At 37.2% G+C, this 576,716-nt stretch overlaps 1 protein-coding gene, 1 non-coding gene and 1 pseudogene across 12 annotated transcripts; 1 reads left to right on the top strand and 2 right to left on the bottom strand.

The window, feature by feature from the left end:
* The first annotated feature begins 93,234 nt into the window (after positions 1–93,234).
* TRPS1 (transcriptional repressor GATA binding 1) lies at positions 93,235–365,785 on the top strand. Of its 11 annotated transcripts, none has more exons than XM_065902726.1 (7): positions 93,235–93,261; positions 143,952–144,110; positions 147,428–148,356; positions 161,817–162,943; positions 180,183–180,786; positions 354,940–355,062; positions 359,244–365,785. In XM_065902726.1, the coding sequence occupies exons 2-7, from the start codon at positions 144,074–144,076 to the stop codon at positions 360,303–360,305; spliced, it is 3,882 nt and encodes a 1,293-aa protein (XP_065758798.1). In that variant the 5' UTR covers positions 93,235–93,261; positions 143,952–144,073; the 3' UTR covers positions 360,306–365,785. The 11 variants fall into 11 exon arrangements, with proteins under 11 accessions (XP_065758798.1, XP_065758799.1, XP_065758793.1 ...); XM_065902727.1 differs by lacking the exon at positions 93,235–93,261 and adding an exon at positions 93,760–94,184 and having other exon boundaries at positions 143,952–144,096; XM_065902721.1 differs by lacking the exon at positions 93,235–93,261 and adding an exon at positions 93,760–94,184.
* A 153,004-nt stretch (positions 365,786–518,789) lies between these two features.
* Positions 518,790–519,567, bottom strand: LOC136145233 (thioredoxin-dependent peroxide reductase, mitochondrial pseudogene; annotated as a pseudogene).
* A 37,699-nt stretch (positions 519,568–557,266) lies between these two features.
* LOC136145334 (U6 spliceosomal RNA) lies at positions 557,267–557,373 on the bottom strand. Its single transcript, XR_010658771.1, has one exon. It is a non-coding gene; the product is annotated as a U6 spliceosomal RNA (small nuclear RNA).
* Positions 557,374–576,716: the final 19,343 nt, after the last annotated feature.

The following is a 576,716-nucleotide window of genomic DNA, read 5'->3' as shown; positions in this document are numbered from 1 at the left end:
CCGCCACCCTCTTCTCCTCCTTCCCTCAATCTGTCCCAGCATCAGCGTTTTTTCCAGTGAGTCAGCTCTTCGCATCAGGTGGCTAATACACTGGAGCTTCAGCTGCAGCATCAATCCTTCCAATGAATATTCAGGGTTGATTTTCTGTTGGATTGACTGGTTTGATGTCCTCGCTGTCCAAGGGACTCTCAGGAGTCTTCTCCAGCACCACAGGTATATAAATTTTCTTAAATCATGACATTTACTCTGTCCCTTATCTGCTCAGAAATTTTCATTGAGTCCTCATTGCCTACATGTTAAAATCTAGGTACTTTCACAGTCTTTGTGACTTTACCTTTTCCACTTCGTTCCCCATTATTTCTATCCTTCACTAATCAATGCCCTGGACCTTGTTTATCTACAACTCCAACTCCACACCTTTGCTCCTGCGGGATCACCACCCAGAATACTGTTTTCATCTTTGCATGTCCAAACGTAACTCTCCTGCATGGCTCAGGTGAAATGCCATCACCACCTTCTGGAAAATTTCTTGATCAACTAGTGAAAAGTTAATTTCTCATCTCTCAACATTTATAGCTTCTGCATCTCCTCTAAACTCTGATAGCATGTAGATTTCTGGCTTATTGGGTTTCCCAGGTGGTGTTAATGGTAAAGAATCTGCCTGCCAATGCAGGAGACTTATGAGATGCGGGTTTGATCGTGGATTAGGAAGATCCCCTTGAGGAGGAAATGGCATCCCACTCCAGTATCCTTGCCAGAAAAATCCCATGGACAGAGGAGTCCATGGGGTCACGAAGAATTGGACACAACTGAGTACTCCACTCCTCTTCCTCCTTCTAGCTTGTTGATCTTATTGAACCACTATTTATTGAATATCCACAATAACCAAGCACAAAGTGTCAAGGGCATACTTGTCTCATCGACTCACTCAGGGTTCTCTTTGGGAAAGAAACAAAATATTGGATCAATTTACTCTAAATGCTCAGTTGCTCAGGGTGTCCAATTCTCTGCAACCCTATGGACTATAGTCATCCAGCTTCTTCTGTCCATGGGACTTTTCAGACAAGAATACTGGAATGGGTTGCCATTTCTCTAAAAAGGATGTTTTTATTCATAGGTTAATGTGATCAAAACAAAACTGAAAAGAAAGTAAACCACATAACAAAAGTATGTGCAAGGTTACTATCAACCCAATTTACACATAATGTATGATTTTCATTTACTATCTATTAGCTACTATATCTGTAAGTATATAAAAATGTTTAGTTAATTATGAATAGTATGCAGACTCCGTGTGATTATAATTTAAGTTAGATAGTGGTGAAGTCTTTAGCCAGAAGTTTCTGGGCTTGACTTATCTCTTCACTTCATCCATCACCCTGATTTTATTTTTTTTTTATTGCCCACCTCAGATATGTACTTGTATACCTTGAAGGGAATCTGTGTTCTCCCAGACATTTCTTTATTTCAGTGACAATATTAGAATTTCCAAAACAGCCACTCTCATATTCTTCATCTTTCTAAGTTTTTAAACTTGGAGGGTTTCCATTGTGCTAACTACTCACAATTTTCCTAAGCAGTTGCTATAGGAGTAAGAATTGGGGAACCAGTATGTGTTCCATCTGAATCTCTCTACATTTTGGTCTCTCTGACACTCCCAGTCCTGGTCTTAGTAACTGTCCCCATCCTAGCCTAATCTGTTGAAATAACCCAGCTCCTAGGCACTCAGGTTCCTGCTGTTGGCATGGCCCTTTCTTTAAGAAGAGTAAAATGCATCATCTATCTAAGGAGTATACACAGCTCACCTCTAATTCAGGACTCTTGTGTCCATGTGACGAATGCCCTTGAAAACTGCACTGTTTCTTAGCCCAGGTTCAGAGCATAGCAAGTGTTGGCAGGGAAGGGACAGCAGTTTGCAATGACTGTAGACAAACCTCACTAGGGAAAGCATGAGATAACCACTCTTAAGGACCTCCGTGTGGAGCAGGTGGAGCTGTTAATTCCAGTCTTGATTTCTATGCCAGAGGAGAGCAAAGCTGCCCAAGAATAACTAGAGAGTAGAAACAATCAACTTTTGGTTGTTTTTAAAATGACTGAACTGAGGGAAGGCAGGAAAGGATGTGACATAAAAACATATCTACTACAGTACCTTCTCTACATATGAACAGGTTCCAATCTGTTCATAAGGCCAACAAAGTCAGCCTAGATACCCAACTAACACAATCACCTTTATATTAATAGCACAGTACTGTAATAGGTTTATGGGCTTCCCAGGTGGCCCTACTGGTAAAGAACCCACCCGCCAATACAGGAAATGTAAGAGATGTGAGTTTGATCCCTGAATCCAGAAGATGCCCTGGAGGAGGACGTGGCAACCAATGCAATGTTCTTACCTGGAGAATCCCATGGGCAGAGGAGCCTGGCGGGCTACAGTCCACAGGGTCATAAGAGTTAGACACAGCTTGACAACTAAACCACCACCAAACCTTTAGTCCCCCAAACACAGGAAGCTTTTTCACCCCTTTAGACTAATGAGGTGAACTTTGGTGAACAGTGTTAGTCTGGTTTCCAAAAGCAAAATTGGTACTCAATAAACACAACACAAATTGTTTCCTCCTCCTTATGTCTTTGTTATGCCTACTCAAGATGACATTTAATGTTACCCTTGTCTGGTTTTCTCAATTCTGGCAGGACCACTTTTCATTGACATTGTCTATACCTTTCCATACAACAGTGACTGTAGTTCAGGATCTGTAATAAGATGTGAGTCCCCCGTCTGACCCCTCGGAAGATGCATACACACCCACACATACATACGCAGACACACACAATATTGGATTTCTTTCTGTGACAGTTGGAAGGCAGCTGTTGTGCCTCCAATGGGATTCAAAGGGTAAAGTAATATATTCCTGGCAAAAAGCTACCAAAAATCTTTTTCATCCATGTATTATGTCTCCCACTACCTGAGTCCCCAAGCATACCCTAGTCCTGTGCTCAGTGTAGTGAGCATTTTAACTGTTGTATATTAACTAGTCTCACATCAAGGATGACTTTGTACATTATTCATTCAACTGTATTGCAAGAAACCTGAAGCCTGGTTCTGCCGTCTTCATGTCCCACCATCACTCATCCTATACAATGTAAGAACTAAATGAACTGTCTTAGTTACATTTATAGCCATGGTCTAATTCCTTAAAATTCTTCTTATTCAAGAGTTTCTTATACTGAATTGCTTCATTTTGAGCTGTTGCATGTGCTCTTGTGTGCCAGCAGTGCAAAAGATCCCAGACTGACAGACTGTTTTTTAAACAGATCTTTCATCCACCCCTTTCGTGGTCACCTCATGGCAACTCATCATATTGAATGGTTATTTACAAATCTCGAGTCTTCTTTCAACTCGGTCCAATCAGTAGAACTGTGTTAACATGAAACTTGTTTGTGTGCTGGTGGTATAACCATACTGCATGCCAGTATAGACCATATTCTAATTAGTGATCTTTTATCAGTTATGTCTTGGAGGTGTCTTGATAGGAAGGAAGGAAGGGAAAAAGAGAGGTTGGGAGGAAGGAAGGGGGGAGGATAAAAGAGAAAAAAGAAAGTGAGAAGAGGGAGTAAAACAGGAGAAAATGGGAGAAAGGAAAGAAAGAGTGAGGGGGAAACACTTTGTGATCTAATAGTTCCATTATGTTTTATAACTAAATCTTGTTATATACAGAAACGTATACCTGAAGGAATGAAGAGAAACTAAAAGATCCTCAAAACTTGGTCAATTAGTTCTGCAGACTGTTTAACTAATTTTACCTCAAAGATGTTTACATGTTAGAGTAAGCAATTTTGTCATTGGTATTCAATCTACTGGGGCATGACCAGATCATTGCAAAAGCTTTCTCTAAATTTTGGTGTTGGTGTCAACTTGGAAATTAATAGTTAATGAGATTATGCTGCTATTGATTTGAATTAACATGTATCTTTAGGACCTGAATAAGGCCCATCTTTGGAAGGAAGCAGTCACTTTCATCCTTGAGTATTTATAACCATTTTTAGTATTGGATGCATGCATGGCATCATCAACTCAATTCATATGAATTTGAACAAACTCCAGGAGATGGTGAAAGACAGGGAATCCTGGCCTGCTGCAGTCCATGGGGTTGCAAAGAGACGGACAAAACTTTACAACCAAACAACAAAATATTGGATATTGAAAGGGCTGGTCTTTCACAGATGTACAGAACAGAATTTTGGGCTCTGTGGGAGAAGGCGAGGGTGGGATGTTTTGAGAGAACAGCATCAAAACATGTATATTATCTAGGGTGAAACAGATCACCAGCCCAGGCTGGATGCATGAGACAAGTGCTCGGGCCTGGTGCACTGGGAAGACCCAGAGGGATCGGGTAGAGAGGGAGATGGGAGGGGGGATCGGGATGGGGAATACATGTAAATCCATGGTTGATTCATGTCAATGTATGACAAAAACCACTACAATATTATAAAGTAATTAGCCTCCAACTAATAAAAATAAATGAAAAAAAAAAGTCACAGCTGAAAGGGCTGTCTTTGGTATCCCCCAGGACTTCTCAGGGTAGCAACTCTACCAACTATTTTCATGTACAACATGGATTGTAAAGAATGCTTGTAGGTCCCATCTCTCTGTTGTAGTCTCACAGTCTAAATAACAAGTACATGTAAGTTTCCCTAATCAGTTTCTAAGAACTTCATTTCCCCTCTTTCTTAAGATTATTGACTTTGTATTCAACTTTTGCTATATCAGTGAAAAGACACTTACCATAGTTTTCAGACTGGTTAGGGATGAAAGTTAAACATTCCTGTCTGTTAATGTTTCAGCAAACATGAAAGGGTCAGGAATTGAGTTAGTCATCGAGTATTTATCAGCCATCCACCATGTTAATAGCTCTTAGCACATGATTTAAAAGATTTCTAAATTCTTCTCTTCACTTAAGGCTCAGGTCAAGAGCTACCTCTTCCAGGAAGCCTTCCTGACTTATTGGCTGCTTTCCATGTTCTTTTTCACCATCATGAAATCCATAGCACTTTTTGTTTCTGCCATATTTGTTGGTCCTTGACTTTCATCTGTCCTATGTTGTTCCCTGATTCCTATTTTTTCCCTGATTCCTATTTTTTAATGTCTAAGGTTTCCTCTGCTGTGAGAGTATAAAGTCCCTGAGGGATGCATATAGGTAATATTTGACTATAAAACTATTGAAATGACTTGTCTCATAAAGAAATCTGAACTTAGTCATCCAACTGAGAGCTCTCACCTTCCAGGCAGCCACTGTGCTATGGTATTTTCATATTGCAAGGAAATTGCCACCACTCAAAAATGTCTGGGAACCTGCCCTAAGAATCTACGACCAAACAGATTGTTTGGAATATTCCCTCAGATGACAAATCTTTGACTTTTGAAAGTGGATTTGGGTTTTGGAAACAGCCAGGAGTCATTTGGAGTTTGGAATTATGAATCGTCCAGTGATTAAGAAGGCGTCACAGTTTCTAGTGAGAAATAAAGTAAGACTCTAAAACACGGGCGCTGATTTTTTGTGTGTTTTACTTATAAACCAGCTGTGATGGCAATGCCAGGGGTGTAGTGACACATGTTTTAAAGAATGACACTTCATTATTTTAAGTGTGTTTCTTCCAAAGGTGACTCATTTGAAGGAGATGGTTCTAACTTTCAACCAAATTTCTGGTCATTTGGTTAAAAAAAAAAAAAAAAAAAAAAAACTAGTCTTATTGGTCTTCATACGTGCATCCTAGTTCTTCTGTGTATGTTTCTAGCCCAGTGCTAAGTAGTAGATTGTAAATAGAAACTACTAAAAACTTTGGAACCAAATTGCCTGAGCTTTAGGTATGCCTTTGCTGCTTCCCAACTGAGTGATCTTGGACAGGCAGCCTAACCTCTGTGTGTCTCAGTTTCTTCGCCTCCGAAATGGCATGGCTCAGTTGTTCCTTTATTTAGATTTCACATATAAGCTATATCATATATTTGTCTTTCTCTGACTGACTTACTTCATTAGTATGACAATCTCAGGTCCACTCATGTCACTGCAAATGGCACTGTCTCATTCTTTTTTGTGGCTGAGTAATATTCCATTGTAAGGCTTCCCAGATGGGTCAGTGGTAAAGAATCCACCTGCCAAGCAAGAGATGTGGGCTTCCATATGTGGTTCAGGAAGATTCCCTGGAGAAGGAAATGGCAACCCACTCCAGTATTCTTGCCTGGGAAATCCCACGGACAGAAGAATCTGGAGGACTATAGTCCACAGCATTGCAGAAGTGTCAGATATGACTTATGGACTAAACAACAGCAACAACAATATTCCATTGTATGTGTAACCACACTTTTATCCATTCCTCTGCTGATGGTCATTTAGTTTGCTTCCATGTCCTGGCTATTGTTAATAGTGCTGCAATTAATAGGAAACTGCTTTATAGCACAGGAACTCTACTCCATACTCTGTAATGACCTTTTTGGCAGTAGAATCTAAAAAAGAATGGATATATGTGTATGTATAACAGATTCACTTTGCTGTGGGGCAGGAACTAATATAACATCATAAATCAACTATGCTCCAATAAAAATTAAAAAATAAAATAAAATCATATGGGATTCTGTGAAAATTAAGTGAGTTAGTGAAGTGCTTAGAAGTGAGCCTGGAACACTGTATTCACTATTAAAGATATTAGTTATTCAATTATGAACAGAATTTACTAATTAGGATTAACTAGTACTATTTTACTGTTCTTTTGAAATTATAGTCATCATCACTTTAACTGAAAATGGAAATCACATTTTTAAAAGTCACTTTTCTGCAAATGTGATCTTTTTCAACTTAAATACTGGAGGACATTCAAATAGTACTCTCTCCATGGGATCATTACTTACTACCTGTGCTTCTGGGTGTGCCCTAACATTCTAAAGCATGGGGACTGGCAGCCTGATGATACCATGAGTCAGAAGATGTTCACTTCGCACTGGGTGATACCTGATCTCAGCATAAAGCAGCACACTGTACAAAGTAGGAGGTAGAAGGGAATTTGGCAAGAGGCAAGAGAAAATATCTGGGTACTTCCCTGGGGCTCAGTGGTAAAGAATCCGCCGGGCAACGCAGGGGACATGGGTTCAATCCCTGGTCCGGGAGGATTCCACATGCCATGGAATTGCTAAGCCCCTGCACCCCAGCAACTGAACCTGCACTCTAGAGCCTGCAAGGCACAGCTACTGAAGCCTGAGCCTGTGCTCCATCACAAGAGAGGCTCCCACAAGGAGAAACCCATGCACCGTGAGGAAGAATAGCCATGGCTCACCACAACTAGAGAAAAGCCTGGGCAAAGCAAGGAAGGCCCACCGCCGCCAAAATAATGAAAGATTCTGAGTTCTGGACCAAGGCACCGTACATATCAAATGGCTTTGAAATATCCGGCGGGCTCCTTAATGTTCCTTCCAACATTGGACCCTTTAAGACCACAGCTCCTAGTTACTCCGCTAAGTAGAAGTGCAAGACATTTACCCATCTGTTCTCTTGGCTTACCCAAGAATCACAAATGAATCAGAGGCCATAGAGCTCAGATCTCCAGTGCAGGGGTAAATGTCCCTTTCCTCATGGATCATGAAACACCAAGGACAAGCAGGTCTTCTGTCTCTTTTTCATGGCCTCGGATATCTGACCATGTGAGCAGGAAGACCCTCTGACTCTCCAGAGATGGGGCAGCTGCCCTCACTTCCCGCCATCTGGAAGTGGGTGGTCTGAAGCTGACGACCTATTAGTGTTGCAAACATGTATTGTGTTGAGTCCATCATCCTGTTTAACTTGGCATCACCTACAACCACTCCAACATTTTGTGAATGAGATGACTGCCAAAGCGGTATGTTTCGGATTCAGTTACACTTAACCCATTATCTCTAAGTGCTTTCATGGTGCTTGTCCTGATGATGAACCCTGCCATCAACCTTTTTTTTTTAAATAAAACTGTCTAAGTTTTCTCTTTCTGTCGAGGAGATTGAAAGCCATGAGACTCTTTCCAAAAACTTTTCAGGATCTGCAGTGGCATTTCAGTGGGAAATTGGCAAGGGTTTATGTGTGAATGAAGACAAAGAAAGCCAGTGAGCAGTCAAAGCTCTGCAGTTGAGCGTCTGCTTGTCCACATGTCAGAGAAGAAATGTGCAAATCTTCCTTCAACTCCTAACAGAGTATGTCTGCCTGAAACTCCTGAGGTCTGATGCATTTTAGGAATTTAAACAGAGGAACAGAGGAGGGAGACCAAAAAAAAAAAAAAAAAAAAAAAAAATAACCCACCTAAAGCATTAATGTAAGCTTGCCTGGAAATATCATTCCTTTAACAACTGTGTGTAGTCACACCCTTCCTCTACTGCCTCCAACAGAAAATGGAAGATATGACATAGGTTATGTCTACACTGTGCCAAGCATCTGGGTTAAATTCAGTCTTGGTGTTTTGATCTCATACGGATATTGGGTTATTTTTTTTAACACCATCTGCAAGGCTGACATAATCTATGTCAGCTAGGATAGTACAATCGCCAGCCTGTGGAGACTTTTACCAGATCATAAAATTTTCACCAGCCTTTCTCTCAGTGACTACTGTTGTATCATTTTAAAAATAAAATTCAATTAATCACTTCCTTGTATGGGAAGCTGCCAATGGTTCTTTCTTGTTGAGATGGCCATTTTAGAAGCGAGATCATCTTGACCAGAAGTATCACTTTTGGACAATGTTTGAATGGCCAAACAGTAGTCTCTGGAATGATTAGCCACATTTTCAGTTACCGGCTCTGCTCTGGAGTTCTTGACAAGTTCCCCCTCCACCCCGCCCCAAATACTAAGACATTAAAATAGATAGTAATATAAAATAGAAAGAATATAGACTGTACATTTAAAATGGATAAACGACAAGATCATAAAGATATAGCACAGGGAACTATCTTCATTATCCTGTGATAAACCATAATGGAAAAGAATATAAAAAAGAATATATATGTATGTATAACTGAATCACTTTGTTGTATAGCAGAGATTGGCACAACATTGTAAATCAGCTACCTCAATTTAAGAAGTAGAAAGAATATGGATTTAGATTAAGATAAACTGATATATGAATGTTGTCTCTGCCCTGTGACATCCTGAAAAGTTATTTAATCCTCTGAGCCATAGTTTCTCATCTACAAAGTGGTTATCATAATACTACATAACAAGTTAGTCATTGCATGACTATCAAATTAAATGGCAGGTGCTCAAAAACATAGTAGCCATTACTCTTTTATTCTTATTCTTACTAAAAATGACAATATTAAAAGCAAGAAGAAAAATGTAACTCTTCTTAAAATCCTTATTTGTTATAAGAGGTGGGCTTAAAAGATGTGAATGAGATTTGGAAGAAAGAACACTAGACTGGTGTGAATTTTCAGTCCATTGATCTTCTAGAACTTGGGTTGGTGACCTTGGACAAGTCAGTTTCTTTGTTTGAGCTTCATATTGTATGCTCAGTCACTTACTCGTGTCCGACTCTTTACAACCCCAAGGATTGCAGCCCAGCGAGCTCCTCTATGTATGGGATTTTCCAGGCAAGAATACTGGGGTGGGTTGCCATTTTCTTCTCCATGCCATCTTCCCAATGCAGGGATCAAACCCATGTCTCCTGTGTCTCCTGCATTGCAGGCAGATTCTTTACCACTGAGCCACTCGGGAAGCCCCTATTGTTATTATATTGGGGAGCTTCATATTATTTGTCCTCAGTCATGAACAGGTTAGATCTGCTGTCTAATATCTTCTTAAACTCTATTACCTAAGCTTCAAAGGTTTCCGTACAGCTAGAGTTAAAATGTACATGTGAATAGAGTTCTTCCTGTATCCTATTTTTGGATTTGATTGTGCTTAATCAGTATTAGTTACTGAAACGGGTAGAATTAAAGGGCCATCATGTTGAAATTTTGATATTAGTCACTGTTACTACTATATTAGGTATTGTTGGGATACTTTCATTTGGATTAGTGGCTTTATTTTTAAATTCTTCTGTGTGACTTCCTGACTTCACACTGGTTTTTACGATCTGATTTTAATTCCCTAGCTTCACTAGATATCCTGTGCTGGAAAAGTCAACACTTCCACTCTTCTCTACAGCTTACTTGGCCCCTTGAAAAGACTGGGGCATGAGGTAGCAATTTCTAAAGTTTATGCACATGTTTGAGAGTTTCATGGAGTTTCATTCTTTTTCCCCACTTATGTGTGTTTTTCTAATGTTTTGTCTCGTGTATGTTCACAGAGGGCAGAAATGATTAGCTTTCATCATTTTTTCAACAAGGGAGGAGACACCCAGTGGGAATCTGTTCTGTTATTGAAGGCAGAAGATTTACTCCATCTGAATGGCAGAACTGTGTGTCGATTGTGTATATTTCCTATCAACTGCTTCCATGACTTCAGTCACCAAGTACTTGATTTTCATGTTTTGGTACCTGCATCACTACGCTGGGATTTCTCCTCCCCCCTGTGAATTAGGGGTGTTTTTAATGCTATGTTTGGAAATGTCCAAACATGTTTTCTCTGACTGATATTACAATAATTCCCAGAAGAAAGGCAACATTTGGCTTTTTGTTTTAACACTTAAATGGTTTTGATCCATCATGAAGAAATTATATTTCTTCCTTACCTTCATCAGCTTTTAAACACATTGAAGACACCATAGTTAAACAATATGAAGTATGCCATAGAAATCTGACTAATTTTAGAGTGATTATTTTCTTAAGCATAGGTCTTATGTTTATAAGTTATTCATATGTATTAAGTAGAGAACTCATGTTTGTAAAACCAAAGAATAAGTAATATTAAAATATAAATACATGTAAAATTAAATATAAAGGTGAGAGGACTATCTCCAAGATTATAAAAAATGATTCTTAAATATCCATATGTTAAGAATACCAGTCTACAATATCAAGTCCTAAATAAGGCATTGTAAAAAGTAACTATTGACAAATTAAAGGAATGTAAAAGCCACCCACAGAATTTAGAAAAATTCCCTACAAGAAGGCAGTCTCTTACTCTAGACGGAGGAAATAATGCAAAGAAGTGTCCTTCTCAATAGACTGGAATTGAAGACATTTGGCTCATTGAAGACTAACAAATTTCTAGAGTCAGCAAAATGTGTTTGTCCTGCGTTTCACTTCCAAAATATTACTATCACATTTTTTGCAATCATCGAAAGTTTCCAAGATATTAGTGTAACCATTTAGCTAATGTCTACATTAATCAGAGGAGGAGATCTAGCATATGTGCTATCATTGCTCTGTACTTTTTAAGAATTATTTATTTATTATTTATTTTTGCCTGTGCTGGGTCTCTGTTGCTGCCCACGAGCTTTTTCTCATTTCAGCAGGCGGCGGCTACTCTTCCTTAGGCTGCACAGGCTTCTCCTCGCGGTGGCTTCTCGTATTGCAGAGCGCGGTAACTCTAGGGCACCTGGGCTCAATAGTTGTGGCCCCCAGGCTCTAGAGCAAGGGCTCAGTAGTTGTGCCTCATGGGCTTCATTGCTCCCAGGTACGAGCAATCCCTTTTCCAGGGCATCGTCCCATTGGGATGACCTTAACCGTATGGCTACATCTGAATTCAAAGAAGGCTGCGGAATATGGTCCGGCTCTGTGCCCAGGAAGAAGGATAAGATTTATTTTCAGTCTGTACCTACTAGCATTTACCTACCATGTCCTTCTCCCCTCATACCTCTCTTTCATGGCACAGGTAGTTATTTCTCTCCATCTTTCATCACTTTTGCATGTTTTTTCCTAGCTCAGATCTAATTTAATTTGGAGGACAGAAACTGAGAAGAAATTCAACCCAGAAAATACTAAAAAGTCAATCTTGAGGTGGTTGCCTGGCTGAAATGAATTTTTTTTTTTTTTGCCATCAATAAATGAGATTAAAATAACAAACATCTGAATCAAACTGTAGCGTTTGTATCCACAAAACTGATGAGAGAAGAAGTTTATATAATTCTAATAATAATAAATACTAAATCTTAATCATTGATGATTGATCACTCAGTAAAGGTAACAAGTAGATCTATTGAAAAAGCTCCTATCTATCTATATCCTAGAGAAATCTAGGAATGATCCAATGTTCTTTTATGTTCTATTTTTAAGTCTTTAAATACATTCAAATTCAGTGCTACAAGGACATAATATTTTTTATATTTGATATATTTGTTAAGGGATTATCACCACCTCTCATGCTACTTAAGGACCTGGGTGCATGTGTGTGTGTGCTAAGTCACTTCAGTCATGTTCAGCTCTGTGTGACCCAATGAACCGTAACCCACCACGCTCCCCTGTTCATGAGACTCTCCAGGCAAGAATACTGGAGTTGATTGTCATTTCCTCCTTCAAGAGATCTTCCCAACCCATGGATCAAACCTGTGTCTCTTACATCTCCACCATAGGCAGACAGATTCTTTACCATTGGTGACACCTGGGAAGCCCAAGGACCTTGGTGATGACATATCAAAAATGAGGTCCAGAGAAAATCATGTAGAAAGAAGCTGCACAGTTCAGTTCAGTTCAGTCACTCAGTCATGTCTGACTCTTTGCAACCCCATGGACTATATAGCATGCCAGGCTTTTCTGTCCATTACTAACTCCTGGAGCTTGCTCAAACTCATGTTCATTGAGTCGGTGATGCCACCCAACCGTCCCATCCTGTCATCCCCTTCTCCTCCTGCCTTCAATCTTTCCCAGCATCAGGGTCTTTTCCAGTGAGTCAGTTGTTCGAATCAGGTGGCCAAAGAATTGGGAATTTCAGCTTCAGCATCAGTCCTTCCAATGAACATTCAGGACTGATTTCCTTTAGGAGTGACTGTTTTGATCTTCTTACAGTCCAAGAGACTCTAAAAAGTCTTCTCCAACACCACAGTTCAAAAGCATCAATTCTTTGGCCCTCAGCCTTCTTTATGGTCCAACTCTCACATCCATACATGACTACTGAAGCTACACAGTATGTACTAAATGCTCAATAAACCTTGGCTATTATTATTATTTTCTAATCAGGCAATTTTTTCTATCCTTTTACTTTCCTTCTTTATAAATGTGTGCCAAATATAGTTGAAATTAATAGAGCAGGAGGGAAGCAGGCTTTAAACCAAGAAGTAAGAACTTGTTTCACTCTTGAAATGGAAGAGAACACCTCATCCCTGTGTCTGGCAGGGATCCTTTGAAATCAAATCAGATTTTGCTTCGAAAAAAATGCTGAAAACCCAAACTTGGTGACTCTTTGACTTTTATAAATTAAGTACAACTAAACCCAGAGGTTTAGTTAAACTCTTCATCTTAAACCTTAAGATGAATATGTTTCTAATTTTGTTTAAATGCAAATTTGAATTCATGTTTCTTAAGTAAAAAGGATTCTATTTTAAAAACCGTTTTTAAGTACTGCCAGGATAGTGTACCCAAATTACATATCTAGTAGGTATTTTTGAAGATAAGATGTAATGAGACTGAGGAAGGTGGGAGAGAGGGGCTAACCCAGTGTGTCCCTCTTGCATTTCAAATGCAATCACAGATATGAACATTCTTGCATAAGATTGATGCAGAGAAACTCCCAAGGTAACTGAAATCCTGTGGTCCACAGTAAGTGCTGTCCTCTGTGGTTAGAGAATTGGGAAGGCGCAGTGCAGGCATGAAGCAGTCAGTCAGAAAGGCTGAAAGAAAGGGGAAGAAGCCCCGGCCAAGGCATCTGTTGGCTTATTGGTCATCTTTCAGAAACACTCACACAAACCCTGAAGGCCTCATAGGTCATTACTTATTGCCAACTGTTCTAGGATGAATTATAAGCGATAGAGGTATCTATGGAGTTAAGGGCTTGCCCCTCTGAAGAAATTGGTTACGAATGTAAAGGGCTGTAAGCGCATCCTGAAGCTTTAAATGAACCCATACTTCCTGTATTTATAGCAAACTTTAAAATAGTGGGGAATAAGAAGCCGTTGAAAAACAAATCTTCTTGTCTTTTATCACAGGTTAATTGATTTGGAGAAATATTTTCCTCTTACATTCTAGCAGCTGCTTCTTTCTTTTTTTTTTTTTAATGTTTTATTTTAATATTTATTTATTTGGCTGCAAACCAGGTCTTAGTTGTACCACACAGGATCTTTGGTTGCAGTATGTGGGACCCCCTTGCCCTGGGAGCATGGAGTCTTGCCTTTCTTTCTTTAACTACTTCACTTCCTATCACAGAGCATTGCCTATTGAGCTACTCCTTAGCTCTACAGCTGGAATGATATTTGGCTTCTTAAAATGGTGAGGTTGGAAATGTGCAGGTGAAACTGTAGAGACACTGAGGCTGATTTGACATTGCACAATTCACTCTTTATTAGTAGATTATTACAATCAGAGCTGGTCTACTCAGTGGAGAGGAACTCTGTTATTTCAACGTCTACCATACACATGCTGGAGAGAATGCAATACCTGGTAAGTTAATTAAAATTGTATTAAATAAACTGATGGTTCTATTTTACAATTCTATTTCTTAGACCCCTGGCACAATAGTTGGCACAATAATCAGGTTTATGTCAATGGCAATTTTTCATGAAAACCTAGATTTCCAGTAAATCTATATAAATTTATGATGTGACTGTAGTACTTTTCCTCGGGCATTAATAAATGACCTTATTTTCATAGAGTCTACTTTGTGTCAAATGATGCACTTCCCTTAGGAGGATTTCAGGGTTACAAAAATCTAGGTCCCCATTTCTGCTCTTACACTGTTGGTGGGAATGCAAACTAGTACAGCCACTATGGAAAACAGTGTGGAGATTTCTTAAAAAACTGGAAATAGAACTGCCATATGACCCAGCAATACCACTTCTAGGCATACACACTGAGGAATCCAGATCTGAAAGAGACACGTGCACCCCAATGTTCATCGCAGCACTGTTTATAATAGCCAGGACATGGAAGCAACCCAGATGCCCATCAACAGATGAATGGATAAGGAAGCTGTGGTACATATACACCATGGAATATTACTCAGCCGTTAAAAAGAATTCATTTGAATCAGTTCTAATGAGATGGATGAAACTGGAGCCCATTATACAGAGTGAAGTAAGCCAGAAAGATAAAGAACATTACAGTATGCTAACACATATATACGGAATTTAGATAGATGGTGGCGATAACCCTATATGCAAAACAGAAAAAGAGACACAGAAGTACAGAACAGACTTTTGAACTCTGGGGAAGAACGTGAGGGTGGGATGTTTTGAAAGAACAGCATGTATACTATCTATGGTGAAACGGACTACCAGCCCAGGTGGGATACATGAGTCAGGTGCTCGGGCCTGGTGCACTGGGAGGACCCTGAGGAGTCGGGTGGGGAGGGAGGTGGGAGGGGGGATCGGGATGGGGAATACGTGTAACTATATGGCTGATTCATGCCAATGTATGACAAAACCCACTGAAATGTTGTAAAGTGATTGGCCTCCAACTAATAAAATAATATTTAAAAAAAAAAATAAAATAAAAAAAAATAAAAATAAAAAAAAAAAAAAAAAAAAGAAAATGACTTGCTTATAACCAGTGGACCCAAAGTCAAAATAGAAAGTACATGACTTCTTGCTAATAAGATGGTCTCATTGCCTTGTTGAAATAGCCATGATGTTAAGGTTATGGCTCAGCTGTGAAAGGAGCTCATGAATGTGAAAAGAGACAGTAAGAATGGAAATGGCTTGAAAGATCATACCAAGGTCAGAAAGAGAAATGAATTGGGAGTGAAAGGAAGTTTGCAAGGGCTTATGTCCATCTAAATGTCCGCTAAAGATGGTTTCTTCCAATTCATTGAGACTTTTGAGAAAATCATGATGTCCTATGACATAGCCTTACCTCTTCCTGTTGCTCATACTCAGCTCCTTGCATTCAACCTAAACCAGTTTTTGCGTGGTCATCTTGTAGTTACTCCAGTACACTAGGCTGGTGTGCCTTTGACCCTGACATTCCCTTTACTGAAAATCCTGTCCTTGCTGCTCACTCCATACAGATCTCTATTCTAATGATTCACCTTGAAAGTTCCTGCTTCTCCTCTCTGACCAAAATAACTGCTTCCCCCTCCCTACCACTCTCCTCTTCTTTATTTTCTTCTTTTTTAAGTTGGAAGATAATTGTGTTACAATGATGTATTGGTTTCTGCCATACAACAATGTGAATCAGCCATTTTATATCTATGTAAATATATATAGAGATTATATATAGATATTTATCCCCTCCTTTTTGAGCCTTCTTCCCACCACCCCCCTTTATTCTTCTTGAAGCTATTTCTCTTTACTTGACCAAAATTAATTTTTATTGGCTTATTATTTTGAGGTTCATCTTCTCCACTAGAATCTGAACTCCACGGAGAGAGAGTTTTTCATATTTCCTATGATTCAGCAAATTTCCTAGTATAGAAGAGATGTTCAGTAAGTAGGTGTTGAGTGAATGAATAAATCGATGAGTGAATGCCATTTTGGAGCCATGAAGTTAAAATCCTAGATTGCCTGAAATCTGTTGTTGTTTCCTGGTCCTTAAAGTGGTGGCAAGGGGTTTTTCTGCTTCCAAAATGCTATGAGAAGCAAGTAGAATTATGTACCTAGAAGGACTTATAAACCATAGAGCACTACATAAAAGTTAGTGAATGTCAGTGCTCAGGCACTATAGTATGATGCAAAATTAGCTGACCTTGAGTTCAAGGTCAGCCTGCTAATGGGGGCTTTGCCATTTAGCATGGCATGTACCTTTGAACAAGCATCTATTCTCTGCACCTCATTTTCCTTCTCTGCTGTGTGAGAGTAAAGTGAGATAATGTATATGCATGCCCTTGATGATCTGTAAAGTGATACAGGAATATATCACACATCACTTGTCTGTACAGAGTAGAACCACTCCCTGCACTGCCTTTATCCCTGGTCTCCCGTGTTCATAAATATCCATGAAAAAGGTATACAGATGAATGGGAAAGGTAAGCAACTTATTCTGTTGCTAGGCTGATGCTTTCCCAGAAGTGGAAAGAGGATTTGCTAGATGGATGAAGGTATAATTTTTAAATAAATCAGTCAAGTTGTCAGATAAATTTATATGCTATTGATGTCACCACAATGCCAAAGTTTAATTATTTCTTGATGATGTTTCGTCTCTAAATTTGTTTTAGGTTAAATTTTAAGGTTAACCAATTCCCTAGAATTCTTCAGCTGCAAGGAGCCTGTGAAGATCCTTGACCACTTTGGTTCAAGTTAAGCCATGCATGAATGGAACCTTCTTCAGATTATTTGCTCGTGCTCAAAGCACTGCATTAATCAGAGAAGGAGGCTTCAGTCTTGGGCTTGTTCTCAGCCGCTCTGCCTCATTGTGTTGCCTTTGATGAAAAGCTTAAAAGGCAGAGAACAGGAAATCCACTCTGATTTCATTGTTTGCTTTGAACAGTTCTTTCTTCTTAGGAACAATGCCAGTTTGCCTAAAATGGCTAATAATCACTACTACTTATTGAACATTAATTCTGTGCCAGGCACTGCATAAAGTAGTTTCTATACATCTTTACATTTCATTCTCACACCAGTGCTCTGAAGAAGATTTATTATCCCCATTCTACAGCAAAGGAAACTGAGGCTGAGAGATACAGAGAAGTAAATAAAGTTCTTCTATGGTCACCTAGTGAGAGAAGCAAAGCTGGGGGAAACTGCATCCATCTGGCTCCCAGGTTTATACTCCTAATCACTGGAAGGGGTGTGGGAAATAATAAGGAAATCATTTCACATTTCCTAGAACAATCTTTGAGAACTTTCAAATTATAGACTACCAACTCCATCCATCGACATTGAGAAACCAACACTTCCATTTCTCATTTGATGTCTTTGGGCATCATTACTTATTTTGTTCCCTGAAATTTGATTACTTGATTTTGTACAATGAAAATCTGTCACTTTAGAATAACTGATTTCAGAGAGATCATTTTGAAGTATGGAAACAGCGTCTCACATCGGCAGGATTTCAAGCAATGTATGCCACGGCCAGTTAACTTGAATTATGTGTATTTGACTTTAGCACTGTGGTTCCAAGTTGGGCTTTGGAATCAAGCTTAACCAGCCCTCAAGCCCCTGCGATCTATGATTTTGTACAGTTGCAGAACCTTTTTGCTGCATAGTGTTTTAACCATTTAAATAAGGGTGATGATAACTCCTATCTCACTGGCTTATTTTGAGAGTTAAGCAAGATAGTGCATCTTAGATGTAAAGATGAATTGAAATCAAGCATATAAAACATATAATACAGAGCCCAGGAAATAGCACTCTTTTGATAAATGTCAATATCAATTTTTTATAAAAACAGAAATTTTTTGAAGATAAATTTTCATGTATAGTATAAATAAGTATATACAAGTTTTTTATAACCTACATATTTCCAAAAAGGATTTGAGATTTGCATCCATATTTTCCCAGTGTCTGGCCTCTAAGCAGGTCACTGCCTTGGAATATTGGGGAAGACAAATTAATCTCTCTAGGCTGAACTCAACCTACAAGTCCTTCCAGCATTCTTTCATTACTGTCTAAACCAAAAACCAAAATCATGCTCCAGATTAATTGATCACCCTCAGTCTCTCAAATACATTGGCATTTTTCAGCATTGCTTTCCTGTTCAAATACTCAGCCTTCACCTATTTATTCTTCAAATTAAGTAGCCACACCAAAATTTCCTCCCTTCTCTCTTCCTCTGGACTCAACCAATACTAATGAACTATCTGCTCAATTGGAACTTATCATTATTCACCTGATTTTATTGATTGGATTACCATGTACTTTAAAGTGTCTTCCCTGGCTAGCTAGACAGTAAGAAAAGGGTCCTACAACAGTACCATTTTCATTCTAGAATATTAGTTTTATAAATATTTATTCATTATTAAATCTTCATATGAAATAGTCAACAAGTAGTAGATAAGGAATGGATTCTCCTTTTCATGGTAGATTGTGCCAAAATCCAGATATTTGGATCACATTTGTAGCCCAGCATCCCGAACTTTCCAAAGGTCAAATTTTACTCAGCTAGATTTCTCGTCCAACAGTGCTATATAAATAAATTTATCTTTATTTGTTTAGTTAGTTAACTATTCATTTTTGAGTATCTGCAATTGACTTGATTGGCAAATCGGTCAATTCTTTCAGCTATTACATAGAATACTAACAAGATCAAATGCCAATGTGCCCCCATTTAGTTGATATTTATGTAATCTCAGTTTACAAGAAAATATAAACAAGCTGTTAATAGACAATAATTTGGTAGCCAAAGCAAAAATGGATGCTTGCTCTGTTCAACTAGCATATCACTTTGTCCCAGACAATGCTTTTGACAAAGAAATAAAACAAGTTTTAGAATCTTGATAAACCTGTTTTTACACACCCACAGCTGATTCATGAAAATCCTTAAACCAATAGCCATTTAATCAAGCTCTGAGTATCTAAGAATTATTTCAATTATGTTGAGATTTTCAAAAGTGATTGTTCAATTTTAATATTCTTTGTTGATTTGATAGATTTTGGTCATGATGTTTTCAGATAACTTCATAGGATAATTCAAAAATAGATTCCATGTATGCACATAAATCTGCCCTTATTCTCATCTCTAAAAAGAGGAGTGTGGTATTTAGGAACTAAAGATTAAATATTTTGATGTGTTCCAGTCAAGCACTTCAATGGCATGAGATGATTGACGAGTTCTCAGTCAATTAAAAATGGTTGAGTCTAGACAAAACTTAAGGAAACTGTGGGGGAGCCAGCACATTTTGGTCATTATAAGAATTGTTTACATAGCTCCAACCTTCTACAAAGACACAAGAACTTTTACAAGAACTCCTTATGCAAACCACTACTACCTGGATACAAAGCTTTGAACAGTCACTCATGGAAACAAAGAAGTTTAGGAAACCAAGGTGTGTATTCCTGATACATTCCCACACTGGAAAGTCCTCTTCAATAGCATTCTTTGCATTTGTGATATTACTTATTAGATTATCAGTTATTTATTCCAGGCTGCAAGCCCTATGAAAAAATAGTTGTGTTTATTTTGCTGTCTATTTTACCTGTTGCATGTCCAAGGTAGTTGGCACGTGATATGTCCTATGTAAATATTTTGTGGAAGAAAAGACGCAAACAGGGTGAGAAGGGAAAATCGTGATGTATAGGGTTGGCAGAGCCTGTTTTCAGCAAAGGCTGTGAAGTTTGGTTCCAAGGTCAGCCTCTACTGTCCCTATGTTTGTTTCATTTCAGATACCTTTTTCCGACCTCTCAACCCTGCCCTCAAATCCCCCTTGGCACTGCAACGAATGGGTCTTGCTGTGTCTCACGAAGTAGGTAACTTTATTGACTAAGGCTACACAGTATTATACCATTCCTGCAGCCTTTATTCTTAATCCTTAACCCCAAAGTGTCAATCATTAACAATGGTGGAGAGCAGAGGAGGGAAGAGTGGAAGTTTCCCAGCACCAGATAAATCAGCTCTTCTTACTGTAAGGTCAAACCTCTACATTCATCCATTCAATCCATGAATCATTCATTTAACCAATGTTTATTTTGTTGTGTTGCTATTCAGTCGCTAAGTAGTGTCCAACTCTTTGCGACTCCATGGACTATAGCACACTAGGCTCCTCTGTCCTTGACTATCTCCCAGAGTTTAGTCAAATTCATGTCCATTGAGTCGGTGATGCTATCTAACCATCTCATCCTCAGCCTCCCCCTTCTCCATTTGCCTTCAAATTTTCCCAGCATCAGGGTCTTTCCAGTGAGTCAGCTCTTCACATCAGGTGGCCAAAGTTATTTACTGAGCGTGTGCTGTAGGCTAAGTATTAGTGCTGGTCCAGGACATCATAATCCGCAAAGCAAATAGCAAACTTACAAGAACATGACCAAATTTCTCTCTGGGGTCCTCCTTTGTCATCTTGAACCAGCTTTCAAGAGGTGAGAATGTAAGAGAGATCAATATTTATCCAGTCACTGAAAAGGTGCAAGTAAATCCTAGGCTGCTTTCCATCTTCAAGGAAATAAGCATCACTTCAGTAAAGAGAGCCAGTTTTCCAGGCAACTTTTGGGAATCTGACGCTGCTTCAGCGAGTCACCCAAGAAATTCCTGCACTGAGCCTGGTCTGTGGGGCGCCCACTGTTCTCGGCCCCAGGACATGCAGATGAAAGAGAGTTCCCTCCCTGAAGAAGGTCACAGTCTAGCGACAGACAAGAACAGACAAATTAACACTTATAATAAATACAGTGAGATAAGTACAGGGTACACGTCAGCAGAGGGTACTATGGCAACCCGAAGGAGGGGCCCACGACCACGCCTGCGCAGTGGGTAAGCTTCCCCGGGGAGGATGACACCAGGAGGGGAGGAGCAAGCCAGGTGAGAGGGTGCGGAAGGGAAGGGCTTTTTCAACAAAGAAAGCAGCAAATGCAAAGGCTCAGAGGTGAGAGAGAGCGAAACACTGGTGGGAATCTACACCTCATTCACTGAAGTGGGGACTTCCGCTGGGGAGAAGGAAAACAGCCCAAATAAGGCAGCCTAACAGGGATGGATTATGGAGGCCCTATCTGGGGGGTCAGGCAAGGTATTAGAAAGCTTATGATGTGATGGAGGTAGCCTTTTAGAAAGTTGTTTCTGACAAGGTGAATTAGAGGGAAACGGGAGAGGAGTGTATAAAGAAGTATTTTTATATGTATGCTTTTATGTTTTACACTCAGTAGTACTCTTAAAAAAGATTTTAGACTCTTAAGCAGATATTCAGCACTGTGACATAAATTATCACATGGTGTTAGAAGCAAGGCAGAGGGGAGCTTCCCTGGTGGTCCAGTGGTTAAGACTTGGCCTTGCAATGCAGGGGTTGTGGGTTTGATCCCTGGTCAGGCAGCTAAGACCCCACATACCTCTTGGCCAACCCCCTCCAAAAAAACAAAACCCTAAAACAGGAGCAATATTATGGCAAATTCAATAAAGTCTTCAAAAAGAGAAATAAGGCAAAGTGAAAATCAAGGCAGGGACATGAGATGAGATAGAATAAAAAAAAAACTATACCGTGCACTTATAATCAACAATTAAGGCCAGCAAATTTGGCTCTCAGTTTCCTATTTGTTATCTCCTTAAGATAAACATGTTGATCAGGATTGTCCTGCTGCTATGATTTGAATAAATATCTACTAAAGAGTCATATACAGGAAGTAAGGAACACTCTTATCCTTTGTTAAAATTTAACGTCCATGCGTATAGGGATTTATTTTTCATTGTTCTATCTTCAATGACTTGAAGAGTGATATGAATCGAGGGAGAGATCAATAAATATTTCCTGAATATGTGGATGAATGAATGAATGAGATTAAATAAGCAATTGCTAATTAGAGTATTCCTTCTCCAAAAGTGAGATTAAAAAAAAACTAGGTGAAAGTAGAGCAGCACGGAATAGATCTATGGATCCATCAACCATTGAATCTACCAGAGAGATTAACGTTTCAACCACAACCATTCCCTGAAAAGAGGATAGTAAAACCAAGCTTTCTGAGTATTCTGAAACCTGTCAAACTTTGCCACCTTGAGAAGGAAAGGAAGGAATTTAGACAATTTTCGGTCTGTCTTAATGAGTGGCATTTTCATGAGGATTCTTAGAGTGAACTAAACAAGCATTTTTTACAGTGTTTCAAATGATGCTCTAAATTTAGGATGAAAGTAGTATACCAAAAAGCAACTTGATACAAATGAATTATGGGTTATCTACTCAGTTCTCTAATAGTTTGGCATAAGCTAAGAAGAGCTTTTAGAAGCACTTCATGAATTTCTTCTAAAAAACTTCATGAAATTCTTCTAGAAATATTGTTTCCTCTTGCCAAGCCACGGCAAGCATGGAGCAGTAGTGAATTTAGAATTAGATTTTCTGACAAGTATCTACTAGGCAGCCATTGGTTTGTCTGATTCAGATTAAAGCCCTTACCCAAACTGTGAATCAAGCTGTTAACATTTGAGACTATTATGAAGCTTAACTAGGATGGTTGTTGGATATAAGGAAACTCCTTTTCTATCCAGAAATTAGTAAAGAAAATAGCATCAGGTAAAACTAATACAGGCTTCCCTGGTGGCTCAGATGGTAAAGAATCTGCCTGCAATGCAGGAGACCCGGGTTCAATCCCTGGGTCAGAAAGATCCCTTGGAGAAAGGAAGGGCCACCCACTTTAGTGCTCTTGCCTGGAGACTTCCACAAACAGAGGAACCTGGCAGGCTACAGTCCACGGGGTCATAAGAGTTGGACACAAATGGGCAATTAACACACACATACACACACACAGAACAAATACAGTCCCCTCCCCCAAACACTTACATATGTATTCTAATACAAAATCCTATATCGTATGACATGGCCAGAGCTGTAGTCTGAAAAATGTAAAAGGTGGTCCCACTGGTCTCCTAGTCTCTTAAAATCCATTAGTAAGATACCCAGAGGACACCTAGATTTGAATAGTGTAACTTTCATGTATACCCTTGATAGCGAGGTTACTATATGGATTGACTTACAATCAATGAATGTATTGGTAACCAAAAAAGTGAGAATTGTAAAATATTGAGTAAAATGATGGCTTATATTTTAAAGAAGTGACCTCTGGCCTCTCTTTGGGCCAAATGTTATCCAGCAGGGCCAGTTGTCTGTTAAGGCCAACCTAGGTCATGGTAATAAAACTGCATCATATGCTTAAAAGAGGATATTCACCTTTTATTGATATAAAAAAATGGATGTGCTTCCTGTTGATGAAAATAATACAAAACCACAAGATTAGAACTTTAAAAGGAAGTCATGTAAATATGAGATCAAGATGTTTAGATTTCATAGTTTTGTGGGAAATTTACTTCTCTTGGAGGTTCTATTCATTAAGACTGAGAATATAGAATGAGATTTTTCAGGGTCAGTGAGCAAAATAAATTTTAAATATGTCAAGTTCTGGTGAGTCATCAAAATGAAAATATCCAGTAACTAATTGAATATATAAATCTTGCCTTTGAAAGAGAAGTCTGAGTTGGAAATAGATAATTTAGGAGTGATCATTTAGATTTAAATCTATGGCATTGACTTAGAGAGAAATCTGAAGCTAACTATTAAACACCGAAGATAATTTTGGTCTCTGTGACAGAGTCACTGGTCTTCTTTTCATCAGCTTAGCTCTAAAGAGAGACCACAAACATTAGTAATTTATTAAGAGCAGTTTGAAGATCATTGTGTAAGTAATCTCAATTCCTGATACCATGTCAGGTAAAATTGGAGGTGACATTCCCAAACTCTGGTTTCATCATCTGTAGTCACAAAGTGGAAAAAAATCAAAGGAGAGAAAAGCATTTCTGAGAATGAGTAATTGAAGCAATAAAATTTACAGGTTAAAGGAAGGCTCAGTTCCGTGAAAACTGAGTTAACAACAAGTTTAAACAATGGAATGATGTATCATGGCCTATTTCTTGTAGTCTGCATGTTTTGGAAAGTGTGATAAACCTCCTCAGAAGAACTTAATTTGGGAATTTTGAGAGAGTGAGGGAGGACAAAACTATGGAGTTAGCAGAATGTGGTTTTTAGACCCAGCTTCCACCAGACCTTGCAGGTTCCTCTTTCAGCATCTCCCTCTCCTGAAACTCGGGGGTCTCATTGCTGGCCTAGGTGCCTTTGGTTTCCAAACAAAATGATCTGATAGCCTTATTCATTTCATTGGATTCATTCATGCATATATTTATTGTTGTTGTTGTTTAGTCTGTAATTTGTGTCCGACTCTTTGCAACACCATGGACTGCAACATGCCAGGTTTCCCTTCCTCCACTAGTTTGCTCAAACTCATGTTCATGCTATTCAGCCATCTCGTCCTAGATTTGAATAGTGTAACTTTCATGTATACCCTTGATAGCGAGGTTACTATATGGATTGACTTACAATCAATGTAAGCTATTCAGCCATCTCGTCTTCAGCCATCTCGTCCTCTGTCCCTGCCTTCTCCTCCTGCCCTCAATCTTCAACAGATATTTATTGAGTATGTATATAATCTAACTCTATACTAGACATTGTCCCCTGTCTTAGAATATGCTGGCCAGATAGATGAATATATAAGTAGGTATAGATACATTGATTGATGATGAGAGAGAGAGAAGAAAGGGAGGGAGGGAAGAAGGATGTGAAGGAAGGAAGGAGGGTAGATGCGGGGGAAGAAGGAAGGAGGAGAGGAAGGAAAAAAGAAGCAGAATATCAGGCAGGATATGGGATATATTTAGTTGGCCAAAACATCCATTTGGGTTTTTCTGTAAGATGTTTCCAAATTTTTGGCCAACTCAATATTAGGTAAGGATTTTTAAAAATCTGAGAAGGATACTATTTTAAATACAATTTTCATGGGTGAAAATATCTGTACCTATAAAACAACTGGAATGGCCTGATGAAGCCAATACTACAAAGAAGAAAAGAGGAAAACTTATATAGACAAAGTGAATAGCAGGTGCGTGGCAGACTGTATTCTCCCAAGATAGCCAAGATAATATGTCCTGTCCAATATCTTTACTTACAATGTGCCATTGACACTTCTCCCTTGAACTTGAGCAAAATCTAGTGATCAACTTCAGCAGTGGAATCTGGTGGAAGGGAGACTATGTATTTTTGAGACTAGCTGATAAAATTGCTATGCAATTTTCTCCCATTCTCTTGGGATGCTTGCTTTTATTACTCAGTTGCCATGCTGTGAGGAAGTCCAGGCCATATAGAGGGGAAAGGTAGGGGTTCTAACCAAGAGATGCAAGTGAGTCCCCAGCTAATAGCCACCATCAATCACCAGACATGTGCATAGCGACACTTTCAGGTGATAGCAGAGTCACCCCCAGCCTTTCTGTCTTTCCAGCTGAAGATTAGATGTCATGGAGCCTAAACTGTCCCTGTAGTGTCCTGTACAAATCTGTGATCTGCAGAGCCCGTGAGCAGAATAAAATAGTTGTTTTATGGACCACCAACTTTGAAGGTGGTTGTAATGCAGCAATAGGTAACTGGAGTTAAGTGCTAAAGCCCATAGGTGGGGATGAGCATTGGATATTCAATAAACACACCAGGGTACCATGGCTAAGCTGACGAGCTTTGGACTGGATATAGTGATGAGAACAGAGAGCCTAGGAGAACAGAGCACCTAAGATCTTTCAAGTTATAGGAAGGAGTTTAAATCTTTTTTCTAAGTGTGATGGGGCTGCATAATCCTATCCCTATTAATCTTTTGAACTCTTAATTTTCACTAGCAAACAAGGAATGAAAATGGCACTTAGTGCTTGGCAGAGTTGTTGTTAAGACTCAAATGATCTAGGGTGTGTGAAATCACTCAGGAAAGCAGAAAGCATTCCAGGCTTTAAAAAGTTTGAAATAATATGATATGCAAAATTAGCTAAAATTTTAGGCTGAGATATTTAAATGTATCAAATTTTCTATTCTAATAGCTTGCCATTAATCAATTATATCATGCCTGCTTATATAGGAGTATTAACCAACTTGAAATATATACAAACCATTCCTGATTTCAAGCTAATGGTCAAATAAATGTGGCAATATATCTGGTAGATAAATGGAAGATAACACTTGCAAATCTTGCTAAGAAAGGGTAGATAATATTTATGTATAGAGAGAGGGAAGATAAGAAGTCATAAGCATTTCAAACGCCTTTCTTTGAAAGCTACCATACCTCTCAGAAACCCAAGGAGTATGGAGCCAGTGAAATCTTCATTACTAGCTGCTCTTTTTTTAAAAAAATACTTCCTGTTTTGTATTGGTGTGTAGCTGATTAACAAACAATGTTGGACATTTCATTTGGACAGCAAAGGGGCTCAGTCATAGAGATACATGTATCCATTCTCCCTCAAACTGCGCTCCCATCCAGGCTGCCACATTAACATTGAGCAGAGTTCATGTGCTATCCAGTAGGTCCTTGTTGATGATGCATCTTAAATATAGCTGTGTGTACATGTCCATCCCAAACTCCCTAACTATACTTTTGCTCCATCCGTTCCCCCAGCCACCATAGCTCTTGAAGTCTGCGAGTATCTTTCTGTTTTATAAGTTCATTTGTATCATTTCTAGACACAAGGGATATCATACAATATTTCTCCTCCTGTATCTGACATACTTCACTTAGTATGACACTCCCTAGGTCCATCCATGTTGCTACAAATGGCAATCATTATCTCATTCTTTTTTGTGGCTGAATAATATTGCACTGTATATATGTATCACAACTTTGCTCTGTCGATGGACGTTTATTGCCCCAAAACCCCAGGTAGAAGTTCAATAATCTAGGTTGAATTATCAGAATTCCTTTTTATTTTTACTAGATCGGCCAATGCAGATGAGGACCAGAGCCAACTAAATAGGATTCTTTCCCCAAATCCAACACCCTGGAAAAAAATTGATAGCAGTGATGAGAAAGAGCTGCACCTGTAGTCGGATAACTCCTACAGAGAGAGAGAGGAGAGAGATGGAGAACCCTGGGCCTAAACCAGTTTACCAGCTTCAGAAAAACACAATCAGAGAGAAAGAGCAATGGCTGAAGATTATCTCATTGGTGAGTGGCTTAGAATCCCTCATGACTTTCCCTAGGTTAAGAAATAGCAAAGTTGTTATCAATCATAATAATTGTGGTAATAGTAACATTTATTTAATGCCTCCTCCCTTATATACAACACACAATATTCACAACAATTTACAATTTCCAAGTATTCACTGATAATACTATTATCACCATTTTACAGAAAAGGAAAAATGAGGCTTTATGTGGCTAAGTATTATCCAAGTCAATTCAGCTAGTACCTTTTGGAGCTGAGAGTTGAAGTCCCATTTATTCTGATGTGGATGCCCATGGTTTTAACATCTAAGATGTATTTTGTTCCTAATTTCCAAAGAGAAGCCATACTCAGTACACTCCAACTTTAGTTACTGTGAAAGTCCTTCCCCTTTGTCATTGTGATCAAACTGATCAACATGAAACTACTCCAGTTGCAATATCATTGGTATAGTTGATATGTTCTTTGAAATTTTGTAAGATAATCTACTTTTGAGAAAAATAAGTTTATATATATATAAACTTATACACTCTACATTTAAGCCACAAACAGTACAGGCAGTTGTTTATGTGAGATGATTTTATACTTTTACTTTAAGATATTCCCCCTTCCTTGGCCCCTAGTGCCTGAAATCCTATCATTAGATGCTCATTCCTTGGGAAGCATTGTCAGACACTCAGATGATGGAAATTTTTATTTTTCTTCTGGAAGCCTGACTTTGAAGACACAGGCTTCATGAGTCATCTAATTCATTATTTGTGATAATAATGGACATTCTCACTAGTGCATGTTCCAACACAGAACTGGGTGCAGAGATCAGATAAAAGGCAGGCAGACAGATCGTCACAAAAGAGCTTTCAAAACCCATTTAATGATCAGTTTCTAAATATTTTACAGCTTCAGGTACCGCCAAATTGGGCAAAAAAGAAGACAGTTGGGAGACATTGTAGTGGAGATCTCCGTCCTTTTTGCTGTGCATGTTCCCATGAGTGAGTTCTTTTTGGCTTCAAATCATATCAGTGGATTATATTTTACATAAGTGTTAATCATCTTTTCTTTCTCCCTTCCTTTTTCTTCTTTCTTTGTACTGTTGAGCAATTCCTTTCTGAAGCACTCTCTTCTCTTAGCATTTGTGACATGATTCCCTGCTGATGTTCTTTACTTCTCTGGTCACTCTTCTCACTTTCCTTGTCAATTCCTTCTTCTCTATCTGGTGTTCAATAGGCCCCAACTTTCAGTCCTCTTTATCCTCCCTCTCCATGGACATCCTAAGTCCTTTCATCTACTCTCATGTCTTTGAATGCATCTTTAAAAGAGCAACCCCCACATTTGTATTTCCAGCCTGCATTTCTCTTTGTAACTTCAGATGGGTATAAATGACAGCCTACTTGAAGTATCAACTTGAATATTTCAAATGTAACATGTTTAAAAACCCACTCTTTGATCTTCAACATTCCTTTCCCCCAAAGGCTCTTCCTCTAATGTTAACCTTCTCCGTAAGTGACACCTCCATTCCCCAAGATACTCATGCCAGAGCTCTGCCCTGAAGCTTCCCTCTCCTACACCCCTATAGACAATCACCAATTCCTTTTGTTTCTACACACAAAATATACTTACAATTCATCTGCTTAAATCCATCTCCACTCCCCTGTCTTCTAGTCCCAACACATCATCTCTTGCTAGATTACAGATTCATATTACATTTAGGAATTAGTGCATGACAGGCTTCCTATGGCCAATTCTCTAATAGAGCCCCCCTTCCACTGGATTTAGAGTGATATCAAAGGTGTGTAGAAAGAGATGAAAAGTCTATAAGGACCACACTGTCTGCCAGTGATCTTCTCAGTGGAGTTTCTTTTTTTTTACTCCTATGAATGAGACAAAGGGAAGCAATAGTTTTTTTCATTCCTTTGGGCATTGTAAGTCTGGATGTGACACATGGGCCTGTGGGTAGCCATCGAGCAAATGTGAAGGACGCAAACTTAAAAGCAAAGTGGAAACACTGAATCTGGCAGAATCAAGAGATGGGAAGAACGTGGATCCGCAAAAATAACGTTGAGCCACAATGAAGTTTATACCCTAATACTCTGGTGAAGCTGATCCTGCCTCTAAAATTGTTTATGTGAGATGATAAATGTACTTATTATTTAAGCCAGTTTGAGTGAAAGGTTTTGCTACCATAGCTGAAAGCATCTTAACTGATAGAAGATAAACCGAGAAATCAGTTTAAACATATTGTCATTATTATCTAAATGAGAGGCCACAGAAGACAGAAAAGATGGATTATATGTTTAAGAGATTATATGAGTAAGACTGAGATAGAAAGAAAGAACTAATAGGGGGGGGTGTGGAGCATGAACACAAATAATGTAAGAGGGAAGATAAACACAACACAAGGGCAAACAAAAGACTATGGGAACTCAAAGGAGAGAGTTTGTTTCTCCGAAGTAGGAATTAGGAAATGCTTTATAAAATAAAGATATATGAGATAGAACTTAACAAAAAATAGAATTTTGCCAGGCACCAGAGTGAAGAGATAGCTGCAAGCATTAAAAAAAACAAAAGTTATAAAGGGAACATTCCAGGTAGAAAGATTAAAGAAGAAATGTAATATATTTATAGGAAAAAAAAAAAAAAGATTGAAAAGGACCCTGAAGTTTGAATTTAGAATTTCAGTGCAGTGCTCATTGTGTGACAGAATCCCAAAGTTTGAGTTTAACATGGTGAATGATTATATCTACTGAAGGTACATTATATTTGATGCTAAAAAATTGTTTCTGATACCTTTCCAAGAAAAATTCTCTTATAAAGGTGCTACTTCTGGGTTGTATTCTGAATTGGATGGTCTGCTAAAGTGAAAGTCGCTCAGTCATGTCTGATCCTTTGCAACCCTGTGGACTTATAGCCCATAGAATTCTCCAGGCCAGAATACTGGAGTGGGTAGCCTTTCTCTTCTCTTCTCCAGGGGATCTTCCCAACCCAGGGAGAGAACCCAGGTCTCTTGCATTGTAGGCAGATTCTTTACCAGCTGAGCCAAGGGAAGCCCGATGGTCTGCTAAAGCAGAATAAATTAAGAATAAACTAGTTTATTGTAAGTAAGTTTTATTAGATGCTCATTAATTCCTTGATAGATGAAATACTTACTTAATAACTTTAATGGTTTCCAAGATTAAGATGACAATAAATGCTATTAATTTTCCATTACGACTGATGTTAGGGGCTTCCCAGTTAGCACCGATGATAAAAAACCCACCTGCCAATGCAGGAGGTGTATGAGACGCAGGTTCAGTCCCTGGGTCGGGAAGATCCTCTGGAGGAGGAATTGGCAACCCACTCCAGTATTCCTGCCTGGAGAATTCAACGGACAGAGGAACCTGGTGGGCTACAGTCCACAGGGTTGCAAAGAGTCGGACACGACTGAGCAACTTAGCACGTGGTGTTAATTTTGTGGAAATTTGTGGTGCAGGAAGTTTAGATCTTATTTTTTGATGGAATTGATCATGAAAAGATATGTGATGTCTTTTTGAATCTTTAATTAAAATTAAATAATCAAGGTAGCATATGAAAGAGATCATTGAATTGTACTTACTAGGTTAAAAGCAATGAATTTGAAGCACATTGAACTATATGAGATTATCAGTACTTGGTCATTTGACCTACAAATGGTATGTTTCAAACAGTTTAACCTGATATCCTGTTGATGAGTTCTTCTTAAAAAACATATTATAGTTTTAAAATACATTGGTAAATTTATTTTAATTTATAGTAAATAATTTTCATTTTAACAGACTTATAAATGCTATTGATTAAGGACATAAACTTTGAAATTAGAGTATGGGTTAAACTCTGGCTTCAGCCCCCACATATGGTAGCTTTGAACAAGTTACTTTTCTGTTTTAGTTGCCTATTCTTTAAATTTGTATGAAACAGTACTTACTTCATAGAAATTTTTATAAGGAATAATAATTATACCGAGAGTATACAGAATAATGCTGGGCATATGGTAAAGCCTCAACAATTACTATATCGTAGAGTGATAGTAGCTGTAGTAGCATTGTTGTTGTTTAGTTGCTACAGCATGTCCAGCTCTTTGCGACTCCATGGACTGTAGCCTGCCAGGCTCCTCTGTCCATGGGATTATCCCAGCAAAATACTGCAGTGGGTTGCCATTTCCTTCTCCAGGGAATCTTCCAGACTCAGAGATCAAACCCAAATCTCTTGCACTGGCAGATGAATTCTTTACCACTTAGCCAACTGGGAAGCCCAGTAGTAGTATTACTCCTTTTTTAATACTCAAAACTTTAAGTTTAAAGAATCAGGGTTATTGGTTCCTATCAACTGAGCCTTCAGTATTCTTCTTAAGATAATAGGATAAAAACAACATCAGTCATTTTCATTTACTCTATTACATATTACTAAATTGGAAATTTCCCATCTCTTTCCTCAAAGGAGAGCTGTAAGTAGCTTCATTCCACCCATGGGTGATGGAATGACAAAGCTCTTACAGTCTGTCCTTCTTAAGCAGCTTCAGTTTTCATCCTTTTTCAATACTAGACAATGCTTACATATCAGGTTAACTTCATTTTATCTTCATTTGTTTCTCCCTATGATACATCATAAAAGAAAATTATATTTCCCTTTTGCTTTCTGGACTCCTTTCTATTTCAGTTCACATTTTCAAAGCTGACTTTTTCTGATGAGCATTACCAAGCATTCACTTGCAACTCACATATGAAGGTGGATGCAGAATTCCAGTGTGTTCCTTGATAATGAAAAATATGAAGCCGAGATAAATGAGTGAGTCCACAGGTACTCACTGAAAGCTGCCATGTTCTTGATAGCACGTGGATGCTGAGGAATCAGATGACAGTCAAGGATCAGAAGGCTGTGGAATAAACAGTTATATGAACTTAAAAAACTCCTCTCAGTTCATCCATACTGCTACAAATGGCATTATTTTGTTCTTTTTTATGGCTGACAGTGGTATATATGTACCACCTCTTCTTTATCCATTTCTCTGTAGATAGACATTTAGTTGCTTTCAAGTCCTGGCTATTGTAAATAGTGCTGCAATAAACACTGGGGCGCATGTGTCCTTTTGAACTATGCTTTTCTCCAGATATATGCCCAGGAATCGGTGAATCATACGGTAGCTCTATTTTTAGTTTTTTAAAGGAACCTCCATACTGTTCTCCATAGCGGCTGTACTGGGTAAAGTAAAACAGACAAAGACAAATATTATATGATATCACCTAGATGTGGAATCTTAAAAAAAAAAAAAAAAGGTACAAATTAACTTATCTACAAAACAGAGAGTTACAGATGTAGAAAATAAACGTCTACCAGGGTTATGGGGGGTAGGGTAAACTGGGAGACTGATATTGACATATGCATACCACACTGTATAAAACAGGTAACTAATAAGAAGTGCTGTATAGCACAGGGAAATCCGCTCAACATTCTGCAATGGCCTCCATGCAAAAAGAATCTTAAAAAGAGTGGATAAATGTGTATGTATAACTGGTTCACTTTGCTGTATACCTGAAATGAACCCAGTATAGTAAATCAACTATGCCCCAATAAAAAAAATTTTTTTTAATTCCTTTTAGCTAAAGGAGTTTAAGTTTTCTCATCTGAAGCTATGGGGTTAGCCTTGGTGAGGAAATGCTAATCCTGAAGTCCCCGTAGCCAAGAAAATTTTCTTTTCTGACAGCACCTAGCAGGTGCTTCTTGCTCTTGCTGATCACTATGTCTATCCCTTAATCTATTCCTAATCTATCCCCTAATCTATAATCAAAATATTGATTATATTTTTCCTTATTACACCAAAAGTGTGCCCTCCCTCTGTGGGATTACTTCGTACTCACCCTGACGATCCCTGGGTTGGGAGGAGCACCAGGAGAAGAGAATGGCAACCCACTCTGGTATTCTTGCCTGGAGAACCCCATGGACAGAGGAAGCATTGGACAGTCCATAGCGCTGCAGAGTCGGACATGACTGAAGTTATTTAGCATGCATGCACACACCCTGAAAGAAGCTTTAAATGCCTCTTACCTCTTTACACCCTAAGAGACCCCCATTTGGTTTACTTTGGTTTGCTTCTACTGAACACAGTCACAGTCATACTTGCATTTGCTGTTGTTCAGTCGACAAGTTGCGTCTGACTCTTTGCAACCCCATAGACTGCAGCATGCCAGACTGCCCTGTCCCTCACCATCTCCTGGAGTTTGCCCGAATTCACATCCATTGAATTGGTGATGCCATCCAACCACCACATCCTCTAGTTTAGTTCAAAAGACAAACATTTTAAAATTCTTACAATATGAGGAGAGGGAATAGTTCTCATATTTTATATTTAACATTCATTTCTTTTCTCTATCATTTAGATTCTGGTTTTTTTTTTTAATGTATTTGTCTTTTTTTCTCCATTAGACAAAGGGCTTTCTGGAGGCAAGAGCTTTGCCTGTTTTACTCCACATTAAATTCATGTAGACCTACTTATGCCTGCCTTTTAGTATTAGTGCTCAATGACTATTGCATGAAAGAAATATGCGTATATGTGTGTAAACACTCACACATACCTACATACATACGCATACATAAAGCATTCTGAAGAGATTTTAACATTTCTTTTATGGCAAAGGAGTCTCACATTGTGGCTCAGCTGGCAAAGCATCCACCTGTGATGTGGGAGACCTGGGTTCGATCCCTGGATTGGGAAGATGCCCTTGAGAAGGGAACGGCTACCCACTCCAGTATCCTGGCCTGGAGAATTCCATGGACTGTATGTATACATCCATGGGGTCGCAGAGTCAGACGCGACAGAGCAGCTTTCACTTTCATTTTCTCACATCACCCTCAAATAAAGTAAGATGCCGAAAAATAATAATATGTTTGGCTGTTGTTTCTGCTTAGTAGGAGGAAAGGACGCCTGATGGAGGTTTTTAGAGTTAATAGGATGGGTGAGGCATGCTGTACTGACTTCGGGGTTTGAATTCATAGCAATGGAGTTATTTTGAAAGCTAGGTTAAGTCAAGGAAGTAAACAAGGTCTTAGTATTTCTCTCTAGTACCCACCAGGCATACATCTTTTCTTTTTCTTTTTTTACTTTTCTAAATAAAGTAAACTTTAGAAATATGTGTTTTATTTAACCAAGTGACACAAATAGCTTGAATGTTTTCCTTGTTAGCAGTTTCTCAAGTATAATCACTATTATACTTGAATTGTTATGATACGTTCAGTTACCATGATAAACAAGTACGATAAATGATACATTTTAAATCATAGCATAAATCTGTAGAAGTGAAGTAAAAACCTCTCATAATTTCTTCACTCCCTTTTCAAAAGTCAAACAATTTTCCGCCCAAAAGATAGAGCATGTGGTGCCAGCTGAGATCTTACGTCACCTTATGTATCCTCTTGTGCCTTGGGGGGCTCATCTATAAAATAACGATCAGGTTATTTACTGAACAAGGTTGTCATGCCTCACACATAGAAAGTGATTAATAAGTCCTAATTTTTGCTCTCTGTTGGCAGTTACCTTTTTTGAAAGAAATACCCTTTTTTAATGTACCATAAAGAAAAGAAAAAAAAAGAAGTGGTTACCACTTAAATTGTGAGAAAGAGCTGTCCTATTATGTAGTTCAGACTGGAAAGTGACAGTGAGAATGTTAGTTTCTCAGTCCTCTCCAACTCTTTGCGATCCCATGGACTGTAGTCCACCAAGCTCTTCTGTTCACAGGGTTTTCCAGGCAAGACTACTGGAGCTGATTGCCATTTCCTTCTCCAGGGGATCTTCTTTGATCCAGAGATCAAACTTATGCCTCCTGCATTGCAGGCAAATTCTTTATTGCCTGAGCCACCAAGACATACCGTAATTCTGAACATTAAAATAAGAAAATACCATGTTTCATAATAAAAGATAAACATATATGTTTTATATATATATATATATATATAATTTTGTTTAGAAAGGAGTCATTCACACATTCATTCAGAAGACATTTCCTTGGCACTAATTGCAAAAGGTCAAAATAAAAGTTAGGTTTAGTTTCTTTTAGGTTACACAGTTATTTACAGCACTTTAACAAAAGATGGAAATAAGAGCTAGCATTTTAATATGGTACAGAATTAATCATTTCTTTAAGAATAGACTTGTTTTCCATTTCTTAGAAAAGATATCTGAGCCAAGCTTCAGCATAGATATGTAGACAGAAAGATGATAAGGAATTGAACCCTGTGCTGAAGGTATTCATGGTCCAGACAGAAGACAGACAAGAAAATAAGTAATTATATCACAGTGGAATCAAACCACTGTCAGTAGAACACAGGGAAGGGAGTAAATACTGTGCCTGTCTCAATATACAGTGACCAAAAAGTAAGGTGATTTCCTCCATCTTCACAATAAAAGCGAAAAAAGAGAAGGAAAATAACTAAACAATGTTTTGGACCAACTTGAATTAATATTTTAGGATGATGATGAATTAGTTAAGCACAATTTCTACTATTTAGTTTGTTGACTAGTGTATAACATCTACTTAAGTTAGCAGTTCTGTTTTTACACACCATTCGCATATTCAATGAAGCAATTTTTTTTCAAATTCTTCCTAACACTTTAACATCAATGTTTTTATCATCACTAGAGCTGCTCCTGACCCATCAAACAGTTTTTCTGGAGCTTGTTATCTTCATTTTGCCTAAATTGTTACAGGTATAGCATTTGTTTAATCTTGGTATCATCATTGAAAATTTTGTCTGAAGTCTCAAGTGCCTATGTAAATAAACATTGGAATCACTTAAAATATTTATCCTTTACAAATACTTTTATGATCTCCACATTATAACTACTTCCTATATTACATTTTTTAAGTGGCTGTTACAAGACTTATTTTCAATAATATAATTTTTCAGGTGTGATATCCCATGGGAAAAATAATTTTTAAATATGTGTAAATATATTTGGCAACATTTATTACCCAGTTTCATCAGGGACATCTTTAAGAACCAAAAGACATTATTTCTGCATAATTTGACTTCCCCCAAATAAATTGTTATTCAAAATAGAAATGCAAAGAATTCTCCAGAATAGAAAATACTTTTAAAAAAATTAAGGTGCTCCTCCTGTTTTTTGAAAGATAATGTTGAGGCGGAAACTCACTTTACATTCAGGCATGTATAATATTCCTGAGACCATCAAGGGAAAGTTTTATCTTTGGAGAATATGTGATCAAGTCAGGACCTGAAGGGTTGGTTGGATGTTGTTAAGAACAAAATGAGTGAAAGAGGGGGAGGAATAAGTGCATTCCATGCAGAAAGAGAATGCAGACTCAAATATAGTATCTCAGGAAAAAAGTAATGTATTCAGCTTGAGCTCAAAGTACAATGTAGACGAGAAACTGGACATAAAAGAAGAGAAGTGTATTGGGGTTAGATCATATAGAGCTAATGGATTTCACTTTTTTTTTTTTTTTCAGTGCGTTTTGTCTTACATTGATAAGAATCAGCCATAGAGTTACATGTATTCCCCATCCCAATAACCCCTCCCACTTCCCTCTCCACCCGATTCCTCTTGGTCTTCCCAGCCCACCAGGCCCGAGCACTTGACTCATGCATCCCACCTAGGCTGGTGATCTGTTTCACCATAGATAATATACATGCTGTTCTTTCGAAACATCCCATCCTCACATTCTCCCACAGAGTTCAAAAGTCTGTTCTGTACTTCTGTGTCTCTTTTTCTGTTTTGCATATAGGGCCATCGTTACCATCTTTCTAAATTCCATATATATGTGTAAGTATGCTGTAATGTTCTTTATCTTTCTGGCTTACTTCACTCTGTATAATGGGCTCCAGTTTCATCCATCTCATTAGAACTGATTCAAATGAATTCTTTTTAACGGCTGAGTAATATTCCATGGTGTATATGTACCACAGCTTCCTTATCCATTCATCTGCTGATGGACATCTAGGTTGCTTCCATGTCCTGGCTATTATAAACAGTGCTGTGATGAACATTGGGGTGCATGTGTCTCTTTCAAATCTGGATTCCTCGGTGTGTAGCCCAGAAGTGGTATTGCTGGGTCATATGGCAGTTCTATTTCCAGTTTTTTAAGAAATCTCCACACTGTTTTCCATAGTGGCTGTACTAGTTTGCATTCCCACCAACAGTGTAAGAGGGTTCACTTTTCTCCACACCCTCTCCAGCATTTATTGCTTGTAGACTTTTGGATAGCAGCCATCCTGACTGGCATGTAATGGTACCTCATTGTGGTTTTGATTTGCATTTCTCTGATAATGAGTGATGTTGAGCATCTTTTCATGTGTTTGTTAACCATCTGTATGTCTTCTTTGGAGAAATGTCTGTTTAGTTCTTTGGCCCATTTTTTGATTGGGTCATTTATTTTTCTGGAATTGAGCTTCAGGAGTTGCTTGTATATTTTTGAGATTAATCCTTTGTCTGTTTCCTCATTTGCTATTATTTTCTCCCAATCTGAGGGCTGTCTTTTCACCGTACTTATAGTTTCCTTTGTTGTGCAAAAGTTTTTAATTTTCATTAGGTCCCATTTGTTTATTTTTGCTTTTATTTCCAATATTCTGGGAGGTGGGTCATAGAAGATATTGCTGTGATTTATGTCAGAGAGTGTTTTGCCTATGTTCTCCTCTAGGAGTTTTATAGTTTCTGGTCTTACATTTAGATCTTTAATCCATTTTGAGTTTATTTTTGTGTATGGTGTTAGAAAAGTGTTCTAGTTTCATTCTTTTACAAGTGGTTGACCAGTTTTCCCAGCACCACTTGTTAAAGAGATTGTCTTTTTTCCATTGTATATCCTTGCCTCCTTTGTCAAAGATAAGGTGTCCATAGGTTCATGGATTTATCTCTGGGCTTTCTATTCTGTTCCATTGATCTATATTTCTGTCTTTGTGCCAGTACCATACTGTCTTGATGACTGTGACTTTGTAATAGAGTCTGAAGTCAGGCAGGTTGATTCCTCTAGTTCCATTCTTCTTTCTCAAGATTACTTTGGCTATTCGAGGTTTTTTGTATTTCCATACAAATTGTGAAATTATTTGTCCTAGTTCTGTGAAAAATACCGTTGGTAGCTTGATAGGGATTGCATTGAATCTATAGATTGCTTTGGGTAGAATAGCCATTTTGACAATATTGATTCTTCCATGGATTTCACTTTTTATCTTAGAGCAATAGGAACTTGTTTAAAAACCTTGTTTTTAAATGACTATAGAAAATATTAGATTCTTTCTAGGTACATACAATAGCTAAATGCCAGTGACCTTACATGAAAAGAAATATAATGAGATAGGTATAATGAAAGCCAGTTTATGCAAAATGAATTTACTATCACACTGATCATTTTTGTTTCTGTACCCATTTCCCCCTCTATAGTAAACTCATTTCTTTTCGTGCTACTTACTTTTAAATCCTTACCTTAAATCCCTTAAATCCTCCTTTAAATATCCCCATGTGCTCTGCTTCTTCCTCCTCTTTCAAAAACTTCTCTTGGAGAAAGATAGGAAACCTGTCATGGACATCTCATTTAACTGAACAGCCATCATGAATAAGCTATATTATCACTATTTTAGCTTATCACTATTTTACAGACATCAAAACTGTGCCTTACAAAGTTTAGGTAAGATTTAGAGCTACAATTTCAGAAACAGGTCTATAGGAACACACATCTTTGCTCTTAATATGCCAGTTTAAAACTGTGCTGAGTTTAATGTGCAATATTGAGGAATTCACAATCCAACAGGGGAGGAAAAAACTAACAGTTGGGAGAACAAAGAGGGAAGACGTCAAGGGTGTGTGTAATTTAGTAGTACATCCAATTAGAGAGCTAAAGAGATCTTTGGGAGACTGAAGAGTCATGAAAAAAGGACCTTGAACATAGAACTTAGATAGCCAATAATGAGCAGGGATGATGGTGAATTTGAAGTGGGAAGTGCAAGAACAGACACACGTGTATAGAATGTTCAGGATCATAAAGAGTGACTGAAATAGGGAGAGGTTCCAGTTATAGGAAATGAGGCTGGATATGGGTAAAGTGTTTATGGGCTTCCCAGGTGGCTCAATGGTAAAGAATCTGCCTGCCAATGCAGGAGACGCGGGTTTGTTCTCTGGGTCAGGAAGATCCCCTGGAGGAGGAAATGGTCACCCACTGCAATATTCTTGCCTAGGACATATCATGGTCAGAAGAGCCTGGGGGGCTACAGTCCACACGGTGACAAAGATTTGGAGATGACTAAGCAACTGAGCCCAAACACACAAGGTTTATATGTAAAAGACTCTGATGTCATAAAGAGCTCACACCAGATGTGCTAGTCCTTGTAAGTGATGATATGCTGTAGGTTTTGATATGATGAAAAAGGTAAATATCCAAAGACTCATCTGGCAGCCATATACAGGATGGATTAAATTTGGGAAGGGACAGAAGAGAAGCAATAACAGGCGGTTACAGTAATCCAGGTGTGGAATGATGACTGCCTTGACTTTTTTTATCCATTATGTAAAACTCATGGCAACAGTCATGTCTCTGAAACTTTTCAGAAAATAATACAAAAACATGGCCTTGCCAGCTTGGAGATTACCAGTTTCACTGGACAGAGGCCATAGACCAGTGAGTCACTGGAGACATTTTAAACAATGCATTCAGACAGTCTCACTTTGTATTCAGCTGCTATATACCTGGAAGGTAGGGTAAGGTTATCATCAGAAACTGTGCTGAATAATTCTGTGATGCATAGACCAGCCATTCAACTTATAAAACTACAGCCCATGACCCAACCGGCAAATGGAATTATATGTTGAGAAAAATGTCATCTACTGTTCTATATTCACATCAATAGGTCCCACTAATTGAAAAAAGGTTGAGTTTATCAAGATTTAGAGAAAACAACAGTTTCTGTGGTCACTCTCAAATTATAGGGAAAATCCCTCAATTTGCTGTCATAAACAATGTCTTTAATTTAGGAAAATGGATGAAAAAATGTTGATGTTGTTAAGCACTTCAAATGTTTTGGATTCACATTCATTTTCTATTTGCTTTTTCAGAACGTTTCTGGCTGTGTGCTCTGTTTACTAATGTGGGCAGTGTAATAAAGGCTTCCAGGATAGAAGTACCGCTTCCCATTGGTATTCTACAGGGTAGACAGAATCTACTTTAGGAGCCTAGGATAAGCACCTGAATTTATTTAGATGCTCCTGGCATTTCAGAGAACTTGATGCTTCTCTCTGCTTTACCCCTTTAGATCTTATAGGCGAGGCAGAATCTACACGTGCCTAAAATAATTCACTGAGGCGCAGGAATAGAACTAGGAGTGACACCCATGATTTAGTGACTAATGCCTCTCGAACCATTGTCTCACCAGATATGGAATGTGCACTCTGCTCTTAGGCTGCGGTCATTCTGGGAGAAAGGAGAGGAAGCCATGCAACCTCTGAGGATAGCAATAGGGGGAACTAGGAGAGAAAGCGGGGAAGCGGAGTAGTCCGGCCACAGTATTGGTTCAATACAGACCAGCGCTGTCCAACAGAAACGTCATCAGAGCCAAGATGTGAGCTGCATATGTAATTTAAAATTTTCTTGTACCCACATTAAAAAAGTAAAAATAAACAGGCAAAATTTGTTTTAATAATATATTTCATTTACTCTAATATATTCAAACTATCAACATTTCAACAAGCAATCAATAGAGACATTATTTCTACAAATCTTGTGTTCTATTTTGTAAGAAATCCGGTATCTATTTTACATCTTCAGCACATCTCAATTTGAACTAGCCACATTTGAATTGTGTAATAACTACATGTGGTTAGTGGCTACCCTGATGGACTCTAACCTTTTGCAAAACTGCTTAAACCAAGAAAGGTGTTCTCATTCAAAAATAAGCATGGGATATCACTGAGATAAGCTAATCAGAATTAAAGAAGAAAAAAGGGGAAGAAGATGAGGGGAAAAAAGAACACCTCAATTTTACAATTGTGCTAACCCAGTGTTGAAGTTTATTCTCACAAGGGAATTCTCTCCTTGTATGAAATGCAGACAGAGTGCTTGCAAATGAGGACAGGATAGTAAAGGTTAAAACTGACTGATGGTGAAAGGTTGCTGGCCTACAACAAAATGAGCAAGACAAAGACAATATACTGAGATTTCCATAAAGTCAAATGCATTTAAGTTAAAATGCTCCCTTTTATTGTGATTCTTTTTCCTCTTTTGTGTGTCAAAAAGCAATCTCTTCTATTAAACTTTAGTAATATTAGTGGTGGGTGTATTTTTAATGTCTCTTCTGGCAAAATAAATCTTGGCAAATATATATTGATTCTGAACTTTAAAAATGTCTCTTTGAGATATGACAATTAGGAAAATAAGTGTAGAGACAACCGTTAAAGGTGATAGAGACCTATTTTGGGAATCAGAAGTTCAAGTCCTGTTCTACTAATAAACACCTTCAATGAGTCTATTCCAGTTTCATTATTTTGTTTTAACTGTCCATTTGTCTTACTTTTTTATGTTTATTTATATATTTGGCTGCAGTGGGTAATAGCTGTGGCATTTGAACTCTTAGCTGAGGCATGTGGGATCTAGTTCCCCTACCAGGGATTGAACCTGGGCCCTCTGCATTGAGAGCATGGAGTCTTAGCCACTGAACCACCAGGGAAGTCCCTGTCTTATGTTATAAATTCCACATATACTGAAAAGATACTGTATTTGTCTTCTTCTCTCTGACTTATTTCCCTAACTATAATACCCTCCAGGTCCACCTATGTTGTTCCAAATCATAGACTTACAGATACAGAGGACAAATTAGTGGTTCGGTGGAGAGAGAGGCGGGTCGAGGGGCGAGGTAGGGAAAGTGGATTAGGAAGTACAAACAACTCTGTATAAAATAAATAAGATACAAGAATGAAATGTACAGCATAGCAAATATACCCAATATTCAATAATAACTTTGGAGTACAGTCTATAACAATATTGAATCACTATGTCATGTACCTGAAACTACTATTAATATAATATTGTAAGTCAACTATATTCAACAAATCAATCAATCAATCAATCACTTAATTAAAGCAAAAACAAAATACATTCAATGGCCTGAATCCACTCACTGAGATTCTCCAGTTCTCACATATTAATCTACAAAATGAGAGATTTGGATCAGGTTACACTAGAGTAGATTACCCCTATGAAAGTTTTTGCTTTTATAACTCAGCTAAGATCTGTTACTAGGGTAGTGGCAAGGTACTGAAGGCAGACTGTAGTGGCTCCTGACACAGAACTGGTGCGTTTTTCCACCAAAGGCATGTTATGTGATCCCTTTTTGAGAAACTCCTCCTTGAATGCCTATGAAAGAAAATGTGCTACGTAAATAAATGATCATCAAAGGAAAGATTTGCTTCTAAAATACAACCTGTATGTACATGGGGGTGCAGACTTGTCATGCCTTCTGAGTCATGTCCACAGAGCTGCTCCATCTCCTGACATGACTAACACACCTTCCCCAGTCCTTATGAGAAGCTGCATTATGGTTTTGGCAGTTAAACTGATTGATATTTGGCTTTATCACTGTAATACTTCTATAAAATACCTGTTTAACCTGTTATAATCTGTTGGTAAGTAGGAGTTGAAATAGTTTCCAATAAGTAACCTGAAATGCTTCTCTTGATTTATTACCTGGAGTTAGAAGGAAAAAGAATTGAGTTCAGTATATAATAGTATTTGAATACATCATATAAAACTGAAAATTATTCACTGTACAATAGTATTGATATTTCACTCAAGTTAATGATGTGATATATTAAGTCCCTGTAGAAATTTGCATAGCTTTAAGTTTGAATTCTGCTACCTCGCACTTACTGGCCTTTGGTAGTACTAGCAAGGATCAGTCTTCTGTGCCAAAGCTTTCAAACTGATCTTTTGGTTTAATTGTCTTGAAAATGTGCTGGTGTTCAACTTTCAATAGCACAATTAGCTTTGTAATGTGTGTGGGGGTAAACTTACTTTTTGTTGCTTAAAGTTTATGTGTGGATATTATCAATGACTCCGGTTCCTTTCTGTGTGTTTTCTGCTCCTCATGACAGCAAACAATGAATGAATGAAGAAATAAATAAAAGTAAAGTTTAAAAAAGTTTGTCCCTAATCAAAAGTCATGCCTCCAAACAAGTTCCAAGTGCTTCAAACTTCTGTAAAAATATATATATACATGGAAAATATAAAAATTAAAAGAGAGGGAGGGTTTTTGCAATATGACTCTCTAAATTCTAACCTTTCTAGTCTGATGTTTACTTATTATAGAGGACACTTCCCAATATAGACCTTTAGCTACCAAAGAGTAAATTTAGCTTGATTTCTATTTACCATATATATATATATATATATATATATATATACATATATATATAGAGAGAGAGACCTTAAATGAGTCAGGTTCAACAATTTCTAAACAAAAAGTTTCCATGATTTCAGAAAGTGAGAAAGTTCCAGATCAGAGTGTCATGTAGTAATAGGCTGATCACATTATCTTTTTCCTCTTCACGCTGGAGAAATAAATAAGCTAATTTGGACTTCCTTCTGAGTAAGAATTCCATTATTCAGGAATTGTATGTATGTTTATTTTCTGAGAAAAATAGCTATATTCTAATTTTAAATAAAGATGAAAATACATAGAAAAGGCAGTTCACATAATTTTTCTCTGTCACAATAAATTTTTGATTGATAAATATAATAGATTATATATATGCACATAAATACTGTAGAAAACATATTATTTTCTGAAAACTTAATAGCTAATGTTTTAGCAAAAACAAGGAAGTAAACCAGATTTTTTTTCCAGAATTACTTAAAGCAATTTCTCTTAGTATATTTAGAATAGAACTAAATGTATGTTTCTAATGTGCCTTTTTAAATCTGAACAGATGATTTCTTTCATCTGAACAGTTGAAGATAATGAAGTCATTTTTGCAATAATAAATCTCTTCTTTGCAAGTATTTGTCCACCAGTAATGAGCAAGTTAGGCTATCTTAGCATTTGTTGAAAAATTCCACTCTCTCTTAAGCATATGAATTATGTTATTGAATCTGGAATTAATATTACTGAAGTAGTCACATTCAATCCTTTGTGGAAACAAGAATAAAATATAACTGATCATTTCCTTGTTTCTGCACTTAAAACTGAGTTGTCTAATAGTATGGGACACAGAACTGTTTATCCAATAAACTTTTCTGGAGGCGCCATTGTTCATACATTTGTCCCTCTGTCCTGCAAGTATTTTTTGAATCCCTACCATGTATCAGTCATTGTGTTGGACACACAGGACACATCAGTGAAGAAGACCTTGGCTAACTACCATCTCCATGGAGCCTACAGTCAAACATGGAGTGAGCCACACCAAATCAGTGTGCGCATGTGATGAATGTTGTAAAAGATAAGAGAGCCCAAAGCAGATTATAAAAGACAAAGGACAAATGAAGTGGGAGTTTTTAATAGTTCTTTCTGCTTTGAGAGCAAAGGGGAAAGATGATCATGAGGGAGTGACATGTAAACTAAAAAGTGGAGAATGAGTAAGAGTTAATGTTAGGCTGCAAGAAAGAAAAAGAGGGAAAGGACAGAGCATTTTAGACAATAAACCAATAATGGGTTGAAGGTCGTCAATCCTGAGAGATGTTGGACATTTGAAGCATAGGAGAAAAAGATGGAAGAATGCTACAAGATGAGGTCTCCAAGAGCTAGTCAGGAGAGAGAATCTTAGGGGCTGTGATATATGGGCTTTGTATTTTACCCCAGGTGCAATGGGAAGCCAGAGAAAGGTGCTAAACAGGAAAAGCCAATCTCAGGATGGAGCGTGGAGAACAATTTGATGAAACGTGAGAAAAAAGCAGAGAGACTATTCTGAGGTTATTGTAATTGTCTAAGCAGTAATGCAATCTAGAGGCAAGGCTGTGAAGATTGAGAGATGAGAGTAGAATTTAGATAATTAGAATATCAACTCAGTAGGACCTGGCTATTAGTTTAACTATGTAGACAGTGATAGACTCCTAGATTTCTGGTTGGGCAACTGGAAAGATGGTGGATTTTTTGAGGAAATTGGACCAAGAAGACCAATTCTGGGGAAGTCAGATGGACTCACTTTGAGCATGCTGCATTTAAGGTGCCTGTGAGACACTCAATTGTCGATGACAAGTAAGCATTTGAAAACATGATCTGAGGCTCAGAAAAGAGGTCTGAGCTGGAGATATAAATTTCAGATTTGCTTTTATGGATGGTAATTGAAACCATGTGAGTATATGAGATTGCCTAAAGAGATTGTGTATAGAATGAGCAAGAAAGAAGTTACAGGACAGAGTTCTGAGAAACCTCACTACCTAAAGTTAAGAGAAAGAGGAGTGAGAAGGAGAAATTGGGAAGCAGTAGTCTGAGTCATAGAAAGAAAAGTAACAGAGCAACCCACAGGAAAGAGTGTTTGGAAGAGAAAATTGATCACAGTGTTGAATTCTGCAAAGGTCAATTCAGGTATGTGTTGTGTGGAAGAAGTTATGCTGAAGGCTTTAGGAAATGCGTAGATGACAAGACATGGAACTCATCCTCAAAGAGCTAACTAACCAGTAGGGGAAATGGACATCTAATTAACTTCTGACTAAGTAGAATACTTTGTGCTTGCTAGATTATGTGCAGACCCAAGGAGAATAAGGAAAAATGAATATTATTGTGGAAATGATTTTGAAAAATTTGTTTGAAGAATTGTAGACAAAATTTATACTTGAATGCATTTTCAAGGTATTCACTTTAAACACTGTTCTGCTTAATGTATGTGTTGTTTGGCTGGTATAAAGCAACCACGTATGGCAAAGGAGAAAGAAACACTTTCATGTTCAGGAATCTGAGAGTTTTTGACATTGGCTTAATAATTCAGCTATGTTTTAGCTTGTTCAAGGAAGTTTGGGGTCTGTTTTTGTTGGTTTTGCCCCCATCCTGGCCACTTCATAGAGATCCAGGAATTCGGCCTTAAAGAAGACTAGACCTTAAGGAAAAGGAAGATATTGTTCTTTCCTCTTCAGGGTGACAAAATGGCCCATCTGTTAAAATGATCAGCAGTAGTTAGGACAAATGTCATAGGCACTTAGTAATTCAAAATTGGAGATAATGTGAGCACATCACAATTCAATTATTACTTCAACTTTCATTAATTCTTTAAAAGTTGATCACAAATACTTGCACAATTTGCATGTATATTTCTCACTTAACCTTACAGTTCAAAATTTAAACTTTCAAGAGAAACATATTCAAAACTTCAAAAAGAACTTTACTAAAAAAGTAAATTTTTGTATTACCAATTTCCTTTAAAAAGTGATCTCGCCCATGAATTTAACTTTTGTTTTCATTCATTTTTCACTTTTGTTTTACCAGAATTTGTTTACCAAAATTGCTTTTATTGTTGTTTTAGGAATACTTTTGTTGTGTGAATGAGACATTGTTGTAATATTCTTATTAATACTTTTTAATATCATAGTAGAAACTGCCTTATGCTTAAAAACACTGATATTTCATTTAAATGATTTAATTTAGAATATTCATTCATCAGCTGGAATTTCTATTTATATTAATGATAAGTTGATGAAACTTTACAGACTGTAATTAAAATTATCAACTTAATTTAAATACCTTGAGAGACTTTGTCTTGGACATTGATTTTATCTTACCATAGAGTGTAGTAGGCAAAAAGTGGTTATCTTTCAATAACCCTGCTGGTATTAAGATGCTCTTCATGTCCAGAGCCTCCCTGTTTGCCTTCTTAAGTAAGTCACTAAAGTGTTGTTATTATAATCTTAAAATACTTAAAGTTTTGAAAGGAACAAAATAAAATGCTGCTTGTCTTGTGGCATAGTGAATTCTTCATATAAACTAATAATTTCAAATAAATTGGACAAGCCTTTATAGATGTACCTATTGAATTCTGTATATTTTGGTGAGTGGTTACATCTTAGGTGACATTTAAGGCTTTTTTGACAGGAACAAGCCAGGAATTAAAATTTATTTTTTTTCCTAATATATTCTAAAAGAGTATCATTTTGTTTCTCTGGGAAATTTTTTATTGACATTTCAGAGTATCTGTCATGAGAGTTTATATTTATCAGCTTGCTTAGTGCTTTTAAATTTAATCCCCAGCAATTTTGTCATCAGAAAATAGCCATATTCGTAACAACCCACTTTGGGTTTAATTCACGTGTCAGACACTCAACACATGTGGTTTCCTTTGGGCTCTACTGATTTGGACTCAATATATAAAGAGCTGAAGGAATGCAGGTGCCAGACGTTAGGCTGTATTCACCAAAGGATGCTGAAGGGAGCCGGGGGAGGGGGAGGGAGCATGAAACAGCTTGGATGGGTGATCCAATTTTTGTTTAAAAAAAGAGAGAGTTAAAGGGGTATGTTTAAACACATATGTGAAGAGGGCAGTGAGATGATTTTTTTTAAACCTTCGTTATATTTTCTATTGTGTTTGAATTGTTTTTACTAAAATTTAGTCAATAAAAATATCTATCTTGCTTTCATTTCAGAGGGAAATGATAAAGACTGTTATTGAGAGGACACATGTTCCAAACTTGAATATTTAATTATTAAGCACAATTTTGAACAAGAAGTAATATTTTGTTCTTATGTTTTAATATTTAAAAATGGCCAATGTAAACCTGAGTTCCATTACAATTCTGAGTCTTTAAATAAGATACTAAACAGATTCTGCACATTGATTTTACAGACACTGGTTTCCAGATTTCAGATTTGAGGATGCACACCTTCCTCCACAAATTTGTTTAAAATTTCTACAGTGTTCACTGGTGTCCACAGAACATCATTTCAAAACTCAACTCTCCCTTCCACACAGAGACATCTTAGAATATTCTTACTCCCAAATTAACCTAATCAACCCCCATCACTCCGTAATACTCCTCCTGCCATTTTTCCCATTCCTTTTCACCTTTCTCTTCTCACTGTTGCTCTCAAGCATTCCTAGGAAAACACTTTGATAGACGAGAAAGAAATTCAAGTTGGACTACTTGGACTTGAATCACATCTCAGTCACTTACCAGAGAATGACCTGGAGTATCAATTAACCTTTCATATAATTGTCTCAACTTCCTCATCTCAGCAAAGCAGAGATAATTATACCTGCCCTAAGTGCCCCACTGTGTGATTAAGTGCCCCACTGTGTGATTGTAGGGATCATATTATAGGATATACATACACTTTAAAGTAGTATACAAGTATACTACTTTATACTACAAGTATATAGTATACAATCACATATAATGTGATTATCAACATTTTCAGTAGTTTCAGGAAAGCTAACAAAGACCATCTGTTGCCCTTTGGTTGTCTTTATTTCAGACTACAAAAGATAAAGCATTGAGAATTTTGAAAATTAAAGTCTTACGAGCATTGATAGAAGGCCACAATTGTCTGGACAGTAAGGTAACAGGAAGGCAGGAGAGAAATATGAAATATGTAAATATGAATGCATGTTCGTTGGTAAGAGAAAATTGAGCCTCATTCTTACTGGATCCATGTATACTTCCCAACAGATGTAGAAGTAGCAAAGATAAACTTTCTTTAGTTTATCTCAAAAATCCTGTGTTATATAATTTATTTCTTTCTCTGTCTTAATTTGTAAAATGAATTTGCTGCTGCTGCTGCTACATCACTTCAGTTGTATCTGACTCCGTGCCACCCCATAGACAGCAGCCCAACAGGCTCCTCTGTTCCTGGGATTCTCCAGGCAAGAACACTGGAGTGGGTTGCCATTTCCTTTTCCAATGCATGAAAGTGAAAAGTGAAAGTGAAGTCGCTCAGTCGTGTCCAACTCTTGGGGACCCCATGGACTGCAGCCCACCAGACTCCTCCATCCATGGGATTCTCCAGGCAAGAGTACTGGAGTGGGTTGCCATTGCCTTTTCCAAAAATGAACTTAATAACATCTAATAAAGGATTTTATGTACTGTTTTGTGGTATGATAGAAAGATTTAATCTCATGACAATTTCAATAGATTCAATCCAATAAATATCAACTAATTAGTGACTATGGGCAAGATAGTATACTTGGAAGGTAGAGAAACCACTAAAACACAGGATGTAACCCTTAACAAAACATCTGTCCTGAAAAGTAGGTAATATGTGCAAATAAATATGATATAAATAAAAAAGGCAAGTGCATAATGGGAATAAAAGCAAATTGCCACAGAATTTCAAGGAGGAAAGAAGCAATTTGGTTGCTTTAAAATCCAGAAGCTTTCCAAGAAGCCAGAGGGAGTGTGAGATTTGATGTGAGTAGTTTGATTTGGCTGCCAGATGGGTTTGTCGTAGTGAAATCTGACAAAGACCTCAAAGGATTGTGATAAGGAGGAAGAAAGGAAGAATTCATTCACTCATGTCTTTGAAATTCATCGTGAGAGCATTGTTGGCATGCATTGTGCAAGGGCCTGAGATTAGGCTGGTGAAGCAATCACTCATGGGCTGTCATTAGGGAGTAAGACCAGAGGAGGTGAACGTGAGGCAGCCCATTCAGTTTGGTGGGAGCTGCAAGGGGAGATGGTCATAGAATGTGTCCTGAAAATAAGGACATGATGAAGAGGACACAGAAGGGTCGGTTGAAGATGAAAAGGCATTTATGAACCTAGAGTTGAAATATTCAGGAATAGGTTTTGAAAGTTTAAACTGACAGCCAAGTTCAGAATGAAATGACGTGATCTTAAATGACCAGGTACATCCTGAGAACTTTACGTGAATATAAAAGATTTTAAGTATATTCTTTCCTTTAATCCTCACACTGGTTCTTGGAGGGAAGTGTCATGATTCCAATTTTAAAGATGAGGAAAGTAAGGTTCAGAAAAGGAAAATGGGGCTTCCCTGGTGGCTCAGTGGTAAAGAGTCCGACTGCCAATACAGGAGACGTGGGTTCGATCTCTGGTCCAGGAAGATCCCACATGCCAAGAAGCAGCTAAGGCTGTGTGTCACAACTATTGAGCCTGTGCTCTAGAATACCTGTGCTCTGCAACAAGAGAAGCCACTGCAATGAGAAGCCCATGCCCCACAGCTAGAGAGTAGCCGCTGCCTGCCACAGCTAGAGAAAAGCCCTCACATCAATGAAGACCCAGCACAGTGAAAAACAAGTAAATAAAATTATTTAAAAACAGAAAAGGAAGATGACTTCTTCAAAGCTATAACATCAATAAATGGCAGTACTAGGATTTCAACTCTGATGTTGACTTCAAAGTCTGTGATCTTGAACCCTACCCTACACTGAATTCCAGAGAGAAAGAAGTGAGCAGATAGAACCAAGTCATCAACTTCAACCTTCAGCACTGACCTTGTGGAGTTATTCTGTCCTCTTGACTCATCTTCATAACAAGGAGTTGATAAACAAAGCAAGACTTTCACATGTTATTCATTTATTCACTCCAGCAAAATCTTTATTATGCCCAAGTGGGGTGCCAGGTGTTTAGATATGAAATGAATACGAATTTTTGCCTTCAAAGAGCTTAAAATCTAAAAAGGGGGAGACTTGGGTCGACAGGATAATTTGAGGCATTGAGGTAAATGGTATGGTAGGAGTCAAGGAGAGGATCTATAGGAACAAATAAAAGAGGCCCCTAATTCAATGTGGGGAGGGTCAGAGAAGAAAGCTGGAGGAGCAGCTTCCAACATGAAATGAGAAAGATAAGGGGTGCTGGCCTTATCAGTGAAAGCCAAGGAGACAGACATGGAGGCCAAGAACAAGTGGAATCTTGGTGGGCCTGTGGGTAGTTCCAAACAGCCGCCTAGCCTAGAAGCTTTATCCTAGTGGTGATATAAGACGGGAGTTCTAAAGAGAGAATCAAGATTTTTCTGGGGCTGGATTGTGAAGAGTTGCTCAGTCCTTTGGAAAAATGACATCTATACATTACTTTCTTGTTGCTAAGTCGAGTCCGACTCTTGTGATTCCATGGACTGAAGCATAGCAGGCTCCCCTGTCCTTCACCATCTCTCAGAGTTTGCTCAAACTCAGGTCCTTTTGGGAGTGCAAATGTATCTTTAAACAACATATTACAAATGCTCTAGATTTGTCATATTCTTTGATTTCATTCCTATGACACTTATAGGAAATTCCATTAAAGGAAATAATTTGACAGTGGACACAGACGTCTGCACAGTTATTCACTGAAGTTTTATTGATAATACAAAATTTTATAAAAACCTAAATGCTTAACAACAAAAGGACAATTCAGGCAGTGATACTGCTTCAGTATGAATGTGAGATATGGTATCACTATATTATAGAGAGTTGAGCCTCATTATTTTGGATTTCATATTTTTAAATTGGCCAACTCACTAAAAGTTATTTGTGTCCCTTCAAATCAATATTCATGCACTTTATAGTCATACGCAGACATGCAGAAAACAGCACAAAAGTTGAATCACCAGAGACATACCTTCCCAAATGAGGTTACCAAGGTAACACTCTGTCTTCTCCTTTCAACCCTCATACAGTAAACTTGGGTTCTTTTTTTTTTTTTTAATCAACTAATTTATTTTAATTGGAAGCTAATTACTTTACAATATTGTGGTGGTTTTTCCCATCATTGACATGAATCAGCCATGGGTGTACATATGTCCCCCATGCCGAATTCTGCTCCTACCTCCCTCCCCATCCCATCCCTCTGGGTTGTCCCAGCATACCAGCTTTGAGTGCCCTGTTTCACTCATCGAACTTGGTGAACTTGGACTGGCGATCTATTTCACATATGGTAATATACATGTTTCAATGCTATTCTCTCAAATGATCCCACCCTTGCCTTCTCCCAGAGTCCAAAAGTCTGTTTTTTATATCTGTGTCTCTTTAGCTGTCTTGCGTATAGCATTATTACCATATATCTAAATTCCATACGTGTCTAAATTGCATTCCACCAATACAGTATATTGGTCTTTTCTTTCTGACTTACTTCACTCTGTATAATAGGTTCCAGTTTCATCTACCTCATTAGAACCGATTCAAATGCATTCCTTTCAATAGCTGAGTAATATTCCATTGTGTATATGTACCACAACTTTTTTATCCATTCGTCTGCTGATGGACACCTAGATTGTTTCCATGTCCTGGCTATTGTAAACACTGCTATGATGAACACTGGGGTACTTGTGTCTCTTTCAGATCTGGTTTCCTTGGTGTGTATGCCCAGCAGTGGGATCGCTGGGTCATATGGCAGTTCTATTTCCAGTTTTTTAAGGAATCTCCATACTGTTCTCCATCGTGACTGTACTAATTTGCATCCCCACCAACAGTGTAAGTGGATTCCCTTTTCTCCACACCCTCTCCAGTATTTATTGTTTGTAGACTTTTGGATAGCAGCCATCCTGACCAGTGTGCAATGGTACCTCATTGTGGTTTTGATTTGCATTTCTCTGATGATGAGTGATGTTGAGCATCTTTTCAGGTAAACATGGGTTCTTCACACAGTACACTTAATTCTACCTTTTGTACACTTTTTGTGGGTTTTTTTTTCCTCTTGGTGATTTTGCTATTTAAAATGGTCCCCAAGAATAGGGCCGAGGGCTGAGATGTGGTCTAGAGATTCTATTTTTGAGGGGTGGGAGGCATGCCACACAGGGCTTGCAGGATCTTACTTCCTCGACCAGGGACTGAACTCGTGGCCTCTGCAGTGGAAACACCAAGTCTTAACCACTGAAACACCGGGAAATTCTATTTATCCTTAGCACAAGAAGGCTATGGTGTGACTTACAGAGAAAATTCACATTAGATAAGACTTGTTCAGGTGTGAGTTACAGTGCTGTTGGCTGCAAGTTCAATGTCAGTGACTCAACAACATATATTCAATAGGGTGTCTTTAAATAGAAACACAGAATGAAAGGTACACATTGATTGACTGATCAAGATGTGACTAGAGCTTCTCAGGAACTTAACCTCATATTTCCCCTGGGAACGATGGCTCAGGATTTGCTAATTCAGTATTAACAGCAACTCTAGGAACATAACTAGCTCAAATAGCAATTATATATATACACATACATACATATATATGTGTGTAGATACCTATATTTATACACAGATGCACATAGACATCTGTGTATTTATACACAGACACACATTACCCAAATATTAACAAATTCCATATCTTTTTGCATTATAGAAGAGTGACTTTCTAATAATTTGTTGTAATATTCTATATGCCCTATACCCCTAATTCAGAACAAAACAATACTGGAAATACTTAACTAAGAGGATTAGCTTTGATTTAGGGGCTATTAATTCATAGTGATAGAATAATGCCACTTAATAGCAGCAAACTTAGATATTTAATTCTGTTTGAGTTGCATGGCGTGGGTATGGCTACAAGGCTTGTTTGATATTGTGCTTGGAGGAAATCGAGGGCTGGAGTTAATATTCTCTTAACCTCCCCCTGTGAAGAAGGCTGAGACACCGTCACATCATAAGCTCATTCTCCTTAATCCTGTCTCCTCTATAAATTACCTCAGCCTTTGCTGATGTCATGAAACTCAGTTGATGCATATCTCAACTACAAAGCTGTTTATATCTCTTGGACAAAGTCCATGTGGGAAGGGTGATTTGCTGCAAGGATAACTTGGAATATTTTAAAGATAACTGAGGGAAAATTCATTGGCTCAAAAATAAAATCAGCTGACTGGGATCAAGACAAGAAAACACACATACACAAAGTTTATGACGGCTGCAAGAGAAATACAAGGGATGCCCTATGGTAGCAGGATTAATCGAAGGATTCCTTCAAGGTCCCACCACGTGGGCACAGGCAACAGAAGGAGATTTAGTGAGTTCTTCTGTTTCTTTAGGATTCTTCTTTCTTGTTTAAGCAAAAATGCCATGATGGCGGTTGTATGGTTAAGACCAGGATGACCAGATTTGGACTGACCAAAATTTGGAGAATTTTGACAAGGAAACCACAGAGTTTAAAAGGAGCCTTTCAGTGGGTCTGTGCACAATACAACTCAAAGGAATCAAAGAAATTGACTTCCTTTCCCCACCCCCCCCCACCCCCTTTTGTGGGAATGCACCAGTTTGGAGGTCGAATTGAGGAAGCCTGTTTCTGGGAGCAGATATCTGAGAGGGGATTCCCTCTGTCATTTCTATTCAAAGTATTAGCATAATTCCTCAAGCACAGACTCTCTAAGATACCTTGAGTTATTTATTAATATTTAAAGAGGTTATTTGGCATGAAGCATGGAGTATAATTCTTAAAAGGAGCTGACAGCAGAATACATTTGTTAACTAGAAAGACGTGTCTAAACTTTGCCAAAAGAAATATTGTGCATATCAAGAAGTCCTGGTGGGGAGGGTTGTTTTTCCTGTGGACGTGTTTGTGTATGTGTGTCTGTGATTTTGTTGTTTCTCCTCAATTTCCACTGAGACACCCTGCCCCTGTGTCTTGGACCATTTTTTAACAAAATGATAATGACAATGAAAAGACAGACTTGCAGAGGCTGTGAAGACCCCCCCACACACACCCCCCGCCACATCTGCTCCCGGGGCAATCTCTTCTTCTGGTTTAGGATTTAATAGTAGACCACCCTTACTGTCCTCCCATCTAACTTGTTTATATTTTGTTCATTTTCTTCATTTTAATGAGGTGATGAATAAATGTGCTTTACAAGGAAAAAGCGACTGTCAGGGCTGGAGACTGGAGCGCTCTGTTCATTCATACAGTAGGTGAGGTACAAACAGGCAAAATGCAACTCTGTCTGTCAGTAATCACACATTTGGCCTGGGGGGAGAACTCAGTTAAGTCAAGGTAGTTAATTTTTCCTCCTGGCTGCTTCATTCCTGGGCCTCTTCAGAGGGGAGTTAGAGTTCTGGTTACTGATTTCTTTCTTTCCCCAGACCACTGACTAACACACTTTGTTTCTCCTGCAAGCTTCATCATACCAAGATTTTCAGCATGTGGTATAAACGTTGAAGTGTGCAGACGGCAAGTAAAGACAAATCAATATTGTATATACTTGTTTGAAAATGCTCTGAGAGTGATCGGAACTATCAAAACTAAATACAAAGTATATAATGTCTAGGGGGTCAAGCTTGGGTGCCAAAGCCATGGAAATAAAAGCAATGACAATATTACTAGAAACATCAGGATGGTGGTTACCTTTGAAGGGAGGCAAGAGCTACAGTTAGGATGAAGTATGTGGAAGGGCTTTGGGGTAGCTGACACAGTGCAGATTTTCTAACTTTGTTGTAATTTGTGTCCGCCTCTTTGCGACCCCATCGACTGCAGCATGCCAGGCTTCCGTGCCTGGATGGTGGGTATTAAGAAAGTGGTGACTTTATAATTGTTCACTAACCTCTCTAAAAAGGTAAGTAAAGCTTTAGGATAGTGGGTGCCATTGGTAGAGAGAAGGGACCAGCCTGAGAGGTACTCACCCCTGGGATGCTGGCATTCACCGTTTGTCGGCCCAGAGTAATGGAGATATGAGTTTGTCCAGTTTGTGAAACTTCTTCCAGCAGGCTATTTAGCTACAGTAGTTTATACGGAAACTATGTTTCAATCAAAGTGTAAAAATTCCAAACTAGACTTCTCAAAAGACATTAAAAACAGTTAAGATTTCACCCCAACTCTCTTTCTACCTCCAATAAATAAATAAATCTCATAGCGATTTAACAAAAATTCTTTCAATTTTCCTGAACTTTTCAGTGGAAAAGTCTAACCAGCTACCAGAAATACAAACTGTGCTCACGTAGGGGTGCGTAGGAGTGGACGGAGGAATTTAGAAAGTGGATTTAGAGAAAAACAATTTATCTAGGGAATGCCATGAGACTTCCCGAGGCTATGACTTTCTATAAATACAAAACAACATCGAACAACTCAAGGCAGCAGGTCAAAATAAATATATAGTAGCTCCTCAAACTTTGACCTTGTATGTGTTAGGATAACCAAACAGCACTCAATAAGAGTGCTTTGATTTGTTTTTCAGTTTGCTGATAGAATTTTTCTTTCTCCTGGGCTGTAAGGTCCTATTAGGACTGAAGCCAACAGAGATATTTTGGTAGCTGAATTAACTTTTTTTTTTTTTTTCATCTATTGAGAATGCTCCTCATTGAAAGTCAAGTCAGAGTCCATTTGGGATGTAATCTAATCTTTTTAATAGCTGATAAACGGAAATGAATCGCTTCTTGGATGCAACAGAGGTGGAGCAGGTTTGAACAGCTGGTATTCTCCTTTTTTTTAACATGTCCATGCAAAGATAAACAGCTCTTCTAAAATATGGTATGGCTAGAGAATCAAGGAAGAAGATTAGTAACCATGTTCTAATTTCTTCCCCCAGCTTTTTACACGATGCTTTTTCAAAATAGGTTTGTGAAAACGTAGGAACAGTTTTGAAAATCCTAATTTAAAAAAAACAAAAACAAAAAAGACTGCATTTTTAGAGTGCTCTGCTGCAGCTGGAGTTCGCGGATGCAAAGACTGTCGGAATGATAACAATAAAGGGTGTGGGAAGACTTTCCCTGGCGTCATGAAAATTAACGTGGGCAGATTGCCTTTAATCATCACCTAAACTGACAAAAAGAAAGGGCAAGGATTTCTGAGTGACAAGAGGAAGGTGCTCTTTTTCTAAACTAGGATTACCATATAGTTCCCCAAGAAAAGCCCGGGTGAAGGTAAAGGAAATACAGTTTAGTGTAACATCCCTTAATTATTTACAGATGTTTATGAAAGTCCTAGTTGTCTCATCTGTTCAGCAAGGGGGAAAAACATAAATGGAAAAACAGGGATCGTATCCCTCTGTCTGCTATCAATTAAATCATCAAAACAAAATTATCATTCAAATTACAATGTATCATTTCACTTTTAGAATGTATGGGGGAAAACCATCTTATGGAACAGAAATCTGTAAGCCATCAAAGCAACAAAGCGACATTAAAGTTCAATAAGCAGTTTGTTCATGCATGTTTTAATCTAGTTAAAAAATGGAAACCATGTTCACGTGGTCAAAATAACACTTGCGTCAAAGGAGTCTTTGAGGTTCAATCCAGTGAGACAGGCAAATGATTTCTGTGAAACCCCAAAATATTTTCAAGAGGAGACAGGATTCCCCAGAGATCTGAATACGGTGGCATTAGTGGAATTTTAATGTGGGAAAGTATCTAGCAATAAGACAAGCTTGTTAGAGGGAGAAAATATCAAATGTTTGACTTCTAAACGTGCTCTCTTCCATGATTATGTAATTGAGAACAGTTTTTTATTTTCTATTAATACTTACATTCTATTGTTTCCTATCATGCATATGCTAAGCTTGCTTTGTATTAAGTCCTGTGTTATTGTGTCTTGCCATGTTAAAGTAATTATCTGTCTCTACAAAAGAGATTTATTACCTTCATGAAGCTGACCATACACACATCTTAAATAAATTAATGGACTGACAAACAAAGGGTGCCCCTTCATTCTAAGTAGCTGACAACTTTTAAAAGGCAGTCACGTTGCAGTGACAGAAGTTTTAAAGAGATGGGCACTTTTGGAGGTGGAATGGAAATTGTTGATATTTTCTGAATATCCAAATATCCTAACTGGATCTAAACTTAATCAAAAATCAATTCTATGACTCCTTTTTTTTCGAGAAAATGGTTCTGTTAGAGATCATTGAGTTATTTTTTACCAGGAGACCATGTCACCCTGCTGTTTCTCAAGAAGCCTTTCTCTGGATTGGCTTAGTAACTTTATCCAAAACATACTGACCAGTATGATTTAGTAATTTGAGACCAGGTATGTGGAATTTATTAAAGATGAAAAAAGATTATTTATTTATGGGCATGTGTAAAGAATTGGCAGAGAAAACAAACACTAGATATGTTTAAGTAAAAATAGTTTTCTCCAATAAAAACTTTTTTAAAAAGATTGTATTTCTTTAAAAAAGACTGCATTGGCATATTTTTAATCTGACATTTAAATGTTGACTATTCCTTAGGTCTCCCAAATTATCTCTCATTCTCCAAAAGAATAAAAAATAATGGTCCATTTCTCCTTGTTCATCCAGGTTGTTCTTTTGAATTTTTAAAATTAATTGCAAGAGGAAGATAAAACTGAAAATTCTTGACTGAAGAATTATCTTGACCCGATTTTACCATAATTAAAATATAGGAGAGAGACTCAGAATTTTCTCTCAGCTCGATGTCTGCTGGGCTACTTTTCTTTCACATAGCTAGCAGAGTATTATTTTCTTATTAAATTTTAAATCGATAAAATGAACACCACAAACATTTGACACATCACAGAATCTGAGATGCCTCATTTCGCATTTAAGAATCAGCACAGGAAGCTAGGACAGTGTTTACTTCTGAGCTTCATGGATCACGAGTTTTAAAAAATTATTGAGACAACTGGTCTCTGCTAGGAGCACGAGTAAGTAATTCCCAAACATTATTTTTAGAGTTTGACAATTATTTTTTTCCTCATGAGCAAGGCTCCTAGGAAGATTTGGAAACTTGATTCCAAGAGAACTTCTAAGGAAAATGTCATGAGAAACAGTAATTCCTCCAGCACACAAATGTCTTCACTGTTGTGATTTCTTGAGGATTCTAGACGTGTTTTTTAACCTGCCAGGTTATATGTAAGGATTATAAAAAGTATTTTGCAGAACTAGTTAATATATCAGACCCACATTTCAGAAACTAGCTTTTCCAGTAAACAAAAGCCTCATATCCCCCTAGTCAAGTATAATCCTACATTTCTCTAAGTTGCTTGATGCAATTTTAAAATTTTTATTCCAACAGATTATCACTTTTGATTTACTATTAGTGGATTGATGTTGGTTTTCTTTCCTTAAAATTCAAAACTAAATGCTTAACCTGAAAATTTAGTGAAAACTAAATTTCTGTAAATTTAAGGTGTAATTTTTATAAAGATATAAAAAATATCCATTACTAATATAGATCTATTACATCTTTTTGTAAACCCAGAACACTAGATCTTAAAGTTAAATTTTTAAAATTTTCTGTGCATTACAATATATATAAGTAACTATGCCTTGCAACTGGGCTTCACTATAGTAGTTACCACTTGCTCGATGTGTGGTTGTATTGTACCATCATCATCATCATCATATCATAACAAAAATTTTCCAAGCACTTGTGTGCGATGTCTTGTGCTAAGTGCATCATTTCATTTCTTTATTTAGCTCTCACTTCCAGGAAAATCTCATAAAGTCAGTCAGTGATGTTTAATGTGAAGGTGGTTCCTGATAGGAAGATTTCACCTAACAATATCAGTCAACATATTTAATGTCCCTATTTGAAGTAATGGAAAAAAAAAAAACTCCTAACAAATTTGTACACTTGTTTTTTTCCCAGTGCACAGCAGAAAAGGAGATATTGGTGAGGGAGGGGTTGAGAAGAAGGAGGATAAAGATAATTGCATTGGGAGAAATAGGCAAGTAGTCTCTATTTAGATTGGAGGGAATGGAATTATTCTCAAATAAGACACTTATTTTCATTATAATTTTCCCATTACATGTAGAGGAATGCAATTTATTGTAGATGCTATTTTCAATGAGCATTCAACAATTGTACTACTCTGATAATTCAAGTACACACAAAACTGAGTACTCTGAGGCCTGTGTTGGAACTGCCATATATTTCCTGCCCAATGAAAAGTTATTTCTTTAGAAAGGAAATACTTCAAGGTTAGCAATATTTTCTTGAAGCTGTGCATTTAAATTTTGATTCTGTTGGATAACTTTAAGAGAAAGACAACATCTGAAAAACATGCAAACTTCATTTTATCTTTCATGTCATTTGATACCATTCCACACTTCCAGGAATTAATTTATGTTTTTATATTCTTTCACAAATGAAATAATTTTGAGTTGAACTTAATTTTAACCCTGCTGCCAAAAAATAGAGCCTTTTAATCCCCCAAACTCAACATTTTAAAAACATTGATTTCATATTTCTTAGGTAATTAAGAAATGGTAATTTACAGATAACATTTTATTACCTAGGTTAGTTTTTTGGTTACTAAAGTTTCCTGATGTTAATCTCAGTACAAATAATTTTCTAAGAATCCTTTCTTTTTCTTCTTCCCTGTTTCATTTTTATCGACTATTTTGTCTCATAATAATACTCCATAAATATTCTTGGATAAATAGTGCCTTGTAAATGCAAATATGATTTAATGACATTCTACCAAATGAGGTGAGTGAACGCTCATTATTTTCCATGTCCTGGAAGAAGATCATTTCCAGAAGTAAGTTGTACATGGTATGAGTTCATGCACTCTGTCCCCTCATGCATTCCCCACTTCAGCTCTCCACCAGGAACGTTTTCTGAGAAGTCGAACTTTGCTAGGCCCTTTCAATATATTCCCTGGTTGCTCAGATGATAAAGAATCTGCCTGCAATGCAGGAGACTCAGGTTTGATCCCTGGGTCAGGAAGATTCCCTGGAGAAGAGAATGGCTACCCACTCCAGTGTTCTTGCCTAGAGAATCCCAAGGACAGAGGAGTCTGGCAGGCTACAGTCTATGGGGTCGCAAAAAGTCAGACACGACTGAACAGCTAACAGTTTCACTTTTTCAATATATAACTTGATTTTCAAGTCTTTTGGCTAGAAAACAGTCTTGTTTTCAACTTTCAAAGAGTTCAGAGTAAATATAAAGTTGTATGCTTCTAAAGCAGAATATCCTGTCCTGTATGAGAATCTAATCTTTACCTGGTCATGAGGAAGGGGTTTTTCCTTTGTAAAAGTTTCAAATGGGCCAGTCACATTTATGTAAATTATGCAATGCAATAAGAGTTTTTTTTTTTTTTTTTTTTTTTATGCCACTTATAGAGGAAAAGGAAGGAGAAAAGCTGTTCCTTTAAGATAGAGATCTTTTGGGGCAGTCCTCACCCATTCAAAAGAATGTAGGTGTGGAGAATTAAAGACTGTTTCACCTGGAAAATTAGAGGAACTAAATCCTTAAATTGTAGGAGCAAATTATATAAGGTATTTCTCAATCACAAAAAAATAAGCAAGTCAGAAAGTAATGTAAACTATTCAGTAGAAACTGGTTTATGTTTGTAATGTGTGTATTAGTTCTCCTAAGAGTATCACCTATTTGTTAAATCAATTGAACTAGTCCCGAGATGCATTAACTTAAAGGGAACACTTCACATCACAATAATTTTAAAAGGTTCATTTTTCCATAAACTAAAGTTATTTAACTTTATGATTTCTCATAGAGAGAAACTTTTAAAATCAGCTGAATTTGCCTACATGCAAACAGTTTTGAGGATAAAGATGGTTATTTAAAAACAAGGGAAATTTGGTCTGCTTGCAGAGAAGCAAGTGTAGCATATTTTTTTCCTTCTTCTAATCTTTCCACAGGTCATCAATCATGAATTTTCCCTGGTATGTTGCCAAAGCAGGGAGTGAAATGTGCAGCTGTGGGTCTACCAATAGGAGAGGTTTCCCGTACCTGCACATTTTAATAAGTCATCTAAACACAGCCAGAAGGAAACCCAAACTTTGTTTTTTTACCTCATCTGTGATTGTAGCTGACATCAGAGTGTTTTGATTGAATGTATTATTCACTTCAAATAAGACTCCTGCATGTTAAAAATGAGAAGACATAGTTTAAAATTAATAATGTTAATAAGTTTATAAATTAACAAAATCAATTATATATTCTGGACATTGCTGTAAGTTTCATTTCTCATCCTTCTTTTAAAAAACATCTCAGTCCCATTAACTTAATGGCTTTACCAAGTACTTTTTCTGTGTTTCGATGTTTTTCTTCTTCATATCTGGCATTTATAATTACAAATTAGTTCATCAAAGCAATATGACTGGCAGGTAAAGTGATATACGTTTCCATATTTCCAGATAATAAAAAATTAGGATATTTATCTAAGGGTCATGAACAAAATGTGCTACAAAGAAAGACAAGACTTAGAAGCAATGAGTTTCTAATTAATTTGTTGAATCATTCTCCACTACTGTTTCTGAAAAGGGTCCAAGGTTTCAGAGCTTATGCTACAGTTTTCCACTGAAAATGTGATGGCATATTCATATTTTGCCTTCAAGAGGCTGACGCACTTTCAAAAGGGGAACGTGGAAAATTTAAGTATGTTTGGTTTAACTCAGAAAAATTACTGAACATCTATAATATGATAGTGTTATCTTAGGCACATGGATCACAAAGGTGATCAAGACATGGTCCTGCACCTTAAGGAGCTATAACAGGAAATAAACACCTGGAAAGAAGCATCCAGGAGCATATGGGAAATATCATAATGAAAAGGGAAGATGCTGCAAATCCGAGAAGACTTCCTGAAGGAAAGAACACTTGAGATGAGTTCAATATTATTGGTTTATTGAAATCTGTGAGATGTGGTGGGGTGGTCTTGAGAGGTTGACAGGTGGGAGCTAGGTCTTGAGAGGAAGAAGCATGGGTTTTCTCTCATGCCTGAGAAGGGCTTTAAGCAGCAGACATAGATTGTTTTCCAATTCATTCTAGAGTCAGTGTAAAGGAAGGCTGAGGTAAGAGGACAATTATGGAAGCAATGTACACACTACTGTATATAAAATAGATAACCAACAAGGACCTACTGTATAGCACAAGGACTGCTGCTTGACACTCTGTAATAGCCTAAATGGGAAAGGATTTGAAAAAGAATAGAAACATGTAAATGTACAACTGAATCACGGTGCTATAAACCTAAATTAACACAACATTGTAAATCAGCTATGCTCTCACATGAAGTAAAAATTTTAAAAAGTTGAGTGAGGAGATGATTCTAAAGTGCGATCTGCAGACAGCAATGTGGGTATAACCTGGGAGCAAAATCTCCTCTGGTTCCACCCAGACCGCAGTGAATCATAATCTGTTTGGTCTGGATCCCCTGGTTATTCACGTGCTCCTTGAAGTTTAAGAAGCCCTGATCCACACTGGATGGGATGAGGTGCTGGCTCTGAGAGCTATTGAGAAGAAGGAGCCTAAAGCTGAAGAAGTGAGAGGCACTGCAGGGATCTTGCACACCTTCCGCTAGAGGCTAACACATTCATGAACCATAAACATGAAAGTCCATCACCCGACTCTGTTTAAGGGCTGGAGAAAGTAACACACATCACAAAGCAAATGCAGAGTAAAGAACAGGTGACAAAGAAGATATGGGAGAAGATATTTTTAAATTTTAGCAAAGTAAAATCTTCCCTAATGGCTCAGCAAGTAAAGAATCTGCTGCAATGCAGAGGATGCAGGAGATGTGAGTTTAATCCCTGGATTGGTAAGATCCCCTAGAGGAGGAAATGGCAACCCACTCCAGGATTCTTGCCTGAAAAATTCCCTGGACAGTGGAGCCTGGCGGGCTACAGTCCAAAGGGTCTCAAAGGATGAGGCAAGACTGAGCTCTATATCTCCATTAAGGTTATTGTTTCTTTCTGATGAATCGACTATTTCATCACTGTGCAATGTCCATCTTTGTCCAAAGAAGATGTGAGCTAACTGGGAAATTCAAAGGGAAATGTCCATTAGGAGTTTTGATTTACATATCTGTAGATCCGAGGAAAGATCAGGGTAGAACTAAAGATGTGGGAGTCATCAGTCTATTTCTGGTTGTTAAAATCACGATAGCGGGATGTGATCACAGCGGGGGTGGGGTGGGGACTACATTGACTTAGAAGAGCATTGGGATGCAGAATTCCTGAGTACAACCCTGATTGAAAGAAACTCAGAAAGAGAAGTCAAAGATGCCTGAGAACATCCAGGAGCCCAGGGAAAGAAGCATTTCAAGAGACTGTGTTCAACAAATTCCACTGCAGCAGGGTTCCAAGAAGATTTATGTCTCTGGGATTTGGCAATCGTTTTAGTTCGAAAGCTGGAATATTAATTTCTTAAGGAGACTCACATTCACAGTCTTCTGCTAGCTAGCTCATATTACTTTTATAAGTGAAATAGAAATCATTACTGAGTCAGAGTCAAAAATGCAGACTATGTTGGTGGTTTTATGCAGTATTTAATTTTCCTTTTGACATTGAAAATATATCAGGTTTCAGTGGGACTCCCTAAGATGACACCTGAAGATCCAGGTGCAATGGAGCACCAGTAGCCCTAAAATCCCTTGGGGAGTGAGTCACACTCTGAAGGTTAATTTCCTGGCAGATTAGCTTGGCAGCACAGGATTACTTGTAGGTAGTGTGATCCCGAGTGTGTGATTTGAAGCCGGGCATCTCTATGGTCAAAACCCATTTATGACAGTTACTAGTATATTTGTTTTCCTGGTGTCATTTTGCTCATCTAGAAAATGGGATGAATAATGCCTATGAAATCATTGAATTATGTAAGGGAGAGAGAGAGAACTCTTGCAGTTTGGCAGCCTCGATCATTCCCTCCTTCCCACCCCTATAGAATCACATTTATTTTGTGACTATTACCAAAAGGTAGGTATAATTAAAAAGTTACTTATCTCACCTTGAAGTTATTTAGAAAATTATAATTTGGATGATTAACAGGGTCAGTATAGTATCTGTAATTGGAGTATTTGTAATATCAGAAAAATTACAAATATTAAAGATTTCGAGAACTGCATGGAAATTTCAGGTCCCTAACTAACTGGGTGAACAAGTCATGTTTCTAACATATATGTAGCATACTCATTGTAGCTCATTTCTTTGGTAGGGAAAACAAAATGTTAATTCCATGATGGAAAGTAAATTCCATGTTACTATTTATTTGGTTGTTTTAATTCGTTGCTATAACTTAGGATATAGTAAGAACACTCAAATATCTGCATTTACCTAGGTATATAAATGTTTTAGATTTTTGTTGTACATCCAAATTATTGTAGACCTCAATTTTATTGTATATAAAGTGGTATCTAGGGTGTTTTTCTGCTCTAAGACTTTCTGCTCTAAACTTTAAGTTTACAGTTATGGATAGAATACAAGAGATAGACAACTGTATATATAAATCAGAACATGAGCAATTAAATCATCCACACAGTTCATATAATTTTTTATTAAGTTTTGGGACTGGGCTGCCATAAATAGTCCATGTGGAGAATATTCAGCATATATTTTTGTGTACCTAGTGTGTGCTAAGTGCTGAGAATTGGTAAACAGAGTTGATGCAGGCTTTGCCCTCACAAGACCAGAGCTCACCTTCTCTTCTATTTCCTTGCACCCAATGGCATTAACTGTGACATGGCTGGCCAGGAGTTCACCTGTAGTTTATATTAATAGCCATGGTATAGAATGAATTAAACTGATCTGTAGTAGAGTCAGTTCCGTTCCACTAAATGTTACCAAAAGACCGTGGTTTGCAAAAGATGAATCGATACTGGAATAATTTCTTCCTAACCACTACAGTTGTTTGAGATAAACAAAACAGATTATAGTCTACCATTGTAGCAATCAGCAACCTGACCAAGTAGGGAGAAAGTATGCAGGCAAGCAGAGTAGGAAAAAGAGGAATAAATAAAACCACACAGAGGTAGAATCACAAGGGCGGTAAAAGAACAAGGGTGACATAAGTCACGCTGACAGCCTACTTGGACTGGGCCTGATGCAGAAGAATGTCTCTGCAAGCCATGGGTTTAAATCCCATGGGCTGTTGCTGAATGTTTAGTTGTATTTCCTGGTGTCTGGTGATAACCCCTTCCATACATCCCAGGAAGATATTCATCACCATGTATATAAGCCTTTCCATAACTTATCTGCCCCCCTTTATTATGTAGACAGTTTTATTTCACATATGTTTAGAAATACCATCTAGCTATTCCTACTGGTTGTGCTACTATTTATTTAATTTTGTTACACAGTGATGAATTTTAAAGTGTTTTTTAGAACTTTTGCTTAATTTTGCAAAGCAATTCCATTTTTTAATTTCTGTATGTTTTCCATTTTTATAGTAATAATGGTTATCATTTAATTTGTCTTGATTTTCACCTAAAAATGCTATCAGTAATTCTTTAACCTGAGAAATTAAGATTAATATTACTCCTGTTTTTGATATACTAGCATGTTGTGTGCATTTGTAATTTATCTTTAATAAGTTGAAGTTTTTCAACTTTTTTGCCTGAAAATACACTGTTTTGGCAGATGTTTATATACAAAAATAAAGTCACATTTCTCTGAAGCATTAGCACTTTTTGAGCAAAACTCAAAATGTTTTTATATGTATGGTTTAAAAAGTGATGTAGTGAAGGTGCCTATTTGTATGCATAGCTGCTAATTAATGTTTCCTTAGACTGAGAGTAATACATAAATGTGTACATATTGACATGTATTTCGTATAGGCAAACCTGTGTAAATAAATCTATTTAGCCATATGTTAAACAGTTAATACATATCATCTCCTAAATACTAAATACTAAAAAGGGAAACCCAAAATGCCTTGTAACCTGTTTACAAAGTATTCAAAAGACCTCAAATCATTGGTTCTTCCAGGATCCTTAAACCTGAGTGTCAGATGGATTCCCAATCTTTTACAGGACCTTGTATCCATGTTGTCTTCACAGAACTTCTACTAACCGTTGTAAAATCTGCAAGGTTTAGAAAAACAAATTTTCCTGTCTTGCAGAATCTTTTAAAAAGGAAACTTTTAAACATACAAAGTAAAAATCACAAAGATGAGCATATTTGCTAATAAAAATTCAAAAACTTGATTTTGAATCAAGTTTTATTATTTGATTTGAAAACAAACCTTTCTCCTGATTTTACAACAACTTATTTAACTTAAAAAATAAGATAAAAGGAGACTGTTTTTAATGATCCTCTCATCACTTAGAAAAAGTATTGTGGAATTCAGATTTCATCTTGGATCAATCCCATACTATTTCTGTATGAGGGAGGTCTCCATTGCCGTGACTTGAGAAAGTCTCTGTACACTGATTAATATTAATACTTTTAATTACTAGTGATCAGAATGCTGAAAATAAAAATAGATTTTTGTTGTTCTTGTTAATGCAACCGTTTTATTTCCGAATACAAACAAGGAAGGGTTATCCACATTGCTTAAGAAAGATGTTGTAATGTTAATAAGCAACAACAACAAAAAATAAGCAGAACTACACAAATTATTTTTTTCCCAACTTTTCTATCAAGGAGCATGATCTTGAAAACTGGAAAAGTTAGAACAAACATCGTTAAGAGGGAATTGAACTCCAGGATAGATGAGGAGATAGTAGAAAGTATTTAACCCTTCAAATGAGTTCCAGTCTCCTTGTGAATAACCTCCCGTGGTGCTGAAAGAACTTGCAGATGTGATGATGAAACCAGTGTCAGTAATATTTAAGAAATCATGGACAACAAAAGATGTGCCAAAAGACTGTAGACATGAAAATATTCCAGTGCTCTAATAGGGGCAAAAGCAAATTGCATCAACACCATGTTGGCAAACTTGTCAGCTTCTAGTCAAATTTAAGATCAGGTTATCAAATAGATGGCTTATAAGTAAGTAAGAAAAAATGCAGTAATTACTAGAAGTCTTCATGGGTAACCTAAAAATAAAACATTGCCCAACACCTCATTTCTGAATTTCATCACAAATCACTAAAATGGTTATCAAAAACCATAATTTAAACCAAAGCAGTATAGTGTTTTAGTTGATAAAATTATTTACTATTTCAGGAGAGATAACAATGTATATATCAAGAGCTGTCTGAAAAGTACTTGTGGTTTTTAATTGCCAACATACTGTGTTAGGCCACTGGGTGACAGACGACAATGCTAAAATGGTGACAACGTGTCAGAGTCTATTAATGTTAGTTGAAGGAAAACAGTATTACCTTTGCATCTACAGCTAGTCAGAAATCATCGTGACACTTTTGTTTCTGGTTTTGGTGGCACCAACATTTGGATGATATTGCCAAAATTAAGCCGGTCCAAATGAGAGTGAAAAGGTAGATGAAAGGCACCCCCATCCTAATGGCAAACCACTGAGGGACTTAAAAAGATTGAGGGACTTAAAAAGAGTCCTTTTCAAAGATGCAAGTAGAAGGACACAGTCGTGAATGGATTGTTTTGAGCAGATCCAGCGTCCGTAGGCAGGAACAATTGGTGGATGTTGCAGGAAACCAGGGAAGAGGTTTCTTTCAATTAGAAATACCAAAAACTGAATCCGCCTATCTTATGAGGCAATCATTTTCCTGTCTCTCTTTGGGAGTGTTTAGGGAGAGACTGAATAGAACAAAGAGATTTCTACATTGCTTGGGCAATTGGTCAAGTTTTTAGATTCCTTTCAATTCTGTGATTATTTGATTCTAAGTATTTCTAACTCCCACTTAGTATTCTCTGGGTACAAGAAAAAAAAATAGTAAAAGAAAGAGACAGAGATAAAACATGGTGTGTGTGCATGTGTTCAGTCGTGTCTGACTCTTTGCGACTCCATGGACTGTAGCCCATCAGGCAGCTCTGTCCATGGGATTTCCAGGAAGAATATTGAGTGGGTTGCCGTTTCCTACTCCAAGGGATCTTCTCAATCCAGGGATTGAACCTATGTCTCTTGCATCTTCTATATTGGCAGCCGGATTCTTTACCACCATGCCTCCCGGGAAGCTCACAAAATACCTTAAACTCTCTAAATATTTAGAAAAAGTTGAGTGAATATAGTAGTGTTTTATTACCATGAAGAAATGCACTCAGATGTCATCATACAAGATATCCCAGAAAAAGCTTTATTTTATCTTTCTTCTTTGGTATAGGCACAACATTTATATCATCTTAACAATGAATATATATTTTGCTATTTTATCTGACTGGTTGTTATAAAAGAAACATGTTTAAGTTGTATACTTATACAGACTCAACATCATCTTCTCTTTACTGATTTAATTAAATGTAGATTTAATGCAAAACTCTGAAATGAGCAATTGGTTGATGATTCTCAGAACTTTTTGTGCTAAAAATTTACGACTGAGAAAGTAAAGACTTCCAACCTGAGAAGACCAGTTGTAGCCACAACCCACGACAGGTTGGAAATAATTTGCTAATGTGAAAAATACTATCATGTCTACTCTGTTTCCATGAGCTACTAAAATTCAACCTACATAGTAAGATATGTCTTCACAAGTGGCATACCTATAAAATTTTTGGATTCCTAACTCAGGAAATTTGCATGTGGGTTAAAGATAAAATCTTTGAAATATATATTCAAATCAATGAACCATATGCAAAAAAAGAAACAGTCTCTAAATTGGAACACTTTTTTGAAAAATGCTAGTACCTTAGCACACATTTCAGAGAGAATGGGAAGTTTTAAGATATAGAGAAAAGTTGATTTAACAGTTAGAAATATATGAAGGGTCTCCTTCAAAATCAGAGAAAGCAGTTTTATTGTCTTAGAGATCTTGCTCACTGCGTCATAAATATTTCATAGACTTAACTCTGGACTGATAGCATCAAGGAATATTTTTGAACATATGCAAAACATAAGCAATTTAGCTAACATGACTTTACATATTCATTATATAAATTTCAATGCTTGCTCAAGTTGAAGAGAAGTAATTTAATCATCGTAACGAGTGCTTATAGAAGAATTACACTATTGGCAAAAGTTACAATATGGAGTTGGATTTTAAAAATAATGTTATACAGTAAATCTCATATATAATATATCGCATTGTAACAAGGACTCACATATGCCAAAAGGCAAACTAACCCATGCATTCACTCATTCCAATCCCCAAGCCTATAAGAACTATGTACAAAAAAGAAAAAAAGAAGAATCTTGATGTATCTCTTTAGCCTTTGTTTTAGATATGACTCCTAAATGCTATATCCAAACATTGTAAATGATTTCATGGTATTTCAAAAATGAGAAGAGCTACTGTATTTTATAATTAAAGTAAACAGATAGAACAGAAAACAAAAATCTTAAGGTATAGAACCTTAGAAAAAGAGAATAAAAATATAAGAACAAATTAGTTTTAGGAAAAACATAGCATTTCTCAGAAGAATGTGAAATGAGATGAAATATTTATATTTCAAAAAAGCATTAATTTTCCTTCCTAAATAACACTCACTGAATTAATTAAGCATCAAGAAAAAAATATATGAAAGAAAAAGACCGAAAATACAAAGAAAAAAAAAAGCTGCTCAGAGTATATTATGTTACATAAAGGTAGTTAGAGGAGATTACACATATATTTTCCTTTAACTTCTTAAAGACAAGAAGGGCAGCTATATTAATGGAGTTTGCAGTTGAATGCCAACATTATATTAAATTGTCAACACTAAGAAATATGTTAAAAGATGAGTGCTCCTAAAGAACTGAAGATGGTTACAGAAATAATGATATAAATTAAGCAAATATAAAGCAAAATATCTGTGGAAAATCACTGAAAATGTACTATTCTGTGGTGAACCTGAAAGATACTTAAGAATTGTCATAGATCATTGGTTCCCTTCCTTGGGTCGTGACCCAGATTAACGTTGCTGAGGGTCTACAGAAGGGTCAGGAAGGATCCTCAGGGGGAAAATATGTTCCCTGACCTCCTGGATAAACACAGAACGACACAGGGGCAGGAGGTGTAGTTTGGTTTTCTCTCTGCCCCTTCCCCGCTCTTCCCTCCACCCAAGGAAAAAGGAAATAGCAACGAGGAAAAATAAGGTGCTGAGAAGTCCCTCTGTGGGCCACAGCATCGGAGCCGGCAACCAGTATTTACAGACCAACATCACACAAATACCTTCCTCTCTCCACTGTCATCCACAACCCTCACTGCCTACCTGGGATTCAGGGAAGCCAATAACCCCCATGTTTTATTGCAATGATCCTTTTTATATATTAATTTCAAAAAAGCAAATAGGTGGAATTCTTTTAGTAACTTTTTTAGTCTGGCCAATGAAACCATTAGGATGACTCATTTATGGCTTCCTTAAGAGAAAATTGAGAAGCAAGGTAATAGGTGATAGAAACTGAGCAGAAAGAGTTTGTTCACAAAGAAATATATTGAGGTCCAAAAAGGAAGCAACGTGTTTTGTGGTTTTTTTTTTTTTTTCTTTCTTTCTGGGATTCAAATAAGGAAATTTGGAGCAATTTTGATTTTTCTGAATGAGAGCCAAAAACAGCTAAAGTAGTGAAGACACTCCAAGGATATGTTGGAGGAGCAAAAGAACGTGTCAGTTAAGCTGCAGAAAGAGGAGCCCACACAAAAAAATGAGTGTGGCAAGCAGTTCAGGTGACTGGTAAGAATGACCTTGTAACTAACACTTAAAATTTAGCTTGACTATATGGAGAACTTCTCCCAAAAGATGAGCATTTAAACATCTAAGCTTGGATATACGCTTTTAAAATGATAGATGGTATATTCATTTCTTCGTAAGATGAAGCTTAGTACTACACTTTCCGAAGTCAAGTGCATAATCAGTTGCTATTCCTCTAGTAGCTAAGACTTCTGTTCCATTGACATTAAAGGCAGAGATCATTTCAACCTGGTCATTTTCAGTTCTGAAGCTTCATTTTGGGTGCACACTCCAACCTGTATACCATCTCAGGGACTTGCACACTGTCATCAGGGTTGTGCTGTTCACCATCCTTTTCCTAGAACAATAAAGTCCTCCATACCTTTTCAACTTGTCACGTTTTCACTGCATTATAGAATTTAAGCAAGCTTTGAAGATGAAAAAGATTGTACACAATGCTTAAGTGTTACTATTATTATGATGATGATGATACAGTCTACAAGATGCACAAGGGCATTTTGGAATGAATGTATTATGAGTCACAAAGTTGCAACTGAAGACAGCTGTTTGATTGCTACTTGAGAGAGTGGAGTTGAACAAGCCTGAATATGGATGATCTCATTTGGCTTTATAAAACTAAACAGAGCACAGGCAGTTAGTTGGATAATATATCTCCAAGGGAAAGAAGAGTTAGTGTAATTCATCTCTCTGCTGCAGTATATATCATGCTCTTGCTTATAAATGCCAGATAGGATTTCTGTTTCCAAAAGGTCAGATTATCTTTAGCATGGTGACCTCACTCTTCGGTCGCAACACATAAGCTTGTATTTTATTATTATTTTTTAACTTTGGTTATATTTTTAATTTTCTTGTTTTCATTTATTTCTTTCCACTCTTTTATCATCCTTGTATTATTGATTTTTAAAATCATTTTTCCTCCCATGAGAATGAAAAAAATTACTTAGAATATTGGCTAGTATTTATGAGCTCCCTTGCTACTGTAGAGTATGGAAGAAAATATGAATCAGAAATATACAACCCACTTAATGATTCAAGACACAAAGAAATGAAGACTCAAATAGTTATATATAATTACATAACAAGTAATGTCAAGGCTATCATATGGTCAATTACCAAATGAATCATATAGACCCAAAGGACTAGAGATTTATGCACAGAATTTATCACAATATATTAACTGGAACTAGTAAAGGTTGTAGCAAAGAAATCAGTAGCATTAGGAAGACAGGAGCAAGAATGTCATTTTACGCTAGAGGAATGCTGTGAGACAACTCATAGATGTGGAAAAGACAAGGTGGTTTTCATGAAATGGTGTGGTTGGAATAAAGAGCCAATGGAGAGTTTCTGGGAAAAAAAATGAGAAGATAGTTGGAGACAGACAGATGTTGATTCTAGAGTGAGATAAATTTCATTCTGAAAGCCTACGGTGTCATATGGTGTAAATATCATGGTGTCACATCTGATTTATTCATTGATCTATAGAAAAGACTGATTTGTAGAGGATGATCTGAAATTTGTGTTAACAAAGATTATGAACTGGCTCTAGGAAGGATATTCAAGATTCAGTTGGAGAGAGAGTTATGAAGGAGGACTTAAATGAAATGGCCATACGGATGTAGCATGTACACTAGGGTTAACCCATCTGTAGGTTAAGTAATATCGGAGTCACTGAAGATTTTAATAAGAAGAATAACTGGACTAAAGGGCTTAAATTAAATATGTAAATATAGATTAGAGAAAGAGGACAATGGAGAAAACTGATGAAGCATGAGATAGAGGTCTTAATAAGGAAAAATGGCTGTAATGAAGGAAAAAACAATAGAAATAAATTACATGATAAAGGAAAAAATCAATACGATTTGATTACTGATTGTTCATACGGGGTATGGTTGAGAATGAATCAAAAATTAATACATAGTTTTGAATTTGAGTGACTGAGAGGTTTTGTCTCATAACTTAAAAATGTACTTGTTCTTTACATGTGCCTATCTACCTTGTGAAACCTGGATCTGTGGAATCTGGGTCACTGAGCAAACAGATTGTCTATTCTGAGTGAATAATACTCCAAAATGGAGTGGAAGGAACATGAGGAATGTTTGGTTGAAGAAAAGAAAAACATATCTAAGATAGAGGTAATTCATTGTCATTGTTGATAATACTTGAATGGCAATGAAAAAAAGAATATGTGATTTTTAGTGGCCTATATTGCATAAGTGAAGTGAGAATGTATTATACTTTCTTGACCAAAATGTATTAAAAGGGCTGAATGTGTCAGTTCCTAAAAGGCTGAGACCATATACTTTTGATAACATATTGCTTTTGATAACAATATAGAAGTGGAAGCTCTTTGGAGATCTCCAAATTAATGTTTTCACTGAAAAGGAAAATATTCAATAATTTTTTTCCAGAAATGGTTCAATGGACTATGTGAAAATAACATCTTTCTTCCTCAGACCACCAGCTCCTAAAAATATAGCCTTATAAAACAGAAAATTTTCTTACTAGGGTGTGACACTTTGGGTAGTATATAAGCTAAGTTGGGCACCAAAATATAGTATTTGGGAAGACTGTAAATGAGAAATTGGTTTAAAAACACTCACCATAAAGAGCAGTGAAACTAATCCTTCTTTTTTAAAATTTATTATGAGGCACTATGGCAAGTGAGAACATCCAAGATAAAAAAGGTCAAAATTACTAGTCATATACTATTGTTTTGCTATAGAAATATTCATCAAAGACTTAGTCACACATTCCCATAGTATGCTTAAATGTGTTTTATTCATAAGAATTTATTTTAGGAGGAGTTGTGGGAAAAGCTATTTGTGTCAATTCCTGTTTTGGTTTTAATTTGCTGACTTTTGAGAGATGTCTTTCAAATCATGAATATAGAGCCATGCCACACGACATAGAGCTTAAAGTCAAATCCCCTGAAAGAGATCACCTACTTCTCCAAATGCTTGACATAGCTAAGAATGGCTTGAACTCATATGACATAATATAACCTAGAAATGGATGGAGGAAAATATCATAGGTTAGGAACTAAATTTGGTTCTGTTATTTATTTATTTATTTTTTAACTAACTGACTATGTGAATATAAGTCACTAAATTTCTCTGGATTTTCACGTCCTTAGCTGTAAAGGGGAACCTTACCTGGTGGCTCAGTAGTAAAGAATCCACTTGCCAATACAGAAGACTTGGGTTCCATCCTTGGGGTTGAGGCGATCACCTGGAGGAGGAAATGGCAATCTGCTCCAGTATTCTCGCTTGGAGAAACCCATGGACAGAGAAGCCTGGTGGGCTAGAGTCCATGGGGTTGCAAGAGAGTCAGATACAACTTAGTGACTAAACAACAACAATCAGAAGCTGTGAAGGGAAGAGATTAGACTAGATGCTCTCATGGAACTACATTTTATGAGGTTTTATCACGTGGAATCTGTGTAGGTGAACAAGTAGACTAAACAGAAACCCATGAATTTTGATTTTGAATCTTGTCAACACAAAGTTTGGCGCTACTGGCTGACTGCTTTTTTTATGTTACTACATTCCTTCACTGATTCACAGAAGGAAAAAAATATGAGAGGAATAGTAAATATCAACTTGATTATAGAGCTCCAGCAACTCTGGAAGATCAAGGTTAGCTGCTTCAGAAGGTATGAAATTATACAGCCCTGCCCAGTTCCTCCACGTGTCTTCAAAATAGTCTTGGTTCCCATGGGCACTTTCAAGCCATTCTGTTAAAGTTATAATCAGTGACTTATTTCTGGACACGATTTGGACAGGAGGTACCAGGAGGTAAAATGTGCACACCCTGTCTCCCAGCAATCCCTCTTCTAAGAATTTCGCCTAAGAAGATAACCATACATGTGTGGAAAATTCTGTTCTGAAGAATGTTCATGACAGTGTGGTTTATAATGTGAAAAATTGGGGACATCTAAAATTTAAGAGGTGAATACTCTAAACAGCCATTAAAGATATGATGTAAGTAGAATGGGAAAATGTGAATATTTTACCAGGCTTAAAGAGGAAATTAAAGACCTACATGTCTAATATACCATTTATGAAAAATTTTGTATATATACACATGTATACACACACACACACACACACACACACACACACGTATTTGTTGTTGCTGTTTATTCACTAAGTCGTGTCGACTCTTTGTGACCCCATGGATTTCAGAGCGCCACACTTCCCCGTTCTTCATCATCCCCCTGAGTTTGCTCAAACTCATGTCCACTGAGTTGGTGATGCTATCTTCTGTCATCCTCATCCCCTTCTCCTCCTACCCTCAATCTCTGCTAGCATCAGGGTCTTTTCCAATAAGTCAGCTCTTTGCATCAGGTGGGCAAAGTATTGGCGCTTTTCAGCATCAGTCCTTCCAATGACTATTAAGGGTTGATTTCCTTTAGGATTGACTGGTTTGATCTCCTTGCAGTTCAAGGGACTCTCAAGAGTCTTCTCCAGCACCACAGTTCAAAAGCATCAATTCTTTGGTGCTCAGCCTTCTTTATGGACCAACCCTCACATCCGTACATAACTACTGGAAAAACCATAGCTTTAACTATACAGAACTTTGTTGGCAAAGTAATGCTTCCACTTTTTAATATACTGTTTAGATTTGTTATAGCTTTCCTTCCAAGGAGCAAGAGTCTTAATATATATATAAATGAATTGGTAGGATTTCAGAATTTTTAAATTCTTTTTTGGAACTTTCCTACAATTTCTTAGAATCAGTATGTATCAATATTTCAAAAATAGTAAAAGGAATAAAGAATAATGTTGGCTTCTAATGAGCTGAAAAGGAATACAGAACATCAGAGTAACAGCTATGCCAGTGGTGAAAAAAATTTTTTTGGATCATAGTTAAGTTGTGAAATATTAAAACTGGGAATACCTTTTTTGCTTTTAGAAAAGTCTTCAGTATCAGGGATTACAATGTCTGCAACTGTGCTTAAGTATGTATTACATTATTATAACTAAAAGATTTCCCTTTTTTTCTAGCTTAAAATCTCTGATGTTACATACCTTTGTGTATTTTGTTGTGATTTTTTTGTTAGTATGTTTTGTCTTTCCTTGGTAATACTTGTGGCATACTTCTTTCTCCTGTCCAACATTTGAACTCACTCTTTACCATGTGAATCTCTGTAAGGAATAAAGAAAAACCTATCCTTATAGAAGCTAATCATGTGACATACTTGCTTTTATCGTATTCTCAGAGAGAAGGCACATCCTTCCCCATCAGGCACTCCTGCATCAGACTTTAACTAAGGGGCTACAAGAAGAGGAAGTGAGAAAGGATACTCTTTCCTTCCTGGTGGCAGGAACAGTGGTGATGGCTGCATGGGCAAGATTCTGGGGGCAAAAGTGCTAGCTGTGCAAATGTCACATTTTGGGACCAGTCATGGCAGCAGATATTTCTTTATCAGTCTAGTTTTGATAGTTTCACATGTTACTTCTGGAAGCTAAGCTCTGGATTGGTTTTCAAGCTCTCCCAGGAACCCTGGGAGCTTTGAGCTACCCTTTGAGCTACCAGGAACCTGGCTTAATACACTCCCACTTCTTTGCATCCCATCATCAAATGTACACACACGGTTGCTGTTGTTCAGTCGCTAAGTCATGTCTGACTCTTTGCAACCCCATGGGCCACAGCAAGCCAGACAGTCCCTCACCGTCTCTTGGAGTTTGCCCAAGTTTGTGCCTGTTGAATCGGTTTTGCAATCCAACCATCTCATCCTCTGCCTCCTTCTTCTCCTTTTGCCTTCAGTCTTCAATCAATGTGTGTCTTTATCTTCCCTCTGTTATCAGGAAGCATGTGTGCCTTCCCCTATTCAAGGAAGAGGGTATGCTGCAGATGCCATCTGTCACCATCTTAAGGACTTGGTTTCTCACTTCATGCCCTTTTTTATCTGCTTTATCAGTTTCTCCCTTTTTACAGAATCTTTCCCTGTGAACATGTGGACATGTTGATGGATCTGCCCTCTTGAAAAAAATATGTCTTGCCTTCACCCATACTTTGAGATAACCTAGCCTCTGACTCCTTAACTGCCAAGCATCGTAAAAGGGTTATCTATTCACATTGCTTCCAGTTCTTCACCTCTGACCCATTCTCCAACTCTCTCCATTATGGTTTCAGTTCTCATTATTCCAAGGCAAAAGATTGTGACAAGGTCTCCAACACCCGAATGCCATATAATCTGACTTATGTAACTCAACCTCTTACCCTTCACTTTCTTGCAATATTTTCTTTCCTCTGGACTACTTTGCACTCGCCCAGAGGATAGTTTTTTATCTTTCACATTGTTTATCTTTTACATGGATTTTCTCACCAATCTCCTTTACTGCTTGAGAAGAAATGTTTGTCCCTAGCTGATCTCTATAGTCTCAGTAATAAATGCTCACTTTTTCCTAAAATTATTCTAGAAATAATGTGATATATTTCAATGGCTTCAAATGTCACTTGTATACTGATGATGATGATGAGATATATGTCTATATCTACCTATCTAGATTTAAATCTAAACATATACATATTCTTTCCTTCCGGATCTCTTTATTATGAATTCTAGATGTCACATCTCCACTTGAAAGTTGCACTTGCCCCTCTAAAACCTATTTCTTCCCTAGCCTTCTCCACCCTCGTAAATGGCACCACATTGCCCTATTTCTTCAGGTAGATACACTGAAGACCATACTTTTATCCTCCTTTTCTCTTATTTCTCATACTCAATACATTGGAAACACCTTATGATTCTACATGTGAGTTAACTCAAGTCTGCTAGCTTCTCTGCCTCCTTGGACACTACCTTCATCTAAGTACTAAGTACCCTGATAGCCCTATAACCACTCTTGCATCAACCCTTGGCTTTAGTGGCTTTTCCCTTTAAGATCATCAGCCTTATGACAGAAGAATTCTTGTTTGTCTGGAATTTCTTGCTCTTAGCCCAGTGTCTTATACATAGTAGGTGTTTGGTAAATATTTCTTTAATCAAAAAAAAAAAAAAAATCAATTCATCAACCAATCGATTAGTTCAGTTGGCAGCAAGTTGAGCATTAACTTGATCTAGAGAACTGAGAAAAAGCAGATGGTGATATGAATTGAATTCGAATGTTTTATGAATATAATTAAAATCCCCATTATCACAGCTGACAACTAAAGAACCTGAAGGATAAAAAAGGACTATTCAAAGTAGGGGGACTGAGAGGTATATTCTTGTTAATGATGTTGCAGTTTATCTAATTTGCAATGGAAATTGCTGTTAAAATAATATAATACATTCAAATACCATTAATTGATTAATTTGACAAATAATTACTGAGCACCTACTATATGACAGTTACTGTTACCAAGTTGGAATTCAGCAGCAAACCAAACAGACAAAATCCCAGCACCTACAGAGCTTACGGTTTAGTTAGGGAAGGGGCTTCCCAGGGGGCACTAGTGGTAAGGAAACCACCTGCCAATGCAGGAGACAGGTTTGATCCCTAGGCTGGGAAGATCTCCTGGAGAAGAGAATGACAACTCACCCCAGTTAGGGAGACAGACAAATCTCAGAGAGGTAAATAAGTAAACTTCACATGTTCATGCTGAGTTGCTTCAGTTGTGTTCTGTCTGATTCTTTGTGACCCCGTGGACAGTAACCCACCAGGCTCCTCTGTCCATGGGATTTTTCCAAGCAAGAATACCCAAGTGGGTTGCCATGCCCTTCTCCAGGGGATCTTCCTAACCCAGGGATTGAACCTGCGTCTCTTACATCTCCTGCACTGGCAGGCAGGTTCTTTACCACTGAGGTTCCCTTGTGGCTCCGCTGGTAAAGAATACACCTGCAATGCGGGAGACCTGGGTTTGATCTCTGGGCTGGGAATATATCCTGGAGAAGGGAAAGGCTACCCACTCCAGTGTTCTGGCCTGGAGAATTCCATGGACTGTATAGTCTATGGGGTAGCAGAGGGTTGGACATGACTGAGCGACTTTTACTTCACCACTAGCACCACCTGGGAAGCTCTAAAATTTCATAGTGTATCTTATGCTGATAAACATGGAGGATAAAGAATAAAGCAAGAAAGAGGGCATAACATGTGAAGAGGGTTTCAACATTTTGAGTGCCCAAGGAAGACCTTGCTGAAGACATGATTTTTAAGTAAATGCTTAGATGAAGTGAGGGAGAGAGCCATGGAGATATTCATGGGGAAAGCATTCCAAGCAGAGGGAACAGCAGGTGCAAAGGCCCTGAGGAAGTAATGCATTTTCATATAAAATGGTATCAAAGAGGCCAGTGCTGGAGTGGAGGGAATGAAGGAGAGGGTAATAGGAAATTGAGAGGTAAAGTGGGGAGTGGTGGTGGGATTCTTTCACAGGTACAGTGAAGGCTTTGTATTTAACACAGAATGATGTGAAAGCTATTAGGACACTTTGAATCAAGATGTGGTATATGATCTGGCTTAAGTATCTCACTCTGATTAGCCTACAAGATTAGCTGAGTGATGCCAACAAAAACCAGGTTCAAATTTATCTTAATTACAGAACTTGTTTCTGTTCAGTCACTCAGTTGTGTCTGAGTCTTTGCAACCCCATGGACTGCTGCACACTAAGCTTCCCCGTCCTTCACCACCTCCCGGAGTTTGCTCAGACTCATGTCCATTGAGTCAGTGATGCCGTCCAATCATCGCATCCTCTGTCATCCCCTTCTCCTCCTGCCTTCAATCTTTCCCAGCATCAGGGTGTTTTCCAATGAGTCGGCTCTTTACATCAGGTGGCCAAAGTATTGGAGCTTCAGATTCAGCATCAGTCCTTCCAATGAACGTTCACAATGTACAATGTTCATTATAGTTACATACTTCAGAGTATGTTAGTTATATGACTTTCTGATACTTTGCTCTAAGCAAAAAAAAAAGAAAGAAAGAAAGAAAGAAAAACCTGTTAAGAAAAATAAAATAACATTTAAGAGCACTTACAGTACTTATAATTCCTTATTTTAGAAAAATTAATTAAAAGCAAAAGTCGCTTGATAAACACAGCACTTATATAACTGACTAATTTTTAGTGAAAGAAAAGATTATTTTTAGCCTAGTAATAACTAATATATATCATCACTAACTATAAAATATAATATAAAATATCTTAATTACTTTTTGGGGGAACTTCTTAGGCCAGACTGCTTACACTTAAATCCTAACCCTGTCCCCCACCAGCCATGTAATCTTGGGCAAGTAATTTCTCTCTATGCCTCAATTTCCTTACCACTAAAATGTGAATAATAATCATAACTCCTGCAAAGAGTTGTTTGAAGAGTAAAGGATGTGACCCTATGCTTGACATGGAGTAAATGTTCTATATTAATAATTATTATCATTATTGTGATTATTATCATTTCTTATCTTAAAGTTGTTGCATTTAAGATGGAACAATAGACAAATGAATCTTTAAAGAATCTTTCAGGTCTAACTTTTATGATTGTATGTGGACTAGAGTAAGATTATGTTACATCTTGCCTCGCACCACGGTTTTATTTTTATAAACAATATTTCATGAATAAATTGGAAAATATATATTTGAAGGTCAGAATAATTCAAATGTTTTACTTATTTAACAGATTTTTTAGATTTGGCATAACATCCGAGGCCTAAGCACATCTAGGTCTCTTGTGCTTTTAGTGTCTCACACATTGTCACAGCATAACCTTGTTTTAATAAGTGCTGTGTTTATACATAAATAGAAAATAGACACCATTAGAGCCATATTTCATAGGTTCAGTAACTAGTAATGAAATGCAACACAAGAGGTTAGTATTTAATCCCTATTAAAAATGATAACAGGGCTTCCCTGGTGGCTCAGCAGTAAAGAATCCATCTGCAATGCAGGAGACGAGGGTTCTATCCCCGGGTCGGGAAGATCTCCTGGAGGAGAGCGTGGCAAGCCATTTTAGTCTTCTTTCTTGGAGAATCCCATGGACAGGGGACCCTGGCAGGTTAGAGTCCATTGGGTCGCAAATGAGTTGCACGTGACTTACCGACTAAGCAACAAACAACAACAAAAAATGATGACAGAAAGATCGTTTGAGTCTACCCCTAGATATGTTTAGGACAATAATTTTTTAGGGCTGACAGCTCATAGATGTGATGTATATAATCATTCAAACACTCAGGCTAATACCAAAGGTAAACTTTGTGCACCAAATTTTCTTTTTTCTTTTCCACTATAGTTTATTAAAAGACATTGAGTATAACTCCCTGTGCTTTATAGTAGGACCTTGCTTATTTATTTTCTATACAGCAGTTTGTATCTGCTAACCTCAAACTCCTAATTTATCCCTTCCCCTGCCCTTTCCCCTTTGGTAACTATAATTTTGTTCCCTATGTACCGAATAGATTTTAATTTTGTCCCTCATCTTTCTTTGACCACCAAGGACCTCTATGAAATCTCTATTCTCACATGTGATTTGAATTCCTTGGTCATCTTCTTATGGAGACTTTCAAATACCAAAGGATTATCAATGTGTTAGGATGGACATTTTGCCTAGTTAGTCTTTTATTTCCTTCAGCATATTTTCAAGAGTATTGTACAAACAAACAAACAAACAAAAAAATGTCTTCTACTGACTCAAGAATAGTAATTTATGAAGTCAAGGACACATGTAATTTAAAATTGTTAAATACAACTGATGATTTACACAAATATCCCAGAGCTAGAGAGAGTACAGGGGATTTCCTGGAGACTCAGACGGTAAAGAAACTGCCTGCAATGCAAGATACCCTGGTTCGATCCCTGGGTCAAAAAGATCCTCTGGAGAAGGAAATGGCTACCCACTTTAGTATTTTTGCCTGGAGAATTCCATGGACAGAGAAGCCTGGGATCACAGTCCATGGGGTCACAAAGAGTCAGACACCACTGCGCAACTAACACTTTCACTTTTAAGAGAGAGTACAGGATATCTCAAATATTCTGCTATTGTTCACAGCAGTTATTGGAATTTGTTTTTGGATATGTCTATTACATTTATAAAACATTTCTAATATCTTCATGTCTTTGCTATTGGAGGGTGAGAGTGGATTTGATGTTGGATACTGTCAAAAATTACACAGAGCCAAGTCTGGCAAGAAAAACAGCTCATCAATCTGTGCAATACCATTTTGGGTAAAATATGAAAATTTATTTGTTTGACTATCTTATAATTGGATAGAGATGCAATTATAATTTTTAAGTTCTATAATAGTATAATTCTGTGATGCGTACATATTATGCATACTAAGTCACTTCAGTTGTGTCTGATTCTTTTGCAGCCCTATGGACTGTAGCTCACCAGGCTTCTCTGTCAACAGGATTCTCCAGGTAATAATACTGAAGTGGGTTGCCATGCCCTCCTCCAGGGAATCCTCCTAACCCAGGGATCAAACCCGCATCTCTTATGTCTCCTGCATTGGCAGGAGGGTTCTTTACCTCTAGCACCACCTGGGAAGTCAATTCACATTGGTTTAAGAAAACTGGAGAACTGACTAAGGAGCAGTGTAATTCAAGGGTCTCAGCAATGTTGCAGAACCCAAATCTGTCTCTCCATGTCTAACGTCTGTTTTCTCTGTATTTACTCAAAGCTTCTGTGGTGGCAAGACAGCTGCAAGAGCTCCATCCTCACATCTTTGCAGGACCAAGTGTGATGGATAGATCAACATTTCCTCTCCAATTGTTCTCTGAGGATTCCATGACCCTCACTCTGTCAGGTTCCTGAATGTGAAGCCCTGATAAGCAAGGCTAGAGTTTGGTACTTGCTTTCTTGCAATGAACCACCTTTATGGATTAGAAATGGAGGCTTCTCTTCCTTCAGAGAGAAAGGTTGTTGGTAGCTGAAAACTAGCAGATGACTTACCATAAGTAGGAACACACACACACACACACTGTGTGTGTGTACACAATACACACTTTGTATTTGCAAGGTCAAGTATCAAGTCAAAGTCATAGGCTTTCATTTGAGTTACAATTCTGCCACCAGAATGAAAACATAGTGTAGTGAGGCATTAAGTCCCTGATCCATCTAATTCTACACCTGACTACATGTGACTCTGGCTGTGTCATTGCATATTTCTTAGTTTCCTTACCTATAAAATGGGAATAATGGGAAAACATTCTACGTCTTAGAATATTTATTTAGATTAAATGAATTAATAGATGTGAAAGGGACTTCTCTAGTGGTCCAGTGGTTAAGACTCTGTGCTTCCAATGCAGGGGGCATGAGTTTGATTCCTGGTCAGGGATTCCACGCATCACATGGTGTGGCCGAAAAGTGAAAAAACAAACAAAAAACAATAGATGTGTGATATTAAAGCCTGGCACATCACAAACCCTGCATGAGTGTTAGCCATTATTATCACTTGTGTGTCCTTGAGCACACAAGGACAGTGAATGCCTACATTGCAGGCCTAGGCCTCTGCTTTCTTATTGGTAAAATTAGAGGGAAGATCTGCATTAAATGGAAAGTCAGTGCTCCCTAAATCTGTGCTTTCAGAAGCATACCCTCTAATAGGGTATTATAGTAGTCCTTCCCAAGAAAGAGGAGGCCTAACGTCCAGCACTAAGTGGCTAAATTTTGCCATGACTTCAGCAGAAATTGGGGCTTCCCTGGTGGCTCAGGGGTAAGGACTCTGCCTGGAATGGAGACCCGGGTTCGATCCCTGAGTCAGGGTGATCCTGTGGAGGAAGGCATGGCAACCCACTCTAGTATTCTTGCCTGGAGAATTCCATGGACAGAGGAGCTTGGCAGGCTACAGTCCATAGTGTCGCATAGAGTTGGACATGACTGATGTTACACATGACAAACAGCAAGATTTTAAGTGTTGACTGATGATGTGAGAAGTCACAGTATGGTGTCCTTCTGAGCAGTGCAGACAGCGTAGTTGCCCAAAGCATAAGTTAACATTAGCCAATACTTCAACCATCGTTAGAACATATTCCATATATTAATCTAGACAAATTGTTCAGATGTGCCTCACAGAATGGGTTGTTTCTGGATTGTTACTTTATGTTCATTTTTAATATTGTGGTCTAAACATAGACTTGCCTTTACTCATCTAATATGAGATCGAGATATGAAGTTACATGTCTCTTCAAATAATAAAAAATTTGGCACCTCACATCTGTGCTGGACTCCTGACTTATACAGCAGTTAGAAACTCTAAGCATAATTGAAGGAGTAGTTGCATTCTTCATATATCTTTATATTTGAAAAAGAGTAGGTGATATGCTTTGATTATGTTTCCTTTTTTAAAAACTTCATTATACATGTGAATATATGTATATATATCGCACCATGATATTTTGCATTATATCATAGTTAACAATTGGATATGAATAGTTCAAGGATTTTGCCCAGGACTACTTTGAAAAAACAGAAGTTAAAGAATATTGAAAACATATTAGGTAGTACTGTCTCAAAACTTGGTTTAAGAATAATAGGAATAAAATGATAATTCATATTATCATTTAATAAAAAGCTACTCATAATGATCATGATAGTGTCATCTGTAGTCACTGGCCTGTCCCTTCCCTGGTGGCTCAGATGGTAAAGAATCTGCCTGCATTGCAGGAGACCCAAGACTCAGGGGTCAAGAAGATCCCATGGAGAAGGGAATGACAACCCCCTCCAGTATTCTTGCCTGGGAAACCCCATGGACGGTGGGACCTGGAGGACGACAGTCCTTGGTATTGCAGAGTCAGACACGACTGAGCAAGGAATGCTTTTCTCACTGATCCAAAGACCTCGGATATTTTGGGGAGAGGTGAATAATATAGTTAGAAGTTTCAAGTATTACCAGTGTTCTCAATTTCTAAGTTGTGGATTTCTTGGGGCTCAAGAAATTCTCCTTATTCCCAGGAGTCTTACCTTGTTTATCTTACTGACTTAATTAGCTTTGAACTATGAGTGTCCATGCTTCTCTTTCCAGACAGAGCTATCTCCAGAGTCTAGACTAGAGCAAATTGGAACAATTGCCCAGGGCTCTGCTCTGCTGGGGAAACCCAGCAGCAGCTGGGGCTGCTGCAGCGGATTTGTGGTTGCTGGCTAGGGAGGAAAAGGAGAGGGTGGGAGTTACTATGATAGAACACAATGATCAAAGACAATTATCACAGCTTTGTATAGAGTATTATCTATCCCCAACTTTTGACCACCCCATGAAGATGCAATAACCCCCAACTTTTGACCACCCCCAAAAGACGCAGGTAACCCCCAACTTTTGACCACCCCATGAAGACACAGTAACCTCAGGGTCTAAGCTCTGCAAATAAATGACCTTGCCCACCATATATGAACAACCTTATTCCCCAAATTAGTTCAATCTTTATCAAGGTCTATCTTCACAGTTGTAGTGAACTATTTAATATATGTCATAGTCAAAAGATCACTCTCTCATTCTATAGTGAAGACAAGAATTGCATGGTGTCCTTATTTGAATTGCATTTTCAGGCCCCACCTCCATTCAATCGGTGAGGCCCACTGGGTTTTCTAGGTGGCTCAGTGATAAACAATCTGCCTGCCAATGCAGGAGATGTGGGTTCGACCTCTGGGTCAGGAAGATCCCTTGGAGAAAGAAATGGCAATCGAATTCAGTATTCTTGCTTGGGAAATCTCATAGACAGAGGAGTCTGGCAGGCTACAGTCTGTGGAGTTGAAAACATAATTTAGTGACTAAACAACAACAACATCAAGATACATTTGTACTCTTAAAAAAGCACCCAAGCTAATTTAGTAAGTACTTAATTAGACCATAAAATCCACAAGGTGGGTGAGCGTATGTCAGCTCATTTCCGCCTGGGACACTCACACCTAACACGGTGTCTGGCATATCACAGTTACTTGACATACATTTGTTTAACTTTTTGAACTATAATTTACTGAGTTAAAGGACTCTGCTAGACCTTCAGTTACAAAGAAGATTTTTATCAATCAGAATCCAGGAAGATAACACGAGGGAAACTCAAAGAAAAATTTGAAAAGTATTTCATGAGCGATCATTTAAAAGTCATGGGCAGAGTTTAAGGACCTAAAAAGAGATGATGCAATATCCAGGGCCTAAAACCCACCAGAAGCAGTAACCCCTGGGCCTAAAACCACAAGCAGTCAGAGTGGGAGGGCTTTTTACCGGAAGCCTACGGGACTGTATTCACGGTACAGGGGCTGCCAGGCAGGAGAGAGTCGAAAGAATAAGGACTCTGATTGTCTCTGCTCTCATTTCTTTGAGTTGATGATGTCATTGGTCAAATCCCTCCAGCATCCAGATGGCAAGGAAGCCCAGGGGGATGGAGTGGTCTGCTTCTCATGGTATAGAGCACAGAAAAAGTGAAGGGTTGCTGCTTTCCAGAAGTGGATCATCTTCTGTCTTCCGAGCAGCATACACGTTCTGATGAACCAAGTTTGGAGTCGAAATGATACTTCTCACTGAATCATTTGGCCATGTCTCCATGGGTGTCTATAGACCAAGCCCTTCCAATTGTCTAGATACACTAAGGATGAATCAAGTGTGTGAACACCAAGATGGAATGTTAACTACATGGAAGTTTTCATTTACCATATGGGGGCTTCCTTGGTGGTTTAGCTGGTAAAGAATCTGCCTGCAATGCGGGAGACTTGGGTTCAATCCCAGGGTTGGGAAGATCCTCTGGAGAAGAGAAAGGCTACCCACTCTAATATTTTGGCCTGGAGAATTTCATGGACTGTATAGTCCATGGGGTCACAAAGAGTCAGACACAACTGAGCGACTTTCATTCACTTTCACACACTCATAGACACATGCACATGTACACACACATGCACACATGCTCACACATGCTTCCACGGGATTCACGTAACCTTGTGAAACATGATCTCTGTGAGAACCTGGATGTTTGGATCTTTTACCCCAATTAAGTATCACATAAGTGTTTGATGATTTAATATCTGCAAAATTAATAGTTATTGGTAGATTTGATGTATATTAAAATGATCCAATATTTTTATGTTATATAATAAAGGGAAAAAATACTGTTAATGCTTAAAGAGTTTATCTCTACCTCATTTTTATAGTTTTCCTAATGTATGCTTATAATTTCTAAAACTACAAATAATCTCTTCCCATCTAAAGAATTCTCAGCTTTCAACTTCATTTTCTATACCCCCACATTTTAATGCCTAGGATTTAGTTAAAGACAATTTAATTCACTATTTTTAGAGCAACATAGAATTATGAATCCAAAGTTAACGATAATGAGGACAATATTTCAGAAGAGGACAAACGTCTTCTCTGATATAGTGCCAAAAATATGCTGCTGAGATGAAGACCACCCTGAAGCTTCAGTTGGCACATAATACATCAGACCATATGTATTAAGGGGAAAAAGAACAGAAAGAAAGGAAGAGAAGGCCACATGGAGCATTTAAAACTTGCACTCCATAGTGTGTTTCTAAGTAAAATGTAAAGAGCCTGTTCCAACCTCCAAATTCAATTTAACAGATGTTACTGAATACCTACGATCTGATGGTCTTCTGCCCTCAAGAATCTTACAGTTTAGGGGGTGGTTAGGTCAAGAAACAACATCACACGAGTCACCGTGATGAATTACTACCTAGAGAGAGGAAGCAAGTCCCATGGAAGCCTACTTCCTGCATTGCTACTTGTCATTTGGGAAGGCTTCAAGCAAAAGGTAGGATCTGAGTTTGATTTTGGCAGAAGAGAAGGTGTCCAACATGGAGAGCTAGCAGGAAAGGGTCCCTCAAAATCCCTTCTACTCCCTTCGGGGTAGAAGGTGGCAGTAAGGATAAAACAAGCATTTGAAATGTCAGATGAATCTGGGGAAGGGCTTGATCAGTGGGTCAGGAGAGAATGGGAGAACGGAGTGAAGAATGAGGCCAGAAAGGTGTTCAGGACTGGATTAGGAGGACGTGAATGCCCTCAGGCCCCTGGTGTTATTCCTTTGGCAGTTGGGAGTCCTGGGATTTTTGTCATGGGGAATAAAAAATGCTGAAGGGAGGTGATCTGACCGGTTAGCTCTGTATAATAATGAATAGAGGTTGAGAGAGAAGGAAGAAGAGCTCCAAGGGATGTCTTGGGAGAGATAATGATGTTTTAATTAGGGAAGAGTCCATGTGGATGGAAATAAAGGCAGTAAGAGGTACAAAAGCCTTTAGAAAGGGAACAGGGGGAAGACTGGGTAACTGATTGGATGTGGGGCCTGTGGGGTGGGTATTGCCAAAGATGTCAAATGTCTGAGGTTTCTGGTCAGGATGACTCATGCCTTTAACAGAGATAGGGTTTGTCTATTTCCTTCCTCCTTCCATATTGTCTGTTGTGCATAGCCTCCTCTTCCTAATTTGTGATATTTGACATGTATCCTACCATTCAGATTCACAAGTCTGAATGTCCAGTGGAATACTACCATCTGATATTTAGGCAAAATTTTGTGTTGGGCTTGTGTATATACAACTTAGAATATTAATTGCACAAAACTGGATGAGTGAATGAGATGAAGAAGTGTTACAGCACTTTTTCTGAGAGCAGAAGTTAGAAATACAGAGAAAATTGGAAAACACCTAGTTTTCAGGGTCAGATAGTGAATCTGGGTTCATTCAGATGTAAACTTCTCTCTGATGTGAGAGAAGGGAAGTGAGTCCAGCTGTTTCCCGCACGGGTGGATTTGGATAGACAGTGCTGAGCTAGCCTATATGATTCTGCTTTCAATCCAATGGATAGTAATACAGTTGGACATTCATAAAAACTAATGAAAAAGGAAGAAATGTTATTATTATTCTCAGGCACCCAGGCAGGGATTGTGTGTGTGTCTATGTGTGTGTGTGTGTGTGTTCATGTGCGTGTATGCATGCTGTGTATGTGTGTGTGTGTCCACACCTCAGAAATTTGTTTCCTCTTTTAATTAAATAAAGCCCATGTTTGTTGGCTTTTAGGGTGGGCTGCAAGGCCCATCTGTTTAACTAGGCAGTTGCCTGATATTGCAGGGGGAGGATTGGCAAGTCTAAGTGTGAATTTGAAAACCAGATACAGGCTATTTAAAGCTGAATTTATCTTTAATAAATTCACCCAGAGGTGTTCAGAAATAGGTAGTTTGGAAAATGATCATAATTTGCACAGAAGAGGGTTTTTTTTTTTTTAAAGGTTGAGTGGTGTGTGATTGCAAGAAGAAAGGGAAGTTCACCTTTGATACACACATTGTTGTTTCAGGTCTCAGTCTGAAGGAGGGCCGCCTGTTTCCATAATTGCTTTTGATATGCTGGGAGGCAAAATGGACTTCCATTTCCTATGATATAGTACGGACTTGAGAGCAAATAATACATAAATATTTTCTTGATAGTATGTGGTAAAGCAGTTGGCATTTAGGACCAAGGGTTGTCAATCTTTGAGGTTTCTGAAAGGAATTGCAATTTATGACGTGTTAGAGTAAACAGTTGGATTACATTTCTGAAATACGTGTTCCATCAGGTAAAATCATTGTGATTACAGGCACGGGGACTGTAAGTAAGTTATGTGCTAAAAGGTTGAAAATGTAAGACAAGTATGCTTGTGCGTAACTACTAATCCCTTCTTGCATCTCTGATGAATAAACTACAAGAAAAGGTGGGAAAGAAATGCTTAAAATAAAAAAGTGTATTATGTGATTTTTATAAATAAATAAGCATTAATACAGCTCAAGGAATTGTTTCATCAGTGGTCCAGCCTTGAGAGAAAACTCCAGAATTCAAAGAATTAAGGAAGATCATAAAGAAGTTATTTTAGTTGGAAGTTATTCCTTTTGTTTGCTTTTTAAAATTTCTCTTAATTTCTTCTTTATTTTCTGATGCACCCTTCAAAAAGGAAGGTTGTCATTTTAATATCCAGGCTCCATTGTTCAGAAATGCATTGCATATAAAAGCAAAAGAGAAGAATGGTTTTAAGAGCTTTGCATATGTTTGACAGCAGAAGATAATAAATGTAAATAAATCTTTAATATTTCCCCTAATTCAGTTTGTGCCATGCAAATGTCAGGACTATAAAAACAAATCAACAAACATTTGAAGGAAAACAATATACATAACTTATTTTATATATTAAAAACAACTGTCAAACAATTATGACCTCATGTATTAGCTGGTTGTTTTGAAATATTCCTACTAGAATTAAAAAATGCTAATGCTTCGAGGGCCTTTGAGCTTAAACATATTGTGTCAATCAAGAGCATATGTAATATATCTAAACCATGAGGTAAAAATTTTCTTCATAAATTATTTCATAAATAAATAAGTAATTTGCTTGAAAAGTTTACAAAAAATATTTGTGCTTTTATTAAGTTCTCTACAGATCTTTTGTGGTTAATATAAATGGATTGATACAGACAGCATTTTGATCTGCTATATATTCCAACTTGAAATACTAAAAAGAACATGGAGAGATTCTTCATTTCTCAGGCAAACTTCAACAAAATTGAGTCCGTGAAACTTCATTCATTACATTTTTAAGTGACCATGAATTTGTTGGCTTAGTACCTGAAGTGTAACTTTATCCTTTCAATTAAAGGACATAATTCACCCTCAGACCTTCGGCTTTAACTTTTTATATAATATATAATTTGGGGTACACTTAATGGTCAAATATTTTATTATTACAGGTGGAAAAACACCAGCCATCTCAAGGGTTTTGTGCTTGCAAAAGCGTGTAATTTTATTTTTTTTTAACCAATTTAATCAATGATTGTTTCATGTGAGTAAATTTACACTCTTGACGATTGCCTTAGATTTGAGGGTGACAGAGAGTAAGATCACGTCCCCTTTTAAAATACCATTTAAATCTTGGAGAGCAGAAGGAGATTAGGGACTATTACTTGTGGTAGATTGTACTATTTAACTTTGTTGGTAGGATGCTATAGCCTCAGTTTTTATCAGTTCCAAACCAGCCTCAGCAGTTTTAGGCGGTATTAACCCTTCAAATACAAATGGTTTTACTACTTAGATACGTATTTCAAAATTTACTCGATATATTTTTAGTTAGTCATGGCTAAAGAATGTTTCACTCAGATCCTTTTTTTTCCCCTGAATAAAAATGCTTCTCACTGTGCCAGTGCATATTTCCATAAAAGTTGGTAAGCTAATTTATGGCTTAAAAAAGAAAATAAAATTCTATATTTAATATATGAATACTTTTTACAGTGGAAATTGGTGGTGGACAGTATTAAATGACTCTAGTGTGGAAATATGCAGGTGGTCATTAGTAGGTGACTGAGATTTACTGAAGAGTTTGATATGAATTTTCCCTGAAAGCAAGACCATATATAAATCTCTTTTTCCAAATCCGTTTAAATTGATGATAACATATGAATAACTCCATGCATATGAGATTCATTGTCTTCTCACTGTTCTAGGGATATACTGTTTACTTCACTGTGTTTCGACTCTTTTACCTGACTAGTTTCTACTGCAAAAGTGCTGTTGTTTATCTGCTCATAAAGAGTGTATGGGACACAATTGTGGAACAGAAGTGTTACAAAATGGATTCATGTTATCTGTCTGACTAGTTGTATTAAGCAGAAATGAAGACCTTACAGAAAAAGAAGTTCTTAAGAGCACGTAATTTTTTAAAATGATTGGTTTTTTCACTTCTGATAATAATATGTTTCGAAAATATGCTCATCTTTTCTCTGAGAAGATGGGAGAATCATTTAGTGAAAAATATTTTGGAGGAAATTACTTCATCTTCAACTCACAGATTCATGAGCCGTACCTCTCTAAAACTCTAATTTTAATCATTTTGTAGTTTGGAGAAGGAAGGATGTTTTTTCTTGTAGCACAAAATTAGCTTAAACTGACTTTCACTAGAGGAAAAACACGCCAAAGTCACCCCACTGAAGAAAATGAAGTCCAAACGGCTAAGAAATGTTTATTTAGTTTTTAGCACCTACTATACTTCAAATCCTGTCTTGGTCTTCTTTTATGCATTGTTGATCTTTAGAAGTTCAAGGAAAGAAAAAAAAGAAGAAAAAAAAAACCCTCTCTCGATTCAGTAACTTCATGTTGAGAGAATTTTATTTAACAATGAAAGTATCTGAAGATGTGAATTGGTAAAAAGAATGTCATGCTTAATTCGGAATCCCTTATCTGCTACTAAAACCCCAAAGAGCAGCAGGTATTAATCTTGCTGCATTTGAATAATGTCCCCATTTTATCTATTTTGTCGTACCCCCTTTAAGCACCCATTGAGCTTGCTAGCTTCTCTCCGGCTCAGAAAACCATAGCAACCTCAGTCCGCGCTTCTCCAACTCAGGATAGAGTTCAAGTTGCTCCCCTCCAAGCCCTCTGGCCATCATATGCCAGGGAAACCCTGAGCACCGGCTAGGTGTCCTAAGACTGGCACGTCCTGGGGAAGGGCGGGGGAGGGGCCACACACACGCGCGATCCTCCGCTGTTTAACTGGGAGCCAGAAGGGAAAGTAGCAACCGACAAGGTAAACACTTGGAGAGTTCTTTTGATTGTTCAGGAGAGCATCTTCGAGTGTTTGGGGACCATCGGTTGGGCTGCCCTGCACCGGCCCCCACCTGCCCCCCACCCCCGCCGCTCCCCAAGGTAGGTCCTTGTCTTTATCACATTATCCCCAAAGCTTGCGGATTTTTCCTCCTTTCCCAGCCCGCACGTTCCCACACGGGGGGTGGGGGCGGAGGAGGGGGGAGAGGCGGGGCGGGAAGGTAGCCGGGTCCCTGCACCGCGCAGCTCTCATTCGCCGCGCTCCGACTCGGCCGAAGTTCTCGCGCAGCCGGCTGGTCGCGGCCGGGGCCGGTCCGGGCGGGCGGGCGGCGGCGGCGGGTGCTCGGAGCCGGGCGGGGCGGCGGCGGCGGCGGCGGCGGCGGCGCGGGGACGCGCGCTGTCTCTTTAAGGGAGCTTGGTCTGGGGTGGCGCTTTCCTCCGCGAAGGCTCCTTTGATATTAATAGTGTTGGTGTCTTGAAACTGACGTAATGCGCGGAGACTGAGGTCCTGACAAGCGATAACATTTCTGATAAAGACCCGATCTCACTGCAATCTCAAGCGTCCTCTTTTTTGGTGCTGCTCCTGTCTCCAGACCTCGCGTCCTCTCCATCGCTCTCTCGCCTATTTTTTTTTTTTTTTAAACAAAAAACAACACCCCCCCCCCCTCCCACCCGGCACCGGGCACATCCTTGCTCTATTTCCTTTCTCTTTCTCTCTCTCTCTCTTTTTTTTATAAGGGGGGGGGGAGGGAAGGGAAAGGGGGGGAGGCAGGAAAGACCTTTTCTTCCCCCCCCCCTCCAATAATCCAAGATCAACTCTGCAAACAACGAAGACGGTTCATGGCTCTGGCCGCCGCGCCACCATCTTTCGGGCTGCCGAGGGTGTTCTTGACGATTAATCAACAGGTAAGGAGGGGAGGCCCGGGCGGGCCGCGGGGCCGGGGGCCGCGGGGGGCTCGGGGGGGCGCTGGAGCCCCTCTGCCGGGCCCGCGGAGCCGCGACGCGAGTGCTGCGCCCGCGCGTGTGTGCGCAAAATGTGGGCGATCGCGAGCGGGGAGCCCTGGGAATTAAAAGTGACTTTCTTTGAAAAAAAAAAAAAAGAGCAGAAGGAGAGTGTGCAGAAAGCCAAGAGCAGGCTTCTCGGGTTTCACATGCATTTTCTTTCTTCCTTTTTTGCGCGTGTGATTTCTTTCTTTCTTTCTTTCTTTCTTCCCTTCTGCTCTCCACCCCCCCCCCCCTCCCTTTTGGTGGGTCTGAGGCATCTGAGTCTTAGAAACGACAGACTTCAAACTGCAGTAGCTCTTGGAGTCAGGAGGGTCAAGTTCAGCCGCCGGGGAGGAGGAAAAACAAATCCCCATTTGCCAAAAAAAGAAGTTTCAGGCCGGTGCCCCCTCCCCCTCGCAGCCCCACTCCCCCCTCGCTGTCTCTGGCTGATTTTAATTCTCTCCTACCGGGCGCAGCGGAGGAGCTGGGGGTGGCTGGACCCGAGGGGCCGCCGCCACCGCAAGTTTTCTGGGGCTCCTGACAAGCGGGGAGCAGGTTAGGCACCGGCATGCAGAGTAGTAAGTTGGGAGAACTCGGGAGGGCCGGGAGGGTCTCGGAGAGGGGCCTTCGTGTGGTCCCCCGAAGTGGGAAAACAGCCCAGGACTGGCGCTGGCTTTGAAGAGTTTGCAAAGCCAGGCTTCAAACTTTTTTTTCCCTTAAAGGCCCAGCTGGGCTGGAGGTGGAGGGTGTCGCATCCCTCGGCGCCCCCGCCCCTGCGCGGCTCAGGGCCGCCGGGCCGAGGGGTCTGTGCCCCGTTCGGGCCATGTGGCAGGCCTCGCCGCCGGGCGCTTCCGTAGGGGCCGAGGAAGGGGCAGACTTCCTCTGCGGTGCGGATGATGCGCCCTGGGTCGCGGGTCAGCGGACACTGGCCGGTGATGAAATGCCTGACAGCGGTGGGACATCCAGGCAGCCGGGCGCTTCGCCTTCTGCTCAGTTCCTGTTTGGGTTCTAGAGAGACGCATCTTTGAAAGGCCAAGGCAAACACCGCTGTCCCTTCAAATAACTCCAGGATTATGGGACCCCATGAATAATTTGAGGGTGAGGCGGCGGTGGGAGCCGTTTGAAGTGCAAAGCTGTTTTTGTGGCTGGGAAAGCTTTTTTTTTTTTTTTTTGTTAGTACCTGTGTGAGCTGGTGGTGTTTCCCCCTTTTCCCCAGGGAAGTCAGTGACTGTTTTATGGCCCTAAGACTCTAAAGCAATTTAAGTTAGAGGGCTAGAGGGACTGGTGGGTTTCAGAGGGAAATCCTGGACGTAATATTAGATGTTAGGTCTCGCTTTACTTCCTCATATCTTTTTAGGCCTCAGAATTGAGACTTTGAAAGTTTTTTGAGTGAGAGCGATGGAACTTAATGATATATCAAAATTATAGGAGCGTATTCATCCTTATCCTATTTTGGAAAATCACGGCTAGAGTTTTAAGTGAGGTAAGTGCAGTGAGATGCTTAGCGGAGACGTTCAAATCGCAGACCAGTTAGGCCGATTCATTGAACTTTTGGAGATTCATTGAACTTTTCGTAAACGCACCAGGTGAACGGGAAAGGGGCTGAGAGCGACAAAGTACAAAAGGAAAATACAGATAGGGCCCGAGACAGAATTACCCCAAAATGCTTACTCTAGGCCTGGTCGTTGGCTGAAAATGTGATTGTCCAAAGGAAAAATAAACTAGGAAGCTTCCAACCACTTTTTCGAGTTTTCCAGCTCTTAGGTTAAAACCTATGGATCTTGGCTGGCATCATGTTACTTTTCCTGCTGGTTTTAGGAAAAGTTGATCATTTAGAAAAGCCTGCCAGAGTTAAAAATGCAAGGGGCAGCGAAGAAAAAGTCATGCGGGCGGCCAGTTCTTGACGTGGACAAAATGAGAATGAAAGTTCCTGAGCTCACTGTTGTCAGGTTTCTGACATGCTCCTCATTTGCTTAGACCGCTTTCTCAGATATTCCACCGGTTAATGTAGAAAAGCTAACTAGCTCTAAAACGGTGTGGACTTTTTTTCTTTCCCTTAGTATGCCAGGGTTGTGAATAAATACAGGGTTTGTATGGGAAGATGAAGCGTTTCCTGTAAGTTGTGATGCTGACAGGACAGTCTGGAAATGATACCAACATTTGGAGGATTTTTTTTTTTTACCTTTAAGTGAAAGTTTATTAATGACGTGCTTAATCTTAACAAGTCAAACTTATGGGCCTTAGAGCTTCTCTGTCCTTAGATTTCATAACTTCCTTTTAAAGCTATACCCTTGAATGGAAACATCTCTAGATCCAGTTGTATACCGGGCCACCAGCGTGCTCAAGTTTGATGACGATTTCTGGATATTAGTAATGTGAAAATAAAACTCCTGAAGGGGAAAGAGGGTTTTAGTGCCAACGCTCAGACTTGAGTTCTCTAAACGTGAGGCATTCCTGGTCTTTATTAATACTCTTGGCAAAGTATTACTTACCATCGGCAAGCTGATGTTTATGGCTTCCTGATCTATCTGTTATGTTAGGATATGTGTGTGCAGAATGCTTTTCCACACGTAGTAACGAAGTCGGACACTCTCCCAATAAACGGTGAAACATAGCAAGTTCCTCACAAAAAAGTTAGTTACTCTTTTGAATTTTAGACGCTGCGAGGGTCTTTGCTGCTTTTTAGATTTGGTCCTTTGTCTCTTAAAGGTAACATTAAAAGAAGAAGAGTGTCATCGTGGCTGGGAAGTCTGGCTTGATTTTAGAGCTCAGTGTTTTGAAGAGCAAGATTTTAAAGGGTTTTATAACATCTTCTTCATACTTGCTTAAAAATAGGTTAGAATCCATATGAGAGTGCTAGTCATAAGTGAGTTACACATGGCCCTACCGTATTTTCAGTATTATTTTTACTTTCCTTTTAAGTCACGTACCACTCCTGAGTTTACTCTCATTTCCACAGGGTAGGTCTCGCTACACACAAGGAAATCTTCATTCATAAGGAAAACCTTCAAAGCAGGGAAGTGAATGCATCTGTGGAAAAGCTGCTTTTTAAGATTCTAGTATTTCAGTGATGTTTCTATTATTGTTATTATTATTTTTGGTGTGTGTATGTGTGTGTGTGTGTGTATCTTGTGGAGAGAGTGAGCCAGGGAGAAGAAATGCAGAAGAAATACAATTTGCAATTTATGATCTGTACATTTGTGTTAAATACCACAGGGTGGTAAGTTTTAATAAACTCTTGTCTTACCTTCTTTTTTGAAGTAAAGAAACATTACTGAAAGTTTTCAGAGGGCTTGCAGCAGATTGTTTTTGAGCTGAAACTTTATTTTGAATTTGAAATTAACACAGATATAGATAACCACCCTTTAAATGTTTCTTATAATACATATGTGTAAGACTTTTTCCTCTTCAGTATCCCTTTGATAACAATAATATAACATTACTATGCTATTGTGTGCACCAGACTTTAAGAAAGTTAGGGGCAGGTGTTTATAATTGATTTAAAGGGAAAATGATTATTTTTGTAATAAGTGATGCACTGAAAATGACTGGCGCACATTAAAACATATTCTCATTAAGATAGTCTCCGTGTGTAAAATGCAGCTATTCATTCAACAGGCTGACAACTTTCCACTTGGTATTTGCCTTTGCTTAATTTAGTTTCCTCAGGACAGTCAGTGTGGTAGTTTGCATCTGTTTTTGGCAGGCACAGAAAACTATAAACTCAGACAGTCCTGTCCCAAATATTGCAGCTCACAACTTACAATCAATTTGATAAAAACAGGCAAGTTTTATGGACTTGCTTTTCTGTTGTTCATCCTTGGTCAAGCTTCCAGGTAACAGAGGTTTCTTTCTCTTCCCCTCTTTTGCTGGTTTTCAGTACTAACAACCTTGATAACTAATTCTGAGTCTTGTTTACTCATTTAGCTTCCTTATTTATTGCTGATTGAAATTTGGGGAAATTAATGACGGCATGTCTAGACTTGGTTTTACTTTATCTACATGATAACTGTTCATCTTTTGATCCCACTATAGACAAAGAAGTGAATTCTTTGTTACTAGTCTAGTTATGATTTATGCAACTGGAAGGTCCCCCTTAGATAAAATATGAAGAAACTCTTACAACCTTTATCAAGTAGAAATTTAGTCTGATTCTCTCATCACAGATAGAGAATACTAATGCACTTTGCAATTTTTACGTTGAAAAAATCGAGGAACTTTTTTTATATTTATTAAAATTATTTATCTCCTAAAAACTTTAACCAATAGGTTAAAGGAAATATTTTAAAATACCAAGTGGTGTTTTATACACCGTACAGTAGCAAAGAGTTTTGCAGAGGGAATAGCCCTTTTAAAAATGTATCCTCGGGTGTTAGTAGGTTTTAGGCCGTCTATTTGTATAGGATATTCTATCACTTACATATGACCTTTATAAATAATGCCTTTAATATTGCTATTATGGTCACCTTTAGAGTTGTCCCATCACTCAGTGGTTCTTAGGTCCCTGAAAACCGAATTCGTTGGCCTTTGATTTGGTTCTCTGATGGGTATAATAATGTAGAACTTGGTTCAGGTTAGAAAGAGAGCATCGGGTTTAAGGAAACCCCTTTGCTGAATTTGCAAAAGGATCTGTGGATGAAAATGATTTGAACTGTTAAGAGTTAGTTAGATGAATAAGCCTAGATGGTCACTGCAGCTGCAGTAGCTGCTATAGGAGCAATGTCTACTTTTTATCGTTAAACTTTTTTTTTCTTTTCCCTAAGAGCACAAATCCAGGTAGCAAAAATGAAGATAAAATTATCTATGTCCTTCACATTTGAAGCATCAGTGGAAATCATTTTCTGACTCAAAGCTATGATTGAAATGCAAGTAGCATCGAAATACCCCAAAGAAAGACATGAAAGATAACGCTTTCCGTTGCTAAGTACATTTCATTAAAAATGAGAAAGAAAAACTTTTAATTTTTAAAATGTTTCTAGCTCTTTAAAAACCTGCAGTAAATACTTTACAAGTGGCTAGACACCTTCCCTGGTGGTTTAGTTTATACAAGCAGGAAACTTTCTCTCTTACTCTTTCTCTCTCTCTTTCTTGTTTTCTTTAAACCAACTGACGTAATGCCAAACTTTGCTTTAAAAGAACAGACAGAAGTAATTGGTAGCTTTTAACTTTTAATAATGTTCTGGATTGGTTTTAGTGGCCAAAATGCCATTTAAAAAAAAAAAAAAAAAGTTCAAGTAAGAACGGGCTTGTGGCCTGAGGAAGAAAGGCTCTGTTGATGCAGTTATTTTTATTCTGTTTTTCAATCTGTTATTAAAAATCTTTCCTGCTGAGCCCTGTTGGATTTCTCCAATTGCTCTCTGTGATGGATGGTGCATTTCAGGTTACCATAACTTAAACAGTTTTTGGGTTTGGGGGAGAGTGGGTATTTGTATTGCGTTATTTCTTATGGGGGGGGGGAGTAAAACATTTGTTTTTGTTTCATTTGCGATGAATTAATTAAGATTATCAATAGCGACAGGTCAATGAATATGTTTATGTAAAGAATGCTACACCTGTTAGCAAGAGTTTGAAATGTGGAAGTTTCATTCTGACATTAATCATTTTTATGTGCAGTGGAAGGAAAATAGATGAAATTTTACAAAAATATATTTTTAGATTGAAAGCGTTAATTTTAAGGGTCAGTTTGTGTGGGCGGCTCTTTTTTTTTCTCTCACAATTTTAGGGGATAATTTTTAACCCTGTTATCACACAGTGTTTTTAGTTTCTTTTCTTTTTTTTTTCCTTATAAAATAGTCGTTTTCTCTCTTCTTGGTTTGTACAGGCAAATAGAACTTTCTCCAGTTTAGAGATATATTGGTGATGTTGGTTGACATCAGGGCAACTTCAGAAGCTAGCAAATAGGAGAATCTTTTCAGAGGGCAAAAAGATTTGTACCAGTTTTTCCTTCCTTGGAGAGACACTGCACCCAGAAATGAGGCCCTCTGCCCTATTTGGGGGGCCAGAAGTATCAAAATTTCTGATAGGGATTGTTTGTAAGGTTCAAATCGTAATCGTTATTTGTCTTGGTTTAAATCTTATAGTTACTTGTCTTTGATTTTGCTTTTAACCCTAAATTTGTGCTGAGGTTCTATTTTACCCCTTTTACACAGAGTGTGTTTCAGAAATAATGCATACTGAAAATTAGCTATCTCGCAGATACCTTAAAATGTCTTTTAAGGCATTTGTAATTACCATTAAAAGCATCCCATATATTTAGGGAAGTTAAAAGAGTTCCCTGCATGAAAATTTGACGGTTTTGATTTACCTTAATGTTTTTCTCAGTTTTTCTTATAACTATAGACTTCAGTTCAGATCAGAAACATTCTTTCTCTGCTAACCACTCCTTGCCATAAGGATGTGTCAGGAAAAACCGTAGGAACTTACACTATAACTTGTTCACATCAGCAGAGCAGAAGTATCTTAACATGAATCTTGATTTGTTTTATTTTTTACAAAGTTTTCAAATGTATCTCTGTCATTACGGTTTTGTTGATTGAATGTTGGTTTATTACTGCAAAACTGAGGTAACAGTAATAAAGTTTTGCAAGAAGGGAAAAAAAGGCAAAGGGAGGTATTTAGTGCTGCAGTCCTTTAATATCAGTAGTTTTGTTTACTGTTGAGTGGTGGGGAGGGGTTGGAGAGGCTTTGTGGAAGATGATACCAAAAAAAAAAAAAAAAAAATTACATCAATTGCGCATATGATCCCCTCCCCTTAAGCTTTACTTAAACAATATGTTTCGGTTTTGCCTCAAACCATTCCACACCACTTCTCCAAGAATCCACCACTATCTTCGTTCCTGAGCGATTAAGGATGACACTTTCTGTTGTATAATGAGCTGCGGTATTGTTTGAACAAAGGTAACATATTTTAATTTGTGTAATACTTTGGTTATTAGCAGTAGTATGTCTGTAATGTGAGAGGAAATCTAGCACTATGAATACTTGAAAATGCTTGAAGTGTCAGGGTAAGTTTCAATTACTGCTGATACGTGCGGATGCTCTTGCAGGTATGTTTTGTGTATGTAGTATATGTGCATGGGTAATACTAAGATACACCTTGATGGTGGAATCCACTTTGCTAAACAATTAACTCTACACTTTAAACCATGAATCTTTTAAGGCATGACCTACTTTATATAGTCTCGAAGTTTGAAATGAGTGGAGTTTAAACATAATAAAGCCATCATGATCACAGTACTTATACCTACACTGAATTTACTAAGGAATTTAAGAAATGACAAAAAAAAAACCCTTATACAAAAATGCCATCTTTCGGTGTATTTTAAGAAATAGTTCTGCAGATAATTTTTTTTTTAAGTCCCAAATTTCTGTTGAGAGGAGCAGTTAAGTGACTAGTGCTGTTCCTGAATATATCTTTTTATGGAATAGCACTTTATAGTTTACAATTCTGTCATCTTAAAACGTTATGTAGAAATAATATGGAACATGTAAAGACTTCGTACTATGATCCAATGCGTTTTTCCCTAGGGTGATGGATTCCGTGCGTCACCCAAATGTGATGCTATTTGCCAGGCTTGTAATACTGGTTTTGAGGGTTGCTGTATGTCCTATTTCATCAAGCAACACAATACAACAACTTCGGTATCTAGGTAATGGACACAGTCAAAATAAGTTCTGTAAAATGTTCTAAATACTTTTAAGTAAGTCAGAAGTTGACTTATATATTCACTTTATTTAATGCAAATAAACAAATGACTCAGACCATCAGCTATTTAAGGCTTCTGTAATAGTATTAGAGGGAAATACACAAGGGTCCATACTTTATTTTCTGATTTTTTTCCCCCTTTATTTGATAGAAGCATGATTCTCTTATTTGCATTTATAATTGCTTTATCTTTTAATTATTTGTTTTCATGATAGTGAGTAGTGTAGAATTATAAAGAATAATAAACATCTGTATTACATGTTTGTGTCCTGAGCTTTAAAAAAAGCATTAATATTTTATTATTAAATTGAGTATTATCAGTATAGGATGATAGATACACCACAAATGCTATTTAGACATTGAGTATATTTTTGTTGTAGAAAAAAAGAAATGAAAAAAGATTTTTATTTCAGAGTTTTTTTCACTTGAATTTGCACAGAATTTATGAAAATTACAAATCAGCAAACACTTTTACTATAATGTGTGTTTCTTGAGTAGATTCTATAGTATGGCTTTCAGTCAATCTTGTGAATCACTAGTTCTGTTTCTCTGTATAGAAGCGTGTATTATATCTGAGATCAGATACATCTATAAATAGTGTAAATATAGAAGGCAGAAGTTAGTTTGTGGAATCTAATTTCTCTATTACATGATACACTTCATGTGCAAAGGGACCAAGCATTACTAATCTACTTCGGCTTTTTTTGCTGTAAGCTGTGCCACAAGTGCAGGGTGTGATTTTGTGACTTCACATTCACTTCGCGCGAGCATACACGCACACGCACATGCACATAGCTATATTCTCACTCGTATAGAATGTTTTTGCATTACAGGCACCGAATGGAATTTTAACATATTACATATTTTTTGAAATGACTTTAGTCTTTGTAATATCCACTTTAATTACCTAATGCATCCCAACACCTATTTGAGGGTTTATTTAATTAAAATTTTGGTTTTGAACTGGGGGTAAGATTGGCAAGACAAATTAAAACGAACTTCTACATGTGACTTCTTTGTCATGTCAGTATTCACATATCCTTAGCTATGAAAGATGTAGAAATAAACATGTCAGCCTGTTTTATCTCTCAATGTTATAATACTAAGAATTTCCGAACATACAAACGTTCCTAAAAGAGATTTTGGCATTTGTTTCTGCTTTACTTTGACACCATGAAATATTTTTGAGAAGAGAATCTAGGTTGTTTTAATTTTTTAAAATACCATTCAACTGATGGAAATTAAGACTGGTGATATTTATATACACACACACATATATATAACTTCTAATCAGGGCTCATGTTATTAAATATTCTCTATACATTTAAGTCTGATTATTGAATGATTAATAGTTCTTTACCAGTTGTTTATAGATATACCCTTGAGACTGTTTAAAATTGTGTATTTTTATATATTTAGCTGCTACATTTTATGTTAATTAAATTATAAATTGAAAAACACAAATGATGTCTCATACTGTTTTTAACTTACTATTGGAAGTACAGTGTATTTTTTAAAAAAGATTATTGCAAATTTGACTCCTCAGTTTTGCAAACTTAGGTACGTTTTAGAAGCTAACTTTAGGTATAAGTGGCCAGTGTAAGCAGTTACACATTTAAGTAATTATGGGTTAATATGAAACCTCATTTTCTGTAATTTATAAGCAGATAGTAAGGAGATGTTTCTCTTTTGCGTTTAGAACGAATTTGCTTTACATTCATTGGATGCAAGATGTAGTAAATTAAGAAACTTGATGTCATCTAAACCTCAATTACAATAAACTGTTTATTTTACTCTCTGTCCCATCAGTGTTTATTCTACTTTGAAATGTCCCGTTCTTAAAGACAATTTATGTTGTTGAAAGAGTGCCCTCATTATTTACATTTTACTTTTTCTTTGTACTTTGATAAGCTTTAAGTAAGAAAGCTGTCACTCAAGATTTCAAGTCAGTAGTAAAAATCATAAAGTACACATTTTATGTGTAAATGTTTGTGCATGACCTTGCATGTTCACTTTGTCAGGCATTTAACTCTTTACCGTTCCACATATTTGTGTACACCCCGACACACTTGTCCTGTACTTGTTACTCCTAGCATAGTTCACTATATCATTATGAACGTTTACTTAGGTGGATACATGCTCGTCTCACTCCCTGAATAATTCCACTGGCAGTGATAAAAATTAAGAAGTGAGACCAACGATGATTAGAAATGGAAAGCAGAGTGGTAGATACTGGTGGAAGCAGATGTCCCTTCTTTTTGTTTTTCCCATTTTCGGTTCCTATTTAGAACGATTTGTAAGTATGTATATCTGAACAGAAGGGGGACTTGGATACTGCACAAGACCATTATAACATAAGGAACTGTTGCTGTGTATGGCTTTACTTATTTATATGTTTTTGACATGGAAAACTCTGACCTCGTTGCCTGTGGTACTTGGGAAAGTTAGATCAAGCCCACTGGGGTCCCACTCATCAGTTCCGGCTTTCCTGACATAAAGCATCCTCTAGCTTCTGCTGTGCTACTGTGCTGCTTCCCTTCAGGAGTGGAGGCCCAGTAAGTTAATTTGGCATTTGAAAGCAGAACTAGAAATTTTTCCTTTTTGAAAATCCTCTGGATGGTTTTCAGAGGAGTAAGCAGAGATCACGGGCAGCGTGATGTTGTTCATCTCAGGTTGCTAAAGAAAATTATGCTGAGAGCAAGCATGCTTCCTCTGAATTTTTCTGCTATGGTGTATTACCATTTTTTTGTTGTTGTTGTTTGTTTTTTTCCTCTTTGGGATCGAATATTTCAGGTTTTGGAGGAATAAAGATTTCTCCTTTCAGTGAAAAAATGAGCCAATTCTAGGGTTTTTGTTTTCATTCTTTATAATATTTATATTTTGGGGAGGGAGCTGCATAAAAAAGAGAAGCTTATATACTGTAAACTAATAATTTGATTTTCTTGTTTGCTCTTGAGCAGGCCTTTGCCATTCCATTTCTATGAGGAAATACATCCAATGAAATTAAATAAAGTTTTGGTGTAATTTTTCAACAATTGTAAGCACCAGCTGTGACATATTTCTGGCAAAAAAAATAAGGCAATTTTAGTTACTCAGTGCTTCCACCCAACTCTGTATTCCAAGTTTATAAATATGAATTTGATCGTCTGATCATGGATGATGCTTGAAATGAATGTATCTTGATTCAGGGAAGAGAGTTCTTAAATTATGCTCACCATCAATATGCTTTAGATTTGCAAGAAATAGAATGCCAAGCATCATGCTTTCAGCCCTTTGAGATCTTTAGTAAAGAGTTTTACTTGTTTATGGTAGCTTATATTCAATAACATCATGCATAGACTGTTTAACATATTTGTGCCTTGAGCTGTAGTGAAGTTCAATAAATGACTGTATTTCCATCAGGGTTTGGGGAGTAATGAAGTGTTAGTAGCCATCTACTAAAAATGGTTCTGAGATTTGGAATTTGTAACTGATCTTTAGGAACCATGGCATAAATATAATAATAGGTAGAAATATTCAGTGATCACCTTTTACAAAGTTAGTTCTGTCTTTCATGTCTAGGAAAATAGAGCAGTGAATATTTGCTTTCTGTATGTTTTGTCTCCAAGCAGAGGAAACTGACAGTTTTATGTTTTAAGTGCTGAAAGTTGTTCTTGGCTATGCAGCCCCTGAGTTAATCACTGAGATGTTAACTTGATTTTTTTTGTCTTCAAAAAGTTTTCAAATTTTAAAACGAAATATGCTTCCATTATTTTCAAATTGACATCCTGCATTCTGGATTGGTTTTTAGAGAAATATTTTCCAAATTCTCTTGGATTGCTTGTAAGTTTGAAATATTGAGTTTTGTTTTTTTAACCAGAAAGGAGAGGAAATACTTTATCTTTTAGAGTTTTCTACTTATAGAACCCTTTTTATCTCCCATAAAGTGCAAATTAAATTTGCATTCATTTTTTATTCTTGTATGTGTGTGTTATCTTTTCAGAAACTTATTTTGAGGGCATCAGAAATAGAGCGTCCCTGCCACACCTTCCGGTGATAAGATATTTTGGTCATTTCTAAGGAGTCGCTATGCAGAAATCCTTTCTTATGTCATTTGCACGCATATATTTTTACTTCAAACAGGAGTGGTATCCGAAAATCATATATTTATTCTTTGAGGTTAGTTGCCAAAATTCTGAACCGTGTAAAATAACGTGATATTTAGTTGTTTCTCAGATGTATCTTTAGGCAATTTGTATCAAAAATTTTGGTTGAAGGAGAAAGAAAAAAAAAATTTAAACAACTTTGAAATAGCGTTAAGGTAGTCCTACAGAATTTCCCAAAATTCGTAAGAAAATGTGAAATATTTTCAAATGCACAGATTTAAAATTCAACTGTGTATACAGTGAAGACTTTAACCTGATGTATTTTACTGTAAAAATGTTTTAGTATAAAGAGAAATGTCTCTGGTGTTGCCTGTATTTTGTTTATTTATTTATTTTTGCAGACTGCTTTGCTTAAAATGATTGGCATCCTTAAATTATAGTTTTGTGTAAACCAAATAAGGCTGCTACCCTAAAGAAGCAGCGGCTTTGCACATTCATCTTAAAGACTATTTTGAAATACTTTCATTTGGAGCAAGTGCATCAAGCCCTAAGAAATAGACACGAAATTGCAAACTAGTAACCAGAACACATCACCGGACTATTCCCTGAATGTGGAATTGACTCTCAGAAAGTAACATTATTTCCATTCCGGTCCCCTGTGTTAACAGTATTTTGGTGTCTCCACTGGTAGAAATGTGGACGTTTCAACTAACTACCTTCTTGTTTTGGTTCCCGTGATGTCAGGCGAACGTTTTTCCAAAACTTTTGGTCTGGTGTAATCAAAACCTGTTGTGAAATTAGGCTAAAATGATGATTTCAGATCATGTTTAATGTGTTATTTTCAAAAAGATACTTAAAAAAAATTACCTATTTGGAGTATGGTGAAAGATCCTGGACAGTGTTTTTAGATTTAATTCAAAGCCTTGAGCTATAGATCAAGGACAAAATTCCACAATACTTCTTCTTTTCCTAATGTAGGAGAAAATGGGGCTTTTTTTTTTTTTTTTGCATAAACACTTTTATAGAAATAGCTGGTCAACTTTATTTGGACAAAAGATGATTGTATAAAATTGGAGCAAACTTTGTGAGCCCGACAGTATGTGTGCATTTTTGTTTATTATGTTCCATCGATAAAACCATGTACACAAGGAAACTAAGAGGAGAATAAATTTCATCTCCTATCTGAGGTTAGATGTAGAGTGAAGTGCTTAGTCAGAGAATTTTCTTAGGTCGGTGCCCCTGTCTCCTTGACTGGTGGATACATTTCATCATGTGCACGAGTGTATGATGTTGCATACATGTGCACTGGTGGATCTACTCTTGAGAATCTTTTAAAATTTTTGGTTGAGGAAGAGTGGACCCTGGCCAATGAAACATTTCTTTCTTTAATGGCTGGATTTTCCTTGAATGGTCTGTCTTATATCTAATGCTCAAGTTTAAATTTTGTTTCTTTGTTTTTCTTTAATTCAGGTATTGGTCAGAGTGACCATTTGGTCCTGTTTTGAGTGATAGATGGGACATGGGATTTATCCATTCTAACATACTCATTTTACAATTGAGAAAACTGACAATCAAGTGGATTTTCCATGGTTACATGGCTAGTTAAATAAAAGACGAAACTAGAATTGGCATCTGATTACCATCCTCATTTATACCTAGCACACTAGACAATTTTGATATTTGTCGAGGAAACCTGCCTAATATTTGCTACGCATTCATCTTTATTTTTCCTTTTGTGATGGGTGGGAGAATAGAATATCACATTAATGTGCATCGGGAAATTGATGATCATATAATAAATCAGTATATTCCATATTGACGCTTCCTTAGTGGCTCAGTGGTTAAGAATCCACCTTCTGGTGCAGGAGACACGGATGCGATCCCTGGGTCTGGAAGATCCCCTGGAGAAGGAAGTGGTAACCCCCTTTAGTATTCTTGCCTGGGATATTCCATGGATAGAGGAACCTGGTGGGCTGTAGACCATGGGAGTTGCAAAAGAGTCTGACATGACAGCGAGTGAATGACAGCAACATATTCTATATTATTTCTCTATTAATATCTATGAAGATATGAGAATTAAATATTTAGTCTAGAAGTTACTGTGAAAGGTTAAAATGTTACAGCAGAAAATCTAGGCTTAATGTTTCTTTCAAACTCCTGACAAGAGATGTTTCTTTGTGTTCATGTATAAAAAACCCAGTTGGTACTGAAGGATTGGTTATGAATTGATCATTAACAAGAACATACTTTGTATTATTATTCTCCCCTTAACTTAAAATACCTCCAACATTTATCTGTTTTGAGACCATTTTTTAAAAAAGCAACCAATTGGAATTAAGTATTTTTTTTTATCTTCTAAGAAACTGGGAGACTGGACATTTCTTTATTTGTAACACCCACAAACCCCTTGGCTGGTTGAAAACTACAGAAACATCTGTGAGATTAGACCTGAAATGTGCAATTAGTTATTAAAATGTGGTTGAGAAACAATTTGTGGCATTTTACATAAACTTCTCAGCATTTATGAAAACAAATTAACAAAAGAATAATGAAGGAATCCCATTTATTTTAAATGCTTTTCTTATTAATCCTGTCTTTTGAATGATAAATTCCAGCCTACATGTAGGGAAAGTGAAATATTTTAAAATATAAATTTAATTTATATTTTTAGGCATTTTTTAAAATTCCATTTTAATCTATGACCCCACTCAATATGGATGCAGTTAACATTTGTTTACTGATTATAGTTAAACTAATTTTAATCATTTAATCTGCATTGGAAAAAACAGGAAAAGAACAACTGTCTTTTTTAGACATCTGAAGTATTTTATGTAATTCCTTGTTTCTTTTTATCTTTCAATCCTAATAGTTATATTTATAATTTAAAGTGTTAATGCAACTCCCTCATGAGTGAAATTTGTGATTTATACCTCCCTCCATGCCATCATTTCCAGTTCTGTTTTAAAGAATTGTGGTGAATGCCTTGCAGACAAGTATTGGACCCAACACATTCCCAGACTCTTTCAGAGTGGCTTCAGAAGGCAGAAGGAGGTGTGTCTGCTCCTGGAAATGGGCTGGTTTGGTCCAAGTCTGTATTTGTACCTGAGTGTTGAGCTGCAATGTGAAGATACCTGTTGGTCTGGCTTTTGTTTGTCTGGATTTTCCTCCATTTGTTTCTTAGCCAGAGGGCAGATTTTTATTTTTTATTTTTTTTCCCCCTTAAAATATGGTTGTTTTGTTTCTTGAATGTTTCTTTCAGGTGAAAATCCTATATAAGTGGCTGTGCACAGTTATTCCTTTAAAAGGGTATAGTTTGCTTATGGAAAATTATATCAATCAGTTAGAAATAATTAAGTCAAAGAGTAATGGAATGATCTTTTAACATTAAAAAGCAATTCTTCTAAAATGGATTAAGGAGCCATTTAAACTATTACACTGATCATCCTACATGAAATCTCTTCCTTGGTATAGTGAGCATACAATACAGAGAAAGGCTGAAAACTTCCATTATTATTACATAAATATCTAGGATTTTTCTCCTTCTCTTCCTCTGACTCTTAGCTCTTTATATAATTTCTTTTTTTTTTTTTTTTGGCCTGACTGTTAAACATCTAGTGTATACTTAATCAAGCCATAGGAAACGCTATCAGTACCTATCTTGCCCTAGCCTTTCTTAATGATTTTCTTGATGTTATTTTTGGAATTTATTTTTCTACTTGATTCTCTCCCTATATTCCAAGTATCTATTTTTCTCCTTTGACTTTAGGAGATTGGAACTTTATCCCTGTGCTCTTGGCATTGCTGATCAAAATAAATTTAAAGTGGCTCTTACTCTGAGCTTTGTTTATCAGAAAGTACTTTTTTGTTGGCTTTTAAAACATATCAAATCCAGATAAGATTTAAATGAGATGAGTTTTTTAATTTCATTCTTTTCTTTCCACTTATTAAGGGATTTGCTTTCCTGATAAAACAGTATACAATTAATTTTATTTGATTCTCCTTGAATCAAAATTATTCTCCCTGAATATATTCAGCTTCCTTTTGGTAAATGCCTTCTCAAATAATGTTAAAACACTTTTATGCTTGTTCTCATAGGACATATTGTGAACAAAAAGTATCCTGGATGTTTCATAGAAGGTTGTTACATGGCATTTATTTTGTGCTCATTTGGATTATAATCCAACTGCAGTTGTTTAGAGTGTTCTTAAAATCTCAGAAAAGGTCATTTGCAATTGTGTAGCTAATATATGGTTACTGAAGCTGAGAGATAGGTTATGGTTTAAGCAGTGGATTGATTTTAGGGAAAAGTTGGCAAATAGTATAATTCTCTTGATAGTTTTGGAAAAAAACAAGGTAAAATGAAACAAAAGGCTACTTTTCATTTATTTCCAGATGGATTTCATCTTGTACTTGGCATGGCAGAAAGTCAAAATGTTGCTCTTTGAGATTTATTAATTAGAATGTTTCTAAGCCAGATATGGAATCCAGTCTCCCTTTTTCAGATAAAAGGTAAACCTACTCAGATGTAAAAATAACTTTCGAGTGGGGAAAATATCGAAAGCCTAAGTCTGAGGCTTTTTTCATGTACATCTCCATTTCTTAACTCAGTGAGCTCTGCCAAGATGCCGCCGTTTGTGGACACCGCTGTCCTGAGGACACCAGTGGCCTTGTGGCAGCCAGGCCCAATGGTCCTTCCATCTGACTGCACCTCTTAAATGAATCGGATGCTGCCAGCCGTTCTCTTGAGCATCTCTCTTGGCTGGGCTTGCGGTGCACTGCATCCCTGTCGCGCTTGTTCTAGTCTGTCCTTGACTTTCCTCATAAGTGCTGCAATTTTCCTTGAGGATTGTATGCTTGCACCTTTCGATCTGAATGAAATCACTCCAGGGTTTCATCTCTGGAACTGAGCTGGTTTCTGATTACAGAATTACTGTTGTTGTTCAGTCGCTCAGTCGCTTCTGACTCTTTGTGACCCCACGGACTGCAGCCCGCCAGGCTACTCTGTCCGTGAAATTTCCCAGGCAAGGACACCGGACCGTGTTGCCATTTCCTTATGGGGGGTCTTCCCGACCAGGGATTGAAGCTGTGTCTCCTGCACTGGCAGACGGATTCCTTCCCTGAGCCACACTGCTGGCCTTCAGGTGCGTAGGTCCTTGCTTATGAATCTGTTTGTCATCCTTAGCTTGGTATGCGCGACCCTACACTCTGCTCCCAGCTCACCAGTTCTATCTTTACAGTGCCATGGGTTCTATCCTTAAAGTAGTATTGAGTTCCAGAACTTTCTCCAACCTACCTTCCGTCATGTTCTCCCCTCTCTGAAATGCCTTCGTTTCATCCAGTCTTACTTGTAGGAATTCTACTTCTTCTTCAGATGATGACGTCTGTATTTCTGTTTCCTGAAGCCTTTCCATTTCTCCTCCTGAGATTTAAACACCCTGGCCCTGTGCTTTCACTTATTTGTGGCTTTAGTAGAGCCCATAGCAGAATCCACTTGGCCATTGCAAGTGTGAGGAGAGTAAAAGCACACCCAGCTCATTTCTGTTCTTTATCCAGTGTCTTGGATACAGTGGTTTCTCAAAAGTGTTGCATTAAATTGGCACTTGGGAGGAGAATACTTTGGCCAGAAGAGCATAAGACTTTTAGATGTTGAAAAAATTGTGAAATGGGGTTGTCAGGTTTCAGAGAGAAGGATTATCTGATGTTGCATAAGTAATAAACATTTTTTGAAATCTGCCCTAATGTATTGTTCTTTTTCTTTTGTATTGTTCTTAAAATGTCATACGACTGGTTACAACTTATGTTGTATCTTGCAATGTGCTTTCAAGTTCTGCCTTTCGCTGATTAATGTCCTTGAGCCAAGTGTGATGGCGTCAGTGAAGCTGAGATGAAGGGAGGCCCATGTGCATTTTGCGAACTATAGAAAAATGAAAACCCAGAGCACCTTCGTGTGCTTTATTGACATTGCAGTTGAAGTGCTATAAAGTAGTCAGAGATGCAAGGTGATAAATGATGTGCCCGTAATGCATATATGTTTTAACTAGAAAAATGATACAGATAACCTTATTTGCAAAGCAGAAATAGAGACACAGAGAACAAATGTATGGATGCCAAGGGGGAAAGGGTTGCCCTGGGAGGACTTGGGAGATTGGGATTGATACATATACACTGTTGATACTATGTATAAAGTAGATAATTGAACGGAACTGGGAGCTCCCCTTAGTGCTCTGGGGTGTCCTAAATGGAGGGAAATCCAAAAGGGAGGACATACATTTTATGGATGGCTGATTCACTTTGCTGTGCAGTAGAAGCTAACACAACATTGTAGAGCAACTATACTCCAAAACACTTAATTAAAAACTGATGAAAGAAGAAATGAAAAATATATCTAAGGGGGAAAAAACCCAATGTTCTCATTAGGCTCCAAGGTCGTTAGTCAGAAATATATTGTTTTAACTTCTATATGTTGAATATTTGTCTGCCCAAATGTTGTGTTCTGATGTTTGTGGTTTATGTACTGGCTTCATGGTGAAAGTTACCTGTAAGTGGTTGATGTTTGGATGTTAAGGGAGCAAGAATGATTTAAACCTTAGGAAGGTCTAATAAGGATATTGATGAATAGGGTTTGTCAGGAGCTGAGCAGAACCATAAGTAATGCTGCCTGGGGCAGCTCAGGTTTATGGCAATGAGAGGATATTAGACCCTTCTTTGCTCTTTTTCATATCCATGCCTCCTTGAGAGATGGCCAATAAAGTGGTAACTGAATAATAGCTGCTGAGATGTTTCTTGTGTTGAAACAAGAATGTCTGAGACTTCTTTGAATACTTCATTTTTACTAATCACTTTAACTTCATCTTAAAAGCCAAGGAACAATTTTTGAAGCTTTTTTTTTTTTTTTAAGATCATATCCTTGGCCTTCTCTCTGTAGTTTTTTTTTTTTTAACTAAAAATCTTTCTTTTATCTGAGAATTGGGAAGTCCCTTTGATTTCATATGTGAATCTGTTAAGCACTTAAATATTATTTTAAACAACTCTGGGAAATTATTAAGGCTTGCTATTATTGTGTATTCCCAAATCTGTATGGACCCAGAACCATGAAGGAGAAATCAAGGAGAGGATCTATGTAATGAATTTCTTTACTTCTAGGACAGCTTATTACTTGTAGGACTGATATGTCTATTTCTTCCTTCATAACAAAACATGCCGAAACTCCCTAGAGACTTAGCTAATTGCATCTTTCAAACATAGTTTTCTGATGTCACCTTGTGTCTATCAGCAACTTTTAAAATCTTTTGAAGGAGATAGTTGGAGTTTATCTGTCTGAAATTTACAAGTAGTTAAGTGACAGGAGAGAGCATTTCCTAACTAGAAAGAGTACATTCTAGTTAATGAGTAGGGACTTTTAAATCTTCTGTACTTTTCCACAACTGAAGGGGTGCATATTTTTGGTTGGAAGTGAGTAGGCGAAATTTAGTCCTGCTGTTCTGGTAGTCTTGATGGCTTAGAAATCTCTTTATTGTAGTTTCATAATCCCTGACATGACTGTCCAGCTCTCGTGTCTGCTAAATACAGAAATAGAGGAAGGAAATGTATGTTTTGGCTCCATTAAAATGGAGCTTATCAGACTCTATGTAGGAGGAGTAGACTTTGTTGAAGATGCATCTATTTGCCAGCTGGATAGCATGTGCATGGGGCGAGTTTCCTGTCTGCTAAAACTGTGTCTGCCCTTCAGTGATGGGAAGGAGCACATTATTAAATGGGTCGTAGTGTTTTCACTTGTGAAAATCAGGGTGCAGAGGGCATGCAAACTTTGCCCAGAGGCTGGCCACAGTTTGCATAGAAATAAGCGACCTGGAGCCACAACTGATTTGGTGGATGCCTGGTGAGCACTGATCACTAAAAAAATAAATGAGAGGCACTCCCGGCCAGAGGTGAGCTAACTTTTGCCTGGGAAAGGCTGCATCCTAAGAGGTTAGTGTTCCATGAGGGGCCACCTGCAAATGATGATAATGGTTCACAGTTGTGGAGCACTCGGCTGGAGTGGCTTGTCTCCACTTGAGACAGGAACTGCTGTCATCCCCGTTTCCCAGGGAAATTTAATCAGTTGCTTAACCCACAAACAAGGAGCAGTCGAGTATCAGGATTTGAACCCAGGCAGTCTGGCTGAAGCACTCAGGCTTGGTCAGTTCTACTTTATTTCTCATCCAGGGGGAGAAGGGATTTGAGAAACCCTGGGTGACTGTCGTCTTAAAACTGTTCCATTCGGCTTTCTTCTTAAGCTCTAATCTACCTTTATTCATTGTTGGAGAGAGAAAACCATCGCCTGTATATATAAGACATTTTAAGTCTAGCTTTCGTCATAATTCATGTTCAGTTTGTATTTTTTCTATAGCGGGACTGTAATCTCCTGTTAAAAAAAGTCTATATTAGTCTAAGTGACTGCCTCTTCTTGGCTCCATTACATTAAAAAGCTGTGATCAGCAAACTCTGGTAAGGGGAAGTTGTTGAATGACATGGGGCTGCAGTGCTGTTCTCGTAATCCTCTGGGCTTTGTGTTTCTTAAATTATTTGCACTCCTGGGTAACTGCCCCAGCTCCAAATGGGGTCTTGACAGCCTGGCTTTCTGACTCGGCTTCTGTTTGTTACAAACAACAGAAAAATCAAAGGTTGGATTGGGTGAGACATACAGATAAACAAACAAAACCTTTTGTCATCTAAATATTAGCTGATTTGTCTCTGCTGGATTAATTAAAAAAAAAAAAAGGAATTTCTATTTTATGAATGAACTTTAAAGCCCCAGTGTGTTTTGGTGGTTAGTTAACGGTCCCGGAACTAAAAGCCAAGAGTAAAACTGCTTTTTCATTTCGAAGGAGAACTAAAAAATCCGAACAGCAGGTCCGTCACAGGACCAGGATTCCATTTTCTTGTTGAGGGCTTCTCAGAGAGCGCCGGCCGGAGTTCTTGGCTGTCTGGGAAGGAGGCGGCTTGCTCTCGGGGCCCTGCCTTTGAAGCTGCAGCGACCGAGCCGAGCTCTGCGTGTGCCTGGGTGGCCTGGCTCTCGCCCGCGCCCCGGGGCCGCGGCAGCCACGCGTGCTCCGCACCGGGCTGGGGGCGTGCTGGCGCGGGCAGTCCTGCGGAAGCGGCCGCGCTCGCCCCGGGCTTCCTCGGGCCGCCGCCGGGCGCGCCGCGCTCCCCGCCGGGCACCCGCGTCCCGCCCGCCGGCCCGGCCTCCCGTCCCTCCGCCCGTCTGCGTCGCCCGCCTCTCTGCCCTTCTCCCCACTCCCCAACTCGGTCTCCTCTCTCCACTCACTCTCTTTCTCCCGTCTTGGCTTCTCCCCTGCTTCCTCGTCGGCGTGCCCTTCTTGGATCTGACGCTCACATTTCATTTCCTCCTGCCTGCCCGGTTCCAGGATGGATTTTCAAACCCCCACTCCCGGTTAAATCTTCTGATTCACCTGTGATCCGGGTGCCAGCGCAATTAACGCGGAGAGAGTCGCCAGGGATGAGAACTGAAGTTCTCGTTTTTTCATGAATTAAAAAAAAAAAGTTCTATGAGTCTTTCAATGCTACACACTTTCTCATGCTGAGTTTTCAGGGATCTGCTTAAGCCTCTGTTTCTGATATTTTGAAGTATGTGTACTTAAACACAAAACCTTCTTCAATAGACAGAGGAGTAGGATCTCCTGTAGTCTCAGTCAAAAAGCTGTGAGTAGAATAGGAAGGAAATGGCAACCCACTCCAGCCTTCTTGCCTGGAAAAGTCCATGGACAGGAGCCTGGCGGGCTGCAGCCCATGGGGTTACAGGACTGAGCACGCGTGTAGGAGGGTGGAGGGAGATGGGTTGGTAACAATAAACTGGTAGAATTGGGGGGAAAAAATGCTGAAAAATAAAAATAAGAAAGAAATAAACACAAGAAAGTCATATGCACCAGATCACAATTTCGATCATAATATAGTAGTCTTCATAAGCACGTGAAGCCTTCTGGAGTGCCTGAGGCTTCTAATTTTGTTTCTGGAGTTCTGGGAATTGAGACCTTCATTTTTTTCTTAAATTACAAATTTGGAGACAGTTGCTGAACATGGATCCCTATCAAGTTTTATCCCTCTCTACATTATCAAGTTTATTTTTAAATTAATTCTTTTTAGGGTCATGCTTTTTATATCCTCTCAGTTAACTTCCTTTTCTGGAAGCCCATGTTATTAAGGCCATATCATGAAACATCAGTACTTTTAGTAGACCTGCTTGTAGTAGACCTTAAATTCCCTCCTACTACAAGAGATATTTAGTAAAGATTGAACTTTATTGATTCTTATAATTTATATCCATTTGCTTCCTTTTTGCCTTGATGACTCCAGTATGCCTGATGTAAAGAAAATAGTTGATATGTGACTGAATCTGAGGGGGACATTTTAACTTCTAGATGATAGGATTTATATATTGAAGCCTTGGTTGATTTTAAAATTTGAAAAAAAAAAGAAGCTTAGATCCTCCTTTTTAACTTGTAACAGATTAATTTCTAGTATTGAGTTCCATTTCCCTGGTGGCTCAGTGATAAAGTCTCCTTTGCAGGAGACTCAAGAGACACGGGTTCAGTCCCTGAGTCAGGAAGACCCCCTGGAAGAGGAAATGGCAACCCACTCCAGTCTTCTTGCCTGGGAAATCCCATGGACAGAGGAGCCCGGCAGGCTACAGTCCAGCGGGTTACAAAGAGTTGGACACGACTGAGCACAGAGTAAGGCTGACACTGAGTTCCATAGGGAGAGTATATAAATTGATATCGTAAGTTGATTTCACAAGACAGTATGGAACTCAAGAGGATTGGTTGACAAAAGCTGACCCATTAAGTATGTGAAGTGGTTTAATATAGCACATCTTTTAAAAATAAAATGTTGCAAAAAAAAAAAAATGATAAATGTCAACACATACTAAACCAGTTATTAGTAGGTGCTGTTCTGTCCTCAACATTCTAAACTAAATAATTACCCTGTGAAAACAAGGTACTGAAGTTTCAGCACCAGGAGCACTGGTTCTCATATACAGATAATACTGAGTCTGCTTAGTTGCCTCGGACTCTTTGCAACCAGATGGGCTGTGGCCTGCCAGGCTACTTTGTCCATGGTGGGACTTTCCAGGCAAGAATACTGGAGTGGGTTGCCATGCCCTCCCCCAGGGTATCTTTCCCATCCAGGGATCGAACACAGTTCTCTTGCAGATTCTTTACCACTGAGCCGCCAGGGAAGGCCTGAGTCCACCATGCATTTTACTTATTGTTGGAACCCCCACTCCTGGAGTTTAGGAAACATTTATTATTTCAGTGGTCATAAATGTGCATCGCAATTTTTTTTTAAAGCCTTTTTGGTTCTTTTTTTTTTTTTTTTTTTTCAATTATCTGAAGACTTTGGCCTCTTTTCAAGCTTATTTGTTCACCAGCTAGGTAGAACACAAATTAAAATGAAGAGGTTTCAGCCATCTCAGGGACATGCGATCGTCTAGATTAGGTTTATGTCCAGCTGTGTTTAGAAGGTCCATCCTATTCATGGAGTAGCTTTGATGGAATAAAATCAGATTAGAGTCTCTAAGATCTCTAGTTTACAGCCCCCCCATCTATAGGCTGTGAGTTATATTACTTGGGCTCAGGTTGTAGGGCAAGGGAAAGAGTGAACTTAAATAATATATGTAGAACAGTTTAGGTGAATGCCAAAAGCCTGTGTGACTCTCTATTATTATAATAGTAAGTATAATCATTGTTCTGTTTCTAATCCTTATAATTTTCATATATCATTAACTATGGGAGTACTCCCTAAACTCTTCGAAAATGGTATTCCTAAGGCCTTGTTTTAACTTTTAACTTAAAGAATTATATTTAGGATATATATAGACTGGAATTCTAGCTGTCAGGTATTATAGGGAAGAAGGGAATCAGTTTATTCCAAAAGACTAGCCGGCGTTGTTCCCTTGGAAAAATATAGGCCTTAATTCATCAGTTCTTATGTTTGAATTTTCTGTTGTATAAATTTTCGTATTTGAGGTCACTCGGAGTTGTAAAAGTTGTTGTAAAGAAATGTTTTGGGGTTATTTTTTCACATTGTCCCATCTGTGCTTTATTCTTTGGGTCATTCATGACCTATGCCCTCATTTTTATTTTAAATTGCACTTGTACTGGTACTTAGATTTCATACAGGACTTTTCTTTTTCTAATACATGACTTTTTTGAACGCCAGAGATTTCCTCTCATGGCTTACTTTTCATATCAATTTTATGACATTTCTTCCTCTTCTCCAAAATGAGTTCACAGAATTCCCCTTCAGAATTAATCACTGTCTTACTTGTCAGTAGGTTGTGGTGACTTGGTTAGAATGATCAGACCCTTTCCTGAGGAGTAGTTTCTCACAGATAATATTTTGTGATTCTCTCTGGACATTTCAGAATTTACCTTTTTTATTTTTCCATATATGGGATAAGTGCTACGTGATCAATGTACACTTTGTGAATAAAAATGATTTGTTGCTACTGAGGTCACCCCAGTTTTTCCACAGGAGAATAATAGATAGTCATATGATTTCATAGCTGCTGTAGGTTATATTCTATGGTATAGTGGTTCTGAGGCATCATTTACAACCACGTGTCCTGTTTTCAAGCTAAGTGTGTGTGTGTGTGTTCTCTTTTATTTTCTCAAGAAGTAAGCCTGATTTTAACATCAGAGATAAAGACCTTACTTATTTATAAAATGTCTTTTAAAAATAACAAAATGATTAAACTAATAAAGCTTTTTTTTTTTTTTTTTTTTTTTTAAGGTTAGAAGCCCAAAGAATTGTCTTAATAGTAATACATAAGATGCCACTTAGAGTTTCTAGCGGAAATTACAGTGAACCATTGGAACTGTTTTTTATTTGATAGAAAAGAGAGCCCTACTGAGAGCACTAATTCTAAATTTTCGTTGGCAAGTGCCGCTGTTAAATTAAATTTGGAGTAAAAAATTCACAAGTTCTGACTAGGAACTTGCAGATTGTATTGATGAGATGACTCGGATTTCTCTTTTTGCCATGCAAGTTTTCAGATAATGGAGGAAGTTTTAGAAATCGTTCAAGAATTTCCCAAATGAGACTTTCTGAGGGTCTGAATGATACTGAGTCTCTGCAAACTTCTTTATCATTTTGATACAGTTCCCTATTTATTTTGGGTTCTGCAATACAAGACTCAGTAGGTTCATGTCTATATTTGCGCTTTGTATTGTGTTTATGGTTATTATGTGTGTATATATGTATATATATAGTCTTTGTTAATAACTATGTACCTATTGAAAAATATTGTCCCTTAGATTTTGGAAATGAAGGAAACTGAAAGTGGGCTTTTTCCTCTCCACATCTGTTTTTTTTCCTATACTGTACAGATCTTTAGTAACTGGAAGCCGTTTCTCTATTTCAGTAATTTGATAACCCATTTTGAAATGCTCTTGTTAAGCTCGTTGTAATTCCGTGTGATTCTGATGAAAGGCACGCTGAAGTATAGACTGAAAAAATGAACCATAGCTGGTCCCTGGAGAGACCCTGCTGCCGCGTTTGGACCATCTTTAACCTGGCACCCAGTAGTGTTTTTGCTTAAACGGAGTTTTCAAAATTTAAATGATGTCACATTGGAAAGCGATGCCAAGAAACAATGTGGCAGTTTCTAAATTTTGTGAAGCTAAAATCCCTGGTTACAAGAAAGAGTACATGTCACAGATGAGTAGTTAGTAATGACTTCAGTTTAACAGGAAAAGAGCAATTCCCATATGCTAATTCTAGTCTCCAACAAAGAATGTTATAGAAAGATTGCACCGTATTTAACAAGCTGTGAGTTAATGTGACAGTGTCAGTGGATCTAGTTCCAGAAGGATAATCACTTTACCATATTTCTTCAGAAATATTTAAGTTCTACAGAAAACTTGCTACAAATGAATCCAGACTGTTCCCCACCACAACCCACCCCCAGTTTAGGCAGTAACATTGAGTTTAGTTAAGCTAATTGCTCAGGACTGCTTGATCTTAAGTACCTGGATACATAAGTAAGTTTCATTGTCGGACTCTGATCCTGAGAGGCATGCCTGCAGTGTAATGGAGACTGGATATAAATGAGAGCCTTACTTCCTGAACCTTGAGTGTCTAAGAGTTGGTTTTCAGAACATCAGTTTATCTCTTCCTGAGAGCTTTGCCCCATTTGAACATAGACTATCTCCTTCCACATTGATAAACACCTTAGAAATGGAGACAATGAAGTGAAATTGTATTGCTTTCAACCCTTTGGAATATATTCTGTGGGCAGTCTTTGATTTGATCAATTTGTTATCAACAGTTCATTTGCAAGGTCTTTCCCAGAGACTTGGTCTCGTATGTATTTTCATATTGCACTATGATTTCTTTGCTGTGAGCTCTAACAAATGGGTGGGTTTAATTTTGAATTGTATGCTTGACTGTGTCCCTTCTAGAGCTTAGAACTCATCCATCATTTTGCGGTTGCAAAGATTCTTAAAGGTAGGGAAGTGGGGAGAGGGTCTGATTTCTTTCAGTGATTTAGAAAAAAGTGCACTCTCCATCATGGAAAAAGTACCTTTTTCAAAAGAGAGCATTGTTTTATCACCTCAGTAATGAGCCTGTTTCTTTTTCCAATTAGCATATATTGTTGGATGTTAGGAGAGGGAACTGTGTAAAATTAACAATCTTATCATGAAGAATTTTTACAAAATGCCTTTTATAAAGGATTTCATTTCTTTGAAAGCAATTATAAACTTGATAATTAAATGAAATGCAAATACAATTATATTTAAATAATATTTTCCAATCTTCCTATTGCTTAAGACCTTCCCTGGTGATAGACTGTGGAATTAAGGCATTCTTACACTATAAACATAGTCTACTACTGCTGGATATTAACTTCTTTAAGATATTAAGGGCTCCTAGTTTGTTAAAGGAGACAAAGTTTTTAATTTGCAGTGGTTACCTCATGAAGTGACTGACAAAGGCAACAGACATTCTGCTACCCCCTGTGCTTCTAGTATACAAACTGTTTAAGAGAGATGCTGACTTAAAGGTGAAAAATGCAGTGACACTTGAAAAAAGTGAAAACAAGTGAAATATAGAAAAATTTGCTCTTTTTCTACCCCAAAATATTCGGCTGCCTCCTTTTTAAAAAATCACATAATAACTGAATTCTTGCCTCTCATTCAGTTCAGTTCAGTCGCTCAGTCGTGTCCAACTCTTTGCCGCCCCATGGACTGCAGCACGCCAGGCCTCCCTGTCCATCACCAACTCCCGGAGTTTACTCAGACTCATGTCCATCGAGTTGGTGATGCCATCCAGTCATCTCATCCTCTGCTGTCCCCTTCTCTTCTTGCCTTCAATCTTTTCCAGCATCAGGGTCTTTCAGAGTCAGTTCTTCGAATCAGGTAGCCAAAGTACTGGAGTTTCAGCTTCAGCATCAGTCCTTCCAATGAACACCCAGGACCGATCTCCTTTAGGATGGACTGGATGGATCTCCTTGCAGTCCAAGGGACTCTCAAGAGTCTTGTCCAGTATCACAGTTCAAAAGCATCAATTCTTTGGTGCTCAGCTTTCTTTATAGTCCAGCTGTCACATCCATACATGACTACTGGAAAAACCATAGCTTTGACTATAAGGACCTTTGTTGTCAAAGTAATGTCTCTGCTTTTTAATATGCTAGACAGCATAAGTTGGTCATAACTTTTCTTTCAGGGAGCAAGCGTCTTTTAATGTCATGGCTGCAGTCACCATCTGCAGTGATTTTGGACCCCCCTAAAAATAGTCTGCCACTGTTTCCACTGTTTCCCCATCTATTTGCTGTGAAGTGATGGGACCAGATGCTATGATCTTAGTTTAATGAATGTTGAGTTTCAAGCCAATTCTTTCACTCTCCTCTTTCACTTTCATCAAAAGGCTCTTTAGTTCTTCACTTTCTGCCATTATGGTGGTGTCATCTGCATATCTGAGGTTATTGATATTTCTCCCGGCAATCTTGATTCCAGCTTGTGCTTCTTCCAGCCCAGCATTTCTCATGATGTACTCTGCATATAAGTTAAATAAGCAGAGTGACAATATGCAGCCTTGATGTACTCCTTTCCCAATTTGGAACCAGTCTGTTGTTCCATGTCCAGTTCTAACTATTGCTTCTTAACCTGCATACGGATTTCTCAGGAGGCCGGTCAGGTGATTTGGTATTCCCAATCTCTTTAAGAATTTTCCACAGTTTGTTATGATCCACACAGTTGAAGGCTTTGGCACAGTCAATAAAGCAGAAGTAGATGTTTTTCTGGAACTCTCTTGCTTTTTGGATGATCCAACAGATATTGGCAATTTGATCTCTGGTTCCTCTGCCTTTTCTAAATCCAGCTTGAACATCTGGAAGTTCATGGTTCATGTACAATTGAAACCTGGCTTGGAGAATTTTGAGCATCACTTTGCTAGTGTGTGAGATGAGTGCAATTGTGCAGTAGTTTGAACATTCTCTGGCATTGCCTTTCTTTGGGATTGGAATGAAAACTGACCTTTTCCAGTCCTGTGACTACTGCTTAGTTTTCAAATTTGCTGGCATATTGAGTGCAGCTCAGAAACTGGCATTTAAAAAATAAATTTTATTGACTATAGTTGCTTTACAATGTTATGTTAGTTTCTGCTGTACAGTTGATTAGCTATATGTATATATATGTGCTTAGTCACTCAGTCATGTTTGACTCTTTGTGACCCTGTAGACTGTAGCCCGACATGCTCCTCTGTCCATGGGGATTCCCTAGGGAAGAACACCGAAGTGGGTTGCCATGCCCTTCTCCAGGGAATCTTCCTAACTCAGGGATTGAACCTAGGTCTCCTACACTGCAGGCAGATTCTTTCCTGTCTGAGCCACCAGGTAAGTCCAAGCATACTGCGGTGGGTAGCCTATCCCTTCTCCAGTGGGTCTTCCCAACCTAGGAATTGAATCAGGGTCTCTTGCATTGCAGGTGGATTCTTTACCAACTGAACTACCTGCGAAGTCCACGTATGTGTATGTATGTGTAGATATATATAAACGCACACACACATATATATATGTATATATATCCGCCCTCTCAGGCTTCCTCCCACCCCCATCCCAGCCCTCTAGGTCACCACAGAGCACTGGGCTAGTTCCCTGCACTATATAGCCGCTTCACACTAGCTAGTTTACACATGATCGTGTATAAACATATGTCAGTGCTACTCTCCCAATTTATCCCACCCTCTTCTTCCCCCCGCCCCATGTCCAATGGTCATTCTCTCCATCTGTGGCTCTGTTCCTGTCCTGCAAGTAAGTTCATCTGTACCGTATTTCTAGATTTCACATATATATGTTAAATTTACTCAGCCATGAAAAGGAACGAAATGGGGTCATTTGTAGAGACAAGAATGGACTCAAGACTGTCATGCAGAGTGAGTCAAGATGAAAGTCGCTCAACTGTGTCTGACTCTTCGGACTCCATGGACTATACAGTCCATGGAATTCTCTAGGCCAGGATAATGGAATGGGTTGTATTCCCTTCTCCAGGGCATCTTCCCAACCCAGGGATCAAGCCAGGTCTCCCGCATTGCAGATGGATTCTTCCCCAGCTGAGCCACCAGGGAAGCCCATACAGAATGAAGTCAGAAGGATAAGGGTACCTTGATGTCAGTGTGTGCTGTCCACCAGGGGCCTGTAGCCTCGCAGGGGAGAGTGGGATGTAGACCAACAATTACACTGCCTTGCCCTTTACAGTCTCTTGTTTTATGCATTTAATTTGTATCCACTTCTCTTTTTATTCCCTTTAAAAAATAACTGTAAGATAGACATGTTATACATGTTTTATAGGAATAAAGACAATACAGGTAAACTCAAAGAGGATAAAAAGCCTGGCTAGAACCATTCTTGTTTATGGTTTATATGCTTCTGTAATCCTTTACGTGTGCGTGTAACTGTGTGTGTTTACATATGTACGTTACTCTCTTAATCCTATTGAGTATCAGAAGAACGAGGTGGTATACCAGGGGTTGTTTTTGGAAGTACAAGGAGGTCTCTGCCTACAACATTTTGCAAGGCCTATTACTTCAAATCTGAGAACAGTGTGAAATTTTCTGGCTAAAAATGCAGTGTGGTGTGCCTAAGGGCACCTTCCTGGCCTTAACACAGATTCTCCGGTAACCTTGGGTCACTCTCTTCGTTCACTCTTCAGGTTTACTGCTCTGGTCTTGGAGGAATTATTCTGAATCGGCACAAAGAAGGCTGTTCTCTGTCTAAATGTAACCTGATTTTGGAGTGTTCCTACTTTAAAAACAAATTCCATCTGGATGTAGAACAGCTGGGACACTTGAGTGGTAACCAGGAAGTAGTGTTGTAAAACGAAAATTTAGATGGATCTTTGTACTTAAATCTGAGGTCCGTTGAGTCTTCTCGCTATATTGATCTGACTTGAAATCTTTATTTCAAGATGTGTTGTGTATAATGGCATTTTTCAATAATTGCGTCTTCTTGGCCATTATTTTAACTACTGAATTCTGTGGGTCAGAATATACTAGTTAGATCGTTATGGAGTTTCTGACCGGGTTCTGAGTGAGTTCCCAGTGGAACTATGAAGATCTGGGATAATTTTGGAAGGCTTGCTTTTAAGTTACTTTGGAAAACTTTTTAAAAGGCTACAGGTCCCAGAACTTAAGAGTTAGAATGGATTCAGGAGAAACAAGGCTAAACTAAAATACTGAGTATGGGCCTGCAGTTCAGAAACAAATAGGTTCAAGTAGCTAGGTTAGCGAGCTGATTGATATTTGTACTATTTCAATAAGCTGCAGAAGCGTATTCACTAAATTAAATAACATCAATAAGTCCACTCCACAAATATTTACTAAGTAGTGCCTACTCGTTTATGGCTCATACAGTTGATCACTAGACTATCAATACGAATGACCAAAGGGAAACACTGTCTAGGCAGGAATTTAAATTTTGGAGCAGATACATAAAATATTGTATTGATAGTAATAACTCTCAATTTGAGCTGTAGAAATAGAGTAACACAGAAACGCCTAGGTAATCCAGTATCACTAATGTTTCACAAATGTTTGTCAATAACCTCACCCTTTTTTCTGTCCTGATAAGATATTTCTGAGTTTTTTAAAAAAAATTCTTTCAGGATCAGAGTTGAAATACATTTGACTTTCTTTCACATACGTGAGAGTCTTCATTTTTCACTTTTCTTCAATGGACACTTTATACAATGTCTGGTTTGGTTTTCTTAATCTCTTCTATTTGGAAACTTCAAGTGGGTTCCTGTTTTCTACAAGTGCTCGAGTCTCATCAACTGGGATGAGAGATTCTATCTTACTAACCTTTGTAACCACATGTTTTAGTGATGCAGACTCTTCCCTTGACGTGTTTGTATCAGAGAGTAACCCTTTGTTTTTCTTACGTCCTATTTGCTGCAGTGCTGTTTTCTCTTCCCTAGAATTGTGCATTTCTTATTTCTTCCAAGGGATCATCTTCACTCTCACCTACCTTAAATGTTTCTACTGCTCTTGACCACATTGCATTCTTTTATTATGAGTGAAATTAATAGTGGAGATAATAATAACATTCATAAAAATATTAGTGGACATTTAGGAATTAACTATTTGTCTCCAAAGGAATTTATTGTTTGCTCTGCTGATTTTGGTGCATAATCCTATGTCATCCTGTATTGTTATTGAGATGCTTACTGTGAACTTTCTTTGATACAGGAAGCTTGTTTCTTAGAAAGCAGTCATTTTCTCTTAAAGTGCCTTTCCCTTTTGGTCATTAGCAGCATTGTTTCAAATATACTATGTGCTCAATAAATTTAGACGATATGAGTGAATTAACTGACTAGAAATTTTAGTATGAAATGTCCTTGTCCATAAGCAGAATGTATCCATGATATTCAGCGCTTGTTGTGGTACTTTATGCTCCAATCTGATGAACCAGAATGGTTTTTTAAACCATTATTATTCTGCATTCATGGCAGAGTAAACAGGAACTTTATTGAGAATTAAATGTGTCAACTTTGGCTTCATAGCCAGAATATCAAGCTTTTGGGAAGAGATCAGTTTTCAATAAATTATATGCACTTAACCATTAATAGATTAATATATTAATGAGCATAAATTAATTCAGAACATAATGACCCTATTTCCAGGGTTGTACCTAATTGCTTATGATAAGAAACTTTAGGATGGTTGGCACTATCTTATCAGTTGGTAAAAAATTGCACCGAAATCAGAGACAGTATTTTTGATATTAAGCTATTTTTATCACAGTAATGCTTTTTCCATAACATATAGAAGTTTTATCCATGTTCCAATAATAAACACTTTGGATGGAAGAGCTTATCTAAAGTTTTGTGAACATGGATGATAAATGAGCTGTGTACTCCTTCCAGAAAAATAGAAATTTCCCACAGCATTTATGCATTATCCTTTATTTTACAGAATTGGAAATTTTAACCAAAACACCACTGAAATGACTAACACCTCAAAGCCTCCTTCAGTTCCATTAAGAAGTCACATTCTCTCTTAAGACAGGATGGCTTTTCCACTTGTTCTTTCTCCTGCCTGACTCCCTTCACCCACTGCTTGTGCCTGAACAGCTTCTACTTTTTTAGTTTGCACACAGTTTTACCCCTAGAACTCTTTCTTTTATACCAGTTCTGGATCAGGCACCTCCGTTTCCTGGATTTCTTTTCTGTGGCTAGACTGGGAGCTCTCTGAGGACGGGCTTCCTGTCTGCCTCCATCCCAGTTAATTATCTGCTCCTAACTCAACGCCCACAAAAATACATGTTCAGTGAATATATGTGATGTTAATTTATTCTTGAGTATAAGCATCAGCCATCATAGCGTATGGTCATTTTTGTCTTGGTTGCACAAAAAATAAGGTTCAGTGCTAGATGGACATTGATGCCTGCTTTTATACTTGACCAAGGATGCTGGGAAAAACATTCAGGTGATAGCTTGTTTGGGTAAACATTTGGAGTTTTCTCTTGAGAGTTAAGGATGCACAAGGGGATAAGTTATAGGACATTTTGACAAGACTAACTTTATTCAAAGTTACTGAATCAGACTAAAATGGTTCTCTTTCAAGCAATATTCCTGGTCATCAATAAGTATTCTTGAGTAATGGTATCTTTTAACTTGTTAGTATTATCAGAGTATTTCATATATTTTTTTCAGCATTCCCACTGTGGACTACTGGCCTTACATTCTATAGTTCACCTACTCTTTTAGCTTATTTGGACCATATTGATGATACTTTGTGAAGGAGAATTCCATTTTTATTTTCATAAACCAGAGCAGGATATTTGGGAACCTACAACCTGTTTTGTTTTGTGTTTTTCCCTCCAGAATATGGCAGCCCACTTAGTGGGCTACAATTGTCTTAGAGAATTCTATCATGACTCACTTTTAATGTAATTTGTTCTATTTCAACCTTAAAACAGGGCATTCTTAATATTTTAACAAGATTAATAGGACTGGGTGTCACATGATATATGAACTTTTTCCTGAAGTCATTTTGGTAATAGCGTTTTATTTTCTGAATCAAACCTGATTTGTCACCTAAATAACCAAGTCGTCATTTGCAGGTGTGAAGATAATCTTACTAGATCCCAGTACTGTTTGTTTAGGTGAACTCTATCGTCATCTGATTTTGAAATAATTGGGTAAAACTGTCACTGTGAAGTGTCATGTCACCACAAGTTCAAAAGAAATGTGTGCTGTCTGCTCAGTTGCTGAGTTGTGTCTGACTCTGCAACCTGGTGGACTGTGGACTGCTAGGCTCCTCTGTCCATGGACTTTCCCAGGCAAGAATACTACAGCAAGTTGCCATTTCCTGCTCCAGGGGATCTTCCTGACCCAGGGATCATCTCCTGTGTCTTCTGCGTTACAGGCAGATTCTTAACCCTGAGCCATCTGGGCAGCCTTGAAAGAATCATGGAAGCAGTTAATTTTAAATAGAACAACACAGGCCTGCTGTTCTCTAGGCATTGTGCTGCTCCTTTCATGGTCTGTCCCGTATATGCCTCTAGTTGTTTCCTGGAGTCAGCAGGTAAATGTCTAGAACATTCGTGCTTTTGTGTCCAGGAAGCGTAAGAAGAGGGACCAGGCACCTAGTTCTTATTCTGCTTAAGCTCAAGGTTCTTAAGCTCATTTAGGTGACTATAATCTTGGACTTCGTGGTTCTCTTGGGGAAATAGAGGTAAATTATCATGTCACACAAACCTGGAGTGATTTCCATCAGATAAAATGTGACTGTGTCTCCTTGTACCTTAAAAACAAATAGTAAATGTCCCATGAAATACATTAACACACACTACTTTTGAGTTTTTCTGTTAACATTTGTGGGCTGCTTGTTCATTTTTTTTTAGAAGCCACGTGATAATAGAAGCCAAAGTCTTAAGAAAATATTAACCATGTGGAAAGTTTAAAACTGATAGAATTTTACCTATTAACTTATCTTTTTGGTGCAAGATGAGAAACACCTATCATTCTTCAATGTGTGAGATGGAATACCTTATTACATATTAAGGAGAGCAATTACCTTAGGTCAGGGTAGACTCTGCCACTCTTCATTTCAACAGGGCATTGTTCTGCCTGATAAAAATACTCAATTTCGATGTGTGGATTCTCTGAAAAAGCCACAGTATTGTTTGAGTGACTGTTTCTCATCTCTTCCATCCAGTCTTCGCAGGTAAGCGGGTTCCTTTAACCCCCTTTCAATTCCAGTTTTCCTATTTGTTAATATAGGGTGAATAGATTCCTCACAGTTTCAGTGAGGGCTAAATGAGAAAATTGTGTGAGCCAAGAAACGGACGGCTGGTCCATAAGATACTCGGCGAGTATCCGTGCTCTTCCTCCTTCACTCAGCCTGCCTCTGTGGTCTCAGCATCTGCCACGTCCTAGTGATACGCTTAGTAACTGCAGACGTGTCTTTGTTTTGCCCCTTTTTGACCCCACCTCCCCGCACCAGAGTCCAAAACGGAGATTGCTGTCCTGTTTCCTGGTATGTTACATTCTGCTGTCTTTGGGCCTCTGTTGCTTTTTGCTTCTGTTTTTGTCTCTGACCTCTATTTAATCCTTTTGCCCTTTCAAATCTCTTTTGTCCAGAACTCTTATTTTCTTCTCCCTTCATTTCTCTTTTCTTCTTTCTTCTATTAATACCATCTTGCTACCAACTTGGCACATCCCGGCTCGGCCAGAGTGGCCAACGACAACATTCTACTCCGCTGGATGGCTTGGTTTGCCCTCAGAGAATAGCATCTGAAAGGATTCCTCTCACTACATTAAGTGTCCTGTGGTCCTGGCAGAGCAACTTCTGAGTCTCTGAAAAATCACACACACACACACACACACACACACACATACACAATAACTTTTTATCTGGAAAATGCATTAATCACAAGTCTGTACTTCAGTGAGCTATTGCAAAATAAAATATATATTTATATATAATATATGTAATATATTATAATAATATAATAAATATATATACAATATATATAAGTATATATTATATTTATACACCTGTATAATGGTCTCTCATGTCAACAAAGAGACACTGCTGATGCTCTCCAGGCCCCCTCCTGTTCTGTTCTTGTCCCTTTCCCAGAAGTTCATCACTCTCCTGACTGCTCACACTTTAGATTGATTTTGCATGTTTTGAGACGTTGCATGCCTTAACGCCCAGCATTCATAATGCATTAAAAGTATGCATTCTTTTATGTCTGACTTCTTATGCTCAACATTCCCTTTAGTGAAATTCATCCATGTTGTTGTATGTAGTTTAGTTATTTTTATAGTGGTATAATATCCAATTGTGTGACCATACATTCCACTGTATGTTGGAATTTTTGAACCCGTTCTGTTGATGTACACCTGAGCTGGTTCCAGTGTTGACAATTCAGATAATGATGTGAGTATTCCTGTGAATGTGTGTGTGTGCACACATGTGTGCATCCCCACATTTTAAAATTGAACTTCTGACTTTATGTCATTCCAGATGCTTTAAGTTGCTAGGAGTCTGATCCAGATGTTTGAGACTTTACTGTATTCTTTTATGTTCCAGCTTATTCCTTTAAAAGACAAACATTTATCTATTTTTATACACTATGCTATTAATAGAGACTATTTAGATTTTGGAATATTAGAGGATACGTGGTAAAATATTGTGAATAAAATATACATGTATAAATGCATGTAGTTGTGGTAAATATTAGTATATTGATATATCATAAATACATTAAGTACCATATGATATTCACATATAGGAGAAATAATCATGCAGATATATGAACTTGTAAAATTCATTTTATTGATTATAAGCATTATTGCAAAATTATTACTATATAGAATGTACTTAGTTTTTAATGACCCTTCCTCTAATTAAGTGATTCAGTTCACAAATATTTTCAGTATGTAAATTTATATAGACATATATATATAGAACTCAAGTCAACCCAGCATAGTTGCATGATTCACAGTTTCAAAAACTAAATAGTTCTTGCTTCTTAATACTTGTGCGTTTATTGCTCTGTGACCATAGATTGAGAACTATGATATCTGATTCTTTGTTAAGGCTTAAATGTCAAAATTAGTACTTTGAGTCCCTCTGTGTCTTGATTTTGTTTGTTACTAGTTGAAAGCAATTCCACCCCACTCCAGTACTCTTGCCTGGAAAATCCCATGGACGGAGGAGCCTGGTGGGCTGCAGTTCATGAGGTCGCACAGAGTTGGACACGACTTCACTTTTACTTGCACTTTTCACTTTAATGCATTGGAGAAGGAAATGGCAACCCACTCCAGTGTTCTCGCCTGGAGAATCCCAGGGACGGGGGAGCCAGGTGGGCTGCGGTCTATGGGGTCGCTCAGAGTCGGACACGACTGAAGTGACTTAGCAGTAGAAGTGTTAATGATGGGGCATCCCAGGTGGGCTCAATGGTAAGGAATCCGCCTGCCAATACAGGAAACATGGGTTTAATGCCTGGATTGGGAAGATCTCTTGGAGAAGGGAAAGGCAACCCACAGCAGTATTCTTGTCTGGGAAATTCCATGGACAGAGGAGCCTGGCAGGCTACAGTCCATGAGGTCTCAAAGAGTCCAACATCACTTAGTGACTAAATAGCAACAATGCGTTAATAAGACCACTATAACATTATCCTGATGCTGGGAGGGATTGGAGGCAGGAGGAGAAGGGGACGACAGAGGATGAGATGGCTGGATGGCATCACTGACTCGATGGACATGAGTTTGAGTAAACTCCGGGAGTTGGTGATGGACAGGGAGGCCTGGCGTGCTGTGATTCATGGGGTCACAAAGAGTCAGACACGACTGAGCGACTGAACTGAACTGATAACATTATCCTAGCTTTTATTCTTGTGAGACTAATGTCCAGAGATTCAGGCCTTCCTCAAAGAGATAAACGCTAGGTAGAACTTTCTAAGTGTGCTAATTCCCATCTATCCAATAAGAACGTCTGTGAGTGTCTGTGGGGTCGCACAGAGTCGGACACGACTGAAGTGACTTAGCAGCAGCATTCTGGTTGGTAGGCTAGTCTCAGTGGGGAGGGCTATGTTAGTATCACTGAACTTGTAAAAAACTTGTATGTCCCTTGACCAAATGTGCTACGCTATTTCCCTCTAACAGTCATTACCAGAGTGTGCTGATACAATAATAATTTCATTGTTCATAATGAGAGTGTTCATAGCCTCTGCCAATCATTGATAATGTATAATACTTAAATATATGAATTAATTTTTTTCAATTTTTATTAGCATAGTCACTGACTTGAAGGACATGAGTTTGAGCAAACTCTGGGAGGTAGTGAAGGACAAGGAAGCCTGGTGTTTATGGGGTCTCAAAGGGTCAGGCACGACTTAGCAACTGAACAACAAAAATACATGAATGGGTCTATTAATACTTTAATTGACATGAATAATTTTAATAATGGTATTTTCTGATCTGGGGGACTTCATAGCCTCGTGAGGTGTATGTGTGCTTAGTCGCTCAGTCGTGTCCAACTCTTTGTGACCCCAAGAACTGTAGCCCACCAGGCTCCTCTGTCCATGGGATTCTCCAGGCAAGAATACTGGAGTGGGTAGCCATGCCCTCCTCCAGGGGATCTTCCCAACCCAGAGATAAAATCCAGGTCTTCCGCATTGCAGGCAGATTCTTCACCATCTGAGCCACCAGGGAAGCCCTTACTGAGGTAGCCTAAACCATAAACAAATAATTACATTGTGTTGTGGCAAGTACTTTAAATGGAGACATGCATACATTGCCACAGATGATAGTGGAAAAGACTCAACTTTTGCCTGAGAAAATTGTGAAGACTTTGTAGAAGTGAATCCAGTTAGAGACTTGAATAATTTGGTAACTTTAGTAATGTGCTAGGTATTAGGAGGACAATTCAAAAGTTAGGATAACACTGTAGTCCATGAGAATATTGAGAAAGTTGTATGTTTGCTTGCCACGAGGATAGAACCGATCAAGTACGTTAAATGCATTTGGTGGTCATCTTTGTAAAATGCCATCAGGTAGTTTCTATCAGTTTTATATCTATGAATTCCTTGCTTAATTATGGTCCTTAAAAATGTTAGGGGGTTTGTGAGAAATGCAATGGTACCCCAATTTTGGTTTTAGACTCCTTCAGACTTAACGCTTCTATGTCCTAAGCCTCTGACCTCACAAGTTGATTTAACTTTTCTAAATCTTAGTTACTTTGGCTGTAAAATGTGAACAATAATAGTATCTTACTTGAAGAATTGTTGAAAATGAAAATCAAAGGAGATAATACATTTTTGGCATAGTGCCCAGCTCATGGTAACACCATAGGAAATTTTTTGTATTAGCTAAAAATTTAGGTTATGATATACATTAACATTCACAATTGTGAGCCTAAAAAAGTGTAGTTCTGAATTTTGTTTTCTTAAAAAATTTGATTAGATTTCGAAGGAATTATTTGTAAAACACCTGCATCTGGAATTATATAAATATATATATATTTCCTTTACTCTTGTTGTGACAGGTGTCCACAACAAGATTGACAGAGAAAAGAAATTACTAATTGGGGTGCAGGTGGTGAAAATCTTTTCCAAAGATGTATGCGTATGTCTGTCTGTGTGTGTTTAGATAGATTCTTAAGTTTATATTGAACTTGAATGTGAATATTGAATAGATTAGCTGTATAAAGTATTTAATGAGTGAGCCTGTTTCTGCTCTTGTTAATTCTGCAGCCCCACTCATATGCATCACATCACCATTCTTTCTCGATTGGTGAATGGTGAAGGAGGCACTCTGGGGTCCAAGAGTAACCTGAATACATGCTGCTCCTCTCACATTTGGCCCTCACTGTGACCTCACTCTTACGCTGGCTTTGAGTTTAAAATTAACTTCAAATTAATTCCCTGTTTCACATTTACTTTGGCATCTACCCAGCTATTTCTATTTTTAAATTTATTTTTAATCTTTTGTTTTCATCTTTGGGGGTAAGGGGGAAGCAGTAACAATAGAGTAACAATCCAAGAGCCCAAGAAGCTAGAGCCTTTGGTTTGCAAGGGTGATGTAGGGAGTCTACCCTCCATATAGATCGTTTCTCTTCTATATCACCCAGAAACACAAACCAGATTCTATTAAGCTTTATAGGAAAGGATGCAGTCACATACTCAGTCCTAAGACACATGTTTCCTGACAACGGTCCAGGCATTAGTTCTATCTTTTATGACGGGCAGAGATGAATCTGGAAGCAGAGACTGGGCTGGGAATGCGATTTGCATGTGGGTTAGATCTATTCTGTCCAGTATTTTCAAGCAATTGAGAACCACTGATGCTACTGTAGAGTTCCTCAGTACAATTTGGGGTCATTCTCTAGCCTTTATCCACACACTGTAGCTCCCTAAACTCTTTGCCATATTTCTGTTCCTAATTTTAATCAGATAAATTTTAAGGTATTATAAAAGAATGAGACAGATTTAGTATCCAAGGTGATAGTGCCTTAAATTGATGAACTGTGGTGGACAACCTTTGAAAGAATCACTGAAAAAAAAATCCCATTAAAAAAAATTCTTTATGCAGTTATATCTGTGTAAACTGTTAAGCTCAGAGACGACACTGGGCTTTTAGCCATGCGTGCTTATGCATATATGATCTGGACATCAGAGACTATAATGTGCATTGATGTTTATCTCCTGCATTTTCTTCCCTTGGTGTTCCAGTATGACTGTGATCTCTACCATTACACATTCCGTTAAAATACTGAATCTAAATCTTTCATGATAATAGATCCTGATCTTCTTTTAATGTTTATAACCAGGCTGGAAAAAAATACAAAACCCTTCAAAATGGTCTACTTTATATCAAAACATCTCAGTTTTTGTGCCGATTAATGAAGGGATACTTATTTTGTTTTAAAACATCACATGTTATTTTATGTAATATTTTAGAAGTTTTACATACGTGTAAGACAGGAAGACAATTACTGTACAGAGCAGCACCCGGCACTCTGCTCAGCAGAACGTGAGTGTTGTTGGGGAATGGCAGTAGGTGACTGAAAGCCAAATGCGATTGGGAAATTCCAATCCAGATAGAACAGACGCCCCCGCTGTATTAACTCCCAGGACTTTTCAGAGCTCTAGTAGCTAATGTACACTGCGCATCTGTGCAGAGGCAGGTATAAAGTATACACTTTCCATTAAACTTACTTTGGACAAAGAACTTCCTTACATTTCTTTTTAAAATACTAGTATCATTGAAAGAACATAGAGAAAATTTTTGAATTTCTTCATGTCAGCTGTGCTTAAGAAGTTATCAGTAAAATTCCAGGTAGAGCCTAGCTAAATTTGGGGTGAGCATGGGAAGACTGTCCTGAAATAATGGTTTATTCAAAAAAAGGTCTTACAAATGATGAAGGAATTCTGTGTGTACTTTTCTTTCCCTTCATACATAGAGCTTTTGTCATCCTAGGAGTCAGAAAAAAGTGATTTAACCTATTTTACTATAATAAGTTGCTTACCAGTTTTAAAATGCTTTTTGTTTAAAACAGGACCAGTTTTCTTTGGAAAATTTCAATGTACTTAAAAAGAAGAATGATTCCATCCTGTGTCTATAAAGATTTTTTCTTTTCATCAGAAGAAAATAATGCTAAGTTGCATACATTAAGCATTTAGCAATAACTAGGGTATAATGGGCTTCCCCAGTAGTACTCAGTTGGTAAAGAATCTGCCTTCAATCCTGGAGATCCTGGTTCAATTCCTGGTTCAGGAAGAGGACAGGCTGGGAAGAGATACCATGGAGAAGGAATACGTTACCCACTCCAGTATTCTTGGGCTTCCCTGGTGGCTCAGACGGTAAAGAATCTGCCTACAGTGTGGGAGACCTGGGTTCAATACCTGGGTTGGGAAGATCCCCTGCAGGAGGGCATGGCAACCCACTCCAGCATTTTTGCCTGGAGAATTCCCCACGGACAGAGGAGCCTGGCAGGGTACAGCCTATGGGGTGGCAAAAGGTTGGACATGACTGATTAAGCACAGTGCACAGGGTGGTCTGTAAACCAGATATCACATCATTAGTGTGTTCTTTGGGCTTTTCTGGTGGTTCAGATTCACCCTTATGGCAGAAGGTGAAGAGGAACTAAAAAGCCTCTTGATGAAAGTGAAAGAGGAGAGTGAAAAACTTGGCTTAAACCTCAACATTCAGAAAACTAAGATCATGGCATCTGGTCCCATCACTTCATGGGAAACAGATGGGGAAACAGTGGAAACAGTGTCAGACTTTATTTTGGGGGGCTCCAAAATCACTGCAGATGGTGACTGCAGCCATGAAATTAAAAGACACTTACTCCTTGGAAGGAAAGTTATGACCAACCTAGATAGCATATTAAAAAGCAGAGACATTACTTTGCCAACAAAGGTCCATCTGGTCAAGGCTATGGTTTTTCCAGTGGTCATGTATGGATGTGAGAGTTGGACTGTGAGGAAAGCTGAGCGCCGAAAAATTGATGCTTTTGAACTAAGGTGTTGGAGAGGACTCTTGAGAGTCCCTTGGGCTGCAAGGAGATCCAACCAGTTCATCCTAAAGGAGATCAGTCCTGAATATTCATTGGAAGGGCTGATGCTGAAGCTGAAACTCCAATACTTTGGCCACCTCATGCGAAGAGTTGACTCACTGGAAAAGACCCTGATGCTGGGAGGGATTGGGGGCAGGAGGAGGAGGGGACGACTGGAGGATGAGATGACTGGATGGCATCACCGACTCGATGGGCATGAGTTTGAGTAAACTCTGGGAGTTGGTGATGGACAGGGAGGCCTGGCGTGCTGTGATTCATGGGGTCACAAAGAGTCGGACACGACTGAGCGACTGAACTGAACTGAACTGAGACTGTAAAGAATCTGCCTGTAATGCAGGTGACCATGTTCAATCCCTGGATGAGGAAGATCCGCTTGGAGACTGGAATGGCTACTGACTCCAATATTCTTGTCTATAGAATTCCATGGACAGAGGGGCCTCAGTCCATGGAGTTGCAAAGTGTCAGACATGACTGAGTAACTAACACACACTGTTCTTCATTACACAGTGTGAAAGATATCCATCAGTACTGTTTATTAACTTAAATGAGCTTTTAAAAATACATACTAAACAAAGGTCCCTGGCCTCTTGCAACTTACAGAGCAGCAGACACTCTGAACTTACTTTTAATCCTCTTTTATTGCCTGTATGCATTTGCTGATACCTCATGATATTTGTGCCTTACCTGGAAGATTATTTATTGAACTGTTAGTATCTAATGGGTGAGAATTGTTAAGCTTCTTCCTTTGGTGCCTTAGGGATGAGCAAGTAGGGGTTTGTGAGCTACTTACCAGTAACTTGCTGTTGCTGTGTTAATAATAATGTTGTAAGCATGAATTGTTGAATATGATGGCATAAATGTATGTTCCCCATTACTGGCTATTTTATAGATATATATATATATATACACACACACATTGTATATATGCACACACATTTATATATATATACACACACATTGTTATGAGTTATATATGACATTTGTTAGATTTAATGTTATGAAAAATATTACATTTAACACAGAAAGTGAAGGTTAACACAGAACTACATATAATATAAATTAATATTTTAAAATATGTGTATATGTGTGTGCATATATGTATGTGTGTGTGTGTATGTGTGCTCAGTTGCTCAGTCATGTTTGACTTTTTGTGACCCCATGGACTGTAGCCCACCAGGCAAGAATGCTGGAGTGGGTTGCCATTTCTTCTCCAGGGATCTCTTACCCAGGGATTGAACCCATTTCTCTTGCCTTGGCGAATTCTTTACCACTGAGCCACCTGGGAAGCCTCTGTGTGTGTGTGTGTGTGTGTGTGTGTGTGTGTGTGTGTGTGTGTGTGTGTACAAGGACTTCCCTTGTGGCTCATCTGGTAAAGAATCCACCTGCAAATGTGTGTGTGTGTGTGTGTGTGTACAAGGACTTCCCTTGTGGCTCATCTGGTAAAGAATCCACCTGCAATGCGGGTGACCTGGGTTTGATCCCTGGGTTGGGAAGATCCCCTGGAGAAGGGCAAGGCTACCTACTCCAGTATTCTGGCCTGGAGAATTCCATGAACTGTATAGTCCTTGGGGTCACAAAGAGTCAGACAGCACTGAGCGACTTTTGTTTCATATATATAAAACCAACATTAGCTCTCAATATCCTTCATGGCAATTATTTTAATCTTGTGTCTAGTTTTGTACTCTTAAAAACATGAAGAAAATCACAATGAAGAGCAGCCCTGACTCTCCTCAACTAAAGAAAACCCCATGCATAGCAATGAAGACCCAGCATAGCCAAAAACAAATGAATTTTAAAAAATGAGCCAAAACTTTGCCTAATACACTTGGTTAAGCAGTTATGTGAAGATGGTGAGCATTTTTATTGAATTGTCATGGCTTGCAGCCGTTAGACTCACCGTATTTTACACGTGTGTTAATTTACCAAATGGATTTGCAGTGACTGACACAGATTTCTTACGGGAGGACGAGACAGCTGTTCACCAGTTACAGAGCTGGATTGAGGTAATTGAGACTTTCTTTTCAATTGAATAACAGATTGGAAAACAGACAAAACAACATTGATACGTTAAAAGTAAACTACCTTTAATATACAAAGATGTATTTTGGCAAATGCTAGGAAGGAAGTCAAAGACATTCCTACAGAGCAGAGCACTCATTATTTTTGTTACCAGTAGAAATCCAATTTACATACAAATGAAATGTCAATTTTTCTCATAACCATCTAGATAAAGAGATGCATGCATACTTTTCCAAGAACTGTTCTTTTTGAACTGAAGTGCTATGTTTGGGTCTTTGCCCTTGGACCAGTTGGAACAGTCTCAGTTTAACAAAGAAGAAAGGATAAAGTTGAGCCTGGCTCAGGCAAACATGCAAAGTCAGATTGGCCTGTTTGAATCAACAGTTGTCATTGTAGATTTTTTTTAATTGTTTTTTTTTTTTTTCTTGGAGAGGAAAACAAAAGGAAGAATGACATATGTATGGGCAATGAATAGTAATGTTTCTTAATTTGCTTAGTGAAATTGTGATCTTATTCAAATCAGAGTTTTTAATACATTTGCCTCTCACCTGTTATGAAGGGGAAAATAATGATCCTTTCTCTTTGATTTTCCTTAGTGTACACTTACTCTGTTTCAGTTTTCCCATTAATGAAGTAGGCGCATGCTTCATTTTTTTCAGGTATATCCTACAGTTTCATTTAGACTTTTAAATGTCTAAAAGTCTCTAAAGTCAAACTCCACCACCCCCCAATTTTTTTTTTTTGGTAATTGTTTAATAGGAGTAAGTACTTACTGAAATTCTTTCTCTAAGATGTATATGGATACATGGATACTCATTTTGGCAAATATGACATTATTACTTATTTAGTTGACTATCTCCTTTTACCTAGACTAGTACATTTGAAATGAGATATTTAAAATATAGAGCGCATAGCATGATGAAATAAAACCCCAATAAAATGTATTTGGGCCAGCATCAGAACTCTTTGAAATAGGATATCTAAATAGTGTGCATTTTATCTCACTAAGGCTCCGGTTAGTTCTAGTGTCCAGATGACTATTAATGGGCTTTGTGCTCTGAAGCATATGTTAATAGAAGCGATCATTATGGATTAATTTGATGTGAATTAATAAGAGATTTATTTGATGGGAGTTGTTTGAAGGTGATGACATTTAAATCTCAACAGGATTTAAGATGTCCAAAAATACCTTTAAAGATTCAGGAATAATCAATTCAGAGAGAGCAAATTAAATAGACATGGATAGCAAAGAACAGGATTTGACATTGGGTTTATGAAGTTTGAAGCAGTTTACAAAAAAAGTGACCTACCATTGAAGTAGAAACAGAAAACATTTAAACTCGAGCAATTCTTGGGTTTGCAATTGGATAAACAATGTCCTCTTGCGTTTTATAGTTCACTTAAGCGATCTGATTTTGATCTGTATATACGGAGGAGACAGGATTCAAGTTTTTTTCCTCTAAACCAATGAGCAAACACATATGTTCTTTAAAAACTGAACTTTATATGTTGTTCATATGGAAGCTATCTAGTTTGCCATGAGCCCAAGATTCGACCTTCCTTTTATTTTGCTATCATTTGCTTAATTCTTTAAATTCTTTGTGGGGGACTTTTGATCAAAAGAAACAGCGTGTTTTTCTTTTTTTTTTTTTCCTTTTAATTTTTTTCTTTAATGAAAGCTACAAGAAATGTGTAGTTAATAACTCAATACTCTTGGGCTGTTGATACAAACAAGCCTGGAAGAAATATATATTAAGGAGAAGACTATCATATCTTTTCTTTTTGTGTTAAGCTTTGATTTTAAATCCTTGAGAGTTTTATGATCTGGAAAAACAAGAAGATGTCATCTGGTATTATATATTATGATGATAAGAACTGCTACTTATAATGCAAATCATACTCAGCAGGATTAGGGATTGAGGTGAGATTACATCATCTTCTTTAATTTTCAGTTTTGTTCAGATTTTTTATATATTATACACATATATATACATATATATGTAAACCAAATTTCATATCATTAGTGTGTGTTCATTATATAGTGTGAAGTATATTCATCAACACTATTTTTTAACTTAAATGAACTTTTAAAAATACATACTTGGAACTTGATGCATGAAGCAGGGCACTCAAAATTGATGCTCTGGGACAACCCAGAGAGATGGGATGGGGAGGGAGGTGGGAGTGGAGTTCAGGATGGGGGACACATGTGCACCCATTACTGATTCATGTTGACGTATGGCAAAAATCACCACAATAATTGTAATAAAAGTATTTTAAAAATTTAAAAAATACACACTTGGAACTTGGAGAGTGACACTCTGAAGTTACTTTTAATTCCCTTTGATTGCCTGTATGCATTTGCTGATTTCTCATAATATTTGTGCCTTACTTGGGAGGTAGGTACTCATTTTAGGTTTTGTTTTGAGCAAGAGAAGTTCCATATAATTTTTTCTTTACTTTTTGAAGAACATCCTTCCTCTCTTAAATTGAAGACAAATATTCAAAGTGAAGTCCTCTTGCTTTGTGTGTTCAGCACATAGGTGATGCCGGATGGACAGTTGCTGAATGAATGAATGAGAGTGGAGGAAATGGAGAGCAGTGAGTGGTGGGTGTCAGCCTTTATGCCACCCTTCGTTGTTGATGGCTTAATGTTTTGTAGTCTTTCAAGGAAATTGAGTAAAGGGAAAACTAAAGTGCTTAAGCCATTAGCCAGCATCATCATAGAGTCTCAGAGGCAGAGAGCAGGTTAGAAATAATTTATTATAATTCCCTCATTATACACATAAGTAGAGAGGTTCTGCAGAGAAGGCAATGGCACCCCACTCCAGTACTCTTGCCTGGAAAATCCCATGGACGGAGGAGCCTGGTAGGCTGCAGTCCATGGGGTCGCTAAGAGTCAGACATGACTGAGTGACTTCACTTTTCACTTTCATGCACTGGAGAAGGAAATGGCAACCCACTGCAGTATTCTTGCCTGGAGAATCCCAGGGACGGTGGAGCCTGGTGGGCTGCTGTCTGTGGGGTGGCACAGAGTCGGACACGACTGAAGTGACTTAGCAGCAGCAGCAGAGAGGTTCTGAGAAAGAAAGGGGCTTGTCCTTAATTACATCAGCAGGTGATTTGAGTCAGGTTCAGAAACTGGCTGTGTGATCTCTGTACCCTTCCACCTTCTTAAAGAGGTTTTGATTCTTTACTGTGTTTAGGATCAAGTTGCCACAAAGAGCATAGAGGAGTTATTTTTTTACCTTCAAGGAGTTTCTTTTCTAATGGAAATAAAACTTCACCCTCATCTGCATTGGATGGTTGTGTGATCTCAGCTCTCTTTTTAAATTACTGTGATAGTTTATTCCTGTGATAGAATAATTATTTTGATTATCTATGACAGGGTTATTTTGAGTAAGTGTATTCCGTAAATATGTGTGTATATGGGCTTTCCTACTGGCTCAGTGTTAAAGAACCTGCCTGCCAATGCAGGAGACATAAGAGACATGGGTTCAATTCCTGGGTCAGGAAGATCCCCTGGGGGGCATGGCAACCTACTCCAGTATTCTTGCCTGGAGAATCCCATGGACAGAGGACCCTGGTGGACTACAGTCCATAGGGTCCAAAGAGTTGGACATGACTGAAGTGACTTAGCATGCACGCATGTATGCATGCATGTGTGTATATGTTTAGATATTCATATAGATGGAATAAAACTAAATAATGGGCAGTTCAGAACATCTGGGTAATAATTGAAAACATATTCCTTTGGTTCTAAAGGTGCCATTTTGAGAACATAAGTCACAGTCGTTTATAGAAAAATATTTTTTTCCTTTTATATTTAAGCATTTTAATCAGTGAGATAAAGTAGTTACCAGAATTCTATTTTAAGCTCTAATGCTGATTATTTCCACTGCATAAACCTGTCCAAGTAATACTGCAACACAGAAATAGTGTGGTACCCTATTACTTTTTTATAGTGAACTCTTTCACTAAAAATGCAAAGAAAACTTTTAGATTTAAGTTTTAAGGTAGGAGGAAATAATAGAAATTGAGATTTTTTGCAAATGGAATGTCATATCTCAGTAATAAAAGTTAATACAGAGAGAGCATTTTTAGGGAGCTAAGTTTATTTTGAACCTGCTTAACTGGACTGCAAGAAGATCTATCCAGTCCATCCTAAAGGAGATCAGTCCTGGATGTTCATTGGAAGGACTGATGCTGAAGCTGAAACTCCTGTACTTTGGCCACCTCATGCGAAGAGTTGACTCATTGGAAAAGACCCTAATGCTGGGAAGGACTGGGGGCAGGAGGAGAAGGGGGAGACAGAGGATGAGATGGCTGGATGGCATCACCGACTCAGTGGACATGGGTTTGGGTAGATTCTGGGAATTGGTGATGGACAGGGAGGCCTGGCGTGCTGCAATTCATGGGGTCGCAAAGAGTCGGACACGACTGAGCGACTGACCTGAACTGAATTGAACCGTCGTGGCACATACTAGTATTCATGTGTTAGTATAGGTGGAAAATGATGTAAATGTGGGAATGCTCACTGTCACCCTCCACACTCCTAGCCAGTTCACCGGTCAGTTTTTATCTCATAATTAAATAGAGGACTGAAGTTGTCACTTTTGAGCTTTGTAGTGCTCATTCAGATTCTTCAGCTTCTTTGTCCATTCACTTTTTATTCATATATTGCCCTGTTGTCTAAATGACTGTCTATAGTGGACCTACTTTGATTGTCATTTTGAAATTTTGTGGGAGTCAGTGTGAGGAATATTGCTGTATAATAGAATGAAAAAGTTTAAGAGTTGCCCAAACTGATGACTAAGGTACACTGATGTGATTATACATATATATATATGGCTTCCTAGGTGGCACCAGTGGTAAAGAATCCACTTGCCAGTGCAGAAGACTCAGGAGGCACAGAGTCGATTCTAAGGTCGGGAAGGTCCCCTGGAGGAGGGCATGGCAACCCACCCCAGTATTCTTACCTAGCGAATTCCATGGACGGAGGAGCCTGTTGGGCTCTAATCCATAGGGTTGCAAAGACTCTAATACAGACTAAAGTGACTTAGCATTCACACACACACACAATACATCTGTTTAATTATGTTATGACCCTACCTCAATACTTTCATTCAGATAATAAAAATGATGATATAAGGATGGTTAAATGCTAGTTGAGTCATAGCTTTACAACCTTATTTATCAAAATGAAAATATAACACTTACAAAATAGATAAAAAGGTAACACATAACATGTAGTGTTTCTGTAACTCTTGGTAAATCTGATACAGAATTCCTTATGACATTGAAATAGTTCTCTTCTCAGCCTCATGGCATATGTGCACTGGTACTGTCAATCTGTAGGAAACTGGTCATGGGTACCACTCCCTGTCTTAGGCTGTGGCTGTGCAGCACTGGCAGGTGGACTGTGTATCTTTTGCAGAAGCAGATCCCCTCTATAATTATTAATTAAGATGTTTTATCCCCCTCCAGTATAGGTAAGTATTGTGGTTCTTAGGTTTCAGGGGGAGTTCGAGCTTAACTAATTTTGCCAACATCACAGTCAGCTGTGAGAATGACTTCCGTAATCTTTTGTATCGTGTTCCTCCTTCTCCTGCTGCTTTGTTAAAACCCAGGGGAGGGAGAAAATCTTGCCCAAGCTTTGCTCCTGCTTTTATCAGGTATCTTTCAAGCAGCCTGCGGTGCTGGCATATTAATGTATTTTAGCTGTGATCCGTTCAAATATGTTTACATCATTTAGGAAGGAAAATATTTTTTTCTTTTGTTTTGCAGATGTACAGATCAGCTCTCAAAATGTCTTCTGTGTCTTCTGAGCATCTTCTAAGACAATTGCATTAGCCCTCCTGCTAGTTGACTAATAGAATTAATAATTGTAAAAAGCACTCTAAAGCCACATGCCTTATGAAGTCAATGCTGGGTATGATTTTACAAGTATGTGATCTATTTTTTCAAGTGAAAATGTTAACTGGAAAAATTCTTGGCACACAGTACAACGTCATGCAATCTGTTATTTGTCTTAGAGATAATAACTTGAGGGTGGGTCTAGTCTTACGGTATCTAACTTATGAGTTGCTAGGGGAGTTTCTTCCACTTAAAAGTATTGCAAATGTGCTTATATTTACATAATATGTCATTCTGAAAAATTATGGCGATATCATTCCAGTAAAAAATTATTTTTTCTCTAACTACTTCAAAGTGTAGTCAAGTAAATTAACCACGATTTTTTTAAAAGCATAAAAAGAACATGCCTCTTCCCTCCACAGCAAAAAAGAAAAAAAAAAGCTAAGTGACCTTTCTGATGCTTCTTTGAAGTTTTAGCAGTTTAACATTCTTTGCAATGTATATTATTAAGGGCCTTATTCAGTGACTCATACGAGTTGTAAAGCTCTGTTTTTGGGTGGAAGAAGGCACTGAAATTTGGAAGGATGATAATTTAAGCAAATCAGATTTTCTCTCAATCAAGATAAATGCTTGTTGAATAGTTTTTCAACTATAACCAATTACTTTTCTTCATGATGATAATAAATCAGCAAGATCCATGTATTTTTTTCAGAAAATATATTAATTTTTTCAATTATTAACACATTACTACCTGTTCATCTCTAATAAATGTTTTATATTAGTTCCATTGCTATGTAAGACCTCGCTGTTTTTCTCATCTCCTTGACCTCGATATGTGGGCATAAACCATTTTGGGACTTCCTTGGTGGCTCAGTGGTAAAGTATCTGCCTGCAATGTAGGAACCATGGGTTCGATCCTTGGGTCTGGAAGATCCTCTGGAGGAAATGGCAAGCCACTCCAGCGTTCTTGCCTGGGAAATCCCTTGGCCAGAGGAGCCTGGTGAACCACAGTCCATGGGGTTGCAAAAGAGTTGGACATGATTTAGTGATTAAACAACAGCAACAAAATAAACCATTTTCTTTTCATTTTAATAGAAGGATAATCTTAATGAGTTGGATTATTTCATCCTCTTTTCTTCATGAATCCTGACTTTCATATAGATTTTTATCTTTTCTATGTAGCAGTATTTATGTCATTTTGGTGCATCACGGTTGGATTTTATTTATCTGATGGAAGCAATGTTAAATCCAATGGAAAAACAAACAGAAAATTCTGGAGGGAAAGGCGTACGCAATCATCACACTTTTGTATGTAGGAATGGCTGATACTCTGTAAATTAGGATTTCCTTTTCTGTAGGTCAAGTTAAAACAGTATATTTTTTACTCAAACTCTTATGTTTTAGGCCATAGCTTATTTCTCAAGCTTCCCTTTTATTCTCTTTTTGTCTTTCCTTCTTAGCTTTCCCTTTGTTGACTACCAGTGAAACTGCCTTCCAGTCTTCCATTCATTGGTACAAGTTCCCAAGTGCTGTCTCTTCTGACAGAAAAATAGAAGTCTCCTAAAATGTCAACATCAACAAATGAGACATTAAAATGCAAATGTTATAAATTATTTAACCAGTGTTTCATTTTTTTTAAACAATGATTACATGGCTTAGTTAACTTTAGGAGCTAATGGTAGTGACACCAAGGTAAAGACCACACTCCATCCCCTATCCCCTTGCCAGACTGGCTTACATGGTTCATGGCTATCACCTTCCCTTGAAACTGCAGCCTTTCATCCTACAAGTAGTTGGTTTTTTTTTTTTGGTTTATTGTTCTAAGTGAGAGAGTCTATGAATATTAGATGACTGATGTTTCTGGCATAAAAGAAGAGCAGTGTATTCTCTTAAGTACTGTTATACTATTTGTGACATTATTCAAGAAAGTGAATTGTTACCTTCTAACCAATTCCTTATTCTATCTAGTGCCTTATCTTGGTTCAGTGATTCATTTTATAAAAATTTTGCATAAGCAGCTTTTCACAAGCAAAGATTTACCCACATATCCAAAGCCAGTGTGGTTCCTCAGCACTTGTGAGAAATTATACATGAGAACAACTGAAATGTGCTGTTGATGTGGATTCTCCAGTAGAGGACATTTTGGATAATCATGTAACTCTGTCTCTTAAATCTGCCCTTGTGGTAATGTCAGCTAGTAAAGAAGGCTTGGTTTATTGGTCAGTCCACAGGTGGATTTTTCTGAGGGACAGTTGGGGTAATGGCATACAGAATTCTTTCAGTTGTTTGGTTGGAGAATTAAGGAACACAGGCCATGAACATCAGTTCTCCACAAGCCGTTGTTACTGCATTGTTTTATTGACAGGATGCAATTTATTTCTTATCTCCTTAGAGATGACTCCCTTAGATTTCTGATTCACTGGACTCCCCACAGTTTTCTTCTGTGGACCCTAAAGGCACAGTTGAGCTAGCATGTGAAGGTGTACCATAGGCAACTGCTAACAGTTTGCCAGAATGACAGTGTTACATGGTTCAACTGAATATTTCCTTAGTCAATTTCCATTGTGTTCCTAATGGTGGGATTGGTATTGTTTCCACTACACTGTGCCTGAAAACCTAGGCTTAAGTGGGTTTCCATCATGCAGGGTGGAGTACTCGCAAAGCCCAGCCTGGTCACTTTGATGTGTACCAGGTTCCCCTTCTTTCAGGCAAGCCCCCTCAAAAGGGGGCTTAACATAATTTATCGGTAGGGTAGAGATGAAACGTTTGTTATCCTCCATTCCTAAAAGTAAAGAGGCATTTTTCACTTTGTTTATAACATGCTCTTTCTGTCTTTTGACTCTGACGATATTTTGGTTAAAACTATATTTATATCTTGGTTGCGCAGTGTGTAACAGTATTGAGTTTCACTTTATAGTTGTTTATATACACATATACATATCATATAAATAAACACAAAACATATATTCTGTAAACATAAATAACTATATATACTCTATAAACATAACATGTGTACATATTACACATAGTATATAACATGGATAAATATAGACACATTTATCTGTCAACTCTAACTGAAGAAAGAAACTGAGCAGAGTGTAATTGGCAGGCAAGATTAACATAGGAAGGATAGAGCTAGTAATAATAGTTAATACCTTGATACTCATGAAACCATTTTAAAGTAATAAATGAGCCACCCTTTGTGACAAAAATAATTCTAAATGTAAATTGTTGGCTTCAGTTTCATTTTTTCGCTATTTTTAAAACTGATTTTTTTTTCCTAGAGACAATTTTTTGTTCTGTGCCTTAAAAAGCCTTGAATAGAGTAAGGAAATTGTTCTCGATTAGATTACATGCCTGCAAATTTCAAATAACCCTGTGTCTTCCTTTCTCTTGTGTTTTTACAGATATGGTCCGGAAAAAGAACCCCCCTCTGAGAAACATTGCTAGTGAAGGCGAGGGTCAGACCCTGGAGCCTATTGGTACAGAAAGCAAGGGACCTGGAAAGAACAAAGAATTTTCTGCAGATCAGATGTCAGAAAATACGGATCAGAGTGATGCTGCAGAAGTCAATAATAAGGAGGAACACAGCTCGCATGTCCAGGATCCATCTTCTAGCAGCAAGAAGGACTTGAAAAGCTCAGTCCTGAGTGAGAAGGCTGGCTTTAATTATGAAAGCCCCAGTAAGGGAGGAAACCTTCCCTCCTATTCACATGATGAGGTGACAGAGAGAAATATGTTGGCTTTCTCATCTCCAGCTGCTGGGGGAGTCTGTGAGCCCTTGAAGTCTCCTCAAAGAGCAGAGGCAGATGACCCTCAAGATATGGCCTGCGCCCCGTCAGGGGACTCACTGGAGATGAAGGAAGACCAGAAGATGTCACCGAAGGCTACAGAGGAAACAGGGCCAGCGCAGAGTGGTCAAGCCAATTGCCAAGGCTCAAGCCCAGTTTCAGCAGCCTCAAAAAACCCACAAGTGCCTTCAGATGGGGGTGTCAGACTGAATAAATCGAAAACCGATGTACTGGTTAATGACAACCCAGACCCGGCACCTCTGTCTCCAGAGCTTCAGGACTTTAAATGCAATATCTGTGGATACGGTTACTATGGCAACGACCCCACAGATCTGATTAAGCACTTCCGAAAGTATCACTTAGGACTGCATAACCGCACCAGGCAGGATGCTGAGCTGGACAGCAAAATCTTGGCCCTTCATAACATGGTGCAGTTCAGCCATTCCAAAGACTTCCAGAAAGTCAACCGATCTGTGCTTTCTGGTGTGTTGCAGGATATCAGTTCCTCAAGGCCTGTTTTACTAAACGGGACCTATGATGTACAGGTTTGTGCTTTGTATTGTGATTTCTTTGTACAGGAAAAGTTGTCAGTAATGAAATGTGAAATCCTACATGGGTGTTAAACTCAAGCTCCCAATACCAAAGGGGTAGCCTGCTTGATGAAGCAGAAGAGACAGACACATTTGTTTGATCCAAATGTGTATTCAAGAGTTATCTTTAGCCTCTCATCATGGAAACTAATCCCAACATTTCTATTAGGCTGGGAAAAGTCTTTTCATGGAATTAGCTAGGCTTCATATTTCTGGACATATTTCATGGTAATTTGATGTTTTCAGAATCTTCCAAAAATGGCACTAATCTTTATGGTTCGACATGATAGTAATTCATGCTTTGTTCTAGTTTTAGATTATAAAAATTGGCTATAGTCTTTCCTTCAGGAAGAGTCTTTCCTTCTGGGAGACTTTTTCCTGTGTCTTGGATGAGGATTTGATATTACACTGAACTGGACCAGAATTGGGTCACACTGTTGGGTGCAGAGATGTACTACTGAAAAGCAACATAATTGCAAATGAAACTTTGGAAATAAAAGTTTACATTGATTCAGAAAGAAGTCAATGTGATTGTAACTACTAGGGACACCAGAATGACCTTGGTGTGGACCAGTAAAGCATTCCTTCTTGTATTTAAAGAAAATGGGAATTTATGAAAGCATTTAGTAGTAATTTAGATTTCTACTTTTATTAAAAATGGCATACCTTTTTGTTCTGCCCTCTGTATTAGTTTATGGCATATGTGAGATGAAAAAAAAAATCTACCATTTGAAATAGAATGAAATGCAGAATGGACTCTTAAGTAATGTATTCATTTCATTTTAGCAATTTTAGTATAATTGACACTGACAATCAGCCTGAGAAAGTGTATTAGTTTCTGTTACAGTCTGTAGATTTTTATTGTATTATTAGGCCAGGGATTTCAAAACATATTAGGTTTAATATTAACCTTCTTCAGGAATGATTAGAAGTACTGGAGAACTAATGAAATCGCATCACACTTTATTTGACCTCCTCAATCCCTGAAAATATCAGTTATTTTTATCAACTCAGTAGTTAAAACACATTTGTTCTAGACCTGTCTTTTGACCTAGTGCCAATTAAGAAAGGCAGGCAAAGGGGTTATATAACAGGTAGTGAACATATTTTGCAATTCTCGTAAGAGGGATCAGAAGAGAAATTTCCACGTCCTTTAAAAATGTCAGAATGGCAGTCTTATCACTTTAAGGGAGATATAAAGAATATATAAAAAAATCCAGTTTCATCTTTGAAAAGCTCTCTTAAAAATTCCACCTTACTTTGTGAATTTCCACAAATAGAATGATTTCTGTGGCGCAGCAAATTAAGCCAACATAGTTATTATGCATGAAAGCTACATGCTTTGAACTGCTGTCTTATTAAAGATCATTTCACTGTCTTATGTCAGATACACTCTGCTGTCAAACTGTGATTGGAAAGCAAATACGTGTCTTAGATAAAAGGGTTAGAAGTGAATAATGTTAGTATGTGAAATGGTGTTTTACAATTAGCGAGGAATATGATGTTAATACCTGGATTTCCGGTCAGAGTTTCAGTTTGTTCACTCTGGGGACAACTTCTAAGGAAAGCTGATCCTGGCTGTCAGGAAGGCTCTGAAACCAAGATTACTAAGGGCCTATAGTTTGGAAGAATTCAGATTTTTAAACACACTTCCATTTCCCCCAAACAGTTATTTGTTAGGTTCCTAGTTATTTATAGTAAAGTTTATGTTTGGGTAGAATGAGCTGGACACTTTTCCTGGGCAGTGATTTTAGAAATAAAACAGATGTGGGAGCTATCTGAGTCTGAACTAATAGAACTAGAAATAAAACAGCTGATCCTAGACTCTGCTGTCTCCTAAATCCTTGCAGCAGCGCCCAGTAAAGAAGACAGAAATGGTAGGAGATCACATGCAAGGAGATAATCTTGTTAAAATCATTTTTTTTTCCTCCCAAAGAGAAAAAATATGGTTAAAAATAGGAAACAGCGATCTATGGAAAAAGTGGATGATCCTTTGAAAGAAATGGTTGGAGAGAGAAACCAGCCTAAAGAGGGTTAACTTTCTTCAGTTTGGGAAAAGGCCACTGAATGTACTTCAGGCCAAATGCTAATCTTGAATACTTCATACACACACCAGATGTTGATGCAGAACATGTCTGAAGATAAATAACTTATTAATATTTTTATGCTGAATAAATATCAGATAGCCTCCCTATATGCACAAATTTAATAAAAGCACATCTGAAAACCGCCCTCCCCCCCCTTTTCATCCACATATGTTTGTGTCACTGAAATGCCATTTGAGAGGTTCTTTCCTTGACACGTGAACTATGTGGAGACTAAAAGCTGTAGGAAGTAAAATGCTGACTGTAGAATTTCTTTAATGCAGTTTTGTCAGAAATTGATAGCAAATTAATGGCTTGTGTGTATTCTGATAGAAAGATGTTGGTAAATACAAGGATTACAGACAAATAGTCATTTCATTCCAGGAATTATTAATGTCAATCTGTAATTTAAGCCAGTTGAAGTAATAGATGTGCGATTCATTCATCTTTTTCAATTAACTTTTTCTTTTTTTTTTAACATTCAGGACAGTTGGTGGTTAATGAGAGATTTATGACATTTTAGGCCAAGAAAAAAGGAACAGAAGCCAGAAATAGAGGACTTAAGAACTCTGTGGCTTTGATCTATATTTTGGTTTGACATGGATGGTTTTAAATAATTTGAACTGACCTGAGTGCAAGCATGATATATAGGGTTGGGGGAAAAAGATATAATTGAAACAAATTTGAAGATTTTAGTTTCAAATTCAGATTATTTGACATTTATTTGGCTTTAATAATTGAAATTTGGACTTGTTTGTAACTGACCGTATCCACTTCTGTATAAATTTTATTATACATCATGAAGTCAAAGAATTACAGATTTGTAAAAAAAAAAAAAAATAATGTCAAATAACAATGTCTTTTTCTCCTTCATAATCGAATAATCTCCAGCCAGATAATGGAGTTTCAAAGGTTCATCATAAAATCAGGTCAGGCATTTTTGAGCCTGTTGAATTCAGATCCCTCCTGACCCCCGCCCCTCCCACACCATGAGGTAGCATACCCAGCCCTGAAATCAGAAGAAAAATATTGATCTTTTCCAAGAAGAAACAAGGAAAGATATAATGGCTAGGTTAAGACTCATGGACTTGACCAGGATGTTATTTTCTCAATTTTTAAATTTCCCCTGCATGTTATATCAATTATTATGCTTAAGTTTTTTACAAATAATGGATGCAGCATGGTGGGTAAACCCTTCATGTAATTTTTGCTACCTGTGTTCAGCCTTTGAGGCTCACCAATAATAGGAGAAGAGATTGAGTTCTTCTAAAAGTAATTACAGCCTCTTTCTTTTTAATCTTCTTTATTATGCTTATATTTAGACCATTGCTGAGTGTAGGCCTGCGTTGTTAAACACGGACGTTGCTGTTTCATTGGGGATTAATGTGCGGTGCATTAGGGTGTTTGCGTCATCTTTATGGGGGAGCTCTTAGCCCTCAGATCAGGTTATAAAAGTCGGAGTCTTGTCAAGTTGAGCTTCCCACGGGAAAGTGTTTAAGCTAGCTCAAGTTTATAAATGCTCATGATGTGTATGTTGCCTTTGCATATTAGGAAACCTTCCCTGTTATTCTGCATTATTCAGGCCTCTAAGAAGGGAGCTTCAGGATGCGCAGCTATTAAATTCATTTTAGCCCTGAATGAAATTTTTAAGGTTAGCAGGAGTATCTCAGTGACTGTCTTGTGTTTGAGCTGGGAGCACTACGTTTCTGTTTTACAAATACATATTTAGCAGAGTTGCACAATATGCCATGTTAGAAGCAAGAAGAACAGATTTTCAAGCGAGGAAGTCATCTTTTGTATTTGTATTTTCAACATATTTAACTCTGTGAGCTTTATAGATTCTTAACATGTTCCCATACTCTCCTTTGAACAGGGGATTACAGTTTGGTCTGGGAAAAAAGAGAAAAATCCAGAGAACATTCATCTCATTTTGGTCGATTTTGGCTTTTCTCTAATTTTAACCTCCAAATATTTATTTATTTGCCTTCTGTTTCCTTTGATTTGGAGCAAGAGGGAAGTTGTGGTGCTTAGGAGGTTCTCTTGCTTTGTTTTTCTGAGTTGAGGACAATTGCATTTTAAAAAAACTGGCGAATGGGACTTGAGTCACTTCAGACTTTCTCTACAGTACAGAGTGTTTGGTCTGTGAAGCCATACTTACTTTTCAGGACTGTGTCTCTTTAACAAGTAATAAAGTGTGCAAAATAAAACATATGCTCAGCCTAAGGCTGTAAAAGGAAAGCAGAGTTCTGGCATTTACCAGGTTATTTTCATCATGAAGATAACTGAGCTGGATAATGTAGCCACTGGGTGGAATAGAATAGTTTGACCATTTTCACTAATCTTTTTACCTGCATGATGGTTAAATCTCATTGGGCTTTGTTACAGGAGGGTCAGCCTGATAAATGTCAGTCCTTCTTGGATTTTCAGTTTATCTGCTATCGTTTGGAGAACATGTATCACTTTCTTGAATATCTGTATTTCTCTCTAGGCAGAATGTTTAGAAGAAGGAGTCATGGCTATCTGTGAGTTCAATCAAATTTAGCATTATTCAACTCTTAATAAAAATTTTATCCCCAAATGGCATGTTCTGCTAGCCATATCAAGTCAGCAGATTATTCAATGTTTTTGTTTCTTGGGTCATTGTAATTACAGCATACACACAGCTGTTGGAGACACAGATACATATGGAGTGTACTAACCCCAGGAAAGTTGGGAGAAGGAGAGGGATTCTCTTTCATTTTCTGATTTCCTTTATGGAGTCTGTTTCTGAGAACCATTAGCCCGTAGACCTCTTGAATTCTTCATGATGGGATTCTAAAGCTTAAAGTCAGTGTTAAGCATGTTCAGAATATCAAAGAAGACCTTGTTTAATTTTAATTGAAAATCAAATGTAAAATTTTTCAGTATTACTTTAAATTTGACCAATCCTTCTTTTATTTTTTTAGCTTATATAATCAAAATTACGTGTATGTCCTGGTTTTTACCCCAATTTTGGATTCAGTCCTAATAGTAGCTAGCATTTATTAAGGGTTTCTCATATGTGCATATAGACCTAAGTTCTGTACATGTATTAATTAACTCATCTTCATAAAATCCCTTGAAGTTGGCACTACCATTATATCCATTTTAGAAAAGGAGGGAGTAAGCATAGAGGAAAGTAACCCGCCCAAGTTCACAGAGTTGTGGAAGTGGGTCAGTGGGATGTAAACCAGGGTAAATAAGCTACAGAAAACTGTCTTCACAACCACTATGATATAAGGCCTTCTCAACTGTAAGACTGAGTTTACTCCAACTAGAAAAGCAAATAGGCCAAGGGAGGAGATATAAGATGGTACACCAGGTCTGTTTGATGCATATTCTCTGAGTCACATTGAGTTTGGGGACTTCAGCGAATTTGCGGGACTTTGAATTTGGGGACTTTGTGAAGGTCTCTTATCCAGTCTCTGTAGTGTGATGCTGCTTTATTTGAACCTACTAGCTTATAGTTGAAATCATTGAAAAGATAGTGAGTTTTGCGAATATGTCTTTTTTCAGTTACGGTGATTCATTTTCACTGGTACTTTGGCTACAGAAGATACTTCTGATAGAGTGCGTAAGGGCCAAATTTTGATTTCATCAATTAAGGATGCAGTCTTTTATCCCTATATTTAGGGACACTTTGTCCATGCATTTGATTTACTTCATATTCCCCTTGTTTGAAGGATTTATTTTTAGGAATTTATGAGTTAATAGATGATCTCAGAGTTGTGTTCCCCTCTTCTGGTTATGAGGCACAATTTAGGTTGGTTTTTCTATGAAGATTCAGTGTTAAGCAGATGCACCTAGTTTCCATATGTTTTTAAAGTTGTGTAATTAGGTTTTATCCTTTGCCTACAAGTAAGTATAGGAATGGGTGTGGAGGCAGAGACGCTCAGAATGCCCTTAGCATGTCTAATTTGTGTCATTCCCCATCACGTGCTCAGAGCTGTGTGAAGTGTCTGGATCCCAAAAGCAAAGTAAGTTGGGGCTACCATGAGGAACTTAGGAATTCTACTTGTCCAGCATTGCTCCTTTAATAGTTAGATGACCTGTTGATATCAAAGAGCACATGCATTCTTTCATGGGTCCAGTAACATATTGGGAATCTTACAATAAACAGTAGCTTATTCTAAGACCTGTTTTTCCAGCCGATGGGCAGGTAGCTCCACCTCAATATTCCATCTGGCATCTCAAAGTCAACACATGTAGAAGTCAAGTTGTTAGCTCCTTCCCTGAAACAACTTTGTGTTCCTCTTTTTTTCTAGGTTCTTATTTTCAAGTCAGTCAGGCTGGAAATGTCAGTTGCCTTGGATGTCTTCCTGATTTGTATCTCTCCAAACAGTGGAACGATTTGTCCTGTCTTTCTTCTTTATTCCTTCCCCGGCTCCACCCTTAATCTTTTCTTAGCATATTCTTAATGATTTCTTTGCTTATTTTCTTTCTCATTCTGTTTCCTTCTGTTCTTTTCCCTTCTCAACTCCTACCTCCTTCTCTCCTCTCCTTTCCCTGTTTCTTTCTGTTCTTTTTCCTCTTTTCCTTCCTCTTTCTCTATCCTTCCTTTCCTCCATCTCGTCTCATACCCTTCCTTCCCCCCTCCCTCCCTTCCTTCCTTTCTTTAATCTTTAAAAATTCCACTTATTAGTCTTCCTGTGTTTTGTAGAGTCTAAAAACCTAGATTATTTAAATTATACTTGCGTAATTAAATTTTCTATAAATTTTTATTAAACATTATTTTAAGTATACTCGTATAATTCAATGTAAACTCTCCATCAAGACATCACTTTTCCAAATTCTCTCACCCCCCAAATTCCTCCATGTTTCCTGAGAGCAGCCTGCACTGTATCAACCTCGTTTATGTTTTACTTATTTTGTTTCCTGCATCTGAAAAGCCTTTCTGAGATCACCACCTTTGAGTCTCACCCCAAATGCCAACTCATCTGTCCACAGCTCAGTTGTCACCTCCTTTCAGAAACCTTTGCAGACCAGTCAGGGTAAGTTAGGTGCTTTTCCTCTGTGTGATCATGGAACTTGGTACATCTCTGAGCAGAAAGTATATATTCCACTGTTGTCATTTATTTAGCTGGGAACTTTCTGCACTGAAATGCAGACATGTTGGGGGTTTGGGATTTTGTCATTTCTTTGAGTCTTTTCAGCACTTGGCATGTAGTAGGCGTGCCACGAATCACCATTCCCTGAAGGAAGGATGTTCCACAGTGATTCAGCTCTCATTTCCCATTAAGACCCTCTTTAGAACAAACACACAATTAATATTTATCTCCATTCTGAGCCAGCCGTGATGGCAAATCAGATGCAGGAGAGGAGTATTATGGATAATGGACTCAGCCTTATCATCTACTTACACTGCATTTTCAGTTTTCTTTTGCATATTTTCTCCCAAGAGATTATCTTCTAAATTAGTGAGACTGACTTTAAGGTTTACTGGTTTTCTCTCTCTCCAAATACCAAATAACCATAGAAAATTAGATTGATATTATGCTGAGTAAAATGAGAAAACCAGTTTAAGATAGATTGTTTATTACTCTAATCCAAAAAGTTTGTTATAAAAATGTAGATAATTAAAAATGGGCAGTATTTTACCCTTATAATTGCCCCTGCTACCAATGTAAGTTACAGATCCACTCCCTCCCTTCCCCCCGCCCCGCCCAAATAGTTGGCTTTTGTAAATCCAAATGACAAGGTTGTTTATAAGATTTATTCTGGCTGTATATATATATATATATATATATATATATATGATATATATGATATATGATATATATGTGATATATGATAACATGAGACTGAGCTGATTGCCATTTAATTAGGTTTGTTATTGAAATTTTAAATATTTAATTTCCATCAAAGATACATCACTGAAGCACACTCTGTATTCTGCAGTGTTTTTTTGAAGCACTGTACAACGCAGAAACAGCCCCAATATAGATTAGCACTTTGATCCTGAATTTAGTTATTTTCAGCCATGATGGGCCCTGATAGATTTCTTCACATTGTGAGTTTAGTATCTGAACAGTGATTTTTAACAACTTAACTTTTTATTGTCAAGAATTTACTTTTTTGATGATCAACCAGTAACCTCAAGTCCTTTTAAATTAGTACCCTCCTAATTGTTTCTGTTGCTATCAATTACAGTACTTGAAAATGAACCACATCTGAGGAAGAGTTTGTATTTAGTTCAAACAACTCTTTTTGTTCCATTGAAAATAAGTACATTTACTAAAGTGTCATTTTAAGAGTTCTGAGGCTTTAAAAGATCCTTCCCTTTGACATATTCTTTTAGATATGATTCTTACTAGTTTTTGTTCCATATTATTAGAAGGAAAGAGCTAAATTGAGGTTTAAGACCTTGAAAAAAGCCAACCTTTTATATTTTTAACTTCTGTAGTGAAACATTTTTGTGAAAAACCATATGTAGATAAATTATAAATGAAAGATGTGGAACAAACTACATGGAAGGAAGAGTTTTTAGAACTGAGGTTAAAATAGAATAAAAAGACGTCATAGTCCTCCATCAGTGAAAAACAACTTATAATAAAATCTGTCCTTTTTCATGCTTTATCACATCTTGGGTGTTTCTGTATAACTCTGATTCACAAGTGAATGACTCCATAATCCGTTTGTTTTGGGGTGAAAGATGCAATTTGTCTCATTGTTTGAAGAAGCCCTTTTGTCACGTTGAGTTAATCACAATAAGGCTGTGAATTAACTATAGCCCCCATATCCCAAGTAGGTGGGAGATTTCATATCTCCAGTAACTAGTTCATTCATTCAACCAAAGCGTATGGTGCTCCTGCTTACTTCCAAAGATGAATGAGATACCACTCATTCGGTCCAGTCCAAAAAGAAATGTAAATGAAAGCATTAGGACAGTAACAACAGAATTGAGCTTTTCCGTTTACAGTTAAGAATACTAGCAGTGACAAGTATTTGAGTTTGACTTTACCACTTCCCCTTCTGTTTAGTCTCTTCAAGTGTTCGGAGAAATTCATGAGATAGTTCATTTTATTAAATAATAGTTTCATTCATGTGAATAGTACTGTAGAGTGTGCTGTATGACATGGTATTCGCCAACTACATGTGGCTATTTAAATTTCAGTTAATTAAATTTATGAAAAAGTCATTAAAACAACATAAATTTAAAAAAATCAGTTCTTCATTTGCACTAGCTCTGTTTCAAGTGTTAAATAACCACATGTGGCTAGTGCCTGCCATGTTCAACAGGATAGACAACTACAGAACATTCCCATCAGCTCAAGGAATTCTAGACTGATCTAGACTTTGCAAATAACTTTCAAGTGCATTCTATCACTTGATCCTCATAATAATTCTAAAAAGTGGCAAGGCGTACAGTAATCTTTATATCCATAAAGATGAGGAAACTGAGATTCCAGAGGGTTAAATAATGTGTCTTTTCACAGAATTTGATTTGAGACTTCCCTTGAGAGCGAACAAATGCAAGTAAAGATAAACACAAATGAATAAAATATTTTCCCTTCAAATTTTTATTATAAAATAGAAGTATTTTTTTAAAAGAGCTTTTAAAAAATTAATTAGTTTTGGCTACGCTGGCCCTTTGTTTCTGCACTGGCTTTTCTCTAGTTGCAGTGAGCAGGGGTCCTCTCTAGCTGTGCTGCTCATGCTTCTCATGGCAGTGACATGGCTTGTTTCTGAGCGGGGTCTCTAGGGCATGCAGGCTTCAGTAGTGGTGCCAGGCTTGGTTGTGCCAAGGTATGTGGGAGCTTCGCAGTTCAGGGATCACACCTGTGTCTCCTGCGTTAGCCAGCAGATTCTTTTCCACTGTGCCTCCAGGGAAGCCCCCAATATAGGTAATTTAAAAACCGAAGTGTGGTCTAGTTTGTTTACTTCTGTAACCTGATCTCTATTACAGAGATTAGGTGTCACTTTTGGCCCAAACAGAATTTGCAGTTTAAAAGGAATTTTAAAATGTGGATATCTGTATCTAAGGCATTGCTGGATTAATGGATTTTTAGTAGAGCTCTAGTTAGCAAAAGAAGAAGCATTGAAGTTTATACTCTTTATTCTGCTGTGATCTCTTTTTAGTATAGTCATAGCTAGGGAATAAGTTTTTTTCTATCCCAATGGCTGGATTCAACCGCTTGGAAAGTTGGAAATAATTCTCTAAGCGTGTAGGTGCTGTTTCCTGGCAATAAGATTAAATAAACTTTTGCTGCAAAACATTGATTTTGCATTAACTGTTCTTGCTGTGTATTTGGGTTTAATCTAGAAAAGAATTGTTTTAGGTCAACATTTGTGAGTCATGAAATTAAATGGACATGGTCAATAGTCTTATGTATGGTGTCCTAAAATAAATTGTATTTTATTTCCGAATGACAGTTAAATGATATACACCAATCATATTTTGCCACATCTCTTATAATGTATAAAAATGGCCACAGATGTAGCCTTAAAACCTTCTTTTTGAAAGAGAAAGGAAATAGAACACTGAGTAATTATGTTTACTAAAGTTGACTTTTATAATGTATAGGATATGTAATTCCAATAGTGTATTAACTTTTAATACTATGTCATACTAATGTGATTAACTGCTTTTTACCAGGAAGGCAAATAGATAATCTATATATGTCAGTATTGTTCTTTTCATTAAATGAGATCCTTGTGTTATTGGTTGTTTGAAGGACAGTGAATAATATGAAGGCAGTTTTTAGCATAAAATATATAACCATTAAAAGCATCCTAAATAATGGAGTTCGCTCAGTAGCTCAGTGCATATAGAATCCCCCTGCCATGCAGGGGACGCAGGTTTGATCCCTGGATTGGGATGATCCCCTGGAGTAGGGCATGGCAACCCATTCCAGTATTCTTGCCTGGAGAATCCCATGGACAGAGGAGCCTGGCGGGCTATAGTCCATAGGGTTGCAAAGAGTCTGACCCGACTGGAGCAACTGTGCTGTTTAGACACATGGACACTACCAACTCAAAAAATTTAATACAGTTTTCACAGTAGTTTAATTAATTCCAGACCAAAAAGTTTAACTGGCAGTTTTTGGTATGAAATGTCCCGTTCCCTGGATAGTAGTTTTTCATAGCATGGATTTTCTGACTCTTAAAGTTGATGTCAAATACTGAAAGAGATATTGTGATGCTTCATAGTCATTTTAATTCATTTCAAAATCTTAAGTTTAGGGCTTTCTTAACACTGGATGAGCTCTTTGCTCAGCCCTTGCAGTGTGGACTTGACACATGAGGCTTGAAAATTGCAAAATCAAACAAATAGTGATGATGTGTCGTGGTTTCTCAGGAATCCTTGTTCTACAAGCAATAGTTCAAAACATTTTCTCTTAGGGAAACTCGACAACTCTGAAGAAACCTGGTAGCCCAGAGAAGCATATTTCCATCTTTAGAGCTTGTACACTGGCTTTCTTTGCCTACATTAGAGAAGATGGGAATAATTATGAATTTGTGCCTTTCGATTCAAGTTGAAGTTCCTGAACCAAGTACCTGAGTAGGTGCCATGCCATTGAAAGCTTTCATTTTGATTTTGAAAGCAAGGTTCTTCTCATTTCTAGGGAATTAGAAAATGGAGGAATTTTACAGTGTTATACATTACATTTCACTGCAAGTTTTATTTGCTTTGATTTCTAAAATGCTAGGTTCGAGTGGTGATTAGACTTATCTTGTGTGGTCTGGCCTTGACATCTTTTACACCAGTGATTAATTGTCAGGTTGCTGCCTGGGAGGGTGCCCCCAGTCTTGCCCTTCTGATTAGATGATGCTCTGCTGTCAACAGACTGCGATCTGGGGGTTTGCCATGGTAAATTTAGACATTGTCTAAAGTGAAACATTGTCATCTTCGATTAAGGACTGTGGGAGTCCTTTGTAATTTATTATCTTAATGTACAGTAAATGTTGAGCCATTGGTGGGTTCATGCACATTTTCTCAAACTGTGATATTGGAAGTAAGTTTAAAGGTTGCCCCCAGGGAGGAAGCAGTTGCCAGAGGGGTTAAGTCATTCTGTCCAGGTCACACCCCTCTAACTGGCAGATGGACTTCTGTCTTGGCCCGGTACAGTAGTGTACAGCCATGTCTCTCAGTGCGCTGAAGGAATATTATTTGCATGTTAAGTAGAATCTTTTAAATGATTTTGAGATGCTTGAGACTTTTTTTCATGGAGTGAATTGGATATGAGCAGTGATCACACATGTCATTTTTGAGCAGCTGTGAAAGAAGGAAGAACACAATTATGCCACGTGCTTAATCTGTTACATCTGGTTGCTGGAAAATTTTTAAAAATTCCCCTGATTGTTAAAAAAGGAAATTTCTCCCCCTTTGGACCAGTTCTGTCAAAACTCTTTCAAACCATGAATTTTGACTGCTGGGTGCTTGCACTCAGTTGAGCCACCTGGTGTGGTGGACCCAGAGAAGAGTTTTATATAAAATGCCCTTTGAAGGCTGTGGTTGCCCTAGCACTATATACGATTTTTAAAATTTTGGATAGGAGACCAAGCTGTTGTGATTTTTACGGTGGAATTATTTTATTTTAGCCCTTGACTATCCCCATGACCAGCTCATCAGAGCAGCTGAGTCTTTGCTATGAGACAGAGCCTTCATCAAATAAGGCTCATGAAGCTTTTCTTCATTTTATTTGTTCTAGATTGGGAAACATTTTATTAAATTCCTTACCTTAGTCCTCCTTCACCAAGATTTCAAGCCCAGAGATTTCATTTTACTTTCAGTCTAACTGCGTACTTGGGCTTTAACCATGAACCATTTTGTGTGGTCATTTAGCACTTTTATTTTACCCGGAAGATAGACTTCATCTTTGCAGCCTCATTGCCGTAGGAACTGAACAGAGGATTTCCTTGGAGGGCGCCTGCATTGAGTAATCTCTGAGCAATTGCCTCTGGTTTTGACAGCACCCCTTAGCTTTGTGACATGAAATCCCCAGTGATTTGGATGCTTCTGCGGGATTTGAAGGAGGCAGTCGTAAAACCTCTAATTGAAAGTCATCTTCTTAGTCTTTTGTTTAAAAGTATATATTATTAAATCCTTTGAATTTGTTATAGTACTTTTATTACTTACCTTCATCTGCTACTTTGGCCAAAAATGTTTAGCATAATGAGCCTCTCAGAGAGTGGCTATTGAGTAATGAAGAGTGAATTTCTTTGGCTCTAATTATTCAAGTGATTTCATAATAAGCAGAAAGACTATTGTAGTTTTTGATGTAGAATACCCGACAGTGTCGCCTCCACCCGCCTACAGAGAACACTGAATTAATGATACCTGTAAAGTAACATCCATGTCTTCTCTGCCAGGTCACTTCAGGTGGAACCTTCATTGGCATTGGCCGGAAGACGCCAGATTGCCAAGGGAACACCAAGTATTTCCGCTGTAAATTCTGCAATTTCACTTACATGGGCAACTCCTCAACAGAACTAGAACAACATTTTCTTCAGACTCACCCGAACAAAATAAAAGCTTCTCTCCCCTCCTCTGAGGGTGCAAAACCTTCAGAGAAAAACTCTAACAAGTGCATCCCAGCCGTCCGGTCTGGTGATGCTGGAGACCTGGGCAAATGGCAGGACAAGATCACAGTCAAGGCGGGAGATGACACACCCGTTGGTTACTCAGTGCCCATCAAGCCCCTTGACTCGAGACAAAATGGTACAGAGGCCACCAGTTACTACTGGTGTAAGTTTTGTAGCTTCAGCTGTGAGTCCTCGAGCGCGCTGAAACTGCTGGAACATTACGGCAAGCAGCATGGCGGAGCGCAGTCAGGCGGCCTCAATCCAGAGTTGAATGATAAGCTCTCCCGGGGCTCTGTCATTAATCAGAACGATCTGCCCAAAAGTGCAGACGGGGAGCCAATGACCAAGGCAGACAAGGGCTCTAGCGGGGTGAAGAAGAAGGACTTCTCCAGCAAGGGGGCAGAGGATAACATGGTCACCAGCTACAACTGTCAGTTCTGTGACTTTCGGTACTCCAAGAGCCATGGCCCCGACGTCATTGTGGTGGGGCCGCTTCTTCGTCATTATCAGCAGCTCCATAACATTCACAAGTGTACCATTAAACACTGTCCCTTCTGCCCCAGAGGCCTTTGCAGCCCAGAAAAGCACCTTGGAGAAATTACTTATCCATTCGCTTGTAGGAAAAGTAATTGTTCCCACTGTGCGCTCCTGCTCTTGCACCTGTCTCCTGGGGCGGCCGGAGGCTCCAGGGTCAAACACCAGTGCCACCAGTGCGCGTTCGCCACCCCGGACGTGGATGTGCTCCTCTTTCATTATGAGAGCGCGCACGAGCCCCAGGCCTCGGATGTCAAACAAGAAGGCAATCACCTGCAAGGGCCAGACGGGCAGCCGGCTGTCAAGGAAAGCAGAGAACACTCATGTACCAAATGTGATTTCATTACCCAGGTGGAAGAAGAGATTTCCCGACACTACAGGTAAGCCATGGGTGGGGGGGACGACATAGGAGAAAGTGATGGAAGTTATCCAGAGAGCTGACTCAAGATTTGTAGCGAGTGATTGTGGTGACCTGGGGAAGTTATGGAACAAGATTATGTTCTGTAAGATCATAGAACTGCAGATTTCATATTGCTAGACGTGATAACCCTAGATTTTAATTGAGTCACTTATTTCAGACTGTTTAGATTGATGTTTCATACCTGTTTTATACCAGCTACTGAGTATATTTTAAAATTCACAATGATGCTGATAATGCTGATGGGTTTACCACAATTCGTTTATTTGCCCTTGCTGAGTGTGACCCCATATCCCATGATTTTTCGTGGAGCAGCTTCCAAATGAAAGATGCCACCATAATAGGTTCTATTCTCTATTCCAGCTGGGAAACAATTCACTTGAGAACATATTGCTTGTTTTGCTTTTCAAATGAAATCAGACATTCTTCTAGCTTAAAAAAAAAACTAAGCAACATCCTTGTTTTGCATACAGACGGTAGTCTGAAGGTGAGAATTGGCTTTCTCTACATTCTGAATGAGTAAAGCTGCTTAAGTGTTTTGGATTCTTAAATAGATGTAGGGTGTGTTAATGTTTCCCTTCTCCTTTCATCCTGTTGTCATTGTAGACATTAACTTTTCCAATTAATCTTTCATACTTTTTAGAGATGATTTAGAATTCATGTCTTTATTTATGTATCTATTCCTTAACTAGCTTACTCCAAAAATATACATTTTGCCAAGGCATTGATTATAAAAGGGAAAAGAAGATAAACATAGATGGTGCCCTTATGGAACTTATGGTTTAGTAGGGACGATCTTAGCAGCTCATTGTAAGAGTGAAGAGTTTCAGAAAAGATGAAGTGGAGACCACTGCATTTGGATATAGTGACAATATAGCCCAGTATGATAAAGGAGGAAATGTCTCCTCCAGGAAGGGGCATTTAAACTGAGACTGGATTATAAATAGGAATTAGTTCCACAAAATCTTTGTAGTATAGTGCATCCAGATATTACTTCCCGAGTATTGGGTATTTTCTTGTTGTTGTGCTTCTAAGCATCAAAGTAAAGAGCTTTATTTACTATTTGCAAGAGCTTTTCCATATGCAGATTCAATATCCTAGTTAAAAAATTGTTATTTAAATGTTCACATCCCGAGATTTTGAATAGCTCCTCCCATTCTTTTATAAGTTGTGTATTCGTACTGGTGTGTATATGTTTTCTCAGTCACCAGTAATGAGCAGTTTATGTCCAACAATAGACTAATAATGTTAGATGTTAATTTGAAGGGCATCCTAATGTTCACAGTGAATCTAAATGTTCAGAAAACACTTCCTTGAGATTTACACTGTTTAATTTATAAGGTCAGCCCTGGGAAAGACACAGTCCTGCAATCAAATATGTGTTCACACTTGCAGTGAGTGTTTTTGGCTCTTTTGATGTTAGCTGCATGCTAATTTATTTCTGGGGCAGGCAAACGTTAGCTTTCTTCCCAGTTGTTAATATACATACTGTGCATATACATTTCTTAAGTGATACAAAAATTAGATAACTCATTCTTTTTTTTTTTTTTTTTGAAGGAGGAGGCTTTTTTAAATCATGAAGATATTAGCTAATATACACACAAACACACACACAGATATATGTAGATACCTGATCCCTTGAATGAGGGACCTTTTTTGAGGAAGGTGAGGCCACTGCTTGAAAACTTGGCTGGAAAAATAGTGATTCCATGTTTTGGTTAAATAGACAAAAATCTCCTAAGAACTAAAATATGAATAAAAATATTATTGAATAATCTGAGTTTAGTTAATATTCAGTAATGAAAGTGAGCTCCAGAGACATGTCTCTGTTTTGTTCACTGTTGTCTCTGCACGATTTATCGTAGTGCCTGGAGGAGTGATAGGTACTCACTGAATATTAAATAGATGAAATCCCAGTGAGATTTTGCCTTCACAGTAGTTATGAATGAGTCAAAAGCTCCATAGTGAGTTTTAGTTTAACCTTTGATTATTGAATGGTCTGGGAACCCTTCTGAGGACTCACAAAATGATACTCTATTTTGAATGTAAATCAACCTCTCAGCATTTTATTAGATTAAAACAAAATTAGCACCCCTTGTCTCTAAAACTTTACAATACTCATGCACTTATTTTTAAAACCTAGTGTAGTTTGTGTGGTCCTAGGTCCTTTAGGGTGCTGAGTAGTTTATTTCTAATCAGAGTTCTTCCAGAAATATTCTAAACGTGGAGACTTACAGTTTCAGGAGTCATGGCTCAGTAAGAAGTATAAACAGAGAAAAAACAAACGAACAAAAAGAAATATAAAGAAACTCTACTGAAAGTTGCACATTGGAGGTTCCAGGGATATAAAAGGAAGTAGTCACATGAATGTTGAAAACGTTATCTGCTATCAAAGCACTTTCCCAAAATGCCAATTTTGAAGATACTATAAGAGGAGACAAATTTACCACATTACAACAGTTTCTAGTTAAATTTATATTTATTCATATTATTCATGTTGGGAAACTTTTACCATAATTCTATTATTACTGTGGAATATTCTAGACTTTTGAGTACTTTATATACAAGACTTACAATGTAGTAAAAAGATAGTATAAATGGAAAGCTATACAATGTGTGAAATGATGTAGCTATGAAATAACTATAGCTGAGAAGCAAGAGAGTTGTTATAAAGCTATCAGAGAAACACCTCAGTGAGAATTTCATCCCACGGGCCTTTTCCCAAAGAACCAGGTTTAACCCGAGTTGAACTGCCAACATTATCCAGTTAGTAAGTGAAATTTGACCAATTCTCCTTTCTTTATGTTTTATATTTACTTATGATCTCCCATACTTCACATCATGACAAAATTGTTATGTTCCCCTCTTTGAATTTGTTTCTCATACTCTATTTCTTTTATTATGTATTATTTCATTTACCAGCCTGCCCATTCTCTAATTGACTTATTTTCTTCTTCTGAATTTTCAGTGTTACAATTTAATGCTTCTGGTGTTATAGGAGGAATATATCCTTACAAAGCAACTACACCAGATAAAACATACTTCTTAGTGACATGTTAGACTTCCATGAATTAGGAGAAGTTTCTGAAATTTTTCTTTTCTCTCCTTCACCAAAAGGGAGCTAAACCCAGTCTGGGGAGAGCAAACCGGCAATGCAGGTTTGTACAGAGAGCAAATACTGACATTGACGTTGCAGTCATATTGAGACTGAGCCTGTGATCACTGGCAGAGCGAGGGTGTTGAATTCAAGGGTTTCACTATAAGCTGGCATCATAAAGGTGACTAACGTGATTCTATATTACTACCTTCTTCTTGAGTCCTGTCGGAGGTAAACACAAATTTGTCTCTAGCAAGATACTCCAGTTTTCACCTCCATGTTTTGGATGGCCTAAGATAAACCTCATATGAGCGCTCCATTATAACCGTTCACTATACAGGCAAGGCTTTAAATTGCTACATGTGAAATCTGTAGAAAGTGCAAATAATAGATTTAGATACCCAGAAACTTCTGATCAACACTTTTCATTGAGAAAATAATTAATGAATGTTTAAATAAATGAAAATTACACTTATAAATTGGTCAAGCTACATGAAACTATAAATAGCCAGGGATATTAAAAAAAGAAACAAAAGCATTTTTGAGTGAACAATATAATTACTGAAGTTTAAATCATATGGATAGGAGAAGTAACAGATCGGCAAATGAATGAGAGCAAATGAGTTAATCAAAAGTTAAATCTGGAGGTATTAACTAGAATACTTTAAGGGAGGGGAAAGGGATGGAAAATATCAATGGTGGTTATTAAGATATGAAAATACAAGATGTTCTAACATGAATCTAATTAGAGTCCCAGAGAAAAATAATATCGAATGGAAGACAGGCAATCAATATTTGTGGAGATAATGGCAGAAGAGTTTTTAACACTGATGAAAAGCATAAATACAGATACAAAGTAGGATGCCATATACTAAGTAGATACTTAGATTTGGCTTTTGATGGGTTTTGTTGTTGTCCAGTCACTAAATTGTGTCTGACACTTTGCAACCCCATGGACTCTAGCCCACCAGGCTCCTGTGGGCATGGGATTTCCCATGAAAGAATACTGGAGTGGGTTGCCATTTCCTTCTCCTGGGGATCTTCCAAACCCAGGGTTTGAACCTGTTTTTCCTACATTGGCAGGTGGATTCTTTACTACTGAACCACCTGGGAAGCCCAGTATAAAGCCTGTTTTGTAATGAAATGATGAATATTTTATGTAATTCATTGACTATTGTATTGAAAGTGAAAAACAGAATGGTTGGGTACAGAATGGGTGTAACTTCATTGGTTGTTTCTTCTCATGGTCACATGGATGACTGGAAGCTGGGGCACCCGGCTGAGCCCAGCACCATTGTATCACATATCCTGTGTATCATCACCCCAGGAAAAGATCCAAATTAAAAATGCAAAGTACAGTTTGTACTGAATGCTTATGGCTTTTGCACCATCCTAAAAGGTTGAAAGATTGTAAGTCAAGTCATTGTAAGTGGAGGACAATCTGTATGCAAATAAATTCAGTCATAGACTGTTGTAGTAAAAATTATAATGCCAAGGCAGAGAGATTCCTTAGAGCAGTTAAAGAGAAACAACAGCTCAACTATTCAGGAAACAGTTTTTGGTTAATAGCAGATTTTTATCAGCAATACTGGAAACCAGAAGAGAGAAGAGTACTGTTCACAGTTTTGAAGGAGGAAAAAAAAAGTCTACCTAGTGTTGTCTACTTGTCAAAACTATCTTCCAAAACTAAGAGAAACGACATTTTCACATAAAGACCAGGAAAGTGTGAATAATTATATTTAACAACCATCGCATGCCTAATTTATGCAGTTATAAAGGGATGGACTAAGATATTGGGCAACACTATTATGTTAATTTGCAGGGAGACTGATCAGAAGTAGGGTGTTTGAAGGTGCTTGAATTGTCTGGAGTAGTCAGAATTTCGTTATGCACACTTTAATAGTTTTAGGGATAACTAAGGAAAGAGTGGGCTTTCCTGGTGGCTCAGAGGTAAAGAATCTGCCTCCCAATGCAGGCTATGTGGGTTTGATCCTTGGGTAGGGAAGATCCTTTGGAGAAGGAAATGGCAGCCTGCTCTAGTATTCTTGCCTGGAGAATTCCATGGACAGAGGAGGCTGGTGGGCTACAGTTCCTGGGGTCATAAAATAGTTGTCAGGACTTAACTAAATAACAGCAACAAAGGAAAGAGTAGGAGATGAGTACATGACTTCCAAAGCTCTACAGGGGGAAAACGGACAACAAAATAGAGAACACCCATCAAATTCAATCTTTTTTTAATGGCAGAAGAGGATACATGGGGAAAAGTGGACAAATAGAATTTTTTTAAAAAGATGGTAAAAAAAAAAGTCCATATATCAAAAATCTTGAACCTGTGGGATTGAACTTTCCACTTAAAAATATTATCAGGCATATTAAAAAAGAATATTTAACTAAAGCTCTGTATAGGTTACACACTTAAAGCATAAGGCTGAGAGTTTGAAAGAACAAAATATACTAAGTTATAGGAGCAAATACAAACCAAATAAGACTTGAGGTAGCTTTATTAGTCTCATACAGTTTAGACTCTTAAAAAGTGTATGTGGGACAAGTCATTATCAATGAGAAGAGGTTCAGTTCATCAGCAAGATATATTAATTACTGATCTATAAAACATGAATATAAAATATATATGTAAATCAAAAATTAATCAAGAGCTACAGAGAAAATATGACAAACCACAATCATAGTAGCACATTTTAGGAAACCTCCCTTATTAAAGGCGGACAGAAAAAAATTTTTCAAAATGTAAAATATTTGAGCAACAAATTAAGAAACTTTATTTGTGTATTTATTTATTTTGATCACACTCTGAGGCTTCTGGGATCTCAGTTCCCTGACCAGGGTTGAACGTGGGCCATGGTAGTGAAAGCCCAGAATCCTAACCACTAGGCTACCAGGGAACTCCCTATTTTTTATTTTTTAAACTTGATTTACTTAAAATATGTAATTTCTACACCCAGCAATTAGAGAATGCCTGTATTTTTCAAGAAGATATAAAATGCTAATAAAACATGTCATATACTAAGCCAAAAATAAATCAGAATTCAAAGAAATAATGTATAGAACATACCCTTCTATTCAGTGTAATTAAATTAGACCTTCATAGCAGGAAGATAAGGATAGATGACATCACACAAGGTAGGTATTAACCAAAGTAAAAAAATGAGGTCATTTTATTTATTCCAGAAAACATAGATATTAAGACAAAAAATATGTAACAGGTAAAAAAATGGATAAAGTGGATAAAATTTGCCAGTACTTAAGCACAGGCTGGAATCAAGATTGCTGGGAGAAATATCAATAACCTCAGATATGCAGAGGACACCACCCTTATGACAGAAAGCGAAGAGGAACTGAAGAGCCTCTTGATGAAAGTGAAAGAGGAGAGTGAAAAAGCTGACTTGAAACTCAGCATTCATAAAACCAAAATCATGGCATCTGGTCCCATCACTTCATGGCAATGAAGTGGAGAAACAATTGGGGAAGATGGGGAAGAATAAAAATGGAGAAACAATGGAAACAGTGAGAGACTTAATTTTCTTAGGCTCAAAATCACTGTGGATGGTGACTGTAGCCATGAAAATAAAAGATGCTTGCTCCTTGGAAGAAAAGCTATGACTAACCTAGAGCATATTAAAAAGCAGAGACATTACTTTGCCAACAAAGGTCTGTCTAGTCAAAGTTATGATTTTTCCAGTAGTCATGTATGGATGTGAGAGTTAGACCATAAAGAAAGCTGAGTGCTGAAGAATTGATGCTTTTGAACTGCAAGGAGATCCAACCAGTCGATCCTAAAGGAAATCAGTCCTGAATAATCATTGGAAGCACTGGTGCTGAAGCTGAAGCTCCAATACTTTGGCCACCTGATGCAAAGAACTGACTCATTGGAAAAGACCCTAATGCTGAGAAAGATTGAAGGAGGAGAAGGGGACAATAGAAAGATGAGGTGATTGGATGGCATCACTGACTCAATGGACATGAGTTTGAGCAAAGCTCTGAGAATCGATGATGGATAGGGAAGCCTGGCATGCTGCAGTCTATGGGGTCACAACGAGTCAGATACATCTGAGCGACTGAACTGAACCGATGACTTTATAAAGTGAATTTATCAAATTCTGGCAGTATCAGATGCTCATATTCCCAAAGATCACATCATTTCAACCCTCAGAAGGAAACTTCTTGTTTGGGACCACTAGTAAACAAGTGAAAAAAAAGTTCAAAGTAGTATTTTTTTAAAGAGCAGAACAACCAAAACAAAAATAAAAAACCAAAACAAACAAGAAAAGACCTTATAATTTGTAAGAGATTAGTTACATGACTTGCAGATTTTTCATACATGGAATATTATGCAACAGTGAATTTGCATAAATGACAACTGAATACAACGTGGATGTCTTTATAATTTTGACTGAATAAAAACAAACCAAAGGTAACTATTTGTAGCTTCACACCATTACAAAGTTCAAAAAACATCAAAATAAAACCATATACATATATATATATTGAATATATCCAATAATTTATTGAAATATATATTTATTGAATATATATACATATATTTACATATATTTACTTATATTTACACTGTATTGTTCATTACATTTATATATATACATTGAACTGCACCACAAATATTATTTTTCCTCCATAAATATTATTTTTCTTCTTTTTGTATATATATGTGTACATAGACTCTGTGTCACTCTGAATCTCTCTATATGTGAAGAATATATATATATAAAAATCGTATTTTATGATTCTATGATTATGTTCCAGTTTTCACTTTCTGCCAAATCTCTTTATAAATGTGTATACAATGTGTATGTACACATGTGTGACTAACATTATACAGTAACATTTTAAAATAAAAATGAGGCATCAATTCTCATCATACACATATACAACAAACAATTGAGTAAATATTTAACTTCCCTTATCATTAAGGAACTACTTGAAAGTAAATTATATTGTCATTATCTATCTACTTAACTAGAACGTGGAAGAATGTACATATTTTTTGGTAGTGTATGTGATGACAAGCATCTATCTGTTAAGAGTCAAAGTTTTTTAAACAGTGAATATTTTACACATATATATCTCAGGCTGAAGGAAGTAGCATTAGATGCAGTAACTGATTAAATTAATGTAGCTACTGTACAGTTTCTATCTTAAAAGAGCTCTGAGAAGGAGCATGAACTGTGTGCCCTGCTAGTTCTGAAGAATAGATTTTATGATAAGCACATAATTATCAACATATCTGAAAAAGCTAAGTACAAAGTGCATTAGTACAGTTTCCAAAAGGGTAAGTACCATAATAGTAACATCTACATTTGTGTCTTTTATGTGTCATGTTCTTTTGAACAGTATGTAATAAATCAGTTGCCTGTAAAACTTTGAAATATAATTCAAGTTGAAAATTCCCATTGTGGCACAAAAAGCTACCCATAGTTCATTAAGAAAATAACCCACAATTGTATTACCTTTATTTGGACACATAATTTATTAGAAATTTCAAATTTGATAGTCCTGAGGACTTTATACAAGAACAATTATTGAGTTTTGGATAAGATGAATGTTAATCATGATTTCCATTTCATATTGTGTTGTTATATATATTATATAACTTATTTCTCACATCTTGTTTAATGTCTATTTCATGGAAAGATTTATCTTTCTATTTCGAACATTTAATAGGGACATCTTAGTTTTGAAAGTGAATCATAAATTGAGATTTTTTTTTTCAAATATGACATTAGTTGTGTTTTCTCCTACCATGTGAAGGTGAAATCACCCCACACTCTTCTAAAAAAAGGTCCAATTACTCCAAATGAGCAAATACTCATCAGATCATTTCAATTAAAAAATACAGGATGAGCAGGTTGAATGGAATCTTCCTCATTCAGAATTTCAGTTTTCAATAGATTACATATTGTGTATTGCCCTTTACACTTGACTAAGGCTGAATATTCAATTTTCAACATTTAAAAGTTGATTGAACTGGTTATCCACCTACACATCTGTAATTCCTTTTCTTTTTGTCCCTCAAATATTCTCTTCACATGCTTTTCATTCCAACGTTCAGCAGTGCTGGTTACCTCAAGTGCCACACCTGTAGACTTATGACACAAAATATACTAATTTTATTAGTTGTCACATCTACTGAACTAATTTAAATTAAATTACTTCATTTACTCTGCTTTTGTGACAACTTATTTGTTGGTATTTGTTTACCTAATTACCAAAAAATATCTTGAAGTCTTAATGGATTAGTATTTATACTTTGTTCATTTACTTTGATGTTCACTTAGTCATTGAGGCAGAAAAACTGTGCTTAAAACTACTGAAAGTGAAATATAGGTTACTGGGTAAAGGAGAACTTTTTAAGTGATGGCAAAAATAAAGGAGAAAGGAGAAAAACAAAGTGCTGCTTAGAGCTGACTCCACAAATACTGTGAGCTGTTCATTATGAAAATTGAAATATACAGATATTATCAGAGTAGAGCAAAAGAGAAGCCTCTTAGCTGATTTTTCTAGAATTTAGAAAACCTCAGTTCTTTATGAATTATGAAAATAATTTTTAATCTCTACTAATGAATGAAACGCTTCTACTAGAATAAAAGGCATTGAAATATGAATGGATCTGAAATAAATGCTTTTTATAACACATGAAAACTCTGTCAAGTAGGATAAGGAAAAGTCATTTTTTTCTCAAAGAAATTTAAGTCACTTGAATCAAGTACGATTTGATTTTTTTTGCAGCTTGATCCAGTTTTCTCTGGAGGCAAAAGATGATTATCTCTTTTATCAAAGTTGATTGTCTCATTGTCTTTGCATTGGACAAATTGAGATTTTATGAAAGTATATGGGAAACATTGCATGAGACGTTCTTACACTAAAATATTTGCTTATTTTCTGAAATTCACATTTAACTGGGCATCCTGTGTTTTATCTGACAGCCATGGCAGGGCGATCTACAGAATGACATCTTTTTTCTTCAGGTAGCATGAAGAGAATGTTTGCTATCCAGATGGCAGCAGAGTATAGAATTTAAATGAATGCAAATATATTTGCAGTGTCTTTTAAATTAGTTTTGCTTAATGTAGCTATTGATAGAAGTTCTAGAAGTTTTAAAATAATTAAGACTTTATATTCAGTGGGCCACTCAAAATATGCCATCTGCAAAATGTCTATGTACTTCTCTGCTGTGTTATGACTCTGTGTATTAAGTCTAGTGTCCCCTGGGCTGTGGTTGTTCATTCCTTTGGTTATTAAATAAGATATTTATTGACTCTCTGGATGTTCTGGGTGGGGTGGAAGGATGTGTGGGCTTTGATCTTGATTTTCAGGCAATTACAATATAACTGTAAAGTAAGACCCACATGGTTATTTTTTAAATGGGAGCTTTTTAAGTGATGAAATAAATCTTTTTATGCCATCACTTAAATCAAAGGCCATTTTAATAAAAAGCAATGTGAAAAAAATCTTCAGAGGAAGACAAAGTTTCATTGTAGCTCAGAAGATGTTAGGTTTACTCCTGGGTTGAGTCATTTGGGAAGTTTTTATGGATGAGAAGGTAGTTAAGGTGGATCTTGAGAATTGAAGGGAAAACTCTCTGAACCCTTTAGAGGTTTTTATATTAACGCTGATAAAATGAAGTGCATGTAGGAGGTTAGAGTGGAGTCCAAACTAATGTAGTTTGTCAATGACTAAACTTTTACTCTTCAGTAATGTTTTTTATACTAGGGATTAAAAAAAAGCTTTTTATTTTGGGGGGGGACACAGCAGTATGTTGAAAGTCTTTTCAGTTATTGTTGAGAGACTGACACAAGTCAGAGAATATGCCCAGATCTTTCAGGAATTAGTTCCTGAATAAGCTAGTAACATTGCCTCTACCGTCTACCACGTACATACGAGAGTAACTGTGGACATAAGCTAAAACGCTGTATCATGCCCTCCATATTCTTTTATGAATTGGCTTGTCTGTACTTCACATTCTTATTTTATGAAGTAGGGATGGAAATAGATAGTTCGTGTGATTATTGTCGGATAATATATATAAATGGCCTAGTACTAAAGAAAACTGAAAGATGATCCCCAAACAGTGAAATAAAGAAGAAAAATTACTCTTTGGGGATTATGCTTGACAATGTCATGTTTATAGTTTGAGCTTATAAAGCTGTTAGGGTTGACTCTCAGAGGTGGGAGTATGTGCTTTAAGAGGGAAAATGATGTTGCTCATCATAAAGAATTCGTTTGGGAATGTTCTTCTATCAAATACTGAGTATGTATACTGCGAGTATACTCAAATACTGAGTATGTATACATTCTAGTCTAACTAAGACTCATCTTGACTTATTTCTGACCATGGTTTCATGACTCCTACTATGTAAGGTGTGGTCTGGGAACCAAACACGTCAGCATCATATGGGATTTTGTAAGAAACAGAGACTATTGGGTTCCATCCCAGGCTCCCGAAATCAAAACCTGAATTATAATGAGATTCCCAGGTGATTTTTCAGAATGTTTAAGCACTAAAGAATACTGGGCTTAAGAATAACTGCTCAGATGTTAACATAGGTGATTGAAAAGTTCATGTAGCTACTTTTGAAAATAATGTTTTTTTCACTATATTTCCTATCATTTGTTTGATGAATATTATACAGAGAAAGAAGTTCTTCAGTTCTCTAGAGTATTGTGCAGCAAATGCCTTTTCTGCTTCACCTAGTGGTGTTCAATGGCCTGAAAGATGAAGTGCTTTAGCAGTTACTGATTAATTGTCAAGCTTTGCTCTCTTTTCATTAATGGTAGTCCACACTCAGAATCTTACGATTCTAAATAACATAGAGAGTAAAGGCATTACCTTTGCTTTATTAGAGTCAGAGGATGGCTTGAGTCTGTTCATTCAGTTGTTTAGAACCAGGATATATCTACTAATGTAGTTTGTGACTAGCTCTGTATGGGTGTCCCCTGAAGACTGCTAAAAATTCAGATTCTCAGGTTATGCCCAGAGATCTTCAGTTAGGCATCTGTGAGATGCTGAAGACATGGATTCAGCCCCTGGGTGGGTATGATCCCCTGGAGGAGGAAAGGGCAACCCACTCTAGCATTCTTGCCTGGAAACTGCCATGGACAGAGGAGCCTGGTGGGCTGTAGTCAGTGGGGTTGCAGAGAGTCAGATATGCCTGAGCATAGAGCACAGAGGCTCTGGAATCTGTATAGCTAAGAAACTTCTTCAGTTGCAGCACTGCATGCATCCCATTTTGCAAAACATTGCTATAGTTGGTCTCACTTCTGTCCATTAGAAGAACTTTCCCTTCCCCTCATATTTTCATTTTTTATCCCCCATGTTTTCATTGTCAATATTGCCAGTGATTTCATTAATTTTTATATAAAGTTAAAAATTTAGGCAACTGAGCAGAGAAAAATAGAACATGTGTCTGGAAGGTGGCAGTGAAGTCGCTCAGTCGTGTCCAACTCTTTGCTACCCCATGAACTGTAGCCTACCAGGCTCCTCCATGTATGGGATTTTCCAGGCAAGAGTACTGGAAGGTAGTCACCCTGTATTCTTGAGTTGATGTAGACGAAATGGACAAGACACTATTTCTCCATTTTACTTATCTGTAAAATAGGCTGTATACATCAGTGGAACGTGAGATCACATATGGGTGAGTGCTTTGAAGTCTTCAAAAGAAAGGTGTGTGCGTTAAGCTTGTTATTGCCACCTTGCTTTAATATCCTTCCTGTTAATATGTGTTTTTCTTTTCAACGTAAAACCCGGTTCTCACTGAGCACTTATCTCTGCAGTTTCTGTCTTCTTCCTGCTTTATTAAACAGTTGCATTCGGACAGTCCTCCAGTCCCTGTCTTGGTTTTACCTTGATCATTCAGAATAGGATCTCCTCTGTGGGCATATCAGAACAGCTCTTGCTGAGACCTGTAAGAAGGCAGAGAGCTGTCTGTTGGGGCAGGAACTTGGAACTAGAAAACCTAGAAGTCCCAGACATCTTGTTTCAGTTGATACTTTGTGATGAATTCATTGCCTAGGCGAGACACACCCAGAACTCCTTGTATACTTAGGAGGACATGTCAGTCAAATACTGGATAAAGGTTAGGTGTATTCATCTTTATTTGGTGAAGGAATAGGTTGGTTCAAAGACATTTCTAGATTGCAGTGTAAAGTAGATATTGATGGCACATAGTTACTGAGATATATTACTAGATATAGTATGGTTTTAAACCACCTTACTGAATACACTCAAAATGCATCCCCACCTCTGAAGATTGTTAATAAAACACAGGTAATGCCCTTTCTATCTTTGTTATTCAGAATTTTAAGATTATGGATAATAGTACTCATACTATTATTGAAAAAAGAGTAAGACAATTAAGTAAACTGCTAAACTGCCTCATCTTTGAGGCATTGAATTGAAGCTGAAGGCTTTGAAGCTGAAGGCTTTGAAAAGGCATTGAAGCTGAAAAGGCATAAAATTCATTCTACCTGGTAATGTCTTAAAACAAAGAATCTTCTAGGAAATAAACATAGTTTTAAGAGTGATGTCTATCATGGTTAAGGTACATAGGAGAATAGAAAAGAATGATACCAAATTACCATTTGGTACAATAACCAAACCAAAGTTTCAGCTCCTTTGAACGGAGTGTGGAATGCAAATTCACATATAAGCTGCCCTTTATTTAATTTTAGGATTTATATTGATTAACTCATTCCAGAGGCATTATTATTTTCATTTTGCAGGTGAGGAAATTGAGGCTGGTTCAGTAAATATCCAAAGTTGCATATAGAGTAAAATACAGATCCAAGACCGAAATTTAGGCATTCTGGTTCTAGCATCTCTTAAGTGGACTAAATTGCTCCTCTAGTAAGAACTGTGAGTCTGCTGTTTTAAAATAATTTTGTCATGTCCTACTCGAGAATCTTTTATTTCCTCTCCTGTTTGTTGAATCTTTCTCCTTGTTGCCCTAAAATGAATTGTCCTTATTTCTTGAAATAACATCACTGTAATTCTTGAGAACATTTGTCCTTTGGAATTTTTTGTTCCTTTGGTAGAGGTAGCAGTGGCCATTTATAGTCTTAATTTATAGGCACGGATTTCATCACAGATTTTAAGCAGAGACTCCACCATGTCAGGGAAACCATCAGCATACTTGCCAGAGTAGGTAGTGAGCTCATTAAAACTGTCTGGGGATGTAGGTCAGTCAGAGCTTGTGAATGTGCTTCCTGATGGTGGGTTTTGTTTATGTTTAATTTTCCGAATTGACTAGATAATGTGGTATATCTTCAGTAGAGTATTTCCTGGGTATATTTAGACCTTTGACCATTCTGATAATTCATTTTTATCTTGTCTGATCAAGCTTTGTAAAGCTAAGCTAACAATTTGGGGATACAGTTTGAGTTTAGGAGTTTATATTCCATTGGATGATAATCAGATATAGTTAGAGGTAGGAAGGTTCTCTGAATGAGGTTCCCAGATGTTCTAAGTCCTAGATTTTGAGTCTTGCCTATTGTCCTTTGTGATCTTAATTCTGTTTCAAGTTTTCTGGCTTTGATTTTGGTGGCAAGATTCATCTGTATATTTTCTCCTTAAGAGCTGGCTTTTTTCACTTGAGAATAATTTATCTTACTATTATATTTTTATGGTCAATTCATGATCAAGTTATTTATCATTTATTGTATATCTTCTTGTTTTACTTTTGCTACTTAATGAAGAAAAATAAGAGAAAAAAGATTGAAAACAGCCTCCTTAAAAAACAAAACTTTATCCTTATTTATTCAACCAAATGTAAGCTCTTAATGATAAGAAGATAATCATGTACTGAGTTAATTGCTCTCAACAAATATTGGCTGAGATTTTGTTACATGTCTTAATACCTTTGAGTTTTGCTTCCTTAAAATGAGAATGTTGTTTTGGATTCTCAGCCATCAAACAGGTCTCAGAATGAAGTCATTCAATACGGAAACCATTAAAGTCCCAAAGCTATTAGAGCACACATTTAACTAAGCTCAGTTCAGTTCGGTTCAGTCGTTCAGTCGTGTCCGACTCTTTGCGACCCCGTGAATCACAGCACACCAGGCCTGCCTGTCCATCACCAACTCCCAGAGTCTACTCAAACTCATGTCCATCGAGTCGGTGATGCCATCCAGCCATCTCATCCTCTGTCGTCCCCTTCTCCTCGTCCTCAATCCCTCCCAGCATCAGGGCCTTTTCCAATGAGTCAGCTCTTCGCATGAGGTGGCCAAAGTACTGGAGTTTCAGCTTCAGCATCAGTCCTTCCAGTGAATACCCAGGACTGACTGAGCTACCCCTCTGCTTATAGCCTTACATTTGCTTCCTTTTCTCTCTGAGGCGACCTACCTCCTTGCCATGGTCCCCAAAACTCTAGGTGATCCCCAAGCCTGTGGATTATTAGCTTTCTCTTCCTTACTCCTCTCAAGCGTCAGTGGCCTCTTCTAGTGTCTCAGACTTGCTGGAATGTACTGCCCTTCCCCCTCCCTCCTTCTCCTCCAAGGATAGCTCTTTCCTATCATTTCTTTGATATGCCTCCTTCAGAAAGGCTTTCCTGGCATCCTTGAGGAGCCCTTCCACCGCACTATCACCCCATCCATTTCATTCTTAGCGTTTATCACTCTTTGTCCTCACATATTTATTTATAGTCTAATGTGAGGCTTGTCATTCCTGAGTAGACTCTAAACACCAGGTGGACAAAGACTGCGTGCCTTGTATCCCCAGCGTGTACCAGTGCCTGGCAGAGTAATACTGTGATGGTTAGCTACAGACTACATAGAGGAGTACCTGTATTGCCTTAGCATTGAGCAATAGCTCTCAAAACTTATTTTGTTACTTTATTTCAAGTTGTAACTCCTAACATGTTATATCAGTGGAGTAGCAAGTGTTTCACATGGTTGTTTAATTAGAGAGCCATACAGGGTTTTTACAATTAAAGAATGTATGCTTCATTCTATTCTGAGTTGTTTGTGCACCTTTCCAGTATGCTTTAAAAGGATACATTGCCTCTGTTCTTTATTAAACAAAGGTTTGTCTTCAGTTAACAGTTGCTGTTCTGTCTAGTAGCAGGAGATGCTACAGAAGCCAACAATAAGGTCTCCTTGTTTTATGCCTTTTAAAAAGAACCCACGTTCACACACCCTCCTTAAATGAATATATCTGCACAGCACCTATCATGCTGCTTGGCACTCAAGAGATACTCACTTGGTCAAATGTTCATAAGTCCTTACAGTTAAAAAAACTTGTTCTTAAAATTTTTTTGAGCTTCTGGTGTATCTTACTTACTACATTTTATAAGGTGCATGCTCAGTTGCTCAGTTGTGTCTGACTTTTTGTATCCTGGACAGTAGCGCACCAGGCTCCTCTGTCCATGGGATTTTTCCAGGCAAGAATACTGGAGTGGGTTGCCATTTTCTCCTCCAGAGGATCTTCCTGACCTAGAGATCAAACCTGCATCTCCTGCATTGGCAGTTGGATTCTTTACCACTGAGCCTCCTTGGAAGCTCTAGGGTAGTCAACTTCATTTGGTTGACTCAGTGGATTTGAATTTATGATAGAAAAGAACATTTTAATCAGTTTGGTATAATTTATTTTAATTTATATAAAGGCTATATTGAATACTTCAGCACTAGAAATGTATGTATATTTAGAGTGAAAAATATCTCAGTGTAGTTTAAATAAGCAGAAACAGAAAAGTTCATTGATGAAATCAGGTGTAAAAATGTATGAATTTCTTTTAAGTAATATAGAACTGATGATTATGCAGTCACGGGAAAATGAACAGAGCAGGTCCTTCAATAATAAAGCACATCAACCAGCTTTAACTGTGGCTTGGCTGGTGTGTGTACACAGAAGTGTGTCTGTGTGTTCATAGCCCTGCTATTGCTAATATAACAAGCGGGAACATTGCATGCCTCACCGTGAACTAAGAGGCCAGTTTAGCGTATGCCGGTTTCTGGGTGTTGCGATGACTGTGTTTCGTCCTGCCTGTTACATCGCAGGGGATCAAATCCAGGTGCTTGCAGGCGGTTTTTTAAGCCGTGTGTGCGCTAGCTCGGGAGTGACGGTTTTCTTCTCCTGCAGGAGAGCACACAGCTGCTACAAATGCCGTCAGTGCAGTTTCACGGCTGCCGAGACTCAGTCACTACTGGAGCACTTCAACACTGTTCACTGCCAGGAGCACGACAGCACTACAGCCAACGGCGAGGACGACGGCCATGCCGCCTCCGCCGTCAAGGAGGAGCCCAAGGTGGACCTCAAGGTCTACAGTCTGCTCAGCCCGGACTCCAAAGTGGGAGAGCCCGCTGCTGAGAGCGTGGTGAAGAGGGAGAAGCTCGAAGACAAGGAGGGGCTGAAAGAAAAGGCTTGGGCCGAGAGCTCAAGCGACGAGCTGCGCGGCGTGACTTGGAGAGGGGCGGACATCCTGCGGGGCAGTCCGTCTTACAGCCAAGCCGGCCTGGGGCTGCTGACCCCCGCGGCCGGCCCGCAGGAGCAGGCGAAGGCCCTGAGGGACAGCCCCAGCGTCGAGGCGGCGCACCTGGCGCGCCCCATCTACGGCCTGGCTGTGGACACCAAGGGCTTCCTGCAGGGGGCGCCCGCGGGCGGAGAGAAGCCCGGCGCCCTCCCGCAGCAGTACCCCGCGTCCGGAGAGAGCAAGGCCAAGGATGAATCCCAGTCCCTGTTACGGGTAGGAAGGTTTCATTTTTTTACATAATCCTTTCTATCTTAAAGGGGAAGCTGGGAGCCGGGGGAGCCCACGTTCTCCAGAGTTAGTATCCTGCCTTTCACCAAGTGCAGCTAAGTGATGCGTGTCAGTCTGGGGTTTATAGGTAACCCGGCCGAAGCGGGAGGAAGCAGCTGCCGGGCGTGTGTGTCCACGCGACACACACTTGTTCGTGTGGGGGTGGAAGTCCTTGTTTGTCACTGCGTTCAGCTCTGATTGAATGTTTGTTAATCATCACCGGTCGTTCTGCAACGCGCAGAGGGTGCTTTTGGGAAAGAGAGGCTCGGAATCCCAGCAAGATACACATCGGTTACCTTAAAATGGCAAAACGGCTTTGAGGTTTCGAAGTGGTGTGACACAGTTGATGGTTAATGAGGAATGTAGCAGAGATGTAAATCACTAAGAATGCAAAGCCCTTGGTGAGATATGAATACAGAAATGTGGTATTTTTAAAACTCACAGCATAGTTAGATGCACATGCTAGTTATGTTATTGCCAAAAGGAGGGGAAAAAGTGAGATAGACCTAAGTGTGAATGCTGTGAAAAGTACTCAAAGAGAACCATGAATTAAATATTATTGGGCTCTTGTAGGGAGAAAGACATAGTCCCACCTGGAAAAAAAAAAAAAAGCTCTCTAAGATCCTTGAGCACTCTCTTCATGCTGTGTAGACTGTGACTTATCAAGGAATATTTTAGATTTTGAAAATTCATGAGCTCCCACTTGAGTGATGCTTGCTTTTTGCCTAAGCCCACCACTTCAGCATCTCACCTTGACCCTGAGGAAGTTTTGAGCTTTCAGGCTGACTTCAAAGCTTTGTTCCTACGTGGAAGGTAGGATCAGAAACCAGATAAGCTTTACAGAAGAGCTGGTGAGGAAATACAGTTCAGCCAGCCCAGTGCTTTGACCTGGAAGTTAGAGACCCCTGGGTTCTCTTTGGATGTATTCTGGGGAGAAAAATTACTCTTTCCATGATGGCTTGGCTACTCTGCCCTCATTTCCTATAGAGTCTCTAAAGCCTGTCTGTGCTTCTCTGAGTTTTTCTAGTAGCACTGAGAAATGCCCCTTAGAGGAGCACAGTTAATTGTAAAAGCTGTTACCTTTCCTGTTTGCAGTCATGCCCTGAAGCTAAGGAAGGGCTTGAATGCAGAAGAGGAGATGCTGAGAGACCAAGAATCCTTCCTGCCTACTGGGAAGGAGCAAGCTGATCCTAAGTAGCTGGAAAGAAGAGAAATAGTTCCTGTGCTTTTGAAGTGGGTACTCGATTTAGGGAGCTTCTTTCTTATAATATGCATTTTATCATAGTACATGCTCATGATTTTCTTAGGGAGTCAGGACTCTTCTGATCTCAAGGCGCTATAACGTAGGAAGGACACGCCCTAGGATTTTTAAATTTTAGGTTGCATCTTGACAGTATGGTGGAATTGATGGCCTTACGTATGTATCACTAGAGCACCCATGCTTCCCACCCCCCCCCCAACTTAACAGTGTTTTTTCATCCATGACATCTTCATTTGGTATCAAATTATGTGACTCTTTTAGACTGTTTCTGGAATGTTACCTTTTCTGCCTCTTTTTATATACACTTAAGAATTTGGAGTGAGCAGTAATTTATGAAGTGGTACAGCCTAAAATCTGAGCAGGATAGTTCTATTCTTTAAGCAGCCTGAGGGTGATAATACTTTTCTGAAAACAAAAATGTTTTTCTCAATTCCTCTACTTCCTTAATTCCCTGATTTCAACTTTCTGTTGCATCATTTCAACTGTCTTTTCAGTTCCTCTGCATTAGTTGCTGAAGTAGAAAATCTTCAGCGAGAGGTTATCTATGTTTTATAATGATTAACAGATTCCTCACTGTAGGGTTTGTGATACTTAAAGGCCATCATCTACTAAATTTTGAGAGCTGACCCCCAGAAATATATATACACGCATATATACATATATATATACACACACATATTATATATATATATATTTTTTTTTAAGTGTCTTGGATCATTCTTCTGTAATTTCAGTAAAATTTGAATCTTTAAAATTTATTTTTTCTTTGGACTTGACTCGTGGTTTTGAAAGTCATCCGTTTTATTGGACGTTTGGGACAGGAAGTGTTAGCTGATTTGATTTATTGTGAAATATTTAGTGTATTAACTAAATTTAAAAGTTTTAATGTGCACATAAATTGATGATTAACCTTTTAAGATACTTGTGAAAATTAAGAAGCATAGCCCATTCTGATTGTGAATTTGACTAGAATTTTACTTTGGTGGTAAAAATTAGTGTCACTAAGTTACTATGGCAAATACATACTTCTCAGTTCTTTTTCTGCCATTAGTCAGAGGAAATCCAAAAGAATATCGCCATCATATTTACGAAGGCCAAAACAAAATTCTTTAATTGTGTAATTTTAGAGGTCCATAAAAATTTATAAATACACAATTGAAATATGCAAGCACAATTTAAATGTTTTAAATGAAAATACAGTGGTCTTTGTAAATATATATCTACAGAATATTATTCATACTTGAAATTAAATAGTAGAATGGAACTTGAAATTAACTTGCTGTTTGGCATGTTTCAAAATAGTAGAGATTTAAGAAATCGAAAATAGCTTTTAAAGTGATTTATTAAATTAAGTAGTACATCTGATATATCATTAATAGAACAAGTATATTTATAAATACATTTATTCATGTAGTTTCTAATACTAAAATAAAAACTTGACCATCATCTTTGACTATTGTGCAGAGTGGTATCGAGAATTAAATGTGGAAAATATTAATTTAAAATAGTTTAACACTGTGCTGGTAAATAATGGAAACATTTTTTAACACGTTATTAACTGGGGGATTTTTGCAGAAACTAACGCCTGTGGCATTAATGTGTCTCCCGTCAATAATGTGTTAAGAGTAGGCTGACTGGAGATAGGCTTAGGTCACAAAGCATGTAATTATAATGTTGCTTGCAGAGTACTGGTTTTTCTGATACTTGTTTTTAACTGGTTGTAGTTATGAAATTTTGCTGTACTCCAAGTGAGGAAGGAAATAAAAGAATCACAGAGAAGAGCTCAAATTTCAAAATATTCATTAGTTTTCTTCACTTCTTTTTTCTCTTTCCTTTTTCATAGATGAGTGTTTGACTTTTAATTTTATACTCAGTGGCAGCTCATATATGTATATTTTCATTTGGTGTATGTCTTTGGATTTCCCTTATTACTAGCATGAAATTCATCTTGTTATAAAAATGTCTAAATGGTGTACGTGACCTGTGTTTGTCACTGTGCTTTGAATATGTCAGGGGACACATTAACATAAGCTTCATCTTGTAAATTGTTTTATGAAAATAGGGTTTTTCTGTGGATTAACAGTATTTCTATAAATCATTTTTTCTTTAAGAGTAGAAATACTAAACCCTGTAGATGCTTTGCTAGAAATAGTCCAAAGTTTACAGGTAAACTTTAACTGTTCCTCTTTTAAAACTTCTAGCTCTTATAAAACATGAATAAGCTCCTGAAAATGTTTTGAATATGCAACATTGAAGTTTAGCTCCGTGAAGAGGTTAACATATTTATTACTGCCTTGCTGAAAGCAAGATTAATTGGTTTTGTATTCAAATAGAGGTTCCCTTCTCATTTTAAACTAAACAACTTAGTATAGTCATAACTCAGTGTAGTCTGGTGCTCTTTTCTGATCAGCATCTTGTAGAAATTTTATTTTCACAAGAGTGCTATTTATTTGGTAGCTTTCTTATGCAGATGTAACTGAATGCATTTTATTATTTCCTGGTTGAGAAATTCTAGGTTTCATTCTTGTAATTAACATTTTAGATTGGACTGCATAACACAGAAAGCTTTATCTTTTAGCTGATAACCACATTAAAAGGAACCAAACACCTGTCATTAAATTTCACAAAGATTTTGCCAAAGTCAAATACATTAAAAATTTTTTTGTTGTTGTTATAAAATGCAGGCATATAAACATTTGGTTGGCAGATCTTTACTTTCTGTCGTAAACTTCTCCATGTCATGTCAGAACAGAATGTCCCAGTCAGATAACTGATAGTCTCTAATTCTTCCATCAGTGCAATGCCCTAGTTATCAGTCCACTTTGCTCTTGCACCGAGGCGAAAAATAAATCTCTTTGTGATTGATTTTGGTTTGCAGTGTGCATTTATTTAGGGAAGTTTGTCCATTTTAGCATGTACATTTTGCACTGCTTGATTTTGACAGAAATGTCTGGCCAGGGCTGTGGAGTTGAGTTTCAAGTTCTGGGTGTTGAGATCCAAGCTGAAGCATTGGCTCAAAGAAAGGGCCTCCCAGGATCCCGTTCATCTGTCTCCCAGAGAGGAGCACGATGCCAGCCATCCTCCCAGGAGTACTGCGCAACTTACTTAATTAATGTTTGTCAGGCCATTTGAGATTGTCAGATGCTGGGTTCTAGATAAGTGCAAAGGAGCATGATGATTTGTTCATTTTGTAAATGTGATACCAAGACAGTACAAAGCAGGTGTTATTTCCCCCTTTCTTCAGCGGCGTTAAATTTATAGTTTAAAGATTGTTGATACCGGACAGTCCATTGAGATGCAAAAATGTTCTTTTGGGGACAGTCCATTGGCAGCCAAACAGACGTTTAAACAAGCGACATTGTTGAATGCCTCTACAACCATTGACAGAAGATCGCAGGAACTTCTTTTAAACTAAGGATGATCTTTAGGGAGAAGTCTGATATTTATTGTTTTGCTTCATGTTTAATGAAAATAGAAGCAGCTATCATTTAAATACTGTTGTCTTAACATAGTGTTTAGTTACGTAAATATTTTCCTGACTTCATTTGAGTTTTGTACTTGCATATGTCAAATACCATAGAGAAGGTCTAAACCAGGACAAATGGGGAGTATGTACTTCCCTGATCATTACCTAGGAAATAGTAGTTTATAAGCCATGTTGGTAAAGTTTCTTTTGAGGCAACTGTTGATTTTGTTTTGACTAAGAAGAAAATGTTAAAAACCATTGACTCTACCCAGAGATGAACAGTCCTTGTACATTGTTAGATTATGATTTAAAACAGTATGATTTAAATTCAAGAATATAATATTTTATTTTAAAAATAGCAATCATTCATCCACTTAGTTTTTGTTTAATAGTGAACATAGTCACTTTGTTTTTATAAGAAAATCTAAGTAGCTTTTTTTTCCTTTATTGGCTATTTATGTTTTGCATTTAATATATCATATTTGACAATAGATCATTACTAAAATCAACTTGATATGTATATATTTGACCAATGGGATTTTCTGTTATTCTACTTTCTTTCTTTTAAGTTGGCTCCCCTGGCTCAAGTATTTTTTAAAAGTGCATTTTTTTTCTCTTTTTTGTAACCTAGGCTTTTTGTGAAGTCTGGCATAGTTCTATTGGCCCAGGTTTCTAAGGCAGGGGAAGCAGATGTATCTTTTAGTGAATTGGGCTGTAAGTTTGTAGTCGCTGTGAAATGGTATCCTTCAGCACAGTTATCTGTTAATTATTTCCTGTATAACTATCTTTTGCTTGGCTTCCTTTTTTTTTTTTCACAGACGGCATGAGTCAGAAGATAACAGGGCCCAAAAAGGACCCTATTGTTGAATGTTCTTAGATGTTGGAAGTGAACAGTATTCAGAAAGTGGCCCAAGTTTCAAGAGCACAGATGCAGAATGATTCAAAAGTGTGTCAGCCATGAGCTACACACAGCCTTGGAGTGAATCTTAATGTTGTTCTGGCAAAGTCCAGTCTGATGGATGGATGGATTTCATAGAAGTGTTGATTACCTAAAATCCAGGAAAATTTTCTACTTTGTATTTCTGTGTGTTTTCTTATTTGCTTCCACCAAAAAAAGAAAATATTGTTTCCATTGTTATATTCTTTTACTCTCCTTTTCCTTTGATTCTGTTAGTGAACTTTCATTAAGTGTTTGTAGACAAGCATGTTGATTACTCGGATGGTCTACGAATAAACTCAAGGAAACTTGGCAAACAGGACCTGGTGTGGTTGTGTTACTAGTTCAAGGAGATTCAGATAGTTTCAGTGAACTTCCAGAAACCTGCTTCCTTTATTTTGGTGAAGCAACATTTACATTTATGTTGTGTTGTGTTAGCCCTTCAGTGGTGTCCGACTCTTTGTGATTCCATGGACTATAGCCTGCCAGGCTCTCATTCATAGATGTTTATGAAAGTGAAAGTGAAAGTAGCTCAGTTGTGTCCGACTCTTTGCAACCCCATGGACTGTAGAGTCCACGGAATTCTCCAGGCCAGAATACTGGAGTGGGTTGCCATTTCCTTCTCCAGGGGACCTTCCCAACCCAGGAATCAAACCCAGGTCTCCTGCATTGCAGGCGGATTCTTTACCAGCTGAGCTACAAGGGAAGCCCTTATAGTTGTTTATGTTTAGCTATAATTTACAAGTAGAATAGAATCTGGATGGTGACCTTATTTGGAAAAAATCCATAATATTCATCTTGTGGTATATTTTTATTCTGCTATCAGTGATTAGAAATAAGGCAAGGGAATCTTAACTTTTGTCTTATTTTTGTAAGGACAGGACATTTGCTATTTGTAAGTTGGGATCTATCATCTCCCATGTTAGGATGATCAGATAGCTCTCACACGTAATTTTACATGTTAACCTGCCTTTTAAAAATGTTTCTCACTTTCCAAGATTTAATTTGGGCATATTAATTATGAAAAGGATGAGTTGTTTCATACCTGGAAATTTACCTGTCTGTAGGATCACAATTAACCAGCAAAACTAAGGATATGCACCTATACTTCTAAAAGGCAAAATACAGTTTATAATGTTTAAATAAGAAAATACATGACTGATAGCAAGTGTTGTCCCATGTTCAAGTTAACTGTCATCTAAACAGGTCATTGTTAAGAGACACAACAAATAAATATGGAAAATAATGTCCTAGAAATATCTAATTAAAAATTAACTGTTAAACTAAATTAACTGATGATGAATGCAGATAATTAAGGAAACAGCAAGTGATACTCATTAATAGCTATTTCTTATGTGTATGAAAAATGACAAATATCCAATAGCCAGACAATGATATGATATGCTTCTCTTATATTACATGTGCAGTACAGTTTATTTTTTAGAGAATTTATTTCTAAGTACTATTTATGTTCTTAAGCAGAGTTGAGTCATGCGTCTTAGTGAAAGCAGTTAACTCAGATAGACTTACCTTTTGTAGGGGAAAAATCTCTTTATTTTGCTTGTTTTCATTTTGCGTCCATGGATGATGTTTTCACTACCTTTTACAGTTTCTCGACCTAGTTTTTATGTTCCTGGAGGTGTGTTGGATGTGGTGAATAATAGTGTAGGCTTTGAGGGAATATAAGAGAGAATAACTTAATTCTTCCTCTTTAAAATATGAAATTTAATGATCTTTATTCTTATTTGTTGCTGAAATATTTACATTGATTCCATTAGAAAGTATTTTTCTTTTGTAGGATTTTCAGAATGTCAGATAGAATAGTCTTTCTTTACTACTTCTTAATCAAGTATTAAAATGACAAGGGAAAAAAAAACCCACTGTCTTGATTAACATTGAGTGTGGTTGTTATAGCCTAAAAATACAGAAGCTCAGGCCTTTCTTAACCAATTAATGACGTTTATGAAGAGATGTCTGTTGTCATTGACAAACAGGAGTTAAGTCAGACTTATATATGGAAATCTGAAAATTTACAAGTGAAACATTTGAGAGAACTATTCCCCCTACTTGAAAATAATCATTTGCTTTAAAAATAAAACCTCAGTATAGGACTTTCAATATTTCTTCCCTGAAACCTTAAAAAATGAAAATGTTATTTACTTACAACTTTTTAGAAGTCTTATCTGTTTTGCAAAACATGCTACAATTGAAGCAATGTTGACCATTTTTAGGAGATACACATTTGGTTAATTTAATTCCTCTTAAAAAGTCAGGAATTTACAACCTAAAATTTTTTTGATAATTCAAGAAAATATATCTACTTTGCCTGAATCATATAACTGATTCAAGGAAAGTTAGAGGTATATAAAATGTGACTTGTCCAGATGGGCAGTCTGTAGTCTATAAATTAAATATCCAGTTACTATGCCTCTCAAAACTATGCTATAGTAATGTATCTCACACAGAATTTTTTAAAAAATGAAAATCTAGAGCTTACCTAAATTCACAAACAGTTTAAATATTTTTAAGACTCTAAAATATATCCAGATTATTCTTTAGTAATGTCCCTAGCCCGCTCAAGTTACAGTTGAGTTTGGAAGTGGGTGTGTTCCACCTTTAATGGAGTGTCTCTGGTTGTGATTCAGGCTTGAAAGGATTTTATTTTCCAGTAAAATTATACTTTATATTTTCTTTTTTACTCTTCCCTTGTGATGTAGTGGAAAGAGTACTGGATTGGAGGAAAAAGAGGCTTTGTGTTCTAGCCTCACTTTGTGACTAACTAACTGTGTGACCCTGGCTGAGTCACTCAATCTTAATGCCCTGTTTCCTTCTTTGGAAAATTATAGAGTTAGAAGCATACAATTGCTCACATCTCTTTAAGATTGCAAACTCTGGGACCAAGCAAATTTTCTATAAAACCTTAAACATTTGGATCTGTGATACCTGAGTCAACTTTAAGACAAATATCTTAGTGATTCTGGTGTCCAAAGAGACACCATGTATTTGATATACAAGTTTCTAAGTCTAATTCCCCTCTAATGGCTGACAACCCATAAGTTATAAACAACACATTCTAAAATCTTCAACAGTTGTATTATGGGGGCTTATCTCATACAAGAAAGCTCATTCTTTGACAATAACTTTTATTCAAAGAATCATGTTATTAAGGGGCCACTTATGAATGCCAATAAAGAGAAGTCTGCACAATGAGAAATAAAATAATTCTGGTGAGAATATGACATGTTTAAAGTCTATTTCCTCAGTTTCTTGGCATTGAGTGATGATGCCTGTTTTGTTCACAGTCAGATGTTCAAATCAGAATTTTGGATGCAGAAACTAATTTTAGTAGGTGGGGTGCAAATTTCTTATGAGTCCATGAATAGACTCTAATCCCAGCTGTTTCATTACAATTATAAAAATAAAATTGGCTGTGAATCATTCAAACTCTATTTAATGGATGTGAATAATTCCGTTTTGTCTCACTGAAATCTTTAAACTGTAAACCTATCTCAGATTCTTTATGCTCCTTCAGAGTTAATATCTCCAGCATTCTTACCTGGAGAATCCCGGACAGAGGAGCAACGTCCATGGGGTTGCAAAAGTTGGACACGACCTAGCAACTCAACCACCATCACATTCATGTATGAATTGTTTGCAGTATTAGTGGTCACAAGGAAAAAGACCATATTTATACTCAGTCCCTGTGGGTTTCAGGAGAGGAGGTGGCCTCTAGGGTGGGGCTGATGGTGAAAATGACAAAGAAATTGGGAAAGGTCTATGAAAGAGAAAAGGATATCAAATTAGTGTTTTGGCATTTTCTTTCCCATTAAAATATATATGTTCGTTAGACATTTTGGAAAATATAAATAAGCAAAAGGAAGAAAATGACTACTCAACACTTTAATGTATCCCACACACACAAAAACATATACATACAAACATAGATTTGTATGTTTATTTTTAAGTAGCCTTCAATTTCACTTTATAATAAATTATCAACATTTTCTCATATTAGTGTATATTCTGCTACATCAGATTTACTGACTTCATAGCACTTCATTATGTACTGTACTGGTTGTACCAGAAAAGATGATTATTGATCCCTTGTTGCCAGGCTTTTAAGTTACTTCCAATTTTTGCCATGGTAGATAGTACTGCGTTGAATACATTGTGACTACATGATTGTATCTTGCTTACAGTTTTAAATTGTTCAAACTAGCTTCCTTAAAATCAGCTTCCTCTATGGGGTGACATAGTAGTGGGGTTAATGGTGAGTATAGGTTACTTTACCAGCCCTGTGTGTACATATACTCTTCGGAAATGGGAAAAGGCTTTACTGGTGAGAACTGCCTCAAAGTGGTAAGTAGGAAATAACAAACCCCAACATTTCCTGTAAACATTATTATGGGGGAAAAGTTAATATGAGAGTTTGAATAAGGTACATTTCTGAAGCACCAACAAAGATTTAGTGAGCTATTTCACTTTTACAATTGAAAGATTCCTTAGTCATCTTGACAGTCAAAGAATACTTAAATAGAGTAATGTACTGTAATGAGTCTTACAAGGTAAATATATATATAGTATACATACATTATATTATATATATACATATATTTAAAATATACATGTATATATTTAACATTTAAAGGGATTTTACTGTCTCCAAAAAGATTCTTGAAGTTAATTTGTTTTGATGATCACATAGAGTTGATGCCAGCAACTACTCAGTAAGGTACTTGGCACACATGCAGACTCTATTTTAAACTATTTGAATTTATTTTATTTTTCTCAGAGTTATTTACATAGTTTAAGGTAAGGTAAGAATGAAACTCTGGTGTTAAAAGGAAGTGTAGAAAATCACTTTATTCTAAATCCCATTTTCATTTTCTTTTTCAATCATCTCACTGCAAAGTTCTTTCAAAGACTAGACTATTTGTATTTATAGTTCATGAAATTTTAACAATATACTCTTTTGTTTGGGGTTTTTGAATGCATAACTGGTTGTATGTGAATTTAAATACGTTAATACTCATTTAAGTTAAGGATATATTTTCAAGGAACCAACATGTTTTGGGATTCTCAAGTGGCACAGTGGTAAAGGATCTGCCTGCCAATGCATATGTAAGAGATGTGGGTTCAATCCCTGGGTCAGGAAGATCCCCTGCGGAAGGAAATGACAACCTGCTCCAGGATTCTTGCCTGGAAAATTCCATGGACAGAGGAACCTGGTAGGCTACAGTCCATAGGTTGCAAAGAGTCAGACACAACTGAGCGACTGAGCATAAGCAACATGTGTTAAACCAAACTAACCTCAGACTTGAAAGAACTAGAAATCCAAAGTAAATGATAACTTTATAGAATAATTCCCTGATATACTGGTTTTTAACTTTGCTTGTCCCATAAATAATGATTTAGCACCTACGTTGTTTCAGGAACAATGAAAGATCCTGAGTAAATCAGGGTTCTTACCTTCAGGGAATACACAATTACGTGTACATGATAAACTCTGAAGTTTTTATTTTAGAAGGAAATCAGGAATCATTATAGGATTTAGATCAAATATATTTAGACAGACCTTTAACGTGATTAACATCTATCACATTTTATATAGAATGGCTGGGAATGGGGTGGATAGGTGGGCAGAACTGTAGACTGATTAGAGTCTGCTCTTCTAGACGCTAGTAGATCCTAGTCTGCTTTAGGGTAGTGAAAATTCGGTTAGTTTTGTAGATATGCTAGATGTAGAATATTCAAGAGTTGGCAAAGTCGACACATATGGGTGACCAAGAGCAGGAAAGTTGTGATGAATGAGGCTTAGAGTTTGGATGATTGGAAGAGGGAACTAATAATAGTTAACATTTGATAATCACCAACTATGGGCCAGATTCTCCCTTCTGTTTGTAGTATCTCATTTAATCTTCATAGTAATCCATGACATAGAAGATATCTTCAACTCCATTTTATAGAGGGCATAGGGCCTCAGAGATTTTAAGTCACTTGCCTCCTGAAGTCACCCAGCTAGTAAGTGACTGAGTCATGCTAGCCCATGTTCATATAGGCTTGGCTTCAAAGTCCATATTGTTTACTAAAGTGCTTTTCAATGAATGGTAGTGCTGTTAGCAGAACTCTAGTGTGAGCTATTTTGTGAGTGTTAAATAATGAAGATAGTCTTACACCTGCAACGTTTGTAAGGCGTTCAGATGAAAATATCTAATGGCTAGCAAGAAATGCCTTCTCTCATGGGGAACGGAGGAGATGGAATGACTTCTAAATTGACCAACATTTCTTTAATAGTTGAATTTTCATGTTGAAAGCCTAGTTTGTGCAAAATATTCTAGGAGTGATATCATCATGGACAAGCTATGGATACTGATTCTTTGAATCATTTGTAAGCCAGTTTGGGCTATAATGTTCAGAAATATGATTAGGGTTTAAGGAAAGGCTTCCCTGGTGGCTCAATGATAAAGGATCTGCCTGCCAATGCAGGAGACCTGGGTTAGTGACTAAACAACAACAACAAAAGGAAAGGAGTGCCAAGTGCCATGGAGTGGAGCAAATTGTAGTATTTACTTTAATTTTTAGCATTTTTTATTGAAGTATAGTTGATATACAATGGTGTGTTAGTTTTAGGTGTATAGTCCATTCAGTTCAGTCCCTCAGTCATATCTGACTCTTTGTGACCCCATGGACAGCAGGATGCCAGGCTTCCTGTCCATCACCAACTCCTGGAGCTTACTCAAACTCATGTCCATTGAGTCAGTAATGCCATCCAACTGTCTCATCCTCTGTTGTCCCCTTCTCCTCCCGCCTTCAATCTTTCACAGCTTCAGGGTCTTTTCTACTGAGTCAGCTCTTCACATCAGGTAACCAAAGTATTGGAGCTTCAGCCTCAGCTTCAGTCCTTCCAATGAATATTTAGGACTGATTTCCTTTAGGATAGACAGGTTGAATCTCCTTGCAGTCCAAGGGACTCTCAAGAGTCTTCTGCAACACCACAATTCAAAAGCATCAATTCTTCTGTGCTCAGTTTTCTCTGTAGGCCAACTCTCACATCCGTACATGACTGCTGGAAGAACCATAGCCTTGACCAGACAGACTTTTGTTAGCAAAGTATTGTCTCTGCTTTTTAATATGCTGTCTAGGTTGATCATCAGAGAAGGCAATGGCACCCCACTCCAGTACTCTTGCCTGGAAAATCCCATGGATGGAGGAGCCTGGTAGGCTGCAGTCCATAGGGTCGCTAAGATTTGGACACGACTGAGCGACTTCACTTTCACTTTTTACTTTCATGCATTGGAGAAGGAAATGACAACCCACTCCAGTGTTGTTGCCTGGAGAATCCCAGGGGACAGCAGAGCCTGGTGGGCTGCCATCTATGGGGTCGCACAGAGTCGGACACGACTGAAGCGACTTAGCAGTAGCAGTAGGTTGATCATAGCTTTCCTTCCAAGGAGCAAGCGTCTTTTAATTCATGGCTGCAATCATCATCTGCAGTGATTTTGGAGCCCCCTTCCCCCAAAAAGTCTTAAAACTCAATATTCAGAAAACTAAGATCTTGGCATCCAGTCCAGTCATTTCATGGCAGATGGATGGGGAAACAATGGAAACAGTGAGGTGTATAGTGATTTGCCTAAAACATGATTCATGTGTAAAGTGATTCATATGTATATATATAAAACTGAATATATATAGATACACAGCCTTTTTCAGATTCTTTTCCCTTATAGTTTATTACTAAGTATTGAATATAGGTGTAGTATAGTGTTATACAGTAGGTCCTTATTGATTATCTATTTTATCTATATAGTATATATGGGGCTTCCCTGGTGACTCAGATAGTAAAGAATCTGCCTGCATTGAGGGAGACTTGGGTTTGATCCCTGGCTTGGGAAGATCCCCTGGAGGAGGGCATGGCAGCCCACTCCAGTGTTCTTTCCTGGAGAATCCCATGGACAGAGGGGCCTGGAGGGCTGCGGTCCATGGGGTCACAGAGTCAGACACGACCGAGTGACTAAGCAAAGCACATAGTGTACACACACACACTCACATATGTGTATATATAGTGGTATGCATATGTTAATCCCAAATTTAATTTTTTTTGGAGAAGAAAATTCTCTTTTATTAATTGAGGCAGCAAGAAAAGTCTGGAAGAGGTTTCTTATTGGTTGGTTCAAGAATGGTTGGGGTTTCAATAGATGGGCAAGGGATTACTGGGGTGCAAGTATGCAATAAACCAACAAACAAGTGCTTTGGTGTTTGGAGAACTTGAGGAGCAATCGAAGTGCAAAAGTTAAAACAACTCAAAGGTGAGCTTTATAACTCTGGCTTAAAATATAGCATAGTAGGTGAACTCAGCTCTAGAGTGACAGTTACTCTTTTGACATTTATGAGATTAAACTTTAAGATCCTCTGTATGGCCAAATTTTTTGTTAATTGATAGGATTCAGAAATTTGCAGAAACATTCATACCTCAGTGATCTTATTATTTGCACAGTAAACTCAAAGGAATGAATAAATTTTAGGGCAGAGTTGGGTTATTTAAATCAGTCTGAAGTAAGAATTTAATAAATTCTTTAATTAGTGTAAATAAGCAGCAGAAGCATCATTATACTTTATATATGTATAGTGCATATAGCATATATGTAAATTACTTTTATTCAAGTATAAATTAAAAATAATTCTTCATAGGGCCATACCCTCCACCTATTCAAAAGAAATATAAATGAAAAAAAAAAAATCTTGAAAACCTGTTTAAAGCATATGCCATGCACACTGTACTAGTTTGGTTGATTCATTATATATAAGAACTATTGTATTTTAGTTTTATTTTTTGGTGTTCTGATTAATTCACTAATCATTTCTCTTAGTTTTAATCCCTTGGCTCATTTTCATGTCCTATTTAATGTATTTAGTCATTGAGAAAGAAGAAATTCTTGTCTGTGATATGTCACCTGTTGTTTAATGGCTCAAACTGTTACATATCTTAATACTGTATTACATTAAGTCATTTTAAAAGCATTGCTTTTCCTTTTGTTTAAACTTCTTACAGTTCCCGGGATATTGGTAGGGGGTTAATGGAAGTCTTGATTCAAATCTCCCAAGCTTCAAGGCTTTCAGTTTTTGTAAACAATTTGGATCTGAGAGATAGGTTTATGTCTTTTTACTCATCTATTTACTGATTTAATGGTAATAAAAATCATAAGTTTTAAAATTTTTGTTGTGATAAGTATAAATTAAAATGCATTTTAAATCAACCACCATCCATTGTGTGATGATCACAGAATTTATGGCAGTTTTAAAAAAAATTCTCTGTAGCTAGATCATCATCTTTTAAAAGTAAACAAATTGTCTTCAATGTACAGATATTCCTTTATTAAAGATAAGCCTTTTAAGTTTTATATCTAGACTGTTTCTAAGAGATTCTTTCTATACTCACAGGACTGTGAACTCTGCTTATGACTTAATCAGTCTCACTTGGTTCATAATTGCTAACCCCAAACCATAGGTGGGTAAAAGCTCTGAAATAGGTAAAGTCATAGGGAGTTCTACACTTGGACCCACGAGCTTAGATTCATAAGTTATTCATCTTTGTGACCAGACAAAACTAGTTCTCCCATTTTGTAACTAGACCCTGACTGCGATATTCAGGTTCAGTCAGATGTCTTAACTGTTCTGTATTTAATGAATCAGATGAGTTTGAAACATGCCTTTGAGTTGGGATTCATGTGCAATTGAGTTTGCATCTCTGTAGTTTCCAGTCCTTATGATTTTAATGTATAAATTTCATTGCAGTGTTGAGATTTTTGTGATATTCTCTGGACGTGAAATTGAGATCCACTGAAGTACTTGTGTGTGTGTGTGTTTCTGAGGTTTTTCCTCTGAAAGCCAAGGGGTATTTGGATAAGTTTGGAACACAATAGAGCAGTGATATGACAGAAACAGCAAATACCAGATCTTATAATTTATCCCTTTGTGAATTTTTCTCACTTAACAGGTTGTGGGCTCCTGAGAGAGAAGGGCTATGCCATTTTTATATTTCTGTTTCTCATCAGCCCTGACATATTGCTCATCTCATAGAAGGTCTAGAATCAATACATATTTAATTGAGTAGAATTCTATGAGGATATATGTACTTTTTTAAAATTTGAAAAAAGAAAGTGAAAGTGAAGTCGCTCAGTCGTGTCTGATTCTTTGCGACCACATGGACTGTAGCCTACCAGGCGCCTCCATCCATGGGATTTTCCAGGCAAGAACACTTAACCACCTTTTTAATTTCTGTGTGAGACTGCAATTCTGCTTGTATAATTTCCTACCATTAAGTTTATAATTACAGGCATTAATATTTAAGTATCCTTTTTAGGACTAAAGGATTAGTTATTACTTATATATATTTTTCACAATAGCCTTTAAGTATTTGGTGAGTTGTTTACTCTGAGTCAAAGAAATCATAAAAATATACCAGTTTGGAGTTTACATTAAAAATTGAGCTTTCTTGGACCATTTAAAATATGAACAGTTTTCTGATTTATCTGGTGAAATAGAGATTTCTCAGGGTTGACAGACTTTTTTGATATAGGAATCTACAGAAGCAATCTGCCAATGTGTTTCTAGGCTTAAGAGTTCCAGTAAAACCTGTTTATCTTTATTTTTAATTCACTTATCCAAAATGTATTTATTTTGTATAAATTCTTTTTTTAAATAATAACCCTAAATTCCATTTTGTTTGAAATCATCAATCTTGTGCACAGCTAATGGTTTTATGGAGCATGAGGCTGAACACTGAAGAAAGTTTCACTGTTCTCTACTGTCCCCTGTAAAGAAGGGAAACATTGCATACTGGGTTCAAAATAAGAGGGGATGGGCAATGGGACCCTTTATTTCAGTAATTTTATGATCAAGTCAGGGGATCAGAGGTTTATAAGACTAGAGAATGTGATGTGAAGAAGAGAAGGATATTCATAGATGTAATTCCTTGAACATGCAGCACCCCATTTGCTAGAGAAAAAACCCGGAAAGGAGCATTTAAAAGCTTTTGTGAACTCAGGAATACATGTGTAGTTTGTACTACAAACTTAATCTCATCATCTCAATTTCCTTGCTTAGAAGAAATGAATAAAAGTATGAGTTGTGTCTGTGTTGAAATCTATAAAGTCAGACAGCTTTGTTCTTCAAATGGAGTTCTTGTTTATTTTCTTGACCCTTCCAATCTAGGGAGAAGAGTGAGGAGGGGTATAACTGTAATGCAAGAGAAAGCTGGTGATTTACTCTGTTCTTAGCCTTGATGGTGTTGAATTTTGCCTAACTATAGTATTCCTCTGGTACCAGATTCATTGCCTTCCAGGGTTGGCATCCTGCAAATAGGAAGGATTCATGAAGAAGTAGTCAAAATCAAGAAACACTTTTGCTGCAGTCTTGCTCTGTACAGTCAGTTATTTTTGCCTGGGTGGTTTACGGAGATATAACTCCTTCAATCATCTAAATGTGATGTAGTAAAAGTCATTTGCAGGAAGTGAAACTGTACTTGGTTACTTTTTTTCACTCAAAGGCTAATGTGATTAGCTCTAAAACATTTGTTCATCTTTTTATTCAGTATCTGAACTATGCCTATGGAAGACATATGGATTTAAATAGTACTTGGCTTACCATCTGCTGATAAGGGAAAGTGAGATGCTAAATCAGAGTGGCAGGAAAGTCTATTTCAGTAGAAGCTATTTCGATCTGAAATACTGTAGGCAATCTTACAGAGTATTTTAATTGGGATTATATTGATGTGTGTTAGTAAAAAGAGTATATTTGCTGGTATGGCCCAACTTAGATAATCATTAAATTTATTTAGAGATGTAGGGCAGTGCAAAATTTTGATCCCATTAATTGTAGCCATTTCCCCCCTAAAACAGTCATTTGTGGGAAAACCTTTCTGATTTATTCTTTTGAGAGCAATGGTGCATTGTATATGTCATACCAGAAATCAGAACTTAAAACATCAGCTTTTCAGATAAATTAATTATATATTAAACAACAATTTGTTCTTTTAATACATGCTTATTTGTTGAATATTTTATTGCAAACTGCATTTTTATAAACCCAGTTTAACCTCGGGGATATTAGAAGAAGAGGAAAACAGAATATCTGTTTTACGATAAAATGCTGATATATAATGCTGAGAAATCTGTAATTATGCCAAATGTATAAGAGATGCAGGTTTGATCCCTTGGTCAGAAAGATCCCCAGAAGGAGGGCATGGCAACCCACTCCACTATTTTTGCCTGGAGAAGAGGAGCCTGGTGGGCTCCACAGACATACAGAGGAGGCTGGTCCATAGGGTTGCGAAGAGTCAGACATGACCAAAGCGACTTAGCATGCACTCACATGCACGCATGTATGTTTCAGGGTAAATTTTTGAGAATGTGAAGTCATCTAGGCATTAAGAATTCTATGAAATACATTATAGTTTGAATCATGTAGAAGTATGTGCATAAACGTATATGTGTGTTTATCTATTACATATGTTTATAATCTTGATTAACTCTTACACCATATTCATTTTTGTTTCTCAAGTTAATCTGTTATTCTTTTATGAAACATGTGTTTGGAAAATCACTTTTGGTTGAGTTGGTACATGGTTTCTGCCTCCTGAGAGGAAGTACTTCACTATGTCCAGGAATTATGCCAAGCGCCTTCATAGGCATCATCTCAGTTAATTCTCTGAACAACACTGTAACGCCAGACAGCTGCAACTCCATTTACAAGAAGGTGCAAAGGTATAGAGAAGTTGAGTAAGTTGTCCCAAAATAACACAGCTAGTTAAGTTTGGAAGTTTTGTCCTTTGTGCTTTGGACTCAGTGCTCAGGACAAGATGAATAAAAGTCCTTGACCTTGAACAAAGTCTGTGAGATGACGGAAGCATAATGGGATGATGTTATTTCTTCTGGCTGCATCATGCAGAATTTTAGTTCCCTGACCAGGGATCAAACCTGTGCCACCTGCATTGTTTGGGAATATAGAGTCTTAACCACTAGACTGCCAGGGAAGTTCCAAAATGGGATGATTTTTAATGCACAGGAAAAAGTGTAGCCACAGAGAAGGTGGTACTGTGTGCAGGCAGTTATTTTGGTCTGAGACAAGACAAAGACACACTGGAGATGATGCCTGGACTGAATTTTGGTTTGATGAATAAGATGGAACAAGAGGCCAGGGAATAACAGCAGGAGCCTGGTGTGGGAGTCCTGAACTTCCGTCTGAGTGATTTATCTAAAGCGGCACTGTACAGTCTAGTAGCAACTTGCCACACATTTTATGGAGCACCTGAAGTGCCACTTATTTGAAATGAAATATGCACACCAGATTCCTAAGACTGGATGTGAAAAAGATCAATATTAAAATTATCATATTATACAATTTTATATTAATTACACTTTGAAATATCAGTATTTAAAATATATTTACTCCAATAGATATGCTTAATAATTTTGCTTTGATTCATTTAATTTGACTTACAGATTTAACAAAAAAGAGATGGCTAAGTGGCTTGGAAACTTTAGCATTTTTGTAAAGTGTTACTTCTGTTGATACTGTTTTGTTGGTATGTTTGAGTTATTAAATTGACAGATTTTGGGTACACTGGTCTTTTTAAAGAAAGTTTTGGGCACCTCACCAATTTATCTCCACAGGAAAATATGAGTTAGGTCCTGAAATCTTATATATAATGCATCATTTCTTAGAACTGTTTTTTTTTTTTAAATTTAGAAACTTCGCAGCCAGTTTCTTGCAGGTAGGTTTATGGTTTTTAAGATATTTAAGACTATTTTCTACTCTGAAATAATTGCTCTTTTGAACTTAAATATTTTCTAAACTGTTTTCTTTTTTTTTTGCAAAAGTATATATTTTTCAAGATGTGGAAACTCAGAAATTTCTGTTTTACTTTGTTTGGTACCAACTGCCACCCCTGCCCCTGCCTGGCACCCACCGGCAGCTCAGATGGTAAAAAATCTGCCTGCAGTGCAGCAGACCAGGATTTGATCCCTGGATCAGGAAGATCCCCTGGAGAAGGGAATGGCAACCTACTCCAGTATTCTTGCTTGGAGAATTCCATGGACAGAGGAGACTGGCAGGTTGCAGTCTATGAGGTTGCGAAGAGTCAGACATGACTGAGTGACTAACACACACAAAAGAAATCTATTACATGGAAATTTAGTACATTCATTTTCTTTACTAAGGACACATAAGGATCTAATTGAGGAATCTCAAACAGTCAGTAAAACCCCGATCTTACGGGGGTTGGAAAAATATAGGTCAGCACTGCAGATTCTACCAAGAAGCTTTCCTTCCTTAAATTACAGGATGCAGCTTCGTACTGAATGAACCCCATTCAATTGACTTTGTGAAGTTCCACAGCCAGGTTTGGGCCTCAGACACAGAAAGTGTTTCTCAAAAGCAGTTGTTATATTTATTTTTGTAACTGTTCACTCTTAGAAAGACCACAGTTAGGGTTAGCAGCACAATAGTGTCATTGATTTATTACAGACTAACCCAGAATTACTGATGAGTTAATGTCTTTTTTATGTATCAGAGAAAAGTATTCTCCTATCTTTTTAAGTGATAAAAAACCAAATTGCCATGTCAGTATTTGAATGTTGATGATAGCAGATGGTCCACGCTCGGTAAACGCTTTTCCCATTTTCCCCCTCTTTCTTTCCCATCCCTATCCTTCCTTTCATTCTCTTCTTTTAGCTTTTATCTTGAGTATAATTCTATAACTACCCAGAAACTCTCTTTGCAAAGGAATGATTTGAAATCCGGCATCAGAGAGGAAATAAAGCCTAGCCTCTTACAACTAGGAGATCATTGATCCCAGTCTTCTCATCTCTACCGCATCACGGACGCTTGGAAGAGGAGTTATTTCACTCTGCTCTCCAGTCATCCTGAGAGAGTTGCAGGAAGTACAGGGAATCATATCCACTTTGTGGATTCTCCAGTGGAAACAGAGATGGAGCCAGTTCACATGAGAAGTTCACCTTGGTAGTGAGAGGTATCTGGCACACAATCTCCTCTTCTGCCCATATTATGTAGGTGTGACCTGGTGGGTGGTACCTTTCTTAGCCAGGCTACTTGTCTTAGGGATTTGGAAGAGATGTTATCAAGGCAGTTAGAACTCTACGTCACTGTACCAGTGTTCCAAACTCTCTTTCTTGTATTTGCCTTGACTACATTTCTGAATATATAAGAAGACTTTGTCTTGGGGGTGTGTGTGTGTGTGTGCACACTCAGTTGTGTCTGACTCTTTGTGACCCCCTGGATTATAGCCCACCAGGCGCCTCTGTCCATGGGATTTCCCAGGCAAGAATACCGGAGCATGTTGCCATTCCCTTCTCCAGGGTACCTTCCCGACCCAGAGATCAAACTCCTGTCTCTTGTGTCTCCTGTATTGGCAGTCAGATTCTTCACCACCGGTGCCACCTGGGAAGCCCTTGTCTTGGATAGAGAATTTTAATTTTTTTTTTTAACTGAGCAACTCCCATCACTGTTACAGAGAGTATTCTCAAAGGTACCTTGTTTAGAGATTCTTCCAGGCTCCATCCCTGGAAGTGTAATTTCTGTGTCAGAGGATATGCACATGAACACGTGGGCAGGTAATGCTGGATTAGTTTCTTGTTTCTGATATTAGCAGATGGTTGTGTCTGTTCAGAATTTTGCTAGATCAGAATGGCACTGAAGATAGGAATGAAGAATCAATGGGTGGAAAAAATGTGTGCAAGTAAGAATTCTTGTACTCACTTTTTCAGTTGTGCTGATGTTTTAGTCCCTTGATGCCATTTATCGGAGCCACTTATTTTCATCATGTGGTGAATCATTTTATCCCTTGATCTCTCTGTCTTTAGAACAAGTATATTTTGGGTTTGACTGATAGCATATGACTTGAAAGTATCAACCAGCCTTTTCTTTCAAAGGTGCAAACTGCTACAGTTGTTAAGAATATTTAAGAACAAAAAATGTAAATTTTTTCAGATGAGTAAGATGTGCAGAGTGATTTAAGGTAAAAAGTGGAAATGTAAATGCTGCAAATACACGTAAGTCATGGAAAGATTATCACAGTTATCAGATGTCAAAGTGATGGCATTGTCTTAGTTTCTCAATTTTTCCTTCTGTTTTTCATCGTATTTCTTTTCTTTCATAGAACAGTGTGATGGATTTAGAGGTACTAGCCATTTTTAGCTACTTATCTTTTGGAAAAGTTTTGATTTTTAACTGAACCTGGGTACATTGAAAATGTATAACTAGCCTCGATTTTATTATCACTACCGTAGCTGTCTTACATTTTTACAGATAGTCAGAGGACCACATTGTGGTGACTTGGTGAAGACTCATCATCCCTATTTGGAAGAATGAGTGGCGAAAGTGATGACATTCTGTTTCTTCTCACTGTTTTCTGATTTCTGGAGCACTGCCATTCTCCACATTTCCTCTGGCCCTAAGAATGCCAGCTGGCTATTTGCAAAAAGAAGAGGAAAGAAAGAAATGCAAAAACAACAACAAGAGCCCAGAAACCATGGCTTAGGGAACCTGGATGCAGCCCTGCCTGAGTGCCCAGCAGCCTGGAGCTCGTTAGCCAAGCTGTTTCTGCTGTTTTGATACTCTGCACACCTGGCCCTGGCCATTTTCTATTCTGCCAGCTGGCCTTGGGCGATAGATCAACTGTTCTCCTCTTTACTCCAGGCTTGGAGAAGCAGAAGTGTAGCTTCTCTCCATACTTCTAACCTCCCTGCTTTGGAGAAGTCTTGTTGTAGCCTTTATTTAATGAAGCCAGCCTGTCTAGATTGCTTCCATGTAGCTTTTCTGGTCATCTCCTAAGACCTCAAACGAAGGGGCTGCATGACACATAAACAGATAGACACATACACACATAAATATGCACACACAAGCTTGTGTAAATGATTGTATGGTTAGATATGAATGGGCATAATGCAGTGTGTCCATTTGGCTTTAGGATAGCGTTTGACTATGCACTTGTCTACCTGTGTGTTATTGTGGAGGTATACCTCAAGGGAAAATAAAATTGTGAGGTAGATAGTGTTACTCATACATGAACTTAGAAATTCCTTCCCTTTGAAGTTTCAAGTTAATTTTTTTCATTTCTTTTAATTTGGTGTGATAAAAAATTGTTGCCCTTTGGTGAAATCGAAATTATGGAGCATATGATGCTTTTCATTTTTTGGAGCTTTTTTTTTTTTTTTTTACTGTACTGCATATGTGTATCAAATGGTACTGTGAATTACCTCAATAGCTTTTGCTCATAGGATCATTTTCTCAGCCAGCTCACCTTGGAAAGACACCTTCTGCAATTTCCACCGAATTACAGAAGCCGAGACAATTGGGTGGAATTTTTTCTTTTTGTTTTGATTTACTCTGTGCTACTTTGCTTTGTCGTACTTTGGCGAGCTCACTGACATATGTATGAAAGCACAGGCTCATGAAATGGAAAATAAAATCAAAACAGGAAACTCTAGTATGTTTTGTAATAAAGAAAACAAGAAAAAAAATGCATTATCATTTTTTCCAATGCAGTTAAATCAAAAGAGGCCGCTGATATTAACATTTATCTAATTAGTGTCTCTGCGGCGTAAACCACCCTTCATCTTCATCCACTTCTATTGACAGGTGTGTATGCTGTCAGAGTTGACCAGCAGAATACACAGTTGGGATTTTGAAAATAGACTTTGCCTCTTGTTGTAGGCCAGCTTGCTAAAAGATGGTGTTGGAAGAACCGCTTGTGAGCGCCTTCTGAACTTGAAAAGGAAAACACCTGTGCTGTCAGCGGCACTGCTTCCAATCCAACCAACAGTTCACATTGTTAGGTGTCATTTAACTGCTCGCTCTCTGTCAGCGGGAGTCTTTGTTTCACACCTGAGGGTTGTCAGGTCAGAAGTCAGAATAAATCCCCAAAGTCTCTAACTTGAATTTCAACAGTGAATGAAGATGAGGATTTTTTTTTTTTTTGCCAAGCCAATTTTGTGGTTCTGTGTATACCCAGGAGTCTCATATACCCATGTGGCAATACCGTGTTAAACATTATCTTTTCATAAGAATCTTCCTGTCACTCAGCCATATTCTAGAAACCTGGACGTTTATTAAAAATCTCTATGTATTATAGAGTGCGTAGAAACGTTTGACTGTCTTTGGTATGACCCTCTTGTTAACATTCAAGGGCATGTGCCATTATTTAGAAATCTGTAAAAGCTACATCCATTGGGGTTAATGTTCAAAACCTACGATGGATGTAGACAGTGGTCAGAGAAATATCCTTCTTAAAAAAGACATACCTATCTCATCAGTTCGTGTATGTGACCTCCTGCTGAAGCAAATCATGATCCTCTTATCCAAGGCTGCTGCAGGAATGGACAGAAATCTTGGGGTCCCAACATTGTGAGGGAGTTGGTTGAATTCAGCATTTTGGCACCCAAAACTGGAAAGAGATAATTGATGGCCCATACGGTATGTGTGTAATGGGTATTATCAGCTGTTTAAACATACACCAGTTATTTTCAAGCTTTCCAAACCCATCTGTTACCATATTGTCCAGTCACATGAAATAAATTGTCATTTCTCTCTGTATAAACTGATATGGTCCTAATTGATTTCTGCTTCAAACTTTTGTGTAAATAGACTTTCCATCATCAGGGTCTATTGTTTATTTGTTTCTGCTGTTGTTTCCCCTAGCAGTCATTTATTACACAATTTTTGCATGTTTGAAAAAGGAGAAAAAAAAAGCAGGTGTAGCTAGATGGCCACACCATTAAAAAGAAAGTGTTAAAGACATAGATGTGGGATTAAAAAACACCTTGTAAAAATGACAGTATAGTTTCTTTTCTCAAGTGTATAGTTAAGAAAAGCATAGTACATTTTCATTGTAAATCCAAATAAGTGTCTCATAGGGTCTACCTTAATCAGTGATATTTTCGTGTTTTCTTCTTCACAATGTTAGGTGTGATTTGGCATAAGTTCCTGGGCCTTTTAGCAATGTTGGCAGGCTTCATTCGTAACTGGGGAAGATAGGAGAGAGCTATGAGCCCTTCTCTCTGCGAGAATGTGTAGGATGCTTCTGGTTCTCTAGAGAATTCTGTGGGGGCATTAGGGAATGTGTAACCGAAGAGGAAAGTGCACTTATTTTTTTTTTTCCAGTGGTGGTAAAAGCAGATTTCTTGGTAACCGATTGATTCTCTGGTTCCTGAGTATGTTTTACCTCTGGCAATGTTAAATAGACCCAAGATTGCATTGGTTCCCCTAGGAGAGATATACTCCAGAAATACCCATTATCATTGCACGAGTTATCATAACACCTAATACCGCAGCTGGAGTTTAAGCGTTATGGCAGTTAGGGGACTCCAGTAAGTACAGTAAAGACTTGGGAGGGCCTGTGAACACAAGTTTAAAAATCACATGGTTGGCTCCCATAGAAGATTTAAATTGCTACAGCAAACGCCTATGGTCACTTGGAAGTCTTAGATTTTCCAAGGAAATTAATGAACAAAGAGTATATCATTCTCCTTCAGTTTCTCTGAGTTTTCTTCTCTCTCTTTTGCATTTGCATAAGAGGAAATGAAACAGTACAGAGTTTTAATTCTGCCCACCCCCCTTCAGCTAAACCACCGGTTTAGTGATTATCAGAGGAGACTTTTATATTATGCTTTGAGCTCAGTTCTCTGGCTGCAATTCACTCAACCTTGACGTAAATTGAAATAAGTACTTTGTAAGGGGTTAGCCGTTTGTGCTGGGTGTGTGAGAAATCCTGCCGGACCAGGTCGGTTACAGAGAGCAGTGTCAAGTTGCCTTTCCTGAGGGGTGACTAAGAAGCAACAGGAAAGTGGGGGGGGAAATCTGCCAAAGCACACCCTTACCGTCCACTTCCAAAAGGTTCATTGTCCACCTTTGGAGGACTCCTAGTCCAGTTTCATGATAAGTATGTGTTGGGTGGTTACTTTTTCTTTTTCTTTTTCAAAAATGATCCAGTCATTGCTAGTGGGTACAGTGTCAGTGCAGCAGACACGAGTTTCATTCACAGTGCCCACGTTTTTGTGCGGTGCTTGTTGAGGCTGGTTGCTTTCCTTTAATCCATTTGATCGTGCTATTTGCCTTAGGTGATCAGCAACCTTTAATGTAAATCCTAGCCAATCTAATAAAACTAATGCAAAGAGGGAAAAAAATGCATAAGCACACACAGGAACCGTGGGCATGCCTTCATTGTTTATGTCTGTGTTGTCCTAGAGCATAGATAAATTATATATCTCCTCCCCACCTTTGAAACAGCTGCTCTTCTCTTTTAATTTTTGTTAAAGGAAGTACATTCTGTTTTCTAGGAAGAGAAGTATATTTTCTTATCAGTGCGCTGCCTTGTACTTAGAAACTTTTAAAAACATTCAAAATTTTGTTTAGTCCTGAATAGGGTCAATTTCCAGTTAGCCTGAAAGTTGTTTTAAATAAATCATGTTCCTAAAATCCAACCGAAAAATACTTTTCCCCTTCTATAAACTGCAGTACGGCTTTGGTGAAGCATTTTTTTTGGCAATCATACGGACCGACCGATTTGAGTCTCAGCTCTTTTTGGAGAAAGAGAAGAGAGAATAATGCTTTGCTAAGTCCAATTACAGATTTCTATTAAGCACCAACACTAAAAAAAATGATTTTTTAGTCTAAGAAACTTAAAAAATATATATAAAAAAATATCCCACCAAAGAACTATGACAAGAGTATTGATAAATAGCCATGTTCTTTCTCCATCAGAACAGTCAAAGGGATATTGAGAGCTCGAAGATATAGGGAATGATCTCTTTGTTTCACATAAATACTTTACAAACATCCTGCTGAGTTAGGATTTTCATTTTTAATATCATTGAGTTACTTAAAAAATCACAATGTTTGTTAGGAGCATGAATTTTACCTGTCTGCAAAAAAAAGTACCTCTCATAATTACCTTCTTTGATCCCTTTATTCTATCAGCTGTTTTTTTACCCTTTTGGTAGAGTCTTGATGTATTGTCGTAGCTTGTTACTCAGGGAACACTTACACAAATACTAAAAGCATTTAAATCCTTTTTGGTCATTACGTTTTGAAAAATATTTTAGGATTTGTTGTTCAAGATCTGCAGGTGGTTAAGGCATTTGGCTTCCTTTTCTTCAGCAAGTTTGGTTGAGGTTGATAACCACCAGCTATTTTTTTTTTTTTTTTGCTAGCAATTGGAGACCTTTTTAGATGGTATATATACTTTCAGTACTTCAGAATGTGCCTGGGAGTATTGTTTAGGGTGATCAGAACAGGTTACGTACTTTTCCTTGTATTTCTTGCTTTCTTCCTTCAGTAGCTGTGCGTGATTTGAGCCAGTAACTTAGAGATGTATATTGGGTGTGGTTGAATCTCGAGACATTATTCATGTTATCCTTGTCACCTGTAGGAAGTTTCATTTAATCCATTTTACTTACATGGTCACCAAGGATAAAATTTTATTTTCATTACTTACTTTTGTTTTTTATATGCCTTCAGAATTGTGCCCCATTTTGCTACTGGGGTTCTGCAGTAATTGAGGAAAAAATAAAAACAACATGAAGTTGAGAACAAAATATCACCTTTCTTCCGATACAGCTGATATAGAAGAATGTGGCTTGTCCTGTATTATTATTCAGACAGGCTTCCTAAAGTTGAACCATATGGCTTTGTACAAGTAACAAGTGCTGTGTGTGTGTGTGTGTGTGTGCACGCGTGAATGTGCCAGGCAGCACAGGCTTTATATACAGATAGCCAAGATAAGCCCCTGCCTTCATGGTTTTAGTCTGATAGGGAAGATTAGCCATCATGCAAATGACTGGAATACAGGTTAATATTTAGTAAGTGTCAAAAGTGAATAATAAGCATTTCAAAAATAAATCTAACATTCACACTTATCTCACTTTATACAATTTGGAGTTCTGTTTATAAAATGTTTTGAAACATTCAGATAGGAAAAAGTTGTGTTACTACAAAGTAATCATAGCATTGATTAATGTTAATGTTACTTTCGTCTTTATGAAAATAAAACGGTGCCTTTTGTACCCTGAGTTTTAGTAGATGTGTTAGTGGTGATGACGAAAGGGAATATCAATGTCAAAATGGTAAGGAAGTTTAGATTCTGTCTTTTTAAAAAAAATTTTATTGGAGTGTCATTGACTTACAATGTAGTTCATTTCAGGTGTCCAGCAAAGTGAAATCAGTTATATCCTTCTTCTTTACCTCCTAAAGCAAGCTTTCTGCATTTGGGCTGAGGCTTTTTTTTTTTTTTTTTTTTTTTTTTCCGGTGTTACCAACTCAGCAGGGACTTTTCTGTCTGCTAGCTGATGTTCTTAATATTTCTCCAGTCAAAAGGGGAGGGAAAATAATTACTTGTTTCCTCACCAAGCTGTCTGCCAGGTAGCATTGTGAAAACACAAATATGCATATCACTTTGGGACATTTGTCCAGTCTAGTTTCTAAAAGACCCCTAAGTTCTGCCCAAGCTGATAAAAGTAAAGTTTATAACTTAACAGGCAGTTTGCACCAGTTTACAAATTATTTTACCCACTCACAGTTGTCAGCGTTTCTTTTAACTTTTCTCACAGTGCATGTAATTTTGCATTTGGGACTTCCCTAAAATGGATTCAGCAGCAATTCCCTGGAATGTTCAAAATAGTTCAAGGCACAGAGTAACCTAGATATTTAAATGGCCTCTTTACACCTTAGCAACGTGGTTGTTATGATTTTATGAAAACAGTCTTTGTTTCTTTTCTCTGCTAACTCCTGGCTTTAGTCAGCAACGATTCCTCTGCCTCATTAATGTTGTAAGGACTCTAAATAAAATTTTTCTCCCTGGACTGCTTTTGGGACAGACCAGATATTGATCACTGATTTTAGTGCTCATAGTTTTCTGACCTGTTTTATAGTTGTGGGAAGTAGCCTTGGTAGATTTTGAATGCCCACAGTAATCCTTTTTCTATCTTTGGGAAATGATTTGTATATATATAAGCTATTACTTAAAGAATCATATAAAGAGACTTAAAAGGCTGTTTATCCATCATGGGCTGTTAATATAAAAACAACAGTTTGATGATTCAGTTTTATATTAAGGATATACATGGTGGGGGGGTGGACATTGCACTTAAAACACAGCTGTAAGGAATTTGAACTTTACAAGAATTTGAAATTTTTTGAGTGTTTGGAAATTGATGCCAAATTTCATTTATAAATATGGCATTACCCTAAAAATGATGTCCTCCTATGGCTCAAATAGGTTGATGCTGCATTTTTGCACACATTCAGTAAACACATCAGTACTTACTAAGAGCAAGACTTTAGGCTGGGTACTGGCTAGTTGGGAGTAGACCAGGTAGAAATAGCCCTGCTCTTTAGGTAGTTACTTTGTTTTTGTATATATGAACATTTAAGGCTAATAAACATAAAATATTTGTGGTGCGTGAGGCTTAGTAATAAGTCAGAATAAGCTCACACCTACTTAAGTCTTATTATTGCCCTAAAATTGACACTGTATGAATTGAGTGTTATCCAAAGAATCATTCAATATGAAGATGAATGTTGAGATTTAAAATGCTAAAGCTTGGTTTTAGAAGACCAGGGAATAACATCCTCTCACTTGTATATCAGTACTCTGAGTGTTACTGGATAACATATTGATATGCAGAAACCAAGCAAGGATGATAATAAATATGGTATTTTTATTCATATTAATAAACTTGTGTAAAATAAATGGCTCAAACATCTTCACAGGATTTCAAAATGAATTTTGTCATTCATAAATATTAATACATTTTGCAGTGCTGAAGCATTAACATGAAGGAGTAAAAGCAAGCTTTATCTTGAGATTTTTATGATGTTTAGTATATTTTAAGACATGAGTATAATTCAAATAAAGCTCAAGCTCCTGTAAGGGCAACTAAAGACCACAGGTATTCTAGCAGGAATGTTACCCTTTAAAATTAAATCTTTAGGTAGAGTGTCTGTAAAAAAAATAGTTGTTTTTAAAATCTCACCTCCCTGTCTTTTTTCTTAAAAAGAAAAAAAAATTAGCATTCCAAAGATTCTTGATCTTTTCTAGTACCAGCATTTGTTTTTACATTAGCAAGGTGCTTTCATGTATCTGGCAGGTTTGATTCTAGAAAATTGGATAACCCTAAAAGCACATGCAATCCATCATAAAAATAAAATGTTACAGAAATTTATTTTTTTTACAGATTTGCACAGAACCCCACTGACTAGATAGTAAGAAAAATAAACACATAAAAACAACAATGACTAAGTATAGGCCAGTAATGGAGGAGTTGAAATCCATGGAGTGAATCTTATGCTGTCACCAGTATTTTCTCATACTTAATTGCTAAAATGTTTTGCAGCAGTGAGAAATAGTGAGGAACAAGGCTCTCTATGCCAGACTTTAACTTTGGATTCCACGTAAGTCTGGTGCTGGGGTACCTAAGTGGATCTGGTCCCTGCTCTAGGGTCTGGTTTTCTGTATGTGTGTGTGTGTGTGTGTGTGTTAGTTACTCAGTTATGTCTGACTCTTTGCAATCCCATGGACTGCAGCCCACCAGGTTCCTCTGTCCATGGGATTCTCCAGGCAAGAATACTGGAGTGGGTTGCCAGTTCCTTCTCCAGGGGAATCTTCCTGACCCAGGGTTTGAACCCAGATCTCCCCCAGTTTGCAGGCAGATTCTTTACAGTCTGAGCCACCAGGGAAGAGCTGGAATAGCTGGATTTTAACATTGAGCTGCCATTGTTTCCTCTCCTTGTTTTTGGTTCATTTCAGTTGCTCAGTTGTGTCCAACTTTTCGAGACACCATGGACTGCAGCACACCAGGCTTGCGGCTTCCCTGTCCATCACCAGCTCCTAGAGCTTACTCAAACTCATGTCCACTGAGTCGGTGATGCCATCTAACCATCTCATCCTTTGTCATCCCCTTCTCCTCCCGCCTTCAATCATTCCCAGTATCAGGGTCTTTTCAAATGAGTCAGTTCTTTGTATCAGTTGGCCAAAGTTTTGGAGTTTCAGCTTTAGCATCAGCCCCTCCAGTGAATATTCAGGATTGATTTCCTTTAGGATTGACTGGTTTGGTCTCCTTGTTTACTGATTTCCATTTATAATAATCTAAAAATTCAAGAGCTTTCATGAGAAGCCAATAGTAGATTTTATTTTATCAGCCTTTCTCAATGTTAACAATGAATGATTGCTGTCTTTATCAATACTGTAAGTTAATTTACTCAAATATTGTTTACCATCATGTGCCCATTTATCCCTGGTCATAGGCCATAGTTTATAGACTGTCCCAGAGATTTTAAGTGTACAATGCTTAATCTTTCATTTGTGTCAATAAGAAGGGCAATCCTAAACTGAATTCACAAAACAGATTCAGTTTAGGATTGCCCTTGTGGTTAGGAATCTGGTTCCTTGAGTCCCAGTGTTAGATTTTCTTGGTCAACACAACTTATGTCTATCATAGTTACTAATGTTACATTAAGATTTAGAAGTAGTACTTTTGTATGTCAGTGTCACTGACATGTGGGGCTTCCCGATGGTTCAGTGGGTAAAGAATTGGCCTGCAAAGCAGGAGACACGGGTTCGCTCCCTGGGTCAGGAACATCTCCTAGAGGAAGAAATGGCAACCTGCTCCAGTATTCTTGCTTGGAAAACTCCATGGACAGAGGAGCCTGGTGGGCTACAGTCCAAGGGGTCACAAAGAGTCGGACATGACTTAGCATGCACAAACACAGAGTGTCACTGACAAGCACACGTTTCTTAGAAATAGTCTTCCCAACTCTTGAGATGAAAGACAGAGAATAGTTAAGATGATTGTAGCGTGCTGTGATGTTAGGAGTGGGCATAGTCATAGCATTTTCAGTTTAAGGGTCATGTTTGCTCATCTTCATGGGTCTAGTGTAGGCTTTTTACATTTGGTGGGGAAGAGGAGAAAGTTTCAATGTGGTTTCATTCATCCTCCTGTGAATTTGGAAATGGTGAGAATGGGAAATAGTGTCTTAAGTAAACAGTAAATGTCAGCACTGAACCTATCCTTTGCATGGGTTGACATATTAATTACTGGGGTCAGAGTTGCCAAGGCTATGATTGTAAGCATCTTGAAAATATGGCATGTCGGTGTACTTAGCATCATAAAATTTTGAAAATGCCACTAGACATGGTTGAGATCCTAGGTAGATGATTTCCCAAATTAATCAGGTCACCAGATTTACCAAACGGATGTTTGTGTGTGAAGGAGCAAGAAGTATCAGGAATATATAATAATAGGATATGCTTCTTGGCTTAAGAAGTATGCAGTCTGTTTTGGAAGGAAGAACGTAGGCCTGTGGATTGGCATAGGAATGACAGTGGCCCTCCCTTTTAACAGATATGGTATCAGTGTGCTGGATTAACGTGGAAAGGACAGAGAATAAAGAACATTGATTTTCAAGAGCTGTACAATAAATGCTGGGATTGGAGCCAGAGTCAGTGCTACTAACTAGGTACGGAGGCTTTGCAGAAGTAGTGAAGTGTTAGTTGCCAAATCATGTCCAACTCTTTGCGACCTCATGGACTGTAACCCACCAGGCTCATCTGTCCATGGAATTCTCCAGGCCAGAATACTGAAGTGGGTTACCTTTGCCTTCTCCAGGGGATCTTCCTGACCCAGGGATCAAACTCGGGTCTCTTGCATTGCAGGCAGATTCTTTACCATCTGAGCCACCAGAAAAGCTCCAGGATTAGTAGTAGCCAGTATAAGTAGGTTACTTTTGTGTCAGTAAAGAAAAAGAAGTTGGGGATTTAGAATATCAAGATTTTTCAAAGTAACCATTCAAAAAAATGTATACTCTGCGATCAGGTTCTTCATTATAGTTCTTAAAAAGACTTCATTTTTCCAAAGACAAATTCAAAACTTTTGGGGGAAGCCATAGTAGCCAACGTGAACCTTGATATCTTCAGGTTGCCAGTACACTAGGTTAATCTTTTTTTTCCCCTGATGTTGTAAACATTGGTTTTAAAAATACTGAGTGGTTAATCTTTTACTGTCTCTATTTGAGATCAGCACACAGAGTTGTTGGAATATACTGAAATCACACTTACCCTTTAAAGTTCTGTAAGGGGTATAAGCCTCGTCTTAGCAGAAGATGTTGTGTGCTGGCTGCTGGCTTGCATATTGGAAATTGACTGGTATAAGGTCCGCCCACCTGCCCATATGCTGATGTTATGTGTCAGTATCCTGGCCCCTCAGCCTTCTGCTTTACATGGTGTTGTCTGAAGAGGATGGATTCACTGGGATGGGGCGTAGATAATTACTTGCCAAAGGAACCTGATTTTTAAAAATTCATGGAAAAGGTCACAAGTGCTTGATAACACATCGGAAACGTTATGAATGACTGTGAATTTTCCTTTCTCATTTTTAATCATTACAAAAGAACCCTCGGTGTCGAAGTGAGAGACACAGATGTCGAAATAGTCTGTTTTCTTTACCCTGGATGCTCCTACGTTTGGAACGTGTGACCTGGTAACAAAAACTCTTAATTGAAATTCTACTTGGTATTTTCCTGAAAGTTATAACAGCAAGGTTAACAGAGAGGGGAGGGGGAACAAAAACTCATTTTCACTGTTAATAAATCGTTAGTTTGGAATCATCCGCTCGGAAGAGCTTGACCTGTGAAAGCTCAGCGCCTGTTGTGCTGTGTTTGCCGTTGGCAGTTAATAGCGTCTAGGGTTCGGGTGTTTAGGGAATGTGATTCCTGAAGATATTTGGGGAAGCGATAAGGAGGTGTCTGTAACCACCAAGTGGAAAAATGGCCCAGTGTTTGAGGTGGAACTGTTTATGTTCACCTCTTGGCCTTGCTTCATTCATGCTCATTATCCAGCTGGTCTCCGTCTCCCTGGTCCTTCTTTGTCCCTCTTCTCACCTACCCCAGGCCTCCTGCCTCCCAGGCTACATCATCATACCTCTCAGAGGGCCTTCTCTGGACCTGTGCCGCCTGGAGCGCCCGCCCCTTTATCTCTCAGCTCCATTGACTGGCCTCTTTCTCTCATCTCTTTGGAAGACTTATCTCTTGGTTTGGCCTCCACTCTGTTCATTTATTTCTGTTTCTATTATTACATTGATAACTCACACCTTTAACCAGACACTGAGGGGTGTGCTATTGAACTGAGGTGAATCTTTAATTCAAGATAGTGTTACTTACCACCCTCATTTGCTGGGATGTGTGGCTGTTTTTGCACATAATGATTGCATGGGTATCTCAGTTTAAGATTTTAAAATGAAGTACAGTTCAGCTTTGTCAACTTAGATCAATTATTTTATGTAGCATGGTGTTTTATCATGTTTTGGGGTAAGATTGGTTCCGAGAAAGGCGTGGTCATTGAATTCAAGGCCATAGAAATGCCCTTCTGTGGTTGCCTTGGGTTTGGAGTAGGGCTCTGGGTGGGGCTGGGAGTCTGACTGTCCCGTCATTTTAAAAGGTTTCCTTTTAAGACAGGTGGGCAGGTGGGGCATCACCCTTAAGTCTACTCTGAGGGCTTGAGAGGAAGAAGAAGCCTCTCCTTTTATTCATTAATGCCTAGGAATGTTGAGCCAGTTTTACAGATTTTCCTTTGTTTGTTTATTTTGCATTAAACGTAAGAATGCTTTTGAGGCACTAGTTTGGTGAATGCGAAATAATATATTAATACTCACATGGAAATCTGTGTTAGTATTCCATACTGTTGAATGTTCCACAATATTAGCGTTATTTCTGTAAAGTTAAAAATGTTTTCCTAAAAGCAGTAGACAAAGAAATGTGGAGGATTTTAGGAAAAAATAATAAATTCTTAGTTGTCTATACATTTAGAAATTGAGTTTAGCAAATATTTAATTATCAGAGTCTGATAATACATTTATTAGAGGAATAATTGTACAAGGAAGATCATGAGCTTCAAATATTCCCTGTTTATAATCAGATCAGAAATTTAGATATTTTCTTCCAAAGGCCAGCTCTTATTTGTTAAAGGATTCAATAATTCTTATATTAATTTACTTACTTCTCTGCTGCTGTGAAAAAGAGGAGAAACATTCAAAGTTTCTGAATATCAGTAATGCCTGTCATCATTGTATTTTAACCTAGAAAAATAAATGGATTGAAAATTAATCCCCTTAATATATGTCATGATGTTTACACTTTCCTAGTTTGTCTATTTACTTGTTTTTTTATTGCTATTTACTTATAAAAGTAAATAAAGGAGGAAAGTAGAATATTGCAAAATAACATTTATTATCACAAACAACAATAATGCTTTTCTATTCCAGAAAGTATTAGTATGTTATGTATTTGTATGCTAAGAAAGGAAGAAATATGAACTGCTTTTTGAAAAATTGACATACATCTGTCTTTCGAGTGAGTTAAACATTAGGAATATAGCAAGGCTTTATTCACTCATTCCTTTTTTATTTTAATAAATAGGTTTTAGAGCATTTACTCTAAATGAGCCAGACACTGATCTGGGCATTACAATTACAAATTGATATATACAAATATACAAAGACCCTGACCCTTATAAAGGTCACATCACAATAATCTTTGTAAAAGGCATTATTTTTTGAAAGAGTGTTAGTTATAATAATGTAATAGAAAATATACAATTTTGATATATTTGAAAAGTAATTTTATGTAAAAATTAATTAAAAATTAATTTAAAATTTTTTAAAAATAATTTTTATGTAAAGTTACAACTGTCCCATTATCATTAGGATACATGCTTTGAGTTCCTATTGCCGTTGCAACACATTTGTAAAGATGCTTCTCTTCTCTTGTTGTCGTTTAGTTGCTAAGTCCTATCTGACTCTTTTTTGATCCAAAGGACTGTAGCCCTCCAGGCTCCTCTATCAGTGGGATTTTCCAGGCAAGAATACTGGAGTGAGTTGCCATTTCCTTCTCCAGGGGATTTTCCCGAATCTGCGTCTCCTGCATTGGCAGGGGAATTCTTTACTACTGAACCACTCTAGAACACCTCGTTTCCCTGTTAGATAGTGATGCCTTTTTACACTTCAGCATTCTGAAACCAGTGTGGAGGGGGTGTAGCCTGTGACCATTGTACTAGGTCAAATTTGATTAGTCATTTCTTGGATGGACCTTCTCTACTGGATTTGGCCAGGATTACAGTTTGAAGGTGAGAGTGCTTTGAAGAAAAAAGTAAGTGCTGACAGATAGTGTGTCTTCAATCACTTGTGTAAAAGGGAGATTGTAAGCTTTACAAGAATTAAATTGCAACACTTTCTATAACAACGAAATTTTTACAGAAATTAAAAGAAGTGTTAATGGTATAGCTCAATGACAGTGCAGTTTTGAGTTATTTTTAGTTAACTGGCTGAAAGTTACTGTGCTGTAGTTTTGAATTTAAAATGCTAATTTATTTCTGTACCCTAAGAAAGGGATGTATTACTGTAAACCACTGTCACTCATTGTGTAATATGCTTAGAAATTTCTGTTGAAAAATTATCCTTAAAATTCTTAGTTTAATATGCATTTATTTTATACTCAATGATAACTGAGCAGAATTGCTATTTTCTTCTGATATGGACCAATAAAAGGAGAGTAGCAGAACACCAGATCAGAGTATATCCTATGTGTCTCTTTTTTAAAAGAGAAATGAAGTAACTCTCCCAAGAAATTCCAGCATTTTCAGATTATAAAGCACATTATGTAACTTCATACACTAGTGTGGATGTCAGGACATTCTTTAATTTTTTTGGAAAGGCCTTGTAGCACACTTAATCTGCCAATCCTTTCCGGGGGGAGGAAGGGTAGAAACATATCCTGTTAGATTTGGTGACATAAAGGTCAAAAGATAAACTGTAAGTGATACCTATGTTTATTTTTTTGACAGTGTTAAATTAGCAACCCCTCAGACCTCTCCCGGAGAAGTACAACCTGAGTAATTGAACATGTCACTAGGGAGTATGCTTGGTTAAGCTGATTCCTATTATGTTGACTTGTCAGGGGCCAATAATTAAAGCTGAAGAGCGATGCTCATTAGTGTCTGCAAGATGATTCAAACAGTAAGAGGGAGAAGTCCTTGAGGCACACCTGCAAAAGGCAGGCGTTGCATGGAGGTGAGCGCAGACAAACTGGCTTGCTTTTCTGCTGTGTTAGCGACCCAGCTCTAAAAGGGAGGCACTAAATTAAGTGTTGCAAATGTATTCTCCTCAACTTCGATTTTAGAATGCATTTACTTCTGCCTTTGAACATAATTTTGTTCCTTGTAATCACATTCTGCTCAATTATGTTTTTAATGCTATATATGATATTTTAGAAAATAGATACAACTCTATTCAAAAGCACTTTGAAAAAATTTTATGTGAGTAATCATTTCATTCATTTTACTGGAAGCATCATAATAATCAAAATCTGCTTTGCTTCTTTGAACTCTCAATACCCTGCATATAAAGCATGTGAGTTATCCAGCTTTGACGATAAAGGCTTTAGCAGCATACATTTGTCACATTTACTTTGCAGAAATGAACATATTTAATGTATATTTAATGTGAACCAAAGCACATGTACGTGAGCTTTGGCTCCAGAGAAGCCTAGAAGAAAAGACAATAAATATAGTAGGTGTAGATTTTAAACTTAATCACAACTTGAGTGAAGTTATATGTTTTTCTGGAACAACCCATATTTTCCAGCACTGGAATTGTATGGGAACTTGAATTGTGAAGCCATGAAAAGTTTTTGTTCCTCTTCTTTTGAAACTTGCCTTAGATAAGCTCAGTTTTTGCAACCCCATCATGGAATCATGGAATTCTTGCATATTTTGGAAAATTAGGACAGATAATTTGTTGACCATTTTTTTTTCCTTCTGTAATTGGGTTTTGAAAACAAAAATGTCTTAGATTGGTGAACTAGCCTTTTTGTTTCCAATGTTGTGTTTATGAAATCTATCCTTCATACTTCAGCTGGAGGGATGTACCTGTCTTTTTACAAGTCTTCAGAATTAAGGCTGGAGTCCCCTTAGCACAGAGGTCACCAATATTATGTATCCTTAGGATTCAATCTTGAGGGGGCTCTTTGTGAACCTGAAGTTCTTGGAGCTTGTATCACTGAAAAACCACCTTAGAATGAAATTGTCTGTGTTTCTCTCTCCTCCAATTGAGGAGCAGGGACTGATTCTTGTTAATGTTTTTTTGCATTAACAGTGGTTGAAGCACAGTACAAGTTGGTTAAACTTAGTCAAGGTGCAAAAGAGACCTTCAGGAATAGTTACAGATTTCCAAGAATACCAAGGACTTTAGAAGTCAAGTAGAAAAACCTCCTCCCCAGTGCCAAGAATTCCTTACATGACGTTCTTTAATAGACCCTTGCCAGGCTTGATAGAAGATTTCTTGTGTTAGGAAGATTACTACTTTGCAAAGCAGCTGTTTCTTGATTGGGCAACTCCAGTTGATAATGATAACACATGACAGTTAAAAGGACTGTACTGTACATGAATTTTCATTTACATGAGTGAGGCACAGATTATTATCACCTTCCTTTTAAAGATAAAGATGCTGAACTTCAGAGAGTTCAAGTGACTTCCCCAAAGTCCCACAGCTACTTCCTGGTTGAGCTGGCTTGCCAGGGGAGGGGGGCGGTTGGGGGGAGTCCACATGTGTCTGACTTAAGAGCTGGAATGCTTGGCTCTTAAACCTGCACCATGACTGCCTCTCTCTGGTATTGTTACAAAGCTATTTTTGATGACTTTTCTTTCTAAAAGCCCACTCTTAGAGATAGTTAAAGACTCCACAAATTATTTGTTACCACTAGAAATTTTTCTTGATTCTTTTTTTTTTTTTAAACAAGGAGAGGCTTTTGCCACATTTGTTATCCGTTCAAGCTTCTGAGGTCAACATCGCCCATCAGATTGTTGCCGCATAGTTGTGACATGAAAAGTACTACCCCAAACAAGTGGCTTCCTTGAGCTTCTCCAGTTATGCCCAATTTTACATTTACTCTTTCGTGTATCTTACATCTTACTCTGAAGGACTGCGTTTACCAAGGTAGTGTAGTGAAAAGTCTGCTTGATCGAGATTCCTAAATCTGTCTTAACTCATTGGAAAAACTTGGGTGAGCCACACAGCGGAAGTATAATCCTTTAGTTGTCAAAGGAGTGTGGGCGAATCCTTTTTCTTTGAATCTTCTAGGGTTGATATTATAAAGTGGCCTGTATATGAGAACACTTTTTATCAATGCATATATTGAAACTTCTTGCTCTTCCTTAGAGGTGTTTATGGTATTGATGCTCTCACTTTATACAGTATGATATTTCCTATAACCTGTCATATTGGAAACATAATCAATAAATAGTGCCTCTTGTGGCAGTAGTGCAATGGTGAGTACATACTGATTTTCATGAAGAAGATTGACAGTGCTTGAATTTAAAAGGCTCTGTCCTAAGCCTTGAGCAGTTTCTCTTAAAGCTTCCTCATAGTGGGGTATTTAGATAGGTGGGCAGGATGGAAAGATGTTTAATTAAACATTTTCATTTTTAAATGAATTTATTGATTAAAACTAGAAACAGCTCAACTTCCACCCAACTCATAAATTTCAAAGATTTCTCTTTGCTGTAGAATGAGATAAACCAATTATATATTCTGCCCAGTATGTCTCTCATCTGTTCCTTTAAAAAATGTTAAAGCGCCATTGAACCAATTTTTACGGTACTGTTAATCAGTGTAATCAGTATTAATACACTACTTTACCAGCTCAGTGCCACTTGTCAGTAATATGACAGGGCAAATTTTACATCTTCTTCACAAAGGCTTTCATCTATTAGGGGGAGAAAACAAGGAGATCAGGATTTTAATTGTTAGCAATCAGAAGCCTATGTGATTAAGATTGGCATTCTGAACAAGACACATCAGAGATTTTGCTGGCAATATTTTTCATCCCTTACTAATTCTTTTGTGAATTTGAATATAGTCTTATTTACTAATATCTTGAAACTTTAATTATAGATCCACTGGAAAGTAATACGCCTGTTAGAAAGATAAAAGAACTTGATGTTCAGGGTTTTCAAATGTGATTTCAACCTGCCTTCTTCCCCTTATGTCTTGGTTTGTAGGTTTATAAAACATATGCTCAACTTCCTCAATCCTCCAAGTGAATCTTACTGATTGGGTTTATAATAGTCCTACTATAAGCTTTGATTTCTTTAGGTTTCAGCTTGTTATGAGTAAGTGTTTTCTGTGAAAAATAGAAGTGATTCTTTGAGGCTGCTGCTGCTGCTAAGTCACTTCAGTCGTGTCCGACTCTGTGCGACCCCATAGACGGCAGCCCACCAGGCTCCCCCGTCCCTGGGTTTCTCCAGGCAAGAACACTGGAGTGGGTTGCCATTTCCTTCTCCAATGCATGAAAGTGAAAAGTGAAAGTGAAGTCGCTCAGTCGTGTCCGACTCTTCTCGACCCCATGGACTGCAGCCCACCAGGCTCTTCCGTCCATGGAATTTTCCAGGCAAGAGTACTGGAGTGGGTTGCCACTGCCTTCTCTGGATTCTTTGAGGAGCCACATGTTAATTTCTTTCTAGCATTTTTACCCTAGTACAATTTAATTTTTAGGTGATTATTTAGCTGTTCAAAGCAGAGAATAAGATCCAAAAGAAAAATCCAGGTAAGTACAATAGGCCCAGAATGATGGAGAGACAGCGACCATAAAGGCTACCACTATTCAGGGGTGAAGCCTTTTCTCGTATGATAGCAGATCCAGATCTCTTTACAGGGCATCTGATAGGAGAAAGCAGGGAGAGGAGAGGGAGCCAAAAAGTTCTGATTTTCCCAAAGCTAATTGTGATGACTGCTTCCCCTCTTGACCACTGAATAATGTGTGATGCTTTTAATGACCAGAAGACCAAGTCAGTTGCTTAAGATTCCAGAGCGAATGTTAAGAGTTCCCGCCAAAGTCGCTCTGCAGGACATCCCATGAACTTAAACCCCGAGCTCCACTGGCCCAGCTGAAAGCTAGAGGGACTCACTGGGTGATTTCAGTTTAGCACAGAGAATGACAGAATAAGGGGAGGGGCTTCAGAGGTGGTCCTGTGGTTAAGCATCCACCTTACAATGCAAGGGACTGCCATTTGGTCCCTGGTCTGGGAAGATCCCACATGCCATGGGGTAACAGAGCCTGGGTGCCGTAACTGCTGGGTCTGTGCCCTAGAGCCCACAAGCCACAACTACCGAAGCCTGTGTGCCTAGAGCCGTGCTCCACAAGGAAGCCACCACATGAGAAGCCCACGCCCCACAACAAAAAGTAGCCCCCCTCGCTGCAACTGGAGAAAGCCCCCGTGCGGCCCAGAGACCCACCACAACCAATCAATCAGTAAATCTTAAAAAATCAAATAGAGAGAAGGGGTAAGAAAGAAGCTTCCTGCCTCGATTTAAAACAGAAAGTAATGATAGTCATTTTAACAAACTGTAGGTAATAAAAACATCTTTTGATTGTTTGCTATTTGATATGGCATTTTCATGATTTTATCAGACATGAATTATATGGTTTGATATATTTCTTAATATAATTAAAAAGTAAAATTAAGTAAACTTCCTGTAATTTGGATGCTAGGTTAAAACCCTAATTTCTTGGAAATTACAAAGTCACTGATAAACTTCAAATGTAGTTGACAACTGTACTGACAGTTTTATTAGTTAAACATTTGAAGTAGGCCTTTGTGGGGAGCATTAACATGGGATTCAGATTTTTTTTTGCTCAGAATTATTTAATAACTGCCTCTTGCCTGTACTTGTGGACATCTGTCTTCTTTTCACCATTCTAGATCTAGATCTAGAATCAACCTCTTCATGTTTAAAAGTTAGCCAATTTCAGTCAAGGTAGAAGTTGTTTATCCACCTCACAGTCATGTTATGCATTTAACTGCTTTGCCCAAGTTTATCATTTCTGTCTGTATTAAATAATTATAATTGTAGGTAATTTTGAAAAAATTTAAAGTCAATTTATAGAAATACTAATTTAGCTAAACATTAAAAGTTCTGTGCAGGTTAGCCATATTTTTACATGTCAAGATTATTAACATTTATACTTCTTTCCTACTTTATCCAGTGGTCATATAGTATTTTCTTTCCTTGAAAAACTAAGGATAAAACATGTCAAATTCAGAATGACTTATAGAACAAATACTATTATGTAAGAGCTGTTATATTTCTGAAATTAAATAGCATCCCAGCTGTTACTTACAGATATTGAATGCTGATTTGATTGCTAGAGGAAAGTCACAGATTGGTATAAGGCTTTTATGTTTTCTTGTTTGTTTGCATTGCACTTTTTGTAGGTAGCAGTGATTCTTGTTCAAAACATATTGCAAATGACTTTCAAATATTTATATGTGTATGTGTTTATACATAGATATGTGTGTATTACATGAAATGTTTTAATTATATATTACTTATATATATATATTTCAATTTGAGACTTTTTTTCCTTTTGAAAGCTACTTTTGCCTACTCTTGGAGTTTTCTTTTTTGGGCATTTTTTAAATAGGTTCTGGCATATCAGTAATATCAGGTCAAGTTTACAGTTTGGACTCTTTGAAAAGGCTTTTTTGTTTTTCCTTGAGGGAGGGATGGTAATAAATAATAAAGGTATTATCGTGTCATTGTTGTATATATATATTTTCAGATTTGAAAACGTCTTGTATTGTTTTCAGGTTTATTGTATGTATTCTGTGATATCTAGAGATAAAATAATCAAAATTGGTGAAATGAGTTGTAATATGTTCATTTCACTTATACAACTTTATATTCACTTTCACTTCTTAGAACCTGTTCTTGAAATGAAATGGTGAAGCCATTTGTCCTAAAACTAACTTTGAATAATGGATTTATAATGTGTAATTACAATACACTTTGAGGTTGATTGCTGAGAGATCATTGGTTATTTGGGTTATTTTCATAAGTCCTAACTGAAACACCTGCAATATGCATAATGAAATGATTACTGAGTTTTAATATAATCATTTTTAGTAAGTATAGAATATTCCATAGATCTGTTCAGTTGTTTTTATTTTGGCTTTAGTCTCAAATAGTTTCAAGAGTGAAATAACTGACATCACTGAATGTTTTATGACTGTTCTTTAAGATTGTTCGATAGTGTCTCATGTTGAAGGCCCTTAGATATAGTAAAGAAGAGATATGGATTATGTAGCTAAGAATTAGAAACACATTTAAAAAAACAGTGTTAACTATTGAATAGTTTTGAATTCCTTGACCATCCACTCAAAGTACGACTGAACAGAGGATAGAAAAGTGTAATTCATGTGGTTTAATCACACAGGTTACCACACTGCCATCAGTAGAAGGAACTTTGATATTGGATCCACAGACAGCAGTATCTCAGGTTTCTTAATTTTAGTATCCTTGTTCATCAAAATTTTATTCCTTATGTTGGACTGCATGTGAAAGAAGTAATTTCTGATGGAGTGAAAAGCAAAGTGAAGGCATTGTAAGGAAATACTTTCTCAAATTATGCATAAGCATCTGCTTCAGAAATTACGTATAAGAACTGCAAGTGATGAGATTGATAAAGAGGATTTTGTTTGGAGAATTCTCATAAAAAACAATTGTTAAAATTCGCTCACCTTAAGGGGCAATACATAAGCATTTGGATATCATGTATTCTTTATATTTTAAAATGAGTGTATTTAATGGTAGGAACTTTTCTCCTCCTTCTCTACACTGTTACCCTTCTCCTGCTCCTTCCGTTAGGTTCACTTACCCATAAGTCCTGAAGTCTTTTTGTGGTTCACAAAAAGCGAAAACCAAGAATCCCACAGAAGTTACACTTTCCTGGAGAATGAAGTGAGTGAATGTAATAAAATGAGTCATTTGAACTAATACAGATGTTAAAGCGTTAGTGGACTTTAGTGAGTCTGTCAGGCAAAAATGGCAAAAAAATGGTTTAAGAATGGTTAGGTTCATGTTGGTATAACTTCCTGCACGTTGGTGTAGGTATTGTCCGTTTAGTGGATTTTCTGAGGTTGCTGGATGCCTGTTAATTTTATTGAGTAAAGTAATACAGTACAAATTTTAGCCACTCTTTTCAGGTATAATTAGAAGAAATTCTTCCCACACTGCAGTGTTAGCTGCAGCACTAACTGGCATCTCAGCTGATGCTGGGGAGACACAGGAATGAGAATTCAGTGCCTTCCTAACATTCCCACGTGTGTGCAATCCAACATCATCTAGGTCATGATTACAGAGTTCCCAAGGACCAGGTGGGAAAGCATTTTCTATATTAAAGTTAATTCATCAAGTCTTCACAGCAATCCCATGACTTAGATACTACTATCCCGTCTTACAGATGAAGGAAATGAGGTCTAGAGAAGGCAAAGGACTACTTGGCAATGGGCTGGAATTTGAATTTGAGATTGGGTACCAGATCTTTCCTCTTAAGCACCAGTTTCTTCTGGTTCCTCCCCATTGTTATAGCCACCAAACTGATGCTTCAGGGATTAAGAGATATTCCTCTATTGGCCTGAAATTTCCTTTAAATCATCTGATAACTTAAGAGGATTTTATTTCATATTTAAAGTACATTTTAAGCTCATTTTGCCTTGATAACTTGTAAGTAATGATTTGAGAAAAAAAAAAAATCATGGCCTTCCTGTTGAGGATATTTGCATTTTCATGTTTGATTGTGAAGGCTGCTGTCAGTACTATGTTGAACAGACATGCATGGTTGCTCAGTCAAAAATGACTCTTTGCCACTGCATGAACTGTAGCCCCCTGGGCACCTCTGTCCATGGAATTTTCCAGGCAAGAATACTGTAGTGGGTTGCCATTTTCTCCTCCAGGGGATCTTCCCGAGCCAGGGATCTAATCTCATCATCTATGTCTCCTGCATTGCAAGCAGATTCTTTACCACTGAGCCCTCAGGGAGCCCATGTTGGACAGACAGGAGCATCTAGAACATGCTGTTAGAGCAGTTTCAGGGAAACCATTCTTCCAATTGTTGTCAGAGAAAAACCCGAGGATTTTATAAGGTGAGTAAATGATAAACGCACTGATGAGAGGGCCACTTAAAAATCCAAAAATAAATTAGACTCATTGTCTTGAAGCATCATTTCATTTTTGCTTCATTTTAATTTGACCTTCTCATGATGCTTGGAAAAAGACTTGTGCCTCAGACAAGTTACTAAAATGCATCTTGATGAAGGAAATTTGATAAAGAGCCTCGATTTTTAAAATCTTTACAGTATAAAATATTTTTGATACATCTTTGCATAAACTAAAATCAAAGACATAGTATTTAAAAAAATCAATACTCAGTTCTTTCAGAGGAAAAATCATAGATGACTAAAAAATTTAAAAAATGAAATTTTAAGCAGTGTTTGAAAAGTTAATGACTTGGCAGAGTTATCCCTTATCTTCAATGAAACAAAATTTACAAAAACTTGATATTAAATGTGGATGTTCATAATCCAGGGCTTCCCCAGTGACTCAGCGGTAATGAATCCATCTGCCAATGAAGCAGATATGGTTCGATCCCTGGGTCTGGAAGATCCCCTGGAAAAGGAAATGGCAAACCACTCCAGTATTCTTGCCTGAGAAATCTCATGCACTGAGGAGCCTGACAAGCTACAGTCCTGGCTTCGCAAAAGAGTTGGACATGACTTATCAACTAAAACAACAAAATACATAACCAATAACAAAAGCAGCAGAACACATAAACTAAAATTTAATTTAATCCTTATCACCAGTGTTGTATCTTAACATCCTTGAAGCTGTATCTTTTTCTATAAAACCAATCCTGCCTCCATAGGAGATGACGATGGAAATAGTAACAGTTGTACAACTTACTCATTTTCCCCATACGCTTCAACTGCTGTTGAAAATATCCCAAGTCTTTTATTTTATTTTTTTTCTCTCTCTCTCCTTTGGGCCCTCACATCCCTTAGGATGTCGACCTGCTTCAAAAACTGCTGTAATGACCTCATGAAATTATTTGTGTCAAGCTTCAAACTTTCGCAGAGTGTGGATTCTCTGTTTTTTGCAGGTAATAAATAGAAGGCAGAGGTTTTGTTCTAGGATTTTGTTCAATAAATTGAAAAGAGTAATAACCTGAGCTGGTGCTTTTCCTGGTGGACCTATGATTGTTTCGGAGGAGGTCATATTGTGAGACTGAAAATTGTTTAATTATAGCATTTGACAGTTCTCTCATAATAATAATAGTTAGTATTTATATAGCCTGTTTCATCTTCAAAGCATTTCCTAAGCACTAATTAATTCTCACAACATGCCTGTGAGGGTGGGTATCATTATCCCCATTTGATGGATGTGAAAATTGATGCAACCAAGTTAAGGGTCTTGCCATAAGCCATTCGGGGAAGTCAGAATTTAAAACCAGTATGCAAATGCAGGAGTAGCTGACACCTAAATCCCCTTGCTTAGCCCTGAATTAAGCTTCCTCCCTCTTCCTCCCCATCTTCTCATCTTTTTTTTTTTTTTTTTTCCCAGTCCTGGAAAGGACTCAGTGTGATGTTTTCCTTTTCAACCTTCCTTTTTGAGAGTAGTTTTTTTAACACTGCCCCAGAAATAAATAAATCATCTTAGTATAACAGCTTTAAAGACCTAATATGTCTAATCAGGATATAAATATTTCGGAAAGTCAGGAAATGAATTAGGTTTGGGTGCAAGAAAGGATTCCAAATTACATTTTGTCTAATAAATATTGCATCTGTAAACAGTAAAAGTAATGATAGTGATTAGTTAACAGTATCAAATAAAACGTGCATTTAAAATGAACCTGACTGGGCATTTTTGTGTCATCCTGACTGATGTGTACACAGTCCATTCTTTGAAAAATCAAGGCACTCATTTGAATTGTAAATTGCCAACATTGTAGATTGTAAATTGCAGTAGTCTTATTGTGCTGAGATGTGACAAATTACAAATGGAATATTGGCTGGGCTTCCATATCGTGCATTTCTCCTCCACTCGCTGCTCCTATCACCATTAATCTCTTTTGCAGAAGCCACATGGAGGATTGTTCTGGACGTGGAAAGGACATTAAGTCGCATTGTTGGCTTTTGCAGGGCTCTGGGTGGCTCCTCTGACCTCTAACTTTTCATATTGGTGTCATTCAGTACAGTGCTACTCACGTTGGGCCCTGCTGGGTGTGCATATAAGAGGTTCTGGAACAGTTTATGGCTGACAGCTCACTTAATAAATACTGTATTACAGTCCAGAATTTTGGCTATAACGTGTCAAATATATCTTAAAATGGAATATGGTCCTTAAAAAAATCCATATCAGAGTGATAAGCTGTATCAAGGATGAGTGAATTCTTAGTCCAGTCTCTCATTTTACAAGTGAGGAACCTGAAGTTGAATACTCTTTAGTAAAGATTAATTTGTGGCTATGAGGCCACCTATGTAACTGTCGGAGCTCAACAGTGTAGTGTTTCCAAGTGGATTACTTGACCTCTGGACCTATTTAATTTTTCTAATTGTGAACTTGTCATCTTAAAACCCAAATAATTTGTGCATGTAACTTTGGAAGTATATCTACATATAGAAGTTACACTTTCGCTGGGCAGTATGAAATGCTTCTACTGCCTTGGCATCACCCATGAAAATTGGTTGTGCTCAAATAAAGATTATCATAACTTGTTTTTAATGGTTCATAGTGAAAGCATTAAGGTATATTGAATGAAAGTGGAGTAGAAAAGTTTGCACTATGGTGATAAAGATGCATATTAAGCTGATACAGTAGAAACCCTCTTAACCCATCTCCCTTTAGCCAGTGCTCCCTAGACCTGGCGGCCACACCACGTGCTGAGTACCTCCAGATAGTAGACTATGTTCTCTAATGTAATCTACATACACTTTTGGTACTGCTAGCTGACTTGTGTGTGCACCAAGAGTCAGTGGGGATAGTTCAAACCTGTTAGTGCTTTGGAACTTATTATCATATTTACATAGATAAATTAAATGGTGTATGAAGTTATGACATTTAAGAATGAGAAGAAAGTTCTTCCGTGACTGCAACAGTGAATGCTTTAGAAAGATTTAATAAAGTATATTCTTGAAGATTCAGATTGTATGGGTGGTACACTTTTAAAAGGAAGATTAGGTAGCAAATCATAAGCATTTGGAAATCTTAGTGGACCCATTATGTGCATGGATTTATGTAAGAAAGATAACTTGGTATTTAATACAAAGATTGATGCAAAATATATTTTATGTGTTCTCGCGTATGGAGAATCCCGTGGACAGAGGAGCCTGGTGGGCTGCTGTTCATAGAGTCGGACACGACTGCAGCGACTTAGCATGCATGCATGCATTGGAGAAGGAAATGGCAACCCACTCCAGTGTTCTTGCCTGGAGAATCCGAGGGACAGGCGAGCCTGGTGGGCTGCCGTCTATGGGGTCGCACAGAGTCGGACTCGACTGAAGCGACTTAGCAGCAGCAGCAGCAGCAACAACTTTATGTTATTACTGATTTTTAAATAGCCTTTGATATTTTCTACATTTTCTCACAAATTATGTACTTTCCCAGTAGTATTCTGCTGTGATTATAGCATTTGTGTATAAATGCTGGTTAAAATATTGGTATTGATTAGTGTGTCTGTTATGTAGTTTCGCTGTTTTGTATGAAAAGATGTTAATATTTCTTTCCTGATGGAGTTCATAATCCAGGAGACATACAACCAGACGATAAATTCTAAATTTTGAGAGATGAAGCGAGATTGGCAGGCTCAGGAACACAGCAAACACTATTACAGTCGAGAAAGAAATGGTGTATGGAATTTGCCAAATAGAACCCAATTCTCTTTAAACAGAAGAATAATCGACACAGACTTTGAGGAGTAAAAGAAACGTGATTCCTGGGGGCAGGTCTTCAAATGCTTCATGATAGGCACTTGAGACAGGATGAATTATCCAGGAAAATGAGAAATTGGGAGAGACTGGGGTTGGACCTAAGGATTTGGAAATCGTGGTGAAAATGGATTAACTGAAGCTAAAAAGATTGAATTGGATTCCAGAGGTTTTTTTTGCTTCTTTGTTTTTGGTTTTTTTTAGCTTTACATTAGAAACTAGAGTGAGCTCAATCCTGATGCCATCGCCTTTCCTGGTAACGCTTGTTGATGCTTTGCCAGTGAACCTCTTGTGTTACAGACAGCTCTCTGCTGATGCTTTGTCTGCAGCGGAGTGAGGAAGGACTGTCTGATTTCCTTTCCTTCTGTTTCCAGTATCTGACACAGTGTAGGCCAGCAGTAAATTTCACCTGAATGCAACAAGTCAGAATCTAGAGAACTGTTTTACCATACTTACTTTTAGGTTGACTCGGTTGTAACATGATGTGATATTTATAGGCATCTATAATTCACTGTATATGCATTTGTTTTTTTTTTCCCCTTGTGGTTTGCTTTGATGTAGACCCTCATGGTAAGTGAATGCTTTCCTTTTTTGATGTTGTATTGGCAAGACTGGTTGAAAAAACAAAAGCTTACAGAGTCTAAACTCTAGATCTTCTGCCTCTTACCAGCTCAGTGGCCACAAATAAGTTACTTTGGATCAATCATCTGTAAAATACGAGTTACTATTCCTGCCTTTCAGTATTTTTTAATACTTACAAATAGAAATGATTAAAATAGAATATTACAAGGCATATGGTATCTGGCGCATAGTATGTTCTCTGTAAATGTTTTCTGATTCTAAATATTGCTTGCAGAAAAATGAATACATCTCAGAAGGAATATTTGGAAGCTCACTTTTTTATTTTCTGAAAATTGTGGAGAATTTGACACGATTCCGCTCTTCAACATTACTTCCTCATGGTCATTTACATAATTGTAGTATCTTTCTTTTGATTTCATATGTGTGTGTGTGTGTATAAGAAACTTCCTTATGAAATCATAAGGAAGATAATACAATTACATACACACACATACACATACACACACCCATACATGTATATGGCAAAGAAAGGCCTGAAATACTGAGAAGTACAAAATGGCAATACTGTTGCAATTCATGAACATTTCCCAAATTTGCTGTCAAGACAATCTATAAAATGTGTCATTTGTGTATCCTGTTCATAAAACAAACAAAATAATACTTAACAATATAATAATATACAGTATTAAATCCCCCTGGGAAAAGAGTTGGTTTTAAATAACTTTGAAAAGAAACTTTCAAGTTAGTGATTTACACAGTTAATTATAAACAACAAGGCTTGTAATTAAGTGTTGCCATTTCGGGTGGAATTGGTTTCACCCATCACTAATCCGTCTATCCTTGTCTTTGGCCTTTGAGAGATTACAGGAAAATGCACACGATGAAAAGTTTAACTTGTCAAGTATAAATTTAAATGCAAAGTCCGGAATATCAAACACCACAAGTGATAATTATCACCACCTGGAAATAATTTGTCCCACTGAGTTAGTAGAGAATTCTCCCTTTCTGCTGATGGAGAGTATTTAACCTCCCGATCATCGAAGCAGTCCCTGCAGTTTACGGTGATGTATCTTGTGGTTCATTCCCAGTAGTCAGCATAGCACCAAGCAATTAGTAGAACACTGGAGGGTAAGTGTTAGCTTTGTCAAATGTGACTAAGATTAAACCAGGAGCAAATTAGAAGCAAGGATGATCAGCAGTCCAGTGTTTAAGTTACCTGAAGTCCAGCCAGCTCAGTTAACTGTTACTTTAGGTGTCAACAAAACCTGAACCTTTTGTTTAAGCAATGAATAAATAAAAATTTAAATATCTGGATTTTCTAGATTGTAGCTTAATATCTTACAGACACATTTTCATCTATATTAAAAAAATCTTTTTGAAGTCATGAGATGTGCTTATTTTATAGAGAAGTCCCAAAGCATGAAGATCAGAGAATATTTTTTATAAGAAATAAGTATGGATTTTAAATACATTTTGCATAGTTGACCTGAAAAGTGAAAGTGTTAGTCACTCATTTGTATCTAGCTCTTTGCGACCCATGGGCTGTAGCCTGTCAGGCTCCTCTGTCCATGGGATTCTCCAGGCAAGAATACTGGAGTGGGTGGGCAGCCATTCCCGTCTCCAGGGGATCTTCCTGACCCAGGGATCGAACCCAGGTCTCCTGCATTGCAGGCAGATTCTTAACTGTCTGAGCCACCAGGAAAGCCCCATAGTTTACCTACTTAGACTTCTTCCAGAGTTTGGAAGGCAAATGTTGTTATTCCCTGATGGCTTTTTATATATGATTGAGTTTCTTAGCTTTATTGAATTTTTGTGATTGTTAATGGGATTTCTGTATAGCGCTCTGTAAGCAGAGTTGATTTTGAAATTTTTGACTGCTTGTGTTTAACAAGATTTGATTTCCATTCTCAAACATTTACATGTATAATTCTGAGAACACATTTTATTTAACACAATATAGTAAACAAAATGAATCATAACTATGAACATTTCCAAAGGCATTTGTTGGATAAGTTTTTATAAAAAGAAAAACTAAGCTACATGTAAAAGACTTATGAGTAGAAGAACTTAGGTGTTTGAAGTTAGCTTCCCAGTTGATTTGAAATTATAGATTTTTTAAAAGAAGTCATCTAATAGAAAATTTAAAACAGCTTTCATTTATCTAATGAGAGGAGATAGAAGAAAATCAGATTGTGAGCTCCCTCTGTAGTTCTGTAATAACATTTTATTCATGATATATGATGTGATGTGGAAACTTTTTTGCTAACGTGTCAAACCAAATTGACTTTTCTCCAAAGGCAATTTATAATTTTATTTGAATAGATTTTAAAGGAGAGACCTTCACAATATAAAATGCAGACCTTTGAATATGTGTTAATATTTTTAAAATTATGAAATATTAAGAAAATACATCTATTTCTTAACAGTGAAAAGGAGAGAAACTTCAACTGTGTTTTGTAAGCACTCACTTAACTTCCAGACATTACAATAAAATGCAGCCTTTATTGTTGTTCAGTCACTAAGTCGTGTCCGACTCTTTGCTTCCCCTTGGACTGTATCATGCCAGCCTTCCCTGGCTTTCACACTCTCCTGGGGTTTGTTCAGACTCATATCCATTGAGTCAGTGATGCCATCCAACCATCTCATCCACTGTCACCCCCTTCTCCTGCCGTCAATCTTTCCCTGCATCAGGGTCTTTACTAATGAGTCGGCTCTTTGAATCAGGTGGCCAAAGTATTGGAACTTCAGCTTCAGCATCATTGTATTAAGTATCAATTTGGATTATATTCATGACCAGATTGATTGGAAAACTAGAATCACTTAAATTAATACTGACTTTTATATTGGTTAAAGTAAGGAAATAAAAGAACACACACAAAAGTACATTGGTGAAAATGTGGAGTAGTTTGAAACTATGTAAATGACATTTTACAATCCTGTGAAGTGCTATTTTATGGTAACTTAGATTAACTTTTTAAATATGCCTTATAAGTTCAAGGTTCAATGAACTGCATTATATAAATACTTGCCTTTTCCTGTGTCATGTTCCTGTATGCATTTGAGTGGTTCTGGTAACAAATGCCTTAGTACTTTACCTTTAGTTACCTCAGTGATTTCGTATTTTGAATAAGAATTATCCGATTTTACTCCTATGTGTGTATTTGTCACTCAGTCATGTACAAACTGTTGCGACCTCATGGACTGTAGCCCGTCAGGCTCTCTTTAGAATTTAATTTTAAGAAATTCTGTTATGACAAGAAATGATAGATTTCTTGACTGTATGTATCTATTTGTGTAATAGTGGGTAATGTAATCCCTCAAAGTGAAATGTGAAATTTTGGGGTTTGAAATGCTACTCACACTCATATGCTACAGTTTCTTAAATAACAAGATTTAAGATGAGCTGAAGTACTAACTTTCTCTTATATTCAAAGCAGGCGAATCAAAAGTCTTGGCTCTGATGTATGATAAGTTTTTACTCTAGATATTATTTTTAAAAAATTTCTTTTCACCTCCTAAAACCAAAGACATTGATTTTTGGGGAGGCAACGGGAAGTTCCTAGTGAATTTTTAATTTTATAGAGAGCATTTCTGTCTTCCTTAAATAATTTTTAGAAATGGTAATTGAAAAAGAATATATAATGCAGTTTATTTCTCCACGTTTCACTCCTTCAGATTCAGTTCCCGTCAGTTAGTATCCTGTCTAACATTTTCTGAAATCTTTGCTGTTGATTTACTTGTGATATCTTGGTCTGTAGAAAAGAGGCAAGAAAAGGATTGACTTTTGGGGCATTATCATTTTTCCTTTTACATAATACCAAGTATATATGGAAAAATGTTTTTATCTTCAGAAGTCTTTTGCTGTATGTTATAGACTGAATGTTTGTGTCCCATGTAAATTCATATGTTTAAGCTGTAACCCTCCCCTCACCCCAATCATGTGATGGTGTTTGGAGATAGAGCTTTTGGGAAGTAATTAAGGTTAGATGTGGTCGTGAGGGTGGAAAGTGAAAATGAAAGTGTTTAGTCCTTCTGTCCTGACTCTTTGCAACCCCCATAGACTATAGCCTACCAGGCTCCTCTGTCCATGGGATTCTCCAGGCAAAAATACTGGAGTGGGTTGCCATCCCTTCTCCAAAGGATCTTCCTGACCCAGGGGTGGAGCCCAGTCTCCTGGTTGCAAGCACATGAGGGTGGGACCCTGGTCAAAGGGATTAGTGCTCTTTAAAGAAGAGACCCAGAGAACTTGCTATTGCCCTACATGGGTGCCTGCAAAGGAGAGGTCATGTGAACACAGAAGCAAGACGGCAGCTGTCTATAAGCTGGAGAGTCTTTACCAGAACTCTGTTGCATCTTTGCTTTTGGACTTTCCAGCCACCAGAGAGGTGAGAAAATAAGTTTCTGTTGTTTAAGCCATCCAGTCTATTGCATTTTTAATGGCAGCTTGAGATGACTAAGATACCACATTCAGAGGGAGTTTAAAATGAAAATTTTAAGTTAGCAAAATAATGTAACTATTTTTGCTAGTCAGGAAAAGAAAATATATATATATATATATATATATATATATATGTAGTTGGTAGAAAACGTTTGTTTTTTATTCTAATTATGTAAGCATTATATTCTGTTAACAATTGGACACTTAAAATATTTTATTTTCACTTAATCACTGTCTTTTGGAAGCGTATTTTCAAAAAGACAAGTTACATGTAGGAAATGGGGTCCTTCAAATTTGGCACTGTTCACAGCCTGGTTGGGGGTTAATTTGAGGGAGAATGGATACATATAAGAGCTTCCCAGGTGGTGCTAGTGGTAAAGAACATGCCTGCCAGTGCAGGAGACATAAGAGACATGGGTTCAATCCCTGGGTTGAGAAGATTCTCTGGAGGAGGGCATAGCAACCCACTCCAGTATTCTTACCTGGAGGATCCTATGGACAGAGGAGCCTGGCAGGCCACAGTCCATAGGGTTGCAGTGAGCTGGACACTACTGAAGCGACTTAGCATGTTCTCATAGATACATATATATGTATGGCTGAGTCCCCTCGCTGTTCAACTGAAACTATCAACAGCATTGTTTGTTAATCAGGCTATACTCCAGTACAAAATAAAAAGTTTAATAATTTGACCCTGTTTGGTGTCAAAGCTTTCCGATAGCTCCTCCACGTATGACACTGTAGATGGATTTTAATCATTGGCAACATTTCAAACACTGAGCTCATTTTCCACTGACTTCCATTTACAATGTCGTGGGAAGGTACAGGGGAGGTATAGAGTACTGTGGCCAACCTAACAGATAACCTCACAACTTAAGGCTGTGAATCTTCCCTCTTGGAGCCCTTAACAAACTGCTGAAAGTTTTATCAAGCTAGAATTTACTCTCAAATTCCCAGCATTCACCATTGTCGCTGCAATATAAAAATTTGGACCTCTGGTAAAATCAGAGTGCAGAAATTAGAACACCTCACTTTGGTTTTCTTTATCTCTATTCATATCTCACATCTGATTGATCATTCATTTGTCTTCTCATCCACTTCTTTGGTTTGGGCCTTGTTTTCTCTTCTAAACTTTCACAACTGGTGAACTTCTCTTGCTTTTGGGTTTGCTGTCTGTAATCCATCGTCCACTCTGCCAGCGGAGTCATCTTTATGAAATCTAATCATGATCCTGTTTCGCTCTTGCTGAAAGCCCATCACTGCCTTATCAACGTGGCATACGGATCTCTTCATGGGCTGGCCACTCTCATACAGCTCATCTCCTGCCATCCCCCGTTAATATTTCGCTGTCCATTGAGATGAACTCATTTACTAATCAAAAATTTTAAGCCCTTTTTGTGCAGCCAGGGATACTAAGGTAATTAACACACTGTGCCTGTGTTCTGAAGGGTGGTGGTTATGATCATATTCATGCTTCAGAACTCAGCCCAGCCACTCATGTCCAAGTAGAAGCTTTCTCTGACTGGTCCTACTGTTAGATAATAACTCTGTCTGTGGACCTTACTGTAGTTCTAAAATTGCACCATAGTGTCATTAGTTGTTTATGGCTCTATTACCCTTCTAGACTCTGAGCTTTTAAGACAGAGGGTATGTCCTATCCATGTGCTCTGATGCCAAGCTTAGTGCTTTACTAAAGTAGTCATTCAGTCAGTGTTTGTAGAATTTATTGCACTGGAAAATGCTTGAAAAGCCTGTCTTTGAATTGTACATTCTTCATCTATTCTCTGATTTATAGTTTTTAATCAGTAAAAATATCTGGTGTATTGTTGCCAGAAATATATAAGAATTACACTCCAATTTCAATTCCACTTCCTTCCTAGACCATGTAGACTTGTTTCAGAAATATTGGGCCAATTGTAGCTAACTTTACCAGAAAGTCATGGTTCAGACATGTACTGTCCAGTGTCTGATTATCTAATCTGAGGATTATTTTGTAAATTTGTGACTCCTCCAGTATTTTTTTTTCCCTAAGAAAATCTCAACCTCTTCACTGTCAGTAACCTTTACACTCCTTTTTCTTCAGCTTTTTGAGGATGTGCAGTATTTCAGATTTCATCACTTCATACAAAGACATCACCTTAAAACAGAGAACTCAGAAACCTCAGTCTTTGGCCACATCTTCCCATTCTTTTTTGACCTTATCAGTTTTCTCCATCTTTTTGAAAGGATGCCCAGTCTATGCATCATCAGATGTTTGTATGCTCTTTCTCCCCTGCTGTCCCTCCACGGATGTTTACAATCCTTGCACAGATCTTTATTTGATTACGTATGATCTCCTTCACCAATGAGGGTCTTCTCTTGCTTCTACTCTTCTTGGTTACCATTCTAAACTCTCTCTCTCTTTTTTTTTTTTGGTAAATAATCGTTTATGTTTTATTGCAAGAGCTTCTGGAGCTTCCGAATAGGAAGAGGAGCTCTCCCACTTCTTTCTAGCCTAGTCTTTTTATTCCTCTGATCTGTTCTCCTGACTTTTTCATCAGTCCTTCCTTTTCGGTCTTCCTTTCTGCCAATCCGTTCACATCTGCATAAAACTATATTAAGTTATCCCCTGTTTTATTAACATTTGACTATGACATTATTTAGGTTTTTTGTTTTTTCCCTTCAGTTCCCAGCCTCCCAATTTTGAGAGATGTCTGGAGCTGAAAGTTTAGTATCACAGCTAATAGGTTCAGCAATGCCTGTGGCATCAACGTGTTACTTGATAATAGTTCTGTCAGGTAGCCCTACTTACCAGACTCATTCCTTACAAGGATACTTTGGTATTAGTTTAGTATTATTGGTAGTTAGTTAGGAACTAGGCAGTCTGCCGTCCTCAGGAAACTTCTAACTGTTTCAGTCTACATGATTGTTTTCTTCTCTGCCTTTCTTTTTAGTGCCTATCATTTGCTAATTCATAAAATCACACCACCAGAAGTTCTTTAAGCACCTTATATGTTTTGATATGAAAATTATTTACATATTCTTTTAGGGCAATTGGCATGCTTAAGAACGTGGTTATGTTTCTAATGTAGTTACTACCTTTATCTTGATATTACTTCATGTTTTCACATCGATATGCACATGTTTCCACATTTGATAAGTATGATCACTCCATTTCTCTTCCTTCTTATCCAAGACCACACAGCTGGCTCGTTTCCTCTTACTGGTTAAATGCTCTTTCTAAACCAGCTCCCTGGTTATTCATGCCTGATTTTCCTCAAGCAGACTGCATGTTCTACCATGGCTGGACTTTAATTCATCTTATCTCCTCTAAAATGGCACTAGTGGTAATGAATCTGCCTGCCAGTGCAGAAGACACAGGAGACGCGGGTTCGATCCTTGAGTCAGGAAGATCCCCTGGAGTAGGAAATGGCACCCCACTCTTGTCATTCTTGTCTAGGAAATTCCATAGATAGAAGAGCCTGATGGGCTCCGCGGTGTCGCAAAGAGTAAGACACAACTGAGAGCCTAAGCAGCAGCCTCTAAAATGTTCAGCACAGTACTAGATGTGGAGTTGACATGTGGTGATGTATGTCAGGATCTTTAAAAAATGCCTAGGGACTTCCCTGGTGGTCTAGTAAGATTAGGAATAAGCCTTTCAATATAGGGCATGAGGGTTTGATTCCTAGTCAGGGAGCTAAGATCCACGTGCTGTAAGGCAACTAAGCCCGCAAGTGGCAACTACTGGACCCATACACTCTAGGGCCTGCATGTAGCAACTAAGACCCAATGCAGTCACATCATTTTTTTTTTTAGAGAAAATATCTAAAAGTCACGTAAGATACATGTTGATATATTCTTTGTGATGGAATATTATAATGGAATTAAAGTCAGTTTTTCAGAGAATAATGACAGAAAATGCTTGGATTATGAAATGTGTTCAAAAAAGAAGGCTTCAGAAACTAATAACATGAGGGATTTTTTTTTTTTTTTTAACCATTGATATTTCCAGATTAGGGGGAAAATATATTTCCAGATTAGGGGGAAAATATAGGAAGCAGGTAAACAGTCTCAGCTTTTCCTTTTATTTTTCTTTCTTTACCCAAGCCCTTGTAGATTTGAATACTCTGATTTAAGTATCTACGCTGATTTAATTTTGCAGAGATTTTCTAAACACAAAGCATCTTTATATATCCCTGCCACTTGTTAGTTATCTGTTTCTGTGAGCTTTGTATCCTGTGCATTTTGAGGACCTGTGCTTTCCAAGTGCTGGTTTACCAGATGCTGAACACTAGTGTTATCAAGTAACTACCTGGCATTGATCTCTCAATATCATGGGTATTGTTTGCACAAAAATAAATGCACCAAAGACTTCCTGTGAGGTACTACAAATTTAGTGCTGTGGGAACAACTTGTGGATGTTACCACTCCTACATGAATGGGGTGCAAAGTTGGTGTGAAATCTTTCTGCAGGATAAGCCTTCTATTCTTATTTGGGAGAGTTAGTTATCGATGCTGACTGCATGAAGGTGTCCTATAAAGGCACTTATTTTTTTTTATAAGTTCTGTAAATGCTAAAGACAGCTTTTTTCCACCAATTTCCAGATGGTGTCTTTTAAAGACTATAAAGATATGGGGATGGTTTTAATAATGAAAGTACATATGTGTAATTTTCAATCTATATGTTGTATATATACAGTTGTTACTTTAAAAATTTTACTGAGATCAGATTATTTAAAACCACAGTAAAACATTGCATAGGTGTTTGAAAGTGTCCTCTTCAGTTCAGTCCAGTTCAGTTCAGTTCAGTCGCTCAGTCATGTCTGACTCTTTGCGACCCCATGAGCTACAGCACTCCAGGCCTCCCTGTCCATCACCAACTCCTGGAGTCCACCCAAACCCATATCCATTGAGTCGGTGATGCCATCCAACCATCTCATCCTCTGTCATCCCCTTTTCTTCCTGCCCTCAATCTTTCCCAGCATCAGGGTCTTTTCCAATGAGACAGCTCTTTGCATCTTAGATTTCACATATTTGCTTACCTTACCACTCTTAGGTACACCTTTTCTGTGCCTTCCCCGCTAGAAAGTTCAGTTCAGTTCAGTCACTCAGTCGTGTCTGACTCTTTGTGACCCCATGGACTGCAGCACACCAGGCTTCCCTGTCCATCACCAACTCCCAGAGTTTTCTCAAACTCATGTCCATTGAGTTGGTGATTCCATCCAACCATCTCATCCTCTGTTGTCCCCTTCTCCTCTTGCCTTCAATCTCTCCCAGCAACATGGTCTTTTCAAATGAGTCAGTTCTTCGCACCAGGTGGCCAAAGTATTGGAGTTTCATCTTCAGCATCAGGTCCTCCAATGAGTATTCAGGACTAATTTACTCCAGGATGGACTGGTTGGATCTCCTTGCTCTCCGAGGAACTCTGAGGAGTCTTCTCCAACATGACAGTTCAAAAGCATCAATTCTTCATTGCTCAGCTTTCTTTATAGTCCAACTCTCACATCCATACATGACTACTAGAAAAACCATGGCCTTGACTAGATGGACCTTTGTTGGCAAAGTAATGTCTCTGCTTTTTAATAGGCTGTCTAGGTTGGTCATAACTTTTCTTCCAAGGGGCAAGTATCTTTTAATTTCATGGCTGCAGTCACCATCTGCAGTGATCTTGGACACCAAAAAAATAAAGTCTGTTACTGTTTCCACTGTTTCCCCATCTATTTGCCATGAAGTGATGGAACCAGATGCCATGATCTTAGTTTTATGAATGTTGAGTTTTAAGCCAACTTTTTCAACTCCTCTTTCACATTTATCAAGAGTCTCTTTAGTTCTTCTTCATACTCATTCTTTCCTTAAAGCCAGTTGGCCGACATGTCTTCTTTCTGCCAGTTTTCCTATCCATTTCCTCTTATTCCCAGTGTCACCACACCAAGTTGGTTCTTCATCATCTCTTTGTTAATATCACTTCCTCAGTGTTATAGCCACAGTCTCCAGTGATATTGTTCTTAATTCCACTTCTTTGCATAGTGTCTTTAACTGTCACTATTCGATATGTTGATTTGTGCTCATAATATTTAACTGCTCTGTGTTATGTGATTTTATTCTGATTTCATTCAATTTCTATTTTGAAATAGCCTGTATAAGAATTATAAATAAATACTTTATTACATCACCTTTATATCCTGCATGTTGCATCATCTTTAATCCGAATAGTATTAGAACTAAAGCTCTTGTTTTCTTTTATGAGGGTTAAAGTGATTAGTGGTTGAAGACATACCTATTAGCTAGACCTTTGTTTATCTACTGAGTTAGTTTTGAACTTTGTTTTTTTTATTTATTGTTTATCCCCCTTAGGATTTTAGCACCATTCTGAGGATAGTAGCTGGAGTAATAATTGTCAGTGAGGTTGCAAGTATCGTGTGAATGTATTATCCAAATATAAAAGTGAAATCAGGAGTGTTTGAATCTTTATCATCACTTAAAACTGAAAGTCAGTTTGTATCATTATGAAATCAGATTCTCTTGGTTATAATCCTGACACCCTTCCTTCCTGGCTATAGGAAGGCTTTACTCTCTGAGTATTGTGAGAGTTGCAAGAATATATATATATAACTCAATTCAATGTAACATCTGCTGAGATTAAGTGTTCAGTGCGTGTTAGTTATTATTGTAATCAATGCCCTATTATAAAGAGTTGTGCATTGGGCTTAGAGTTACTTAACAAAAGATTAATTTAACAACTTTTGTCACTTGAATTTCCCAGTTTACAAGTTACCACACTTAGTAAAAGGTTAGTTTTGAGTTTTACATTCTTGTTAAAGGGTGTATCTTTTATGTTATCTATTTAGGTTATTTACTTTTCTTCCTTCAGTAATTGCTTCTTAATGCTAAATCAGAGAGAAGACAAGTAAAAAGAGGAGCAGGCAAATTTCAAACTATTGTTTTGGGGCTCTACCAACAAGTAATTACTTATGCTTTGATTTTTTTCCCAGTTTTGCCTATCCATTGAAATCTAAGATGCCTGGTAATAAAGTTGTCCTTATTTCTTTGATAAAGGAATAGGAAGGTTCTAACTTGGGGTGTCTTAGATTCTGACACTTTGAGAATGGATAACAGTGACCGTTTGATTTTTACGTGGATAGAACAGTTTATCTCAATTCTGTTAGCTCAAAGGAGGTAATGTCAGCTGAAATAGAAAACCAGAATAGCTTCTTTTTATTAATGCTTAATTATCTTGAGTGTTTGTAGAGGTAAATATCTCCTCATCTATTAACTGTATTTTTTTAAGTTGACTTTTCTCCTCAGGACCATTTTCAAGTGAAGGTATAATTGGCTAGTGAAAGGAGCCTTTACCTCATATAGTTTCAGCTTTTTTATTAATTGCCCATTAGTGTATTAGAAATAAAGTAAAGGAGTACAGTTATAACTGTTCTTTTGTTCTCTTTGTTCCAAGCCTACCACTGAATTTTTCTTTCTTTCTTTCCTTTTTTTTTTTTTTTTATAGGAACTCAGCATGAAAGATGTGGGGAGGTTGAATGCATTATTGGTTAGATTGTCAGAAAAAGTATGATCCTTAAACATTCATTCTTCTGATTTCAATAATGAACAAAGCCTCACACATTTTGGGTTAAATTATTTCACCTTCTGCATGAAATATATAATTTTGCATATCTGAAAAATATATGCTGATATACTTACTTAAGTGATATCATTCTTAGGCAAAGCACACATTGCCTTAGGAGACTGGAAATTAGAGGATAAAGATTTAAGTGACTGCTAAAAACTAAGTAAAAGCTAAAGACACAATGAAAAAAATGGCTGAGAGTTGAAATCTCTATTTACATCACTTATATAGTCAACACCTTCTTATTAAACTCTTGAATCTACAAGTAATGAAAATTCAAATTTATTATGAACTTGATATCCCCTGGAATACATGGATATGAAATGCACAGTCTTTATACGTTCCCAAAGGGTGCTGGACCCTTAGGAGAAATACATTAATATACACACTTTGGAGAGTAAGTAGGTAGCTGGAAAAAAAATTTGTAAGAAGAAACCTCACACCAACATCTCTCTCCTATGAATTAAACCATTCAGATTCTCTTTACTAAAAATTTCTGGTAGAAGACCAAATTTGAATTATTGTTCAAAATTGGGCTACTGGGCAGTGTTTCAAGGGTCAGTTTTGCAATTAATCCTTATGTGACTAGCTAATTTATTGCTAGTAGAAACAAATAGTCTGGTTCTTTGCCACATAATTTAAGGCAGGGCAAGCTGGGGATTCCTTTTCTAATGTACTAGAACTAATGTTTTGTCTTTAGCACATAGTTTATGGCCTTCTCTTAAGTGAAGCATGAGTTTGTGATTTTTAATTGTGATTTCATTATTTTTTTTAATTTCTAGTTCTTAGCCTGTTCTCTCTCCTCTCTCTTCACTCTCTCAAAGTTAATTCTGTTAACCTCCTTTTAACTTTTTTGTCTTTGTCCGAATTATAGAAGTTGTGTTTTGTTGGAAGACAGAACAAAGAAATTCAGGCAGCTGAAAAATAATAACACTAGTGTTTTATTTCTGTGTTATCTACTAGTTCAAAAATCTTCAGATTATAGAAAATATGAAACCATTTAACTCAGATTGGGGATGGGACTTTAACTCATGTGCTGGGCCTCGAATCCACACGGCTAGGACTTGAACCCAGCCAAAACCTTGCTTGGGGCTTGAACCCACGTGGCTGGGACTCAAACCCAGCCAAAAGCCTGTTTGGGACTTGAATCTACCCAAAACATACGATATTTGGTTTCAGGACCTAGAGAAGTTCAGGTTCTTGCTGTCTAATTGCAGAAAGAATTCAGTGAGAGACAAAATGATAAGTAAGAAATGGATTTATTTAGATTCAGAGAGAGCACACTTATCAGACAGAGTGTGGGCCATGGCAGAGGGTGTGTGGCCATGAAGTGTCTGGTTAGTTTTTATAGGCTGGGTAATTTCATATGCTAATGAGTGGGAGGGTTATTCCAACTATTTTGGCAGAAGGGGTGGAGATTTCCAGGATTTGGGCCACCGTCCACTCCTTGGTCTTTTGACAGAATCTTGGAACTGTCATGGCACCTCTGGGTGTGTCATTTCACTTGCTGATTGAAGATCAAGGTCTAATCTTAGTTCCATCTTGGTTCCATCTGATTATGATTGGTTTATGTTGTGTCCTTGGGCTGTGTCATTCTTTCAAAAGTTGTGCCCCTTTCCCTGCTAATAGACCCCAAAGCAATCCATTACAGTGTTAGTGTAAATAAATGACCCAGAAATTTCTTGAGTATTTTACATGTTTCCATTTTAGCCTGATTTAATCTGATATTGTAAAATCTTTCCAATTAGTTTCCTGCTCTCCTTTATTTCTCACTGTTTACTGCCAGTTTCAACAAGTATTTTAAGTGAAAGATTTGCTTAATAGGCAATTGTCATTGCTATTGTTTTTTTAAGTTTTGTTAGTCATACCAAACAAAGGAAGCCCTATTTTGATTTCCACTCCTACAAACCCCTCTAAATTTCAGTCTATTTAGACTCTTCCTGTCTCTACTCTCCAATTGAATTTTCTGTAATGTTGGAAATTTTCTGTAATCTGTACTGTCCAAATAGGCTCATGTCTCTATTGCACCCAACAGAATTTTTTATTATATTTAATTTTATTTATTTTTGAAGTCTTTATTGAATTTGTTACAATATTGTTTTATTTTGTGTTTTGGGGGGATTTTTTTGGTCACAAGGCACATGAAATCTTAACTCCCTGATCAGGGATCTAACCTATATCCCCTGCATTGAAACATGAAGTCTTAACCACTGGACCACCAAAAAGTTTCCTGTGCTTAGTTTTAATTATTTTAAATTTAAGCAGTCACATATGGCTAGTGGCTACCATACTAAAGATTTCAGCTCTAGAAAATCATTCTTTGTTATTACCACTGTTCTAGTATATGTCCATGCTATTTAAATTCATCAAATACTTTGTTCTTAAATTAAAATGATATGATAGGTTTATAAGACCTAATTTCAGTTAGTCTCAGCCTAACACACGTTTCATATCTTTTAGCTGTATTTTAGAAACAAAGAACTTATGGTCTGTGTAACACCTGTGACATTTATGTGGTGTAGCTAAATGTAATTAAAAAACTGAAGGTTCTTCCTTCTCATTATGTCATTGACTCTTTTCATACCTTCTCTGAGACCTTGCTTCATCAATTATCTTCCTTTATTGTATCTTTATTTTCTACCTTCTTACATACCTATTTAGGGCTTCCCTGGTGGCTCAGAGGTTAAAGTGTCTGCCTGCAATGCAGGAGACCTGGGTTCGATCCCTGGGTCGGGAAAATCCCCTGGAGAAGGAAATGGCAACCCTCTCCAGTATTCTTGCCTGGAGAATCCCATGGACGGAGCAGCCTGGTGGGCTACAGTCCACAGGGTCGCAAAGAGTTGGACACAGCTGAGCAACTTAACTTTAACTTAACTTACATACCTATTAGCATAAAATGTCTCCAGTAATACCTTAACAAGACCCTGTTATTTAGAGGAGATTATAAACTCCCTGAGGACAGGGACCTTGTTGGGTGTGTTATGGCCACAGGGCTTAGTTCAGTGCCTGAGTGTTGCAGGAAAGTGAAAGTGTTAGCCCCTCAGTCCTGTCTTACACTGTGGGACCCATGGACTGTTGCGGGCCAGGCTCCTCTGTCCATGGAATTTTCCAGGCAGGAATACTGGAGTGGGTTCCATTGCTTTCTCCAGGGCATCTTCTCCTCCCAGGGATGGAACGCAGGTATCCTGCTTTGCAGGAAGATTCTTTACCAACTGAGCCTGCACAGTTTCATTTTGTGAATGAAGAAACAAATGTTATTGCCTCCCAATACTCTCTAACCCAGTGTGGTATAAAGACATGACTTCAAAGTCAACTTCAAACTTAACATTTCTGAATTTCATTCTTCATACATAAAAATGAAAAAAATTTTATTCTTAAATTTGAACCATAGATAAGAAACTAAAGAAAAATGGACTGTTATATTATAATAAACTGAAATTGTCTAAAGAACAAATTGTAAAACCTGACAAATAGTAGTGTCTCATATTTGTCAAATAAATGAGTGACTTTCACTGATGTTATGGTTGGTATTAATTTATGAAATACAAGTGAAGTAAATTGCAATTTATGATGGTCAACTCTCAAAATTTCTCATATATTTATGAAAATAATATTGGATTTTTAAAATTATTGCTCTGTTTATTCAGTTCTATCATTTTAATCTTGAGCAATGCATGATTGGTCAAAATTTGACATGATAGGTCAAAATACATAGCCCTTGTGTTTTGCATCAGAGTTTTGAAAATAACTGTAAGGACAAATAAAAGGAATAATGATTGCTGTTACATCATATTTCTTGCTTAGAAAGCTTTGATTCTACCCACTTACTCATGTTACTAAGGTGTTAACAAAAATGAAGGCTATGGTTTTCAGGAATCTTATCACATGACGATGTGATAAGATTCCTGAAAACCATAAGTCAGGCTGAATGGTTATTACTATTATACTCACAAACCCATAAAATGTATTTCTGTTGCTATTTTCCATCACACCTCCGCCATTTTTCTGAAGAAGTGTCTTCCCTGTGGTTTAAAAGTGTGCTTATGAGCATAATCTTTGCAGAAGAATGGGGATCACTGTGTGAGCCTTTTGAAGTACAGAGTCTGCTTTCCTGGTTTCTTAAAAATGCAGGCAAATCCTCATTGTGTCTGGGTTTAGAAGTAAAATTTAATTTGTAGGGCACTAAGTTAATAGCATTTTCTCACATAGACTTTCTGTGTTGGGAATGTTTTCAACTGTATACAGAGCCCTGTGTATGTAGGAAGAAGAGTAAGTCTGATTTCACTGAATTCAGAGTACGCCAAAATACCTAACCAGAAGCTTGTCCTTAATACTTAGTTTATGGTACAGTGTTAAGATTTAGTGCTCAGATAAAATGCATCAGATGCTTTCAGAAAAGTTTGATACATTTTTTTATCTTTAATCGATGAACTCCTATATATTAGCAAAAAAAAAAAAAAAAAAAAAAAAAACCTTTAAAGGACAGAGTTGTTTGAACTTAGGCTCCTTCATTAGAAGTCATACTAAGATCTATATAAAAGTTAGAGAAATTCTGAATTCCGAATGGGATTATAGCCACTATCCTAAAGTTATTTAAAGCCAGTTGACTTTGATCACTGGTCTGAGCCAGTAAATTTTTGTTGATGACATTAATATAGTTATTCAGTGCTAGTTAATGTAATTGCATTTGTACACCAGTTTGAAAAATGTCACCAACGTTTTAATGCCGTCTCTGTATTATTTGAGAACTTTCTATCCATTGTGTATTTACTAGAGATTTATATTTGAGAGGATGAGTTGATACTAATACAAATGGCATGTCCTCTGAATCTTATTCTTAGAAATATGAAGAAAATGCAACCAAAACAAATGTTAGGATTATGTGAACTTTGTGGTATGAAACAATTCAGTAGTCTGTCAACACGTGCCAGTTATTGCTGAAGAATACAAAATAAAATGACCCACTTAATGCCAAATCCTTGCTTAATGTGTATACTTAACATCTATATAGGCAGATAAAATAAATCTCACCCACTTCTGTGACTATTTTAATAACCTAATCATAGTCATGATTCAAAAATAAATTCAATTCGTATAGTTTTTTAGGAAGTTAGAATAAAAGGAACTTTCTGGACCCAGTGTGTTTTTGGTTAAAGCTCTTTTGTGTATTTTGAATTTGGCAATAACCTTCTTAACCATCCAGTGCCAACAATTCATTACAATTCATAACTGATTTGAATACCATTTTTAGTAGTTCATTTATAAGTTAGAAATGAAGCCCCCTTATTTACCAGCTGAACCTTAACTGGAGACTTAACCCATGTATAAACAGACAGCATTATTATAATACTCTTTCAGGCAGTGATTTTGTTTAAATTGGCTTATCAGTAGTAAAGTCCTACTGTTGCTGCTGCTAAGTTGCTTCAGTCGTGTCCGACTCTGTGTGACCCCATAGACGGCAGCCCACCAGGCTCCCCCATCCCTGGGATTCTCCAGGCAAGAACACTGGAGTGGGTTGCCACTTCCTTCTCCAATGTGTGAAAGTGAAAAGTGAAAATGAAGTCGCTCAGTCGTGTGCGACTCGTAGCAACCCCATGGACTGCAGCCCACCAGGCTCCTCCTTTCATGGGATTTTCCAGGCAAGAGTACTGGAGTGGAGTGCCATTGCCTTCTCCGAGTAAAGTCCTAGTCTCTAGAAAAATATCCTGATATTCAGATTGGAATTTTAGAAGTAGATCAGTGATCTACTTTCCATGTTCACATGGGACAGTGATCTACTTTCCATGTCCACATGGGACAACTTTCCATGTGGTTTTCATGGATAGATGCAAGGAACCTGGCTTCTGGATAGTGTGTATGATTTTATGATCACTTTAGAAAAGACATAGCCGTCACACATCCACAGTCTTAGCATGTTCTGAAGGTTGGGACAGTCTCCTGGGCACCAAACATTGGAGTAAGTCCAAGGCTAGTCTTGGATGCTTCTATTTAGCAAAGCACCTTAAACGTTTATGCTTCCTGCCTTCCCCTGTCTTTTACATTTCTTATATATTTTTGGCCTGTAAAGCTTACATATTTGGGACTGTGTTGTAGTATTCTGAGTAGAGACTCTTTTCTCTCTGAATTTAAGATCTGATTTCTGAAAAGTAAAATGGAAAGGGTATCAGGGAGAAGCTTTGGGTGACTAAGATAGGACCAAGCTGCCTGAGAAACAATAGCGTATCCGTTAATCAAAATGACAGTACAAATTTCTAAATTAACATGTGAAGTGAAAGTCGCTCAGTCACGTCCAACTCTTTGCAACCCCATGGACTATATAGTTCATGGAATTCTCCAGGCCAGAGTACTGGAGTGGGTAGCCTTTCCCATCTCCAGGGGATCTTTCCAACCCAGGGATTGAACCCAGGTCTCCCACATTGCAGGCGGATTCTTTACCAGCTGAGCCACAGGGAAGCCCTAAATTAACATAGAAGTAACATAATCATAAGGAACCAAAGATCTTTTAGAATCAAGGGCATATCAGAGAAAGCTCAAAGCATAGAGACTTATTCTGGTGAACAGAAAGTTAAAAAATAACCTTTTACTAACCTTTACTCAGAACAGACTAAATGCTCTAAGACGAGTTTATCATTTAGCAGAGATTAAAAATAGATCTGATTTTGCATTAATTTATGGTGAGAAAGGATTCACAGACTTTTTATTTTACATTGTTTTATGAGTAAGTCTATCAAGTTGCCAAAATTAACACATTTGATTACTTTTTCAGGCTTTTTATTTTCTGATATTATTAAACTGATGCAAATAATGTTTCCTTCCCTCAACTCTTAAAAAACTTATTGCTGACACTCAAGTTTTATCTTTTATTATACTTGGTCATATTTTGGAGTGACCAGACACTTCACTTTGGAAACTACTTGTTTTTTTAAAAAATTCTCCTTGGTAGACAAAGAACATATTCTATAACTTGCTTCAGTTAGACTTTTCTGCCACTATTGTTTATATGAAATCTTAATCACCATATTAACTATAACATTTAACCAAATTAAGTAATTTCTGTTTCACGGTGCTAAGAGGTAGATTTGTGATATTACTCACAATCATTTTATCAGATTTGCAAAGCTCACAAATGCTGTCACATGATCTTGTGCATTCACATTCATTGATTTTATACTTTTGTTAAGTGGAAAAACGAATACTTATATTAAAATGACTCACAGATATAGTGATGCTGAAATTTTGACAAATTGATGATAAGTTTAGAAATACCTCATCTTACTTAGATATTTACTAGTTATCTAAAGATTCCTTAACTCAATTATGTTTAGCCTGACAAACTATAGAATGTAATTATTATTGATACATAATATTATTATTATTTACATTTTTCTCAGTCCTAGACATTATGTTGGAAAAATGTTAGCATTTAAATTTAAGACAGCAATGAAACTAGAATCATTAAAAATAAAAGCAATATTTTTAATTTTTCAAAATAAAAAATAGTTTAGGAATTTCAGGTTAACTGATTTCTTTATGATGACCTTCCCTGGTGGCTCAGCTGGTAAAGCTGTTGTAAAGAATCCACCTGAAATGCAGGAGACCTGGGTTTGATCCCTGGGTTGGGAAGATTCCTGGAGAAGGGAAAGGCTACCCACTCCAGTATTCTGGCCTGGAGAATTCCATGGATTGTATAGTCTGTGGGGGTCACAAAGGGTCGGACATGACTGAGCAACTTTTACTTTATGAGGACACAAAACTAAATTTTATTAAAAATGAAATGTAAACTTGAATTATACTTACCATCAATAAAATTAGGGGAAAGATATGTAGTATTCAAACCAAAATGGTCACAGCAATCGTGGTAATCTAAAAATGTGCATCAAGTATGTACTTAGTCACTCAATCCTGTCGGACTCTTTGCGACCCCATGGACCATAGCCCTCCAGGCTCCTCCATCCATGGGGATTCTCCAGGCAAGAAGACTGGAATAGGTTGCCATGCCCTCCTCCAGGGGATCTTCCCAACCCAGGGGTTGAACCCAGGTCTCCCTCATTGTGGGCAGATGCTTTAACCTCTGAGCCAGGGAAGCCCTCAATGATATAAACCTGGATTTGTATTCTTATGTAAAAATGCTCAGAGCTAAAAAAAAAAAAAAAAATGCTCAGAGCTAGCAGATTCTATGAGGATTGCAGTTTTTTTTTTTTTTTAAAGACTAGCTTATTTAAATTTTAGAAGTTCAATTTCTTTATTTTCTTAAAATCTGAAAGCATTGGAATGAATGTCATTATACATCTCTCAACTGCAATCGTAACATCTCATTTAACTTCGACAGTATTATATACTTTATTAATACACTCTGGATATAGGAAATTATTTACTGTATATATTCACACAAATTGATTAAGTCCTTTCTTAGAGAAGCATAGAAGCAGAGTTTTCAGCTTCAATTCTTCAGCCTCATCCATGGGTCAAGAGTAAATAAACACAGAAGTCACTGGTAGAGATCTGAAATCTTTGTTCTATTTTCTATGGATTTGAAACATATTGCTGCACAAACAAATCAACATAAGAGGCTGACAAAGCAGAATTTCTGTTGTCTCATACCCAACAGAATAGGACCCTAGTACTTGTTTTTTAGTCACTAATTTGTGTCCTATACTTCTGTGACCCCACGGACTGTAGCCCATCAGGCTCCTTTGTCCCTGGGATTTCCCAAGCAAGAATACTGGAGCTGGTTGCCATTTCCTTTTCCAGGAGATCTTTCTGAACCAGGGATCGAACCCACATCTTCTGTATTGGCAGGCACTGAGCCACTGTATTTACCAGGCACTGTATTTACCACTGAGCCACCTGGGGGAGATCACCCAATGGTCAACAATAGGATTCCCTGTAGTTGGTTATCTCTAAAGGGGATAACTTATTTACTTATGTGCACATCAGAACCAGAACCAAATAAGCTAGCCAAGGACCAAAAACAAAACCAGGAAGAGAAACAAAGAACTGTTCAAACAAAAGTTTTATTGTTGTTTGGGATTCACTTCTGGAACCAAAAACAGAGTGCCTTTGCTTAACTACTTCTGTAAGATCAGTCCACTCAGGTATCTCAGTGGAATCTCCAAAATTGTCCAAGAATAATTTTAGGAAAGTTTAAAACAGTGTACTTGCACAAATATAAGCACATTTTAAAGATTTTTTAAAAAACTGATTAATAGGAGAACCAGGAAGATGACAAAGCTGGTTTGAAGGAAAATTAGAGGAACATGAGTTGTATAAGTCCCTCAGAAATAACAGTCTGACTTAGGGACCAGACCTAGTGTCCAGTAGGAGAATGGGAACTGAGCCTTTGGGGTTATCATTTCTTTTGGAAAGAAAATTAACATGTAACGTCACAGAATCTGAGTCTTTAACAGTAAATAGCAAAGTCAAACAGGTACATTCCCCTAGATAATTCAGTAATTCTTGTTGAGCCTTTAAATAATCCCCCAGTGTATAATTGAAAGAATATGCTACTTACTCCTTATTTGACCTTATTCCCAAGTTTTGGATAATTTTTCATAATAGGGCTGAGAAAAATTTTAATGTCAGCTTAAAAATGTGCTTGTTAAAATTAGGTCTTCAGTTTTTTAAGGCCTCCATGAACAATAAATTTAACTACTGAAGAGACTGTCCTTACTATCTATTTCGGGCTTCCCAGGTGGTACTTGTGGTAAAGAATCTTCCTGCCAATGCAGAGGACATGAGGTGTGAGTTCGATCCCTGGGTTGGGAAGATCCCCTGGAAGAGGGCACGGCAACCCACTCTAGTATTCTTACCTGGAGAATCCCATGGACAGAGGAGCCTGGCCGGCTGTAGTCCATAGGGTCGCAGAGTCGGAAACGACTGAAGCGACTTAGCACGCATGCACACGCACCATCTAGTTCATTTATGCAAAGTGTTAAGTGGCTTGACCAAGCATCAAGAATCTGTAGTTAGTTATGGGAAGTAGAGTTGGAAGATGTATGATCTGAGATGAACCAGGATAACGCCCAGTTCTGTGTCCTTTCTGTGTTAACTCTTCCTGCTCCTTAGTCTGTTTCTTTTGGTCTTCTGGTGCACAAAGTATATTTCTGTGCATATATACAGAACATTCCTGGAATTTAAACCTAAGGATAATTGTTTTGAAACTGCTGACAGAATCAAAACCTTTTCTAATTAACACTGCCAATCACAATCAGGGCATATTATTAATGCTGCTTTTTTGAAGTATTTCCACCTTTTCTGTTTTGATAAATTAGCAGAACAATCATGATCACATTGACATTGAAGAGGTATGTATATGAATCAGTGTCTGGAATCTAGATGTGAGTGTCTCCCACCCCGCTTTGCTGAATTGAATAGTTTAGATGGAATCAAGTGGAAACTAGAAATGCCATGAACTGCTGCCAAAATACAGTTAGGAATTTTATAAGAGGTATTTCTTGAAAAGCGTATTCTAGGTTTCTGTGTTTAATAATTAGTAATTTTGAGTTTTGGAAAAACCTTATATCCATTATAATTGACCCTTTTCTTTTGAAATGTCAAAACCTTATTCCTTCATCTGTGTTTTTAATAAATATATAATTCAAGTAACATCCTTTGGTTTTTTTTTTTTTAATTCTTTTTACATTATCATAATTGTTGTCTTTACAATGTTAGCCAAAGCTTTTTAAATTTAAAGTTGTAATATAGAAAATATTTTTATGTGTACTGGATTTCATGGCTAAATAATTTAGTATTTCTTGTTGGCTTCACATCTATTGTATATTTAAATACATTGGAAAGAGCAAAATGCACATACTTTTAAATTGCAGCTCTTGAGGTTTTTATTTAAACCAATGATCATCTATTGAAATGGACTTAGAGTTACTAAATAAATTATGTTGAAAGAGAACCTTTTTTATTAGATTATAATTTATTCCAAGCCCCTAACTGGAACAGATTTCTAAAGACAACATATTTCAAATTTACATTGTGGGTTTCAAAGTTAATTAAAAATTTAAGTTCAAAAGATTACTCTAATGAGCATTTATGAGAGTAAATCCTCCCTAGGAATATTGTTAAGAAATTATATTCATCTGAAGAATGTGTTTCTATGTAGTTTATACAGAGTGTGCCTTAATGACTGAAATTTGACTTAGTTTCCATGACACATTTGGTTTCGGGGTTTTCTCCTGTCAAGTTCACTGTCCATAAGATACTACTCTTAAGTTAATAACAACAACAAGAATAAAAAGCAGAGAAAGTTGAAATATGTTATTGCAAAAATAATACATTAAGATTAAGATGAAATATTAATGGTTTTTTCATCGTTAAAATGGACACGAGTATGTATGTACTTTGAGATGGTTCCTGCCTTTTAGGAAGATGCTTCATAGTGGCACATAACATCCATGACCTTGATAATCACAGAAGGCCAACAGTATTTATGACATGTCTTTACACATTATATCTGTGTATGAACAGTGTGTGTGTTTATTGATGTTATGAGAGAAGAAGTTTATGTTTCTGATTATTTACTTTGAAGTGCAGATAGTGCTACAGTGATGGATAGTCATCATCACTCTTCCAGTCTACTAATTTTTAATTTTTTTCAGATGGTCATACTGTTTCTTTAACTTAATGACAAGTATATTCTTGTCCCTAATAATTTTCTCTATTTTGATTAGTATCTACAGGGTGAATCTAGATTTGTGGCGCCTCAATTAAAGCTTACAAAATTTAGAGGCCTTCCTTTAAGAAGAATATTTCATAATAATGGATATGCAATTAGGCTAAAAATGAGTATATATTTAGAATGAGAAAATAAATCACAGCACATGACAGAATTTTAAAAGTTGACAAGTCCCATAACTATCATGAAAATCTAGAAGAAGAGTATATTCTGTTGATTATCTTCCTGACCATCTCTCTAATCCCTTTCTCTCACATTCTTGTCTGTCCTGATCTTTGAACATTTTATCACATGACAAGAATTTTGTAACATTTTCAAGAGAGAGAATAACTTTTTGCTTTAGCCTGGATAATCAAAATTTGTCTTATTTGAAAGATCTTTTGCTTCCTTTATCTTCTACTAGATTCATTCTTATTATGCTCTCTTGGAGTCATACTAAATAGTCAAATAATAATCATAATTAACACAAATATGGGTCCAAAACAATTTCAGAAATAAACGGTAAGTCATTCAACAACTAAGGACGCCATAGAGGTCATGGTGAAGAGCAGAGTCTAGAGTTAGTTAACCCCAGTTTGAAACTGATGAAGGATTGTCAGGGCTTTGAGTTCTCTCCAAAGTGGTCTGGAAATCAGAATTTGGAGGGTTAAACTTGAGTATAGGTAGAACACCAGGCGTGTTTAACGTTGTTTTCTTTCATGCAGAAGATATAATATTTAATATATCATTACATTAATTCAAACCATTTATCTGACTTTTCCCCCATATATATAGAATCCTGGAAGCTTCTCCCTATACTCCTGTTATCGTGTTAATGCTGTCCTTGGTAATTAGGTCTTCAGAACCCATGTGAAGTCCTTTAGCTTGTTATTCTGCCTCATATTAATAGTGACTCTATCAGAATTATGGGAGATAAAGGTCCTCAAGTTGAGGCCCTTGATCTTCTTTCCTCCTATGAGCAGAAAAAGCAAATATCTTCCAGGAAAGGTGTGTGGTTTTTTGTTTTTTTTTTTTTTTTCAGTTTTTATTTATTTTATTTTATTTTATTTTTAATTTTTTTAAATTTTTTTATTTTTCAGTGGGTTTTGTCATACATTGATATGAAGGTGTGTGTTTATGCACAAACTTTCAAAAAGTGAAGCTTTTGCATGATTTGAATAAGAAAGTAATTAGAATATCCATCTAAATGATAATAAGAATTTATTGAGTACAGACTGATACTTTGAAGCTTATAGAAAGAAATAAACTTCCTATTTTAAAAGAATTTGTTAGAAATATCAAAACAGAAATCTTTCCTGTTTTTGACAAACAAGGTGATTGTTCTAGATTTAGATGAACTATGGTATATTGGTTTAAAAGCGTGAAAGTCTCAGATTATTTTCTTGCTTTAGGAATGTACATATCAAAGACTATGGAAAATGATTATTTTTTACCACTACCTTTCTCCTGCAATGATAAAATGAAATAGAATGTTCTTCCTCACTGTTTGCTTTTTTAACTGTTGTTGTTCAGTTGCTCAAGCTCGTGGAACTCTCTGCAACCCCATGGACTGCAGCACACCAGGCTCCTCTGTCCCCTACTATCTCATAGAGTTTGCTCAAATTCATGGCCATTGAGTCAGTAATGCTATCTAACCATCTCAACCACTGCCGCTCCCTTCTCCTTTTCCTTCACTCTTCCCCAGCACCAGGATCTTTTCCAATGACTCACGTTGCTGTAGAGTAGAAATTGACATTGTAAAGCAACTATACTCCAGTAACAATTTTTAAAAAAGAATCAGTATTTTAGTCTGGACCTCAGATGATCTTGTTCATGCTGTTTCTCCTTGATGGACCTCAGTGCTCTGTCCTGGGAAATGGGACTAATTATATATACCTTGCTTACTTCTAAGTTCATTGTGAGGATCCAATGATAAAATGTGTGTGAAAATGAAAATCAAATCACTATTATTGTTGTCATCCCTACATTGACTGTTGTTATTTAAAGATATTAACAAGATGTTACACAATGGTTAAACTTCTAAATGGGCTTCTCTGGTGGCTCAGTAGTAAAATGATCCTCTTGCACAAGACTCAGACACAAGTTTAATCCTTGGGTTAGGGAGATCCCCTGAAGAAGGAAATGGTAACCTGCTCCAGTATTCTTGCCTGGAAAACTCCATGGACAGAGAAGCCTGGCAGGCTACAGTCAAAGGGATTGCCAAGAGTCGGATACCATTGAGCACACATGCACAAATTTTTAAATCCTGTTCTACATGATGTATATCATTGATCGTATTCTTTGTTGTCAGACTAAAGTTCTCAACAGCAGCATTACTGACATTCTAGGCCAGGCGGCTCTTTGTTGACAGGTGCTATCCTATGCATTGTAGCAGCAGCACCCTCGACCTCTACTCACTAGAGGCCAGTAGCATCCTCCCTGTCCAGTGTGACACTGAAAAATGGCTCTAGTCTTTGCTGAATGTCCTTTTATGGCAAAATCACCCCAGGCTGAGAGCCACTGGGTTACGGTAAAGTGGAAGGTCTTAGGTCAGTTGGTTATTGAACAATCAAAAAAGAAAGAGTGGGTGAGTTAAAGGAAGCATCTGTTATTGCAACTGAAACAAGCAGAACATGACATCGAGGTTTTCTCTTGAGTCAACACTACTGACCGTAGTCTTACCTCCGCTTTTTTTCCTAAACCAACCCTTTTACATGTTTTTTCCAGTTTTAGAGATCTAATTTTTAACAATTGTATAAAAACAGAAAGGCAGTTGTGAAATAATTTCGGAGTAGAAGTTGTAGGAGAAGAAAAACATTTTTTCCTCTACCCTCTAGGTGTTTGGCTGAAACCTCCCTGTAATAAAGACAGACTAACTAATAGGAGAAAAACAAACAGACGTTTAATAACATGTAGACCTCTTGTATACATGGGAGATACCCAGAGCAACTGGATAACTTTGCAAATTGGCCCAAAGCACCAATTTAAATACCACCTCCAGCTAAAGACAGAAGATGATGTTTGGGGAGAGAGTTGGTGGTGGTGGTGTGGGGGGAGGTTTGGAGCCAGCTTTGAGAGAAACCAGAAAAAGCATGGTAAACCAGACTAAAGTTGTCATGCAGATTCAAGTCCTTGGTTTTTCCTTTGATAAAATAGTTTCCAGAGGTTTAGAGTCATTTTTCTCTTCCTTCAGGAGACACTTCTATAAACGGAGAGAAGTATTAGTCACTCGGTCTTGTCTGACTCTTTGCAACTGCATGGACTGTAATCCACCAGGTTTCTCTGTCCATGGGATTCTCCAGGCAAGAGTTCTGGAGTGGGTTGCCATTCCCTTCTCCAGGAGATCTTCTCCACTGAGGGACTGAACACGGGTCTCCTGCATTGCAGGCAAATTCTTTACCATCTGAGCCACCAAGAGATATCTCTTGTAAATATCTTTTATAAAAGAGTATCTTCTCAATTTTCAGCTTCTGATGTGTTTACTATTTTTGTTTGTTTGTTTGTTTTTTTAATAACCAGTGCAAAGTGATCTGTAACAAAGTACCATGTTTTGGAGCCATGTTTTAGAACCATGTTTTGGAGTGGTATATTTTGCTCCCTTTTATCCTCTAGATATTATAACTTTTCTTTTTTATATAAATCATCTGTAGTCAAACCAATGTTAATTTTGTGGCAGCTCATCTTTTTTAAGTCTTTTCAAAGATTTTAACTTACTTTACATAAAAATATCAAATATTTGTTTCTTAAATTTCTTAGGAATACTGACTAGAGGTCAACAGGAAATATAAAATTTAGAGACAAGTAAAAAAATATATTTAAGTTCCAGTATTAAATACTTTAGATTCATTTTCTCATTTGAATGGAGCAGTTCGCTATTTCCTTCTCTATACACTATGAGTGTGAAACACTTCAGTCAGTTCAGTTCAGTCGCTCAGTCATGTCCGACTCTTTGTGACCCCATGGATTGCAGCATGCCAGGCCTCTCTGTCCATCACCAACTCTCGGAGTGTGTGCAAACTCATGTCCATTGAGTCAGTGATGCCATCCTACCATTTCGTCTTCTTAGGTCCTCTTCTCCTCTTCCCTTCAAGCTTTCCCAGCATCAGGGTCTTTTCCAGTGAGTTAGTTCACATCAAGTGGCCAGAGTGTTGGAGCTTCAGCTTCAGCATCAGCCCCTCCAATGAATATTCAGGTGAAACACTTGAGGCTTATTAAAAGAGTCATTATTAAAGAGTCATTAGCTTGAGGGCTTCCCTGGCGGCTCAGATGCTGAAGAATCTGCCTGCAATGCAAGAGAACCAGGTTCAATCCCTGGGTCGGGAAGATGCCCTGTAGAAGGAAATGGCTACCCACTTCAGTATTCTTGCCTGGAGAATTTCATGGACACACGAGCCTGGTGAGCTATATAGTATAGTACATGGGGTCACAAAGAATTGCACATGACTGAGCCACTAAAACTTTTGGTCAGTTACATTAAAAAAAAAGAGAGAGAGAGAGAGATTGATCTGTATGTTTACACAAATGCTACATACCAAACTAGTTACATTTAAAATCATAGGAAAAGGGTGTCTGGCATTTAATTTAATTTATCCTTCATGGCAAAATGCATAGATTTGAGTATTCTGCAGAGTATTAAATTCTTTCTGCATAAAATGGTGAACTAATTCTAACTTTTAAACTAAACTTGTTAATGTCACTTCATTAAGTTTCTGGATCTGTTTGGATCATAATTGTCAAAGAGGAGTTTAGTCTTTGAGAATGTCAGATCTCCTTGACTTCTACAAGATGGTGTCACAGGGGTGACACCACCAAGATCTTTGTGTCATTTATACTACATAAAAAAGTAAAGAGTTTGGAAAATGAGGCTATGTCTTTGTATTCCAGCTTGACTCCCTTCAACTTACTCAATGGCCCTGGAAAAGTTACTTCATTTTTCTTAAGTCCGCAACAAATTTCCCTTATGTACCAGCTTAATTATATCAAATATGTACTTGTATGTCATCTCTGGAGATTCCTTTTGGCGTTTTGCTCTACTGTTCTTTGTCATACAAGAACCATATTAAAAAAAAAACACACACCAAAATATATCCTGTTTTTCTTATACTGGAATTGACACATTACAGTGTAAAGATCTTGTGATGGTAGACATCATGCATTTGAACATGAGAATATTAATGGAACCACAGTCATTTCCTATCCTTGCCTGAGAATTGTTTTTTTCCATTCAGCTGTTTTTTTGTGTCTCTGCTGTTTATTTGAAAGGCTCAAGTGAAATGTCTTTAGAATTATGGTGTGTAATAGTTCACTGCAAAATTAAACTGTAATGTGTATAAATGAGAAGTAACATCAGTATGGCAAACTTAAATCATTGTATAAATAATGATAATTATAATAATTTAAGGATATTTTAAAAATAATTTATAGATGAAATTATTAAAAATCATAGTAGCTTGAGAGTTGACTATGGGATAAGAAAGAAGGGAAACGGAGGTTCCTTTTAAACATAAGCTTTATCTAATAAAAACAAATTTTAAACATTCATTACACCTACTGCTATATTTTCAGTGAAGATCCTTGAAGTGGTCAAGATATTTTCACTTTTATTTTGTATTTGATTTTTACATCAAAATAGTATTTTTGTTTTGGATTTAACATGTTCACTTCCTTCTCTTGCTTTGAGGTTCTTTAGATATTGATCTGTCCATTCAGTTTAATTCTTGATACTATTTATTTTCATCTAGTGTCTAGTGTAAGTAGGAGGTAAATGATAGTTGTGAATTAATTGAGAAAGTTCTACAGAGAAAGTACTGAGTCAGGTTCAGCCTTGTATTTTTGCAGACACTCTGGGGCTTGGATGACTTAGCAAAACCAAGCCAGCCTCTGGGGCAGCAGGCTGGAGACGCGGGCTGGCCTTTTGTGGGTCAGACTATGGAAGCGGATATCAGACTGCGGAGTGGCATGTGACAGAGCCCTCGGAAACGAAGAAATTAGAAAAATCACAGGAAAAAAATGGATTTTAGGTTTTAGAGTCCCAAACTCTGATAACGAAGTCCCAGAGGCAGAAATGACACTTCCGAAAGGGAAGTAGAGTGAATTCTGGGAAAAGTAAGGGAGAGTTGGCCTCTGTGTGAGCAGGATTCATTTGCTTCAGAAAGAGGATCACTACGGGTTTGAGGTAAAGATTTGCAATGATAAAAAGTGTTTTAAAATCAGATGGTGGGAACTTCCCTGTTGGTCCAGTGGTTAAAACTCTATGCTTCCAACGCAGGGGGCTAGAGTTTGATCTCTACCCCAATATCCCACATACTACATGGCACAGCCAGAAAAAATAAAAACCAGACTGTGATGAAAAGGTTACTTAACTATATAAGTGTTCTAAAATTCAAGGATGGAAGAAAGATAATAAGCCTATGGAAGCCACCTTTTTTTGAAAAAAATTTTATAGGGAATCTGCAGTCCGTGAGGTTGCAAAGAGTTGGACATGACTAAGTGACTGAACTGAACTGATTTATGGAATTTAATATATGCACACAAAATTCAAGGGAACTAAATTGTGACTAAAACCTAAGATTATGGTGTGTGTGTATGTTACACAAAGAGAGTATGGGTATAAGTAGTATCATTTCTTGTGTCCGGTCCCATAAATAGGATTATGGACATCTTAGAAACAGGAACCAGGCCTTATTCATTACTTTTTGTGTGGCATTCCCGCTCTTCATAACAGCATTTGGGACAGAGTAGTTAGATATTTTGAGAGGTGAAATAATAGTTAAAATTCTAATATATGTTGAGATGTGCTTGATGCACTACTAGACCAGCCTTACTCATATATGTAAGGACATATATGTGAGATATATTTTTAGAGGCATGTATACAATACCTGGGGTTGTATACATGTATACAATACATGCCTGGGGTTCCCAGGTGGCGCTAGAGGTAAAGATCTCACCTGCCAGTGCAGGAGACATAAGAGACTTGGGGTTCACTCCCTGGTTTGGAAAGATCCCCTGGAGGAGGGCATGGCAACTCACTTCAGTATTCTTGCCTGGAGAATCCCATGGACAGAGGAGCCTGGTGGGCTGTGGCTGATGGCGTCACAGAGTCGGACATGACTGAAGTGAAGTGACTTTGTACACATGCATGCACGCACACAATGACCTTACTTTTCCATGTGTTGGAGAAGTCTCTTGAGAGTCCCTTGGACTGCACGGAGATCAAACCAGTCAATTCTAAAGTAAATCAGTCCTGAATATTCACTGGAATGACTGATGCTTAAACTGAAGCTCCAATACTTTGGCCACCTGATGTGAAGAACTGACTCATTAGAAAAGACCCTGATTCTGGAAAAGACTGAAGACAGGAGGAGAGGGAGATGACAGAGGATGAGACGGTTGGATGGCATCACTGACTCTATGAACATGAGTTTGAGCAAGCTCCGGGAGTTGGTGATGGACAGGGGAGCCTGGTGTGCTGCAGTCCATAAGGTCACAAAGAGTCGAACATGACTGAGTGACTGAACTGAACTGATTTATGGAATTTAACATATGCACACGAAATTCAAGGAAACTAAATTGTGACTAAAATCCAAGACTTTGGTGTGTGTATGGTAATCTGTTGTTGTGTCCGACTCTTTGTGACCCCATGGACTGTAACCCATCATGCTCCTCTGTTCATGGAATTTCCCAGGCAAGAATACTGAAGTGGTTGCCATTCTCTTCTCCAGGGCTGTGGTAGATAATGACAAATAAATAAAATTATTTATTATATATAAGCATATGTTTTATATATATGTGCATATATGTGCACATATATATATGTTTTGGTGGAGGCAGATAGAAAATATAGTATTCTCTGACCAAAAATATGATGGTGATTCATTGAACTTTTTCACTCATGAAAATAGCTTCTTTAGCTCAGGGGTAAAAAAAGAAGTGATGCATTTATCTTTCAAATCCGTATTGGAGGAGAGGACTGTATAGTTATTTCTGGAAACAGTCTTCTGAGAACAATGAGTTTCTTCCCTTCATGATCAACTCCATTTTAAATTATATCAAATTCATGAAGAAAGGGGGCCAAACTTTGAATTTATAGTCTGCAGATTTCCATTTTTAAAAGCAAAGTAGTTCCTGAGGAATGCAGATTTTTTTTTAAAAAGGCAACTAAAACCTCAAAAATTCTCTCCTTTTTGTCTTCTGGTGCTTAAAAAAGTACTTGAACATACTGTTTTTAAATTTAGGCTTTAAAAAAAAAATGTCCTCATGCTGAGTTCTTGTTTGCCAAGTTTCAGCTTGGAGAGAATTTTTATAGCTTTTATAAACCCCTGAAAATAGAAAATTTAAGTGGAAATCCTTACACATTCTTAGTAAGGGCCAGAAATCTTGCCACCTTTTGAGAATGAAGGTAGCTTTTCATTGTTTAAAGATGGTGGCAATGGCTTGTCATCATAGTTTTTTTCTAAAGACAAAATTTTGTTTAGCTATAAATTTAATATGTTAAATTTTGCATGGGATAAACATTTAAAAATTTTAGAACACATTTGTCTTCAACTAAGTGTAGTTATGTGGTGAAGCCTTTGTCTTGTCCATTTTGTGTATGTCAATATAGTTTAACTTCTTAATTAAATATAACTTGTGTTTTAGCTGCTAAATATGGTTTAGATTCACTGTGGAAGTTGAATTTGTCGTGGTTGAATTGATTATGTCTGAATATCTTTGACAGTATAAAAGATCCCCTATAAAAGTCCTTGTTCTCTCATTTTTATCATATAAACCAAAGAGTCCGTTGTCCTTTGGGGAAACCCAGGATATGTTAGGTCTTTATTGCATCCCAAATCTGTTGTGGGAATTTTATGACATTGGAACCCAAAGTCTCACTTCCAGAGTGATAGATAGTATGTGGTACTTTACTGCAAGTAGGGATCAATTTTAGATCGGCAAGCAGAAAGGAAAAGAGTGATTGAAACTTTGGGCACAGGGAACATGTTCTGAGAGGCAGATACCCAACAGAGAGAGCTGGTCATTTTTGTCTGGACCCAAACAAAATTAAAGACATACTGCCAAACAAAGACCAGTCAAATGCATGCACACTCTTTTGGTTGTCTCTTGAAAAAAAAACAACAAAAAATGGTTTCTAAGCAGCTATATATATATTTATTTTAAAGATAATCTGATAGAGCAAAATGTTAGTCATGTAGAAAATTTACAGATAAGTTTTGTTGCAGCACATAATTCAGATTGAAAGAGACAAAAGTCCTTCTTTTCCCTGATACATGTCTGTGGCTTTTTTCCTCCACCGGAAAGGCAATAATTTCAGATTTGGCAGGAGCTATGCTTTTTAAACTCTTGACATGCATAGCCTTTGGCACAAGTGCCCCTAAAAGAAGGCCAAACAATTTGATGAAGGACAACTTTAAAGAGGAAAGAAAAAGTAAAACAAACTACTCTAAGACTAATATTTAGTCCTTGAAACAGGTGCATGAATTAGTGATCCAATATTGCTTGACTACGTCCTTAAAATCCTTTACATTTATTTCTTCAATTGAATGAGACTTTCTAACATCTGTATCTGAAACTAATTCTGATAACCTTGACATTCAAAATGGAGATAAAGGATAGATAGCTTTCCTCAAAATGCTTCAATATGGCAGGAGGAATTATCTAATATTGATAAATAAAGCAATGTGACATCTGTGCTGAATTCTGAATCGACTTGTTGAGCTGTGTAAGAGGTAAAAGAAGGACTTATTTTCTAGATGTGAAATGCATTGGGAACAGCCAAGGTCAAAGCCAAAACAGGACTCCCTGCAAAAGATTTTCAATCTTAATGAAAATCTTTCAATAAGAAATTGACAGTTGAGAAACAGTGTCATTGTCAGAAGTTTAACATTCTTTTCAGAGCCTAAGAGACAAAGTCCCAGAGAACTGACTTGTAATAATAGCTACTTTAAAATTTATGGCTTGGGAAGAACAGATTAATAGTTTTTGGAGGAAAGCCTGAATTATAGAGGGCTGACCTGAGCTCTGGTGTGAGTGATCAGTGAGTTCAGTGTCTGCAACTCTAGCATTTTAAGAACCCTTAAAGGTTCCTTGTTGGCCATTGGGGAAAAAAAGAAAAACAAAAAACATCATAGAGGATAAATCTGTTACAAGTCAAGTGTTGTATATGTGTTTATAATGGCTTTATACTTCCAGTGTTTCTTTAAAGAGGAGAACCATGGGGAAATGGCACTTGGATGTGTATTTCCAGATGTCTATGAGAAGATGTGACTGAACTGGGCTTTGAAGGATTGGGGAGACTAAGATAAGTGGGATGGATTGGGTATAGTGTGGATACTAGCGGAAGATGCAAGTTATATGGCTGAGTGATAAAGAATCCACCTGCCAATGCAGGAGACACAAGAGACACGGGTTCAGTCCCTGGGTCAGGGAGATCCCCTGGAGAAGGAAATGGCAACCCGCTCTGTATTCTTGCCTGGGATATCCCATGGAGAGCGGAGCCTGGGGGGCTATAGGCCATAGGGTCAAAAAGTCAGACATGATTGAGCCTGCATTCTTTTGGATCTAGGAGACCTTTACTTTAAGGAATTAGACTTGAAGACACAGAATTAGAAACCTTGAGTATCATGCTAAAAGAATCGAACGTTGGTTAAGAGTAAAGCCACTGATGAAATTCCCTGGTGGCTCAGTAGTAAAGAATCTGCTTGCCAATGCGGAAGATGTAGGTTCAATCCCTGGGTCAGAAAGATCCCCTGGAGAAAGGAATGGGAACCATGTCCATGGGTTTCCCAGACAAGAATACTGGAGTGAGTTGCCATTTCCTTCTCCAGGGGATCTTCCTGACCCAGGGATTGAATCCACATCTGCTCTTTGGCAGGCGGATTCTTTACCACTGAGCCGCCATAGAAGCCTATTTGGTCATATCTTGAAACATTTATTACTTAGTCCTTAGCTTGCTAGAATTTTAATTCAGCATAAGGAGTCACTGAGAGGAATTTTAAATCATAAAGGAGAATATGTACTGGGACACTTTTTATTTAGTTCAAGAGAAAGAAAGGCCCCAAATGCTGCACTCTATAAAACTTGTCTTAGAAGTGACCCGTCTTTCCAGGATATGCTGAACGATGCATTAGACACAAATCCTCCAGGAAAGTCGATCAGGAGATGGAGAGTATTTTGGATTCACTTCCAAATGGCACTGGCTTCTGAGTTCTGCAGTAGGGAGCTAAAATTCTAGAAAGGTCTAGGTTCAGAAACAATAGCAGACAGAGTTACAAGAAAAGGTTTTCTAGCTTCTCTTTCTTATGCCATTCAATAAGATTTAGAAGGAAATACAGCCAAATTTAATGGTCGTTACCTGATGAAAAACAGACATCCTTTGGATTATCTTCATGAAGTACTGATCAGGACTAAATGCAATTAGAAGACTCCACTGTGGCCAAGATGGTTGAGGAATCACAGAAAAACTATTGCATATGAAATATGGTCTCACTGTATTTAGGTAACCCATGCGTTTTCAAAATAGTATTATAGGAAAAGCATTAGAGCAACTGACTATTTTGTAAAGAGCACATTAGATTTGTCAACTTAGTGTAGGATGAATTCAGTATTTTCAGGAGGTTTGGAGAATTTTGCTTTCAGTCAGCTCCTCAAAGAATGGAGGAATCCTTCAAGCTTGCTTATCATCCTTTCTTCATATTCTACCCTCTTCCTTCTTTATTATGACATTATTTTTCTCCAAAGAAAGTTCATGCCATAAACATTGATTCCATTATACTAGTGATATATGACACTTTTTGTTTTTAAAATGACGAATTCCTTGTGTATATTTATAGTAAACTTGGATTTAGTCCTTGTGTTGAACCACGCAGTAATTTTTCCATGAATTGAAGTAGGGCATCTATCTATCTAATTTAAATAATTATGGTAAGGTGGTCATTACTATTCAAGAGAAACTGATGTTTTACTTGTTTATTTCAGAAAGGCAAGTTATTAGTCTTTTTTTGCAAGGAAGAGAGTACAAGGATTATTGTGATCAGAGCCTCCTTTTGAAAAGCTAGACCAACTCTTTCCTGTACACCAGCCGTGGAATGGCAAGACAATTTAGTAACTTAAGCAGTCATTAGGATTCACAGCCTATACAGAGGCTTCGCCCTCGGGCCAGACCTATCGTAGTTGTAAGAAAATGATTTATGTGTTGTAATAAATGTTACTTCTCAATCTGTTTGCTTGTTCAGTGGTTGAGGTCCCCAAAGAAAAGGTCTATCTCAAATTAGGACTGGCATGTATTATCTGTCAACTTTATATAGTACTGTAAAAGTCATTCAGCTGACAGTAATATTAGTAGAATGTTTTATAGGTTTTGTACTGTGTGAAGCTTTGTATGGGTGAGGAGAGGCGATGGGTCTGTGAGGCTCTGTGGTCCGGGATAAAGTTGCGTGTAGATGAGTCGTTTCAATGCTTCTCTGTAAATGAACATCTGGCTCCCATATTGATTCCATGTGTGAAAATGAGATCAGCCCATATAATGACCAGAATCAATCAGACTTCAGCCGAGGAGTAACATACACTGGCCTTGATTTGTTAGACAACCAGAATTGGCAGCACCTTGCATAATTTGGCACCAATTGACAAAGATTAGGCTGTTTGGGGGCCTGGGTGGTTATTAATTTGAAACCCCCCTTAAATATTTTGCAGAGTAAAATCAGCTGTAACTTATTTGTACCAACCCCCTCCGTTTCATACTCGCTCTAATTGTTTTAGACAAACAAGTGAGCTTGCGGCCTGTTCACTTTACACAGGAAGACATGAATTCTTTGATCCATACAATATTCTTTAGCTCAACCTTGGAGCTATTTACTGAGGAGATTTATTTGCAGACAGACAGTAGAACAGTTCTTTGTGAGCAGAAATGAGTACAGCTTCCATGGGTTTTCAGCTCGCATTTCGGCTACTTACTGTAAGAGAGATAAAACTGAGCCGTCTTTATTTTTAACCTGAACCATTCTTTTTTTAAATGTATTTTTGAAAACCAAATTAGACTCGACCTTCCCGTTTTCTCCTCACCTTTTAGAGATCGAATCCAGAGAAAGACCAGATATCATTTCATGTTGGTACTTTGAACAATCGTGAAGAAAAAAAATTGTAAGTTTTAAAACAGGACAGACATTAGCTGTAAACATTTTACAAATAGGACTTCTTAATTTCTGAATATACAGGAAACTACTTGTGCTGTATTAATAGTAGATATTTGAAGAAAAGATATAGCTATAATTGTCCAAATATAATTTTAAAAATTGATTGTTGTTGCCCAACAGTTTTAAAGATATAGACTCTTTACTTTGAATTTAGGTCATCTTATTTAGGTAAGTATCTAAACCAATGGGCTTCCCAGGCGGCACAGTGGTAAGAAATATGCCTGCTAATGCAGGAGACACAGGAGATACGAGTTTTATCCCTGAGTCTGGAAGATCCTGTGGAGAAAGATATGGCAACCCATTTTAGCATTCTTGCCTGGGAATCCCACAGAGGAGGCTGGCGGGCTACAGTCCACAGCGTCACAAAGAGTTGGACAAAACTTATGCATGCACACATGCTAAACCAATATTTAATGTTTTCCTGCAATTAAATGAGTTATTTGAACAAAGCCTCTCTAAATGCTTTATATATAATGGACCAGACAATGCAATTGTAACAATAACATGACAATTCTATAAATGTCTTTTTATAATGCTGTAAGATAAGAGCTCCATTAAGACTATTTGATTTCTGCTTAGAGAAATTTGATTTATGAAATCAACTCTAGGGATAATTCTCAATTCTTAATTATCTCTGACAATTTATTTCTAAAGTATATTCTCTTTTGTTATTTCAGTACTTCATTTCCTGGGCCCCTTGATCCCCCAGTATATGAAAAGTTGAATCCCTTTTAAAAATTTTTTTCCCATACAAATTTGTAAATTATAATTTAAAATGTGTTTCTTTAGAGAAAGTTATGATCTTCTGATTTTATCTCCTGGTTATTAAATCATATATGGCATTCTTTCCCTTACATTTTCTTTTGAATAATTTATTAACAGTATTTTAGAAAGCTGTGTGACATCATATAAATCTTTGTAGTTGGTTAATAAGGTAGACTGCTCTCACTGAGAATCCAAAATTGTTTTGACTCAAAAAATAATCACATATTAATCAAATGTTTTATTTTGTAAAATTAAGTTGTGAAAAAAAAATTAAGTTGTGGATTAATGTTGATAGATCTTCAGATTTTCATTATAGTTTTGAGATACTCTCCTTTCCATCTGCTTAGAAAGTTACAAATAAAGAAATAAAACTTTGGGAGGAAAGCATTTGCAGACACACACTCACACATACACACACACACACACACACACACACACACACACACACACACACATTTAAATCAGGAACCTTTTAAGTCTAAACAAGCATTCAGCCTGTAAGTCATCATTTTTCAAAATCTTTCAAATTGCTCCATAAGGCTTAAGACCTAACTTTGGTAAACAAAGGTGTCTAAGTTTTTGCCAACGCTTTACAAGATCACCTTGCAAGAATGATGTATAAAGATTTTGGAACAAATGCATACCTCTGGTAAGTAGTTAGATTATTTGTTATTTGTTAAAAGGATTAAGAGAAAGTTTTAAGAAATGCTTGTATGTATAGGTAGAAATGGCAACCCACTCCAGTACTCTTGCCTAGAAAATTCCATGGGTGGAAGAGCCTGGTGGGCTACAGTCCATGGGGTGGCAAAGAGTCGGACACAACTGAGCGACTTTTCACTTCACTTTCACTTTTCACATAGGTAGAAATGGGCATGCCAAAGGGTTTTGTAATTTCAGGCCATTAACTAACACATCACACGTAACACTTATAGAAGATAACGCTATCAAGACATCCCATGCAGTTGACATTTTAGAAAAAGGAGGAATGTGTGGTTGTGTCACACATTAAAACAGTTTTGGCATACATGCATTTTCCCGATTCTTACGTCTAGGCTCAGGTAAGAGTTCTTACATATTAAAAATATTACCACCGTGATTTCAAAGTGAGGCCAAGTCCTTTTAGGGGAATGTGTGATAATTTACCGTCCTGTCTACACTGTAAGTGAAACCATGCTAACAGCAGCCGTGCTTAAACGTGGTTTTCGTTATATTTCAAACACGGTGTGGACAGCTTTATATTTCATAAGACACTTCTTTCTTGTCTTTTTTGGTACATTGGTTGATTTGGCATAATTCTTTCCTTGAAAGCATCCATAAATGGTAATTGATAATGACAATAACCTTTGGAGCGTTCTACCAGATACCCTGAGAAGGACTGTCTTTTATTTCACATTTATTTACAGAGGCTTGCTGAACTTGGTAAGACATATTTTTTTTTGCTAGAATAACAGATGATACAGCTCTCAACTTGGATCTGATGGCATGTTTCTTGTGCCTTACAAAAATGTCAACCAAGTCCCCCACACAATTGCCGTATCTTTGAAGAAAACACTATCTAATGGTGATTTTTACAGTGAATGGTTTTCTTATACCTGAATAAGTTTTCCTTTTCTACTGTATTTCAATTTTATTTTAAAGTGTTACTTGAATATATATGAGCTAGCTGTGAATGAATTCTTGAGGTAGGTGTTCATGCATTTCAAAAGCAACAATCTTTGGGGGATTTCAGAAATAAATATGCCTAGCAGATAATAATTTCATGGAAAATGACTCAGCACTATCAGTATCACTCATAACCACATGGGCTGACCTATGTTAAGAAAATTATTTCCCTTAACAAGATTTTTGAAGCTGCCTATTCTACCACTTGTTTTTGTTTTTTAAAAAAATGTTTAAAGATTGGGAAAGAACCAATTCTCCAATTGAGAGCTTTGAGTTTTGTGCATGAGAGCGGTGGGTGATAAGGACAAAAGTTTACATTCTGATGATGGAGGGGATCTTGAATACTCTGAAATCATCTGGACTTCATGTTTTAGGTGGTACAAGTCATTTACTCATGGTCGTGTTCCACCCCTATTTCATTCAGTAGCTTAAAACAAAAAAGAAACAAAAAAGTATGGAAATGGTTGCTTTGATAGTGGTCCTCTAGCATTCCAGAATTTCTCAACCGATGGTGCCTTGTTCCCATTCCTTTTGTCCTAGGATTAGGACAGGCTAAAACAGACTAAATGTTTATATATGTATCTGTGTATGTGTATTTTTGATACACAGTCTAAGTGATACCTACTAATTTTCTGAAACTAGAAGCATTGTAGTGAAGTTGACCCACAAGTTTTGGTGACTGGTTAGCTATGAGAACGGCTTAAGGGACGATGAAAAGGATGTAGGGCTTCCCAAGTGGCTCAGTGGACACGGGTTCAATCCTTGGGTCAGGAAGATCCCCTGGAGAAGGAAATGGCAATCTGCTCCAGTATTCTTGCCTAGAAAATTCCATGGAGAGAGGAACCTGGGAGGCTACAGTCCATGGGATCACAAAGAGTTGGACACAACTGAATGACTGAACACACACACAGAAAGGATGCGAGGAAGTTACGCTCCCTGAGATGGGAAGCATGGGACCAATAAGCAAGTTGTATAATTTTAAAAAAGCTCTTGGAAAAATATGTAAGTTGTCATCTATAATGGTAAGGGTACATAAATTTAATGCACCGTCATGATAATACCAAATAAGGGAAAACATGGTTTTCATTGCAATAGTAAGTTGATGGTACAAATTACATTACCATGTTAAGAAAGGAATGTTTGTTCTTTTCTGTTAATCCAGAAATAACTCCAGAATCAATCAAGATGAGGACAAAATGCAATTGTTTGTATATTTGCATCCTTGCTAGTAAATGAGTATGTTTTGCCTCTTTCAAAGTTATTTTTAACTTTTTCATTTTGTCATCCAGAAATGCAATTTTTCTAGAGCTGTGGCAATTTGAAGAAGCTTGACCAAGCCATCTAATTTTAAATAAAACTGAATTCTGTCCGGTATTTTAGTTTGAAGATGCCCTATATATATTTTTTATACTATATTTTCTCTATTTCAGGATATTTAAATTTATTCCATTATGATTTACTTATGAAACATTTGTAAATAATATTAAATATTATTAAAATTATTTCTAGTAATTTTGAAGGAGGCTTTTTCTCAAAATGTAGAAAATAAGAGGGTTTTATCCAAATCTGTGATTAGATTTGAACTATTTCTTTTGACTGTTGTCTTTTTAAAAAAAAAATTATTTGAGTGCAGCTTTTTTGACAGGCAGCACTGAACTTTGGTTGCATTGTATAGTAATTCACCAATATCTTAAGTGTCAATCTTAGAATATTTTGAACACAAAGAGAAACACCATCCAATAGGGTTTTAGCATTACATTATGGATTAAGGAAGCCAGAGTATTTCTGGGTATGTACATTGAAGACTTATGGAAATAAATTATCTAAAAAAAAAAACTTCACTATGAATAATGATCAGACTATGCATCCTGCAAACGTGGGCAAACTCCAGGAGATGGTGAGGGACATGTGTGCTGCAGTCCATGGGGTCACGAAGAATTGGACAGGGCTTGATAACTGAACAGCAACAAAAAATAAAATTTTAAATAAATGAGATGCCATTTTAAAAAATGTGTGTACATGTACATATATGTGTACTTTTAAAATTCTAAGCATGATTAGTTGACTTATTGTTTTTAACAGTTTCATTATTGTATCTAGTTGTTTAACACTCGAATGCACTGCAGCTTTTTGAGCATCTCTTGTGGGCCAGACACAGTATATTGTTTCTAGATGTTTTATTTCCACTCTGGACTTTGCTGTGGGCCTGGATACCATATAAGCTGGAATATCAGACAAGCTTCAGCTGCTTGGACACCTCAGACCTTATGAATGTCCCCGTTTCTGTTCTGTGGCCTCTGTTTAACTTTCTCTTGTGTTTTGCCTGAATCCTCCATCAAATAGATGAGGGGGAGGGAGCCAATGACTGGAGATAGTAAGCCTTTCATTATTCTAGTTTCTGAAGTTAAGGCTGATGAGTGCCCAGGCCTCCAAGGTATTCTCATCTGCTTTCAGCCGCTGGAGTCTGTCCTCTGTGGACTTTCTCGTTTTGATCATTGTGCTTTAGGAAACTAAAATCATAGCTTGGAGGAGACTGTGGTGACGTGCCTGATCTTGCCCTGATCTTCTGACTGTATTTTGCTCTATCAAGAAAAAAATGGGCTCAGATCTGTAGCGTATCCTAAGTGGGTGAATTTATTCTTCTAGATCAGCAGTCCTCAACGTTTTTGGCACCAGGGATCAGTTTCCTGGAAGACAGTCTTTCCACAGATGGGTGGTGTGGGGGATGGTTTGGGGATGATTCAAAGGCATTACACTTATTATGCGATTTATTTCTATTATTATTATTACATCAGTTCCACCTCAGATCATCAGGTATTAAATCTCAGAGATTGGGGACTCCTGTTTTAGATGATTCCATTCTTAGCTCATTTGTAGTCCACATAGGAGAATTTATTTCCCATATAGTTAAGTATGTGTTGGCTCTATAGTGCCAGGAAGGTAGATTTGAAAGGTGGCTCAGATGGTTAAGAATCAGCCTGCGATGTGGGAGACCTAGGTTGCATCCCTGGGTTGGGAAGATCCCTTGGAGAAGGGCATAGCAACCCACTCCAGTCTTCTTGCCTGGAGAATCCCCATGGACAGAGGAGCCCGGTGGGCTAGAGTGACTAAGCACAGCTCGATAGTGAATCACTGAAAATTTAACCAGGGGAGGGACAAGATTGAATCCGCATTTTGGGATTCTGCTGGCAGTGATAGTGTCCAGATAAGAAGATACCAATTAGAAATCAATGGAAGCCCTGAATTAAGACAATGGAATAAATTTAGAGAAGGGTAGTGTTTCTGAGAAATTTAAGAGATTAAGTTACCTAGAGTTGGTGAAGATTAGATACATCCTGTGAAAAAATGACCTCCTATTTTCCCCTGACAGTGTGAAAAAACATATGCTATTACAATGATAGAGAACTAAGACGTATTTTTTTTTTTTTTTTTGATGTGTGGGTGGGTGGGAATCATCTTAGTGATAATGATATTGTTTGTTTGTCTTTGAGTTTCACATGTTTGAGTCCACTCCTTAAAAGTGTAAGCGGATGAGAAAGTGGCTCCAGTAGAGATTCTTGTTTTGACTATACAGATTTGGAAATTAGGGATATTTAAGATTTAGTTGAAATCACAGGCATAAATGAGACTTCTCATTTGTGTTCAAAGCTTCAACTGGAGTTTGTGGATACCTAGGTTATAGCAGTTACACTATATCATCTTTTTTATTTGCATATTAATCTCCCCACTAGCTGTAAACACCTTGAGGCCAGAATCATCTTTCTTCCTTTTAACGTCTCTAACCACCTAATACAGTACCTGGAACACGGGCAGGTATTCAATTATGTATTTAGTGAATGAATAAGTAAATGAATATATGAGTTAACCCAGGAAGCATTAAGTAAGGAGGGACTCTGGGAAGAATATGGTTAGGAATCATAGAACGAATTCTGAAGAGTAATCCCATGATATTGATGACACCTGGGAGAGACTGGTGGCTATAGCTACAGCCAAGGGAGGAGTTAAGAATTCAGTGTTCCAGGTCACAAGGCTCCTTCCATGGTGTACCCCTGACTCTATGGAAAAGAGCAATGGAAGAAATCACCCCATAGCTAGATCTTTATGCACACTGGGGGGCTGTTTGACTCACATGCTTGAAGTTTGGGATTCTCTGTTAGTGTCAGGAACGCATGCCATGACTGAACTATATTGGCATTAAAACCAAGTTCATCATGTGTTTATATTCAAGTTAGCTGAATACCGATGACCTCTTTCTATGTTTTTCCCACATCAAATGATCATGTTTTTTTGTAAGTACGGTTTTTATTTCTACAGAAATTATTTGAAGGTGCAAACATGTAGCATGAAGATTCTTGCAGAATTCAGTAAGGAGGTGTTAATAATAGTATGTTGAGTAGTTAGTTGCTGTTGCACTAGAGGAGGTGGCTAGCTGAGACAAATCTGATTAGACAGAACCCTGTTTGGTAATGTTAGCCCTGTTTGGTAATGACAGAGGGATGGCATTGAACTTGTTTAGTAACTTAAGGAATAAATCCAACATTTTCCCAAAGCTCTTCATGTTTAAACCAGTGTCACAAATACCGCCACACAGCATCCCAGCTCCCTATATTCAGCCCAACTGTATGAAAATATCTTTATACTGCATAATCAGTTATGTTGCTCAGACTTAGAAAACAAACTCAATAATTTATTTTAATCTGTGTTCATTAAATTTTGTTTAACCTACAAGAATAATGAAGCAGCATTTCTTCTGCCCCCAGGAAATAGTATGGAAACATTTCTGACAGACCGACTCCATTACTAAAGAAAACTGTGTTTCGGGAGACACCCCTAACTTATGGTTTTGATTAAAGGTTCTTCTTGCATTCTTATTGCTTTTAACTTTTCTGTTGTTTGTTGTAAAACTTGATCTATAAAAGATCTCAATTTGAAAATCTTAGACTTTTAAAACGTAGAAAATTTTGCCTACAAAAACCAGCAAATATTCTCTTGAGGGTAAAGAGCACACAAACAGAAAAATGAAGGAAAGAAAAAGAAACCTAGTATTAAAACACAGGAAAGCTGTTGGCCCTGGTTAATCTTATTTTTGTGTATTACTATTAAAAAAAAAACAAAAATTTTTGTTTTCCAAAGAAGCAGGACATACTGATTCATCATAGTACATACATGTCACTAGCATAGAGCACCTTCCACTTGCTGAAAATTTTTGTTCAGTAATCATCAAATGCATTATAAAAAAGTGAGCACAATTTTATTGGGAGATAAATGTAATAAATTTGAGTCAATTGCACTTTGTTATTTATCAACATAATTTCAGAATTTAGGAAATAACCAAGAAGTGTGTTATCTCTGAACCTGCATAATACTTAATGCCAAAGTAGGTCTTCATCCATTCCTGAATTTATTCCTCTATTAAGTAAAAATGGGAATAATAATAATTATATCACAGATTCTGCTTGAGACATAAGAATATTGTTAAGTGCAAAAAATATTATGTGATTTCTGAGGGCTTTATCATTTTTGGATATAAAGGTACTTCATGTTTTAAAAAATTTTAATATTGTAATAAGTAGGCTAAAAGGATGAGTAAACATTTCTAGTTTATGGAATTTATTCTGAGGTCTACCACACTTGCCAGGTGGTAAATACTTGTGATAGAAACAGGTTACTTTATTACAACTTCAATAAGCAACCAAGACTGGCTCATTTCTGTCTGGAGTTATATGTGTTTTCTTTTAGTGACAAGAAGTATATTTGTGATGAATCATAGTTCCATCAGCCCTCTTGGCATTTCCTCAAAGAACTACATGACATGAAGTTCCTTTTGGTTTGATTTTCGTTACTTTGTATAACACGAACCTTTTGTTTCAAATACATTAAACTCCACACTACAAGATTCAAGTATATATTCATGGCTTCTACTACCTGTTTTTCTGGCTTGTCAAGTCCTACTAAGTGAATTCTCCAAATTCTGAAATTATTCCCCAAGATTAAAACTGGAAAAAAAAGGTTTTGAGGTGAAGTATTCCTAAAGTGTTTGGGAAACTACCCAGTTGAAGTCAATGAAACAACTGTAATATCTTTTGTATCTTTATTGATTTTTAGTATCATAAGGTAGCAAGCAGCACCCGTTGTTTTCTGCACTGCACCTTATATGTTTTTTGCTTTTGTCTTTTTATTCGACATATGACTAATATTTCTGCCTTGCTAGTGATGTTAGATGACCTCCCTTACCCTACACCTATGCCTTTCTCTTTTGATGTCTCCAATCTGCTAAGACTTCAAACTGTAAAGAGAAAAGAGAATCTGATCAATTGATCAGTAGATACAGTCAATTTTATTGATCCCATCAATTTTATTTTTAATAAAAGCATGATCTTCATGTTTCCTTCCATTTGTTTTGACTGAGAAGATTTTATCTTTTGCATGTTTATCTTAATTTTGGAGACAAGAATTTATTTCATCCTTGATTTTGAACTTCCAAGATTATTCCTACAGAGAATAGAGCAAAAGAACCAACATAACATTCCATCTTGGAATTGATCATCTTCTCAAACGGTAAGATTTCGTGTTCAAAAGAGAAAAGAAATCTTAGGTGAAGCACATTCACTTGCTGATTTTCAATAATAATTTGTCAACCTTTGTCTGTAGCTCTTAAACACTGGCTTCAAGTATCTTAGTATAGTATAGACTCAGGGGGTGGAGGCATGCCTAGGGTCATGAATTCTTAATTCCACTGTAAGATATTTAACACTTGTTACTAATCTGACATTGTTCTAGGAGGACACTGGGGATGCAGTGAACAAAAAATCCTCAATTTCATGGAGCTCTTTTAAATGCTAAGACATCACCAATAATATAAGGTCCTTTTTTTTTTTTTTTTTTTTTTTTATGTCTTTGTTCCTGCTCAGATTAAGATCATGAAGTTAACTGAAAAAGACAAAACAATAATAAATGCTATTCTTGGTGAAATCTTTTCCCCTCTCTTATCTGTACTGTAGGAATATTTGTGTCTCTCAAAATTCTCTTGGCAACTCTTATATTTATTATAAACAAAATTTTATAAATCTTCATCTTCCTATATTCTAAACTCCTTGTATTCAAGGTCCATCTCTTTTAAGTATTCCCCTATTTCCTATAGGGTTTTGTATATGGAATAAGCTCAGATATTGATAAAGCTCATCCAAGCTCCTAGTTCCTTAACAGCATTGAGAATGTCTTCTTCTTCTTTTTTTTTTTTGGTGTCTATGACATCTATAAACACTTAATAGATACTGACTTTATATGTATTCCTGTGATATTTTAATATCACACGGATGCGTCTTGTTGGCATATACCCACCATCAAAACCTCAGCTTACAGTAGATGCCTTCTACAGAGGCTTATTTATGTACCGTACTTTTAACCTCTGATATTTTTGTGTCATACATATTGTCAAAAATTGAGCAAAGAGATGGCTTGTCTTCTTTGAAACTGAACAACATGAAATGGGAGTATTATTTGCTTAGGTCCCATGGTTATGCCCCAGACAGAACTGGTAGAATTATCCCTTCCCCTTTAATCACTTTTTCTAGCTTGCTTGTGTACAATTTCCTCAGCTTTTCAGAAGAATTAAAACTTGAGGACCCTTGAGCCCACAGTCTCTAGACATGATATACACTACAACTGTCCTAAGTAAGGGAAGGAGGGAACGAATGTTTTCTGTGGCATAAAACAAGCACTGAATTAGGTTAATACTGTGTTTGTGCACGCATGCTAAATTGCCTCATCATTTCTGACTCTTTGTGACCCCATGGACTGTAGTCTGTCAGGCTCTTCTATGTAAGAATTCTGGAGTGGGTTACCATTTCCTTCTCCAAATTCTGTGTTCACTTAGAGCAAATAATCCCTGAGCAAAGTGAAGATAATATTTGATATCTGCATTTTTTACCTTAATTTTCTAAAGTTGTATCATTAGTTTTTTTCCCTTGCTTTGGACCCAAGAGAACATTTCTTGAGACAAAAGGTATTTTTAGAGATTGACATTTGATGATTTAGCATTGAAACTTTGTAAGCAACAAAGTTGGTGTGGGAGGGATGTATAAATATAAAAATACATTTTTAGAAGCACATAAAATATATTAAGTTTGATTTAAAATTGATACACAAATGTAGGGATTTGATGATATAACACATATCTATTGCAACTTTGCTGTATGTACTGTTTGAAAATTCATGATTCAGTGAGTTTATTGATGTTGCTTTTTTTAGTTATGAAGCTGGCATTATCCTTTCTTCACAATGTTGAGAAATTCACTCTACCTCATTTTTCTGTAAGACTTGACCAGAAAAAATGCTGACGGCAAAGTTTACTATATTTTTTTCCCTCCCTTGGTTATGTAGTAGTAAATGATAGCCATTATGTTTCAGAATTAAAAAACCAAGTACTTGCATACTTTTTAAGACAAACTTGTTATAGGATATTAATCACATTTAAAGTCTTTATCTTCTTTTCTGCCTAAATGATTCATTCTGTCTTTTAACATTAATGTTGATATGTGGCAAAATAGTTACCCATTTGGAACAGAAAGAAATCTTGTCAAGATGTAGGCTGTGTTTTTTATATTTAAAAATTGCTTGTTATATTTTAAAGACTTTATTGCTTATTGTCATAATACAAGGTCTAGAAAATGCTCTTATTTCCAAGGCAATCCATTGATTGGAAAGAACTTGAGTTTTGGAAGAAAAGAGGTGGATTCAGATTATGTTCCGCTAGTCAGTGCTTGAGTCTTGTTGCGAGTTCCTTAGTTCATTAGACTTTCTAAGTTGCAATTTTATTTTCCACCTGGTAGAAATAGCACCTATTTGTGAATAATTATTGTAAGGTTTTTATTTTCAGATGCAGGTTTTGACATGTTGTAGTTGCTCAACAGGTACAGTTCTTAATTTATTATATGAGATGTGAGAAACAATGGGGGAAGTTGATGGGGTGGTGGTAATGGGAAGAGGACTCCTCAGGTGTTGAATCATTGACTTTAAAGTGACGATTGGAGCTAATCATCCAGGAAAGCAACTAAGAGACTCCAACTACTCCCTTTTTGAAGGTACCTCCAAATTTAAGAAACACCATGCTTAATTTGGGCTTCCTAGGTAGCGCTAGTGGTAAAGAATCCTCCTGCCAATGCAGGAAACACAGGAGACGCAAGTTTGATCCCTGAGTTGGAAGGATCCCTTGCAGGATGGCATGACAACCCACTCCAGTTTTCTTGGCTGGAGAATCTCATGGACAGAAGAGCCTGAGAGGCTACATACAGTCCAATGTGTCACGAAGAGTCAGACACAACTGAAGTGACTTAGCAGGCACACATGTATGCTTAAGTCACCTTAAAATTTGGCCTCTATAGAATTTTGTTTGGACTGTATGGTGAGCTCAAAATAAGCCATTACTCAGGTTAAACCTGGTCATCTGATTTTCCCATAGCCCTTTCATAGATTTTTATTTCATGTTGCACAGGTAATGGCGAAACATGTTTAGTAACTGAGAAGGTAAATCAGTATTATTTTGTATAAGCAGTCGCCCTCTTGTAAGTTGTTTCTGTTCTTCAAATGAAAAACACTTTATTTCAAGTTCTTTAGGAATAGGAAAAAGTTTCAATAAGATCCCATTCAAAAGGTGATTAACTCAGACCCTTATTTTTTTTTTCCTGCAGTTTCCGCCATAATTTAGCTTTTATTTTTCTGACGTAAGATCTCTTAGACTATAGTACAGGTTTCATCACACAAGTAAATAACAGCATGTTTCCTTGGGAGCAATTGAACAACAGAATAAAACAGTACTTACTGTTTTTTGAAAGTTGTGTCAGATTGTCATGGTAATCCAGAGTTGCCTTATGTTGTCATAGCAACCAGAATTATAAAACGGATTTAAAGAGGATGAAGAGATACCCTTTGGTGTTGTCATTCCTTTAACTTTAAAGGTTTCATTCCTCCTCTACTTCTGTTGATTTCATTTTGCTTCTTTTTTTTTTTTTGTAAATTGTAGAAGGGGAACTGTGGCTAGAGGGAATAATGGCAACCCACCCATACTTCTTCCCAAATGAAGAGTTGCAGCATAAAGGCCTCAGTATCACATTTTCTTTGAGCCAGGTAGGATGCAGGGTCTGGAACACAGAATCAGATAAACTGCTGTGTCAAGCCATCCCAACCCCAAGCAAGAGGAAGTCTCAACTCAAAGTGGGTTGAAAAGGTATTTCATCTTTCTTTATGATTATTCATGACTTTTCTTTCAAGCAAAAACATCCCAATCTTCCTCTGAACAAAAAAGCAGTATTGGGCTTCGGGAGCTGATTCATCAACTTGATCAGGCTTTGGGGAAGACCATTTTTGCTCTGTAATTAGAATGATTTCGGTCATTAGACTTGTTCAAGAGGTTAAACTTTGACCCTTGAGGTGAAAAACTAATTTCAATGCTAAACCATTTCCATTATTCCACAGTAGGGACCAAAAAAAAAAGCTTTACAAGGCCATTGAGATATTTGTTGCTGCAGAATGCATGCAATGACAGATTCTACAAATAGTAATGACTAAAAAAATAATAATAATAAGCATGATAAATATAAAACTTTGCTGAAAATCACTGTTTTAAGTATGTTTTCTCTTCACTCAGCCCTTAGCCTCTTGGCAGGAGCAGTTTGCTCTCATTCTCTTTGTTGCCGCGTTGCCTCCTCTCGACTTGCTATTTAACAGACTCTGCAAGTTGCAGCAAGTTTTAGGCATTAATAGTGGCCAGGTAGCATAATACTATTTTTAATGAATGTCTGTTTTCTATTCTTTACCGTGCTTTCTTTGGAAAGAGGCCCACGAAACAAAGTATTAAGAAAACATACTGCTGCCCTGGAATGTGTGTATTAGCTGCAGATTATTTCCTATTAGCAGATTAGCTGCAAGGCTATTGGCTCAGAAAGGTCTTTGAGAGTATTTTGTTTTGTAACTGATTCAAGCCATGGGAGAGAATTGCCACCATGATTGGAAAGAAGAATTAGCTACTGTTGCCATGGACACTGGCGTTCACAGTTCCATTGTTAAATCCAGTGCTTGAGAATGAGACGCCCCAGCATGAGTTCAAGCTTTGTTAATGAAATGATCGAATATATTTTTTCGGAGCTGTGACAGAATCTTGTGAAAGATACATGAAATACATTTTGACTACAGAAAAATTTTTTTTCGTTTATAATTCAGTGTTCTCCACTAAAATAATTCCCTGCTATAGCACTTCATGGCAACTAATACCTGCATCTCTTTAAATCTTTAATTACCTTTGCAATACATAACCATTTAGAGCATGTCTTTGAAAATTATGTTTTGGTCAAACATATAAAAATGACATTAAAATGCAAATGTTCAAATAATTAGAAGATCTATACCAGTATGCTAGCAGTATAAATAAGGATGGCATTATACATGAGGTATGTCTTTTAAAAATGTCTTTATAGAAGCATGGAGATCAAAGCCACCAATATGTTTTAAAGGTGGGCTGTAGACCATGGTGTGACATACAGTAGATTTCAGTTTTTAAAACTGGAAAAAAATTTGTGAAAGTTAAAGACTAGTGGCTTATTATGATGATGTGGGGGAAAACTTGTGAAGTTCAAAGAGAAAGTGACAAAATGTTATCAGCCCCAGACTTCTAATAGTCCAGTCAACAGATATTTAAGTGCAGGCTAAATGCCAAGCATAATGTTCTACACTTCAAAGAGAGCTTGTGGTCTTAACTAGGCTTCTCTTTTTTATATCTTACCCCTCCTATCCATCAAAACCACTTTTGTTCCATTTTTTTCACCTTTATAATACTGTTTCATTCATTTACTTTAGAGAAAGATGTAGGTCCCAACCATGTTTCTGCCACTTACTCTTCAATGTGACTTTGGGTCAACTAATGGTCTAAGTCTTAGTTTCCTCATCTATAAAATAGGATGGCAAGAGCACCCACCCCCATAGAGATTCATGGATTAAATTAAATAAAAGTGATAAATTTAGTGATGCCTGGTGCATGGCATTCAGTAAATGCAATTATTTCCTTAAAAGTTCAGTGGTTCCTATTTCTCACAAGATGCTTAGATATTCTAGCAATGAAACTTGGGCTATTCCTGCTAATTTATTACCTCTCCAGTTACTTGTGAAAATGTATCTAGATATTGTCCTGATTACCTCCCAAATGTGTTTCATGAACATTCTCTCCCCTGAATCTTTGCTTAGCAAAGTCCTTTTTTAGGAGTGCCCTTACCCCCCCTCCCTTTTTTTCTACCTAAGGTCAATAGTTTCTTTAAGATCCACAGTCTCTGAAGTATTTCCTGACTAATCCAGCCTCCTTCCCCCAATTTTTAAAATTTATTTCTCAGTTTTTTTTTTTCAATAATTTAAATATATATATTAGAAGCCCAGTGAGAACTTGTTTGAAGTTAAAAGACTCTTAGCTCTTCATCATCATCAGGCCCTCCTTGGAATATTTCATTTATGAAAGAAGCATCACAAAAAGGAAGTATATTCCAAGGATATTAGCTTTCCACAAATTTCATTTATTTTAAACATTTGAATTAACCACTTTCTGCTTGGCTTTATTCTTTGTTGCCTAACCTGTTATAGGTCGGGTTAACTTGTCCTCTGGATATGTATCATTAGACAGTAACTAATTCTAATGGCCTCGTTACTACTGGGTTCTCGTCAGTAGGGAAGGCAGCATTACCAAGCTTTCCATGAGTGCTCTCTGTTGGCACTGTGAGGGGGGAGACTGCAGCCAAGCCAAAGCAAAAGGACAAAAGCAGACCAGTAGTACTTCAAAATGAGTTGAGTAACAATAGGATCTGTTACTGGACTGTACATACTCTCTCTCCAGTTGGAATATCTTAGAATCTAAGATTCATTCGGTTAACTCCTTTATTTGGAGGTAAAATCTGGCAAATGCAGCTACCTGTGACATGAAAAAGACAGACACAAAGGTCTCATGAAAGAGGATAGTGAGGAACAAAGCTGCACAAAAAGGAGCTGGAACCAACTTCGGCAAAGTCTAATTATTAAACAGTGGAAGTACAGATGTCTACTCCGTTTATCTTCCAGTTAGCACTTCAGAAGAAAAGAGAGTTGTTAACCATAACTGACATTCTAAATGATACATTGAAAAATTGTTCTGAAAAATTAAAATTGAGAATATTTGTTCCAGTATGTTGTTGTTGTTTCATTATGCCATGTTTAGATAATAGTGGAATTGGATTATTGAGTACAAAGGATCCTGCCAGGTTTGTAGTCAAAGAGATGTCAGTCTATCCTCGATTTGATCTGGATGGAGGAATGATTGATTTCCAGGTTACAGAATTCTGGAAGAATAGTGTTATTATTTTTTTTTTTTAGTCCTTGATAGTAATTTAAAGGAAAGATTCATTAAAAGATAATCACAGTTTCAAATTCCATGAGATTAATTCTGTGGTCTGAGAGAATGGAATTATGTGGGCAGATCAACCTGCGACTGTTGGCAACAACAATAAAAGATAAAGACAGTTTTAGGAGCAGAAAGGTCCTTTGACTCAAGGAAAGATATAAAAGACTAAAAAATGCTGATTACTGTACTAAATGTACAGCCTCTTTTAGTGGAAGTATGAATATATACTCTGGGATTCCAAATTGTTGGACTTTTATTTATTGTCTGTATTAGGAAAAGAGTTATCTTTCTTTACATAAGCACACATTTCATACAGATGCATGTATAGAGTATGTTTTTTATGGATTTTAGGATGCAAATTATAATTGAAAGATTATGAATAAATGCAATGGCATAATCAACTATGCTTAGTTATCCTCACAATAAAGATATTTTAAATTTTCCTCACCTTTTAAGGAAAAATTGTAATGCAAAGAGTTATTTTACAGACTTACTATTTGCTTATTATAATTTCTGGACTTTATGAGAATTGAAACATTTAAGAATTCCCTATATGTAAATCCATGGCTGATTCATATCAATGTATGACAAAAACCACTACAATATTGTAAAGTAATTAGCCTCCAACTAATAAAAATAAATGAAAAAAAAAAAGAATTCCCTATAAAACTTCGTGATGTCCCAGAAAAATGCCCTTGTTTTGTTTAGTAAGATAAAATGTTTGTTTGACAGAACCTCTGTATGTGCTTTCCACTGATAACTATGTAAAAATATAAGTGTACAGCAAAATATAGAGATAGCCATCAGACAAATTCCATAGACACATTCTTTCTTCCTCTTCACAATTTGTTAGGTAAAAATGGAACATTAGATAATCAGTGACTTTTCCCTAGCAAAGGATAAAGGGACACAAAACAATGCAATACATCTTTATGTATAGCATAGGAAATGACTTTAAAAAAAAATTAAGCTTAAGATGAATCAAGAGATATTACTTTCTTATAAGGAACTAATATAAGAAAATAAGAAACATACTGCTAGAGATATAAAAATGGTAAAATACTATGCACTTGCTTTTGAATGTTTTTAGAAAACAGTTTAAATGATTCAGAAAGCTGTAACTTTAAAGAAACTCTTAAAAGGTTGAATTCATACTTCTAGGGATTCTAACAAAAGTATCTTTCTGATAGCATTTATTGTTGTATTCTAAATGTCACAGGCACATTTTTTTTCTTCCTGCTTAAAGCCACACTTGGCTTTGAAATTAGAACATAATGTGTCCTCAGAGCATCATAATTCATGATCTTTTGATCCAAGTAAATGAAAACAAAATGCATGCTCTTTAATTAATGCTTAAAAATCTCACTCTGTTAGTAAACCAAGAAATATTTGAATGCCAAACTGAATTCTGTCGTAGGCTGTAAACTTTTTAATTAGAAAAGATTGAATGCTACAGGACGAATTCTGCTTCTTTTCTAAAAAGCAGAATGGGGAGAAGCTTTGTTTTTCCTTAAAAACTTGTTGCTTTTTAATACCAGGATTCAACCAGAGTTTTAGTTTTGGTTTTGTATGTTGGGAATAACTGGGCAATGTGGCTGCACAAAAATGAAATAAGAAAATATGTCCCCACATGCTGTGATGAAAAATGCTAGCATTTTAATAGCATCCCATATATCTCATCCGTTTCTAAATGAAAATGTATGTACCACGTAATTCACTTGAGACTATGTATGTATCCAAGTTTAAACACAGTGGGAGCTGGATATGGATATGAAGACTAAACTAAGTCATATAGATTGTTGTCCTGTAGACAAAGGGTGTCCTTATGATGCAGAGTAAAAATCATCGGAATTGTACTCTTAGAGGATAGGAATGCTGTCACTATTTTAAAAAAAAATGTAGAAGTAGTTGTGACGTACCAAAAAGAGTATGTAGTTATTTTTATGGGAACATTTTTTAAGTATTGAAACATGCATACCTTAACCTCAACTGTGTGTGTGTGTGTGCTCTCCTGTCCAACTCTTTGCAACGCTATGGACAGGAGGTCACCAGGCTCCTCCATCCATGGAATTTTCCAGGCCAGGAATACAGGAGTGGGTTGCCAGTTCTAACTCCAAGGGACCTTTCTGACCCAGGGATCAAACCCACGTCTCTTGTGTCTCTTCCATTGGCAGGCGGATTCTTTACCACTGCGCCACCGGAGAAGCCCTACCTCAATTTTAGTAAGCCTCGATGACTTAGGAGCTGATTATTTTAATTCTGAATTATCCAGTCTGTATCATCAAACATCTTGTTCTCTGCCTTTGGGTATAAATTCTCCAAAGCCATCTTGAATGAAAAGGAAGGATTTGGTCTCTGAAAGATTCAAGAGGGACTCTTTTAAAAACTGTCCAGGGACCTCCCTGGCAGACCAGTGGTTAAGACTTCCCTTTCCATTGCAGGGGTTGTGGGTTTGATCCCTGGTCGGGGAACTAAGATCCCACATGCCTCACAGCCAAAAATGAAAAACATAAAACTGAAGCAATATTGTAACAAAAATCAATAAAGACTTTAAAAAGTGGTTCACATTTAAAAAAAAACTTTAAGAAATAAAAAATAGCCAGTTGCTCAGTGGTTGTCTCACTTATACTAAAACTAAACTAAATTGATGGATCACTGTGACGCTCCCCCAATACATACACAGTGACAATTAGAAAAGAAAAACAACAATTGTTTTAAAAGTCAAGAGAAACATGCTTTCTCATCCTCTTCCTGGATGGCCCTGAGGAAGTTACTTTGTGCCTTGCTCCTGGTCCTGGAAGTGGGAAACAGGCTACATTTTGACTTTTAGATATGGCTTTAGATTCCCTGCTGACACTTCTGCTGTTACTATTCACATATGTAAATAGTTCTTTCTTTCGTTTCAGTTTTACTTCTTCACTTAAATATTAAATGATCTCAGCTGTTACAACTTTTATTATTTTTTATGAGAAAAAAGCATGTCATTAATTGATAATCACTTGACCCGTCACATGAGGCAGGGCATCACGTCATAGCCTATAAGGTTTAGGTAGATTGCTTCTGGGAGCGTAGTCAGCCACACCTTATTGTGTCATGAAAGGGCTAAGCTGTGCCCTTTGCTACTGATATTACTAGGAGCTGAAATGAGGCGTTAGGAATAGTCTCCTTTATTGTGTATGTCATTTTTACCATTCATATTTTATTAACAAATTTATGATGGTGAGCCAGGTTTCTCAGTGTATGAGTAATTAGGAAGTTGTGGAAGCTGAGAACGGTAGCACACATTTTTATTAAAACTGGAAGTGAGATGTACAATTTGCAAATTTCACTTTATGTAAGCAGGTTAATTCTTTATTGGATTTATCCGAAAGAATTAATTGTCAGACTCATTTTTTAACATCGTTCATGTCAAAGCCATGGCTGTAATTGGGTTATAAAGATGTCTCCATATGTGGAAGGGCAATATTTCTCAGTCTTTTTAGTCCATGCCCTTGTCTTTTGGATGAATATGAAAACCCTCATCTGTTCCCTTACTTGACTCTCTATCCATGTTCCAATCAAGAACCACTATTCCTGATGTTTAGTAAATAAACACAAACAATCCATTAAGAATTTTAAAAAGTAATCTGTTATTCTTGACTTCAGATTTACAGTAACATCTTCCAATCTGCTACCTTTGTTTGTATAAGAGAAATAGTGTTTCCTCTATAGAGTACCTTTAACAATAACAGTGTGGTATCAATAGTAGTCACTATTGATTTTTTTTTAAAGAGTGAATAATAAAAATAGTAGCTTATTCCCACATCACGTTTACTCTCTATTGTGCTCCATACAGCACTGTACATATATTAGCTTTTTGCTTCATGAGAACCCTGTGACGCAAGTCTTATTACTAGACTCGTTTTATCCGTGAGGAAATAGCTAGGGAGAAGTTTCAGGTTTGTATTCTGACTTTGTTTCTTTCATGGGTATTACCTTTTCTTCAAGTCTTTCTTGCACAAAAGTTCAAATTGCGCTGGACTCTCACTCTTTTCTTCTCCTTCATCTCGCATCTGTCATCTTTCTTGCTTATTCACCAGTGTCAGGCTTTGCGGCAGCAAACTTAGCACTGTCTTACATGAGTTTTTTTGCTTTTTTACTTTCTGCTTTTTCTCAGAAGTAGAGCTCCTTCAAGGAGTGGTGTTTGTCTGCTGTGTATCTATTACTAGCGATGTACCTGACACATAGGGTGTACCCGATGAAGATTTGTTTGCATAAATGGACTGCAAAGATTCCACTACCCTCTAAGGTAGAAATGAACGTCTCACAGTGCGATGAAAAGGACAGTGGAATCTAGTCTTTCAATTATGTCACAGTGAATTCCTCCTCTTTCATTCCCCTGCTGACCATAGGCCTCTTTTCTTCTCTGTCTCCCCCCATCCTTTTGACCTTGTCACATGGCATGTGAGATCTCAGTTCCCTGGCCAAGGATTGAACCCACACCCCCTGCAGTGGGAAGCATGGAGTCCTAACTCCTAGACTGCCAGGGAAGTTCCTTTCCTTCTCTTTTACGCAGTGCCTGTGGTCTATTACCTGGCCTTCCTGATCTCTTTATTATCTCCTGTCCTCCCAGCAATTTCTGCCAGATAACCTTCCCAAATCATATCATGTTCTAGCTCAAACCCTGCTGATGACTCAGGCTGTGATGTAGATTGTCATTGAGCTGTATTTCCTATGTCCATGCCTTGTTCCCTCAACTCCACACTAAAATCTGGCAAGTATTATGGCAAAATCCTTTACCATTTTCCTTCAGAGTGGCCAGACACCATATTGATTATGTCAGTTGACAACAGTGTATTTCTGTATCTATTCAGGAAGCATGGGATACGTAAAAAGCTAAAGAAGCAGTATAGTCCAGGGATGGCACAGGAGGAGCTCCACTCGATGCTCTGTGATGACCCAGAGGGGTGGGGTGGGGGTGGTGGTGGAGGGAGGGCTCAAGAGGAAGGGGGTATGTTTATGCGTGGGTGCCTGCTAAGTTGCTTCAGTCGTGTCCGACTCTTTGCGACCCCATGACCCCATGGAATGCTCCAGGCAAGAATACTGGAGTGGATTGCCACGCCCTCCTCCAGGGGATCTTCCTCACCCAGGGATTGAACCCATGTTTCTTGTGTCTTCTGCATTAGCAGGCAGGTTCTTTACCATTCACACCACCTGGGAAGCCCAGATATATGTATACATATAGCTGATCCACTTTGTTATGGCAGAAACTAACACAGCATTGTAAAGCAGTTATACTCCAGTTATAAAAAAGGAGACAACTGTAAGTAAAAGGGCTTCCCTTATAGCTCAGTCGGTAAAGAATCTGCCTGCAGTGCAGGAGACCCGGGTTCGATTCCTGGGTCGGGAAGATCCCCTGGAGAAGGGAATGGCAAGCCACTCCAGTACTCTTGCCTGGAGAATCCCATGGACAGAGGAGCCTGGCAGGCTGCAGACCATGGGGTCACAAGAGTCGGACACTACTGAGCGATTTTACTGCTACTATAAGTGAAAACTAAAGAATCACATTACTTTCCTACTGCTGTGTAACAGGTGACAAGTTTAGCAGTTTAAGATAATATAAGTCTATCCCCTCGCAGTTTCTGTAGGTCAGGAGAGTGGATACTCTGCTTAGGGTCTAAGGGAGCTGACACTGAGGTGTTATCTACAGCTGTAGCTTTCACCTGGACTCCTGTGAGCTCACTGGCTGTCGACAGTTCACCTCTCTGCGGCTGTAGTTCTGAGGTACCATTTTCCTTCTATTCTTAGCTGTTGACCGGGGACCACTCTCAGCTTTTAACTGGCGGTTCCTTGCCCTGTGGCCTCCGTGAATGTTTCTTTCTTCTAGACAAGGTGGGCTACATCTCTCTGAATTTTTCTTCTGAGTCCAGCCAAAGAAAGCTCTTTGTTTTTATAGGACTGATGGGATTAGCTCAGACTACCTGGATAATCTCCCCATCATAAGGTCAACTGATTTGGGCCTTTACTTACATCTGCAAAAACCCTTCACAGCAATACCACGATCAGTGTTACTGAGTGACCGGAGAAGATGTGTGTCAATCAGGGCAGCCAGGAGTCCTGGGGGCCCATTTTAGGGCTCTGCATATTCCAAAGAGTTCCAAATTCCATTGTCTCACAAAGAAGTGTAGTTCTCGGGATAATGGGTTCTTCAAGACTTCTTTCATTCAACTAGTATTTCTGGAATTTATCTTAAATACATCAAGCACTATTCTAGGAGTTTTTGAAGTCTCTTTCCATGAGATAAAATTGGGAAACTAATATAGAGTGTGTGTGTGCTCAGTTGCTCAGTCTAGCAATAATTAAATGATTTCTGTTACTGTTGTTTAGTTGCTTGGTCATGTCCAACTCTTTGCGACCCCATGGACTATAGACTGCCAGGCTTCTCTGTCCATGGAATTTCCCAGGCAGGAATACTGGAGTGGGTTGCCATTTCCTTCTCCAAGTGATCTTCCAGGGTTCTAACTTGCATCTCCTGTGTTGACAGGCAGATTCTTTACTGCTGAATTACTGGGGAAACCCTATCTAATATAACATCTTCCCTCAAATACCAAATTTTGAAGATGGTATTGTAGAAAGTGTTATTTTACAGAAGTAATACATTTGTGATGTCAATTTAATTGAAGCTGAATCACTGAAGTATTCCCAAGAGGAATATTTTTATGATATGTTTCAAAACAAATAACATGGAAGCAACACTCTAAACAGCTGAAAGGAAACAGGACAAGGATTTAGGAAACCTGACCTTTAGTCTCTGTTTTCTTCTTGTGGGTAATATTTGAAATGTTTGTAATATCTTCAAACTATAGATATTTCTTCTGTTGTATTGACTTGCTTCTCCCAGGTTAGTGTTACAAGACTAAAAGTTGCAAATCTATATGAAATATTGACTATTCTCACTTTTATTGAATCTTTAAATATTGAATATTAGATATTTAAGATGAATATACACATATTGTCGTAGTATGTTTACCTATGTTTTCTTTGTCAGAACCTTATTTTAGGCTTAAGCTAAAAAAACTCACATGCCATTGCTCGTTATATTAAAGATAAAGAATGCTTAGATTTTCTAGCTGGAAAGTAGTCTCTCTTGTTTTGAGATACACAGATGTTGGTTTATTTTAATGAAAAAAGATGCTTTCTGTGTATAAAAGATTTGGCTTTTGATGACCTCATCCCATTCTATAGCAAAAATAAAATTGTTATCTTTTCTCCAGAATTACAGGATTATAATGATTAAAGAGGGGAAGACATATTTTATAAAGCAACTCTGAGTCAAACACACTTTTCCATGTGAGAATGTTTGAAACTGGGAAATAGCCTCCCTTGTTCTCAGCCTTTTTTTGGTCTGGAGGAAAGCCAGTTCTTGTTACTTACATCCCTTTCAAGCCATCACTCATTTTAGAGGCTACCGGGAACCAATTATAGTGTGGTTTCTTTGCTGTGTTACACGGTATGTATTACAGCCTGGTATATATGCGTACCTAAAACTAGCTTACAATTAAAAAAAAAAAAAAGCTAGGTAGTCCCTTTGCACATATACCTGCAGTGTGTATCTACAAAGCTTTGGGAACCAGACAGACCAGAATTTGAATATTGACTTTGCTGCTCACTAGCTGAGTGAACTAAGGCTAGTTTCTTGTCTCTGAGTGTAAATCACACCTGTAAAATGGTGATAGTTATTTCTTTATCAAGGGATACTTAGAATGAAATATGAAAGTTTAGGTACCTAGCATGATGTCCAGGACGTTCTAATGACAAATACTTTATCATTTCCCACCACCTCCTATCTTTTATAAGTCATCATCATACATCTATTTTGATAACAAACTTTATTTATTAACAAATAGTTACTGTTTATTCTGTGTTGAGATCTACATGGGGTTACATAAGAGTTGGCCTCTGCCTACAAAGAGGACTAGACCAGCTTCTATGCAAGAAATTCAAGACAGTTAAATAATCCTCATGAAAATGTCAAATTGCAACTGCTTATTACAGAAGATAGTAAATTGTATTACAAGTTACATTGTTCACATGGAAATAATTACTTTAGTCTTCTTTCTGGGTCTTGCCATGGCTTTCCACTCATTTTGGTTACAGTTAAGGTGGGGTTCTTTCATCTGAAATGCCCACAGGATATGAATCCTGGCTATTTAAGTTATATTCTTATTTCCTTTGCTGCTGGAACTGTGTTGATGGTCAACTGAAGCTGTTTTCATATTCTCTAGATTTGATGTTTGATGAAAGGAGCCAAAAAGAATTCAAAGGAGTTACCTTGCCTTAGGGACTTCCTTCTATTAAATTGATGTCTTCCAACTTTGCTGGGGTTTGAAAAACACTAAAAGGCCCACGTTTATGCAGCTTTGACTTGAAAGTTGTAAGGGGCTGTGCTCTCCTAGTAACGTGCTATTTGCAAGAGAAGATGTAGCCATTACTCATGATTTAATACATTGTTTCTTGCCTTAAGGATTTTAAATATTCTTGGTAATTGGAGCAAGGAAAACTGCTTTGTAAACTGCAGAATTAATTCTTTATTACCATGAGATTTTGCGTCAGAATTGACCTGTACATTAAATTATGGTTTAGTGGAATCAGTTTTCATTTGGAGGCTTGAGTTTCATCTTACGCATAACCAAAATGTGTCAAGCTAGGACTCTAAATGTCCAAATATATATATGGTTACCCTCATTTTTAATCATGCGTTTTTTAAATCCCTGTTGAATAGTTAGTTTTCATTTAAAACTGATAGTCAAACAGCAAGGTTAATGACCTGATTGGGGGAATGTCCCAGTGAAATATAGCAGTTTGGTATCCTGACTGAGCCCCTTATTTATGCTGAATCTTTAGTCCAAGGATTCTTTATCTCCTCTGTCTTCCTTAGCATTTTCTGAAATATATGAAAAGCACTATCCTATCCTGCCCTATATCCTGTTTATTTGTATCATTATACTTTCTTCCTGATCATATTGAAATTTCCCAAGAACCATCTTTCATCTTTGTATTCGTCATAGCGCCGTTCATAGCATCTCATCTGAAGCAGTACTCAGGAGAATATTTGTTCATCAGACCCTTAAGGGAAAAGTTTGATATTTGAGCTATACTGAAGCATTTTAGAAAAACTCAGAGGAAGGAAAAAAAGTCACTTTCTCAGCAGATGTACATATTCAGGTTTCCACTATGTTCCTGAAAGCCATCCTAAACATAGTCAATTTCTGTTCTGCAAATAGTAATCCTCTTTATTTGTGATGAGCCGACAGGAGCTTCTTCACACAGTGAAAGTAGTTGCTCATACTTTGGCATGAATCGAGTTCTCAGCACAGTTTTTATGCCCTAGTTTTCGGATGATCCAGTTCAGTTAGATGAGGTGCTCTAATGCTTAAGTTATGAAGCAATCTTGTTTCATTTCCAGCATATTCTCCCACCCTTGTGATTGTTAAGGACAAATAAGTAATATAATTAGTATTGGAATTTTTGTGGGAGAATGGTTGAGATTGCTTAAGATCAGAGGACTGTTTGGGATAAAATGAGGGATTGGTAAGCAACTCTATGAGCTCCATTTCCTAGCACCAGAAAAGTTTTAAGACAAATTGAAATTTAAACTCCGTGTTATTGGATGAATAGTATTAATACTTGGCTAGGGTCATACTTTGCTTCTTAATTTGTTTCATTAAATCTCAGCAGCAACCAGCCTTTTGAAGAGTTATTTGTAAACCTGAAATTTTTGATCTAAAAATGGGCAAACAAGTCAAACCTGTCTATATCTTATTTACCAAATAGTTACCTTTCTCTGAATCTGTCTTTTCCCTTGATTCTTGGGGGAAAGGAACGGTACTTAGAAAAATATCAACAGCAAATAAGAAAAGGCAAATATCAACACATTTCAAATCATAAATCACACCTAATATTTCTCTTTGTGGTGGTGAAAAGGAAGCATAGCATTTGATATTTTATTTTAGTCTAAAATGCTTAAAAATATTTTGTAGTCAACCTTTTTCCTAACCAATGTTAATAAATCTGTCTACTTATCTTAATGGTTGAAATGCACATAAATTTAGTGTACTTATTGAATCAAATCATTAGCATGAAAAAATTACACAATAGTAAGTTCTGTCAACTAGTTAATTGGCTCTTCAGAAAAGGTTCATCACATACGAATATTATCATTTATAGAAAGGAATCTTTTCAAAGAAGGCTTCTATTTAAAACTTGTTAATGAAAGGAATTTCAAAAAATAGATATATACATATGTAGAAATTGTTTCTGAGGGTTATATGTGCATCCTTAACGTGCATTCATCTTATAATGAGAGGTTATGAATTAAGATAATTTCCCAATTTGATGGAATGTTCCAGATTTTTGATCTTTGAAAGCATTAAGTAGAATAAAGGAAAAACAAATGAATTAAAAGGAAGAAATAAAATGAATCTCTTACCAGATTAAAAACTCAGCATGCCTAGAAGCCATCAGGTTTCCCATGCCTTATAACATTGATCCTTTGTATTGAAATTAGCCAGACATAGACTATAATCTGTAAACTGACATTTTCCCTCTAAACTCTATAAATGAATTTGGACACTTGGATAGCCAATTTCATGTTGAGTTCTTATGTATAAACATCTTAATAATAATAGCTGGCATTTATTGAACGCTTCCTTTATGCTGAGCACTCTGCTAAGTGGTTTGTATAGTATTTCATTTAATCTTCCTTTTAAAAGCTATAGATTAGGTGGAGCAGCTCAGAAAGGAAACATGAATTTCCTAAGATCACATGCTTCTAAATGGAATTAGGATTTGTGTTACTGGTGGTCTGACCTACATGTTCATCTTCAGTTTGAGCAAAAGAAAATCCCTGAACATGTTTAAACTTCTTCATCTATATAAAGCAAATGGAAGTAAATGCTATGGCATTTAAATGTATAAACATGAATAAAACTATATCCCTCTTCCACCTCTCAACAGTTTCTAGCCTCTGCTTCTTTGGAGAGTTGAAAATCATCACAGGGTCTGAGCACCGGAAAGTTGTCTAGTCCTTTCTGCCCACAGCACTATTGTAAGGACTTTCTGATGTCATGATCAGATGCTTTTGGGAGGAATCTTCTAAGAAATACATTTGGACTTTATATCATGTTTTCATTGCTTATTTTTCTGGCTTCAATTATTTATTAAATGCGAGATCTGTGACAAGTTTACTGCTTCTATTAATAAAAAGCTTTTTCTTTGCTACCCATTTATTCCTATAATATATAGATAAATAAATAGGTATCTTAGCTGTCAGTGGTTTATGATGCCATTAAATATGGAGAAATACACATAAAAAGGGGTATATCAGGTATGTATACTCAGTTGCTCAGTCATGTCCAATTCATTGTGACCCCATGGACTGCAGCCGGCCAGGCTCTTCTGTCCATGGAATTTTCCAGGCACGAATACTGGAGTGGGTTGCCATTTCCTACTCTGATATTAGGCATAAGATTTTAGAAAAGATCAAATTCTTCAAGAAATTCACAGAGGTCATATTTTGTGTGTGTGTGTGTGTGTGTGTGTGTGTGTGTGTGTGTTTCTTTTTTTAATACTGATCATCAACATTTCTAGATCAGAAACATTTCACAGGGAAAGGAAATATTTTCCCTTGATTTTACTTTCTCCTTCATACAGATCTCTGTATTTTTTCCTATGTCAAGCAGCTCCAGGCCAGCTCCAGGCTCCCAAAATCTTTTCCAAGTCAAAGGAATCTTTAACTCAATACTTTCTCACCTGAATAATGATATCTGTCCGCTTGTGCCTCTTACACTAGACTGCAAGTTATGTAAGATCAACATTTGACTCACCCATAATCTTGGGTGAGTGCTCAATTAGTGTTTGTTGACTCAATGGGTATTTATTATTTTAAATAATAAGTCTCTTAATTCTGTGCGTGCATGCTTGCTAAGCCGCTTCAGTCATGTCCAACTCTATGCGACCTATGGACCATACCCCACCAGGCTCCTCTGCCCACAGGATTCTCCAGTGAATACTGGAGTGGGTTGCCATGCCCTCCTCCAGGCCATGGCCCTCTTCCTGACCCAGGGATCAAACCCGTGTTTCTTATGTGTTGGCATTCAGGTTCTTTACCACTAGTGCCAACATACTTAATTTTTTAAAACTGTCTTCTTACCTAACTTGAAAAGATAAACTCAAATCAGGAAATTCTGCCTGGTGTGTTATTTTATCTTTATTACTCTAGGGCCTTGCCCATAGTATATGTTCAAAACCTCTTAGTTGAAAGTTAGCTGAATTCCATTTTCAAAGCAGAATTTCCTAACACATCTTCTGTGACCATGTAGAAAATATTTTGCTTTACCTGCAAGCACATAGAAAGTAAACATTGTGAAAGAGCTAGTGATGTTTCTAAAGATTCAATTTACAGGGACTTCCCTGGTGGTCCAGTGGCTAAGACTCCACCATCCCAACGCAGGGGTCCCTATTTTGATCCCTGGTTGGGGAACCAGATATGTTAAGCTACAACTAAAAGTTTGTATGCCACAACCAAGACCCGAGGCACTCAAATAAATAAATAAAATTTTTTTTGAAAACGTTCAGTGTATAACTTTTTGGGGGAGGGGGTGGAAATCGGTATATGGCACTAAAACTGAGCCAGTAGAATTCAAAAAAAGAAGTCAATACAGTTGACCAATTAAGGCTATTAAGTGAGTTTTATTCTCATTATTGACAAAAGACTGTACATTTGAGTAAGGATGAAATTCTGTTTTTCTACCTATGTTGCATAGGTAAGAGCTAGTGAGTACTTTGATGATGTAAATTGGTGTATCCTTTTGGAGATCTAATTGTCAATACATAACAGAATTTTAAATCCACATACCTTGCTAGAAATCCTGCTCATCTACTTCTTCTAGTAATTTAGTCAAAAGAAATACGAAACATGTGGAAGCTCATCATATTGTTTCCATTAGAGAAAGAAAAGGGGAAAGGGAGGAGGATTGGAAGCAATTTATCGCCTGGACTTTGCTACGTACACCGCTGATGCTATGGAATGGATCCTTCTGTACACATGTAAAAGGACAGTGTCGATGGCTCTGTACTTATTGATATGAATGATGTTAAATGAGAAAAAAAATGTATAGGTTGAAGAAACCACCTTTTTAGTAAAATCTTATTGCCCTTTGAGTATATGCTATGTGATACTGGGGTACAGGAATGGAGACAAGGCACTGTGTTCTAATGGAACTTCCTACTATGTAACTGAGCCTGGGGAGCTGACAGTGGATATTTTATGCTCAAAAGATATGACTTGGTTCCAAAATTGTGGGTCTAAGCTGGAGAAGCATCAGTGTATCTATAATACTAAAACATATTGGAGTTCATTGGTTATCAACTTATCTCTATGGTAGAGCTTCCAGATCAGTATTTAGTTAGAATTTCTAATAGCTGGGAGGAAGTCATTGGAACGGCAGTTGAGAGATACCTAAAAACCTTCCCTTATAAGATGATGATACAGAAGCAGTTTTAGGCCCTTGAAGACCTCTGTAAGATGTGAAGCAAGCCAACTAGTCCAGAGCTAATGATGTATAAGCCGTTGGAACAGCACAGTGGGATATTGATACCCACTGGCATATCTCTATTTTATGCACATTAAATATGTTCCTTAGTGCTCCTGTTAACTTTCTTTCTGTAACATATTAGTTTATTATAAATTCATTAATCTTCCAAGTTTTATGGTTTCTTCCATATCAGTATTTATTTTCTAAATCCATATCTAGTAATGATAAATAGTGTCCTGGTGTTTCTGTGACACATTTCTCTCAATCTGTTCAGGGTATTATTTCAGTTTTTTAACCTAGTAGGAAAGGTGTAGGGTCTTCCAGGTGGCACTAGTGGGAAAGAACGTGCCTGCCCATGCAGGAGACACAAGAGACGTGGGGTTTGGTCCTTGGGTTGGAAAGATCCCCTGGAGGAGGAAATGGAAACCCACTCCAGTCTTCTTGCCTTGGGAATCCCACGGACAGAGGAGCCTGGCGAATTACCGTTCACAAAGAGTGGGACACCACTGAAGCGACTTAGCACTTAACATGTAGGAAAGGTATGGATAGTAAGGAAATTATTCTGACTAGCTTTAGCATATTACTGTGTTTCTGTAATAGTGTCTATAAAATGTAAGGTTATTTTGTGATGTGATTTTTTTATATCATCAGAGTATCACTTATTATCAATTATCAATGGTTTATTATTAATTTGTGAAAAATGCACACATGTTAAGGAACTATGTTATTTACAATATATTTGTTAGTTAGAGGAAAAGTAAGCATGGAAATGTGGTAAGCAGTCTTCGAGTCTTATTTTGAGTGTATTTTCAGAAATAGTAATATTCTTTATTCATTGTTAAGACTTTGGATAGAAATCAAGGGCATCATGTCAGCTGCAGCTCCCAATATTGTATGGTTCTCTGTTTTGCTTGATCCTATTGGTCCTTTGAAGCTCAAACATTTATGAAAATTTATAATTTTGTGCAAATATTGAGAACCTAGATTTGCAAAATCTATATAAACCAAGATCTGCTGCTTGCTTGTTAGGCAAAAATGAAATTTCCGCCCAGCTCTTCCTCACATTTTTAATTAGAATTACTTGTTTGTTACAATATGACTTTCTTCAGAAATAGATGCTCTGAAGCAAAAGAGGAACCACAGGCTATATGTTCAATAGAAGGTTGATTAGTTGGCCAAACTTCAGTAGTGGGAGCCTGCCATGCTTCCTATGGAAAGAATTCCTTCTGTGAAAGTTTATTGTGCTAATTACTAGTCCCAACTTGAGTTCAGTATTGCCAACAATTGTTTTAGAGCTGTTTTTGAATCAGCTGCATAACGAATTGTGCATATTTCCTTGTGCCTAAACAAAAATGGATTTTCTGAACATCCATTTGTGGTCAAGTGTATATTATCATTAAATATCTACAACTTTGTGGGGTTTTTTTCTTTTTTTAAACCTTCCCTGCTTCGGGTTTATCAAGCTATGGAACTAGAGCGCATTATACACAATAAATGTGGGAAAGGTAGTATGCCTGAAACTCCTTTCGTATAGTGAGGTAGGTGATGACATTAAATGGTAATTGACAGCAAAGCATTCCTGGAGTATGTTTACTGTGTTTCTTCATGAGGCACAGTCCTGGGTTTAAATGATAACTTTTGAGGTAGCACTGTTAAAGTGTATGACAGGCAAAATATAAACTGGGAATAGCAGAATTTGGGGATAATTTTTTAAAAATACATGGTCATTCCATTAACATGTCATTTTTTTAAGACTAAACTGGTTTATTTTCAAATTTCCTGATCCTTATCAGGCTTTTGTTCTGTGTGTAGTACCTTAAAGGTGCTTATGCAGTTATGATGGTTTCCAAGAAGAATTTCAAATTGGTACCAACTATTTGCAAAAATCGAGTGATCCAGGTTTCATAAAGAAAGAAAAGGTGAAGGAAGTAGGAACTGTGTGTGTGTGTCTGTGTATTCTCTCTATAATGAACAGAAATAATAAAAATCTCCTAAAATTACTTGCCATCATCCCCAGAAGCTATTCAAATTCATGCTAAATTTATAAATAGTACATGACTCAATATGTGTTTTATGATAAGAAAAGTTCATAAAGTAATGCTTTTGTTATGGTAGTCTTTTAAATACCATTTATGCATTTTTTATGAACCCAATTTTTCACTTAACCCTCTGCTTTATGCACTTAGAGTTTAAAAAGTACTGCAGTAAAAATTATTGTCTTTAGCTTTCCATATTTTAGTTCAGGAAGAAAGCAGGTTCATTCTCCTCTTGATTTTAATTTTCTTTTGAATCTGGGAAGCCATTACTTTTTTTTCTTAGTGACCAGAGAGGCCTGCACCATTATGGTGTGCTATTTTTATAACCTGTGGGCAAAGAGAATTTTTATCTCTAGTCTTTTAAGTAGAGTACTAAATCCACATGCACAACTTTTAAAAACTCCCTTTCCCCAAAGTTTTTTTTTTTTTCACTTCTTTAAATTCCCTTTGCTTGAAACTGAAAATTTGCCTTGACTTTACATATACAAATTACAGAGATATTTTAACTCCCTTTGTAGTTTGATAAATGAAATTTACAGTCTGCTTAGTTGGCAATACCATTGTACATTATATTGTTTCTGCTTACTAATGAGTCACTTTGAAATAAAACTTGTCACTCTTCTAAGAGGAGAGTAAAGAACTGTTCTCTCTTCTCACTAATAATGGAGTGGGAGAAAGTGTAACAGAAATGCACAAGCCAGTTCTAGAATAGTATCAGTTGCTAAAGGAAGCTTTGCAAAGAAATGTGAATTCTCCCCCTTATCCCTCTCATCTTTTCCTCCCGTCCTTCCATTCTATAATATGTTGTCATGACTCCGTGGATTTATTTATGATCCTAAATAATGTTTTCAAAAAAGACATTTTGAGCTTCTTTCTATCGTGACAGTGATGAAAATAAGCTGTATATTTTGCGAATTGCTTTTAAGAATTTTCAGTAACTTAAAATTTTTCACCTGATTTTTTCTTTCTTTTTTGGGTGGAGCAGGATATATTTATTTCCCCATGGCTACCGGAATTGTTATATTAGTTTAGTAAGATCTTGTAATGCTAAACTCTTGGCAATCCATAGTGAACAATTTTCAGTAAATATCACAGAAAATTCTGTTACAGGACTCCAAATGGCTAAATCATGAAAATAATTCAAAATTATTTATTTAAGAGCTCACAGTGTAATAATTCTCAAATCTCTGAATTATGGACAAGTATCACAAAAGAGACTTTCCCCAGCACACTATGGTTATACAGTTTATAGAACAAAATATTTCATCAAAACCTGGTATCTTCCTTTATTGGTGATTTTGCCACTTATAACTTGAATGATTTTGAAATTTTTGTAGCAGAAAGTTTTGCTTTCTCGTCTCTCTCAGAAAGACATATTTCTAGTGCTGAAAATCAAAACAATTCCTTAGAGCCCAGAATCAGAAAACATAGCTTATTCCAGACCACTTCTCTAAATATTAATGTAACTTAACATGAATCACACATAACATATACTGCTCCTTTGTGCTGGAAATGCCACATTTTTTATAGCCGTTGCTGAACAGCCAGGATAATAGGAACCAAAGTCGTAAAACAGTAATTAATACACTTCAGAAGTGAGCTGTTTTATTGGGTAGATGCTAATTAAGGATGATAGATGGCAGTGATTGAAATAGGCATAAACCATTTGGTCAACACAAGTGGAAGGTCAGGTATCATCTAGAACGCTTTAATTAAGGAGGCTTTGCTCCCCCCCCGCCCCCCCACCTTTTAAATATCCAAAGAAACATGGAAGGAAAGATCCGCTGTAACTAAAAGTGAAACGATATGTGGTCCTTATCCTAGGCATCTGAGGATGGATATATATATGTTAAAACTTTTGGTTGATCTGACTCCCCATGAAATTGCATCATTCTCTGCAAACAAATCACATTAGTGCTTTCTGATCCTGGCACAAGTCAGTCATATCTTTCTGGGATTTTTGCATTAATCGTAGAAGTGCTGCATTATGTTACGGAGACTACTGCTGCCCATATTTAAAGTAAAGATTCTATGCCCAGAAATAAAAGTGAGGAACTGGCTCAAGATCGGCTCCATCTAATGGAATGCTTACTATCTATGAGATCATCTGTAATACAAAATGAAAGGAACTTCACCAGAATGCAGACTAATAAAACCTAGTACGTTTTCACATATTTGGCATAGAGATTATGAGCGGTAGATATGTTAGTTTTTAACTTTAATTTAGTAGCTGCCTGTTACTCGTTTGGTTACATTTGTTTGCTTTTTGTCTTTCTTAAATGATATATACTGCTGTCATTATGTTTAACAGAAAGATTCTTTCATTTCCGTGGCTAATGTTAAAATATTTTAAATAACTGGTCTTTGGTAAAATAACATTCACCAGACAAAACAAAGGCACTTTTTTTTAACCAAACTAATGCCTGATTATAATAACACAAGTATTTGTTATTCTGTCCATATTATATACATAACATCCATAGATAAGCCTATAGTTAGACAACAGTCTTTTGTGGAATTGTCTGCCAACATGTATAATTATATTTTTGATATGTAAAAGCATGCATTAAAATGTTTATATGAGTGCAAAACAAAGTAAACAGAATTCTGCATTTTCCAATTTAGATAGTGATTTGATCTTGCATAGAATTATTTTAATTGTTGCATGGTATTATTTCTCATTTCAGTGTTTTAGCCCAGTACTGGAAAGGACATTAAGTTTAGGGAAGTGTGATTCAATATTGCTGATCCATAGAATGTTCCACTGTCTGAGCAGAAGTCCTAATAATACTGCTAAAAAAAAAGAATAAAGAGTAAAAGTTCTTACAGTTATCAACTAGGCAAGCAAAGAGTAAAAAGAGACATCATCCTTTAAAATCCTGTCCTTATCACCCAATCATAGAGATAGTTAAGCTGTCAATGACCAAAGCATGTACAAGGCTGGACATGGATATACTCAATCTGGTTTCAGTAGTAACCTTTTATGAAATAAATCTCCAGGTTTATATTGCAAAAAGTTTTCAAAGGAAACTGGACTAGGGCTGTAACCAGTGGGTAGCATTGATGTGGTGTAGTGGTTAATTTTTTTTTTTAATCCTGAATATATATAATTCATGGGCTTCTTGGTGGCCCAGTGATAAAGAACCTGCCTGCTAAAGCTGGAGGTGCAGGTTTGATCCCTAGGTCAGAAAGATCCCCCACAGAAAGAAATGGCAACCCACTCCAGTATTCTTGCCTGGAAAATCCCACGGACAGAGCAACCTGGAGTCCACAGTGTTGCAAAAGAATTGGACACAACTTAGCGACTAAACAACAACAATATATAACCCATAGATAGTCTTTGGAAGAGAAATGATAGTATAATTGTGGCTATATCCATTTGGGCATTATGGGCAAAGACATAGCTAGAAAAATTTTTTTCCTCAAATAGCCAATTTACTGAAGACAACACCAGGCACTGTCTTCTTACCACCAGTTAATGACGTTCTAGTTAATTTGTAACTTGCACAATATCTATTCTGGCAATTGCTGCCAAGCACATTGCAGATCAAGGAGCCTGTTATGCAATTGTGAATAAGAATCTTGGGTCACTTCACACTATTTCATCTTGCCAATTGGGAGTTTTGTTTGGTTGTGCATATGTGTGTGTGTTAAATAAAGTCTAATGACTTTTAAGCAAACAAGTAATGGACTCTGCAGATCCACTTTTCAAAATGTATCATGAGTTCTTTAATTTCTAATTGCTCCATTTGTGCATGGATCCTTTGGAAGAAGGAAACATCAGTATACATACACTTTACTTCTGCTTTTCAAAATGATAGGCCAGCAAGGTAGTCATTCTGTTCTGCTGAAGTTCAGTTTTTTTGTGTGTGCTATTGAGGAGTAAGAAGCTTTTTACAAAGACATTTCCATTTCGCTTTGACATGGGATTTTTTTTTTTTTTTTATTGTTCAGTGGAGAATCTCTCTAATCTGAAAATTCTCCGTAACTCAAACACTGTAACCACACAGTTCATATGTGGCTCATGGAAGCCTGGAAACACTGCCTACTTTTTCCACCCTGTCCTTCAAAATCCATTTTACCGCTTCTGCCACTTTATTCTGGGAGTCGACATTCATCCAGATGTACTATTTGCTGGTTCCTATGTTCAAGGGAAATTATTTTTATTCCTGGAACATTTCTCTCTCCTAAAATCCTGGATTAAATTAAGCAAATATCCCGTGTATGTAAATAAACGTTTAATTAAGCAGAGTGGGTAACAATGTCAGAAACAATAAAACGGATGATTTGTCAGAAATAAACTGCAGGGCATCTGATCCTTTGAAGATAATGGAAAGTTGACTATTTAAAAACATGAACTGAAAATATATAGAGATGGATCTTGATGAGTTCCAGTTACCTAAATTACTGTGGCCTGAATATTTTGAGAAGTAAAACTTGAAAACAAAAACAGAGGTCTCGTGTGTCACTTCTCATCAGTAAAGCGTTCTGCAGCAGATAGTAGTAGAATCTTCACGGGCAATTTCTGTAGGTGAGAAGACTCTAGAGTGTCAGCTGTGAAAGGGGAAGGCGGGCTTATTCTCATCCCTGGTATAGTGGGACCTTGCTTGGATACCGTTTCTTTTACATCCAAGTTTACAAAGGCTTTTCTTCAGTCACAAGAAGTTCGTTTATGATCGGTCTGGAGGAACATGATGATATCCCTTGCTTAGGTAGCCGAGAGGGTTTCAGTGTGTTCCAGGTATGGAGTTAATTTACATGGCAAGGTAAGTGTATCAATAAGGAGTTTGTTGTGTAAGGCGGGTGTCTTATCCTATTGAATGTCGCTCTTATTTCCCAGAGTGACCTTATAATGTGCCAGCAATCACATTCCATTCCGTCCTCTTTCATAGCTATCCACATCATTTTCAGTGTTATCCCGCCTCACTTTTTTCATGTCTTCTTACTCTCTGTCTGGGCTTCCCAGGTGTTGCTAGTAGTAAAGAACCCACATTGCCAATGCAGGAGACATAAGAAATGTGGGTTTGATCCCTAAGTTGAGAAGACCCCCTGGAGGAGGGCCTGGCAACCCACTCTAGTATTCTTGTCTGGAGAATCGCATGACAGAGGAGCCTAGCAGGCTACAGTCCCTGGAGTCGCAAAGAGTCAGACAAACCTGAAGCAACTTAGTATGCACGCGTGCACTCTCTCCAGGGTCTGAGATAACATATATCAATTCGGATCCTTTAGAAAAAGAGTTTAGAATAAGTAGGGTTTATTTGTGTTTAAAGAGCAGATTAGGAGGACTTCCCTGGAAGTCCAGTGGTTAAAAGACTTCCCCTTCCATGCAGGGGGTGCAGGTTCAATCCCTGGTCTCAGAGCTAAGATCTCAGGTGCCTCCCAGTCAAAAAACTGAAACATAAAGCAGAAACAATATTGTAACAAATTCAATAAAGAGCTTAAAAATGGTCCACATCAAAAAATATTTAAAAAGCTAACTAGAAATATATATATATATATATATATATATATAATTTTTTTTTTAAACTAAAGGCCAAATTCCTTTTTTATCAAGAGGTTCCTCCATTCACACCTCTGTACTACTGACTTCCTAGCAAGGCAGTGTTTCTGGACCAGGTTTGGTCACACAGCAGATTTTATCCTCCCTGTTTTGTTTGTCACTTTTCCTTCCACATACCAGACTGCTTTTTCTTTTTAAAGCAAAAAAAAAAAAAAAAGGACACTACCACTCTAAATGAGGGAATCAAGTAATGTCAAACGTGATTTTTTATGTTGTAACTTCTGCAAATTTTTAATATGTTCATTCTGGTCATTTTGTATATGTAGATGACTTTGGAGTGAAATAAGAACCTAATATGGCAATATGATTCAACATTTAAGAAAATTCAAACCTGGCTTCAAATACAGGTCTATGGTGAGATCTTACTAACCATTACACTATACGATTACAATGAGAAAATTATTTTTATCCAGTTCTGAGGGGAGGTCTATTAAAGTGGTGCATAATTTCAGAGTAGTTCTCTAGAGATGAATTTTTTTATGGTAAAATGAAGCAATGTAACATAATGCAAATCATACTACCGTTACGAAAAGGAAATTAAAGTTGGAAGAATGTGTCCAAATATTGTGAAAGATGAGAAATCAAATTTTATTACTTTATTTTTAGAATTTGCAAAGATGTTCCACTGCAGAAATGCCTCTGGGCATTTGTGAAATGGGAGGGGAAGGAAAAGAGCAGTTCTACCAACATGCTGTAGCTTCAGCCCTCGGCTCCTCCTCCTTGCTTTCGTCCTGAGCCTGCCTTACCCTGACCGTTCTGTCTGCATGAGGCAAGAGCCCAGCCAGCATCTGTTCAAAAGAGTTTTGTGATTTCATATGTCTCCCAGGGTGTAAGCTCTTCAGCATACTGATTGTTTCTCATGTTGAAACTAGATTGTGTTTCATTAGAAACCCTTGATCACTTTGTTGAAGAGTTTGCGTTAAGGTTTCAGAAAAATTCTCAGACTCTCAAACCTGTAGAGCAAGGGAAAAAAGCATTTGCCTATAGTATATTTGTCAGTAGTTTCCTTTGCCAAATATATTAGGACAGACTTTATGATATTACAGAGTAATGTTTCCCTTTAATCTTTTCATCAAACTCCTGACGCCAGTTGCTAAAAAAAAAAAAAAAAAAAAAAATCAGCACGATCTGGTGTTTGTGTTTGGTTTGTCTGTGGCGTCACACAGGTATTAGTCATTTCATTTTTTAAAAGTTTAAAAAGTCAAGCAGAAGTGCCTGTAGCTACTACTTTCTAATGACCGAAGCCAGATTACAATTTATAAGTTAAAACTAAAATACTGAGTTTTCGTTTTATCTCCAAATTAATGTATGGAAAGTTTATGGGTGTAACAGCTTGTGAGTTCTGGATTGAATTTGAATGCACAAGCAGAGTTGGTGCTACGTGATTGTAAGTACCTGCTTCTGTAGAAGTAGCGTTAATGATCTAAAGTCTTAAGCTCTGTATCTCCACCCTTGAGTGCAGTAAATGTCTCAATGATTTTTTTCAGATTTAAAATACATATTTAATTTTTTAATTCCACTATAAGTTTCAGAGATTCCAATTAATTTTGTCAATTACTGCTTTTTTATAATAACTATAGTATATGTGAGCTTTTATAATCTAAAGTGAAACGAACCCTCATCTTTAGATTTTATAAATGTGAGCCCAAAGCTTCTATGTCATAGTCAGTTCTTATGTGCATAATAATAGAATCATATCTTTGCACAGAAAGTAGATATGCTCAAGAATAACGTTACAACAACTCAATTTACTCCCACAAGTTCAAGCTTAAGTATATCACTAATGATAGTTTATGTATCTTTTCTTTTATATATATATGTCATCGATATTACATATAAAATTTAAGTATTTTATATGTAATATTAAAAATATATATAATATATAAAGTGTATTTTTATATATGCTGAATAGATGTATTTAAGAGAATACACAAAGATTTATTTTTGGATCAATTTAATATTTGAGAATTTCAGGAACTTAAAACTCTATCCTACTTCCTTCGTCCTTCAGACTAACTAGAATTCTAACTAGCTAAGCTGCTGCCTTTGATGGTTTCTGTTGGCCGAGGCGGAGAAAGCCAAATGTATTATAAAAATTTATATTGAAAACTCTTAATAATGAGTTTAAGCACGCATTTTTGATGTCTGGGACTGTGTTGAATTGGTTTCCAAAAGCATTTAGGATTTTCTTAAACCCTGGAGAAATGCCTTTTGAAATATTACCCTGATTTACCAACAAAACATAGCAATTATAATAGGACACATTGTAAAGATTTTTAATTTTCCATTTGTGATCTTATATTCTTTGGTGGTTAAGTCTTTAAACTTCTGCTCTCCAGTGAAATTGGAAAGTTCTTAAGAAAAGAAATCTGTTGTTACAGAGTCTAGGGTAGGGGAGAATAATTACACATAGCTTTTTGATAAACACTCTAAATTGTGCTTCAAAGGACAGATGTGGCTTTAATAATCTGAAACATTTGCATTTTCAGATTAAACTTTGCTTGATTGCATTGTACTTGATATGTATACTGGAATCTATATGTTACATGTTATACTTTGATATAGCACATCTTGTTTGACTTTGTCCCTATGATCTGACAAGCTTCATTATATAATAAACTAGTTTAAATAAATCTTAAAGACATAAAAGTGTTCCTGACAGTAAGAAAAAATTTAAAGCACACAAATGATATATCGGTTAGATGTTCCAGAGAGAGTCAAAGTTTTTTCATTCAAATCTTTGAACATGTGTTTTGAATAAAGCTGTAAGGCATTTTCCAGTAACCAGTGTTGTATTACAAAAATGAGTAAAGTAAAACAAAAGGAAAACATGTTTCAACATTTTATTCAGTATTGTCACATATTGTTGCACATTTCCTGCTGGAAGTCAATGTGACATTTGTAATGCTAATTTTTCAAACCTAACCTTTTATATCATATAAAATATTACTGATATTATTGTACTTTTGTCAGACAAGCACAAATAATGAACTACTCCATCAGAGTTCAAATGGGTTCCTAATAGTTTGTGTACAATTATATAGCAGATCTGATGTAAATCCTTCATTATAATTTTTGAATTTTTCTACTAAATTTCATGTAGGAATAACTGATAATAAGCAGGTTACAGAACATTTGACCCAATATTGTAGCCTTTTATACAGGGTCAAAACCAGGAAATAACATCACTATAGTTAAACTGATTGCCGGAATGGACAAAGTATTTGGATAATATAATCTGGTGAGGTAATGAAAATAAAAAGCAAGAAGTTTACTTAAAAGTAGGAAATTACATGCTCTATTACTAGGCCTTTTTACTCTTTTTCTTTTATTTGAAAATTAATAACTTAGCAGACTCTGAAGTACAGAAATACATTAGGACATCTATTTGGCTATTGTGCTTTTCATAATAAACAGCTGTCAGGCTCTAACTACATGGCAGTAAAGGGGCAAAGTACTGAGCATGCACGAACAATTTCCTATTTAAAATGCCAAATTGGGGAGAGAGGTACATAAAAATCAAGCTATGAACTAATTTAGAGAAAGATGGATATAATTTATTTGAATGTTATATTTTGTTATATTATATATTTTAGTAAAATATTAGCTTTGGAACCAGAGCTGCAGCATGTACTTTGTAAGCTATCATTAACAGCCCATATCTATGGAGGAAAGCTACTTCTTTTGAAATAAGGAAAACTGAAATTTAATATTCATGCTGGGGACTGTTCCCTTTTTACAATGTTAATTTAGGAAGTTGTTGTAAAATTTCAAATTGTTTTAAAATTGCATTGTTTTGAATAATTGATAGCCTAAAAATCAATGCAACACTTTAGCCTGTTCCTTTAGCAAAGCTGGGAGTTCTGTAATGAGGGTTTCCAGGTTGGCCAGGCCAGGGATGGGTATTTGGTTTCATACACGGAGTGTGGTCAGCAGCTGGCCAGGCTCCCTTGCACCACTCCGTGGGGTCCCCAGTCTGACCCTAAGGTTAGGAGTATTTATGTGAATTCTGTCATTGTTGTGTCTAGGAATTTAGAGAGACAGAATTTATGAGGAGTGTGGCAAAATACATTACTTTTCATTTCACTATCCCCTGAAGATAAAGTAATTAACGTTTCTTAGGAAACAGTGAACATGTCTTTTCCTCGGTGTTTGAGTTGGTTATATTAAATTTCATTTTTATATCCAGCTGTTGTTTTTTAGGATCTTATGTTCAGTCCATGGGAGGGAAATTGTGGTTGTCGGGTAGGTTTCTAGCTAAGGTTTGTGGCACGTGGCTTCCACGATCCATGCCCTGCCTGGATAGACCCGTGAATAGTTCTGAGGGAACATATCTGAATCCAAGCCAAAGTCGATATCATGAACTGTGATTCGGATGGTGTTTCAGCTTGCTCAAAGTTTGGTTATAGAAATGACTTTATTTCAGCTAACAGCAAGATGAAGAAGAGAGAGCAGGTGTAAAATAAATAATGCCCTTATGTTATGGATGAGAAATTGAGGCTCAAAATGGGTCGACATGGGTTAGCAAATGAAGGATCCTACATTTAGTCAAATGAGGGTGTAATTGTGTGATAGTGTATGGCTTTCGGGCAGTGTCCCGTCTGGTTCATTACACTGAATCCCTCATGCCTCCTTTATAGAATGATATTTCATACATGCTCAATATGGGCATCGGATGAATAAACCAAGACTAGAAGCAGGAACCTGACTGTCGTCTTCCACTGTGGGTATAGACCTCTAGGCTCCAGACATGTGTGTTCTTTTTTGGGGAGGTACATGCATGTCTCTGAGAGATTTCTGGAGATGGTGAAAAGGAAGTAACTCTTCCCTTTGTAATTTGTTTGTGAACCTAAGATACAATAACAGTTAACATGTGTCAGATACTTTTGTAAGCATTTTACATGCAGCACGTCACTTAAGCTGAACAGCTCTATGAAGTAGATACCATGGTCAAAACGGAGATGCCTGATGTACAGTGGAGATTGAGTAACTTGCCCAAAGTCACAAGACAAGAGAGCAGTCGTCCCAATCTCCAGCTGTGACCGCAGCAGTATACTCCCCTTGCTATCTTATGTATTTCTGTGTTGATTTAAGTCATCATATGAAGGAGCTGTGGCTGGTCACAGTGATTCTTCTACTTGGGCAGCTGCTAGATGGTTTGCAGAGATTTTTTTGTGTGTGCTGAGTACTGGAGTTGCTTGGGAACAGCCTTGTTCCTTGGGGGCCAGTTGTGATGACCCAGGGCATTGTTGAAACTGAGATATTTCTTCAAGGTACCCTCGTGATGAACTTTGTTTCCTTCTGGCTGTGAGCTTTGCTCTTTGGGAACAAAAAGGATACACACCCAATTAGGATCTTTGTTATCCCTTGTATAAGAAAAAGAAGCAAAGTATTGGAAACAGGCAAACAGGAGGTTTCTACTCCATTGATAGTAGGTTTGCTTTGTTTACTTGTGTTTAATGTTTGTTTGCTTTAAGGTGAGAATCTGTTAGAGTATACTTTCATTGTGTTACTTTTATATGTGTTCAAATTCATTCCTGATTTAAATGAAGGAACATAAATCTGGACCTACAGATAGTCGCTAATGGGTTCAAGCGCTGATGGGTTCAAGAATAAAGTTTGTGCAGGCAGTTTTTATTCGTAGCCTGGAACAATCATATTCACTTTTTTATCCATCTAACTGAGACTTATAGAGATAAGTTACTTAGAAGGAAAACTTCATAATTTTTTTTTTAACCTCAGAAAGTCCTTAGAGACCAACTAGATTGAAAAAAATCTGAAGCATAGAAATATTAATTGACTTGAGAGATACCACAAAGATAGTTGGTTCAGGTGTTCATTAGTTCAAGAAACTTTTATGGAATGCCTGCCATGGGGAAAAAAACTGTAAGTGTTGCTGGAGGCACATAGATGAATAAGACAGTGTCCACTAGGGATTCATGGTCTGTAGAGGGAAGACATCTGAGTAAACAAATAATTATAATATGAACTATTAATTGCCTTAAAAAAAAAGATGGCATTGATGGTCTGTCTCTACGAATCACCTATATATCTACCTGTGTATGTATGTGACTATTTATCTGTCTTGACTCATATGTATCTACCTGTGTATGTATATATTTATCTGTCTCTGTATCTGTTTATCCTTCATACATGTAAAGCATTTAGCAGAGTACCTGGCACATAAAGAGCTCTTAATAAATAGTATTTGTGTGATCTTACTACCTATGATTTCCAGGTTTTTCACTGTGTTTTATAGCATTTAGAGAGAATTCTGCCAGGACTGCTTGTTCACCCCTTCTGTTTGTGAAACTATGAAACCTTACTTAAAGCACTCTGGCAAAATTGTTAACTGCTTGGCTACTGCAGGGCCTTATAAATACTCCTGTATATATACTTATTTGGCCATCATTGAATTATTTGCTATGTAATTTGGCCTCAGCTACAAGAAAGACTCATGTATATCAGGCACTGGCTCTTACTTATGTGTATGCTCAGGGCTTAAAATATAGTAGACAATCAATGGCTGTTGGTTGGTTGAATTAATGCATCTCACAAGGGTTCAGCCAGGTGCATAGTGAGGGCAGGGGGTGGAGATTGTAGAGAGATTAGTTGTCCAAACTGCTTCTTAGACCTTTCTTTGGATAAAAGCAATTTTGAAGCTTCCAAAATGAGGATATCACGGTGTTGATCGTAAGGCTTGACTTGGTTACAAAGTCTTAGCTCTTAACTCATTTCTAGATCACATGACTGTTTCCTTTTATTATTTTGCCACCATGTGATGTCCCTGCAATCTGATAGCAAAATTCTGCTCTTTCATGGGACTTCCCTGACAGCCCAATGATTAGAATTCTGCACATCCATTGCACAGAGTAAGGATTAGTTACTTAGTTCCCAGGTGGGAAACTAAGATCCCACAATGTCCCACAATATTTTGAACCTGCTATGGTGTGTAAGGGGGAGAGGGGGGCTTTACTGTGTAAAAAAAGAAGGTAATATTTAGAAAAGGAAAATTATTTTTTAATCTGCAGTCTGATCATAAATTCGACTGAGAAGATGATTGTATTTAAGGATTTGCAGTTCCTTCACGTATCAATTATTTATTGAACACTTACTATGTGTAGGCCGCTATTTTAGGCACTCACGTAAACAAAAGAGACAAAGGTCCCTCTCTGCTCAATACCTTTCTGATATTTTAAAAAACTGAATTCCTAACATGTAGCTAACTTATGTGACAAGAACTCACTAGTGTGTTATTAAAGTACATATAATATATGTATGTTGCCCATAATTCCACATTTGGCCTCTGTTGCTAAATCACGTCCAACTCTTTGAGACCCCGGGGATTGTAGCCCACCAGACTCCTCTGTCCATGGCATTTTCCAGGCAAGAATAGTGGAAGGAGTTGCCGTTTCCTTTTCCAGGGGATCTTCCTGACCCAGGGATCGAACCCAGGTCTCCTGCATTGTGGGCAGTCTCCTTACTGACTGAGCCATCAGGGAAACCCATATTACATAGTTTCAGCTTTTATAATATCTATACATGATTGGCCACATTTTGGCACTATTTTTACTTAACTGGTGTTCAGAAAAGACAGGGATATCCATTTATTATAACTCTATACTGACAAAATCCGAACTTCAGAGACATGTGGATAACTTCAGTGGTCTGAATTTGATTATGCTCTCCATAAGGGGAACAATCAAAGTAGTGTATGGGGATTTCATAGTGTAACTCCAGTAAAATCAATGAGAACTCTGCACACCTAAACACCTGTTCATGATTCAAAAATTCAGGTAGGCAGTTCCACTTAAAAAATCACTAAACCAGCAGTCTAAAAGCCTTTGGAGGTCATAGTTTTATCATCTCATATGCATTCTCATTAAACTTTGTCATTATACAAACCCATTATTACTGGTAAAGAAAATTATACAATTCTTTCACCCTTTATGATTCTGAAGGTTTTGATGCTGTTTGAAGTAAGACTCAAAAACTAAATAAATTGGGTACTATGTTAGAAATATCACCAACTGGAACTTTGGGAAATATAGTGAACTGCTAGCTACCCTCAAATATAAATTGGTTAAAAAAAGATAAACTTTAAAACTTCCAAGACTTGTGAACAAGCTGTGAATCTTTAATGGGTAAAAAGCACTTATTTTGGCCTGTGACATTACAGTGACTTTAAATCCATTTGGAAAACCAAGAGCAACCAATTAATTAATTGCTTTCATTCATAGTGACTCTTACATTTTAGTTTTTCATGAACTCTGTTAACTCTTAGAGTGTTTTAAGTTCTACTCTGTTTTCAGAATTACATATGCTGGTATTTTACCTTACACTGCTCTGAAGTTTTATTTTCTACCATGAGGAAAAAATGTTAAATAAGGTAAAATGTAAATGAGGCAATAAATGGCTATTTAAGATTTTTTAAAGATCCTAGGCTATTAACTATTTGTCTGTTTACTATAAATTATAAGTTAACTTCATCTACTCATTGGTTAACACCAACACTTGACTTTATATCTCAACAGTTAGCTTAAGTCAGTAATATGCATTGGAAAAGCACAAACCTGCATTAACAGTTGGCCTTCACAATTAATTTAATAGTTTTGTCTTTTATTATATTTTAAAACTAGAATTTAAACATAGTTTTGGAAGGATTTATTTTCTTTTTAATGGCAAATAGTTTTCATTTCTCCATAAATGATTTTAATTTAAAATAGAATTACTGATGTCTATCATAATCAAGCGATACTCTGCTCTTTCAAAATGAATTCTCTAGGTGCTAAATTCTATGTTCTTCTATGTCTTCCCTGGTGCTGGATATACCAGAATATACCAGTACCAGGTACTGCCTCGGTTAATACTGCCTCCTTAAATACATAATTACTTGTATTTTAAGTCTCATCTGATTAATTTTCTACAAATGTATTGTTAAAATTTGAATTGAAATTTGGCAACATTATTTCCTAGAATCATAGCCAATGGGAATGAAGGGCCTATCTGTATAGTGTATCCAGCCCTTTCTGTTTACAGATAAGACCCACAGACCAACAGCAACTGCATGCTGGGCTTTGATTTTGCCCATTGGCTCAGCTGGTCACTTCAAATTGCCATTGGTGCTATGATTAGATAGATGTATGTATGTTAAGAAGACTGCACTATGGTGGCTCTTTTGAATTAGACTAACTATTCATTTAAGAGCCCTCTAGATTCACATGTGCTGTACACCATTTACAAAACAGAGTTTTCTGATCAACTCCATAGTGCTTCTATTTTTGGAGCCCTGTAAACAGTCTAAGAGCCCAGCCTCCTGTGAGCCATTCTGTAAGCTACCAGATCATATCCCTAGGGAACCCCCTCTTTGACTGCCCCCCTTCCATTTCCTCACATCCAGCGATTGAACATCAGGGTCGAAAAGGAACTTAAAAGTCATGTGACTTCAGGCAGAGCTGGAATTTGTCTTGTATTTAACCCTTCTTTGGGTTGCTGCTGCTTAGTCATCAGAACCTCACGGACTTCCTAAACGGACTGCAATTTTTACTTCTCCAATTCATATCCCGTACTTCCCACAAATGTATATGCCTAACACACAAACAGATTATATTATATCCAGCTCAAAACCCCTTACATGTCCTCCTTGTTTTAAGTAGTCACCACCAACTCTTTTACTGAGCGATTCCATTCCCTTCTCCTCATAGGTACTAACCCACTGCCCTTCCTGCTTTGACAGCCACTAATCTTCTGTTAGGCAGTCTGTAACGCTGCTCCCCATTCCCGTCGTTATAAATGTTGAATCTGAGCCAGCCTTGATGGCATTTTTGTTTTTGCTTTTTCTTAACCTTTAAAGTGAACCTACCAATATTTTAATCAATCTAAACTAACCTAAATTGTTTGCCTTTTAAGGTAAAGCTATTATGCTTTATCTAATCAGTCTCAATGAACCACTTCCTCTTTGCATCAATACTGTTTCGGGTGCATACTGTACTTTCTCTCTTCATGTTTTTTTTTTTTTTTTTAAGGACAACAGTGTTTTAGCATTTCTGTTCTCTCCAGAGCATTTGAATAGTGCCTTTTCTTCCCCACTAGAATGAAAGCAAGAAATTTTGTCTAATTTGTGTGTGTGTGTTCTGTCCCCAGATTACATACAGGATAACCTGTAGACTGTTAATGAGCACTTTTTGCATGCGTGCTGAGTCGCTTCAATGGTATTTGACTCTTTGCAGCCCCATGGACTGTAGCCCACTAGACTTCACTGTCCATGGGATTCTCCAGGCAAGAATACTAGCCTGGGTTGCCATTTCCTTCTCCCGGGGATCTTCCCGACACAGGGATTGAACCCATGTGTTTACCACTAGCACCCCCTGAGAAGCCCAAACACTTCTTAGATGAGCAAATAAGTATGCTCATTCCTAGATGCTGCACTGCATTAGTTTGAATAGAACACCTCTTGAAAAAATGTGTTTCCGTGTGCTTTATTAAGATTTTCCTAAGTCATTCTCTTAGCAAATTTCTTTATAAATTTAGATACAAATGATCTTAAATGGTGAGAATTTTATTATATCTAAGAAAGAAAGAAATGTGTTCATGCATGTTTCTTTAAATTTTCTTGGGGAATAAAAGAGAGGAGATACATATTTTTCTTATTATCTTTTTATGATTTGCTTAAAGATATACTAGGAAATATTCTAGACAATCTTCCCAAATAATTTACTGAGAAATATTCCAGATGATCTTCCAACATATAAACTTTAAGATGACCATTGCCAAAGTGAGTAGTTTGGACAAGATTTCTAAAATATTTTGAATTTTTTCTTAATCCCCAACTGTTATTCATTTGAATATTGTAAAATAAAAGGTAGAAAACACATCTTAAAAGTTAACAATATCTTATAGGTTAATTAGATATTCAGGATATAATTCAAGTCCCATACCAGAATAAGAATTTAGGAATGGAAAACAATATCAATTCTGAATCATCAAGAAAGAAGGGGACTAAAAATTTCAAAGTTCCGGAGGGACACCCTGAGAAGTTAAAGCATATAATTCAAGGTCAGCTAGAATAAAATAGGATGTCTGCAGAGGTTCATCATAGATTGTCTAATTTTTAATCTAGAAAAATTTTCAATTACTTACAGCAATATAATACCATGTTTTATAAACTGAGAGAAAGTATTTTCTTCTTTCAAAATGAAGCCATACAGTATAGAAAAAAAAAAATAATTTCAGCTTTGGGGGGAAAAAACTCAGATTTGAAGCTTATTAGATGATTGTATGGTCTCTCAGCCATGTTTCAAAATCTGGAAAGTAAGTTTAGTTTCAGCTGTCTAAGTTTGCTCTGGTGCTCAGTCAGGATTCCCCAAACTATCTTAATTGTGCAAGTCCAGTGAAGCCCTAAGAATTTTATCCAGCCTTCTGTCTTCACAGCTTCACTTATACGTAATTATACAGATTGAACATCCTTGCAAGGTTTGAAAAAATGTTTTCACTGATAACAAAAAATGTTTGAACACCACAGAAATAATATATATAAGCCATAAATGATCATGCATTCAAATTATAGCTTCTATGATTTGGTAGTGCCTGCTAAATCTATTCAACATTGAATACATGAACCTCCTATGAATAAATTGTAACCTCTTGGGTCATGTGGAAAAATGTCTTACAGAGGCATATATCATGTGGAATTAAACTCTGATGCAGGTATTGCTACAACCTGAGGTTTTACACTCGCTTAATTTTTTTTTTTTGCCTTTGTTGAAATTGGTGCCATTAAAATAGGTCAGTGTGGAACTCGGCAGTGAGAACAACTATAAAGACAATTTTGTGCTGTAAAGTACAAGAAAAGTAACGCGAAAATACCAACAAACCTTTGGCGTCATTCAAAGCCAGGAATGAATTCTCAAGACCTTTAAAAACACAAAAGAACTTAGAACAAATGATGGTGTTTAAGTTGACCAAGATACTATAACCATTCTTAAAAATAAATCCATATACTCTCTGGAAGTCAAAAGCTTATAGAGACCTCACTTACTTCTCTGCTAACTAATCTAATAATGGACTATTATGAAAAGTTTAGGAAATGGGAATACATTTTTAAAGTATATAGAGTTTAAGGTATAATGTTGGTATTACAAAAGATTTACATTTCATGCTTATAACAATTTTTGGAAAGAAGAACCTTCTAATGTTCTTTCATTCTGTTGTATAGAATTCTTTTCCTTGAAAGCATTCTATATTTGAAGATAATTCTGTGAATTTCATGAGAATGACACAATAGAACTGAACTCAGCCAGCTTCCACCTCATAGAGTTAATTAATGAGGAGTGCTACAGGATTTACAAATAATTCAATCCATCAAAGCGCAGTGATAATAATATCACTGTTGACTACATCAGATTGAGATTAATCAAGCATCAGTGTCTTGGGCTCTGGAAAAAATATTAAGTAATAGAGCAGTCTATCACTGCAGTAGTGTGAATGCTGATGAAAGAACTGGTGGTTAGAATCCTCTTGTGGAATTAAATATGTCAAAACAACTTATACACAGTGGAGCTTACTTTGCATAAAAGCCAAAAACCTTGAAAAACTTAAAAGACAAACAGTCATAGCATGGAAGCACAGTAGTACGAGTAGAATAATTTAAAACATTACTAGAAGACTATTTGAATGTTTTTAGGCCAGCCAATTTGAATTACTGTATCCACGGTGATATTCAAATATTGAGTAGACAATATAGCAGACACCCAATCAGTCATACAGACAGACTGTGTGGTACATCTTTGTCCAGGGTAAGTGTGCACACAGTGCAAAATTGTACAGAGTAGAGAGGCTTCATAATGCATACAAAAGTCTGTTAATGGCTTTTATGAACAGTGTGGATTCCATGAGACTTTCAACTTTATACATTTATGTATTTGGCTATTTTATATTTTAACATTACTTCTAAACTTTATTTTAAAATAAATCTTTTTAATGAAAAAAGAGAAAGTCAGTAGACCCCAATATCCAAAGATTGCAGAGTACCATCTTAGAAGTCCTATCCTAGGCTGAAGCCTAGGGATTTATTCGTATTTTAATAGTAACCAAGGTGATACTGATAAATAGAGGAGTTTGGGAATGACCAGACTAGACACCCTATTTCAGCTTAACTCAGATTGGATGACCAAGTGAGTAAATTCCCTTGCAAGTAGAGATTTCTCTTGCTCAGAAAAAGAATTAACTTGGGTAAAGGGCCAAATGTATACACTGCAATAAAAATTATCTCAGTGCAAACAGCAATTCATAGGTATTATATAGTCAAATCTATCCAAATCAATTGCCTGTTTGTCGTTTGGGTGCTTTAGGGGTTGGCAGGCTTTTATAGCTGACACTGCAGTAGGTACACGACTCTGCGCAGGTGTTCTGAAAACCAAGTTCATTTGTGTCTTTAGTCGTTTCTGTTGATGGAGTTGATGTGGCTTTCCCAGGGTGCCACGCTCACAAATGGTTTCACGTCTTGAACCAGCTTTCAACTTTATCTAAGATGCGTGATGACACGTGATGAATTGTCTGAAGGCAGGTGTGAAACAGGTTCACTGAGATATCTACATGGGTGGGGGGTGCGTGCACACGCACACATACACACACACACACACTGATATTCTTATTAGTAAAATTGAGAAATGGATCCAAAATCATGGAGGGGGTTTTTATTTGATTTTGTTTTTATGTTTTGCCAGTGAACACTGAATTGATATGACTGCATCCAACTTTAGGTTTAGAAATGAGGGATGAAGGACATGTAAAACTCTTATGATGGCTAACACTCTTTTCCAAACACCCACTGAGATTTTTTGGTTTTGTTTGTTTTGTTTTCCGTTAGCCTAGGTTTGTTAAAACTCTGTTTCCATACTGATATATCTAGAGCGTTATTAATGGTGATACGACATTTTATATGTCAGGCTCTTGAAATGATTTAGGTAAAAGAGACATTAGTTTCCTCTGTTTCAACCAAAATGATAAATTCTTACATTACATCTGTGCTCAAGGAAATGCCACTAATATTGTCTCATTTATATAAATACTTGTCAGGTGACTGCCTAATTTTCTAAGCATCTGAGCCTTCTCCAAGCTTGCCAAGGCCACGAGACTTGGAAGTTTCTTTGTATTTCAGTCTATGGCATCAAACGTAGCTTCCCCCTCCACCTCCACCCCATACAGAAAAGCAGTTTGAATGTTATCACATCAAAGGAAAGATGCCATTGTCTGTGAACTGTCTTAGATCTGTCAGAATAAATCAATTATAGGACTGAATTCATTTGAGGTACCATTTCTTCCAAACAAGAGACAACCCCTCTCCCCTATTTCCTTCTCAGAAATGTAAATATATAATATATATTTTGTGTGTTTGGTGAAAAGATACCAGTAAAGTGATAACATCTGGCTGGAGAGAAACGCTGCCAGCTAAGGAATGGTTTCCTCTCTGCGGGTCTGACCAGAGTCTGATGCTGTGCAGATGTGCGCCCAGGCCTGACTGTAAAAGTTATAAACATTGTCATAACATTGTTCGACTTCTCTAGTATTTCCTGTCTTCTGCTTAGCACTTTATTACTGAGTCTGGCCCGCCGCCAAGTGAAATGCAGGGAGTTAGGGCCTCTGGCTTGAAATTTAAAACAAGTCCAGAATTCATTGGGTTTAATTTGATATGCGAACTCCGATAACTCACACTTGTTAAAATAAAGCCGCTTACTATTCAAGTTAGATTTACACAGCTTTGAGAGAACACGGGAGAAGTGGGGGGGGGGGGGGGACGACACACATTTTTCAAGACTTTAATATTGGCTTTTAGCTCTGGGTTTTCGAGGTGGGGGTGGGGAAGGGAGGAGGATGCTGAGCGAGGAACAGCTGATTCAGAAGCTGGACAGCTTACAGCAAACTTGTGTTCATTTCCTGTATTAGATGCAGTTCCCTGGGCACAGAATGGGTCTTTCTTTCAACACTTCTGAGCACGTTCTTTCTCTTGGCTCATTTTCAGGTTAGGAAGGCCGCATGAGGCTCGTTGCCTATATACATCATAACAAAATGGTGAGGTGAAAACAAACGAATGGTACAACCACCCGGCTGATTTTCTGCGCAGGGTGTCTTCTGCCAGGGTGGAACAGAACGTCACTGAAGCAACAGCATGAAGACATGTTAACCCGATTTTCCCTGCAATGTATACATGATTGATTGGCAATTTTTGGACCACAGGCTGTGGTTAGGATTACATCAATCAGGAAGCAGTAACTCTGGAGGGGCTTCCCTTAAGCGACCCAGTGTTTATTGGCCAAAGTGGTTGCATTTTTGCTGTCTATTCTTTTCATGTGTTCATCAGTCCCATTCTTGTTTGACGTGTGGCATCCGTGCATGAGATAGGTAGTTTTTTTCTCCTTTTATCCCTGTTAGTCACTTAAAATGCAAAACGACGCACTTAGTACAACGTCTGGTACACAGAAGACAGTGATTTTAAAGAAGGAATGAATTTTGAATGAATGAGAGATGAATAGGGAAGCAGGAATACATTTAAGTGTGCATGCAACTGGATTTAGCTTTGATGCTCTTCAGAAGTGGTTCGGATCCCTCTGTGAGTTAATGGCATGCCAGACACTTACCTGGAGAGCATCACTGACCTGAATAGAGCTCTGCACATATAAATGTATCAGTTAACATCAATAGGCAGGTTTTAACTTCCTTCCATAATTGTGTTACATCATGTGATCCTAATAAATAAAATTAAAAGTAAATATATGAAAAAGAATAGGCTAGAGGAGGAATTTGCTGGATGCTGGACATCCTCTATGTTCAAACACACCAAACTTGTGAGAGTAGTAGGACAAATTTCATCTGCAATGTGCCATCCAAGTTCTGATTACAATCTCTGTTGTTTGATGGGGTTGCCATAATGGTGTTGAACATATATAACTTACTGTGTTCCCCAAAGGATATGTTATGGATCCATGAAATTTTTGTAAGGTGTGAATACTAAAAAACTGTCCCAAGGCTCTGCTGTTAATTTGTTTTTCTTGAGGGGGAGGCAGGAAAGAGACACATGTGAGCAGAACCACTTTTCCCTCCTCTGTTTTTTCATGTGTAATGGGTGTTGAGGATGCATGGGTGACACGCGAGTTACAGTTCATAACTCCAGAGCAGAAAAAATGTTCCTGACACAGATTTTCCAGGCAGCCAGATTCTAAACTTATAAAACGGAAAGGTAGAAAGCAACATGCGTACTGTGACTTTCAAGTTCAAGGTTAAAAGTTGTTTTCGAAAGAGAGCATTAGCTAGTGATTTCTGTGGACTTGGTCCTCACAAAATCATTGGCGCTTAATTGTATTATCTAATTTTTGGACATGGAATGTAAGGCATTTGAAAGTTAAATAGCGTGAAGAATGAAAAGCATGTTCAAAGCATTTAAGATGGTCAGCAAGGCCTGTGCCATTCACAGCAGCTCCTGCAGACCTAGAAGGATTCTAAATACCAATCATCTAATCACATCGGGATTGGAATTCAGTTTCTGGCTCCACAGCACGATCAGAACAGATGTTTCCCAGGCTGCATAGGTGGGTGCAAGAAATGAATTTCAGAAATAACTCACTCAATGTACAATCAGATTTTGGTAAGAAAACTTTGGACCCGTACTTCTCAGAATCCTCCACTACACACAGGCTAGTGGCTCAGATATGCTTGTCGATAATAGTTCATCACATTCCCATAGACTTGTTTTTTTCACACAAGAAATTTCCTCTCTTTTTTCCTCTTCCAAGTATTGTGTGTGTGTGTGTATTTTTTTAAAAAATCACATATTACTTTGGCATCTCCAAGTGAAGACAACATGCATTTTATAGTATTATGTGTGAAGTTCAAAGTATTTCCTGTTATTTGGGACTGCTGCTTTGACCGTTATTTTTCTTCCAAAAGTCTGATGGGAACGCAGCATTAATTATGTATGCCTTTATTGAAATGATCAAGTGAAACAACTTGCTGGTGTTTACCGGTCTCCTTTGAATATTAAGTAGGCAGATAAGAAAAGCTCACCTTAATATTGATGTTCTTAATCTCTGGTAGCCTGTTATAAAAGGGATATGTAGCAAAGAATACAGATGAGAAATCATGAAATCTTGGTAGGGGGCCAGCAGACCTGGAACTGGCTGCTGAATTGGTTAAGAACGCAGCTTTCTGCTGTCAAAATCAACATTACTCAGACAGTTGCAGAAGCTCTGAAGCCTTTGGATTTGTTTGCAATGAGAGATTTGTTGTGGATTTTTAACAAGGCTCCTGTGTGTGTGCCATGCTTAGTAAATATTGGCCTTCAGGGTATTTTGCAGTCACGCTGAATGGACTGTTAGTTTCCCCAAACTGCAAAGTGAAGAAAATCCATTTTCCCGATTTTTTTGCCACTGAGATTGCATCATAAGTTTTGCAGTACAAAAGCAAAATTAAATCTAGCAAAAAATCTTCAGAGCACTGGAAAAGCAATCAGGAAAAAGCATAATACCTGCGATTATATAAACAAATGGGCCTCAAAAGGATCTATAGAAGTATTTCATAATTAAATAATTCAAAATAAAGTAGCTGGAACATTTTGGTTTTTTTAGAATGGGGAAACGAATAATATCATAAGTATTATGACTAATGTAATCAGTAACCTTATTTGATATTATGGTATATTGAACATACTTTTAAAAGCTTACCAAAATTTATTTTATAAAAAGTAAATTAATCAGAAATAACCATGATTGAATGTATGTGAACCTCAGCCTATCACCAGATATTTTCTTCTTTTATATATAAATTCTATTCTTTGGCAGGTTTTCCTCCAGCAAATGAGACAATATTGGCAATTATTTGTACTCTAATTAGACTACCTAGGTGGCTCAGTAGTAAAGAATGCACCTGCCAATGCAGGAGATGCAGGTTCAGTCCCTGGGTTAGGAAGATCCCCTGGAGAAGGAAATGGCAACCCACTCCAGTATTCTTGCCTGGGAAATCCCACGGACAGAGAAGCCTGGCAGGCTATGGAGTTGCAAAGAGTCAGATACGACTTAATGATTAAACAACAGCAACACGACAGCAACAATATGTACTCAAGGATTACTTGATATTTTTTAAATCGATATTTAAAAGTCACTTTCAAAGGGTGATCACATTCCATTTGGTCTTTAAGAAAGAATGTCAGGAGCTATCGCCGTGTGTCGAGGGCCAAACTAACATTGGAGGCCTAAAGGTTTTATTATAATTGTTTAACTGTGAAGAGATCCTAAAAATGAAGCTATCTGGCAGAGCTAGGGTGCTTTTATACTTTATGTTCTTTCAGAAAATGATCAACAGTCCTATAGAAAACACACTGTAGGACCTAAACACTCAAACTTGTGATATGTTGGTGATGAAGAGAGGTATTTAAAGACACCCATGTGAGCATGGATTTTAGAAACTTTCTCCGGCCTACATTTTCTTCCAGAGGCCTTATGCATGGAAGAATAACCGGAAAGAGGGTAGTTTTCCATATGTTGTCCATTTGGCTGTCAGCGCTTGTTCTGACGAAAAAGGAACAAGGTCTTGAGTGACTGCTAGTCTGTCTTAAAGTATGGTAATGAGGCTAATTAGGAGAGACGAGAGCCCAGCTAGATTTGTGAAGGCAATTATCCATCTAGCTTTTGTGCCATGCTTTATCTTTATCAGATCCCTCTTCTCTAATTTTGTCATTTCTCAAACATCACAAGAATAATGAAAGTGTCCAAAGCAATATGATCAGTATGGTTGGTAGAAAAGAATAAAATATACTAATGAAATTCTGTGAACCTGATTTCTATTTGGACTCTTCCAAAATAAAGATTTGGAGCATAGCTAAGATAGTTCTTGCTAGTAGTGTTGTTCTTTAGTTTACCGAAATGAAAATTAATTGCGCTTTATTATTATGAGTCTATATATCTTCCTTGGTAAGTGAACAGTATTTTGCTTGGTCCTTTTATGTTCGTCATCATGGCAAGTTAGTAATTTAGTGTACTTGAAAGGAAAAGACATCAGAGGCTTGCAAAGCAAGCATAAAATGTATTCTCTTTTATGTGATTTAGAAAGTTGAAACATTTTAGTCTCTGTTTTCAAAGGTTTAATACATTTTAACTTTGACAACAATTATGAAAGTAAACTATTGGACTCAGATCTCTACACAGTGATTTCATAGCAGATGACATTGAACATAGGTTTCATTTGTTCTAAGTATTTAATCACAGAAGTTAGCAGTTAAAACACTTGTCTTAAAAAAAAACAACCTGCCGAACTATTTCTGAATAGTGCTATTGACATTTCTGAGATGTATAAAATATGGCCTTCTAAGAGCATCACATTAGTTCTAAAGTGTAACTAATTTTGAACCCCCTCGCCTCCAAAGAAGAAACCTAGTTATTGAAGATTATTGCTAAATGTTTAAAAGTTTAAAAACTCATAGAAAAGAGATGATACTTGGGTTTACCGGAGACAAGAAAGGGAGAGTTGCAGGAGGGTGATCCAAAGATACAAACTGCCAGCTATAAGATAAGTAAGAGCTAGGGATGCTTACATTACAACAGGACGCTTACAGTTAACACTGCTGCCAAGTGTATGGATAGGAAAATTGTTAAGAGAGTCAGTGAGAGTTTTCATCACAGGAGATTTTTCTTTTCTTTTTTCTGTTTTTGTTTTTATTGAATCCATATGAAATGATGGCTAGTTAGAGGAACCTTTTGTGGTGATCATTTCACAATATATGTAAACCACCCCATCATGCTGTGTGCCTTAAACTTACACAGAGATGTATGTCAATTACTTCTCAATAAAATTGGGGGAGGGGGATTGACTCTGAGAAAAACAAGGGTTGACCTATTCCAATAAAACCCCAAACTGGGTTTGATTGGGAATTGTTTATGCCCACATTGCATCTTGGGTCTTGGGCATACGTTAAATTACTCTTAGCATATTTTATGATAATTTTCATTACTTCTCGCTTTCATACCAAAGTTCATCAGCCTGTAAGCTTCTTATAGACATAAAGGAAGAATTTAGGATAGAGTTGTTTCTGTTTTGGAGAATTAATGGAAAATCTAATAAGCCAAGAACAACACATAGGCAGATAATCCAAATTGCTAAACAACTTTCCTACATATGAAATTCCAATCCCTTCAAGTAATTCAATAGCAAATCAGAAAAACTCCATTTTATCTCATATTTCAATGATCACAAGGGAGCAGGTATGGGACAAAGGTGTAGCTAAGTAGGTTTGATAAAGAACTTGTAGCAGAACTTGGACTTGGAATTCATCAAAGTCCGACCAAAACTGAAGGACTTAGAAATGACTCAAACTTGAACACGTATGACAATCACTAGGGGACCTAATTAAAAATACAGATTCCAGACAGAACTGTAGACTTTATAACTAGTGATTCTGATTCAGTGGGCCTTGGATGGGGTAAAAAACACCATATTTTTCAACAAGTAATCCTGGGTCATTTTGATGCTGGTGCTATGATGGACCATACTTTGAGAATCTAGCTCAAGAGATTTACCATCCCAAATAGCAGGGCAAGGCTAAGGGGTGAAAATCAGGAGGAAAACTGAACTTGAAGCACAGGAAGACATTGCAGGAAAGCAGAAAGGAGGACTGAATCTGCAACCTCATAAACTACGTTCTACTAGGTTGAAGCATTTGCATACCTACTCAGTCGCTTCAGTTGTGTCCTACTCTTTGCAACGCCATGGAGCCCTGCCAGGCTACACTGTCCATGGAATTCTCCAGGAAAGAATGCTGGAGTGGGTTGCCATACCCTCCTCCAGGGGATCCCCAACCCAGAAGTCAAACCTGAGTCCCATGCATTGCAGGCAGATTCTTTACTGTTGAGCCACCAAGGAAGCCCTAAAAAGGGTCGAAGTATAAAAATAAAGTGGAATTACATAAGGTCCAATCTATAATCTACTTTGTCAGAATGAGATTTTGTCGTCCCCATAACTGGTTCATGATTGTAATCTGTAGACTAGTTCTAGCATTTGGGGAGTCTCGAATAGGCATGGATAGAGAGAATGCAGAGTAAGAACGAAATTGGGAGGATGTTCACATCAGGGACTGAAAAATGTAAGTGATTAGAAACCATGCCACGAGCAGGGAACCAAGAATTTTAGAGGAGAAAAAACAAGGAAACTAAATTGATGCAAGATTCTTTCTCCGAACTGAAGCAGCCTTCTGCCTCAGGCCCAGGTCACTTTCCTGGTTGTTTTTGAAACAGGAACCAAACTCAATACAACTCCATGGGGTCTTGCAGGTGGGAGCAGGTAATTGGAAGCAGCTGGTGCAGGTGAAAAACATGAGATTAGGGGAAGCAATCTTTTTTTTTTCTTTTTTCTTATTTTGGTTTGATAGTAAACAGTCTTTTTCTTATAGGGGGAACGAGTAATAAACATATACTAGTAATGTATACATAGCACACTGCTTTTTATGTGAATGGTATTTCTACAATAGCTTGAAACACTTACCTGAGTGTTTTAAATATTCTCACTATACACATCCCTAAATTTTTAACGAACTCTATAAAGGAATACTTGGCAAAGGTAAAATAAACTGCAACTCATACCTACACCCAACATCACAACATCCACATGTGTGCAAGCCCAGTGGTCATTTTGCGGCACTTTCATCCAAATTCAAAATTTTAAAGTAGTGTTTGAAAAGAATAATTATTGCAACAAAGAATAGTATTTACTTAATGGGAAAACCATCATGATAAATATATGCATCCTATATTCATCCTTTATAAGTTAATCCATGAGTGAAATTGAGGTTAATGACTTGCTGCATTTTATATGAAAAGCTTTATGCATTGACATTTATAGGTAAATCTCTTAAGTCTGTAGTGGCAGTGTAGCAGTAATGTATTATTTTAGTGATTTCTCTCTGGTGACTCCATCTCTCTTTACATAAATTTAGTCTTTTGAAACAGCCATGTTTTGAAAGAAAGATTATCTGTAAGTTAAATCAGTGACCTCCTTTTCTTGAGTTTAGAAATTGAGCTTTTAATTCTTCTCAGTTCTTCACTGAACAAAATTTTGCTTCATTTAATTAAAAGTCAGTTTCCTACCTCCTAGAATTCACAACCTAATACATAAAAATAACTCCATTTTTCATTGGCTGTTTTTGTTCCCTTAAGTGAAAAAGGGATTTTGATGCAATTTAATTCCAACATCTCTGGACCACCTTACAGAGGAATATGATTTCGGGTGTATGATTAGAGAGTAGAGAGGGTTTCAACAGGACTCCCTGTTGAAGGGAAATTTGGGAGATGATGGAGAAAGGATAAGTAGAAAGAGAAAATAAAATGTTCATTTAGCTGGTGAGGTTGGTTATGAGAGCATAGGGGCAATAAAGCAAGTTAACTGGCTTAGAAGAAGTGCTGGAAGCCACTTTTTAGCCCTGAATGCTTCTTGAAATCTGGACTGTTTGGCTGGGCTTTGAAGGTTACAGCAGGTTTTAGAAGGTTGAGAGGAGGGGAGAAAACAGTATATGAAAATGCACTGAGCTGGGAATGTACAACGTCTGTGTGAGAAGCTTGGAGTAAACTGGTTTACTTGGAGGGTTCAAGGAAGGCTGCCTGCGTGTGTGCGTGCTCAGTCATTTCACTTGTGTCCGACTCTTTGTGACCCCATGGACTGTAGCCCACCAGGCTCCTCTGTCCATGGGATTTACATGCAAGAATACCAGAATGGGTTGCCATGCCCTCCTCCAGGGGATCTTCCCAACCCAGGGATCAAACCCATGTCTCTGGGCATTGCAGACGGATTCTTTACCACTGGGCCTTAGGGGAAGCCTCTCAAGGAAGTGTGGGGGAAGCTAATTGAAAAATCTAGATTGTGAAGAGCTGTAAGAATGTAGAACAAATAATTTTGGCATTTATTGATTGACTTGTGAAAAGATAAAAGTTATGAACAAAGAAGTGATAAATGTTAAGATTGTGTCTTCAGATAATTAATCTAGAAATGGTACTCTTAGTGGATAGGAGAGTAATAGAGCCACACAAATAATGAGGAAGAGGAGGAACCAGTTGTTGATAAACAAAGATTTTCTTTGAACAGTTATTGGGTTTTGAGATGGTTTTTTAAAAGCATGATTTAATTGAATAATAAGCACTAATGATTTGCAAAACATTTTTAAATGACCCCCCAAGAGTGTGTCCTCTGGCCTTTATTAGCACATGGTTTCATGGAAGTAGCCATATTCACCAACACTACAGAAAACTTATACTTTGAAAATGTTAGAACTACCAGCAAAATGAAATGAGAGAATGTAGGAAAGACAGATCTTTCTTCTTGAAAGAGGAGATAGAAGTGTTTTGTGCTGGACCTAGAAAGATGGATAAGAAGAACTTAAGTTGGCTTCATTCTTCATTCATTCATGCATTTAACAGAACTTTGTAGAGCATCTGCTCTATTGCAGGTACTGTGTTGAGCACTAAACAGGGTGGTAAAAAAAAAAAAAAAAAGCACAGTCTCCATCAGAGAAAATAAAGACTGGCAAGTACAGAGTCTGAGTGAATGACATGTGATCCCAAGTGGATGGAGCTAAGGAGTGAGGATGGAGGGAGTTTGTAGAAGATTAGATGGTAAAGATCAGCTAGAACAAATATTTGGGGAAACGAGGTGGGTACTCAGTCACATTGTTCACTGAATGATGGAGAACTTTGAATGTTTGGGGAGATGGGGGGGATCTATATTTTAGATTTTGAAGATATTGTAGAGATAGACTAAAGTCAGAGATAATCTAATTTACAATACTTATTTACAGAGAGATTGCATTTCAGATGATCATTAGTCACAGGAGATATGAGCTTTCTAACTTTGAGTAAAGAAAAAACTGAAGTCTGAAATCATAGTTAAAATGACTGTCATTCATTGAGTACTTACCATTATCTAAGCACCGAATTAACTCCTTTATTCTGTGGAATAACCTGAAGGTACCATTATCATACCCTTTTTACAGATGAAGTAATGGATCAAAGTGAATTTAAGCAACTCACCTAAGGTCACACAGCCAACTAGGGTCAGATACAGGATGTGAATGCAGGCTGGCAGGCTCCAGTAACTCCAGATTATGAAGACAACTCAGACAGAAAAGGCCTGGGATAACTAGTATCAAAGGACTTGAAAGTTATCATGGCAAAATTAAGTGCTTATGGGAGCTAAGCAGGTTGTCTAAATGCCAAGGCTCAGAGGTCCTGTGGGGAGGTGCCAGATACAGTTGCTAAAAGAGGCAGTCATAGCCACCTCCACTGTGTCTTGCCATGAGAGAGAATGAAACTAGCAACATTGGACTTTACAAGTTCCAGTAAAACCTAGGGGGGAAAATGGATTTATGTGAGATCACCCAATTTTTAAATAGTGATAGCTAGTTGAAGTTTTCCTATTTTAAAACTTTGTGTGATCTACCGTCCTCCCGCAAACACATCAACAAACAAACAACAGAGGCTACACTGCTCAGATTGAGCTGTCTGCTCCTCAGAAAGAGAACTCTAATTGACAATAAGCCCTTTGAAATCTTTACATACATTATGTATATATTCATGAAGCCCCCTCTTTCTTGTCATGGACAAAAGTTAGAGAGTTTTCAAATATAGAACTCACTACAGTTTGCAATTTTAGAGGAAAATTCCTACTGACTTGTCTCCCACATTTCTGTAAGCAGAAACAGAATATCAGATGTATGTTCTTCCTAGAGAAAATCAATGGGTGAAAATGTTTTGTTGCTGCCCATACTGTGTCATCCACTCAGAGAATTTGATTGTTTATATCATTCTGGTGAATCTAAATCTGACATTTGAAGTCAGTCCTCCAAGTTTTCAAATATCGACATGCCTTGCATCTTGTAGACTCAATAATGAACTTCACTCCAGTTATTTATGTATAATTTTACCCAGAAAAGTTAAAATATTAGTGATCCTGTGGGTCCATTCTTTGGTGTTGTGAACCATGGTAAGAAACCTGTGCATTTATGAAGAAGTTTAATAATAATAAAAAGCTATAAAGTTGTGTTAGTGCTTCAAAGGGAATAACATCAAAAACTTGTGGAGGAAAGCCACAGGCTACCATCAACCTCAAAACACACACACACTCACACACACACTTGGTTGGGAGACCTATTTTGGTAGAATGAAGCCTGGTTCACCAAAGAAGAGGGATAATGAGGCCATTTTTCATTATTTTCCCAGTGGATTTTAAAATAGTTACCTCATAAAATAAATAGTTTAAGTTTCCACATTACTTCTGCCTTTAATCTGTGCCTCTGATGCAAATAAATGAGTGGGGAGTTTTATACTCCCAAAGGTTTATACAGAGGCAAATATGTTAAAAAGCATCCAAGGTGAGTGTAACTTCTTACTCAAAACAGGAGTTTACAGGAAGCACTGGTTGACAGAGGGAAGTCACTTTATTAGAATGCATCTGTAAGTAGGTTTGTTTTTAGATGCATTGTTCAAGTAGAGGCTGCACTACCCAGTTATATCTTTACATAGTGACATGGCTTTCTAACTTGGACTTGGTCTAAGTGGAAGACTTTAAAACTGAACTGGGCTGCCCGTTGAAATATACTTCGGGAACGTGGGTTCCTATGGAAGAAGGTTGGACCCAAACTGCTTTTGATACGAACACCAGCAAGTCAGAGAAGGTGTTGAAGATCAGTACTAAGCTTTGATAAAATTAAAAACCCATGTGCTAAAATTAGAAATCATTTACTGTCCTTGTGAAGAGGCAGCTGAATGAACCTAGCTATCTAACTAATAAACAGAAAGAGTCCACCTTGGCGAAGCTCTAATTACAGCCTCTGAACCTTTCAGTAAGTTTACAGCTTAAAACATCTGAGTGATTCTGCCTTTTGAAAGCCATGTGAAGTTAGAAAGGCGGCCTAATTAAAACAAATCTTGGATAAACCACTTCACGGAGATAGAAGTTTGATGGTTGGATATATCAAAAATTGTTACCAGATGTTGTGCCGAGGTCTTAACAGTTAAAAGATCATGAGGGTTTTTTTTTTTTTTTTTTGGGGGGGGGGGTGTTTTTTTTAACAAAGCAAAAATATTCTAATTGAAGTTGTCAGCAGGAGTGAGACTAATATGCCTGTATTTGATTAAATAATAGTTTATTTAACATTCAGTGTGGCCCAAAATTGGCCAAGACAAAAGTCAGAAAACATTTTAGCCAGAAGACTTAAAAAGAAAAACGCAAAAAGCTGACAGCACTGTGTAGGTAACTCAGGCACTGTGGTTTGATCATGTCAATTTTGAAACCATTTGCCCATCATCCTCATATGCCATACCGAACCTCAGAATTGATTCTTTAATGTACTTTGTATTTTCCCAAACAGAAAAGAAAACTGGGAGACCAGTGCAAACTTATTATAAGACTTAGGGCTGAAACCCTGGAAAGCAAACATGGTGTCTCTTTCCATTATATAAATGTAAACATCTATATTTTTAGGAGTTGTGTGTGTCATGTAGACTGCTGTTCCGACTCTCACTGGGATGTAGGGGTTTTCTCTGTATAAAATAGAGGAGTGTAAGACCCACGTGGTCTGTAACAACTTGCAGGCACCTTTTTCTGATTACATGATAGGAGCACGTAACTACTTCCTTCCTCTTAGGCAGACAGCTGTGCACGGCTCTCAGATGAAACCAAGCTTATCCTCCTTTTGAAGAACTCAGAGTCTTGCCTCATGTACATAGCCCTTCCTCGTGACTTGAGCCTCTGTCTCCCCTTCTGTCTTCTTCCTATGTACACACAGCCTTGCACCCGTGAACAGTGAGGCTATAATTTGATTTTTCCAGAATAAACATTTTGGGCTTCTACTTGACATAAAATTTAAGAACTTATCTGTATAGAATACTGGGGAATGGATGGATCTTTAAAAAAAATAAAATGGGTTTTCCACATAGTGGTCAATGCCTGAGCTCTCATTTGCTCTCCATAATACACAGAGGTCTGGATTTTCAAAGTAAATTGCAGCTTACTCTGTGGCAATTATGAGAAGACAACTACACTAGAGGGTCATTAATCATTTAAACATTCAAATAAAACTCAATGTTTCCTTTTAGATCTGAAGTGCAGCCCATAACACAATCGAAATAACATTAATGGGAGAAGGGAATGAAAAGACAGAAAACAGCTGTTGCTCCTTGGGCCAGGGTGCCCCGGGCTCTAATCAGAGGGTGAGACCCTGTATATAGTCCGGAGAGGACTCTGGTTGGTTCCCGTCCTTTCCTACCGTCTTGAGCTCTCTTAGTTTAAAGGAAGTTAGGCTGGATGTTCTTACATGTCATAACACTGCATCTCTGGACATTCAGCAGAAGAGACCAGCGGCTGGAAGGTTTAGTTTTCCAGCTGTTGCAGAGGAGTGTTTAAAAGTTGCTTGTTAGCTGCAAAGTGCTAATAATAACGTAAACAGGGACAGAATGTCCCCTGTAGCTAATGAGTAAAAGCTCTGCTCTTTAAATCTAACGTTTTCATTATGAAAATAAATTTCAGTTTTACCAGCAGTTTGCTTTAAAAACAAACTTGATGAAGACCTGAAGGACATGACATGGTTAACCAAATGTGTCCTAGATGATAGCACGGAAAATAACTTACAGGCCAGTTGAAAAACTAATGACTCCATCATGTCCTTGCTCTGTTTGCCGTTTTAACAAGTTCAGTTTCTGTCCGTTTGATAGCCTTTAAAATGCCCTGACATTGTGCTGTGACTTTTCCTTTCACGTCCATTTCCTGTGTCCTCATTTTTCTTATCTTGTTAGTGTCCCTGAAAATGGCAATGGGGGTGTCATACCTTCTTTTTTTAATTTTTAAAAAAAAGTGAAAATTTTGTAAGAGAATAATAATCTGTTCCAGTCGAAAAATCATCCCAAGTAGAACCAGGCTACATTGTGGGTCTTTAGATTCCTGGGTTCCTGTGCTTGTCAGTATGCTGTGCCAGAAAATGGAAATCATAACACTTACCATCCTGAAAGGCTCACTTCTACTCCCCCAGGCCCCCTGGGTGATGAGTTCCATTCCTAGTTTATAGAAACGACGACTGAAGCCAGTAAGGAACTCGTCACCTACACTCCAGCTCAGGCACTTTGTTGACTGTCTAATGTTAGCAAAAGAAACACATCTAATGCTATCTCCACAGGCAGTTAAGACCATTGGGATCCCTCCCTTCAACAAAAGACAAACCTGGAAGTGCATTTTACTGAGTACTCAACAAATATCTGTTAAGGGAGTGAAATCAACATGAGTTCATCCTACTATGAATATGTCTTATATTAGGACAGATCAGACACCAGTCATCATATCATGTTTTTAAGAACTGCCATAAGATGATCTTGGAGTGTTTCTTTTATTGGGAAATAAAGTTTTATGTAGGATCACCAGTGTATAATGCCTGGAACTTGAGTAGTCTGAAAAGTGACAAATGAATAAAACAAAGAAACAAGAAGGGAGGAGGTTGGGAGAAGGGAGAGAGAGGGGTAAAAAGACAGTGAGAGGGAAAGGAGGGAGAAAATGTGTCTCAGAGCTGATGAGGTCACTCCTGATCGTCTAGGAAAAGAATGAACTATTCATGGATTACTGGGACTGGAAGGGACCTTGGAGATCATTTGTTATTTACACTATCTGCACTCCCTTTTATATAAATATAAAAGTGAGAAGAAGGGGACTAATTTATTAAACACCTTTTATGCGACTGGCATAATAAAAGGTGTTCTACGTGCATTTTATTCATGACCCTTCAGAAAGGTTTGTTGTTTAGGATCTAAGTCCTGTCCGATTCTTTGCAACCCCATGGACTACAGCCCGCCAGGCTTCTCTGTCCACAGGCTTTCCCTGGCAGGAATACTGGAGTGGGTTGCCATTTTCTTTTCCAGGGTATCTTCCCAATCTAGAGGTCGAACCCACTTCTGTGTTGGCAGGCGGATTCTTTACCACTGAGCCACTAGGGAAGCCCTTAAAATTTGGGAGCTTTTACTGTTTTTTTCTGAGTCAGAACCTATTGAGAAGCTCTCTCATAGTTCTGTTAGATAGAGCACTTATGGGATCTTTGCTTATATGATTTCCCTGATAGATGGTGAGTACCTTGAGATGATGGGTCATGTCTTTTACAGCTGTGTGTCCATAGTATCAGCAAGGTGCTAGGCACAGGGTACATACTCTATGAATGGTATCAAATATTAATGAATGAGAAAATGAACTACAGATAAATATCCCCTGATTTTCCCATTTTGTATGTTTTATGGCCTTGGTGCTTATGCAATCCTGTGCGTGGAAGACTTCTCGCTGCTAGATTTGCATACTTTTAGCAGTAAGTGAGCCTTACGTTCTTTATGCTCTTTAGACCTTTGAGTATCTTTTGGGTGGTATCAGTTTGCTTTCATTTAGATGTAGAAAAAAAAATTATGCCACATTTTAAAGTTTTAGCCTTAATACCCTCATGTTTCACTTGTAAAATAAACTTGCTAGATTATAAGATGCTTTCAGTTCATAGAGGAAAATGGAACTCATAGCTATTCTTTACCTTAGAAAGAATATAGAAAGTAGTCTCATGGTCTCTTTAACTCTGAATTATAACCCAGACAAACTAGAGACATATCTAGTGATGCAGAATTCAAACAGAAGAGTATACTAACTCCTTCAGGATATGAAGAGACAAAAAGTTGAAACTGATAATGCATGGTAAGTCACTTCAGTTGTGTCCAACTCTGTGCAACCCCATGGACTATAGCCCACTGGGCTCCTCTGTCCATGGGATTCTCCCGAGAAGAATACTGGAGTGGGTTGTCATGCCCTCCTCTAGGGGATCTTCCTGACCCAGGGATCCAACCCATATTTGTTACATCTCCTGCATTGGCAGGCAAATTCTTTACCACTAGCGCCATAGCTAATCTAATATTTACAGTGTAAATATGAGTGATGATCAGAAGAGGTATATTTTTTTTCCCAGTTCATTTGGGTATCTCACATGAAAGAAGGTAAGTCTTTCTTCTTGTCCATGTAATTATTCAGTCTCCCTAAAAGATAAAGGATGACACTTTTGTCAGTTTTTTTGACATATGGGCCAATGGGATCAGTTATTGACCCATTAAATACTTTTTGATACTTGACACAGAATAGTAAATACACGCATTCAGAAAACAATCTGATGCTACCTTTGTCATCATTGTGACACCCGAAAAGGTCTTTCGGTCTTTCAAGTACAGATAAACCTTCAGGAGAGTTCTCAGGTGAGCTGTCCACAAGGACTTCTATTGTGAACTGTCCACACATATCCTGTATATTCATTGTGTACTAAGGAAATGGCATAGATTGAATCTCAAATCATTAATCGTGGCATCTGTCATCTGGATATCCTTGCTTTTCATGCCAACAACGTTTTTCCAAGTTCTTCTAAACAGACTCTTTGGTGGTGTTGTGATCGTTATACTCTTTTCTCATAGTGTGGCTTTTGTAGAAAAAATAGAAAATGGCAAGGATCGATTTTATCAAAAAAGTTACATGAGAAGTGTAGATAATGATGAACCCTTTCAAGGATTGTTCACACCAAAGAAAATACTAAATGGTACGTATGGACTCCTAAAATGAGATCAAGATTGTCTCTGCTTAAGTAGAAATGCTCTGCTTACTAAAAGATTTCTCTACTGATAGCATTCAGACGAGTGTGTGTGTGTGTTATAGAACAAACATTTTCTTTTTTTAATTTTAACTTATTTTTAATGACTCACTTCTGGGAACAGTACTTGATTTTCTTTTGAGAATCCACACTTCCCTCATTTTTATTTCATCTAGTTTAGATGAAGCTGTTTTTCCCCTAGATTGAGGGCTTATTTACGTTTGTGCTTAGATCTGTTGTTACTCAGACAGGAAGTTGATTGAAAATGCCAAATCTCAGGTCCTGTTTCAGATCTACTAAATAAAAATTTGCATTTTGGTAAGACAAGTGATTTGTAACTCAGATTAAAGAAACTGCCCTAGACCTAATAAACTAATCTAGGCATTTGTGGACTTCCCTAGTGGTTCAATGGTAAAAGAATCCCCCTTCCAATGCAGGAGACCCCAGTTCAATCTCTGGGTCAGGAAGATCCCCTGGAGAAGGATTTGGCAACCCACTCCAGTATTCTTGATTGGAGAATTCCATGGACAGAGGAGATTGGCAGTCTACAGTCCATGGGGATGCAAAAGCGTCAGACATGACTGAAGTGACTGAACAACGAGGCATTCCATCATACATTCCACCTGGCCATAGTGGGACAGGGACATGACCTGAGTTTGGCCAACAAGACTCCCTGTTTGGGGATTCTAAGTTGCTGCTGCTGCTAAGTCGCATCAGTCGTGTCCAACTCTTAGCGACCCCATGGACTGCAGCCTACCAGGCTCCTCCGCACATGGGATTTTCCAGGCAAGAGTACTGGAGTGGGTCGCCAGTGCCTTTTCTGGACACTGAGTTGAGTCAACAGGAAAGTGTAATCCTTGTTTCCCCTTCACATGTTCAGTTGAGCATATGGTTTTCAATGTGCAACAGCGATGTCACCATCCTAGGACACGGTCTATATGAGTAAGGCTATAGTCAACAAGGAGGAAACATATTTCAAAGAGGGAGACAAATTGTGCTCTCATGATAGTATTTGAATCCTGGTTAAACTATGCCTAAAGTCAGGGTTTTTCCCAGTTTTTTCAGTTGCGTGAGTCAGATTTATCTTCATATTGATCTGGTTTGGGTTGTAGTTTCTGCCACAAGCAACTGAAAAAAAACTAAAAGATACAGTGATGAGTAATAATTAAAAGCTTGCTCAAGTCCACCACCTACTTGCATGAGCTCCTAAGCTCAGAGAGAGAGAGAGAGTTTGTGTGTGAGTGTTTTTCACAGTTCACACTGGTTGCAGCATTTTGAAGCAAAGGAATCAGAAAAGTCTTGAGATTGAGACGTGTCTCCTTTCTTGCACCATCCCCTTAATTGCTTCATGTATATTTACCTTACCTCCCCTCAAAATTATAAACATTTCAAAGGCACTGAACTTTTCTTACATGAGGTGATAATTTAAAGTAATAAGACGTTTATAAATAAACATACTAGAACTTATACCAAGTGAGTGTAGGCTTTCAAAACCACCACCTGAGGAAGCTGCCAATTTATTCAGGTTTTGCTGACTTTGGAGAAAACATTGTTGAGAGTCTCTAGAATAATGATCACCACGTTTTTGAGCCATGAGATCACACCAGTGTGTTGCTAGTTGCATCTGATTTTTACTAAAGTGACACTTCTGGGACCGACACTCAACCCAGCCAGAACGTGTTAATCGTGATGGACTAGTGTCAGCCCAGGGCCCCCAGAACTGAGGAGCTGTGATACCGCGGGAATCCCAGCTTTTCCCTGAGCACTCCCTGGGAACCACCGCCATCTATCAGAAGTAATGAAGAGGCGGCTCCTGGCCTCATGGAGGGCCCCCTAAATTCTGCTCCTGCATACTACAGACAGTGGGGTTCTGATTCTGATTAGTGTCCAGGCCATATGAATCCATTGTAAGTTTTAGAAACACCGTTGGGTATTACCTGGGTGATTCTGCCATCTTATTCATCAACTTTCCTCTGAGCAAATTTTGCCTTATTCAAGAAATGAAATTGAGTCCAGAAAAGTAGATTTTTCTACTGCAGAGAGAACTGGTTTAATGAATGTTTATGACCTCTGTGTGCGTGCATTCAGTCGCTCAGTCGTGTCTGACTCTTTGCAACCCCATGGAATGTAGCCTGCTAGGCTCCTCTGTCCATGGGATTTCCCAGGCAAGAATATTGGAGTGGGTTGCCATTTCCTCCTCCAGGACATCTTCCCAACCCAGGGACTGAACCTACATCTTCTGCAGCTTCTGCATTGGCAAGGAGATTCTTTACCACTGAACCAGCTGAGAAGCTCATATGTATCTCTGAGCAACTTAGAAAGTAGAATTATGAGTTTAGATCCAGAGGCCTTGTCATCTTTGTATAATAGAAAATGACTAGCAATAGTATTCACAAATAAGAGATGAATAATCTATAATGAACTAGTCAATAAGAACATGTTTCTCTTGCTCCTCACTGTGTTGTTGTGACTTGAGAGTTTTGATTTCATGCGAAACAAAGAGTTTTCCTTTCTTTTCCTAAAAGGAAAAAGGAGGCTGAGTTTATAGAGAAGTGAATTCCTAAAGGAGAAAATCCTTTTATTGATTAACTATCAGGCATTTAGGTTGTGAGTTTTTTCCTTTCCTGTCTGTGACTTCTCCACGCCAAGAAGATTTCAACAGGTAATAAACATTCAAAGAAATAAAAGGGTGGAGAAGGCTGTGTGTTGGTTGTTAAGGAAAATCTAAATCAACTTAGAAGGAAGGTAAAGGAAACCAATGTTTATGGCTTGAACCAAAATAAATTTTATTTAGAGTTCCAATGGAAAGTTTTACCAGTATCACCAAGTTAAAAATTAGATATTTATCTAATAATAAAGCATGTCCAGCCATTTAAACTAAAACTTTATTTAAGCTGAAAAATGTACTTGAATAATAATTTTGTGGTAAAGGCAATTTTTATGAAATATAATGTCTGTTACAATAATCTGATGTAAACTGCTTTGTTAGACTATTAAAGCAAAACCTCTCTGCTAATATTCAGGAATCACATTTCAATAGAATATTGCATAGTAAATAAAGTAAAAGAATGGATCAGCTTCCAAAAGCCCCTCTGTTAGAAGTGAACATTGTTTTCAGAATTTGTTTTGAAATATGAATTTCAGAACTATAGGTAGAAGATAAAACTTTAAATAATTTTATTATGTCTTACATGTGTGCATGCTCAGTCACTATTTGCGACCCCGTGGACTGTAGCCCTGCTAGGCTCCTCTGTCTGTGGGATTTTCCAGGCAAGAATACTGAAGTGAGTTGCCATTTCTTCCTCTAGGGGATCTTCTCAATCAAGGGATTGAACCCTTGTCTCCTGCGTCTCTTGCATTGGCAAGTGGACTCTTGACCACTGCACCACCCAGGAATCCCCTATTATATCCTAGACTTTCAATATTACATTCCCCTTACAGATTTGTCTAAATTTTTTTTTCCCTAACTCAACATAAACCTTTTAGAATCACCCACGTAGAATATATGTATATGTGTATACATACACACAAAAGTGAGTATGAATATATGTATTCTGAGTTATTTATTGTGCTGTATGTGGCTATTAATTATGCATACTCAATTATTAACAGCAATAGAAAGCTTGGTGTGATATAATAATCATTTTTAAATAATCCTAAATCTACTCAAGTTGAAAAGATTCTGACAGCAGGAGCCTAAACAGCTGCCCTGAGCAAAATAGACACTGTTTTCTTTGAAAATTGAAAAGGAGAAAGGTAACAATTATCCCTGAGACACTGGAAACAGAGTTGTCTGATTTTTTTTTTTTTTTCTCAAATGCCTCTGCCTCTTGTAAAAAGAACACTGTGCCCAGAATGAACTAGGCGGTGGTAAACCTATCAGAAACAGCACTCAGATAAGCAGATAATTAATGTATTAAAGGTGTAATTGAAATTAAAAATAGCTTTCATATGTGCTTCTAGTACTGTGCAACAATTTATTATTTGTCTGAGGTGCTTTCTTGAATTTTAAGTGGCAATGCCATGTGGAGCCAAGGTAGAAAATAATTCTACAACGTAACTATCTCTACAAGATGAAACTTGATACAGAATTGAGTAGGGGTAGAAACCATGATCATTAAACATATGTTTTGTCCCTTTATATTTCTTCCACAAATCTAGTGTTGCTTTTTATCATTAAGAGAATTCTGAGTCAGACCAGTATCAGTTAAGTCAAACTATGTCCTTGCTACATGAAATCTATCTGTCTAGAGGTATTTTTAGCATAGATTAAAATTCCCAATGTGCTTGCAAATTATTTGCCTGGTAAAAAGTTTAGAAAAAAAATTTCCCTTTGGTTGTCTAACTTAATCCTGATTTATATTTAGTTTTAAAAAGTAAAAACCTGCAGAGAACCATCCTAACAACTTTAAACATATTCCCATTTACAATGAGTGTATAATGGGATACACTTTTTGGTGGGAGCTTTGAAAATCAGAACATTCAAAGGAATTGTTTCTCCATTTTAAAAACCATACCTCCTTATATTAATGAACTCAGTTCACTGTGATATTTTCAAATGCTTTCTGCATCACTTCCTTAATAGGCCACAAATGTTACTTTCATGTTCTCTAAGTTTCAAAATAACTCCCTTAGATAGGAAATCATATTATTTTTCCAGTTTTGATCCCTCTCTTCCCCTACCATCAATATTTGTGCCTTGGTAAATCAGTCTATTTTCATGCTTTCTTAAAAAAAAAAAAAGTCAAGTTCAAGAAAGAATAGCACAGCTGTTTGAGATGTCATGTCTTATAAAACAAATCTATTAGGAAGGTCAAATCCTGGAAGGGGTCAAGTTAATGATATAAGTGGAATAATTTGGTCATTTTCTGAAATTTGTAAACTTACAAACATAAAAGCCCTGCATTAGATTGACTAATTAGCTAAACCTCTGCTAATGGTGATTTTCTTCCTTAAAAATTAGGACTTTTATGTTTAAGGCACACTTTTCTTTACCTTTATTTTTTTCTTTTTGGTAAATGTGAATTGCTTTGAATTTTAGTCTGGTACTAGTTAGTCCATTGTGTTTATTTTTAAATTATTGCCTTCATTTGGGATGAATTTAAAAGAGTATGATTATTTCCATTCTTATTTTGTCAAAGAAATATACACATGGGCAACAAAGTATACATATATGTAGAATTCTATGTGTACATGTATGTATACTATATATAATAGAAATGATAAAATAATAAAATCTTAGAAAATAGGTAGAAAAAGAGGGATGACCAAAGTCAGATCTAGCCACCTAAATTTTCCTTTGGCAAGTACATAACTTTTTGAAGCATATAATATCTACAAATTCCTTTGCATGCATGCTAAATCACCTCAGTCATGTCCGACTCTTTGAGACCCTCTGTACTGTAGCCCACCAGGCTCCTCTGTCCATGGGATTCTCCAGGCAAGAATACTGGAGTGGGTTGCTATGCCCTCCTCCAGGGGATCTTCCCGGCCCAAGGATTGAACCCACATCTCTTACAGCTCCTGCGTTGACAGGCAGGTTCTTTACCACTAGTGCCACCTGAGAATCACATGAATTCCTTCAGTCATACATAAATGATTAATTCTTCATGAAATCTACCTGTTGGTTTCTTATGTTCATTGATTCATTATTTCTGCCATTACACTTTTTCATTTAAAATATTTTAACTTGTTGGCTGTTATAAACTTTTTAACCTGGGAAAGAAGTGTAAGTTTGTGAGTTTTAAAAGCAGACATTTAAAAATGTAAGACCACCAGTCCCTAAATTTTTTAAGTTATTAAACTGGATGACCTTGAAACCACTTTATTTTAAAGAAATGTGTTCATGTATTCACAAAGATACGTATTTTAAATATATGTTTGTGTGCATGTGAATGTATTCTTTCTGTGTATTTTATTTACATGTATGTTTATACATACGTGTATGAATATATTATATGTGTATTTTATATATACATATATAAAATAGTCCATGGGGTCACGAAGAGTTGGACACGACTGAAGCAACTAATCACGTATGAAATCAGTTCAGTTCAGTTCAGTTGCTCAGTCGTGTCCGACTCTCTGCAACTCCATGAATCGCAGTGCGCCAGGCCTCCCTGTCCATCCCAACTCCCGGAGTTTACTTAAACTCATGTCCATCAAGTCAGTGATGCCATCCAGCCATCTCATCCTCTGTCGTCCCCTTTTCCTCCTGCCCCCAATCCCTCCCAGCATCAGGGTCTTTTCCAATGAGTCATTTCTTCACATGAGGTGGCCAAAGTATTGGAGTTTCAGCTTCAGCATCAGTCCTTCAATGAACACCCAGGACAGATCTCCTTCAGGACTGACTGGTTGAATCTCCTTGAAGTCCAAGGGACTCTCAAGAGTCTTCTCCAACACCACAGTTCAAAAGCATTAATTCTTCAGTGCTTAGCCTACTTCACAGTCCAGCTCTCACATCCATACATGACCACTGGAAAAACCATAGCCTTGATTAGACAGACCTTTATTGGCAAAGTAATGTCTCCACTTTTTAATATGCTGTCTAGGTTGGTCATAACTTTCCTTCCAAAGAGTAAGCATCTTTTAATTTCATGGCTGCAGTCACCATCTGCAGTGATTTTGGAGCCCAAAAAAATAAAGTCTGACACTGTTTCCCCTGTTTCACCATCTATTTCCCGTGAAGTGATGGGACCAGATGCCATGATCTTAGTTTTCTGAATGTTGAGCTTTAAGCCAACATTTTCACTTTCCTCTTTCACTTTCATCAAGAGACTTTTAAGTTCCTCTTCACTTTCTGCCATAAGGGTGGTGTCATCTGCATATCTCAGGTTATTGATATTTCTCCTGGCAATCTTGATTCCAGCTTGTGCTTCTTCCAGCCCAGCATCTCTCATGATGGACTCTGCGTATAAGTTAAATAAACAGAGTGACAATATACAGCCTTGACGTACTCCTTTTCCTATTTGAAACCAGTCTGTTGTTCCATGTCCAGTTCTAACTGTTGTTTCTTGACCTGCATATCTGTTTCTCAAGAGGCAGGTCAGATGGTCTGGTATGCCCATCTCTTTCAGAAATTTCCACAGTTTATTGTGATCCACACAGTCAAAGGCTTTGGCATAGTCAATAAAGCAGAAATAGATGTTTTCTGGAACTCTCTTGCTTTTTTGATGATCCAGCGGATGTTGGCAATTTGATCTCTGGTTCCTCTGCTTTTTCTAAAACCAGCTTGAACATCTGGAAGTTCACAGTTCACGTATTGCTGAAATAGAGGAAGTCAAATTCCAAATGATTATTTATGGACATAAATATCCAAAATAATTTCTTGTACAAAGTTTTCTGTTGTGATCTACACGAATTTAAGCAAATCACTTTGTGTAATCTATGAGTTAAATGTCAATTGTCATATTTTGTGATAATATATATATAATCTAAGTGATCACACCACATGAAAGGAAGAAAATTACATGCAGCTAGAATGAGTTATATATATAAAGGAACTTGACCTTAACCAACAGTGCATTTCTTTACGTTCTAGCAAATTCCCAAGGCCACCTATTCCTTCTTCACATTTCTGTTTAGCTTTATGATGAGAAATATATATCTTTGACAGACTTGTGAAACTTATGTAAGTGACTAAGTCATCACACGCTGCTTTGTGTAATGAATCCTTTAAGGTATTTTGGAACACAGTCGAAAAAGAAAGGAGAGAGAGAAGTCAGAAGACAGAGGCAAGAGAGAGATTTCTATTTTTTTTAATGTATAATTAATGTTATATACTTTTTTTAGGACAGTCATCTTTATGTGAGAGTTTTAGGATCACTATTCATACTTAAAAATAACATAAATATGAGGTACTTTGTATATGTTTTCCTCACATTTTCATAAATATGTAGCTACAAAGGTTAAACTTTACATGTCCAAAGGTTACTCAGTTACTCAATATCTTCTGAAATCTAATACCTATTTATACTTATTATATTCTGAAATTAAGAAAGAAAGGAATTTAATGCTCACCGAGTGTCTGATGCATGTATTCTCTCATATAATTATGTCAATTGAGTGAATATGTGAATTCAGAGAACTCTAACATAGTAATAAAAGTAAATCACAAATTTTGATGTCTTATTTCCCACCTAATAAAATCAATATTTATTAGGCTGACATTGAAAACACTCTCTTAGGTACTCTTACTACCTTTTTTCCTACAATCTGATGTACAAGTAGTGAATTATATTTATTATCAACTCTCCAGAAAACTCATGGAATTTTTTTTCTTTAGTCTAATAACATCATTGGTACTTTAGTTTCACTTATAAAATATTATATTGCTTTAATGAAAATAAAAGTAACTAGTGACATTTTGCCATGTGTTAGTGCTGAAAATGTTTTAGTGGATTCAGTTGTGTATGTGTATATATATATACACATATGTACATGTATGTATATATCTGTGTGTGTATGTATACATGTATACACAAATACACAAACATATGCCACTTCTCTGAGTTCTGAAAATTGATCAGAAACTCATATAAACAAAGCTCATTCCTCTTCTCTCCTGTCACATAATACATTGTTTAAATATGGTACAGAATTTATTAATTTTTTTTTATGTCTGAGAAGCTGAAACTGTTTTCAGTTTGAGCCCTCTTTTCTGTGATAATGACCACCATTTATATTTCATGAATACGGCTGCATTTAAAGTGATAACATTTTGATCACAGCATGTATGTATATATACACATATGCGCACATTTTAACAGACTGTTTATTAAAATTAGCAGTATCCTCTCTGATAGAGGTCAATTCAGTAAAACTGTCAATGATAAAACACCAACTATGTGCAATGCACTGATAATACAAAAGATTAAAGGGAAAAAAAATAAAGCCCTTAAAAAGTCCCCAGTCCCTTAGGAGTGACATGCATTTGTAAATAATTAGAATCCAGCATTCTTTCTCCTGTACCTAAACTCTGGGAAAGCAGGGCTGTTTGATGATTTAAGACAATTTAGTATGTGAAAAATCTAAGGTGGAATTGGCATTCTGAGTTCCAAAAGCTAAGCTTACACACTGACGGCGGATTACTTCTTATGAAGAAAAGTAGTTTTGATTTATTTGGGGTAAACTTATAAATGTGGAAAACAATTACCATTTGGGGGATCACTCTTGTTTTATTTTATGTTTTAAATTTCAGCTTCTCTGTGAATCTTTTTTTTTCAAGCATTTTTAAGAGCTTAGTAATTGATGGTGTTTTCTTTTTTATTATTATTCCACAACAAAGAGAAGTGTTATTTCTTGTAGGCAAATGACTTTAAAAAATTAATTTGGGGTCCTTCCTTGCTTTAATTTATTTGCATCTTCTGCAGAGGTTGTGGACAGTTTAATAACCTTAATCCAGGGAAAAAATAATGCCAACAGAAAAATATATGTCTAAACCAGAGGGAAGGTATAAGAAAGTCAAACAGGGGCTCTGTACCAACCTAGAGGGCTGGGATGGGGAGGGAGACGGGAGGGAGTTTCAGAAGGGAGGAGGTATATGTATCCCTATGGCTGATTTATGGTGAGGTTTGACAGAAAACAGCAAAATTCTGTAAAGCAATTATTCTTCAATAAAAAAATAAATAAATTTTTAAAAATATATAAAGCAAAAAAAACCCACAGAAGTTCGTTGCTGTATTGCACTATCAGAGTCCCTCTCATGAAATAAAGTCTCACTCGTTAGGAGATTTGTGTCTCGGGATGTCCAGCCAGGCCTCAGTACTGGTTTCCTGGTATTCTGCTTGCTGCATGAAATGTCAAAGTCTGAAATGATTTTAGCTGTACCTTTTGGAAGGAATGACTGAGGGGTTGTCTCGAGAGAGAGTTCGTGATGTGATGAGGTAGTTCTTGCTTTGGTACGTGATACAGTGTGATTAACAAACTCCAGATTGCACGGAGAAGTGGGTTGGAGCCCAGGTTATTAAGTACAGTTCCCTACCCAAGACGATGTATTGCCTCACGCTGATATGGCAGGACTGGAGGGGGAATATATACATCTATATAAAAGCAAAGACAATCCTTGCTTTCTTCTTGAGCAGCTGCAGCCAGTCCCACTAATGGACGTGCAAAAGCAGAAACGAGCAGCCCAAGGTATGTGTTCATTTTTACAGATGGTACTGCAGACAAGTTGGTAATGGAAAAGGAAGTCGTGTACGTGAGCTTTTTGGTCATGAGGGTGGGGGGTGGGGGGCGACAGAAGGACAGCCCGATTACACTACTTTCCTGTGTAATTGACCGTGTGAGTTATGGAAGAAGCAGTTTTCCCATGAAAGATTTCACTTATTACAAAATTACATCATTACTGTTAAGGAAATGCATAATTCCAAGTTGTCTTTTTAAAATAATGCCATTAAAACTTTAAAAATCAGCTTAGACGTCTCTGTCTGCCCAGAGCCTCTATAATGAAATTATCTGCCGGAGTTGGGTTTTACCTGTAACAGTCACAGCATCCTCATTTAAAGACAAATCTTTCATTTGAACAATGGCAAAATGTACTAGACACTTATTTTAAATCTTGGAAAAGTGTATTTAAATACCTGGTCTGGGGTCCTGAAGAAATACAAAATTGAATAAAAAATGAGATAGTATTTTTAAAGAATTACTTATAGATTCAGAAGTTAAATGAAGTTTAGGTTTATTTCCCTTAGGTCCACCCCCTCCCCCACCTCCGTGTATTTAAAAATCACAGAGAATGAAATGGCGTAAGAAGTATTACAATATGGTCTAGTAAAGTTTTTAGTTATTTAGTTCAAATTGCATATTTGGTATCAGGGTCTCTTATTGATCCATTTTTAGATTTTTAACATAGTTCTTAACTGTTTCAAACTTCAGGATATTTAACTGTATTTCTATACATTTTGTTACTATTGTTAACTGAAAATAAGTGGCAATTACCATCTTTCTGCTGAGCAGACTGTATGCTATTTAATGTCTGATCTCAACTCAATACCCAGTAAAACATGCATATAGAGTTAAGAATATTTTAGGCTTTGATCTTATATATATAGTGAAATGGAAACTGTATCACACATGAAAAGTATCAGAGTCAACTGCACAGATCACTGAAGAACATGTACTTTTATATCTAGTAATGGGGGAAATGTTTAAGGAAAAATAATTAAAAATACTTTCATATTATTCAAATCTGAGGAATTTGGTAAAATGACCTCATTTTTCAGAATTGGCAGTATTTTATCTTGAATAATGAGGATTCCACACATTGCAAAAGGCCTCTGCCGAGGAACATGCCAATATATAAAGTAAGTCTAGTATACTGTTACCTGAACATGTGTGTGTGCAGCACTTCTCAAATCCCAGTACCGCGTTTCCTGCCCCATCTCTAGCCATGGCGAATACAAATGAGTTCCTGGTTCACAACTGCCTTTCCATGGTGGCATTTCTAGGCACTAAGTCAGTGCACTCATTTTTGCTTTTCAACAGAGGCTTTGTTCACATATATTTTGTATTTTTATTTTTTGAGACAACAGTATCAAAACTCATGCACTGCACCCATCTGCCTTCCCCACACCACCCCTTCATCCCCCAAATGCTGCATTCCTCTGGCTTCGACTGTATCTTTCAACCTCAACACAGATCGTTGCCATATCTGATCAAGAATGAGTCATTTCTTTCTGGTACCTCAAAACTTGCATAATTTAATCAGCTGTTATAGGGTGGTTTGAAGAGATAAGGATTTTTCAAAGCTAAGCTATGGTGAAATATTTTTGCTAAAAATTCCCCAATCACTTCTTTAGTAATAGGACCTGAAACATGGTTAAGAACTGTGGCTCTGAAGTGAGAGATCTTACTATTTAGTATACGAAAAATGCTTCTAAGGCTTAGTTTTCTCACCTGTAAAGTGGATAAAATAACAATAATGATAATAATAATGGTAATAATAATTCCTGTGTCTTAGGTTTGTTTAGAAGATGTCAGGTAAAGAAACTAAGTCTGTAGTGTATCATTCTACACAAAATAAATACTTGGTAAATATTAGATGTGTGATGGTGATTATTCAGAAAGGGACAAGAAGTAGTCAAGTGAGTCTACCAGATAGCTGATGCAAAAATGGTATTTATTTATGGCTGCACTCAGTCTTTGTTCCTGTGTGGCTTTCTCTAGTTGTGGTGCACAGGTTTCTTATTGTGGTGGCTTCTCTTGCTGCGGTAGTTGTGGTCGAGGGGCTTAGTTGCCCTGCAGCCTGTGGAATCCTCCTAGACCAGGGATTGAACCAGGGTCCTTCTGCATGGGCAGGCAGATTCCTAACCACCAGACCACCAAGCAAGTGCCAAAAATGATTTTTAGAAAAAGTCTTGTGTTTTTGCCTGGACTTAAGAGACTGGGATGTATTTTTGACACTAGTTAATTCAAAGAATCATTCACAGTCTTTTACCTCATCAGTAAAATGAGAGAATAATAATCCCTAGTAATTCATTTTCAATCCAAACTGATATAATTGTATGTCAGGAGTTCTTAACCTTAGAATCCATTGGGTACTCAGATCCATGTGAAATCTTTGGATGCATTTTCTGAAGGACATTCTTTTGAACAGCCTGAAGTTATTTGCAAAATATTTTACATATCTTTTTTATTATCTGGGGAGAGTGTTATAAATTTTATCGAAAGAGTTTATGACTCCCAAGAATGTTAGAAACCATTGATATAGATGTAAATGCCTTGAGGATGGTAACACTTCATTGACCAGTTATTATCTGTTAGCTAATATGAAAAGAATTACTGATTATTATCTATTATTTTCCTTTTCTTTCAAAATGACCACGTCATCATCATTATCTATCATAAAACCAGTCCTACTTAGGGAATACATAAAATACCTCTGTTTGTTTCTTAAATTAAGTGCTTTGAAGCTGAACCTTTTGAACTTTAGGTTTTTTCTAGAAAAGTCCCTATCACCAAGGTGCTTATTTTCTATACTGTGAAGAATTCCCACAATAAATGTTTGCCAAATATATTGTTTAAATAAAATTTGCAATAACTTTATTAAAACAGAATTGAGTCTCATATTCTCATGCTGAAATTTACTTAAGAAGTACTAGAGTTGTTTAACTGTGCCTCCAAAACGCCCCCCATTTTTTCCTTTTTCAGTGTCAGATTTTGACACTGGCATCGAAGAAAGTCCCTGTTGAAATACTATTGACCATTGTTGTCACTGAAGGAGAGGTGAAAATGGATCTGTGGTGGCAGATATAGAAGCAATAAGAGGCTTGAACAGTTCTTTTGACAATGGTGACTTTCACATGGAATGAAAAAAGACAGTGTAGATATAAATCTTCAACTATATTTTCAGCTGTCCAAATACATATTGCTGTAAAGGCAGGACATTGTTACAGAAACAGCATGGGTTAGAACTCCAAAGATCTGGGCTTTTCTAGTCCTAGTCTGTTAAATAATTTGTTTATGACATCACATGTTTGCTTTGCTCATTTTCCAAATATGGAGTAAGTTAAGTATGGAGATGGGGGTCCTTCACTTCTATGTAGTAGATTATATTATCTGTATGATAAGTTTCTAAAATCAGAAGATTTGAAGAATCCATACGAATAATTTAAAATGTGGGATCTCCCCGGGGAACTCTTACTTTCTGCAATCCCGCTCCACGAGTCACCAATTGCATCTCAGAAGAAATGGAGCTAATGTGTTTTAACATGTCCTGATATACTGGGCAACTCCAACGTGGTGACGTGTCAGTGGAAAAGGCTTGGGCACATTCATACCTGGGTACAATGTATGATTGCTAGAATATGAATTGCCTCATGTCCTGGAACAGAAGTTGTTCCATTGCTTCTAGCCAAAGATGTCAGTTTAGTTTACATTGGTCTCCATTAGCATTGCTGATGTGTTGAGGAAGTGAATTTAATAAGCAGGGTAAACAGGTTTTGTTTCCAAACTCTGAGATAGGTGATTATAAGATGGATGCTTGGCTGAACCTTGTAGAGTCTGTTCAGTTTTCTGGCAAGAAATCTGAGGGCATAGAGGGCTGTTTTAAAGCAGGCAGAGACTTGCTATACAGCCCATTTCAACTGATTCTTTGCAATTTTATTTGGAGCAAAAGTCAGCCAAGGTATTGATATCTATTGCTTTCTGTTGGCAAAGCTCTCTCCCTGTTCTTGCTAAAATACTGGCCAGCCTGTGCTTCTGATAAAATTCTGGCTGTGAATTTATTTAGGTGTTCATTGCAAGCCACTGTCTGTTTTAAGTGATGTTAGGTGTAGCGTTCTTTATATTCTGTAGGCTCTGCTGGTGGATAGTCATAGTCAGTTAATTCCTTAATGGGGGTAAGTGGGAAAGAGTGACCTTCTATGTCTCTTGGTGGTGAATAAGAGTGATAATGGCTAAAATATTATTTATCATTTATTCAATAGTTTATTGAACTTCAATTTTATAATGACAGTCATGAACTCATTATTTAGTGTGTATCAGCTCTTTTGGTGGTTGATAGGACATTATTACTGATGGGACAATAAGCAAGGTTCTTGTTTCTGAAACGACTAGACTATTATCCAGTTTTATAAAGAAACACCGAGAGTAAGCCCTCTGATTATTAGATAACTTTCAGCCTTTAAGTGAGATGTATTTGTGGGAGATGCTTCGGTTTCTTCAGAAATGTTTTCATATAATTTACATGAATTAAACTGTCACTATTCATCAACAGTCTCATGTTAGCTGTATATATCCTATGTTTTTAGCAGATTCTACTGTGAACAGAGAGATTACAGACCACGTCTGCCATATACTTCACTGTAACTCCAGTTTCTAGCACAGTGCCAGGCACATGGTGGACATTTAATAATTAGTCCCAAAACTGAATTCAATTACATTTACCACTGAAGTTTTATTACTTCAAAGTTGTACCAGAAGATTCTATCATAGCCCTCTGTACATTTCCCTAAAATGAAGTTCTCAAAGGATTCTTGATATAATCAAATAAACATAGAGTTGTTTAAAGAGTTAAAAATATTTGAGGTGCATCCAGACTAACAGCACATATATCAAATTTCAAGTTGATTTGATTTAAAATGGCCAAGATATAAAACCATAAAAAATGTGAGTAAATATTCTGCCTATCAAGGCTTGTTATGTAATTACATGGTTTCAGTATGGTTTTTATTCATAGAAAACTATTATAAAGGATCATTTCTGCACAGATAAACTTCTCCAATGGGGACTTTTAATATCTTGGAGATGAATATCCATGTCTTTAAATGTTAAACCACTTGAATGAATAATTCAATCAAATTTACTTTTTATTGATCAAATGAAATAAGTTCTGTTAATGAAATTTGAAAGCCTTAAAAATGTTTGCTTTTGGCTGATCTTCAAATAGTAAGATAAGCTATAAAAATAGCTGAACCAATTTAAAACTTTTGTTCCCATTCTTGTTCTTTTCTGAAGATTCATCTGGGTTTACCAAAATATGTGTCAGTGCTTAACACAGAGGGATCTGTAATTGACTGAGAATTTAAGCCCCCTAAAAGCAAAAATTTGAATCAGAAACTTTGAGAAAAATATAGTGATCATGATGCCTTACAGTAGTTAGCTGTGAGCCTAAAGACTAGAGGTTTCTTCTGTTAGTTATTTACTCATTACTCTGCTTGGTGCACTCTCCAGCAGGGAAAAGAAAAAAAAATTATATTGGATTTAAAATGTACTTTTATTAAAAGATGGTATGTCATTTTCTGTTTCAAATCCTGGCATGTATGATTGTCCAGATTCATCACCTAACTTGCTGTTGTGAAAATTGGTATGGTGATTATAATACATTTGAAACGTGGGAAGGAAAGAAGTGATCCAAAGAATTCTCAGTAATTGAAAAGCCTTGGAGATGCCGATCATGGGGGCTGGCCTCAGAATTCCTTGCAATGAACTATTCCTATCACCACCCTTCCTTTTTCACACAGGAAATTGCCAGCCAGCAGAAATAATATACAGGCCATACAGATTCGACCTAAAAGTTCTTGGGCAAACTGTTTAAACTTGAAGTTAAACGCAGTCAGTTCCTTGTTGGTTCCAGAATTTCCTCTTTAGACATTTTCCATTGAGGTGACTTTCATGTAGATTTGGGTTTTCTGCTGACCATCCTTCACTCTTGCACTCGGTTGAAACCACATATAAATAGAAGGTGCACTTAAAGAAGGCCAGGGGCAGAGCATGATGTGACCATGCATAGCTTTGGATATGTAAGAGGACAGCTTTCCTTCAGCCTGAAAGAAGGGCCTTTCGGGTACACCTTCGTGTTATCCACTAACTGCTTATTCCTATCATTTCCTCTCCCAGGAGTGTCCTTATCCATATCTCTCAATTCTGTCTCCTGCACAGAGTCATGGAGGTTCAAATTATTATTAACTCCTTTTGGGGGGAGGCGGGGCCTCAGTTTCCAGGATCTTGGTTCCATGGCCGGGGATTGAACCCCCACCCTCAGCAGTGAAAGTACAGAGTCCTAACCACTGGATCACCAGGGAATCCCCTATTATTAACTCTTAAAAGCAGCTTGTAGGAAAAGGAGAAACCATTTTATTATGTAAAACATACACATATACCATCAGCAATGCATGACTCTAATGATGTGTATACAGGAGAGAGGTAGAACTTCATTCTACCTGCCTTTTATCTTCAGGACTTAGCAGGTACCTAGCTTCAGCTGTTTCTCAAAGAGAAAAAAAAAAGCCTGGAATGTAGAATTGGAAAAATTAACTCTCTTGATTTTCTTGTCTCCATCGTCATTAACCAACTCTGCCCAACTGAAGATGAATTCGTCAATCCAAATGGTAGACATTTCTAGGGAATATTTTTTTAAAACTTTATTTTCAAAAACAGGAGTAATGACTAGTGATAAAAATTATAGCAAGAGAGATAATTTTAAACTTTATTAATATTTAGCCACTCAAGACAGACATCCCTGTCCTAGGTACTTATTACTTAGACTATTTGATCTTACTGATCTATTTGATATTACTTAGACTATTTGAAATCATGTTAGGGGACATGATTTCTGTCTTTAACACAGTATAAAGGAGAATGGCAAACTGTTTTAAAACTCTGCTGTGCCTGATAAACTGAATGAAATAAGGTCTTTAATGCCTTTCTTTCTCTTTAACAAGCTTATTTTTAAAAAGTGAGGCAAGGGAGACTTCTATTTTGCTTCCTTTGGCAACAGACTTTTTCGCAGCACTTGATTGGGTTAAGGATGTTGGTGACGTGGAAAAAAATGCCATACTCGGTCCAACTAGGTGACATTCTGCACGGTGTGGCTTTCGCTGGGCTCAGGCTGTCATCTGTGATGTGGTTTAGAGAGATGCGTCATGTCCACAGTTCTGTAGTCACACAGCAAAGGACACTGCCCACTTTTCCCACTTACTCTGCTGCTTCCGAAATTTCCAAGTGCATCAAACACAGGGTTCTACAGTGCTTACCAAAGTGATACATTTGTTAGATGGGAGGTAACTAAATGTATGAAATATTTCTCGCCTACCTCCTACTCTCCGCCCCCACACAAGTACGGCTCCTATTGAATTCTAGGTGTGAACACCTAGATATTTCACTCTGACTCAACTTTCCATTCTCATATTTGATAAGAATGACACAAATGAAATGCATGTTCTAATACTCAACCGTATGCTTTAAGCATATCTAAAATGTAAAATAAGTAGATTAAGGTGATAAGAACGAAACCAAGTATTTTTCTCTTAACAAAAGAAATACAGCTTAATCCTTAATGGATCGATGATGGATCAGTAACTTGAGAGCTTACTACATCCCTGACATTGTTTTAATTATATGTCCATTTGTCCACATTAATACTCAGAGCAGCTCACACTTTAAAGAGGGGGTCATTTAAGTACTGCTAGGTTAAGTAATTCACTCAAAGTTGTACTCAGCAACTCAAGACAGAGGCATGTTTTGAATGCAAGCTGTCTGTCTCATAAATCTATTAACCCCCATGCCATACTGACTCCAAATAAGTGAATCCAAATTACTCTTGATGTATTTAAAATAAGATATGGTTTACCTAAAATATACCAGCCTCTATTGGAGCCTAAATGCTGCTTAAAGCAAGATGTGCCTGTGTAAACCAGCACTGTAATTTCAGGATTTTCCCTCGAACTAATGAAGGGCATTTTCTTTGCAAGAGAATTAAGTGCAAAATTGTGCAAGGTTGAAGCGTTCTCTGAAACCAGGATTACACCCACTTTGGCATGCCGCGTCAAGCAGCCAGGATGTAAGGAAAGAAAAGCAGGCTGCAGCGAATGGTTATACATTCAGGTTTGAGCTGCAGCCATATATGTGGGTTAGTTTCCAAATGGACATTTACATTGCCTTTATGTGGATCAAATTGGTGTTTATTTGCCAAACGTGTTATTTAGATCTCGGGGAAAAGACAGCATGGCCCCAGGGAAGTTTCACAATTATAACCTAACTAGGCTCCCCAGCTTACCTCGAATAAAGGGGGCCCCAGAGTGTTTGATAAACACAAGCTCTAATAGTTCACTGATTTGAGGGAAATAGCAGTTTGTCCTTTTGCAGTAGGTCCCTATTGGGACTTTGAGGACCAGTATCCAGCGTTTTGCTCTGAGACTGAGAAATTTATTATACACTCCTGGTCCTGATTTGGGGGGTTGGGGGAGTAAGGAGAAAAGGGGAGCCAGAGATTATCTTTGTGAAAAATCTAGCTTTTATTACATCACCTGAAGTAGCACAACCTGCTACACTAATGAAATTGTGTTCTTGGTTGAAAAGGGCAATTGTTAGCCTGACTTTGTGCTCACTAAAAACATTCCCCCAATCTTGTTAAATTATTGCTCTCATTTCAGATTTTTATAGCTATGCAACTTACCAGTCCTCATTTCTTTACGTTTCATTCATTTTCCTTGTATTGATGATTAATGGAGGATGTCGAATGTTAGAGTGAGCAGGCATCAGCAATTGCAAGATCATAATTAGTTTAGCTGACGAGGGCCTCTGATAGCACTTGCATCTGGATGGAAAAATTACCCTATAGGGAACTGGCTGCTCACCAGGTCTTTTTAGTGATACATTGTGAAACACCCGATGAATCAAATGCCCTTTCAATGCCAAGAAAGTGTTCCAGTCTTGAAGCCAAAATTATGTCTGCAGAAAGCTTTCCATTTGAAATGTATCAGAGTACAATTATAACCATTGTATTTTCTTGGCAGGGATACCCCTCGTCTACAGTATGGACTCGAGTTAAATAAATTGCCTAAATTTTATGAATCCCTGAAATTTTGACTTATAGTGTTTGTAATTTTAAATTTATCACAAAATTGGGTTCCAGCAAGACTTTTTCCACTCCTTATCTAACATGCATATTTTATCATTAAAGGCTTTGCTTCCTAGAGAAAAGAGAGCAGAGTTGCAATTCAGGCTGTCTTTTTTTTTTTTTTTCCTTCTTCTTCTTCAGCCAGAGTTCCATTTCCTGCCTGTTAGTATTTGTGCCTATGAACACAGCCTGACTTTTGTTTCAATGAGAAGTTTAATGGAATCATTACTTGATAGCAAGAATGGGACAAGCAATGCTAACGATCTACTTTTAAATATTCTTGGGTTATTTTTAATCTGGTGATTAGAGAATTCAGTCCACTAAAATCCATTTGTGTTCAGAAAACGCTTGTGATTTCCAAGTCTGAGTCAAATAAAATAAATAAATAGCCATTGATGGGACTATGTTGTCTGGCTTAAGCACGCCCCTCATAAGGACTCTCATTAGTAATACTGTGCTTCTAGTTGGCAAGAGTTTCTTCTGTTCCTCTCAGATTTGGGAGATAGAGGGTATTCTCTTTCAAATTTTACAGTTGCAAATGAAAAATTAGAAGTAAGTGTCTTATTAGTGTCTTAATACTTATGTTACATGAATGACATCCAGAAAGACATGCATCAGGTTTAATTGTAACTGGTTTACGTGCTGCACTTATTCCAAGTTTGACTCTATTTTGAAGCTCAGGTAGCCTGGGCTCCTCTTTGTCCAAAATATATTAAACATATCGCCATGCTCTGTCTTTTGACTTTTGACACTTTTAAAAGGTATATTTTAGGGTTCAGCATTTAGGAGCCATCATTAAAGGCACAAAACCCAAAGTTCAAAAAGTTAAAGCTGTTTCTGTGAAAAGCCTTTGGTGTTGCACACACCTCATCCATCACTGTAGGGTTAATTATAATGAAAATCAGTGGTGCCTATTAAACACAATTGAACCTGACCTCATTATGGGCAGTGTGGTTTTATACTGTCATTGTTGCTAGTCTAAAGACAAAACTCCTGAGTTGATTTGGTCCAACTCCACTGATCATGTGACTCACCTCTGACCTTGTATTTTTTTTTTTTCCCCATTTCAGAGGCGCAGAGGCTCGGGTGTTTTTTGTGCCAATTGCTTGACCACAAAGACCTCTCTCTGGCGAAAGAATGCAAATGGCGGATATGTATGCAATGCGTGTGGTCTCTACCAGAAGCTTCACTCGGTAAGAACTTGTTAGACTGTTTCAGGAAAAGCTTTATAAAACAGCCTGGTCTGTGGTGTGATAAGTACCATTCCCTGGCTTGCGGTGCCTGCCCCTGCAGAGTTTAATCCAGTTGCTTTGAGCGCACTTGTGATTTATGGTGGACCGGCCTTAGATGTTATGGGGAGATTCATGTGAGATCATTACTAATGCATTATGTTTCTTTTGATATAAAAGAGGAAAATGATTGATTTCTGGGAACTTCACATAACCGATATGTGAATGAGTGGGTATCAGAATTCAGTGACATTAATTTAGGTAGAAAGGAGAAACTTTTAAAGTTCAAAAGTACATAAATTAAAAGAAAAAAAAGGCAAGAAGACTCTTCATTGTTCAGTATAAAATATAGGGCAAGGGAAAAAATGCTTCTTTTACAGTCTACTTTTGGAATTTGCAAGTGTCATCTAGGCTGGAAGTAGGACAAGTTCAGAAGAGTGGTTCTTACTGGGACCAAGATGCCGGGTGACTCTCTCCAGGGCTTCCCGTGGTGTCTGAGGGCTTAAGGAGCACACAGCAGAACAAAGGTGCAGAAATGCTCTGTGTTTTAAGACCTCTGGCTGGCTAGATGCTATGACTCTCTGAGCTACGTCAGTTATTTCTAACCAAATTTTATGTAGAATCTTATAATATTTAAACCTACAAATCTCCCATCTTTATATGCATTTGACTTCCTAAAGGATTTTTTTGATTTTTTTTTTTTTTTTTCCTTTTTGGTTTAGAAAGTTTAGGGACTTCCCTGGTGGGCCAGTGGTTAAGACTTTGCCTTCCAATGCCAGGGGTGCAGGTTCATTCCCTGGTCAGGAAACTAAGATCCCACTACCTTTCAGCAGCCAAAAAACCAAAACATAAAACAGAAACAATATTGTAACAAATTCAATAAAGTCTTTAAAAATGGTCCACATCCAAAAAAAAAAAAAAAAATCTTAAAAAAAAGAGTTTATTTGCTGACCAACGCTGCCTTTAAAAATAGGAGTGCCACATCTAGTAAGCAAAAATCTGTTTCCTTCTGCCTTTTGCATTTTGTTTAGCATTTTACCACAGCTCTTAGCACCAGCCAGTGAATAGAATGCAGCTATGGGGAATACAGTTTTAGACAAAATGTCCTCCTAAATGGACCACTGGAAGCACTCTTTTAAAAAATGCATACTGCCAACAAGACTAATTGGTAGTAAACTGTAAAAACCTTAGTTATTAGCATGTAGCTAGTAGAAGGAATCTCCACCTACCACCATCACCTTACTTTTTTTAAGCCTTCACCATTTAAGCAAGCAATAAGCTTCCATTTAATGAGTACTGACATTAATGATTTTAATTAAATGCTGTACAATCAAAGGCCAAATATTAATTAAACTACTGCTCTTCCAGGTTATGGTAATTTAACAACTGCAATATAAATGAAAACAATTTTAACAATTATTTTAATATTCATCTCTCCAGAGATATTTTTGATTTTGAACTTTTTTTTAAATCACAAATTTCCTATACTTCTACTCCATGAATTCCATGGCCCTACATGCTCTTAGTCCTATACATTTGTGAATAATAATCCTCTGCTGTCTCTTTTATGGGCTGTAATTCCTTTACCTGTCACTTAAATATTGGTCTTCTTTAGGATTCTAAAACAGACACTATATTTCTTCCACTCTTTATTCTACAGAATAAAACTCTTCATTCCCTTGCATTTTCCCATCTACTCCATATATTTACATTTTTTATAAATATAACCTTTATGTACAATGCAATGCACATATCTAATATATAGTGTTCAGTGAGTTTTAATAGTCTCATCTTAATCAAAATATAAAATAGCATGTTTATCTTACCATGTTATCATGTAGCTGTTTTAAAATATACTATGTGTTAAAATATTGAATTGTTTAAATATTATAATTAAATACAAGTTTTAAAATATATCAAAATTTGTGAAATGACCTAAAGCAGAGCTTAGAGGAATATTTTCAGCATTAAATGCTTATATTCAAAAAAAGGATAGAGATTAAATATGTATGTTTGAAATATGAGATCTTTATAAATCGGAGATTCTGAACAAAGTAAATGAACATGGACTATCCAGGGGACATGACATTTTCATTCTAAAACCAGTAATTTGATGTTCAATAACAAGTGCATTCTCCTTTTTTCTTCAAAATATCTTTGTGACAATAAAAACACTCCAAAAGGATTTGTATTTTGTTTAACACTTAAAAGATACTCTCTTGCATTAAGGTACATCATTTCCAGATATAATTCACAAATTACATATTGTTCATGTTCATATTTTATGTAGAGATTATTTCCTGATTTCAGTAATCTTTTAGAAAAAATCAGATTTTAGCCCATTTAAAGATTCTTTAAATTTTTAATTTGTAAATATGCATTCACTTATTAAACATATTCTCTTGAATTTATAAATGAAAGTTAAAGCTCCTACTGCAAGTAAAGTTTTTATTATAGTCTTATCTATGGATTTTAGTCATGTAATATAAACACCTATTGAACATGTACATAAATACCAGTCATATCATACTTAAGCTGGGTGAAAGTCTGCATTCTATTTAAGTACAGAGTAGAATGACAGATAGGATATTTGAAGCAAGCCTACAAATAAATTTAGATTTTCAACAGAAAACAAATGCTTCACCTGTTAACAGGTAAAATCTTGCTTAATAGTAAGTACTTATATAATTAGAGGAAAAGAAATGAAAGTAGGAGATTTATTAAAAAAAAAAGAAGAAGAAGAAGAAGAAAAGACAGTCTCTCACTGGATATGGCTTTGATCCTGAAGAATTCCACGGTCAGAGGAGCCTGGCAGGCTACAGTCCGTGAAGTCACAAAGAGTCAGACACAGCTGAGCAACTGTTGGACTTCCCTGGTGGCCCTGATTGAAAAGAATCTGCCTGCAATGCAGGAGAACCATGTTCAATCCCTGGGTTGGGAAGATCCTCCAGAGAAGGAAATGGCTTACCCACTGCAGTATTCTTGCCTGGAGAATCCCATGGACAGAGGAGCCTGGCAGACTACAGTCCATGGGATCAGAAAGATTCAGACATGGCTGAGCAACTAACAATTTCACTTTCACTTCGCTTGATATGTTTCCTTACAGTTCTGTCAGTTTGCCTTTGATTTTTTATATTCTGATGTTTAGTATTGTATATCCACACTTGCAGTTATTTAGGAGAATGTGTGTATTAGTCATCTGGGCCTGACATAACAAACTACCGTAAACTGGATGGCTTAAAGAACAGAAATTTATTTTCACAGTTCTAGAGGCCGGCAGTCTGAGATCTGGGTGCCAGTGTGGTTGGTCTGGTGAGAACTCTCTTCCTGGCTTGCAGAAGGCTGCCTTTACTCTATGTGCTCATTTAATCTTGTGTGTTAATCACTCAGTTGTGTACGACTCTTTACGACCCCATGGACTGTAGATTCCACCAGGCTCCTCTGTCCATGGGATTCTCCAAGAATACTGGAGTGGATAGCCATTCCCTTCTCCAGGGAATCTTCCCAACTCAGGGACTGAACCCAGGTCTCCAACATTGCAGGCAGATTCTTTACTATCTGAGCTACCAGGAAAGCCCTCACTTAACCTTATTTACCTCCTAAAGACCTTATCTTCAGATACAGTCACACTGCGTGGTTAGAGATTCAGTCTATGAATTGGAAGGGGGTATCTGGGGGATGGGGAGGAAGACATAGTTCAGTCTACAGCCTTGTATTATTTTTCCACAGTTGTCATCAAAGCCGATCTCCTATGTTACTTTTGACGTCTTCTTGCTGCATTGACTCAAAAGTTGAGAAATCTTTCAGAGAAATCACATTTCTTTGACTAACTTTCTACATCGTTTTATCACAAAATAATGCAATTCCGAAGTCTGTTGAGTTTGGAAAGGCTGTTTTCAAGTGGATTAAAGTTTTTCAGTTCTCTCTGTAAAGATGGGCATGATTTAATTAGGGTAAAAGAGTGTGCTTTGGTTCTGTCCTCTGATCCTGCTTAGGGCAAAAGGAGGAGATTTAGTAAATCTATAACATAAAGCCTATCTTTGCTTTGAACTTGAACATGGTTTATATTTGTAAGGAATTGTTAATGCATTTTAATGTATTTTTTAATGTTTTCCTTTTATGTATTGTGTGTGTGTTCCCTGCAGACTCCCAGGCCTTTAAACATCATTAAACAAAACAACGGTGAGCAGATTATTAGGAGAAGAACAAGAAAGCGCCTTAACCCAGAGGCACTTCAGGCCGAGCAGCTCAACAAACAGCAGAGGGCCGGCAGTGAGGAGCAGGTCAACGGCAGCCCCTTAGAGAGGCGGTCGGAAGATCACTTAACTGAAGGTCACCAGAGAGAAATTCCACTCCCCAGCCTGAGTAAATACGAAGCCCAGGGTTCATTGACTAAAAGCCATTCTGCTCAGCAGCCAGTCCTGGTCAGCCAAACTCTGGATATTCACAAAAGAATGCAACCTTTGCACATTCAGATAAAAAGTCCTCAGGAAAGTACTGGAGACCCAGGAAACAGTTCATCCGTGTCTGAAGGGAAAGGAAGTTCTGAGAGAGGCAGTCCCATAGAAAAGTACATGAGACCCGCGAAGCACCCAAATTATTCACCACCAGGCAGTCCTATTGAAAAGTACCAGTATCCCCTTTTCGGACTTCCCTTTGTACATAATGACTTCCAGAGTGAAGCTGATTGGCTGCGGTTCTGGAGTAAATATAAGCTCTCCGTTCCTGGGAATCCGCACTACTTGAGTCATGTGCCTGGCCTACCAAATCCTTGCCAAAACTATGTGCCTTATCCCACCTTCAATCTGCCTCCTCATTTTTCAGCTGTTGGATCAGACAATGACATTCCTCTAGATTTGGCGATCAAGCATTCCAGACCTGGGCCAACTGCGAATGGTGCCTCCAAGGAGAAAACGAAGGCACCGTCAAATGTAAAAAATGAAGGTCCCTTGAATGTAGTAAAAACAGAGAAAGTTGATAGAAGTACTCAAGATGAACTTTCAACAAAATGTGTGCACTGTGGCATTGTTTTTCTGGATGAAGTGATGTATGCTTTGCATATGAGTTGCCATGGTGACAGTGGACCTTTCCAGTGCAGCATATGCCAGCATCTTTGCACGGACAAATATGACTTCACAACTCACATCCAGAGGGGCCTGCATAGGAACAATGCACAAGTGGAAAAAAATGGAAAACCTAAAGAGTAAAACCTTAGCACTTAGCACAATTAAATAGAAATAGGTTTTCTTGATGGGAATTCAATAGCTTGTAATGTCTTATGAAGACCTATTAAAAAAAATACTTCATAGAGCCTGCCTTATCCAACATGAAATTCCCTTCTTTTATTATTCTTTCTTTTGATGAGTAGGTTACCAAGATTAAAAAGTGAGACAAATGTTCAGTGAGAAAAAAAAGAAAGGAAGATGGTTAATCGTCCTTCTTTAGAACCTAGTAAGTCAAAACCATCTTGGTGAATGGGTACTGTGGAAACTATCCATAAGAAGTATCACCAGACTATAATTATGATATTTGTATAGAAAGAGATCAAAGCTGTTTAGAATTTGGAAGGGTTTACATATTATGATCCTAAAGCAGTATTGGGCTGGCCTTTGGCCCATTTGTTCAAAAACCCATAAATTATTGCCTCAGTTTCCAAGTATCATGAAATCCTAGGCAGATGAGGAGAAATTTAATCTCCAGGGCAGTGAAAGGAAAATGGCGCCCTCTTAGATGAGAATCCTCTCATAGATCACGTTTCAAATTTAGACTTAGAAATGCGAGCTGTGGTTAGGCTTGGGGAGAGAGCAGTGGGAAGAGTGACAGATGTGGCACGATGGTTTTGGCCAGCCCTGCCTGTACATACACATGCACACCCTCTCTGATGTTTTTGTCCTTTAGATGTTCGCATACTCCTTTCAAAACTAGTCCTCTTGTTTGCGATTTAGGTTCATTTTGTCCAAATACATATGCATTTTTAAAAAACAATGTCCTCAGTGCTACGTAGTAACTTTATTTTAGCCAGATCATTCTTTCTTGTACGTGCTGAACCAGTTTGGGTTTGTTTTCTAAGCTTCCTTTGGGTCACTAATCTCATTTGGCATGTTCTAACTAAAGGGATTCCCCTCAGTTCAAAAGACTAGATGGATACAAAAGTTCAGACCATGGCATTCATTGATGTGGAACACATGATATTTCTCCACAAGGTAACCTGCTGTATTTATTTATTTTCTTTTGGTTTAAGTATAATTTCCAAACTTTGTGGTCAGGCAGCGTCTAAGGTTACGTTACCACAGGCTGACAGTTGGTATATGTACCAATCAATTCCTCCATTAGATTTATACAGGTTTAGTTTAAGTAGCATTAAATAGGATTCTTAGAAGTATGTTCTTCATAGTACTTTTAATACTTAAGGCTTTGTAAAACTATCCATGAAGGGAAAGCCTCAGCATAACTGCTCAGGGAAATAGGGCTAAATAACTGAACATTAAATAATTGGTTAAAGGTGCTGTTAGTCGAGCCTCAATGCTTGCTACACGGATGTATGTACAAGGACTGACTTTAATAATTTGCATTATATTGTCCCAACCAGTAGTTTATTTTTTGCCACGGAGACGTAGAAGATATTACAAGCTACTGGATTGCACTGTCAGATTAACTTATTTCATTAAAGAAGTTGGGAGAACAAATAGGAAAAAAAAAAAACCTTATTTTTCTAGTAAATATTAATGTATTACATTTCAAATAATGGTGCCTGACATATTGAATAATTATTTTCTACAGTGTACGTATGCAACAAAGATATTCCATCATGCATTAGAGTCAGTTCTGACTCTGCCTAGCTGTTTACATTTGCAAATGTAGCAAACAAGGTAATGAAGCAACTATTTCTATTGCGGTAGATATCTTTTGTGTGTGTGTGTGTGTGTGCATTAAAATTGTAAACGGTAACATGAAACAAATGAAAGTTCTTGATATAATGGTATGGAAAACAAGAAGGAAATGAAAATATTTTTATGCCTACTTAGGAAAAAAGGGTAGCACTATTCATTCCAAGTACTTTTTTTTTTTTTAATTTTTAAGCTCTTAACTCACATTGTTATGCTTAAAATGATAAACATATATCCTCTTTTTATTGCTTTGTCTATGTTTCAGATGAAACATTTCAGAAATTATTTTGATAAGTGCTGCTGGAATCTGCAGCACTGATGTTTTTATTGCATTCTGTAGTCGCATTTGCACTCCATTTTTACATTAATTCGCAGTTGCTTTGTATTGTTTTGTTTGGGTTTTGTTTCTTTTTCCCAGTGCCAGGTCTTCGTTTCTTCAAGTTGGATGGCAGGTAGAGTTCAACCAGTTTGTGACTGTTGTAGTGAATGAAGTTCAAACTGTCTTTCTGATGCTGTGTTGTCATTTCCATTCTTGCATTTTTGTTTTCACGTAAAAAAAAAGAGAGAAAGAGAGAAAGAAATCAGGACTAAGCCTTTTGCTTCAGTTTCATTTTTAAAGGGTTGTTTTCTGATCTCACCTGTCAAGTAGCTCTAATATAATTCACATGAACTGAGATAAAGAGGTGAAATGAGGGGCTTTGACATTCAAATTATGTGATGTCATTTATCTTCCTTAGGAATTTTGATGAATGCATCTCAAAATGTACAGGCAGATTGGAGAGGTGGCAATTAAAGATCTAAAGAGGAGATTTCCCAAACAACAAAACAGTATTTAATTTTCTTAGTGAAAGGACTAGAAACAAAGTGCACTGTGGCGGTCCTCAAGCACCATGATGTGTGAACTGCTCAAATTAGGAAATGCTCCAAGTTTGGTTACTTGGGCAATAGTATAGGTATGGCTTTTTGGGCAAAACTACTATTTAAGCAGTTTCTCCAGTGTATCAGACACAAGTATGTTGGTCTTTCTTGGCATATATGTCTCTTTATTTCATCATTTTTTTTTTCCTCAAACACACAAGTAGTAATGGTTAGCATTGGAAATACATATCACTATTCTTGGAATATTTATGGTCAGTCTACTGTAGGTAGAATATTCTTAGATAGCATTGTCAATAGATCTTATTCTGTATTCTTTTTATTATTGATTATTTTATTTTCATTTATTTCTTTTTCATATTTTGATGGAGAAGAGGTTGGGCTATGAAAAACAATGAAAATTTATCAAAACACTAAAATACCCCCCTTTTTTTTGACTTTTGAAAGCCTTTGTCCTAACTCTCAAAATACATTTTTACAAAATTGATTGATTGGTATCTTTATTTTTATTTGGGTTTAGGATTTCTGAACTATTTTGCCTTAAATTGTGATTTTAAATGAGCTATTTAGATACCTAAAACCTTTTTTTTAAGGATTCTCAAGATGACTTAGGAATTTCCCTTCTTGGAAAAGGCTTTCCCTATGATAAAAAACTATACGCTAGGTAAAATTGTATGTCATTTTAAAAACATATGTCTTTTTAAAGTATTTGTCCAGATTCTGAATTGGGCTTTGGATCAAACTTTAAGCCAGGACCAGCTCATGCATTCTCATTCTCCTTTTTCTCACTCTTTCTCTCTTCATCTCTCACCCATATATTCATATTGTTGTTTGGGATAGAAGAATCTTAAAGAACCAGCCCACCTCAGAAGATTGTGGATTGAGAGACGCTACACTGAGTACATGAAAAAGGATGGAGCTCTCGTGGTTAATGTGTTAACTCTGTAGTTCAAAGGAAAAGAGTGTTCCCATTCTTTCTACATGACATATTGAGATGTTCTTTTTAAAAAATCCACTTTTAAGATAATGATGTTTTCTTCTAAACTGTTCTCTTTTAGTAAAGGTAGGTTTTAGAAAACAAGCATGGGGATTTTTTTTTTTCTAAGGTAATATTAATGAGAAGAAGAGAAAAAGTGATTATCTTTAACAGCTCTTTGTTGAAGCCTGTGGTAGCACATTATGTTTATGATTGCACATGTGCACATAATCTATGATGATCCAATGCAAATACAGCTCCAAAAATATTAAATGTATATGTTTTTAAATGCCTGAGGGTATACATTTTTCTTAATTAATTGAAGAGTATCAATACTGCTACTAAAGTAATGATTAGCCTCCTGCTGTGTGGCTGCGAAACATCAAAGGTGACCTGTCTTAAGACCTCTGAACTGCCTGCCTGTTTAGTTCGTGAACATGAACCTAATTCTAGAGGGGGAAGATCAAACATCCCGTGGTGGTAAAGAAGCTGACGGTCAGCTTCTGAGCTGTATCCCAGCTTTTTGCTTAAAGTTTACTTTGAGCTCACAGCTTTCTGTCTTTGGGTTGAGAACCATGGCAAAAAAAAAAAAAAAGCAAGGCATCTTTTGTGATCAAGTAAGTGAAAGCTTGCTGACTGTCCTAGATCACAGGAGAAAATGGAAGAATGAAATCAAATCCAATATGAGACTAAAGATGCTAACCAAAGGTAGGTACTAAGTGGAATTCTATCAGCAGGCCACTATAAATGAGAAGAGGATAGAGAGACATGTACCAGGACTTTGAAGGGCTGTGTTATTTTCCCAAAGAAAGACTTGGCCAAGGGCAGAAGCCATGGCTTCATTGCAGAGCACTTCCTGTGGGTTTTCCATTAGCATTTCACCGCCGTTGGACACACGTGTTCCTGCTAACCGTCAGTGGTTTAGAAAGCATCCACCGTTATCTGCAGTAATTAGGACCTCCGGAAGATGCTAGGGTTGAAGTGTGTCAAGTCAGGGATAAAGAAAATGTGAAATTCAAATTGGTCCACACATGGAAACTGGATAATGTATCCTAACGTGTTGTTCTCTTGAAGGGAAAAAAGTAGAGCTAAAAACTTCACTCCATCCTTCATCAGAGAAAATGGTCCTTCAAGACCCATGAGTCCCAAAACTGGATCCTGATTTTTACGCCTGGATTTTTGTTCATTATATGACCTGCAGCAAATCACTTTTTTCTTTTTGTGCCTCAGGTTCCTCACCTGTAAAATGGAAAAAATATATTAATAATAATAATATTAATAATAATAATAATAATGGTAATGTAGTACTTGTTTGTAAAGCACTTTGAGATCCTTGATTGAAAGGCACCATGAGAGTGCCGAGTATTATTATATGGCCAAGGAGCTTATTTAAACTCTCAGTTCCCAAGGGCCAGGAAAGGTTGGGGTCATTTTTTAAAGATGAGCTGTAAATATCATAATCAGGCAGCCTATTGTGTTGACTATGAAGAGGCAAAACTGTTACAAGGCTGATAAAACTATAGTTTCTTAATGGCTACCAACAAGGCAAATATCACAATAAGAAATGCCAAATTCTTTAAGGTGACAACGTGAATAATTGGGGGGGTGGGGGTGGGATGGGGTTGGGAAGCATCTCAATAATGCCAATGTAAAATTCACTTATAGCAATATTCACCAGCAGAAAATGTCTTTCATACGGAATGATTTCATGTTGCTAAGAAAAAATTCAATTTGTAGTCCTGATTTGAATATTAGAATGTTGGCTATAATAGTTCTGTTCTTACAACACATGGAATTTTTTTTGTTTTATTTAATTTTGTTTTCATAGTGCATGTTCATTTCTACTCACAAACATGTTCTTGGTGTATTTCTTATGCAAACAATCTTCAGGCAGCAAAGATGTCTGTTACATCTAAACTTGAATAATAAAGTTTTACCACCAGTTATACATGATGGTGTTGGTATGGTTTATATGGATTCACTTTCATCCATGTAGCAATAGGAAATTCAGACTGTTGTAACGTATAGACAAGGCTCTGATGAATTGAGATGGTGAATTCAAGTCACCATTTTAAAAAATATGAATAAGATTGAAAAAACCTGGATTCTCTCAACTTGTTTTGTTCTGCTTTGCTTTTTTTTCCCCCTTTTAACCTATCAATCTCTTATTGATAGATTTTGTGTAAAAAAATTATACAAGTTTCTTTAGGAAGATTAACAATAAAAATCATGTTTATTTCAAAAACATTTATTGAGTATCACGTATTGAGTGTTGAGTACTGGATAATGATAATGTTATAATATGTAAAAAATCCTGCTTTTGAAGTCTTAACTTTGAATACAATTTAGTATACCCATGAATATGATATAAAGATCCTGATAAATCATCTCGTGAAATTTATATTAATGTATTATATGCCTTATGTGTTGGCTTAAGATGAAATTAATCAGAGAGATTTCCTGAAGGTGGATTTTGAAAGAGGCAAGAGGCAGAAGAAAGCCAGGTAGGCAAAGAAGACTCACCCAAATGTTTATGACCAGAAGGAAAAAAGCAAAGAGGACAAGACGTGAAATATATAAAGAACTCCTTGCTTCAGAAGATCTGTTTTGAAAATTTCAAGTTAATTACTGTCTACCCTCCTAGCACAAATCTTCACGTCTCATTTTTTTGTGAATCCAAATTAACAAATCCTTTATTTTTTTTTTCTAGCTCTCTCTCTTCTCCCCTGTTTTGAAAACAGCAGAATAAAGGCTTTGAGGCTCTGATCATAATGGTAATAAACTTGTTTCACAGCTGGAGGCAACATTCTGTAGATAAGTGTAGTAAAAACACTTAATGTGATTTCTTTTCCTTATATAGAATTTGATGCTTCTCTGGGGAGAACTATGCAGATAAAGTTAAATACACTCTGTTCTCACCCAGGACGGTCAGAGTCCCACTCAAGCAGAACAATGTGCCCATCAGCTCTTTACCCTTGTTTGAGAGGAGGGAAGAAGAGTGAGTCAGCGTGGACAGCCCTTCCTTCCCTTTTGGTCTCCCATCTCTCAGACGGTGGGACTGGTCACATCAGAAACACGGGGCACAGAAGGAGCAGTTAAATGGCCTGTGAGGGCGAAACCAGCTGGAGGATACTTCAGGAACCACAGGGCTATATGTTATGTGTGTGCTAAGTCTTTTTGGTCATGTCTGAATCTTTATGACCCTATGGAGTTGGACATGACTTAGCAACTAAATATATTGTTGTTTAGTCACTAAGTCATGTCCGACGCTTTTGCAACCCCATGGAGTGTAACTGCCAGGCACCTCTGTGGGATTTTCCAGGCAATAAAATTGGAGTGGATTGCCATTTCCTTCTCCAAGAGATCTTCCCGACCCAAGGATCAAATCCACATCTCTTGCATTGGCTGGCAGATTCTTTACGGCTGAGCCACCAGGAAAGCCCGCAGGGCTGTATTAAGGTAGCCTTTTCTCAGCTCTACAAGTATTGCTAAGCTGACTGGCTTTCCCAAATTTGAAGTTTTGATTCAAGAAAAACTGGACAAAGGAAAGTTTCTATGAAATATAATTTTGAATGTTGGTAACAGACTTTTTTTTTTAAATACTGCAAGCCAAACGAAACACTTGGTGAGAATAAATTCCACCCCTAGACCGGCAGAGCGTGTGTGACCCCCGGAGCATGAACAATAGTGAACTCTAGTAACTGGCAGGGAAGAAGTTGGGCAAAGGGCTGAGGTTAGCTGTGGTTCCTCTGGGTGTTGTCTCGGGTCCCAGTGCATCCCCGCCAGGAAACCCGAAGGCACTGCGGCAGCAGCACCTGCCTGACTCTTCCGCAGCCAAATTTGCTTTAGATGAAAAACATTTGCACAGGGGAGAAAAAAGCCCAATTTTTTTTTTTTTTTTTATCATGCTGCTAATTACTTTGTACTTCTGTTCTCCATCTTTGTAACCCCAACTACAATTTTTCTTTTTTTAAAAAACACACTGGTAGAAACAAATATCCAAAACCATTCGAAGTTGCTAAAATTCACGTCCAATAATGCCCAAGATGTCCTTATTTCCCTCTCCAGGTCAGATTTTAGAGTGAAAATAACAGGGCTAGGAAAGGAAAGGAAAACCGTATGTGGGAAGGGAGGGGCTTTTTCATGATACGTAGAGTTGATCCTTTTAATGAATAAAGAATTTCTTCAAGTAAAAATAGGTGATTTGTATATGTGATCTTATTGTTAGGTTTATAATGCTGTACTCCAATATATTCAGGATATCAGTTCTGAAATTCATTTTTCATAAATGTTGTAGTATAGTACAATTGCAATACAGACCATTGAACAACATGCATTCGAGCTGCACAGGTCCTCTTATATGTGGGTATTTTTGTTTTTAATAGTAAATATCCAAAGTACTACATAATCCATGGTTAGTTGAATATACATACGAAGAACATCAGATATAAAGGGATCACAGATATGTTGGGCCAACTATAAATTACGTGTGTATTTTCAACTGCATTGGAGGGTCAGCACCCCTAAAACCCAGCTGTTCGAGGTCAATTGTACTTACATAAAATATTTTATGAGGTAATAACCCATTCAACCAACATCCTGTTCAATAATTAATAAATATCATTAACTTTTTTCTTCAGGTAAGGAATAGGGACCAGGAGAGCAAGGGTTCTTAGAAAATATAATAGAAATTCTTTATATTAATTTCCATAAATAGAAGGTGCATTTCCAAGTTAAAATTGCATAAACACTCAACTGTAAGCAATTTTCCAGGAGTATTGGTGAACTCAAAAACCAACAATAAATAACAGACATTTTCTGAGAACATGCCCCGTCTCTTACGTGAAAGCAAGTTCTGCCCCCCCCTCATCTTGCCTATGTGTCAATCAGCTCTTCTGTTTCTGGGGGTAGGGGGTGCCACGTAGCTTGCAGGATCTTAGTTCCCTCACCAGTGAGGGATCAGACCTGTGCTCCCTGCAGTAGAGGTGTGGCATCTTAACCACTGGACCTCCAGGGAAGCCCTCATCAGTCAGTTTTTAGAGTTGATGTAAACTTTAAGCTTGATCCAGAGACAGGGAGGAGGGGGAATGGTTTCTGGATAATTCGAATGTATTACATTTCTTGTGCATGTTATTTCTATTATCATGTGAGCTCCACCTCAGACCATTAGGCATTAGATACCAGAGACTGGGGACCCCTATTCTAGAGAAAAGTAATGCAGATTAGAGGGAGATGAGTGAATGGATGTCATAGAGTTGGTGTATTTTTTTCAGAACTTTTATTTCCTTAGATATTTTCTTTCTACACAGCATATATTACCCAACAAATGAATTGATGTATCCTATAAAGCATACATACACAAGTGAGTTTACAAAGCTCAATTCGATATCCTTATGATGGTTTGTTTTCTATAATTTTACCTTTGTAATTGCCTTGATTATTTTTTTTCTCTAGTGAAGTTATCATTGTCATTGTCTTGTTGTTTGTTGGTGATGGCATGCAGTATAAACTCAGGTTTCATTCATTTATTCAACAAATAGTAATTGAACCTTTCCTACATACCAGGGATTATTCAGGCATTTGGACTATCTCAATGAAAGAACACAAACCAAAATTCCTGTTTCTATGAAGGGAGAGAGATATAAAACATACAGACACAATAAACAAACTATAAGTAACATGTTAGGCGGTAGTAGATGCTCTAGCTCAGTGGTCTCCAACCACTTTGGCATCAGGGACTGGTTTCTTTGAAGAAAATTTTTCCACGGACCGGAGGCAGGGAGGAGGGGGAATGGTTTCTGGATGATTTAAGTGCATTACATTTATTGTGCACGTTATTTCTATTATTACCATGTGAGCTCCACCTCAGATCATCAGGCATTAGATCCCAGAAGTTGGGGACCCTTGCTCTAGAGAAAAAAAAAGTAATACAGATTAAAGGGAGATGAGTGGATGGATGTCATATTCAACAGGCTAAACAGTTCAGCCCTCCCTTGAGCCAAGACTTGAAGGACGGATAGAGTGAACAGCTGGTACAAAGGCACTAGGGTGAGAGAGTCTTCCTGGGAATTTTGAGAAAGAGCAAGGAAGCCATGTAGCTGGGAAAGAGTAAGGTAGGGGGAGAGAATTTAGAAATTCACTCAGAGAGAAAAACATTGAGGTGGGAGGATATCAGATCATTTAGGACATGGTAAGCCACCACAGGACTATGACTATGCAAAGCGCAGACATAGTTTTGTGTTTTTAGAAGAGGATTGTTTTAATGGGACTCTCCTGTGATTGGAATAAATCATGTTAGTTATTTATGGAATAAATCGTAATAGAGAAGCCAGGAGACAGGTTGGAAGCTAGTTTAGTCATTTCTGCAAGAGATGTGAGGAACAGAACAGCACTTAAAATTCCAGAGACCATTTTGGGAAGCAGAACAAAACTAGTTTGCCTGGATATAGAGTATGAGAGAAAGAGTCAAGAATTATGCTGAGATTTTTTTTATCTGAGCCACTAGAACAGATTTGATGGATCAAGTTTGGAGGGTGTAAGGAAAAGAGTTAAATTTAGGACAAGCTACATTTAAGATCCAAATGGAAAGGTCGAGCAGACTGTTAGGTCTATGAGTCTAGAGTTGGTAGTTGGAGAGGCATTAACATGTAGACAGTATTTAAAATCATGGGACTCGCTGAGATAATGTAGAGAGAGAACCATCAAAGAAGAAAATATGCCCAATATTTGTAGTCAGGGGAAGGAGACACAAGTGACAAAAACTGAAGGAGCCTGTGAGATGAAAAGAATTGAGATGTCTTGGAAACCAAGGAAAATAAAAATGTATCATTAAGGAAGAAGCAATTGACCCGGGTGATACCATTAATAGGTCAAGTAGGATAAATACAGAGGATTGGCCACTAGTTTTAGCAAAGTGAAGAGCACCAGCGGGCTAGGCCGTATCATGTGTGAGGCCCGGAGCAGACAGAACATGTGGGGCCCCCTTGTCTAAAAACTGAGGATTTCAGGCTGGTGACATCAGAGCACTCAATGATGCTCCAGGCCTTGGGCAGCTGCACAGGTTATGTGCCCCGTGAAGTTGGCCCCAGTCATTGGTGACATGGACTTTAGTACTTCATCTGGAGAGGTGAGTGTGTCAGCCTGATGGAAGAAATTTAAGGGAATAGGAAGCGATTTGGAGACCTAAGTGTAGAAACAATTTGGGGAGATTTGGTGTAAAAAGGATCGGACCAAAAAAAAAAATGGTGATTACTGACAAGAGAAATTGGTAGAAAGTTTTTTGTTTTAAGATGGGAGAAATAAGAATATGTTTCTTAGCTAAGTGTGTGGGAGGGTTTATTCATCTGCAGCAGAGAGAGGAAAAAATAGTTCTCTAATAGATGAGTAGGTGAAAGAAGGTAGAAACTTATGCCATGGCTTTAGAAAAGGAGGGAGTTGTTCACCTTCATAGCCACATTTGGCAAAGGAGACAGTGTAGACACAGATGTCAGTGTTTTTCGCGTGGCATTGCCCTTCTGCTCATTGCTCTAGTCAGAACTCTGGAGCATTCCATTCAGAAACAAGGCAACTTTATACACTGAACAAGCCAATACATTTTTCCTAGATCTCAGTGGTGTTCAGATATTTGGATTAAGTAAAAAAACTGTCACTTGACTGAAAGTAAATGTGTTAGTTTCTCAGTGTATCTGATCTTTGTGACCCTATGAACTATAGCCCTTCAGGTTCCTCTGTCCATGGAATTCTTCAGGCGAGAATATTAGAGTGGGTAGTCATTCCCTTCTCCAGGGGATCTTCCCGACCTGAAGACGGTATTTGAATCTAACTTTAAAAACTGCCCACATAAAAATTTCCCCCAACGTATTGATTTTGTTTAATTAGCTCAAAATATTATTTCTGATTTTAATTCTGCTTTTCAAAAGATAGCACACGGTTATGCTAATTATGAACACCACAGGAAGGATAGCATTCTTAATTTTTCTTCATCCCATCTTATCAATTCCTAAGACACCCCCAGTAAAATGCAGGTTTTTACTAAATTTTCATTGTGGTTGTGATTGATTTTTTGAGTGAATGAATTCATGTTTGTTTAGTATTGATTCTGGACTCAGAACTGTGCAAGACCGATAAAAGAAATAAAAGGGGTTTAAGATCGGTGCATATTTCTAGATTTTGACACAACTGTCACAGGCATGCCTCAGAGATACTGTAGTTTTGGTTCCACACCACCACAATAAAGTGAATATTGCATAAAGTAAGTCATGTGAATTTTTTGTTTCCCAGTGCATATAAAACTTATGTGTGCATTATACTGTAGCCTAAGTGTATGATAACATTGTGTCTAAAAAACAAGGTACGTGCCTTAATTAATACTTTATGGCTTAAAAAATGCTAACCATCATCTGAGTCTTCAGCCAGTCATAATCTTTTTGCAATATAACATCATCACAGATCACCTTAACAAATATAAATCATAATGAAAAAGCTTAAAACATTGCAAGAGTTACCAAAACGAGCCACAGAGACACAAAGCAAGAAAATGTGGTTGGAAAAATGGTGCCAATAGAGTTGTTTGTGGCAGGGTTGCCATAAACCTTCAATTTGTAGAAAACAGTATCTGCCAAGCCCAATAAAGCAAAGGGTAATAAAAGGAGATATTCCTGCACAGTGATTACATTTTCATGTTGCTTGGTTATAAATCTTTTCTCATTTGGGTGTATTTTCTGTACTTTAGTTGCTGCATTTCATTTCATTGTTTATTTTAATACTCTTGACAAAAAGTCTTCCCATTAATAAAATTTTATTGAGATTTTAAGAGAAACTCATCTTTTATTCCCCTATGAGTTTTAAAAATGAAGATAATATATTTGGGGAAAAGCCTTTAGTATTTGATAACAGTACAACTTTTAAGTAACTTCTTAATTAACAGGGTAGCTTCTAAGAAAGCACTTCAGGAATGATATCTTACTGAAGGCGTCTAGTAAAGTAAAGGGCTTCCTGGGTGGCGCTAGTGGTTAAGAACCTGCCTGCTAATATAGGAGACATAAGAGACAGGGGTTAAGAGACAGGGGTTTGATCCCTGGGTCAGGAAGATCCCCTGGAGGAGGGCATGGCAATCCACTCCAGTAATCTTGCCTGGAGAATCCCATGGACAGAAGAGTCTGGCAGGCTCCAGTCCATAGGGCCACAGAAAATCAGACAGGACTGAAGAGATTTAGCATGCACACAAGCTAATAGAGTAAAAGCCAAAACTTGAAAACAGAGAGTAAGTGAACATAGATGGCCCACAGGATATTATACAATGAAATTGGTTTTGTTTCTCCTACAGTGTATTGCTTTTTAACTTGTAATCCTGCAATCAGCTGATGCAATTTTATCTATGAGTTTTCCTTGCCAACAGTAGCTGTCCTTGCCCTGTAATCCAGCAATCATACTTCCTGCATGCATGCAAACATGAAGCTACAGGAAGTATCTCCATAGGCAATGGCAGATCTTTACCATCATTGGAAAGCAGGATTAGAATAGGTTGCCTGATGCCCTTATAAGACTGACCAATGATGGCAATTTCAGTACTCTCAAATGCAGTGGAAAAACCTCTTTTTCTGAATTGATGCCAGCTGGCTCTGATTTCCCAGACAATCTCATATTTTAAGACCACAGTTAAGCTTTCTTTGACATGTTTGGTTGAAGCTGTCCACAGCAAAAGCATGGGGAAACGTTTCTCACTTGATGCCTTTGTTTCCTCGGCCATCTAGTCTCCTCTTCTACAACACCACCTTACTAGCATCTTAACATCCAAAAGGAAATGAAACATCATTTACTTTTGAAGACATTGGATTCTGGATAATGCACAGTTTTCTTTGCCGTTTTAAGCCTTATGTCATGAAACTAAAGTTTGGTACAAACACAACTTTTCAGGAGCATTTTCTTTGATTGAAATCAATGAGCTGAACTTAACAGACTCTAAGTAGACATATTTTCATTTCAATTAAGTTTTAAAATAAATGCTTCATTTTAACAAGGCCCACTCCTGAATGTCTTTTTGCCAGACTATACTCACATGCACTCAAGTACTGAGGCTGCCAAAACTTCCTCTTTTTAACCTTCCTGCCCCCAACCACTTTAACCTCAAAAACAAACTCTAAAATGTTTTTAAATTAACAAGAATTTTTCTTTTCAAGACAAACACCAATGAGCAACTCTGTTGATACATAGAAATATATTTTTAATATTTCTTAAAGGTATAAACAACAGAGTAAATAGTACTGCCTATAGACACACACCATTGTCCCTGATGGTTTTTGATAACTGATCTCTTTAAGATGGACTATGGAAATACAAATCAGCATTTTATAAGCTTTAATACATTCAATCATGTTTTAAATTTCTTTGATTTGAAAGGAAGACATGAAAGATAAAACAACAAAAAGTTTCACCTTAAAAGTTGTTTTAACTTGATGATTTCTTTTCTGGGCACAATTTTCATGGAATTCTTGGGGAAATATTATAAACAGTTCCCATAATATCAAAAACTCAAGGTACTGATAATGAATGTTTAGGATCCAATCAGGCATCAAGAGATTCTTTATTTTCCTTTTTAAAACTGTGCTTTTCCGTTTTTCCCCTAGGGGCATGTTTGTTTATTGACTATGTTTATTAATATAAATAGATACATGCTGATACTTTGTAGTTTGGTGAATCAGTTTACATATAATCACTCATTTACCACTCACCAAACATGTGAAGTTTACAAAAGCAGACAACCGAGACAGTCTATCTCACTATAAACTTAAAGAGCCAAGGCTGGCAGGTTCTTCAGGGCTTCTATATTCTTTCAAAGAATTGAGCTCTGCAGCTTCTAGGACCATTTTCTATTTCCTAGATAACTAAATCAACCTGGCCTTATCTACAAATATTTCTAGAAATTCTGTTGGTTATGGGCACCATCTTTACAGATGGGATCTTCAGGTATGTGTTCATCGTAATGGATTTAATGGTGAATAAAATAACTAGATTATTATTTAATTTTCAGATAGTCAAAACATAACTTCAAAATGTAACAAACAACAAAAACATTCTCATAAGCAGAGTGAATACAAGCAAAAGATTTAACAAACTCATTAAAGAAGGAACCAGCAATATGACAAAGCTGGTTCAAAAAAGGATATGAAAGAGTTGGGGGGAGACAAATGATGAAATAAGATTGCTAAATTAGATGCAAATATTTCATATTCTATTTGGCAATAATGATTATAACCTTTTGGGTTTTCTTCATTACTGGGTAAGAATCCACTGGCCTTTCTTCTGGACAAAAACATAATTATGACTGATCATTTTTCTATAAGGTAATGCTGCTGCTGCTGCTGCTGCTAAGTCACTTCAAAATAGCAACAACAGTTATACTGTCTTGGAGAGTAGGTAATAAACCTTTTATTTAGATCATGCCTTGAAAGTTCAATCAGTTATTTTTGCCCCATTTCCAAATTTAGTTATTTTTTCTTAAGAAAATATAGAAAAACCTGAAAAAAATTGAAAACATTTTTATCTTTCCACAATATATACTTTTTAAAATAAGTTTCTTCTCCCTGTGAGTTGTTATGAATTACAGTTATATCAAACAATATGAATGGAGAATTTTCCAGAATTATGATTGAAATTAAATTTCATAATTTAAGTCTGAGATTACACAAGATTTCTGTGATCAGTTGTTTAAAAAATCACAAATGGAAAAAAAATTATAAAGAAAAAACCTAGCATATTTGAAGTATATTTATGGAGAAAGATAAACAGGTAATTTTTATGTTTTGAGTAAGTGATGTCTTGTGGAAATGTCACAGAAGACTAAAATTCAAGAAAACTTACCTTCTCTCACTGTATATTTTCTAAATCACTATAGCTTCCTTCTTTTCCCAGGCAAAAGAAATGTACAAAAAATCCTCCTTTGGACAAAGGATATTTATAATATTTCTCTTAGGAAATTACAACAAAATAATTCTCACACCCACTATTATTTATTTCTATTTCTGCTATTCTAGCCATTATTTTTTAAATAAGGGACTAATGCTACAGATGCTAATTACAGGCAATTTCTCCTCCAACTACTTGACTTTGGTATATTTCAGAAAACTTTTCTATATCTACCAGAAGAGGGCAGGGAAAGGAAGAGGAGGTAAAACTATACTAGAACAACTTTGCTGGTTAATCAGAGAAGTCAGAGCTCATTTTTTCTTTGTTCTTAGCTTCTAGAATTGCATCTAGTAATAGTGAGCATTCAGTAAGCATTTTTTTTTAGATAAAATGGAACCACTGGTTAATGGCTCTAAAAATGTCTTCCAGAAGAGGTTTTAACAAAAAAGAGTAACATTTGGGGACTATTTAGGGGTTATAAGTCTTTAGAATTGCTTTCCTCTTCTCAATTTAGTACCTACTGAAACTATTTTAAATATAATAGTCAATGAATAAAACACTTATTGATTAAATCATGAAGGGTTAAGAATTGAGGGTATTTAAGCAAGAACTTTGAATGGAGGGGAACAATCTCAATCACAAAAATAAACACATGAGAAATTGCCAAGCCCGTTTGTTCTCGATTTCTTTCTTTTCTTTTTTCTAACTGAAATGTATTTGATGTACAGTATTACATGTCCCAGGTGTACAATATGGTGATTCAGAATTTTAAAGGCTGTACCTTGGTGGCTCAGCGGTAAAGAATCTGTCTGCCAGTGCAGGAGATGCAGGTTTGATCCATGAGTCAGAAAGATCCCCCTGGAGAAGGAATGGCAACCCACTCCAATATTTTGCCTGGGAAATCCTATGGACAGAGGAGCCTGGGAGCTGTAGTCCATGGCATTGCAAAGAGTTGGACAGGACTTAGCGACTAAACAGGAAATGATACAACTCTGCTTATACTCCATGCAACTGTGAAGTAAACTCCATAAAAACACATAGCTGACCTTGTTATTCAGGCATTGAAAAGCTTCGCACTTCCTGCTTATTTTACAGGATAAAACACAAGTCTATTTGCATTGTAAAACCTTCAATGCCTGGCCCCCATAGATCTTGACAGCTCATCACATGTTGCTCCTTAGTGGAAAGATACTGGTGCTCATTTCACAAGCACAGTGGCAACTCCTGGAATCTATACCATGACTTCTGATGCTGCCTCTGACAGGAGCGTCCTTCCCGGATTTATTTGCCTGTCTTCCTCATTACTGAACTGTCAAGACTCAGATCAGAAACAATCTCAAGCATGACTTCTCTGAACACAGTACCGAAAATTCCCCTCCTCTGGATTTCCTGGCACACACCTCTTCCTTCGCTCACATCATACTGAGAGTCATCCCCACCAAGAGCCACACTTGAAATGTGGCCAGTATGACTGAGCAACTGATTATTTTTTTTCATTTTACTGAAATTAAATAACCACATGTGGCTGGTTGTTGTTGTACAAGGCAGTGAAGCCCTAGATTATTCAAATAGCGCTTTTATTGCTGTTTTTTTAATTGCTCTGTCGTGTCCAACTCTTTTGCAGCCAATGGACTGTAACCCACCAGGCTCCTCTGTCCATGGGATTTCCCAGGCAAGAAGACCAGAGTGGATGCCATTTCCTTCTCCAGGAGATATCCCTGACCCAGGGATCAATCCACGTCTCCTGCACTGCAGGTAGATTCTTTACTACTGAGTCACTGGGGAAGCTTGGGCTGCTTTACCAGAGTGAAAATAACACCAGAAGCTTAATGTCCCTTCTTGCCTTTTGTTTCTAAGTAAAAACCTCAGGAATTAATTATTAGCACTTTATGGGTATTAACTTTATAAGCATTAAAAAGGGTCATTTAAAAAAATCATTTTACTAATTTTTTGAATAATTTACTTTAGCAAATATATTAAAGTCATTTTATATAAGAATAATATCCCCCTGCCTCTGTAGTCAGCTGAATTATGCTTTACTCCATGGACCTTATAAACCACTATGAAAAATTGATTACACTTCATTTGATCTCGGGTTTACAGTATCAGAGTATTTGTGTCTTTCTGGACATTATTGGTGGCTTTATACAACAAGGAGAAAGCAAAAGCTGTGAATAATTTTCAAACTTCAACCTTAATTTCAATATTTTAAAATTTAACTGACAAGGTAATTATCTCAGAAATTGTCCTAACTAAATGATTTGTGAAACTATGATTGTCCTATTAAAATGACAAAGTACTCAATCAGAGGAGAAAAATGGTTCTCCAAGGTTCAGCCCTATTAAACAGGTTCTTTGTATTATTATCCACTTCTCCTTTTGAATATAGACAGCTGTGTGTTCCTGGGTGCGTGAGAAGGAGTGTCACAACCCGAAGATGGGTAATGTTAAGGCAAAGCAGTGAAGCAGAGGGTGAAAAGGACTCCTCTGTGGGGAGATGGTTTGAGTGGAATCCCACAGGCTTATGTCATGTGGTAGCAGTGATGAAAATCATTCAGTTGCCCACTCTCTACCTGAGTTCCTTCATCTGCAAATGAGGATGATAGTTTGACCTGTCACGCTGATCTGGACTGGGCTACAGTAAAAACCATCACATCTGAATTTTATAAAGCAACAGATGATACTTCTTGCTAACATAACACTTTCAGATCAGCTGGGGGCTGTGTCCCATATCACGCTTACTCAAGGATACCCAGTAGAAACTGCATTCACTTTTGGGAATATTGCCAGTCACATTGCAGAGGAGAAAGAGCACGGGAAGGGTGTCTGCAGAAAGAACAGTCTCCTAGACGCGACCAGCATCACTTCCCCTCATAAATCACTGGCCAGAGGCAGCTCCAAAGCCGATAGCACAATCCTACCAAGTGCACAAGAAGGAGGCCACAATATCCAGTGACAAGGCTCTAATGCTTACCACAGTAATTATACCTATCTGTGTCCTAAGAGTTATTTCACACAAATTGCTTGGAGCAGGGACCTGAAGTTAGTTATTTTTATAAACTAACACAAGAGTAAATGCATGAAGTCTGAAATTAGATGATTTCAATTTCATGTCAAACTAAATGATTTTAGGACTCCAGGTCTGCTGAAACCAACTAACCTGAGGGGAAAAGTTGAAAAGTTATCCAGAAAGTGAAAGTTTACTTCCACCAAGTATGATCTACTTTAAAAGAATAGGCTGATTTATAACTCCTTCATGCAAAAGAAGGGGCAATTATTCACTCATTTCTACATCCTACAAATACATACAAGCACTGTATTAAGTGCTGGGGACACAAAGGTGAACAAAATAGGAATGGTGTCTGCCTTCAGGGGAGATCTGATATTAAATATATCACAGGCAAACAGTCACTCAGGGTTATGATAAATGCTCCAGAGAATTTCCATATAGGTAATAGAATCAATGATAAGTATTTGGGAATTTTGCAGTTCTATAAAGTATTGTTGTTGTTGTTCAGTCACTAAGTTGTGTTTGACTCTTTGAGACCACCCATGAACTGCAGCCCACCAGGCTCTCCTGTCCCTGGGATTCTCTAGGCAAGAACACTGGAGTGGGTTGCCATTTCCTTCTCCAATGCATGAAAGTGAAAAGTGAAAGTGAAGTCGCTCAGTCATGTCCAACTCTTAGCGACCCCATGGACTGCAGCCCACCAGGCTCCTCTGTCCATGGGATTTTCCAGGCAAGAGCACTGGAGTGGGGCGCCATTGCCTTCTCCAACAATAAGCTACCTCCCAACAATTAAAAAAACTTTTATTTACAAGGTCATGAATGTTGTAATAACAGAATAAAATACTTAGGTCTAAATTAAACCAAAAAAGAGTAAAATTTATGTTCAGAAAACTACAAATTTCCAGAAGAAACTAAAGATCTAAATTAATTGAAAGATGGCCCATAATCTTGGATTGAAAGTCTTATTATTGTTAAGATTGCAGTATTCCGAAATTCCATGGACTCAATTTGTTTCCTTTAAAAATCCAGTTGTCTTCTATACAAAAATTGATGAGCTGATCCTAAAATTCATATGGAAATTCAAAAGGCCTAGAATAGTAAGACTAATGAAGATCTGAAAGAGACACATGCACCCCAATGTTCATCACAGCACTGTTTATAATAGCCAGGACATGGAAGCAACCTAGATGCCCATCAGCAGACGAATGGATAAGGAAGCTGTGGTACATATACACCATGGAATATTACTCAGCCATTAAAAAGAATTCATTTGAATCAGTTCTAATGAGATGGATGAAACTGGAGCCCATTATACAGAGTGAAGTAAGCCAGAAAGATTTTCTGGCTTTTACAGATATACTGGCATTCCAGTATACTAACACATATATATGGAATTTAGAAAGATGGTAATGATAACCCTATATGCAAAACAGAAAAACAGACACAGATGTACAGAACAGACTTTTGGACTCTGTGGGAGAAGGTGAGGGTGGGATGTTTTGAGAGAACAGCATCGAAACATATATATTATCTAGGGTGAAACAGATCACCAGCCTAGGTTGGATGCATGAGACAAGTGCTCGGGCCTGGTGCACTGGGAAGACCCAGAGGGATCAGGTAGAGAGGGAGGTGGGAGGGGGGATCGGGATGGGGAATACATGTAAATCCATGGCTGATTCATGTCAATGTATGACAAAAACCACTACAATATTGTAAAGTAATTAGCCTCCAACTAATAAAAATAAATGGAAAAAAAATTGAAATCTTAAAAAAAAAAGACTAATGAAAACAAAGAACAAAAATTTAAACTTTCCAAATTTAAAACTCAATATACAACTACAGAAATAGACAGTGAGCTACTGTCCTGAGAATAGCCACATGGATAAATGCGATAGAATTGAGAGTCAAGAAATAAACCCTCACATTTATGACTAATTGATTTTCAACAAAGGTGCCAATACAATTAAATGGGGGGAAATACAGTCTTGTCAGCAAATGATTTGGCAATAATTGGATATATATATGCCAAATAAAGAAGCTGAGCTATTGCCTCCCACCATATACAAAAATTAACTGAAAATCTATCAAAGACCTAAGTATAAAAGCAAAAACTATAAAATTCTCAGAAGGAAATTTAGGTATTAATCTTTACAATCTTGAATTATACAATGGTTCTTAGACAGAAGACCGAAAGCATAATTAACCAAAGAAAATATAGATAAAAGGAACAGAGTTATCAATGAGCTGTGAAACATCTTCAAGAAGCCTAATATATGTAAAACTGGGGGGAAAATGAGAGATGCAAAGTATTAAAGGAATAACATCTGAAAAATTTTTAAATTTGATGAAGACTATAAACCTACAAATTAAAGAAGTTCAATGAATTTTAAACACACACACATAAATGAAGAAAACTATACAAAGGAAATAAAATGACTTAAAAACACTTAGAAAAATTTTAAGAATGCCCATGGATAAAAGAAATATTATATATAATTGCAAAGATGAGAATGACAGCAGATTTCTTGGAAACAATAAAAGCAGAAGACAGTGGAACAGTATCTTTACAATAATGAAAGAAAAAATTGTCACCTAGAATTTTACTCTTGGTGAAAATACCTTTCAAAACAAAAGTGAAATGAAAACTTTTTCAGACATAAAACAGATAAAAGAATTGCTTCAGACTGTTCTACAAGAAATGTTACAAGGAATCCACCAGGTGGAAGGAGATGATAACAGATGGAAAGCTGGATTTACATAAGCCATGAACAAAACTGGGAATAGTAAGCATGCAAGAGACAACAGCTTGTTAGTTGTTATGGTTGGGATGGGTCCCAGGGAAAAGTTGGAAAGAGATATTACAATGAAATTTGAGGAAATTTGGAGAATGATGGCTATGTTCATTGTCTTTATTATGGGGAATGGATTCATGAGAGTATTATTTGACAACACTTAACAAATTATACACCTTTACTATGTGCAGTTTGTTGCATATCAGTTATGGCTCAGTAAGTCAGTTAAATAAACAGAAAAAAACTGAGTTGCCAATGAGATATTCAAGTATATCAGATTTAGATTAGAACAGTACAACAGGTAGCCCATTAGATATAAGGGTCTGTAACTTAAGATTAAGGACTAGATATAGAGTTATTTGTGTTCTGATATTCTTTGATTTGGGCTTTCCAGGTGGCGCTAGTGGTAAAGAATCTACCTGCCAATGCAGGAGATGCAAGAGACACGGGTTCCATCCCTGAGTCAAGAAGGAAATGGCAACCCACTCCAGTATTCTTGCCTGGAAAAATTCCACAGACCGAGGAACCTGGTGGTCTATGGTTCACGGGGTTGCAAAGAGTCAGACATGACTAAACAAAGCAAAACAAAAGAAGTCTTTGAATTGTATAAGAGCATCATGTTTAGGGGGCTTCCCAGGTGGCGCTAGTGGTAAAGAACCGGTCTGCCAATGCAAGAGACAAGAGATGCGGGTTTGATCCCTGGTTTAGGAAGATTCCCTGGAGCTGGGCATGGCAACCCACTATAGTTTTCTTGCCTGGAGAATCCCATGGAGAGAGGCACCTGATGGCCTACAGTGCGTAGAGTTGCAGAGTTGGACATGACTGAGGTGGCTTAGCACACATGCACACATCTTGCTTAGAACCTGTGTGTGGAGTCAGTCGGCCTGAACTTAAACACTGCCTTTGCTACATGCTAGGCTTGTGACTTAAAATTCTTCTAAAAATTCTCCATACCTCATCTACAAATAAGCAGAATAATAATATGGATATCACAGATTCATTATATGAAGTCCTCAGTAAACACTATACAAATGAGTCACAAAAGTCTTGGGAGTGAATTATAGTTTATCATGGAGGCAAGATCTTAAAGCAGTGACTCATATCCTTTTTTTTTTTATTATTACTTATATCCTAAGGAGAATTTTTTTTTTTTGAGGTTAATTTGTGCTTTTATTTGCCAGTATAATTAACCACAATGGCCTGCAGTCTTCTTTGATCTAAAAAAAAAATACATTTTATATCACAACAAACACACACACATATATAATATGCATACATACATAAAAGTGAAACAAGTTTTGCCAAAAATGTCTACCCTGAGTGTTATTTTTTGGAGATCTTTTTCTTTTTTTAAAGCAGTTTTAGGTTTACAATAAAACTTGACAGGAATGTACAGAAATTCCCCATATTCTCCCTCCCCTCACATGAACAGCCGTTATCAACAGAACGGTACCTCTTCTTTTTTTCTTTTGAGACCAAGGATGACTGCATTGACACATAATCAAAACATCCCCAGTTGACCTTAGGGTTCACTTTAATGAGCAGAGAAGTGTTGCATATTCTATGGGTTTGGACAAAAGTATGACCACATATATCCATCATTGTAATGTCGCTCAGAGTACTTTCACTGCTCATGAAAACTTCTGTACTCTGTACATTCCTCTCTGCAAACTCCTGACAACCACTCATCTTTTTACTGTCTCTAAGGAGACTTTTTAATTCAAATTTAATTGCTTTACAATGTTTTATTAGTTTCTTCTGTACAGCAAAGAGAAGCAACCGCACGTATACCTATATCTCCTCTTTGTTACCACAGAGCATTGAGTAGAGTTCCCTGTGCTATGTGGCAGGTTCTCGTTGGTTATCTATTTTATAGATAATAGTGTATATATGTCAATCTCAAACTCCTAATTCCTCTCACCACTCTTTTCCCCCACCGGTATCCATACATTTGTTCTCTATATCTGTGTCTCTATTTCTGCTTTGCAAATAGGTTCATCTGTACCTTTTTCCAGACTTCCCCAGTGGCTCAGTGTTAAAGAATCCACCTGCAATGCAGGAGATGCAGGAGGCAAGGGTTCGATCCCTGGGTCCGGAAGATCCCCTGGAGAATGGTAACCCACTCTATATTCTTGCCTGGAGAATTCCACAGACAGAGGAACTTGGCAGGCTACAGTCCATGGGGTTGCAAAGAGTCAGACACGCCTGAGTGACTAATAACCTAAATTTACGCCAGTAATCATGTTCAATATGTGCGTATATCACACCTTTATGTTTACACCTAAAACCGATACAGTGTTTATGTCAATTATAGCTCAACTTAAAAAAAGGAAAAACACAGGCTTTGCCTTTTCATTTGTTGAATTTCTCTCATTTTTTTAAGCACAGTAGAAAAAGTGATTATTATGCTGAACATTAGGAAACTGGTCAAAAATTTCTTATATTAAATTCGATGTTAAGTGTGCATTCTGGTGTCATGGTTTGGTGGCAGTGAACTATAAATGACATAAGGATATAAAAAGACTTCCTCTTGTGCAAAAGGCTCCATAAAGCTCTATCTACAGGAAGACAGACATTGACATATCTTATCTTGTTACAGGGATCTCCTACTGGAAAAAGTATGAATTCTTCCAAATTATAGATGCAGAAAGACCACACATACCCACCTCTGAGTAGCTGAGCAGGAGAATATCTCTGTTGTGTGAGGATGGAAGAGGAATAGGTGAGACCAGGAGAAGATCCAAAAGACTATCTAATCACTTCCTCCACCTCTCATATGAGTTTTAACCAGATGCAAAAAAAGATACTATAAGCCAAATATTGGTTAGCCTTCAGTTTTATCCTCCAAAGTACAAAGTTCACCATTCATCCTGTGTGGGAGGATAATGGCTTAGACTTAAAAGGAAAATGAGCCAATTAGCTTCTGTTTGAATTAAAAGTCTCCTGCACAAGTAGTACAAGTAAGACTTACCTAAGTTACCTGCCCAGGCAGAGAAGGAAATGCTAGAACAGAGATAATGGAAATCTGGGTAATTGGTGAAAAAAAGGCCATCTCTGTTCTATCTAGCAGAAGTCTTCAAAGTGCAGTCTGAGGACCACAGTGTCAACATCACCATGAACCTGTTAGAAATGCAAATTCTTGGGCCCTAACCTCAAACTGCATGCATGTGTGCTTCTACCGACTCTTTGTGACTCCGTGAACTGAGCCCTCCAGGCTCCTCAGTCCATGGGGTTCTCCAGGCAAGAGTACTGGAGTGGGTTGCAATTTCCTCCTCCAGGGATTGAATCCATGTCTCCTCCATCTCCTGCACTGAAAGGCAGATTCTTAACCACTGAGCAACCTGGGAAGCCCTAACCCCTAACTAATGAATCAGAAATTCTGGGAGTGAGGCCCACCATTGCTTTCATCAAGTCTTCCAAATGATTCTGGTGTTTATTAAAGTTTGAGAGACACTGGCCTACATATGGAGGATGGAAGTGCAAGACTCATGTGGTCCCTGGACTAGAAAGTCAGTCCTGCCTCCTGTGTTTAAGGAAAAGTTACACACACCTAGGATCTGACCAGTGTCTTTCAGGCTTTCACCATACAGGTGAATTCTCTTCACTTGATGGAAGAGAAGTGAAGAGGGGCTCATTTTTCCAAAGGCCAAAGTGGGAAGCTGAGAAGAGAATAATTATTCTAACTGGGAAGAAGTTGACTGTTTATCTGAAAATAAGGTCCATTCAATCACCTGTCCATCGGTAAAATGTGAATGACTTAAGACTCCACTATTCTGTTAATTTGCCTTTGCTTTCTGGCCACTTTGACCAGGGTTCTGAAGGATGCAGGATCTTTTTTTAGTTGATAACACAATATTACTTTTAAAATGAAAAAATGCAGAGCTGTTTTCTTGTCATTTCTTCTCAAATATCTAAAACAAAATTTAATATTGCAAAGTCTTCAAAGTTTAGTGTAAAGTTACTTCTTATGCCAGTAAGTTTCAATTTTACAAAAAAGAAAAGAAAAAGTGTATTCATTCTAAGTACATAGAGAGAAATCAGGAGACAGAAGATAATAGCCTGGATAAACAAACATACACATAAACGTTTAAAGACAAGCATTTTAAGCCAATTTTCGCACATCATTTCTTCATCAGATACTCAACCCTGGGTTGGGAAGATCCTTTGGAGAAGGGAATGACTACCCACTCCAGTATTCTGGCCTGGAGAATTCCATGGACTGTAATAAATAGTCCTTGGGGTCACAAAGAGTTGGACACAACTGAGCGACTTTCACTCACCAGTTTCTTAATAGAATGAATGAGGGTTCGTTCTGTGGCAGAAGATAAGTTACTAAATAACAGTTAAGAAAAGAAATGAAAGTCAGGTAAAAAATATGAATTTAAAATTGAATAATCCTAAAAGTTGTTTTTTTAGCAGAATGGTTTTGCTTCATTAGATGATAATAGGAATACTAGCATGTGGGGTATGTATAGACAGAGAGAAAGAAAGTATGCTCAAATAAGTTTAAAAAATACTAATTTAAGCACAGTGAAACAGCTTCCTTTTTTACACAACTCCTCAGAGATTTTTTGTATGTTAATGTGCATAAAATTTCCCAGGTGTGATGCATAGCACTTCTTAAATGTGTTTTACTATAGAATGCCTATTTCTCTACACACCCACCATCTCTGTACAGAACCATTTAGGAAAATAGTGACGCATCTTTGCTAAGTCTTAGTGGATGTTTACATCTCTGCCCACTAGTTTTTATCGGTATGGAAACGTTACCGTTTCCCTGATTATTTTAATTCCCAGTTGAATAATATAAATAGTTTACTGAATAATTGAGAATTATGAATAAATTTACACAGATTATCCATCTGTTATCACACTTGGATTTTTCAGCCTTGCTAACATCCTGTCTTCTTTGCTTTTTGGGTTTAGAATATATGACATTTTATTTTACATTTCATTTCAATAAACTTTTATAAAATACTTATAACATGTTCAAATGGGAGTCAATACAGGTAATGAAATATTTAGGTTGGTGCAAAAGTAATTGTGGTTTGGACCCTGAATTTCAAATCATTATAATTAGGCTCAAGCACATCTTTATTAATAAAAATAGGAACCATTACAACCAACACATTTTTGCCAATAAGAAATAAGTTTGTTTATTCTTGTAGCATAAAAATCCATCCTTCAGGATTCAATGAACTTTTGGAATGCATTTTCTGCATCTTGCTAGTTGTGAAGCATTTTCTCTGCAAAAAGTTGTTGAGATGCTTGAAAAAGTGGTAGTCAGTTGGCGAGAGGTTAGGTGGATATGGCAGATGAGGCAAAACTTCATAGCCCAATTTGTCCAACTTTTGAAGCAGTGGTTATGCAATGCGTGGTTGGGCATTGTCTCAGAGGAGAATTGGGCCCTTTCTGTTGATCAATGCTGGTTGCAGGCATTGCAGTTTTTGCTGCATCTCATCGATTGACTGAGCATACATCTCAGAAGGAATGGTTTCACCAGGATTCAGAAAGCTGTAGTGGATCAGACTGGCAGCAGACCACCAAACAGTGACCATGACCCTATTTTTGGTGCAAATTTGACTTTGGGAAGTACTTTGAAGTTTCTCCTAGGTCCATCCACTGAGCTGGTCATCACTGGTTGTTGTATAAAATCCACTTGTCCTCACACATCTGATTGAGAAATGGTTTGTCGTTGTTGCATAGAATAAGAGAAGATGACATTTCAAAATGATGATTTTTTTTTATTTTTAGTTAGTCCATGAGGCACCCACTTATTGAGCCTTTCCACCTCTCCAGTTTGCTTCAAATGCCAAATGACCATAGAATGGTCGATGTTGAGTTCTTCAGCAACTTCTCATGTTGTTGTAAGAGGATCAACTTCAGTAATGGTTCTCAGTTGGTTGTTAACTTTTGATGGCCGGCCACAACACTCCTGATCTTCAAGGCTCTCATCTTTTTTGAAAAACCCCTTCAACCAGCACTGCACCATACATTCATTAGCACTTCATGGGCCAAATGCATTGTTGATGGTATGAGTTGTCTCCACTGCTTTATGACCCATTTTGAAATCGAATAAAAAAATTACCTGAATTTGCTATTTGTCTAGCATTTCCATATACATATAAAATAAAATACATATAAAATAAACAGCAAGGGATAATTCATTAGCAAAAAATGTAAAAAAATAAATACACATTAAAATTATGTAAAACATAATCACCTTTATTTAAGAATGTATTCCAAAATCAAATGGCAAATTTCAAAAATGCAAAACTGCAATTACCTTTGCACCAACATAAGTACACAATTAAAACATGTTTCTTAGGAGTTACAGCATGGGTGAACCATATCTAGATGCAGAAGCAGTGCTACAAAGCACTTCACAATCAAAATCATGTAGAAAAGGATTTTATTTGAAACATCACTGCTTACTCTTAAAGTAGGATAACATTTTTTACCTGTGGAAGTTTCTTTTTTCTCTTATACTTCTCCTTTTCACTTTATCCTTTCAAGTAGATAGTGAACCCATTACCTTTAGAGAAAGAAAGCAACATGTCAGAAAGTAGAGAAAAGTGGTATCTTCAGGGCTTTTGGTTTCCAAACATGTCAGTCCACTAAGGAGATTTTACTTGATGCCTTTGAAGCAAACAGAGCGATAAATTTTTCTGCCCTGGATGAAAAGAGATGGGGCAGACTTAATGAGAAGCAGGACATAAGAAGAACCTGGAGGAAGGAACCCTAAACTTGGGAGCCCAGGAAAGTTCAGGGCAGCACTAAGACCTCAGAAAGGTGTAGTATGTCTAGATAAAGAGTTGTTCAGATAGCTTCTCAGGTATTTTTACGTTATAGTAAGGTTAGAAGGTAGTGGGATTATTTCATTGCCATCAAGTCATGTGTTCAAGGACTGATGATTTATAGATCCTAGGAGTTTGAGGCTGATCCCAATCAAATGCCTTGTGAAAGTGAAAGTCACTCAGTCCCGTCTGACTCTGCGACCCCAAGGACTATACAGTCCATGCAATTCTCCAGGCCAGAATACTGAAGTGGGTAATCTTTACCTTCTCCAGCTGATCTTCCCAACCCAGGGATCGAACTCAGGTCTCCCGCATTGCAGGTGGATTCTTTACCTGTTGAGCCACAAGGGAAGCCCAAGAATACTGGGGTGGGTAGCTTATCCCTTCTCCAGTGGATCTTTCTGACCCAGGAATCAAACAAGGGCCTCCTGCACTGCAGGTGGATTCTTTACCAACTGAGCTATCAGGGAAGCCCTATCAAATGCCTTGATACCATGTAAGAGCCTCAAACTTAGAACCCTAGGGAAAGTAGAAACTCTAAAAAAACTAAGTTGCTATAATGCCAACAGGATGGTTTATATTAGTTGTCACTGGTGTTTCAAGGGAACAGAGGTTCAATGCCAGCGTTTCTATGTGATAGCCATTCTTGAAGGCAAGGTGATTCAGTGTGAGGAAATTAACAAGATGGCACCAGCCAGGCTCTCTTGCTCCATGCTCTCATGGCCGCTCACCCCATGTTCTGTAAACAGTGACTTTGCATGGTTGTGTAAGAGCTGAGATCAGTTATGGCACTGAGCATTTGCATTCCGAGGTACTCGCTTGGCCACAGCTACTTCTGTTCTGTAAGTACATATAGGCTTCACCTGGAAAAGCCCTGCAGGGCCGAGTGCATTTATGTTGTGTTATGTTATATCTACTGCTACGGCTGCTGCCCCGGCCAGGAGAGAATGAATATATCTGCAGTTCCTATGGCTCCTTGAATTTTCTTGCAGCCTCTTAGCTTGTGCCTTGCCTACCGTGGGTTCAGTGAAGAGTGCGCTCGGTGAGACATAGTGAGACAATCGGCACTGTGAACAGGATCAGCAAGACATCCAGGGAGGCGCATTTGGGTTGCAACTTAATGTTGGAGAAAGTGAAGAGATCAGAGTCCTAGACAAAGGGACTGAGGTCTGATGAGCACTTTATGATGTAGCTTTGTTTGATCCTGTTTAAGACTCCAGTTCCTTATCAAGGGTGAGTGTGTGGTTTTAAAAAGTGTTCCTTGCATTCTTAAAAAAAAAAAAAAAAAAAAAGGTGTGCTTTGCCAGGGCCAAATGGAAGAATGACCTATATCCTTCTCACCTTAGTTGTACTGAGATGTTTGTTTAACTCACATTTCTTAAATCTTATAGGTGCTGAGTTGGACACAAAAATACAGTGTTGAGACGTGCTTTATGGGAAGAGCAGACAAATAAATGAACAATTTCAATTTTTGTAATGAATGCAGAGGCAGTGAGAAGCCCTAGGTTTTTAGGGTACCTCTATAAACAGCATGAGCATATCAAGGATTGAAACAATGAAAGCTTTGAACTGATTCTTTTAGAACAAGTAGGAGTTCCTGAGGAGGGCACCAGAGCTTAAAGCAGAGGATGAAACATTTGCAAAACCAACATAGCTTAGAACACTGGATGATGCTAGGGAGTTTGCTGTTCCTGCAGCATGAAACCTTTTTAAAAATATATAATTTTATTTATTTATTTTTGGCTGTGCTGGGTCTTCGTTGCTGCCCGGGCTTTTCTCTAGTTGCAACCAGTGGGAGCTATTCTCTAGTTGCAGTGTGTAGGTTTCCCACTGTAGTGGCTTCTCTTGTTGTGGAGCATGGGATCTCAAGCATGTGCTTTAGTAACTTTTGCAGGCTCCGTAGTTACAGTTTCTGGGCTCTAGAGGACGGGCTCAATAGTTGCGGCACACAGAATTAGTTGCCCCATGGCATGTGGGATCAGATGGAACCTGTGTCTTCTGCATTGGCAGGCAGATGGTATACCACTGAGCCACCAGGGAAGTCCTACAGTGGGAAGTATTCAAGAACCACCAGAGAGAAGGAAGCCAAGCAGGATGAGTCAAATCATAAACAGCCTTAACACCTTCATGATGTCTCCTCAGGTGAAAGTCTGACTAAAAGAATTTTAAGATAACTGATGATCAGATTAACATTCCAGAAAGGTAAACTCCAGAGGTAAAGTAGAACATTTTGTAGGTAGAGAAATGCATGTGGACAGGACAGTGCAATTGGAGACACTTACATGCTTTAGGGAAGCAACGATGTGACCATGTTTGGGGACGTGAAGGCAGTGCCCTGAGGGTGAAGTGAACATGGGAAATCAGTGAGAGAATATTGAGGTTAAATATTTCCAGCTGGGGTGAACACGGGATTTCAGTAGAGTTGTTGTTGTCTGACTCTTTGCGACCCCATGGATCTGCAGCACACCAGGCTTCCCTGTACCCCCCATCTCCCAGAGTTTGCTCAGGTTCATGTCCATTGAATCAGTGATGCTATATAACCATTTCATCCTCTGCTACCCTCTTCTCCTTTGGCCTTCAATCTTTCCCAGCATCAGGGTCTTTTCTAATAAGTTGGCTATTTGCACCAGTTGGCCAAATTATTGGAGCTTCAGCTTCATCAACAGTCCTTCCAATGAATATCAGGGTTGATTTCCTCTAGGGTTGACTAGTTGGATCTCCTTGCTGTCCAAGGGACTCTCAAGGGTCTTCTCCAGCATCACCATTTGAAAATATCAATGCTTAGGTGCTCAGCCTTCCTTATAGTTCAGCTCTCACATCCATGCATGACTACTGGAAAAACCTTTCAGTAGAGAAAGGTATTTAAATTATTTTTTTACATTTCTGGCACTAACTGGAGAATAAATGAGAGCAAAAGGAGGAGGAAGAGGGGAGGCGGGCACTGCCGCGTGACTTCCAGCGCTCAGTCTGGGTCTCAGAGCAAAGACCAGGCGAAGCAACGTCTCTGCTGGATTGTACAAGATATGAGATATCTCGCCGCCCCAACCCTGCCCCAGGATCTGGGTATTGAATAATATCACTGTCTAGCTACTTCCCTGGTGACTCACGTGGTAGAGAATCTGCCTGCAATGAGGGAGACCTGGGTTCAACCCCTGGGTCAGGAAGATCCCCTGGAGAAGGGAATGGCAACCCACTCCAGTATTTTTGCCTGGGAAATCCCATGGACAGAGGAGCCTGGCAGGCTACAGTCCATGGGATTGCAGAGTCGGACACAACTGAGCTAACAAAAAAATCTTCAGCAGATCCTGTTGAATTTTTCAGTAATATTAATTTTTAAAAACATTTCCCTTTTAAATCTTTATGTACTTTTAAAATATTTAAATAATATAGGCATTTATAAAATAAAAAGCTTAATAAAAATTTCTCTTTAAGTCTCCCCAGAAACCCATGTTTCTCTGCACAGGTGACCACTGATAACATTCTTTCACAGACTTTTGTCAATGTATTTGTGTATATCTAACACACATGTAAATGTAAAAACAGAGTTTAATCACACTATAATACCTATCTGTTATCTATTATCACTGTCTTTTCCTTTTCTGCTGCTGCTACTGCTAAGTCACTTTAGTCGTGTCTGACTCTGTGCGACTCCATAGACGGCAGTCCACCAGGCTCCCCCATCCCTGGGATTCTCCAGGCAAGAACACTGGAGTGGGTTGCCATTTCCTTCTCCAATGCATGAAAGTGAAAAGTGAAAGTGAAGTCGCCAAGTTGTGTTCGACTCTTAGTGACCCCACGGACTGCAGCCTACCAGGCTCCTCCGTCCATGGGATTTTCCAGGCAAGAGTACTGGAGTGGGTTGCTATTGCCTTCTCCATTTCCTTTTCTACTCCTGCTCTAATTAATAACATGACTTGGAGAGAGTCATATTTTAAAACACACACTTCTTCCTTGTTCACTTAAATCTTTGCACAGTATTCTGAGAATTTAATCACAATTTAGCTGTTTATTTATTAATAGTTATTTAGTTTGATTCCATTTTTTCTGCCTAGTAAACAATATATAATGAACAACTTCCATGCCTTTATGCACACCTGCAAATGTATTTCTCTAGATTAGAATCCTAGAAGAATTATTGGGCCAAGGAGTAAGCACACTTTAAATTGTCATAAATACTGCCGAATTTCCCTCCACAAAGTGTATTCCAATTTATATTCTCATCAATAGTATGTAAGAGTTAGATCATTTTCTTCCTTTAACATTTTCTCTCTATTCCTTTTGCCCAACAGCTCAGTTTTTCTTTATAGTTATCTTGCATCATGGATTTGGGTGGCATGTATGTGAGTGTTATGGTTGAATGGGACAAGGTGGGAAGAGTTTAAACAATCTTCATTTTCTTACCTTGCATTATTTATAAACAAATGTTTCTCATCATCTTTGTTAAAAATTGCTATATTATCCACAGTGCCTCATTACAAAACCTTTTGCTATAGTGGGCATCATTATGGCCTTAATTCAATACCTACTTTAATATTTTATGTCTCTGCAAGAGCATTATGGAGGTTTTCACATGGAGTGTGTGGCTGGCATACTGTCGAATAAAATATATTTCTCTTCCATGTCAGAAGGTCAAGTCTTTGAGACATATCTTCATACATAGAGTTTCAGTGAAGTCGAACCTATTTCAATGTCTAATAGATAAGGGACAGATTAAGCTCAGGTGTTGGAAACCTCTACTGACATGCAGAAAGAATGATAAAAATTCTCTCTGGTTCCAAAACAGAAGGATGAACTGGAACTTTACTAAACTGACTTTTAATTGCCAAATGCTCTTATCTAAGTTTACTAGCCATAGGCTTTGTTATTTTTGTTGTTTAGTTGCTAAGTCATGTCTAACTCTTTGTTACCTCCTTTGACTGTAGCCTGCCAGGTAAGAATCCTGGGGTGGGTTGCCATTTCCTTCTTCAAGAATCTTCCTGACCCAGAAATTGAATCTGCATCTTCGGCATTGGCAGGTGAGTTCTTTATTACTGACCCACCTGGGAGGCAGCCACAGGCTTCGGGGCTTCTAAACTGGGTTGTCTCCTTCCTCAGAAGAGTCCCTCACAACCGGTGTTTCCCAAACCAACTTACTCTTCCTGGCTGCGTGGCTTAAGGACCATCTCTCAAGACAGGATTTAATCAAGAGCCACAGTGGATTAGGCAATCGGAGAAGGCAATGACACCCCAGTCCAGTACATTTGCCTGGAAAATCTCATGGACAGATGAGCCTGGTGGGCTGCAGTCCATGGGTTTGCAAAGAGTTGGACGTGACTGAGCGACTTCACTTTCACTTTTCACTTTCATGCATTGGAGAAGGAAATGGCAACCCATTCCGGTGTTCTTGCCTGGAAAATCCCAGAGATGGGGGAGCCTGGTGGGCTGCCATCTATGGGGTCGCACAGAGTCAGACACGATTGAAGCGACTTAGCACGTAGCAGCAGCAACAGTGGATTAACCTGAGTTCAAGTTCTGCACTGCTCTCTTTATCACCTGTAACTGAGATTTAACTTGGATTGAAATAGAGATATCTTGCTCTTTGGATTATATTTATTGAGTCATCATTTGATGCTGGAATGAAAACCCAAGAGAAATCAAACCAGCCCAATGCACCAAACTGAGTCCAGGAACGACTAACAGCTCCTCTGCTGCGCCACGCACATCCTTTCCTACATTTGCTTGGCTGCGCCTTGTGGATTTTTCAGAGCCTGACACTTCAGATGGTTTGGAGATTATGTCTAACCACCAACTGATCTATCCAGGCTGTTCCTACTTTTTAAATGGTTAACTGAGACGAGGGTAAGCATCTCATTTATCAGTCTTTTCCTGGTGAAGGGTAATTTTTCCTCTATTTTTAAAAGAGTCTCTATTCATTTGGTTGTCAAGTAGTCCTCCCTGACGATGGGCACACAGGTTATTTATTGCCAAGCTAGCTTTCTCTTTGCACGGGAAATCCCTGAGAAGGCAGGTTGGAAGCTGTGTCCCACTATCTTCAGGATCATTAGTGGCAGTGTAATATTTCGTGGCTGTCAGCCTCAGGCTCCCAGCATGGGAGAGGGGTCATCCTTTGGGGAGGACGTAATGATCCCAGAATGCTGGCTGACAGGGTCTTGATCTGTGCTTTTATTATGTTCAATTTATCAGTCTCTTGGAAAGAATTGACCATGGGACTCTTTTAAAACATATGAAATCTTTGGATAAAAGCTCAGAGACAGACTATTCCTCTTTCCATTAATTTCATAATCAATGATGTCAATTTGTCACTATTAACAGTGTTTCCATGACCACTTTTCCCAGGCTTTCCTGAACTTAAAAGCTTCTGGATAAACTCCTCCCCCTCCCCCTCCCCCTCCCCCTTCCCCCCTCCCCCCAGATCCCAGTTTTCCTTATTCTGCTGACTATACTCAAATTTACTTCGCTTTTTCCCGACCATCAAAACTTTTTTTATGTTCTTGCAAGTCATCATAGGATAGTTTACAATACCCAGTAAAGATGAATTTTTTGAAAGCTGACAACCTGAATTATGACTGTCTGTTTTTAACTTTTTACATTTTACCCATGTGGTTAAGTTTAGCTTTTTGGATTTTCTCACAAAAGCTATATGTAAGCTTGTTTTTCAATTTACTGAGACATTCTTTTTATGACATCTCAAGTCTATCCAGTCTGTGTATGATCTCTCTTGTATGTTATTAAGGCAAAATAAAACAGTACTTTTGTATTTTATATCTGAATAAAAATATAATGATTTATTAAAACTTTTGAATCTTAAAGATGGTTAAATGTGCATATGTAGATGATACTGGTTAATTGCAGTCTGCCATTGACATGTCTAGATTGGAATACTGCATCTGCTTGGTAACTATGGGTAAACTACTTCACCACTCTGGGCTTTTGTTTTCTTATTCATAAATAGTACTATTAATATTGATTGAGACTTCACTGGCAGTCTAGTGGTTGACTCTGTGCTTCCACTGCAAGAGACACAGTTTCGGCCCCTAGTTCGGTAAAAAGATCCTGCATGCTGCATGGCCTAAATAAATAAATTAATATGTAAAAGCATTTTTAAAAAAGACTTTGAAATCCAGTGAATAACTGAAAAAATACTGATCCCCTAAGAGTCTTTTAAAAATTAAGTGACAAAATGCTTGCAGATTGTTTAGCATAGTACCTGATATAAAAAGAGCCTGACACATGTTATCTATAGTAATGATAGATAATAGCATCATAATAATGAGATGTAAAGTATAATCATAATGGTAATACTGTAAAAATATGCTATTCCTGGGTCCAGAATATCCCCTGGAGAAGGAAATGGCAACCCACTCCAGTATTCTTGCCTGGAAAATCCCATGGACAGAGGAGCATGATGGGCTAAAGTCCATGGTGTCCCAAGAGTTGGACATGACTTAGGGACTAAATCAAATCATGCTACCCAGTAGTATAGTTCTCAGTTCCTTGAGCTAGATCTTCCTCTAGTATACAAACAGGAGTAGGCTTACAGATACAAACAGATCACAAAAAGCCAGGAAACTGGGGAAGAGTATGGCTCTGGAGAAGGAAATGGCAACCAACTCCAATACTCTTTGCTGGAAAATCCTATGAACAGAGAAGCCTGGCAGGCTACAGTCCATGGGGTTGCAAAAAGTCAGACATGATGCAGGGACTGAACAGGCAGGCATATAGCCCTAGCTAGAATTTTGTATTGTTTTATTAGAAAAATCAAGGTATGTTTCATATGAGGATTCATAGAGAATTATTATACAGGAGATAGTAGAGATCAATATGTTACTGTTAAGGAAGCATAATAGTTTTGTAGTTACTAAATTTACTAGAGCTTTTGGAGTGAGACATTTCTAATACCTTTACCATTGAGTATGATGATAGCTGTGGATTTGTCATATATAAAGCCTTTATTATGTTGAGACATGCTCCTTTTGGGCTTCCCTGGTAGCTCAGCTGGTTGAGAATCTGCGAGCAATGTGAGAGACCCTGGTTGGTTTCCTGGACCAGGAAGATCCCTTCAGGAGAAGGGATAGGCTACTGACTCCAGTATTCATGGGCTTCCCTGGTGGCTCAGATGGTAAAGAATCCACTTACAATGCGGGAGACCTGGGTTTAATCCCTGGGTTGGGAAGATCCTCTGGAGGAGGGTATGGCTAACCATTCCTGTATTCTTACCTGGAGAATCCCCATGGACAGAGGAGCCTGGTAGGCTACAGTCCGTGGGGGGCACAAAGAGTCAGACAGGACTAAGCATAGCACAGCATGCTCCTTTTATACCCAATTTTGTTGAGTTTTTATTATAAAAGAGTCTAAATTTGGTCAAATGGTTTTTCTGCATCTATTAAAATAATCATATAATTTTTATCTTTCATTATCTTAATGTGGTGTTTCATATTTATTGATTTGCGTATCCGATTAAACTAGCACTGCATTCTGGAGATAAATCCCGTTTGATCACGGGCTAGAGCCAGTGTTGTGCACACGCTCGTCTGCGGGGCCACCAGCAGATGCCTGTGTAGTGGAAGGGGCCAGCGGCAGCTGCACGCGAAGTGGTGAGATCCAGGGCCGACTGCGGTTGCCCGAGCAGCTATGCAAGCCCTGGCCGTCAGGGGGCGCTCCTGTGGTCACAGGGTCCCACCAAGGGCATGCGCATGGCAGTCGGGGCTGGTGACGTGATTCAGGGTGGTGGGGTACAGGTGCATGGCTGCAGGGAGGGTGCTGGGAGGGAGTCAGGCTGCGTCTGAGAACATGAAAATCTGTGGGGTGAAAATGAGTGAAGTCTGCAGAGGGTCTTTGGCAGCTGTACCGACTGTGCGTTTCATCTGTGGTGAAGCTACTGGGGTTCTCGGTGGAGCTGGTGATTGGGAACCTCAGTCACTCCCACTGTGTAGCTGGTATGCATCTCAGTTTTACTGGGTGGGTGAAACCAAAGCAGGGGATTTGTGTAGTGCCTGAAAGACTTCGGAGGCTGGACATTAACCCACTCTCCCTTTCCTAGGGAGAGAAATGCTTTCTAGCTGGGAAGTTGCCACTTGGTGCTAAGCTGTCTCAAGGGATTATGCAGGCAAGATGACGCTGTTCTTCCTGTTTTTTATGGTTTTATTCTGCTGTCTGGTTGAAGTTTCTTAACTGGATTCTTCAGTTCTCCCAGAGCTGTTTCTGTTAACGGATAGCTGTCTAATTGTTCATCTTTGTTAGGGGCATGGAGTTTGAAGCCTCTTACACTGCCATCTTGGTGACATCTTCTTGAGTTCAAATTTATTAAACCAATTTGCTCATTGTTTTGTAAATGGGGAAAACATCAAACTAAAATATTCTTTATTGCACTGATTAAGTTCAGTATTTATACATTTATTTTATTAAAGTTTTTAAAAATTCATTTGTAATTCATTGTTTTACAATGTTGTGTTGGTTTCTGTCATACAACAATGTGAATCAGTCATAAGTATATACATATCTCCTCTCTCTTGAGCCTCCCTCCCACCCCATGCCCATCATCACTTCATCACAGAGTACCAGGCTGATCTCCCTGCATTATACAGCAACTTTTCACTAGCTGTCTATTTTACATATGGTAATGTATATGTTTCGATGCTACTCTCTCAATTTGTCCCACCCTTTTCTTTCCCCACTGTGTTTAGAATCATAGTTGGAAAAGTCTTTAAATAACCGTCTACTTATTACTCTAACTCATATTACTAGACAAAAATCACCTTAATTTGAAGTATAGGCAAAATGTGTCTTAAAGCCTGGGACTTGGCTTTAAAATCAACTTGTGTACATGGCTGAGCAACTTATATGGTGCAGTGGAATTGACACCTGTATGACCACCCTTGGTCATGGAGGCATGAGAACTGTTGAGTGGTCACGTTGAGTTTCCCCTTCCATTCCCTAAGGGGACAATGCTGAGATGTGTTTTATAAGGTCCTAGTTAGGGCACCTTGAGATTAAGCACTCGTGACCCACTTGGTAACAAACACTTGAACTGGTTATCAAGACAGCACACTTTTTGGGGCTTAGGTTTTATATTTGATGGACTTTGTATTTTGATTTTTTTTGATATGTTTAATTATTTTAATAACCATTCTTGGGTGTGTTTAATGTAAAGAATTTCATTTTTTAATTTATAAAGCTATTTCCTAAGAAGAGAAGTTTAAAAAACATGGATCCAAGTATCTCAACATGATATATTAAAAAAAATAATGAATATTCCAAGTGTTAGTATCTGTGGGGAAATTTAATACTTTTATGTGTAAATATGTGTTATATCATAAAATCTTTTATGTAGATAAACACATCTAATTAATCTTATTTTCAATAACCCTCTGTCCCTTAGAGCTGGCATAAACTTTTACATTTTATTTGATCAATACTACCACATTATGATTCTTGCCCTCTTTTCCTTAAAAAATTTTAATAGTTTTTATGTCTTTCAGAAGATGAATAGATTTCATTAACACTATTCTTTTTGTGAAATAATAGTCTTAAAATTAGCTTTAAAGTTGTATTTTAAAAGGCTTAACTGTTTAGAAGAAATATAGTTTCATCTTTGATTTTAAAGTTGAATTTTAAGAAGGTATTCACTAAACTTGTTCAGAAGTTCATTCACTTAATCACATACTCCACTTTGATTGCAAATCAAAAAGTGACAAGGGAGGGAGTTGAATTTTGATCAGTTTAAGAAAGTACAACGCTGGGATGAATAGTCTCAGCCCCAAATCTCACATTCTCTACAGCCATAAGAAATATTGGTTATTGTGATGCTTTTGAGCAGGGCTGTCATTTAAACACAGTTGTTGTTTAGTGGCTAAGTCATGTCCAACTCTTTTGTGACCCCATGGACTGTTGCCCACCAGGCTTTTCTGTGCATGGGATTTCCTGGCAAGAATGCTGGAATGGGTTGCCATTTCCTTCTCCAAGGGATCTTCCCAACCCAGGGATCAAATCCTGCATCTGCTGCATTGGCAGGTGAATTCTTTACCACTGAGCCATCAGGGAAGCCCATTTAATGCTTAAATTAGAATTTCCAAAAAACAAATGAATAATATTTTTAGTATAGATATGTCCCAAATACTATATGGTATGTTCAAATTTAACTATGAACTTTTATTTGTTAGATCTTATCATCTAACCTTTGTATGATTTTTTAAAAAAATTATTACTCTTATTGAGTAACATTATATTATACGCCAGCATGGATTTAATGAATCATGAGATGGGTAGTCTTCCACCCTAAACAGGTAAAATAAAAACTTGATAAAGTCATAACATTTGTAGTAAATAAATATTGTGACTTCAACTATATTTGTCTTCAAAGGTGTAGTCTAAGCCAACTAATTAAATCCAAAAATAAACTTTTTACAATTTACAAATAAGATTTTTTTTCCCCCTCAAATTCGATTGGCTGGCATCCATTGGGCACTACCCCACTGACCACAGTAGGGTGCTGGCATGTTGGATTCTTTTTTTGTGTGTGTGTTGGATTCTTGAAGATAGTTACATCTATTAGAACTCAGATGTGAATTTGCCTTATAATCAATTTCTTCAAGTAGGTGTTTTCAACACTATTATGAAGATTACAAATGAAGGATTGAATTAGTCCATGTTGCAACACCACATACTATGTGGGTTCTTCTTACCATCCATTTCATTTAATTGGAAGAGGAATTTCAGCATGTGGCTAGGTCTGTTACTGACTTACAGTGCAGTAAAGGAGTTGTCTGGGAAGTCTCTAATCTAGTCATTTTGTTTTAGTTTTTCTCTTCTTTTTGTATAGAAAACCATTCTGCCTCTAAATAGAACCTAGCACTCTTTTTTGAACTGAAACTAATAAAGTCTCCACTTCTCTACTTGCAATCCAGATTGCTGAGAGTAAGGGATGTATTTGCAAATATTTAGCACCTGCACCTCAATCTTTCATCTTCAAAAATCTTATTTTTATTTAAGAGTAGAGTGTATGACCAAGAACAACAGTTTACAGTGTTCACTTGATTAAACAAAAACATTCATGGAATTCGAGTGGCTCCATCTGAAGCAGACAGTAGAGACTGATGCAGTGTGGAAAGGATGTGGAATCACAGAAGAATTAATGTGAAGTATATGATTTGGCACTAGGAATGCCTTATGAATACCATCAATTTGAGATTTTTTTAAAGTATCTAAATGTGTTTACACAGCTGGATATTCAGTTTCAGCTTGATCTCTTTTCTTCATGTTTCCAGGTTATTTACAAATGTGTTTCCCTCTGCTTTTTTCCTTTATGCATTTTATTTTCCAAGTTTGAATTTTAAAAGCTCAGATAGCAGCATAATATTGTGAAATACTTTCTGGGAGGTTTGTTTGTTGCTGTATTATCAGTATTAGAAAAAAAAGAGGCATCTGGAACATAAACATTTACTTAATATAACCTTACAGCTTTATCTAATTAAGGAAAATACTAATTCATTAAAAAATGGATTTCTATGTGGATGATTAATTTTTCTGTATCTTGGATCAGTGTTGACAATATCCAAATTTTAGCAATATTCTGAATTAGCAATTCGCTTTAAATTTATATTTTCCTCTTCCTATATCTTTGATTATTGCCAGAATTCTTTAAACTTCATCTAAAGTCAGTGCAATGGAAGGGATGGAAAATGTGATGTGAATTTTAAGATCTCTGTCCTTGTCCCAGGCCCAATTGCTGGCTGTTTGATTTAGAGAAGTTATTTAACCTCTCCCTGCCCCAGATTTCTCTCTTGTGAAATGGAGTGTTATTTTTCAACTGCCTTCTTCATTTAGTATCAGGAGGCCTAATGAGATAATGTGCCAGAATCGTTATCCTGAATCATCTTTTTTGGGAGAACGCAAGCTCACAGGCACAAAGGCCAATCCATGCGAGCTGGATAGAGGCTTTCCTCTTCCATTAGTTACATGTAGATTGAGAATCTGCTGAAACTATTCTTGGACAATCCACAGGGCAGGCATGTACACAGAACAGAGAAGGGCAAAGTTTTGGGAAATTCAAGAAGGGATGGTACTGTAGTCTAGGGGTAGGAAAATGATCAGAAATCCACACAGACCTGCGTTAAAATATACCACCCGCTATAGTGATTCAAGTTTTGGTCACTGGTGAATTTGTTAGAACATTGCCTGGCATATAGCAGGAGTTCAGTAAATTTTTTGGTGGGGTAAATGAATTTCCATGAGTTTATCTCTTCTCATGTGCTAGAATTCTTCCTCTAATTGACCTTTAAAGCCCCCTCCCCTTTGTGCTTAGAGGAATCTTAGCTTGCAAAGGTATTCAAATGCAGTATTTGCTTGACACCAGAGTTTTTTTGCTGTCATTGTCCTGCTACTAACATGTGGTGTTTGATCTTTCATATATACCTATGGCTTGAGATGGTTTCTATGTACTGTTGCTTTACTCCATTCCATAGAAGATTTTTCCAGTCATAGAGAGCAAGAAATTCTGCTTTAATAAGCAAATCTGTTAGCAGGCAGGCAAAGAGAATACCTTGCATCTGGAGCTGGATCTTTCCCTTTGACTGAGAATAAATCTGCCTGAAAAGGTGACTGTGGCCAGAGCTGGAGAGAACATCTCTCTTTCGGCCCTCGAGGGAATGTGTATTCCCTGGCACAAAGGGGAAAATCAAAGTTTCTCATTCTTCCAAATGGACATGAGTGCATTTTTCCCCTATACTAGTGGTTCCCAATCTGTTTTGGCTTGAGGCCCACCCCCGTCCCCGCTTCCTGTAATGTACTTTTACTAGAATTCCCATGGCAGCTGCTGCTCTTTTCTTTTTTTTTTTTTCCCCTGTAAGTCTTCTCTCTGTCTAAAGAAAACCTTAGTTAATAAATGTGTAAACTTTCTTTTTCTTAGACCCATGTGTCCGGCTGATGATCACATCATCTTTTCCAGATGATAGCAATTTCAGTGACTTCACAGCCTCCCATGCATCCATGCACCCCATGGGGTCCATTTCCATGCACTATCGTGAAATGTAACTCCACTTTTCTATGCCAATTTTGCATGTTCATTTTTTCTCAAGATTTGTATATGGCATGTCTGGCAGCCAATAAAGGACAAAATAACAAATTATGGGTCAAAGACTTCTGCTTCTGGCGTTAGGGAGGACCAGCTAGTCAGAGAACGCCCTGTCCATATCAAACACCTAAAAAAAAATTGCTGGATTAAATATGAAATCTTATTAAAAGCCTGGCTGAACGAGCAGTAAAATAAAGGAAATAATCAGTGCCCAGAAATGTTTAAGTCCAGATGTGTAAGCAAGTGCTAGGTTTGGCATTTGCCTGTGAGTAGCTCTGATCTCTGGTCTAGAGCGAGTTGTAACAGACACATGTTAGCAGAGGACAGCAGACGAGGCTGAGGGCCCAGGTTAGAGTGTGATAGATCAAGGCAAATCTTGAATAAAATTTAGACACCAAAGGATGGCATATTTTTATGTAGAAGGCCAGGCAAGCTTGACTCTGCCAATGTTGACTCTTGGTGGGAGCAGGAAAAAAGAAATCTTTGAAGATTCCTAACCACAACGTGGCATTCACAAAGATTTGCAGCTGAAATTTACACTGCTTTTGGGACCATTCCCCAATTCCTGAACTACTCTCTTTCCTGCCAAAAAGGCTGAAAATCTAGCTTGATGTAGTCCTAGGTTGATATTACCTGCTTGTGTGCATGTGCGTGCTCAATTGTGTCCAACTGTTTGTGACCCCATGGACTGTAGCCCTCCATACTCCTCTGTCTTTGGGATTTCCCAGGCAAGAATACTGGAGTGGATTGCCATTTCCTCCTCCAGGGGATCTTCTGGATCCAGGGATCAAATCTGCATCTCCTGCATTGCAGGTGAATTCTTTACCACTGAGCCACCTGGGAAGCCCAATATTGCACACGTAACAGCAGGAACATACTGGGTGGATTTTTTGTTTTTTGTGTTTTTTTTGCATATGCGGTGTTGACAATCAGAACTAACTGTTGATCATAACACAGTACATCCACTCCATACTGTTAAGCATTGCAGAAAGAACGGAAGGTCCTGGGAGGGGCTGGAGCTGTAGGTGGGGTGACACTCAGGGTCTCAAGGCAGCCGCTGTGTACAAGTTGGCATGACAAATTTGATTGTTGAACGATGAATGAAGGGATATCAGACTTAGCCTTGCTAAGTATCTCAACTGTTCCGAGCCTTGGTTTCCTTCCTTTTTTCTGGCCTGCTTACCTCACAGGGTTATAAAATAATGTCTGTGAAAACACTTTGTGCAAAAAAAACAAGTAGTGGTCAATGAAGGTCCGACTTTTAAACACTTTTGCTTCAGTGTACCAGGTAATGCTTTATGGTCTGAAATAGTTTAGCTAGCTCCTCAATGTGCCCGAAGTGGAGGTTTCATATGATTTTCTCATCTGATTTTCTATTGGATGAATAACGCTTGCTGTTAAGGGAAATGTGGTGAAAGATGGTCAGTAAAGTACGTTTTGGGGAGAAATTTCACAAAAAGCATAACTCTCTTCTTGGAACAAAGCTCTCACAAGTACTTAGAAATGGGGATGAATGGTGGAGGTGTTAATCAGGAAGGTGACAAGTCTGATGGTGGCGGTCTAGGGGGAGGGCCTGGTGGAAGAGGCGCCAATACCTTAGGAACTGCTGTGAAAACCGAAGTGAAAGCTGCTGAAAGGGGTGGTGAGTGGTGGGGGTGGGCAAAGTTGGCTCCTGTCCTCCACAAAGGAAGAGAAGAGATCAAAGGGAAAGGTTCAAGCTGGTTAAAGGAAGAGATATCAAGGAAAGGTCAAACATTAAACCATGGAACAAAAGACCCCAAAAGTCCCAGCTGCACGTGCCCTGATCTCCACCTCTCGTATTAAGTAGGTCAAAGCTAGACTCTTCAAAGTGGTAACCATTTGTTTCCTTTTGTGGCCAGGAAATACAGTCTGGGTCATAAACAGGGGTCATCTAGGATGAAGAAGAGGGCTTCCCAGGTGGTGATCGTGGTAAAGAGCCCGCCAGCCATGCAGGAGACATGAAAAACACAGGTTCAGTCCTTAGTTTGGGAAGATCCCCTGGAAGAGGGCACAGCAACCCACGTCAGTATTCTTGCCTGGAGAGTCCTATGGACAGAGGAGCCGGGCGGGCCAGAGCTCGTAGGGTCACAGAGAGTTGGACGGGACTGAAGTGACAGCCCAGCACACAGAGTGAAGAAGTAAGCTGTCAGTGACTGTGTGGGTCAATCCAAGAAAGGCTGCTTGGGTGCAAAATACGAGAAAATGGTGACACAGTCATCCAGTGAACCAGCTCTCTTTGCTGGTGCAGGCTGAAGTGTTCCAGAATTTCCAAATAGCAGTGTCCTGAAAAAGCAGTGGAGTTGGAAGTGTGCAGTGCAGGAAGGCAAGCATGCCAGAGACTAGTCTTGGAAAATGCTTGCAAGTAAAAAAGACTAAATTTCTATTTCGATTTTCTGTTATAGATTTTTTAAAAGAGTAAATCATTCTACATATATTTTTACTCACACTTGATATGACTGAGAAACTCAGTTGTTGCTAGTACAGATTACTGAAAAAACTAGTAGAAATTATGAGACGGCTTAAACTCTGCTAATCCCCCTCCCTGTCAGCCTCTACCCCCAAGCCACCTCTGCTCAGAGAACTGACAAAGGAAAGAGGCACGTCTTTATGTCCCTGCCTGGAGTAGCATTATTTCTCTCTAGCAGTTCATTTTTATATCTTGGCTTCCTTTTTTTTTTTTTCCTTTTAGAGTCCCTTTTCTTGGAACTTCTCTATCATAACTTCCATTCCTCAAATTCTGAAAGCCTATGACCATGACGGCTCCCCTACCAAGATAATTCTTAAAATAATATGTGCTTAGTCACTTCAGTCATGTCCGACTCTTTATGACGCTATGGACTGTAGCCCTCCAGGCTCCTCTGTGCATGGGATTCTCCTGGCAAGAATACTGGAGTAGGTTGCCGTGCCCTTGTCCAGGGGATCTTCTCAATCCAGGGATCGAACTTGTGTCTCTTATGTCTCCTGCATTAGCAGGCAGGTGTTTTACCACTAGCACCACACGGGAAGCCCTAAAATATGGTTAGAGCTAAACCAAGGGAGTATTAGGGGATTAACTTGCCTTTCCTCTCAGCTGTGTATATACAGGGAGCATTCTTTTTATTATTATTGCTAATATAAAATTACCTTTATTATCCACTTAGTTGCCTACATTAATACGGTTAACAATGATTCACAGTGCTAAATGTGTACAAGAACTTTGAAGACTCATTTTTTCTTTTTTCATTCTACATTTCCTTTCTCTTACAGGGAAAAGCTGATTACATCTTACTACATAGCCACTGTTGTGCCAAGGTGCAGTGTTTAAAATGATGAAATAGGACTTAACTCTTCTATTATATTTAACCTTTTACTTTCTATGTATTCTTTTTAATTAAGTCATTTTAATTATAATTATTTTATTTTAATAAATAAATTATTTATTTTAATTAATTAATTAAATAGTGATTGCTAATTACTTTATAATAGTGCACTAGTTTTTGCCATATATTAACATGAATCAGCGAGGGGTGTACATGTGTCCCGCAGTCCCCATCCCCCCTCCCACCTCCCTCCCCATCCCATCCCTCTGGGTTGTCACAGTGCACTGGCTTTGCGTGCCCTGTTTCATGAATTGAACTTGGACCGGTCGTCTATTTCACATATGATAATAGACATGTTTCAATGCTATTCTCTCAAGTCATCCCACCTTCGCCTTCTCCCACAGAGTCCAAAAATCTATTCTTTATATCTGTGTCTCTTTTGCTGTCTTATATATAGGGTCGTCATTACCATCTTTCCAAATTCCATATATATGTATTAATATACTGTACTGGTGTTTTTCTTTCTGACTTACTTCACTCTGTATAATAGGCTTCAGTTTCATCTACCTCATTAGAATGGACTCAAATGTGTTCTTTCTGATAGCTGAGTAATATTCCATCATGTATATGTACCACAAATTTTTTATTCATTTGTCTGCCAATAGACATATAGGTTGCTTCCATGTCCTAGCTATTCTAAACACTGCTGCAATGAACACTGGGGTACACATGTCTCTTTCAATTCTGGTTTCCTCGGTGTGTATGCGCAGAAGTGGTTTTGCTAAGTCGAATGGCAGTTCTATTTTCAGTTTTTCAAGGAATCTCCACACTGTTCTCCATAGTGGCTGTACTAGTTTCCACTCCCACCAACAGTGTAAGAGGGTTCCCTTTTCTCCACACCCTCTCCAGGGTGTATTGTTTGTAGACTTTTTGATAGCAGCCATGCTGACCGGCAGTGAGATGGTACCTCACTGTGGTTTTAATTTGCATTTCTCTAGAGTGATGTTGAGCATCTTTTCATGTGTTTGTTAGCCATCTGTACAGGGAGCATTCTTTCAAGGGCCTTAACATTTGGTTTAGCTCTGCTATTTATGAGCCATGTAATCCTGAAGCCCACCATATGACCACATAGGGTTTTAATTCTTTTCAGCTATTAAATAAGGGGTCATACAGTGTGAAGTAAATCAAAAAGAGAAAAATAAATATCATATATTCATGCATATATGTGGAATCTAGAAAAATGGTACTGATGAACCTATTCACAAAACAGAATTAGATACATGGGTGTAAAGAACAAATGTGTGGACATCAAGGAGGGAAAGGTGGGGTGGGATGAATTGAGACATTGACATTGACATATATACACTGCTATGTATAAAACAAATAATTAATGAGAATCTACCAGTTAGCACATAAAAGAGAAGGAAATTAAAAAAAAAAGAGGACATATATAGCTGATTCACTTTACCAAACAGCAGAAAATAATATACATTGTAAAGCAACTATAGTCCAATAAAAATTTTTTAAAACTTTTGAAAAAGACGGGTTGGGGCTTTAATAATCCACTTGTCCCTTTTCTCCTAAACATCCTGGGACCAAATTATCTATATAAGGATGAGACCTGTATTTACTTTGTTTTGCTTTTACCTTTTAAAGTCTAGAACAGCAAAAAAACATATATTTAGCCTGACTTCCTCTAAACTTCTCTCAGGTGTGTCAACTGAGTTCCCAGTGGTATTCCAGCCCATTCTATCTATCCCTCAGAAACTGTTAGTAAGTGTTATGTTAGATCACATTACCTACGTTCCCCAAGCCAACTATGCTACTTCAGAATTTTTCATCACATTTTCAATTAGTTGCTCAGTGTGTCTCTTCTGCTAGATTATAAGCTTGGTAGAAACCAAGTATGCGCTTGTTCATTATTATATTCCCAGCACTTAATGCCTGGTGCATAGTAGTTACTCAGCACACGTGTGTGTGTGCTAAGTTGCTTCAGTCGTGTCCAACTCTTTTTGATCCTATGGACTATAGCCTGCCAGGCTCCTCTGTCCACGGGATTCTCCAAGCAAGAATCCTGGAGTGAGCTGCCATGCCCTCCTCCAGGGGATCTTCCTGAGTAGGGATCAAACCTGAGTCTCTAACATTTCCTGCATTGGCAGGAGGGTTCTATATCACTAGCACCACTTGGGAAACCTTTGTTCAATACACACTGGATAAACAAATACTTGAATGAATGCTTTTATAAATGAAAGGGGTGTGCTGTGCTAAGCCGCTCAGTCGTGTCCGACTCTTTGCCGACCCTATGGACAGTAACCCGCCAGGCTCCCTCTGCCCATGGGATTCTCCAGGCAAGACTGCTGGAGTAGGTTGCCATGCCCTTCTCCAGGGGATCTTCCTGACCCAGGGATTGAACCCATGTCTTTTACATCTCTTGCATTAGCAGTAGTGCTCTTTACCGCTAGCGCCACGGCCAGCTCCCAATGAAAGGAATAAACATCTAAAATCCAGTTAAGAGTTAATAGTCTTAATCTAAAATTAAAAAAAAAATTGAGTTCTTTTGTTATTTAAACTCCATCAGAAATAATCATCACATGCATCTAGAAGGACTGGGACTCTGGTTGTTTTGGTGAAAATCTTAAAGAGATAAGGGAATATTTATCTCAGTAGTTTTGACTTTCTGCCTGACTATTACTAATCTCGGTGGATCTCCTATGTCACTTAAAGTTCAGAACACATTCTCCATCTGATTATCCCTCTGCTACCTAAAGGCCAATGTGATGGCATCTTTAGCACCTTATTGCCCCGGGTACCATTTTAAGACAGTCCCAGTTCAATCACTAATGACTACAGTGATTTAAAGTTAATTTGCCTTCATGCCCTATTTATGTCAACTGAGGTCATTAACTCTCCTTTGTGACATGGCTTGGGTTGGTAATGCGATATTCTTCTGACATATGAACTGTCCTGAGGAAGTCTGTTGGCTAATTTCCTATTCTTGTTTGCAAGTTACTATATTGTCATCGAGGAATTATTAATCCTTCCCTTTTCTAGCATATATAATCATGGACTTGTTCTCTGTCCTGGTGAGGTTGTTTTGTTTATTCATTCACAGAGCAGCTTTCAAGCACCTGCAATGTGCCAGGCACTACAGGAACATCAGGAATGATTATGTAGTTTCTGTCCTCCGAGAATCCTTGTTCAAATGTCCAGTGGGAATTTGGTTGCACAGTCAACTGGTCACTACTATACACTTGCTGACTGTCGTGCTGAAAGCTGATCTAGAGTACTCTGGAACACATGGGAAGAATACATGGCAAAATTGGGGAAGAGAACACTAAAACTTTCTAAAGGAAGTAGAATCTGAGAAGCAAGTAAGATTTTTGTCTCTTGCTATCTCCTTCAATCTATGCTCTAAAAGTTTAATCTACCATTGCCAAACAGCTTATTGAGGTGTTTTCTTTAAGTAAATAATTCCTTTCCTAAAAATATTCTCATGTTAGTTATCAAAATCATGCTTTAAGAGGCTGGGGGATGTGCACGATCAGTCATGTTAGACTCTTTTGCAACCCCATGGACTGTAGTCTGGTAGGATCCTCTGTCCTTGGAATTTTCTGGGCAAGAATACTAGAATGGTTTGCCATTTCCTCCTCCAGGGTATGAACCTGCGTTTCTTGAGTCTCCCGCATTGGGAGGCAGATTCTTTCCCACTAGCGCTTTTAAGAGGCTACTCATTAGTAATTGAATAATAAAGAAGTAGAGAAGAAGGGATTTAAGTTGAATTTAATAGAGAAACCATGTGTATATGTGTGTATGTGTTTTAAGTATATAAAAAAATGGCAGCCAAAAGCAAAAAGAAGTGCACATGGCATATTTTAGGAAAGAATGTGTAGACTAATATGTTTGGAAAGAAATATTTGTAGGAGTAAGTGAGGATGAAGTTTTAAAAGTCAGTATGGGCTAGTTTCTTCAAAGGTTTGACTATTAGACTTCAGAGTGTGGATTTTATATGGAGGCATATGGACTTATTTTTGAATGAGATATTATATTCCCCATCCCATCTGGGCTGAAACTCAAGGTCCTTTATATGCATATGAGGTCTTTCATGAGTTCTCCAGTTTTATCTTATCTATAGAGGCATCAGGACATCAATGGTTTCATAATTACAAACCTTTTCTTATGCACATGTGCTTACCACCTTGACAATTAATGGATTCTTATTCAAAGTCTTGTTTGTAATGCCTCTGTGAATATTTCATTGCTCTTGCTCTTCCCTTGGGCTTCCCTTGTGACTCAGCTGGTAAAGAATCTGCCTGCAATGCTGGAGACCTGGGTTCAATCCCTGAGTTGGGATGATCCTCTGAGAAGGGAAAGGCTACCCACTCCAGTATTCTGGCCTGGAGAATTCCATGGACTGTATAGTCCATGGGGGTCACGAAGAGTCAGACACGACTGAATGACTTTCACTGAGCTTTTCCTCCTCATCTGCCATAAAACCAGTTGTTTTTATCTTGATTATTATCTTTGTACGATATAATATACTATTAGATTCACTTTTGCATATATTGTCCCTAATAGACTATAAGATGTAGGAGGCCAAATATTCTCCCTCTTCCTCCTCCTCTTCTTCCTCCCCCATCTGTTGTCCTTCCTCTTCCCTCCTTCTTTTTCTTTTTCTTCTCTTTCCCTTCTTTGGTTTTGACACCTCAGATCTAACCCAGTACCCGAATTATAGTAAATTCACCTTAATACAGTAATTTACCTGCATTAATCTGAAGTGCTATGTGAGCATGCAGAAATTATGAAACCTCACTGAATGTCATTTTCCTGATTATTAAAATGGAGATTGAAACAACTTTATCCAACTATCTTGGCTGTTAAATGAGATTGAACATGTAGACTGCCTAAGGACAGTACTTTGTGCATAAGATACATTTAAGTCTGCTTATCTGTTAGTGATTATTAGAATGGTAACTGAATGTAATCTCATAGATGTGAACCCCTATTTGTTACAATCTTAGAGCAGTGCTACAATTAAAAAGAAAAACCTAATAGTATAGCCAAAAATAACTTAAATCTTTTACATGTATTTCTGAGAGAAACTCAAAGAAGACTCATATATAATCCACCACACGTTATAATATCCTCTTTTCCTTTCCTTCCTGATATTTTCAAAGTGCATAGATACTTTATAGATGCTCTTTCCTCAAACCACTCCAGTGGGAGAAAAATTAAAAGGAGTATTGGACCATTTTTAGCGCTGTATGTCAATTTGTGTCTGCCTGTCTGTGGGTGCACATGGATTTTTACCTTCACCAGTGCTTGATTTTTATTAATATCTGATAATATGAGAAGGTGCTGAAAGAACTCAGAAGAGGTGAAATCATGGTTTAAAGAAGTGATGGGGCAGATTTTGCTGAGGCATATAGGCAAGTGGAAGATATTACGGGAGCCCAGAAACAGAAAGGGCAATTCTAAAGTAGAGAACAAAGAATATTCAGATGTGTAGATGAAAATGTGTGAAGTGGCTGGGTGATTTCGAAAATTAGGTAAATTAATTCAACACTGCTATTTAAACTGAATTGTCTCTAGTGTGACTCAAAGGGAATGTGGTAATAAATAATTATAGCAGAGAGTTAAGACCATGAGATTAGACCTAGCAGATTTTCCTAGTTAGTCAATGTGTTGATGTCAGTACAGGTACAGAAGCTTATGGTCTCCTTGTTGCTCAAATTCTGTGACCCTTGACACAGACAGATCTCTAAGTCCAAACTTTAAAAATTAATCACAAACACCTTATGCCAGGATGTGAGTGGGATGGACCTCAATTTCCCAGTGATTCAGCAAACATCAAAGACACATAAGGTTTGCATCTTGTCCAATTATTTTTCTTTAAAGTCTCAATGCTTTATTCATGTACTTAGATTTCCCAGAAAGAATACAGGCTGCCACAAATATTTTTTAAATAAGTCTGTATCAAATGTTTCATGGTGTATACTTACACTAAAAGTTTTTCTCTTGTTTATCTGAAATTAAAATTTAACTGGAAATCCTGTATCTTTATTTGCTTAATCAGACAAGCTTAAATAGCCTCTGTGCATATTTCACAGATATAAGAGTATGTAGTATTTAATAAAGCAATTCACATGCCCAGTTTTTTTTTTAATTCAAAATGAACTTAAATAACTTCTTTTAATATCCCATCCCCCACCTCAGACATGCACTTACTAATTGAGGGGGGAAGTCCACCATGAATTTTAAGGACTTTTAGTAAAAATGTGTAGCTTCTTTTTGCTAACGCCTTTCTTTGTTTGATGGATGTGAATATTCTTTAAAATAACTTCAATTATATAACATTTTAACAAAAACAACAATGAAAATCTGACATAACAATCTAGTTTTAAATAATCTCTTTTCCTGAAATCGACTGTCTGTTATTCAAAGCAGCTTTCTTCAAACAGAATTGGATCACATGCAAAAAAATAGATAAGTATTATGTGTCTGAAGGGAGTTTTTAAAAAAGTATGCTTTGTATTAAGGATAGTTTTGATGTATTATTCAAATATTTGACTTAGATAAATAAGAGATATGAACATGGAATTCTTCAAATTAATACATTTCTTAGGAAAACATTCCCAACTGAAACTTTAGATTTGGATAGGGAGTAATTCAATGTCCCCCTGTAATTTCTTATTGTCGGAGGGCTAAACAATTTTGCCAGGAAACAGTTTAGAGTAAATGCAATTTCTCCCTATGTCCTACATGGCGTCTCACCAAATTAGTTTCAAAAATGGAAGTGCAACATTTTGAAAACAGGGCATGAAGAGAATTTCAACCCCCTACCCTTGGTTTAGAAGATCTTTACAACTAGATAGATGCCTTTGTTCACTGTGTTTATTAATTTATTATTGTTTTATAATATGAAATATTACAAGAATTATAAAAATAGAGCCTGTTATTGTTTTTTGGATAAATTTCCTATACGTAGAAAAGAATTATATTATTTTTAAATTGATAGCTAGTTGGTATAGTTAACAGGGAAATCTGTTATTTGTATGACAGAATAAGAATACCCATTTTATTTCTCTACCTCTAGTGAAAGTTTCTAAATTTTCACTAAAAAGAAATGAAAGATCCTAGACTATTCTTTGATAAATCTTTTTCAGAAGCTCACAACAGTGCTTCTCTAATTGAAAAATAAAGTTAATACCTGAAAAGGTATTTTACGATTGCCTTTACACTGTTCTAAAAACATTCATATGACTTGGGAAGCTAGTGATGATAAGACATACAACTAGGTAGCAGCTATAAATTGAGATGGGCTGGCATACAGTAGACACTTGAGACATGTTGATAAAAATGAATAAATGAATGATCATGCTGACTTTTCTAATATATGTAAAAATAGAGAAAACATTTTCATTATTTACAAACTCTCCTTTTAAAAAGGATTGAGGGACTTCCCTGGTGGTCCAGTGGCTAGGACTCTGCACTCTCAATTCAGGGGGCCCAGGTTTGATCCCTGGTGCAGAAGCTAGGTCCCACACACTGCAACTTAAACTAAAAAGATCCCACCAGCTGCAAGGAAGATTGAAGATCTGCATGCCACAACTAAGACCTGGCAAAGCCAAAAAATTTTTTTTTTAATAAAATAAAAAGGAATGAGTAATATGATAATTCTAAATACAAAATTAAATAATAAAATAAAAAAGGAATGAATAATTTGATAAACTACTTGGAATAAAGAGGTGAAACTAACAGGGGAAGTGATTGAAAAAAAATAATGATTAAAAAAAATACTTGCAGGGCGATTGTTTTCTTGAATAGAGTACACAAGTTGAAGGTAGACGTGAAAATGCTTAGAATGATTTAGGGGATTTTGTTAGAAAACTGGAGAAAGGAAAGAGGAAGAATGAAAAAATGGCAGTAGAGAGGAATAGAAATACTTAAGTGAAATTTTTACTATTACTGTTGTATAAAACAAGCTATTTTCTGCACTTCCCTATTAAATTTTCTACAAAATATTTGTACTTCTGTTTAAAGTGTGAAGTTGGATCTATCCTGGAAATTGGTCAAGTGCTAAATATAGGAATTGGGTAAGAAGTGATACCCAACGGCCATGAAGGACCTGTACATCCGGAAAGGCGGCAAATCTCTTTATTCACTTCTTTGCTCAGAATCCATCAATGGCTGTCCATAATCCACAGCAGAGATTTTTCAAATTAGGTGGAAAGGAGGGGATGTTGTATCAATCATCTGAGACATTTTTCAAAACACATATGGTAACCATGTGTATTTAGAAAAGGGTTCCCAAGTGACTCCCCTATTTTTTCCCCAGAGCCTTTGTCCATTTGTGAATGACTGACATAAAGGATAAAATAAAACTTTCCATTTTACAGAAGGCTGTCAAGATGTAGTCTATAGTTTTCTGTTCAGTATTACCTGGCCATTCCTTCTTCAAGCTTTATAATCTGAAAATGGGAAACAACCTATATTTGGTGTCCAGCTCTGCCCTTTTGCTTGTGTTTGCAAATGCTGTTCATTCCTCTTGGAATATCCCTTTCTCTACCACCTCTCCTGGTCAATGTCTATTCTTCTGCAAATATCAGCTTTCTGCTTCTGTAAGACTTTGTAAATGCCTTACTAGTTGTACATGCTATTTGCATATCTAATTGTTTAAGCTTTGAGACTTACAGGGCTGAGACTATGTCTTTATTATTGTACTCTCGAGGACACTGTAAGATCAAATACATAGGTTCTTTTATTTAGAGCTAGAATTTCTTGTTTTTTTTATTATTTATTATCCCAGAGTTTGCTCAGACTCATGTCCATTGAGTCAGTGATGCCATCCAACTATCTCATCCTCTGCCATCCCCCTTTCCTCTTGCCTTCCATCTTTCCCAGCATCAGGATCTTTTCCAATGAGTCGGCTCTTTTCAATAGGTGGCCAAAGCATTAGAGCTTCAGCATCAGTCCTTCCAATGAATATTCAGGGTTGATTTCCTTTAGGATTGACTTGTTTGATCTCCTTGCTGTCCGAGGGACTCTCAAGAGTCTTCTCTAGAACCACAGTTTGAAAGCATCATTTCTTCTTTCATAGCTTTTCTCCAAGGAGCAAGCGTCTTTAAATTTCATGACTACAGTCATTGTCCAGAGTGATTTTGGAGCCCAAGAAAAGAAAGTCACCTTAGAGAAGACTTTTCTTGCAGACACTGAGAATCCATAATTCTTTTTGCCGTAAAAGAGAACCAACAACTTGATATATGAATGGAGAGGGAAATTGGGTCAAGAGAAAAAATTAATTGAAATATTACATTTGCAAAATATTGGAAATGATTCAGTATGAGAGAAAAGAAAAGAAAATGGTATGAGGAGGAGACAGGAGAAGCACGAACTGAAAAATAATGAATAATTATAGAGGTTTGCCTTTAGGGAATACAGGATTGAGCCACCTGGATAGATGATCTGTGTTTAACCTCAAAGCCTAATTTGTGAGGAAATGCTACTTAAGGCATATCGTGAACTTAAAATTAAGATGCTGCATATTCCAGCCTTGTAGACAGGACTTGGGTAAACTGAAAGATCCTGGTAAATTGTCCTACTATTAGCATGCTGAGTTGTGTCTGACTCTTCCTGACCCCATGGACTGTAGCTTGCCAGGCTCCTCTGTCCATGGGGTTCTCCAGGCAAGAATAATGGAGAGGGTTGCTATCCCTTGCTCCTGGGGATCTTCCTGACCCAGGGATCAAACCTGATTCTCCTGCAGCTCCTGCATTGCAGGCAGATTCTTTACTGCGAAGCCACTGGGGAAGCCCACTATTAGCAGTTCAGGCCTATAAATTGATGGAAGAAATAAAATTATATACAGCCCTGGAGTAAGAGGCTCTGCTGCCAATATCCTGAAAACTGGACACTAGGACTATACTGTCATAGACTGGCATGGTATGTTCCTCAGTCACCAATTACTATTTTTATACTGAAACAAATTTTACTGGACTTTGGCTTTGGTTCTAAATTATGCTCAACTGACATGAAAATTTTTAGTAGAGGACAAAGAATGTACTAAATTGCCTCAGTGATATATTTCATTGTAGTGTACCTGGATATTGCTAGTGCTAAGCAAAATATCTGGGACTATAGTAGCTCCTGATTTCAACAGTTATGCCATGTGTAGTCACATTAAAGATTGTAACCACATATGGATCCCTCTGGTGGATAGATTACATTTTTTTTTTTCCTCTGCATACTGACAGTGACCAGGACTTAGTAAGCACTCCCAGGGAATTGTTGAATAAATCACAGAAAACAATAGGAACAACCAAAATTTATCTAGGATGGTATCTTAGCCCTTTTAGTTGCCTCATTATGTAAAAGTGAGACTTCACTTTATATCCAAATTGAAGAAATAGGTTATATAGTTTATGTATCCCTATGAGCTAAGTTGCTTCAGCCATGTCCGACTCTTTGTGACTCTGTGGACCACAGGCCACCAGGCTCATCTGTCCATGGGATTCTCCAAACAGGAGTAGTAGAGTGTATTGCTGTGCCCTCCTCCAGGGGATCTTCCCAACCCAGAGGTGGAATCCATGCCTCTCACACCTCCTGCATTGGCTGGCAGGTTCTTTACCACTAGGGCCATCTGGGAAGCCCCATATAGGTTATAGTCATTAATGTTTCATACAGTTCCCTGTGAAGTTCACCATCTATATACATATATCAAGAGATTGTAATGTTAAAATATCACATGTTTATTCTATTAATAGAATCTATGGAACATTCTCATTTCATCTGAATACCTTATGGGCATAGTGGCATTAATGAAATATATATTATATTCTCTACTGTTCAAGCCAGAACAAGTGAAAATTTATGATAAGTTTGTAAAGAAGTAGTTGGAAGCCATTTAAACAATCACATTTTTGCTTCCTACAGTGTTGATTTATAATCTCAGTAGACACGGTGCCATGAAGTGTCTGGGGACTAAGTGATATTTACAAGTTTGAATTATAAGTTTACAAATTTATATTCTTTATTTATGATATCTATCATATTTTCAGGATGTGAAAATAAGTCTTTTCATAGTGCTAATTCTCATAGCCAAGTTTAGTTCTCCAATATGCTGAAGAGGCTACAAAACTATCTCTATCCTAATCTCAGAGAGATTGTATGGAGCTAATACGTTGCAAAAATGGTATTTTTGTGGTTATATTCATCAGCTGGAGGAAAGATTATTGGATGTGGAGTCTGAGACTTGAGTTCTGGTACTGGTCCAGATTATAAGTACTTGAGCAAACTTTGGCAGGTCACTTCTCCTAGATTTCAATTTCCTGTACATTAAATGAGGGTGTTAAACCCGAGAATCACTAAGGTTCTTTCCAGCTCTAATGGACTGAGGATGTATGTGATGTATCCATTTTCTCCTGTTGCATGCATTACTCTTAACTGGCTAATGTCCAGTGAAGGTCAGTGCTTTGCTAGACTCAACAAAGATTATTTTGATACATTACATTTCCTGGGAAGAACAATAGACTTCCATTAAAAAAAAAAAAAAGACAACAGATCATTGAATGGAGACTAGTTCATGGAACAGAAGCATAATCTGTTTGCTGAACTTTGTGAGATATTAACAGGTTATTGAAAAACTAACTGGTCCATCAAGTATTTTTATGTATATCCTGGATTTCAATTATTTACTTTATGTATTGCTATCTTGCCAAACTCCAGGATTATAGAAATCAATTCAGGAATTCATGGATAAAGATATTCTATTGATAGAAAACAAAGCAGTTTATGGTTGCATTCTCTAAGTGGCCTTCCAGAAGTTTACTTGAGTAGGAAGAATCTGATAGACAAAGATAAGAACTAAATTTGTCTTATGACATATATAGAAGCTACTATTTTTCTTATTATCCCATCCGAGTTCTTCTCAGCCAAGTTCACTTCTTCAATTTAGACTGAACCTTAGATATTTTTTAAGTATTCAGTTTATTAAACTGTTAGTTTGATTTACTTTTATTATCTCTTAACAAAAAGATAATATATTTTGCAGCCTCTATTGATATTTTTTGCATCATATATTATCCTTGAAGAACTTTAATCACTTTTTCAAAAACTACTATTAACTTTATTCAAGAAGCTCACGGGCATTTAGGAACAAAAAAATAACCTTGGACCTTAGTCAAAGTATACAAAGAAGTTAAACTTGGGGGTATATGTCTTTACTGTGTTTGTTTATTTTTGTTCTTCTTTAAAACAGTGAATTGTGCCTTTCATTATACAGGAATGCGTACTATTGTGGTTTCATATATAATGTTAATTAGTTATCCATATATGTGTTGTATATACCCATGCTGAATGTTATTTGATGTACAGAAACAGAGCTGGTTGGAACTTTTAGATGAAAAGCTTAAGGCCACCCAACTTGAGCCAGAAAAAACTTCAGTAAATAGCTATCTGTTTTCACTTAGGAAGTGTGCATTTGAGAATATGCATTTCAGTGAATTTTAAAAACAATTTGTTAACGCCTACTCCTTACAAAAACAAACACAAATTTTAGTGTGAAATTGTGAATTTGACTTTCACACAAACATTTCATGTAGTAAAAGGAATGACCTGTACCTTACAGAGATGGTTCAAGCTATAATATATACCCAAACTTATTCTTTATAGAAAATAAAGCCTTCTGCCTAATTAAGATTAATTCATCTACAACTTTAATTAATTGATTTAATTAATCTACAACTTTAGCCATATCCACTTCTTCAAAAATGGTAGCATGTCAATCTCTCTAATTTTAAAATCAATTATTTTTCCTATCTTTCAGCTCAGATTTTTATATATTGTCATTTCAATAACTCTCTGCCATTATAAAAAACATGTGTTTTTTTCTTTTGTCACACCTCCTAGCAAAACGCATTTTTCAAAACATCTGATTGCCAGCACAGGTACCACTGAGAATATCTGAGCATTACCGGAGAAGGTCACACCAGAGAGCACATTGTTTCCATTATTAATTTGGAACCATTGTGTTCAAATGGGGTTTGAATACTGCATGACCATTCCTTACATTTTTTTCTGGTGACATATCTAATCTGCTCTTTTCTATGGCCATTTTTTACATTTTCCATCCTCCTTAAACATCCTAAGCACTATCTCCTCCTTGTTCTCAGCCGATAATACAGCCTCCTACAGAAAATCCTTCCATTCGCCACTGCCAAACTAGATACTTGCCCACATTTGCTTTGATCATTTCCTCCCCCACTCTGAGAAAACTAAGACCTTTTTACTTCTTTTTAATGATAATTCCTTCTCCAGGGTTGGAGCTTTGAATCCAATTACCTACTGCCTTTTCAGGAATGCACATTTCACTCTTGCTTTCTGTTTTGTATGTGTTCACCCTCCCTTTCTCAAGAGAATCCTTCTCACTGGTAAACACGATAGAGGATCTTCAGTTTTAACAAATCAACCACATAGGACCTCACACCTACTTTCCTGTTATACCTCTCTACCACTTTTCAGCCAATAATTATTCTTACTTGCTTTCATGTTTTTCTCAATTTTCACTCTCACACCCACTCACTATGATTTGGGTTTTACTCCCATCATTTCACCTGAACAACTTTGTTAAACTCATTTTTCTAAAACTGTCTGCTAAAAATATCTACATAAGGAAGTATCCATTAAAATAATGAAATCCAGGAATGTGGATGACCCATAAGATAAGTGAAAACTATTCCTGTAAAACCTAGTTGGAATTCAGAGACTGGAAAAAGTGATGGAGATGGGGGGAAAAGGATGCGATGAAGACCAGTGATGCTATTTCTCTTGTCTCTGACTAGTTAAGGTAATTATTGGAAAACCCACAACTGTCAATGGCTTAAATTTTTGCTTGTGTAAAGTTTGATGCAGGTTGGACAACTCTTTTTCACTTTTATCTTTGCCATCTGGAATAGGTCCTTTTAGGAAGTGACACATATTAGTTCTGCTCACAATGTCGTCATTGTAAAGAGCCACATGTCTTCCACTGTATCTGCAAGGAGACTGGAGATGTGGTGGAGGATGTGGCCATTTGGTGAGCACTAGTTTTCTTTGCCACAAAGACAGTCTTTTTTTTTTTTTTTCATTTGCTTTTATTAGTTGGAGGCTAATTACTTTACAATATTGTAGTGGTTTTTGTCATACATTGACATGAATCAGCCATGGATTTACATGTATTCTCCATCCTGATCCCCCCTCCCACCTACAAAGACAGTCTTTAAGCAGAAAGAAAGTAGAGAAGGGAGAGAGGGGCAATTATCACCACATTTCAACAAAAAGTGCTTATAACTTGAGTGTTTCTAATTGAGATGCAGTAACCTCTTTGGCAGGAAAAAAGAACCAGAAGGGAGACATAAGAGAAAAAGAAAGGCTAGTTTGAGTGAGAAAATGTTCAAAAGGAAAAATCTGAAATCTCGGATCGGAGCTATAGTGTACACCTGTTCATACATTCTTGCTTCACCTCACATGGTGTTCATTGAAACGTAAGCAAAAATTGGAAAGGGAAACACCAGTGTTATGCATGGATACCACATGTGCTAGGGCTTCTCCGGTGGCTGAGTGATAAAGAATCTGCTTGCCAAACAAGAGACTTGAGTTCGATCATTGGGTTGGGAAGTTCCCCTGAAGAAGGAAATGGCAACCCAGTCTTCTTGCTTGAGAAATCCATGGACAGAGGAGCTTGGCCGGCTATAGTCCATGGGGTCACAAAAAATCAGACATGCCTTAGTGACTAAACAATAACAACAACAACAACAACATATGCTGGTTTTGTCTTCTGGACCTCACTCACATTTTGTCTTTCTATATACTTTTTCCTGTACTTCAAGGACTGGAAAACCATAATTTCTGCTTCAGTTTCCCTTGTTGGTGGATTCTAGTGAGGATCTTCCATTAAGAGGTACTGACAGAAGAGAGATGAAAAGGCAAGAGGAAAGGAGAAGCCACTTACTGTTCTATTATTTCTGTTTTGGCAAGGGCTATTTTGTGGATGACTGGGCCTCCTGCAATAAAGTTGTTTGCAAGAATATTGTTTTGGGCAAATGCAGTGACCAAATTAGCTTTAGCAACAGAACCTCTAATCATAGCAGTGACACCAGTGTCACTCCAGTAATCTCAGTGGCAGTGCACTGATGGGCTCTGGGTAACCCTATTTTCTTCCATTTGCTTCCCCAGCCCTAGAGATGTAAGCGTTTTCCTCTAGTTAGGGTGTCTGTGTAGCACTGGTATCACCCATTTGCTTTTCCTGCCCTCTCAATTCATTTGTATTTCTCTGGGTGGGGAAGATTCCTAGGAGAAGGAAATGGCAACCCACTCCAGTATTCTTGCCTGGAGAATTTCCTTGACAGAGGAGCCTGGTGGGCTACTGCCCATGGGGTTTCAAAGAGTCAGACACAACTGAAGCAACTTAGCACACTCTCTCTGAAAGACCTACGTATTTGGAGGTGACAGATTCTAGCCCCCCTTTGGAAAATGTAGTTTAAAAATTAATAATGTACCTCATAGTTTTCTTTTTATAGCATTTTTTTTAATCTAGAAGGCTATGTTTTAAAGAAAGTAATTGTTTTACAAAGCAGACTTATTTGTAAGCAAATAGGGTAGGGGGGCCCCAGAGAAAGAGAACCAGGCATCATTTTCTTGACGTAAGAGAAGCCATTTTTGGCCTAAGCCGTTTTATGAGCTAAGCCTGGGCACAGTGCTTATCCTTGAACTGACGTCAGTAACTATTGATGATTCATTGAAACATTTCAGCTCATCCAGGAACAATTATCACCACTTGCTTGAGTTGTCTCACAAGAGGAGGTCCTGACTGATAAGAAACTTGGTGCTGCTGAAAACTAACAGGAAATTCAGGAGGGACCAAAAGAAGGGTGGAGATACAAGCCCGTGATATTGTCTTACCAACTCCCCAGAATCCTTTTTTTGGCTGTGCCTCAGCTTGTGGGATCTTAGTTTCCCAACCAGGGATCAAACCCATGCCCCTTGTAGTCCTGCAGTGAAAATGAGGAGTCCCTAACCACTGGAAGACCAGGGAAGCTTCCCAACCTCCCAGGATCCTTTGTGTTAGAATTTGTTTTGGCTGAGAAATACACATACCACCTGGAAGGACCCTGAGTCAGACCAAATATGGGCCAAGAGAAGTGACTGGCCAGAAACAGCCGAGAAACTAATACTCCTTACCATAAAACTGAAGACTGTGAGTCAGGAGGCAAAGCAGTTCTCCTGCGTTTCCTTCCCCCAATGCTCTCTGCCCAGGCACCCTTTCCAATAAAGTCTCAGGTGGCGCTAGTGGCAAAGAACCCCACTGCCAATGCCGGAGACAAAGGAGACATGGGTTTTATTCCTGGGTCAGGAAGATCCCCTGGAGGAGGGCATGGCAAACCACTTCAGTATTCTTGTCTGGAGAATCCTATGGACAGAGGAGCCAGGTGGAATATGGTCCATAGCGTTGCAAAGAGTTGGACATGATTGAGGCAACTTACCATGCATTCTAAGAATTAAAATCCCCCTTCAGGCACTCAACCACCATATCAACTGGAATCTAAGAAATGATGATGTTGACCTTTTCTGACACTCATGACTTCAATCAACTAATGCTTGGACTCTATCTATTGCCCAAAGTCTCTTCATGAATATGCATGTACCCCTAGCTTAAAACTTCCCAAATCTTTCTGTTCAGGGAGACACTGCTTTGGGAAAGATCCTTGGTGTTCTCCTTAGTTGCTGTTAAGGTAAGAAATCCTCCCTTCTCCCACTCTTTGCCTTGGCTGTGTTTTTGGTCTTGATACTCACCAAGAGGTGAGCACAATTTTTGTGTAACATATTTACCTAAACCCATGTAATAAGAATTTTTTCAACCATTCAAAAACAAAGGAATTTTTCTAAAATGTAAAAGAGAATGGGGGGAAGTTTCAAGACCTCCATGTAAGTAAGCTTATTTTAATTATAAATCAAGCCCGTAGGGGGAAAAATATCAAAAGAAAACAAAACAATAATCGTCCACACACGTTGCTTATTTGTAAGATCTTTGTACCCTCTTATGGAGAAAAAAATTGTAAGATTAAGCCAGAGAACAGGGCGCCTAAAAGTAACTGCTACAGCATATTGAGTGTATTGAGTGTATTAAATGAGCTCTAACAAAAATTCCAGCGATAGAGATTCATTTCATGTTCCAAGGTTCCTGCTGGGATGACATTCTTTGCATTTTGTTAATTTGGGTTATGTTATACGATGTTCCACTAATGAGTGGAATAAATGTATCTACATGGTTAAAACCAAACCAGGAGTTTTAAAATATTTAATTATTTAGAGTAGTACATGAAAGACTGGGCAACATTTCTGTTAAAACCCACAATGTTGACTGGTTTAATACCGGATTCTAAATATTTCTTTTAGGATAAATCTGGAAAATCAGAGCAAATGCATATTTTTCATGCTTAGATGGTTTTTATTTATACACATACACATGCAAACACATATACACAAAGTGTGTATTTTTTGCATATACACAAAAAAGAAATAAAATTCAGTGCTTTAGTTCCTTTTGTTAATCTTTGCTCACAAGTACCAGAATGAACATTAAAGACTTTGGGAAACATTTAATCTATAATTTGACCTAATTTTTTAAATAATTTATGAATAGAAAAAATTTTAATTAAGTGAATATTCTTGTAGGCTAGCCAATTTATCAACACTTTTAGAAGCATAAAAATCTACTACACTAATAATCCAAAGAGTGAAAGAATTTTACATAAAAAAAAAATAGTAATGGATCCAAAGGAATTATTACAATTTGCCTTGTCAAAAAATCCATTCATTGAATTGTGTGGAATGAAGCATAATGACTTCTTTACAGGTCTAATAGTCAAAAAGTAGTGTGTTCATTGAAATATGCAGTTACTTATTACACTAATACTCAAATACTTCACATACATTTTAACATTTTCACTTCATTTATTTTAAGTGTTGATGAAGAAGTTAGTCCGAGAAAAAATGAGGAATATGATTACATTTTATTAAAATAAAAATCAATGTAAGTCACAAGGAATAAAAGGAATCTAGATTTTATTGATTAATTGAAACAGAGTATATAATTCTTTTGGAGAGAATTGATGCTTTCTCAAATATTTTCCTTTCTAACCATTTTCACTGTAGATATCTGTTTGTGTGTGAATAATGTATATGAGTAGGAATGCATAATTTTTAAAACATATGTTGGCATTTTAGTCATATTCCCACCAATATAATACCATTAAGTTTTAGGAAACAGACTGCCTGTTGGATTGATAATTTTTTTTTTTTTTTGGCTAATTGCATTCAGGCAAATTTGTACTTGTGTCTCTATCCAATATAAAGTCTGACATATTGGAATGATTTACTTTCCTATAATTGAATAATTGAAATGTAAAGCAATGTCTCCCAAATCTTGCCAAGATATTTATGTGTAGCCCAAGAAAAAGGAAAAAATATTTAAATATTTCAATTCAAGGGTGTAGAAACATGTTTATTTTTTGTTTAACTTAACATAATCCTGATACTATTTAGAAAATACATGGAAAATGAAAACCACAAAAAATCTGAAAATTTCTTTGGAAGTACTAAATTCCAAGATGTTTTTTAAAAGACGGGTTGATCAATCAAAATGCATGACTTTTAAGTTCACCTCCAAGTATTCATTACCCCATTAGGAGACTACAATCACCCCTTAGTATCTGCAGGGGATTGGTTACAGGAACTTAGAGGATAGCAAAATCCATGGATACTCTTCTGTGTGTTAGTTGCTCGGCTGTGTCTAACACTTTGTGACCCCATGGACTGTAGTCCGCTAAGCTCCTCTGTCCATCTGATTCTCAAGGCAAGAATACTGGAGTGGGTTGCCATTTCCTTCACTAGGGGATCTTCCCAACCCAGGTATCTAACCTTGGTCTTCTGCATTGCAGGCAGATTCTTTACTTTCTGAGCCACCAGGAAAGTCAGATACAAGTATATGGCTAAGAAGGTAAAGAATCTGGCCTTTTATTATAAAGGACAGATACTCAAGTCCCCTATAACAAAATGGCTTGGTTATCTGCATATGACCTAGCACATCCTCCCATATACTTTGTCATCTCCGTAGAGTGTGTTGCTCTCGCTCAGTCGTGTTGTGTCTGACTCTTTGCAACCCCATGGACTGTAGCCCTCCAGGCTCCTTGGTCCATGGAGTTTTCCAGGCGAGAATACTGGAGTGGGTTGCCATTTCCTTCTCTAGGGGATCTTCCCCACGCGGGATTGGACCCACATCTTCTGCGGCTTCTACATTGGCAGGCAGATTCTTTACCACTGCACCACCTGGGAAGCTCTAGATGACTTATAATATCTAATATAAAGTAAATGTTGTTTAATTAGTTTCTGGTTGCGAGGTAGATTCAAGTTTTGCTTTTTGGAACTTCCTGAATTTAAAAATATATATATTTTCGATCTGTAGTTGGCTGAATCCATGGATGCAGAATTCACAGATACAAAAAACCAACTGTCAAAAAAAAAAAAAAAAAAAAAGACACCTGTCTATCAGTCAGGATAGGGTAGACCAGGGACTGGCAACCTAGGGCCCCACAGACCAACCTTGATTCACCAATACCAAATGTTTTTGTACATAAACTTTTATTGGAACACAGTCACAACTATACCTTTATCTTTTTTCCCCATGAGTGCTTTTAAAATTATTAAAAAAATTTTTACAATAGTGAAATTGAATAGCTGTAACAAAGATATTATGGCCTGCAAAGCCTAGAGTATTTATTATCTAGACCTTTATGGACAAAGGTTGTCATTTCTTGATATAGGCTATGCTGTAGGAATAAGGAAGTTGTTGGGTTTGAGCAAAAGAACATTTATTTCTCATTCACTTTACATGACTAACATGGGTAGACATGTGTGCCAAGACAGGGTCTCAGGCTGACAAAAATTGCTTCTTGAGGGTCTTCCCTGGCAGTCCAGTGGCTAAGACTGTGCTTTCAATGCACGGAGCGTGGATTTGATCCCTGGTGGGAAGATCTAAGATTTCACAGTCCAGGCAGTGCAACCAAACAACAAACAACTCCCTAATCCCTTATCCCTACACAAAAAATGTTGCATCTTGATACATGCTTCTAAGAGCAGGGGGATTACACGGGGGCACTTAAAATTTCCATCTGGAAGTGGCACATCAATTCCACTTGTACTTCCTCAGCCAAAGCAAGTCAGAGAATCATGCTTATTCTCAAAAGGAATGGGAAAATAAAATCCTGTCACATATCTGGAAGGAAAATTTGAATGTTTGTGAATAGCCGTAATAAATACCACAAACAAATTATCTGCACAATCCAAAGGATAGTTATCAGGATGGTTAAGAGGTGACAATAATCTGGCCTGAAAATCTAAGCATGAAACAGAAATATAAAATAAAATTATAGTGTGTGTAATAGCTGTAAAAAAGCTGTATTATTCACTGTGCAAGCAAAAGATTTAAATGTATCTATGACATATATTTATAAGAAGATAATATTACATATTAATTATTAATCCACATGTGTAATGATTTTACAATCTATACTGTAAATTATAAAGAGGTGATTAAAGATGTTGCATAAAATATTTAAACCATGTGGTGGGTATTGCTATTTCATAACTATTTAAAACTTTAATAATGAAGTTAGGAATAGTTTTCTTGATCTATGTAGTATACCATGGATAATAAACTAGACAAAAAAGTTGTTAATTCTGCTTAAAAGCATACATTTTAATGCCTTGCAAATTTTCAATGTCATTAATGCAGTAAACATAGGAATCTATTATATTTTATAACATAAGAAAAAGAATCAATTTAGCTAATTTTTATACACAATTTTAAAGCACAAAAGAAAAGCTGATTGCCACTTAAAATTCTAGGTTGTACTTCCATTCATCAATAAATTGTTAAAATGAACATTGACAATAAGACTATTTATGTACATCTTTTTCATTCATTAAAAAATAAGTCTTATGTTGAAAGAATACATCTTTATAGAGTGTAACTTCATAAAACTCCTTAGAAAATAACCTTTTTTTCTTCCTCCACCCCATTACAACAATCTGATCAAACTCACTCTGTTGGGCTTATTCTTTCTCACAACTTGAGTAAAATTTTGAGACAGATCTCTACTTTTTTAGTCATTTTCATATAATAAAAATCCTCTTGGCATTTTCAGTCACCAAAAAAAAAAGAAAAGAAATCTCATTTTATAACTATTGTTTTCATTCCAATGCAAAATTAGAATTTCTGAACTTAATAGAAAATTATTGTTTCCTCAGCTAGAATCTGCTTCAGACTGTGAATTGTAGAGGGAAGGGGAAGTCTCCTCTCTTAAATTTTCCTCTTTCCTCTTCCACCCTCTCACCACGAGGCTGTCTGTTTCTCCAGGAAGAGAGATCAGGCTAGCATAGGAAGGTGATGTGAGAGATAGGAATAGCCCTGCTGGAATTATTCTCTCATGAAACACTTTTCATTGCTTCTGTAGACTCACTGGGAATGTTCTTTCACCCTAATCTCTCATGATATGGATTATTCATCTCCTCTGTTTGGGCATCTTACCTTGCTCGACCCTTTTTATTAAGGTCGCATAGTCATTTCAGGAAGTCCTCTTACAAAGAACGTAAAACAATTCTAGGCTGCCAAGAGATAACTATTCTTCCACATTGCCAACACTGTGGAGGCAGATGGCTGTAGCCTCTTACAATGCCATTTTGCTGGTGTGTTTCAAACAACAGTCTTGTGTGCGGCAAACTCCAAGGACCACATACTGATCATTCCAGTGTTGTTCTTGGATCTCTTCCTATAGGTTAAGAGTGAGAGAGAAGGACTCTTTGCTTCAATATCACTTTGGGGTTTTTCGTGGGAGCTATTGGTAAAGGGTCTCAAATGGGTTGACTTGCAACCTGTTCTCAACATTACATAACATCAACCAAAACAAAGACAGAGTGTGTCCTCACAGTGCATATGTGTGTTCCGATTGTACATCAGATATTATATTGTGCTGTAGCGCTAAGTTGCTTCAGTCGTGTGTGACTCTTTGCCACCCTATGAGCCATAGCCCGCCAGGCTCCCGTCCGCGGGATTTTCTAGGCAAGGATCTGGAGTGGGTTGCCACACGCTTCTTCAGGGGATCTTCCTGACCAGGGATTGAACCTAGGTCTCTTGTGTCTCCTGCATTGGCAGGTGGGTTCTTTACCACTAGCACCACCTGGGAAGCCCTTCAGGCACCGGAATGCACTGGACAAGGTTTCTCCCTCCATATAAATGTTGGAGAACAGGGTGACAATCAGAAAAACATGATAAAGTAAATTTAAAATTTGCAATAAATGTTATAGAAAAAAATGACCTGCAAAAATTAGAATGTGTAACGGTGGATCTGAATTAAGGTGTCAGAAATGTTTCCTTGAGGAAGTCACAAACATCCTTATTTTAAAATGACCATGAGTTAACCCAAAGAATCTGCCTATAATGCAAGAGACCTGGGTTTGATTACTGGGTTGGGAAGACTCCCTAGAGAAGGAAATGGCACCCCACTCCAGTACTCTTGCCTGGAAAATCCCATGGAGGGAGGAGCCTGGTAGGCTGCAGTCCATGAGATCGCTAAGAGTCGGACATGACTGAGCGACTTCACTTTCACTTTTCACTTTCATTCATTGGAGGAGAAAATGGCAACCCACTCCAGTGTTCTTGCCTGGAGAATCCCAGGCATGGGGGAGCCTGGTGGGCTGCCGTCTCTGCGGTCGCACAGAGTCGGACACGACTGAAGCGACTTAGCAGCAACAGCAGCAGTATCCTGCCTTATCATTTGGCTTTAACCTTAATGCTCACTACTTTGTGGCGATGAGGTGCCTATTGTGTCTCCAATATGATACCTCCAGAGTCATTCTAGGCAGGAAGAATAAGGCTAACCGGCAAAAGGGACACATCAATTGAATCTCTTCCTTTGCCATGTCTCCTCCCTAGAAGTTTTCCCCTGCTTTAGCTACCCACTCCCACTGACATCTCACTGATCAGGACCTTGCTTTTCCTAGCTAAAAGAAAGGTGGTGAGATTTAGTTGTTTTCCAGGAGGGAGGCAAGGAATATTATTGACAAACACAGAATTGGGTAGGATAGAGTAGAATACATATTAGAATGGCAATAAATAATGTCTGCCACTATATTGAATCATCCATTCTAGCTTGTCAGGAACAAATTCTAGCTCTTGTCACACTTTCTTTGCAATTTCTTTTCTACTCTTTGTACTTTACTTAAATTGTTTTTTTTTTTTTTTTTTTTTAGTTTTCCTGGGGCTATTTTCTCTGTCATAAAATCAACATAAAAAAAACTGCATTTATATATCTGATGATTTATTGTATTGCAATATCTTAAGAAAGATTAAAAAATAAAGATACATGGGGTAGAGAAGAGAAGACCTGAGCAAGTGGATTATTACAAGTAATTATAATAATGATTGAAGTCTGTCTGTCTCTATGCCTCTATCAATCTGTTAATTGTTCTATATGCCTATGTATCCATCTATTTATCTATCATCTATGCCATCAATTCAATTTGCATATTTTTAGAGTGTAATACTGCTTGGTGCAATTGAATTCTCCAAGAGATTTTTTTTTTTTAATGTCTAGAAAAATTTTGATTATGCCATGCAGCATGTGGGATCTTAGTTCCTTAACCAAGGACCCAACTTGTATCCCCTGCATTGGCAGTGCAGGGTCTCAACCATTAGACCAGCAGGGAAGTTCCCTCCGAGAGATTTTGAGAGATGGTTCTCGTGGGTTTAACTCTACTAGTTACATCTGATCAGTCCAAAAATAAGACAAAACTGTACACCTTGGTTTTCTGTAAGCTGTGAAATGAGATGTATTATTTTATGATGTCCCATTTTGTTAAAATTAGAGACCTATCTAATTGCAATTTTATTGATAGAAATGAAGTAAAAAAAAAAAAATTAAGGAAACATACCTTGATTATCTCCTCTGAATTTTTCCACAAAAATCCATATCAGTTGAAAATTTGTATATTAAAAAATGGTATTTACATGGATGTCAGAATTCAAATTTATTTATAACTGAAATGTTTTTACTCCATTTTACATTAAAAAATGTTGAACATGTTACCACAACTAATGACATGTTTACTTGGCTAATGCTATACCTGTGAATATCCCTAGGGGCAAAATACTGTTTTTTTAAATTACTTATGACATAAACAAAGCTCAGTATAAATGAAAGCATCAATGAAATCATTTTGCTAAGCTAAATTTTTGACTCCAAAAGTTGTAATTAGGCAAGTCCGTTCCTCTGATTTTCTTTAACCAAATAATACTCTTCAATTTGAATATATTTTCCTGGCTTGTAGACCAATGTAGATAAATTAGGCAGTTGGTTGTATTAAAATCCACATTTTACAGTCTGCCAAAACTCAAACAGTGCCGTATCATCACTAATTAGCTGTTTGCAACGTAGAGTTGAGTAAACGAAGATATCAAATGTGAAGCCGGGTTATTTTAAGTTGAGTTGAAATGCAAATGAATTTACATTCAACTAATCATGAAATATTTACTAGGTACCTACTACAAGTCCAGAACTGTGCTGGGAATGATGGCTAGATTTTTAAAAGGGGATAAATGGAGCTTATTATGAATAACGTTGTAATGTAAATGGGGAACCAATAGTAAAATATTTGAAATGTTTGAAATTAAAATACCTACATATATCAATAATACTGGGGCTTCCCTGGTGGCTCAGATGGTAAAAGATCTGCCTGCAATGCGGGAGACCCACTATTATTAGTGTAACAAAGAAATACAAACCCAACTCCATAATAAATCTATTCCTTTGGCTCTAGCCTTTGTGCTCTATTGCTTGTGCTTAGTCCTTCTGGCTCTTCACTTTGGTAAAAGAATGTTGCCTACAGTCTGAAATGTACAGGATAGTTCATTCTCAAGGCTCTGATCTTTAAAGGTAGAAGACTTTTCCATTCACGTAAAGCTAAAAAGTTGCAGAACAGAGAATAAGATTTGTCTGGTTGAGGTTTATAAGAATGTGGTGACCAGACCTATGTTGACAGATGCAAAAACAAAGGATTCTGGCACCAAGAAGTTTGCAACAATCAATCACATCTCCTACCTTTTCAGTATAAAAGAAGCCAGAATCCTAGCTCAGGTAAATGATTCTTTGAGACATGAGTCCACCTTCTTTCTGTCTGCTGATTTCCTGAGTAAAGTCACTATTCCTTACTCCAAATCCTCTTTCAATTTATTGACCCATCATGAGCAAGCTCCTTGCTCCTTGGAAGAAAAGCTATGACAAACCTAGACAGCATATTAAAAAGCAGAGACATTGCTTTGTCAACAAAGGTCTGTATAGTTAAAGCTATAATTTTCCAGTGGTCATATATGGATATGAGAGTTGGTCCATAAAGGAAGCTGAGCACAGAAGAATTGATACTTTTGAAATGTGATATTGGAGAAGACTCTTGAGAATCTCTTGGACTGCCAGAAGATCAAACCAGTCAATCCTAAAGGAAATCAACCTGAATATTCAAGGAAGGACTGATGCTGAAGCTGAAGCTCCTATTGAATACTTTGGCTACGTGATGCGAAGAGCCAACTCATTAGAAAAGACCCTGATGCTGGGACAGATTGAAGACAGGAGGAGAAGGGGATGACAGAGGATGAGATGGTTGGATGGCTTCACCGACTCAATGGACATGAGTTTGAGCAAGCTCCAGGAGATGGTGAAGGACAGGGAAGCCTGGTGTGATGCAATCCATGGGGCATCAAAGAATTAGACACGAGTGAGGGAACAACAACCACATATGGTGACCATAGACTCTCACACCAGCAATGCTAGTAATACTAGGACAAGCACTAATACTATTTCTGCCACAACCACTATAATATTGTAGCAATAGCAATAGTAGTAATACTAAGATTTTCCAAGCCAGACTTCAGCAATACATGAACCATGAACTTCCAGATGTTCAAGCTGGTTTTAGAAAAGGCAGAGGAGCCAGAGATCAAATTGCCAACATCCGCTGGATCATCAAAAAAGCAAGAGAGTTCCAGAAAAACATCTATTTCTGCTTTATTGACTATGCCAAAGCCTTTGGCTGTGTGGATCACAATAAACTGTGGAAATTTCTGAACGATATGGGAATACCAGACCCCCTCACCTGCCTCTTGAGAAACCTATATGCAGGTCAGAAAGCAACAGTTAGAACTGGACATGGACCAACAGACTGGTTCCAAATAGGAAAAGGAGTATGTCAAGGCTGTATATTGTCACCCTGCCTATTTAACTTTTATGCAGAGTACATCATGAGAAACACTGGGCTGGAAGAAGCACAAGCTGGAATCAAGATTGCCGGGAGAAATATCAATAACCTCAGGTATGCAGATGACACCACCCTTATAGCAGAAAGTGAAGAGGAACTAAAAAACCTCTTGATGAAAGTTAAAGAGGAGAGTGAAAAAGTTGGCCTAAAGCTCAACATTCAGAAAACTAAGATCATGGCATCTGGTCCCATTACGTCATGGGAAATAGATGGGGAGAGAGAAGAAACAGTGTCAGAATTTATTTTCTTGGACTCCAAAATCACTGCTGATGGTGATTGCAGCAATGAAATTAAAAGACGCTTACTCCTTGGAAGGAACGTTATGACCAACCTAGACAGCATATTAAAAAGCAGAGACATTACTTTGCCATCAAAGGTCCATCTGGTCAAGGCTATGGTTTTTCCAGTGGTCATATGAGAGTTGGACTGTGAAGAAAGCTGAGCGCCGAAAAATTGATGCTTTTGAACTGTGGTGTTGGAGAAGACTCTTGAGATTCCCTTGGACTTCAAGAAGATCCAACCACTCCATCCTAAAGGAGATCTGTCCTGGGTGTTCATTGGAAGGACTGATGTTGAAGCTGAAATCCCAATACTTTGGCCACCTGATGCGAAGAGTTGACTCATTGGAAAAGACCCTGATGCTGGGAGGGACTGGGGGCAGGAGGAGAAGGGGATGATAGAGGATGAGATGACTGGATGGCATCACCAACTCAATGGACATGAGTTTGAGTAAACTCTGGGAATTTGTGATGGACAGGGAGGCCTGGCGTGCTGCAATTCAAGGGGTTGCAGAGTCGGACACGACTGAGTGACTGAACTGAACTGAACTGAATACTAAGATCCCGTATTTGATGAGTTTTATGATAGTCCAGTAAATTCTTCATTCTCACAACAAGCCTGTGAATATTTATCATTATTAAAGCCATTGTGCAGATTGGTTAAAGAAACCTAAACAGGAGTAAAAGTAATTTGCCTGATGTTACATACTTAAGGATAAGTATAGGCAGAATTTGAACTCAGCTCTTCTGATTGAATGTGAAATCAGGTGGTATGCTCACGGGTCATGAACTTTTCCGTGCCCATTACAATACATTCTATAACTTTTGAGTAAATATGTAGGGCCTAATATGGATCTTTTGGAGAAAGGAAACCAAAAAATTTAAGTACCGAAGTGTTTTTTGTTTTTTTTTTAAGACTGTGGCATTTCTATGTTGATTTACTTTATTTCATAAATGCATAATATAGAAGATAACATAATCATTTGTTGGTGATTTGAAACATTATGATGACCCTCTGCTATATATTATGATAGCTTTTTTTTCTTGCCTATCTGCTGCACTGTGACCGCCTCAACCCACTTCCCTTTTCTCACTAGGGTTTCCACCTTAGTTCAGTTCAGTCGCTCAGTCATGTCTGACTCCTTGTGACCCCATGGACTGCAGCACGCCAGACCTCCCTGTCCATCACCAACACCCAGAGTTTACTCAAACTCATGTCCATTGATTCAGTGATGCCATCCAATCATCTAATCCTCTGTCGTCCCCTTCTCCTCCCACCTTCAATCTTTTCCAGCATCAGGGTCTTTTCAATTGAGTCAGTTCTTCACATCAGGTGGCCAAAGTATTGGAGTTTCAGCTTCAACATCAGTCCTTCCAATGAACACCCAGGACTGATTGATCTTCTTTAGGATGGACTGGTTGGGTCTCCTTGCAGCAGTCCAAGGGACTCTCAAGAGTCTTCTCCAACACCACAGTTCAAAAGCATCAATTATTTTCTATATCTAAACATTCAAAAAAATCTGATCTTACATGTTTTTTTTTCCCCTTCTGTCTCAAAGATGAAGACAATCAAGTAAAAAGTTTGGTGTTTTAAGAAGTTTAGTTTGTTGAAGAGGGTATGATTTGTTTAAGAGAGTATGGATTGATGAGCTATGCAAAAGGGAACTTTGTCAAATGCAATTTAATAAAAAAAGTGTGTTTTATTAAATCCTGTCATTTTCATTTGCTGAGTTCCTACTATATATCAGGTATATACTGTGTATCAGTTCTTCCCAGGTGGCTCAATGGGTAAAGAATCCTCCCACAATGCAGGAAAGACAAGTTCAATCCCTGGATTGGGAAGATCCCCTTGAAGAGGACATGGCAATCCACTCCAGTATTCTCGTCTGGAGAATCCCAAGGACAGAAGATCCTGCTGGGCTATAATCAATAGGGTCACAAAGAGTCCAACACAACTGAAGCGACTGAGCACGCATGTACACATAAACCATGTATCAAGTGCTTTGCATGTATCATCACTATTTTTCTAACAATCTTGTAAAGTAGATGATGATAGATGGCCTAATTGAGATGTGAGTAGGTTTAAATACTTGCTAAATTTATTATTCAAGTTACTGATATAACTCATGAATACCTGAGCTAGAATTCAAACCCAGCCTGCCTGACCTGACTCTGTCAGTGCTGAACCAAATTATTTCAGAAAACTTTTTTTTTTTTTTTCATTTTTGAGGTTCTCAGGTTTGTTGTAAGGTTTGATTTTACTGCAAGTTTGATCTCAAAGTCTATAAAGAGATAATCATAGCCCGATGTTTCATAAATGTGTCTTGCAGAACCTAATGTTTTATGAAAGCAGCTCAAGGGCAATCTGGAGGGCAAAGAGGTAGCCAGGTGGGTGAGGATCTGGACCCTCAACTCAGGCTTCAACCAAAGCCCTTTCCTCTCTATAGCTTTGTGTGTGCGTCTGTGGAAGGGTGGCTTGGGGTTTCCCAGGTGGCACCAGTGGTAAAGAATCTGCCTGCCAATGCAGGAGATGCAAACGATGTGGGTTTGATCCCGGGGTGGGAAGATCCCTTGGAGCAGAAAATGGCAATCCAGCCCAGTATTCTTACCTGGAAAATTCCATGGACAGGAGAGTCAGGTAGGCTACAGTCCATAGGGTCCAAAAGAGTTGCACACTCCTGAGGATGCATGCACTCATGTGTGCTTGAGTGTCCTATTCCCTTAGGGAAATAAAAGCTCTGCTTTTAAACTGCTATTTAAAGCAGTTTAAATCCTTTCTCCCCCTCAGTATGTAGACTGTAATACATACAGTATATATAGTATTTGGCACCCCTGAATTTCACTCAGCTTGAGTGAAATTCATCTCCAAATCCATTTCTGATCTGTACTGTAATGGGAATAATTTCACTCAGAATGACTGGAATATGTAGAAATAAAACTTGACTCAACTTGCTCCTGTGCTCACAACCCATTTCTATTCTTTCCAACAGAACCCAATTTAGTCACTTTGAGGAAGTACAGTGTCATTCACTTTATTTTATTTATTAATTGGCTGTGCCTGGACTTAGTTGAAGCATACAAGATCTAGTTCCCTGTCCAGGGCTGGAATCCAGACCCCTTGAATTGGGAGCATGGAGTCTTAGCCACTGGACCACTAGGGATGTCCTGCCACTCATTTTAGAATTTGATCCCTCCCAAAATAACTTAGTGAATTTTGAGTAAATACTCAGTTTTCACCTCTTTTGCCTTTCTTTTCTCCCCACCATAAGGGTAAGCTTGTATACTACCATGATCTCCAGTAGAGTTCTCTGGCCTCTTGCTGTTCTCTGGTGCAGTGAGCTGCAAACTGGATGTAGGTCCCCAGATGAATACCACATAAGGCACATAAAAACTCTCCAAGAGGCAGGCATGAAATGAAATGTTTTTTAGGAAATCAATGTCTAATATCCCATCTTTCATATATATTCTTCGCTAAAACTTATCAAAGGACTTTCCTGCAGTTGTTATGTTGTATTAATAGCTTTCCTGCCTCTCCTTTCATGATTGCTTTTTCCCACACTTAACAAAGATAAAGCATCCTGAATCTTATTTTGGTGATTTGCTCCTGGATGTAAAAAGGTCTAGGGGCTTCCCTGGTAGCTCAACGGTAAAGAATCTGCCTGCCAATGCAGGAGATGCAGGAGAGGTGGGTTTGATCACTGGGTTGGGAAGATTCCCTGGAGGAGGCATTGACAACCCACCCCTGTATTCTTCCCCAGAGAATTCTGAGGACAGAGGTGCCCGGTGGAATACAGTCCACGAGGTCACAAAGAGTCAGACACAACTGAGCACTCATGCACAAATGTAAAAAGATATTGGGGTCTCCAGGGACTTCCTTGGTGGACCAGTGGCTAAGACTCTGAGCTCCCAATGCAGGGGGCCTGGATTTAATCCCTGGTTTGCATAGCCAGGTAACTAGATCCCACATGCCACAACTAAGAGCTCACCTGCTAAAACTAAAATTAAAGATCCCGCATGCCTTAACTAAAGAACCAGCATGCTGCAACGAAGACCAAAGAACCCGAGTGCTTCAACTAAGACCTGGCAAAGCCAAATATATATATATATATATATATATATATATATATATATGCATGCAATAGTATATAATGTACCTCTAGTATAATATATATAATACATATATGTATATACTACACATATATATGTGTATGTTGTACTAGAGTTCTCCAAACAAATGGACACTTTGGATGTCAACAAAACCTCCTTTATACAAAACAACCAAACTGATAGCAGGATGTCCTAGATTTCAAGGATGAAGAGTGATATGGGAAATCATGTACTTTGGTCTATATCAGGATGTTCTGGATTAAGATGGCACAGGGTGAGACAGCAAGAGTGATGATTTTGTATTGATTCAAAGCTCAGTCTGTTCCATTCCTTGACTACTGTCAGAAAATGCATTGCTTCTGGTTGAGAATACAGTAAAGGCAACACAAGAAAACTTTGGTAAGAAATACTCTGTGCTATGTGACCCAAATAATCTAAATGACAAATGCTTGGTGAGGGCCTCTGCCTTATCTATTTTAGAATTAGTTTATCAGCAGTGGGTCATTGTCAAGAGAAAATATATGCTTATCTGAATAGAAATAACAAGTTAGCCATTTTCTGGCAGAAAGTATATTATATGGGGCTAATGAATTTGACAATAAAATTAGCCTTTCCAATTAGATTATATGGCAGGCCATTTAAATAAATTAAATAAACTAAATTTGCAGATTCAAGGTTTTAAAAAACATTTATTGAAGATGTGAAAATAGTTAAATCAGTTATCTGATAGATAATTAAAATTAATATCTATAATAGTTTACTATAGGATTTTTGGCATAAAACTTGGAAAGAAGTTTTTTTTTGTAAAGGGTAAAGCAGCCACACAAAATTCCCTTCTCACATCTACTTGTATTGTATAGAAGGACTCTTGTTATTTTAATTGTTTACCAAAATTTATAATATTTCAGTGTTTTACATGATATATTAGTAATAATCTCACATGCACACACAGACATAAAAATGTATGTATGTCAAATGGTCAACAGTTCAAAACCTAGAATTAACTGCTTTTCAGTGAGCATCTCCCAATCACCCGTGCCTCCTCTGCCTACTACCTGACTCTACGCTCATCATAGGTGATGACTTATGTATCTTTTTTATTTTTAAAATTTCCTTGGCTGCACCACAGGGCATGTGGGATCTCAGTTCCCCAACAAGGGATTAAATCCATGCCCCTTATATTGGAAGCACAGAGTCTTAACCACTGGACCACCAAGGAAGTCAGAAAAGTCCCCATATTTTCTTAATAATATTAAATTTTCTTTTCTTTTTGCTTAAGAAATCAAATCTGAATATTAATTCTTATTTTACTATTCCTTTTGACACATTATTCTGTTCCTTGTTTTTCACTTGACATACTTTAAGGGATGCTCAATCTTGGCCTATAGAGACATAGAGAGAGTCACTGCTGATTTTTAAGCTGCACAGTATCCCTTTATATGGTTTAACCCAGATTTAACCGGATTCTTATTAATAACATTTTCTCTATTTTTTTTTAACTTAGAGCTTCATGATATCAGGAAGTCAAAATAAAAGAGAATTTCAATTTATATGCATGTTTTGTTACATATGAAAGGATGATTAATAAAATACTTTCAAATATAATATTGTAATATGAAATTAAAATGAAAGTAGATGAATATGGAGCTAGTAGATAGATTTAAGTGACTAAATGTTTTTGATCCTCTTTTTCTATCACTCGCTCCCCCACAAAAAAATCCGTCATGGGCTTTAATAGGAAAAAATATATGGAAATAATATCCATTGATTCCTTGGGATCAAGTGACCACGGGCACCATAAATCTACGTTCCTTTCCCAAGTTAAAACTTTTATAGCTTTTCATATTGGCCAAAAAGAAAGTGACAAATGTATGGTTCTGTGTTCTCTGCGTCTTCTGTACTTTCATGAATCGTTTAAAGATACACCTTTGTGGTTATAGAGGAAAGAGTTTCATTTAGGTGTAGTCCTTTGAAGGAGAAACTGATTGGGAATTGGATTCTTTTACCAAGCACTTCTGGTTTCTTAAACAGAAAGATATCTTAGGGTGGGTGTCAAATTTTGAACGCTGAATTTTGGCAGGGTTTGACTAAGCAAATCTGTGGGCAGCTTAGGTGGACAGATTGTCTGAAAGAAACCAAGCAAATTTATAAAGGGAATTTAATGAAGATAATATGACAGAGCGGATGAGAGAGTTTGGGCCTTAAGGAGAGAGATATGAAGTAGAATTGGGTCAATTTGAATCTTTGGAGAGTACTGAAGCCACGGCAGAGCCCCAAGGCTGTAGAACACTTCATCGGAAATTTTAGCAACAGGTTTTGTGGCTTAGGCTCCTGCCCTGGATGTGATTACATTTTCCCATATAATTAGGCACCTAATTGTGCTCTTACACTGAGTGGATACATTTATAGCTCTATATAATTGTGATTTACTTCAGAGCTCTTCTTGTAGACCTGCCACCTCTTACATATCAACAGACCACATTTAGTTTTTGAAACTATTTGTGATGTTTTTCTCACTTGCTCTGACTAGATTTTGAATAATTTAAAAGATAACTTAATATTGTTTGTTGTAAAGAAAATCTAAATATCCAAAATTTTTATGTCTCATCAATTAGCTCACAAAGGTGTTTAAAAGTAACCTCTACCAAAGCTGAAAATGAGGGCATAGGTCAAAGAATGCAATACTTTTAATGATCAAACCGTTCATTATGAAAAAGATACCTTTCTGCCCATTATAATCAATAACTTCATTTCTAGGAATTTATTCTAAGGAAAAAATTATAACATATATATATGCAAGTATATACAAAACTACATTGTTTAGAAGAGTAAAAACAGACAAAATATTAATGGTTAACATAATATGGAATACTATGGAGCCATTAAAATGATAAATAAAAATGTATTAATTGCCATGGGGAAATTTACTATTAAATATTGTTGATAGGAAAATCAAGTTTATGATTCTAACTTTGCAATAAGTGACTAAGCATTAATATCCATTTAATTCTATGACAGGAAAAATGTGGAGGAACATATATTAACCTTGTTTTGATCCCTGGTTGGGAGTTAAAATCATGTAAGCCATGCAGATCAGCAATAACAAAAAAAAGTATAGCTAAATAAATATATTCAATAAAAACATGTATTTATCACATGTAGGGTCAAACAACATAGATAAAAGTTTACTTGATTGTCATCTGCAATGCCAGTATATTTTCTTAATTTATCTTTTGTTGACTCGTGATATTACACAGTATTCACTTACTCTTCCACTAACTCAAAAATATTTACTGAACTCCTCAGTTGTGGCAGACCTACTCTACAATCCTAGGTGTGTCAGTCTATAAAACAAAAATCATTGAGCTAAAAGAACTTACATTTTAGTGGGAGGAGAGAGGGAGACAGAGGGAAATGCCCTTTCATAACTGAAAGAAAAATGAACTTAGTCATAATTCACTGTTTTATTGATAATTTGCTAAATCATGTTCAGTAATTGACTACAGGGCGAATGATAGATTTGAGACAGCAGAACAAAGTGTCAGTAAATTGGATTCAGGTCAATACAAATTATACAATTAGAAAGTCCAATCTGAGTGTTTTTGCCTTTTATTGAAAAATTTGAAAATTTACTTTCATATATAATATAGCTAGGTGTTACTTTTCATCCAAACTTTTGATATACTTCTAGGTACTATGATTATAATATTAACTAGACCTAATTTTGACCTTTAATAATTACAATCAAGTGGGCAAATACAGACCGTAAGGAGATATTTTCAACACACCGTCTATGAAGTGCTATGATAGGATAGTTTAGATTATGTTAACGTAGGAAAGACATCATCTAACCCAGGCTCAATAAGTAAAGATGGTGCCCAAAGGCAGTGGATTGTAAACCAAGATTTAAATGATGATTATCTATTAGTTAAGTGAAAAGGGATGCACAGGAGAAGAGTTGCTATCAGTAAGTGCAAAAAATACAAGTGCTCAGAGACATGGCATAGTAAAATAAACTTAAATATCTTGATGGTTAAAGCTTAGAGCTTAAGGAGACTAATTATGAGAGATGAAGGTGAAGAGGTAAATGGATTGAGGGGCTTTCCTAAATCTTTCAAAACAGATTAAAAATGTTTTATATCCCATGGGAAATGGAAAGCCAACCTGCTTTTTGGTTTCTTTTTTCTTCTTTTCTTTGAAAAGCAGGGAAGTGACATGATTGGGTTTAATTTTAGAAACATCACTCTGATGAGCAATGGACAACAGAGGATTAGAGAGACCATGTAGAAGGACGTGGCAGTAAACCAAGAAAGAAGTGGTGATGGTGGTGAGTTAGCAAAATGGCAGTGAGGATGAAGAGAAGTGGGCGGATGTGCGGATCACTTAAAAGAAAGACAAAATTTAAAGATTTTTTAGATGTGGGAAGAAAGCAATACAGAATGTGTATTTACAAAAATGTACCCTCCATTACTTGGAGACAAGGAGATATTGAAACATCAGGGAAAGTGAGACATCTTAAAAAAAAAATGAATGTCATTGTGCCTAATTAAAAAAAATACTGGGCCAAAGCCTGTTGTATTCATTATTATTATTATTATTTTTTTAGTTTAAAATGTTTTCTAATTTCCATTGTAATTTTTTCTTTTATCCACTGGGTTATTTAAAAGTGCATTTTAAATTTTCTAAACTTAGCTGGATTTTCTGCTATTTAACAAAAGTTTGTTAAGTGCCTGGTAGTTATGGGTTTTCCAGTGTTAATTGCCTTGATTGGTGTCTTTTTAATTTCTAAATTTATCAGAATTTTCTGCTGTCTCCTAGTTTAGAATATATCCAGTGTAATTTTCAATACTTTGACATTGTTCCTGATTGTTTTAGGATCTGGTACCTGACCAATTTTTAGCAATATTCTTAAGGTACACATTGCTAATTATGCTGTTCGAATTTTCTCTATATTTCATTGCCTTTTTGTCTGATTTTCCTATCAATTATCAAAGAGGTGCAAAAAGTCATCCATATAGTGGTAGATTTGTCTACTATCAATTTTGATTGACACATAAGGCAGCTAGGCTATTACTGGGCTTCCATGGTGGCTCAGGTGGCAAGGAGTCCTCCCGCAATGTGGGAGACCTGGGTTCGATCCCTGGGTTGGGAAGATCCCCTGGTGCAGGGCATGGCAACCCACTCTAGTATTCTTGCCTGGAGAATCCCCATGGACAGAGGAGTCTGCTACAGTCTGTGGGGTCACAAAGAGTCGGACAAGACTGAGTGACTAGCACAACGCGCAGCATGCTATTACTGCATACGAAGCTAAAACTGAGGTATCTTCCTTGTTGATTGAAACTTGTTCATCATTATGATGTGGCTTTTAATTTAATATCAGTATTTCTCCTTAAAAATCTGTCTTGTCTGACACCATTCCAGCTTTTTTAAAAATTTGGGTTTTTCATGGCATCTCATTTTCTACACTTTAACTTTTAATTTTTCTGTTTTCTTATGTTTTATATCTATCTTTTTCATAATCCAGTTTGGCAATCTGTGACAACTAGACTATGTAGTACTTTTATCTTTAATATATCATTATATATTAGATTTTAAATCTACTATTTAATTTGCTTAATCTGCTTGGGATTTCTTGGAGCTCTTAGAACATGTAGTGATGTCTTTAATTAATTTCTAAAAATTTCAGCTATTTTCTCTTTAAATAATGCCATTATTTGAACTTCATTTTCTTCTTCTTCTGGATTTTTATTAAACCTATGTTTGACTTTCTCACACTAGTCTCTCTTTTACCCTCTATCTGTATTTTTGTCTCAGAATATTTTCTTCTAACTTATTTTTTAATTCGGTAATTCTCTTCTTACCTATATCTAGTTTCCCATTACAACTTGACTAATGAGTTATTTATTTCAATATTTTTATTCTAGAAACTATATTTTGTTTTCAAATCTTTTTTTCCCAATTATTTTTATTAGTTGGAGGCTAATTACTTTACAATACTGTAGTGGTTTTTGCCATACATTGACATGAATCAGCCATGGATTTACATGTGTTCCGCATCCTGAACCCCCCTCCCACCTCCCTCCCCATCTACGTACCTATGGACACCTTATCTTCGACAAAAGATATTTTCAAATCTTTTATCACACATCTTATAGCTTATAGTTTTATAGTCAGTGTCTTAGTTTTTAAAATGTAGACATATAATTACTCTATAGTCTGGGCTGAAAATTTCCCAAATCCAATTTTTATGCAGATTTGTTCCTCTTGTTTTTTTGCTAGTTCCTGCTTACAATGTTTACTTTCCTTGTGTGAATCATCATCACTAACTGTGTATTGCACAATTCATTTGATAAAAATCTTTTCAGAAACAAACTAAAGTCTATAAAGAAAATACTTTTATCCAAAGGAAATTGGTATTTGTTTCTGCTAGGAGACCATGGACACAGCCTCCAGTACTACTTTAACATGTTTTTAAGGTTTAAAACATCCCTGAACAACATGGGAGATAGGGATATACTATTTCTGATTCATCCTCACCTTAAGTATGTAATCTATTCAGCTGGGTTTCCCGTTCAGCTTCCCACCTTATACGTGCAATGCTTTGATTTCTGTCCCTGCTTCTTTATGAAGCTGATAAAACAAATATAATTTTTCTGGATCATCAAATCCTCTTGGGACAGAAGCAGATTTCAAAGCAGCTTTCTTTCTTAGTCCTCAATTTCCCTTCCATTTGAGCCTAGTAATTTTTTACCGAGTTGCTACTTTAAAAAATACATTGCTGACTATGTTTGTATCTATATGTATTTTATCTAGCTATTTAAACACCAGAGATTAGGATATACTTACAGACCATGACAAGGAGTAGGGAACAGGAAATTTTTTGTGTTTCTGGAAATTTCTTTGTCACAATGAACTTGTGTCAAGACTACTATTTGGCTGATTTGCATGAGTTGTTTACAGACAGGATCCATTCTCATTGGTTGCTACTATCATTTGGCATTATCATGATTAAGCATTATCCATATTCAATGGGCTTCCCTGATAGCTCAGTTGGTAAAGAATCTGCCTGCAATGCAGGAGACCTGGGTTGGGAAGATCCCCTGGAGAAGGGAAAAGCTACCCACTCCAGTATTCTGGCCTGGAGAATTCCATGAACTGTATAGTCCGTTGAGTTGCAAAGAGTCAGACATGACTGAGTGACTTTCACTTCACTTCATATCAATGGGTTGTTAAATATGCTTAATATTATCCATTTTCCCTGCTGTTAAGAAAATAAAGCTATAGTTACTATACTGTAAAGTCATCAATGTCAAGATGTTAGGTAAGAGAGGAAGAAAAACATTAAAATCTTGATTATGTCAATTTTCCTTCTGTTCCTAAGGACACATCAGAGAGAAGTTAACTGCGCTGTAACCACAAACAATGCAATAATTGCCACGCTCAAGTCTCTCTGTTTCAGAAAGCACAGTGGGGATTTTCACATAGCCTCTAGGATTTTACAGATTTCTATACAAATTAGAAGTTAGCCTTTTACAAAGGGAGATTTTGACTTTTTAAAATGCAACTTATGTCAATATATGTCAATTTTATGTTTTTTCATGATTTTGTTGCACTACTTATTCATTAACAGCAAATAATAGATCAAAAACTGCAGGGAAACTCCTTCACCAGTATTTGGAAAATAATTCCCAAACTTATTTGTTCACATAATAATCTGAAGTTTACTAACTGTTTGAATTTGTGAACAGTTCCTTGGAAGAAGATACATACAAAATCAAAAAAAGGAAAACCTAAGAAAAATATAAATGTATGATTAGGTATATTAAAAATCTCTACCTAAAAGAGAGATATACAAAGAGAATAATCATAGAGCTGTTGATCTGAAAGAAAAGTAACATTTTACTTGAATTTTGACCTTGTCGCACAAGTGGGAATTTCTTTGCAATGGAGATTTGTGAGATATTATAGATCAGAAAAGACTTCCCTTTTGTTTACCACTGGTGCTAGTGGTAAAGAACCTACCTGCCAATGCAGGAGACATAAGAGACTTGGGTTTGATCCCTGGGTTGGGAAGATTCCCAGGAAGAGGGCATGGTGAACCACTCCAGTATTGCATGGAGAATCCCTTGGACAGAGGAGCCTGGCAGGTTATAGTCCATAGGGTTGCAAAGAGTCGACAGGACTGAAGTGACTTAGCATGAGATACGCACGCATACATCAGAAAAGCTGTTTTAATTTAGTAAATGATGGTTATAATATTATCTGCACATATTTAGAATTAAATTTCAGAATAACTCCTATAACAATTGCAACTGCATAAAAATATGATTCTTTCTGGGGGAAAATGCAATACCAGTAGAAAAAATACAAGGACAGCAATGGAAATGTACATAATTTACTTGAAAACATAATATCATTGATAGGTATAGAATTTTTTCAATAGCTGTATTTGTTGTATTTCATAATAAACATATATACTCTCCATAACATACTCTTAACAATAATAATTTATCTATTTGATGATTGGTCCAATGCTTTCATTATGTAAGCTACATAAACTATGGGAATAAATTGTTTTAAAGTTACTTTAACTTTATCAGTTTCCTAAGTCAAAACTTAGTTACTCTGGAGAGTGTATGATCTGAAACTCTGGAAAAACTCTGAATGGACACTAATCTAATTCACTTTTCTCAAATCATTGCAAAATAATTTTAAAATTTCTGTAAGTAAAATTATTATTTATGTCAATACTATTTTTCCCTTTTGTAGATAAGTTAACAAAAATATAAGTACACAATTAATTGTTCAAGATTTCATAGAAAATTGCTGACAAGCTTACCTCAGAACATCTAAAGAATTCCTAGAAGGGAAAAAAGCAAATGAGTATGGTCATGCAAATTACCTAACAAATGGATATGTGCAAGGGTGTGTACACACACACACTTCTCCCCAGCAAAGTTCTATTCTGGGCACTTGATGCACAATTTAGGAACTGAAGTGGTTTGTGCATGTGTGCTAAGTCACTCAGTCATGTCCTAGTCCCTGAGACCCTATGGACTATAACAGCCAGACTCTTCTGTCCACGGGATTCTCCAGGCAAGGATACTGGAATGAATTGTCATTTCCTCCTCCAGATAGTGGTTCATTAGTTAGGGGAAAAAAAAACTTATTCAAAAGAGAAAACAGAGGTGTAAATATTGTGAGTAGATCTTATATCAGAATGGTAGGGAAAAAAGTAAGTTTCCTTTATCCTCTTAGGTTCTTTTGTCTTGTATAATAATACATTGACCTGAGACAGATTAGAGCTTTCTTGGTAGCTCAGGAGGTAAAGAATCTGCCTGCAATGCAGGAGACCCCAGTTCCCTTCCTGGACCTGAAAGAACTCCTGGAGAAGGGTAAGGCTACCCATTCCAGTATTCTTGGTTTTCTTTGGTGGCTCAGATGGTAAAGGATCTGCCTGCAATCCAGGAACACTGGTTTGATTGCTGGGTGGGGAAGATCCCCTGGAGCAAGGCATGGCAACCCACTCCAATATTCTTGCCTGAAGAATCGCCATGAACAGAGGAGCCTGGTGGGCCAGACTCCTTGGGGTCTCAAAGTGTCAGACAGGACTGAGTGACTAAGCGACCCAGGAAAACTGAGCAACTCACCTAAATGACCAAAGCCCTCACCTTAAATACCATCTTCAACTAAAGATAGAAGAGGATGTTGGGGTAGGAGTTTGGGAGTTCAAACAGATGGAAGGCAATTACCATGGAGATGGACAAACAAATGAACGATAAACGAATATTGTCTGAGCCGTGCAGAGACAATAGGACTTAGAGTGGTCTCTGATCCCTAGGCCTTGGGATAGTTTCTCCCTATCACATCTGTCCCATTATTTTTGTAGATATCACTGGTGGTAGATCTATTCTGGGAAAAGGCCCCTTATTTAAACATTTTTTAGGCAATTAAGGTAGGTAAAATGAAAGAATGTTTGAGTCTATTATTTCTTAAAAATAAACAACCTAAATTAATGCTCATGCCAAAGAGATAAATTTTGGGTTGATAAATTTTGTTCCCCTACAAGAATATCTAAATGTTTAAGTCTTCTTCCAAATTTTATTCTCAAATGATTGGCTTTTAGAATTATATCAGTAAGGATTCATCAAGGTTCAGAGAATGCATGAAGCAGTGATTTTTTTTCTGACCACTGTAACTGCTAAAGTGGAATTCCACTTTTATACCCTGAGGAAAATACTTAGATTTTATACCTACAGAGGCTGTTTAATGGTATTACATTTTCATATCTTTTGATTATTTTAAACTATTAATATATGCACAATTTTTCCATCTAAAAAAATATTATCTACCTCCAGCTCCTATATTTCCAGAAGGTTCTTCTTGCTTATTTTCCAGTATCTACTATGGCCTTGTGAGTAATTCATTGTTAGTCATACAAGGGACATTCAGATCCCAGAGCAATACACGTTCATCAGTGTAATACTTCAGAAAAATCTTTATATACTTATTTCTTTTAGACATTGAGATTTCTTTAAGATAGGAATACTAATAAATATTTATTGAACATAGTATGCCAGTGATAGTGTAAAAAACTCTCCCATTATTTTAATAGTGAACATTTTAGGATAGCATAAAAGTAATCCCCCAGACAGCTCCAAGACATAAAAATAGCTGAAGTGAGCTTCTCATTCTAAAATAAGTGGAAAATCTCAACCCCTTTCAAATCCTTACCCAGGGGGAACTTTGGGGAAAATGATGGCTATTAAAAACAAAATCAATGGTCATACTTGTTTTCAGATCCGAGCTATTTAAAGATAAAACATTCTCCAAACTGAATCCATTAGTACTTTAATTTCAGACAAATTTTCTTTGTTTCTTAGAGTTAAGTGACGATCAGGGACAATCTCACTGACACGCATTTTGAGACTTCCCGGGAGGTTAAATGTGCATGGCATTGACTATTGAAAGCTTGGAGCTTCCCAGGTGGCACAGTAGTAAAGAATCCACCTGCTAATGTAGGAGATGCTGGTTCAATCCCTGGGGTGGGGAAAATCCCCCAGGGGAGGAAATGGCACCCCACTCCAGTATTCTTGCCTGGAAAATCCCATGGACAGAGGAGCCAGGTGGGCTACAGTTCATGGGGTCACAAAAAGTCAGACATGACTGAGCATGCACACACACACATTGAGTCTAAAGAAAAATCCAGAATGAATGTTTGGTATAAGCATAAATAGCAATCAAAGACAAGCTTTTACCTTTTAAAAAAATGAAGATGGGATGAATCATGCCTCAACTAATTCAATGTAATTTTTTTCACCAGGCTGTGACAGTCACAGGATGGTTTTATATCCTTGCTTTCAGTGGAAAAAATAACTAGAGATTGAGTTAAATTTGAAAAGCCTTTCCTACAGTGCATAAATCATGGGCATCCTGACAGTCCATATGTAACACCATTAAACAGCCTCTGTAGCTATAAAATCTAAGTATTTTCCTCAGGGCATAAAAGTGGAATTCCACTTCAGCAGTTACAGTGGTCAGAAAAAAAAAATCACTGCTTCATACATTCTCTGAACCTTGATGAATCCTTACTGATATAATTCTCATGCAAAGCTTTTCTCTAATGGTTACTTTTAGTTGTATGTTTTCAATGAATCCTATAGCCAGAAAACACAGAAGTGTTTTGTGTTGAGCAATGTACAGCAGAAAGGTGAGTTCCAAGGGCAACATTCACAAAGAATAAAGTGTGAATGGCACTCCTTAGATCATAGCATAGTAATCTCTGTGACTGCTGCATCCAGGTTCTGTGAATGTTTTATGCATTTCTCAGGCTGCCTCCTCCCCTGATTTCAGGGAAGGAAACTTTGGTAGAAGGGCGGGAAGAAGCACCAGCAGTATGCTGAAACCACCTCATACTAGCTGCAAGAACATTGAAATCCTCATTAACTTTTCCAGTAGGTTGTTCATTCTTGGCATTTTGAAATCAGTGACATTGGAAATATTTACAGTATGGAAATTGGCAAACACTACAACTGGGGATTTATTTTGCAGAGGGAAAACCTGATGACCAGCACACTGAACCAGAGGATTTCTCCCCCTCTCTGTCTCTCTGTACAGGTACTGTCTCTAGTGAAGATGATTCTCCTCTGTGCCTCCAGCTCTGGGTTGAGAACTTCCCAGTGAGGTCCTGTTTCCCACCAGGGATGCCGAATTATTTCCACCCTCTAGTAGAAGGCTCTTGCTCCTTTGTTCCCTCCATTCTTAGAAGTAAGGGGTAGAAGTTTCTTGCGGTTTTTCAACATCTGGGTGGCCTCAGAATCCCCTGCTTAGCTGTTCAGCTCTTCAATTACTAATATATTCCGTCTTCTATATTAATGTCTCTCTTCTTTAACTACCTGGAATGACTTCTGTTTTCTGCTGAGCTATTGTAATCATTTCGCATTTCTTCTTTTTAATCCCCATATACATTCAGAGAGAAGGATAGTATGTTTTATTGAGTTTTTTATTTTTTTGGTTACATTATGCATGCTTAATATCTAGGGAAAATTCTCTTAACAGTTGTATTGCTTCAAATTCATGTGAGTGGGGCCATTTTAAAGCTGAGTTAGCTGATGTGGTGCAGTACATGTGGTCACAGAAAGTAGGACTCAACTTGGCAACTAAACAACAAGCTGATCATAGCCTATGTAGGTCAGTGAATATTTGGACCTTGTAACACAGATTTTGTGACCTCCATTTATCCATTTAGTAAGATTTTGTTGTTTGAACCATATACCAGGAACTATATCAGTTCATGGGAAGAAAGCAGAATAAGAAAGGATTCTCCAACATTAGATATGAGTCACATGAGGGAAGCAAACCTATCTTTTTTATTCACTGTGATATTCACATATTTCAGCATACAGTATGTATCCAATGTAGAATTAAACTAACTCCTATTCATTCTTTATGTTTCAGCAGAAATTTTACCTCCTCTATAAGAAGTTCCTGATGTTGCTAACTGAAGAGAAATTAAAGAATAGTAAAATACTTTCCACCATCATCTGGAACTGCACTTACTATTTTATTTTAAAATTATTTGTTTAAAGATTTCACACTCTGATTGACTGACCATTCATGGAGAACATGTGGAACATACAAATGGGGGTTCAATATATTAATAGAGGAATAAATGAATCAGTCTGGTCTGGTTATATAGGTGGGAACAATTGTGATTCCTGATAAAGACTAGAGTTGCAGTAAAAATTAGCAAAGAACAGTACTTACTGTAGTATACTCACCTGTCTAAATGCAGATTGATAAGACAAGTTGTGACAGTATTGATTCTTGTTGAAATTCAAGGGCCTGGAGCAACGTACTTTGGCAAAATGCCTGATCTTCATAGATGGGTCTAGTTTCAATTCTCGGCTCTTTTTTAATTTTACTTTTTCCATGACAGTTCACCAGGCAATTTCAAAAGTGCCTTCAGAGATGAATGTGTGTTTAATCATCTGCCATCCACTTGGCAAATATTAAGTAGCTTCTACCACATACCTTCTCAATACTTGGGATAAGCAGACAAATAAAACCCAACTTATAATTTCAAGAAGCTCAGAGTCTGTTACAATCATTAGCACCAAGCAAAAGGCATTTCTGTACTATTTGGTGACATGCCAAAGAGTCTTTGCTTGATGTAGGGAAAAAAGTTTCTTATAGAAGTTCATGATCAGTATAACTCCTAAAGAGAATTGTGATGTCCTACCCTGGTGGGACCACCAAAGCTGCATTGTGAGTTTACACATAATTGAACCCTAAACATGGCATTTATTGTGAGAAGGAAGCATTGTCTCTCTTGGCTCCATCTTATTCTTAGAGAAAAATTCTGTTCCACAATTGAAAAGAAAGCCTACATGTCTTGCTTCATACGTATTGTCTTCCTACATGTTTATATGTATTTTACTTTTAGCAGCAATGTAGGTATTTTGAGGGGAAAAAATGGTATACCCTGCTTTCAAATTCTATTTTCTATACAGTTAGACTAAAGTTTTCATTGTGTTTGGCAGAACAAATCAAACAGAAAATTTAAAAAAAAAGTAATATTGCACTAAGTATGCAAGTGAAAAAGTGATTGATTATAATGCATATTATGTAAAACTTTATCAAAAAGGTGTATGCTAAAAATTACATAGGTGAAGGAGATGACAAAATTTCTACTTTTCTTTTCTTTTTTTTTTTTTCAGTGAATTTTGTCATACATTGATATGAATCAGCCATAGAGTTACACGTATTCCCTTTGAGCAGAAAGAGGAATGTTCTCTTCCAGAAGGCTTAGCACAAAAATCAAATACAGAAGCACTAAGCTAGCTCCCTGAATCAGTTAGCTAAGGCTACATAACAAACACTCACAACTCTTCAGCTAAATAAATGAAACATTTATTTATCTAAAGCATGTCACATAATCAGGTCAAACAGTAAAGAATCTGCCTACAGTGCAGGAAACCTGGGTTCAATCCTTGGATTGGGAAGATGCCCTGGAGAAGGCCATGGCAACCCACTCCATTATTCTTACCTGGGAAGAGGAATCTGTCCATGGGGTCGCAAAGAGTCAGACCCAACTGAGCGACTAACGCTGTCACATAATCAGGACCTGTGTCAGAGCTGGGAAGATTAAAAGTTTATATGACAAAAGTCTGGGACACAGAAAGGGGTGTGTTGGGGATGGGGGTATTAATGTAATTGTTCTACCACATCCCTCCTTCTTGTAACTTGCCATTTGAAGAATCTGTTGAAAGGGCTGGTAGTAAAAGTGTTTTGATGAAAATAAAATTAATGGCAAGAAACACTAAAGATGATGGCCTTTTTACTATTGAATAGAAATTCTTATGTTTTTATTTTGATATTTAATTAAGAGCCCATTATGAGTTAACTATGATATTAAGGAGTTGGAATACAGTGACAATTAAGACATATTCTTATGCTTAGTGTAAACTTGTTGGCAAATTTCAACATGAGCATTTTCACACACAACTGTGTACTCAGGACCTCCCTGGTGTTCCAATGGCTAAGATTCTATGCTCCCAGTTCAGGGGACTGGGTTTGATTCCTGGTAGGAAAGTTAGGTCCCATGTGCTGCAACTAAGAACTGCATTGTTGCAACTAGGACCTGGCACAGTCAAATAAATAAATAAAAGTAAATATTAAAAAGGTAAACCTGTGTTCTATTTATTTTTTAATATTACATTTTATTTAATCCAATATATCTAAATATTATCATTCACCAAATAATCAATGTAAAAATATTATGAGATATTTTGCATTCTTTCTTTCTTTCTTTTTTCCATTTATTTTTATTAGTTGGAGGCTAATTACTTTACAATATTGTAGGGGCTTTTATCATACATGGATTTACATGTGTTCCCATCCCGTTCCCCCCTCCCACCTCCCTCTCCACCGGATCCCTCTGGGTCTTCCCAGTGCACCAGGCCCAAGCACTTGTCTCATGCATCCAACCTGGGCTGGTGATCTGTTTCACTATAGATAATATACATGTTTCGATGCTGTTCTCTCGAAACATCCCACCCTCGCCTTCTCCCACAGAGTCCAAAAGTCTGTTCTGTACATCTGTGTCTCTTTTTCTGTTTTGTATATAGGGTTATCATTACCATCTTTCTGAATTCCATATATATGCGTTAGTATACTATATTGGTCTTTATTTTTCTGGCTTACTTCACTCTGTATAATGGGCTCCAGTTTCATCCATCTCATTAGAACTGATTCAAATGAGTTCTTTTTAACGGCTGAGTAATATTCCATGGTGTATATGTACCACAGCTTCCTTATCCATTCATCTGCTGATGGGCATCTAGGCTGCTTCCATGTCCTGGCTATTATAAACAGTGCTGCGATGAACATTGGGGTGCACGTGTCTCTTTCAGATCTGGATTCCTCAGTGTGTATGCCCAGAAGTGGGATTGCTGGGTCATATGGCAGTTCTATTTCCAGTTTTTTAAGAAACCTCCACACTGTTCTCCAAAGCGGTTGTACTAGTTTGCATTCCCACCAACAGTGTAAGAGGGTTCCCTTTTCTCCACACCTTCTCCAGCATTTATTGCTTGTAGACTTTTGAATAGCAGCCATCTTGATTGGCGTGTAATGGTACCTCACTGTGGTTTTGATTTGCATTTCTCTGATAATGAGTGATGTTGAACATCTTTTCATGTGTTTGTTAGACTTTTGTATGTCTTCTTTGGAGAAATGTCTGTTTAGTTCTTTGGCCTATTTTTTGATTGGGTCATTTATTTTTCTGGAATTGAACTGCAGGAGTTGCTTGTATATTTTTGAGATTAACCCTTTGTCTGTTGCTTCGTTTGCTATTATTTTCTCCCATTCTGAGGGCTGTTTTTTCACCTTGCTTATAGTTTCCTTTGTTGTGCAAAAGCTTTTAAGTTTCATTAGGTCCCATTTGTTTATTTTTGCTTTTATTTCCAATATTCTGGGAGGTGGGTCATAGAGGATCCTGCTGTGATTTATGTCAGAGAGTGTTTTGCCTATGTTCTCCTCTTTTTTTTTTTTTTTTTAATAGTTTTATAGTTTCTGGTCTTACATTTAGATCTTTAATCCATTTTGAGTTTATTTTTGTGTATGGTGTTAGAAAGTGTTCTAGTTTCATTCTTTTACAAGTGGTTGACCAGTTTTCCCAGCACTACTTGTTAAAGAGGTTGTCTTTTTCCATTGTATATTCTTGCCTCCTTTGTCAAAGATAAGGTGTCCATAGGTTCATGGATTTATCTCTGGGCTTTCTATTCTGTTCCATTGATCTATATTTCTGTCTTTGTGCCAGTACCATACTGTCTTGATGACTGTGGCTTTGTAGTAGAGTCTGAGTCAGGCAGGTTGATTCCTCCAGTTCCATTCTTTCTCAAGATTACTTTGGCTATTCGAGGTTTTTTGTATTTCCACACAAATTGTGAAATTATTTGTTTTAGTTCTGTGAAAAATACCGTTGGTAGCTTGATAGGGATTGCATTGAATCTATAGATTGCTTTGGGTAATATAGTCATTTTGACAATATTGATTCTTCCAATCCATGAACAGGATATATTTCTCCATCTGCTTGTGTCCTCTTTGATTTCTTTCATCAGGGTTTTACAGGTTTCTATGTATAGATCTTTTGTTTTTTTAGGTAGATATACTCCTAAGTATTTTATTCTTTTTGTTGCAATGGTGAATGGTATTGTTTCCTTAATTTCTCTTTCTGTTTTCTCATTGTTAGTATATAGCAATGCAAGGGATTTCTGTGTGTTAATTTTATATCCTATAAGTTTACTATATTCATTGATTAGCTCTAGTAATTTTCTGGAAGAGTCTTTAGGGTTTTCTATGTAGAGGATCATGTCATCTGCAAACAGTGAGAGTTTCTCTTCTTCTTTTCCTATCTGGATTCCTTTTAGTTCTTTTTCTGCTCTGATTGCTGTGGCCAAAACTTCCAAAACTATGTTGAATAGTAGTGGTGAGAGTGGGCACCCTTGTCTTGTTTCTGATTTTAGGGGAAATGCTTTCAATTTTTCACCATTGAGGGTGTTGCTTGCTGTTGGTTTGTCATATATAGCTTTTATTATGTTGAGGTATGTTCCTTCTATTCCTGCTTTCTCGAGAGTTTTAATCATAAATGGATGTTGAATTTTGTCAAAGGCTTTTTCTGCATCTATTGAGATAATCATATGGTTTTTATCTTTCAATTTGTTAATGTGGTGTACATTGATTGATTTGTGGATATTAAAGAATCCTTGCATTCCTGGGATAAAGCCCACTTGATTATGATGTATGATTTTTTTTAAATATGTTGTTGCTGTGTTCTATTTAAAGTAAGTAGATAAATAAATGTGTCCTCAATTCAGTCCTGAAGAGAGGATGCTGAGCTCAGAAATCTTGTCAAGGAAGTTTTAAAAACTATATTTAATACCATCAGTGATTTTTGATAAAACAAAGTTGGCATCAAAACCCAACCCAAGTTTGGACTTGGCATTTATGAGAACTGTGGTAAATATAGTAGGGTCCTAAGGCTTTATCGGATGATTCTTGTGGCTTCATTCTCTGGTGAGTAATCAATAGCTTCTTACTCTAGGTCATATAAATTATTATGATAATGTCTGGGCTGCGTTTTAATACATTTTGAAAGGTTGGATGACATAAAATTCTTCAATATTCCCCAAAGGAGTCATTTCAACACAGCGTGCACCCCTGGTCCAAGCAGAGGCTGTGTTTAATAGTTTACCAGTACTGCTGGAGAGTGGATTTATACTGCTTACTCTCACTGAGCACTTTGACAGAACCCCATCTTTATCACCAGAAGATATGTTGGATGGCAGTAAACAATAAAGGATAAACAGGCCCTCAACTAAAACTTTCAGTGATGCATAGATGACTTTGGGCTAATCCCACCCTAAATCAATATTGTATGGTTCTGTAAGAAGTCAAAAGAACCAAAAAGGAATATAAATACCACACTGATTTATATCACCTTCCTTTTCCCCTACTCATGGCATTCACAACAGTGGCAATGTTCCAGAACATCTCTTGCTGCTTTGATAACTAGCAAGTTAAGGAAGACAGAGCATTATGGGGCTGCTTTGGAGAACGATATTTTATATTCCTTTGGAGAAAAATGCATAGACTCTTTAAAAAGCCAGTTTTAGCATGTGTTAATGGCTGCACATCTGGGAATGTCAGTACCAGCTTTAGTAGGATTTCTTTCTATTCCTGTTCTGCCACATGGAAATGTGAGATCTGAAATATTATTTCATTAGCCTGCATGCTTTTTTAGATCTGTGTTCTGAAAAAGCATTTGCTTCGTCTGTAAGTCTAACCATGTCTTTTCCACGGGGGAAAGTCATTAGGAATTCAGTATGCTGCAAACAAGAAGAGAGGTATTCTATCACAAGACGATTTGGTAATCCTGGAAATGGGAACTTCTAGGTGGACATGGACTTTGCACTTTTACTAATGGGAATTTATGTACCAGAGACAGAATGACTTTCACACTATGCAGAGACAACAATTTTATCCCCTTGGCAGCCCAATTGTGTCTCATATTTCAAACCAACTTTCAATTATGAGAGTTAATGAAAGAGAAAGATAATGAATATAAGAAGAACACATGGAAGATTTAAAATTTCTCATCTGTTGAAAACCTTACATTAGACATTGGTTTAAATATCTTTACCTGTACAGTGCTTGCAGCTTATTAATCAAGTTGACAAATACTTTTTTCCCCGTGCAGATTGATCCTGTGGCTATATCAAATAGGAGTGAATGTTTACTCATTTTCTTGGCTTTTTTTTTTTTTTTTTTTTTGGCTTTTTTTTTTTAACTGTGAGTCAGACACATGAATCAGTGTTTTATATATGTTCACTCATCTCATTCTCATATCAACCATATGAATTAGATACTATATTTATCACATTTGACAGTGAGGAAATCAGGTGTAAATAAATAATTTGTGCGGTGTTCCATGGATAGTATGATAGGGGAAGTATTCAAAACTGGATACTTTGAATAATGCCTTTAACCACATTTAGCCACGCATTCAGCCACTACACAATACTCCCTTTTTAGAACAGTGTTTTCCAATGGGCCATGCTCACCAGAATCATCAGAGATTCTGAAAAGAGAAGGTCCAATTCTCTGAGACACCTCAGACCTGTAGGTGTCTTTAGATGTGCACCCTGAGCATTACGCCCACATCATCGAGAGGACCCTCTGAGCCTCCTTTATTCATACTCCTCTCTGTAGGGTGAGAATTCCTTAGAGTCAAACATGCATACTCCACCAGAGCTGGTGCCCCCTCTTTCAGATCACACTCTGTGTCCTCATAATTTCTAAATTCCCTTGATAAACAGTTCGGAATGGGCTTCCAGGGCATGCATGGGTCTCTGCCCAGGGCTCTCCTCTTGACAGCATCCTGTGTAATCACTGTACACATTCTCAGGTACAGGGTGACCAAAGGGTTGATATTTGCAGGGAATGTGGACAGGACTGGATGTGCAGTGCAGACTGTTTATACATGCCTTCGTCAGTTTGGGCTGCCAAAGCCAAATACCATAGATTTGGTAGCTTAACGAAAAGAAATTTATTGCCTTACAGTTCTAGAGGCTAGAAGTCTAAGATCTAAGTTCTGACCAATTTGAAACTTCCCTGATCCAGTGGTTAAGACTCCATGCTTCCACAGCAGGGGGCATGGGTTTGATCTCTGGTCAGGGAACCAAAATCCCACATGCTGTACAGTGTGACCAAAAATAAAAGAACACTCTTCCTGGCTTATAAATGGCTAGTTTCTCCCTATGTCTTCATATGGCCTTTCCTCAATGTGTGTGTCTGTGTGTGTCTGTGTGCGTCTGTGTGTATGTACATGCATGCATGTGGGAGAGGTGGAGAGAGACGGAGGCAGAGAGACAGCTCTTCCTATAAGGACACTAATCCTATGGGATCAGGGCCCTCCCTACCTTACGACTTCATTTACTTTTAAGTACTCACTTCCAATATTACCACACTGGGAGTTTAGGGTTTCAACATATGAAGTTAAAGGGAGGGGTGCAAATACTTAGTCCTTAACAACACATGTGTCTGTGAGAATTTTCACAGTTAGGGATGGAGTACAGGTGATAGGAAATAGGGGAAAAATTGGGGGAAGTTGAATCTATCAGCACCTTCATGTTTTGGGGTGGAACTTCACAGAATCCAGCAAGCCTAAATTTGAGTCAGTTCTTTGAGTTGGTAAGAAGTTATTAAAACTAAATACTTTTCATTTATCAACTTGTTGGCTTTATTTTTAACTTCAGAAAATTAAGCCTAAGGTGTGTAGGCCCCTTTACAAGCACTAGAGATAGATGTACTTCTTCCTCTACTGTCATGGAGAACACGTAGGATATCTTGCTCTGTCTCCACTCCATGTCGTCTGAGGGAGTAGAAGAGTTGCTCTTTCTATTCAACAGAGATTTGTGCAGTGATGGGAATTTGAATTGTGGTTAAAATACTCTAAAACACATTCTTTACTAGGGCCCTTCATTCCTCACTTTTCTTTGTTTTTTTTACATTTTTCTCCTTGCTTTCTTTAACCTTTGAGAACATCAGAAGCATTTATTGTATGGTTTTTGGGATACTTGGTGTAAGTTTGGTTATCATTCAATCACATATAGCTATGTGAACCTCTTTTCTGATATACTGGATGACCTTGCCTAATTTTTTAAAGTCTATTCAAGGTGGTGCTAGAGGTAAAGTATCCACCTATCAAACAGGACATGCAAGAGACTCAAGTTTGATCCCTGGGTCAGGAAGATCCCCTGGAATAGGAAGTGGCAACCCATTCCAGTATTCTCGCCTGAAAAATCCCATGGGCAGAGGAACCGGGCAGACTAGAGTCCATGGGGTCGCAAAGTTGGAAACTATTTCTGAGCAAAACTACTGGGAGTGAAATAATTGGCACCTTTTTATAGTTATGTGGATGTACATATTTTGTACTATTTTTTAAAAAAATAATAGCATTAACTTATTCCTATTGAAAGTGTTAGTCGCTCAGTCGTGTCTGACTCTTTGCAACTCCATGGGCTGTAGCCCACCTAGGCTACTCTGTCTATGGAATTATTCAGGCAAGAATACAGAGTGGGTTGCCATATTCTTCTCCAGGAGATCCTCACAACCTAGGGATTGAACCTGCATCTCCTGTGTCTCCTGCGTTGCAGGCAAATTCTTTACCCACTGATCCTCCAGGGTATCCCTTTTAGGTAGGAGACTATTTGGATAACCAGACAGTTAAATAAGAAGATTGGTTACATAGAATGATGCTTTGGATTCAAGAACTGATTTCTAAAATGATAGCAAGTTTTTTTTTTTAGTCTATTGCTATACACTAGGCATTCTGTTAAACACATCACATATACGATTTGATTAATTCTTTTAAAACCCTATGAGGCAAGTATAATTATTATCCTATATTATAAGCAAGAAACTAGGGCATAGAAAGTTGAAACAATTTTACCAAGGACATTTAACTAATGACAAGCTGAGCAATGGTTTGGTTAATATTTTTCTTTGAACCTACTCATTTTTATGCAGATATGTGTATTTTGAAGGCAAGTTCTTTATCACTAACTTTAATTGGAAAAGCACTATATTGTTATCAACAAAAGGCAGTCAGAGAATAGACTGTGAAAATAAATCACGTTAATAAGTTTTAGGTAGACATGTTTACCCGTAAGAACTCTGGATCTGAGGTTTGCTCCCTTTTCCAGGGAATCTTCTCTACCCAAGGATCAAACCCAGGTCTCCTGCATTGCAGGCATATTCTTTATTGTCTAAGCCACCAAGGAAGCCCCTTCTCTTTGTTAAAAGGGGGATTGCTAAGTGTTAGGGAGATGTTAAAAAGGCAGAGGGTTTAGAACGTACTGGTACTTTCCCTTTGAGTTAATTAGGAACTAACGGAACTTAAAAAGAGAAAACTCTTTCAGCAAGGAAATCAAAGATATTTAATGCCATTTTTGGCTACTTCCTGTGATCTCTATGATGTCATGATCTCCTAACCCTGATTTGGTTCCCACTTTATAACACTGAACCCTACTAGCATTTAAGCATTACTCTCTCCCTAAACTGTTTTTCTTTAGAAAAAATTTCCTTAGAAAATTTGTTATTTGTTGATTTTAATCTCTGTTTAATTACAGGTCTTCCCCTTAGAACTCAGGCAAAGTTCCTTGTGTCTTAGGTCTTTATGGCATAGTAAGTTGAGACCCTAGTGTCTGTGATGATGATAATGACTGACTTCAGTGGTTGAGCATCTACTATATGTCAAGAAAGTGTGGAAGTATTTATAAATGTTCTTGTTTAATTATCACATTAAGGTCAAGAGATCAATATCATTCCATTTTACAGGGAGAGCAAAACTGAATCTCAGATCATGACGTAAGCTGTTTAATGTTACACTTTCTCTCCTAGTCCACACTCTTGTTTTTTGAACCACGCATGAATTCTAGAGTGAACTCCAGTTAAGAATTTGTATCTCACATAAGAGGCTTAGAATGATTTTTCACAGATTAAAGAAAAAAAATCTTTCATAGATATTTTGAGTTTTACAATTCCTAAGTATAGATTTGGATTTCTTTAAAAATTTCATATTTTTTTTTCTCCCAAGCTTTCTGTTGGTAAATGATTTAGCTATTTTATACTTCTATTCTTTATACCTGCTTCTCCTTTTGTCACTCTTATTTCATAAATGTATTTCAGTTGAGAGGCTTGCCTTCTTTATTACCCAATTACTGGCAGCTGATTTAAACAGTGTCTTGTTTCACGTGGAACTGATTCCCTTCACACAATGAAAATCCTCCAGAAGAAGTAGAGTTAGTTGGTCTCTCTGCAGTTTGCCACATACAAAAGAATCATTATTGTTTATTTTTACTTTTCAGCATTTCCTCCAATTTCTTGTTCCTGTGACTGTTAGAAGACTTGATGAAACGCTCGATTAGACTGGCTATTTAGCAGTTGCCAGGGCTGAGTCAACTTTATTAAAGTTCCTGCGGAGCAGTCACTGGAGTGCATCTGCTTCTTCCCACTGTCAGACTCTGTCCTTCTTACTGTCTTCCCATATAATATTTTCCCCTCCCCGTTGTGGTATTTCCCTGGCAACCCAGGATTCCGCTTGCCAAACTGTGGACGCCGCATCTGCCACTCACCTTTCCTTGTTGGCGGGATAAACCACTTTTTTTTTTTTTTTTGGTAATCAATTCCATGGCTGAAAATTAGCATGCCTTTTCCTTTCCTTTGAAGCCTTCGGAATTCCTGTCTCTCTCCGCCCCCCTCAATTTTTGCAGGAAGCTTTTGAGTTTGAGAAGTTCTAAATGTATCTTCTGAATTTCTTGGAGATTTCTGAGAACACCAGAAATAAAAAGCTCTTGAGTACAGAGCATCAATCAGTCATACGACTCCAAAATACACCTTTACAAATGAAAGAGTGAGATGACAATTGCCTTGGTCCCTGCCAGGTAAATGGCTCATTGTGCATCAAGTCGTGATAAAGGCAAAACAAAAAGTCACAGTGCTGTTGACATACGAGCCTATCTGGGGCAGCTCTTTTGACTATCAGGGACTTTGTACACATTCAGTGGCATTTCAACACTTGCCTGTTCTTTAAACAACATCATCTTCTAGCCAGAATATAAATGTGTGATGAAAATTTCCACATATTTTACACAGTCAGCCTCTTGGTGTAGTATTTCCTGATAACAGAAAGTTGGTTGGCAAAGAGGAAGTTATCTGAATTGCTGAAGTAGCTCTCCTGGTTGAGATAAACCCATGTTCAGTAACTTGTTTTCGATTTGTAAAAACAAGCCTGATAAGCCTCTCTTGCAGGGGTTATCTCGGCTCTTTCAGAGGATTCCAGGCTAATCGTGCACCCATGCAGTCTGCTGCCAAGGCTTATTTAGTGACAGTTTTCTGCCTTGCAAATGAGGCATGAAAATTTAGGCAAATATGCCTGGAAACCTCCAGATTAAAACAGGAAAAGATAAGACAACTGGTTTGTTGCACTAGATAAGATATGAGAATGAAGCCTCAAGGGATCCTATTTCAGAAGATTGATGAAGAAAATTCTCAAAGGTAATGAGCCAAAAATTCAATAGCTTCTTTGAGAGATGAAGGAAGAGTTTTATTTTGTCTCTTCCTTAAACACACGACTTTGCCTAGACTTGAGAAGGTGTGCACCTTTGGAATAATCCTACCAGAATAAAACTGTAGTGCATCTTACATTTTCATGCTTATTACCCTCATGCTTCCTGGAGCACTTATCTATACCACCCACTTTGGCATTTAATTGCCCATTCTGGTGATCTATCCTCACTTTTCTTATTATTCTTGTCTTTCCAAAGACAATGAACATTGATTAAACAAGTCTTTTATGGTTTATGGTAGGGATTCTTGCATAGTTTATCTCATTCAGTACTTGGGACAAATTTGTGAAAAATGTTTTATTATCTCCATTGGAAAGAAAACAGAGAGATTTAAGTCACTTAGGTGGAGGAGCCTGGACATGAAGCCCCATTTATCTGACTCCAAATCTTTCTCCCACACTCCACATCCCTAATGATATTGTAAATTCTTTGGAAGCACAGATGGATCCCAATTGGATTGAATTTATTACACTTGGAAGGTTATCTCACTAAATCAACTCTCTCAGGCTTGAGAGAGGTAATGCAAATGACTAGGTCACCAACATGCATAATAAATTCTTTCTATACATTATCTCGTTTGATCTTCAAAATAATCCCCAGAGTAGGAATGATTATGAACATTTACAGATTAAAAGATGGAAGCTTAATGAGATTAAGACTGACCATGTCCATACAGCTAATATGTGACCAAATAGAAATTCAAATGCATATCCATCTGATACATGTTTCCAAAGTTTTGTCCACTTTACAGAAATGTCAATGAATGAATCATTGAGCTTTTAACAACCCAATCAAGTGTGCCCCTTCTGCTATGGACTGAATATTTATGATTGTCCACCCCTATACCTCACCTCCCACCCTGCAAATATGTATGCTAAAATCCTAATCCCCAAGGTGATGTCATTAGGAAGTGGGGCCTTTGGGAGATGGCTAGGACCTGAGGGTGGAACCTTGTGAATGGGATTAACGCCTTTATAAAAGAGGCCCTAGAGACTCCTGGCCCCTTCTACCATGTGATGTTATAGCTAGATGATCCTCACTATTCACCAAATAAGCTAGTGCTTTGACCTTGGACTTCCCAGCCTCCAAAACAGTGAGAAAGAAATTTCAGTGGTTTATAAGCCTATGGTATTTTGTTGTAGCAGCTCAAAAGGATAAAATATCTTCTTGCTGAAAACACCTCCTTCTTCACGTTCTGTGATTCCCTATGACCATAGTTACCCACATACATCTCTCATTGCTGTTTTAAAAACAATCTTTATTGTAATATGTCTCATGCATATAAAAAAGCACAGGGAATCATATCACAAATATTCATGATAAAGGCAACATTTTGGTTTCCTATTTGCTTTGAATTTTTCTTTTTTTTTAAAGAAACAAAATATTACAAACACTAGTTAAAACTTCTTCTTACCCTTATTCTATTTCATTGCTCTCTCTTACCTGAGGCAATAGTTATCTTAAAGTTGCTGTTTCAGTTCAACACAGCTCTTATTCACCTGCACATACTTTAACTACATGAATATTAATAATTATATATGTAAATATATGTGGGTATGCTAAGTTGCTTCAATCATATCCAATTTTTTGTGATCTCATGGACTGCAGCCTGCCAAGCTCCTCTGTCCATGGGATTCTCCTGGCAAGAATACTGGAATGGGTTGCCATACACTCCTCATAGGGATCTTCCCAACCCAGGGATCTAACCCAGGTCTCTTATGTCTCCTGCATTGGCAGGTGGGTTCTTTACTACTAGGGCCACTGAAGAAACTCCAATTATATATACATATATTATTTTTCCATATATTATTAATTTATTCACTTATAAATATTAATAAATGGTATCATTGGGAATGCTTTATTATGAAACTTTTCAAAACCATATTTTTTGTGATTTATCCTTGATGATAAAAGTATTAATTTATTGTTTATAGTGCTGAACTCTATTCCATTATATAGTACTAAAATTTATCCATATTTTTATTAACAGTAATTTAAAAATGTTTTGCAGGTTTATAATATTGTTATTGCTGTTGAATAGGAACATTATTAATTTAAAAAAAAGTTGTCCTTGTATCCAGAAAGCCTTCGAAATCCTATTAGATCCAAAAATCTCTCTCTATACTCTCCATGAGGATATTTATATCCCCTACACCTAATAATAGCTTTTTGTATTTTTTCTATTAATAATTATCATACCTTATTTCTTGCTTTGCTCCTTAGTTAAGACCTTCAGCACAAAGGTAAATAACAGCAGCAATAAAGTTGTCCTTAAATTATACTTTATTTTGAAGGTAACACTTCACCAGTTTAATAATTTGATATGTTGTCGATAGAATACTTAATCAGGTTAAGGCTTCCTTGGTGGCTCAGAGGTAAAGAATCTATCTGTAAATGCAGCAAACTTGGGTTCAATGCCTGGGTCAAGAAGAACCCCTGAAGAAAGAAATGGCAACCCACTCCAATATTTTTGCCTAGGAAATCGCATGGACAGAGGAGCCTGCTGGTCTACCATCTGTAGGGCCACAAAAGAGTCGGGCATGATTTAGCAACTAAATAGCAACAACAATCAGATTAAATATTCAGAACAGAACAAAAATACTGTGTGTTTCATTTTTTGCTTATTATTTTTTTAAAAATTCATGATTACTATTGAATTTTATCAAATGCACTTTCAAAAATCTCTTGAGGTTTTTTAACTTATTAATTTCCATTGCCCATTCTTTTTGGAGGCCTGGAAGTGTAGGGGGCCCAAAAGCCCGTGGCATATCCTTCCTATCTTTATCAGGGATTCGTAACTCAATCTGTGTGTTTGTGTGGGGAATTGGAAGAATCACAGATGCTCAGATTCTGTCTCAAGAGACTGAATAAATTGTTCCAGATGAGGTCTTGGCTTTACTACTTTTAAAAGTTTCTTAGGTGTTTTTACCCTGAGTTGAGAAGCACTATCATCAAGATACTTTAAAAAATGATTGTGATATGAGCGAGATGGAGAGATCAAGGGAGAAGAATGTTTTACCGAAAGAGGGTATATTTTTCTTTAAAAAATACCTTATTCACTATTCTAAACTTGCTCTCTTTCTCCAGCAGCAAGTTCTTTTTATGATTATATCTCATAGGATGTTGGATGAGACCTGCAAATGAACAAACTGTGGCTGACTAGGAGCTTTTCCATTGCTGTAAAATGGAAACAACTGTCTTCATTTCATTCCATACATTTACTGCAGATAAAATATTTCCTCTTATATATAGGAAGGTTTGAATATTAACCACTTCCTCCCCTCATACAAGTGAAAGCTATTTTTCCAAGAATCAGATTCCAAGACAAAAAGTGTCACCAGACAAAAGGATCTCAATACACAAAAGAAAAGAAGAAGGTTTGGGAGGATAATAAGATAAAAAAGAAAGAAAGAAAAAAAAAAAAGATTGCTAAACTGGTCACTTAACCTCTGTAGACCACAGTAAGGGGGAAGTCCTTAACTCAGAACTACCTGGTCAGCAATTGTAGTTGAACAAGATTCCTGGTGATTCACATGCACAATCAAGTTTAGAAGCCCTGATTAAATGAAGCATTAGTTTCCAACCCTGGATGCACAATGTAATCACTGGGGCAAATTTTATTTTATTTATTTATTTTTTTCATTTATTTTTATTAGTTGGAGGCTAATTACTTTACAATATTGTAGTGGTTTTTGCCATACATTGACATGAATCAGCCATGGATTTCATGTGTTCCCCATCCCGATCCGCCCTCCCGCCTCCCTCCCCATCCCATCCCTCTGGGTCTTCCCAGCGCACCAGCCCTGAGCACTTGTCTCATGCATCCAACCTGGGCTGGTGATCTGTTTCACCCTTGATAGTATACTTGTTTCAATGCTATTCTCTCAGAACATCCCACCCTCGCCTTCTCCCACAGAGTCCCAAAGTCTGTTCTGTACATCTGTGTCTCTTTTTCCGTTTTGCATATTGGGTTATCGTTATCATCTTTTTAAATTCCATATATATGCGTTAGTATACTGTATTGGTCTTTATCTTTCTGGCTTACTTCACTCTGTATAATGGGCTCCAGTTTCATCCATCTCATTAGAACTGATTCAAATGAGTTCTTTTTAATGGCTGAGTAATATTCCATGGTGTATATGTACCACAGCTTCCTTATCCATTCGTCTGCCGATGGGCATCTAGGTTGCTTCCATGTCCTGGCAATTATAAACAGTGCTGCAATGAACATTGGGTTGCACGTGTCTCTTTCAGATCTAGTTTCCTCGGTGTATATGTGGGGCAAATTTTAAAAATGAAATGCTGGGTCTTCTCCAGAGACTGTTCAGCTGGACTGGGTAGGGGCATACTAGATTTACTCAGGGAAAAATTAGCACCAGTTGATGGAGATGAAAGTGGGAGTTGGTACATTCCTAGTGACCCAATGTGAAGTGGTAGTATCCAAGAACTTAGTGGTAAAATTAAAGGCAACTTCAAGGATTTTAAAGAATGAGGGATGAGGATTTTAAAGAATGAGGATTTTAAAGAATGAGGGATTTTAAAGAATGAGATGGATGAAACTGGAGCCCATTATACAGAGTGAAGTAAGCCAGAAAGATAAAGAACATTACAGTATACTAACACATATATACGGAATTTAGATAGATGGTAGCGGTAACCCTATATGCAAAACAGAAAAAGAGACACAGAAGTACAGAAGACTTTTGAACTCTGGGGGAGAACGTGAGGGTGGGATGTTTTGAAAGAACAGCATGTATATTATCTATGGTGAAACAGACCACCAGCCCAGGTGGGATGCATGAGACAAGTGCTCGGGCCTGGTGCACTGGGAGGACCCTGAGGAGTCGGGTGGAGAGGGAGGTGGGAGGGGGGATCGGGATGGGGAATACGTGTAACTATATGGCTGATTCTTGTCAATGTATGACAAAACCCACTGAAATGTTGTGAAGTGATTGGCCTCCAACTAATAAAATAATATTAAAAAAAAAAAAATAAAATAAAGAATGAGGGAAACTGATAATATTGTTGATAATCCTTCCTGCTCTTTCACTCCTGAGATTTTTGACTAATGGCACTTCTTTTTGCACAAAAGGTACACATTTAGAATATGGAATCAATCTTCCATGGATGCTGAGGAATAACTGTATAAACTGTACCCCTAAGAGTGTTTTGAATTCATTTAATTATGGTATCTGTATTATGTCTTTACCCTAAATGATCTTAGAATGTTTAAAAAAAAAATGCGTTCGGAAAAAGTTGTAGTTTGTACCAAATCTGAGGCTTTGTAGAAATAAAATCTCACTTCTGTGTATTTGAATGTTTTGCTCATTGTATTTTATTAATTCATAAAATTTCACAGCTATTTAGTCAAGAATTCAACTTGATAAATATTTTAAAACACATCAGTTATGTATAAAAAATTCTGTATTTACAAGTCTGTAAAAGGAAAAATATCTAGACTTTGGTTCTAAGTTACAGCTAAATAGGTTCACATGTTATTTATTTATTTTTGGTCATATTAAGGACCTAAATCTTATATAGTTGAAATTTAACTATTTTCAAATTAAATAATTAAAAAAGTTAAATTCTCTGATTTTATTCACTTTTCAGCCATTTGTTTCATAATATTAAAATTTATTTATTTAACTCCTGGCCCCTTTGGTCATTAAAATAAACATCTCTACCACTATAGTCTTTTCCATATTATTTCTCTGAAGCTCAACATACTTTTAAAATAGCCTTAAATTTAATATCTTTAAATTTTATTAAAGTTTTAGTTCTTTTATAGTTTTCTTTTTAAGTTGACAAATAAAATTACCTTTTATTTAGTAGAATATCACAATATAATTTTCTTCTATGTCAGTGTAAGGGGGGAATAATCTTTCTCACTCATTTTTGGGATTATTTTCTAAATCTCTTCACAGTCAAATGTAAGATTAGTATCCAATTAAACTATCTGCAGTCTTAAATCCTCTCCTTTTTCTGTTGAACATCATTTCAAATAGTTCTTTAGCCTACTACACAGAATTATCATTTGTTTCTTATGCATTTAATAATAATGCAATGCTTCCTCTTTTTCAGGCCCTTTCCACTTAGAACACCATTCTAAGCCTCTTGATCCTACTTTATAGTCATTTAAGCCATCACTGAACTCTTTTTTCCTTCTTCTTTCCTCTTGGTTTTTTTCTGACAAATTCGATCTACCTCTACAACTGCAGCTGCCATTCATCCTGACTCACCCTTATTCAAATTATAGTACCAAGGAGATATAACTAATTGACTATGTAAGTTTGCTTCTGCTTAGTCTCTGGATAGAATTCATATTCTCCACTTTCATGAAATCTCTAGCTCTGGGGGCTAGGTGCTTGACTCATATAGTTTTCCTATGCTCCAATTCTGAATATATGGCTCCATTCAAGAATACATTGACCAATTGACTACTTTCATAGAAAGGAAGAAAACTGAAATAAATGTATGTACTGAATAAGTTTTCACTTTTTTGAGTATAAAGTGATTTTGGAGGGCTGGGGTAGACATTTTGACACTTTTCCAAGTAGTTCTAGGGTTGTGTATGAATCTATAAACAGTATCTGCCTACCCTGAAAGAAGTATTGGAAATTCCCAATGTGTCATCATGAGTATCTTTTCTATTAGTCTGGAGATAAAACTTCACTGAAAAATCTTCCATATGGTTTTCTTCCCATATGCTAACAAGGGAAGGCTAATATTCTATGACTAATATACTTCTGTAAAGTCTATAAACATGATGTCAGGTATTTTGATGGGGTGTTCTGAAAACTTGCTCCTTCTCTCAAATTACAAGGTCCTTAAGAAGACATTTTCAAGGGTCCTTGTAAATCAAGGTAAATTCATATTCCTGAGGATATACTGGGTGAAGAAAGGGACATAGAGGCAATTTTGGAAAGTGAATGGATGGGAAGAATAGTAACAAGTAAAGTCACCAGTCACATTTCTCTTGTTCTTTTCCTACCTGCTCTAAAGATCCATTAGTTGTGCACTTCCCAGTAATAGTTCTAAGGATCCTAATGGGGAATCTTATGTGCTTTGCTTGATGGAGGGCTATTTTGGATGCATTCTAACTTCTGCTCTTTCATCCTTCCTTGTTCCAGATAGTTATGATGATGATTTTTAATATTGAAAATGTCTAGAACTAACTCCTCTAACTCCTCATCTATTTCTGCTTTATTGACTATGACAAATATTTGACTGTGTGGATCACACTTTGACTGTGTGAATCACAATAAACTGTGGAAAATCCTTAAAGAGATGAGAATACCATACCACCTGACCTGCCTCTTGAGAAACCTGTATGCAGGTCAGGAAGGAATGGTTAGAACTGGACATGGAAAAACAGACTGGTTCCAAATCAGGGAAGGAGTACATCAAGGCTGTATATAGTCACCCTGCTTATTTAACTTATATGCAGAGTCCATCATGAGAAATGCTGGGCTGGATGAAGCACAAGCTAGAATCAAGATTGCTGGGAGAAATATCAATAACCTGAGATAATGCAGATGACATCACCCTTATGGTAGAAAGTGAAGAAGAACTAAAAAGCCTCTTGATGAAAGTGAAAGAGGAGAGTGAAAAAATTCACTTAAAGCTGAACATTCAGAAAACTAAGATCACGGCATCTGGTTCCATTGCTTCATGACAAATAGATGGGGAAACAGTGGAAATAGTGGTGACTATTTTTCTGGGCTCCAAAATCACTGCAGATGGTGACTGCAGCTATGACATTAAAAAATGCTTACTCCTTGGAAGGAAAGTTATGACCAACCTAGACAGCATATTAAAAAGCAGAGACATTACTTTGCCAACAAAGGCCTGTTTAGTCAAGGCTATGGTTTTTCCAGTAGTCATGTATGGATGTGAGAGTTGAACTATAAAGAAAGCTGAGCAATGAAGAATTGATGCTTTTGAACTGTGGTGTTGGAGAAGACTCTTGCGAGTCCCTTGGACTGCAAGGAGATCCAACCAGTCCATCCTAAAGGAGATCAGTCCCGAATGTTCATTATAAGGACTGATTTTGAAGTTGAAACTCCAATACTTTGGCCACCTGATGCAAAGAAATGACTTATTTGAAAAGACCCTGATACAGGGAAGGATTGAAGGTGGGAGGAGAAGGGGACAAGAGAGGATGAGACGGTTCAATGGACATGAGTTTGAGTAAACTCCGGGAGTTGGGATGTACAGGGAGGCCTGGCGTGCTGCAGTCCATGGGGTTGCAAAGAGTTGGACACGACTGAGAGACTGAACTGAACTGAACTGAACTCCTGTAACACTGAACACACCAGTCCAGCTTCTGGGGCTCCACAAACACAACACCTGTACATTTAGGACTGGCTTGATGCTACTACTGGAATTTGGTTCCCTCTGAATCTGTGCTAAGTGTCTCAACCATTCAAGTCATCTCCTGAAAGTGGTGTTCCTGATCACTATGTAGCAACGGCTGCTTTTTCTGTTTCCTACATTGCAATTATTATGTATTTTTCTTGTTCATTGCACAATGCCAGACGTTGTACAATATTTAAGTGAATAAAGGAAGATCACCTAGGCATTTTATTAAATATATCTATTATTAGACTACATCCCCAAAGATTGTGAATCATTTTCTGGAGTTGAATCTAGGGGACTAATTTTTACAAAGCGCTCTCATGTGATTCTGCAGGTGATCTGTCTAGGGAGCATGGGTTAAGAAACACTGCTATAGGAGCAATAAATATGGGACTTGGCAAAATTCTACACATGAATTGGGTTTTACCATTGGAAAGAAAAGAAATTAACTTAAAGGAACTCCAGAAGGTATAAGAAATATGGATTTATTTAGCAGTTTATTTACATGTATCTGGCTTAGCAGGTAAAGAACCTGCCTGCAATGCAGGAGACTCAGAAGATGCAGGTTCAATCACTGAATCAGGAAGATCCCCTGGGGGAGAAAATGGCAACCCATTCTGGTATTCTTGCCTGGAGAATCCCATGGACAGAAGAGCCTGGTAGGCTATAGTCCATGGGGTTGCAAGGAGTCGGACATGACTAAGCACAATGAGCACATACCTAATTACATCATTTACTACACAGATGCCATGCTAATTTTGAATCAAGAGCTATTTTCATTAGGAATGAATAACCCAATGATGAGTGACAAAGGCAACATCCTAACCCTGACTCTTTTCTCTCTTATCCATATTTTTGAGGTTTTTTTTTTTTTTCCTTGATAGTAAATATTGTTTTGTGTAAGTTTTGTGGCTATAATGGCTACTAATGTTTCCTTCAAATCATTTTGCCCAAGTTAATGCTGCCCTTGCTTATATACTTTGTCATTTATCTCATTGGACATCAATTGCTCACATTTTGCATTTAAGCTTTTGTTAAATTGTATTTTAGTGCTGAATATGATGGAAATCTGTCCAGTTAGGAAGATTTTATGTGCTACATTTTGCAGATGTGATTGTTTTTCTGAGCTAGGTTTCCCTGTGGGTTACACTAACCTAAGCTTCCTCTTTGTGATATTTGTTGTATATTTCTGTAAGGAGCTCTTGTGTTTTACAGTAATCATGCCTTCCTCTGTGGTGGTGTTTCTCAAACTACAAGGTGCAAATGAATTACCCAGTCCAGAAGGGGTGTGGTGGGGCAAAGGATTCAGCATTTAATAACAAGTTCCCAAATGCTGCTTGTTTACAAACCAAGCTTCAAGTAGCTAAGCTCCAAGGGCTTCCATGGTGGCTCAGATGGTAAAGAATCTGCCTGCAATGTGGGACAGCTGGGTTCAATCTCTGGGTCAGAAATATACCCTGGAAAAGGAAATGGCAACCCACTCCAGTAATCTTGCCAGGAGTATCCTTTGGGTAGAGGAGCCTGGTGGGCTACATTCACTAGGGTCGCAAAGAGTAGGACATAACTGAGTGATGAACCCTCACTTTCAAGGAAACCAAGAGCTGGTTTTATAGCCCTACAGCCATTGTAGGTCTGTAAATTACCCTTTTCCAGAAACATAATCCTTTTCTAGAAAGAGACTTCTTCCTGGTGAGCAGGAATAAGTTTTGTTTTTCTCTCTGAAAAATAAAAATCACTTTAACTGTCTTATCATTTTGGCTACTTATCATAATATATATAATCACACGAGTATTGACTATGAACTGTACTCTTGTCAATTCAACTGCATTATCTCAAGATTTTACTCAGCTCTTAGCCTCTTCCCCATACCTCTACCACAAGAATGAGTTAGATCTTCATCATTTCTCATTTTAATTACTGTAAAATATACTAAATTTAATTACTATAAAATATACTAAATGCTTTCCTTTTCTCAGTTTTTCCTTGTAATTCCTGTTCCATTTATCTCCTCTTGCTTCCTCTTTCTTCACCATCCTCTCACGTCAAACAGCTTCTGACGTGCTTAACACAGGCACCGATGGAGCCTAAACCCTGAAGGAGGTAGAGAGTGAGAGTGTCTCCATTTCACCTAACCTACGGGCTGGACCCTCTGATTGAGTGCAAAACAAAGGCTGGGCGTAGTTCCCCTTTCATGCTCTGGATCCATTATATCTGTTGTAATGAGACTTCATTGTACCAAGCCAGTGAGAGAAGGCACATCCCTATGGACTGTAGAGGATTAAGCCTATAGATGCTCAGTATGCTTTGGTGAATCCAACAATCAAAGGTTTTTCTTTCCCCTGGCCACATTGGAGGCTGTGCTTGAGGTCAACAGGCACGTGCGAGAAGGGGGTAAGTTAATAGGAGCAGCATTTTCAGAGGATCATTGAGGTTGCTTTTTTGTGACTAAGAGCCTGAAGAAGTATATCTGCGTTCCCACCCCACTAGCAGGAAGAAATGACCAAGTATGCTCTGTAGACACAGCAAGGCACCTCAAGGAATTTCCAGATATATTTGGGAGAAGTTCCCCCCAAAAGAGCTGGCTCCTGCCAATCGTGTTTGGCACCCAATCCTGGGTTCCAAAATGTTGAGATCTGTGAAGTGACATTAAATCAATGTGACCCAATTTTATACTCAAAAGCTTTTAAACTTTCGACTTTACAAGCTCTCTCTCCATATCCAAGACCTGTCCATGCCTGATAGATCAAGAATACCATTAAATATTTCCTGAATAAATTTAAATAGCTAAATAATTTTTTAATGTATTATATTCCAGGGTTTCCCTGGATCAGCTACCTAACAAACCTGTTGACAGCCAGGAATGATGTCTTAAAATTTTTTTGTGAATATTATGCTAATTTCATTTATATGAAAATATTTAGCAATCTTTATTCTAAAGTAAAAAAAAAGAAAATTGACCTCTTCATAGAAATGGCTTATATCTGTTCTTTTTTAAACTATGTTCTGAAAAGACCTGGAGTTCCCCCAAAATGTGGGAGACACTATGGAGACAGGAGAACCAAGGAGGTTCAGCAGACCTCTGTATTCCTCACCCCATTTCAAGCAGATTATACCTCCTTTCTCCTGTTTTATATATTGGATTTCCAAGTAGAACTTCATTTGGAAAGGGGGATCTTCTGGAAATAAGTAAATAAAGGAACTGGACGTTTGATGATTGACAGGTTTCTGAAGTGTGTTGGTTGCGTTCGCTTTGCTGGGGCTGTTCTACAAAGTATGTTCCCTCCTTTCGTTTGCAACCAGCATGGTATCACAGGCTCTTCCACTGACTCCCTAGTGCTGAGAGAATTCCAGCAGCTTTCACAGGAGGCTGGGGCCTCTGTGAAGTGTGTATGTGAGGAAGCCGTGTGCTCTCAGATATCAATGTAGCCACTGAATTAATATGGTTACTTCTGAAGAGCGGTGATTCCATGAAATATTAACCAGACCTAGCTTCAGGGATAAAGGCTTAATTCTTGCTGTGTCATCAGCACTTTTGAGCATGAAATTTTCAAGTGCTGGAAAATTTCCTTCCATCCTTCATCTCTGTTAGTGTCAGTGTCGTTCGCCCGGGCTTTTTCTTTAGCTTGGCTAAGTGACCTTATGATAAAAATGACTGAACTACATGGAGGTCAAGTTCATCAGGGAATTTATTTTATTTTTCTAAGAGATTACATCACTGTCTGTGATCTCAACTTCAAATAGAGAAAATTTTATAATTTCAACTAACTTTCATTTGAGGTTATTTTCTGCTAATTTTATCAAATAATTCTTGAAATGATTTATATTTTTCATCTGAACTACATTTTCAGATAACCACTTTCTGAGCATGATTCAGTGGTTTATACAGTTTACTGTTTAATTTTGTTGTTTCAAAGTTTTAGAAGAGTCCCTTTTTACAGTTCCAAAATGGTGGCAGTAAATTTATATTCATCTTCTTAATTTCTATTATGAGTTTTTAAATCCTTTTTTAAAATTGTGTTAAAAACAACAGAAGCTTTTAGTTTTTCACTGTTGAGTATGATAACTGAAGGTTTGTCATATATGTTTTTATTTTGTTGAGGTATACTTTGTCTATATCTTCTTTGTTGTGTCTTTATCATAAATGGATGTTGAGTTCTGTCATATGCTTTTGCTCTATCTATTGAGATAATTATATGATTTTCCCCCTTTATTTCATTAATGAGATATATCACAGTGACTGATTCACAGACGTTGCACCATTCTTGCATCCCTGGAATAAATTCCACTTGATTGTGGTGTATAATACTTTTAAAGTATTTTTGAATTTGATTTACAATATTTTGTTGAAGATTTTTGTATTTATGTTTATCAGTGATATTGGCCTGGAATTTTCTTTTCCTTGGCATCCTTGTCTAGTTTTACAATCAGGATAATGCTGGCTTTATTAAATAAAAGGAAGAATTTGGAAGAGTTCTCTCCTCTTTTATTTTTTGGAAGAGTTTGGGAAGGGGTTGATATTAATTCTTCTTTGAATATTTGATAGAACTTACCAGTGAGGCCATCTGGTCCTTCCTGAACATTTGTTTGTTGGGAGGTTTTTGATTACTGATTCATTCTCCTGACTTGTAATCAGTCTGTTCAGATTTTCTATTTTGTCATGATTTAGTTTGGGTATGTTGTGTGTTTCTAGAAATATATCTATTTCTTTTAGGCTGTCCAATTTGTTGGAGTATAATTTCTCATAGTATTTTCTTATGATCCTTTATATTTCTGAGGTATCAGTTGTAACATCTCTTTATTTCTGATTTTACTTGAGTACCCCCATCTCTCTTTTTTGCTTTTTCTATTTTGGTGAATCTAGCTAAAGTCTTGTCATTTAAAAAAAAAATCTATCGCTTCTCGGCCTTTTGGCTAAGATCAAGTGTAAAAAAAAAATCTTTTCAAAGAATCAGTTCTTGGTTTCATTGATCGTCTCTACTGTCTTTTTATTTTTTATTTCATTTACTTCTTCTGCAATCTTTATTTCCTCTTTTCTACTAACTTTGGTCTTCCCTTGTACTTTTTCTAGTTCTTTGAGATGTAAGTAAATTAGCTTTTTACTTGAGACTTTCCTTGTTTCTTGGAGGTAGAAACAAGACTTTTCTTATTTGTTTCTTATAACTATAAACTTTCCATGAATTTTGATATATTTCCATTTTTGTTTGTCTCAAGATGTTTTAAATCTTCTCTTTTGTTTTTTTCTTTGGCCCATTGGTTGGTCAGTTGTTTAAACTCCACATATTTGTAAATTTCCTAAGTTTCTTCATATAATTTTAATCTTGCTATCTTTGTACTTGGATAAAATGCTTGATATGATTTCAATCCTGTAAAATTTATGAAGACTTTGTGGCCTAACATATACTCTATCCTGGAAACTGTTCCAAGTGCACTTGAGAAGGATGTGCATTCTATTGCTTTTTTGTTTTGTTGTTTTTAAAATATATTCAGCCACTCTATGTCTTTTGATTGGGGAAGTCAATCTATTTACACTTAAAGGAAAAATGGGGGCTCAGTGGTAAAGAATCCACCTGCAATGTAATGCCCCTGTCTCCTTTCCTATAGGAGAGGTAAGAGATGCAGACTGGATCCCTGGGTCAGAAGATTCCCTAGAGAAGGAAATGGCAACTCACTCCAGAATTCTTGCCTGGAGAATCCCATGGACAGAGGAACTTGCTGGGCTACAGCCCATAGGGTTGCAAAGAGCTGGACATGACTGAAGCGACTTACAACTTACTATTGCCATTTTTCCCCCTGTCTTGTAGTTCTTTTCTCCACTTTTTTCTCTCTTGCTGTTTTACTTTTTCTTCTTCTTTTTTTTCCTTTAGTGACATGGTTTGCTTTCTTTCTCTTTTTCTTTTATTTCATTTCTATGGATATTTTGTATTTACCATCAGGCTTACAAAAAAAGTCTTTTAGTTACAGCAGGTTTTTTGTTGTTGATGTTGACAACTTAACTTCAATCACATGTAAAAATTCTACAGTTTACCATCTCTAACCCTAACTTTGTTATTCAACTCAATAATTGCATCTTTTGTATATTGTGTATCCATTAGTATATTTTTATAGCTATCATATTTTTATACTTTGCCTTTTATACCAGCGTTAAAGTGATTTATCAACTACTATTACAGAATTAGAATATTCTGCATTTGTCTATATTTATCTTTAACAGCAAGCTTTATGCTCCATATGCTTTTGTGTTGCTTTTTAGCATCTTTTCATTTTATCTTAAAGGACTCCCTTTAGCATTTCTTGTAAGGTAGTTCTAGTGGTCTAGTGAACAAATCCATCAGCTTTTGTTTACCTGGGGAAGTCTTTATCTCTCTTTTATTTTTGAAGGACAGGTATGTTGGATATAGAATTCTTGGTTGGCAGTTTTTTTCACTCAGCACATGGAATATATTTAATTCCACTGAATACAATTTTCAGTTTAGTTATTGAATCCTTTAGCTCCAAAACTTCATTGGCTCTTATTTATATTTCTTCTTTGCTGAATTGCTGTTTTCTTCTATTTTCATGTTTGAATTTGTTATATATATTTTTTAATGTGTTATTTTCTTTAGCTTGACCATCTTTATGAGTTAGTTTGGATTTTTGTCAGGTAATTCATGTACCTTATTTCTTTCATGTTCCTTTCTGAAGATTTATCTTTTTCATTGGGTTGCACCATTTCCTTCTTTTTCTTCGTGTTCTTTGTAACTTTGTGTTGGTACCTGTGTTAATAAGAAAGCAGTATCCTTTCCCAATCTTTATGGACTAGATCCATACAGGGAAAGACTTTTACCCATCAGGCTTAATAGATATTCTAAGGGTCTTTCAAACTTTTCCTATGAATGTGTCTCTAGCTATAAATCTATACAAACAAGTCTTTTGTGTAGATTCCTAATTAAAGGTATACACTGTTCCTTTTAAAAAATTCTTTCTTTTTTCAAAAAGAAACTTGTAATCTCTTGCCCCCTCTGGTGTCTGTCTTCTATGCCACAGGTGCTTTAAAGTAGAGACATGGTACCAACTATTTTTTGGTCTCAACATCCTGTAGGCATTTAGATTATGTAAGGTCATATCACGTCCCCAAGTTAAAACAGACAGAACTGTACACTCAAGCAGCCCCTGGAAACCTGGAATGTTGAAGACATGCTCCACTGTTCTCTTTCCCCTTGAAGATGTAGATGATGAACTATGTCAGTCTGAGTCTGCTGTACTGTGGGTCCTCTGGAGAAGCAGAATGGCGCTCAGCTTTTATGCTTGTTGTTCTCAGTGGCCCCTAGGCATGTTGATTATGCTGAGTCCTGTCAGTGCGCTGAGATAAGCAATATGGAAACCAATCCCTTGGGCAGCCCTTGCCTCCCAAGATCAGAAATTTGAATGTTCGCTCTTCAGTCTTTTGTTTGTCTCTCTGTGAAGAAGCCAGAAGCTGGGAGTTTTATTCTGATTATGTGAGAGGGCTCATGATGACAAGACTCCAACCATATTCCTACTGGCTTTGATGAAGTTGGTTTTATACTCATCTGGGGTACAGGGGCCTTTGAGCTCTTTCCTAAGATTTCTCATAAAGAGAATCACTCTACATATTTTTGTTGAATAACTGTGGAAAAGGAGGGTCTCAGACTTCTTATTCTGCTATATAGTGATATCGCTTTTTAATCTTTGTAGAGGCTTTATGTTTATACCAGTTGATCAACTTAGGTTGAGTATTATTTAAGGGTTTGATGTGATGGAATGAATATGATAACTTTGAGTCCTGGTCTTCTTTCTTAAAAATTTACCATCTAGATTCAGAAATTAGCAAGAGACATTCAAATAGATAGTAATGAAGTAAAAAATAACAAGAGGGGGAAAATAAGAAGTAACTTCATAGGTACTGCTTTCACTGTGTTCAGAGCACTTTAGTCCCAAGCAGGCTCAGCCTCACCTATCTCTTCAGATAGGGGACGAATATCAGTAGATATCATTGGAATTGTTGTTGTTCAGCCCTTAGTCCCTAAGTCACATTCAACTCTTTGTGACCCCACGGAATGTAGCACACCAGACTTCTCTGTCCATGGGGTTCTCCAGGCAAGAATACTGGAGTAGGTTGCCATTTCCTTTTCCAGGGGATCTTTCCAGACCAGGGATCAAGCCTGTGCCTCCTGCATTGGCAGGCAGATTCTTTACCACTGAGCAACTAGGGAAACCCTATGCTTGGAAATGTCAGCACTAATATAGGTACAGTTGCTAGTCTTCCCAGGATGACAAATTCTCCCCCTTCTGCCAATCAAACCAAGATGCTTCAGTTCATGTAGCTGCTCTTGGTTAGTAGAATAAACTGGAAGTCTTCCTACTATACTCCCAGCAATAGATTGAAAGCTTTGAATATGAATGTTAGCCCAAATGAAACCAGATTTCAGCATATGAAGCTATCCTTCAATGAGAAAAACTCTTCTGGGTTGGCAAGCACTTTTCTAGTCCTGGTTATTTGTTCTTCTCCGATCAGACCACAACATTGAAGTTCCAGTTTCTTGTGTGCTGGGTCCCCTAGGTCATGACAATTTCAAAGCCATAGTTAATTAACTACTGGATGAATTATAGTAAACAATTAATGATGAATTTCAAAAGACTTGGAGATTTCAGGTTAGAATACACTGACCACAATTCATGATTTAAAAAATCTGTCTTCAGATGGAATCTTCTAGTTCTATCCAGATCCTATAAAAATAAAAAATAAAAACAAATGTTTCTTAACTCTTAACTCTGGTCTTTTAATCATGCTGTTCTCCTTTAGGCCAAAAAGTGATAGGCCTTCTCATCTCATTTCTTATTTTTTTCTCTTATCCAATTTCTATTCTGCCTTTTCTGGTCTTCTTTTATCTCTGCCATTTCAATCAAATGAATCAATTTTAAGCTCTCCCACAACCAGTCCAAAGTTAACAAGTTTTGCACATTCTTAGAGACTTCTCTGGCCATTTTAGATACATTTTATAGTTTTTCTGCTTTAATTCTAGAGTTAGGTATACAGATGGATATCTAGAGATTAATTTACAAATGTAGAAACATTAATTTCATCAGCTCAACTAGCCTTCAATATGATACTCTTTTCTCCAGAAATTCCTCCCTCTCTTGCACTCCCCAGTACCCATTCCCTCAAGCTCCTGGGTTATTTTCTCCATCAAGCCCTGAATTTGCCTTTGTTTTTTTCTTTCCCTAGTATGTCCTTCCTTCTCTTGACTTCAAAGATCAATTCCTCTGAGAAGTCTCTGACCCTCTTTCTACTGATTTTCTTCTTTGTTCCCCAAATGGATTCTTTTGTCCATCCCTCTGACAAGATGACAATGTTAGAACTAAAAAATCATCATAATCATAGCTCCTCTGATGGCATTATTCCATCATTACTACCTCTAAATCTGCCTTAAATTTTTATCTTGATTTCTTTTATGTTTAGATTATGACATATAACTTTCTCATTCCTTGAACTGCAGTTTTATGTAGCTAGTTTTTGGATTTTTACCTCACTTTCTTAGCTTTATTTAATAGCTATGAAGACATTCATAGTCACTCCATAGTGGAGACTTCACAGTGCTTTGCTTAAGAGCCCCAGCACTAGGGACTGTCATTATGAGTTTAGGTACTGCCTTCTCCATTTACTAATTATAACCTAGTGTAATTTATATTAAATCTCTGAGACTCAGTATCATCACCTCTCAATGGGTTCTTTTCATTAAAATGAGAAAGTTTAAAAGAGCTTTTTTTGAAAAGTATTTAGCACAATGCCAGGTATTTAGTAAACAGTCTATACAGGCTAACTTAGCTTTTATTATTAAGTCAAAGTGAAATAGTAAAGTCAAAATTGTGCTTTCCTGTTTATTTTGATAAGAACTTAATAGTCCATAAATAACAATTTACTTGTTTACTACATCATTTATATTTGCTGATATGTTCATATAAAGGTGATGTGGCTTTCTTTTCCCAAACAAGGAGAGTTCTTAGAAAGGCAGTTTTAGTAACAAGTAATGGGTAGAAAGAACAGTTTAACTCTGCCCAAACTCTCTTGTAAAATTTAACAGAGATTCTCCATCTTTTAATTGTTCTATATCTTATAATATTAATAGCAAAGCAATTCAAAGAAAAGCTTATTTTGCAAATATTTTAACATGGGACACTTTGTTCATTTTTTTTTTTAATGGTCAGTGTTGAAGTTGTGTAATAGTTGTTTGAAATTTTCTTTTATGTTAAAATCTGTCTTTTCAAGATGTAGAATTTCAAGACTTCTAGTCCATTTGTATTGGAGTTGGATCACAGTCCTTGTCTGGTATTCTTTGCCTTATCCATGGATCTTCCCTTGGATCAAATCTGGGCCAAAATGAAGTAGTTTTTTGCATATGCATTGAATCTTTTAAACTTTGTCAACTTTCTCAAGAGCCAAGGAAACCTACTTTGTACTTGGCTACTGGACATAAAAGATTATTATCCTCTTATGTAGCTGTCAGACAGTACTATATCTTCAGTCACCTCTCAGTCAGCCAATACTTTCCTCAAATTTATTTGGAATAAATTGCAAACCAGATGGATTTCTCTCTTTATCCAGAACTCAAAATTGGTCTTTAAATTAAACCAGATTACCAGAGAATTGTGTACTTAGGGTACATTTCATTGACCCTTTGTAGAGTTATTTTTACTTAGACTATTGATCTGTGTTGAAAGACTTTATAGGAAATGGCGTAAAAACTTTTATTTTATTTATTATAGAGATAATCTTGAGATTTTTACTGCATTCAAATGTTGTCAGATTCCTAGGCAAATTTCTTTCAGATATCAATATTTCCTTAGCTATACTCTTCTTGAGCATACTAAAGAGGTCAATTATCAGGTCTTAGAAAATAGATATGTGAAATAGTAATTCAAATGTAAGTAATATGCCTCACCATCTTGGTCATTTGGATGTTCAATATTTTTAGTGGTACTACACAAAGCGAAACTTATATCATTGAATCTCTTATTAAAAGGGCAAGTGGCTATATATTATATCTATAAAATTTTGATTATAAGAGTTTAATCTGGTAGCAATGATACTGATACTGTGTGTTCATTATTTGACCCATAGAATAATTTTATCTGTGCTAATTTACTTTATTTGGTTATGTTAGATATTAATGGCATTCCTTACCAAAGGTTACTGTTTTTTCATTACATAACCAAATTTCTTTATCAAGTCCTTACTATATACAGAACATAATTTTAGTCAGTCTGAAGAACAACAAAAGAAAAACAGGACCTACCACTCTTTCTTCAAGAATCATTTAGATTACTGACAGCAGATCAAAAAAATACTTGGAAAACTAATTGGAAACTTTTCTTAGATTGCGTAAGATTAAAATATATTAAGCAATATATTTAAGTTCTATGGAAATATGGGGTGAATGAATCAAATAGCTGCATGAAGTAGTTTTTCTCAAAGTCTGAAAAAGGAAAGTAAAATATGAGAAAAGAACAATTTATATCTCAGAGAAGTAGGAAATAAGTTTTGTTACTCTTACTGACAAATAGAGTAGACTGGAGTATTAAAGCTTCTGTGATATGCTGGAATTAAGGAGAATGTAATTAGATAGAAGCTTGGGCAAAATTTGGAAAAATGAACAAATTGTTCCACTTTGAGCACTGACTTCTGTTCTTCCGAGATCATATAAAGATTGAATCATCTTTCTTAAGCTTACTCATCAGTTCTCTTTCACTGCCTTTTTTTTTTTTTTAATAGACATTGCATTGTTAAATATACAGGAGTGGACTTTTATTTTTTTAATATGGCGTGTTCAGTATTTTGATGTGTATATTTATATTATATATTAGAATAGTGTTGACATAAAGCCCTGAATGGATGGATCCACATTCAACCACAATTGATGTGTGATTTTACTTTAAAAAACCCAGAATCATGAAATATGCTTTAACTGGGATGACAAGTTTTTTTGGCAAGGAAAGAATTAAAGAGGAGCTTAGTGCTTTCATTTTATTTTATTTTATTTTTCTTCTCAAAATGCAAAAATCTAGAAAGAATATTAGCTTGTATCTTTGTCCAACTTAAGACATTTCTTTCTCTCCTACTATCTAAAGAGGGTCATTGATTCTCATATACAGCTTTCTCATTGCACTTCTTTAAAGTGGAAACCTATTACCCTGGAAATGGTGACAATTGTAAAATATGCTTCTGTTAATATTTTAAAATGCTGCAAAGATGCAAGAAAATTTAATGTTTCTATTAGGTGAAGGATAGCTGGATACAGACCCTTAGGGATTTCATTTGAATAGGAAAATGCTATTTTTTTTTCTGGAGTTTAAATTCATGAGAAAAAATTCATTTGTTTAAATAGTATTAGAGGTTTAGAAGGAAAGTATGCTGAAATATAATACAAGGAATCTTCTTGGGGAGGCGAGTGGTGAGGCTGCTTTCTTAATTTATTATAATGATTTAATTATTAATTTATAATTGGGAAAAATGTAGAACTGAAAACAATTAAGAATGAGGTAGTTCATAATAGTGCCTATAATGAAAAAAAGCATTGCATGTTTTAAAATTAGGATAACTGGGAAACCATATGGGTCTTGGAATCTTTTAATGAACATTTGAAAGCCCTAACAGCATTTGGAAACCAAATAAGGCAAGTATTAATTTGGTCTTCAGGAGTGAATACTTTTAGTCTTTGACAATTGTAGGCAGATTTTAGGATAGATGTTCATGCAGAGCCAGACTATAAATGGATTGTAGTCACTCCCCTGAGTAGTTTCATTTTCAGATAAATTTAGAAAAATCCTGAATCTCTTCCTGAGTGAACATCAGTAAAACTGGGAACCTTTCCAAGAGAGCAGAGGGATTTATCCAGAGTCTGAATTTCTGTTGCCCTAGGAATGTCAGATAAGTACTTGGACTAAGAGCATCAGAATCAGTGGGTTTGTTGGTCTCTATAGTAAATTCTGCATTTATAAGCTATTTGTGAGAACTTTATGACCTTAGATAAGAGAACAGGGCTGGAATCATCTCCTGGTTATGTAACGAATGCCATTAAAATAACTGGCTTTGCTAATCCTTCTACGGTGGGAAGCCCCTAAATATACAGTCTTCAAAGAAAAACAGTAAAGGGAAAAGAATTGACCAACAAAATAAGTAGTACCTAATTAAATATGAGGTGTCAAGACTCATAATAAAAATTATAGCTTGTGTTAAGTACATAATATAAAATATGTAAAAATAGTATGATATTAAATAGCAAAGAAGGAAGGAAAAGAGCAAAACTACAAATCAACACTAAAGCTTAAAGCTTATAATTTGGTCCAAAGACACATATCTATGTTTATATTACATTATTCTCTATTATGGATCCTACTTTTGCACCATAACTACATTAAAAAAGACTTAAATTAATTTTTACTATAAGAAGCTGGCCATAATAATGAAACTTAATTCTAGACTTAAGAAATAGAGAAAACAATGTTCCCAAGTGTTAAAGACTTCATTTAGTTAAAGACTTGATTTACTTAAAGCAAAACTAAACCAAATAATAATGATAATAATGACTACTACAACAACAAAAATCTGAATTTCCTGAGACTGGAGCTTAAGAGATCTTTGCAAATGGTATTTTGAAAATGAATGCTGGTGTTTCATCTATAATGTCCATCTGCTTTACATTGTACAACTGCTACTGTGGGAATACAAAGAATTCTTGTTCTCATCCCACTGTATAACTGAAGATATTATAGTTCAGTGAAGGAAACTATAGGAAATATACATATTTAGGGTCTAATTGGGACAAAAAGTGAAAAGAACTAATATTTCTGCAGCATTTCTTATGTGCGTGGCGCTGAAACACGAGGGAAGGACACAAAACTTAAAAGAGTGACAGAGCACAAGGTCATGACATTAACTGATTAGAACCAAATATATTCAAGATGGCAGATGAGTTGACTCTCTTGAGTCTCAGTATATGCTTTTTGTAATTTATTAGCAAGCTAAATGACACTCCCACCAGTGCCATGACAGTTCTGAGGTTAACCATCAAAGGCCATAAAGTGGGTGGTAGCTCAGTTCCTGGAAATCCCCGCCCCTTTCCCTAAATAGTTGGAATAATCCTCCCACTCATCAGCCTATGAAATTACCCAGCTCATAAAAAATAACCACACCTTATTTCAGGACTAACTTTTACTTTCTGAGATGGACTACCCTCTGTCTGTTGAGTACATTTCTCTGTAAATAAATTCACCTCTTTGTCTCTCACTGAATTCTTTCTGCAGTGGGACATCAAGAAACTGAACTTCATCAAGTCCTGAAACCAGGTGTGTGATCTCAGTTAAAAGCCCATAGGTTCAATTCCAAATCTGAGTTACGTGGTTTCAGCACCACCATAAACAGTTAAGATGAAATAATTGGCTATTTAATCTTTATAACAACTATAGTCAATACTATTGTTATCTTCATCATATAGATAAGGAAATTGAAGTTACTCTAAGATGGACAACATGGAAGTCACAGTGGACCTAGGATCAGAATCCAAAGCATCTGAGCCCAGAGTCAGCACTCTTCTACTTGGTTCTTTGTGTTCCAGTTTCAGTAGCCTATTTTATTATTTTATTTTTCCTCAAATGAACTAGGCTATTTTCCCCTCTCAGGATTTCTATTCTTATTAAATTAATTATCTTTCCTATCTTCCTTCCTCCCCTAAACTGATCTGCACATTCAGATATTAATTTAAGTGATCTTTCTTCAGAGAAGCATTCTTAGTAACTTGGACTTCATCTTCACATTGCTTATCATGGTTGTAATGAAATAATCTTGACTTTGGCTGTGTAATTTTGGTATCACTGCCTGTAATGTTGGTTCCCCAAGGGAGGGCAGATGACAGTTTTATTTGCCTTGGTGTTCTAGTTCAATGCTTTGACCAAAGCGGGTGCTCAGTTAACAGTGAATGGATGAATTAAATAAAGAAGACTAAATTTCTGTGCTTGAATAAAAGCATGAATCTGAGGAAATAATATATATTTTTAAAGAAAACAAAGCATATGCCTGCATTCAATTTCAATGAAATAGGCTGACACATTTTTAAAGAGTAATTATGTATTTTTACATGCCATTTTTGCTTCGCTGTGGTAAACTTGAAAGCTTACAAGTACCTCCTGCCTTCATTATCCTATGATTAAAAATTTTTAAAAATTCAAAATGTGAACCCATTTTATTAATAAGCTTTACATATAGTCTGAATCAAACTGGTTGGAAACTTAGTAATTTTCCATTCGTTGGTTAAATTCTCTGTGAATATTTCCTTTCATAATGAAACTATTTCAACTTAATGAAGTGTTAGTTACTGGAACAAAAATTATAGCCTCAAACGAATTAACGGTCCCACCAAACCATGCCTGCTCTCCCACCGTCCTGTTGGTGGTACCAACATAGGGAGGCTTCAAACTGGCCAAAAACAAGGCTGAGGGGGGTGGCTTATCATTTCCAGGAGTCACAGGACTGTGGAAACACAAAGTAAAGGTAAATCTGAAAGTTGAAACAAAGCAAATTATATTAAAAGAAGAAAAAGATTTTCATTTCATAAGACCCTATAGCTAATTATTTGTGTAAAAACAAAAATATCTTGGCAAGCTTACTAACATTAAACCTATTTGATCTCAAAACCATAGAGTTTCAGATGAAAAAAATCTGCATTCAGATGTTATAGTAAGTGAACTGATCTTTAAGAAAAACTCCCAGCTCACTATTGCTACACTGTTTTCTGTGAGAATTGGGTTGTAGCTTTCTTTTTTTTTTTTCTGGTGAAGGAAGTAATAACTTAGTGATATTGATATGTTAGATAAGATAGAACATATTTTGTTTCCTCATATCAATGAAAAATGGAAAGCTCTGTTTGCTTCTGTATGGAAAAAAAATTGTGATTTTATATGAGAAATTCTGACATTAGATTTGCTGAAAAGCATTTGCAGTAAAAAATAAAGAGAGAAAGGCACTTTAGCTTTGCTTCCTTTTAAAAATTGAGTTAGAAGATATAGGTAATCTGAGCAAGTTTTTAAATATCTTTTTCTTAAATTTGAATTTATTTGTTATAGAATGAAATATTGGGTTACAGTTTGCTAAACATAGGTGAGATATATAAACAAGGACAGAGTCTTGCAAACAGAAATAACCTGTGAGAACCACATTTTAAAAGTTTGATTTCTGTTCCAGTGATAATAAAATGGATATTGTAGCTTTGTTTTCTGACTACAGCTGGTGTTTCCCTGCTGCTTCAGACAATAAAGAATCTGCCTGCAGTGCAGGAGATGTAGATTTGATCCCTGGATCAGAAGGGTCCCTTGGAGAAGAGAATGGCTACTCACTCCAGTATTCCTGCCTTGAGAATTCTATGGACAGAGTAGCCTGGAGGGTTACAGCCCACGGGGTTGAAAAGAGTTGATATTATGAGTAGTATATGAAATTAGAAAATGTTTTGTTATTATTAATGATCCAAATGCATTTCAATATTGCTTAAGTTGAATGTTTTCTTAATGATGGATTTATTATATGCTAAAGTCTTTGACTGTGTGGATCACAACAAACTGTGGAAATTTGTTCAAGAGATGAGAATACCAGATTAACTTTCCTGTCTCCTGAGAAACCTGTATGCAGGTCAAGAAGCAATAGAATTGGGCATAGAACAACGGAATGGTTCAAAATTGGGAAAGGAGTACATCAAAGCTGTATATTGTCACCCTTCTTATTTAACTTATATGAGATTACATAATGTGAAATGCTGGGCTGGATGAGGCACAAGCTGGAATCAAGATTGACAGGAGAAATATCAATAACTTCAGATATGCAGATGACACCACCTTTATGGCAGAAAGTGAAGAGGAACTAAAGAGCTGCTCAATGAAAGTGAAAGAGAAGGCTGAAAAAGCTGGTTAAAACTCAACATTCAAAAAATTAAGATCATGGCATCTGGTCCCATCACTTCATGGCAAATAGATGGGGGAAAAGTGGAATCAGTGACAGATTTTGCTTTCTTGGGCTCCAAAGTTATTGCAGACAGTGACTGCAACCATGAAATTAAAAGATGCTTGCTCCTTGGAAGATAAGATATGACAAACTTAGACAACATATTACAAAGCAGAGACATTGCTTTGCCAACAAAGGTCTGTATAGTCAAAGCTATGGTCATGTATGGATGTTAGAGTTGGGCCATAAAGAGAACTGAGTGCCAAAGAATTGATGCTTTTGAATTGTGGTGTTGGAGCAAAGTCTTAAGAGTCCCTTGGACTGCAAGGAGACCAAACCAGTCAGTACTAAAGAAAATCAATCCTGAATATTCATTGGAAGGACTGATGCTGAAGCTCCAGTACTTTGGACACCTGATGTGAAGAGCCAACTCATTGGAAAAGACCCTGATGCTGACAAAGATTGGGGGCAGGAGGAGAAAGGGTGAGAAGAGATGGTCGGATGGCATCACTGACTCAAGGGACATGAATCTGAGCAAACTCCAGGAGCTAGTGAAGGACAGGGAAGCCTGGTGTGCTGCAGTCTATGGGGTTGCAGATAGTCAGACATGACTTAGCGACTGAACAACGACAATGCATATTTATAAGAAGCACTTTCCCTTCTTTATGCAATTTTAGCTCTCTTTGAGTTAATAGGAAAAATTCTTTAATCCTATTGATAAATTATCCCTGTGCTCATATCCCAGAACAAACTGTTAACAAAGAGACAGCTGAGTATATCATGCCATAGAAGTTTTGATTATTACTAATGACTAAATTATCAGATACATAACCAACACTTTTAGATGATCAACTCATGCTTCTTAATTTTACCATATTGACTTGGATTAGAGTTTTTTTTTAAAGTTATCTCCACTTGATTACTCAATTTTATTTTGAATTGAGGGAGAAATCAGGACACTTCTTTTATTCCATGTATCCATCTGTCTTTTCTATTCTAGGGCACTATAGTAGTGGTAGTCTTTCTTTTTTTTTAATTGAGTATAGTTGGCATAGTATGGCACAATGTTGTGCCAATCTTTGCAGGATAGCACAGTGACTCAGATATATATATACACATTATTTTCTGTTTTTACATTCTTGTTCATTATAGTTTATTACAGGATATTGAATGCAGCTCCCTGAGGTATACATTAGGACCTCATTGCTTATCCATAGTGATAGTTCTTCTGGCTGCTTTTTGTTGCTTTTTATAGAAACTTCGCTGTTCAGTTCTTCAGTCAAGTTTCTTTCTACCCCATGGACTGCAGCCCGCCAGGCTTCTCTGTCCTCCACCACCTCCCAGAGTTTGCTCAAATTCATGTCCATTGAATTGGGGATGCTATTTAACCATCTTTCTTTTATAGAAACTTGTCCCTTTGTAGTTTATCTGTATTTTTTTCTTTCTAACTTGTTTAGTGTATCTGGGGAAATTTCCAACATTTTTATTTAAAAAAAAGTTATGAAATTATGGGCTGTTTTTATATCTAAGTGTATAAAGGTTATCAGTGACTTGTTTTTAGAATGATCATTTGTCTCAAGTTGTTTAGAAACTGTCCCTCCCTAATTATTAATCACGCTTGCCTTCACTTTTATAAGCGTCCTAAGTTGAACAATAAATGTAATCACCCTAATGTTACCATCTTAAACAAAGCATCCAGTATTTTCCATATTGTTTCACATGGCAAACTTGCCAATAAAAATTTTAATTTGCCTGGCAATTTCTGTTTACAACAGTGGCAGATGCTTCAATTTTACTTTACATAATACACATGCCTTATTCTAAAAAGAAAAATATTTTCCAGTGATTGTATTTCCATATCTTTGATCTTTACTCTTTGAAATGGTATTTGGGTATTTAATTAGTTTTCAGAGATTAAGTGGTTTTGAACAGTTTAGATCCTTATGTCCTCAAGCCATGTGAGGGGGTGGAGGGGTTAGGTTTCAGAAAAGGAAGATGTAGGGTTACTGAAGACTAAGATTTTTGAGACCAACATTCCTCTGTCTTTGACACTGATCACCTAGATGTGCTTACCCTTCACAAAATTTTTCAGATTCCTGAGACTTATTGTCTTAAAGAGCTATTGTTTTGTCTCTGTATTACCTGAGAAGAGTAGAAACATTAACAAATATAGACAATTTACTAAAATAAAATATTTCTCTATGGAGAGGGGCAAATAAATTGAGTATATGTCTTGCATCAGTCACAACACGTTTTATACATTCACTCAGATTTTTTATTAAAAAGACTACCTAGTTACAGATATTTGAACAAAAGTTTGAGGAATGAGTGATGGGAAACTACATGGAGAAGGATAATACATTTTTATCATGAAAACCCCAATGAGAATTAAGAGAACAAAGAAAATGAAGGTTAGAATAGAAAAGTAAGTCCTGGATTTGACCAGAGGAAATACCTCACACAAGATTAATACAGTAGATCAACACAAGTCAAAGAAATGGATGGTTTATTTTCAATTTTTCTTCATGTATCCAGAATGTAATGGGTACTTTGATAAAATGCAAAGGACATAAAATTAGAAATAATAGGAATTTTGAAAATGGAAAAACAGCATAATCAGAAATGAGGAAGCAAAATTGAGAGGAAAAAAATGAGTAAAAGTATTATAGTGATGTGAATTCCACATTTAAATTCTGAGAAAGGAAGTGAAAGAATACGAAGATCACTGGAGCCAGGTTGGGAATATGAGTGCCAAGACCTTTCAGTTATCTCTGACGATGTAAACCACATGAAGTCCTTTAACAAATTCCATTGTAGCAAAATCTCATAAGAATATATACTTTCTATCTGTAAGACATTGCAGACTAAACCTTCAAGAAGCACACTTGGCAAAGATTAAGTTTTAATGTATAAAAATTAAAACAACAAAACAAAACTTAGGTCCTTTTTTCAAAGCATTTTCCATCCCCTTGATGTTCCTCTGCCAAGAAAAAGTTCTAGCCTTAGAGATTTCACCCTATGTATTAAAGCTTTGGCACAGATTATTGTCAAAGGGATTGAGTGGGTGTTCACTTGGAATTGAAATTATAATTGTGTGTTAGACGTTGAAGGTCAGCTTTTTGCCTATTGAAAATGCTATAAGATTCTAAATACTAAGAAACATGTAGCAGGAAAAAAAAAATTAAGTGGATGGGTGTGGAAAAGACTTGGGGAATTCAAAGAATACCATTTCTTGTACCCACACCAGTCACTGTAAAACTTGATAGGAAGTTGTAAGTACCCAAAAGGAAGGTAAAAATACTGGAATCTAACATTCATTTCAGACCAAAGTTATACTTTCCTTTGAGTGTACCTATCTATAAATCATTTTCTCTATATTCCAAATTGGAATATTCTCTTTTCACATTCCAAGTAGAAAAATTTTCTCACATACCAGACTATTTTCTTCCAGTTTTCTTCTCTATTATATAGTAAAATCTGAGACGAATTTCAATCTTTTACTTTCAATACAATTGAACTTTGAAAAAGATAATTTTTCAAGTAATGGAGATGGGCTTGTTAAGAAGAATACTTATCTATCCCGGGATGAGAAAATGTCTATGATTAATCCATGTGGCATAGAGCCTCTCACTCTCTGTGTATATATATATATCTCAGGTAAAAATAGTGCTATTCTTGTTGAAGAATTGAGGGGCCGGAACTCTTATTGCTCAATTATTTATTTGCTCCAGAGGCAGCCTAGGAGCATCTTGGCAGAACATTAAACCTTAGCAGAACAGAGTTTTTTAAAAAAAAATATTGCTAGACTAATCATAATACCTACTTCAACCTAAAAAAATGATTACAAGAGTCCTTTCAAAGCAAAACATATCCAGTAAAATGTGTAAAAGTAGATAGCTAGTGGGAAACTGCTATATAACACAGGAGCCCAGCTTGTTGCTCTGTGATGACCTGGAGTGGGGGAAGTGGGATGGAAGTGGGGAGATAGACTCAAGAAGGAGGGGATAGCTGTATAATCATGGCTCATTTGAGTTGCTGTAAGGCAGAAGCCAACACAACATTGTAAAGCAATTATCCTACAAAAAAAAAGAACAACTGCAGTCTTTTTGTGTTACTATAAAAAGACTAATAATACTAGGACCTGTCTCTCTATCTTTTCAGTGATGGGCAGATTTTAACCCTGGTTTTAGTTTGTCTATGGCTACCCAAATGGAGACTACATCTCCTAGTCCCCTAGGTGGCTATGTGTAATCATGTGACTAAGTTTTCTTACACAAATGAGTTTTCTGTAACTTGTGATCCAATGTCCTAAGCGATATAGAAGTCAAATAGAGGTAAAATAAAATTAAAACTATAAAAGAATATTTTTTAAAAAACCACTCTAACAGCAAAAAGATCAACAAATGTCAAAAGATCACCTGGGAACTATTACATTGATCAACAGAATATTGAAATTAGTAAGGTGCACATGTATTTGTCATAGGAGAAAATAACCAACTCACATTCAACTTTGACAGCTTGTGGTGACAACTAACCATATGGAATAAAGGAAGGATAAGAATATTTGAAATTTTGAGCTTGGGAGAACACATAAATGGTGGTGTCAAGAAAGAGTAAAGTTTGAGTTCCTGTATTTGCTAAGTAAGGTACCCACAAATTCCAATCAATTTGGAAAAAAGTGTATATACTTAGGTTTTACAAGAATAAATTAAGTGATATCTCAGTAGGCATGTTGGAACAACTCTTGGTGATGTAAAACATATCAGTGATTTCTCTAGCAAAAATGGGTTTATTTGTGACTGGCAGAGGGTTGCAATTCAGGCTCTGCAACTACTGCGAGCCACTTGTGAGTCCCCACTCTCCAAGAAATGAGAGACCCCCTTTAATAGAGAGAAAAGGAAGTTGGAAAGCTTATAGCAAAGGAAGAATCCATAGTTTCTCACTGGCTGAGTCCTTGCCAGGAAAGAATAGCCTCCTTCTTGTTGGGCCCTATTATCCTCACAGGGCCTAAGGGCTCCCCCTTCCAGTGTGCCAACTCTACTTAATTGAGGTTCTAGCCATTATTTTATCTATTTCTTATAGCTAGTATAATTATGGCTTTCTGAAGGCTGGTTTACTTCTAAATTGGTGCACATCCTGTTAAGAGTGAATTTTATTGAGACATGTCACTGTTTCCAAAGGAATATCCATATAGTTTTGCTCTAAAGCTGTGTATTTTATCATCTGTTCCTAGACACAGAAACAGCCTATTTAACTTATATGCAGAGTACATCATGCGAAATGCCAGGCTGGATGAAGCACAAGCAGGAATCAAGATTGCCGGGAGAAATATCAATAACCTCAGATACACAGATGACACCGACAGAAAGTGAAGAACTAAAGAGCCTCTTGATGAAAGTGAAAGAGGAGAGTGAAAAAGTTGGCTTAAAATTCAACATTCAGAAAACTAAGATCATGGCATCTGGTCTGGTCATTTTATGGTAAACTGATGGGGAAACAGTGGAAACAGTGTCAGACTTTATTTTTCTGGGCTCCAAAATCATTGCAGATGGTGATTGCAGCCATGAAATTAAAAAACACTTGCTCCTTTGAAGAAAAGCTATGACCAACCTAGATAGCATATTAAAAAGCAGAGACATTACTTTACCAACAAAGGTTGGTCTGTTTAGTCAAAGCTATGGTTTTCCAGTAGTCATGTATGGATGTGAGAGTTGAACTATAAAGAAAGCTGAGTGCCAAAGAATTCTTGCTTTTGAACTGTAGTGTCGGAGAAGATCTTGAGAGTCCCTTGGACTTCAAAGAGATCCAACCAGTCCATCTTAAAGGAAATCAGTCCTGAATATTCATTGGAAGGACTGATGCTGAAGCTGAAACTCCAATACTTTGGCCACCTGATGCAAAGATCCGACTCTTTGGAAAAGACCCTGATGCTGGGAAAGATTGAAGGTGGAAGGAGAAGGGAATGACAGAGGGTAAGATGGTTAGATGGCATCTCTGACACAGTGGACATGAGTTTGAGTAAACTCCAGGAGTTGGTAATGGACCGGGAGGCCTGGCATGCTGCGGTTCTTGGGGTTGCAAAAAGTCAGGCATGACTGAGCGACTTAACTGAACTGAACTGATAGAAACATTTCATTGGAAACTACCTACAGGCTGAGAGGAAGTAGCTTTCTGTCTCTTGCTTTTGGTTTTGTTTTGTTTGCTTGTTTGTTTTGCATCCAGATATCTAAATTCATACTTGTTTCTATATATTTTCAGATTTTATTCATAATATTCTGATAAATCAACCCTTTTTCTTTGTTCACTTATTTTAGCAAATTCTTGCTACCTTAAAGCATAGTTCCCTTTATATGTCATCTTTTGCCTAAGGAACTAAGAACAGCTGAGGTAATTTGTTAACCAGCTTAACATTTTATCTTTTATTAGTGAGACTTTAAAAAAACAACTGGGACATATTCACCCTAATTGATTCCTCAAATTATTGAAACTTGTTCTTAATATTTGGTGCTGGAAGGAACTAGTAATTCTCAGTGTGATTTTCTAAAATCTGTGTCTTTCATTCCTTACATCTCCTGGCTATAACCACAATATGTTTGCTCAGTTACTTAGGGACAAAAGTGTAAACATTATAAATACAACTTGAGGAAGAACTATCAATGCAGGAGAATCAAAAGGAAAGGACCTGGGGCTTAGTTGAGTAAACTCTGAATGAGTCAGCAATATGATGCCATTATGAAAATAAGCCTACCTGATTTAGTGTAGAGAAAAGCAGATGACAGACCAATGGCTGTAATCTTTTCATTTTATTTTTCTGTACTTAAAGAGATGTACAAAAATGGAAAATTACAAGATATGTGAAAGAATGAAAATGATCATATGGAGAACAGCTAATGGAGTTGGTTTGGGGGCTTAGGGGAGCACAAAGGATGTTTTGATTTGTGATCTTCATCCACACATACATTAAATTGAGGAGGTTTGCTCAACAGTTGTTCTCTATAATTCTGGACAACAAAAATATAATAAATTGCAGTAAAAATAAGGGAAGAAAGATTGGAATTAGGCAGAAGGAAGAAATTTTTAATATGAAGGTGATGGAATTCAGTATCAAGGGATATTGCAGATGTTGAGATGACATTTGTTAGGTGCTTAATATATCTTTCTCTACTTCCCCATCCTTACCCTCTCTCAGGTCTTCAAGAAACTAAGTATTTGTTCTGGATGATTCAGACATTTACTAATATGAAGGACTGAACTGGATGATCTTTATGAATTCTGCATTGTCTCCACTTCTGTCTCTTTAAAAGTGGTCAGTTTTTCAGGTGAAAATGAACACAAGCTGAAATGATGAGAGTCCTTGCAGGAAGGGATTCTGAGAAAGCTTGTCAGCCTTTTCTCTTGGCACTGTTTAAGCCTCCAGCGACACTCTGGCAAACAATTTGAACCATGGGGATGACACTAGAGTAAATTAGATAGAATGGTAAGTCAACGTAGCAGCTGGACAACCTCCAGGCTAAGTACACTGTGCTGTCTTGTTGAAGCAAAAAGCTTATCCATAGTGAATCTCACTTCTGGGTCATTTCAGAGAAACAGAATCCTTAGAGAAAGCTTCCCTTACATTTATTTGTTTCACCTATTTTAGTTAGGTGTTTATAGTCATCTTTTAACATATCCTAAAGATCTTTTTTTCTACAAATTCTGGATACGACTGAGAGTCTATTCAAAGCAGGAATCTTCCTGACACCTTTCCCAGTCATCCAAAGATAGTCCAAGAGCATCTTATTTGCAGCTATAATATTTGTATGCCATTTCCTAAGTCAGATGCTTTCTTTCTTTTTTCTTTTTCTTTCATTTATTTTTATTAGTTGGAGGCTAATTACTTTATAATATTGTAGTGGTTTTCGTCATACATTGACATGAATCAGCCACGGATTTACATGTATTCCCCATCCCGATACCCCCTCCCACCTCCCTCTCTACCGAACCATTAAAAAGCCTTTAGAGCTTTGGCTAATTTTGAGAGACAAACTGAACAAAAGGAAGCAGTAATAAAGTCCAAAAATTTGGGACTAAATCATGGAATGTTTTTCTCTTTTTAGTTAAAGATCTGGTGGCCTAAAGTAAGCTGTTTCTGATGATGTGAATACATGAATCTTTTGAGAGTTTAGGTTTTTCTCTACTAGAAGACAAAAAGAGAGAAAAACAGTAAATTTGGAATTTTGAAGGTACTGATTCTAACTGCCTTTCTAACGGGCACCTTTTCAAAAAAAAAAAAAAATTATTGGAACACATAAATGAAATAAAAACACAGACAGAATTATAGAACACTACAACTTTTAGTTCCAGTCTTTTCAGGGGCAAGTTTCTTACATCGAGATGTATACAGCTCTGGTAATGTCTGGGGCATGAGGCAACATAAGATTTGCGAGGTTGTCGGGTGAGATGAAATTTCCCAGGTTGTGGTTTCCATGCAGCTTTGTGACCCCACTGAGCCTCACTTTCAAAAGGAAAGGTAAATATCATTGTTCAAAGTTATCAGGTGAATTCACAATTCGAGGTTATTGATTCTCAGTTTATTTTCTTCTGGGCCTTTGTGCTTTGTACTGAATAGACTCACACTCTTGTTCCGATGTGGGTTCTGAAGTTTTGGATCTGTGCTTCACTTATTTATTTTTTTTCTAAAACTCATGCTCCCCATACTTCCTTTTCTTAATCCTTGCCAGGCTTGGGACGGGAAATAAATTATGATCTGTAAAAGATCTGACACTTGGATATTTTTGTGGCTTTAGCTTATCATGTTGTATTGAACATGTCAAATGAAAGTTTCCTTAGTAGTTCTTGAATCACCACCACCATACCTGGAGTACCCTGGAACTTAAAGGGTAAATCTTAAAGTTTCCCATTTTTGAGTTAGACTTCTATTATTCTATCATCACACATGACCACTGGGGCAGTAATTAAAGAACAGTTTCTCTGGTGGTGACATCCCCTGAACTCTTATCCTCATATAAATGTTCTCTCTGGGGTCAATTTACATCTTAATAGCTAACATTGCTTCTTCACAAGCAGAGAATGTGTACGCCACTTAAAAAAAAAAAAAAAAAAAAAAGACCCAAGATTAAATGACTTATTTCTAGCCCTTCCTACTTTCCTTTGTCCTCCCTCCTTTCCGTCTTCTCTTCCTTCCTTTCATCGTTTCTTCTTTCCTTCCTTGTTTCCGCTTTTCCTTCCCTTCTTCTCTTCTTGCTTTGTCCATTCTGAGATACTAGTATGAGACATTCACTGCTCATTTCCCTCTTTCACGCCACAATTGATCAGTTCTTGTATGCTTCCTCTCTGCGCTGCTCGGGCTGATTCCCTAGTATATGTGCCATTTCTAGACCCAATGGGCCTCTGAACTATTTTGTGTCTCTCCCTTATTCTGTTCTGTCTTCTGGGAAATTTGTCTGCTGTCAGGTAAATGTCTCAGACTCTCACGTCGGCTGGATACATGTTAGATTTGCTCAACTTGCCAATTGAATACATTGGCTGAAAATCCAGTAGAGAGGATTGAGAAATTCAAGATATTTCTCCCTCTTTCTCTGCCTCAGATTGCTCCTCTGTAGGAGCTCTGTTTTCTCCATGGCTCCAGCTGTCTCACTTGGATGATCTGTGGCCATTGTTCATTTCTGTTAGCTGATTCTGGCCATTTTGTTTTTACAGTGATGGAGTGACTTCCTGTTGTTAATTTCTCATTTTCCTACTTGCTCTTTTTTCGTGTCTCACCTCCCCTATTGCCCCTCTAAGGATTCCCGCATTAAATTCCTTCTGTTGTACTTAATGTGAATCTTAGTTTCCTGGGTAAAACTGATATTGTATTGGTGTGGTTGTTTGTATGCTGTCACATTCTACTAGACTTTGAAGAGAAAGGAAACTTTTAGACAGGCATGCGAAGAGATGACCAGAAAATACTGAGTTAAGAGTAAAATGTCTCCTTGTGTATTTCTCTACTGAACAAAGGAAATCCATTTAGTAAAAATTTCAGCATTCATCTTTTTTTTTTTTTTCATATTTTCTCCACTTAAAAGTGATGACACCACTGTTCATATAATCCATATGGAACACTAAGCTAACTGGTAATTTTGCATTTCATTAATTAGTTCATTAATTGCATGGAGGTAAATCAGGCAGAGGCAAGCAAATCAGGCAGAGTCAAAGTAAAAAGCCCTAGAGCTCAGATCTGCCATTTTGAAAGAGAGATTTCTGAGACTTATATCTTAGCTTTCTTCTATTTTTTTTTTTTTTGGTACAGGCAAAACACGAAAAAGAAGAAATTAAACTGATCTGAAGTTTGTAAGAAAAGAAGATATAATCATACACTTCCGTTTCTTTTCACTTATATTTTTCTAATTTCCAGGGTGCTAATCTAACTCTTATTCCTCTTCTTATGTACACTGATTGTTAAGTAGTTAGTCATGTTCAGGGTTTATGACAATCTTGGGAAGACCTTTTCCTCTGTTTTCTATACCATTAAAAACCCTGAGGTTCAGATAGGTTAATTAACCTGCCAAAAATCTCACATTTAATAATAAAAGAACTAGAATCCCAATCTGTGTACCATTGACTTGGATCCTTATATTATGCCTATGCATTTTTCCTACTTTTGTTCTTATGCTTTCTCTATTGGTTAGAGTTGTGAAAGTGAAAGCGTTAGTCGTTCAGTTGTGTCAGACCCTTTGCAACTGCGTGGACTGTAGACCACCAGACTCCTCCGTCCATGGAATTCTCCAGGCAAGAATACTGTAGTGGGTAGCCATTCACTTCTCCAGGGGGTCTTCCAGATCAAGGGATCAAACTCAGGTCTCCTGCATTGCAGGCAGATTCTTTACTTTCTGAGTGACCAGGGAAGCAATTACTCTAAAGCTGGCTTAAAAACTGAAGGAAACAAATATTGGTGAGAATCAAAACAACATGAATTCTCATGGTAAGGACATGAAAAATGTACAACCACTTTGGAAGACATCTGGCAGTTTTTACTAAGCTAAACATAAGCTTATATGATTCACAATTCAACTGAGCTGAAAATTATTCCACGCAAAATCCTTCACATGATGGTTTATGGTGACCTTATTTATAACTGCCCAAACTTGGAAGCAACTAAAATGTTTATTAACAAATGTGAATGGTCAAAACAACTGTGATAAGTCCCAACAATGGAATAGAATTAAGTGATGGAAATAAATGAGCTATTAAACCATGACGAGATATGGAAAATTTTGAATGTGTATTGATAAATGAAACAAGGCAATCGGCTTCTTAGAAATCTGTGTGAGCTAACCATATGACACTCTGAAAATTGGTAGCAATTGAAAAAGATGGAAGAGTGGTGTAGGAAGAGATAAGGTCACAGAATTAGAAAAAATTTAGTTTTATTAAATAGTGAGTGGAGAATCTTGAGCCAGAGATGTGTTCCAAGATGAATGCTTCCTTTTAAAAAGACTACACTGGTGTAGTTTGACTTGGATCTCAGGGGCAGCAGGCTGTGGAGAAAGGGAGATGGTTTGGAGCCTGTTATCAGGGACCAGATGAGAAGTCTTCAGGTAGCTGTAGTCATTGTAGGGAAGGACTGAGTTAAAGTTTCAGGTTCAGGGATAAAGAATCCACCTGCCAATGCAGGAGATGCAGGCTTGATTGCTGGTTTGGGAAGCTCCCCCAGAGAAAGAAATGACAACCCACTCCAGTATTCTTGCCTGGGAAATCCCATGGACAGAGGAGCCTGGTGGGCTACAGTCCATGGAGCCACAAAAAATTAGATATGACTTTGTGATTAAACAACAAGAACAAAAATACAAATTGCCTCACAGTTATAATCCATATATACAATGTGTATATACATAGCAGTCCTTTACACTTCAGTGTGAATTTTTCACACTCTATGCACAGTGTAGAAAATGGAGAGGAGTGTGAGGACATTAGGAGCCTATATTTGAGAAATATTGGTGCATAAAATTCTGGTAAATTTCTGGAAATGATGCTGTAAAGATGGAAAAGGCCAGCTTCTTCCATGCTACCATTTGTCTTGCAATGGTTTAATATAATAGGATGTAAAAATGTAATAAATCAATATACTGTAAAGATAATTAGAGCAGATGTTGATTTGCATGGCAGAAAACCAACTGCTAAGCATAGATCACAAATTCACCATGACTGGGTGGATCTGTTTGATGTACAGTGTATGTTTTTCTGAATACATCCCCAATGCATATATGTCCCTAAATGGATTTTAAAGATCAGTGCCAATTTATGTTGGCAAAAAGACATCATAAACCAGATTGCAAACATGTACACTAATATTTATGACTGATCTACTCCATTATGATGTTTGCTAAAATACATTATCACCAAATAAATTTTCAGGGGAATAAAAATATATCTTTGCTAATAAATTATTCCTGTAAATTATTGCCCCTGGTTAGGCTTTTCTAATGAAGGCAGAAGACAAATTTTGTCTGTAATTCCTAAAGAATGATGCTTTTGAACTTCCTAAATCATCACTTACTTAACAATTCAGAATTTAGAATGGGAAATAATTACTGTACAGAATTTTGATCTGGTAAGACACTGAGGTTCTGAGTCTTGTCATTGGAATATTATGGCAGAGCAGGGGAATGCTACCATTTATTCCTTTTACTGATCATGAATTGGAAAAGAATAGTAACAGTTGGAGAACAGCCCATCTCCAGTCACCATCTGCTTGTTGTAACATAGCTGTATGTTGTCATTTTTTCCCTCTTTTATTACTGTTATTAACACACTATAAAAACTGCATTTAAATAACATTAAGTTTGCAACACAAACCAGCAAAATGGAGTCCCTCAATCTTTAACTTGTTCTGTGGAAATTGCTTTATTCCTCTTCTTAGACATTGTTTGGAGTCATGCAGTATCCCGCTGTTCAGTTATAGTAAAAACAGGTGCCCAGGAGAGGTAATTACCAATCTTACATTTGGTGCTTTCTTTTCATTTGATTCAAAGCCTTTTGTTCATTTACTGTGTACTCCAATTGGTACCAGACTAATGTATGCAAGGATGTCTTAGAGTAGAATTGATCAAGAGAATTGGTTTTAAGAGAATTTGGTTTTCATAGAAGACATGAAAGTTTGTCAAGTGATATAATAAAGTTAAATTTAAAAATAAAATAATATTAATTTAATAAACATTTATTAAATCTATTATAAAAATACATTGTGGTCACATTATTTTACCTTGTATCTGATATTTCACCTCTAATTATTCACCTTACATATCCTGTCCAATTAATATAATTGAATTAATGAATATAAATTTTTATAATACATTCATGTTCTCTTAAAATATTTGAAGCTTTTTTCAAAATGAAAATAACTTTATCAAATGATACCTGTTTTTAATATAAAAGGTGAGAGCAAAAATCCTTAATATTCTCTACCATGAGATTATCATTAGTGTGACGATCCATATGGACATCTCTGTATGTGTATACAAATGCATTTTTACATAAAAGGAATTATACTGAGATACGCTCCCTGAGAAGACTCCTTAAAGTGTGTGTGTGCCTGTGTGTGTTTGTGCGTGTGTGTACTATACATACTTATAGACCAAAAGTTTGCAGATTCTTATACAGAAGGATGTTTTTCAGTCCCCACACTGTTGGCAATCCAGCAGGATATTGAGGAGACTGATTAATAGCCAAGTGCATCTGCCAAAGTTCAGTCAAACAAATGAAAATAAGTGTTTCAAACAGAGGGAATTTAATGTAGGGAATTGATTACACAGTGTTGAAAGGACTGAGGAAGTCAAAAGAGGAAGTGAGGTAATCCAGAGGTAAATGATGGCAGGAAACAACCACTCTAGTGAAAGAAACAAGAAAGGTGACCTTGAACTAAGGCTGGGGCAATCTGCCAGGCTGATTGTGGAGTAGAGGCACTGAGGTAAAGGCTTAGTTTCTGGGAAACTGCTGCATTCTGCCTTCTCCATTCTTCTTGCCTATGAACCTGCCAGGCCCTTCTATGGAAGCAGGAAAAGCCAGTTCGAAGGTTGCCTGAGAAATGGAGATTCCCAAACCCTAGTCCCAGTGTCAGAGAGTAGAGAGGAAAAGGATGGGTATAGAACTGAGAGAAATTCTAAGTAACTAACTCCACAAGTGAAAAAAACAGAGAATATTTGGGGGGCAAACCCGGGGAGTTGCCTACACTCTTGGATGATTTAATAGGTAGGGACAAAATCACTAAAGGGAAATTAAAGACTTTGCTTTTGCATTCACAGGCCGATGAGATCTGAATATCTGGGCTCTGTGTGTGCATGTCTGTGTATTTGTGCGCAAGACAGAGATAGACAGAGAGAGTAGTGCTTGGCTCATAATAATGTCCCAGACTGGCAGTTATCATTGTCATTTCAAAGTTTTTTTTTTTTTTTTTTTTAATTTGGTTGCACCAGGTCCTAGTTGTGGTATGTGGGATCTAGTTCCCTGACCAAAGATGGAACCCAGGCCCCCTGCATTGGGAGTGCAATCTTAACCACTAGACTACCAGGGAAGTCCCCAAAACATTTTTAAATGTTTGAAGTTTTCACAGTTATTTTTACAAGTAAAAAATAATCACATTCTTTTCCCTTCTCCCATCCTTTCTTCCCCCCCTTCAAAGTAATTTAATATGTTGATTTAGCCCTTCGTTTAACAGCAATCGGTTTATCTTAAGCAAAACCAAAAGGGTAAAAGTTAATTCTTCAAGGCATCCACCTAGTTATGTGGACTTCAAGGCGTTGATTATTAATACTATTCACAAACACTCTTAGGAGATGTATGATGCCATGAGTAAGACCTCAAGACACAGAGAACACAGGAAGTGCTAACAGCAGTGGAAGAGCTTGAAGTCTATATGGTGGTGAGTGTCTAAGATGTTAAGTATGGTGAATAACCACAAACAGAAGCAGAATGTTAAGCTTTACTATTTTTTCTCGTTTGTTTTCCTTTTCTCTTTCATACTCTTAATCTCTTGAAGTCTATCATAAAAGCAGCATAATTACTGTTTTGCCTATTTGGGTACATTCATTCAAGATGAAAACAAACCAAAGCCAAGAAAAAAAAATGACAACAAAGCACATGGGCACATGATGCCCAGGGCCCTCTCCTTCTGTTTTTATATTCTTTGTTATGTGTGTAAGGGGAGTGTTTATTTTCTTGTTAAAGCTGGAAGGTAATGGAAAGGCAGAAGTTGAAGCAGAAAACAGGGGAGTCTAGAAGAAGCCGAACTAGTTTCACATCTGGAGCAGAATTATGGGAAGAATATTATTTGAAACCTTAGTATGGACCTGGATGTTGGTGGGTTCAACTGCAGACAGGTCCATAGAGAACTGGAGTCACAGGCAGAGCCCTGGCCAGGACCAGAGTGGGGACACAGAGAAAAATGGCAGACACTGTGTGTGTGAAACTTGCGATGCACTCTCTTATGAAGCTTCAAAGTATTGTGGCCTTGATCTCCTTCTAGATTTGAACAGCAGAGTTTTTAATAACTATTTTTTCATCTTTCTCGGACTCATTCATGAATCTGTGAGGCTGATCCAAAGAAGTGGATGGTGAGGACCGCTGGCTTTTATCCTAAATGTAGCACAGGCATAATTGACTGATAATCAGTGGAGTCACAAAATTAGAAAACATGAAGAGGTCAAAAAATGAACACCAAGACTATCCTAAACAAGATCCAAAAATATCTTTCTCCCCCATAGACAGTACCCACATGACCTTATGCTAGGTGTGTGCACAGGAATCCCCTCTCTCCCAGGAGATGCCCAGGACTCATCCAAGTAGATTTCAAGTCTTCTCCTTCTTTAGCCCATAGATATGCCAAGATAGTTCATAAACTTGGAATGAATATATAGTTTATGCTCAAATTTGGAATCTGCAATATTTGTACCTAAGAAATTAATTATTTTACTAGTGAACATGAAGACACAAATTAAATCTATGGTGACAGACCATTTTATACCCTTCACACTGGAAGCAGTTAAGAAGATATGTACACCTATGGCTGATTCATGTTGATGTTTAGCAGAAGCCAACACAATTCTGTAAAGCAATTACCCTTCAATTAAAAAATAAATAAACTAAAAAAAAAATGTCTTAAAGGAGATCAGTCCTGGGTGTTCATTGGAAGGACTGATGTTGAAGCTGAAACTCCAATACTATGGCCACTTGATGCAAAGAGCTGACTCATTGGAAAAGACCCTGATGCTGGGAAAGATTGAGGGCAGGAGGAGAAGGGGATGACAGAGGATGAGATAGTTGGATGGCCTCACTGACTCAATGGACATGAGTTTGGATGAACTCCGTGAGTTGGTGATAGACAGGGAGGCCGGGAGTGCTGTGGTTCATGGGGTCGCAAAGAGTCGGACATGACTGAGTGACTGAACTGAACTGAACTGAACTGAACTGAACTGAATGATATGCTGGTTCATGTGGAGCCATGTGAACTTTTAACTCACTGGTCAGAATATAAATTATAAGAGCCACATTGTAGAACCATCAGCCTTTTCCAGGGAACCAACACCTTCCCTCCTTGGTATTATCTTAAGGGAACTCTTGTGCACATGCTCCAGGAAACTTGGGTAAGAACAGCCATGAGGGGACTTTTTGAATCAAATGTAAAGCATGCTTATAAGGGATCAAACCTGGGTCTCCAGCATTGCAGGCAGGGAAGGATGTGTGTGTTAGTCTCTCAGTCCTGTCTGACTCTCTGCGATCCCATGGACTTTACCCATCAGGCTCCTCTGTCCATGGAATTCTCTAGGCAAGAATACTGGAGTGGCTTGCCATTTCCTTTTCCAGGGGAACTTTCCTACCCAGGGATTGAACCCAGGTCTCCTGCGTTATAGTCAGTTTCTTTACCATCTGAGCCACCAGGGAAGCCCACGTATAAGGATGATCACCATATTTAAGATAATCATCATGGAGATGGGGAGGTGAGATTGAGATCAGTAAGGGGCATGCAGGTAAGGGTGTTCATCTATTTGGTGGAGGAATTCTGTTTTGGTGAGGAGCTCAACCTAACTGGTAAGGTTTTATTTCTTTGTTTGGGAGCATGTTACATGGATTTGATATTATATTTGCTATTAGCTACTATATTTTCCAGGTTAAATATTAGTTTGGACTAGATGAAATTGCTTTTCATCTATAAAAATATCGGTTTTGTGTTGTTCAGCCTACTATTTAATTATGCATTTGTAATTATTTAGAATTTTTGAAAAATTACATTATAAAAATAAGAAAAGCACATCTACACCTAGAAATATTTTTGCAAGAGTTTTTTCAATCTTTTTGAAGAATGTCTTAATTTTGTTAACTCCACTGATGATCAGTCAATTATGTCTGTGCTACATTTAAATAATTGTGGGTTTGCTTCTTTAAATATTGATAGAAACTCCTACCCAAAAATCTAGAACACATGAAGACGTCAAAAAGGCAGCACCATTGGCTGTCTTTCTAGACATAGTTCATTGGTGTAAACACAGAATTGTCTCCACATTGTTAAGATATCATGACCTCCAGTGAGCATAGGAGATGCCTATCTATAGTAACCTGTCTTTGTCAAGGTCTTCATTATTTTTTTAACTTATTATACAATGTTTATTCCCCATAGGAATTAAGAATGGTTTGGACTATTATGTAAGGAACATAACAGAGCCACACAGGAAGTTAGGTTCTTGGACTAACCACTACTCATTTTATTTTGACAAATCGTATAAAGGGTGCCACATGAAATAATAACGATGTGAATTGTGTCAATTGTAACGCTATCAAATGAGCAATAATTTTACAGACAAAATAGTCAAGTCTTAGTTATTCTTACTGCAAGATAGTTTTAAATATGATGTGTGTGTTCTCAGATGTTCAGTCGTATCTGATTCTTCAGGACCCTATGAATTATAGACCACCAGGCTTCTCTGTCCATGTGATTTCTAGGGCAAGAATACTGGAGTAGAATGACATTTCCTCCTCCAGGGGATCTTCCTGACCCAGGGATTGAGCCTGCATCTCTTATGTCTCCTATATTGTCAGGCAGATTCTTTACCACTAGTGCCACCTAGTAAAATATTTAGTTTTGTCTTTCACTTTACTGTTTATTAACTCAGTGGAAAGCCTTAGACCCCTTGCATAGGTGGCTCCCTCTCTCTATTATGATCATTTTGGTCATTCCACAGGGCGTGTGGGACTTCCTTGACCAATGATCATACCAGTGACTTGTGTATTGAAAGCATGGATTCTTAACCATTACATCACTAGGAAAGTTCTGCCTCTCTCTAGAATTTTTTCAGCTGATGCTTTACAAACAAGCCATTGGATCTGATAAACTCTTCTTTGCCATTAAGTCCTCAACTTCGAAATGAGTATCCAACACAGACAGATGATACATATTCCTGAATGATTCAACTTATTTCAAGGTCATTCTTTATTTAATATTTCATCTCTGATGAAATCTTCCTTTTGAAGCTTTTTTCTGAGGCCTCTTGCTGATGTGATTTCTTTATCCTTTGAAGTGTCTTGTCTCTGCTACTAGAGGGCATGTTTCCTGAAGGCAGTCTGTTTTGGGGAGCTTACAGAAACTTGTATAATGCATTTGATTTGGTAACACTCCAGCCGTGCTTGTACCTTTATTGTATGCTGCGCTTCCTTTTGGTTATTGTGTTTCATATTTTTCTACTTAATTTCTTTCTGAGAGCAACTGTCTCAGGCAGTTTGTATGTAAATTTATGGGTATTGGAATAGACCATTTGGACAAGCAAGGGAGCTATTTCTACTTTACAGCCAAACCCTTCTAAATGTCTACAATTCATTGCATATAAAGTGATAAATCCTCCATCAAAGCTTGACTGCAATTTGGCAATTTCCACTATATTTAAAGACATTACCTAAGTTGATGAAATGTTAGACCTGTAATTATAAGAACTGACCATGAATTGCCATTTTAGTTATGCTTCATTATTAATACATATGCTCAGGTATATACTAGGTGTTTGGGGGAACAATTAACATACAGTTCTCATAGTGCAACAATCAGGTAGAGACCATATTGTCATTTTGTCAACTAAAAAAATTTGCACTATGGGATCATTTTATGGTATTTACATTTTAGGGGAAAAATAATCAAAATAATTGGCCCTATCTAGGGATTACTGGGGTTCCCAGGTGGTGTTAATGGTAAAGAACCCACCTGCCAATGCAGGAGACTTAAAAGATGCAGGTTCGAACTCTAAGTTGAGAAGATTCCCTGGAGGAGGGCATGGCAACCCACTCCAGTATTCTTGCCTGAAGAATCACATGGACAGATGAGCCTGGTGGGCTATAGTCCATGGGGTTACAAAGACTCAGACACGATTGAAACAATTTAGCACACAGGGATTATTATGTTAATCTTTTCCTAGCTCTGTGCTAGGTTTTTTGCTTACATTGTTCTGTTTATTGTTACATTGTCCAGCAAATCTCAGAGGGAGATACAGTGCATCATTTTCTAGTTTGGGAAACTTGTCCAAAGTCATACAAATGGTGAGTTGTGGAAGAGGGTCTTAAATCCCTGTCAGTAAGTCTGACTCCAGAGTCCAGTCAGTAAGTCTGACTTCAGAGTCCAGGCTAACTTGCTATGCATGTCAGTTCTTATTATGTTATGGGGTCTCTATTAGGCAGTTGTTGCTCTTGACCTCCCTCTATTGCTTTATATTTTGGCTTTCATGATCCTATTCTAGCTTGGCTCTTGTCTCTGACCATTCCTTCTGCAGTGTCTTTGTGGGCTCTTCTTCCTCTAATTCCTCTTTTGAATTAAAAGTTTATTATTTCCCTCTCATTTCTATTCTTGAACTACTCTTCTTATTCCAAACACCTAAATAATGTCATATTCACATTGTTTTAATTTGTTAGGAACTTGCTCCTCCCCATGGGCCCGTGTGCAATAGACTCTCCAAACTTAACCCAACTTCATCTTCCTGCTTAGCCTGGCTTCTCTTCTTCTGTTCTTGAGTGTAGTGAATCCATGGTCTCAACTTCAAACTATTCCTACCTTATCATGCTGGCACATGCTCAGATCTTATTCATCAATGAGGCCTTGGTATTTCACATCATTTTTGGAGATCTAGCCTAGTTACTCTAGTCAAACTATTACTACCATAGTTGAGGCTATCTTTTCTTAGCTAATGCTTGAATTAAAATTTTACACACACACACACACACACACACACACACACACAAATTACACAAAATTTATTGAGTAGACCTTTAGTCCTCTGTCCTTAAGGCTGTTGAAACAGTCATTGAGAATGAAAATCTCTCTATGCCACTTCACTGCATTAAACCCTTCAACAGCTTATCATTACTATTGAAGGAATAATTCCTACATGAGGTCCTCTAGAATTAGTCCCTGCCAACTCTCCCATCACTTCCTCTGTGCCTCCTGTCATGTGCATTAAAGTTGCATAATTATAAACATTTTTTTATTACCCAAAGAAATCATACTGTTGATCAACCCCACTCCCATAATTAGGCTCACAATGCCCTTTTTAACTGAAATGCTTTTCAATGTTCACTACTTAGCGTGAGGCTCTCACGGCTAACGCCATGGCAGGCAGCCTAGATTAGGAGTAGGCCTGGTTTCCCGGAGTTACATAATTATCAGGCTACCTGGAGCCAGCCAATCAATATATGCCTAGCCAGAAAAAAGGGAACCTATCAGGGGAAAGCTGAAAGCCCCACGTTGGGCCAACAAAAATTACCTTGCAACTGTGTAACCAATCCGCTTGCGCCAACTACCCGCTGTGTAACCAATCCGCTTGCGCCAACTACCCGCTGTGTAACCAATCCGCTTGCGCCAACTACCTGATACTTTTTTTGACCTAATAAATACCCGAGAGAACTGGGGCTCAGGGCCTTTTGTCCTCACACACCTGGTGAGGGCGGGAGGCCCTGGCTTGAGTCAGTAATAAATTCCCCTATTGCGAGTTGCATTGTTTCGAGGAGTCTTCTTTCCTGACCGGGGACTATGGGCAGAACACTTAGGGGAGCTTCACTAATTTCTATGAATCTTTTAAAATTCATCTCAGAAGTCACTACTAGAACGTGTTCCCAGACACTAAAACACAAGCTTGGGGTTATTTATACAGAAACTTACTTATATACCTGGCTCCCTCAAAACATTGTGAAGTCTTTGAAGACAAAGAACACATCTTAAGCATCTTCATAGTCCCAGGGTTTAGAACAATGCTGGCACATAGCATGTGTTTAACAGATGTTGAATAACTCCTCAATTTCTGCAAGTAAGTTTGTTTTCAAATTTGTGTCACTTCTTGTCAACTTGGGAAAAAACTAACATTGGAATATAGGCAAAATGTAGTAAAGTGAATAGAGTCATTCTATTTCTCTTCATATACATTAGTCTTGTGCTTGCTTTCTTCTGCCACCCAGCATGTTTCTAACGTTCCTCTAATATTGGCTGAAAAATACACAGGGAAATGCTTCTAAGAGAAACTTTAAAAATATCACAAAATAACTGAACTTCAAAACACTCAAATGGTGCACCGTTTATTATATTAAAAAGGATTATTAGCTATTATGTAAAAAATATTTTAGGCCTCTATTTTCAATATTAATAAGTCTTCTGCCAGTTTTCTATATGCCATGTACTGCTACATTCTCATTATACTATGAAACATTATTTAAAATATTACTCTAAATTTGCATATGAGAAAACTGAGGTTTAATGAGGTTCAATCAGTTTAGCCTAATAGCAAGCAGGACCAAAATTTCAATAGACGTCCTTATTTAAAGCCTGAGATTGTAACTGCTGGCTGATTCTGCCAGGCATTTGCTTTATTTTTGAACTATATTTACAACACTTAAATAAAAACCACAAAGAAATAAACACTCTATGATTTTTTTTCTTTAATTCTTTCCTTTAGTTTTATCCCTAGGAAAGATAGTATTGGCTTTACCAAATCATGGATTCCATGTGGAAATTGTATTTGTCCATAAAGCACTCCTAGTTTAGATCTAGGCATATAGAGATAAAAATGAATGAGAAAGTATTTGGGGAGACAATGGAAACTCTTGTGGTAAAGATGATTCATCCCAAGGGGAAAACAGGAGGAGAGACCATAAGACAGAGAGAACGTTTCCATCTGCGCCAAGTTCAGCTCAGCAGGACAATAGCAACTAGGCTGGCCACAGGGTCTCTTCTGCTACAAACCACAGAAATTCTGGTTCGAATCTCTGTACTTAAAATGTAAAGAAAGCATAAACAAGAAGTTCAGCTACCAGATGGGGACTCTTCTAATTAGTTAAGTCTGTTCTAATTTTTGGCCACCAGTTGGCAGATGCAACAGATGCCAAGGGAGTAAACAGAATATGTTGGCAGTTTTGAATTTTTAACCAGTATATCACAAATAGATTCAATTTAGAAATATTTCCCCCTTTGGTTAAACTCTGTAACTTAATTTTGTCAAATGTCAGGAAGTTAGAGATCTATTATGAAGCATTTCTTTTTCGACATTTCACATTTTTGCCTATAAGTCAAAGGCAATGAAATATATGTTTTCAGGCATGTTGTCTCAGACTCTGTAGAGTGTAACAGTCATGCTTGCATAAAAGAAATACTATATTATATTATAAAAATCCAATAAGATGTAAGAATTGTTTTTGGGAAAACACATCTTGAGATGAGCAGGGATGTTAAGAAATTGAAGAGATCTGGTGATTATAATCACAATCTCTAGTGTCTGTGCATTGGTGGTTCATGCTTTATAGGCAATTGGTAACTGGAAGCAAAATTACATAACTATATAACTCAGAGGATGAAGGACAGTGTTACTTTGACTTTTTTTTGGACATAACTGCTTTCTTTTGAAATAAATACATAGGTGATGGAGTTATAATTTTTCCATCACCAGGAATGGCTAGCAAGTTTCCTTAAATTACTTTTCCACTCAGCTGCTATCATGAGTGGAAAGGATGATTTTTAAATTATACTTTATTTACTATTGAAAATTGTGTCCTTGCTTTTATCTACATGTATTTAGTAAATCTTTGCAAGTACTTAGCATGTACTAGGCATGGTGCTTGTCCTGGGTCCACTGAGTTAAACAATACCCAGTCCCTAATGATTTGCTCATGTTGACAAGAAGCCTAACAGCCACCATATATTATGACAATGAATGCATTGGATGTAGGTCAAGTGTGTCCTGGGCATTCACAGGAGCAAACATAGAGGAGGATAAGTAATTCTGCCTGATTTGGTGGGGATTACAGAAATATTTCTAAAGGTAGTGATATTTAACACAAACTTTTTTTTCATTTTTTTTGAAACTAAGACTAACCGATAAAGTTTGTGGGAAAGAGGATTACAAAAACAGAGACATATTTTTGGTAAGATGTAGTTCAGGGCTTTTCTAGTGGTTCAGTGATTAAGACTTGTGCTTCCAATGTGGAGGGCATGGGTTCAATCCCTGGTTGGGGAACTAAGATCCCACATGCAGTTACATGGGACACAAATAGTAAATGGAATCTTGATAAAAGAAAGAGCTGTTGGTATTGGTAGGGAACAACCAGGCAGAAAGTAGTGATTGAGAAGATGTTTCATAGGTTTTTGACTTAGAAATTTAAGAATGTTGTGCTACACTTGATGGAAAAGATAGGAAATGCAGGGGGGCAAGCAGGTTTTATGTATGAAGAGTTACATGTTATAAACACCAAATTAACATTACTAATATTCATATCAATACCATTAGGATATTAGTATATTGTGTTGATCATGCTAATAATGTTGGTGATGATAACATAACATTTATTTGCTGTTGACTTTGTGTCAGATGTTGAGACAAGTGTTTGATACTTACAAGCACATTTAGTCCTCATCACAGTCTAATGAGATTCATGCAGGAATCAGAGGTACTCTAGGTCATGGCAGAGTTGTGATTCAAGTCCAGGTAAGTTAAATCCATATTCTTCAATAGTTCACATAATTTGGACTCAGCTTTCACTGTATTCTGGTTGGAATGTCTAAAAAGCAGCTGGTAATATACTTCTGGATCTTAAGAATAATACCTGTGCTACAGTCATAAATTTAGTTTTCATCTGCCTTTAGATTGTAGTTAAAACTATAAATGTAGATTTTGCTTTTGTTTTGCACCTATATCGGGCAGTGGTTTCCAATATGAATGATCTTCAGCCATCACCCTGAAATTATAGCTAAATACTGTTGCCTGTATTTCCCTGAGAGAAGAAACATTCTAAAGAGGTCACCACTCCACCAACATTTTAAGAACCTTTGGTGTTTGTTGAGAAGAAATCAGTATTATAATAATCCCTTGAATTCTTCATCTTGAAGAAACCTCTGGGACTGCCAAATCTTTATTGAATTTTCAAACAAAGTGATAATAAAGGAACTTAGGATAAAAGGTTTGAAGGATGAAATGTAGCATGTAGAATCTTGGAATAGAATATCTTAAGGTATTTCATTCTTGCATATCTGTAGCTTTCATCTTGGTTTGCAAGGGTGAGATGGTTTAACTAGAGAGGAAGTCATCTCATTGGTCTTGGTCTGTTTCTTTCTTAAACTGGTCCTTTGCTTCAGATATAATCAGGAAATCTGTCAACTCTGGCCTTTGGTATAAGTAAAGTTTTGATTTTAGAACTGATAATTGTACATATCTATCTTCTAGGCTCCATACTCTTACCTTTGGGAAATGATCTTGTGTTATATGACCCAATGTGGATGATGGTAGCAAGAAGAGGCAGTCAGTTCAGTCGCTCAGTCATGTCCGACTCTTTGCGACCCCATGAACCACAGCACACCAGGCCTCCCTGTCCATCACCAACTCCTGCAGTCCACCCAAACCCCATGTCCATTGAGTCAGTGATGCCATCCAACCGTCTCATCCTCTGTCATCCCCTTCTCTTCCTGCCCTCAATCTTTCCCAGCATCAGGGTCGTTTCCGATGAGTCAGCTCTTTCCATCAGGTGACCAAAGTATTGGAGTTTCAGCTTCAACATCAGTCTTTCCAATGAATATTCAGGACTGATTTCCTTTAGGATGGACTGGTTGAATCTCCTTGCAGCCCAAGGAATTCTCAAGAGTCTTCTCCAACACCACAGTTCAAAAGCATCAATTCTTCAGAGCTCAGCTTTCTTTATAGTCCAACTCTCACATCCATACATGACTACTGGAAAAACCATAGCCTTGACTAGATGGACCTTTGTTGACAAATTAATGTCTCTGCTTTTCAATATGCTGTCTAGATTGGTCATAACTTTCCTTTCAAGGAGTAAGCGCCTTTTAATTTCATGGCCACAATCACCATCTGCAGTGATTTTGGAGCCCAGAAAAATAAAGTCAGCCACTGTTTCTACTGTTTTCCCATCTATTTTCCATGAACTGATGGGACCAGATGCCATGATCTTAGTTTTCTGAATGTTGAGCTGTAAGACAACTTTTTCACTCTCCTCTTTCACTTTCATCAAGAGGCTCTTTAGTTCTTCTTCACTCTCTGCCATAAGGGTGGTGTCATCTGCATATCTGAGGTTATTGATATTTCTCCCGGCAATCTTGATTCCAGCTGGTGCTTCCTCCAGCCCAGCATTTCTCATGATGTACTCTGCATATAAGTTAAATAAGTAGGGTGACAATATACAGACTTGATGTACTCCTTTTCCTATTTGGAACCAGTCTGTTGGTCCATGTCCAGTTCTAACTGTTGCTTCTTGACCTGTATACAGGTTTCTGAAGAGGCAGGTCAGGTGGTCTGGTCTTCCCATCTCTTTCAGAATTTTCCACAGTTTATTGTGATCCACACAGTCGAAGGCTTTGGCATAGTCAATAAAGCAGAAATAGACGTTTTTCTGGAACTCTCTTGGTTTTTTGATGATCCAGAGGATGTTGGCAATCTGATTTCTGGTTCCTCTGCCTTTTCTAAAACCAGCTTGAACATCTGGAAGGTCACGGTTCACATATTGCTGAAGCCTGGCTTGGAGAAAGCAGAGTGGAGAATAAATAAATAAGCTGCTTAGTCTCCTAATTTGCTATCTCTCTCTCTCTGAGTTATAACTTTGTTGCTCCATCTTATCTCTTTAGTGAATTTAGGTTATTTGGTAGAATTTGGCACAGAACCATTCTCCTTCCCTCATTTGTCATATCCTCATAGAGATTGATAATCTGGTGATGTGTTACATTTTTACTCATTCTTTTGCTCTTATGTATAAGACATTTTTTGAATCAACTTTTACAACTTTAGGAATTTTCCAGATGAAAGTATTATGCAATCTATCTAGTTATCCTAGTTAACAAAAAGGCAAAAGTAAAGGAAAAAAGAGAATATTAGCTTGAATGCCTTGAAAATACCCTGCAGATAAGCTCTGTATGTTTAGTTGAGTGAATCAGAGTAAGAATTACCAGTACTTGAGAAGAGAAGGGGTTTCCCAATGCAGAAGATGCAGGAAGATGCAGGAAGACACAAGTTTGATCCCTGAGTCAGGAAGATCTCCTGGAGGAGAGAAATGCAACCTACTTCAGTATTCTTGCCTGGAGAATCCTATGGACAGAAGGTGGGCTGGTGTAGCCCTGGTGGGCTACAGTCCAATAGGCTTTCAAAGGCTCGGACACGACTGAAAAAACTGAGCACAGATGAGAAGAGAAGGAAGGGATGTCAAATTCCATGCCAGAAGTTAACGGGAAAATAACAGTACCTACCTCATAAGATTGTTATGCGGTTTCACTGAGTTAATACGTGTATATCTATTAGAAACATGCCTGGCACTACTTTAGCCAATATTTATTGATTATCAACTATTTCTCTTTGCTGTGGTTCATGATGGACTAAAATGCTCTGAAGCTATTTGATAAATAATAAAGCTTCAGAAATGTTTAGTTTTTAGCTAAATCTTGTTTAGATTTTAATACAAATATATTACAATATCATTATAAAATTTGTATAAATAAGAAACAAAAAGATAAAAACACCTCCATCACCTCAGTTCCTACTGACTATAGCTGTGTATTTTCTGCACAAAGAAAATACATTTTCTGTGTATTTTCCCTACAAAGATCCTTTGAAGATATTAGATCATTGCCTCCATATTATTCTCCAGATTGCTTTAGAAAAATAACTCAAATATACATGGCATAATCCTTTTGGGTTCATATGTATAGATCTGTCCTGCTCTAATTGTGGCAAACTAGTTCTTATAAGGTATGTATAATGAAATCTATCTCATGAATGCCATTTAATTGTCTCTAAGTGTTTGTTATTTCAAATAATGCCACCACTAGCTTTCTTATCCATCTAACAAAGTTCAATAACTGGCCCCCTTGAAGGCCACATTAAAAGTGAAGATTCATCTGGTTTGGACTTTAAATTGTTTTATTTTTATTTTTAATTAATTTATTTAAAATATTTATTTATTTGGCTGTACTGGGTCTTAGTTGTGGTATGTGGGTCTAGTTTCCTGACCAGGGACCAAACCTGGGACCCTCCATTGGGAGTGTGGAGTCTTAGCCACTGAGTCACCAGGGAAGTCCCTTTAAATTGCTTTAAACATTAAAAAAAAAAATGAGTCAACATTTATAAATCAAGTGAATTTAGATAAAAAATCCAGATTTTTGGATTCTTCTCTTAAAAAAAATCTAAAGATCAATAACTTCTGGGTCCATTTCTTGAGTTGCAATAACAAGATTTGACAAAGTAGAGGTGACTGTAATTATAAATTCATATCTATTCCTCTTGCTACTGTTCTTGCGTTTTCCATTGCCTTGCACTTGGCTGGTTTTCCTCATTTATAGTACCTGTTTGATTCTCATGGGCCCTGAAGTTTGTGATACACGAGATGTATCATTAAACATTTAGGTTGTATTACTAAATGATAAAGCCTAAGTTGTGAATTTCTGGGTCAAAGGGTAGAATCATGCTAAATTTTTGATAGTACTGTCAAATTATTTATCACATTTTATTAAATACCCAGAGTGCTTTTACTTCTAGGCTCCCAGCTAGACCTAGCATTTATGCAACATAAATCAAGTAGGAACAAAAAAAGCAAAAATGTCTAAGTTTCTTTGAATAGCAAATACTCAATGTAAGGATTTCTAGGGGAATATTTAGAGATTGTAACATCCTGAGTCCTGGTGAGAAACAGAATGCATACTCAGCCAAAGTCTTGAGGAAAATGGGTTGAGGGACTATTTACAGAAGGGTGGGTGGCTACAGGGATTTCCCCGGTAGCACAGCAGTAGAGAATTCACCTATAATGCAGGGATGCAGGTTCCATCCCTAGGTCGGGAAGATCCCTTGGAAGAGGAAATAGCAACCACCCCAGCATTCTTGCCAGGGAAAATTTCATGGACAGTGGAGCCTGGAGGGCTACAGTCCATCGAGTGGCGAAGAGTTGGACATGGTTGAGCACAGGTGGGTTTAAGAGAACCAATCAAGGATGTGGAGTTCGATCAAGAAGATGTTTGTAACCTCAATCTGATGGGAAAGGAAGAGGACATGGTATTTCAAGAGGATATTGCATTCCAGGAGCCCCTGGGAGCTGGACTTCCTCATAGGAGTTGTCCTGGGACACAGCCACTGCTAAAATTTGCTACTGAGATACAGTGGGAGTGCGGCTCAGCATTTTCTGGTCACTGTCTCCTTCAACCTTGCTGTCATTTGATGGTGCCTGCTATTGGATAAGCCCCTCGAAAGCCATACAGACTGGCTGAAGCAGTTCTTAGGGATCAGAACAGGAAGTATGGAGAATACACAGGGGAGGAATATACAAAAATAGAACTGCTACCACAGGACAGTCTGGTCTCAAAGGTCGTAGAACACTTTCACTCTTATCTTTTTCATGATCATTACATTAAAAAAATTATATTACATCACCCAACCATAAAATATCTGTAGTTTATAAATATTTATTGCATTGATGAGTTTAAATGATTAAAGTGCTTGTGGGAAAATCCCCCACAATAGCAATAGGGTGCGTGTAAAGTCTTTATCAATTTAAACAATGTTTATATTTTTTAAAGTTCATGTAGAATTACTTCAACCTTTTTAGCTTTACCAACAAGATAAAAATTTAATGAAGCTCCCACAGGCTGAACACAAAGAAAAACCAGAAATGTATTTTTCAAAGGGGAAAAAATCAGATACCTAAGTAATTATGTATTTGGGTATATAGTGATGAGAGTTTCAGAAAAAGGACTTTGGAAGTTTGGAAAAAAGAAAGATCATAGTGGTTTAACTCCCTTGACAAAGCTCCAGTAAGAGGTCTTTCGAAGTGCCCTTCACTCCCACTGTAAGGAAAACTGCCTGAAATCTACAGCAAGCTAACAACTCTGCTCCTAACACTCTTCCCCTTCTGGTCCCTCCATCTGTGTTAAATTCCTATTAAGGGTCGATTGTAAATCTGATTACACTGTTAAGTAAACCAAATCTGATTAAGCTAGTTCCACTAATATGATGACTCAAAGCATTCAATATAAGTAAACGAATGAATATGAATTTTAAATGAAATTTATTTTTACAAGGAACTCTAAGTGGAATGTGTTTTTAAAGAAATCATTGACATACAAGCTAAGAAAAGTTTGCTGTTGAATTAGAAGTAGAAATTTTGAAAGTTAGAAAAGTTCATAAAATGCAAGACTGATAAAAATTTTCCAGTGTAAACGTTTTCATTGCATTTAGAGTGCTTTGCACATCCTAAACATCTTGCTGCATCTTGAAGAAATAAAAAGTGGGCATCGTATATTATGAATAGTGGATGTGTTTTATGCAAAGAGTAGAAGGCAGAACTCTGAGGATCACTCATCAAAGAAGACTCTTGTCCTCATCACGTTTGCAACCGAAGCATTTGTCTATGTTTCAAAATTCATCAGCATTCAGTATGTGTGTAGCATGTAAAAAGTATTTGTGGCTATCATATTTTTGGATTAATTAACTCGTTGGATGTCCTGAATGAGTAAGAAGAGGGCTTCCTCTAATTTCGGCTAAGAAGATAAGGCACGTTTCCTGAAGAAAGGGTAATTTTCTGCTGGGCCCTTGCTAGATATCCCATTACTAGCCTTATTTACATAAGGAAGCAAACTCTTCCTCAGTAAGTAAATCAATTACATTGAGCAAACATTTATTGAATTTCCATGGCTTTCAGGATAAAAGGGAAGTTATTGATCATGGCATAAAAGTATATTCATGATCTGGTTCATCTCCCATTGCTCCTCACCTGACTTATCTTTTCAGAGTAACAAGACAATGTACTTGTGAATTTTAAACTCCTAGTATGTGTCACTATTGTATGCTTTTGTACGTTCTCTTTCAGAGGCCTAAAATGCCTATCATGTCATCAGGCGTGTTTTGAATGCTGATTATTCACTGAAAACTTTGTTCATTAAAAAAAAAAATCAGATTCATTCCTCTGCCATTTTTATACCAAATTTTCATTTTAAAGGAGAAAGATTTATACATAACTACTTATAAGAATTGTGTTTCTAATAACTGTATTAAGGATACTCAAAATCACACACACACACACAAAATCACACTACTAGAGGATGTTCTAGTGTATTAGAACAAATAATTTAAAATGATGCTTGTATAGAAGTCATGTTTACAAAAAGACTTAAAGTTAACTGAAAGTATTTAAAGTTCAGTACATTTTTAAATGCTTGGTACATGTGCTGTCAGAAAACACATCTTAAGATATAGTGTTAACCCAATGATATAAACAAAAGTGGATAGAAAATAATGAAAAAATGTCTAAAAATTTATTGTAGGTGGTGGCATTAGATTACAGGTATTTGTCTGTACTCTCCAATTTTTTTAAACCGTTAAAATGTGTTACTTTGATAACAAATAAAATATTTAAACAAGTCTCAATACTTTGTTCAAGGGTCATCACTTTTCTTATGAAGTGCTCCTGAATCATTTATCCTTACCAAGCATTACCCTCTCTCCACTGACTTGTTATTTTTTACAAATAATAGCAAGTATATTGAGTTTATTTCTCTACTTTAAACTTTTGAAAGAGATTGTGTCAAAATTTTCTCTCGTATTAACACATATTTTAGTATAACCTGAGTATTGTGCATGTTTGGGGTTCAAGCAATATAATGTAACATGCGTTTCTTCAACAAAATTAGCAATATTCTCCAACTACTGGCAGAGGGGAAGAGGGTAATGCTCCTTATGTGACTTCTCATCATTAGGCCCAACTCCTATAAGACTCCATGATCTTCTCCTAGGTTGAGACAGTGCTAAAGAACTTTTAATATCATCAGGCCATGAATATTATATATTTCAAGACAAAATTTTTCCTGAATTTTCTTGTGTTTCTTCAAATGCTTCTCATTATTTGCTTTTGGAAAAAGCCTAAGGAAATTGGCATATTGTTTATTTAAAAAAATGTTAACAATAAGTATCAGAGTTTTATTTTTTCACACTAGTAATCATGAAATGTTTTTTTAAAATCTGTTTATTTTCTAATTATGTATTTTTATATTGAGTACCTTAAGGAAGAAAATAATTGCAATGATTTGAATTCATAATATAATTAATCCCTGGGTTCAATAAATATCTTTTATAATTATACCCAGTCAATATTAGAAATGTCTGTAGACACTAAGTCAGCTAACAAAATAATTAAAATAACTATATGAAATATAAATCTCAGGAATGGGGAATATCTATGATCAGTTAAGTCACTTTGTCACTGTTTTTTTTTTTTTTTTTAAACATGATTCACATTTACTTCAATCACAAACATATTAATTGCAAGTGTTAACTTACACCACTGATGCTAGCATCTTAAAACTAAGATCTTAAAAGAAACTTCAGTTTAATGCAAAGAAATTCAAGAAGAAAATTTTGGGACACTTGATCAGATGATTTTGGTGGCTGTCAAAATACTCAGATGTACACAAAGATGCAAGAAAGCCTGAGAAAGAAGAGTCGTTTGCATTTCCCATTGAACACAGGATTCAAGAAATAAGTAAACCAGATATTCTATAGAAATTAGCCATCTAACCATACAGTGCCAATAAAGAACTTCTTACATTAGTAATGGACCACATTTTAAAAGCCTTGGCAAATGTTACAAAAACAAAATATTAAGAGTAATATTTACAAATACAAACATAATTAGTTTTTTGCCTTCTATAAATAATAATCTTTGAAATGCGAAAAATGAGATCCAACTGCAGTTCTTTTCTGGTGTGGCAAGGTGTAGGTACACATTGTCTACTGATTTACCTCCTTGAAGTTTTCTTGGAAGCAGTTGGTTGGGGCTTAATTGCAGGAGAAGCTGATGTCCTATTGGCTGGGCAGACTTTTCCATTCAGTTTCCACAAACTGAAATGCCTTCACCTAGCAGAGGGTTTCTTCCATGTTTCAGCCCACTGGGAGATCACTGATCCTCAAATGCTTGTTGGCTCCATTGGCGTCAATTATGAAAAGAACACACAGTGAAGGATCAGAACCTTCTCACCGCACACTGTAGTGTCGGGGAAGCTGTTTAGTCAGATCTGACAAGAGCTTGGTGCTCATGTGGCCCAAACCAGCCGTCTTCCTCTGTGTGTTTCTCTAGGCCAGGGGGCTGAAGTGGGACCCCACTGACACTGCAGCAAGTTCACAGTTCACATCATGAGATTCATTGGCTTTGTCACTGAAAGCAATTGTGAAATTTCTGTTCACAAAAGTGAAATCCAAAGGACAGAAGAAGAGCACCAAATATTTCCCCTTAAAGTTATCAGTTTAGTCGCTCAGTCATTGTCTTTGAACTCTCCATTGTCAATGGCTGTACCCTTAATATAGGGCACTTGCTGGGTGATGGCAAGGATATGGTGTGAGGAACTGATGCTAGAGGCCAATTTTGTTGGACCAGAACCAGACCACAATGCATTTGTCAAGCACGTTCTTCAGCAGACATAAGGGCTGCATAGGCAGAAATGCCTCAAGGAATGACTTTCACATGTCGGACAAGTGATGCCCAGAGTAACGTCCCCACCATGGAGGCCATGTTCACTGTCAAGTATGAATCTTTTTTTTTTTTTAAAGTATATTAAAAAAAAAAAAATTATTGTTTTTATTTATTTATTTATTTATTTTTATATTTATTTATTTTTATATATATTTATTTTTATATATTTATTTATTATTTAATGTATTGATTTATTGGATGAGCAGGGCTTGTGGGAATCTTAGTTCCCCAACCAGGGATGGAACCCACATCCCTTGAACTGGAAGTGTTGATTCTTAATAATTGGACTGCCAGGGAGGTCCCAAGCATCGATCTTTAATAATTACTTTCCCCTATTTTCTAATAAATAATTATGTATCTTTTTTCCCCCTCAGAGGGTGTATGACATTGTACTGGGTCCAATGATGGTCTCTTATTGAGATTAAAAATATTTTTTTCTTAAAGTTTCTACCAACTTAATGAGAAAAAGACTAAAACCTGTATTTTTAGTTTTTAGACAAATGACTGGTTTGCCTCATTTCCAGTTTTTCAGTTTAAATTAGTAAGTACATAAGTAAATTGAGTGCTTTTGTATCTATCTCTCTGCTAGATGAAAGAAAAATTAAAGATAATAAGAATAAGTTGCCCTAGCATCAGAGAATGGGACCCAAGGCTGTATTTGAATTGTGGTTGGAAGTATGAAGCTATGGTTGGAACTTTGGGAGCAGCAAAGAAGAAGTGGATGAATTGCTCGAGTGGCCAAGGTGTGAGAAGTGGCTTTTTGGAGGAGGTGACCTGGTTGTCAAGCAGCAGATGGAGAGTGGACCAACATGACAGCAAAATTGCACAGGCATTTATTGCGAAGACATATTTGTTCACTACAACTTCACTATTAGTTGATGCTCAGTGTCGCATCCTCTGTTTTGGGTATAGGTAGTTCATACTCTGCATTATTATCAGCAGAAGGAAATTCAGATGGGCTGAGCAGGTTTGTGAGACCAGCTATCTGTGAAACCCAAGTTGCTCAGTGGAGAAGACAGATACTGTATACCTTCTAGGATGAGTGTAAAACATGATCAGAAGGAAATGGTGATTTGGATTTATATGTAATAGAGTTGGAAAACATAGAGAAAGCATGTATGGGATAATATAGTGTAGGGGAAGGGAAGGAAGTTAATTATATCTTTGGATATGAGAAAGTCTACTCTTAGGAAATGATGTTTGAGCTGATAAATGATGAAGCTGAGATTATTGGATAATGGGTTGGATGTGTGAAATAAAAGGGTGGAAGTGTTACTTGCTCAATCTTTTCTGCCTCTTTGCTACACCATGGACTGTAGCCTGCCAGGCTCCTCTGTCCATGGAATTCTCCAGGCAAGAATACTGAAGTGGATTGCCATTCCCCTCTCCAAGAGATCTTCCCAACCCAGGGATTGAACCTGGGTCTCCCACATTGCAGGCAGACTCTTGACCCTCTGAGCCATGAGGGTGGAATAAAGGATTGTTCTCCAACTACTGGCTTGGACAGCTGATAATGGAAATGCTATCATTAGTCTTGGAAAACTGATTTTGAGATGCTTTAGAGGCATCTTGAGTAGATAAATGGAACACATATTTGGGTTTGAAAATTAGACAAGGTCAGTCTGGACTAGAGGTGAGATTTACTGAAGCCACAGACATATGCAGGATCACTTAAGAAGGTGCAGAAAGAGATGAGCATGGAGTCAGTGATAGTGCTGGTAAATTTCAACATTTAAAAAATGGGTAGCAGATGACAAACCACAAAGAGATCTGGACAAGACAGCTAAAAAAGTGGGTGGGAAAAGAGTGTGTGGTGTTGACACTGAATTAAAAAGTGTACAAGTGCATGTGGTTAAAGGAGGAAGTGGTTAATAGGTCAAATGTCATGGCTAGGTCAAGCAAAATAAAAATTAGAATGAGTCTGTTGGATTTAGAGATATGGGCAGAGATCATTGGATATCTCAACAAGAAGAGCTTCTTGTTGGAAGAAGAGACGGCTGCTTTGAATGAGTTAATGTGAAAAAGGGAAGTGAAGAAATGGCAAGGTTGATTGAAGATAACTGCTTTGAAAATTGTGGCTTTTGACAAGATGAGAAAGATAGGGTTGAAGCTAACTCAGTGTGAGGTAGCCTCTATTGCTGTCCCGGTTTTAGACATAAGAAAACTGAAGACATGGAGAGGTTAAGCAGCTTGCCCTAGGTCACATGGTTAGATTAAGAGTTAGAATTAAGCCCTTGGCAGTGGACTGTAAAGCTTGTCCTTTTACAGAAACTGCGTGTGCTGAATTGAGGAGTGTATGCCCTCTTGCCTTGTCACCTGGCATAACCTATTATGCCACTTTCACAGCTGAGGTCTGGAGTCCTGCTCGAGATTGACCAAGGTCATACCATAAGTGACAGAGATGGTATTTAACTTCAGCTATTTCTTCTACTCCTTGTCTTGTGTTTTCCCCCCTTGGCCATAATTGAATCACCTCTGTGTCTAATTTCAGGCGCGGTGATTCCCTTTTGCCCTGAGTTTTGTTTGCACCTCCAGCCTATGTACCGCCTGCTCAGTAATGATCTAATACTTACTGTGTGGGCTTCAGAGTTTATTTGATTTGGAGCAACCGAAACGGCCTGTTGGCAAGGACTAAATATAAGATTGTGAATCCAGGGACAAGGATGCATATTTCTGGCCAAAGGGGATCTTGCTAGCTATGGTAAAACACTGCAAAGTATTGGCAACAGTTGCTATAACGAAAATGAATTCTCTAATTCTAAATGCTTGTGGTATGTAATGTAAATTCATATGAAAGGAAGGAATACAGAATGAAAGCATTGAAGTTTAATATTTCTGATGTATCGCACCAGTTTAGAAAAGTTGAGTTTTTCGGTTTGCAAAGCAAAACAGTTTTGGGAGTCTTGCCTTGACAATCACATGCAAGAGTCATTATTTTGCACAATGCATGCACCTTGCAGAGTTCAGAATAGATTACTTTTGTTGTTACCTCTCTTGTTTCCTCGCAACATCCTATGTTGTGACTGGCCAATACATTTCGCTACACTGATTTGACTGAGGGAGAAACCACAGCACCGTGTGGTTGAAGTGACTCATTCAGTCTCGTAAAAGTGGCCTGTGTGAGAGCCAGGGTTAGGAGTTGGATCTTCCATCTTGAATGCCACGCTTTGTGTTAAACCACATGGTGTTCCAATATATCACTTGGCCCATTTAAACCACATGGATAATTCATTTTTCAACACCCTGGTTATATGTCATCTTAGCTGTCATTTCCATTAGCTGCTTACACACCTGCATGTAGCTCACACCAGCCTCCTTTTCTGCCTGTTCTGACATCAGGAGCAGTGCTCATCAAGCAATAGAAAAAGACTAAAATGCAATGACAACAACAATAGCAACCTTCTTTTTTCGGTCCTGGTGTATTTTACTTCGTTTCTGTTCATACGGAATTCAGTATCACTACCTCTATTATGCTTGTCTAGGGGCTCTCTCTCACTATTCCGTTTTGTTGCTTGAAAACTTTCAGTGTCTTTCCTTGTAGGAGAATAACATTTTAGCATTTATGTCTGATGGAGCTTTGGAAATATCAGAAAAATCTTTTACAACTATCTTGGTTAAGTAACACAAAAGGAGCCGGGGTTGAAACCCAGGGTACAAACCCCCATGACAGATGGTGTATTTTCAATTCAGGTTCACCACCAACACATTCTTAGGCAGAGAAGAAATACAGAATCGCATTCCCCAAGCCCCCCTTCTCCATATGGTTCCAGTTTAGTGTCTGCCAATGAAAGGCATTCACGTGAGATTTGGAAGACAGAAGAGAAGGAAAGATTGAATAGAGGAGAGAATGACCCTGGTTCATACATTTGTGCATCCAAAAAAATATTTATTAAGATCCTACATGTGGCAGACATTCTGAAAATGCAGCCCCTAGTCTCACAGAATTCATCTTTTCTGAGTGAGTGAAGAGATCAAAATAAAAAAACAAAAACTCACAAAAACAAAACAAAAAGTGAACTAACAAGAAAATATAAAGATATGTTTCAGACTATAATCAATAGTATAATGAAAACAGAACAAAAATAAAGTTGACAGGAGGTTTTAGAGAAGGAAGTAGATATACTTGAATTTTTGTTTAGGAGTATTTTTAAGTTCTAAAAGATGGTCTAAAGTTGATTTCTTGAGGGACATTTTATCTTTTGAAACCTTTCTGGAATTTCTTAATTGTTCAGTTTTGATTGAGTTGGATATCATGCACTTGTGCAGTTAACAGTGATTTCTGTAAATACCCAGTGACACTAGCTGCTGTGATCAGAAGGCTGTCTTGATCTGTGGTTTGAGATGCTGTTTGTCTGGCTTCTGAAAATCTGTCATACTGTCCCTTTTCACAAAACCTGTGAGATCAGGAACAAATGGAATTTCAAGGGAGTCACTCTAACTTACCAATGGTGCCTGGGATTGTGTTCCACAGATTTCTATAAATTTTGTACTGATTTGCTCACATGCTATCAGTAGGTCACCTTGGTCCTGTACTTTACAGAATTCTACAGGAATGTGGCATAATAAGCACATGTCTGAATATATTTGGAGATCACTCTGGATAGGCTCAAATAAGGCAGATTTAACCCAAGCTTCCCTGTCCCTCTCCTTAGGGAGTGATGAACAAGCAGGAGGTCTTCTTTCTATGGACAGAATTGAGTATCTCTCCTTTGGAGATCGATGTTGATTTACGAGTAGGTACACGGAGTGTGTCTTAAGGGCATCGAGCTGTAATTGCTCTCCTTCAAAGTAGACTGTCATGCCCTCATCCTTCAGCTAAAGGGTAACTGCATAACACCATGTGTTTATTTGACTTATGATTTATTTCTTTTGAAGGGATTATGTCCTTTGTCAAAGCATTCTTTTCACTGGGGATGGGAGATTTAAGGAATAAAGAGACTTTAGTCTTAGCAGGCTACTTTTTCTGTTAATTTTGCTTACCTCTGGGATCCTTTTATCAAAAAAAATTCCTTATGCTTTATATGCATGTATCTACTTTGAAACTTATAATAAAAATTATCTTTCTTCATTTTCTTCCTTTCATCTTCTTTACCCACCCCTGTATCTTCCCTACCTTTCACATCCATCAGGCTTAGGTCCTAAACTGTGCCCGGAAAATAGTCCTTTTCATTATAGTTCAACTTCTAGAAATAGGAGCAAAGAGGTTGGATTCTGGCAAAGTCTTTTTACTTGATTACTTTGGTAAACTGGAGCCAGACACTTTCCTCAGATATGGGGATCTGAGTCTCACTGCTTTATTTGTGGAAAGAAGGAATTTTATTAGAAAAGCAGTTGTTAGACATTATAGATTCAGGACCCCTTTATATTCCAAAAGCATTTCACGTCCTGGGCTTCCCAAGTGGTTCAGTGGTAAACAATCAGCCTGCCAAGCAGATGTGGGCTCAGCCCCTGCGCTGGGAAGATTCCCTGGAGAAGGAAATGGCAACCCACTCCAGAATTTTTGACTGGAAAATCCCATGGACAGAGGAGCCTGGTGGGCTATAGTCCATGGGGCCACAAACAGTCAGACATGACTAACTAAACAACAACAAACACCTTCAGGTCTTAATTTCTTTTCCCTGGAGAATGTTAATCCAGTGTCCATGCTGTGAAAGCCAATTGTTAACTAGTCAAGATTTCTACAATCTTGTGGTTAAATCATTAGTAGCTTGAAATCAACCACGGAGGGAATATTTACATCAGGGAAATTGGCCAGTGCTATCAAATTGGTTTTTTTTAAATTAAGTGAACTGATTTATTAGCATGTTGCTGACTTATCAGAGAAGAAATTAAAATTGAGAAATTAAAACATATTTGCTAACTTGAAAATAAAAATAGGTGCAATATGTGTTGTTCTAAATCTTTTCATAAAAGTTAGTTACAGTTTCAGAAAAAAAAAATTGTGCAGCTTTTCCAAATACTTTTGATGTCTGACTTTATAGAAGACAACTGTATTATTACATGAGCTTCTATATTCAGTAGGCTGTGATATAGGTCATGCAGCATTGGATAAGTTCAGTGCTTTGTTATGAAAGAAAGAACTTAAGTCAAATACTATCTTCATATTATTATAAAAATAGCTTCAGCCTCATTGAGCCACTGAGGAGGTACCTCACGGACTTCAGATCATACTTTGAAAACCACTGTGTCAGAGAATTTCTAGAGTCATTTCTATCCCAGAAAAAAATAAAATAAAATAAAATAAAAAAATAAAATAAAATAAAATAAATTTTTTTTTCATGTGTCTGTTTTGGAGTGGTGTGACTTAGGGAGGAGGCCCCTTGGCAGTTGAGGATGGGTTTTGAATAGTGGAACTCACATTAAAAAAGAGTGGGGACCCTCCCACTGCTCACCAGTGTGTCTGAACACCCATTGCCTTTCCTCCCTTCTTTTTTCCCCTAATTTTTATTTGAGTATATTTGTGTTACAATATTGTTTTCATTTCTACTGTACAGCAAAGCGAATCAGTTCTATGTGTATATATATCCTCTTTTTTTTAGATTTCCTTCCCATTTAGGTCACATCAGAGTATTGAGTCGAGTTCCCTGTGCTGTAGAGTAGGCTCTCATTAGTTACCTATTTTATACATAGTGGTGTATATACGTCAATCCCAGTCTCCCAATTCATCCCACCCCCTTGTTCCTTGGTATCCATATATTTGATCTCTACACGTTGTCTCTCTTGATTCTTCTTCTTTCCTTATCATTTTCCTGTCCACCAGGCCAAGTGAGCAGGAGTTGAAGAATTCCAAGGCATTGACCACGTGTGCCCACTGCAACAGAGTTTGGAGCTCATGGGAAAGTAGCAGCCAGCTTGAGAGGTGGACCATGATGGAAAACTTCAGCCCTGAGAACAGAAAGTGCTCTGAGTGTGTGTTACCTTGAGAGACAGCTCTTCTCTCCAGGCACACCAGGGTCACAGCCATCTTTGTTGCCTTTGAGTAGAAAGAACTATGAACAATGGTTTAGAGCAGAGTTGGCAAACTTTTTCTGTAAAGAGCTGGACAGTACTTTTTTCTTTTGCTTTGCACGCCATACAATCCTGATGCGACGACACAATTCTGTTATAGTGCAAAAACAGCCATAAACAATATGTAATTGAATGGGATTGGTTATGTTCCAATAATCCATTATTTGGGAACCTCAGTCTAGGCATAAAACAAACTGGCTTTGTCTACTGGTAAAATTTGCTTTCTCACTTTGACATGTCTTGTTTGATAGAGTCTCCAAAACGTCTGTGCAACTTAGACCTTTGTACTAAATGGCAAATGCTGGATTGTCAAAGATATCTGACTAGCTGGGATAAATCTAATGAGGTGGTTGGTCGAAATAATAACAAGGATAGCACTTGCTATGTGCCAGATACTGTTCTAAGCACTTAACATGATTTAATTCTCACAGCAACCCCATAATTAAGCACAAGCATTATTATTCTCATTTTATTTCCCAGGAAATGGATGCGTGAGAAGATTAAGTAATTTGCCCAAGTTTATGCAGCTAGTAAATGATAGAGCAAGGATTTGGACCCAGGCAATGTAATGTGTATACTGCTCTGCCGCTTGGTATCTAAAGGTCTTATGCACATGGGTACACATTTGGAGGTCAGCTGGATATGAGGACTAATTATGGTGGGGAGCAGCACCATTAGTTTAAATTTAAAGGTGGGCATAAGGCCTTCTTGGGCTTTCCTGGTGGCTTAGCTGGTAAAGAATCCACATGCAACGCAGGAGACCTGGGTTTGATCCCTGGGTTGGGAAGATCCCCTGGAGAAGGGAATGGCAACCCACTCCAGTATTCTGGCCTGGAGAATTCCATGGACTGTATAGTCCATGGGGTCGCAAAGAGTCAGACACGACTGAGCGGCATTCAGTTTCATAATGCTTTCTCAAGAGTTAGATAATAAATTCATATAAGACGTTCAAAATTCTCTCAAAGTCAGACACTAATCACACAAAGCTTATAAAGACACACTAGGGAGAACAATATTCTGACAGCAGCATTCTTAGTATCAGTAATGGAAGAAAAAGTGAACATATTGAAGGACAGCAAATGGTACCATCTCAGGAATGGAGAAAACTGAGCAAAGGAAGGAATGATAAATGGAAAAAGAGAGGTAAAATGAATGCCCAGAGTATATTTAAACAAATCTTTAGGCTATGAAGTAGATTATTTTTTAAATAATAATTAAATGTGATTATTTCCAATGGAGCATTTTGGTAGAAGCTGTGTATGTTTTCTTAAATGACTGTGCAAAGCGAGTTTGAACAAGTTAAATTGTCTGGAATTAACTTTCAAGGTTAAATTAACAGAAAAAGCAAAAGGAAGAGTAGAACATAAGAAGAATAAGGGAGGAAGCCATTTCCATAGATAACTCCTTTCGATGAGCCCTTCTGGACTGTTTTTTTTTTTTTTTTCTTCTCCTCTGAAGCAGTGTTCTGTACAGTACCTGCCTGCATGCGTGTGTATTCAGTCTCTCAGTCGTGTCTGACTCTTTCTGATACCATGAGCCAGCCAGACTCCTCTGTCCGTGGAATTTTTCAAGCAAGAATACTGGAGTGGGTTGCCATTTCCTCCTCCAAGGGATCTTCTCGACCGAGGAATTGAACCCACATCTCCTGCGCCTCCTGCCTTGGCAGGCAAATTCTTTACCACAGCGCCACCTGGTCCCTCTCTAAGTGCTCAAAGTTGAGCTCTAAGTTGCTCAAAAGCATCCATTGTGGGACAGAAAGAATATGCTAGAACTTTCGTTTCTATTTTGTTCTCTTTCTTGTAGAATAACCTAAGTCATGCAGTCCAGGGTTAGATTGGCAGCTTCATGATGATTGAAGACTTGAATTCATTCTGCCTTCTCGTTCCACCCCTCTAAGGCATTTCTCTTTTGCATAAAGACAATTCAGTACCAGGGCCACCTTCAGTTCAGTTCGGTTCAGTTCAGTCACTCAGTCATGTCCGACTCTTTCCAACCCCATGGATTGCAACACACCAGGCCTCCCTGTCCATCACCAACTCCTGGAGATTGCTCAAACTCATGTCCATTGTGAACAATAAAAGGAGAAGGACCTGAGAAAGAGGAGGGGACAATCAGGAAGTCCCATGTTTTCCTTTCCCCTTCCCTTGGCCAGAGTTAATTCCAGGGCCATACCCAGCTGCAAAGGGGAACTGAGAAATACCGAGCTCTACCTGCTTCTACCTGTCTTTTAGTAAAGAAGAGAGGAGGATATAATTGGTGACAACGAGCTGATATCCCATAATAATTAAAGGGGGTTTTAGACTTAAAGATCAGTTATGCATTTTCTTTTACAAGATGAGAATGACAGTAAGTTTGCTGTGATGACTAACAACTTTAGAAAAGGAGCTCCACTAACAGTCACAAAAATTAATATGTATGCAATATTTCTCTTTAAGGTGATGATGAGAAAGGATTTTGTAAAAATACACATGCTATCGAGGGAACATTTTGTAAAAAGACACTTGAAATTGGATTACATTTTTTTGCTAAATAGTATTCAAGTGAATCACCTATAAAATATTTTATACAGCATGCTTAAAATTTTGAAAATAGAATTTTTAAGTCTTCCAAAGTTGTTCCAATGCATTTATAATCAATTTATTAAAAGTAGAAAAATGTAATGTATTTGCCTTAATATGTTTTTTAGAACGATTTAGATGAACTACTTTTTCATTACTATGTGAAAAGACGAAATTTGACTAGCCCTAATAAAACCTGAAACTTTGGTTACCTGTAGGTGAGAAGGAAAAACTGTCAACAAAGGACTTCTCCAAAGGGTATGTACAAACTCTTATAAGATTTCCTTTTATGCTATAATGGACCTTAAATTAGATATCAAAAACTAAGTTATATTTATTAAGGCACTAATTTTACTATTAATTTTTAGCATTATTTGGAGCATTATTAATTTGTAACATTGATAAATGAAGCAAAATGAAAATCTTTACAGATATTATTCACTTAATATTTACTTCATTTTTCTTTGATATAAATATGTTTGTGAATACTTTATAATATAGCCAACTTAATGTTATGATCTTAAATGCCATGTCTGTAAGCATAAATCAATAAACATATGAATGATGCTGGTACATTAATTTTAGTGATGTAGTGGGAAATCAAAAAGGTTTGGAGAGCAGTAGTTTTCAAAAGACTGTTTTTGCTCCAAGGGGATGGAGCTTTTACTTTTTCAGTTAGAAATAAGAGAAATAGGCTGTACTAAAATTCAAAGTGTAGATTGACACTGATGAACTCACATGCTATATATGCAAAAGAGCCCGAGTTATCCTCTCTAGTCTCTGGATTAGTTTAGAAACAAAAATCTAGATGCTTTGTGAGGGGTTGAGTCCTGAGCATTCTGAGGGGCTAGTGGCACCAGTGTCTTCCTCCTGTGACTTTAAGACTCGAGGAAACTATTGCGGATCCATGGCCAGGGCTACTTGCCAGGTGGGAACACCCTTCACTCTATTTTGCCCACATCCCTATTTATCTTCTTATCAGTTTGCCTAACTCTTGAAACTAAAATTCAGAGTTTCTGGTAGCTGAGTTAGCCGGGTCATGTGAAGAGTTATGCTTAATTTTAGTCCTACAAAGAACAAATGTATTTTGATAGTAACAATTTGCAGCCCTAGGAATCAGGAAAATTAGGCAATGAAAGGTCTCTATGTGTTTAGAACCCAGAGAAATGTGTGTGTGTTTATTTCTTTTTTATTGAGCATTTGTTCAATGGTATATTGCTACTTCTGCAGTTACCATTTTCTTGGCCATAGGACAGATTACTTGTCAAACTCTTATAACTCTCTATACCACCTGAAGATATTGTGGCTTCCTAAAGTTACTTTTCTACATTAACTTTTAGTTTAAACTCTCATGGCTTATTTTTGTTCCATGACAGTTCTTCATTTTTCAGCCTTAGCTGAGTTTAACTGAAAAATCACACTCGTTGGAACTTGGAACTTTTCTCATCTAGGTCCGTCATTTTCTTTCATCTTTTGGGGGACATTGGTGCTTAGTTTCAGGTTGCTTAAAACCCATGAAAATCTCAAACTACTTGAGATGTTACTTATAAATACCCAGTAACTTAATCTAATTAAAAGTTTCTAACCTGTATCATTTGTACCTGTTATTCCTGGCCCATTCCTCTAGTACTTCATTCCTCCTAATAGGATTTAATCATCTATTTTAGTCTACGTTCTTTTAGGGTGAATGATATTTGGTTGGTAGCCAGTTGTCCATTGGTTGATAGTTGCCGCCTGTGATGCCATAGTACTTAGGTTCTTATCCTCAGATTGTCCTTGGCTCTGTCTGGAGATCCCCAGAGGAGTTTTCAAGCCTTTCAGCCACGTCACCATGTGCCTCAGCTTTGCTTTGACTCTCACTTGTCCATATCTATTATCACTGCCTGCAGTGAAAAACCCAAGATTTCCAAACCTTACAAAAAACAGTGCTGGGGACCATGCCAAGAAGAGGGAAGGGGCATCTCCCTCCCCCTTGTGTCTTAAATTATCTTCAGATACCAGAATCAGCTTTTCACTCTGTCATCAACTCCCCTCAGAAGTTCTATTAGTGTCTTCCTATTTCTCTATAGTTGATTTATGCCTAACCCAAAGGACTGGTGGGAGAAGGATCCTCTCCTTCTCCATTCTTCGGTTAACTCTTCCTCTCTCACACACTTGCTCCCACTCTATCCTTCTGCATTCTCACTTACAATAAAATAAAATAAAGCATCCACACATAGTAGTGAAGATAGTTTACCATCGGACTTGGGTGAAAGTGGGTAGGGGGTGGGTTTGACATCAAGGGTTAGGGGTGGTCTCTTGACTACATTAGTAGAAATTAGTTAAATATGCTCCCTCATAATTATTAAAGAGAGTTTTTCAGCTCATTTGCCATCTCAGTAGCCTCTCTGCATATGTTTCCATTTGTTAATATTTTTTTTACCTTGAAATGGGACACATAATTGAACTAATGTCCAGATGTGACCTGATTAGGTCAGTGCACAATAGTATAGTTAATGCCATTCTTCAAAATCAAATCTAATCAAAGTGGCTTCCTGCTTACAGACCTCAGATGATTCCCTTTCTTGATATTTGCCAATCATACTCAATTTATATTGATGGCCTTGCCCTCACTCATCCCAATTTCCTTCCAAACAACTGATGTACAAACTTCTCAGAATTTATCATTTTTCAGTTTTTTCTGTTAATGTTCTTCTTCTCGTTGTCACCAAAAGAAAATTTTTATTCTTCAGTTTTTTTCTCTTATCAGGATTAGATGGCCTCTCCAACATCATAGTATAAACTTTTATGGCAATTATCTTTTAAGTCTGTATCACCTACACATTTTCCAAATATTGAGGGCAGAAAATACATATTATTCACTTCTGTTTCACCACCTTTGACTCTCTGCTCCACACATGGAGATGTTCAAGAATTTTTTCAGCCAGTTAATGAATTATTGTGGCACTAAATTATATTAACTATTTAATTTTAACAATTGCTTTATATTTAATAAACTATGAAATATGAGATGGCTTTGTTAAGCCTATTTTTAAAATATTGAATTACTCGGCTTTATTACTCAATTAATTAATGAATGCCCATATTAATGTTCCCAAATCAATCCTGGCAGAAATGGCTGATGGTTTGTATTTTCCTACTTTTTAAGTATTTTTCTTTTGGTTTCGTCATCTGTCACTTGTACTATAATCATTATTATCATTTTAAAGAAAGAAAATTGAAACTCAAAGCATGCGATTGCTGAATTTTCATAACTGGTTGGTGACATCAAAACCCATGTCATGGAACTCCCCTACTGGTCCAGGAGTTAAGAATCCATCTGCCAGTGCAAGGAACACGGGTTTGATCCCTGGTCCAAGAACTAGGATCCCACATGCTATGGAGCAACTAAGCCACACACCATGGCTAGAGAAAGCCCATGCGCCACAACTAAGAGCTTTGCTTCCCAACGAAGATTCAGTACAAGAAAAAAGCACTCACACAAACAGATTCCCAAATTTTTGCTTTTTATTTATTTGTGTGTGTGTGTGTCTGTGTGTGTCTGTGTGTGTGTGTGTGTGTGTGTGTCTGTGTGTGTGTGTGTGTTTGTCTGTGTGTGTGTCTGGGGAATAGTGGAAACTTGCTAGGAGAAATTTTTTTTTTTTTAATTTTTTTATTTTTCAGTGGGTTTTGTCATACATTGATATGAATCAACCATAGAGTTTCACGTATTCCCCATCCCGGTCCCCCATCCCACCTCCCTCTCCACCCGATTCCTCTGGGTCTTCCCAGCCCACCAGGCCTGAGCACTTGACTCATGCATCCCACCTGGGCTGGTGGTCTGTTTCACCACAGATAATATACATGCTGTTCTTTTGACACATCCCACCCTCACCTTCTCCCACAGAGTTCAAAAGTCTGTTCTGTACTTCTGCATCTCTTCTTCTGCCCTGCATATAGGGCCATCGTTACCATCTTTCTAAATTCCATATATATGTGTTAGTATACTGTAATGTTCTTTATCTTTCTGGCTTACTTCACTCTGTATAATGGGCTCCAGTTTCATCCATCTCATTAGAACTGATCCAAATGAATTCTTTTTAATGGCTGAGTAATATTCCATGGTGTATATATACCACAGCTTCCTTATCCATTCATCTGCTGATGGGCATCTAGGTTGCTTCCATGTCCTGGCTATTATAAACAGTGCTGCGATGAACATTGGGGTGCACGTGTCTCTTTCAGATCTGGTTTCCTTGGTGTGTATACTGCTGTTTGCAGATGACATGATCCTCTACATAGAAAACCCTAAATACTCTTCCAGAAAATTACTAGAGCTAATCAATGAATATAGTAAACTTGCAGGATATAAAATTAACACACAGAAATCCCTTGCATTCCTATATACTAACAATGAAAAAACAGAAAGAGAAATTAAGGAAACAATACCATTCACCATTGCAACAAAAAGAATAAAATACTTAGGAGTATATCTACCTAAAGAAACAAAAGACCTATACATAGGAAACTATAAAACATTGATGAAAGAAATCAAAGAGGACACAAACAGATGGAGAAACATACCGTGTTCATGGATTGGAAGAATCAATATTGTCAAAATGGCTATTCTACCCAAAGCAATCTATAGATTCAATGTAATCCCTATCAAGCTACCAACGGTATTTTTCACAGAACTAGGACAAATAATTTCACAATTTGTATGGAAATACAAAAAACCTTGAATAGCCAAAGTAATCTTGAGAAAGAAGAATGGAACTGGAGGAATCAACCTGCCTGACTCAGACTCTACTACAAAGCAACAGTCATCAAGACAGTACGGTACTGGCACAAAGACAGAAATATAGGTCAATGGAACAGAATAGAAAGCCCAGAGATAAATCCACGAACCTATGGACACCTTATCTTTGACAAAGGAGGCAAGAATATACAATGGGAAAAAGACAACCTCTTTAACAAGTGGTGCTGGGAAAACTGGTCAAACACTTGTAAAAGAATGAAACTAGAACACTTTCTAACACCATACACAAAAATAAACTCAAAATGGATTAAAGATCTAAATATAAGACCAGAAACTATAAAACTCTTAGAGGAGAACATAGGCAAAACACTCTCCGACATAAATCACAGCAAGATCTTCTATGACCCACCTCCCAGAATATTGGAAATAAAAGCAAAAATAAAACAAATGGGACCTAATGAAACTTAAAAGCTTTTGCACAACAAAGGAAACTATAAGTAAGGTGAAAAGACAGCCCTCAGATTGGGAGAAAATAATAGCAAATGAGGAAACATACAAAGGATTAATCTCAAAAATATACAAGCAACTCCTGAAGCTCAATTCCAGAAAAATAAATGACCCAATCAAAAAATGGGCCAAAGAACTAAACAGACATTTCTCCAAAGAAGACATACAGATGGCTAACAAACACATGAAAAGATGCTCAATATCACTCATTATCAGAGAAATGCAAATCAAAACCACAATGAGGTACCATTACACGCCAGTCAGGATGGCTGCTATCCAAAAGTCTACAAGCAATAAATGCTGGAGAGGGTGTGGAGAAAAGGGAACCCTCTTACACTGTTGGTGGGAATGCAAACTAGTACAGCCACTATGGAAAACTGTGTGGAGATTTCTTAAAAAACTGCAAATAGAATTTTTGCTTTTTAAAAAAATATGTGTTATCCTACTTTCTACTATTATTTCTAATTCATCTTTCATAAAAAGGACCTTCAACTTATTTTTACTTTTTGCTACTTATTTCCTTAGTTCCTAGATGGCTCATGGTAACAGCACAGGATTGGGAAACAAACCTTCAATGTTCATTACTCTGGGTTTGAGTCATCATATTTTGTTGACCTTGGCAAAGTAATTCAAGCTTTCTGGGCCTCAGTTTTCTTATCTATGAAATGGGTATAATAATTGTAACTACTTCATAAATGATTGTGAGGAGTAAGAGATTTAACATAGGTAAAGCACTTTGATCACTATATATGCAAGCACTGCGTATGTTTGTTATTATGATAAGAGTCACCCACTACTCTGTGCTTTTTTCACCTGTCACTAAACTTTATGGCTCTCTACTATAACTCTGACACCATATCTCAAGCAATTGGCCAATATCTTGGATTCTCTCCTTTATATTTTTAAGTATAAATTTTATTTTGGAGTAGTTTTAAACTTGGAACTTCCCAGGTGGCTCAGTAATAAGGAATCCACCTGCCAAGAAAGAGACTCAGATTTGACCCCTGGGTTGGGAAGATTCTCTGGAGAAGGAAATGGAAACCCATTCCAGTATTCTTGCCTGGAGAATCTCATGGACAGAGGAGCCTGGCAGGCTACAGTCCATGAAGTTGCAAAAAGTTGGACACAACTCAGCAACTAACAACAATTTTCAACTCACAGAAAAGTTGCACAGAGGTTTACTATATACCCTTCACCCAGCTTCCTCTAAGGTTAGCCTCTTATATCATGGCTGTCCATTTGACAAGCTAGGAAATTAACACGGATACAATATCATTGACTAAATTTCAGACTTCCCTGGGATTTCACCAGATTTTCTGCTCAAGTCCCTTTTCTGTTCCAGACCCTAGTCTAGAATACTGCATTGCACTTAGTACTCCATTTTTTTAAATGCTTCTTTTAAAATGGGCACCTATGATTGGACTTGAGAGTGCTAATACGGCAATTTTGTCTGGAGGATAGAGGCACCATTACCTTCTTCATGACCAGGATGCTGCACTTTAAAGACATCTAATTACCCCAATCTCTTGACAGAGACCAAAGTGAGCAGACAGAGAGATAATTGGTTGCCCTACTTGAAGTTTGCACTTTCAGCAGTTAGGGAGCACATGGGAATAAATAGAGGGTAGGAAATGGAGCTGCTGATCAGAAAGCTTTGTCAGGCTCCTGGGATTTGGTCCAGGTTGATGGCTCAAAAGTAAAGAGAGTAAAGGCAGAAATCTTCCAGTCTCTTCTAACAAGAGAGAAAGTTTCTTGAGACACTTACTTATCTATTCAAATATTTATTGAGCAGTTGATATTGGTAGACATTTTTCTTGGTGATAGATATTATTTACAATCTATGAAAATGGTACAATCTTTCTCAAATTAATTCCTTCTTGCAATATAAACAAGTAAAGAAATATTAATTTTTAACAATTTTATTGAATAGGAGCAGACTTAGCCCCTAGAATATGTCTTTTTGGTACAGCGATTATTTTAGGCTGATTATTTTAAAGAAACAGTATGGATTGGAAAATCTATGAAAATGAAGAAGTTACCTTCTTGTAAGAGACATTTTCTTTTATAAAAGGAAAATCTCCATTTGTAAGTATGTCTCCCTCTCTGTACCAGGAAGACAAGGATGACTAAATCTCTAGAAACTCTTATCAGTGGAGAAAACAACTGATTTAAATCTGCACAACAAATTTATAATTGTTTACTGAGCTTTGCTTGATATCTTCCCAACTGGCTTCCCTCCTGGATCCTCTCTCCCAACACTTTTTTTGTCTTTAGCTGGAGATGGTATTTCAGGTGGTGACTTGGGCCATTTGGGGGAAGTACTGAGTTTTCATGGGTATCTTCCATGCATACAGGAGCTATACATGGTATTAAACTTCTATTTATTTTTCTTCTGTTATTCTGTCTTTTATTATCAAAAGGTCTCAGGAAGAACCAAGAAGGGTGGAGAGTGCCAACTAAGAATGTCACTTACCATCTGGTTCTAGAAGGATACAGCCATTAGCCCTGTACTTGTTGACCTTCAACACACCTTGAAAGGAATTCAGGGTGAGATCAGGAATGAAGCACTCTGTGCTGTGGGATAAGTAGAAAACAGGTTTTCAAGTAACTCTTTTCAGGAGCAAATTTTATGAACCTCAATTCTTGCATCTTCCCATGCTTTGAAAAACACTAAAACCATTAACTAAGATGTCTGTTCCTCATGACTAGCAACAACATTTTACCAAGAGGTGTGCTTGATTGCATGTACCCTTTCTGAAAGTGTGTTAGGCACTCAGACATGTCTGACTCTTTGTAACACCATGAACTGTAGCCTGCCAGGCTCCTCTGTCCATGAGATTCTGGAGAATACTGAGAATACTGGAGTGGGTTGTGATTTCCTACTCCAGGAGAGTCTTCCCTACCCAAGGATCGAGCCTGGGTGTCCCACATTACAGGCAGATTCTTTACCTTCTGAGCCGCCAGGGAAGCCCCCTTTCTCCAAAATCACATATATACTGATCTCTCCTCTTACTTCTTCAGAGAGGTTCCTCAGAGATAACTGAAATGCTGTCTCCTGGACTGTAGTTCTCAGTTAGTTCAGTTCAGTCAGTCAGTCATGTCCAACTCTTTGCAACCTCAAGGACTGCAGTATGCCAGGCCTCCCAGTCCATCACCAACTTCTGGAGGTTACTCAAACTCAAGTTCATTAAGTCGGTGATGTGATCCAACCACTTCGTCCTCTGTCATCCCCTTCTCCTCCCACCTTCAATCTTTCCCAGCAACAGGGTCTTTTCAAATGAGTCAGTTCTTTGCATCAGGTGGCCAAAGTATTGGAGTTTCAGCTTCAGCATCAGTCCTTCCAATGAACACTCAGGACTGATCGCCTTTAGGATTGACTGGTTAGATTTCCTTGCTGTCCAAGGGACTCTCAAAAGTCTTCTCTAATACCATGGTTGAAAAGCATCAATTCTTCAGCACTCAGCTTTCTTTATAGTCCAACTCTCACATCCATACATGACTACTGGAAAAAACCATAGCTTTGACAAGACAGACCTTTGTTGGCAAAGTAATGTCTCTGCTTTTCAATATGCTGTCTAGGTTGGTTGTAACTTTTCTTCCAAGGAGCAAATGTCTTTTAATTTCATAGCTGCAATCACCATCTGCAGTGATTTTAGAGCCCAAAAAATAAAGTCTGTCACTGTTTCCACTGTTTCCCCATCTATTTGTCATGAAGTGATGGGACCAGATGCCATGATCTTAGTTTTCTGAATGTTGAGCTTTAAGCCAACTTTTTCACTCTCCTCCTTCACTTTCATCAGGAGGCTCTTTAGTTCTTCACTTTTTGCCATAAGGGCGGTGTCATCTGCATATCTGAGGTTATTAATATTTCTCCTGGCAATCTTGATTCCAGCTTGTGCTTCTTCCAACCCAGCGTTTCTCATGTACTCTGCATATAAGTTAAATAAGCAGGGTGACAATATACAACCCTGACATACTCCTTTCCTGATTTGGAGCCAGTCTGTTGTTCCACGTTCAATTCTAGCTATTGCTTTTTGACTTGCATACAGATTTCTCAAGAGTCAGGTCAGGTGGTCTGATATTCCCATCTCTTTAAGAATTTTCCAGTTTGTTGTGATCCACACAGCCAAAGGCTTTGGCACAGTCAATAAAGCAGAAGTAGATATTTTTCTGGAACTCTCTTACTTTTTCGATGATCCAACGGATGTTGGCAATTTGATCTCTGGTTCCTCTGCTTTTTCTAAATCCAGCTTGTACATCTGGAAGTTCATGGTTCGTGTACTGTTGAAGCCTGGCTTGGAGAATTTTGAGCATTACTTTGCTAGCGTGTGAAATGAGTGCCATAGTCCCTAGATAAAACTGAAACTTACAACTCTCAAGTTGTGTTTTATTTCAGATGACAAGAAAAAATTTTTTTTTCCTTTCTTATATTATCATTACCTGATTGTATTAGGGGAGTTTGCAATTTCCTCAGTTCTGTCTTGCTGCAGCAAAAATTTGAAGTGAGGTATGGACCAGTGTTACAGCTCAGTTTTATTTGTCAAGCAAAAGAAAACACATCCTTGAGAAATGAGGGGGGCCGACCAAAAAGACTCGAAGAGAAGAGAAACCAGAGGTCCAGTTATAGCTCCTCTTTTTATGTGATTTTTCTCCTCTCCCTGAGCCTGCCCTATGTAAATTGGGCTAGCCAGGAGGGCTGTTTGTTTTACCTTAGGTTCTCACTCAGGTCCTCGGACCGTCCTATGTTCTATTTTAGCAGGCTTTTCCTCTTCTTTTTCTTTTAGCCACCATTGTTCTGGGCTTCTTTTTCCTATTTTAACTCCTAACAATTGCAAATTCTTTGAAGACAATGACTGTGCCTTCTTATCATTTGCATCATTTAATTCTGATTTATTGGTTTATTTAATTTCACATTTTGTAGCAGTAGTGAGAGTATAAAAACTAAATACCATTTAAAAAATCTTGATTATGTGTCAAGAACAGTGTTGAATCAAATGAATACTCATTGAATCCTCTAAAGTAGAGATTTGTCTTTCACTCAGAGAGATTGACGGTTGGCTGAACTTCCTCCTTGTGACCTGAAGACTGTTGGGTTCAGAGGATGGATTTAACACCATCTTCTGTGAAAGCTATATTTCAAGATTGCATTGCCTCATTCTGTGAAGTAGAAACAGATCAGGACTCTGTGGGCCTTCTGGGCACAGAAGTCTTTTTGTCCCCTTCCAGCCTCTATGATCCTCCCTGAGTTCCAAAGGGCAGATTTGAATAGTTGCTAATTAGGGAAAGGGAAAAGATACAAAGACATGGGAGGGGCAGGCAGGAAACACTAGTACAACCTTGGGGCAGGGCCCTAGTTCCATCTCAAGGAGTATACATAGTGATTTCTTTAAGTCCTTTATAGAATTAAAACCCAGCAAACAGCTGGAGAAGACCACCTTGCTGTTGTTCAGTTGCCCAGTTGTGTATGACTCTTTGCAACCCCATGGGCTGCTGCTTGCCAGGTTTCCTTGTTCATCACCATCTCCCGGAGCTTGTTCAAATTCACGTCCATTGAGTCAGTTATGCCATCCAACCATTTTGTCCTGTCATCCCCTTCTCCTCCTGCCTTCAATCGTTACCAGCATTAGGGTTTTTTCTAATGAATCAGCTCTTGGCATCTAGTGGCCAAAGTATTGGAGCTTCAGTTTCAGCATCTGTCCTTCTAATCAATATTTAGGATTTATTTCCTTTAGGATCAACAGGTTTGATATCATTCCTGTCCAAGGGACTCTCAAGAGTCTTCTCCAATACCACCTGGGGCCAGACTAAAGGAAAGCTCATCAAGAAGATTACTTGAGATGGAAATGGTAACACACTCCAGTATTCTTGCCTGGGAAATGTCATGGACAGATGAGCCTGATATGTCATAGTTCATGGGGTCGAAAAAGTTAGACATGACTTAAGGACTAATCCACTATCAAAGGAGGGCAGGCCCTATACAGTCCTGATCTTTTCAGCAACCCCACCCTGGAACCACTGCCATAAAACTCCTCAGTAAACTCCCCTGCATTGGTTGGGACACATAGTTTTCGAGGGCAGGAGCCTGCTGTGTCTTCCTTTGCCTGGCAAAGCAATAAAGCTCTTCTTTTCTACTTCACCAAAAACTCTGCTTTGAGATTTGATTCAGCACCGGAGCATAGAGGCTGAGCTTTCAGCAACAAAATCAGAGTTTGGAAAGACTTTTTGCAAAGCAGACAGTTAACATGAGAGTAAAGAGCTAAGACTTACTATTCAGACGTTAAGTTGGAATCTGCTCGTTTATGAGGGGGAGAATGAAGAATAAAATGCTGTTTTGTTTATGTGGTTGAGAGTGAGACATTATTGAAGGATTAAGGGAATCTGAGGAGAGGACCATAAAATAAAAGTTTAGAAAAGAGAGTGAATTTTCTAAAGCAAGAATAAATTGATCAGAAGCAAAGTCAGTAAATCCGAAATCTTTTCTGTGGTGGTAAGTAATGAAAAACACAACACAAAATGAAGCCAAAGAACAGAACAGGCTTGGGAGAGGCCTCAGCCTGGTGTGGACCTGCCTCTCTGCTGGGTCCTGTCTCTGGCCTCTGTTCAGGTGGCCTTGCCCGCCTCTGCCTTAGACTCAGCAGCACCCCGTGGGGGTCGTGGGTGGACACGAGCAGGCCATCAGAGGAAGACAGGCTGAAGCTGCTGCTGTATCACCCTGCTGCCTGGGCTGAAGGTTTCATTTTTGCATTCTCTAATAGCACTGCACAGGGTATGACATATAACCTAATGAGGTTGTGCCATTGTTTAGTGTCCCATGAGGCTGCCAGAGGCACATTTCCAGCATGTTCTCTCAGAACAGGGTCGTAATAGGGCTCATTGGTAGAACAATGTTATCCTTGCCTTTGATGAAGGACAGAGTATCACACCTCCTGTTTTTCTGAAGGTAACCTAAAATCTCTTTTGCTTCACTTCTGTGCCTTTATTATACCGATTGCAACTACTCTGAAAGAAGTTCAGGGAATAATTATGATTAACAACTCTTGTGTGTTACTGTTTTTTGGGGGGTGGGGTGAGTGACTATAGGTCCTGAAGGATTCCTCAAGATCAAATTAGAATGTGGTCTTCAGAAAAGATTGATACTCCAATCTGAAAGTGGAATACCTGTTATGAAGGACTTTACACGTCTCCTGGTTGAACTGCACTTTATTTTGTAGACAAAAAGGTTAAATGCTTTTCCTAAGGCACAAAGTTAGCTATGGGTTCAGTTGTGACTCAAACCCGCATCACCTCATTTCCAAACCAGTGTTTTCTCTAACAAGACACTAAAAAAGAAGATAGGAAAAAAACGGTCAAGAAATCCACTTAACAATAAGATACACATACACACATATATATTTATCTAATTTGGTTGGAACTAAAGTAAATAATTTCTTGAATTTTTAAAAGAATTTTTAGAGGGCTGTGTTGGGTAAACACCAAAATTTTCCTCTCTTATTGAAAACCTTTTAGAGGTTTGGCTGTTGGAAATGATTGGCAATTTTAAGAGCAAGGAGACGTTTCTATAAGTAAGTTATATTTCTGTGACCAAGTCAAGCATTCTGTTGAGAAACCCATTATATCATGGTTATTATTTTCCCTCAAAAACTATGGAAATTAACTTCATAAAGTAAAAAGAAGCAAAAGCCTCATAGGATAAAAAGATACCAAGTATTTGTTTCAGCTTCCTACTTTAGAAGCCTTGTAGTAATTAACATGTGACAAATGGTGGCCCAATAAGTAGCAGACCACCAGCAATAGTGCATTAAGTTCAAAACTATTATAAGGGAGAAAAAGGACAGAGCAGAGCCTCATCCTGTTACTCATTTTGTGCCTCGGGCATTTGATCCTTTCAGAAATTGATCTGCCACTATGATTCTGTTATAAGCTGTGGTAGTTCTCCTTATTAGTGAGGAAAGCAATGGGAACGGACCTTGGTCTCACTTGCCATTTGACTTGTGATATCTTGCTCTTACATAAGGTCTATGAATATACATAAATTAAAGAATTATGCTATGTACAGCTGAACTCTTTTATTCCTAATCACGTTTGGGAGGGAAGCAGAGTTTTCTGAAATTCTTTTAGTGGAAAAAAACAAGGCATAGACACATTTCTACTGGTAAGATTAGTTTTCTAAATACTTTGACTCTGTGAAATGAGGACAGGAGGCTAGATTATCTTTCAGATATTTTCCAGTACACAAGCCACAAGATTTACAATGTATATATATTGCTCTTTCCTCTCTTCTTGGTGATGAAATAGATAGATCTTGAAAATTTATGAGCATGGGGAGGAACTACATATACACACACATTTCTTTCTCTTTCTCATTTACACACACACACACACACACACACACACGCACACATGCATTTCCCAAATTGATACAGCCATTAACAGGTAAGACCAAGCTATCTGACTCCAAATTCTATGGCTTATACTGGAGGATGAAAAGAAATGTCTGGAAACTAGGTAGGAACAGTAAGAGCCCAAGACACATCACCTTTATTCTCAAGTCTGCATTTTATTGCTCTTTCTTGGCAAGCACTAACTACTTTCTCTGTCTCTGTCTTTCTCTCTCTATTTACTTCTTTCCAAAGGCATTTAAAATGTTTTCTTAGTCCATCTCTCTGATTCCAAAAGAGGATAAACACACAAGATGAATCCCATCTGTATTTCCTATCTTGTTCCTTTGTTCTCTTAAAAGTAGATTTTGGAGAAGTAACATGATAACGTGGAAAGGACTTAGTTTGGTTTTTTAGTTTCTTGGTTTGTAATTTGAGAATGATAAGACATCCCCTGGGATTATTATTAGTTATGTAGCCCCACCTGAAGCTTTAATACCATGAGACTGGTATATGCTTCATCACAGAGCGTAATCTTCCCATAGTGTTGATAAAATGTGGAATGGGGAAAACCTGGGGAGAGAGGAAGTGTGGTTGCCTAGCTTGTGTAGTAAGAATGTCAGTTTTCCTTTACAGAGTATCCTGATATTAGCAGAAGAAGATATTCTTTTCAGGGAGATAAGACCCTGTGGAGGGTCTTGCTATGAGCCATCTGGACTCTTCTGGTACAGGTGTATTGAAGGGCTCTGTGCCAGGCCAAGGCACATCCAAGTGGCACCATCATCTCTATTTTCACATGTTGCACAATATCTCTTTGTTAATAATAAATTCTGGTTATGACCAAGTCCCAGCTGGCATTAAAAATCTTCAGGGAAATGATGAAGATTAAGAAGTAGTGTTATTGGAGATTTAGATGTCACCAGATATATTCATTCCCTTGTTTCATATTACAATGATTGAATCCTTTCTTTATTCATCCCACATTTATTGAGTATTACAGTGAACCAGGAACAATGGAATAAACATAACAAATAACAATGACAACTGACATTCATTAGGTGTTTCCCATGCCAGACTTTATATTTCGTGTTTTATAAAAATGTTGATTATGTAGTTCTCATAACAAACCAATAGAGTAGATACTGTTATCATCCCATTTTAAGAGTGAAGAACTAAGTGGGGCTTGAGGATTAAAAAAAGTTTATACTTTAGCAGGGATGATTAAATAATAAACAATTGGAAAATAAACTCTGTAACAGTGTTTATTATTCCACTGCAACACAACCTCTTCCACAAGAGTGATTAACTCTGACTAGAGTCATTAAAACAGGATATCCATCTTGAGTTCATTCTTAAAGGATGATGTGAAAAAAAAAATATCACCTGGTAGACAAAGCAGAGAGGAGTATGCAGACTGAAGTGCTATCTCTAATAGGTATGGGTATTTAAGAGAAGTGTGGCTTCTGCAAGGAAAATGCAAGTAGTTCAGAATGCTTCCATTGTAAGGATATATTCAAGCTAGAGAGATCAGAAATATCCCTATTATTAAAGCTTTTGAGTTGTAGAAATTCAGATTTTTATTCTCTAAGCAAAGGATAAGAGCTGTGGGGTTTTTTACAACCACAGAACTGCCACACTGCAACTTGAAATTGATTACAAGGGAAGGGGGTGAGGATAGGGGAATCTCTTAATAGGACTCTGCATTAATCTTCGTGAGAAATAATTAGAAACAGATTGGTAGTTATTGAATAAAGAATAGAGAGGAGGGAGCAAATTTAACAGACACTTAAAGAGTTAAAATCTCCTAAATTGGGTTAGTGGGAGGAAAGATTGAAGCTGAATTGCAAAAAGAAGCACAGTCAAGAGACCAAGAGGAAAAAGTCTTGATCGTGCTTGATTTTGTAGCCTAATTGCTGAGGCTCAGCTGTACCCCTGCCTATGTGGCTTGGTTACATCAATTCCCTTTTTGTTCTAAGCTAGTTCAAATTGGGTTTTTGGCATCTTCAGCAAGAAAGATTTTTGACTAATATACCCAGGAGCCACAAACATTTAAGTTTTAGGAAGTGGAAGAGACAATCCAATACAGGATCTGACCTCACAGATGTGGATTATTGAAGTTGAATGTTCAGCCGAATAGATCATTCCACTTTCAAGGCATGAAAACACGATGCTCTTGTGCATCTCTTGATATCATTTGAGACTAGAGGTGCTGATCCTTAATCCAAGCTTGTCCCTTTGCATAGAAATGATGTGAAGAACAGAGAGTTTCCAGAAGAGTTCCTCTTCAATTCACTGCTGTAAATTGTGGTGCTATGATTGATGCCATAATGAACTAGATTAAAAGGTGGGCAAAATTTGTGAAATATCGAGCAAGTTGAAATCATTTAGCATGGAGAAAGGAAGGCAAGAGCACAAAATTGCTGTCTTGAGTTATTTGAAATGTTCTGAAATGGAGTTCCATGACAAATGTTTCTTTCTCTCCACTGAGGCCAGAGCAAGAGGAAATGGATTCAAGTTGAAGCCGGATCTATTTAGGTGAATTATATTAGAGAGCTTCCTGACCTTGAAGGCTATTTGGCATAGGAATGGATTGCTAAGCCAGGTCAAGGAATCTCTTTCTCCAGAGAGAGAATCAGAAGGATGAAGGGGATTTGGGAAGTCATTTAGGCAGATGGAAATTGATCCTCATTTTAAAAACCAAGCCCCCACAAGGAAGAAAAGTCATGCCTTCATACCAGTACCTAACAACCTTCACTTTGCTGTCAAACTTACCTTTGCTGCTTTAAACCATTTTCTCATTTTCTCTTCCCAGTTAAGGTAGAGAAGAGTTAGTCAGCATCTTTAAAATACTTGGCTATGCTAAAGGTCAGTATTAAACCACCATTCACATCCTCCTTGCATGCTAAATAATCCATTTTCTGTAACCTTTTCTCTTAAGCATTACTTCCTAATCCTTTAATTGTCTTTGTGGTTCTCCTGTGAAAAGTCTCCAAGATTTCATATCTGTCTGTAGTTCAGAGCCCCAAACTGGACACAATTGTCTAGTAGGGATTTTAAATCCAGAATACAGTAGACCAGTTGTTTCTGAGTTGTTAATTTTACTCCTGTTCATGTGATTCAATTTAATTTTTGTTTTTCGTTTTTTTTAAAGCAGTGATACCTTGCACAATGCATGCTTACATTGAGCTTGTTACATTTGTCTTGTGCTTCCATCTTATTTTTCCCCCAGTGTTCATTCCTGGCATCTCATAAAATATCCAATAATTGAATGAATGAATTAAAGTTCTAATGACAACATTTTGGAAAGCTAGTTGTGAGTTGTTGGGAGGATTATTTTTCAAATTTTCTCTTTTTAAAACTTTTTGGCCCTTGACTCACAACATGTGGAATCTTAGCTCCTTGATCAGGGACAGAACCCACACCCTCTGAATTGGAAGTGGGGTGTCTTAAACACTGGATCACAAGGAAGCTCTAAAATTAGATAATTTATGATACAGTTCTTCATCACCTGAATGCATACTTTTCTTGCACTGAAAAATTTGTGTGCTTCTAATTAGAATATATTCCTTCAGTGTTCTATCATATAGTTTAAAGTAGTTTTAAAATCATTTGCTTTTTCAGTATGTATAGTCAAAAGCCACATTTTCTAGTTTGTTTATTGTTGGTCATTAAAAGTTATTAATGATAGTGGCAAAGAAATAAAGTTTTATATAACAATATAAGGTAACATTAAATATCTCCTTTTCCCCAGAGCCAGCCAGAGCCCAGAAGTAATGACGGTCAAGAGTTTTCTATTCTGGGACTTCTCTGCTGGTCCAGTGGCTAAACCTCCAAGCTCTCAATGCAGGGGGACTGGGTTTGATTCCTGATCAGGGAACTAGAGGCTTCCCTAATAGCTGAGTTGGTAAAGAATCCCCCTGAAAAAAAAAAAAAAAAAAAAAAAAAGAATCCCCCTGCAATACGGGAGACCCTGGTTTAATACCTGGGTCAGGAAGATCCCTTGGAGAAGGGATAGACTACCCACGCCAGTATTCTGGCCTGGAGAATTCCGTGGACTGTATACTCCACAGGGTTGCAAAGAGTCAGTCATGATTGAGTGATTTTCACTTTCACTTTCAGGAAACTAGATCCCACATACCACGGTGAAGAGCTCACATGTTATAACTAAAGATCCCACATGCCAAAAGTAAGACCTGGTGTAGCCACATGAATAAATATTTTTTCAAAAAGAGTTTTTTTTTTTTTTCTCCTCTGTTACACAAATGATATCTTACTGCATATAATATTTATTATCTTTTTTTTTTCACTTTTCCCCCACTGGGTATGGTACTTTAAAATATAGGCAGAATCCTGTAATCCTTCTAATCCTCTTGTGTCATCATTTTTTCCCAAGCCACATCATCTCTCGTGAATTATTGCAATTGCCTTCTAATTTGTCTCCTTGCTGCTGCTTTTGCATCCTGACTCTACTTTATTCTCCTCATAACAGGCAGAATGGTCTTTTAACATAAAATGGATTTTGCCATCCTCTTGGTTTTAGCCCATGTCACCCAGCATTAAAGACAAATTCTTAGAGTAAGTACCATTGCTATTATTTATGCCCCACATTTACTCAATCAGCCCAGCTTCCTTGCTATCCTGAAATGTGCCGGGTATAATTCCCTCAAATCTACGTGCTGGCATTTCATCTTCCCAGAATACTCTTTCCTCTTAAGTCCACAGAGCTAATTCTAATTCACTGCTTCCACATCCCTTATCTGATGGACCTTATCAGAGAGGACTTTATTAATAGCACCCTAAGCCTGTGTAGATGTTAACACTGCTCACCCATATTTTGGATCTTCCTCTTTAATCTGGAATGGACTAGGGAGGGGAAGTTTGCTTACCCACACCCCAGTACTTATAAAAATACTTAGGATATCATAAGTGCTCAATAATTGCTTGATGATTTAATAAATGGCCTTCATAACCATATGGTATGGGCTTCCCTGGTGGCTCAGTGGTAAAGCATCCGCCTGCCAGTACAGGAAACACAGGTTTACTCCTGGGTCAGGCAGATCGCTTGGAGAAGGAAATGGCAACTGGTATTGCCAGGAAATACTGGAGAACCAGTATTCTGGCAACTCTGGTTGAACCAAGTGGCAACCACTCCAGTATTCTTGCCTGGAAAATCCTATCGCCAGAGGCGCTTGGCAGGCTACAATCCATGGGGTTGCAGAAGAGGTGGACATGACTTAGCAACTAAAACAGCAATAAAACCATATAGTATGGGGATCATTCTCTATCAGTAAGTATAAGCTCTACCCTATTTGGTTTTTAGTTATATGGATGTATCATAGATTGTTTGGATATATACAGATTATTATGTTATTAGCCATTTCTATTTTTTATTTTCCCATTAAAATATGCTGCAATAAAAATGTTAATCTATTTTCTACTGTATATTATTGCAGTAATATGAAATATTGTCTTTAGGATAAATATTAACATCAGATATTCAGAATGAAGATACTATGAAATTTTAATTCAAAATTTAATTCCTTGGTATGTTGCCAAATTTTATGGTAAAGAAACTGTGGTGATTTAGAAATATGAGTATATGAGAGTATAAGGAGAAGGTATGAGAATAAATAGCCCAGAGAAAGAAACACTTGTGATGCTTAATTTGCCAAAGAGACATGATATTTGAAGTTGGGATTGAACTGGGAAATCTGAGGAAAATGTGTGTGTGTGTGCACGTGTATAGATGTTGACCCTTTTCATGTGAATGAACGTGCCTGACAATGTGACCCTTCTCTTGCTGGTGAAAAATGTGTGTAGAATCTTTTTTGGTGTGTGATTATGATCAGTACTTGTCAAATACTGCTCTTTTAACATTATTTGCATGGATGCCGATGAGGCCAGGCAAAAAGGTCATGCTGAGAAAGACCGAGCCTCTTCGTCATTCAGAAAGTAGGTTATTACCCTTGTTGCATAAAATTCCGCCATGTGTATTCTGTACATCCCTTCCAATTCAGGAGATTGAGCTGTTTTACTCATTCTGAGAAAGAACACCCCCATTAAGTTACACAGCAAACAGTAAGTGATTTGCCTAAACCCACACAGGAAGCCACCAGTATACAGAAATAGAATCAAAAGTTTCTGATTCCCTTTCCTTTGCTGATGCCACTAAATAATGTGTCAAAACACTTCAAGGTCCTTCTTTCAAAGTAAACGGAAAACTTTTCATGAAAGTCTATGTTTCTGAAATTCACCTCCTAAAGGAAGAATATTTAAAAAAGGGTTGCTAGAAAACAAATATTGCAGTTATATGTTTTCCAAAGCCACTCTTTGGAAATACAAGCTTCTTATCTCTCTTTTTCTATCCTTTTTGTTTACTGCCTTCCCTTGGGGCAGGGCTTCCATGATAGCACAGTGGTAAAGAATCTGTCTGTCAGTGCGGCAGATGCAGAAGACGTGGGTATAATTCCTGAGTCAGGAAGATCCCCTGGAGAAAGGAATGGCAAGCCACTCCAGTATCCCTTGGAGAATCCCATGGACAGAGGAGCCTGGCCGGCCACAGTCCAAGAGTCGGACATGTACAGAGCACACACGCTTGGGGCAGGGTCCAGAGGGAGCTGTTCCAAAGAAGGGATATGTGGGCGCCTCTGGGACGGTGCTGTATCTGCCCACCTGACCGAGTGCCAGGATATAGGAGGCACTTGAAACATGGTCATTTAATAAATAAATGAGTAAGAAAAAAGATGCATTTAAAAGTATTAATATGGAGAGTAACTGCTTCACAGGGTACAAGATTTCCCTTTGGGCTACTGAAAAAGTTCTACAACTAGATACTGGTGATGTTTGCTCAACATTGTGATATTCACTGTGATAGTCGTTGTGATACTTAATGCTCTTAAATTATATACACTGAAATGATTACAATGGTAACTTTTATGTTATGTGTATTCTATTATGATAAAAATGTTAAAATATTTTTAAATTAAAAGTTGCTTTGCTCATTATCTCTTAGCTGAGAAATTTTATCTGCATCCTTTTTGAGTATCAGTGATTAGTTCAGGTGAGTTTGCAAATGAAGACATCTGAAGTAAATTAAAATAAGCATCTCATTCTCAGTCATAAAGCTTTATGAATACAGTTGGCCCTTCATATTCATAGATTCTAAATCCACAGAGTCAACCATTTTTCTTGTGGATAGAAAAAATATATATATATAAAATTCCAGAAAGTTCTAAAAACCAAAATTTGAGTTTATCATCTGCTGGCAACTATTAAATTGTCCTTGTAACTATTTCATAGCATTTTACATTGCATTAGTAGATATGATTATAAGAGGATGTGCAGGGGTAACCTGCAAATACCACACCATTTTATATAAAGGATTTGATCATCCCTGGATTTTGGTATCTGCAAAAGTCCTGGAACTCATCTCCTGCAGATATTGAGGGATCTGTCTACTTTGCCACTGATTAGTTTAACTTCTCCTAGAACTTCATCTAAATGGACTCACTCATATGTACTATTTTGTGTATGACTTCTTTTACTCAGCATATTTTTGAGATTCAGTTTATATAGTCATATTTTTTCAAGACTAAAATGGAACTTACAAAAGCAAAGTTTGAATGAGGTCCTCCAGTGCTTACAAAAATGGCATTACTTAAATCTGTTGCCTCTGAAAAACAGCAGCAATAAAATCTAGACCTCATCGAGGGATATATAAAAGATTTTCAAGTGGCTGAGCACTCAGAAAACACATATTTAGGAATATTACATGAATCATACTGACACTGAAAAGTACAAAACACATTCCTGTTTTGCTCCGTGCCCTGTGGAATTGCACACAGGAGTTTGTTCTGGAGTCAAAGACGCAGTGTTCTTTCTAAAGTCAGCAAGAGCTCCTGCTCAGATCAAGTCAGTGAAGGATGGAGCAAAACCAGATACAGGCAGATCTTCATCTCTTGCCACATTTAAAAACCATGCATCTGCTTCCAATGATGGGTACCAAATCATCTGTCTAGATATTTTACATTTTCTTACCTAAAGTGTGAAATGTCATATAACTAAAAGCAACAGGATACATTTAACGAAATCCTGCAATCCCCTGTTTTCTAGATGAAATTGCCGTCACAGGGAGAGCTGACAAAACTGAATTCTATTGCTGAGCAGTTATATTTCAAGCTTCAATTCAAGTGCTTCAAGTTTACTTTAAATGACCTGATGCAAACATATGATTTAGATCTTTAAGTAAGAACTATAGAAGCTCTGCCAGGCTCCATTATTTAGTCTTGAAAGTTCCATTATTTCCAGACATCCCAAAGGCAGCGGCTGCCAAGAAATGGGAGGAACAGAAGGCCCTATCAAGAGATGTCCTGCCAGGGAGATGACAAGATAGATATAATTTCAACACCATTCTAATTTGCTTTGCTGACCAGAAGAGGAAGATTCCAGCTTTCTCCATCAACAAAATCTTCCACAACTGAGAACTCTATTTTAAATCCTGTCAGCTGAATCCTCCTCCCACTCTCCTTGCATGCCTGTATTTTCCAGGTGCAAAACACTAGTTAAATTTTGAAAATGTTTTGCATAGGTTGAGTGGGAAGTGAGCAAATATGTAGAATAGCAACAAGTAGAATCGTTGAGAATAAAGCCTGCTTGTTTTTTTACCTTTATAGAATTCATTTAAAAATTAATGCAAAGGAGAATTTGAAAGAAGTCCTAAAGCTATCTAAGAGCTCCAAATTGACTCTTAAAGTAATTTCTTAAAGAATGTGAGACTTCTTTGTTCCTGAATTTACTTAAAACTAGGTAAAATTTTCCTCTGTCTGAATGTAGAATGATATGGCTGATGGTAGGCTATGGAACTAGATGATATCAATATTTATACATTTATTAAATAACTTTTATAAATCCATTGGAATAAAATAATTTTCCATTCAGTAATAAACCACAAAAGTATTTTATAATACATTTTCTGGAATGATAGCAATTAAATTCTCAAATTTTAGAATTTATATGCCAATTTTTAAACAGTATTTCTTTAACTGAGTGTAGATTTCAAACAATAACTTGAGGTAACATATTGACGTTTGTTAAATTTAAAGGAAGGGTTAAGTTTTAATAAAGTCAAGATTAGAATTTTTTATTTTAAAATGACCATTTGTTTTGTATTTTGCTGTTTCATCAGAAATTTTCCCTTATGTTCTTTTTTTTTCTTGTGGATTTTATTAATAGTACCCTAGATAGTAAGCTAAACTTTGTGCATTTGATCTCTTTTGCTTCCGTTTATTCACTTACTCAGTGAATATTTGTTAAATACCTTCCAATTGTCAGGTTTTGTGCAGAACAGCTACTGGACTCAGAGGTTTCACTCAGGCAGGAAGTTCATTACTATTATTTGAAGATACTCAGAGGTTGGTTGTACCTTGTACATGCATGCTCAATTTCTCAGTCATGTCTGCCCCTTTGTAGCCCCGTGGACTAGCCACCAGGCTCCTCTGTGCATGAATACTAGAGTCAGTTGTCATTTCCTTTTCCAGGTGTGCCTTAGTTAAGCAATATTTGAAAATGCTGCAAGATTCTATGTATTTACCCCAAAAAGTCAACAAAAGTATTTATTCCTCAGCTGAATCAAAATGAGCCCCTTCTAACCTGAGAAAATGAGAATTATAGACACAGACCTTAGTAGGGTTGCTTTCCCCATGGGCTCATAATTTGTCAGAATATTGGTAAAATAGTATGCATTAACACAGACTTGACTGGAGAGTCACTTCCTTTTTGACTCATCCAAATCACTGTTCTCACCTTTTCAATATACTGTATTCCAATCACTCTTTTCGAATTTTTGGAATGCTTCTTGTCAAATGCTAATTTGATGAGAGATTGCATTTTCAGTATTTCTAATTGCTCTTTTGTGTGTCATTTTCTGTGACAAATGAAATTTGAAAAATTTAGAAAATAATAAAGGAAAAAGGTCACTCATAGTTGAATTCTCCTTTCCTTCTAATATTTTTCTAGTATACGCTTTACTTTTACATGGATGTAATCCCAGTTTATATTCAGTATGAAGTAGTTTCTCTTTGACTGTAAGATTGTTAACATTAAAAATTTTTAATACACTGATTATGAAAGTTATTTTAATGGTGACTTAATATCCTACTGAGTAAATCCTTCAAAATGTGTGCTTAATTCTTAGGTCAGCACACATTCATAAGTGTTATGTCTTTCAGATGGAGGTTTCCTGTTAAGTAGTGACCCTCTGTATCCCTAATAATTTCTTTTGCATTTAACTCATTTTTATAAGTGCATGTAAATATATGTAACTTTGTTTTCATAGTAATTGTCAAGTGTATTGTTTCTATACCTTTATTTTCAGTTCTCCTATCAATGTAATTTAGGCCCATCTCTTTGTAAATACTGGGCAATTGGATTTTATAATTTTTTTTTTTGGTGTCATATTTTATACTCCACATATAAGTGATATCATATGGTATTTGTCTTTCTCTTTCTGACTTTATTACTTAGTATGATAATCTCTAGGTCCATCCATGTTGCTGCATATGACATTATTTTCTTCTTGTTATTGTTAAGTAGTATTCCATTGTGTATGTGTATACACACAACACATATATATATATATATATATATATATATATATATACACACCATATCTTCTTTATCCATTCATCTGTTGATGGACATTTGGGTTGTTTCCATATCCTGGCTATTGTAAATAGTGCTGCTATGAACCCTGAAGTTCATGTATCTTTTTTTTCCCCCTTACACTCACTTTATTTTTATTTTATTTTATTTTTTTTAATTAACAAAATTTTTTTTATTAGTTGGAGGCTAATTACTTCACAACATTTCAGTGGGTTTTGTCATACATTGACATGAATCAGCCATGGAGTTACATGTATTCCCCATCCCCATCCCCATCCCCCCTCCCACCTCCCTCTCCACCCGATTCCTCTGGGTCTTCCCAGTGCACCAGGCCTGAGCACTTGTCTCATGCATCCCACCTGGGCTGGTGATCTGTTTCACCATAGATAATATACATGCTGTTCTTTTGAAACATCCCACCCTCACCTTCTCCCACAGAGTTCAAAAGTCTGTTCTGTACTTCTGTGTCTCTTTTTCTGTTTTGCATATAGAGTTATCGTTACCATCTTTCTAAATTTCATATATATGTGTTAGTATGCTGTAATGTTCTTTATCTTTCTGGCTTACTTCACTCTGTATAATGGGTTCCAGTTTCGTCCATCTCATTAGAACTGATTCAAATGAATTCTTTTTAACGGCTGAGTAATATTCCATTGTGTATATGTACCACAGCTTCCTTATCCATTCATCTGCTGATGGGCATCTAGGTTGCTTCCATGTCCTGGCTATTATAAACAGTGCTGTGATGAACATTGGGGTGCACGTGTCTCTTTCAGATCTAGTTTCCTCAGTGTGTATGCCCAGAAGTGGGATTGCTGGGTCATATGGCAGTTTTATTTCCAGTTTTTTAAGAAATCTCCACACTGTTTTCCAAAGTGGCTGTACTAGTTTGCATTCCCACCAACAGTGTAGAGGATTCCCTTTTCTCCACACCCTCTCCAGCATTTATTGCTTGTAGACTTTTGGATAGCAGCCATCCTGACTGGCGTGTAATGGTACCTCATTGTGGTTTTGATTTGCATTTCTCTGATAATGAGTGATGTTGAGCATCTTTTCATGTGTTTGTTAGTCTTCTTTGGAGAAATGTCTGTTTAGCTCTTTAGCCCATTTTTTGATTGGGTCATTTATTTTTCTGGAATTGAGCTTCAGGAGTTGCTTGTATATTTTTGAGATTAATCCTTTGTATGTTTCTTCATTTGCTATTAATTTCTCCCAATCTGAGGGCTGTCTTTTCACCTTACTTATAGTTTCCTTTGTTGTGCAAAAGCTTTTAAGTTTCATTAGGTCCCATTTGCTTATTTTTGCTTTTATTTCCAATATTCTGGGAGGTGGGTCATAGAGGATCTTGCTGTGATTTATGTTGGAGAGTGTTTTGCCTATGTTCTCCTCTAGGAGTTTTAAAGTTTCTGGTCTTACATTTAGATCTTTAATCCATTTTGAGTTTATTTTTGTGTATGGTGTTAGAAAGTGTTCTAGTTTCATTCTTTTACAAGTGTTTGACCAGTTTTCCCAGCACCACTTGTTAAAGAGGTTGTCTTTTTTCCATTGTATATCCTTGCCTCCTTTGTCAAAGATAAGGTGTCCATAGGTTCATGGATTTATCTCTGGGCTTTCTATTCTGTTCCATTGATCTATATTTCTGTCTTTGTGCCAGTACCATACTGTCTTGATGACTGTGGCTTTGTAGTAGAGTCTGAAGTCAGGCAGGTTGATTCCTCCAGTTCCATTCTTCTTTCTCAAGATTACTTTGGCTATTCGAGGTTTTTTGTATTTCCATACAAATTGTGAAATTATTTGTTCTAGTTCTGTGAAAAATACCATTGGTAGCTTGATAGGGATTGCATTGAATCTATAGATTGCTTTGGGTAGAATAGCCATTTTGACAATATTGATTCTTCCAATCCATGAACACGGTATGCTTCTCCATCTGTTTGTGTCCTCTTTGATTTCTTTCATCAGTGTTTTATAGTTTTCTATGTATAGATCTTTTGTTTCTTTAGGTAGATATACTCCTAAGTATTTTATTCTTTTTGTTGCAATGGTGACTGGTATTGTTTCCTTAATTTCTCTTTCTGTTTTTTCATTGTTAGTATATAGGAATGCAAGGGATTTCTGTGTGTTAATTTTATATCCTGCAAGTTTACTATATTCATTGATTAGCTCTAGTAATTTTCTGGAAGAGTCTTTAGGGTTTTCTATGTAGAGGTTCATGTCATCTGCAAACAGTGAGAGTTTCCCTTCTTCTTTTCCTATCTGGATTCCTTTTACTTCTTTTTCTGCTCTGATTGCTATGGCCAAAACTTCCAACACTATGTTGAATAGTAGTGGTGAGAGTGGGCACCCTTGTCTTGTTCCTGATTTCAGGGGAAATGCTTTCAATTTTTCACCATTGAGGGTGATGCTTGCTGTGGGTTTGTCCTATATAGCTTTTATTATGTTGAGGTATGTTCCTTCTATTCCTGCTTTCTGGAGAGTTTTAATCATAAATGAGGGTTGAATTTTGTCAAAGGCTTTTTCTGCATCTATTGAGATAATCATATGGTTTTTATCTTTCAATTTGTTAATGTGGTGTATTACATTGATTTGCGGATATTAACGAATCCTTGCATTCCTGGGATAAAGCCCTATTGGTCATGGTGTATGATTTTTTTAATATGTTGCTAGAATTTTGTTAAGGATTTTTGCATCTATGTTCATCAGTGATATTGGCCTGTAGTTTTCTTTTTTTGTGGCATCTTTGTCTGGTTTTGGAATTAGGATGATGGTGGCCTCATAGAATGAGTTTGGAAGTTTACCTTCATCTGCAATTTTCTGGAAGAGTTTGAGTAAGATAGGTGTTAGCTCTTCTCTAGATTTTTGGTAGAATTTAGCTGTGAAGCCATCTGGTCCTGGTCTTTTGTTTCCTGGAAGAGTTTTGATTACAGTTTCGATTTCTTGGCTTGTGATGGGTCTGCTAAGATCTATTTCTTCCTGGTTCAGTTTTGGAAAGTTATACTTTTCTAAGAATTTGTCCATTTCATCCAAGTTGTCCATTTTATTGGCATAGAGCTGCTGGAAGTAGTCTCTTATGTTCCTTTGTATTTCAGTGTTGTCTGTTGTGATCTCTCCATTTTCATTTCTAATTTTGTTAATTTTGTTCTTCTCTCTTTGTTTCTTAATGAGTCTTGCTAATGGTTTGTCAGTTTTGTTTATTTTTTCAAAAAACCAGCTTTTGGCTTTGTTGATTTTTGCTATGGTCTCTTTAGTTTCTTTTGCATTTATTTCTGCCCTAATTTTTAAGATTTCTTTCCTTCTGCTAACCCTGGGGTTCTTCATTTCTTCCTTCTCTAATTGCTTTAGTTGTAGAGTTAGGTTATTTATTTGGTTTTTTTCTTGTTTCTTGATGTAAGCCTGTAATGCTATGAACCTTCCCCTTAGCACTGCTTTTACAGTGTCCCATAGATTTTGGGTTGTTGTGTTTTCATTTTCATTCATTTCTATACATATTTTGATTTCTTTTTTGATTTCTTCTATGATTTGTTGGTTATTCAGAAGCGTGTTATTTAGCCTCCATATGTTTGAATTTTTAACATTTTTTTCCCTGTAATTGAGATCTAATCTTACTGCACTGTGGTCAGAAAAGATGACTGGAATGATTTCAATTTTTTTGAATTTTCCAAGACCAGATTTATGGCCCAGGATGTGATCTATTCTGGAGAAGGTTCCATGTGCACTTGAGAAAAAGGTGAAGTTGATTGTTTTGGGGTGAAATGTCCTATAGATATCAATTAGGTTTAACTGGTCCATTGTGTCATTTAAAGTTTGTGTTTCCTTGTTAATTTTCTATTTAGTTGATCTATCCATAGTTGTGAGTGGGGTATTAAAGTCTCCCACTATTATTGTGTTACTATAAAAATATGGAATGCTTCATGAATTTACGTGTCATCCTTGTGCAGGGGCCATGCTAATCTTCTCTGTATCGTTCCAATTTTAGTATATGTGCTGCCAAAGCGAGCACTGGATTTTATAATTTAATCTGAAAATATTTTTCATTAATTTATTACGTATCAGAATATATATAGTATAAAATTATATATTTATATATTATTTCTATGCTAAATATATGGTTATAATTATTATAGTTAATTTATCCATCTTTTTAAAGCTTTTTGTTTTGAAGTAATTTTAGATTTACAAATGTTGCATAACTAGTATGCATATTTTACATATACCTGCACCCAGCTTCTCCAAATAAATCTCACATAACTGTAGTGTAATTATTCAAGCCAGCAATCTAACATTAATGCAATATTATTAGCTAGTTACATGCCTTATTCATATATAATCAATTGCCCCACTAATATCCATTTTTCTTGTTCAGAGTGCAATCTAATAGTCCACATTACACTTATGTGTTGTAGTTAGCTTTATTATCCTCCAATATAAGACAATTCTGCAGCATTGTTTATAACCTTAACAGTTTTGAAGAACTCTGTCCAATTATTCTGTAAAACGTCTCTCTGTTGGATTTTTCTGTTGTTTTTTCACTGTTAGATTGAGGTTATGCATTTTGGCATTTTGTGATTTTCAATACACATTATCTTATATTTTCTCTGCCCCAGTGCTGGAATCATACCATGTAGTCCATGTTCCTTTTACTATTGAATGACATGAAGAAGTCAAGATCTGGTTGCTAGATGTGCTCATTGCTTTTGGGGTGTCATTGCTTCTAGAGCCTCTTAAGAGACCAAAGCTACTAAATATATGTATGTATACACATGGGCTTGAGTTTAGGCTCACCCTTGCACCCATTTCTGTCCGTATATATGTATTAAAAACCATGCATTTATAGTAATACCTTTGATATATTTTCTTATTTGTTATTTCTTTTTCTGACATTGTGGCTCAGCTGGTAAAAAATCTGCCTGCAATGAAGGAGGCCTGGGTTCGATTCCTGGGTTGGGAAGATCCCTTGGAGAAGGGAATGGCTACCCACCCCACTATTATGGCCTAGAGAATTCCATGGACTGTATAGTCCGTGGGCTTGCAAAGAGTCAGAGAGGACTGAATGATTTTCACTTTCACTTTCCAACATAGATGACTGAGAGAACTGGCTCTCATTGTCTGCAATATATTTAATTATTTGCTCAACCCTAGCTGGATACAGGTAGGCAGGAATCCCTTAGAAGAAATGGAGTCACCATTATGGTAAATAAAAGAGTCTGAAATGCAGTACTTGGATGCAATCTCAAAAATGACAGAATGATCTCTGTTCATTTCCAAGGCAAACCATTCAATATCATGGTAATACAAGCCTATGCCCCAAACAGTAACACTGAAGAAGCTGAAGTTTAACGGTTCTATGAAGAACTACAAAACCTTTTAGAACTAACACCCTAAAAAGATGTGTTTTTCTTTATAGGGGACTATAATGCAAAAGTAGGAAGTCAAGAGACACCTGGAGTAACAGGCAAATTTGGCCTTGGAGTATGGAATGAAGCAGGGCAAATGTTAACAGAGTTTTGCCAAAAGAACGTTCTGGTCATAGCAAACACCTTCTTCCAACAACACAAGAGAAGACTCTACACATGGACATCACCAGATGGTCAACACTGAAATCAGATTGATTATATTCTTTGCAGCCAAAGATGGAGAAGTTCTATACAGTCAGCGAAAACAAGACCGGGAGCTGACTGTGGCTCAGATCATGAACTCCTTATTGCCAAATTCAGACTTAAATTGAAGAAAGTAGGGAAAACCACTAGACCATTCAGGTATGACCTAAATCAAATCCCTTATGATTATACAGTGGAAGTAAGAAATAGATTTAAGGGGCTAGATCTGATAGACAGAGTGCCTGATGAAATATGGACGGAGGTTCGTGACATTGTACAGGAGACAGGGATCAAGACCATCCTTATTGAAAAGAAATGCAAAAAACCAAAATGGCTGTCTGAGGAGGCCTTACAAATAGCTGTGAAAAGAAGAGAAGTGAAAAGCAAAGGAGAAAAGGAAAGATATTCCCATTTGAATGCACAGTTCCAAAGAATAGCAAGGAGAGATAAGAAAGCCTTCTTTAGCAATCAATGCAAAGAAATAGAGGAAAGCAATAGAATGGGAAAGAATAGAGATCTCTTTAAGAAAATTAAGATACCAAGGGAACATTGCATGCAAAGATGGGCTCAATAAAGGACCGAAATGGTATGGACCTAACAGAAGCAGAAGATATTAAGAAGAGGTGGCAAGAATACACAGAAGAACTGTACAAAAAAGATCTTCACAACCCAGATAATCACGATGCTGTGATCACTCACCTAGAGCCAGACATCCTGGAATGTGAAGTCAAATGGGCCTTAGAAAGCATCCCTATGAACAAAGCTAGTGGAGGTGATGGAATTCCAGTTTCAAATCCTGAAAGATGCTGCTGTAAAACTGCTGCACTGAATATGCCAGCAAATGTGGAAAACTCAGCAGTGGCCACAGGACTGGAAAAGGTCCGTTTTCATTCCAATCCCAAAGAAAGGCAATGTCAAAGAGTGCTCAAGCTACCACACAATTGCACTCAGTAATTGAGCGTTACTGAAAGTAATGCTCAAAATTCTCCAGGCCAGGCTTCATCAGTATGTGAACTGTGAACTTCCAGATGTTCAAGCTGGATTTAGAAAAGGCAGAGAAACCAGAGATCAAATTGCCAACATCTGTTGGATCATCGAAAAAGCAAGAGAGTTCCAGAAAAACATCTATTTCTGCTTTATTGACTGTGACAAAGCCTTTGACTGTGTGGATCACAACAAACTGTGGAAAATTCTTAAAAAGATGGGAATACCAGACCACCTGACCTGCCTCTTGAGATATCTGTATGCAGGTAAGGAAGCGACAGTTAGAACTGGACATGTAACAACAGACTGGTTCCAAATTGGGAGAGGAGTATGTCGAGGCTGTATACTGTCACCCTACTTATTTAACTTATATGCAGAGTACATCATGAGAAACCCTGGTCTGGATGAAGGACAAGCTGAAATAAAGATTGCCGGGAGAAATATCAATAACCTCAGATATGCAGATGACACCACCCTTATGGCAGAAAGCAAAGAAGAACTAGAGAGCCTCTTGATGAAAGTGAAAGACGAGAGTGAAAAGGTTGGCTTAAAACTCAACATTCAGAAAACTAAGATCATGGCATCCGGTCCCAGCGACAGACTTCATTTTTTTGGGCTCCAAAATCACTGCAGATGGTGGCTGCAGTCATGAAATTAAAAGATACTTGCTCCTTGGAAGAAAAGTTATGACCAACCTAGACAGCATATTAAAAAGCAAAGACATTACTTTGCCAACAAAAGTCCATCTTGTCAAAACTATGGTTTTTCCAGTAGTCATGTATGGATGTGAGAGTTGGACTATAAAGAAAGCTGAGTGCCAAAGAATTGATGCTTTTGAACTGTGGTGGTGGAGAAGACTCTTGAGAATCCCTTGGACCTCAAGGAGATCCAACCATCCATCCTAAGGAAATCAGTCTTGAATATTCATTGGAAGGACTGCTGCTGAAGCTGAAATTCCAATACTTAATCCATCTGATGTGAAGAACTGACTCAGTTGAAAAGACCCTGATGCTGGGAAAGATTGAAGGTGGGAGGAGAAGGGGACAACAGAGGATGAGATGGTTGGATGGCACCACAAACTCAATAGATATGAGTTTGAGTAAACTCCAGGAGTTGGTGATGGACAGGGAGGCCTGTAGTGATGCAGTCCATGGGATCACAAACAGTCAGACGCGACTGAGTGACTGAACTGAACTGACCTGAACTTGTTTTTCTGTCGGGGTTTTTTGTTTGTTTGTTTTATTTTTTGGTCTTTTTACTCTCTGGGCTTCAGTTTGGAAATTTTTCACTGCTGTATCCCCACATTTATTGTTTCCTTTCTACTACAATGTGCGATCTGCTGCTAAACTCATCAACTGAAGTTTTCATTTCAGATTGATTCTTTTTCCTTTCTAGTAGTTTCATTTGATTCTTTAAAAAAATATTCTGTTCCATTCTCATCATATTCATATTTCTCTTATATTCTTGAACACATTTATAGGAACTCTTGCTTACTTCTTGTCTAATAATTCCATCATCTCTCTCATTTTTGTTCTCTTTCTAGTTATTGAATTTATTGAATTTTTCTCTTGCTGATAGTTCCCATTTTCCTGTTTCTTCACATGTTTAGATAATTTTTTTTATTACATAAGGGATGCATTGAATTTTTTGTCATTGATGCTGGATTTTATGATTTTCCTTCTGAATTTGTTCTGGCACTCAGTTAAATTAAATATGGATTAACTTAATCCTTTTGAGTTTGGTTTTCTGTTAAAGTGGATCTAGAATAGTCTTAATCTAGACTACTTTTGTTCTCCTCTTAAGATGTACAGTGTTTATTGAAAGCCCTGAATACCAAGTAAGATTTTTCATTCTCACTGTTTGGAAATGGAGTTTCCCAATATTCTGTGATTACTGGACACTTTAAATTGCATTCTTTGCATCCACAGTTTAGATCTCAGCACACATTCACAGGAATGCCAAATTCTGGGGCTAATGCTTTGTCTATCTCCTCCATTTCTGATTTTCTGCCACACAAATTCCAGTCCTCTCAGCTATGTCAAATTCCAAGCCTCAATTCCAATCTCCTCTATTTAGTGAGACTACATGTTCAATTTGGGATTTCCTACCCTGAAAGTTCCTCCTGACAAAATTAGGGCAATAGTAAATTTCATCTCATATGGTTTTTTTCTCCTCAGGATTCTGAGGCTTGTTCCACAAATAGTTCAGTATTTGAAAACTGCTATTTTATGAATCTTTCCATCAGGAAGATTTCCTGGAGAAAGGAATGGCTATCCACTCTCCAGTATTCTTGCCTGGAGAATTCCATGGGCAGAGGAGCCTGGGGGGCTGCATAGTCCATGGGGTCACAGTGAGCCAGACACAAATGAGGAACTAGCACTTTCACACTTTGACAAACTTCATCACATAAAACAGGAATGCTACCAACCTGTGATCAATTTGTCTCGCTACTAAGGTCTTTGCCTAACATGGAAGCCTCATGTTCTTCCCCTTTATAGTGCCACTCACCCCATGATCCTTCTTCTTCTTTTAGTAACTAGTCTTTTGCCCTTAAGGGAACTCTCTTTTGAGTGGAGTGTGTTTACTGCTAAATATTTTGAACTCTCATCTGTATTTTTTTTTAGGGAGTGTGTGTGGGTGGTCCTTAGAGATTTTCTTTTCTTCTTGAAAGCACAGAGTTACAGTAAAAATTTGTTTTCTGCAGGATCTAGTTGTTTGCAGCAAGAGTGCCTCTCAGATTATTATTATTATTATTTTTTATTGTATTGTTGGGTGTAAAATTCTAAATTTGTTTTTAACTATGAAGTTGATATATAGATATTATTTTTAACATTATTTTTGGATTTATATTTGTGCATTTTTAAACTGCATCTTTAGACAATGCTATTGCCTTATTTCGTGGTTTTCTTCTCATTTCCTGTCTCTTCTTGCATTAATATTGTTTCTCGCTTGTTTTGTCTAAAAATTTGTGTGTTGTGTTGGTTGATTTTACATGTCAACTTGGCTACAACACCCACATATTTGGTGAAACATTATTCTAGGTGTGTCCCTAAGGGTGTGTCCAAAAGAGAATAACATTTAAATTGGCAAGTTACCTTCCAGAATGTGGGTGGGTCTCAAGCAATCACTTGAAGGCCTTAATAAGACAAAGACTGATCTTTCCAAGCAAGACATAATTCAGCCAGCAGAATGCCTTTACTTGGACTGTATCTCTGCCTTGAGTATTTAGTTTGCCAGCCTACCCTGCAGATTTTGGATTCACCAGGCCTCCAAATTTCTGAGCCAATTTCTTAAAATCAATCTGTCTCTTATCTATGTAGTTCATCACTCTCGCTTCTCATTTCCCAATTCTTAATCATAATTGACCATTAACCTCCAATACTCTCTCATCTGTTTTACATGCTATTGCTTTCCTGTATTGGTTTGCTTTATTAATAAATTAAAATTGCTTATTTTTTATTGTAATTCTTTTATGCACATGTAATTCTTAACATGCACATATTTTTAAAAAGCATTCATTGCATCTTTAATTTTATTTATTTGAATTTTTTATTTGACTACCTTTTTCCTCAAGTAAATCTTTCAATGTTTTAATTATTGAGTTAATATTAAAAAGAATAATACTCAAAGAGTTTTTGAATAAAAAAAATTTCATCTTTATTGGGATATGCCTTTTATTTACGTTCAATTTTAAATTACTACCTAAACGGGAATAGAAGTTTTAGTTCAAAATTATTTTATCTTAACAGATTGAAAGTATTGTTGGTGTGACAAATTTTGTTTTTATAATAGCTTATAAAGATATTTTCTCATCTTTTAAGTATTTTTCTTTTCTTTTCTTTTCTTTTTTTTAGTTTAGTGTAGTTTCATCATGCTGTGTCTAATTACAGAATTGTTTTTATTTCACATCTTTGAGACTTGATACTCTTGATGGTGATGATCTAAGATTTTTATAATATCTGGAGGGTCTTCAGCCATCATCTTTTATTTAAATGTCTTACTCTATTTTTTTCTTCTCTATTTAAAATGTATGTCAGCTCTTCTCATTTTATTCTGTATATATTTTAACTTCTTTTTTATACATGCTGTGTCTTACTTCTCCCTGTTGCATATGTGTAGTTTCCTCATTTTCATCTTGTAATTTGCTGAGTCTATTTTAGCTGAGTCAAATTTGTTGTTTACCCATTTGTTTTGCATTTTAATATCTATTTTATACACTGCAACTTCTATTTTGTGTATCTCTTTAAAATTTAAATATTGCATTGCTAGTTTTTCTTTAACAATTTAAATAAATGAGCTTTCCCTTTCAGATTGTTCTATGATTTCAAAATTGAAGCTTTTATTCTGCTGTTTTTTTTTTTTTTTTTTTTTCTGCTGTTTTTTTATGCTCACTTTCACTATTAGTGGATGTTTCTTTATGTATTTTGCAATTTTTGACTGTGAACTCATCTTGAATGGGATTGCATGTTTAAAAAGAGGAACAAAGAGAAAGAGAGGGAAAGACAGAGAGGACAGAGACAGAGAGAGAGAGAGGAGAGAAAAAGTATTTTCTGGGTTCTGGGTTTACAAACTTTCTTCCAATTTTGTTTGCTTGTTTGTTTTGTCCTTCTGCCAGGAGCTTCAGGCTCTCACTGGCTAGTTACAAAAGTCCTTGTTAAATTTTAGGCATGTGTTTCTGCATGATGGGAAAATTAACTAAAACACAGAACCACATGGATTAAGAGAATGTGTTTTTTAATTTCCTAGAAACGTACATTTTTTTCTCTGTTGAGAGCATAGGCAAAGATAGGCTGTTTTGATTTCCTCTGCAGGGGATAGAATTTTTTTTCTCTAGAAGTTGTTCTCCAGGGTCTTGACTTTGACTGTGTATGTGCATGTATATGAATATGATCATTACATATCTCAAATTTTCAATTCCAATTTCTCAATACATATGACCCCAGGGCTTTCTCACTTGTATGCAAGTAAACATTAAAGCACTAAAGTTACTAGCATTGACAATTCCCCAGAACTACTTACAGCTTATCACTCTGGTTTTCTGTTATACTCTCCTCTGATCACTTCACTCACATTGCGCTTGGATATTCTAGGAGATGCTATTAAATATGCATTTAAAATAACATTTGCTATAATTTATTTAACAATTCTAGATATTTGTAGTGGAAGGAATTTTTGAAGTATGTGAACTGTCATATTTATATTTCGAATAAGTGAATTTGACTCAGCTAATTGATTATATGGTTATCATTGACCAGAAATATCTGTGTAGAACTGCTTCCTAGTGAGACCAAGTGATAAGTGATATTGGACAACTTGCTCTTAGATTTAGTTCTTTTTAAAGCACATAGAGCCCAAATATTTATCCTTAATTTTATCTTCCCTTCTAGAAAAGTTTTGGGTTTTGTCAAGTGTTTTATTGTCCCCATTAAACAGATGGCTTTTCTTTTTAGCTGAATAATATGAAGGTTTACATGGATGACTTTAGATTGAACCATACTTGGAATAAATCTCAATTAGTTGTGATGTATAATATCTTCATGCATTATTTTTGGATTTGATTTGCTAGCATTTTGTTGAGGACTTTTGAATTTACATTTGTGAGACATACTGATTTATATTTTTCATTTCTTGTAACATCTTTTAAAAAATTGTATTAGAGAAATTATGGCTTCTTAAAATATCTTAGGAAGTGTTCACTCCTTTTCTGAATACAATTCACAAATAAAACAGTCTAAGTCTGGGATTTTCTTTGCAGGAAGTTATTAAGCATTGATTCACTTTCTCTAATAGACATGGGGTTATTCACATAATTTATCTCTCCTGGAATAAATTTTGGTAGTCTATGTCTTTTAAGAAATTGAACCATTTAACCTAGTTATATTTCTGGGCATACTGTTCACAGGATTCTTTTAACTTTTGTTTCACTCTCAATTTCATTAATTTCTATTTTAAATTTTATTATTTTCTTTCTTTATTTATTTAGACTTAAGTTGCTCTTTACCCTCTAGTTTCCTAAAATGGAAGTTTAGGTTATTAATTTTATGTCCTTCATCTAAAACATAAATGCATCACTACACTATAAATTTCCCTCTAAGCACTCCTTATACTGCATTACACAATTGCTAGTAAATTGTGCTGTCATTTTCCTTTGGTTCAAAATATTTACAAAACTTCTGTTGTGTGTTCTAAGAATTCTTAAGCAGTTACAATATACATTTTTAACATCTAAATTTATTTTCAAATTATATTATAACATAATTGTGCATGTAGTATAGGTAACTCATAACAGAATATGTGCATTTCTCCCTTCTGTTCTTTGTCACATTTCTGTCATTCATTTAACTTATAATATTTGCTATAATCATATGATTTATCATTACTATTAGTTTTAAATATACAGTTATAGTTTTAATGGACTAATAAAAAGAGAAATAAAATATTATATTTTACTTTTATTTATTTTTTCCCTGGTCTTTTCTTTACATAGATAAAAGTTTCTGACCTATAATTATCTTTCTGCTTGAAGAACTATTTTAAACATTATTTTTGCAGAGAATGTTTGTTAGAAATGAATTCTTTCAGTTTATCTAAGAAGGCTTTTTACCTCCTTCATTTTTGAAAGATATTTTTGCTGGATATAAAATTCTAGGTTAGTAGGTTTTTCTTTCAATAATTCAAATATTTTACTACACTATTTCCTTTCTTCCATGTTTTCTGATGAGAAGTCCAGCATAATTCTTTCCTTGGTCATGTTGAGTCTACTGATAAGCCACCTGAAGGCATTTTTCATTTCTGTTACATTGTTTTCTGTTATTCAACATTTTCTTTTGATTTTATTCCTTAGAGTTCTTATTTCTTTGCTTATGCTGCTCATCTGTTCTTTCATATTATTTACTTTTTCCATTAGAGTCCTTAGCATTCTAATCATAACTATTTTAAATTCTCTGATAATTCCAACACCCTTGTCATAACTGAGTCTAACTCTGATGATTTTTGTGTCTCTTCAGATTGTGGTTTTCCTTGCCATTTGGTATGCCTTGCAATTTTTTGTTGTTGTTGTTGTTGTTGAAAATCAGACACATTGCTTCAGATAATAGAAAAGAAGGCAATAGGACTTCATTTGGGGAATTAGTTAATCTGGCTAGGGGGTTCTGCTTTGTTTGGAGTTTCAACTAAATTGTTATAGGCACCGCTGGCTTCAAATTCCTCTAAGTGTTTTTGTTTTGTATTCCTTCTTCTGTTTGGCTTTCTTTGGTAATTCTCAACTTAGAGAGAGTTCCTGTCTTGCAGCTCTTTCACAGTTATCATCTCAGAATTCATTGGTGTGAAGGTCAAATGTGAAGGAGAGGAAGAATTCTATAATCTTCTGAATAAATTTACATTTTCTAATAGGCTTGTTTCAGGGCTGTGATCACCACAAATGTTTCTCTCATAGTGTAGATTTCTGCCTTTTTGTTGCCTACTCCTTTTCCTGACCACAGGGTTTCTTTTTACTTACTTATTTCTTTATTTTTGGCTCTGCTAGGTGTTTTTGGCTTTGTGGGCTTTTCTTTTAGTTGGGGCCCACAAAGCGGGGAATGGAGCGGGGGCTGTTCTCCAGTCAGGGTGTTCAGGTTTCTCATTGTGGTGGCACCTCCCCTTACAGAGCACAGGCTCTAGGGCCCACAGGCCTCAGCAGTCATGGCACACGGGCTCAGCGGCTATGGCTCTCAGGCCCGAGAGCACAGAGTCAACATTTGTGCATGGGCCTTGTGGCTCTGAGGTATGTGGGATCTTCCCAGACCAGAGATCAAACCGGTGTCTTCTGCACCATCAGTCATATTCTTTACTACTCAGCTACCAGGGAAGCCCAACAACAGGGTTTCTAATCTATTTCCTTGAAGGTGTGAACCCTGTTGACTGTATCTATCATCCTCCACTCTTCCACCCCAGGTGACTCGAGTTTGAGTATAATGCCTTCCTCTAGTAGGGATATGGTCCTGGTCATCTTTACCTTGGGAACAGAGACCTATGTTATAGAGAAATATTGGGTATTTTTACATGATTACTCTTCCCTTTTCCCTTCCAGAGACATGAGGGCACTTTTCTCAGATCTTTACCCTATAGACCTATTGGTATTCCTGTAGGGAAAACCCACAAATGAGTGGAGGTCCCAGTAAGACTGCAGGCCCAGGAATGTCCTACTATAATTCTGGGATTCACTCAGCCTCATGCAGTTCCTCATAGTTCCCTCTTAGGTATTCCTACTGGTTTGTGGCTCCAGCAATTTCTGTTCTAGGTAAAGAGATCTGGGTTTGTATCTCTCTGGATGCAAATATCCTTGCAGCTTTCAGGATGGCAGTATGCACTAAATCCTCTATTTTCTACTGAATCCAAGAACAGTTATTAATGTTTAGTTTGTCATGATTTTTTCCTTTTATAAGGACAAGACTGAACACGTCCAAGTTCTTCATATATCGTAGCTGAAACTGGAAGTCTGTAAGTGACATTTTGATTTTGTTAGTTTGTGTATGTATATGTTATTTGTTCATTTTTTAGTTAGCCTTTTTGTACTGCCAGAAATCTACAATGATGGAAAACTCTCTGTCTTGTAAGAATAAAGTCATTGTCAGTTTAAGTATAACCCAATCAGACAAATCACATTTTCACTTTTCCATAGAAAGGAATAATAGCCTGCTCTAACAACAACAACAAAAATTATCTTCAGACTTTGAACCATGTAAAGTCACAGATGCTATTAAGAAGGCCAACCCATGCAGTGAAAATCTCAGCTTCCCTTTAAGGCCAATTAAAAAACCACTACCTTGTTATGAGCCAAAAATTGTAGAGCCATCTGGGATATAGAACAACCAATTTACTAAACATTTTGTATAAAATGCATATTTTCATATTAGGAGGTTGTGGATTGATTCATCTTCAGTCTGAGTGATTATAATACTTTCTAGACTTTGCCAATAGTGACTTGTGGTTTAAAAGAGGAGGTAGGAGGTGTGTTTATAATTTGTGCTCTGGAGAGAAGACCAGAAAAACCCTTTTACAAGATGTGCACACATTTTTTCTATGACAGCAAGCTTGAGAAAGCATCTGTACAGTAATCTTCTTACAAAGGTTTTTTAGGTTCAAATAAGACAGTTTGTTACCACTAAGACAACAAAGTAGACAGCAGGAGAGTCTTTGTACATCAGTAGGATACAGATTTTTCAATTGAATAATGTTAATAATTGGCCAGTATAAGGAGTCTGATGGAATAGAATGCCACAGCTTTTGTTCTGGTGTAGCCTCCTGTGAGCTCTGACTTATTGAAGCCGGCAACTCTAAAATCTTCCTGAAGGACTTACAGTTTCCCATGATTCTTCCTGGTCTGATGCTGTATTTCATATAAAACCACAAGAAACCTCCAATATTCATCAGTTTCACAATGAGTCATTTTATTTTCCTTTTCATGGAGAGGGATATTGACCAAATTAAACCATGATCCAAAAGGTGCAGTAAATCACAGAAATGTGTTTAAAAATGTATAAACCAGTTTATTTCATGTAAATCACACAAAAACAATACTTCAAAAAAATAATCTGTCATACACTTATGATTAAATTTTAATGAAACCTAACATAGATAATTTTCTTAAAATTCAAGAAGAGCAAAACAGGAATACAAGAAAATTATCCCTAAACCTGGAAAAGTCGGTGACACTTGAGATACAGCAGACTAAACAAAACCTTTTTTCCTTTCCTTTTCTTCATTTCTTCAACATATATTTCTTCATTTGCCTGTGACATAACTTGCCTTCAATGCTTTCAGTTTCTGTGTAATGAAACACAGATTTAAAATTTAAAGAATAATTTGTATATATTTTAAGAAAGGAACTGATATCTTTGCTTAATTATGTTAATTTAAAAGTATATTTTCTTTGTTTGAAGTACAATAAGCCAATTTAATTTTTGTTAACAGGCCTGGGTTTTGTCTTAATAATATTCCAGACTCTAGTACAATAGAGGTATTGGCTCTCAGGATAATTTGAACTTTCCTGCATCAATTGGGTTAACTACCCTTTAAATTAGAGGAATCTTATTAGTGCCCTTCCTGCCTTTACATGCAGTCTAGCATATCGGCTTTACAAATAATATGAGTTTTTTTTCTCCTTGCATTTGTAGACTTTAGTCCAACCTATAAAATTCAAAAATGCTTAACTTTGTAAAAAATTTAGAGGTATTAATTTTCTCCTCAATTGGTAATGTAATATTGTTTTGGCATCATAATAGAAAAGTTGTTTCAATTTTATCATAATTTAGTGGATATTGTGGTTTCTTCCCAGTGTTAGTCGGGGTTTGTTTGGCTGGTTGTAATATAAATGCTCAAATAAGAGATTAAACAATATAGAAGTTTATTTCTATTTCATGTTAAAGTTGTCCAAAGTAGAGCACCCCATGATTGGGCTGGTAGTTCATTGGTATCATGAATTCTGGTTTCTATCTTGATGTTATTACAGCAGATTTAGCATTTAACTGTATTGCCCAAGGTGGCTCAGTGGTAAAGAATCCGCCTGCCAAAGCAGGAGACGTAGGAGTTGCAGGTTTGATCCCTGGGTTGGGAAGATCCCCTGGAGAAGGAAATGGCAGCCCTCTCAGAATTCTTGTCTGGAAAATTTCATGGATGGGGGAGCCAGGCGGGCTGCAGTCCATGGGCAGCAAAGAGCTGGATGTGACTGAGCGACTCAGCACACACACACATTGCCCACGAGGCTGCTTGAATTCTGCCCATTACATCAAAATTCCAGGCATCGGCAAAAACAAAAATAATCAGAAAAGTTTACTCTGCTTCTTTAGAGTGGTATTCAAAAACCCCATAAAGCATTTCCACTTACATCATATTGGCCAGAAGCTAGTTAAAGAGCTACACGTAGGCACCAGGGAAATTGGAAATGTGTTCTTTTATTTAGGTGGCAATTTGTCCAGCTAAAAATAACAATTTTTAAAATTGAAATAGAGAACCAAGTCTCAGCCACTGTGATGACTTTTCATTGTATGAACTTGGTTAGGCTGAACTACGATAGTAAGTCTTTCAATCAAATATAAATAGAGGAGCTCCCATGAAGAAATTGCACCGATATGATTACAGTCCCTAATCAGGAACTTTATGGTTAAAAAAAAGAACATTATCCTGAATAGGACTGACCTATTCAGGTGAACCCTTAAAAGAGGACTTAAGCTTTCTCTGAGTTTTAAGCTTATTAATGACTTTTGTTTATGCGGTTCTAGAGGACTCATAATCTTTTACTGACTTTTTCTGTAGGCTTTCAACTTGCTAAGCTGGTGCCCACAAACACAAAAGCCAATTCCTTGTAATACATCAATATCTCTCTTCTTACATCTCTCTCTCTACACACACACACACACACACACACACACACACACACCTCCTACTGATTGAATGCTAATATATACAACAATGTTTTGCAATGTCCATTCTAGTAGTTCAGTAATTCCCTCAGTTTTCTCTCAACTATCTCCTTTAAAGTGAAGTGAAATGAAGTCGCTCAGTCGTGTCTGACTCTTAGTGACCAGGCTCCTCTGTCCATGGGATTTTTCCAGGCAAGAATACTGGAATGGGTTGCCATTTCCTTCCCCAGGAGATCTTCCTGGCTAAGGGATTGAACCTGGGTCTCCCACATTGTAGGCAGACGCTTTACTGTCTGAGACACCAGGGAAGTCTCTACTTAAAAAAATACGTTTATTTATTTGGTTGCATCTTGTGTTAACTGCAGCACTTGGGATCTTCATTGCATCATGTGGGATCCTCTGCCTAAGGCACACAGACTCTTTAGTTGCAGCACCCAGGCTCAGAGGTGGGGGCTTAGTTTCTCTGCAGCATGTGGCATCTTAGTTCCCTGACAAGGGATTGAACCCATGTCTCTTGCAGTGTAAGGTGGATTCTTAACCACTGAGTCACCAAGGAAACCCCCTATCTACTTTACCTAGAGCTGCCCATGTGTGTGCTTTAAGACTATTATTTTCACTTTAGCAATTGAGTGTACAACATGTCATCCTCCTGCCAGTTATTGATTCCAGAACAACCATAAGACTTAATTTTAGCCACTGTAGTATAAAAGAGATTTAATCATGTTTCTCAAAAAGATAATTTCCATCAACACTGAGATAAATTTTAGGAAACAACTTTCTCTTCTTGGCTTTAAAGTCAACATGGGAAAATGGAGCCCTAAGAAATTATTGGCGTTGGAAATAAAGGAGAAGGCAATCTATGGATGAACATGACACACGGAAAACAGAGTGGAGAGTCAGACTATTTTATTTTTTAAAACTGTAGAATCTAGTCAGCCTTGACATTTTATACTGTCAGCATTAAGAGAAATGATAGATTTTGCTAATTGTTTAAAGCAGTTTAAATTCTGTTTTTATTACCAGGAATAAAACATATCCTAACTGATAAAACTAGCAAATAATTCTTTTTATGAATGATTCAAAATAAATAAGTATCTAATTTTGTCATTGCTTAAAGTAATATCTGAGGATTTCTATAGTGTGTTAGACAGTGGCAGACTGCTGTTTTATTTGGCATGCAGACAATTTTTGATTTAGAGTTAAGTACGAAAACATAATCATTTGTTGATAATTTTGAATATTGTGTATGAGAAATCAGTTAATTAGAAAACTACATGGAGCCCTTATGTTTTGCTGTAAAGATCAATGTGAATTACATCTATTCCTCTTGCTTTTTTCTGTGCTTATCAAGAAAGTCTATACAAGGAAGATGATGGCTCTGGTAGTGTGTTATGAGTTAAATTGTGTCCCTTTCAAAAATTATGTTGAAGTTTTAACTCTTTCTACCTGTGAATGTGATCTTTTTTGGACACTGGGTCTCTACAGATGTCATCAAGTTCAGATGAGGTCATTAGGGTGAGCTCTAGTCCAATAAAACTGGTGTCCTTACAAGAGGAGGAGAGTGTCGTGTGATGACAGGGCAAGAGACAAGCCATTCAACTGGAAGCCAAGGAATGTCAAGGATTATGGTGACCGGTAGAAGCTAGAAGCAGCAAAAAAGGATTATACTCATGGTCTCAGAGACAGTGTGAGCCTGTTGACACAGATTGCAGACTTCTAGACTCAGGAACTGTAAGACAATAAATTTCTTTTGTTTTCAGCTACCTAGACTGTGGTAATTTGTACTGCAGTCTCATAAAATGAATATAATATGAACATTTGAAAGATATGAAATAAGAGAGGAAAAGAGGAAAAGAAAAACTGAGAAGAGAAACTGAATCAAGGATATTCCAGTTAATTATAGTATGGGGGATATTTCTTAGATACTTTTCAAGAAAAATAAAATATGAGATGGGAAGAAAATGAGGGGACTGTCGATATGTACTTACATATTGGGCCAGGCATGGCATTAAGTGCTTAGTATGTGTTACCTGATTTAAGTCTTAGAATATCTTGATGAAGTAGGTATAATTATCTTTATTTTATGGATGAGGAAGAGGAGACAAAATGAGGTTGAGTAAATGCACTTTATCACACAGGTGTTCGGTGTCAATCTAAGCTCCTTCCTCTAAATCAAGTGTGAGTGAACCGTGGTCTGACACAAGGGTCACTCTGGCCCACTTCTTGGTTTTGAAAATAAAGTTTTATGGGAACACAGTCATGTCCATGACTACTTCTTCACTTTGACTGCAGAGTTCAGTTGTCACAGAGACCTACAGCCTATGATGCTGAGAATCCTTACTGTCTGGTCATTCACAAAAGTGTTTTCTAATCCCTGCTTGTACAAGAAAATCTGTATGTGAGTTTTGGCTCTTCTGCCTTCCTAAATGCCAAATCTTGGGTGAGTCATTTAAGGTCTGAAACTGTTTTCCTATCTATAAATTGTGAGTTTATAGAAAAAGAAACTATCATAGAGTTTTTCTGAGAATCATTTTGATATAGTGAATGTTAATATACTTTTAAACTGTACAGAAATATACAAACCCTAGGCAGTTAACACTTAAAAGCAATAAAACCCACATTGTTTAACTAATTTATCACTTTAATATAGGAAAAAACACTGTCATGTGGCTTTAGATTTCTGTCAATTTATGTCATTGGGTTTGTCTTATTAACAAAAATTACAGGCAGATTTACTTCTCAAGCTGCCTTCCTTGTAGGGGTCTTTCTGAGCGGGTGGTCCTTCTTTCCTGGGGATCTGTTTGTTCTGTGATCAAAACAGCAACTTTTTTTTTTTTTTTCTTCAAAAGACAGAATTTAATCTTTGTGGTGAGCCACTAAGAGAACATTCCTCAGATTCCAGAAGAGAGAGTTTTTCAAATTTAAAGACTTTGCAATCTCCTGATTAAGTCCAACAGATCTAATCTATTATCTTTAGGTGGGAGCTCTAAAAACATAAAGGCTGCTTCATTTCATTCAGTGTCTCCTGTCCAGATTCTAAATTTAATTCTTTCCAACTCTTTTAACAGGACATTCCCTTAGGGTCCACGTTAAAGGCTGCTGGATCATAAAATATGTGCACTCATTTTATTAGAGCTCCCTTGATTGCTTGCTGTAGGCACATGGGGTAAGGTTTTAGGCTGGAAGCCATCTCTCTGAATGCATACCGATGCCTAGACTAAAACACATCCTCTTCTAAGAACCTTTCTTCATTGTGCTCCCAGATGATATCTATTCAAGTCCTCAGATGGTGTGGCTACCTGATTTCTTTTAATATGACAAGTTGTCAATGCGTAGCACAGCATGAGAGAAATCAGTGAACTGGAAACACTTGTAAAACCTTTCTGTTTGAATGTAGAAATCAATGTTAAGGCGATCTATTTCTAAGTCAGTTTTTGTACTTTTTCAGAATTTAGATTCATCAACAGTGAAGACACTTTAAATGTTGATCTTTCTACTTTACTTTGCTTGGTTACATGATAAAATATAAGAACAGAAGTTGGGAACTCTCATTCAGGTAGGATTGTGCTGGGTAGCGGGGCTTCCCAGCTGGCACTAGTGGAGAGGGGACACCACGGAAGCGATTTAGCAGGCACGAGCTTAGGAGCAGTCATGTGCTGGAAGTGGCTATCCCGGTTCAGGAGAGCTAATTGTTAAACAATCAGAAATTTTGTAAGCTGGTTATTAAGAATTGCCATAATAAAAATGAAGTTATATGTGTATAGCTAATAAAATCAAAAGTCATAAAGACTCAAAGTATATCACTTTCTAATTATTTTACTACATTGTATTATTTCTCTAGAGTGTTTTTATGTATCATATCTCTGTTCTGGAAATCTGGACGGTGCAATGGTATGCATATAGGGTATTCCTTCCCACCTTCACCAGTCAATCATATCACATTGATGACTTGAAATCAGCCAGGGGGAGAGTATTTACACCATGGAAATTGACAATACTACAAATCAGAGTTTTTTTTTTTATTGCTGTCGCTCCTTGAAGAGCAGGATTTTAAACTTCGCTGTGAAGAGTCCTATAATATTTTCTTGCTGCACACGTTCCCTGTGTTCACTCATTGCACACATAAAGCTTTTTCTAAGTAGTTGCTTTGTTAGAAAGCAGACTCTCTATTCATAGGTAGAATGGCTTCTATATAGATTCAAAATGGAAACTTGTCCGCACCATACAATGTTAGCTATATGAAAGTAGGAACTTAATTTTGCTAACCACTGAATTCTCAGCATTTATTGAATGCTTGACTACATTGTAATGTATTGAATAATAATATCAATATCAATAAATACTTCTAAAGCTTACTATGTACTGGAGGCTGGTCTACATATATTAACTTCATTGGTCTTTATAGCAATTTTCTGATGTGGATAGTATTATAATTTTAATTCATAGATGAGGAAACTGAGGTGCCCAGAAATTAAGCAATTTTCCCATACTCACACATGAACTATGCAGTTATCAGAAAAATGCATTTCTATAACACTAAAATGAAAAATAGCTTTCTTTTGTTAAAAAAAAAGGTAACAATTTTGCACACCTAAATAAATACCCTAATTTTTTTTCAGTGCAGGCTTACTCAAATTACTTAAAGACTTTAAAGTTTTTTTTGTTTCCCTCTAAAGTGGCCAATTTAAAAACTTACTTTTACTGTATCCATTTATATATTTTAATTCTCTTAGCAGTGTTTAAAATTCTATTTTTGATCTGAAATCCTTCATGCTTCTTGTGCCTGACATCTATTTCACTCTGATGACCAGTGGCATTTTTCACCTGAGTATGATTTGTGAGCTAACTAGTCACATCCTGGTGATTGTTGCTGCCAACTGATCCTGAGACTTAAGTTCTTAGTAGGTGTCATCATTGGATTAAATGTTTCTGTGACCAATATCTCTAAACTGATGGCAAGACAGTCATGGAGTTGTGAGCAGAGGGCTATACATATGCCTATGCATTACAAATTGGAGATATTTTTTAAAAATAAAAATACTCCAAATTAGAAAGTTTGTTCTTGGCAACTTTGTGGTTGTTAGATTATTTGGAGATTCATTAGAAGGAATGCTGCCTCCAATCAAGAACTTGGCATTGAGAAAACTGCCCAATCACTTCCAAGTAGGCAGTCCTACCCACTTTTTGTATGAATATTAAAGCCACCTCTCAATGAGCTGATGACAGTGAGTGACTCAACATGCTTCTCACAAAGGTTGAAACTATGTGAAAGACTTGATAAGTTAAAAACTTAATGCCATGAATTAGATTCAGTGAAAATTTCTTTAAAACTTTTAGCAACTGAGCATTTTGTAGAGACTGTC

The sequence above is a fragment of the Muntiacus reevesi genome, chromosome 12 (genome assembly GCF_963930625.1).
Source record: "Muntiacus reevesi chromosome 12, mMunRee1.1, whole genome shotgun sequence".
NCBI classification, from domain to species: domain Eukaryota; kingdom Metazoa; phylum Chordata; class Mammalia; order Artiodactyla; family Cervidae; genus Muntiacus; species Muntiacus reevesi.
This window is presented reverse-complemented; position numbering and strand designations above follow the sequence as displayed.

Excerpts from the sequence above, each read along its gene's own strand:
- TRPS1 (XM_065902726.1), top strand. The coding sequence starts at position 144,074 with ATGCCTTATGAAGTCAATGCTGGGTATGATTTTACAA. Across the intron at positions 148,357-161,816 it reads ACGGGACCTATGATGTACAG|GTCACTTCAGGTGGAACCTT; the intron begins GTTTGTGCTTTG and ends CTTCTCTGCCAG. Across the intron at positions 162,944-180,182 it reads GAGATTTCCCGACACTACAG|GAGAGCACACAGCTGCTACA; the intron begins GTAAGCCATGGG and ends CTTCTCCTGCAG.